This window comes from Pleurodeles waltl, chromosome 1_2, assembly GCF_031143425.1.
Source record: "Pleurodeles waltl isolate 20211129_DDA chromosome 1_2, aPleWal1.hap1.20221129, whole genome shotgun sequence".
NCBI lineage: Eukaryota > Metazoa > Chordata > Amphibia > Caudata > Salamandridae > Pleurodeles > Pleurodeles waltl.
Window position 1 is genome coordinate 1336340158 of NC_090437.1, and position 426296 is coordinate 1336766453.

A 426296-nucleotide genomic window follows, 5' to 3' on the forward strand; every position below is an offset into this window, starting at 1 on the left:
GCCACTCAGGGTTTGGCTTATAGAACCACTAATAACTTCAGGTTTGCTATTTCTGCAGGACAACCACATATTGAGGGTAAGCCGGTAGGTCACATCCTCTGGTTTCTAAGCTCTTCAGGGGCATCAGAAGGGTTAAACCCCCCCTCACCCTCGACATACAACATTATGGGACGTAGACACTGTGCTAAGGTTTCTGAGAAACTAGCCATGTGATGAGGATCTATCTCACAAACAGTTGTCGGCCAACTTTACAGTATTACTATATCTTATATCATGCAGACGAGTATCTGATGTAAGAGCACTGGACTTAGCAGGTAGAGTATTTACTCCTACAGGAGTCTACTTTACTATTTCCAGACGCATGAAGCCTGCTACTAAATGTATTTTTTACCCGGCTTTTCCCCATCATCAAAAATTGTGTGTTATAAAATGTTTGAAGGCTTATGAGCATTGCACTCAGGATTTCACAGATATTCTCGAGGACAATTACTAATTTCCTTACAAAAGCGTTCTCCCCAGTTTTGTCAGCCACTTTGGCCAGATGGTTATTGGGAAAGGCTGGTATAGACATTACTACTTTTGGGGAACAATCTGTGTGCAGCGCCATAGCTTCTAAGTCATTTGGGGTTGGTTCTCGTTTAGAGGATATCATGGCTGCCACAGATTGGTCTTCTGAAACTACATTTAAGGTCTTTTATCATAAATCTATTGTTGATGTAGCTTCTGTTGTAGTGAATGAACTTTGAACTAGAATAATCCGAAGCCTCCGGTCCTGCCATAGAATAAAAACAATTCTAGCTATTGCGTCAAGAATTTGCAATTCTATTAAGGACACGGAGGTGAGGATTAACCCACCCTTTTGAAGCTAATGATTAATTGTGTTAATAATCAAGATATTACTGTTATAACTCATATATGATGATTTTTATATGTATTATTGTGATGCTCAACCACGTTTTTCTTAATAGTCAATAGCAGATTATTAGCACTGTTTCCTTTCATTAATAGGCTCGGATAACAAGGGCACATGAGTACCAGGAGAGACGTTAACGACGTGGAACATACCCCAGGGTTCAGTTGGTGGCTTCATTTAGTTTTCTTCATTGGAGTTGGAAGAATCCAGTTCTTGGAGGGAGGTTATTTTGTTTAGTTATTGGAAAGAAAGAGGAAGGACTAAGGAGGCAGAGACATTTATATGGAGAGCAGGCATGGGATCGGGCATGTTATGGACTACTGGGAATGTTGGGATATGTAGTTTTTAGAATGTGATTGGCTGCTGTGATTTTCTCAGTAAAGAAAAAGCATAATTCTTGCCTCTGTGTCCTTAATAGAATTGAAAATTCTTGATGCGATACCTAGAACATTTTTTGTTCACGCCTGTTCCAGTAGCTACTGCATCTCACAGTATTGGTTTATTTGTCTCTAAGGCTATCTACACTCTGAGGCTTCCTGTTGCTGGAGGCCATATGAGGCCTCTTGGTCCTTGTGGGCCCATGGAGCCTAGATTCGACATGCTAAGTAGTAGGCCAATCTCAGGCATGAACCTCCTGGGAGCTATTTCAATCGCTCTGCCCCTAGAGACCGCCTAGAGTTAACCCTCTAAACCCTCTTGATCCCTGTCATCTTATCAGGGCAGTGGCCTCAGTGGCTGCCTGGACCATGAAGCTGTACCGCCTATGTTACTGTCTCACACTTTGTGAGCTTGGAGCTCTCTATATATGTAAGCCCTCTAAAAGCGTTGTTCCTAAATGTCTGAAAGGACTACTACAGAGAAAGCCTCATTCAAGCCTGGACTAGGACAAAAAATAGGCACAGGAGCCAAAATAAAATTGGCCCACATTTGTAAATCAGAGCAGTTTTGAATGTGTAAAGATTTGCTGTATAAGTAGTTTGTAAGGTATGAGACGCTGGAGTAGTCTCTGTTTGCCACAAACAATGTCTGTGGTAATATCACAGATATCAACAGTAAAAAAAACAATAAAAACCAGCCATCTAGCCCCGAAAAAGGCCTGCAAACTGTTAAAAAATTGGTAGACACACTGACCCATCAGACCAGTCCATTGGGCAGTGCCTGTGGGAGTGCCACACAGCCCAGACCCCGGAAGCAACGGTAAACTCCCTGGCGCGATCTCAGCCTCTAAAGTCCCTTCAGCGGCAGAGGCGCGGCGAAACCCAAAGCAAACTGAAAACATCCGGCGGGGGCTAATACCCCGGTATTCAAGTAGAGAGAGTCACAGAGAGCTCTAAGGAACCCAGGCGACATCCGCGGCCCGCCTCCGCGCAACTCACACCCACGCTTAGCCAATCAGCAGCCTCGACACCAGCCATCCAACTCAGTCTAAGCCAATAAACAGCTGCGCCCCATCCTGACAGAGGCCTGACGCGTTCCACGACCAGCCTCCGCGCAACCGTCTCCTCACACTACCCAATCAGCAGTCTCGACACCATCTATAATCCGCATCTGAACCTATCAACAGCTGCGCTCTATACCGAAGTGTACTCACGATTTCCAGGACCCGCGCTTACTCCCCAAACTCAGCCAATAAACAGCTTGGGCTCCAGCAGCCGCCCACTCTCAACCAATCAACAGCCTCGGCTTCCGCAGTCGCCCCACGCCGAGCCAATCAGCAGCGGCGGCCCATCGGACGCCTTGAGCTGGCGGGAGAGTTGATAGAGAGGGGTGAGGGGGCGCAGGTGAAGCCGGCTGCGCGGGGCGGAGCAGAGGGCCCTTAGCTGACGGGTGCGGAGCGGCCGAAGGTGAGGGTGGGCCCGGCCTGTGTGGAGCACTTGTGGTGGCCTGGTCTCCGCGCAGCTGACCCTGGTCCCTCCTCTGCCACTGGCTCCTCCAGGTGGGGGTTGTGTGTGTGGAGGGGGCCTGGTCTCGGTGGCGCTCCCCCAGGGGCGGGTAGTAATGGGGGGGGAGAGAGATGTCTGTGGGGCTTCCCCAGGGGCAGTTGGTGATGGGGGAGAGAGGGGGGAGGGATGTCTGTGGGGCTTCTCCAGGGGCAGTTACTGATGAGGGAGGTAGAGATGTCTGTGAAGCTTCCCCAGGGGCAGTTACTGAGGGGAGGGAGGGAGGGGGGAGGGATGTCTGTGGGGCTTCTCCAGGGGCAGTTACTGAGGAGAGGGATGTCTGTGGGGCTTCCCCAGGGGCAGTTGGTGATGGGGGGAGGGATGTCTGTGGGGCTTCCCCAGGGGCAGTTACTGATGAGGGAGGTAGAGATGTCTGTGGGGCTTCTCCAGGGGCAGTTACTGAGTGGGGGAGAGAGAGTGATGTCTGTGGGGCTTCTCCAGGGGCAGTTACTGAGTGGGGGAGAGAGAGAGATGTCTGTGGGGCTTCTCCAGGGGCAGTTACTGAGTGGGGGAGAGAGAGTGATGTCTGTGGGGCTTCTCCAGGGGCAGTTACTGAGTGGGGGAGAGAGAGAGATGTCTGTGGGGCTTCTCCAGGGGCAGTTACTGAGGGGGGGAGAGAGAGAGATGTCTGTGGGGCTTCTCCAGGGGCAGTTACTGAGGGGGGGAGAGAGAGAGATGTCTGTGAAGCTTCCCCAGGGGCAGTTACTGAGGGGAGGGAGGGGGGAGGGATGTCTGTGAAGCTTCCCCAGGGGCAGTTACTGAGGGGAGGGAGGGGGGAGGGATGTCTGTGAAGCTTCCCCAGGGGCAGTTACTGAGGGGAGGGAGGGGGGAGGGATGTCTGTGAAGCTTCCCCAGGGGCAGTTAGTGATGGGGGAGGGAGAGATGTCTGTGGGGCTTCCCCAGGGGCAGTTAGTGATGAGGGAGAGATGTCTGTGGGGCTTCTCCAGGGGCAGTTAGTGATGAGGGAGAGATGTCTGTGGGGCTTCTCCAGGGGCAGTTACTGATGAAGGAGAGATGTCTGTGGGGCTTCCCCAGGGGCAGTTAGTGATTTGGGAGTGGAGGGAGAGATGTCTGTGGGGCTTCTCCAGGGGCAGTTACTGATGAGGGAGAGATGTCTGTGGGGCTTCTCCAGGGGCAGTTGGTGATGGGGGGGGGATGTCTGTGGGGCTTCTCCAGGGGCGGTGGGTGAGTGTGGGAGGGAGCCAGATGTCTGTGGGGCTTCTCCAGGGGCAGGTAGTAAGGAGATGCAGGTGTCTGTAGAGCACCTCCAGGTGCGGGTAGGGAGGAGGAGCATTTGTCTGTGAAGCTGTGAAACCCATCAGTACCCCTTTGCTGCTAAGCCTTTCCCCCCCTCCTGTGCTAAGCCTCTTTTTTGGCTATTTGATGTAGTTTGCGCTTAGGCTACCCTTTAACATTTTGTCCACATAAGATATCCACGCCAAATGTGTGTTCTTTTTTCCAACATCTAAAAGGTACCCATGATTTGTGGATTCCGCTGGTGGGGACTGAGAAATTAGCCAAAGCTCAGCTAAAATATTTTTATTATTTATGTCTGGTCAAAAATGTGCTGCAGAATAAAGCATCTGTGTTTTTTTTTTTTTCTTTTTTTTTTTCTTCCTGCAAATTGTATCAACCAAGGATTTGCAGTGCTAAAATCACCAGCTTTCAGGAATAGGCAGACTAGAATAAAAAAAACACATTTGTCAACATAGTTTAGGCATTTTATTCGGACATACCCCATTGTTCCTATTTTTGTGCTTTCACCCTCCTTCCAGTTAGCGGCTGAAATGTGTGTGAAAACACTGGTAAATCCCAGAAAGCCATACATTTCTGAAAAGAGGTCAAAATGCTGAATTCAGCAAGGGGTCATTTGTGTAGAACCTTGAAGATATTGTGTATAGAAAGTAAAAGTTGAAATAAAAATTTTTGAAATTGAGTTGTAAAAAACAGCCATTTCTGTCTGTTTTCCGCTAACATTTTCCAACCATGGCAGATTTTTGAAAACAATATACTGTTACATTAGCTGGACCCTTCTGGTTGCAGGGATATATAGGGCTTCTCGCCAAGGTACCCAGAGCCAATAATTGAGCCCCACCTTCCAATGGGTTTTCTTTGTGTACCGGGCATACAGCAATTAATTTTGTAAAATATCAAAAGTGAAAAATGGGTATCAAGGAAACCTATGTATTTCCGAAATGGGCACATGATATGGAGTTTAGGAGAAGTGGTTATTTGAACATCTCTGAATTTGGGGGTACCTATACTAGCATGTGAATTACAGGGCATTTCTGAAAATGACTTCTTTCTTACACTTGGAAAGTGCAAATGCAGAGAAAGACAATTGGTAATAACACTTGTTCCTCATTTCTGTGTTTCCCCAAGTCTCCCTATAAAAACGGTAACCCACTTGTGTGGGAGGCCTAGTGCCCGCAACAGGAAATGCCCCAAAATACAACATGGACCCACCATATTTTTCCACTGAAAACTGAAGTGTTTTTTGCAAAGTGCTCTAGCTCAGCCGGCACCTAGGATAACCTAGCAAATCAGTATGTTTTTAAAAACTAGACACCTAGGGAAAGCCAGGAAGGGGTGACCTATACAGGTCCCACCAGGTTCTGTCACCTAGAATCCTCTGAAAACCTCAATTTGTCTTAAACACGTTCCTCACATTTCAGTGATGCAAAGTTATGGAATGTGAGGGGAGCCGCAAACTTCTTTACGCCCAGCATCCCTCTGATAAAATGCTCACTTGCTGACTCTGCTTTGGGCACCCACACAAGTGAGTTATCATCTTTATGGGGCAACCGTAGGGAACACTGGGTGGTAGGAAGCTTGTCCCTGTGTGGTGATGCCACACAGAATTTTGAGTAAAATGTGAATTTTTAGCTAAATGTGAGTTTTGCAGGGATTATGGGTAAGAAAATGTTGAGTGATCCACGCTACCCACACCTCCCTGTGGTGCCTAACTTCCAGAAATGTCTGTTTGGTTGGTTTTCCTAAATGGTCGCTGTTAGAAATGGGGTTTCTGGTTGGCTAGGGTATGCACCTCAGCCAGGCAGAACTTACCCACTCTAGTCAGGGCAAGGGAGTTACACGTCCAAGATAACCCCTGCTCACCCCCTTGGTAGCTTGGCACGAGCAGTCAGGCTTAACCCGGAGGCAATGCGTAAAGCGTTTGCACAACACACACATACATGTGACGCAATATCCCCACCACAAAGGAAACACAGCACCAGATTATATGAAAATATATTGTATTGTACACAACATAATTATCAGACCAACATCACATAACAGTACTATCCTGCTACCTTAGCAGTTGTCAGAACGTTACACATTAGTTACTCTGCAAACTAGCAGTAGTCACACATAACGCACAGGTTACTCAGTATTCTGCAACATAAGCAGTAGTCAGGAAACACGTAATTACATTAGGACACTTGTCATAAGAATATCATAAAACGCCCATAGTAGGAACATTAGAAAACTTATGGCAAGTTAGGGAAACATATTAGCAAGTCATGCCCATAAAAGGAACATGTGCACACACATGTCAAAGCATCATAGTACAGGCAGGTAACATAACACAATTAAGAATGTCTGTAGAAAGAACTTTAAATCATGATTATATTTGTCCATTTAAAAGTACCTGTTCTGATGCAGAGGCACTTCTAGTGCCTAAAACGAATAAATGGGGCCCCCGGCGCTCCTCTGCGCAAAACGGGGGCCTCCTCACAAATCCGGGAGTGAAGAGGGTAGCACACACCCCCTCCGTACTCCTAACGGGCCCCTCCAGGGGCCCGTGATTACTGGGGGCCCCCCTGGACCTCCACCGGCCCTCTTGAGGGGGACCCAGGTCACCCAATACCTTTGGGACGGAGGGGGGCGCCACGCACCCCCTCCGATTCGAGTGCGGGCCCCTCCTGGGACCCGCAAACTTTGTCGGGCCCCCCCGAGCCTTGTCTGGCTCTCCTCACTAGGGGGGAGCCCAGAGAAATTAGTGCCGGCCCACACAAGGGCCAAGCTGGGGACCGGTGGTGCGGGCGAGCCTCCGGCGAGGCCTCGGTCCGCCCGGGAACTCCCCGAGAGAGCCTCTCCAGGCTCAGCAGGGCAGGGAGAGGCTTCCTCCTCTCCCGGCCGTCTCGGGATTCTTTCCGGCCCACGGCAGGGCCTTCCGGTGCACCGGGGGGACTCACCAGAGCAGTCCTCGCCCCGGGGGCACCCACAGGAGCACGCTTGCTCCTTAGGATTCAACAAGGAGTTTTCCTTTGTGCCCTGGGGGCACAGGGCTGAACGCAAACCTCGCGCTCAGCTGAGTGCTCTGCCCGGGTTGCGGCGGTGATTTCCTTTTTAGTCCAGGCGCGCTCCAGGAAGCGCGAGGACATATTTAAAATCCGGGCTGCAGCGGTGATTTCTTTTTAGTAGAGACGCGCTCCAGGAAGCGCGAGGGCATGATTTAAAACCCGGGCTGCGGCGTTGATTTCCTCAAGCAAAAGAAAAGCGCTAGCACCTCAGCAGCTTCCACTATTAAAAGAATGCTTTTTTTTTTCTCTTCAAGTATCCTGGGCACAGATGTCAAAGATCGTTGCAGGAGTCAGGGGCCACAGCACCCTGCCCCTGGGAACAACTACACAAGAAGGAGCATAGGGCTGGTGGGCCCAGCTACAGGCCAGCACAAGGGGTGCAGATGGTGGCAGTTCCTCCTAGTGACCAGGCAGGTCACAGGTCAGCACAGCAGCAGCAGTCCATGGCGGTTTCCTGGTGAGTCCATTCATCAGCGTCCTGTGTCCAGTTTCAAGTTCCAAGAATGTTCAAATTGTGGGGAAAATTCCCCTGTACTTATAGTCCTTTTTTACAGTGTTTTACAATGACAGTGAGAGGAGGTTCCAGCCAGTTACAACTGGTTCTGGGAGTGCCCCCTCTCTCCTTTCAGCACAGGCTCCAAACATCAGTGGGGGGTTAACGACCCTATTGTGTGAGGCCAGGGCACAGCCTTTACAAATGTAGGTGTGCCCCGCCTCTCCCTTCTCTCAGCCCAGGAAGACTATTCAGTATGTAGATGCACCTCAGTGACACCTCCACCCTCCCTGTGTACAGGCTGTCTGAAAAGTATGCACAAAGCCCCAACTGTCACTCTGCCCAGACGTGGATTGGAGTCAAGCTGCAAAACACCAGAATCATAAGCACAGATAAATGCGCACTTTCTAGAAGTGGCATTTCTGTGATAGTAATAAAAAATACACCCACACCAGTAAGCAGTATTTATTATCCCCATCACAACCATACCAAACACGCCTACGCTACCCCTCATAAATCAGACAATACCCCTTACACATAAGGCAGGGCATTTCTAATGCAATCCTATGAGAAGGCAGCACTCACAGCAGTGAGACACCAAGTTAGGCTGTTTGTCACTACTAGGACAGGCCATGCAATATGGCACATGTCCTGCCTTTCTACATACATGGCACCCTGCCCATAGGGCTAGCTAGGGCGTACTTTAGGGGTGACTTACATGTAGTAAAAGGGGAGTTCTGGGTCTGGCAAGTAAATTTAGATGCCAGGTCCCTGTGGCAGAAAACTGCGCACACAGGCCCTGCGCTAGCAGGCCTGAGACAGGTTTGAAAGTCTACTTCAGTGGGTGGCGCAAGCAGCGCTGCAGGCCCACTAGTAGTATTTAATTTACAGGCCCTGGGTATAGAGATACCACTGTACAAGGGACTTATAGGTAAATTAACTATGCCAATTAGGTATAAGCCAATCATACCAACTTTAGATGGGAGAGCACCTGCACTTTAGCACTGGTCAGCAGTGATAAAGTGCTCAGAGTCCTAGAGCCAACAGCGAAAGGTCAGAAAAACCAGGAGGAAGGAGGCAAAAAGACTAGGGATGACCATGCGTATGGCCAAAAGTCCAACAGTCGCCAAGCCCAGGACCAAAAACACAGATGGGGCCCCCCCCTTGCAAAAACAGGTCGTTTTGTGATAGATAATTTTGATGCGTCCACGCTGTGTTTTGGTCCCTTCCCTGTTGCAGCACTTGGCCGACCCACCCAAGTGAGGTAGCATTTTTATTGGGAGACCGAGGTTAATGCTGGGTGGTAGAACATTTCTGGTTTATTTCACTTCCTGGAAGAATATGGCACAGAAATGCAAGGACATTGTGTGTGTTTTTAGTCACATTTTGAGGTTTGCACAGCGTTGCAGGTAAGAAAACTTGTTGGGGGTCCACGAGAGGTATACACCACCCTGTACTCCCCTGGGTATCTAGTTTTTGAATGTATCTAGAGCTGGTCAATATTTTTTCCCTAGACCAGCGAGCAAGCTACAAAGTCTCTTACTTCTGCGCTTTCCCAAACACTCAAATTGTGAAAAAAACTCCCTTAGGTTTTGTTAAAAAGACCCCTCACCCACCAACCCAGTTGGTGGCATGCTTCATCATTGGGGTCCCACCAGAGATGCCTAGCATTTCAGGGATGTGCTTCTAAGCCCAATTACAGCAGTGTGTGTTTGGTTGGATTTGGCACAAGGGTTGGTGATGATTCAAATATACATTTTTTTTTTTTATTAAGAGATTTCACAATAATTAAATGCTAGATTAAGAATAGATAAGTTAAAAAACCAAACCAGTGACATGCAGCTCATGAACTGTAAAGCCATGACGAGGCACCAACTGCTTTACAGGCCATTCACACTTCTTTCATATGCAACTCACACTCACACCACCAGCCGCGGGCCCAGCACATTAGAACATTCACAAGAAGAGAAAATGTACACCTTGGCAGAGAAAGCTAGAAAAGACCATTATTACTGCACAGCCATATATTCATCAAGTACACACACATTGGTTGGATTTAGCAAGAGTGAGTGATGGTTCACTATATAAAATGCTATTCACAAGAGATTTCGCAAAAATGAAATGCACTGTTAATAATTGAAAAGTCAATAAACTGGACCACTGACTCGCAGCTCGTGTACTGTACAGCAGCTTCAATGCACCAACCACTTTAGAGTCCATTAACACACCTGTCGTACATGACGCACACAAGGCCATTGACACCACCAGCCCAGCACGTTACAACACTTACATCAACAATCAGCCATTCAAGGGCCCATCATTTTCATATGCCTGACACAGCAATCACACCAGCTCACGGAGTGTGTGGACTGGCGTTTGGCTAGCAGTGTGTAGTGACCAGCAGCAAGTCACTACTCATAGGCTGCCAGCCAGTCGCCAGTTCAGACACACTGCCAGCCAGTCGCCAGTTCAGACACACTGCCAGCCAGTCGCCAGTCAATGCACACCATCATCAAATTTTTTGAACAAAAAAAGTAAACACAACCAAGTAAATTAGGAAAAAAAAGAAAAAACGCAACAGCTCTAACTAAACACATCACACTAATGCCAACAGGGAAACTGAACAAAAAATGTATAACGATACAGACAAGGCAACACTCACGAGTGCTCTCAAAGTTTTTTTTTTTTTTTGGTCACATTCTGAAAGAGTTGGGGCACGCAGCCCAGGTTTAGAAGGGCAGTGCATAAGACTCTCCTTCTGCCTGCCTTCTTGCATACAGACTCTACATTGCTTACAGGGATTTTTTTTTTATTGGGGGGGGCGTGGAAGGAATGTAATCAGCAAAGTGGCGCTCTTTCAATCTAGCCACATCCTCCACCACCAAACTCAAGGTACGTTTGCCTATTCCACTACAACAAGACTGCCTAGCACAGATTCCTGAAACTGAACAAAAGTCCTCTTTGACTCTGGAGAACCATCATTGAACACAACAAAAGCATTAAAGGTTGCTAAATGGAAGAGCTGATTAGCCAACGTCTTAGACCAAGCGTAAGCCTTACGAACAGCATTGTAAGGCTCCAACCTCTGATATACTCTATCCACACCACCAATGTTCTTAATGTAGTCTAAAATGCACACAGGTTTGTGCTCTTCAGTAACCTGACCCCAAACAGTCACAAGTGAAGTACTTTTATCATAGATGGTAGTCTGCATGTAGACATCCCTCCGGTCTGCAAATTTCACAGCTAGCAGTTCATCTTTACGCAAGGCACTGCACTGTCTCCAAGTTTTCTTTCACACGTACAAGCTCCTTTGGATAGCCTTTACGGTTGGAGTGGACTGTGCAACAAGCAAGTGTTCACTTTGAACAATTGCACACCAGAGTAGAAGTTATCTAGGTACAAATAGTGATCTTTGTTAAATAATCATCTACCAAGTTCTCCCACAATGTTCTCACTAACTTCCAAAAGTGGACAGACTTTTGTGGGGGTCAATGGTGGGATCCATACCAGTGTAGACCCAGAAATTATAGACATATCCTGTACTACTCTCAGACAGCATATATATCTTAATTTTATAATGTACCGCCCAAATGGCCCTTGAACAGGACCAAAGACTCTTCAGCAGCTTTTTCTTTCCCTGGAACGTAGATATCTGAAAATCGATCTACAAAGTAATCAAGGACAGGCCAAATCTTAAAAAGACAATCACAATCGGGCTGATCTCGTGGCAAAGCTGTTGCATTATCAACAAAATGTAACATCCAAAGCAGAAGCAAATACCATCATTGCAGGAAATATGGCCGTTGCTATCAAGGGCCTGGTAGACTAATTTGAAGACAGAGGCTTCCTTATCCAGCCCGTCAAAAACTTAAACCTGAACTTCAACTATTCCAGCTTTGTAGGAGTCCACCGGGTAGCTCTAGAGCGATGCCCAAATCTGGTACCTTTGTGCCTCAAATACAGTTCAGCATACAAATTAGCCTACTCAACAATCTTACCCAAAAATACAACGTCCATAAACAAATCAAAGAAATTTATAGGGAAAAAGTTTTCAGTATTCACTATACGCCCTGCAACACCAGTAAAATTAGGCAATGCTGGCTGCACCAAATTTGAGGCAACCCAGTGTTTTGATCTTCCAATGGGAAGCCTTTCAGCCCAGGCTGCTGCACTGTTGGCACATCAGTGCCCTCCTCTAAAACAGGCACTTAATCTGCACTAATAATGGCTTCATCATCAGATGATTCCTCTCAGACAGAAAATTCACTGCCAGAATCTTGCACTCCTGTCTCTGCCTCAGATGCAGTCCTTTTCATAATCATGGTCAGAGGAGAACTCAAAACGCATACAACCAACCTGCTGAGCGGTCATCCCGTGGCTAGCTATGATCCTTCCTAGTAAGAGTAGCTTGACAGATGCATCAGCAACACAAAGACCTATATAATCAAAAACGATAACTCACTTGCCAGAGACAGCTAGACTCACCAGCACCTATTCTGCACAGATACAGCAAGCACCAACGATATCACACTTAAAAAGGAAAAATAAAATTACACATTATACAACACAATACACAGTGCACACATCCAAAGAATTTCATACAATAAAACATAAGCTAAATAGGCTATTACACCATTAACAAAAAAACTCATCAATGCATGGCAATGATACTCATTGAAATAAACCGTACTCAAATGTTTTTCCTTACCAAACACAAGCAACTTGGCAAACTGCAGATCTACCAGTACCGAAACAGCAAGCAGTTGTCGCAACAAAGGAATCAAAAGCTTTGCTTCTAAAATAAAAAAGGAGAAATTAACATTACGATCACAAATGCAAATAATGCACCAGTCCACACATCAAGGTGGGGGGCAGGGCAGATGGGCTTAAAATATGGTCAGAACATTCACCACCTAAAGGGGAGCAACCCTTGCCCCAGGGGTGCTCCACACAGCAACAGCAGCAACATGGTGAATAAAACTTCAAAAGGTGAATAAAGCATCCCTGGTGTCTAGTGGTTTCTGCCCCCTTATGTGTGGGTGGGCCTAAAAAAGGGGCTTATCTGCCCAAATGACTAAAAAAGTTTCCCCCCTAAAGGGAGTGACCCTTGCCCTAGGGGCCACTCCCCAAAATGTCATTCACTGGTGTATACTGGTTTCTGCCCTCCTTGGGCAAAGAGTGGCCTAAACAAATGGCTGATCTGTATCCGAGGGGAGCAGCTATGGCCAAAATAAGTGCACCCTAAATGGGAGCGACCCTTGCCCTAGGGGTTGCTCCAGAGGCTCCCCCCCCCAACACACTTTCCTTTCCCGCAGGTGCCTCTTTGAAACCCCTCCCACCCGACAACAAAACTTACCTATTCTCCCTGGCGCTGGAAGCAAATGCCTTCCAGCGCTGTTGGGCTAATCTGATGACACCAGCACATGTGGTGCGTGCTGATGTCATCAGATCATTGGGGGTGGCAGTGGAAGCACACATTCTGTCGCACCCAAAGGGTTAATAGTTGTGTAAAAAAGAAATAGGTGACAGTTTCTGTAATTTTGTGCTGCTTTGCAAAAGTAATATTCCTTTACATCCATTAGTCCAGACTTCTCCAACAAGTAGCTCTCCAGCTACCTGTAACTAACTCTTTTGTCTACTGACCAGCCTACTCCATTGGAAGCTGTTGCTAAGTTTGATTAAAATGCATATAGCAAAACTTAAAATGTATATTCAGTAGGAAAATGTTTATTTTCAAAACTCATAATCTAATATTTAGATAAAAATGGCTGCATTTCCAGATTATATTTGAGTAAGAAATCATGTGGCACTGGAGAAATATTTTGCAAATGGTATTACCTTGATGCTATAGGCATTGCAGCTATGGTCATGTGTATCCCATGTAGAGGGATTCCTTATTGAGACTTTCATTACTTTGTGCAACCATGCCTGATTCAGTGAGGAGTAATCTTGCATATTGTAGCCACTTACATAATCTTGTCTCATGTAGCTACTATTACAACATAAATAATATTAGTAGCTCTCAATAAGTTTCCTTAAATATACGTAGATCATTTTACAGTAAAGGTTGGAGACCCCTGCATTAGACCCTTCCGGTCAGAAGTGTAGTGGTTCTCCAAAAACATGTGATCCCCCCCCACCCCCCCAGGATCCAGTAAAAATATTTCATTGTGTACCGACCATTCAGAAGTTCATTTGATGAATACAAATTGAGTATGAGGGAAACGCAGGGAGTTTTTAAATATTCTGAAGATACCGATTGTAGGAGTAGTAGTTATTTTTGCATTTATGAATTTTGAGCTTCCTGTACTATCATGTTTCTGAGGGCATTTTGCAAAAAGGTTCTTTCTTTCTCACTGTTCTAAGCAACAATGGAGATAAATTCAATAGGCACGAACAAATGGACTGCTATTCTGTTTCTACACTTATGACAAACATTGTACCCCTCTTGTATGAGTCTGTCGTCCGCAATAGGAAAGGCCCACAAAACTCAATGTGGAGACATGAAATGTTCACTTTGAAAATGGGCCCGTTTTGGCAATCTGGATTACTGTGGCATTTTGGCCTCTGCTCCACCACCCAGGGAAAACTAGAAACATTTGTAAAAACTAGATATCCATGGACTACAGTGTGGTGACTTTCGGGGATCCCGCTAAGTTTCTTGCCTGTAATGCCTTGCAAACTTCAAACGTTTGCTTAAAGTCGCTCATTTTTCTAAAATTCGGTGAAGGGATAGTTCTAAAATCTCTGGGGATTAACATAGTGTTTCCACATTTCTCACAATAAAACCCCTTTAAGTAAGCACAATGAAATGACAAGCATGTTCAGACAACTTAAGACACAGCACAAACAGTTTACTTGGAGAACAGAAGTAAGTTGGCTCATCCTGCAAACTCTTAAAAATACTAAAAGACCTTGATCCCCCAACCCGATCAGGCAGCCTATTTGGACATCGCCCATGTTTTGTAACAATGCATTAATTTTTAATGAAAAAATATACACTTTACTGAGTTTGAAACCTAACTCAGCCTACCCTATATTGATATGGAAGTTTCTCATTCTGCATTGTTGTCCATTTGGGGCACTTTTGATTCTCTGGTTGTAGTCTAAATAGGGAGGAGTAAAGGGCTAAAGTTATATCAGGCTCACCTTTTGACCCTTGTCTGCAGTTTAGTTTTTCCTTTTTCACTTCTCTACTGAGTCTACATTTAACAGAGCTCTTTAATTGCTCCTGAATCACAGCTTAGTACCCCACTGTTTGGGAACACACTTGTTTCCACTGTTAAATATATCTGGGGTAGATATGGAAGCTGTGGCCAAATATCAATACATTTCTCTTCTACTCCAATCCTTCCAAAGTCCTAGAGACTTGCAAATACTCAATTGACATGGTACTTGGAAGGGAACACTTTGTTGGACATTTCTCAAACTGGTTTTTAGAGTGACTAATAGCAGTCCAGCTCTTCTCTGTGACTGATCGCATCAGGCTCATTGTGGATGAGGACCCGTCCGTTGCCCTCATCCTCTTAGACTACTCTACAGTATTTTATACTGTTTCCCCTAATTAAATGGCTGGAGATTGGGCTTTATTCTACTACACTTAAGTGGTTCCCTTTTCTTTTGGGCTGCACTCAGTTCACTAACGTAACCTCCTTTTGCTCTGAACCAGTGTCTCACTTGCAGCTTTCCTCAAGGCTTCTGCTTTAGTCCAGTACCCTTCAATATTTATGCAACTCTTTAGCAAACATTTTAAGAGTGAGGTTTTTGTATTTGACCTTACACAGATGAGGCACAGCTATTTGTGTCCACAGCTGAAAACAGCAAAATAATGGAGGCAATCTGGTGGGGTGCCTGACAGCAGTTACTGACTGTGGCACTGCCTTCTGAAACTGAATTGAGAGAAAATGGAGGTAATCCTGTATGGGATTCCTATTTGGAATGATACATGCAGGTCTAGCACTCTGGTCCTGCTCCTATTCCTATTACTGTAGCTTGCAATTTAGGTATTCTATTTGAGTCATTCTTCAAGGAAAGATCGCATGAATGTGATGTGTGAAAATAGCTTTGGAATCCTGTGTTACTAGAGGTCTTGGATAGCTAGTCATTATCAAGACCTCCAGTAGGCCACTCAGCACCAGTCTGCTGGATTATAGGAATACTTTTTGGGTATGTCAGACATTCTATTCACATGCCTACAAAGCATTCAAAATATGGTTGCCTGCTTGATTTGATGTTTGCCCACTAAAGCTTCTGTTTCTGCTAATCTTAACACATTCCACTGGCTACCTGTTTGCAAGCGAACAGTCTTTAAACTGCTCTGCTTTATGCATCAAACTGTTTATGATGCAAGCCCTTACTATCTGTGGGGTAAAATGTTTCCAGAACAATTAGCACACTTAGGTCAGCCAACCTGGCTACTATTGTTCCAAGATGCAGTCACAAGGCAGGATAGGCAGTCGCCCCACTCCATTGCTCTTGGCTGTCAACTAAACATGCAACTCTTGTTAAAGCTCAGTGTGTTAGAGTTCATTGAAAACAAGAATGTTAATAGATTAGCTGTTTTTCTCTTCTTTGTTCTTTTTAGCATGTTTTTTTCTTTCCCAGGCCTGTTATGCCCTGTGCCAGTGTTAGTACTTTGTAAATGAACAAGTGCTGTGGCCAAAAGTTTGCTTAATCCTGCAGCTGGTGCTACAGAATGTCAAGAATGCTGAGTTCCCAACTGTATCTTAATTCCTCATAGTGCATTTTTCATCTGTCACCCTACACAGCCTGTCACCCTACAATCCTTATCTAACTCTTGCAGGTCATTTTTCTTCCACTGCTACTCTTTCACTGTTTTTCCATCTTCCTCCTTCTTTCTGTCTTGTTCTTGGTCATCTCTGATGAAAAATGTCGTAGGCCCCACCTGCCACACCGGCTCAAATTAAGCACCTGGCTCTTCACCTGACCAACATCTGCATTCAGAAAGGTGAAAGGATGATGATAGCCAACAATTTTGTGTTAAGAATTGCTATCGCTAATAACTAATGGTAATCTGTTACTGGTGCAAGGAAGGATGCAATTACGAAGATGATATGTAGGGGTGCCTGCCCATATACTGTGCAGTCTCCCATAACACTGCCAGAACTCTAGATGATTTGTAATGAAAGAATTGGTGTCCCGAGCATTGCTTCATTAAAGTGAATTTTATAGTATGTTTAAGTTTTTTGTTTCAGCATTACATTTCCAACAATTTTCTTAAACTTTATAAAAATATAATGCAATGAGTCTTCTTGTTATGCTCTTAAATTTCTGCACATTATCTATCTTATAAGCTGTTTTTGTGACTTGATATGGAAACTATTTCCTCAACGCATACTTATAGGCTTTCTAGCCCAATTTCCAATATTGTAAGGTTGCCTGTTTAGAGCAGGTACAGCCCTTAAGGACCAAAGCATGTGTTTCCTCAAATCAATATAATTTATTGTGCAAACTACTGTTTAGACGCCAATCAATTTTTTACATCACACCTTAAGGTCAATTGAATTCTCAGCTGTACCATGTTTGTCTCTTAACATGATCTAGTTCCCTAGGGCCAAGTTCTCTCTATATAAATAGTAAATTGAAAAACGAAAAAGTAATGATGCGGTCCTCTGACTCAATTCATTTTTCATACTGTGCAACCTTGCCAAGTGTCACATGTAACGTTGGTCCTACCTTGCCTGCTCGGTGAGGCGTGATGTTAGCTGGTCACAGCATGTCATGTCACTGTCTCGCTCTAATCTTTTGTACAGGCCACTCAGGTGTCTAAGTTAAGCTTGGCCTGCCATGCCTGCTACTTGTTGCTCTCTGTACTGCTGCCACTAACAGGCTCATGGACGTAACACAGCAATTAGGGTGACAGTGCATGCTGACTGTTTTCATAAAGCGCTGCAGATTGCAGTACAGATGTCTGTCTGACTGCCCTTGGTGGTGGGTCCAGGCCACTGGCATGCAGAAGAAAGGCGGAATGATTTACGTATGGCCAGCTTCATCTAGATTCAGTTCAGTATGTGCGAGATGTTGAAGTATGCTGTGCTATGCACTTTTAATTTACTTTGACTTTGTATTACCTATGTCCTGAGATCTAAACTTTCCCGCCCTTAGCTAGAATTATCCAGTGGGAATACATGCTCATTGGTAAAAGACAATGTGCTCGGACGTCACTAACTTGCTGAAGTCATCATGCCTGGAGCTGGGTGGGCCATCAATTGGAGACATACTAGACCGATATCGGAACCGAAAGAGGACAAGACAGACGGGTACATTTATCTTTCTTAATTACTGGGCCCACCACCCAGGGGAGAAACACTCAACAGACCAGGCCAAATAAACTTTTCTGAGGCCTAAACTTTTTAATACACGTCACCCCTAGAGTAGGCCTCATAAAACACATAGGACTGGATGCAGCGCTGTTAAAAAGCGGGACATGTATTTTTAAGTTTAGCTGTCTTAGTGGAAATCTTAAATTAGTTTTTCACTACTAAGAGGCCTACCTCTCCAATTGGATAACATTGGGATACCTTATTACACTGAATAAGTGGTAACTTTCAGTTGGAAGCAGGTGAGGAAGTAGAGTTTAGTCTTTAAAGAATTATTTAAAACACTCTTTAATTGTACAGTTGGATTTTTAAAATGTCACTTTTTAGAAAGTTGGCATTTTCTTGCCCTAACTATTTGGTGTCTGTATCCTGGGTTACAAGAGTAGGTGTAGCTGGCAGTTTGTCTGTGCCAGTGAGACAAAAGGGTAATAGGTGTTGAGGATGGGCCATCTCTGACTTAACGGGGAGAGGACCTGACACCAGACCGTGCCCCTAGATAAGCTGTGGCCAGGGCAAGGACACAGGAAAAATCCTTTACCTCTGAGTGGAAACCTCTAGAAGCTTCCACTTAAAAGCTAGCACCAGTTATAAATAGTGGACCCTCAGACCCACCTCCTCAATACACTCCTGGTTCTTTCGATACGACAGAAGGACGCCCTGCTGCTTGACACCTGCCCTGTTTGCTGAGAAAGAAGACTGGACCTGCACCCTCCATCCCAGCCTGAAGTGACTGCAAGGGTCAGTTGACTGAACCCCTGTTAGGTGCTACAGGGACGCAACCAGCAACAAAAGCCTCCTGCATTTGCCCAGCTGATATGTTGCCTGGACCTGCGACTGAACTTTCCTGAGTCCTGCTGGATTGGATTCATGATCTCACCCCCTGCTCCCAAACTTGACCCTCAAGGCCTGGACCTTTGTTGTAGCATTAGTTAAACTCCTCAAAGAGAGATCCGGATGCTTCAGGCTCTTTGTGGCTGTGAGGAGGCCTGTTTGTGCCAAGATCTTCATTCTGGTCAACATGGAGCATCTTGAACCAGACTCTTTGCAATACAGCAATAGCCAGTGACAACAGGCAATATGAGATCTGCATTTCACACTACAACATCAACAGCCTGTGGTGACCGTCAATGTGAATCTTTAGCATAGACTTACCATGAATTACCAACAGGATCTGCATGCTACAGCAATGACCACCCCTGATGCCGGCCAGCTCTCTGGGCTATAGTGACAAACTTCTGCGAGGCACTTCTTGACCCTTGTGGCAGCCTCCATTGCAAACTGAAGTCTTCCCACTAGACTTATAGAGGCAGTTCTTTCAGCAAAACTAACCTGGTCCCTGTATCCTTCCTGTGCTTCGTGGTCAGCCTGAACTTGCGACTTTCACCAGGTCTTGCACACCCAGATAACGAGTGGCACTTTGTGCTTTTTGGCACTATACATACCTTCAAATTTACAAATTGCATATTTTTGGTTTTAGTTACTGGATTTTTGTCAGTTTGTTTTCAAATAATTTATTATAATGTACTCCTATTTTTCTAATTTGTCTTAGGATTTTTCTGGTATTGTGGTTCCAGTTTATTACTGTTTGAAGTGCTGCATAAATACTTTCCACATTGCCTTGAAGGTAAGCTTGCCTGTTTTTGTGTCAAGCTACCAGAGTTAGGCACAGGTTAATTCAGGGTTTGCTGTTTCACCCGGACAAGAAATGTGGTTGCTGCTTAAGTACGGTTTCACCCCCTCAACCCAATTTCCTATAGAAGGCCACTGGGTGGGGCAATTTGTTAATTATTTTTGTCTGATCAAATGATAATCCTCAGCAGAAGTTTCCTAACCTAGGCATCCCACATGAGGCAGTTTTGCAGTTTCTCTTTAGACTGCTTACATCCTTTGTTGGACAGTCTAATTTATTCAATGTTGTTTAGAGTTGCAAATGCATTTAACAAATCAATATACTTCACTAAAGTAAAGTTCTTGGAACAGATAAAGATGTCCAGTTCTTTAGAAAAGATATGAAACTCTGTAAACCCCTGAGGAAGCCTTTGCCACGTTAACCGAGATCTATTAAATCAGATCGCAAAGTATAGATTCTCTTTATGTAAGGGGATTCAAAAGTAGGTGGAACAAAGATCTACTATTGTAAACCACTAGACTTTGGCTGGGGTACAGGAAAGTATGGTGGGGAATTAGAACCTTTCGGAAAGCTGGCAATCTTCAAGCACCAAGGACAGTGTTTGGGGGTCAACGCCAACATGTTTTCATGTTTTATCTAAACTTAAGCACAAACCCTTAGGCTGCAAGTTTACAGTACCACATTATGGATCAGGGAAGGGCATTGTCTGCAGGTAAGATACTTGTGTCCATATGTTAATGCTTTTGGAACCTGTATGTATGGTTCATTAATTCAGAGACTTTATTATTAGGGCGAGTAGGGAAACGTCCTAAACATGTTGGGAACAGCGCAGATGTTTCCCACGCAAGCCTAATCACGCTTGCAGGAACGACGACTGCCTTTTTCTATGCCTTATCCACACATGTGCTGAACTATGCATATGTGTGGTTACGACACAGAAAAAGGTGGATCGGGAGAGGACGTGGTCAGGTAAGTGGGGCAGGGAGGGGGGTGAATTGGGGGCTTTGGGTGGGGGATGGGCTTTTTTGTGAGGGTGAAGGGTGTTTGTGAAATTTGTTTAGGGTGGGGGGGTCGTGCTGTTTTGTTGAATTTTTAGGGTCGGGGTAGAGGTTGGACATTTTAGGGTAGGAAGTTGCGCTATTTTTGTTTTTAGGGGTGGGGTGGATGGATTAAGGGCTTGGGTTGGTTGGTGGTTGGGCTTTTGAGATCAGCAGGGTCGTACTATTTTTAGGTTTTAAGGGTGGGGTGGATTAAGAGCTTGGGTGTGGGGTTGGGCAAATACATTTTTGCTGGCGTTCGGTATTTTAGGGTAGGGTGTGTTTTGTATTTTTGATTAAAGGTTGGAATGAATTAAGGGCTGTGGGTGGGGGGCTTGGGATTTTTAGGGTAAGGGGCGCAGTATTTTTTTTTTTTTTTTTTTAGGTGTTGGGTCCATTAAGGGCTTAGGGTGGGTGGGGGTTGGGCATTTTAGGGTAGACGGTTGAGCTATTTTTTTCTTTTTATTTTAAGGTTTTAGGAGGGGTGGATTTAAGAGCTTGAGTGTGGGGTTGGGCAAATTACTTATTTTTTAGGGGTGGGGGTTGGGTATTTTAGAGTAGGGGTCATGCTTTTGTGTTGTGCTAGTTTTTAGGTTTTAGGGATGGGGTGGATTAAGGGCTTGGGTGGGGGTTTGGGCTAATTTATTTTTTGCATGGGGTTGGGTATTTTAGGGTAGGGGTAGCGCTATATATATTTTTTTATGTTTTAGGAGTGGGGTAGCTTAAGGGCTGTGGGGGTTGGGCATTTTAGGGTAGGGGGTCGTGTGTGTGTGTGTGTGTGTGTGTGTGTGTGGTTTTTTTTTTTTTTTTTTTTTTTTTTTGTAGTGAGGTGGATTAAGGGCTGGGGGGGGTCGCGCTTTAAAACATTTTTTTTTAGGGGTGGGGTAGAGGGGTGGTATGGTACAACCATGTATTGCTGTTCCCACACGTGCCTTTACTAGGCATGCTTTTGCAATGAAAAATCATTGTAAAGGCATGGGTGGTAACAATGCGGTTGCTCACAGTGTTACGGCATGTGTGGTTCCATCATACATTCAGGTGAGCACACAGTGGTTCCATCATAAAAATATGAACACACATTTGCAAAGTTAAACATTATGAAGCTAAATATAATGGTCCCAGAATGCTGTCACATTAGATGCAGGTATTTGCAGAGGCTTAAAAGCAATATTGTTTTGTTTTTTTTTCTTTTCAAATTAAATATTCACAACAAATGCAAACACTTTGATAAACTACTGTGAAATTTTAGGTGCAATCTCTTCGAAGCAGCATTTAGTAAAATGTGTTGATGCGTGCTAGTATTTTCCCCCAAAAAATTCATAATGGAAAAATCAGTGTAACCGTTTTCAACTCTAAAATGGGAAAAATGAAACTAAACAATAGAAGTAGGGAACAGTGCTTATTGACAGAATAAAGATTTGTTTCCAGTTGCTACTCATTCAAGATAAAACGTGCTGATTGGTGTATATAGCATAGTGCTTATCCTTCTCCTTTTTTTTTTTTTTAAGCTCCAAAACATAATGTAGCTAATGAGACAAAAAACAGCCAACACATGTGTTGGCCTTTCTCGGCATGCAGCCCAGAAATTTTCTCAAGGCTGACAGAACAGCACAAAACAGTTGAAGCAATACAGTTTGAAATCCCCCTCCCCCCCCCAACCAGATTTAATGTAAACCAGCAAAGGAGAGAAGTCACACAGAACCCAAAGGAGAAGCTAATCACAAACAAGGTGAGGAAAAAATAAATGAAATCAAAGCACCAGTCAAACATAAAACCAGTATTTTAGTACCGAAATGGCAAACCATATTCTCCATAATGGTAGACAATTGAGTACCAAACTAACAAGCATCAAATAGACATGTAATATGACAAAGTGATTTCCGATGCAGTGCAAGCGATGTAAACATAGGTCATGATACGTGTAGCAATAGTATAAAGCAATGCTAGGTAAACACATTAAATTGTTTATACGTAAGAAAAGCAAACGATTTACATCAAAAGGTATTTTAAGTTGAATTTAACCAAGCATATATACAAAGTCCAACTTGTAGGGGGGTGCACCATTGATATCACAGATCAGCATGGAGTCCGAAATAAAAGGAGAATAAAGGAAATTAGAGGCGGGAAAAGGAAGAAATCATGTTACTCTTGGGCACATACTGTGAAGTAAAAGTGGGTCAAGAAGGGGAGGGGCACTCCTAGTTCCCTTGGTGATAAAGAAGTGAGCTTCACCGGATCACTAATGAAGGTGATGAATTAGGAGGAATGTTAGATTATTAGGAGTAATGCAAAATCGTCCTAGTGACTAAGAAAATAAATGAAATTGTACTGAAATATATATATACACCACTGAGGTAAGGGAGGTGTAAAGTTGGTCCCAAGTGGTAATTTACCTGTGATGGTCACGGGTAAATTGCTGCATGGGATCACTATCAGCAGCTAAGTGCGGTACTCTGCCCAAGGGTCAGTTTACCACTCCAATAGGGTTCAGAACTTCTGTCATGTACTGTAACAGTTATTGTTGACAAATATTGACTTATTTAAAACACTTCCACTCACAATCGGGTGTAGGGTACGCATCAACCATTTGACCCTGAAGAAATGCCTAAGATCCATTTGGGCAATAAGGCATGAAACCTGTTGACCCTACTTCACATATTTTGAGCTGTCAATGTCCATTGATTCCTGTGACAGCTCTTTGTTGTCAAGGGGACCACCCTATTAAAACCCCTCTTGGTACCCCTTAGGCAGTTCTAAATCACCTAGCACACCACCTTACACTCACTGCATCCTCGCTTGTATTCATCATTCTGGGTAAAAATCAGAAGATCTCCGATAAAGAGCTCCCTCACGGAGCCTGTTGTGATTTGCTGCACTGGCCCAAAGAGGAGTAGCCCATGATGAAGCATGGCACCCATTTGGGTGTTTGAGGGCAATCACTTGTGATCACATGGACTTTCCAATCCAGTTGATCCGCCCTCCTCCTGGTCCCGAATGACAGCTTCTCATTCCTTCCCTGTTCAGACATTGTGAGATCAAAACGTGGGCTGTACTTGCTGCTTTGCTTCTAGCAGTGCTATTTGAACCCTTTTTTTTTTAAGTAAATATTGTTTGTAAGACATATTAAAGAAATATAGCAAAAATAAAATTATATATTGATCAATATCACAACTCCATTGGTGTTACACCTTGGGTGCTTTCAAATAATGCAAAACACTCTACAAGCCGATTATACCAGTCTGGATCAAAGGTGCTTATGGAAGTTACCGGTGGATTTGAGTAATTCATGTAAAATGTCACTGGATATTATGATTCTTAATCTGGGACTATATAACAGACTTAGTTGCAAAACTGAATTTGGTTTTTTTAAAAATATTTTCCTGTTAGAATGATCTCTAAGGCAAGATGATCACCCAATGAAGTCAAGTGCCCTAAAAGCTTTAGGTTTACATTTATCAGATGGAACAAATGAATAATCAGTTGCAGCAATTTACTTGCCATGTCTGAAAATGGCTGCGGCAGAAATATAACAGGAAAAACGATTTAAGATTAGATTATCCAGGTGAAATATTACATACAGCTAAAGCAGAATTTGGAAATACTGTAACCGATCCTGAATATCTTAAAGATGACAAAGCTAATGTTATATTAAAATTACCTGCCCTAAAAATATGGATGTTGACTAACACTAAATTACACTAGTTTAATCAATTCTTTATTCAAAAACTCTGTGCACTTGTAGGAATGTGTACATTCATACACATTACAACATCCTAACAAAAGTGATTTTGAGTTCTTAAACCACTGGGTAATGCACAAGTGACACATTGAGCAGCATACCACCTCTTCAGTCCAGATATCTTACTGGGTTCTTTCTACTGCACCAGGGAGGGAGATGGTGCAGAATGGTTCCTCAGGCAGCTGGAACCATTATACTTGCTGGTTGTCCAGAGGACTAAAAAACAAATAGGGAATTTGTTGCAAGATGTCCAGGGAGTAAATGCAGGTCCTGGACTGCACTGAAGGCTAAGCAATCCTGGGTCAGATGACCCTTGGCTGACCAGCACTCTGACGTAAAACTGGCCAGGTCCAAGACTCCACAAACCAAACCATCAACCTTCCTCTCCAAAAAGAATGACCAGTGGGTGCCCACTGCAAAATGGTTTGCCAATGCTTCCCTGAAGTGAAGCTAGTGCTTGCTGTCTAAGGATTGAATTCAAAGAAGCACACCTTTGTCAAAAAGTCAAAGCCACAAAAGCACAAAGCATTGGCAATGCCATTAGGTCTGCGTTATGAAAGTGTCTTGCGTCGCTGATGGGTGTAGACACGTCTGTATTTACGCATTGTTCAAATTTGCCCTCTTGCATCCATTAATCAGTCCATACTCCTCCTTTTCATTCACCCTCCGACACAACCACAATAAAACACTGTAGGAAACTGTCCCTTGTTGCAGTTGTTCTCCCACTTTTTGCCTGATATTGATGCTGACTTGACTGAGTGTGCTGGGATCCTGCTAACCAGGCCCCAGTACCTGTGTTCTTTCCCTTACCACAATTGGCGCACCTCTGGCACACAGAAGTCCCTTGTAAAAGGTACCAGTGGTACCAAGGGCCCTGTGACCAGGGAGGGTCCCTAAGGGCTGCAGCATGCTATGCCACCCTAACGGACCCCTCACCAAACACATGAACACTGCCATTGCAGATTGTGTGTTGGTGGGGAGAAAAAGGCAAAGTCGACATGGCATCTCTCTCAGGGTGCCATGTCCACAAAACACTGCCTATGGCATAGGTAAGTCACCCCTCTAGCAGGCCTTAAAGCTGTAAGGCAGGGTGCACTATACCACAGGCAAGGGCATACCTGCATGAGCAATATGCCTCTACAGTGTCACAATGTCTAAGAATGGATTTAAAGTGCAGTGTGGCCATATTAAGTATATGGTCTGGGATTCTGTCACTATGAACTCTGAAGCTCCATAATGGCTTCACTGAATACTGGGAAGTGTGGTATCAAACCTTTCAGCACAATAAACCCACACTGAAGCCAGTGTTGGATTTATTCTAAAAAGCACACAGAGGGCATCTTGGAGATGACACCTGTATTTTACCCAATCCTTTAGTCTAGGACTGACTGGTCTGTGCAAGCCTGCCACTAGCAGACTAGTTTCCGACCCCATGGGTTGAGGGCCTTTGTGCTCTCTAAGACCAGAAACAAAGCCTGCTCTGGGTGGAAGTGCTTCACACCCCCTCCCCCGCAGGAACTGTAACACCTGGCGATGAAAGGCTCAGACCTCATGATAGCTAGTGGAGATGCCTGCCCCTGGACAAACCCTGACTTTTGGTGGCAAGTTCGGTGGTAAACCTAAGAAAAACAGGGAGTGACCCCCTTCAGCTGGGACCACCTCTAAGGTGTCCAGAGCTGAAGTGACATCCTCCATCTTAGTTTGGGGGACAGGGACCAATAGGGTTAGGTCTGTGTCCACCTCCCGAAAGGGAGCGGACACAAGAGGGGTATAGCCACCCTCTGGGACAGTAGCCATTGGTTACTGCCCTCTGACCCCTATAACACCCCTAAATCTTGTATTTAAGGGCTTCTCTGAACCCAGCTCACCAGATTCCTGACAACCTACATGAAGGGCTACTTAGCTGAAACCCCTAGAAGAGAAGGAAGACCACTGCTTTGGCCCCAGTCCTACCGGTCTGTCTCCTGTTCCAAAAAACCTGCAAAAGAACACTGATGCGACCTCTGACCAACTTCAGAGGACTACCCTGAACCCAAAAGGACTAAGAACTCCATAGGACAACAGCCTTGTCTAAGAAAACCCAACTACCCAGGACTCAGCACCACTCTGAATGCGTGCGTCCTGACCACTCTGCGCTCATGGCCTGTGTCCAGGTGGCCCAACCAGCTAGACAGGATCCCCAGGCTATTGAGAGTAAGTGCCCAACCTAGGTTGACCTCTCCACCCCGCCACAACGCCTGCAGAGGGAATCCGGAGGACCCCCTTGAATATGTAAGCTCTGGACGAAGATATCTGATGGCCAAAGACCCACTGCACCCGCAGCCCCCAGGCCTTGGAGAACCTGACCTCCTGTGCAGCAACATTCAGCAGATGGCCCTCCTCCCTGTCCAGCCTGTGGTCCGCCCGAGACGACCCCCTAGACCTCTCCTGCAGCCTGAGTGACCCCTGGGGCCCCCTCATGGACCAGCATTGAAAACCAGACGTCCTGTTTGCACCCGGCCGCCCCACACCCTAAGCAGCCCCTGTGCTGCTAAGGATGTGTTTGGTGCCTACTTGTGGCTCCTTCAGTGCTCTTCTAATCTCCCCTGGTCTGCCCTCAGAGTTGCGGGTAGTTACCTGCAGACAGACCGGATTCAAAGTACTCCCTGTCTCCACTCATCTTTGACCTTTGCACACAGCTAGCCCTGTGTTGCTGGTTATGGGTGTTTGAGGTTAACTTGAACCCCAACCGGTGGACTTCCCAAAACCCTAGACTAAAACTGTTAGTGTTGGACTTACCTGTAAAACAATCTAGCATTTCTTCCCCAGGATCTGTTTCTAAAAATTGCACTGTCCATTAAAATAATTATTGCCAATATTTCAATAACTGTATAACTTATTGATTTCAAAGTACTGTTGATAGATAAGTGAAATACAAATCTATTGAAGTACCTACCTGCAACTTGAATCTTGTGGTTCTAAAAAATAAATTAAGAAAATATATTATTGCTATATAAAAATCATTGGTCTGGAGTTAAGTCATTGAGTGTGTGCTATTGTCTGTGTGTACAACACATGATTTGCCCTACCCTTTGATAAGCCTAACTGCTTAACCACAGTACCACAAAAGAGCATTGGTAGTATCTGGGGATCCCCTGGACTCTGTGCACACTATCTCACTTTGATATAGTATATGCAGAGCCAGCTTTCTACAAACGCACACAAACTCATCAACATATAGAAGATAAATTAAAACAATACAAGTAGACAAAAAGAAAAAACACAGGCCTCCTAAACCTAACCGGTATCTGTTTGCAACAACAATCTAAGCATAACAGTGGGTGTCTGCCTTAGAAAAGTATTGTAAATAATCTAGCATTGCTTTAAAGTTGCAGAATGGCTGTCACATTTAGACCCAACGTGTTTGCCATCTTGGATTGTTAATACAATGATAGACTATTGGCTGCAGCATTCCATAATTAACTCCTGGTGTAAACGAAGTGGCCATGTGGAATGGACATGCTGCAGCAGACGTGATTGGCAAGCAACCCTTTGGCACTGCCTGGAGAGCTACAGTATGCTCTTAAACATAACATTAAAATATGTGAAGCAAAGAAATGAAAGGGGTACTATAAAAGGAGAAAATTCAAAGCCACCCAGCCCTGTTAGTGACTCACACTGATTTTTAGGTTTATATACATATACAGAAAATGCTGTAATTCGCAGGTATTCCAAAAAAAACAAACAAATCCTGGCAGACGTCCAACTTTCTAGTAAGCATTACAGTGCACTTTTCAGTCGATATGTGAAGCCTAATGTGTTTAGCATAACTTTTCATAATAAACAGATCAGACCTATGGCAAATTTTTCCTATCAATCAGGTTTGTAGATGTGATCAGTGGCTTATCACTATAACCAGCTGAGGCCTCTACTGTGCGTAAGCTTTCCTACAAGGCAACCATCACATAACGTTTTGCTCTGTCAAATGTTTATATATAAATATATATAGTGTAGCTAGCATTAAAATCTATGTAACCAAAAGCCTATCTTTAAATTTTAACATAGAGAAATCACAATCTACCCTTACGTTCTTATGGACTTATTTAAAAAAAAAATATATATATATATAATAATCTTTGTTTAAGAAACCAAGACGAAAATGAAAAGGAAAAAAAGGTCCATAGCACAGCTAGTACTAGCTGTTAAATTTGTTGTATAAGCAAACATGTCAAGTGATTTACAGTTGCATTATTAATTGGTCTTAACAATATACATTTTGCTTGTAATGCATCGGACTTGACCTCCTCTCCTGTGTGCGCTTATAGCCCTAGTTCATTCAGTCGAATCTAGGTTATATTACACCCTTGGGTACCTGCACAACTGCTCTTCACAACCTTAAACACTGGGATGTGTGTACCAGGGGTCACGATTAAACTATAATTTGTGTACCATATGGTGGTGAAAAAGGGAGTGGCCTCATGTTGTGGTGGGTCTTTGGTTTGATGCACCTGCTCAGTGTTCCTGTAGGAGCAGTTGTCTTTCAACATCCTCTAAAAGTTTCTTGTAGCCTGGTTGGGGGGGGGGAGGGGAGGGATTTCAGCTCATGCCGGTTGTGAGTGCAACTTGTTCTTCTGCCAGTATCTCTGTCCATAGATCAGTTAGCTGTTAGCCACAATGTGATATGTGGTGCTGCACTTGATTTCCAGCACATTGCTAGTCTGCATTTTGCTAGGATCAGCGCCAGGTCAATAAATCCATTCTATCTATTAATAGTTGTGTTCTGCTGTACGGGCCGTAACCCCCAGTATGTAATGCATCCCATCCCTATATATCTCCTCTTGCGTCTAGAATCCTGGTTATAGACTTCCAAAAGGTAATTACAGGGGCACATGTCCATACCATGTGTAGAAAATCGGCTTCTTGTGATTGGCATCTCGGGCATATATCCTCTACTTCAGGTATATATTAACCAGTCTTTTAGGGGTAAGGCAAGTGTGGTGTAGGTAATTGAATTGTGTATAATTAAGCCTGGCATTTGTAGATCTGATCTTTGGTATTAAGAGGCCCTGTGACCATTGCTTATTTGTAAGCGCCATTTGGAAGTCTGAATCCCAAAAAGCTCTGAGCGCCTGAAGGGACTTTTCCTTGTTCATACTTATAGCACTGTATATGCTAGTGACTGCTCGACGTGCACCTGAGTTAGCAATGTCTGGAGTAGTGTGGAAGGAGTCTGTTCCACTTGTGTTTTGTCCCAGTAGTGTTTGAGGTATTGCGCAAGTGCAGCATTTATCAGTAAGGTGCCTGGCGGTATGCAAGAGTCATCGACCAGACTATCGAACGTAGCCAAAATCTGATCCGCAAAGAGGTCTTCCCATTCTATTATACCCACCCTCTCCCAGGCGATTACGTCTGGCCCAGAGTGCATGTCTGCGCATCCTGGCAGAACCCACAGCGGCAACTGCGGTGCATAAGGGAATGAGTTTAGTGCATGCATATGTATTCTAACATTTCTTGTCAGTTATTAAGATATTAATGTCATCCCCTGGGGCGTTTCGCTAGTGGGGCACTGTGCAGGAGGGCGGTTCATTTAAGGGAACAGGGTCCTATGCCCATTCTCCCCAGTACCATCATTAGATATTCCTAGCCCAAGGTATCAAACTTTTTCTGTATCAAGTGATGCTACCCAGGCCTTGTCCCCCTTATTTTTCGCCAAGCTCAGAAGTAGAAACAGCCGGCACAGGTTAATAAACGTGCTCCTACCTGGAATGAATCCAATCTGATTTGGGTGGATCATGCTGCTAATTATGAGTGTCAATCTATTTGCTAATACTCGACCGAGTATTTTATAGTCTGTATTAAGCAGGGATAGTGGGTGGTATGGCCCCATTACTAATGGATCTCTACTTGGCTTGGGTATCACTACCGGTGTCGCCTCGTGCAAGGATTTAGGTAGAATTCCCTTGGTATATGAGGTATTGTATGTTACTAGTAATTGGGGGCCCAATAACCTTTGGTATGTGGCATCGAATTTGATCACACACCCATCATTTCCAGGTGTTTTCCCTTGCTCCATATGTTTGATTGCCTCTTACATTTCTGAAATCTGCAAAGGAGATTCTAGGGTAGCTTGGGTGTTTGCTGCTCTGCGCAGTATGTTGATGTCATTCAGAAAAGACCTAATGTAATTGCCCTCCGCTTCCTCTGGGGCTGAATATAATTTGTAATAGTACAGGTAGAAGGTGGAGTTAACAGACACTTGCGTCCAGCCCCATCTCGAACAGCAGTGATTGGGATGCAGGTAGCATCCGATCTCAGTAACCAAGGTAGTAGCTTGATCACCCTCCGCCAGGGGGGCTGCAGCTAAATCGTCATTTTTTATTTTCTTTTTTTCTGCAGTTCTGATTCTAGCTCTTGGAGTTCCCTGTGCAATGTGAGCCTGACGCCATATGCTGTTTTTGTCATGTGTTTATCATGTGTGCATCCCACTCGATCCCTGCGTCCGTATTCAAGCCCTTATTTATCTCAAAGTAAGTTACAATGTGCTCCCTAATGGAATCCCTAAATGCACCATCTTGTAGGGCTGATGCAGGGAGTCTCTATGCAGGTATACACGGGTGGGCTTCGGTTCCATGTCGACCATGTTTGCAGGGGAAAGTGGTCTGACAGTGCGCAACCAAGGTAGTCTGCGTTTCCAAACTTCGTCAGTGCGTCCACGTTACAGTAAAAGATCAATTCTTGTGTGTAGGTTGTGTAACCCAGAGTAATAGGAGTATTCATGAGTAGTAGGACATAGGCCTCTCCACGGATCTGAAAGCTGGTTGTGTTGCCCATCGACATAAATGTTGTGAGAGTTGTGGACTGGGCCCCGGATACTGGTGGGTGTGATTGCTCCATGTCCGGGATGCAGTTGTAGTTCCCTCCCCAGAAGCATGGTGTCAGTATGTTATGTAGGAGTGCTGATGTAAGTGTTTGCAAAAACGTGGCCTGGTTGGAGTTGGTGGCGTAGAGACATTTAGATATGGTCCCTTCTAGAATTATGTATCTTCCCTCGGGGTCCACGCGAGACTACCCAAATGAGAGCCCCTCCTCCCCCCCAGCATATCTAGAGTACATGGTTACCATCGGTGTGCCCTGCCTACGTTTGCGTACCTTTTCCAGATCTGGTGCAGAGAGGTGAGTCTCTTATAGCAGTGCCACGTGTATTTTACATCTTCGCAAGTACTGATATACTTGGTATCTTTTAACAAACCCCGCCATCCCTCTGACGTTCCATGCTAAGAGTATTGGTACCTTTGCATGTCCATTTGTGGATTTCACAGGTACCACGTAATATATCACTAGAACCATGCAGAGGCTGTTCCCTGAGCCTGCCAAGACCCTCGCCCATCTCCAGTCCATTCCCCTTCAATCACAGACCCATACGTATACAAACAATTGTGAATTAAGTGAATCAGTGGAATGAAGAAAAATAAAAAGACCCCTGTGCCACACTTCAAATGTGCAGACTCCCCATCTCAGGCTGCTGCACCAACGGGTTATCAGCAAATAGCACTGAGGCACACAAATGCAATTATCTGATTAACTTTGACTACAACTGTTTTGTGGGGGGTGGAGGAAGAGGGGGCAGTGTTGCGGCCAAAAGGCTATGTAATTATCCTCAAAGATCTTGCATGACAGTATCCAACCCTCATTATGCAAACACATGCCCCACCTCGTATTATGTACGTTTTTAAATGGAACCCCCCTATTGCGTCCTTATTGCTATTTTGGAAAGTTCTTGCATCTACTAATTGAGTCAGTTCTTATATCTCAACTGATGTCTGTGGGGTAACCCGCGGGCCGCCACCCAGCAGTGTGTCCATCAGGGCCCTTTTGATGCCCAGCCCTTCATCATCCGAGTGCTCCTGTTCAGGTGAAAGTGGAGACATTGGTGAGGCTCGCTGTTCCTCCTCTGCCACCACCTCGGCCCTCTCCCTGGCCGCCTGCTCTCTAGACGAGCCTGCTGGCACTCACTGCTGGCACCTGAGGTGGTGCCTCCGCTGTTCCATTAGATATGCCTCTGTCCATCTATGCCCACACTTCCTCTAGCGTGTTGCAGAATGTGGTGACTGCCATCCAGGATTCTAAGTGTTGCTGAAAACTGCAAAGCGTACTTTTTGTTCTCGTAGGGTGCATTTGACTAATAAGAGGATCGCTTACGCTGCACCTCCAGGGTGTAATCCGGGTAGGTGTGCACCTGTGAGTCCTGCACTGTCCATGGACTCCTCGCGCAGGATACTTGTAATATTTGGTCTCTGTCTCTGTAATTGAATAGGCAGGCCACCACAGGTTGCGGGGGAGGGAGGTCTACCGGGAACCCTATGGACTCTCTTCACCGAGAAGAACTGTCGGGGAGACCAGATCCTCGGGGCTTGCACATGTTGCCAACATGTCCACCTCTTGGCAGCTCCAAACTCCACTGGATATTATATCACAGAGTTAAAGAATGGCCAAGTGAGGGAATGGGTTTTGGGTTGGGAACAGCGGGGAAGGAGACCTGTGGAAGCAAGAGTTAAACACAATTGCAAGATTAAACACAATGACTTTCAATAAGATTTGTTTTCAAATAACATTATACTGAGAACTTGAATGGCCTAGAGTTTCACTGTAACTAGGCCTCAAATCTGGGTACCTGGAATTCAAGAAGAATTATGCAAACTGTCATATGAGCATTCCAGAGTTAACTTCTCACAAATTGAATATTAAACACTCTCCATTTGGTTCTTTGAATAGTCACTACATTATAACAAAGATCAAAGAACACATGGTTTTTCCTTCATGAATGAACTGTACTAGAATCATGAATAACACTACAACGTCACACTCTAAGTCTTAAGTTTCAATTGTTCAGGAATTATTAGGAACATTAATAATCAAACTGTACATCAAAGATTTAAAGATCTAGAAATGATCGCGCACTCTGCCGATCTGTACTTCAAGAGTTAAATGCCAGGAATGAATCACGCACACTGTTGCCGATTCCAGCGTCCATGTTCAAAAGCCATGAAATGATCGTGCAACCTGCCGATCTGAATGCCAGGGTTTTCAATGCCAGGAATGAATTGTGCACACTGTTGCCGATTCGAACATCACGATGCAAATGCCATGAAATGATTGCGCACACTGCCGACCTGAAGGCCAAGGTTCAATGCCAGGAAAAACAATCGCACATGCGATTTCAGAATTGGACCCAAAACTTGAATGTCACTGAAAACGGAGTCGGGCCTAACCCGACTTCCCCCTTACCGCCCTTCTTGAGGATCACTAAGGAAATGAGGGCAGGCCTGGAAATGCCTAGGTAGGCCTCTGGAACGGGAGCTCAGGAAACTGCTGCTGCTCTGCACCGGGACCTCTGAATAGTGAGCACGTGGAGCTGGGCTGGCTCCCTTAAATAGAGCCAAGCCCCGCCCACGAGCCACACCCAGCCATGCTGCAGCAAAGGCTTCTAGAAAGTCTTAGAATAGGGACCACTCCCTAACCACACCCTGTAAGCCTGCAGCAAAGCCTTGCAAATGAACAATACATTACAAACTGCATTAATGGCTTTTCAAGGCAAACGTTCTGCAATGCAAAATGTTAACATACTGCATAGAAACACAATGCATGAATTATGACCCTGCATAAGAACTGGGTTTTTGCATTTACATCTCCTGTAGAGCGCGCACTGTCCTGATGTTGACAAGAACGTTGAGTGTTTGTCCTGAAGTACTGTTTCTGAAAGCCATTCTTCGATGTATAAGTCTATGCTAAGGCCCTCCACACACTCTGAGACCCACTATACTTATGTTATTGCGGCGGGTCGGTCTTCTTGGTCCTCTGCACGTTGTTGTAACTGAGCCACCTCTCTGTAAGGCCCTGATGTGGGTGGTGACTTCTGAAATTGTGGGTCTAATGGAGGCCATTGTAGATTCCATAGCCTCAACACGTTCTTTCAGTTTCTTTTGCATGTGGCTCATACCTATTGTAGTGCGTCGATCTTGGGTTCCAATGTTTTAATATCAAGCACTGCGTTTAGGATCTCATCAAACCTTTGAGGGTGCTCCACTAAAGTCACTGCCAGGCAGTCTGGCAGGAATGCATATTGTCTCCAGTCACACCACAGCTCTGCATCTCATGTGCACCCATCATTGGTTTATCCTGCTTAGTGCGGCTCACCCCGGTTTCAGGGTTATTGCTAGCAATATAACGATTGATTCCGCAGTGCCCTGGTAGTTTTGAGCACTGAGGTCTTGCTGAGTCTATGGCACATGTTACAGTACTGTGGAGTATGGCATGGTATACTGGCAAGTATTTCCACGTGGTCTGTTGGCGCTAGGGAGCTTGCAGCCTGCTTTTGTTTATTGAGGTGTTCTGGTTGCGCTGCACTTACTGGGCGGGGTGCGAAATGGGGGCTAACCAGGCAGCCTGCAAGAGGGTATTGGTTTTTTTTAGGGGATATCCTCCCCAACTCTTGACTGTAAGTCGGGGTGTACCCTGAGTTGCCATGCCACTGTCGGTTGCCCCCCCTTGACCTTCTTACTTTTGATAGGTGTTTATGGTCCTTGTAATCCACCTTGTCCGCTCAGAGCCCTTTCCAGTCTGCAGCGTGTTCTTTGCCCGGTGTTGCTGTTTCTCGCACTGCTATTCAGGTCCTGTCTCTTGCTATTCAAGAGCCTTGGGAAGGGTACGCGTTGGTGTGGTGCACACAGAGCACATTAAGTCTGTCTGGTGCTTGTTCTCTCACCCCCTCCCATTATGCTGGCTATATACATATGCCTCAGGGGACGCCAACTGTTGCCAGCTAGTTGCCCCTGCTATCATTCCCGCTCTTGCAGACAGGATCCCCAGTACTTGGGTCAAGCTCATTGCCTTAATGATTGAGAATACCCACTGAATGAATACCGGCTGTCTAACACTTGACACCAAGACTGAAATTGTGATCTTCGTGAAGAGCACATCACCATGGGGCTTCACCTGGTCAATAGAGCTAGGACTGCCACCCACCGCCACCACCCATGCCAAGGACCTCGGTGATCATCGTAGACGGTAAGCTCAACCTAACCGTCCAAGTCAATGCCGTAAACACTTCATGCTTCCATACCATAATGAGCTGAGGAAGATTTTCAAATGGCTCCCAATGGTCACATGGAAAGTGACCAGGTCAAAAGCAAGCTGGACAATGGGGTGTCTGTGCCAGGATCAACCAAAAACCTCAGAACTTGCAGCGAGACTCACACTTCACTTCCCAGATCGTATTCATCACACCACTCCACTGGATCCCCATATTTAGACTAGCACAATTCAAGCTCCTCACCGCACTTTCAACTACATAACACCGGCCCAACAAACCTCATCAATTGCATCTGCTTTCACAGATTTTTCTGACTCCTGCCTTTGTCTTGACTGCTAATAGCACAAATCGCAAGAATACAGCTGTCAGAACTACTACATTGCTCCTAAAGCGTGGAATGCCCTGCTGCTACACATAAGAGCCTCCTGCTCACTTCTTGAATTTTGTTAGAAGCTGAAGACATGGCTTTTGAGTAGCCACAGAAGGCCCTAGGTATACATAAACCTACAACTGCTGAGTGCCATGATACCTTACGGCGTGATGGTTCACTTTAAAGTCTGCATAAAATTATTAAAATTACAGGTGGCAGAACAATGACCCTCCTTTCAGTAGGGCCTGAGAAGTTGTCACATTGAAAACTCTGCATCCAGTGGTTGTCAGAATGGGAGAACTACCCATAATCCTTGCCTATGATGGTAATCTGTGAGATTACATGTCACTAAATACCTTTCTACAGCCTGTTAAATAATGTGACAAATTCCTTCTGGATTTACCATATGCTTTTTGCAATAAGCCAGTCCTGCTGCCTTAGAATGGCAGTAATCAGTAAAGCACTGACACCAAGCTGAGGCTGTGTTGACGTCCTTGTATGGATTAGAATGTCTGAGGGTGACTTAGTCAGTAAGTACTGCCTTTTGAAATTACTCTTAATAATGAACAGAGTAGATATATTTCCTTGCACATCAGTTATACTTGTCATTGACTTGCAACCAACTCGGGCCTACTGTATGGAGCATATGCTTTCCCACGAGCCTGGTGTAGTAACAATCCATCCTTAAAAACCTATTGTATTCAACACATTATTTTCATGATAAGTAGCTCAGGCCTATTAACTTTGTCCTAATAAATCAAACCTATGAATTTTTGGCATGCTTTCACTCTTTAACATTAGCTTTATACTCTACCCAACACAAGCCTAGTCAAGTGCACATAAACCATTATCGAGAGTTCTGAAAATTACAAATATTAAGAAAAGTAAAGCTTGCAAAACATACAACCCCTCTTAACGGGGCTTAACAAAACTCATCAGTGAAAACCCACCAGGGTTTGTCAGTGGGTGGCCAAAGTCCAAACCCTTGACTACTACGGTAATCTGTAAGATTCCATGTAACAAAATACCCATTGGTCGGCTTTATATATAAAGTAATAACTCTACCCTAAATGCCTATCTACTTTCACAGATGCTTTTCACAAACATCAGGCCTAGTGTCCTTATAATGACATTTTGTAATAACCAGATCAGACCTATAGCCATGATCATTGGCTTGCTGCATCAAATATAAACTGTGCCAGGAGCAAAAAAGTGCAATGCATGCAATATTTTTTGTGGAAACAAATAAATTCGGCCCAATCAAATCCTGTACTCAAGTTGACCACCATGTGAGTGGATTTTAAGCCCTTCTCTCGGTAGGACTTTGCATCTTTTGTTTGTTGATCACATAAGGTCAGATGACTGTTGAACTCTCAAGCTAGACCTAAAAATCCATGTACATTTAAAAACAGCCCTCCTTCCATCTATACTGCTGCCACAGAAAACGATGGTAAATTATCGAAATATTCAAGGCACTTTAATAGCATTACAATGTCATGTATGACCCTCTGTAAATTCAGACTTCTGAATAAACAAACAAAATGATCACATCCTGTAGAAGGCAAGCACATAACTTCTGCCCAATCAAAACACTTACTCTTCCTCACCTCTCCGGTGCCCTTTACTCCTGGTGGGACTTGTGGTCCCAGGAGTCTGCTTGTTGTTTGGGGGCCGGACTTCCCACGGGCGCTTCAAAGCGTGCCGAGCTGCCCCGCTGCGCGTGGGCAAAGCCTGGGCCAAGGGCAGGCCCATCAAAGACCGTTGGCAGCCGGGTCGGGCAACCCCTCTGAGACCTAAGGTAGGATTGTGGAATTCTTCTTCGTTTTTCTGTTTAGTGACACTCCACCTGCTGTCTAGCCATCACAAGCCATCACAACTCAATGGGGAAACGAAAGGCTAAAGGAAGTCCTGTTATGGGCTCCACCCAACCTAAGATAACCAAGCTTCGCCAACCCTTGCATCCTCCGTGTAGTCAATGAAATTGATTCAATGATTGAAGAGGTTGAATCCATCCTAAATAAAAAGGAAAAAAATCCTTGGAAAGACCTAAAGAATGGTCCTCTCACCATTTCTGACTGCTAGATCTTTTTGTAAAGGCAGTACTCAATCCAATAAAGTTCACCAACAGGGGGTAGCACTCCAGGATGATAGTACGAATGTTAGTTCACCAGCATCTCCCTTGCCTTATCATAATTTAGAAGTTCCATTAGAAACGGCAATTATCCATGAAATTCCTTGCTCCAACCGTTTTTCTTCCTTGGAGCATCAGGACCATATGCAAGCTCGAAGCCCAAGCTCAAGAAGGTCCTACTCTATCTTCATGAGATGCTAGCCAACACATGACTGAACCCCCTGGAGTCTCGCCCCAGGAGGACTTTACCACTTTGGTGATTCAGTTTTCCAACTTCCTTTCATAAACCAAAGTATTAATGGCAGAAATACTCATCACCCTTAGATCCATTAGCCTAACAAGAGTTTATTCCCATACTTTGGATGGTGAGGTAGTTCCCTCATATATCCAGCAATCCCTAACTTCTGGAACTGTCCTAATCAAGAGATCTTTGCTGTGCCAAAAGGCAAGCTTACACCCTTGGAGCCTCCTCAGCTAAACCTGATAATGTTCTATGCTCCAAGGGGGAAGTTACGGTAACATCGGATTAATACACGTGTGAAATTGGAGTGGGACTATGGCCATCGCACACATCTCAATAATGGCTATTCTAGTTACATGTGCAATGTTCCCCTTCCACCCCCTAACACTCGAAGACCAAGCCTCACTTATAAACAAGGTTTCGCACTGGTTACGCCATGCTAGGCAATGTGGCTTTATCATCCACTTGGAAATTTTATCGGCTGATCGATTTATTAGCAATTTTCCTTGCAGGGATGTCATAAAACTTAAACTTGCCAGTCCCTACTTGGTAAAGGGCTTGCTTTCCATGGAGGCACATAATTACCCACAAAGGGGTACTGCCATTTTTCTTAGTGATAGCTGGCCCGATACCAGTATTTTGGGTCCGAACACCAAACCTGCTTTGAACTCTATAATCCCGAGGTGAGGGCTCTAGGCGTCCAGTTCCTAATGTAGAAACGTCTTGTGCGGCCTTAAAGGAGGAAATTGTACCTGCTCCCGAGGAGTATAATCCACATGATCCCGATTGTTTGGCGTGCACATCGGATATCGATTGACTGTATCCTCCTGTATCTCACAAGGGTGACCATAGTCCTTTTTTTTTTTTTTTTTTTTAAGCACTTTACTTTTTCCTAATGTCCCTCAAACGTTTGAAGCTGTGGGCCCAAGGAGGAGGGCTTTGTTTCCCAATGTAATAGCAGCAATTGCCAACTGAGGAGAGCACCTTGTCGAGCCCACTTTCTCCATTAATTCTTATGCAGGCACTCATTTTACTGAATCTTCAGCGATGAAGTTCTTGTCCTGGAACGTGGCTGGAATTCATAGGAAACTAATTGATGCTGACTGGGGCGCGTACATAGACATTTTTTTAATATTTGTATGTTTCAGGACTTTTTACCTGGATAAGAATGGCTGGGGTGGGTGGTGTAAGGGAAATATACGTGGACTCCCCTGATATTCTGGCTATAGTTATAGTCTAAACAAGGCGCTCCAGCTTTGTGCATTAACATTTATAATAAACCTGATCTTCCTAACCAGTTGTCTCCCACTATTCAGATGTTGAATTCTTTTTATATGACTTTTATCCAACGCATTATATTATTATAGCTGGAGACTTCAATTCATCTATTGAGCCCAACCCCAGCCTTCTCAGAGGCCACTAAGTCAGACTTTATATGGAATATTCCCCCCTGTTCTTCTCAGATGACACCCCCTAAAACTAGCAACAGGGCTCTTCAGCTTATTGACCTTATGGTCTCCATCCAGGTAGCGGGCGCTTCCCCTCTGACATCCCTGCCAAACCAACCTTTTTTTAGAGGGTCATACAGTAGTATCCTGGACTTTGTTCTCATTGATATGAGGATCTGGCACTTTATAAAAGACTTAAGAATGGGAAATCAATATACTAGTGATCATGCCCCCCTCTTAGTATTATGACAGTCAGCTTTTTTTAAATACTGTGCGTCCCCCTGACTACGTTGCCCCTGAAGCATTTGGAGGTGTTAAATAACAAGTGTGTGGTGAGATGGGAGCCTTTTAAAAACTCACACAAATTATGGGGCAAATTGTGCGTCCTTGTCTCTACCCACCAGTTATTTGTTGGCGCTACCTTGCATACTCCATTCGAGGTTATGAATTTGCATCTATCTTTTTCTTGGCTTTAAAGAGTTATTCCTCAAAATGATCCAGGATAATAACCATTCAGGAACTCACTCCAACTATAGGTGGTTTGATAAGGGATGCCCGGAAGGCTAAGAGCTCCTTGATAGAAGCATTAAGATTTAAAGATAGAGATAAGATAACTCAGGCTAGACGTAATTATGCTTCAATACTTAAGCATAGTAAAAACAACTGGAAAGTGACATCATGGAAAGAACTAGCTCAGGCTGCCAGGGGACTCAAACTCTAAACGTTTTTGGTCCCTGGTGGCCAGAAATGGCCATAATCAACCTCTAAGGCCAGAGTGCCATATACTCCCAGAAACCTGGTCTTGCTATTTTACAGAGCTGTATGGTTTTGTACCTGACGTGCCATTATAAATTGTGACAATCCATCATTTCTGTACTTGAGTTCGGGCACTTTGCCACTGAAAGAAACCGACCTTGCCATCAAGGCCCAAAAATTAGGAAAGGCCCCAGGGCCAGATGGCATTCCTTTGGATATGTTGAAATCTGACGTGAGTCATTGGAGCCCTTATGTTAATAGGGTCTCAAATGCTGTCTTGGCAAGTAGAATTTATCCGCGGTCCTGGAGGGGAGCAATTATTGTCCCTATGCACAAGAAAGGAGAGAGGGGCATCCTAGGAAATTACAGGCCCATTAGTCTTTTGAACAATTTACAAAAGATTTTCTGCTATCTGATATTAAGCAGGCTAAAAGATTGTATTGAAGACAATCCAGTACTTAGTCATCCCCAGGCGGGCTTCAGGAACAAAATAAGTACAATTGACCAGGTATTTCGCTTCCTTACCATTAAATGGAAAACGGATGCAGATATAGGTTAACTTTTAGTGGCATTCGTAGACCTAAAGTCTGCGTTTGATCTTGTCCCACGCTGTAAGCTATGAGAGGTCATGAGCAAAACAGGTGTGCCGGGGCCTATGTTGAGTATAATTAAAGATTTATATTCTGACAACTTTGCCAGAATTCAATGGGGGCAAAGAGAGAACTAACAACTGAGATCCCGATAGGTTGAGGGGTGAGGCAGGGGTGTGTGCTAGCTCCTACTCTTTTTTTTTTTTTCTTTTATTTATAAATGCATGTATCCCTTACTTTTTGGATTGTATCAATGACGCCCCCAGAACAGGAGGTCTAAAGACCCCATGCCAACTATTTGCAGATGACACCTTGTTACTATCTCAAACGCCCGTTGGCCTTTCTAACTTGCTCACAAAGTTAGTGAGCTTTTGCAAGGACCACGGCCTGGAAATCAACTCAACTAAAACTAAGTATATGGTATTTGGGGACACAAAACGAAGACTCATTTATTTGGAGGGTGTTACATTGGAAAGAGTCAGTGACTTTGACTATTTAGAGATCAAATTGGAGGGGTCCCACAAATGGCTTGCCCACTTATTAAAATCATCCATGAGTTTAAAGCAAATGTCGAGCGGCATCGTGAGCTATGCAGCGAGGTCTTCCAAATTTGCTATCGCCCCCGCTATGGAAATATATAAAATCCAAGCAGTGGGGGGGGGGAGGGGGAGAAAAGCCATGTATGGGGCAGAGCTATGGGGTCATTGCAACTTTGATGTTTTAGATAGAGCTGGAAACTCCTTTCTAAAGACGTTGTTAAATACCTACTAGTACCCCTACTCTGCCAATTCGGATAAACCTCCATTCTATTTCACGTACCGCTGCCTTAAGACCGCTATTATATTGGATCCGGATTTGGTCATTGGATATTTTCAGACGTATCGTGATTGATTCATTTGATGAGCACTAGCACTATTAATAAAATCAGGTGGTGCACTTATCTGGAAAAAAGCCTTCATTAATCTTGGTCTGGGAAATTATTGGTCAGAGCCCTCTCTTATTCCAAAAAATGCTGTCCAGATTGTGAAGAATGCCTTTTGGCTGAATGCCCAAATAACTAATTTAGCAGAAGTCTCCAATTCTACTATGATTGATAGCTTTCTACAAATGAAATGTCATGAGTTTGAGCATTATATGGATGCAATATTATCCCCATTCGTATATGCACTTTACATCAGATTCAGACTAGGGTCCCTTCCCTTATACACTTTCCATTATAAATGGACTAAGTTCAATAACCATTCCAAGCTATGGGCTGTGGGACCGATGAATCTGTTGTCCATGTCCTTTTTTTAATGTCCTGCGTATTTTAATCCGAGCACGTTGGATTGTGCTGCTATGCAAATCAAAGGGCCATAGGAACTGTTTGCTAGGGAACATGCCATTGTCAAATTTGGGTCCGATTTAAATATCCTGAGGGCTGGCAAAGTATTTTGTAACCATTTGGCATTTTTGATAAAATCTTAAACTACTGATTTTAATCTTGCATATTATTTGTAGTGGGAATGGCAATCTATAGCTCAAACATTTATAATAACGTATGACAGTAGTATATAATTAGCCGACGCATTGTTGTCCAGATATTGTGCAGGGAGGATCTGCCGCAATATCGGTGATAACGGAGCTGTTGAATAGCTCCTTACAAAGTGGCATTGCACCTAAATCATGGAAGCACGCAGTGGTAAAACCCCTGCTAAAGAAACCTAACCTAGATGGAGCCGAACTTAAGAACTATAGGCCAATTTCTCTTCCAATTATGGCAAAATTAATTGACGCGCATGTCAACACACAAATATTCGGATTTCTGGAAGAACATGACATCTTGCATCCCACGCAAATGGGCTTTAGACCAGCCCACAGCACCGAATCAGCTATGATAGCTGTTACGGAAGAAGCCAGAAAACAGATGGATCTGGGACTGGTGACAGTTGTCATAATGCTGGACTGAAGTGCCGCATTTGATACAGTTAATCATGGACTATTGATCCAAAGAATGGCTATTAAAGGCTAGGCTCTCAAATGGATGAGTTATTTTCTTCAAAACAGATCTTTTCAGGTTTTAGATTGTTCTTTTTTCAGATCAGTTTAGATTTCAAGGTGGAGTACCACAGGGTTCGTCTCTGAGCCCGACTCTTTTTAATATTTACATGGCTCCCTTAAGACGTAGTGGAACCTTTTGGTTTATCGCTGATATCTTATGCTGACAACACACAGTTGGTAGTCTTTTTCCTCAGTCAAGGCTGTAGATAATTCCGTGTTACCAGCCTGCTTGCAAGCTGTGTCGACTTGGAAGACACAGTAGGCTCCAGCTCAACGAAGAAAAGACTGATATAATGTTCTTGGGAAAGCTTTCCAGTCTGGCGAAGAATATTCTGCCGGCAATACATCTGGAATACTTACCTCCACCGAAGGACCACATCAAAGCATTAGGGATCTGGTTAGATGCCAGACTAATTTTAGATTATCAGGCTAGGATTCTTTCCGCTACCTGTTTTGGATTATTGAAGTTACTTCGTAAGGTTATCGGTTTGCCCCCCTCCCCCCCGGCCAAAAGACTTACGGTGCAGGCCCTCATTTTATCTAGGCTGGACTATGGTAACAGTCTCCCCTTGGGTTCCCCAGAGTATGTGGTCAAGAAACTACAAACAGTCCAAAATGCAGCTGCTCTGTTACTTTATAATATGCCTACGTTTACATTGGCTAAAAGCTCTGATCGCTTTGCATTGGCTTCTAGTGGGGAAGAGAATTAAGTTTAAGGCTTTATGTATTTTTCATAGAGCTTTATATAAAAGAGGTCCTCATCAACTAAAAACTTTAGCTTCATTCTATGCTCCTACGAGAGCTTTAAGATCCTCTTCCAAAGCCTTAGTTGTGCTCCCTAAAGTAAAAAAAGCAAGTTGGGGAGGCAGATCTTTGAAATATCAGGGAGCCAAACTGTGGAATTCACTTCCGCGCAATATCTGTGTGATGAGACAGGAGTTGGAATTTCGGAAGGCCATCAAAACTTGGCTATTTTAATCCTTATTTAGCATTTAGCCTAATTTATTTGTAGATGTTGTATTTCTCCAGCTTGTTTTAATATTAGGTCGGCTTAGCGCTACGAAGCCTCCGGGTAGCATGGCGCTATACAAAACATTTAAACATAACATTGCATGTATTTGGGCATTACTCATGTATTTAGTTAATTTAATACGCTTTTTACAGGTTTTAACTTATATTGTTTTTTATGTTGTATCTAAAACTTAACCCTTTTTTGAGTTTGCGCCGCAGGGGAAAGAAGCACTAGGGAAAAAGGGAAGTGAGAGGGAAGAAGAAAAGTATTAGTACATTAATCATAGAACGAGTGACGGAGGCCCACTAAATTCATTGGCATCATTCTGCTTGCTCTGTGCTCCAGGAAGGGGACAGAAGTAACAGCTTAGCCTGCAGTGGCCAAAAAAGCGGCACTAAAGAGTGACAAAGAAGCCCACTAATGGTCAGGCAATGGATGGGCTGCAAGCCCCTTGTTATATACAATAGTCTTGCAAGCAAGTGCGCATGCGCTGTCTCATGCTCGACCCAACAGTAGAGGGATCACCCAGTAGGTTTGAGAGCTCAGCCTATATGTAGCCAAAGGCCGAAGAAACGGAGGGCGGAGCTTCCTGCAGAATCTGCAGGACTGGTGGTGAAGAAGAAATTCGAGCTTTGATAAGAGAGGACCCTACTCGAGGCTCCCAGTAGCCTGCACCCTTTCAGCTGTTCAGCACTTTACCTGCAGGGTCTCCTCTGCTGCTTTCTGAGCTGGGTCTCCTGCCCTACCCTGATTTTAAAATAGCATTTTCCTTTCTCAGAAATAAACTGCGGCATTGCTGCCTTTTACTGTATGTGGTGTGTAACAAATATTGGTGTAGAAGCCCTGCCAGAGATGTCCCACTCCACTCGTGAAGACTGAGTGAACTAGTTTGGGACAGTTTTACATTTTACCCAGTACTTTTTTGGGGTTTGTTTTTAATATAAAGTGAGCCTTTTATTTCTTCTTTTGAAAATATTGGCACAGAGTAGCATTTACATCTGTTCTGTGCTGCATCCACACTAAGTTTACTTGAATTATTAATTAGTAAATACTTCTGACTTTTGATTGGTGAAAACCTGATGCGCACACACTCAGCCAGCGCTGTATACTTTCTAAGTCCTCCCAGGAGCTCAAGGGATGCTTTGCTTAAGGTGACCAGGTGTCCCAGTTTTCTAGCAGCAGTCCTGGCAGCTTTTGACAAGTTCACTCTCCTTTCCTTTTTTAGAAAGGATTGACTAAAAACAGAGGCAGGAGGTTATGCGCTCAAAGAAAGAGCGAGCTGGGAGGCAGAGCTGTGAAGTAAAGGCTCGCTATAAACACCTCCTGGCGATGGAAACCGGAAGGTGAGGTGTGCAAAGCCCACAAAGGTCTAAGAGCCGATTGGCAGGCAGGGTTTAAACTCACCAATGAGGACAACACGGGTGGAGATTCGGGTTTAAGAAGTGTCATCCAGCCCGAGACGCAACACAATCTCCAGTTCAGCTGGTTGTGTGCAGGAAGCATACACAAAGAGGTAAGTGTAAGGGACCAAGCACCAACTTTGAAAGAAGGCGCGTAACTGAAAGAGCTGAAGATCGAGAAGGGAACATGTTGCTAGGCAGTGGGAGGACATGGAGTGCGCAGCCAAAAAAGGAGGCCGCAGTGGGCACTTGCAATCCTGGGCCTGATCAGGAGAAGAAGCTGGAGTACGAGACGGCGGTGGAGGAGCAACGAAATAAGTAAGGAAAAGAGCGGGCCTGAAGGGAAGTCGGCACCAAAGAAGACTGAGCATGCGATGCACATGGAGGAGGCAGAGCGGGGGCTTAACGGCAGCGAACTACCCAAGCGGAGCAGGTGCCAGGCAGGGGTGTAGGAGACACTAAATTTCTGGGGGGGACAGGGACAACCTTGAGGTGGGCCCCCTGCACAAAGTTTGCACCCAAAAGGGTTGCCGTGGTGGGGGGAGATGGGGAAGACGGTCGCTTCCAGTCGAGTCCTGTGTGGCCTGCAATTCCCTGTCTGCTGGGCCCTTTGCTGCCTGTTAGGCAGCGACAGGCTCTGTGATGCTGTTCGCCTGTGTGAAGTCCTAAGAGGCCTGTACTGCCTGCTGGGTGGAGTGCTTCCTGTCGATTCCTGTGCTGCCTGTTGGGAGCTTTCTTACTAGTCAGGCTGTATAAGTCTCTGGGTCTCCGCCTGCCTATGAAGGCCAGTAAGGCCTATGATTGCTGCTAGGTCCTTGTCTGACTGTCAAGTGGCAGTCTCTGTGCTGCCGCGTTCCTGTGAACTGCTGTGCTGTCTGATAGGGCCGTCCTTAGTGCTGGTGGCGCCCTGTGCGACATTGTTTGTTGGTGCCCACCTCTGCCAAGGATTCCCTCACTACTATCCATCACCACTCTCTCTCAGATGCATTTCATTCGTTTTATAGCACCACTCATACCGGGAAATATCCCTTACAACGCAATCAATGCAATGCAATGCATTGACCATGCTGCCATTACCACAAATATGGGTCTAGCACACATGCCTTTACCACACATATCTTTACAACACATATGCGTGGTTACAGCATAGATAGCGGTCTAGCTGTCCGGGTGGAACAGGAAGAAGCAGAGGAGAGAGAGGTAAGTAGGGCTGTGGCCGGGTTTAGAGTGGGAGGTTGGGGTCATTTTTAGGTCAGGGTAGGGTCGGGGTAGTTTTTAGGACAGGGTGGGGTAGGTTTTAGGGGTCAGGAGGAGTGCATGGAGTTCAAGTAGTTTTAGGACAGTGTGGGGTAGGTTTTAGGGTACAGGGTGGGGGTCATGTAGTATTTAGGACAGAGCGGGGTAGGTTTTAGGGTTCAGGGTGGGGGCAGGGGCATCAAGGTAGTTTTTAGAGCAGTTCAGGGTAGGTTTTAGGGTTCAGAGTGGGGGTCGGGGTAGTTTTTAGGGCTCAGGGCAGGGTTACTTTTAGGGCTCAGGGCAGGGGAGTTTAGGGCTCAGGGCAGGGGCAGTTTTAAGTGCTTGGATGGGTGGAGTATGGTATCAGGTGTAAGGGGGCAGGGTAGGGAGAATTTACCACGCATGTTCCTTTACCAAACATGCTTTTACAATGAAATTCGTTGTTAAGGCATGCGTAGTAAAGACACGGTCATTGTTGAGACCGCGATGTTAAGGCATGCACGATATACGCATGTGTTGTTCTATCATTCATCCCTCATACCAGTCTAGGGTGTCAAAGCACTTTACATCACACAGACATTACGCAGAGACAATCATCATATATGTGTAAATCAGTGTATATGAAATGTTACATAAGACCGAGGACTACAAGGTGTAGGTGTCACAGGTCATCCATACTGGTAGCAGGCATAGTTTCAGAGTGCTTTATCTGGAGAAGCGCAAACTCAGAATTTAAAACATAACACCATGGTTGGGGGCTCTCTTTAATAATAAGAACTGCACTCAAATCAACTTGTTTTGCAACATTAAGTTAATCAAAAAGTGGGGGGAAATCATGACGCTCTAATCTATACCTTGATGTTTGCATGCAGCTCTTTGAGTTCATTGCTCACTGTTCTATATTCAGTTTTCATTTATAAACTGCAGGGGACAAAAAAGGAGCTCTCTGATGTAGGAAGCTGGCCTTGTGTGTGGTGAGTACCTATGGTATTATCACCTTATACCAGGTCCAGGTATCACCTTATTAGTGAAGTGTAGGCAGTGTCTAGAAGCCAGGCTCTCTAGAGTTAGCTGTGGATGAGCAGCCAAGACTTATCTAGGACACATGCAAAGATCATGCAATACCACTGTAGTCACACAGCACTTACACACATGAAAGAAACACGTGTTACGAAAATAAAGGTTCCTTATTACAGTAACACAAACACTAAAACACTAGATAGGCAATACTCCAATAGGATGTAAGTAACACACTATTATATGTACAGCAGCAATCACAAATTGGCATAAAAAGCAATAGAAAACAGTGAAAAGCAATAGGCAATACTGAAGGCCTAGAGGGGACCAGACCATATACTAAGAAAGTGAAATGCGAAAGCCGGGTCCCCACCCAAGGAAGTGGAATTGGTAGAGGGGAGCTGGAGGAACTAGGAAACCCCAAAGGTAAGTACCAGAGTGCCCCCCAGCGACCAGGAGAAAAGAGGTAAGTTACAGTTTTTTTCCCTGACCCACCAAAAGGACTTCAGAGAAGGATATTGCAAAACGCAGACAAGACTGCAAGAAACTAGAGGTGGATCCTGGAAGAGTAAGACCTGGAAAAGAAGGGCACCAAGTCCAGTTTACGTAGGATGGTCCGGTTGTGGCAGGAGCCACAACCCACCCATCTGTGGATGCAGGAGTTGGTCGACTGGGAGACAAAGATGGTCAGCAATGCAGCACTGGAGCAGATGAAGAGTTCCTAAGTGATGCAGTCGACGTCCCACGCCAGATGAAGAATTGCAGTCAGTCTGTGGTGTGGAAAACCCACCAACAAGCCTTGGCAAAAGCAAATGTCGCAGTAGGAGAAAAGTGGAGCTACCAGGGACCAGCAAGGTCCAGGGGTACTCAACCCATGGAGGGGAGTCTCAGGTGACCATCAGCAAGGCAGAGAGTCTGGAGGAGGAGAGGCAGCCCCCACAGAAGACCTACAGGCAAGGAGCCCAGGAGCTGTAGAGGCCCACAGCACACCTGAAGAGAGATCCCACTTCACAGGCGAAGCACATTGAGGGCTGTGCTTCACAGAGAAGAGTGCCGGGGGTAGCTGCAAGAGATGCGGTGCATGGGGGTACTGTCCTGCATGGGAAGGCAAGGACCTACCTACTCCAAAGTTGGGCAGCTGGTAGAGAGGACCAAGGAGACCACTCCAGACTACCACCCCTGATGCAGGATCCACGCAGCTCAGGAGGAGAGGAGATCCACGCAGCCGGTTGTTGTTGCAGTTGGTGCCTGCGGATGCAGATAAGTGACTCCTTCACTTCAAGGAATTTTCCTTCTTTCTTCTCATGCAGACTGAAGACTTGCTGCCCTCAGAGGAAGCACAGCTGGGCAAATGTTGCAGTTGCTGGAAGGAGTCGGAGAAACAATGTTGCGTGGCAAAGTCGTCGCTGGAGCTGCAGATTGTAGGTTCCTGTGAAGTCCAGTTGCGGTTCCAGTGGCCAGAAGTCAAAGTAAACGTTGCAGAGGAGTCCTGCTGGAATCTTGCACGTCAAATCTGAGGACCCACCCAAGAGGGAAACCCAAAATAGCCCAGAAAGGGGGATTGGTCACCTAGCCAGGTGACCACCTAGGAGGGGCCGTGATGTCACCTCCCTGACCTGGCCACTCAGATTCTCACAGAGGCCTCTGCCAACCTTAGATTCAAGATGGAAGAATCAAGTGGCCACCTGGAGGAGCTCTGGGCACCACCCCTGGGGTGGTGATGGACAGGGGAGTGGTTACGCCATTTCCATTGTCCAGTTTCACGCCAGAGTAGGGGCTGAGGTCCCTGAACTGGTACAGACTGGTTTATGCAAGGAGGGCACCAAATGTGCCCTTCAGAGCATACTAGTAGCTTGGCGAGGCTACCCCTCCCAAGCCTTGTAATGGAGAGGGTGTTGCCTCTCTCTTCCAAAGGAAATCCTTTGTTCTGCCTTCCTGGGCATGAGCTGCTCAAGCAGCAGAAGGAGGGCAGAAATCTGTCTGAGGGGTGGCAGCAGCGTGAGCTGTTCGGAAGACCCCATAAAGCTGGTAGGAGCAATGCTGGGGATCCTCTAAGGAGCCCCCAAAGTGCATGGAATCATACAATCAATACTGACAATAGTATTGGGGTATGATTCTGACATGTTTGTTACCAAACATGCCCAGGTTCGGAGTTACCATTATGTAGCTGGACATAGGTAGTGACCTATGTCCAGTACAAGCGTAAAATGGCGTCCCCGCACTCACGAGGTCCAGGAAAATGGAGCTGGAGTTCGTGGGGGCACCTCTGCTCCTGCAGAGGTGCCCTCACACACAGGTACTTGCACCCTACCCTCTGGGCTAGGAGGGCCTACCATAGGGGTGACTTACAGTGACCTGGTGCAGTGGCCTGAAGTGAAAGGGTGCAAGCACCTTTTCACGCAGGCTGCAATGGCAGGCCTGCAGACACAGTTTACATGGGCTCCTATGGGTGGCATAATACATAATAAATGCTGCAGCCCATGGGAACCCCTGATCCCCCCCAATGCCCTGGGTACCTGGGTACCATATACTAGGGACTTATAAGGGGCACCAGTATGCCAAGTGGGGTGTGTGTGTGGTCCAAGCAACCAAATTTAATGGGAGAGAGCACTGGGGTCCTGGTTAGCAGGATCCCAGTGAACACAGTCAAAACATACTGACAACAGGCAAAAAGTGGGGTAACCATGCCAAAAAGAGGGTACTTTTCTGCATCTGACAAAAGCAGAAACCCACTGACCTATTCACATTATATACACTTTGTGATCTGCATGTAGACGGCCTTTGTAGCAGGCATAGTAACCCTGTACGTTATGATGAGTCAAAACTTCCACTAGACAAAACTTCAGTCTCTCTCCAGAATGACCATTAATCACCGGAATTATCTTAAGATTTTTATTGTTGCCTGAAAACTGTTGGTGGCAAGGAACATCCAGCAGGTGCTTTTAAAGTCACAATATACTTGCAAACATAGCACCCCCATCCTAAGTCAGCACCCAGTGCGGCAGCACCGGTTGCATCGCCCTAGCTGCCTTACCTAGCCCTGTCCATCTCTTAGGCCATCTGGTTCTTCCTGGGACCCATGCTGTGTGATGGTCTCTCTGCTGTCTATCCAGCAGTGTCCGGCTCTGTTCCACCATAGCCTGTGAAGTCCTGTAAAGCCTGTGAGCTGCCACAGTGCTGGCTTCGCATCCACAGGCCATTGGCAGGAAATGAGATTTACAGACAGCCCTTGCCCTTCAGAGCGGGCTTTCACAAATACCAGGAAGGCTGAGGGAGAGACAGGGGACAGAAATGTTGGGGGGGGCAGGATGTCAACTTAGGGGACAATAATTAGCACTGGGGCAGGCAAGCTGGAGACAGAGGAGAGAAGAGAGTGAGAGAGAGACGACAGAAAGGGGGGCCCTAACAAACATTGGCGCACAGGGTGCCACTAGCGCGCTAAAGCCTGCCCTGCTCATATCTAACAGTAACTCAACAATACTGTTTTTAGAAAGGGAGATACTCTGCAACACAGCACTGGATTTAAAAAGAAAGGGAGTTACTTAGCAATAGTTTATTTAATTACCCAAACCTCCTTACCTTCTCAAATCTTGCTGCTGTCTTCAGGGTTCGATCTTCAAGGGACAGGAAGGGTCGGGCTCAGGAGGGACTGGATGCAGACAGCAATCAACAAAGGGCCTCTCCTCCCCCTTTGTTCTCAGAAGTGCAAACTGCAGGGGGCTGTGGGGCAAGGTGAGAATGAATCCCTTGTGTGCTGCAGCACAACAAAAGGGCAGAGGGCGAGTGTCCTGGAGCCAGGTCTCAGGTCAAGTGCAGGGCCATATAGGTAGCGCTTTTATGCGCTAATGGCCCTGCGAATTACAGGAGAAAGGAAAATTCTTCTGTCCCCTCGTCCCCCCCACCCTTGTCCCCCGTGTCCCCCCCACTCCAAAATCTGGGGGGGACATATCCCCCGCGTCCCCCACACTTCCTACGCCCATGGTGCCAGGCCACAGCCAAGGAGAACAGAGGAGCACGCAACAAACACAGAAGATGTCAGTGAGGCTGCTTAACGGCAGCAGACTGAGGCAAGAGTGAGGTGTAGGTGTCAGGCCACGGGCAAGAAGAACACAGACTGAGTGTGCAACACTCAGTGGTCGGTGCGGGTGCCGGCAAGGGGGTATACATGGCTGCCCGCCATAAAGTGATGGGGGGGAGAAGCGGCAGGGGTCAGGAGGCCCTCTGCAGGTTGTGGACGCAGAGGACAAATAAAGGCAGGTTGGGGTCCAGCAAGCAGCGGCATCGCAGGGGCAAGGCGTTGCCGCTGGGGCTGTGCAATTCGAGCAGCCAAAGGCACAAGCATACACCAACTCACAGGGGCTCACAGAAGCGAGACGGTGGTGATCGTCACTAGTGCGCAGGGATGTGCCTGCCTATTACAGAAGCAATGCCAAAGCAGGAATGAAGACGCCCAGCGAGGTTCGCGGACTATGATGGAGAACTGATAGTAAAGGGGAGATCACAGGGGAGAGCAAGGGTGACCGTCACCAGAGCTGGACGAGGACTTGCAAACAGTGCTGATGGCGGCAGGGCAGTTAGTGGTGCAGATAGGCAAGGTATGGGTGGGAGCACAGGTGTTGAAATCCAATAAGCAATCAGTCGAGAAGCCACCTGAACGGAAGAGGCGTGAAGCCAAAATGGCTTTCTCGGCAAAGCAGGCAAGCGATTCCAGGAAAAGGGACGGTAAAGCACAAAAGGCAGTGGAAGTGCGCTGGAGCGAGCCACATGAGTTCACACAGCGAGCAGAGACGACGTGCAGCGAAGAGGGAAGCGATTCCAGTAGTGATGAGTCCATGGTCCCCTGTAGCCAGCACGGCGCCCAGCAGGACAAGCAACATGGTGAGCATGTGCTCAGCAAAATCTGGGCAAGCGGGAGTTGGAATGGGACAATGACAAACGTGGGAACTCGAGAGGGAGTGGTGAACACAATCCAGCAAAGGCCATAAGGCAGTGAGGAGGAGCAACCATGTCCCCACATCAGCAGGTGTGTTCATGGACGGGGGGGATGGGCACCTTGGTGGGTGCAGCTCAAATGCAGGAATAACCTGCAGCACGTCCGGGGTGGGCGTGGCCCGGGACTGGGGCAGTTTGCCCATGGGTTTTAACCCATTCATGTGGGGTAAGATGGTGTCGGAGCTCAGGCACACCCAAGGACTCACAGGAGATGACTGGATGCCACGGCACTGGGGCAGGACACTGCGGGAAGTGGCAGCAGGTCAATAGTCCACCATGTAAGGGAGAGCTGGGCCCACACAGGCCCTCCCGGGGAGCAGAGGCGACTGAGGAAAAAGGGGAGGAACAGAGAAAGTGACAGAGGACCCTACCAAAGTGTGGGCAAAAGAGCCAAGTAAGGCGGGGGAGCAAGGCAACCAAGAAAGTGCACATGGGAGGCCCTTTCCCAGGGATACACCGGTGATGGCAAGAAACGGGCCTGACAATGCAGGACAAAAAAGAGGAGGAGAAGAAATAGGGGCGCTAGCCCAGGGTGCAGAAAACAATTGGAAATTGGCTTAGGGCATTTAGGTCGCTAGCGAGCATGTATGTGGAGGAATACCCTAAAAGTGCAGCAGCGCTATTCTTACACTAGCAGAGAGCGCGCAGCCCAACCGATACCAGGGCGAGGCATGGCTGCGCTAGGACTCATTTAGGGGAAAAAATGCAAGTCCGTCCCTCAATTGAGTGGGATCAGTCGGATGTAGAAGGGTACACGAATCACATGGTAGCTGCCAGGGAAGGGGTAGCGCACAGGGATTTCAATTTTTGTACAGGGGGGGGGGGGAGAATGGAAAATGGAACCTCAGAATGGGGCAAGACACAAGCAAGCAGCATACAATTAAAGCTTTCAGAGTGGACCAGCAAACTGTTGGAAATCTGATGAGGGGGAGGCCACCTATTTGCAGAAAGACCGAAAGGGGGAGGTGATCAAAAAGGGGCAAGAAAGCAAGCAATCGGGCAACAATGAAAATGAATAGAGGGGGTCAGCAGCAGCCCCTCCTCTGCCCACCCCAATCTCGGTGGGCAGGCTGCTGCAGTTGCTATATCAAGCTATCTAAAAAGTAAAACGGACAATTATTGGCAGAAGACTTTAGCACATGTTTTTTTAAACCCTCGCAGGTCAAGCGGGGGCGCACATATGTAAAAACGTGAAGTTGGTCCTGGCCAGCAGGGCAGCTGCGCAGAATAAGACCAGGAGGTCACCCTGGGGAAAATGGCAGGCCCAGGTCATTCAGAGAGCTGATGAAGGAGCTGAGCGTGCCTTTAGCTGCAGAAAAATCAGAGGCCACAAAGACGTAATTGGTGTTTCTAGGCATAGAGCAATACACAAAGGGGTGTGTAGGCTCCCGGGAGAGAAAGTGGAGGAGCTTAAAAGTAGACTAGAAGCAATCGGCAAGAAGAAATAAGCGTCACTGGGGGAGATTCAGCAACTGCTGGGCAAGCTGAACTTTGCCACCAGGGGGATCCCAGCGGGCAGGCCATTCGCCAGGTGGTTAGCGTGGATGACCAAGGGCGTAACAAAGATACAACATTCAGTCAGGGTGACAAAAGGGGTCAAAGAAGAACAGGTGCAATGGTTGGAGTATTTGGTGCAATTCAGCGGGAACCTGTTGTGGAGAGAGCCTTGGGTGCCGGCCTGTCACAATTATTCACGGATGTGGCCGGAGGAGAAGGTTTTGGGGAAATGCTGGGAGCAGCTTGGACTGTGGCATGGTGGCCGGGCAGATGGGAGCACGAGGGCATGACGTGGAACTTTATGCCACTGGAGCACTTACCAATTGTGGTGGCCTTCATAATATGGGCCGCAAGGTTGGCAAACAAGCAGGTCATGGTATGGTCAGACAATCATGCACTGGTGTGGGAATAGCACAGAACCCACCAGTGATGCGCCTGTTTTGGCACCTGGTAGGGTGCCAGTTGAAGGGGAACATAGGCACAAGGGCATGCCAATTATAAGGTTGTGAAAACAAAATTGCTGATTTCTTGTCTCATTCCAAATGGCATAAATTCGGAGAATTGGCCCTGGGGGCAGACAGAGAAATGACGAAGATACCTGGCCACCTGTCTGAGTTGGTGGATGTGAATTGTCTACACTAGTAGCGCGTGCACTTGCACCAAAGACCAACAAGAGATACTGTAAGTGCTGGCAGACACTCAGTGAAGTCACAGGGGTTGAGGGGCAAAGTGAGGTAACTGCACAGGAGTTAAGAGTTCATTACGTAGACGTTTGCAGCAGGCAGGAGTAGGCGCTGGGTACAGGCTCATTTGAGTGCTGTAGCATTTTATGGCAAACTGGAGGGAAAAATGATCCCACAAACATTTTTTTTGCCGAGCTTCCATGAAAGGGTGGAGCAGGTTGCAGCCCAGACAAGATCAGAGGTGCCCAATAGGTTTTGAGATATTGAAGCAGTTGTTAAAAGTACTAAGGGAAGTGTGCAGGAAGGAACAGGAACAACTGTTCAAAGCGGCCTTCAGCTTGGCATTCTTCAGAGCATTTAGTGTAGGGTAGGTAGTAGCACTGGCCCGGGGGCGGCTGGGGTAGCATGTCTTTGAGTAAAAGATGTGACGTTCGGGCAGGGCTGGATGTTGTTGCACCTGAGATGTTCAATACCCGGTCAGCTGGGCAAAAGGAAGTAGTCCAGGCTAAATTGCCTGGAAGACAGCGAACACTGCCTGGTATGATTGAAAGCAAGCATAGGTGAGAACCCCCTGCAAAATAAGCCGCTGTTGCAGCACTGACGGTACCTACCTGAGCTGATTGTAATTTGTGGCTGTCATGAAGATGGCACTAGAAAAGATAGGCCTCAACCCCTGGAGATATGGTTGTCATGCCTTCAGAATAGGTGCAGCCACCCCGGCGGCAGAGCACGGGCTGGATAAAGTGCATCAAAGGCATAGGGCGTTGGGAATTTAGAGGCTTTCAAAGTTTTAGGCCGGCCAGATCATAACTGTTTCTTTTTCTACAGAGCCGGGTAGGGAATACCAGACAGCATGGATCGTGGGGGCATTCCTTTGTGGCAAGAGCACAAAAGTGGGCAGAAGCACAGAACCCCTATAAGGGTCTGTGGTTGCATAACACAAAAATACAGTGGTTGGGCTAGTCAGGCATGAGATGGGCACAGCTATTGCGAACGCTAGATAAAGTGCTCACTACGGGGGGGGGGGGGCAGAAACAGTGGTAATACACCTGGGGGGGGCAATGACCTCAGAGTTGAGTAGGAGAGAACTGCACGCTTGGTGAGACCGGGTGAAGTGATATGGTCTGAGGTCATAGCCAGAGAGGTATGGCGAGGGGCCAGGGATGCTGGGGCAATAGAGAGGTCAAAAAGGAATCTAAACATTACCATGTCCAAGGCGTGCAGCGCCAATGCGTGACATGACTTGATCAACCTAAGGTCGCCGGGGTATCGGGCAGCAGACTTGGTGCCCATTTTGGGAGTAGGAATAGACCTGTTCCTGCTCAACATAGGGCAAATGAAGCGTCTGGGGTTCACCTAAGTCAGGGTTCTGCAAAGTCGGTCCTGGAGAGCCGGGTCCATGTCAGGTTTTTAGCATATCCACATTTAGAAAAAGGGTTTCAGAAATTGTCATTTTTCTTAATGTGGATATGCTAAAAATCTGGCATGGACCTGGCTCTCCAGGGCCGACTTTGCAGAACCCTGACCTAGGTTATAAAGGGGGAGCTGTCGGGGGGGGGGGGGGGGGGAGAAGAAGGGGGAAACCACTGGCAGCGTGGTGGAAGGGTGCAGTCAGCAGGGGGAGATAAAGTGTTTTAAAGTGGAGAAAGTACCCCATAACTCCTCTGGTGTGCCTGACAGGGGCTACGAGGAACATTCAAGGATTGGTAGAAGAGGGGCAGCTGCAGGCATGGCACTTGCAGTCTGGGCACTAAGCACACGAAGGCAAGGCCGCCCACAAGGACTTGGAAGCAAGGGATGCCTAGCCGCTGTCCTACGTTGAGACCCCGCTGAGCAGATAATCAAGAAAAAAACTATTTTAAGGGGGAGTTTGATAATCAGTCATGTTGTGTGTGGTTAAGCATTAACCTTTAACCTATGCATAAATAAACTACTGCAGTTGTATATGGTCATAAATGCCTCCAGAGTGATGTTTGGAGGGAGGGAAGTTGGTAAAGAAAAGGGGCCGTGAGTGAACGTTTATCGCCTGTCTGGGAGGAGTTAGAGAACAAGCTGAGAGGTAAAGGCTTGCGATGAACACTTTCCGGCAGTGGAAACCGGAAGGTGAGGTGTGCAAAGCCAGCAAAAAAGCCTGCGAAGGATTAAGAGCCAATTGGTGGGTGGGATTTAAACCCACCAATGAGAGGACAGTGTGGGCAGAGACCTGGGATATTAAGAAGGCTTGCCCAGCCTGAGAGAACACAAGATCCAGTTCGGCCCCCCACCCACACCTGTGAGAGGGGGTGTCAGCTGCTCGGGAAAGGCAGAAGGGTGCAGTCAGCAAGGGGACATGGTGTGTTAGAGTGGAGAAAGTACAACATCGCACCTCTGGGATGCCTGACAGCAGGGACTGTAAGGGGCACTAAAGGACTGGTAAATGAGGGGCTGCGGCAGGCACAGAACTTGCAGCCTGGGCACAAAGTACACAAAGACTAGGTTGCCCACAAGGACTTCGCAGCATGGGAAGCCTAGTTGTTTGCATACGTTGAGACCCTGCAGAGCTAAGCAGATAATAAAGAAAAGGACAATATGCAGGGGGAGTTTGATAAATAGTCTGTAGTGTTCACATAATGTTAAAGATGTTGTTTACTATGTTAATGTGACTTTTTGGAACAGGGAGAGAGCAGGGGTGAAAGCGTGAGGGAGAAATGTTTTGGATGGAATGGGGAGAGTGCACGAGGAAAACAAAATACAGGACCGAGTGAGATGCTGGTCTGCTCTGGGGCGATTGTACGGAGCCAGTATAATGTTTGAATAAAACACCCTTATCTCAAATCCTCGTCTGGCTTGGCTCGCTTTGTGGTGACAAGCTGCATCGCCCGAGGCATAAACCCACTTTGATGGTTGTGGCAGGCAGCAGGAGAGAACCAGACTGACGACTGTGAATTAACCAGACGTAATGGACAAAGTAATCGTCCTCCTTCCCGATGGACAGGTGAAGTGTGTATGGGTGTTCTTTTCACCAGCGTTTACAGCAATTGATGTAGTGATTTAACTGGTTTCAGTAAAATAAAAAATAAAAACGCTGGAACGACGCGGGGAAACAGTACAGTGTTTTTGGTGGCAGACATCTTGGAAGGGTGAAGATTTCTTCAGACTCAGCAAAAATCTTTTGCTCATCATAGTAGGTTCTTTCCTTCCTTTATGAAAACAATACTTTAATATTTGCAAATTGAAGCGTTTTAACAGCTATTCGGCACTTTACATAGTGCTTTTTGAGAATATTTTCTACTTGTTTTGGGAGAAGTTGGAGGAAGAATTTGACAAAGCTGTGGAGATTATTTTAAAATGATGCAGTCAGTCAATCCTCCGCCACCTTTCCTAGAAACACCAGGTGAACAAGCCATACTGTGGAAACGATGGCAGAATGCATTTGAAATGTATCTTAGTGCTATTGAAGCCTCAAGGTTTAGACCTGAAAGAGAGGTTTTTATTGTTGTACTCGTTAGGGTTTGAAGGAAGGTCAGTGTTCAAGCATTTACCAGATGTTCTTTTGGAAGATGGGGAAGAATTGGATGAAGCTTAAAGAAGTTGGTAACTAGATTTGACCCACCACCAAGTTTGGAAGTAGCAAGAGACAAGTTATTTTTATTTTTTTAGAAGAGAGCAGAAGGCTTGTGAGGATGTAAATACGTACATTTAATTGTTGAGAAAATTGTCATTGGAGTGTCTGTTTGGAGACTAATTAATACATGATCAGTTTATTTGTCCCTGTTCTGATAAAGCTATTAAACAAAAGCTGTTATCCACTGGAGATCCTTCACTATCAGACAGCATTAGGATTGCTAGGAGTATCGAAACTGCAATTAAATCAGCAAAAGAATTAGAAGACCTACATGATGAACAAGTCAATATGGCTGTACAGAGAGATGACAGGCCGAAATCGAGTAAAGGTGCACCCAGCAGCGCTGAACATAAAGTAGTATCTTCAGACATGAAGTGTATGTTTCAGATGTGGTTACTTGCCACATCAGAGGGGAGGAAAAACTTGTCCTGCAAGGAGTATCCAATGTAGATCCTGTGGTAAAATAGGTAAATTCACAAAAGTATGCCAAAGTAGTAGACAAAAAAACACTAATGTGACAGTAGTGTATGATGAGCGTGAGGATAAGATTGAATTGATGGGTGAGATGCAAGTAATGGTGGTGGTTGAAGATTCAGGTGTAAAAAGTGGTAATCCTGAACTTTGTGTAGATCCGCATGTGTGCTCAAATTGAGGAGCAAATTTAAATTGCTGGTTGATTCTGGAGCCAGGATCACAATGGTAACCCAGGACCTGTTTAAACAAAATTAGGGTCCATGTGAAGTGATTCTTCCCGACAGATCACCTGTTTCATATAAGGGAAGGAGGATTGAGCTTCAAGGCTATTTTGAGGACATCCTTACATTCAAAGGGAGAAGAATTTATGGGAAAGTCTATGTAACTGTTAAGGGATTGAATATATTTGGATGGTTCCAGCAAAAGATTTTTTGGGATGGTTTTAAGTCTAGGGACAAGTGAACAAGTGTCAGTAATTAGAGGTGCTGCAGACATTGAATTAAATGAGATTAAATGATTTTCTGAAGGTTTTTTCTGGTGAATTAGAAATGGTAAAGGTTTTAAACATAAAATAAAAAATTAAGGAAAATGCTAGCCCTATCGAGCATAAACTGTGTGTGGTACATTTCAGTGTCCGGGATGAGTTAGAAAGAACCAGAGAATCTGTGTATTTAAGGTATTATCTAACCTGTTGAGTTCTCACTTTGGCTATATACATTGGTTGTAGCGAAGAAGAAAAATGGTGAACTTGGGGTATGTGTGGACTTGAGAGCTCCAAACAGATATTTGGGTAGACTCTCATCCTCTTCCCAAAATTAGCGAAATGCTATCTACCATATCCGGGGCAAAGTTGTTTACAAAACTTGAGTCGGGGTCTGCCTATCATCAAGTAGAATTAACACCTGATTCGAGGCACTTCACAGCATTTGTATCTCGGTGGGGTACTTATCAATATTGCTGCATGCCTTTTGGTTATGCTTCAGCAGCATCAGTGTTTCAGCGAATAATGTCTTCTTTACTCTGAGATATTAAAGTGTGTGTCTTCCAGGATGATGTGTTGATTCATATTGGTGACCATCATGAACATGATGAAATTCTATGTCTGGTCATGAAAATCTTTGGTGTTGCTGGGGTGGTACTGAAGAGGGAGAAGTGTCAGTTCTTGAAACTGTTGGTTGAATATCTTGGTCACATTATTTCAGCAGAGGACGTACACCCTAAGCAAGGGTTGGTGGAGGAAATTCAAAATGCTCCTCCTGTTCATGACAAAAAGATTGAGTTTTATTCAAAGTTTGTTCAAACTTTTGAGACTAGCCAGACCAATTTCAAATTTATTTAAGAACAAAAATGAATGTGTGGGACTCTGATTGCGCCATTGCGTTTACTGAGATCAAGAAAGTCATACCAAGTTAGTGTCTTGAAATCATATGATCTAAATCTCAAGTGCTGTCTGACAGTTGACGCTAGTAAAATTGGAGTAGGGGCAGTGTTAACACAAACTATTAATGGTCACGAACACACCATTGGGTTTGCGCCCAGAGTGCTTGGAGAAAATGAATTGCACTATTCTGTTATTGAAAAGGAACTTCTGGCATGTTGGTGGGCCATTGAAAAATTCAAATGTTATCTTTGGGGCAGTCATTTTGTTTTGCAGACTAACCACCAACCTTTGGTGTTTATTCTCAATGGTACCAACGTTACGAGTAGCACTCTGAGGATTGCAAGGTTTGCTGCTGGACTATTACAGTTTGACTTTAGAGTCGCACCCGTTTCAGTCAGAAAGAATGAGGGCAGATTACCTTTCCAGATATCCAGTGATACAAAAAGTTGAAGACTGTCAATCTACATGATGATGAGAATTGTTTGATTGCAATGGTTGAGTTTGGGCAAATTAATTTGTTTCCCGAGACAGAGTGGAAGGATGCTTGCAAGGAGGGTGGAGTGTTAGACAAAGTCATGAGTTATGTTAAGGAAGGTTGGCCTTGTGAAAATTTTAGATCTAAATACTCACCCATTTCTCAGGGTGTCAGATGAATTAACTATTGATGAGATGATAAATGTGTTCCTCCAATGCCAGTTACAGATGTCATTTTGAAGAATGCACACAAAGGACACTTGGGTTCCACTCTACCAAAAGGAGGGTGAGTGACTAGTATTGGTGGCCACAAATGGATACAGCAGTGTAATCAATGGTTAAGAGTGTCCAATTTGTTTCACAAGTGACAAGTCAATGAAGACATGCACCCCACCTTTGACACCAATAGAATGCCTGCTGCATCTGCGGGGAAAAAGTTGGTATTGAGCTCATCGGACGGTTTCTTCAGCTGCCCCAAAAACTAATATCTACTTATGTACTGGTTGATTATTATTCTAAGTGGCCACATGTGAAGTTCATTAATGTACCTAGTTCAAAACTGTTGTATCCTTACTCCGATGTTTTCTTGTATGAAGGGTTGCCCAGGGAACTAGTTTCTGACAACGGGGTACATTTTTTCTGCTGAATTTGAAATGTTTTTAAAGCAAACCTCAATTAGACATTTAAAATCTTTACTTTATCAACCACAAATGGTCTTGTAGAGCGGTTCAATCGAGTCTTAGGAGAGTGCATACAGTGGACTTTGGCTAAAGGATGTTATGTTGAAACTGCGGTTCAAAGCATGTTGTGGTTCTACAGAACCACACCTCATTCGAGCACAGGGATATCCACGTTTGAAGTCCTCAAAGGGAGAAAACCATCCACTGCATTCAGGCCCGCTTGGTTGTCCAAACTTTTGATTAACCCTTCTCCAAGGGAAGGTATTGGTGTTGGTCCGGTCCAGTGTCAAGAAGGCTCAGGCCAGACAAAAAAAAACATATGATGTAAACAAAAGAGTAAAAAATATTCAAGTAGCAGTGGGTGAATCTAAATACTATGAGCCAGTACAAGTTGACAGTTTGTGGCACTGCTATGAGTTAAGGGAAATCATTGGTGGAATGTAAGTAAGGTTCCCTAGATCGCTGCTGTTAGTAAGAGTGCAGAAGTTGGCGAGCAATTCACAGCCAACAAACAGCATGTATGGACACCAGGTTTTGGTAATACACATACGCATGCAGAGTATGAGATGAGCATGGTGGTTCTGGTTGTGGTCCCCATGAACCTTCAATTAGAAGTGTCAGGTCTCATATTCTACCGTTGAGATATTAGTAAATGCAGATTTCAAATGTAGATATGGTAATATTGTTCTCTGTTTTTATACTAGATCTTGGCAATAGATCGAGATCATAGTCAATGTTTATCTTTATTTTTTTGCGTGGCTGTATTATGTTTATTTAGGCTTGTTATAACGGTAATATTAAGCAAAAAAAGAGAATAAATGTAGTGTTTACATGATAAGTATGTTTACGATGTTAATGTGACTTTATGGCACGGTGAGAGCGCAGGGGTGACAGCGCGCCAGAGATGTTCTGGATGCAACTGGGAGAGCGCAGGGGTGAAAGCCTGCCAGAGATGTTCTGGAGGGAACGGGGAGAGTGTAGGGGTGAAAGCATGCCAGAGATGTTCTGGAGGGAACGGGGAGAGTGTAGGGGTGAAAGCGTGCCAGAGATGTTCTGGAGAGAACAGGGCGAGCGTAGGGGTGAAAGCGTGAGGGAGATGTTCTGGAGGGAACAGGGCGAGCGTAGGGGTGAAAGCCTGCCAGAGATGTTCTGGAGGGAACAGGGCGAGCGTAGGGGTGAAAGCATGCCAGAGATGTTCTGGAGAGAACAGGGCGAGCGTAGGGGTGAAAGCGTGAGGGAGATGTTCTGGAGGGAACAGGGCGAGCGTAGGGGTGAAAGCGCACCAGAGATGTTCTGGAGGGAACGGGGAGAGTGTAGGGGTGAAAGCGTGAGGGAGATGTTCTGGAGGGAACGGGGAGAGTGTAGGGGTGAAAGCGTGAGGGAGATGTTCTGGAGGGAACAGGGCGAGCGTAGGGGTGAAAGCCTGCCAGAGATGTTCTGGAGGGAACGGGGAGAGTGTAGGGGTGAAAGCGTGAGGGAGATGTTCTGGAGGGAACGGGGAGAGTGTAGGGGTGAAAGCGTGAGGGAGATGTTCTGGAGGGAACGGGGAGAGTGTAGGGGTGAAAGCGTGAGGGAGATGTTCTGGAGGGAACGGGGAGAGCGCAGGGGTGAAAGCGTGAGGGAGATGTTCTGGAGGGAACGGGGAGAGCGCAGGGGTGAAAGCGTGAGGGAGATGTTCTGGAGGGAACGGGGAGAGTGTAGGGGTGAAAGCGTGAGGGAGATGTTCTGGAGGGAACGGGGAGAGCGCAGGGGTGAAAGCGTGAGGGAGATGTTCTGGAGGGAACGGGGAGAGTGTAGGGGTGAAAGCGTGAGGGAGATGTTCTGGAGGGAACGGGGAGAGCGCAGGGGTGAAAGCGTGAGGGAGATGTTCTGGGGGGAACGGGGAGAGCGCAGGGGTGAAAGCGCGCCAGAGATGTTCTGGAGGGAACGGGGAGAGCGCAGGGGTGAATGCGCGCCAGAGATGTTCTGGATGGAATGGGGAGAGCGCAGGGGTGAAAGCGCACCAGAGATGTTCTGGATGGAATGGGGAGAGCGCAGGGGTGAAAGCGCACCATATATGTTCTGGAGGGAACGGGGAGAGCGCAGGGGTGAAGGTGCACCAGAGATGTTCTGGATGGAACGGGGAGAGCGCAGGGGTGAAAGCGCACCAGAGATGTTCTGGAGGGAACGGGGAGAGCGCAGGGGTGAAGGCGCACCAGAGATGTTCTGGATGGAACGGGGAGAGCGCAGGGGTGAAGGTGCACCAGAGATGTTCTGGAGGGAACGGGGAGAGCGCAGGGGTGAAGGCGCACCAGAGATGTTCTGGATGGAACGGGGAGAGCGCAGGGGTGAAAGCGCACCAGAGATGTTCTGGAGGGAACGGGGAGAGCGCAGGGGTGAAGGTGCACCAGAGATGTTCTGGATGGAATGGGGAGAGCGCAGGGGTGAAAGCGCACCAGAGATGTTCTGGAGGGAACGGGGAGAGCGCAGGGGTGAAGGCGCACCAGAGATGTTCTGGATGGAACGGGGAGAGCGCAGGGGTGAAAGCGCACCATATATGTTCTGGAGGGAACGGGGAGAGCGCAGGGGTGAAAGCGCACCAGAGATGTTCTGGAGGGAACGGGGAGAGCGCAGGGGTGAAGGTGCACCAGAGATGTTCTGGAGGGAACGGGGAGAGCGCAGGGGTGAAGGCGCACCAGAGATGTTCTGGAGGGAACGGGGAGAGGGGTGAAGGTGCACCAGAGATGTTCTGGATGGAACGGGGAGAGCGCAGGGGTGAAAGCGCACCAGAGATGTTCTGGATGGAACGGGGAGAGCGCAGGGGTGAAGGTGCACCAGAGATGTTCTGGATGGAATGGGGAGAGCGCAGGGGTGAAAGCGCACCATATATGTTCTGGAGGGAACGGGGAGAGCGCAGGGGTGAAAGCGCACCAGAGATGTTCTGGAGGGAACGGGGAGAGCGCAGGGGTGAAGGTGCACCAGAGATGTTCTGGATGGAATGGGGAGAGCGCAGGGGTGAAAGCGCACCAGAGATGTTCTGGATGGAACGGGGAGAGCGCAGGGGTGAAGGCGCACCAGAGATGTTCTGGATGGAATGGGGAGAGTGCAGGGGTGAAGGTGCACCAGAGATGTTCTGGATGGAACGGGGAGAGTGCAGGGGTGAAGGTGCACCAGAGATGTTCTGGATGGAATGGGGAGAGCGCAGGGGTGAAGGCGCACCATATATGTTCTGGAGGGAACGGGGAGAGCGCAGGGGTGAAGGCGCACCAGAGATGTTCTGGATGGAACGGGGAGAGCGCAGGGGTGAAGGTGCACCAGAGATGTTCTGGATGGAATGGGGAGAGCGCAGGGGTGAAGGTGCACCAGAGATGTTCTGGATGGAATGGGGAGAGCGCAGGGGTGAATGCGCGCCAGAGATGTTCTGGATGGAATGGGGAGAGCGCAGGGGTGAAAGCGCACCAGAGATGTTCTGGATGGAATGGGGAGAGCGCAGGGGTGAAAGCGCACCATATATGTTCTGGAGGGAACGGGGAGAGCGCAGGGGTGAAGGTGCACCAGAGATGTTCTGGATGGAACGGGGAGAGCGCAGGGGTGAAAGCGCACCAGAGATGTTCTGGATGGAACGGGGAGAGCGCAGGGGTGAAGGCGCACCAGAGATGTTCTGGATGGAACGGGGAGAGCGCAGGGGTGAAGGTGCACCAGAGATGTTCTGGAGGGAACGGGGAGAGCGCAGGGGTGAAGGCGCACCAGAGATGTTCTGGATGGAACGGGGAGAGCGCAGGGGTGAAAGCGCACCAGAGATGTTCTGGAGGGAACGGGGAGAGCGCAGGGGTGAAGGTGCACCAGAGATGTTCTGGATGGAATGGGGAGAGCGCAGGGGTGAAAGCGCACCAGAGATGTTCTGGAGGGAACGGGGAGAGCGCAGGGGTGAAGGCGCACCAGAGATGTTCTGGATGGAACGGGGAGAGCGCAGGGGTGAAAGCGCACCATATATGTTCTGGAGGGAACGGGGAGAGCGCAGGGGTGAAAGCGCACCAGAGATGTTCTGGAGGGAACGGGGAGAGCGCAGGGGTGAAGGTGCACCAGAGATGTTCTGGAGGGAACGGGGAGAGCGCAGGGGTGAAGGCGCACCAGAGATGTTCTGGAGGGAACGGGGAGAGGGGTGAAGGTGCACCAGAGATGTTCTGGATGGAACGGGGAGAGCGCAGGGGTGAAAGCGCACCAGAGATGTTCTGGATGGAACGGGGAGAGCGCAGGGGTGAAGGTGCACCAGAGATGTTCTGGATGGAATGGGGAGAGCGCAGGGGTGAAAGCGCACCAGAGATGTTCTGGATGGAACGGGGAGAGTGCAGGGGTGAAGGTGCACCAGAGATGTTCTGGATGGAATGGGGAGAGCGCAGGGGTGAAGGCGCACCATATATGTTCTGGAGGGAACGGGGAGAGCGCAGGGGTGAAGGCGCACCAGAGATGTTCTGGATGGAACGGGGAGAGCGCAGGGGTGAAAGCGCACCAGAGATGTTCTGGATGGAACGGGGAGAGCGCAGGGGTGAAGGTGCACCAGAGATGTTCTGGATGGAATGGGGAGAGCGCAGGGGTGAAGGTGCACCAGAGATGTTCTGGATGGAACGGGGAGAGTGCAGGGGTGAAAGCGCACCAGAGATGTTCTGGATGGAATGGGGAGAGCGCAGGGGTGAAAGCGCACCATATATGTTCTGGAGGGAACGGGGAGAGCGCAGGGGTGAAGGCGCACCAGAGATGTTCTGGAGGGAACGGGGAGAGCGCAGGGGTGAAAGCGCACCATATATGTTCTGGAGGGAACGGGGAGAGCGCAGGGGTGAAGGCGCACCAGAGATGTTCTGGATGGAACGGGGAGAGCGCAGGGGTGAAAGCGCACCAGAGATGTTCTGGAGGGAACGGGGAGAGCGCAGGGGTGAAGGTGCACCAGAGATGTTCTGGAGGGAACGGGGAGAGCGCAGGGGTGAAGGTGCACCAGAGATGTTCTGGAGGGAATGGGGCGAGCCTCAGATCCTCGTCTGACATTGTGTGTGGTTAAGCATTAACCTATTTATAAATATAAATATAAATAAATTAATGTGCCAGTGTATAGCCAACAATAGCTCCAGAGTGTTTGAAGGGAGGGAAGTTGGTAAAGAAAGGGGGCCGCAAGTGAAGGTGTATCGCCCGTCTGGGGGGAGTTAAGACATGATGTGTTAGCTTTTATTCAAGCACAATTTAACACCCAAGAGGCTGGGTTTTAAAGTTGCTTTTAATTTACTTCCTTCGTACCTGGTTCTCTGCGGTGATGAGAGCTGTCATTTAGCTCATTCTGTGGCTCTCGGCTGATGTAAGTGTACTCCTGTGGTTGCTAAACATATGCCAGTTTTAACTTTTAATCTGGTCACCCCAGCATTGTTCTACGTTTAGCCGTTGCCATGTGAAAATTGACAGCTCATCTTCTCCCGCCCACCCGCCCCCCCCCCCAAAAAATACCCAAACAAATTATTTTTTGGCAAGAGATGAATCTGGGGCATTAGCTCTTATTTGCGTTTGTTGGTTTTCTCTTGGTCTTCGTTCGACTAAGGTTTTAACTTTTTCTTTAAAAAAAAAAAAACCTAAATAAAGAGTTTAGGCACAGGCCCACCTAATGAACAAGAATATTGAACCTGTTCCCACTCGTGGTCGTCCCTCCATCTTTCGGCATGCTGTTTTTTAGTTGTGGAAATTTGCGATTTGGCGCCCCAAACCCCCCTTCCCAATCTCCGTGTGCGAGCTGCGCCCCTGCAGGTTTTCACACTTTCTTGCGATGCTCTTAATGGCTTTTGTGACCGCACTCCTGATGGCCTGGTTATTGATGGCTTTGAAACCGGAGACTAGTGCTGGTCACACACCAGCTAACCCCCTCCAATGTGACTACTGGGCTGCCCACCAAACCCCCCCTGGCACCCTGACATCCTGCCTCAGCCATGCGCAAGTGAGACCGCGTGAAGTCCCGGCTCTCGCCCGTGCTCCCGACGTAACTTGCCTCCTTACTGGTAGTTTCAGTGTACAATAGGAGTGTCCATTGGTACCCTTGTTACTCCAACACTTAACTTGCATGGGTGACTTTTTACTGGAATACCTGAATGGGCCTTGAGGGCACCATGTAAACCCTACGCCCTGCGCTTCACTCCCGTAACTCTGCCCCTCACTCAAGCCCACGGGCCGGTGTCTGGATCTGGGCACCGCAGACACAGCAGAGCTCAGGAAAACTCCCTGTTGTCGGTCTGAAGTTTAACTTCATGTCTGTCAAATACATTCGCTCCAAAACGAGCACGTGTGCAACTGTACAATGTATTCATTGCATATGTTTAAAGTGTTAATTTAGCTTGAGATCATTCGTTCCCTTAATAACATTATCACACAAATATGAAGCACTCGTATTAAACGTTAGACTACTAAATCACCTCTAGCAGTCGGAAACGAGACTCCAGAACGTAAACTATATTGGCACGGTCACGTGCTGGGAGCTCCCCCAGTGGACTTTTGTTGTATTGCTCCCATGTTGTCATTCAATGCTCAACTCGCATTGAAGGATCTATCCGTGCATGAAATAAGGGGCTCCCAACCAATCCCGGTCGGCCTTTTGTACCATGGTCACAATAGATTCCTGTGAAGCAGGTAGGAACTACCTAGAGATGTCTTGTATCCGGACAGGCCCATGACGGAAGTCGGCAGACAACACTTGTGGTGTGCTCTGCCCACCTGCCACACGAATGAACGTGATGCACTCCACCTGAGTGCTTACCTGACCTTGTCACAGCCATAAAGTCGAACTGAGGTTGGAAACCATGCGCAGTAGGTCTCAGATTCCACAACAAAACGAGAGCGAGAAACAAGACGGAAGAAAAACTACGAGCAGAAAAGGGCTGTGAGAAAAGCCCTCTTGTCATGGTTAGCCCCACTTTTCGCCTGGTATTTGATGTAGTCTCAATTGTTAGTACCCAGAGCTCCTGCTAACCAACTGGCAAATCTTTATCTGCCACTGTCCCTAGTAAATGGTACTTAGGTCCCTAGGGCATGGGGTACTAAGGGTAGGCTTCTGAGGGTAGCCGCACAGATTGTGCCACCCTCTAGGGCCATGCATCCTATAGCACCCAGCACTGCCATTGCAGGCTAAGTGTTCTGATGCAATCCTAAAATGCAAATTCAATATGGCACACAGCCTGTGTGCCATATCCACAATACACTGCATGCAATATAGGTATGTCACCCCTCTGGCAGGCCTTCCAGCCTTAAGGCAGGGTGCACTACACCATGTATGGATATAGATGCATGAGCATTATACCCTTACTGGGTCCTTGCCAAACCTGGGACATATTAAGTGAACAGGGCAGCCATTTTATACATATGCTGGGCACCGGTCACTACCGGTCAGCAGTTTCACAGCTACATGATGGCACCCTGAACCCTGGGTTGTTTGGTAGCACTCAGCTCTGAATGATGAATCCAAACTGGTACCAGTGTTGGATTTGTTACTAGATGTGCCCAGGGGTCACCTCAGAGGTGCCCCCTGAAAAAGTGAACTACCCTGGCATGGTTGCTGGCCAGTCACAACCAGCGTGCCACCACCAGACAAGATTCTGGAACCCTGGGAGATCCTGCTCTCTGCACTTCCAAGGAAAGGCTTTGTTCTGGGACCCAAACATCCCCTCCCTTAGGAATGTGCTCTGCCCTGCTTTCAAGCTTCAAAGGGTTTGCTGCCATTGAAACTCGACCCCAAAGCCTGGTTCTAGCAGCCGATGGCCACCCCTGTTGCAAACCTTCACTTTTGGCAGGAGCAATGGTGGGAAAATACACAAAGGACAGGAGGTGTGGTCATTCCCAGCTTGCACCCCCCCTTAAGGTGTTACATGCGAAGTGACCCTTCCATTTCATTTTCCTCTATCTGCATGGAAGGGAAATAGCCCATTAGGTGTAGGGGAGTGACCTCTGACCACAGGAAGTGGTCACTTAGTGGGTGTAACCTTTCCTGTACCACCCCATCTTTCATCAGCATCCCAGTGATAGAAACTGTTTTCTAGCACAGGCTTACAGAAGACACCTGACTTCTGAGCGCTCTTTGGTTTACAAATGAGTAGCAGATAACCAAACCTTTTAGTCTGTTTTAGCCTAGTAACTACACAGTGATGACTTCAGCGTTATACAATCACATGCTCTGTGATAAATTCACCAATTAATTTGTACTCCAGTGCTTTAAAAGTGCACGTTTTAATTAAACAATATCTTTGTTACAATGGTGCCTTTACCCTATTGCGCTTCGGCCCGACATGCCCTTGTTGTTTAACATCAGTCTTTTGTCCACTGTTTATTACTAAGTGTCTGTTAAAAAATAAATAAAATACAAAAACTTCCTAGTGTCCAAAGGGTCTCTGGTAACTGTAGTTCATCGTGATAACCAGTGAATGCATGTACACACCTTGGTGGAAAAAAACGAAAAGCTTTTTTCTAAAATGACTAGCAACCATAAGATGTATAGTTGTGTCCACGTAATTTAATTTCAAGCTACAGCTCATTCGTTCACATGTTAAATTAGTCTTTCTCTGTAATTTCTGGCATTCTGTTTCACAGCTGCTCTTCATTACCACTAAATCTGAGCCATTTAATTCCATCCTATCCTCATTGTTCGTGTTGATGGTGGTTGTCTTGATGAAATGCACAAGGGAGCTGTCAACCAGCCCAGACGTTGATTGAAGACGGGCTATAAGGCACAGAAGGATTTTAAGTGCAGAGAAGTGCTCACTTTCTAAAAGTGCCATTTCTAAAATAGTAATATAAAATCCAACTTAACCAATAGGCAGGATTTTTCTATTACCATTCTGGCCATACTAAATATGACCTAGTTAACCCTTTCTGATCAGAACCTACCACTCAAACAGTATATGAGGGTAGCCCTAAAGCTATCCTATGAAAGGAGCAGGCCTCACAGTAGTGGAAAATGAATGTAGGAGTTTTAAACGACCAGGACATATAAAACACACATGTACATGTCCTGCCTTTTACCTACATTCCACGCTGCCCTAGGGGTTACCTAGATCCTACCTTAGAGGTTCCTTATATATAGAAAATGGGGAATTTAAGGCTTGGCAATTACTTTTAAATGCCAAGTTGAAGTGGCAGTGAAACTGCACACACAGGCCTTGCAATGGCAGGCCTGAGGCATGGTTAAGAGGCTACCGATGTGGTTGGCACAACCAGTGCTGCAGGCCCACTAGTAGCATTCAATTTACAGGCCCAGGGCACATATAGTGCACTTTACAAGGGACTTAAAAGTAAATCAAATATGCCAATTGGGAATGAACCAATGTCACCATGTTTTAAGGGAGAGAGCATATGCATTTTAAAACTGGTTAGCAGTGGTAAAGTGCGCACAGTCCTAAACCCAGCAGAAACAGTGTCAGAAAAGTGGAGGGAGGCAGGCAAAAAGTTGGGGTATGACCATCCTAAGGCTGTCAAGTCTAGCATCCATTAAAAAGAAACATGTTAAATGGGAGTCATCACTTTGGACACTGAAATTTTATGTTTTTCCAAAGTAATCTTTTGACAATTTATTACTAAATAATGAACAGAATTACACCAGATTTGGCAGAAAGCTAGATCTGTACTCAAAGCTTGCTTTTTGTGTTTTTTTTTTTTTTTTTTAAAATCTATTCAGTGTTTGAGACACTAAGGTTCAAAAGTTAGTTCCATATTGAGAGGTAGTCCAACTGTACCACAACGTAAATAAATTAAAAAAAAAAAAAAAAAAAAAAAAAAAAATGCATTTGGATTGTCTGAGTTGGCTTTTTTTTTTTCCCTGTCAGCCGATTCGGTACAGATGTAGTTTGCAGGCTTTGTACCCAAGGTGGAAAGTCTAACAAGCATCCTAGGTTCAGACCTAGTGACCTGTTCGGAGGGCAGCAAATTCTAGCCTCAGGGTCTGGAAACCTGGTGGGAAAATTATGTATATATAAAAAAAAAAACCTGGGTTCCCATTAAGACCCTCCACTACAGGGGCTCTACTCCTATCGATTATGCTCCTTTGTTTGAGGCTGGGACTGAGCACACTATTTTAATTCAATTTGCTCCCAGCAAATTTGACCAAACCCAGTGCAGACCCAGCATGGCTAATGGGAGAAGTTTGTGCAGTGTGTGTGTGTGTTTGTGCAGTGTGTGTGTGTGTGTGTGTGTTTGTGCAGTGTGTGTGTGTGTGTGTGTGTTTGTGCAGTGTGTGTGTGTGTGTGTGTTTGTGCAGTGTGTGTGTGTGTGTGTTTGTGCAGTGTGTGTGTGTTTGTGCAGTGTGTGTGTGTTTGTGCAGTGTGTGTGTTTGTGCAGTGTGTGTGTTTGTGCAGTGTGTGTGTGTTTGTGCAGTGTGTGTGTGTGTGTGTTTGTGCAGTGTGTGTGTGTGTGTGTGTGTGTGTGTTTGTGCAGTGTGTGTGTGTGTGTGTGTGTGTGTGTTTGTGCAGTGTGTGTGTGTGTGTGTGTGTGTGTGTTTGTGCAGTGTGTGTGTGTGTGTGTGTGGACCATCCACTCAGCGACAGTCCAAATAGCATGATCCTCCCAAACAAACATTTCTAATGCCAATGTCTCCAAAACTGAGACTTCCAATATTTTCTGTAGTGAGAGCTACTTCTGAGCATAAATAGCCTTTTCTCTCCCTTATGCAAATGGAATGGATTGAAAGTTCTAGATGCCGGGCACGCCTCTCCAATCCTAGGATGCTGCATCACCTCCACACCCCTGTTCCAACCCCCCTGCACAGCATGCTGGGTCAGTTCAAGATGGTGTCATCCAGGAGCCACTTGTCACAACTGTGTTTGGGGGGGTGGGGGGAAATTGTCTCTGCTCCACCTCTTGGAGGTATCGCTGCCAGGGCCTTTCCCACCAAAACTTCAGAGGAGCCCCCTCATGTGTTGGCTTCAGTTGTCTTGGGCTTTCCTCCATTTGTCAGTGGGCCTGGGCTGTCTCCAGCCCTGGTGCAGTGTGACAAATAATGAACAAATGTTGTTTGTGTGGTTTTTTTTTTTTTTTTTTTTTTTTTTTTTTTTTTTTTAAATCCCTAACCTTTCCTGCTCAGGAGCTGAGGGGAGCACTGTTAATTACTCTGTGTAGGACGGCCTTTGTTCCTGCTGCTGAATGGAAATTAATTTATGTGCCAATCAGAATGGCAAAAGGCCTGGTCTCTGATCATGTGCTTTGCCAGAAAAATGACTGTTCTGGATGACCCATAAGTGGAACAGATACCTTCTTGAAACTGATTTGATGTTGGTGCACGTTCCACCCCATTTTGATAGGCCACTGGACTTTGTTGGCCAAAGGGAAGCAAAACTGCACTCTAAAGCAGCCCCCCCTTTTGTGTATAATAGTCACTGCAGACCAAGCAGTAAACCACACTGACCTTCCCTCTGAGTGTACACTAACATTATGAGGCTTACCCCAGGTCAAATACTGAAGAGTCCATGCTGGGGACTTTGGCTGGGGATGATGCAGGTAAAGCTCTTAACCTGTAGCTGCAGGGAGTCCATTCCTGAGTCTTTCTTGAAGCAAGGCACTGTCCCCAGGGCTGTAGAACCAGATTGTGCAGCAGGCACAGTTCACTTAGAAGTGCAGGCCAAGGGTGCAGATCCAGATTCCAGCAGGGCAGTCCTTTCTCTTGTAGTTTCAGGCAGCAGATCTGAGAGGCTATGCCTCTCACATATTTATTGCCAGCTCCTGGGCATCAGGAAGGGGGTCACCCAACCAATAGAATGCAGAGTGACGCCCAGATGCATTACCACTTCCTGCAAATTGTGCATATTCAAGCCCCAGAAAGCACAATTTTTCCAAAATCCATGATGTCTGAAACTAAGAGCTGACTAAACCATCCTCCAGTGTGGCTCATTTCCATAGCTATCATCCTAACATCTGCAGATTCCTTCCTTAAGCCTAGTAGCTGGCTGAGGGGTCCATAAGGTGGGGGGTTAGGTGATCTGGCATTCTCTCCTGTCTTGCTCTCCTTTGAGTTTGTATGTTTTATTACCCCTCCCCCTGCTCATGCATTCCTGTGTAGCCCCCCCGAGCTGCCCATCACCAGGTATGCTCTCCCCTGGACAGCCACTTATCACTTAATCAAGCAGCTCTGCTAATCCTGTTAGCATTGATCAATCAGAGGGGACAGTCCGAAGGCTGGATTTTGGCTTACAGAAAGAAAAGCCTTAATTTATCTTCTGTACAAGTTGTGATAAATTCACCAATGTCCAATTGCTGGATTTATCAAAACAAATCTTAAGTCCTTTAATTACTTTTCTGTGCTTTGCCTTACTAATATTACCATGAAAATACAATATATCAATGATAGCCTATGAAGGCCAGTATCTACAGTGGGGCAAAATGAAATAATCAGTTATTCCTTTACCAAGTTTTATAAAACAATTTTTATAAGACCCCTACTTATGGTTACATGCCCCCCCCCCCCCCCCCCCACCCCTGCCCCTGGGATACCTAGAGCTCATTGATGGTTTCCAGTAGATTTGCTCTTGTAAATTGTAAACAATCAACACTGGACACCTAGAATCCGCTCTAATCCGGGTTGCCCAAGTTGTGCAAGTACACTCCTCTGACTTGGCGAATTGCATACATCTGGCATGACACTTTTTCCATTATATTCCAGAGTGTATCTCCGTGAGTATCAAGTTAGTAGTGAGATGTATGAATTTTGAGTAGCCCTTTGTTTGGTTGTTCTAGTGGCGATACTTATACATTTTCTGCATGTTGTTCTAATATCTAACCAGTTGGTAGATCAGTGTTGAAAAGATGCAGACTTGAGCAATTGTCAACTATCTTCTACTATAAATTCACATTGCCATGGGGGGGTGGGAAGGGAATTGCTGAACAAGAGTACCTTGAATCATGGTTGCTGAGCATTGCAAGGTCCAGGGTCTGGGAAGTGTTTAGCTTTGATGCGAGTTCATGGGGCTGGAGATATGGGATTCTGACGTGAGGTCCTGCGTCGACAACGAGGGACTTGTGATGTGAAGACCTGCATCAAGGGTATCTTGCAATGGGTGGTCAGAGGAGGTGGCGATGGTAAGTCCTGTTTCACACCTGCTGCAGAGTTCTTGGGGGTTGGGGAGGGTACTGCTGGTCCTGCTTGGACGACAGCTGGGTTGGCAGAGCACTTTCAGGCCAACTTCAAAGGGTCTAGGACTGGGGTTTGGCACCTCTTGGAAGGATAGGGCTCACAACTGGCAGTCCAGTTGCTTGGTAAAAGGTTGTTTGAGCCCTTTCAGACCCTACGGCTCTGATCAGGAGGCATACCAACTAGCCCTTGTAGTCACTCTGGTAGTCCTGGGTTCAAGATGGGGGCCCTGTCCTCACTTAGGCAGGAGGGCAGCAGAGGAGCAGTCCTTGCAACAAAGCACTACAGCAATCTGGAGCCTTCCACAGGTCCAGATGTGTATTGAAGTGTTTTATCTGAGGGTCCTATATTCAAACTTGTTGCCACTTTGAAGTAGAAGGTTGTGGAGGTTTCCACCTCTCCTGCCCCAAAGGTGTTTAGCATTTCCTGTCTCCCTGCCCTCGGATTGTCTGGGGACACAAGATTACTGAGATCCCTGAGTGTGCTTATGCGAGCCTTTGATGTGCAAGTGTGGTAGGTGACTGCTCCTTCCCCTCAAGTGAGATGGCTGTTGGACCTGACAGCCTTAGGGTGGTTATCTCCCATCTTTTTGTCTGCCTTTCTCCTCTTTTCTGACACTTTTTGCTGGTTTTAGGACTCTGCGCGCTTTACCACTGCTAACCATTGCTAAAGTGCATATGCTCGCTCCCTTAAACATGGAATCATTAGTTCATTCCCAATTAGCATATTTGATTTACTTGTAAATCCCTAGTAAGGTGTACTGCATATGCCTAGGGCCTGTAAATTGAATGCTACTAGTGGGCTTGTAGCGCTGGTTGTGTCACCCACACGAGTAGCCCCTAAACCATCTATCAGGATTCCAAAGTGGTAGATTCTGATCAGAAAGGGTGAACCAGGTCATATTTGGAATGGCCAGAATGGTAATACAAAATCCTGCTTATTGGTGAAGTTGGATTTTATATTGCTGTTTTAGAAATGCAACTTTTAGAAAGTGAGCATTTCTCTGCACTTAAAATCCATCTCTGGCTTTCAGCCTGTCTCCAATCCATGTCTGGGATGGCCTGGTTGACAGGTTCCTTGTGCATTCCAACCAACCACGAACATAGGACAGTCAGACACATCTGCATTCTGAATGGGTCTTCCTGGGTTAAAGGGTGGAGGGCCTGACACTTATATTTCAAAGGCTTTTGGCCTGATCTCACACAATGGACTGCCAAACCCCCTACTGGGGCCCTGGCAGACAGAGCTCACTGAAAGGGAACCTTGTGCATTTCAAAACCACTCTTTGAAGTCTTTCACTTCAAAGGCATTTTTGTGATTATAAACTGGGTCTCTGACCCCAATAGATCAGACACTTCTGGACCTGAACCTGCATCCTGTCAAGAGGAACTGCATTGCTACCTAAAGGACTCATTTCGACGACTTTCCTGTGAAGGACTGTTGCCCTGCTGCCCTCTGACTTTGCTGAGATGTGCTCTCGAAGGGCTTGGATGGAGCTTGCCTACTGTTTTCTGAAGTCTCTGGGCCAAAAAGACTTCGGGGGGTCATTCTGACTCCCGCCGGGCGCGGTCACTGCGCGCCCGGCGGGAGCCGCCAAAATACCGTACCGCGGTGGGTATTTTGAGGTTTCCCCTGGGCTGGCGGGCGGCCTCCAAAAGGCCGCCCGCCAGCCCAGGGGAAAACGTCCTTCCCACGATGAAGCCGGCTCGTAAGCAGACCGTGAAATACAAGCGGGGCCCTCTTACAGGGGCCCCTGCAGTGCCCATGCCATTGGCATGGGCACTGCAGGGGCCCCCAGGGGCCCCGCAACACCCCCTACCGCCATCCTGTTCCTGGCGGGCGAACCGCCAGGAACAGGATGGCGGTAGGGGGTGTCAGAATCCCCTCGGCGGCGCAGCAAGCTGCGCCACCTTGGAGGATTCCAACGGGCAGCGGAAAACCGGCGGGAGACCGCCGGTTTTCCATTTCTGACCGCGGCCAAAGCGCCGCGGACAGAATGCCCTGTGGGGGCACCGCCAGGCTGTCGGCGGTGCTCCCGCCAACCGCGGGCCTGGCGGTCTAAGACCACCAGGCTCGTAATGAGGGCCTTCATCTCTTCAAGGATCTCCTTGTGTGCCAAAAATAGACTCTCAGCCTGCCGAAAACGATGCACAGCCCGCCTTGCGACAAGAAAATTGCCACACAGCCAAACAGGAATGACGCAGCCGGACTAATTGAGTGAAGAATCAACACTGCGCCTGCTGTACAACAGAAAATTTGATGCATAGCCTACTGGATCGACGCAACACCTGTGACTGTCATGCATGCCCAGAATTTCCACACAACTTCCCTGGGCGTAAAGATCCCTGCATTTCAGTAAGGAACCAAGCCTTTGCACCGGAAATAGAAGCAAAGCCCCTTGCAACGTGGAAAGAAGCAATGCATAGTATTTGCCGTGCTGGAAATTCTGACGCACACCCTATTTTGCAACGCATATCCTCCTCTGCGGTCTCCGTGCTTATAATTTTTTTTATGCAAACCAGGTACGTTGTGCTAACGAGACAACTGTTGATTTCTAAGTCTTAAGACTTTATTCCCGAAAGTGATCTCAACTTGTGCTTATTGAATCTTTATCGTTTTGACCTTAATTTAACCTTAACCATATAAATATCACATTTTTCTCAACCTGTGGTGTATTTTTGTGATGTTTGCACTGTGCTACTGTATTTATTGCACAGATACTTTACACTTTGCCTTCTAAGTTAAGCCTGACTGCTTGGTGCCAAGCTACCAGGGAGTGACCACAGGATTCATTGGATTGGATTGTGTTGTGACTTACCCAGACTAGGATTGTGGTCCCTACTTGGACAAGGGTGTATACCTCTGCCAATTAGAGACCCCATTTGTAATGGCCAACCCTTCCAGCACTTATTGCCTTTTCTTTCACTGTCTGAGAGCAATACACAAAGATCAACTGCCAGTTGCACCTAGCCATGTGACACTGGGATAAACTGCAGGCACCAAATGGTTGGGACAAGAAAATGCCAACTTTCTAAAAAGGGCATTTTAGAAAATGCCAACTTAAAATCTGACTCTACCATTATGGAGGACCTTTAATTACAATTCTTTAGACACCAAACTCAACTGTCTACTGCCTCCCAAATGATAGTTACTGCTGATCAAATGTAATAAAGGAACCCAATGTTAACCGAGAGAGGTTGACCTTGCAGTGGTGAAAAACAATTTTGAGTGTTCTACATATAAAACTTAAAAGTACATGTCCAACTTATTAAATACACTACACTCTACCCTAAGGGTTATTTAAGGCCTAACCTAGTATTAAAATGGAAGGATTAGGCCTGACAAAAGGTTAATTTGTCAGATTGAAATGACAGTTTAAACCACACACAAAGGCTGCAGTGGCAGGCCTGAGACATGTTTTACAGGCTACCTAAGGTAGTTTCACAATCGGTGCAGCAGGCCCACTAGTAGCATTTAATTTACAAGCCTGGGTTACAGAGGATACCACTGTTCTAGGAACTTATAAGGGAATGTGCTAATTTCCAATGGGGCTTGATACCTGATCCTGCAATAGTACAAGATTTGACAAGTGTTCAATGCCCCACGTAATGTTAGTGGTACACTTCTTGGAATGGCCAGTACCTGTTCAAGATGCATATAAGGCTGTGCAACTGTTGGTGCTTTATTACGAGAGTGGACAAAGAAAAACCTTTTGTTTCAATGGTCAAAAGAATGTGTGAAAAGTTTCACAAGACGCATACATGCCATTGGATGGCATGCCAATAATGGTGTACTTTAATCCAAAGCTTCATTCATAGATTGTAGTTGAGAAAGGGCCTCCTTTTGACATGGTTAGTCCCAAACGTTTTGCCTAATGTATGATATAGCCTAGAAATTGATAGGGCCCCTGCTAACGAGGTTCCCTGGGCCAGAGCTCTTTCCCTAAACTTGTTGATGCATTGGCACAATTGGAGATGCCCTTGGTTGCGCCAATAAGCACCTAGTACATCTTGCCCTGGCACCCAAGTACCATTTACTAAGAGTAGGCCCCAGAGGGCAGCAGCACTGATTAAGCGACCCTCTAGGGCCCTGCATCTAGGTGCACCTCCCACTGCCAATGCAGGCTGAGTGCCCTGATGCAAATCTAAAGTGAGAACTCTACATGGCACACTACCTATGTACCCTGTTCACTCCACACTGCATAGCGTATCAGTAGGTCACCCCTCTTGCATGCCTTAAGCCCTAAGGCAGCATGCACTATATATTGTATGTTAAGACATGGGTGCATGAGCAATATGCCTCCACTGTGTCCTTGCCTAACCTGGTACATAATGAGTGAACAGAACAGCCATGCTGGACACTGGTTGGTACGAGTTTCACAGCAACATCATGGCCACTCTGAACCCTAGGTTGTTTGGTATCAAACAACTTAGAATGATTAATCCACACTGGTGCCAGTGTTGGACTTATTATAAAAGGTACGCAGGGGTCACCTTAGAGGTGCTCCCTGCAAAGGCTAACCTGGCATGGTTGCGAACTGGTTCTATCCAGCCTGCCACCTCCAGACATCCAATCCGCAATCACACAAAGGAAGCTTAGGTATGCACTGCGTACCCTGATGGCCCATCACCAGGCTGGTGGGTCTTCCTGAGCTAGAGTTGCAAGAAGAGTGGACTCTTGCACCTGAAAAGGGCTGTGCCTGTCGTCCCATAAAGCAGCCTCCAACCCCCTGGAGTTCCTGAGGCCAGGGCATGGAAAGACTTCTCTTTGAAGTTTGTCTACTTCAAAGACTGAAATGGGTATAATGCCAGAACGCTTTTGGTCTGAGTACATTCTGCCAGGAAGAAGAGCTGGATGCTGTAGGAGTGACTGCCACTCTGCCTGTTGCTTAGTTGTGGTGGCCTGCTTCTGTCCTGGGAGTGAAAGAACTGGACTTTGCTTTCTACATCCTGCTTCCAGAGACTCTCCAAACCACACACTGGAGATTTCATAGGTTAAAGGGAGTTTTTTGAAGTGCCTCTTTAGTGCTGATATAAGTCTAGATTTTTGAAGCAGAACTTTCAGAAAACTGCATCTAATTTCATCACAATTTACATGAATACATGGTCGTCTTGGCACACTTATATAACAAAACGGTAAATCTTATCCCAGCCTCTTGAGTTTAAAATTAATGACTTGTTCGTTCACTGAAACAACAATCTCAGGGAGTATCTGGGGGGAAAAACAATGGGCAGAGCATTCCAAAACCATTAACAAGCAGGTAGACTCTAAGTCTGGTTCCTACCCTGTAAACATGAAATGTTATATTATCAGAATTTGTATAGTGCCTTCTGCCATTACCCTGGTGTCAAGGTGCTTCTTTAATCTAGGTGCCTTATTGTATGGTTTGCAAAAGGAAGTGTCTACTGAATGCAAGCCTCTCGTCTGCTCACCACTTACCATCTCCTATTGTTTTTTCCTACTGATCCACAGGCATCCACGAACAAAATTAGTATTAACAGACCTGTTCTTTGGCACGACTAAAACCCACAACAACCTCTGCATCGTGAGAGGTTTGAACATTTAGTGTGACCTACCAAAGATCATTCAAAGTAGTTCCCTTCTGTTAAAGGCCACTTTTTCCATCTTTTCTCCCAGTTGACACGCCAGGTCTTACCACAGTGACTGGATCACTGACATGTTGAGACCACCACCACCTGATATCCTTCAGCATTAACCTGCTCATTTCCACTTTTAGAATAGCAAAGAGCAGAGGGACCTTGAACAGACAATGGAACAATCTCAACCTCATCCGGTTGCATTCTTGCCAACCCATTTTAAAATGGGTGTGAAGCCTATCTAAAAGAATTGACGGGATAAAACCAAACGAGGAATCCACATGCTCAAACCAGGGATGGAAGACACTCTTGCTCATAATAAATATCCGACATTTACCCCTGCCCTCACTAGCTTGCAGTAAATGTCATTGCTCCACACACAGTAAATTCTCAACACACCCACCTTCAAAAATCAAGAACCCAGTTCTTCTCTAGAAGCTCAAGACCCTGAGGGCACTCCAAACCTCCGCCATCAGAACTAACCTGGGCTTTAGAACATTAAATTCTGAGGATATCCTTGTATTGCAACATTATTGCCCTCCCTAATTCCAGGTATATAACCCTATGATGTAGACTTTTGATTCTATCAATTTTCCCTTCACTTTTTATAGGGTGTGGGGTGGGGGGGGGGGGGGTACTCTAAAACCCTTTCAGCTCAGTGGTCCCTGCGGCCCTGTGTATGTGCAGGATGTGTGTGAGTAGGAGTCCTGCAGAGGTTATCTGTGTGTCTGCTTGGTTGGCAGGAGTTGTGCCCTGAATGTGTTTGAGTTTGAAATAAGTCTGTTTATTGGGAGCCAGTGGAGCTCCCTGAGGTGATGTCTTGTGTGGGCGGTTGAGGAAGAGCCTGGCTGCCGAGTGCTGGATGGAGTGCCTGGTTGCTGGAGTCCCACTCTCTTCGAGCAGTACTTCTCTGCTTGCTCCTGTCCCTCTGCCTTGAGCGTGTGTGGATGGGTAGCTTCGCAAGTCCTTGCCACAGCAGTGCCTGGCTTGGAGTGCAAGTCTGTCCTCTGCCTGCTCTCCAGACCCACAGCTCAGCTCTTGCGGCTCCTCTGGTAGTTAAGGTGCTGTAGAAGGCAAGAGCAGCGGACTGCCGTGAAGTGCCTATAGTGGCACTATCCTGCCTTGACATCTGGCTCTAGGTCCCCGCGTACTAGTTTGAGCACCAGCGCCTAGAGGCTGCTGGTTCTTTGGGCACTGACACCTACCGTTTGTGCCAGGGCTGGTGTAGGAAAGTACCATCTTGCCTGGCATGTTACCCCCATATTTCACTGTATATATGTTGTTTTAGTTGTGTGTCTCACTGGGACCCTGCCAGCCAGGGCCCCAGTGCTCATAAGTGTGCCCTGTATGTGTTCCCTGTGTGACTGTCTCACTGAGGCTCTGCTAACCAGAACCTCAGTGGTTATGCTCTTTGCTTTCCAAATTGTCACTAACAGGCTAGTGACCAATTTCACCAATTCACATTGGCATACTGGAACACCCTTATAATTCCCTAGTATAGGGTACTGAGGTACCCAGGGTATTGGGGTTCCAGGAGATCCCTATGGGCTGCAGCATTTCTTTTGCCACCCATAGGGAGCTCTGACAATTCTTACACAGGCCTGCCACTGCAGCCTGAGTGAAATAACGTCCATGTTATTTCACAGCCATTTACCACTGCACTTAAGTAACTTATAAGTCACCTATATGTCTAACCTTTACCTGGTAAAGGTTGGGTGCTAAGTTACTTAGTGTGTGGGCACCCTGGCACTAGCCAAGGTACCCCCACATTGTTCAGGGCAAATTCCCCGGACTTTGTGAGTGCGGGGACACCATTAGCGTGCACTATACATAGGTCACCACCTATGTATAGCGTCACAATGGTAACTCCGAACATGGCCATGTAACATGACTACAATCATGGAATTGTCACCCCAATGCCATCCTGGCATTGGGGAGACAATTTCATGATGCCCCGAGTCTCTAGCACAGACCCGGGTACTGCCAAACTACCTTTCCCAGGGTTTCACTGCAGCTGCTGCTGCTGCCAACCCCTCAGACAGGTTTCTGCCCTCCTGGGATCCAGCCAGGCTTGGCCCAGGAAGGCAGAACAAAGGACTTCCTCAGAGAGAGGGTGTTACACCTTTTTCCAAAGGGAGAGGGTGTCAGGGCTGGGGAGGAGTAGCCTCCCCCAGCCTCTGGAAATGCTTTGATGGGCACAGATGGTGCCCATCTCTGCATAAGCCAGTCTACACCGGTTCAGGGATCCCCCAGCCCTGCTCTGGCGCGAAACTGGACAAAGGAAAGGGGAGTGACCACTCCCCTGACCTGCACCTCCCAGGGAAGGTACCCAGAGCTCCTCCAGTGTGCTCCAGACCTCTGCCATCTTGGAAACAGAGGTGCTGCTGGCACACTGGACTGCTCTGAGTGGCCAGTGCCAGCAGGTGACGTCAGACTCCTTCTGATAGGCTCTTACCTGTGTTGCTAGCCTATCCTCCTTCCTAGGTAGCCAAACCTCCTTTTCTGGCTATTTAGAGTCTCTGCTTTGGGGAATTCCTTAGATAACGAATGCAAGAGCTCATCAGAGTTCCTCTGCATCTCTCTTCACCTTCTGCCAAGGAATCGACTGCTGACTGCTCTGGACGCCTGCAAAACCGCAACAAAGTAGCAAAGATGACTACTGCAACCTTGTATCGCTGATCCGGCCGCCTTCTCGACTGTTTTCCTGGTGGTGCATGCTGTGGGGGTAGTCTGCCTCCTCTCTGCACCAGAAGCTCCGAAGAAATCTCCCGTGGGTCGACTGAATCTTCCCCCTGCAACCGCAGGCAACAAAAGACTGCATCACCGGTCCTCTGGGTCCCCTCTCAGCACAACGAGCGTGGTCCCTGGAACTCAGCAACTCTGTCCAAGTGACTCCCACAGTCCAGTGACTCTTCAGTCCAAGTTTGGTGGAGGTAAGTCCTTGCCTCCCCACGCTAGACTGCATTGCTGGGTACCGCGTGATTTGCAGCTGCTCCGGCTCCTGTGCACTCTTCCAGGATTTCCTTTGTGCACAGCCAAACCTGGGTCCCCGACACTTCTGAGTTGTGGGATCTTCTTTTGTGACTTCGGGTGAGCTCCGGTTCACTCCTCTTCGTAGTGCCTGTTCCGGCACTTCTGCGGGTGCTGCCTGCTTCTGAGAGGGCTCCTTGTCTTGCTGGGCGCCCCCTCTGTCTCCTCATTTAATTGGCGACATCCTGGTCCCTCCTGGGCCACAGCAGCATCCAAAAACCCTAACCGCGACCCTTGCAGCTAGCAAGGCTTGTTTGCGGTCTTTCTGCGTGGGAACACCTCTGCAAGCTTCTTCACGACGTGGGACATCCATCCTCCAAAGGGGAAGTTCCTAGTCCTCTTCGTTCTTGCAGAATCCACAGCTTCTTCCATCCGGTGGCAGCTTCTTTGCAACCTCAGCTGGCATTTCTTGGGCATCTGCCCACTCCCGACTTGAGTGTGACTCTTGGATTTGGTCCCCTTGTTCCACATGTACTCTCGTCTGGAAATCCATCGTTGTTGCATTGCTGGTGTTGGTCTTCCCTGCAGAATCCCCCTATCACGACTTCTGTGCTCTTTGGGGAACTTAGGTGCACTTTACACCTACTTTTCAGGGTCTTGGGGTGGGCTATTTTTCTAACCCTCACTGTTTTCTTAGTCCCAGCGACCCTCTACAAGGTCACATAGGTTTGGGGTCCATACGTTATTCGCATTTCACTTTTGGAGTATATGGTTTGTGTTGCCCCTATCCCTATGTGCTCTCATTGCAATCTATTGTGACTGTACATTGCTTGCATTGCTTTCTATTGCTATTACTGCATATTTTTGGTATTGTGTACATATATCTTGTGTATATTTGGCATCCTTATACTGAGGGTACTCACTGAGATACTTTTGGCATATTGTCATAAAAATATCTGTGTATTGTGTTTTCTTATGATATTGTGCATATGACACCAGTGGTATAGTAGGAGCTTTGCATGTCTCCTAGTTCAGCCTAAGCTGCTCTGCTAAGCTACCTTTTCTATCAGCCTAAGCTGCTAGACACCTCTTCTACACTAATAAGGGATAACTGGACCTGGTACAAAGTGTAAGTACCCCTTGGTACCCACTACAGGCCAGGCCAGACTCCAACAGCTGGCCCTACAGTCGTAATGATTAGCAGCATTGCTAGCCCTCATAGGGCTGCATATGCAAACACATGTTGCACCTATTAAAGTAAAGCGTGTAAAGGTGTTTCACCGGCGGCTCATGTCAATAAATCCAGACTAGTGGAAGGGCACCGTCACATTTCTTTTGTCCTGTTATCTCACTTCTGTTTAAATGCTGGTACACTGTAATCGCCCTATGTAGACTTCTTGTTCCAAGCAGTAACACAGCAGCCGATAGCCTTGTTTAGCATGCTTCTAGGTGTTTATAGACGTTGTTAGCCCATCTGCAGCTGAAAGGCCACCCCTCACTGGACCAGCGATTGCCTTCCAATGCTTAGAGCTTGATATCCTCAGGTCATGAGACCATAAGTAGACTGCTTTTTGTGGCTTGTACATATGATTTTTAACGGGCCGTGGGATAAAAAAATCCTAACCTGCAATAAGCTTTGCTTTGTTTCTAACTTTATGCAGCAGACTAATCCGAATCCTTATGGAAACCACTCTTGATTCACATAAATAAAAAGAAAGAGGATCCTGCTTTTCATTCACACTGCATTCAGGAAAGTATTGACAATGCGGTCACTTATGCCCCGAGCTTCAGTACCATGCAAGATTGTGTCTGAGGCTTGATGTAGAAATATCACTAAGACCAGTGTCTGCTGCTATGGGAGTGTTGGGGGGCTGGGGCACACTTACCTGTGTACAGCTGCTGTCTCTCCTCCATCCTCTTCTCGACTCACGGAAGCACACAGGCTCTCAGACTCCCCTAAGCCAATCATGACGCTGCTGTCACCAGCATCATGGTGGGTCTGAGCAGCCTGGTTTCACGCTCGGAGGGGGAGCCTGTGCATGGTCTCCACCTAACTGTGTAATACAGCCAGGTGGAGGAATGCTAATTGTGCAAATCTGTTTGGTCAGCCCACTGTCATGCACACTTATGGTGCACATACCACCCCTTCCTGTGACACAGCCCAGCACCACCCTAACCCGGCTCCGCACTGAAAAGTAAAATAACATTGTGTTCGTTTGTTCGTGTGTGTTTTTTTTATTTGGTACTGCTCAGAGCAGTGGGGTGACGCTCCTCCTGCCAGCCACCACAGTAGACTCAACAGCAGTAATAACTGCAACAGCAGCTCCCACAACAGCAGTAATCGCAGCGTTTATAACTGGCACATCAGCAACTACCCCAGCAGAGACCGCAGGAATCACAACTGTAGTTTGATGTTTGACCGTGTACAGTTAATTAAAACCATTACACAAACAATACCTGATGTGAAAACAGTACGCAGTAGCGCACAGTATTAAAATACAATAGGTAGTATACTATATTCCATTGACAATAATTCCAAATTTTAGACCTTATGAATGGTTTTACTCTAGAAATGGCTAAAGACTGACATCTCAGTGACTGTAGTAAGAGCACAAAGAGTAATGAAGTAGAGCGACCTTGTAATATCTGCACTGTTCATGTTCTCCAACCGTGCGTAACATTGTAAACATAAAAATACAATAGCTCATAAAAGCCTTTCTATAAATGTTACCAGATTTACAATTTACAGGGGCCTGAAAAAGAAATAGTCCTGAATCCTAGAAGGGCATTAGCACCCTGATACCTGTACAATCTGCAAAAATGTCAGTTTGGGAAAGATTTCCACTCTGAAAGACATTCTATTCATAACCATCTTTTTGTCCTTTACATAGGTGCTTCAGAGCTCCTCCCAGTGGGTGACAGGCCAGAGATTGGGGAGGTCGAGAATAACAGGAGTGCATTTACAGTTTACAGATGATTAAAAATTACTTCTTGGCCTCTTTCTCTTATGCCTGACCACCCATAAAGTGTTAGCAGAGCACGGTTGGCTAATTGCACACCTGTGTTCTGTGTCAAGCGCTGTGAGACTGCTCCCAAGTTTGTCTAAAAATGTCACTAGTCTGCAACTGAGCTGCACAACATTCGTATTAAAACCAGCCATGATCACCAGCCTACACCTTTGCAGCCCCCTTTGGAGCCACGCTGGCCAAAGAAGTATTGCGTTCTGCTGTGAGGCCTTTGCGGAGGCATGTCTGATGGATCAGTGTTTCTGGGGCTAGCCTGTGAAACTGGAGAACACCTGACTTATTGCCTTGTTTCCACAGGGGGAGATGCACTTGTCTGACGACAGCCCATGCAATACTTCAAGAAAGCTGTTAAAATCCATGGTCTAAGTGCAGGGCCCAGGTAGCATTGTGGGGGAGTGTCATATGATGACAAAACAAGCCAGACATGGATTTTTTTGTGTTTTTGTTTTTTGGGGGCTTCTTTGTCCATTAACAGCAAGTAGACTTAAGTGCTTTCCTTGGTCACTTCCTTAACAAGATAATAGAATCTAAGATAGGCCCACTTCTTTGTTAGACCCAGCACCGTCCGTAAGGACTGGAGGCAAAAGCCAGGCAGAAACGCTAGTTTGCCTTGTTTTGCAGCCTTAAGTTTGTAGCACAGGTTAATAAATGCCCCATTTCTCGCTAATGGCTGCCTGACCAAGCCAAATTTGAGGGGAACCCGAGCTGATGATACATAATGAGGTGAACGAACAGTGCCTTGAAGAGCTTAGTAATCATTTTGCCCAGTTGCTCCCCACTTCTGCCTCTCAATGCTTCACTTCCGTATGTTATTGTGGGGATTAGTTTGGCTTGGATGACTTTCAGTAAAGGGAGACTTCGACCTGTCAATAGCATTTTTGACACCTTTGAATGCAGAAGTAAGGAAATGTGTTTCTGGCTGAGACTTTCCAAATGAGGCTTAAGGTAGCCATTAGTCAAGAAGGACACCCAGGTATTTGTATTCACACACATGCTATTTTACTGTTGCCCAGGTGCCCCTGATGCCAGCGTTGTTGCTCTGAAGGACGTTGTTTTGGATTTCCCCAAGTTGGTGACAAGAGCATTTTCTTCAGAGTATTCGGCTATGGCATTAAGCAACCTCTATCGTCCTACTCTGGTACAGCTTAAAAGAATGAGATCTTCAGTGGACATCAAACATAACATAGATGTTTTCACCAGACTTGGCAGATGAGAGTTCACTTAGTCCAACCTTGGTGGTAAATCATCCAGAAAAAGGTTGAAAAGAGGAGCTAGTACACACCCCTGTCGCAGGCCTTGTGAAGTTGGTATTTCCCTAGCAAGGTGCATGTCATCCCTCCGTTTGACACTCGCCCAGGTATTTGTGTTGTGTAGTTATTGCTTTTAACAAATGTGCCGGAATGCCCCACTTTCCCAGCTTGGCCCATAGTTTCCCTCTGTCTACACTATTGAATGTAGTCTTAGTCTATGAATGAGAGGAAGAGGGGATTTTTGTCATGGCAACTTTGATCAAATGATGAGACAGCCATGAGATTAGCAGTTGTGCCAACCCCTTTGGAAAAGCCTGTTTGGGTAAATGAAATTAGGGAATTATCGACAGCCCAGGCTTCTAGCTTTTCCAGGAGACTCCCCACAAAGTACTTAGACTCGACATCTAAAGGTGCAATTAGCCTGTAGTTTGCTGCGCCCCCTCTGAAGATTGGGGAGATGATTGAACCCCTCCCTGAATGTGGGATGACATTAGTGCCAATTTTGCTGATGTGAAGTGCTGAGAGATGATTTACCCAAAAATCTAGATCTTCTTTAAATAGTGCAGCAAGGCAGCCGTTTGGGCCTGGGACTCCCTCTGACTCTTGGGGAATCTCCTGACTGCTTAGGTTAGAATTCAAAAGGTGCTGTGTGATTGTGTAGAACATAGAGCATCTTCCAATGCCTGGTCTTGAGTTATTTCCTGGCTGAAAGGGCTTTTGCCTCAAGTTTCTTCCTGAATTGAGGGGCCAAAACAAGAGGAAAGGTGTTGATGCCAGGTGGACTCTGAGATGTTAATTATGGAGAGAGGATGTGTTGCAGTGCTTAGGCTGTTTACATATTTTCCAGAACTGTGCATGCTGGTTTGTCTCCAGTGCGAACAGGAGCCCAGCTGCCAGGCTAGCGGCCACACCTCTTTGACATTTCTACCTGGAGGTAGACACCAGGTTCCTCGGGCAGCATTTCCAGGCTCTTTGAAGTAGGCGGAGAGCGCTATTTAAGTTGCATTGGAGTGTCTTTATTCACTGGCCAGATTGAGACCCTTGGGACCTGTGATGCCTTAAGCCTAATGACTGGTGTGGGCAGGAGGCAAGAAATTCATGTGTAAACTTGCTTAAGGCAGCTTGTGCTGCTTGTCTGTGGCCAGTAAGGTCTAATATAGAGGACAACCTTAGCTTGGCTTCTCCTTACAGCTCTAAAATGGTGTCTGAGGACCATTTAAGCTTTCTACCATTGTTCGTATAGATTGAGCACTGCAGTTTGTTGGATCGTGGTGATCAATTGCGTGAGCAAAGTACAGTCCTTGTGGCAGATGATCGCCTCTATTTACTACTTGGAATTTCAAGATTTGATGGCAGAAGGAGGATAAGATCGTGAAGTTTATTAGTGGTCTCATCTTCTGGTTATAGAATGTAAATGAGGGTGATTGATCCATGCTACAGCAGCCATTGATGGTTCAAAGATCATTTGATAGATCTTTTGTTAGCAATTTCTCTGGCTTGTCCCTTTTGGAGACTGTGTAAATTGTTCAGGGACCTGCCAGAAGATATTTTGCACCACAATGGCCTCATCAGCTCGCTTTGTACCCAACAAGTTCATTTTAAAATCTCCAGACAGGACTCGCTCAGGGCAGTGTGTTATCCTGCAGCTCTTTTTTTCCTTTTTAGGGTTGTGTGCGCAAGCGCTCTGGCCCCTGTTATCTCTGTGGGCTTTTAACCATGCCCCCCGCACGCCCATCCGTTTAGTTGGCTTGTGGGTTTGCCTTTTAAAATTCGCTCGATTTTAATTTGTGAAAGGCATACATACATCATGCCTTTTCTGGTGTTTAGCCCTCAAGAGCACCGGTAAACTACTGAAAACATACGAGGCTTCATGTTTTCCACACGGCTTCTGGAGTACTTTTTTCTTTTTATTTCCTACACAGCGCGATCTCGCTGGGCAGTAGTTGAGCGCTTTGCAGAACATCGACCCTGTTACATGGATAATTGCATAACTGCTGATAGGTTTGACTGCGAGCAAACTTCTGTTTCCTTTTGTGTGCTCGCTCATGGTGTGGCACTTTAAATCAGTTCTCTTATATAAAACTATTACTTTTCTGGCAAACCAAGAGATGCCCACCGTCGTGGATGTGAGCCTGCACCACTGGGGTATGTATGGCTGGAATTCATCCACTAGAAAGTGGTATTAGCTTGTGTTATGGTTGTTGTATTATGCAGAGTGCATCTTGCGTGAAGTAAAACGGCTATTGCATAAGAAGAGTTTAAACATGCCAGCAGGGTTTAGATTTCCATTTCATATTTTTTACTCTTGCCCTCGAGAAACAAACGGAGAATGTGACTTAACTTACTTTTGTGCACACTCTGCCAAGGATCCGTTAGTACTTGGTTGGAAGTATTTAGGGTGTTGGTTTAAGGACACTTATTCCAGGCAGCATCCACCACTGCTAGTCCAACACCTCGTACCGACCACTAAACCCCATTCTCAGACTGCCACCTGTGCCAGTTCCTCACTTTGCCTCTTCTTTACATTGCTCACCGGTACTCCCCTTTTTCACTGCCCACAAGGGCTGGCACCTCACGGTGCCCACTGGGGGCCAACTCATAACATTGCCTTGCAGGGGCAGGAGAGCAATTCAGTGGTAAGTTCACATGAAATCTCCCGAGGTTAAGGAGGAGCATATTTACTTCCTTTGTCTGTTCTTGTATAGAAAAGACTGAGAGAGCAAAGGAGATGGAGAGTGACATGGAGGGCGTGACTGCCCCACCTCAAGACTGGTATCGAACTAACACTTCATGTTGGATCTGGTTTTTGGCTGCACATATGTTAACTGTGTACCTATTGCTAACCGTATACATGGCGTGGGGTGTGGTCTTTCCCATTGAACTCTGGCTTTTTTCAACCACCTTTCAGCCATTTGTTTAAGACTTAGGGGCCGATAAAAGTGTCACTGCACCCAGTGCAGCGCCACTCTTGTTGTGCCCTTAGCACTCCGCCACCATGTGTGCGTCATAGTCCAAATACGTTGCACACATGGTGCAGGGTAGGGGTTAATGGTGTCCGTTTTCAACACTATTGATACACTGTTCAGGGTTGGTGCGAACCCTGAACAGTACATAGGGGCCCATTGTGAAGTGGTGTGCCCCCTTTAATATCTGCTCTGAGCAGGAGTAAAAAAAAAATGCTGAGAATAATGACGCAAAAATCTTTTAGATTTCTTTGCCCCATTTTTTAGGCCGCCCTAACAAGGGAACGCCCCCTTGCATACATTATGCCTGCCACTGGCATAACCTGGCGCAAGGGGTTACAAAGTGGCGCAATGCATGCATTGTGCTACTTTGTAAACCTGGCACTATATTTTTGCCTTAATATAGAAATTACCCTAGTGTGGTGAATATGGTGCTGAGGGGCTCTTAAATCTGCCCCTTAGTGAATGAGACCTTGGTTCAGCCCTTTGGCGTATTCATTCCTTAATGGTGTCTGCTCTTTGGTGTATCCTCCCACCTCCATTCAGGTACTTGCATTGATATAGCTCTCACTGTTTGTCCCTATTGGATCCCTCCTATATGTGTCTCTTTAATCTAACGTAGAAGCCATCAGTCTGTTATGCCCAGACCTATTGGTATAGCCAGGCCACTCCACTCTTCTGGTGCATTTCATTGTGGGGATGCTAAGTCTCCCTGATTTCAACTTTATCATTCTGGAAACTGGGTGTGGTTGGTCCATAGCTCCTGGGACTGTGGATTGTAACAGGATAAATCTTGCCCCCCCTTTTTCCTCTTGCTTGAAACAAATACATCGCAAAAATAAACTGTTGAGAAAAAGAAGCATCTGGTAAGAAAAGCAAGGGCTCCATTTCATCACCAAAAAGATTCCTAAAAGACAGAAGCATAGTTTTGAAATGCCTTATTATTCAGTCTCAAACTTTGTGACTGACCCTGCAAAGAGGTGCTTAGGTGGCAATTTCAAATACCGCCTTATCACGGTCTCTGGAGTCCTTGTTCAGGACAGTATCAACATATTTTTACTGGGCTTTTAAAGCGACATCGCTACAGATTGACAGTATTGTTAATGTTTTAATTAATACTTTTGTTATGAGAGATCCGAACACAACTTAATACAATTTTGATTACCCTGTTGTATTCATCTGTATTAACAATACAACCCCTCTTGTTCTCTGGGTTAATAGTAATTTCCATTTGTTGCTGAAAATAGTAAATTTTTTGCACAGGTTCTGCCTGTGTTCTGAGCTAAACTAAAACTATGTAACAACTAGGGCACGACCAGTATGGATCTCCAAAATGCTGTTAAGTGCTGTACTTGTGAAAAAAACATGTTTGCAGTGTAAAATATGTTGCCTGGTCACTTTAGTAACCGCAGCACTTGAAACATTTTTTTTTTTTTTAATCCAGTTAATGCACAGTGTCTATTTGGGAAGAGCTCCAAGTAGCCTGGAAATCCCCGGCCTGTGTTTGACCAATTAGAAACCTGGTCGTCCATGACATCCCTGTTGCCAGGCGGACTTTAGTTAAAGTGACAAATACAAGGGCCAGATTTAAAGTTCATTCTTAACTGGAAACCCGCCAATTTCTGGAGGTGCCTGTAAATACATATTAGAATCCATCAGCTTCATTTCGTTCACATACTGTCCATCTGATGGAGGAAATCCAGCTGGTGGCTTCTCTGCATTTAGGGGCAGATTTATGGTGGGCTTCCTTTGCACCATTTTTATCTTTTTTTTAATTTTATTTTTACGCCTGGTATGAGCAGGTGTTAAAAAGAGACTCCCTCCCATTGGTTACAATAGGCCTCTGCGTGCTTTGCAGGATTAGCGTCCCTTTTTGATGGTAGTCCTGCAAAGTGCTGGACTAGCGTCCAAAATGTAGGCGTTACTCACCCTGATTACCGCAGTGATGCGCTGTATATTAAATACGGTGCTGCCATGCTGGTGGTAGGGGGTCGCTAATGGGTGAAAGAAAAGTAGCTTTTCATAAATCTGGCCCTTAATTTCCTCAAGAATTTGAAAGCTTTGTTTACTACCAAACTCTGTACCAGGCCTTGGGGTGGATCCAGTTCTTGCTTGCGTTGTTAGGGGTCCCACTTAGATAAATACTGCCCATTTTGAAATGTTTAAGTGTTCTGCTGGTATCTGCATCTGGCACTTAATCACCTGAATGTGTCTAACCTGCTTGTCTCGGGTTTAATTGTGACTAATTCTCCTAGAGCTGGGTAATGCATAACCTCAAGTGATTATCAGGTTTGTGTTCACGATAGAACAGGTCAACACAAGTATATTCATTTGGCTTTTTACTGATATTTTCGGTCACGTGCATCCATATCAAGCTTATTCCGAACTAATCCACATGATTTGTAAACACAAGCACCATTTAGTCATTGAAAATGTTATTCAGTGTGTCAGGGCATACATGAACGTGAGCAGGTTTTTTGTTGACTTTAGAAACCTACTGTTGAAAAGCCCCCAGCTCTGGTCGATGGTAAAAGCCCTGAACATTCCTGGAGAATTGGGGGTTTGGAGACTGTTGCCCCAATGTGTGCCGTACAATTAGAACAGCGCTTTTAAAAGATACTAGCTCACTGTGCCAAGCAAAATGATTTGTGTTCTGTTTATTTTTGTCCGTTTTCCTTCTAAACGCAAGTCCTAGAGAGAAGCCCACTGCCAGCGAGGATTTCTGCTTTTTCAAATGAGGGGAGTCTTGCAGTGTTCCGGTGGAGAGTCTGACGTTCCCATGAAAACAGGGGGGTTGAAATGATGCCTTTACAGTAGCCTAAGTGCTCCCAGGGAAGATTTAAAGTGCTGGTTGGTATCTTGAAGAGGCGTTATTGCTTCATCTGTCAACCATTGTAGATGCACTTTACCTCCAGCCACTGAAGCCCTCGCTCTCCCTTTCTCCAGTAAGATACATTCAGTCATCAAGATCCTCTTTTCACCCTTTGGAAGCCCCCTCCTAGAATCAAGGTCTTCACTGCCCTCAGACCATCATAACTTTCTTTTTAGGTCGAGCATAGCAGTGCACAAGCGCGGCCTTTCCGACGTGTTATCTATTTGGTCTTTTAGCCACGCCCATCACACGTCTCACTGTCGCTTTTTCATGGGCTTTCCTTACAAAATTCCTTTTCAATTGGTAAATGATTTTTGTCCCTCCTTGGCACGGTTTGGTGACCGCCTTGGCCATCGACCCTGCTACATGGATAATTGGACATGTGCCGATATGTTTGACTGCGAGCAAACTTTTTTTTCCTTGTGTGTCTCCTTCACGTTCATGGCATGGGGCTTTGAATCTGCTCGCTTATGTGAACTGCATTACTCTTCATTTTCAATGTATGTGGCAAGAAAAGTCCGGTTAGGCGTTTACAATGCTAATAGCTATAACTCGAGCAAATGCGACACTCATTGCATTGCAAATGCTTGTTCAGATGCGCTACAGCCTCTGCTATGCAAGCTTTCCCGGGGTGGTATACATATTTACAAGAGCTAGATGGAGTGTAGAAGGGGCCTTGTGCCTGGAGAGCAGAAGGGTCTGTAGGGGTTTTTTGTTGCAGGACTCTGGACGTGGTGGCGCCCCTCCATCACCCAGTTGATGTCCGGAAGTCCCCCACACAAGCCCATAGCAGGCTCTCCTTGTGGGCCGCACGTGATAGCTCGTGTATCCTGATGTAGCGGTCGGTGCTTCCGTCCGGGTCTCCTGCAGCGTTTTTTTAAATGATGTTGAATAGTTCAGCAGGCGCTGATCCTCCAGCCCGTCCAGTAGACGGGTGATGCTCCGAGTAAGGTTGGATTAGTGTTCAGATAGTTGGCTGCTTCTTCATGATTGCCTTGGTGCTGCACTCAGGGTTGTAATAACTGAGAACAGCAGCTACCACCACGGGGGATACTTATCACAGATGCAGTAACCAGGCAACAGCATTTATCACAGCTATAATAACTGGGACAATGACAGCTACCACAGCAGAGACAACCGCATTGATCAGATGCAGTAACCAGGACAACAGCAGCTACCACAGCACGGGCAACAACACTTATCATAGCTGTAATAACTCGGCAGCAGCCACAGCAGACAACCACAGTAATCATGGCTGGAATAACTCGGCAACGGCAGCAACCACAGCAGACAACCGCAGCTGCGTAATGATTACTGTAGTAGCCACAGCTCCCCCTGTGGCAAGAAGTGCGACCAGCACACGGCGGCACAGCACGGATTGCTGCACTATCATTTCCCACCAAAGCAGCCACAGGTGTCCTGACAGCTGACGCCGCTGCTGCCTCCAAGCAGGTGCAAGGTGAGGTAACTACAGCCGCCACACTGCAGCAGCGGTCGCCACAGCAGAGGCGGTATGGACAGAAGAACCACAGCAGGATGAAGGAGTGAACAAGGCCCACATCAGTGACCACTATGGGGACTGCAGCATGAACCACAGCTAAAGCGCAGAAGAAACAACCATAATAACCTCAGCCACAGCAGGAAGTAAAGGGGGGCGAGGTGCTACAAAACCTTGGCCGAAACCAACGTAGGAACCACAGCTGCTACTGCAACAAGACCAGCTGCCTCATCTGAAGCAGAGTAAGGCCCACAGCAGCAAAGTCTACTGCCACAGCAAGCACATCTATCAGACAGCAGTCTCCATAGCTGCCACCATGACAGAAAACGCCCACGGTTGTTGCCACAGCAAAGTCAACAGCTACACAGTGGCAAGGGCTGCCGGAGCTGCACCGTTGACCACAGCTAACATGTCGGGACCCACAGCAGTAACAATAGCAGGCAGTAGCCTGGACCACCGCGACAACAGCAGTGACCACAGCCGAGGAACAGCTGTAAGGGCTGCAGGTACCACAGCGACCACAGCTTCAGCCATGATGGAAGCAAGAGCAGTGATAACAGGGACCCCCCTTACCACCCCCCCGTGTCCACATCAGGGACCGGGCCTGCAGCTCGTGCGAGCACAGCATAGATCACGGCAGCATCACTGGCTGTAACCACAGCAGGGGCCCCAGATGCAATCAAATGATACCACAGCGATAACCACACCTGCAGAGGCCATAACTAGCTCCACGGACAGCAGGGGCCACGGATGTCACACTGTGAAGGACATCAACAAATGCCTGCAAGTTACGAAGAAAACATTGATCTCACTTGTAACCACGGCAGACAAGGCATCTGCCTCAGGAGCCACAGCAGCTTTCAACACACAGGGCTACCACAGCGGCAGCGAGGTTGGTACAACGACAGTGGCCACAGTTGCCACCTGTGAGGTAAACCAAGCCAGTGAGTTGAATATATTTAGACTGCCCCAGCGAGGGCCTTGGAGTGCAGTGGGCAGGCAGGGCAGGCACTGGGCCCCGCCAGGGAGTGCTCGTCGCAGGTGAGGCGCAGCGCTGGGCATTGCCAACTAGCACTGGCAGAGCTATGGATGGAAACGGGAGGCGGGCATCAGATGTACAAAGCGCACTCCGCCTCTCTAGTTTTCTATTCCGCAGACCCGCTCTGCTCTCTGAAGTTACTCCGCATGGCACACAGTACGCTGTGGCCGTGGCCGCACCCTGCATGAGGGATGGCCGGTGGAGCTCCGTGCTCGGGATGTGCTGCTTCTGAATGAGGCCCGCTTTGTCCGCTCCCTTCTCTCCCATTTTGAAATCATACGCAGCGGTTGCGAAACCACTGATCATGAAGCCCTTTGTATTGTGTTCAGAAAGCAGCGCCGCAGCATTCCTGGGCATCAGTTACCGGCCCCTGTGAGTAAGGCTGCGGGCCTGGGGCGTGGAGAGCTGTTTGTCTCCGGAAAGTCCAACCTTGCTTCGGGCAATAGTTGTGTAACCTGTTTGTGTATGACTAGTGCTGTGGGACTGCGCCAGGGGGAGACTGCTGTGGCGCGGTTACAGGACCAGGGCTTGTGCTGTGGCGCCGCACCAGGAAGAGGCCATGGAGACTTGTGAGATTCTAGGGGGAGACCGTGCGCTGTGGGGCTGTACCAGGGAGAGGCCATGTGCTTCGGGGGGCTGTACCAGGGAGAGGCCATGTGCTTCGGGGGGGGGCTGCAGCTTGGGCGTCCCTCTGTCTGCGGGGCTGTAGCTGGGTAAGACCCTGTGCCACACGCACTTGCTAATAGCTAAATTGTTGTGTGAAAAGGTAAAATCTGGGCCCACTCACGACTTCACTGTTTCACCAACTGGTGTGATCTTAGGCAAATACAATTATTGTGTTTCAGAGTCTTCTTTCTAGCCTGCAGGCACCAGGCGGAGTGTGACTGTTTCCTCTTTAGATCTTCCTCATAGTCCTGCAGCTCCTTTTAAAGGCCTCCTGCAGTGCTGCTCTTCAAGGCGGCAGGTGATGCAGACAGTAATCATCCAAAACTCTTTTCTCCTCCTCGTGCCCTTTGTTCTTATGAGCACCCTTAATACCCACAGCTGTGAACAGGAGAAACAAAAGGGCAGAGGGCCCAGGGGACCTCCTGACTCACTTTCATTCTGTTCCCATCAGATTGGAGGATGGTCGGTACAGGGCTGTTATAAGTAGCGCCTTTGTGGGCTAATGGCCCTCTGAATAATAGATGTAAAAGGGTAAATTGTTTTGTCCCCTTGTCCCCCCCCCACCTTCGTCTCCCGTGTCCCCCACCCTCCAAAATCTGGGGGGGGATATATCCCCCGCGTCCCCCACACTTCCTACACCCATGGCTATTAGAAGGGTATATTTTTCTAAGATTTTATCTAGGTAATGAAGGGCTTGATTATAGCAACAGTGAGAAGCCATATTTCATTTTGGGCTGTTATGCCTTTCATTATTATTTGTTATCATTACATACTTCAGCATATTGAAGTATATTATCTTTTCTCTATCTTTTCTTCACTGTACTCTGAAACAGTCTACCCTATGCCACTGCTCCCTACACCACTTTTCTCCACTCTGTGCTACTCTACGCCACTGCAGTCTATGCTGTACCACTCCACTCTACACCACTCTACTCTGCAGCACTCTACACTACGCCACTGCAATCTGCTATTCTACTCTAACCATTGTACACTACACCCCTGCACTCTGCCAGTGCACTCTTCACCACTTTACTCAAAACCAATGCACTCTATGCCACTGCACTCTATGCCAATCTACTCTGCACCACAGCACTCTAGGCGACTGCACTCTATGCCACTCTACAATACACCACTGTACTCTACGACCCTCTAATCTGCAACATTGCACTTTGCCACTGAACTCCACGCCACTCTACTCTGCACCACTGCATTCAATGCCACTGTACTCTGTCCACTGCACTCTTCTGCACCGCGACACTCTAATCTACTCTACTCTACACCACTCCAATGTAGGCACTTCACTCTACTTTGAAATCATCTCCTCTACGACACTGCAATCTACGCAACTCCACTCTATTCTATGCCAGTCTAATCTACCCTGCACCACTCCAATGTACCCTGCGCCACTCCAATCTGCTCTGCACCGCTCTATGCTACTGCACTCTACAGCACTATGCTCCACTCTGCAACAATCTACTCTTCACCACTATACTGTGCTCTGCAGCAATCTACTCTATGCCACGGCACTCTATGCAGCTTTATTCTACTCTGCACCACTGTACTAAGCCACTCTTCTCTACTCTGCATCACTGCACTCTACACCAATGCATTCTATGCCACTCTACTCTACACCACTGCCCTTTATGACACTCTACTCTGCACTCTGCCACTGAACTATACTCCTCTCTGCACCGCTCAACTATATGCCACTCTACTGCACTCTACACCAATGTACTATATGCCACTACACTATATGCCACTCTCCTCTGCATAACTGCACTCTACACTAGTCTACTCTACCTTGCACCACTCCACACTACCATGCACCGCATCACTCTGACACATCACTGTGAACCACTGCAATCTATGCTGTGCCACTCCACTCTGCACCCCTCGACTCTTCACCACTCTACGCTACTACAATGTATGCTAAACCAGTGCAGTCTTCGTCAATGCACTCTACACCACTTAAGAAGTAAGAAGGTAGCCTCTTTCTAGCTTGGTTACCCCCACATTTGGCCTGTTTGCCAGTGTGTTTGAGTGTGTCTACTGGGATCCTGCTAATCAGGACCTCAGTAGTTATGCTCCCTCCCTTAAATTATGGTTGTTGCATACTGGTAACCCAGTGTTAGAAATGGGGTTTTTGGTTGGCAGTCAGGTTACCCCCTGTCCAAGCAAAAGCCCTCACTCTAGTCAGGGTAAGTCACACACAATCCAAGATTATCCTGTGCCCACCCTCTGGTAGCTTGGCACGACCAGTCAGGCTTAACTTAGAAGGCAATGTGTAAAGTATTTGTGTAATAAATCATACAATACCACCATATAGCACCACAAAAATACACCACACAGTGTTTAGAAAAATATATAATATTTATCAGGATAATTGTGGGTCAAAAAGAATAAAGTTGCAATGTGAAATTGTAGAGATCACTGAAAAGTGATATAAAGTGTCTTAAGTCTTTAAAATGTAAACAAAGTCTCTTTCAAGCACAAGTACCTGGTTTGGAGTGGAAAATCTCCTCAGAGGGCCACAAAAGAAGAGATGCGTGGAAAAGGGTGTGTGCGTCGATTTCTCCCCAGCACACACAGACTTGCGTCGTTATTTTTCACACGGGGAAGTCGTGCGTTGTTTTCCGGCGCGCCGACAGTCTTCCTGTGGATCGCAGGGATTACCAGATGTCCCGGGTCTGTGCGTGGATTTTCCTGCTTGTTTTCCGGCTGCGCGTCGTTCTGCGGGGCTGCGCGTCGAAATTATGATCTCACGGCAGGCGTCGTGTCGATTTCTCCTCTAGAGGTCGGGCGGCTTTGTCCTTGCGAAGCCGTGCGTCGAAGTTCCGGTCGTCCCGAAGGCGTCGCGTCGATCAGTGTCGGTGTGCGGCGTTTTTCTCGCCGCGGAACAAGCTGTGTGTCGAAATTTTCGGCACACGGAGCGTCCAAGTGAAAAAGAGAAGTCTTTTTGGTCCTGAGACTTCAGGGAACAGGAGGCAAGCTCTATCCAAGCCCTTGGAGAGCACTTTCACAGCCAGACAAGAGTTCAGCAAGGCAGCAGGCCAACAGCAAGGCAGCAGTCCTTTGTAGAAAGACAGGTGAGTCCTTTGAGCAGCCAGGCAGTTCTTCTTGGCAGGATGTAGTTTCTGGTTCAGGTTTCTTCTCCAGCAAGTGTCTGAGGTAGGGCAGAGGCCCTGTTTTATACCCAAATGTGCCTTTGAAGTGGGGGAGACTTCAAAGAGTGGCTAAGAAGTGCACCAGGTCCTTTCTAAAAGTGGCATTTCTAGAATAGTAATATTAAATCCAACTTCACCAGTCAGCAGGATTTTATATTACCATTCTGGCCATACTAAACATGACCTTCCTACTCCTTTCAGATCAGCAGCTACCACTTCAATACTGTATGAGGGCAGCCCCAATGTTAGCCTATGAAGGGAGCAGGCCTCACAGTAGTGCAAAATGAATTTAGGAGTTTTACACTACCAGGACATGTAAACTACACAGGTACATGTCCTGCCTTTCACCCACACAGCACCCTGCTCTAGGGGTTACCTAGGGCACACATTAGAGGTGACTTATATGTGGAGAAAGGGAAGGTTTAGGCTTGGCAAGTACTTTTAAATGCCAAGTCGAGGTGGCAGTGAAACTGCACACACAGGCCCTGCAATGGCAGGCCTGAGACAAGGAAAAGAGGCTACTCAAGTGGGTGGCACAACCAGTGCTACAGGCCCACTAGTAGCATTTAATCTACCGGCCCTATGCACATAAAGTGCACATTACTAGGGACTTATAAGTAAATTAATAGTCCAATCAGGTATGATTCAAGGTCCCCATGTTTTAGGGGAGAGAGCATATGCACTTTAGCACTGGTTAGCAGTGGTAAAGTGCGCAGAGTCTAAAAGCCAGCAAAAACAGTGTCCAAAAAGTGGAGGGAGGCAGGCAAAAAGTTAGGGGTGACTACCCTAAGGCTGTCAGGTCTAACACCCAGTATTTCACCCAAGATTGGCATACTGGTGCCCCCTTATAAGTCCCTATTATATGGTACTTGGGTACCCAGAGCATTGGGGTTCCAGGAGATCCCTATGGGCTTCAGCATTTCTTTGCCACCCATAGTGAGTCCATGCAAAGGCTTCTGCAGAACTGCCATTGCAGCCTGCGTGAAAAGGTGCATGCACTCTTTCACTGCCAGTTACACTGCACCAGGTCACTTATAAGTCACCTCTACAGCAGGCGCTCCAGCCCTGAGGGCAGGGTGCAGAGTACCTGTGTGTGAGGGCACCCCTGCACTAGCAGAGGTGCCCCCACGACCTCCAGGACCATTTTCCCAGACTTCAGGAGTGCGGGGATGCCATTTTACACGCGTGTACTGGAAATAGGTCACTCCCTATTCCCAGCTACATAATGGTAACTCCGAACATAGGTATGTTTGATATCAAACCTGTTGTAATCATACCCCAAGGCTTTTGCAAGCATTGGTTGTATGATTTCATGCACTCTGGGGGGTACCCCCAGTCCCTGCTCTGGCACGAAACTGTACAAAGGGAAGGGGAGTGACCACTCCCCTATCCATCACCACCCCAGGTGTGGTGCTCAGAGCTCCTCCAGAGGGTCCCTGAGTTTTGCCATCTTGGATTCCAAGTTGGCAGCGAACTCTGGGAGCATCTGAGTGCCCAGTGCCAGCCGGTGGTGTCAGAGCCGTCCCCATGATAGGTGCTTACCTGTTTAGCTGACCAATCCCCCTTTCAGGGCTATTTAGGGTCTCTCCTTTGGGAGGTTCTTCAGATTCAGATTGCAAGACTCCAGCAGGAATCCTCTGCATCCTTTACTTCACCTTCTCACAGAAGAAACTGCATCTGGACCCTCCAGGAACGCCACAAACTGCAACAACGAAGCAAAGACGACTTCTGCAACATTGTAACTTCAGCTCCTGCCAGCAACTGCAGCTGTTTCCGGGTTGTGCATCCTCCGAGAACAGCCTGTCTTCAGTCTGCACCAGAAGAATGAATGAATCTCCCTTTGAGTGAAGGAGTCACTCCCCTGCTTCAGCAGGCACCTCTCTGCAACAATAACAATCTGCATGGGTCCCCTCTCCTGACGACATGCATGGATCCTGCATCACCGGTAGTAGACTGAAGTGGTCCCGATGGTCCTCACGTCCTACTGTCCAACTTTGGTGGAGGTAAGAGCTTGCCTTCTCACGCAAGACAGTACCACGTGGATTTCAGTTGCCAAGGCGTGTGGCATCCTTCTATGAAATTCTTTGTGCACAATGTAGCTCCGGCCCCCAGCACTCCTTCCTGAGATGCACAGCTTCCTGAGTGGTTCTCTGGCGGTGTGGAATCCTTTGTTTTTGTGCTGCGTGTGCCTCCTTTTGCAACTCCTTTGTCTCCGTGCTGGGGGACTCCTGTGTGCGCTGGCTGGTATTCTGTGGGCTCTCTGAGTTGCTGAGAGCCCCCTCTGACTCCTCTACCTGGGTAGAGTCCACCAGGTCCCTCCTGGTCCCAGGCAGTGTCATTTTCTGCTAACCATGAGCTTTTCCTGTGCCAAGGCTTGTTGGTGGAATCCAGCGATGCAAACCAGACTGCAATCATCCATCCGGTGTGGGATATCATCTGCACCAACCACGAACCCGTTTCAATCTTCTTGGGTGCAGTACTGACTGTTGTTCTTCACCAGTGGTTCTTCTTTTGCACCTTGATTCGGTTAGCAGGGGCCCCTGTCCTCCCTGGACTCTTCTGTGCTTCTTGGACTTAGTCCCATTCTTTCACAGGTCTTTAGGTCCAGGAATCCACCCTTTGTGTCTTGAAGTATCTTCGGGTTCTTGCATTATCATCTTTCTCGTGTTCTTGTGTGTTCTAGGAAAGTTACTGTGATTTACTCCTGCTTTCCTGGGCTCTGAGGTGGGTTTTATTACTTACCTTTGGTGTTTGCTAATACTCCCAGCGCCCCTCTACACACCACACTTACCTAGGTGGGAAACTGACATTCGCATTCCACTTAGTACATAGTTTGTGTTTCCCCTAGGCCCATTTCTAACCATTGTGATTTTCACTAATTGCACTGTTTTCTAACTGTTTTTATTGCTATTTCTGCATACTAGTGTATTTAATTGGTGTATTACTTACCTCCTAAGGGAGTATAGTCTATGGTATTAATGGCATTTGTGTCACTAAAATAAAGTACCTTTATTTTTGTAACACTGAGTATTTTCTTTTATGTGTGAGTACTGTGTGACTACAGTGGTATTGCATGAGTTTTGCATGTCTCCTAGATAAGCCTTGACTACAGCCACCCCTAGAGAGCCTGGGGTCTAGACACTGCCTACGTTTCACTAGTAAGGGATAACTGGACGTTGTATAAGGTGTAAGTACCATAGGTACCCACTACAAACCAGGCCAGCCAGTAGTCTCACTAGTGTACAGCATGGCTAAAACACATTGGCAAAGGCAATAGAACTTGCATAGGCGAGACCTATTGACTTTGCCAATGCTTGTTTAAAGTTCATACCTTCTAAAGTGACTTGCAATATCCATATGTACACAGGGGGTATTTTACCCCATATAATAAATGGTCACACCACAAACTTCCCCACAAACCACTTAAAACCTTAGTGCATAGCTTCTGTCATTCCAAGCTATTAAAGAAGAGCAGAAGAAAGAAAAGCAACAGTCCATTTTCTGGTTTAAACAGCTGCATTAATTATGCTCTGTGACTTGATCTGCCTTTTACCTTGGCTGCTAGCTCTGGCAGAAGGCATTGTAATGTCAGAACTCGACTGTAATAACCCTATCATAGTCATTTTCTGATGTCTTTTCTTTATAATCAGTGAATGTCTTTTCTTTACACGCTGTGACTTGGTGCATCACAAACAGCCGTTTCTAAAGAAATTAGTGACTGCAGTTTATAGAGAGATTAGAGAATCCATGTTTATATAGCCTGTAACTCCAAGAGTTTCTTCAGTTGAAATGCTCCTAGTTATGACTGATGTGGAGCTGAGCTTCCAAATATCACACACAGGAGTAGAAGTGTTATTAGAACTATGGTTTCCGAGCACAGTTTACACCTATTGTACCTAATCGCTTTTGATCTCTCCAGTGCGGTTCCAATTGGCATGAGGCGAAGGGCATAATGGGTGTGGGGCGCAACGGGTATGTTCTTCCTTTTTACCCTCCTACCTTGATTTGCTTAGTGCATGAAGATGCAAGGTTAATCAACATGTTGTTTTCACATTTGAGCTAATTAATTTGTGAATGTAAATAACAATAAAAGATACTTTCAGACTGTGAAAACATCCCTTCCTTTCGCCCTATTTCACTTCCAATATATATGATTGTGTATATTTATCGGAGCCTGCAGTTCGTAAACAACGCGCGATTTGTATAGGGTTGATTGAAAGTCCCCAAGGCTGTCCCTGTCTCCCCCCCCCCCCCCCCCCCCAGAAATGTATTGTCTCCTACTCCCCTGGTTTTCAGTGTCTGAAAACTACCAATCCAGTGCTGTTGAATTAAACATTATCTAAACGTAGTATGTCCTTAAACCGGAGGCCGAAGTGGGCGGGGATCTACTGGGATGCCAAGCTTTTTACATTTTGCCAATGTATTTCCCATAGTTTTTGTGAATGAAACCAAACTGTGCGCAGTGAATTGCCATTTTTGGGTTGCTTTGGACTGAGGGGGTAGGAGGCGACATTCAGAGTTGTCAATGTCAAGAGGACAGGTAAGGGAGAAACTAGCCTTTCCTTCTGGGTGCCCTGGTACCGGAGAGAAATGTAAATCTGTGGAATGGTTTGATTAGAAAATCTACCTCCTACTTGGAGCCTTTAACTTACAGAATAATTTGAAGCTTCATTGCGGCAAAGTTGCTTTTTCTGAGCAGCACAATAAGGCGTTACAAGTTCTGGAGTGCCTCTCTTGAATGGAAACCTATAAAATAAGGTTTGCACTTGGTGCATTCTAATAAGTTATACTTTAACAATTAGCAAAGTAAACACAATCTTTTGCTCGTTTTATGACAGCCTAGCATACATTCTAATATGTTTTAAATCCTGGCGGCACATCTTATGTGTAATACCTTAGGCCTGAGCCTTCCAGACAGCATAGCGGTCTTGTTGGCTAAAGACATCTTGTAGACATTCTGACCGCTTCCCTGGGTATGTGGTCCGCCCACTGCTTACCATCCCTGGGATTGCGGGCCGGGCCGCCCACTGCTTACCATCCCTGGGATTGCGGGCCGGGCCGCCCACTGCTTACCATCCCTGGGATTGCGGGCCGGGCCGCCCACTGGTTACCATTTTCTTTGTAACTCGCACTTGCTTTTTCTGGCTTTCCTTTTAGGCTAGTCTCATCACAGGGAGCTTGGTGTTTACTTGTCTTTATGTGACTTCAGAGTGTTGCAAGGATTTATGTGTAATCTTGCTGAGGCTGTGAAAAGAAAAGGCTTGTTTTCTAGGATCTCCCCCACAAAATCCTTCAATGCTCCAAGGCTTGACTGACCCTCACCCCAAATATTTCCAAAGGGGGAAGTTTCTTATCCATCTGGGGATGGATTGCCAAAACACTAAATCAGCAGCCACTAACAAACTGAACGTTTGCCGCAGGAAAAGAACTGGCTTGGGCCTGTCCAATTTAAGGCTTTGGTCCTGGGACATCCATGAACCGAAGGGCAAGCTAGACGATGCAAACACTCTGAGCTGTCTTCAAAGTTTCTCGGTGATTGGCCTACAAGGAGTCCGGGCCCTGGAACCAAGTCCAATTCTGGGTTACTCGCACTCCATGCTACCTGCCATTAAGGAAGGCAAATTTGGCGGTGACAAAGGTGGCTTAGGAGGATAACTGTTCACTGCCCTAAAGGTTAGCTGCAAGGTGCTTTCATATGGAGACGACCGATTTTTAACATTTCACCTTTAATCACAGAAGAAAGGAGCAGGAATGAACTCCAATTAATATCTGTATGTCCCCAATGCAGAAGGACCAGTAGGAAATGCCCAAACTACATGTGGGTTATGTACTCCAACTTGGAAGCTCACATCCTTGTCTTTCACTAATTATTCTAACAGGGAATTTCAGTATGGATTTACTTGTTCAATCTGAAATTGAAAGTGATCGAGGCCCAGGAGCATCAGTGGCTCATTATCAAATGGTGTCAGATTAAACAAGAAAAGAGTTTCTCAATTGGCCCACCCCTGTTGGTCATTAGAGCACTTAGGTCCTAGAGCCCCAAATGTTCAGTTCAGTAGAGACGCGCCTCCATCTCTCGAATCACTCTACAAGTGGTGACTCATTAATAGATTTCACATGGGTCACTCAGTCTTTCTTGCAGATGGCACTTTCCTTTAAATTGGGCCTAAGGCCAGAAAGTGACCACCTGCCTCATGAAGTGGAATTTACCATTATTCCTACAGTGAACAAGCGTGCAGCTCAACCTGCCCGTTCCAAATATTGATATCACCTTTTAAAAAAAAAAAAAAAAAAATTGGTAATCGACCTGAATAGGCATCCTGGCCCAGGAGGCTACTCACCACCTGCAAATTTTGTTACAAACTGAAGGGTCAGCCAAAGAACAATGGGAATTATTCATTCAGTCATATACCAAGCGATTTGCAGGAAGGTTGCTACACCAAGGGGCTATTATAATGCAATCCCAAAGCTCACAAAGAAATTGCCGGTCTTGCTTGTCCTGAGACAACTAAAGAGGAAGGTTAACCAAGCGCTTAGGTTAGTTTGTTGTTTCCCCCAAAACAAGGCGTCCTTCTTGCTAACCTGACACAAAACTAAACCTTAAGCAAGCTGCCTGGGCTATCGGGAGGCAGAATCAAGCAATTCTGGGCAAAACTTGTTTGGGATGACAAAAAATAAGAATACAAGCATGTTTTGGAAACAGTAAACTCCCTCAAAAATGTAAATCCCAAATGTCTCAAAATACTCATGTATACCAGAGGCTGACTGTATGCCCTTCCTAAATGTTCACTTTAACTGCTCAAACGCATAGAACACTGCACTTAGAAGAGAAACAGCCAGACTGAGTCATCCTATTGAATTAGATCATTATCCCCCCCCTCCCCCAATTAGGACAGCTAACTTCTCACTTCAGGCGCTATTCAACGGCTGATGGTAAAGGGTAGGAAAATGGGGGCTCCTTGTCCAAATGTGGTCCCACAGGCTACCTAAAAGTCTGACCTGTCAATGGGTGGATGCCATGGTCCCTGTTTTCAAAAACGCTCTGGCAGGTGATATAATTCCATAATCCTGGAGAGGATCAATCATCTCTCCAATTTACAAAGGAGGGAATTAAGCAGGCCCAAGGAATTACATTCTGATTGCACTAATTGACAATGAAGCAAAATAGTTTGCTGGAGTTCTCCTAGAACATCTTTGTGAGTGGGCCACCCAGAACTCAGTAATTCCCTCTAATCAAACTGGGTTTACCAGCAAGACTGAAACAAACATCATGGCTTTATCGCTAGTTTTCGATTCCCCAAAGGCCACCAAACTTCCACTTTCTTTGCTTCTTTGACTTCCAAGCTACGTTGGACAGCGTCAACTGAAGCAAGCTTTGAGGGAACTCTGCAGTTGGCAAATTCCACCACAGCTTCTGGAAGCAATTGAGAATCTGTTTTCCAGTACTTTGGCCAGTATAAAAATGGGAACGGATCAAACCTCTCAATGACCAAAGGCCTAAAAGAGGGCTGTGTGTTGGCTCTCACACTTTTCAATCTCTTCTTGGCTGACCTTACAACTGCTGTCTCCTACAAACCTGCATGCACCAAGACTGGGTTCAGCCATTTTGTTGAATCTCCTTTATGCCGACTACATTGTTTATACTTACCTGAACTATGGTAGGCATGAAGCACCTGCTGAACAAAACCAAAGCTTACTCCCTGAAGAATGTGCTGCAAATGAACCACAAAGACCAAAATCATGATGTATGGCAGGAAATCCCTCAAGGGGATAGTAACCTGGAGCCTAGATGGGAGCAGGCTAGCTGGAATTGCTAGCTACAAATATCTCTGCTTCTTGTTTGACTGTAATAGCTCCTTCACAAGTTGCAGGGATGAAATAAGACAAAGGGGTCATCTTGTCTTCAGGGCTTCGGACACTCAGCCCACTGCTCGAAGTAGCTAGAGCAAAGGTGGTCCCTACTCTGGCCTATGGAAGCATTGCTTTCCATGGCAGAGACTCCTTAAGTTCTGGCCGCATCAATAGTCTTGATATAGCGATATCTTTTCAAACTCCCCCGATACACCTTGCCAGCTCAAATCAGACTAGAGTTTGATCTGCTCACTCTCCCCAGGTGTGCAGCCTTCATTAACCTTTGTCACAAAGGGGAAAAATGAGGCTAGGAACACTATCATTACATATAGGAGGAAATCTCAAAAGTACTGTTCCACAGCTCAAGAATATCTAGATGCCTCAATGGAACGGCTAGGCCTGGAGTTTATGGTCGTCAGTTGTAAACCACAAGCTCTTCAAATTAATAACCAAAAAAGTGACAAAGCAACTGTCGTTGGCAGAAGCCAAGGCAACCCGGTCATATCTGGGTAAATTCCTGAAGTATGAAAAGGAAATACTTGCTCCATCACTTGGGGATTTTTCCGCTAAATGAGCGTGAGGTCATGGCTTCGGCTCAAAGGACCGACTTTGCTGCCTATGTGGGCTTGAGCCGGGAACCATGATCTATATGTTCTGCCTGTGTAATGTCACCTTGACTGCACGCCAAAAATTGCTGCAACCGCTGTAGATACAACTGGGGATGAGAACTTGCGGTTATGTGGTCTTACGCTGTCTTAACTCAGCATATCATAGACTGATCTCTCAAACTGAGATCCTGCAGGAGTGGAGAGAGCTGTCTCTGGTATTACCATCCTGTTGGAAATGGCCTCTTTGCAGGGTCACCCCCAAATTGTTTACCTTCCTCCTCTTTTTCTGACTTATTTTTTCTGGCTTTAGGACTTTGGACACCCTACCACTGCGGTCCAGTGCTAAAGTGCATGTGCTCTCTCCCCAAAAAAGTGGTAACATTGTCTCTTACCCAATTGGCATATTTAGTTTACTTGTAAGTCCCCAGTAAAGTGCACTACATTTGCCCAAGGCTTGTAAGTTAAATGCTACTAGTGGGTCACCAGCACTGATTGTGCCCACTGCATAAGTAGCCCCTTAACCATGTCTCAAGCCTGCCACTGCAAGGCCTGTGTGTAGTTTTACTGCCACTTCGACTTTGCATTTAAATGTAATTGCCAAGCCTTAAACTCCCCTTTTTCTACATGTCACCCCTAAGTCCTGCCCTAAGGGCAGGGTGCTATGTAGGTAAGTACTTTCTGAGTGGTAGATTCTGATCTGCAAGAGGTAAACAGGTCATCTTTTGTATGGCAAGAATGGTAATAGAAAATCCTGCTTATTGGTGAGGTTGGATTTTATATTAATATTTTAGAAATGCTACTTTTAGAAAGTGAGCATTTCTCTGCACTTAAACGTCTGTGCCTTACAGCCTATCTCCAATCATTGGCTGGGCTGGTTGACAGCTGACTTGTGCATTTCATTCAGACAAACACAAGGCACTCAGTCACACCTGCATTCATCTGCAGTGGGTCTTCCTGGGCTGGAAAGGTAGCGGGCCTGATACTTAGATTTTGGAGGCTGGTGGCCTGCCCTCACACAATGGACTGCCAAAACCCTTACTGGGACCCTGGCAGACAGGACTGTACTGAAAGGGGAACTTGTGCACTTCAAAACCACTCTTTGAAGTCTCCCCCCACTTCAAAGACATTTTTGGGTATATCAACTGTGTCTCGGACTCCACCAACTCGGACACTTCTGGATCTACACCTGCATCCTTTCAAGAGGATCTACCTGGCTGCCCAAATGGCTCATCTGGACTGCTTTGCTGTGAAGGACTGCTGCCCTGCTGCCCTCTGACGTTTCTGAGGAGGACTCTGCCTTCCCCAAAAGTGCTTTCCAAGGGCTTAGATTGAGCCTGCCTCCTATTTTCTGAAGTCTCGGGCCAAAGACTTCATCTTGTCAGGAAGCTCCTTGTTTGCCAAAAATCTATGCACCGCCTGCCAAAAATTATGCACAGCCTGCCTTGTGACTGACAAATCGTTGCACAGCAAACTGGAACGACGCAGTCGAATTTCCCGGAGTGTGAAAATCAACACAGCGCCTGCTGTGCGTCCGACAATTCAACTCATCACCCTACTGAATCAATGCAACGCCTGTGACTTCTTCCAGCATGCCCAGGATCTCCCCGCATTGTCCCTGGATGTCAATACCCACACCACAGTGAGGAACCAAGACTGCTTGCCAAAAAACGGAAGCCCTCTGCAGCATGGAAAGAAATGACGCAACATCTGTGCTGCAGCGGAAAATCCAACACCTTATTTTTCCACACATCTTCTCCTCTGCGGTCTCCATGTGTGTTATTTTCTACGCAAAGTGGGTACTTTGTTTAATCAAGAGACCACTGTTGATTTCTAAGATTTAGGACTCTTTTAAACCTGCAAAAGTGACATTTCAACTTGAGCTTATTGAATCTTTATAGTTTTTTACCTTATTTAGATGAATGTCCTCTTTTTCTAAACTTGTGTGGTGTATTTTTGTGGTTTTTTTCACGGTTACTGTATGATTTATTGCACAAATACTTTACACACTGCCTTCTAAGTTATGCCTGACTGCTCAGTGCCAAGCTATCAGAGGGTAGGCACAGGATAAATTGGATTGTGTGACTTACCCTAACTAGGATTGTGGTCCCTACTTGGACAAGGGTGTATACCGCTGCCAACTAGGTATCCCATTTCTAACACATCCCTGAGCCTCAAACAAAGGCCTTCTGCTTCCTGGCCTCTGTTCGCTGCTGTGGTGCACAATCTTACTGATAACTTTTTTTTTTTCCTGCACACTTACCTTAGCTCTCGACCTCATGTCTGACTTTATAAGAAGTTTTATGGTGATACCATAGTGATTTTCGGCACTCGTACAACAAGCGTTTTTCTAAACTACAGTTTAATGGCCACTTCACAGATTTATTAACTGCAGTGAAGCACTTTAGCGTCTAGGCACACTGGCACTTTAGTTACTACAATGTTTGTTTGGATATGTTGCATATTATTGCTAACCGTTTGTTTTTTAAATACGGATTTTATAATCTGTGTAATGGTTTTAATTAACTATGCACTTCTAAATACTGCTAAAAGGTTTGATTTGTAGGAGACCGCATATTGGATGTCTGTAAATTAAGACATTTCGGAATATATCACAATTAGGAAAGCACAAATGAAGTTCTTTCTTTTGTAATTCTAAAGTGGGATGAAAACAAATATTTTAATACAATTAAAACAAATCAATACACAGATGCCATTTCCACACACCAGTTCTGAGCTGCGAAATTTTATCAGTAAACTGTTACATTTTTACAATCATTTCAACTGATTTGTCTGTAATGGCAATGTGCTACTGCACCATGCATACTGTACACTATACCACAACACCTTATGCTCCTCTGCACCCTACCTGTATATGGCCATTAAGGTTTAGCCATTCTAAACAGCAGCCATGCTGGTGGACAACATGGCTAAAACACACTGTCAAAGCCAGTAGCTCTTTCTTAGGCAAGACCTACGGGCTTTTCCAGTGTTCATTTGCAGCCCTTTGGTCTGAGCCACCATGGGGAGGTAAGGGGAAACTGCTGAAACCACTTCTGGCATTCCTGCACTTACTAAGCTTTTATGATCTTAGCCATGAGTTGGAAAGGCTGAAAGGCCACCTTTCAAGAGGGGGAGAATGACAGCCAGCTGTAGCCTGCAAGGGCCTGAGGAGAACATGTTCTTGGGGCTCTTTCTGCTAGGTAACCCATGTCTACTTTGTATGAGCCCTTTGTGACCGCTGCTAAATACATAGCGTACTCCTGTTTGGGGTTGTGGTAAGCAATGCCTCTTAGTTAACCAGACCTTCATGGACGTTGTTTGCTTCAATTCGACGTTTCTCTCCACAGACCTTCAAGATGGCATTGAATGGAGCTGTGAACGTGAAGGAGGAATGCACAGCGCAGGCGGAGGGTAACTGGCTTGAGGAGGATGACTACGTGGAGGAGGCCTATGAAAGGTATTGTCCTAGCAAGTTAACTGTGGCATGCAGAACCTAACCTGTCTGGCATTGCAAAGCATTCACCCTACAATCCGTCATCTCAAGCAGGCTGCACATGAGGAGAGGTAGCATGACTACATCTTCAGCAGCCCTTAATATCATACATGCATGCACTCTTCTGTTGTCTGCAGACCACCTCTAGATCACCATCTCTATCCCCAGTGTCCATCTCAACACTCCTAGACTTCATCTGAACCTGGAAAAGGGCTCTCCTTGCAGGCCAGAGCACAGTGACCTAAAGGAGCAGGGTACATGTAACCCAAGAGGTCCACAGCTCATTTTAGACCCTTTCATGGACTTCAAGCCATATAGCCCTGTAAATGTTTGTGTTCTTTGTAGATCCCTTGTTAATACAGTGCACATTAAAAGTGTCCTAAGAGGTTGCAGTGAGACCAGAATCGAGCAATCTGCACATCGCCATATCACAATAATTTAACATTTACCTGACTGCTGTCTGGTTCTAGAACAGTAATTTGTTTTAACATCAGTTGTACCCTACGACCACACTGCATTAAGCATCCTCCTGTCCACCTTAGATACTCGTACACAACCATGGGATCCAGTCTGTATCTAACTGCTGCTGCACAATAAATATCTACTATCCAGTCCATCCTAGGAACTCATGAATTTGCCTGCTCCCTCTGCAAACCATCACCACCTCTTATACATCATATATTCTGTATATTACTTAGTAAAACTTACCAAAATAATTGCTCCCATTCACAAACCTTACAGTGGCTTACCAGGCACACCCCACGGTAAGGGGTGGGGATCGCTGCTTTGTTGAAACACACACACCCTCACCCTCCCTATCCTCCCCTCCCCCCTCCATGGGATCGGTACATAAAGTTTTTTTTTTTTGTTTTTTTTTTTTGCTGCTTCTGGCAGAGAACTGCCTATTGCGCAAGAGAAGGAACAAAAAAAAATAAGTGCATCCAAGGGTTAAAATCTGATCCAAGAAAAAGTATTGAATATCTTGAAAGATATCCTTCTGTGTAGTAACCAGCTGATAGCCAGATGTAGCAAGGTCCCAGGAATGTGTTTGTTTTTACCAGAAGAGTGATCATGTTAGTGGCATATGTGGTCTCTGAAGTGGGATCTGAAGCCCCAGTGGGCCCAATATCAAGGGGACCTCTGACCATGTTCAGATTTTGGAGGAGACTCTAAAATATCTGCAGTGATGGTTGCTGGACTGCGTTTGGGTTAGCTGCAGGCTTATCGGCCTTACCCACCCACAGCTGACTGGTGACTGATGCATTGCTTCTAGGTTGAGACTACCATTTGGTAGGTGGAAATCAGAGGCCTCTGGATGTCTGATGGAGTCCCAGGTCCACATCTGCCTGTTGTAGCAGAAAGCTGTCTGTTTGGCCTTCCTGCCATCCATCAAAAGGATGCTAGTACAGGTGTTTACGAGCACCACAGCCATGTGGCACTGCAGCAAACGGGGCGGGGTAGGATTTGACAGTTGGACATGGCCCTCTCTGCAGAGTCACCCAACAGTTTGCCTTCAATCCTCATGTCTTTTGAATTTGTTGTTCTTGGCTTTAGGATTCTAGCACTGTTTTGAAGTGACAGTTTTTGTGCACTCTTTAAAACATGGTACATTTGGCTTACACCTGATTTGTATGTAAATGAAATATGCCAATCACTAGTGCATGGTTCTACATGCACCCTGGGCCTGTAAATTAAATACTAGTAGGCTTGCAGCACACACTCTGCCACCCACTTAAGTAGCATTCTAAAACATGTCTCACTCCTGCCACTGCAGCCTATAGCCCTGTTTTAACACTGCCAATTTGATCTGTCAAAATCGCCTTTAGCCAGACCTAAACATTTTAATATGTTACCCCTAAGGTAGGCCCTAAATCACTCGAAGGGCTGGTGCAGTGTTTTAAAAAAAGCAGAACCTGTGGTGTTCTCCCCCGCCCCCCTTACAATGTCTCACATGTTGTGGTAGTGAAAAATGCCTACATCCATTTTTGACTACTGCAAGGCCTATCTCTCCTATTGCAAGATTCTTACCTTGGGAGTACGACCCCTTAGTTTAGGGTGGTAGCACCACAGATTGTGGGTGACGGAGTGCTGCACTGACAGGAAGTCACCCTGACTGTCAGCTAGATAGCAGCACCTCACCCAAACCTAGAAAGTAAAGCTGATTTGTGGCAGCCTAGAAACCTGACACTGACTCCTCAGGGAAGTCATGGTGGACAGATTATACTAATTTCTCTGTTACACGAAGTCTCACACATGCAAAGGCAGACAGATGCAGGATATGTTTCGATATTTATTGAAGCAATTGTATCTGATAAAATGCATGCACTCAGATTAGGCAGATGAACATAATACAGTGATTGTGACCATTAGAGTAAACCATACGAATAGTCCCACCATCCTGATCTATCATAAAATCTAGTGATTCCTACCTACACTCTGTCTGAACCTGAGAGCACAGTATCATTAGCCCTTCTGCCTGTCTAAAGGAGGAGCCTCAACCCCGCCATACCTGAAAGATGGCAAGGATCTACCTTTTTGTCTGCTGGCAATCCTGGTTGGCTGGAAAGACCAGGCCAAGATCAGTGAAGCTGTCAATGAAACTGTATACAACCACAGATGCCCATGGCTGGAATGCCCTCTATCCTCCTTAGGCCTATGTGGTGTTTGTATAACAGACCATGTGTTCTAAGAACAGTCCTGACATGATGATGTCTATGGTTTGAGAGCGGACTTTGTAGCTCATGGAGTAAACTGTGTAAGGAACATGACACCCTTGAGCAGGGCACAGAGTGAAATGCGTGCAAAGGACTGATAAATATAAAACATGAACAACTATGTCTTCTCAGGTAGGCAGCGGATTTAAAATATAAAAACAAGCTGAAAAGCAAGCTGTGCTAAAATATAAAATGAATAAAATGTGTAAGTGTGTAAAAGGGCACAGGCTATGGGCCTAGTGCTAAACTAAGGGTGCCCACTCTAGGCTTTAAAGGAACCCACCACACCCTCCCCATTGACACGGTACAGGAGTGCAAGGTCAGATCTAAAATGAACTGCACTTATGTTATCTACCTGAAAGCAGACTTAAAATACACATGAGATAAATATGTCCAAGTTGACAAGCAGACCAGGCTGAATTGTGCTGTCAATTTTTGAAATGGGTTAATTTTGAAGAAATTAGAAAATTCCAAACTAGCAATCATGATCCCGCAGGAGGTCTTGAAGCACATTATTAGAGATGGAATCCAAAATTGACCCAACTTCGGCAGGCAATAAATCAACTAGCTCTTCAGACAAAGTGGAAGGAGCACATGTGATATGTCATCTCAGCCACAGTTCCATCTGAGAGGGCAGTGTTCTGGACTGTGCCAGATGCTGAAGCACCAGGAGCCACTAAATCCACAAAGGGTGGCTCATAGAAAGCATGCCACAACAACTGCAATCTCAATGGCAGGTCCAACATAAACCCTCATCAAGAACATCAGGTTTACGTCCAAAGAAGTTACAAATGACGGTGACCATTCCTGTGTAGTTCTTCCAAGAGTGATGCTTCGCAGTACTGCTTCATGCGTTCACACCACAGTTGGGCTGGTGGGAGCTCCATAATTTCTCTTCATTGAGATGGGGCACCCATTGTGAAACAAAAATAGCAACAGCTGGATACTGCAAATTAATGCCAATGCTCTCGGGAATACTCCAAAATCATTCAAAAAAAGTGAGTGGATGGGTGAAAATATAGCTCAGAGCGTATTCTGGAAAGTGCTGACAAAACCAGAGCCTACAGCCTTAAAGTGTGCAATCCCAGCAGTGTTGGGCACATTAAAGATGCAACTGAGCATTTCACCAAAATGTTTTGGGAAGTTTGTATTTAAAAGGGACTGCATCTCTGCGGAGGACCTTTTCACTTGCAGGTCATAGGTTTCACAGGCTGAGAGCCATGTTTTTGAAACAAAAGATTTCAGTCTGTTCATCTTGTCAGTTTACATTATAAGTAGTGTGAGGCCACATATCTGCTACTTTTCTTATGCGTGAGGAGGAGGGTGGAGTGCATTCCTGCAGCAAGTCCGTTTGAAAGACGGAAATCACAAACACCTGGTCTCATCCCACAGCAGCCTTGATCACTCAGCATCAAGTAACTCCCATTTGAAAGTAACTGAAGCACAGGGCGAATCAAATGGACAGGAATACCCTTCAAATAGCATGCTAAATTAGCGACGGACACATTGCATGCACTATGCAAGGCTGTCTGTTTACAAATCATGGGATGGCTTGTGGAAGTTTCACGTTCGCTACTGCTAAGAAAGACCTCACCGTTTGTAATCAAAGGACAGCACCCACACCTCATAGATGTAACTGTCTCCTAGCTGGTCAAATTTGCCTACTGAGGCAAACGGCAAAATCTTCTATGGGAACCCAAAGCAGAGAATGCACTTGGATCTTGGCTTTAAGGTGCTAGATTTTTGCCGAAAAAACAGTTGGAAATATCCAAGGTGGTTTTGTGTTCTTTGCGCATTATGATGTTCATTAGTGCTGTACTATGGGTTTTGTATGGCAAATGTGCGCGTGTCTGTTAAGGTAGACTATTCTATATGAATGGTCTGGCTTAGCTATGGAAAATGAAGAAGGGTTATTCATTGGGGATACACCAGGTTCAATTACTTCCTGGTAAGTTGTGAGAATTTCCCTCACTGGTGCTTTAGCTTCATGTTTAATGGGATATTGAGGTTGTATCTGAGTAGTGAATCTTATCTGAATAACATGGTATGGGAATTCCCTATCCTGACCCACATGGTTGCAGTACAGCCCTGGAGCCTGTACCAAAGCCCAGTCTGCAGAAAAGGCTTCCTTTACTGTGTCAGGAACAAGGACTCGAAGTCAAAATGACTGCTTCCCCTTGTGGGAGCGTATGGACAAATTCAGGTGGTCAATCTTTTTCTTACAATAGTATGTCATAACTTAGTGTTAATCTTCCCTACAAGCTTACTTTAACGGTGCGCTCAAGGTCTTCCTCAGTTTGAATTTTGTTTGTAAACACTATTGGATGGGGAGACAAGCCTGTTTGATGTTTCAACTTCTAGGAAGTTGTTCGAATCTTTGAGAGCTTCTGGATGCGACAGCAACTGACGAGCTACCGTGACCTCTGCTGCGCTGTGTAGCAGAGTTACTGCCCATGTCTGTCCTTCAGTAATGTTAATGTGTGGCATGTTTAGCAGAAATTGCTGCAACCTTTTTTCTTTTTGATTTGAGGTTTTTGTTGTGGGTTCTTCTCTTCCTTTTTCATGAAAATCTCTGAAGTGCTGACTCCTTTTTCGGTTTTATGTACTTCTTTTGGTGGTCTGACCAACCTCCTCTGTTTGTTGGGTGAGTACTGAAAGGAGCAAGATGGGTGAGTATCAGTTTACTTATGTCAGTTTTTAAAGTTTCACGATTTCTAAGATTGTATCTCTTTTCCTGAGGTCTCAAAATGCGGAGAGTCTCCTTTTCTTTGATTCATCTTTATTTTTCTTCTTGTATCAGTGATTTTTATAGAACCCTCTTGTGCATGCTTGGTATTATCCTTATTGGATTTACCTTGTAATTGTGGTTTACCTGATCTGGCTCCCAGACTATCCCAACCTGTACTGTCATGGGGTCATTTTAGCACGTTCCATTGGCACTCTTATTTTAGCCTAGGGCCTGCGGCTTGGGCCCTTTTACCCAGTTTTTCATTTATTCCCATTTATTATTTTAGCAAGGCTTCACTTCTAGCTGTGATATTTTTCAGCTGCTTTTGCACAGGCATTTGTTTCTTATGCACATTTCCATGTTGTACCCTGCTCAAGGTTGCACACGATAGCCTACTAGATATTGCCTGCCCAGGAGAACGAACTCAACCTTAAAGGTAAATGCCTTTTCATGCCAGGGCAGTTCTTAAACAATAAGTGTTATAAACAAAAAAAAACAAAAAACACACTGGCAAATTAGGTTAGAAGGGACATTCCAGCCAGCCGTCCTATGCTGTACCATGTTGTCTCAGCACTCCTGAACTTGGCCTCTTCGCTCCAGCGACTTTGGAGACCTGCAAGCGGACCACAGGCACCAACACCGTACCAATTACCCAGGTATTTGGGGTGTGGGGGGTGTCAGGGTTTCCCCCAGGGACTAGTACAGCAGATTAGGTGTAACACTGATATGCTCTCATAGCAGCTGGATGTGTATAATGGATCTTAGTGTATTATGCTTGGATGCTGGAACTTTTAATCTGTTTTACGCTGATGGTAACAATAATTGTTGTGTGTCATCTTCCTAATAATTGCACTACCTGCCTTTAGACACATGCAACTGAGAAAGGGGTAAGATCTGTGCTACCATGACTTCCCTAAGGAGTCTGTGTCCTACGTAAGGCTGCCACAAATTGCCTTTACTTTAGGTCTTGGTGAGGTGCTGCAAGCTAGCTGAAAAGGATTAGGCAGACAGCTGCCAGACACTGTAGGGCCGACTCAGTTGCCCACCTGTGGTGATGCTGCTGCCTGAAACAAGCAGTCTTATTATGGTAAGAGTCCTACAACCTGGTGCCACCTACATTGGTAAGGCACTAGTTAAATGGATCTCATGTGTATCTTGCATGCTAAAGTCACCCTAATAAAATTATAGAGACATCTGTGGTATCTGGAACACGGCCTCCTCAGCTAAATGGGTACTACCTTAGACTGTAGGTTGTTCAAGCTAGAACTTCAAAAGGATTTCCCTAGGTTGGTGTTCCTATCTCTGAACTGTCAGTTTAAATATGACGAACCTGCAATAGGTTGCAATTGCAGCTGACACACAACCACTCACAACACGTTTGTTAAATAATGGGTTAACTGATGAGGGCAGGGAAGTTGTGGTTGAGGCACACGATGTGTATAGAACTGAAATTGTCTATTCCTGGGTCACCTTTCCCGCAGAAGATCGAAGTACCAATGCATTTCACAATTACATTGTATCAAATGCTTCTCAACAATGGTTGAGAAATACCACTCTTTTCATGAACCCCAAAATTGGTTTGATGGTGCCCTACCGCACGTTAAACAGAATGTTAGTCTAGCTCTTTTCAGCAACGAATGTTCCATGTGGCCAGAATTGGCCACTTATACTCAACATTCTAATGTAGGAAAACTACAAGTAGCAGAAGTTCACCGCTCGTATAATGACTACACACAGTTATAGTTGAAATATATAGACACCTAATGCTATTTATAATGCAGACTTTGAATACCGCCCCAACGAGGGCTGCTCCCGTGCATCCGCGTTTGGCTATAGTAAGAATAAATCCCTCAATAGTGCATCACTTAAGGGCAAAGTGCCTTCCGAATGTGAAGACTCTGTTTTGGCTCACACAGAAAATAAGGATGCTGGGAAGAGTTTCCCCAAATGGGAACCCAATATAAACATAGAATTATCAGAATGTACTTACCTTTGTGAATGGTTCCCTCATGGACAACTCTGCCACTTTGGGTGCAGTATTTGCTGCACTCTATACTACTGTACACGGTACACCAACACTTGTGAATCTGAAGTGTTAAAACACATACAGGACAATTGAGGCAGCCCTAGCTCTGGATTTGGCGATGCAACTAATGGGCAGTTCTGCTACAGTATCCTCAATAATACTAAGTAGTTTAAAAGGGGGGGAAACAGTAGCGTTGGCAGTACGCCAATGGCTTATGCTTTCCTGCACAAGATCAGGAGTGCAAATTACCAAAGATTATTGCCGCGACTTATACTATCATAGGTCAGGATAGTCTCGGAGCCAGACCAGGTTAACCTCAGAGGGTAAATCCAGCAAGGATAATACAAAAAGTGCAGGAGGGTCCTAAAAAGACTTTGGAAAGAACAAGTCTAATAGACAACCAAAAACAGAGGAGAATCTCCACGTTTGGATACCTCCTGAGAAACATTACAGCCTTAGAAACAGGTATACTTTAAAAATTCCTTACAGATACCAATATACTGACAGTCGCCCATCTCGTTCCTTCCAGGACAAACCGGAATAAGAGGGCAATCAGAACACCGAAAGGAGTACCTTAAACAAAGAAGACTCACAACATGTCAAGTCTCTATATCAAAAAACAAGAATAGAAGCAACCACAACAAAAGTACCAATTCAAAAAGAATAAAGTTGTGCATTCACGGCAAAAAAATGGCACACATATTCAGAACATTACTGAAGAACAGGATATGGGCAGTTACTCTGCTCAACTGCGCGGCAGAGGTCATATGTCGCCAGAGATTCTAGATGTGAAACAGACTAACTACTTTTCAAAACGGCAGACAGGCGTGCCTCCCCATCGAATAGAGTTTACAAACTAAACATTCCAATTGAGAGAGACATAAAGCACAGTAAAAGAGTTACATTTTGGGGAAGATTAACTTAGTTATGACACCCTCCTGGCAGAACGATTGACCACCTGAATTTGTCCATAATGTCATTTTGCCGCCTTTCTCAGTTCTTGTTCCGGATGCACTAAAGGAAGCCTATGCCGTAGAGTGGGCATGGGCACAGGTTCCAGCTCTGTAGTCTAACCATGTGGGATGGGATAGGGAATCCCCTTGCCTCATCATACCAATAGGACCAACCCCACAGGTTCAACTCATTCCCCATTAAACATGAGGGCAAAGCAGTAGTAAGCGAGATACTCAATGTAAGAACCAGGGAGTAATTCAACCCTGTTCATCACCAATGGATAACTTTGTTCCCTGTAGCTAAGCCGGACCATTCTTATAGAATAGTCTTAGATTACAGACACCTTAATAGCCACACACACATTTGCAATAAAAAATGCACATAGCACAGCATTTATTAAAAATTTGGTGCACAAAAAATATAAAACCTTCGATATTTCAAACATTTTTTTTTTCTGCCAAAATCTGTCAGATTTGATTGCCTTCAGTGCCTTGGCTCTCAAAAGAAATGTTGCCAACTCCCTCATGGGTATAAGAGCAGTCCAGGACTGTTCTCAGCCAGTGTAACATCAATATTACATGATATTGATCCTGAGGCATTGTCTTGCGTAGATATCTACCTTACAGATGATGACCTCAGAACACACTTGGTCTGGGTGGACCGCATTGTTGTGCGATTCGCCAAATTTAGCTACAAATTTAATTTCAAGAAAACAGAAATTGCTCTCCTGAGTGTCCGATCAGATAAGGGAAAGAGCCTGGCACCCCACTTTGTAGAAAAATGCATGCAACTACAACCTCCAAATACCATCAAAGCTACTGTCATTGCTGGGTTAAAAAAACAACTTTGCAGAACTTGCATCCTAGAATATGCACAACGCATAAAAGCACTATGACTTTGTAGGAGGCTGGACTGGCTTGTAGTGAGTACCTAGGGGTACTTGCACCTTGCACCAGGCCCAGTTATCCCTTATTAGTGTATAGGGTGTCTAGCAGCTTAGGCTGATAGATAATGGTAGCTTAGCAGAGCAGCTTAGGCTGAACTAGGAGACGAGTGAAGCTCCTACAGTACCACTTAGTGTCATATGCACAATATCATAAGAAAACACAATACACAGTTATACTAAAAATAAAGGTACTTTATTTTTATGACAATATGCCAAAGTATCTTAGAGTGTACCCTCAGTGAGAGGATAGGAAATATACACAAGATATATATACACAATAGCAAAAATATGCAGTATAGTCTTAGAAAACAGTGCAAACAATGTATAGTTACGATAGGATGCAATGGGGGCACATAGGGATAGGGGCAACACAAACCATATACTCCAAAAGTGGAATGCGAACCACGAATGGACCCCAAACCTATGTGACCTTGTAGAGGGTTGCTGGGACTATTAGAAAATAGTGAGGGTTAGAAAAATAGCCCACCCCAAGACCCTGAAAAGTGAGTGCAAAGTGCACTAAAGTTCCCCAAAGGACAAAGAGGTCGTGATAGGGGAATAAGGCAGGAAAGACACAAACCAACAGTGCAACAACGCTAGATTTCCAATCTGGGGTACCTGTGGAACAAGGGGACCAAGTCCAAAAGTCACAAGCAAGTCGGAGATGGGCAGATGCCCAGGAAATGCCAGCTGCGGGTGCAAAGAAGCTTCTACTGGACAGAAGAAGCTGCGGTTGCTGCAGGAACGCAAAGGGCTAGAGACTTCCCCTTTGGAGGACGGATCCCTCTTGCCTTGTAGAGTCGTGCAGAAGTGTTTTCCCGCCGAAAGAACGCCAGCAATCCTTGCTAGCTGCAAATCGTGCGGTTAGCGTTTTTGGACGCTGCTGTGGCCCAGGAGGGACCAGGAGGTCGCAAATTGGACCAGGAGGTAGAGGGGACGTCGAGCAAGACAAGGAGCCCTCTTAGCAGCAGGTAGCGCCCGGAGAAGTGCCAGAAACAGGCACTACGAGGATGCGTGAAACAGTGCTCACCCGAAGTTACACAAAGGAGTCCCACGTCGCCGGAGACCAACTTAGAAAGTCGTGCAATGCAGGTGAGAGTGCCGTGGACCCAGGCTTGGCTGTGCACAAAGGATTTCCGCCGGAAGTGCACAGGGGCCGGAGTAGCTGCAAAAGTCGCGGTTCCCAGCAATGCAGTCTAGCGAGGTGAGGCAAGGACTTACCTCCACCAAACTTGGACTGAAGAGTCACTGGACTGAAGAGTCACTGGACTGTGGGAGTCACTTGGACAGAGTTGCTGGATTCGAGGGACCTCGCTCGTCGTGCTGAGAGGAGACCCAAGGGACCGGTAATGCAGCTTTTTGGTGCCTGTGGTTGCAGGGGGACGATTCCGTCGACCCACGGAAGATTTCTTCGGAGCTTCTAGTGCAGAGAGGAGGCAGACTACCCCCACAGCATGCACCACCAGGAAAACAGTCAAAGGCGGCAGGATCAGCGTTACAGAGTTGCAGTAGTCGTCTTAGCTACTATGTTGCAGTTTTGCAGGCTTCCAGCGCGCTCAGCAGTCAATTCCTTGGCAGAAGGTGAAGAGAGAGATGCAGACGAACTTGGATGAGCTCTTGCATTCGTTATCTAAGGAATCCCAAGAGACAGAGACCCTAAATAGCCAGAAAAGAGGGTTTGGCTACCTAGGAGAGAGGATAGGCTAGCAACACCTGAAGGAGCCTATCACAAGGAGTCTCTGACGTCACCTGGTGGCACTGGCCACTCGGAGCAGTCCAGTGTGCCAGCAGCACCTCGGTTTCCAAGATGGCAGAGCTCTGGAGCACACTGGAGGAGCTCTGGGCACCTCCCAGGGGAGGTACAGGTCAGGGGAGTGGTCACTCCCCTTTCCTTTGTCCAGTTTCGCACCAGAGCAGGGCTAAGGGGTCCCCTGAACCGGTGTAGACTGGCTTGTGCAGATTTGGGCACATCTGTGCCCAAGAAAGCATCTCCAGAGGCTGGGGGAGGCTACTCCTCCCCTGCCTTCACACCATTTTCCAAAGGGAGAGGGTGTAACACCCTCTCTCAGAGGAAGTCCTTTGTTCTGCGATCCTGGGCCAGGCCTGGGTGGACCCCAGGAGGGCAGATGCCTGTCTGAGGGGTTGGCAGCAGCTGCAGTGAAACCCCAGGAAAGGCAGTTTGGCAGTACCAGGGTCTGTGCTACAGACCACTGGGATCATGGGATTGTGCCAACTATGCCAGGATGGTATAGAGGGGGCAATTCCATGATCATAGACATATTACATGGCCATATTCGGAGTTACCATTGTGAAGCTACATATAGGTAGTGACCTATATGTAGTGCACGCGTGTAATGGTGTCCCCGCACTCACAAAGTCTGGGGAATTGGCCCTGAACAATGTGGGGGCACCTTGGCTAGTGCCAGGGTGCCCACACACTAAGTAAGTTAGCACCCAACCTTTACCAGGTAAAGGTTAGACATATAGGTGACTTATAAGTTACTTAAGTGCAGTGTAAAATGGCTGTGAAATAACGTGGACGTTATTTCACTCAGGCTGCAGTGGCAGGCCTGTGTAAGGATTGTCAGAGCTCCCTATGGGTGGCAAAAGAAATGCTGCAGCCCATAGGGATCTCCTGGAACCCCAATACCCTGGGTACCTCAGTACCATATACTAGGGAATTATAAGGGTGTTCCAGTAAGCCAATGTAAATTGGTAAAATTGGTCACTAGCCTGTTAGTGACAATTTGAAAGTAATGAGAGAGCATAACCACTGAGGTTCTGGTTAGCAGAGCCTCAGTAACCAGTTAGGCACAACACAGGTAACGCATACATATAGGCCACAAACTTATGAGCACTGGGGTCCTGGCTAGCAGGGTCCCAGTGACACATAACAAACATACTGAAAACATAGGGTTTTCACTATGAGCACTGGGCCCTGGCTAGCAGGATCCCAGTGAGACAGTGAAAACACCCTGACATACACTCACAAACAGGCCAAAAGTGGGTGTAACAAGGCTAGAAAGAGGCTACTTTCTCACAGACTTCATCCAGATTTCCCAAGCAAAGATCAGACTCCTGAACATACACACTGAGACATGCTTAAAGCACAACACCTACACACAAGTGATGACAAAGGAAACTGTCTTCAGGGTATTTCCTGGTGCAGTCGGGTTCATCTATGTAACATTCAGACATTCAGTGAAGGTGACACCCCACCCATAGCATACAAATTGCATCTCTTCTCTAATGCTGAAGAGCATTTTGCACCCACAGAAAATATACTGACTGCTGTTCAGATGGCAGTCATAAACCGTTTGCCCAGGGCAAACGAATCATAATTACCCCAATACCAGCCCTTGGGGCAGTTACCAAAGCTAGTGTACCAAACAAAGTATTACCTCCATGTTGCATTGAATGGGCAATGTCTCTGGTCACTGATGTTTGTTTTTGATCCACAACTCCAGACACAAGAATTCCTCAATTATGAACTGGAGTACTCAGTGTCGGCTAACATCATGCCTCGAAGTATATAGAGCGATCATCTTTAGTGATGGCTCAGCCCAACCACCTCTAGGTAGGAAACATCAATACTCTGCTGTCTGCGCAGCTGTTAGTGGGGTAATGTGAGATAAATTCCTCCCTCAACATACCTACACGCAGACCCTAGGACTGCACAGCACACCTTGCAGAGCTAAAGGGCTTGCCATCAGCGAAAGCCTTCACTGCAGCCAGTGTTTCATCATCCAGTCTTGTATGAAAATGAACAATTGCAGCAACAGAGGCTGTGACCACCGCAGATTTGGCAGCTTTATCAGCCAATGTGTTTCCTGCAACTTGTTTTCCAACCCGTTGATGACCCAGTGTATGCACTACATGAGTCTTTGGTAGCTTGTCTTTAAGTATGCTACCCGCCCTCACAAGAATGTGTGTTGATAGTGTTCCCTTAAGAATCTCTGAACCCGTTTTGGTGCGAGTAGTGTAAATATTTAAGGACTGGGCACAGTTGTATGAATCACAATGTAGAAAGTTCAGGATCCTGCTACAGTGCTAGTAAGACAGCCTTAGCTTTGACTATATTGGTAATTCTGTGGGACCATGACTATATTTAGTTTTGACATTTGGCTATGATTTATAAAACACGCTGGCAAATTAAGTTAGAGGGGACATTCCAGCCATCCATACTAGGCTGTACCATGACGTTGCAGCACTGCTGAACTTGACCTCTTCGCTCCAGCCACTTGGGAGGACTGCCAGCAGACAACCGGCACCAACCCCCCTGCTAATTACCAGTTATGGGGGGAGTCGGGTTTTCCCCCAGGACTAGTATGGGCAGATAAGGGCAAACACTACTATGCTCTTATTTAGAAGCTGGAGGTGTAGGTATTGATCTTAGTTTATTATTGTGCTAAGATGCTGGGACATCTGTTTTATGCTAATGGCAACAATACAAACTGTCTTGTTTCATCTTCCTAATAATTGCAGTATATGCCTTTTTACATAGAATAGTTACTTTAAACTATATTGAACTTTGTCATGCATCTTTGTCTTGCATGTATGAGATGTATGTAACCGTGAGAAAGGGGGTAAGACCTGTGCTACCGCAGCTTCCTTGAGCAGTCAGTGTCATGTGTCAGGCTGCCACAAATCACCTTTAGTTTAGGTCTCGGTGAGGTGCTGCTAGCTAGCCAATGAGGTTAAGCCAACAGCTGCCAGACGGTGTGGGGCTGACTCAGTCGCCCACACATAGTGGTGCTGCTGCCCAGAACCAGCAGTCTTATTACGTTGAGTCCTACGACCATACTAGTATAGGTTTTGTCAATCTTTGGTAGCTCCTGTTCCTGATCTTGTTGAACATCTCCGAGCAGCTGACGTACTGCCAGTGCTATTGCTTCCCTTTAATATTGTGTAATATAATATAAATGACTGGCAAAATTGCCCATTGTTTTCATTCCGAAATCCAGGGCAGGGGCAGCCCCATACTAACCTTGAATTTGTTAACACTTCTGGAAGATCCGCAAATGTTGGTGTACCATGTGTTGTAGTGTAAGTGGCACAGCTATCTACTGAGGACACCATCTCAAAGGGCAAGCACCTGTGAGAATTCTATGTTTATCTTGGGGTCCCATATGGGGAAGCACTGCTTCCAAAGTCCTAGCAAGAACGGGATTTCTTCAGGTTTTGTGGGAAACTTACCCATTATTGAATGCAGTCACAGGATTTATCCCAGTTGTAGCCGAATGTGGTCCTGCTGGATCAGTCCTCGCTGGTGGGGGGGGCTAGAGTTGCTGCGGTGGGTCGGTCCGTCTATGGAGCTTTTTTCCAGAAGTTCTCCAAACTTTGCTTCTGGATCTTCTCTCAGATGTTTTTTTTAAGGTTCTTTTCACGTCCACAGTTCACCTCAAGGTTCCAGAACCTCTGAGATGCTCCTTCAGGGTGCAGATTACAACTCCCAGAATGCACCTGGTGCAAAATCCTTTTTGGCCACTGGACAGTAGTCAGCTGGTTGGTTTCTTCCAGAGTTGATGCAGGGGACTCTGGTTAGCAAGTTTTCACCTGTGTAGCAAACAGGGAGTCTCTCCTTGAACCAGTTGAAGCCAGGCAAAGACCTTCTTGTGGTGATGCCCAATTGTGCAGCTGGTGGAGTCCTCCGGAGTGCAGTGTCCAGGTGCAGGCCAGGGGTGCAGCAGGTCAGTCCTTTTGTAGTTCTTTCGTGTTGGAATCTAATAGGGATCTGGTAGGGAACTGAGGTGTGGGTGCAGGTCTGCCAGTTTTATCCTTGCTCCTGGGTGAAAAACGGGGGGGGTGGGGGGGGGTGGTCCTGGTTCTCCAATCAGGGGCAGGGTCCTTTCCCCTGTGATGACCACTTCCTGGGAAGTGTGGCAAAAATCAATCCCAAGGAGCAGCATTCCTCAAAAATTAATTATGGCGGAAAGTGATTTTTGGAGGTTACATCTGGCTGAGCCCACCAAAAATCCTAAACATATCCCTCTTCTGCCCTCCTGATCTAATCAAGGGGGCACCTAATTGTCTGGGTTTGCAGGATGTGAGGGTGTTACTGGGTTGCTCCAAATGTCCTTCCCTGCCTTTGAAGACCAGTTTGGCAGCCCTCCCCAGGCACATCTTTGTGTTGAGCCAGGCCAATTCACACCTCAAGGCAGCCTGGCCAGGCTGCCAGAGGCTGGCCAATCAGAGCAAAGCAGCAAAAACACTGCAGGGCTGAAGATGGCAACTTTTCAGGTAAAGTTTAAAACTCCTTACCTGAACAAGTTATATTAAATCCAACAGCTGGAAGTTGTGGTATTTATTATAACAATTTGATACCAAACTTGTGGTATCTGTTACTTCGCCACGAGCACATCTCTGCCCACCTCAGATCCTTACACTGGCTGCCCATCAACAAAAGGATCATCTTCAAAATCTCAATCCATGCACACAAAACCCTCCACGACACCAGACCTGCCTACTTTAAAGAACAAATCAACTTCCACATCCCAACTCGCCAGCTCCGCTTCGCTGACCTCACCCTCTCAGTGGTCCAACGCACCACCACCAGCGGCAGATCCTTCTACATCACTGCCAAAACGTGGAACTCCCTCCCCACCAACCTACGCAGGATCTCCTAACTTTCAGAAAACGCCTCAAAACTTGGCTCTTTGAACAGTAACACCCCCCAGCCCCACCCACAGGACCTTGAGACCCCATCAGGTGAGTAGCGCGCTTAAGAAGTTTGATTGGAAAGCAAGCTGTGCTAAAATATAAAATTAATAAAATGTTAATGCATGTAAAAGGGCACAGGCTGTGGGCTTAGAGCTAAAATAACAGTGCCCAATCTAGGGTCTTAAATGTACCGACAACACTCCCTTTGACTAACATTAGTTTACCTTCTATTTTGTGTTAACGTTTGATTGGGAACATGAATTGAATTGTAATTTCATATAATCTTTAATGGTTAATTCCGATGTCAAGTATCAGATCTGAAAATGCCCCTTTTAGAATGTTTGCTTTTTCTTGTCCCACCCATATTGCTGTTATACTAGATGTGTTTGGTCATTCAGCTTCAGGCTGTGCACTGTTCAATTATTCGCCATAAGATGCAAGGTTCTGCACATAATGTGCATGATGGTGAGGATTGGTTGCTCTGAATAAGGCTCTGGAGGAATAAAGTCTGCAACATCAGCGTCCCTGGGCTGAGGCAACTGACAGCCCAGAGATGCCGATTCCATAAAGCTGTTGGATGGGGAGCTATTACAGCCAGACACCCATAATATATATCCACTAGGCCGAGGACTTTTTCGTCTAGTTCGAATGTTCTGTGGAACTCCCCACTGCTGACAAAAATAACTGACTTTCAGAGGCTGTTCCGAGGAACTGGGGAGTGGGGACTTCTCCAGTATTGGGGTATCTTTCATAGATTCACATGCTTGAATCATTTCCAATTGTCAAAGTGGGAGTCCCACGGTACATAGAAAGCAGTAGGGAACATTTAATCATTTTAATTTTTTCATTGTAGGTGGCAAAAATACATTCACTTTCCTAGCTTATTAGCTTCATTTGGAAAGGCCCAGAGTTCAGCCAGTCAGGCAAGACCACCCCTTTAAAACCAGAGGCTCAGTCTCGCGGATTTTCTACCACACGTCATGTGTAAGGGAGTCTCCCTGAGCTCTGCTCAGTTTACCTTCTCTTCAGGATATATTACCCAGATATTTAATTCCTAACTTTAGCTGTACTTAGTCATCATGTCTACAGCTAAGAAAGGTTTATTTAGACCTTGCAGCACCTGTGGGAAGCGAAGGCTTCATTGTGAAGACCCTCACAAGGACTGTATCTATTGTCTTCATCCAGAACATATGTGAAGGACTGCAAGATCTACAGAACATTTCCTGTCAAGAGTCTCGGAGAGAAGCCAGACTCCTTCTTTGGCTCCAAAAACGTAAGTCCAGAGAGTCTTTCTGATGAGGAAGACAGTGATATTTCAGTGGCCTCAAAGAAGTCCGTGGAGAGTTCCTCTCCCAGAACCAGTGTGTCAGCCAAGAGGCTGCATGCATTCAAAGAAAGAGCTGATGAACATCCCTCAACTTCTAGGGAACATGGTGGTAAGGTTCGTTCTGAGCTACCACCTCAAATAAGATAAAGCATCAATGTCCCTACCACTATCTGCATCGAAGATCTCCACATCGACGAGTGCATCGTGGACGGCAGGCTTCACTTCAGTGACTTTTACAGCTCCATCGTCGCCTATGATGACTTCATCACCGTTATCTGCTACAACTATAATGTCGGTGAGTTTAAAGTATGGTCCCTCAGCTGCTCAAACGATCCATTTCAAAGACTGACGGAGAAAAAGGTGAGGCCTCTATCGTCGACGCTTGCACCGTCGACATCCGTGCCTGCGGGTAAGCTCCAAAGATCATCGTCGACGATGGTTCCACTGACTGCAGTGTCGACGACTGTTAGAAATGGGGTTTTTGGTTGGCAGTCAGGTTGCCCTCTGTCCAAGCAAGAACCCTCACTCTAGTCAGGGTAAGTCACACACAATCCAAAATCAGCCTGTGCTCATCCTCCGGTAGCTTGGCACGAGCAGTCAGGCTTAACTTAGAAGGCAATGTGTAAAGCATTTGTGCAATAAATCATACAACACCATAGCATAACACCACAAAAATACACCACAGTGTTTAGAAAAATATATAATATTTATCTGGGTATCTTCAGGTCAAAACGATCAAAGTTGCAATACGAATTTGTAAAGAGATCACTGAAGAGTGATATAAAGTGTCTTAAGTCTTTAGAAAGTAAACAGTCTCTTTCAAACACAAGGTACCTGGTGAAAAATCTCCTCAGAGGGCCACAGGAGAAGAGGTACGTGGAAAACTGGTGTGTGCGTCGATTTCTCCTCAGCACACACGGACTTGCGTTGTTTTCCACGCGGGGAGTCGTGCGTCGTTTTCCGGTGCACGGACAGTCTCTTACTGTGGTTTGCGGGGAGTACCAGATGTCCCGGGTCTGTGCGTGGATTTTCCTGCTTGTTTTCCGGCTGCGTGCCGTTCTGCGGGGCTGCGCGTCGAAGTTTCGATCTCACGCAGGTGTCGCGTCGATTTCTCCTGCGGAGTCGGGCGGCGTTGTCCTTGCGAGGCCGTGCGTCAAAGTTTCGGTCGTCCCGAAGGCGTCGCATTGATCAGCGTCGGTGTGCAGCGTTTTTCTTGCCGCGGAACAAGCTGTGCGTCAAAGTTCGGCGCACGGAGCGTCCAAGAGGGAGAGAGAAGTCTTTTTGGTCCTGAGACTTCAGGGAACAGGAGGCAAGCTCTATCCAAGCCCTTGGAGAGCACTTTTACAGCCAAACAAGAGTTCAGCAAGGCAGCAGTCCTTTGTAGAAAAGCAGACAGGTGAGTCCTTTGAGCAGCCAGGCAGTTCTTCTTGGCAGGATGTAGTTTCTGGTTCAGGTTTCTTCTCCAGCAAGTGTCTGATGAGGTAGGGCAGAGGCCCTGTTTTATACTAAGTTGTGCCTTTGAAGTGGGGTGACTTCAAAGAGTGTCTAAGAAATGCACCAAGCCCCCTTTCAGTTCAATCCTGTCTGCCAGAGTCCCAGTAGGGGGTGTGGCAGTCCTTTGTGTGAGGGCAGGCCCTCCACCCTCCCAGCCCAGGAAGACCCATTCAAAATGCAGATGTATGCAAGTGAGGCTGAGTACCCTGTGTTTAGGGTGTGTCTGAGTGAATGCACAAGGAGCTGTCAACTAAACCTAGCCAGACGTGGATTGAAGGGCACAACAAGGTTTTAGTGCAAAGAAATGCTCCCTTTCTAAAAGTGGCATTTCTAGATTAGTAATATTAAATCCGACTTCACCAGTCAGCAGGATTTTATATTACCATTCTGGCCATGCTAAATATGACCTTCCTGCTCCTTTCAGATCAGCAGCTGCCACTTCAACAATGTATGAGAGCAGCCCCAATGTTAGCCTATGAAGGGAGCAGGCCTCACAGTAGTGTAAAAACGAATTTAGGAGTTTTACACTACCAGGACATATAACCACACAAGTACATGTCCTGCCTTTTACCCACACAGCACCCTGCTCTAGGGGTTACCTAGGGCACACATTAGGGGTGACTTATGTATAGAAAAAGGGGAGTTCTAGGCTTGGCAAGTACCTTTAAATGCCAAGTCGAAGTGGCAGTGAAACTGCACACACAGGCCTTGCAATGGCAGGCCTGAGACAAGGTTAAGGGGCTACTGAGGTGGGTGGCACAACCAGTGCTGCAGGCCCACTAGTAGCATTTAATCTACCTGCCCTAGGCACATGTAGTGCACTCTACCAGGGACTTACAAGTAAATTAAATAGTCAATCATGGATAAACCAATCAGTAGTACAATTTACACAGAGAGCATATGCACTTTAGCACTGGTTAGCAGTGGTAAAGTGCCCAGAGGTCAAAAGCCAACAACAACAGGTCAGAAAAAAATAGGAGGAAGGAGGCAAAAAGTTTGGGGATGTCCCTGTCAAGCCAGGTCCAACACGACGGCATGAAAATCTACTTCGCCAAGATCGACCACACAGTCGACAGCTCAAATTTAAGTCTACAACCAAGGAATCTGAAGAATCTTCTTTTTTGCCTTTAAGGATTCTGGCAATAAAATGGAAATCCAGTCACCAAACTCTTTTGCCTTCCCATATGTCACCTAGTAAGGTGTTGCCAGCACCTCCACACGATCTGTTTGACGACTATGGTCTTTTCCCAGTGGCACGTAGCCCTTCAGACTTGCGTATAAAATGTCAGGAGGAAGATTATGAGGCAGAGTGAACAGGTGTATCTAGGACACTCCTTACAGGAGCAGAAGCAAACAGGAGCTCAGGAGTTGCAGCAGGAACAAACAAGCCAGATGCCAGTGTCATCGATTGCCAACCTTCAGCACATGATGCAAGATTATGCTAGGTTTCCTACACCTGGCTCAGCCACTCCGGTGCATTCTCCACCACTGAGCCCTCCCAGTCAACCATCCAAGTCTATAGGGCCTATCCCAGTCCCGTCATTGGGTCAGGATAACGATCCGCCCTCATTGGATGACAAACAAGAAGAGGGCGAAATACAGGACTCTGAATCGCTTCTCCTGGAATGGGATGATTATTAAACTCAGACACCATCCCCTTCTACACCACCACTGGTTGATTCTCCGCCGCAAGACATCAGTGGCTTCCATTGTGTGATGGAGAGAGTGGCAAAGAGATTTCAACTGCCAGAGAGAAAACCACGGCACATCGCAGATGTGTGAAGTTTAACTTTATTCAACTATAATGTCTCTGGATGAAAAAGACTTCTGGCCCAATAGAACATCTTGGGCACAGTATCAGATGGTAAGTACAGTTCTCATGTTCGGAAAAACAACTGCCGATGCTTGTTTCGTCAAGGTTGACTTTTTCCAGGCTCCAAAGCATGGAAGTGTCCAAAAGTGTTCCAAAATTCCAATGTTCGCTAATAGATTAAAGCGATGATATGTTGAGTGATGTACGCAGTAGCTGAAACCATGATAAGCCTCCGGCCTGCATCAGGAAACTCTATAATCTATTACCAGCGTTGCATTTCAACTGCCCATAACATCCAAGCAGTCGGACTGTTTCCTCTGATTTCAAGGAGGACACTAGAAAATCTGTGCGAGCAATTCCGATTGTTGACTTTATTTGGAAAGACCGGCTTAAGGCCATGCAGACCCCGTCTTCAATCCCAGCGGTGCTGCCAAGGCTGGACAAGAAGCACCAGACAACTCACCAGCCTGCTTAGTTGGTCATCTTAAACCGGTGATCTCTCGGGCAGCCCAGCGTAGGTCCAGGCACCACGGACTGCGCTCCCCGATAGAGAAGGGTGGCGGTTAGATGCAATTGGGAAGAAATTTTCAACTATGGCAGCCACCATGGTCAGGGCAGCGAACTCCCTGGCAGTCTTGGGAAGATATGACCGTCAGATGTGGTCAGACATATCCCAGTTTTTTTACCTCCTGCCTGAGGATAGTAGAGCGGAAGCACAGAAGATAGTACAGGAAGGTGAGAATCTCTGCTGAGATTATAGACTCTGCCATCGATGTCACATCATATTGGGGGGGACAATTCCACGCATACCCGGGACTCCAGCATAGAGCCCGGGTACTGCCAAACTAACTTTCCGGGGTCTCCTCTGCAGCTACCGCTGCTGCCAACCCAGACCGGATTCTGCCTCCCTAGGGCGTGGGCAGCCTGGTCCCAGGAAGGCAGAACAAAGGATTTCCTCTGAGAGGGTGTTACATCCTCTCCCTTTGGAAATAGGTGTGAAGGGCCTGGGAAGAGTAGCCTCTCCTGGCCTCTGGAAATGCTTTGAAGGGCGCAGATGGTGCCCTCCTTGCATAAGCCAGTATACACTGGTTCAGGGATCCCCCCCAGCCCTGCTCTGGTGCGAAACTGGACAAAGGAAAGGCGAGTGACCACTCCCCTGACCAGCACCTCCCAGGGGAGGTACCCAGAGCTCCTCCATTGTGTCCCAGACCTCTGCCATCTTGGATGCAGAGGTGTGAGGGCACAATGGACAGCTCTGAGTGGCCAGTGCCAGCAGGTGACGTCAGAGACCCTTCCTGATAGGTGCTTACCTTTCTCTGTAGCCAATCCTCCTCTGTGGGCTATTTAGGGTCTCTCCTGTGGGTATCTCACCAGAAAACGAATGCAAGAGCTCACCAGAGTTCCTCTGCACTTCCCGCTTCGACTTCTGCCAAGGATCGACCGCTGACTGCTCCAGGATGCCTGCATAACCGCAACAAAGTAGCAAGAAGACTACCAGCAACATTGTAGCTCCTCATCCTGCCGGTTTTCTCGACTGTTTTCTGGGGTGCATGCTCTGAGGGCTGTCAGCCTTCACCCTGCACTGGAAGCCAAGAAGAAATCTCCTGTGGGTCGACTGAATTTTCCCCCTGCCAACGCAGGCACCAAACGTCTGCATCACTGGTCCTCTGGGTCCCCTCTCATCCTGACGAGCGTGGTCCCTGGAACACAGGAGCTGGGTCCAAGTGTCTTTGACAGTCCAGTGACCCTTCTGTCCAAATTTGATGGAGTTAAGTCCTTGTCTCCCCAGTCCAGACAGTAATCCTGTGAACTGCAGCTGCTCAGGCTTTTCTGCACTTTTGCAAGATGTCCTTTGTGCACAGCCTAGCCCAGGTCACCAGCATTCCGTCCTGCATTGCCCAACTCGCTGAGTTGGACTCCGTCGTGGGACCCTCTCTTGTGGCTCTGAGTCGACCGTTGTCCTCAGATCTTCTAAGTGTCTGTTCAGGTGCTTCTGCGTGTGCTGCCTGCTTCTGCGAGGGCTCTGTGTTGCTGATTGCACTTGGATGTTAGTCTTTCTAAAGCAGTAAGCAGGGACAGTGCAGGTCTGGCCTCAAAACCTTCTACCCTTTAACAACAAACTACACTCCCACCCTTCACCCATGCCATCCACTAAAAGGCAGTTCTCAGGAAGACCCAAAGAGCAGCCCCTTTCTAACAGTCTTCACAGAATCTTTAAAGGTAGCCCTGTCGCCATCCTGGATTTTCATCCTCCAGCAACAGGTATGCAGACAAAACACTTAAACTGTTTGTGGAAGTCATTAATATCTCATCTTGTGCCATGCTAAACCCAGGGCATGGACAATGGATCCTTCTGGTTTAGTACTCGGGCTCACTATCATGCATGTGTTACAGGCTGACTGCACAAACACCTGACGTACATACATGACCGTGTGAGGTTCCTCGGTACACACCAGCTAAGAGTTACACAAGAAGGTTCAATTGGCCAGGCTATCACTTTAAAACAAAAACAAAATTGGATCACACTATAAATCACAAAACTACATGGTCACCACCATTTTTAGCTACACTTGGAACAGGGACAGAACCCCTTCACGGGCCTAACCTTGTCTGGGACAGGTCTAGACCTCTGCATGCTCACTAATTTAGAGTAACGCCATGGCCAAAGTAAGTCATGTTACCAGATTCAAATAGTCTGGCACTTTGTGCAAGGAAACACACTACTATACCATGTAGAGTGAACTCGTGCGAAACATTTTTGTAGTCTCATTACAGTGAATTTGAACCCCCACCTTTTTTAAAATTTTACAAATATATTTAGTGCCTAAACTTTCCCAGTTTGTAATATGATCAGTGTTTACAATTTATAATCTGCCATTTATAGACCTAAATATGTGCGAGCCTCTCTGTGACCCATTCCATTTGTATGACCCAATGTTTGTAGTTTGTTGTAAAAGCTTCAAAGAATCTATAAAGGACAACAAACTACACATGCAATGGGAATTAAGTGTGTATAATGAAGCCTTATATAAAAAGATTTTTCTTAAATTTGCACAAAACAGTTTGGGACAGCTAAGCAATTGCTATTTGGGATTGAGTACCTCTAACCGTCTACAAAGAATATTTTGTTTGTACTTGTAAATATAAAACAATATGAATGCTGTTTTATAAGATGCTGGGTATGACTGTTTAATAGAAGAAAGGTCTATGGGTGGAATGACTAAGATGTAAATGAAGCGTTATTGTATATAGACCTAAAAACACTGAGGATTGTGATGTTTGTTCTGATATCACCTGTAGCTTAATTCTGTAGTGAAGTGCCCCATAGGTTCTGAAGTAACCAAAAGCTTTGTTCCCACAGCTTTGATAATATTTCACCATGTAAGAACGAAGACTTGCAAAGCCCTGCAGTAGCCGGCCATGGTATTTTCCAGTCTCGCCAAGTGTATGAGGACACAGCATCCATGATGATTATCCATGGGGTAGATCCCACACAGCTGGAAGTGACCTCTGGAGAGATCTGTGAGATTCTTGATGCCCAAGCAGATGCTGCTTCTCCTGGGAAGTGCTCAGACACTTCTTTGATTCCTGAGCCAGCACTCCTGGTGGACAGCACAGTGTCTTCAGTCTCACTGAATGAAGACACAGTTAACTCTTCCAGTCTATCAGAGAAACCACCTTTGGAAAATGGAGCTTCAGGAGCATTGCCAGTCGTTTTGGTGACTACTGTTGCAGAAGCCCCTCTGGGGACCACTTCCAGGCGCTTCCCAAAGAATTTCGTAGTCTCTGCTGAATCTACCCCTCTAAAACCTCATGAGCAAGAGCTCCTTTTCACAAAGGCACATTTACATGATTATGTCAGCGCAATGCCTGCGATTGCCAGCATTGAGGGTTCTTTAGAGCTGAGTGCAGAGTCCTCACTTATGGGTGGCCGGAGTCCTCGGCATCAAGACGTAGAGGTCAACGTGGGAGAGGTCCAGACTTGCCAGGAACTCAAAGACTCATTTGAAACTATGCAGCGTCTTCAGTGGCACTACAAGGAAAACCCTTCAGCAGGGTCCATGCATGCTTCTATGGACATGAGCCTTGAGGTGAGCTCTGTGGACAATGAAAAATGTTTGCAAGAAAAGAGCCCTGAGCATGCTTCTTCTGGCCCAGATATGTGCCCCAAGGAGCTAGACACAGAGTGTCTCCCTGTGGAGGAAACACCTTCAAATGGAAAGGCCCTTGCGGGAGACTTGTCAGGCTTACTGGAGCAGAGTGGGGCTGATGGGTACCACAGTGAAATGGGACTGGGCAATGGAGCTGCAGTGATGACTGAAGAAATGTTTGGGTTGAATGTGGAAAATCCTTGTATGGACGAAGTGGAATTGAATGTGATCCAGCCACAAGAACAAACTGCTACTGAGATGAGAGAGCACATACTGTCATTCAGTGCTGAGAGGCTCACTGATGCAGTGAGCAGCTGCGAAAAAGAAGGTAGTCCATGTGTCACATCACAGGATAAAGGTAAGTGTGGTGGCCTTTGGGCTGTGACGAGGTTGTGTAAGGTATTTATTGGCATCATGCATGCATTCCTTTAAGGATACAGATACATACTGTAAAGCTAAGCATGGTGCCATCTCTCAAATAACTGATAACACTAGTCTTTCATTCCCCGGAGTCTTGGCAAGTGGTGGAGATATAATAGTCACTCTCATGGATAGGCTTGCTACCCCACCTAGTCTTTTGAGAAAATACATTTTTCTGGAGCACCCAATATAAAACATATTCCAAGAAAGTTCTCCCCTAGTAACATTTGTTCAAGTATAGATTACAGTGGACAAGAAACATGTTCATGCAAATCCCAACATATCAAAATGCACCATGAAATGTCACAAATGTGCCTACTGACACAAGAGTGTATGGTTCTATGTACAACCCAGAAATAGTAAAGTTCTTCTGAAATCTTTCAGTATGTCTTCGACTTTTTCAGAAATTAAAAATTGGCAACAAGAAAATCATCCATGCTCCATACATATGATTGAGACAGACAACACATGTTTTGTGTAATACACTTTTTTTTTTTTTAGGGCTGATGGCGAATCCACATTGTAACTTGAAAAATCCACCAACTGGCTGGAGACCAAATGATTACTCTGTATTGGATAGTCTTACTCACTATATACTGAAGTGTGCTTTTACCTTTTAAAAACCCAAGTCAGACAATTGATTACTGTTGTGTATATAAACAGTCCACCAAGTATGTAGAAATGGTACACCGCTCTGTCTGAAATTAGACTCCTCATTTATACCATTGGAGATCAGGCAGCAGCAAAATTATCTTTGTTTTGTCTGCAATGGGACCTAAACACATACATTAATCACCTAAAAGGTGTTCTGAGCAACTGTCCTGACTTCATAACTATTTCCCAGCTTCTTTGTGACCTACAGATTAAATACCAAAGGTTGAGAAGAAAATAGATAACAGCCATGTACATTGCTAGACAGGAACAGCTGTTTTTTTGTTTTTGGTTGATCATTTGTATAGTTATTGTTCTTGAGGCATTGGTGGCCTATGGTGCATGCTGGGCCTTGCATATTACCTCTTCTAGATGAGCATTCACACTACCCAAATCGGGAATCCATCTAATGGGAAATATAGACAAAAAATAGGATCAGGCTGACTATTTACTCCATCCAAGTCAGGCCATATTTATACCAATTAAAGAGTAGAACCCGAATACCGTATGATAAAGCATTCTAATAATGTTATAAATTGGGTTGGTTGACTGCGGGCTGAGCCCTGGTGAAGCAGCAACAATCCTATTCAGGTAACTGTCAAGCCCTAAATTCACCTGTGATCACCCTCTGGTAGCTTGGCACAGAGCAGTCTGGCTTAACTAAGAGGCAATGTGTAAAGTATTTGTGCAACACTTTGTTTGAAATGGGGTCTTTGGTAGTCAGGTTACCCCCTGTCCAAGCAAGGACCCTCACTCTAGTCAGGGTAAGTCACACACAATCCAAATTATCCTGTGCCCACCCTCTGGTAGCTTGGCACTGAGCAGCCAGGCTTAACTTAGAAGGCAATGTGTAAAGTATTTGTGTGGTGTATTTTTGTGGTATTATACTGTTATTGCATGATTTACTGTACAGTGTTTAGAAAAATATAGAATATTTATTTGGTTAAATGCAGGTCAAAACGTTTAAGATTTGATAAGTACACTTAAAATTATCACTGTAGGAAATTATAAAAGAAGTCTTTACTCTTTAAAAAGCAACAAATGTCTCTTGCAAGTACAAAGTACCTGGTTTGCATTCAAATTCTCTGTAAGGGACTGCAGAGGAGGGGGTGTGCTTTTCTTTTCTTTTTTTTTTTTGTGCACACAGACGATGCACCGGCGAGTTTTCACGCAGGGTAGGGTTTGCGTCGATTTCTGGCGCGGAGACTGTGATCCTCTTCGTGTAGCGGGATTTTTGGACGCCTCGGGTACGTTGCATTGAAATCCTGTGCGTGCAGGATGAAGTCAGAGGGGCTACGTCGATCCGGTGGGCGATGCGTGGAAATTTCTGCTGCACTGCACGCTCTATTCCTCTCAGGAAGTTGTGCTGCATCTTTCCGGCTCAGCTTTGCATCGATTCCGTGGGCAATGCGTTGAAGTTCCGGTCACAACGCTGCCGCTGCGTTGATCTCCACTTCGGGGAGCCAGGCTGTGGTGTTCCAGTGCTGTGATTTTCTCACCACAATGCAGGCTGTGCGTTGAATTATCGCCACACTAGGAGTTCTTCTGCAGGATGAAGTCTTTTTGGTCCTGAGACTTAAGGAACAGGAGGCAAGCTCTATCCAAGCCCTTGCAGAGCACTTCTCAGCAGAGCCAGAGGACAGCAAGGCAACAGCAGGGCAGCAGTCCTTTGCAGAAAAGCAGTCCAATTGAGTCCTTTGGGCAGCCATGCAGTTTCTCTTGGCAGGTTGCAGGTTCTGGTTCAGGGATTCTTCTCTAGTGGTATCTTGTCCAGAAGTGTCTGTGGTTGTCCCTACCAACTTAGTGTCTGAGACCCTGCTTAAATACCCAAATGTGCCTTTGAAGAGGGGGAGGCTTCAAAGAGTGGCTTACAAGTGCACAAGGTCCCCTTTCAGTTCCATCCTGTCTGCCAGGGTCCCAGTAGGGGGAGTGGCAGTCCTTTGTGTGAGGGCAGGCAACTGTCCTTTGACATGTCAGGCCCTCCACCCTCCCAGCCCAGGATGACCCATTCAATAAGCAGATGTTTGCAAGTGTGACTGAGCATCCTGTGTTTGGGGTTTGTCTGAGTGAATGCACAAGGGAGCTGTCAACTAAACCTAGCCAGACGTGGATTGTGAGGCACAGAAGGATTTAAGTGCAGAGAGATGCTCACTTTCTAAAAGTGCCATTTCTAAAATAGTAATAATAAATCCAACTTCTCCAGTCAGGATTTTGTATTACCATTCTGGCCATACTAAATATGACCTTGTTACTCCTTTCAGATCAGAATCTACCACTCAAACCGTATATGAGGGTAGCCCTAATGTTAGCCTATGAAAGGAGCAGGCCTCATAGCAGTGTTAAAATGAATTTAGGAGTTTTACATCACTAGGACATATAAACTGCACAGGTCCATGTCCTGCCTTTTATCTCATAGCACCCTGCCCTATGGGTTACCTAGGGCCTACTTTAGGGGGTGACTTATAAGTAGAAAAAGGAGAGATTAAGACTTGGCAAGTACAATTGAATGCCAAGTCGAAGTGGCAGTGAAACTGCACACACAGGCCTTGCAATGGCAGGCTTGAGGTATGGTTAAGAGGCTACTTATGTGGGTGGCACAATCAGTGCTGCAGGCTCACTAGTAGTATTAAATCTATAGGTCCTAGGCACATGTAGTACATTTTACTTTGGTTTATACCCAACTGGCTTAATCTACTTGTAAGACCCATGTCCGCATGTTTTAAGGGAGGGAGCATATGCACTTTAGCACTGGTTAGCAGTGGTAAAGTGTGCAGAGTCCTAAAACCAGCAAAAACAGTGTCCAAAAAGTGGAGGGAGCAAGGCAAAAAGTTAGGGGTCACCACCCTAAGGCTGTCTGGTCTAACACACTTCAAACAGTGAAAATACCACACAAAGATTTCATGCTAGGTTAGAAAAATAGAACATAGTTTAAGAAATAAAACAAGACTGTTAGAAATGGTGTCTTTGGTTGGCAGTCAGGTTACCCCCTGTCCAAGCAAGGACCCTCACTCTAGTCAAGGTAATACAGAATCACCCTTAGCTAACCCCTGCTTACCCTGTTGGGAGCTTGGCACAAGCAGTAGGATTAACGTCAGAGTGCTAGGTGTAAAGTGTTTGTAACAAAACACACAGTAACTCAATGAAAACACTACAAAATGACACAACACAGGTTTAGAAAAATAGAGAATATCTAAACAAAACAAGACCAAAACGACACATCCACAATGCACCAGTTAACTTTCCCTAAAAATGCAGAGTCTTCATGTAATTTTAATCACACATTAACACTGCTAGCGTGAAAATGTACCTTGGGCGTGTCAAAAATAACCCCGCACTGGCGAGTGTGCGTCGAAGGGCTTGCGATGCGTTGATATCACTCACGAGTGAGACTTTGCGCCGTTTCTCCTTTAGTTGGATCGGCGTGCGTCGTTTCTTCTCTCCACAGGAGTGATGCGTCGATCTGGTCAGCACTCTTGGGTCCGGGCAGGCCTCGTGTCGTTTTTGCACACCCAGCGGTACTTGCGTTGGAAATCCAGCTGCACGATGATCCGAAAATTACGCCGCACGGGTTGTGATCTCACCAGCCTCCATCAGCAATGCTGTACATCGTTTCTCCAGCCCTGGGTGTCGATCTTCAGGTCGCGTGGCAGGTGCGCGTCTATTTTTCAGCTGCGAAGCCAGCGGCACTTAGATTTGTTTTCAGCCACAAATCAGTTGCGGTGATCTTTTCCCTGCACAGCGGTCGGGCGTGGGTTTCTTACTCTGGGCTGCCAGCTTCTCCTTTCAGGGCCCCAGGAACTGGATGGGCACCATTTGGCAGGGTAGGAGTCTCTCCAGAGACTCCAGGTGCTGGCAAGGAGAAGTTTTCTGTCCCTGAGACTTCAAACAGGAGGCAAGCTCTAAATCAAGCCCTTGGAGAGTTCTTCACAAGAAGGAAGGTAACTCAAAGTCCAGTCTTTGTCCTCTTACTCTGGCAGAAGCAGCAACTGGAGGATAGCTCCACAAAGCACAGGCAGTACAGCTCTTTTTCCTCAGCTCTTCTCCAGGCAGAGGTTCCTCTTGGTTTCCAGAAGTGTTCTAAAGTCTGTGGTTTTGGGTGCCCTTCTTATACCCAATTTCTCCTTTGAAGTAGGCCTACTTCAAAGCAAAGTCTCTCTTGAATGTGAAATCCTGCCTTGGCCAGGCCCCAGACACACCAGGGGGTTGGAGACTGCATTGTGTGAGGGCAGGCACAGCCCTTTCAGGTGCAAGTGACCACTCCTCGCCTCCCTCCTAGCACAGATGGCTCATCGGGATATGCAGGCTACACCCCAGCTCCCTTTGTGTCACTGTTTAGTGGGAGGTGCAACCAGCCCAACTTTCAAACTAACCCAGACAGGGAATGCACAAACAGGCAGTCACTGAAATGGTATAAGCAAGAAAATGCCCACTATTAAAAGTGGCATTTTCAAACACACAATCTTAAAATCAACTTTACTAAAAGATGTATTTTTAAATTGTGAGCTCAGAGACCCCAAACTCCTCATGTCCATCTGCTCCAAAAGGGAATCTACACTTTAATCAGACTTAAAGGTAGCCCCCATGTTAACCTATGAGAGTTGACAGGCCTTGCAACAGTGAAAAACAAACTTAGCAATATTTCACTGTCAGGACATATAAAACACATTACTTTGTCCTACCTTAGCCATACACTGCACCCTGCCCTTGGGGATACCTAGGGCCTACCTTAGGGGTGTCTTACATGTAAATCAAATATGCCAATCATGTATAAACCAATTACATACACATTTTGTAAAGGAGCACTTGCACTTTAGCACTGGTTAGCAGTAGTAAAGTGCCCAGCGTAACAAAAACAGCAAAATCAGAGTCCAGTACACATCAACAACCTGGGAAACAGAGGTAGAAAGTTAAAGGAGATCACGCCAAGGATGAAAAGTCTAACAAAGACCAAAATGACAAATCCAAAAAGGTAGAACTTTGGTTATTAATTTAAATAATAAACTGTAAAAATAGCACTTGAAAGCAATAAGAGCCAGCTGGGGATAGCTGGTTGCGCCGTACCAGGGCAAATTCAAGAGTTCCAGCCAACCTCGATAGAGCGTGGGCCATCTACAGGGACCAAGTTAGGCCCACTAAACCAAAGTACCATAAAGCCTGGTTGCGGAGCGTTGCGTCTGTTCCGACCCGCGCAGTAGCAGTGATGCATAGGTTTTTCTTCACCCACAGCAGTGATGTTGTGTTTAGGATGCAAGTTCCTGCTGCTGAAGTTCAGGATCCAGGCGCTGCTATGCAAGGACCTGTGTGTTGTGCAGTTGGTGATGCGTCAGCTCTGAGTGCAGGGGCTGCGATGTGAAGATTAATCATTTAGTCTTTCGTCAATGGGGGTGCAGGGGTCTTGAGGGGAAAAGTGTTGCAGTGGCAATTTAGGTCATTTGCTGGTTCTGTTCCGCACGACAGCGGCGATGCATAGATTTTGCTCCTGCAGGTGCAACAAACATCTTAGGACCACTTCTAAGGTTCCAGGACTTTTGTAGCACCACTTGACAGGGCCGGCTATAAACGCGGAGTTGAGGTACAGGAGCAAGGTGGTTGGGAATCATAGGTTTCTGAGGCCTTATATAAGGAGGCTAGCCAGCTAGCCCTCGGAGTCACTCTGGGTTCAAGTGATTCAGGTCTAGTCCTTCTCACCCAGGCAGGGGAGCTGCAGGCAACGGGTAGCACAGCAAGAGGAGTCCAGCAAAGCAGCAGTTCAGCATAGTGGAAGTCCTTCAGTAGCACAGCAGTCCTTCTTCCTGTCAGTAGTCACAGGTCCAAAGGGTGTTCCAAGTTGGTGGTATCAGAGGTCCAGTACTTATATCCCAGTTTGGCCTTTGAAGTGAGGGAGACTTCAAAGACAGGCCTTTGAAGTGCATTGAAGTCCTGCCCTTCCTGCCCTGGCTCCAGACTGACTGCAGTGTGTGTGTGTGTGTGTGTGTGTTTTGGGGTGGGGGGGGGGTTATACAGCCCTTTATGTTGGGACAGGACACAGCCTGTTCGGATGTGAGGCTGTGTCCAGCTCCTCATTTCCGTTTTCCCAGGGTGGGCCATCAAGTCAGACCTACATCCCCATTGTATGTGGCTGTCTAGAGGGAATACACAAAGCCCAACTGTCACCTACCCCAGACAAGTGATCAGAGACTGGCACTAAATAGCTGAAGTAGAAAATGCCAACTTTCGCAGTCATTTTAAGAATTACATATTTAAAATCCGACTTCACTATAATTTATTTTAAATTGTGATTCCAGAGACATCAAACATAGTTTCTCTTCCAGGTTGCTAATTACTTATAAACGAGAATAAGGTAATCCCTTTCCTGTCGGAAAGATAGGCTTTGCTGTAGTGAAAAATGACTGAGGGTTTTTCACCACCAGGACATCTAAAACTTAAATATATGTTGTGCCTCTTAAAATACATTGCATTGTGCCCTCTGGGTTGTCCAGGGCCTACTGCAGGGGGACCTTACATGTATAACAAGCATTGCTAACTCAGGAGTTGCCTATGCAAGTGCTATTGGCTTTACAAATGTTTTCTTATTCGTATTGTTTTTCAGTGTGGCTGCTGTTAAGCATTGCTAACATTTTGTGGCATAGAGGAGAGTGGAGTGTCCTGGAAAGGACTGGGAAAAGTGGAGGAAAGTGTAGTGGCATGGCAGAGTGTTGTGTATTGGAGTGGCATAGTGTTGAGTCGTGTAGAGTGGCAGACACTGGAGTGGCATAGAGTTGGCTGGTGTAGAGGCATAGAGTGGTGCAGAGTACAGTGCCAGAGTGGAGTAGTTCAGAGTAGAGTGGTGTAGAGGCCAGACTTGCAGAATGCAGTGTTGTAGAGTGCAGTGGTGGCAGAGTACAGTGATAAAGGAAGAGTGCAGTGGTGTAGTGATGCAGTGTAGAGTGGCATAGTGGTGCAGAGCGGAGTAGCGTGGAGTTGGGTGATACAGTGGTGCAGAGTAGCCTAGAGTGGTGTAGTGTTTCGCCATAGAGTGCAGTGGCATAGTGGTGAGTTCAGTGACAGTGCAGTGGGGCAGAGGGTATTGGCAGCATTGGCCTAGAGTGCAGTTGTGCAGAGTACACTGCTCCAGTCTAGGCCACACCAATCAAGAGTGCAGTGGTGAAGATTGCATTGGTACAGGGTAGAGTGTAGTGGTGCAGAGTATTTTTAATGGCAGTGTGCTACCACAGCATAGACAACACATTTTCTATTGAAATGACCATTACATTTGAACAGACAGCTTTACTAATAACTATAGAGTGCGTGATAATTGCATCACCTCGTTTAATGATTGGTTTGATCATATTAAAGTATTTCTTTCCAGCACACCAGGAATTTAAAAGTGTGCATCATTTGTGCGTTCATATTCTGAGTTACATATGCAGTTCATTTAAGTGTTGTCATGTACTAGAAAAACTTTCCTCCTTCCAATATCCACAAGATTGTAAAATCCTCTCATTTTGAAGTCCTGAGAAAGAAAATAAACCAGCGCCCTTCAAAAACAGCACCTGACATTTGACCTTGGTCTTTGAATGCACAGCAAATGTAACGAGTTAAGAAAAAGATTTTAAAGGCCTGTTGACATAAAGCAAGTTTGTGGAAGAATACAGAAAACATTTTAGGCAATGGGAGAGACTAGTTGAACCTGGAGAGCCTAAAGCAAATAAAGCCATCAAATGGAAAGCCAAAAAAGGAGTTAGAAACCACAAAGCCAATGGTAATCAATGAGCAGAGTAAAATTTCTAGGTCAACCTTCTGAAAGTCCCCTAGATGTCTTTAGCAAACCAGACCGCTGCACGGTGGTAGGCTGTGACCTAAAAAGACGGTTTGGGTCTGAAAAAAGGATTATTTTGTGAGGTCGACATGGCAGTGTAAAACTGCACACAGGCTCTGCAATGGCAGGCCTTGAGACATGGTTAAAGGGCGACTTATGTGGGTGGCACAATCTGCTCTACAGTCCCACGAGTAGCATTTAATTTACAGGCCCTGGGCGCGTGTACTGCTCTTTTCTAGGGACTTATAATTAAATATGCCAGTTGGGGATAAGTTAATATTACCATGCTTAGGGGAGAGAGTACAAGCACTTTAGCAGTGGTTAGCAGTAGTAAAGTGCACCGTCCTAAAGCCAGGAGAAATGAAGTCATAAAAGTGGAAGGGGTAGCTAAAAGTTGTGGGAAAGCCCGTCCTAAGGCTGTCAGATCTAAGAGACATGAACTGTTCTGATTAAGTACTTTTTATTCATGGGTGACCAAACACACTGGGGCACTTAAAGTGTGCATGCCAACTTTAGACTCCACAGTAGTTTTAGACCAACATCATTGACTTAATATCAGCAGAATTTGGTTAAGATTGTGACCCAAGGTTTTCATGTATTGTCTTTTACTTATAAATGTCCTAGCTTAAGTTTGGTCCGATAGCACAGCATATGTGAGTTGTATTGTTACCAATTCTTTGAAATATAAATGACTCTCTGTGTAGTTACGTCAGCATTTTCATAGGAAATTAGTTTTTTTGTTGCTAATAACTTTGCACAGTTTGAGGACGCTCCATGAAAGGTTTCCAAAAAGTGGTCTTTGTGCCTGGTTTGTATATGGAAAGTTTCAGGTTGATCCTTCAAGTAGGGGTCAAGGGGAAAAAAGATGGAATCCAAAAAGCTAAATTCCCGTGCATTTACCATAGATTACTTTAAGAAGCACTACTGCAGAAACTGCTGAACGGAAATACATCAGTTTTGGCAGGAAGCTAAATATTGGTCCTAAGATTGTGCTTTTTGTGATTTAGTGTAAGTTCATTCAGTAGTATTTGAGAAATTATGGTTGGAAAATGTTTGTGTATATGGACGGTTGGGTCTGTGAGAGGCTCACAAGTATTGTGGGGACTGCTAATTTTAATGTAGAGTGATCCGATTGGCCCAGGGAGCTTTGTTTCCCCTTGGGCAATCTGCCTTCTCCTGGAGTCAGAGTCCCTCTGGAGCGAGTGCTCTGATTTGCTGCCAGCAACATCAGAAATGTTGCTGACGTTTATTACAGGACTTGGTTACTTAGCCTCTTTCCTGAAGGAAGAGGGAAAAAAAATGTGTAGGGTAGGGATAGCCTGTCCGCTGGGCCCTGTGGAGTGGGACCCACTCATCAGGAGTTCACTTTATCAGTCAGCCGCAGGCTGTGCAGTAGGGGTCTATCTGTATACAACTGCTCAACGAAAACCGAATTCCTCCAGATCCTCAACTTCTGTTTAACTAATGAATGCCCTACGATGGACAGCCTTTATCTGTATCAAACCCTTCAGTCACTGAACCTACAGTGAGAACTGGAGTTGATATGAGTAGAAAAAGTGGGTACTGTAAACCGTGTTTACTCTATGGGTAGAATTTACTCTGCCATACTGTTCTCAACAAGGGAAACCTATGGGAACTATACTGGAGTATTAAAAAGTACTATTATGAACAGTGTTCATTCAGCCAAACTTGTCCAAAAAGACTATTCATTCCAAAATACCCATGTCTGAAGATGCTAAAGGTTATGCTATGTGCAGTCTTCATACACTGGTGAAAGCTTTAGATGGCCAATCTTTTGAAACTAAACATGTACATGGGTTTATATCTGGTGCATAGACTTCTGTTCTGTTGAAGTTGACATTCTACGATTGTTTAAAACTCCAGGCTTCTTACAGTACTTGTTTGTAGAATCTTTGCCCTGTTGGAAACTTTCTGCAGAACCAAAATACTTGTAGGGAACATACTGGGCACAAGTCTGCAACTGTCGTGTGCACCAGTTAGTGTACAATACAAAGATTTCTATTGTGTTCAAAACCTGTACACACCTGATGCATTAGGAGCATGTGTTTTATAAACACACCTGTTAGCTGGGCACAGGCTGTACAAAATTAGGCAGAGATGTCATATGGTAGTTACCCCCTTGCCCATATAAACTATAAAGCTCATTGGATGATGTCATCAGTGATGTCATAGTACATGTCACTTCAACAAAAGGCCTCGGGTATCGGAAGTGACTTCACTTGTATCCCTCCCCTCATGACTTCACAGGAACTGACCTATGACCATTGACTCTCGTAACATCACATGAAGTTGTCATTTGACTTTTGACATGTATAGTAAGTGACATCCATTAACTTCAAAATCACTCTCAAAGCAAGGATAACTAAATATGCAGACAAAATACTAGAGCAGAAACTCTCCGAGTTACCAAACCTAAATTAGTGTGCTGCCATGGCATGGCAGATGTGGAAACATGATGGACCAGGGCAAGGTAATAATAGATCAACAGTACAGCACTGACATCTGCTCAGGCACAACCATCATATTCCCCCATGTATTCTCACATACTCTGACATCCTTGTGCAGGCTCCCCTCCTCAGAACTAGTCTCTAACCACGAGCATGCTCATTGGCTCACAAAGCATGCCAAACCCTGTGGGTTCTGCTCTTACGGACAGACGTGTGCTCAACACAGTGGGGTCTCTCCTCTAGTGACCTGCTTAGTGTAATGACTGGTGTGCAGCTTAGACGTAAGGCGCAGATCTTCTGAGAATTGTGATAGTTTAGTTTTGCATACACGTAATGTTTGGAATGTGTGTAGCACACTCGGTATCACTGTATTTAGTAATAGTTCTTGATGAATGAGATCCTGTGCCTTTTCTCTGGGGTTGCAGTTGTGCCTGCATGCCTTTTACAAGGTGTCTGCAGCAAGCATTTAGCATGTGGAGCAATCGTACCACCTATAAAGTTTTAGAAAAATTATCAGATTACAGTTCTTGAGGCTATAAACGGCACTTTCTGACTCTGGTTCATCTAAATGGGAAACATTTATCAATTGAGTGCAGTGGCCCCATGGATTGTAAAGTTAAATTTGTGATCGGAGAAATGTTTTTATGACAGTACCTAACTGCCCTTAGATTGTTAACATTCTTTCAGATGAAGATATCTATGTGGTGCCTGTGCTTTAGGAAACGTTGTGCTCCAGTTACGTTACACTGTAGGAAGTAGATTAATTCTTTTAACTATATTGCCCGTCATATGATCATAGATAATTGAATTGGGGTTTATAAAAAAAAAAGCAAGAAAACTCACTGTGTGCACAAATGTACTTCTAGATATGCACTATATATGTTTAAAAATCATCCAATGCCCGATCTGAACGAAAACGGTCAAAGTGGACATTCTAGCTGACAAATGATTTAAGAAAAATTGGGGGGGGGGGGGGGGGGGGGTCATACCTCCAGTTTTGTTATGCCTCTGGTGGCAACTGTGAATTATAATAACATACATTTAAAGCTTACCGGGAACAATTGCTAATTAATGACAGACCCAGTGGTTTGTCGGTTGAAGTCTCCAGCTCAAGCTGACGTTGAGGCTGCAGATACAGCTCGTGGCCTTGCAACCACTGATGGTGGCAGTCAGTCTGTGATAATACTGCCACCCGCACAGTTTAGCTCCTGACAAAGCACCCACCTATGTTACTCCCATATTGCAAATGTTCTGAGTGCTGGGTAGTGAAAATCTAGATTTATTCCTCTGGTTACAAGTAGAGAGAGGAAGTAAAATGATTCTCTTCTGCTCTGAGGCACCACATGAGTTCATTCCTTCCTGAACGTCTGCCATTTAACTGCTTTCATCATGTCAGATGGACAAAACTGAAAGGAAGGAGATGCCTGGATTCAAGCAAAGCCATAAAGATCTGTTGCCTGACAAGTCAGAACAAAAATCACAAGGCTTTATTAAATATTTTAAGCATTTAAAGGCAATGTACCTTGCAATTTTATTTTCAAAAGTAAACTTAAATGAGTGAGCCTTTCTGATCATGGCCTGTTGAAGCCAGGTGTTGGAGGGGGTCCTCACAGGAGTCCCAAAGAGCAAGACACTAATTGACATCCATGATACTACGAGTGATGTATTACTGGTGAATTGGTTGTTTCTTTGAGTTCAAAACTTGACACATTCACCTGACTAAAGTTATTTTAACCTTTGTTTTTTTCAGTGAAGATATAGATATAGATGGCTTACTCTGTACCCAGATGTCAAGCCTGACAGCCTTAGGGTGGTCACCCCTAACTTTTTGCCTGCCTCCCTCCACTTTTTGTACACTGTTTTGATGGTTTCAGGACTCTGCGCACTTTACCACTGCTAACCAGTGCTAAATTGCATATGCTCTCTCCCATAAACATGATGACATTGGTTCATACCCAATTGGCTTATTTCATTTACTTATGTCACTAGTAAAGTGCAATATACGTGCCCAGGTCCTGTAGATTAAAAGCTACTAGTGGGCCTGCAGCACTGATTGTGCCACCCACTTCAGTAGCCCCTTAACCTTGTCTCAGGCCTGCCATGGCAAGGCCTGTGTGTGCAGTTTCACTGCCACTTCGACTTGGCATTTAAAAGTACTTGCCAAGCCTAAAACTCCTTTTTCTACATATGTCACCCCTAAGGTAGGCCCTACGTAACCCATAGGGCAGGGTGCTGAGTAGACAAAAGGTAGGACATGTGACTGTGTAGTTTACATGTCCTGCAAGTGTAAAACTCCTAAATGTGTTCTACACTGCTGTGAAGCCTGCTCCTTTATAGGCTAACATTAGGGCTACCCCCATATGCTGTTGAGTGGTAGCTTCTGATCTGAAAGGAGTAGGAAGGTCATATTTAGTATGGCCAGAACGGTAATGCAAAATCCTGCTTACTGGTGAAGTTGGATTTAATATTACTATTTTAGAAATGCCACTTTTAGAAAGGGAGCATTTCTCTGCACTTAAATCTTTCTGTGCCTTACAATGCACGTCTGGCTAGGTTCAGTGAGAGCTCCCTTGTGCATTCACTCAGACAAACCCCAAACACAGGATGCTCAGCCTCACTTGCATACATCTGCATATTTAATGGGTCTTCCTGGATTGGGAGGGTGGAGGGCCTGACACTTGCATGTCTAAGGACAGTAGCCTGCCCTTACACAAAGGACTGACACACCCCCTACTGGGACCCTGGCAGACAGGATGGAACTGAAAGGGGACTTTGTGCACTTCTAAGCCACTCTTTGAAGTCCCCCCTCCCCCCACTTCAAAGGCACATTTGGTTATTTAAACAGGGCCTCTGCCCCTACCAACTCAAACATTTCCTGGAGAAGAAACCCTGAACCCGAACCTGCAACCTGCTAAGAACTGCCTGGTTGCCCAAAGAACTCCCCTGAGTGCATTCTGAGAAGGACTGCTGCCTTGCTGTTGCCCTGCTGCTCTCTGGCTGTGCTGAGAAATGCTCTCCGGGGGCTTGGATAGTGCTTGCCTCCTGTTCTCTGAAGTCTCGGGACCAAAAAAGACTTCATTCCTGCAAGTACTCCTCCCTGTGCGGCTGAAATCAACACACCGCCTTCAAGAAACATCGCACAGCCTGCATCGTGGTGAAAAATTCACTGCATGCTGAACTGGAATGATGCTTCCAGACTCCAACGTGAAGCGTGAAGATTGATGCAGCACCAGTGTAGCGACCGGAAATTTGATGCACAGCAGAGCTGGAATGACAGTCAGACTTCCTGAGAGGAGTCGACGCAGCGCCTGCCGTGCAGTAAAAATTTCCACACGACGCCTACCGGATCAACGCAGCCCCTGTGACTTTGTCGGAAACTGAAGCAAAGCCTTCCCTGAGTGAAAAATAAACAATGCGTCGCAGTGTGCGGCCCGAGAAATCTACACACCTCCCTATTTTGCACGCATCTCTTCTGCAGTTCCTTGCTGAGATTTTGTACGCAAACCAGTTAAGTTGTGCTTGCAAGAGACATTTGTTGCTTTTAAGAGACTAGACACTTTAAAATGCAATAGGTATATTTTGAAATATCATAGTAAAAATGACAATCGTTTTGACCTGCATCTTACCAGATAATTATATATTTTCCTAAACGCTGTGTGGTATATTTTTGTGGTGTTCTACTGAGTTATTTCATGATTTATTTCACAAATACTTTAAACATTGCCTTCTAAGTTAAGCCTGACTGCTCAGTGCCAAGCTACCAGAGGGTGGGCACAGGATAATTTGGTTTGTGTGACTTACCCTGACTAGAGTGAGGGTCCTTGCTTGGACCGGGGGGGTAGCCTGACTGCCAACCAAAGACCCCATTTCTAAGATCATAGAAGTATCACTTTTTTTCACCTTACACTATTTGGTAAACCATTGAGGTTTCCATGAAACACTGAAGACAATGGTCAGATGTAGAATAGTCCCTCATGCATTCCAACCAAAGTGTTTCCTGTTCATCCTTTTTTTTTTTTTCTTTAGCTTATGTGAGATCTTTTGTGTTTATGAATCTTAAAAGGGGCTTACATCCCACCATTACCGTCCATTGGTTCATGTGCTTTGCCACTCAATTTTCCTCAGTTTCTATTGGCTGTTGCACACTATTTCATGTTCCACGTGTCTGCTCTTGTGTTCGCTCTCATCAGTGTCCCAAGGCCCAACTACTCCTTTTCATCTTCCAAACTTCTTTGTCAGGCTGCTCTCTTGATGCCAACAAAGGTCAGTGTTCTAGTGTTCTTGCTCTCCAATGTGCACCTGTGCTGCAGGCACTTCCCGGATGCACAGCGGCTTGCACTACCGGTAACTAATTTTACTCTGCTCAAATAATGTGTCAGAGAAAAATGAGACTAATATGCATCGTATCTACGCACACATGTTCTTATATATTTGCTTCTGGTGGACTGATAACCTGAGTAACAATTGGTACATCTATGAACTTGTTTAGTTTTGCCTTAAATTCCCATGACAACTTTCCATGCCAAAATGGACCGTGCATTCGATTTGTGAACCTTGCTGTGGCTTATCTGCTTGAGAGAAGCGTGCATCAGAGGGATCTGACATGCTATTTGAGAACCGATAAATACACCCCAGAAATATTGATTGTCCGGTTATGTCCCTAGACCGCCTGCATGGGCTTTACATTTTCCTGTTTGTGCAACAGTGTTGTGAGTCACTAATGGTAGGGAGAAGGCATCCACGCTTACTAAACAGTTGTATGGAATATTAAGGGACATCCAATCCCAGCTAGGCAAGTGTAATTGATGCCCGAGTGGTGGATGGGCTGTTTCTCCTACACTGCCTGCTTGCCTCAGTCACCCTCTCCTCTGCGCATAGCTACCGGGCTCCTCCACCGCCTGCCTCATGTCCAATGGACAGAGGCCACAGACCATGTCAGACTATCGGGAGGAACAGTGCAACGAGCTGGAAGCACTGGAGTCCATCCATCTAGACTCCTTCACAGGTAGGTGGAGAGCCAGGCTGCCACAGTTGCGTTTGCTTGATGTACTCCATGGAGCGTGGCTAACAATGAATACGCATGGTTTATGTATTCCTGCATCCATAATAAGTTAGACTACTCTTTATGGAGAAGTTTTTAATTGCCTGCAAATTTCATGCTCTAGCTGGCAGATCTGGACCGCATGAAAGCTCAGTCGAATTGCCACTAGATAGTTAACTTTTCAGAGCTCTTCTGCTGAAAGGGGTTCTCCAAAAGCCAGTGACACACATGCTAACTTGGTGCATGAAGTGAGGGCCAGTTCTACATGAGGTTGCTGTCTATCATAGATCATTGTGGTGATACCAATAGTTAGTTACTGACATGTATGCATGGCAATCCAGGGTATGACATTTGGACAGTCCAAACGAGAGTTTTGGGGACAGTGGAATCTACACCATAGTATGTGACAAGCAGTTGTGTACCTTACGTGTAACGTAAGAACCATACTGCTACTTTTTTTTTTATTGAAGTAAGCTGTCATTCTGGCCTCCAAATGAATCATCAATCTTTGTCAAAAAAAAATTCCAAGAGTTTGTGTAACTAGCCATAAGCTGCCGTAACCACATGCTCACTGTAAAAAAAAATTAAAAATCTTCATCAAGCTGGATCGTTATTTCTGGTTTCCATCCTTTGTTGATGGGTAGCTGTGGGAAGCAGCGGTCCAATTTATCCTTACTTCTGTTCTGACGTGAATTAAATAAGAACTGCATTCACAGGACTTTGGATACTACTCATCTTTTTCCTTCCCGAACACCCCACTTGAAGCTGCAGCTCAGTCTGATGGTCTAAGGTCACGGACTTCTGTGTTTAGGTGAAGTGTTCAGAGGTGGGTCTCTGTGTTTCTGTTTTTCCAACTTTTAGGTCATCCTAGTTCTTTGGACTCTTTAGAGTTGCCCTGAACAAATGTATGGTTTTAGTGGAATCACTGAGCTACTTGAAGAGATAGCAAATTTAACTTTTTGCATTTTGCTGGGTTAACAGCTCAGACGCCCAGGAATCTCCCAGTATTTGAAAAGAGCCAAGTGTGTTCCTGCTTGTGTGCTCAGTGACCATAATCTTTTGAGGACACCTAGAAGATAACAGCATTGGGGGACTGCCTTTAAAGTCGATAAAGGCTTTTAGAATGAGTAGGTGCTGCATCACTGCTTGCCAAAGGAAACCAACATTATAGGGGATTGTTGATGGCATTCCATACTTTGACTCTTTAGTGAAGTCACATAGGTGGTTATATATGTGGTGGTGGTAGCAGAAAAGTAAAGCCTGTATGATGCAGCTCATTGACTCTAGCCAGGAAGGCGGAACAGTGTTGGCCCATCCATCTGAGTTTCTTTAATGTAGTTGACTATTTAGGGCTGTTAGACAGAATGATCACATTAGAAAAAATTAATAGGCAATCTGGTAAGAAGGCTTGTTTTTAGGTTTCGTCTGCACAGTGCTTGCACTGTGCTTGTGAAATCTATTGTGTTTAATATAAATCTTCAAAGGGGGTTATGTCCAGCCCTTACTTTCCAGTGGTTCGTGTGCTTGCCGCTTACTTCGCTATTTCTATTGTTGTTGCACACTATTTCCTGTTCCGCATTTTTGCTCTTGTTTGTTCTTATCAGTGTCCCAAGGCCCAAGTACCCCTTTTCATCTGCTGAACAACTTTGTGCTGCTGCTCTCCTGATGCTGACAAAGGTCAGCATTCTAGTGCTCTTGCTTTCCAGTGTGCATCTCAGATTCACAGTACTTCCTGGACACGCATCGGCTTGCACTGCTGGTAACGATTTTTACTCTGCTCAGTTGTGTTCACTTGTTTTTCATAATGGACTAGCATGCCTACATGCTGTGACTGTGCTTCACATATTTAAGCAGTCGTTGCCTGATAAGTAAAGGTTGCACAGGAGACGTTAATTTATATGATTTTATTGAACTACTGTCTGCCGGTACTCTATTTAAATATCAGCCCTGTACTCGGTGCGCGTTCCTGCAGTCTTTTTCGGCAACCTCCATCCTCCTTCCTGCCCTCTGGTGCACAGTGCTTGTGTTGTGCCTTTTTTTACTGATTCCACCACAGAGGTGCTCTAGTGGAGAAGTGTGGCTCAGTGGTTAGAGCGGCAGACCCTGATGCAGAAATCTGGCCCAGGACCAGGGTTCAATTCCTGCCTTCGCGGGTCTTGGGCTAAATTTTCTTGGACCTGATAATTCTTGCATCGGTGCCTAATCTAATTCATGGGTCCCACTCTGTAACTCTGGGCAATAGCTTGCTTAATCTCCACAACGGCCCCAACAGCGCTGGGAGGCCTGGCTTCACCTTGGAGGTTTCCCAGGAGTGGGCACGTCACAGGGAAAAGCCAGGAGGGGTTCCACAGCAGTATGCGTACAGCGCCTTGAGACCCTAACGGGTGAGTAGTGCGCTATACAAGTACAAACTTTACAGTGTTTACAGTGGTTGGAATCTGGCTTTCCTTGCTGTACAAAAGTCTGACCGTGCCGCCTGTGATTCACATATTAAGCACTTGCCAACTAATAACTAAAGGTTGTGTGGGATGCTTTCATGTGTATGATTTTCTGAATTACTGCAGTTGATGTTTTTTTTAAAAAAAATTTAAATTTTATTTTCAGCCCTGCACTGAGTGCCTGTCCCTGCAGTCTTTTCTTGACCTCTGCTGTTTTCAACCCACTCCACCCCCTTCCTGCTCTCTGGTGTGCCTAACCACCTCCACCATCCCCCGCTGGCCTTCCATTGCCTCTTTGTTGCCAATTGTGCGGTGAGGGAGGGGAGTTATTTCAATCACTTAAATACTACATGCTTAGGGGACTAGTAGGGTTTCAGCAGTGACGCTAAAACTGTTGTAGTGTTTTTCTGACCCTCAGTGTTTGAGCATGATTGGGTATAGTACTTTGGGAGGTTGTCCTGTTCATGTCTTACCTGTTATAGCATTTACTGTGACACATATAAATGTGCAGTTTAATACTTTAACCCCATTCGGAGAAGGAGTTGTCACTCATAGTAATGATGCACCTGTAGGATCGTGCATGTGTTCTTGCACCAGTAAGATCAGATCGACACGTGCATGTAATTGTATTTACTACCCCTGATGCGGCATCAGTCGCTTTTCGTGAGTAGCACGCTACTCTGGAAACTCAAAGGAATTGGTGGTGGATTAATATAGGGAAATATGAGAACAGTATTAGTAGAGGGAGGTACGAGTTAATTTGAGCTGAGGACATGCGAGTCTTAGCTGATTTGAATAGAATAATGGAGGGATAGAGGAGGGAAGAATCTAGAAGTGTTAATTGGGAGCTCATAGTATTAAAATAAGTAAAGTAGAGGTAGAGGATATAAGTCTGTAGAAAGGTATTACGAAAATCCTAGTTAAATGGGGTTTGGGAGGAGTCAAAGAGAAATGAAGGAGAATTTTAAGGTTGTTTGGGAGTTCCTAGTCCCAAACTGAGGTTTGGGGTGAGCCAGGAGGGGTAGAGAAGAGAAGTCTTGGAGGGTTATTTTGGAGATCATAGTAGAATGGGTTTGGGATGAGTAAAGTGGAGGCAGAGGACAGATTGATAGAGGTATAGGGTGATGGTTAGACAGAGTATAGCTTTTGAGAGGAGTAATTTGTCTCTCGTCCAGTAGGATTAGAGTAGTAAATATAGATTAATGACTCCACGATTACATAATTAAGGAAATACATGTGTAAGGAATGTAATATATTGAGATTGACAATTGTATTGTTTAAACACTTGCGTTCAAGAGTTACAGTATTTGAAGCTAATTTAGTTGTACTTTTATAATCGTGTTTCCTTTCCTCAATATTTCAATAGTGAATGCTTGCAGATAGTCAGGGTATTTACCTAGTGTGATAAAACAAACACTCCGGCATCTAATCAAGCAACTTACAGAGAATCTATGCAATGAACCATGAACATGTGGAGTGTCATGTCTCTCTCTGTATTGAGGTACCGAGCAATTAAAAATCAATTGGGAGCTGATGAGATATGAAGCAAAACGTGTTTAACCAAGACTCAAAGGGCTGTGCTGCTCTGTTCTCCGAGCCCTGCTGTCTGTACCAGGGCAAGTGGTTACCATCTCTGCCTTTGGTGTGGGCAGCTGGTAATGCTACTTCTGCAATACATTTATTTACCTAGAGATCTTGATAAGTGGTGCAGTGAACACCTGGATGTTACTGCCACGACACATAAATCAATGTTGCTGCTCGTCTTTAAACCCTCTTTTGATCTTGCAAGTGACCCACCGATGTTGTCTGTTCATAAACAGTGGTCATCTCGACTCTCCGGGTTTCAGATTCAAGTATGCAGGGTGTCATCCAGAGCAGAAGGAAGGATGACCCCCATGAGCTGTAAAATCCATCCCTGCTCCGTTGTCGGGTGTCTCACCAAGGCGGCAGCCTGTTGGTGAACCTTTCAGGCACAATTCTTCCAGATTCTTCTCTACAGATCAGGCTGACGAGCACCATCTCGATACGATGCCTCTCGGTGCACACGGTTTCTAAGTTTGTGTTATTGAGCACACCCCCAGCCAGTGCTGGTAGCAAAGCCCCGTCCACCGCGAGGACGCAGGAAGCTGTTCTGGGGTTTGCTTGTATGTGTTATCTAGCTGATGTGTCCAGAGGCTTCCATTTCACGTACTTGCCCATAACGGAAGCTTTGTAGGACATTACAGTATGTGTAGGCACAGGCAGCCAGGACTTCAAACTATCGCTCAGGCTGTTGTATTTATGGGGAATCGTGCTACACGAGAGATGGCGCAGAACTTGTTCAAATACTACCTGGGCCTGCCTGTGGGTTCCCTCTGGTTTCTTGCTGCAGTTGATAAAACTCTGCGCCAGGGGGATTTGTCTTAGCGTTATTCTGTTTTTGCATTTACCTAGCAATTTGTATCCGTGGTGGTGCCCAAAGTATGTGTAAGGAAGACCAGTAGCTACGGTCTTTCGCGCTTTCTTTAATTCATATTGCTCAACTGCTCACCGAGCAAAAAGTTTCCAAATAAAACCTTATTTATCTCATAGGCGAAACCGAATGCGTTAACCTAAGCTTATCGTCTCTGCTTTCTGTATTGAAAACAATATTTTCTTAATATGTATACCCACCATTTGCAATTCCAGCATGGCTGGTTGTAATGTGATGAATAGCTTTTATGAATGCAACATATTTAAACATGAATCGTTAATGTGTAGGCAGATTTAAGCGAAATTCGGATTTGCTTAATTTCTTTGCTCCCTTGCTCACAAGTCGGCTGGGGAGGAGCAGATTAGTCTGACACATAATGGCCTGAAGACCGTGTCTGCATACTTTGTAGTAGTGTTGTCGCGCTTCCATTGTATGCTTTCCAATATTGTTTAGCTACCCTGGTTTATCCTGGTTACCTAAATTCTGTTTGTTTTTTATGGGCCCTCATTTTGGCGCACTCCAGCTGCGGTAGCAGAGGACAAGTTGCATGGTATTGGCTGCATTATTACTCTCATAAAATGGCATTGTCTGCAGACAGACCATGTCGTTAAGGTCAGGGCAGCACTTTGGCAATGCTACTTCTTGTCAATGTTTTGGTTACATTTAATAACAAGCATTGGCTAAGCCAGTGCGTGACGCCTTTAAGACCTATTGGCATTGTAAGTTGTTATAGCTATGCTGTATAAAATAGCTGAGGCTGTGCAGCATGGTTAAAAAAACTCATTTGGTAGGTGTGCTCCAAACAAGTTCACACTTACAGAATGACACTATTGCTTTTTTAGGTCAAGCTTGGCAGTGTGCACTGCCGTCTACAAGATGTGTTGTATTCAATATGGGCTTTTAACCACGCCCACTATTGCCATTCGTTCTTTGTCTTAACTGCTTCACTACTTTGCGTGCCAGGGAGCTTTCACTAAGAATTTTGGTTGGCCATCACACTACGTCATGCTTTCTGCATGTGATGACCCCTCCTTCCATGTTTAGTTTTCACATGTGTCTAGGTCTTGTGGATTTTTCTACATGGCAGCGTCCCAAAGTAAAAAAAAAAATGCAGCTCTCACCAGTCCAAGTGGGACGATTTTCAGTTACCAAGCTCTCATGGCCCAAATTTAAAACGAAAACCCCAAATAATGCGTCCTCTTGCTTGCTGTGGGATAAGATATTTTAGTGTGCTGGGGAGAGCTGAAACACTGTTATCCCCTTCAGTTGGGGTGGGGGCATAACTATGCCCATACTGGTTGGTAGCCACCACCCCCACTTTATTTATTTTTGTTAAATTCCCTGGCATCTAGTAGACTTTCTAGGGGGGCAGATATGGCCAACAGTTATGTGCCCCCATGGGGAGCGACCCTTGCCCCAAGGGGCTGCACCCCCTTCAAAAAAAACACACCCCAATCCCCGGTGCCGAAGGGGGTCCCTCGGGGGGAGCACTAGTGCTTACCCCGAGGGCAAGTACTAGGACATAGTTACGTCCTTGGTGCCGCAGCCACAGACTTAACAATTACGTCCTTGGCACCCAAGGGGTTAATATGCAAAATTGCGAACTGTACCCAGCAGAAACAATAAAATGTAACTTTTTAGACATTTTTTTAAAGTTGCCCGAAAAGTGGAGTTAATGCAAAGTATACTGCAGGTCTTGCAAAAATTATTTACATGTACTGCTATCTGTAAAGATGACCACTTTTTTGCAAAACCTGGTCCTGGGTCTGCAAATTTTTTTTTTTTTTTTTTGTAAACCGGTGATGCCTGGTGTGGTTATTGTAGCTCTGATTGTCAGCTTGTTATTTAGTGTTGTCCCATTTAATAGGCTGTTTCTAGGAGTGCAACACTTTTTTAAAGTAAGCAGATATCTTACCACTAGTATTAAACAGCCAAATATGAGTCTTATTGAAAGTACAGTGCTTACAAACTAAAATTAGTTCATCTTGCCACAGAGAAGAAGGCTAAGTATTAGTTCACCAAATTACCATTTATTTTTATTTTTTATTGTTAAAGAAGCAATTTTCCGTTTTTGACTTTTGTTTAAAGCAAACAGATGCTACTTGGTAGTTGCTCTGAACATTTGGCAAGCTTGAGAACTAGTTTCCAGTCTCTGTTGGAAGATTTTGTCTGCTGTGTTGTTGGATAACTTAATGTCTGCATGTGACTCACCGACACATCTAGTCACGGAATATCAAATCCGGGTTTATAAAGTGCAACTACTCACCAGTAAGAGTCTCAAGGCACTAAGGGGTTTTGTCCTGAGCTTCAGTTGAAGAGCCAGATTTTAAGGTCCTTCCTGAATTGAGGTAGTGATGGAGACTACCTGAGGTGCAAGGGGTTCCAGCTCTTTGCCTCGGGGTAGGCGAAGGATCTTCGGGGGTACAGTGGCTAGTGCTGGAGCGGAGAGGTCTGGTGGGGGATCGGTATCTTTATTGTTTCTTTTGCTGTTTCCCTTCAGTTGACACTTTTGTTGTGCTATCATCTCGGTTTGGTCAAGTGGAAGGTGTGAGTGCCTTTCAATTGTCTGCCCAACGTAGGCCTTAGTAATGTTATGTATTGTGTTGAAAGCAGTCTAAGGCAATTGTAGGCTCTTAGTGCTAACAAACGTTCTGCTTAAGTCTGAAAATGTAATGTGTTAGACAGTTTTGCCGTAGATGGTCTGTTAGTACTACGTGGACTAACAAGCACATCATTTCTATGCATTGAGCTTGTTGGCTAAAACGAATGGATTTTAAGAGTAAAAAAAAAAAATGCAAAGCAAGATTTGTGATGTTAGCGTTGTACTATTGGTGACCAGAAGTCGTAATGTTTGCCGATTGTGATCGTTCACAGTGAATATTGGTTTTATCAGACGGCTTTCTTCAACGTGCTGTCTGGGTCTCGAGACCGAGCGCTTTCATTGTCCCCTCCCAATTTTCGGTAGTTTAATTTGTACTGGAAGGGTTGACGATGCAATATTTACGCATAGACTGGAGGCTATAAATATATAAAAATCACTGCTTGTAGAGGTCATTTATTTCGTTAGTTTAATTTGTTTTGCACGTTCTATGTTTTAGCATTATTTCTAATTTCAATAGTACACATTACTTGCTGCAGGTATTGTAACCCTGTGCATGACTTATAATAAGCTACAATTGGTGATGTAGCAAAGTCAAAATTATCTCCGGTATGACTAGTTACAAGTTTCTTCAATATTAAAAGTGATATTTATTTTAGAAGCTGTAAGAGTGCAGCACTAGTTAAAAATTACACGTATCTTCATCTTACCAACGACAGTTGCTAAAACTAATTTAACATTGTCATGTTGTTGTCGGTAAAACCGATCACCTGTTGCAGAACCGGCCCCCACCCGCCGTGCAACGTTTCCAGTTAACGCGCATGCCCAGTGTGGTTATTGCAGCTTCGATTGTCAGCTTATTTATAGTGATGTCTAACTTTATAGGTGGTTTCTACGAGTGCAGTACTTCTAGAAAGTAAACGTTCATCTTTCCGCTATAAGTAAAAATATGCAAATATGAGAGACTTATTTTAAAAGTACAGGGCTTACAAACTAATATTAGTTTTATCTATTCCCTGATAAAAAGGCACTTCAGGCTGAAATGTAACCCTGATAGTGGCAATGGAGAGACCGGCCGGGGCCTGGATGGTATCCTGTAATTATAAATAAAGATAATGTTAAACTCTTTCCAATATGAGTTTCACATTTGCGTTGGTTCCTTCTCGGGGTGCACAGAACCTGCATGGATGGGCAGAGGATAGAACGCTAATTACTGCTAATGCTATGTGGGGGAAGCGCACAGGTGATGCCAGCGTTACAAGTCCTTAGTGACTAGTTCAGTGACCAAAGCAGGCGGGCAAATGGAACGGCTCCAGGTGGTGTTATGAAAAAACATAGCACTCAGTCAACTCCTTAGAACCATTACAACATAACGTATATTTAATGGAACTGAATGCATGGATAGTTAATTGATATAAACTGAGTAGCCATGAATGTGGAGTTTTTAGCTCACATGCAATGCTCACTGAAGGCCCAGATTAACTGGTTAACAGTGCCCTTTGATTCCTCTGGTTCGGGTAGCTGAATGCTTTACTAGACCTGCAGGTCGAGTAACATGAATAACCTACTCAACCTAACTGTAATGTACTTGACCCATAAATGGGTCTCATTGTTTGATCGAAGGCAAATACATTTAGTTTAGTCGCCTTTTTCTTCATTCTCGTATGTAAGTGCACCTTCAAATATGTGAGCTCAGTATTTCTGCTGTACAAAAAAACCTTATTTGATTAAATAGAATAAATGACTGCCCCTATATAATAGGAATCTAGCCCATATATAGGGCACATATGATCCATGACTTGCCTCTTAGTTTACTAATAGCATTGCCATTAGGGCAGGAGTGTTTGTTTAAACACTCACTTAATAAATATATTACTAAAGCATGATGTGGTAGCGTTTACAGTCCATAAATGTCCAAGAAGTGTCCAAAATCCATTCCAATAACTTGCAGCTGTACTGACAAAACTATATAGTGTAGTATTAACAATCTGAAAATTGGGTTTCAGAAAACATATCATTTGCAAATCACCAAGCAAATTGAGATTTGTTTTCATCCTTTAAAAAAAAAAAAATCATAACACAGAAGTACAAACAATGGGCTTTCACAGTTACTGAAATATATTATGAAATGTTTGCACACACTTTGTATAGCAGGTCAGAGTTCACCTTACAAAATCCTGGAATTCTACAGTCAGAAGGAACATTAATTGTAAGCAAACTTTTGACCTGTCTCTGAACACAGTTAATGTGACAAGATCACAAGATTTAAAGACATATTTATTGCGTCTGCTCTGTTACTGAACAGAACATCTGTTCTTTGTCAACTCACCAACTCCACCTGAAGTGACTCTAAATAGCGAGTATCTCAAGTCTGTTACTACTTGATGTAGGAGGCTGGACTGGCTTGTAGTGAGTACCAAGGGGTACATGCACCTTGCACCAGGCCCAGTTATCCCTTATTAGTGTATAGGGTGTCTAGCAGCTTAGGCTGATAGATAATGGTAGCTTAGCAGAGCAGCTTAGGCTGAACTAGGAGACGTGTGAAGCTACTACAGTACCACCTAGTGTCATATGCACAATATCATAAGAAAACACAATACACAGTTATACTAAAAATAAAGGTACTTTATTTTTATGACAATATGCCAAAGTATCTGAGTGTACCCTCTGAGAGGATAGGAAATATACACAAGATATATATACACAATACCAGAAATATGCAGTATAGTCTTAGAAAACAGTGCAAACAATGTATAGTTACAATAGGATGCAATGGGGACACATAGGGATAGGGGCAACACAAACCATATACTCCAAAAGTGGAATGCGAACCACGAATGGACCCCAAACCTATGTGACCTCGTAGAGGGTCGCTGGGACTATTAGAAAATAGTGAGGGTTAGAAAATAGCCCACCCCAAGACCCTGAAAAGTGAGTGCAAAGTGCACTAAAGTTCCCCAAAGGACAAAGGTCGTGATAGGGGAATAATGCAGGAAAGACACAAACCAACAATGCAACAACGCTGGATTTCCAATCTGGGGTACCTGTGGAACAAGGGGACCAAGTCCAAAAGTCACAAGCAAGTCGGAGATGGGCAGATGCCCAGGAAATGCCAGCTGCGGGTGCAAAGAAGCTTCGACTGGACTGAAGAAGCTGCGGTTTCTGCAGGAACGCAAAGGGCTAGAGACTTCCCCTTTGGTGGATGGATCCCTCTCGCTGTGGAGAGTCGTGCAGAAGTGTTTTCCTGCCAAAAGAACACCAACAAGCCTTGCTAGCTGCAAATTGTGCGGTTAGCGTTTTTGGACGTTGCTGTGGCCCTGGAGGGACCAGGAGGTCGAAAATTGGACCAGGAGAGAGAGGGGACGTCGCGCAAGACAAGGAGCCCTCTTAGCAGCAGGTAGCACCCAGAGAAGTGCCAGAAACAGGCACTACGAGGATGCGTGAAACGGTGCTCACCCGAAGTTACACAAAGGAGTCGCCGGAGACCAGCTTAGAAAGTCGTGCAATGCAGGTTAGAGAGCCGTGGACCCAGGCTTGGCTGTGCACGAAGGATTTCCGCCGGAAGTGCACGGAGGCCGGAGTAGCTGCAAAAGTCGCGGTTCCCAGCAATGCAGTCTAGCGAGGTGAGGCAAGGACTTACCTCCACCAAACTTGGACTGAAGAGTCACTGGACTGTGGGGGTCACTTGGACAGAGTTGCTGGATTCGAGGGACCTCGCTCGTCGTGCTGAGAGGAGACCCAAGGGACCGGTAATGCAGCTTTTTGGTGCCTGCGGTTGCAGGGGGACGATTCCGTCGTCCCCACAGGAGATTTCTTCGGAGCTTCTAGTGCAGAGAGGAGGCAGACTACCCCCACAGCATGCACCACCAGGAAAACAGTCGAAGGCGGCAGGATCAGCGTTACAGAGTTGCAGTAGTCGTCTTTGCTACTATGTTGCAGTTTTGCAGGCTTCCAGCGCGGTCAGCAGTCGATTCCTTGGCAGAAGGTGAAGAGAGAGATGCAGAGGAACTCGGATGAGCTCTTGCATTCGTTATCTAAAGTTTCCCCAGAGACCGAGACCCTAAATAGCCAGAAAAGAGGGTTTGGCTACCTAGGAGAGAGGATAGGCTAGCAACACCTGAAGGAGCCTATCAGAAGGAGTCTCTGACGTCACCTGGTGGCACTAACCACTCAGAGCAGTCCAGTGTGCCAGCAGCACCTCGGTTTCCAAGATGGCAGAGGTCTGGAGCACACTGGAGGAGCTCTGGACACCTCCCAGGGGAGGTGCAGGTCAGGGGAGTGGTCACTCCCCTTTCCTTTGTCCAGTTTCGCGCCAGAGCAGGGCTAAGGGGTCCCCTGAACCGGTGTAGACTGGCTTTTGCAGAATTGGGCACATCTGTGCCCAAGAAAGCATTTCCAGAGGCTGGGGGAGGCTACTCCTCCCCTGCCTTCACACCATTTTCCAAAGGGAGAGGGTGTAACACCCTCTCTCAGAGGAAGTCCTTTGTTCTGCCATCCTGGGCCAGGCCTGGCTGGACCCCAGGAGGGCAGCTGCCTGTCTGAGGGGTTGGCAGCAGCTGCAGTGAAACCCCAGGAAGGGCAGTTTGGCAGTACCAGGGTCTGTGCTACAGACCACTGGGATCATGGGATTGTGCCAACTATGCCAGGATGGTATAGAGGGGGCAATTCCATGATCATAGACATGTTACATGGCCATATTCGGAGTTACCATTGTGAAGATACATATAGGTAGTGACCTATATGTAGTGCACGCGTGTAATGGTGTCCCCGCACTCACAAAGTCCGGGGAATTGGCCCTGAACAATGTGGGGGTACCTTGGCTAGTGCCAGGGTGCCCTCACACTAAGTAACTTTGCACCTAACCTTTACCAGGTAAAGGTTAGACATATAGGTGACTTATAAGTTACTTAAGTGCAGTGTAAAATGGCTGTGAAATAACGTGGACGTTATTTCACTCAGGCTGCAGTGGCAGGCCTGTGTAAGAATTGTCAGAGCTCCCTATGGGTGGCAAAAGAAATGCTGCAGCCCATAGGGATCTCCTGGAACCCCAATACCCTGGGTACCTCAGTACCATATACTAGGGAATTATAAGGGTGTTCCAGTAAGCCAATGTAAATTGGTAAAATTGGTCACTAGCCTGTCGGTGACAATTTGAAAGAAATGAGAGAGCATAACCACTGAGGTTCTGAATAGCAGAGCCTCAGTGAGACAGTTAGTCACTACACAGGTAACACATTCAGGCACAGTTATGAGCACTGGGGCCCTGGTGAACAGGGTCCCAGTGACACATACAACTAAAACAACATATATACAGTGAAAAATGGGGGTAACATGCCAGGCAAGATGGTACTTTCCTACACTTGAGCTCTGTGATTTCACTTGATCACTGTGTACCACAGTGCTATGAGGCTTTAAGTTTGTGATTTAGTTTTTTTGCACGTTTATATAGCGCAAATTTGGTGTGTGGCATTGGAACGCTTTATATGAGCACCAGTTAAATTACACAAGTTTACTTTATTTTTATTTTGTTTGATATGAGTAATTGATTTGCCCAGATTTGCAGGATGTTGAGCCAAGGTCTGTAATCAAACTTGATTCTTCAGTTCCAAATTAGCTGCTTCATTCTCAAAGTTGCTGAAAGTTGTAAGTCCCCCTCAAATGTGTGTTTGGATTTGGCACAGTGCTCTTTTCTAAACTGTTCTGTGTTGCTCAGGGTAGTAAATCTTGTCAGTGCATATAAATGACAATGCGCTATGAAAACAAAATTATCTTTGAACTATTTATTGGACCAGTGTATGTGGTATGCAGAGATGCATTACTTTGACAAAACATTGTTGCCCATAACTCAGCCTGTGGTGATTCTGGGATATGAGACCACCATCAAAACGTTCAGTGCGACTTGCTATTTCTGTCTGATAGTGGGGACTCCAAAATAACCCCTACCACCATACATTATCTTTAAGTTTTCTCATGGGTCATCGTTTGTCTTCCGACTGAGAGAAGTTATGTTTTTATGGACCTTGTTTGTAATGTCATTGTCATTTACCTGCTAGCCTTGAAAATGTGTAATGCATTATGTCCTTTAGAGGCTAAATGTATAGTTACACTGCCTTACTCTCACCTGTTTTTTTTCATAAGGTAATGCCCTTTAGGGACTAACAATATGGTTACATGACCATGTTTCTTACAAATGATACTTTTGTTATGGTGTTTTGAGCATTAGTCTAATCCCAAAAGTTTATTTCTGATAAAGGTTCATGATTATTTGTGTTTTAATAATCGCTCACTACAATTATAACCAAGATTCAGGCCAACTTAACATCCTTATTACACTATGACTGTTTGAACACTTAATATATTTGGGTGACCCATTAAGTTTATTCATCCTTTGTGGCGGTCTAGTCTTTTTTGGGGGGAATTGTTGGCCAGCGGCTCTGATGGGGTGGTGAAAGTGGTATGCTCCTGGAATTAGCATGATAGATATAAATTATGGTGCTAAATGGCAACACTTTCATTTTTTGCTGTAGATAAAGAAGGTAAATGGAATTGCTTGAGTTATATGCAGGGCCACTGGAATTATATGGCAGGAAAAGATGAAATTATGAGGCAGGATTGACCAATTCATGTGGCAAGAAAAGTCCAGTTATGAATTAACAAGGCCAATAACTCGAACTCAAGAAAATGTGAGCTCTACTGCATTGCAAATGCTTTTTCTTTTGTTTGCTCATCCGAGTTTGATCCTGTCATTGGAATCTGTCCAGCTCTGGTCACTTCACTGAACATGTGATGTGTATTAGCAGTCCAGTCTTTGAACATGGTGTTGCATCAACAGCCTGTGTCTGGACCCTTTCCAGCTTCCGTGTGCGGGCAGTGTTCAGTGTTGTCATGGCAGAGCATTGCAGGATGCGTCTCCCAGGTTCAGGTATTGATTTCTGTAGAAGATTAAGAGATTATTAATGGTTGAGTGACTTCTGGTCGCCCTGTATGTTCACCCAATTGTTAGACTCTCACTGCAGTTTCTGATGCCACGAAAACGATTACCCCGAGGTTATAATCCTCCATAATGTCATGTCTGCTCCAAGCGGATTTTTTAACTCCTCCCCCTACAGTTATTGTCTTGGCATGTACTGACCCTCTCTGCTTACAGGCAGTCTGAGATAAGTAACTGCTAATCGTTGGAAGTGACCTGGGCAAGCACACTCCAGGCCTGATCTTGACCTCTGTTGTCTGGCTGTGAAGCCAAGCTCTGCTCTTACATTGCCTGCCCTGACATGTTTACGGAGGTTTAAGCATCTTTCCCAACATGCATGTACAAGCATTGCAAAGCTTGTTAGCCTTGTCTGTGAAACCTATCGCATTTGGCTCAGGTTTTGAGCACCTGTTCAAGGATAATCACTGTTACAACGGCCTCTTCTGCAATAACCAACTCTAGGCTTAAACAAGCATCTCCCCAGATTTACCAGAAGTCTGCAAACTTCCAAAAATACAATGACATAAATATCCCCAGACTTGAACCATTCCCACCTTTGGGGCTGTGATTAAAGGATCTTCTGGGAGTCATCTGTAGGTGCTTTGGAAAGAGAGGATCTGCTAGTCTTTCATTGTCACAACAATTATATTAACTGTGCAGGAACCTAGAAGTGAAGCACCAGGTGTGTTTGATGTGCACATCAAGCGCTCCTTCATTTAGAACTTGTTCTTTCGCAGTGTCCTCCTGCGGTCCACCAAAGGTATCAGTTTCGTATTGAAAAGGTAAAGCAGCATGTGTGGGGTCCTAGTACAGCTGCACCCAGCTGGGAGCATACATATGGTTCAGTGGCCATCTCAAGACATTTGTTCCACAGATTGTGCTCATGCCTGGCAAGTGAAGGTCCTAGGCTACGCTGGAGCCTCAGGTCTTGAGGCTGGAGGAAGTTTCCAAGGTCATGTGCTTTCTGTGTCCAAGCAGTGAGCACATCGTCAGTGGCCATGATGAGAGCATGACCGTGCTAGTCATGACCTAAGAAGTGGTCACACTGTGCTGGCCATGACCTTCACGGAGACAATGATTACACCAGCCAGGACCTATAGAGAACAATCACACCATCTCTGATCCCTAGTACTGACTCTGTACAGGTGCGTATTCCAGCTTCTGGACATGCACCAGGCTGTTGCTGGAAGAGGATCAGATTCGGATCCCGATGTCTGACCCCAAACTGACATTAGCACAATCTCAACAGATGACCTGCTATGAAATTTCTATAGCTCAGCCAATTGTCATACAGCCTTGTTCTTCCTCAGTGAGGTCCTCACTGATGCTTTGATGGGCAGTTAGTCAAAGCTCTGCTTTTTCGGATACACAGACCACGTCTGGTGACCCCGATTTTCTCACTAAACACCTTTTTTCAGAGAGTCTGGTGGCTCAGGCTTCAACCAGTAAGGTTAACACCAATTCTTTCCCCTCCACTTCTCTGCATAGGGAGTGCAAAGCAGATTGAGGCATTAGAGAAACTAATCTTCTCTTCAGCCAGCCTGGTGCGGAGCATGGTCCGTTCACCTTGTTTGCTGGGCTGTTATGTGCAAGCCCTCTTGGACGTGGCCAGCAATATCTGCTGGCTGTCTTGCAAGACCTTAGGGCCTCTTGGACCGAAACATTTTATGATGACAGGACATGGTCTGGTAAGAGATTCTTGCTGGCCTTCATTACTCCTGCCTGAGGAGGGCTGTTAGCACCTGTGTTCCAGGAACATGTCCATGTGTGTTGGAATGAGACTGTGGAGCTTTGCCAGGCAGTTGATATCAGTTAAAAAAAAAAAAATAATAATTACGTGGCTACTTCAGGGGGATGGTGTATGGACACTGTCCTTTGCCATAACCACTGCAGCAATCATCTTGGTCCTTTTGCGGCCAAGGGTGGGGGTCTGACAGCCATCATGCAGGTCAGCAGTGGGTTTAGTATCCCAAGTCAAAACCCCTGCGGCAGAACCCTGTAAGCTGCTTTAGTTTGCCCTTTGTGGTACGTACCAGTCTTGTTCCAGCATGGCGATCTGACACTTGGGCATACAAATCATTCACCATGGTTATCCACTACTTTTTCTGTTTGCCAGTCTACTTTCAGAGGAGCAGCTCTCCTTTCTGTTGCAGAAGTTGTTTCTCTCCAGTTGTAGAGGAGGCTCAGGACTCTAAAAGAGGCAAGGGTTCTTGAGATTTCCCTGCGCCAAAAAAGAGGCCTCCAGCCTGGATTGGATCTTCGACCTCTGAATACCTTTCAATTGAAGGGCAATTTAAAATGCTTACGCTGGCTCAAATCAGGGCTGCTTTGGAGCTAGGAGACTGGATGGTGTTTGAACCTGCAGGACATGGATTTTCATATACCTCTTCTGCTGTTCCACAAGTGTCACTTGGGATTCAAGATCAGCCAGAAGTATTTACAACTTGTAATTGGCCTCGTCAGTACCCATTAGGTCTTCACAGAAGTGTTGGTGGTTGCAGCACACCTTTGAACGTTGGGGATTCCAGTTTTCATTTAACTCAGACAGGCTATTGAAGGTGGGCTTGTCACAGTACGCTATAGCCCATCTACACAATCCCTTGAACATCTTTTGGGTTAATGATGAATGAATGTCACACCTGACTTCTTTGCAGAGGTCATTGGGGGAGAGGGGCAGGGGGAGTGAGTGTAGGAAAGCACCATCTTGTCTGGCATGTTACCCCCATTTTCACTGTATGTATGTTTGTTTTAGCCCTTGTCACTGTATGATAATGGGACTCCCTGAAAAAAACTCAGAAGATGGCATGTCCTGTTACCTTGCCTCCTTTTTGCTTACAGGGAGGTACCCCAGAAAGGAGTGGGTTTCAGCCCCTTTGAACTCCTCTTTGGGCACCCTGTAAGAGGTCCACTTGCTCTTGTGAAGGAAGGTTGGGAACAACCTTTAAAAGCTCCTAAATAGGACATAGTGTACTATGTACTTGGCCTAAGATCCAGAATGGCTGAGTATATGAAAAAGGCCAGCAAAAACCTTCAGGCCAGCCAAGAGCTCCAGAAGCAATGGCATGACCAGAAGGCTGTTCTGATCCAGTACCAACCAGGACAGAAGGTGTGGGTATTGGAGCCTGTGGCCCCAAGAGCACTCCAGGACAAATGGAGTGGACCCCATCTAATTGTTGAAAAGAAGGGCGAGGTCACCTAATTGGTTGACCTGGGCACTGCCAGGAGTCCCCTTAGGGTGATTCATGTCAACCGCCTAAAACCCTACTATGACAGGGCTGATCTCACCCTGCTCATGGCAACAGATGAAGGACAGGAAGAAGAGAGTGACCTTCTCCCTGATCTCTTCTCCACCACTGAAGCAGATGCCTTAGTGGAGGGAGTAGTTTTAGCAGATTGTCTGACTGCAGAACAGAAAGACAACTGCATAAATCTCCTTGGACAATTTTCAGACCTCTTTTCACTTGTACCAGGTACAACATCCTGGTGTGAACACACAATTGACACTGGAGACAGCTTGCCTGTCAAAAGTAAAACTTATAGGCAGCCTGACCATGTCAGGGACTGCATTAAACAAGAGGTTCAGAGAATGTTGGATCTGGGAGTGATTGAACCTTCTGAAAGCCCCTGGGCTTTGTACCAAAACCTCACAGCAAAGATGGAAAGAGGGAGATGAGGTTTTGTGTAGATTAGAGGGCTCAATCAGGTAACCAAAACTGATGCTCACCCTATACCCAGGGCAGATGAGCTCATTGATACACTGGCATCTGCCAAGTATCTTAGCACTTTGATCTAACTGCAGGGTATTGGCAGATTAGATTGGCAGAAGATGCCAAACCCAAGACTGCATTCTCTACCATTGGAGGACACCACCAATTCACAGTAATGCCCTTTGGTTTGAAAAATGCACCTGCCACTTTTCAGAGGTTGGTGAACACAGTCCTGCAAGGGTTGGAGGATTTCAGTGCAGCATATCTGGATGATATAGCTGTCTTTAGCTCCACCTGGGATGATCACCTGGTCCACCTATGGAAAGTTTTGGAGGCCCTGCAAAAGGCAGGCCTCACTATCAAGGCTTCAAAGTGCCAGATAGGGCAGGGGAAAGTGGTTTATCTGGGACACCTGGTTGGTGGAGAACAGATTGCACCACAACAGGGGAAAATTCACACTATCATGGATTGGGTTCCCCCTACAACACAGACCAGGTGAGAGCCTTTTTAGGCCTCACAGGGTACTATAGGAGATTCATAAAGAATTATGGCTCCATAGCAACCCCTCTTAATGATCTCACTAGCAAGAAAATGCCTAAAAAGGTGTTATGGACAGCAAGCTCTCAGAAAGCTTTTGAGGAGCTCAACAGGCCAAGTGTTCTGCACCTGTCCTAAAAAGCCCCTGTTACTCCAAGAAATTAATTGTTCAAACTGATGCATCTGAATTGGGGGTACGGGCAGTCTTATCACAACTGAATTCTGAGGGCCAGGATCAACCAGTTGCTTTTATCAGCAGAAGGTTGACCCCTAGAGAAAAGCGTTGGTCTACCATAGAGAGGGAGGCCTTTTCTGTGGTCTGGCCACTGAAAAAGTTGAGGCCATACCTGTTTGGCACTCACTTCATTGTTCAGACAGACCACAAACCTCTACTTTGGCTAAAACAAATGTAAGGTGAAAACCCTAAATTGTTGAGGTGGTCCATATCTCTACAGGGAATGGACTATACAGTGGAACATAGACCTGGGAGTACCCACTCCAATGCAAATGGACTCTCCAGATATTTCCACTTAGACGATGAAGACTCATCAGGTCATGGCTAGTCTTATTGTCCTTCGTTTGGGGGGTGGGGTGTAGGAAAGTACCATCCTGCCTGGCATGTTACCCCCATTTTCACTGTATGTATGTTTGTTTTAGCCCTTGTGTCACTGGGATCCTGCCAGGCAGGACCCCAGTGCTCATAGTATGCGTCCTGTATGTGTTCCCTGTGTGATGCCGAACTGTCACATAACTCAGTGGTTATGCTCGCTCTGCTTTCTAAATTTGTCACTGCAGGCTAGTGACTAAATTTACCAATTCTCATTGGCATACTGGTAGTACCATATACAAGGGAATTATATGGGTGTGAGGTACCCAGTGTATTGGAGTTCCAGGAGATCCCTATGGGCTGCAGCATTTCTTTTGCCACCCATAGGGAGCTCTGACAATTCTTACACAGGCCTGCCACTGCAGCCTGAGTGAAATAATGTCCGTGTTATTTCACAACTATTTTTCACTGCACATAAGTAACTTATAAGTCACCTATATGTCTAACCCTCACTTAGTGAAGGTTGGGTGCCAAGTTACTTAGTGTGTGGGCACCCTGGCACTAGCCATGGTGCCCCCACATCGTTCAGGGCAAATTCCCCTGACTGTAATGTTAGAGCTCCCTGTGGGTGGCAAAAGAAATGCTGCAGCCCATAGGGATCTCCTGGAACCCCAATACCTTGGGTACCTCAGTACCATATACTAGGGAATTATAAGGGTGTTCCAGTAAGCCAATGTAAATTGGTAAAATTGGTCACTAGCCTGTCAGTGACAATTTGAAAGAAATGAGAGAGCATAACCACTGAGGTTCTGATTAGCAGAGCCTCAGTGAGACAGTTAGTCACTACACAGGTAACACATTCAGGCACACATATGAGCACTGGGGCCCTGGGTTACCAGGGTCCCAGTGACACATACAACTAAAACAACATATATACAGTGAAAAATGGGGGTAACATGCCTGGCAAGATGGTACTTTCCTACAGGTATCTTGGACACCCTGACTGTTTTCTTACAGTCCCAGCGACCCTCTACAAGCTCCCATAGGTCTGGGGTCCATTCGTGATTCGCATTCCACTTTTGGAGTATATGGTTTGTGTTGCCCCTAGACCTATGTTCACCTATTGCATCCTACACCGTTTGCATTACTTTTCTTACTATTACTTACCTGTTTTGGGTTTGTGTACATAGGACTTGTGTATATTACTTACCTTCTAACTGAGGGTACTCTGAGATACTTTTGGCATATTGTCATAACGATAAAGTACCTTTTATTTTTAGTAACTCTGTGTATTGTGTTTTTTTCTTATGATATTGTGCATATGACACCAGTGGTATAGTAGGAGCTTTGCAGGTCTCCTAGTTCAGCTTAAGCTGCTTTGCCATAGCTACCTTCTATCAGCCTAAGCTGCTAGAAACACCTCTATTCTACTAATAAGTGATAACTGGACCTGGCACAAGGTGTAAGTACCACAGGGTACACACTATAAGCCAGGCCAGCCTCCTACAGTGAGTCGTCCAAGGTCTTACCTCCACTGTAGCGAGTGACACACTTAAGAGTTTTTATTACAACCAATTTTATTACCATTTATTACCCACACTTAAAAGTTTCATCTTTTTTCAACTTACATGTTCAGTATCATGAGTCGGACATTTGAGTTATGATCCCCATTCATCCTCTTGCCTGCTATCTTAGAGCATTGTGGCCTCCTGCAGCTCACTGTTCATCTATGCCATGTGGCACCTGTGGATTCTGTAATAGAAATTGAAGTTTTTTTTTTTTAACATTGTCAAAGAAACTGGACAGCTGTCGATATTTCAGAAGCAACGGCTCACGGTCTATATTGGTGGCTGCTCAGATGCAGTTGGTTCAGCAGCAGGGTTTGAGAGGTGAATATCAAGGGAATCCAGTAGAAGCCTGGTCCAGAAGTCCATTGGAGGTGCTGGTCATTTCTCTGACTTTGAAAACCTTCCTGTTATCCATCAAAGGGAGGCTTGTGCCGGTTTAGACTACACTGTATGGTACTGGAACAGGCAGGGTGGAGTGGGCTCCTGTGTCCTCCGTCAAGCAGCTCTCCACCTCTGGAGTTGACTGGCATGTCCAAGAATTTGCCTGGTCATGAACCACTTGGTGAGGTCCTTGAATCGTAGGCAGGACAAGCTCAGATGACTACCTGGTGGATCTTCAGTAGTCTATGCTCCAAGACTCCATAGAGCAGATATTCTTGGCTAGATTATTTATTTTTTTGCCACTGTTGAGTGTGCAAAGTTAAAGGTTTTGTGCCTTCAAGTTTCCTACCAGGGACACTGGAATCCTGTAACCCATCCACTCCCGGTCTCCCCTGTCCAGAGTTCTGAAAAAAAGAAACCAGGCCCAAGTCTCTAGTGGCTCTGGGTTGGGCCAGGAGCTGTGGGTTACCTGGAACTTCGGAGTATGAGCATTTGCCTTTCGGTCAGGCCCCCACTTTGACTGGATCTTCTTTTGTACCAGAACAGCAGGGTCCTTCACCCAAACCTGCACAATATACACTTCCGTGGATGAAGACCGAGCAATGGCAGTTTGTTTGATCTGCCACTGGAAGCTGTGAATATCGTCCTCACTGCCAGACATTTTTTCACGAAGTTCATCTATGGTGGGCCCTGGGATAAATTTGTGGCCAAGCGTGAAGTTCACAAGACTTGCAAAGCAAGCTATTGGATATTCTCCTGTTTGTTTTTTTCTTTGGCATGCAAAGGCGTTGAATTGCGCATAATTAAAGGTTATTACTCACTGTTCTTGTTTAAATCACCTATATTGAAGGTTTGTTCCATGTTTCCGCCCAAACAATTTTTGATGCCACAGTGGGACCCTAATTTGTTTGGCGTGTCGCATGAGTGACCTCCAGGTACTGACTGCGCAACCGTCCTACGTCGTCTTTTTTTTTTTTTTTTTTTTTTCTGCTCCCAGACAAACTGGTGCTGACTGTGGCTCCCTTTCGAATGGGCAGTCCGTCAAACTGCAAGCATTTGTTGTTCCTCCCCGGCCCTTGAAAGAAGTAGACGGGCTTACACTTGATCTCAGAGGGACTTTAAGCTTTTACATGGTTCATACCAAAGAACAGAGTGACGATTAGCTTTTTCTGGAGTTCTAAATGGTGAAGAAAGGAAAGGCTGTGCAGACGAGTACCCAGTTAAGATGGCTTCTTCTGCATGAAGATCTGCTGCACACTGGCCATGAATCTTCCCTGGAATGTCTGAGGGCGCGTTCCACGGGCCAAGGCTGCCTTTGCTGTGTTGGAATTGCAGTCTGTCCTTTTTCTGCAAGGATGAGATATGGGCAGCAGTGCACATGGTCACAAAATACTCCTGCTTTAGCAGCTAGTCATTAGGGAAGGACATTACACTTTTTTGGGTTTTTTTTGGGGGGGGGGGTGGGGGGGGGATGTGTGTGTCATGGACTGAGTCCACTCCAGGGCCTCCGCAACGGTATCTTTTTTCTAGTGTGAAGAACTTGATGTTGGGAGTATGCATCAGCAGAATAAGTTACTTACCTTTGGTAACTTTCTGGTGGAGATCAACTCACTGGTTTCTCACCATCTTCCCCCCTGCCCCGCCCCCCCCCCCCCTTCCCTTCTTTGTGAAATTTACCTTTTCATATCTAAAAAGGTCCTAAGTTAGGATTCGGCACACTACTACCACCAATCGTTTCATGCTCTGCGTCTAACTATTCCAAGAGTGAAGTAAGAAACTGGCATCTGCGTGCAGCAATGTGGTTATACGCAGCTCCCTCCGGTCACTTCTGGGGCGCAGCGGAGCCGGCGCGTGGCTGCACGGTGCTACCCCGCGGCATGCACCAGCATTGTCGATCCAGTCTGGGAGGGGAGGAGTCTGCGGTTAGAGTATCCACCAGAAAGAGCGTTACCAAAGGTGTGTAGCTTGTCCAACACAACTATCCCAAGCCAGAAGGCGTCTCAGTCCGCACTGGGTACCTGATCGGCCGAGGTACAAGTCTAGCTAACTCTGGGCCCTTTGAGGGGAGGGGGACACTTATTTGGGTCCCTGGGCTGGTTTTCCCCTCTACCGCAGTTCGTGCACCACGCCTGCAGGATCAGTCACTGTTGCCAGTAACCTTTGTGTTTACTTTGCAGTTTTATATGGCGCTGGCTTAGCCAGGGGCATTGGAACACTTTACACGAGCACCAGCTTACATTAGCTACGGGGAATCACAATTTACCCCAAATCCCAAAGTTGAGCCAACGCCGGAACTCACCTTGTTTTTCTTTTCCAAAGGTCGGCACCATTCGGTTGCTGGTCGGGATCAGAGCGCCCAGGGCTTCACAGCGCTATAACATCCGGCATGCCGGCCCGGGAAGTAGGCTGGCCAGCCTCGTGGAGGCGTCAGAAGCCGCGTGTTGGGTGGCAGGGGGCAGATGGTGGCGCATATTTTGTAGTTTCAGTCGAAGCCACCTTCCTCAAATTGAGGCCTCACTAAAAGGTAAAACTCGGCGGAGATTCACTTCAAGTGTGATAAGTATCCATTCTCAGTTCTGCAAAACGAGCCTAGAACTTAACTCTGGCGTCCAGATAGAATGAAATAGTTGTAAACTTTGGCAGCTGTGGTAGATGGGAGTGTCTAGCTCTCCTAGCGCCTAGTAACCTCTGAGCGCCGCTGGACCTGTTCAGCCCTGGAGCCAGGATGCTTGACCTCCGAAATAACTCAACTAAAGGTGGCAGGGGCAGACACAGGAGTGCCCCGGAGAGGGGCAGCCCCCGGGCCTCTCAGTATCCGACACCCCAGAAGGGGTGTGTGAACTGGGAGACACAGCGCCGCCTCCTGGGAGACCAAACTGCTCACCGACAATCTTTTAGAACCGATTTTCTGCTCCCAGATGGCAAAAAGTGGGTATATTTGATACGGGTGCAAAGGATGCTATTAAGTGTTTTATTCAAAAATTGACCAGATGTTACACTGGGAAGGGAGAATTTCCCAGTGTTCTATTTATTAAAATGCAGTATTGCGATGAAGGTATAGTTTATAGCAAGCAGCAGTGTGACGACATCTCGGCTCTACTGCTTTAACAAACTGTTTGATCCTGGACAAACCATAATCTCCCATTGCCTCCTGATCTGGCATTGTCTGGTCTTACGCAGGGTGAATGAAGAAATCCACACCGAGTGCATGCTCCAGGACAGGTTCTCGGAGAGGCACTTATGTGCAGATCGGGGCTGTTGATGCATTGTCGGTGCCCCTCCCTCACCTGTGGATGCACCGGGCGGCGCTAGGACCCGTGGGCCGCGGCCGAGGGCGTGTCCCAGGTACAGTGCACCCAGGCAGGTAGAGAGCTCCCCAGTGAGAAGCAGTGCACTCGGCTCACCATGGGAAGCAGCAGCAGCAGCGACGGTGCTGGTACAGGTGAGGAGCTCGGTTTGTGTCTGCCACGAGCACAGGTAAGGGTGGGGCTAGAGGTTGCCTGCCACTGACCTGTATAGGTGGTATTGTGCACAGGTGGGGGTGACAGCTTGGGGACTGGCAGTCACCCCACCTCCCCCCTGTGGGGATGAGGGTGTAGACGGCTATCACTGACCTGTACAGGTGGGGGTGAGGCTGGAGGCTACAGGTCACTGACCTGTGCAGATGGTGCTGTGTACAGGTGGAGGTGAGAGGCTGCAGACTGGCAGTCGCTGACCTGTACAGGTGGAGACGAGAGGCTGCAGACTGGCAGTCGCTGACCTGTACAGATGGTGCTACGTACATGTGCAGGTGGAGGTGAGAGGCTGGAGACTGGCAGTCACTAGCCTGTACAGGTGGAGACCTGTCTCCAGTGAGAGGCAGTGCATTGTACTCCGGCTCACCATAGGAATCATCAGCAGGGACAGTGCAGGTGCAGGCGAGGCGCTCTGACTTCCATGAGCACTGTTAGGGGGGTAGGGTGGGGCTGGAGACTGGCAGTCACTGCCCTGGATAGGTGGTACTGTGTACAGGTGGGGGTGAGAGCCTTGAGACTGGCAGTCACTGACCTGTACAGATGGTGGTGTGTACAGGTGGGGGTGAGGCTGGCTTTCAGTTGTACAGAGTACTGTGTACAGATAGAGGTGACAGGCTGTGGACTGGCTGTCACATCTATATGGGTAGTACTGTGTACAGGTGGAGGAGAGGCTGGCTGTCACAGCTGTACGGGTAGTACTGTGTGTAGGTGACAGGCTGTGGACTGTCACAGCTGTATGGGTAGTACTGTATACAGATGGAAGTTAGAGGCTGGCTGTCTCAGCTGAATGTGTAGTACTGTGTACAGGTGGAGTTGAGAGGTTGGAGACTGGCTATCATAGCTGTACGGGTAGTACTGTGTGCAGGTGAGAGGCTGTGGACTGTCACAGCTGTGCGGGTAGTACTGTGTACTGGTGGAGGTGAAAGGCTGGAGGCTGACTGTCAGTCATACTGGTAGTACTGTGTTCAGGGAGAGTGAGACTAGAGACTGGCTTTCACTGTTATATGGGTAGTACTGTGTAAAGGTGGTATGAGGCTGGGGACTGGCGGTCACAGCTATTTGTGTAGGTGTGTACAGGTGAGGATGAGAGACTGGAGACTGGCTGTCACTTGACCTGTTCCTGTAGTACTGTGTACAGGTGGAGGTGACATACAGCTGTGACAGCCAGTCTCCAGTATAAGTAGTACTGTTGTGGGTTCATCTTACACTCTCCTTTTGCACACATTTTAGCTTAGGCTTGTGGCCTGTGCCCTTTCACCTACATATGGGCTCTGATTTCATTTATTCCGTTTTTCAGTTTTAGTTGGCCTTGGAGGATGTTTTTATGTTTAAATCAGCTGCAACTTTGTGATTCTGCAAAAGCATGGTTGCTGTTCTGTGCACACCACTTCACCATGTCCCTCTGTCCGAGGTTGACAAGAACAGTACATGATGATCCAGCTAAATTGTTGCCACAAGAGTATGTAAACAGTCTGACACTTAATTTTAGGCCTGACACATGTGCCTGTGTGCAGGCAAAGGCTCAACAGGGAGGTCATTCCAGCCAGGATTCCATCAACACTGTATGCCATTCCATTGCTGACCTCAGGCCTGTCTCTGCCACCAACCCAGGAGGCGAACGGGAGACCCCTATCTTTCATGTAACGAACGTGGGTGCTCCTTTCATGCAGTAAGTACAGACAGACTGGACTATCCCCGCTAGGCTCTTGCTTAGGAGTTAGATAGATGAATTTAGCCTATCTATGTATGTTATTCAAATATGTTGGGACTGTTTCTTCTAGCTGGTCACCATTATTCTAAATCTGTTAAGTCTCATTGCCCTAATAATTGCAGCTCCTACATTTTGTCGTAGACTGCAGTCTTTTCAATAAATGTATTGAAAACAATCCTGCATCTTTTTCTTTGGCCTGTGTATGTAGGAGACCTTTTTGCTAATGAGAGAAAGGGGTGAGAATTGTTGACCACAACTTCCCCTATGAAGACTCAGTGTGTTATGTTTCAGGCTGCCACAAATCACCTTTTCTTTCAGTTTTTGGTGAGGTGCTGGTAGCTAGCCATAAGGGTTGGGCTGACTGCTGCCAAGCCTGTGCGGGATTGACTCGGTCACCCACAAACAGTGGTGCTGCAGCCCCTAATCCAGCAGTCTCATTCTAACAATGGGAGTCCTACAACATGGTGTTGGCAGTGTTGGTAAGCGACTGACAATAAAGGTCCCTTGAGTATCTGTCTGTAGTGTGGTTTTGTTACCATCTTGGCCATCGACCCTGTTACATGGATAATTGCACTTTTGCTGATAAGTTTGACTGTGAGTGAACTTATTTTTCCTTTTGTCTCCTCCATGCTCACGGCAGCGCTTTGAATCTGCTTGCTTACGTCAACAGTTTAAATTTTTATTTTCAGTTTGTGTGGCAAGAAAAGTCCAGTTTGGAATTTACAATACTAATAGCTCTACCTCAAACGCGAGACCCATTGCATTGCAAATGCTTGTTAAACTTGGTAACACTGAGTATTGGTTGCACCTCATTAGTGCCATTTTAATACCCAAATATAGCAATAAGCAACAAACAGGTGACCAGTGCAGCTTTCCAAAGGTCCAGCCGATGCACAACATGTCACTGCGTTTTTAGTAACCTTTCAACCGTTTGAGCTGGAAACTATATTTTTGTTAAAATCTGCAGATTATGTGGCGGATGATGGATTGTTGCAAATTCAGTACTGCTATAGTTCTGTGAAATTTGCTGCAGCCGCACACTCCCATAATTCCAGTTGCCTTGCTTATAGCGCCCTATTAAAGTGGTACTACATGTACCTAGGGCCTGTAAACTAAATACTACTGGTGGGCCTGCAGCTCTTATTGTGCCACCCACTTAAGAATCCCTTTAAATCATGTCCCAAGCTTGCCATTACAGCCTGTGTGCAGTTTAAAATTACCAAATCGACCTGACAAAATATAACTTTTGCAAGGCCTAATTCTCTTTTTTAGGCCAAGCATAGCAGCATGCAAGCTCTGCTTTTCTGACGTGTTGGTACGTATATGGGCTTTTAACAGCGCCCACCTCGGACAATTTAGCACCAAATAAATGGCCTGAGAACTGACAGACTGGGGTTACTTGCTCACCAGTCTGCCCAAGGTGCGTCACCAGTCAGCCTGACTTCGCTGTAGCTCCCTCTGCATTTTTCTCTGCAGCAGCAAATCTTGGTCAGCGGGTCCTCTTTGAAAGGGTTCTGGCTTCATGGAGTCCTTGAGGGTCTGCTGCAGCTTCATCCTGCTAGCGATTTTCGACTTCCAAAAAAGTGACAGTCCAAACGTAAAAATCTGTAGTGTGACCGCCAGCTGCCTGCCCCGCTAATCTTTACCTTCTCAGGGTCTATCCTTTAAAATCTCATACAAGCCTGAAGGTAAGGAGAGGCTTGGCTCTATCCACCTTGTGTATCTGGACCGCGCTCCATCGCGGTCGGCCATAACTTTTGACTTTGTCCCAGTATCATCAACTAGATGCCAGCAGTCTGCACTTTGATCTTTTAGGTAGTATTTTTCACTTAAAACTTTAAAATCCCTTAGCCCTGTTACACCTGCCGCCTCAGGGTAGTCTTCCCCTAGACTTTGATTCACCTCATGTTTTTGCTGTAGCTTTTTGTTGGACTTGAGACTGTGAGCACTTTATCACTGCTGACTAGTGCTAAAGTGCATGTGCTTCTCCCCTACACATGGCAACATTGGTGTATCCACAATTGGCATCTTTAATTTACTTAAGTCCCTTGTAAAGTGATATACCATATACCCAGGGCCTGTAAATTAAATGCTAATAGCAGGCTAGCAGCACTGATTGTGACAACCACTTAAGTAGCCCTGTAAACATGTCTGAGGCCTGCCTTGGCTGTGTGTGTGTGTGCGCGCACGTGCAGTACCACCACCACTTCGACTTGGCATTTAAAACCGCTTGCCTTTTATTATGTTTCCCCTAAGGCAGGCCCGAAGTAGCCCATAGGGCAGGGGGCTAGGCAAGTAAAAGGAAGGACGTGTACTTGTAAGTTTTTCATGTAAACCCAAAGTAGCTTTTCAATACTGTGAGGCCTGCATTGCCCTTTGACGCAAAGGCTGTTAGCCAGTGAATTCCAAGCCTGCATGGCCCGACGACAGTGCACTGCGTGGCAACAACTTATTGCATTAATCTCTTCAGAGCCAGACGCAGTGACATGACTGTATGGAAAATACCTACACATCGGCCTGAACTTTGGATTTGCACTGGTCCCTCGCGGCCTTAAGTAACCTTTTCACTGCTAGTGACTTCTAAGCACTATTGTTACATTTGTTCTTTAAAAATTAATATCACAACTTCTACTGATTGGATTTTTGTTGTTTTGCTCTTGATTTACTCAGATAAATGTTATTTTTCCCCTAAACCTGTATGGAGTTTTCATTGTTACTGTATGTGTTGTACAAATACTTCACACATTGCCTTTTAAGTTAAGCCTGCCTGCTCTGTGCCAAGCTTCCAGTGGGTGAGTATAGGTTAAAGTGTGTACGTGACTTACCCTGACTAGAGTGGTGGTTCCTGCTTGTACAGGGTGCATACTCTGGCAAGCAGAAACCCAATTTATAACACTCTGATACTACTGATTGGATTTAAGTTGTTTTGGTATCAAATTATGTATTAAAGTTTCCTTTTTTCCCTAATTGGTGTTGATTTTTTTTCTCTTGAGTTTTGCCTTTACTATGTGTGTGCTGCATAAATACTTAACACAGTGCCTGCCTAAGTACAGCCTGAGTGTTTTGTGCCATGCCACCAGAGTTAAGCAGTTAGTGTTTCACCCCGATGCACATAGCTTTTGTTGCTTGAGACTGGTCTTAACCTCCATCAGTGGAAAGACTCAATTTCTTACAGCTTGTCACTAGAAGACTTCCTCACTTGGTCCTCTCAGACTTTGTCAGTAGGAGATTGTGTCCTCTGGGAGACTGCTTGTCGCAAGGAGACTTCCTCACTTGCTCTGGGAGACTGTTTGCCACTAGTACACTCCCTCATTTATTTCCTCTGAGACCGCTTGTCACTAGGAGATTACCTCAGTTGTTTCCTCTGGGAGACTGCTTGCCACTAGGAGACAACCTTGCTTACTGTGGAAGACTGCTTGTCACTAGGAGACTCCTTGTTTCCTCTCAGATACTGCCTGTCACCAGGAGACTCCCTCATGTGTTCCCTCTGAGTCCGCTTGTCACCAGGAGACTCCCGCTTGTCACCAGGGACTCCATGTGTTCCCTCTGAGTCCGCTTGTCACCAGGAGACTCCCTCATGTGTTCCCTCTGAGTCCGCTTGTCACCAGGAGACTCCCGCTTGTCACCAGAGACTCCATGTGTTCCCTCTGAGTCCGCCTGTCACCAGGGACTCCATGTGTTCCCTCTGAGTCCGCTTGTCACCAGGAGACTCCCTCATGTGTTCCCTCTGAGTCCGCTTGTCACCAGGAGACTCCCGCTTGTCACCAGAGACTCCATGTGTTCCCTCTGAGTCCGCTTGTCACCAGGAGACTCCCTCATGTGTTCCCTCTGAGTCCGCTTGTCACCAGGAGACTCCCGCTTGTCACCAGAGACTCCATGTGTTCCCTCTGAGTCCGCCTGTCACCAGGGACTCCATGTGTTCCCTCTGAGTCCGCCTGTCACCAGGAGACTCCCTCATGTGTTCCCTCTGAGTCCGCCTGTCACCAGGAGACTCCCTCATGTGTTCCCTCTGAGTCCGCTTGTCACCAGGAGAATCCCGCTTGTCACCAGGGACTCCATGTGTTCCCTCTGAGTCCGCTTGTCACCAGGAGACTCCCTCATGTGTTCCCTCTGAGTCCGCCTGTCACCAGGAGACTCCCTCATGTGTTTCCTCTGAGTCCGCCTGTCACCAGGAGACTCCCTCATGTGTTTCCTCTGAGACCGCTTGTCACCAGGAGACTCCCGCTTGTCACCAGAGACTCCATGTGTTCCCTCTGAGTCCGCTTGTCACCAGGAGACTCCCTCATGTGTTCCCTCTGAGTCCGCTTGTCACCAGGAGACTCCCGCTTGTCACCAGAGACTCCATGTGTTCCCTCTGAGTCCGCTTGTCACCAGGAGACTCCCTCATGTGTTCCCTCTGAGTCCGCTTGTCACCAGGAGACTCCCGCCTGTCACCAGAGACTCCATGTGTTCCCTCTGAGTCCGCCTGTCACCAGGGACTCCATGTGTTCCCTCTGAGTCCGCCTGTCACCAGGAGACTCCCTCATGTGTTCCCTCTGAGTCCGCCTGTCACCAGGAGACTCCCTCATGTGTTCCCTCTGAGTCCGCTTGTCACCAGGAGACTCCCGCTTGTCACCAGGGACTCCATGTGTTCCCTCTGAGTCCGCCTGTCACCAGGAGACTCCCTCATGTGTTCCCTCTGAGTCCGCTTGTCACCAGGAGACTCCCGCTTGTCACCAGGGACTCTATGTGTTCCCTCTGAGTCCGCCTGTCACCAGGAGACTCCCTCATGTGTTTCCTCTGAGTCCGCCTGTCACCAGGAGACTCCCTCATGTGTTTCCTCTGAGACCGCTTGTCACCAGGAGACTCCCTCATGTGTTCCCTCTGAGTCCGCTTGTCACCAGGAGACTCCCGCTTGTCACCAGGAGACTCCCTCATGTGTTCCCTCTGAGTCCGCTTGTCACCAGGAGACTCCCTCATGTGTTCCCTCTGAGTCCGCTTGTCACCAGGAGACTCACGCTTGTCACCAGGGACTCCATGTGTTCCCTCTGAGTCCGCCTGTCACCAGGAGAACTCCATGTGTTCCCTCTGAGTCCGCCTGTCACCAGGAGAACTCCATGTGTTCCCTCTGAGTCCGCCTGTCACCAGGAGACTCCCTCATGTGTTCCCTCTGAGTCCGCCTGTCACCAGGAGACTCCCTCATGTGTTCCCTCTGAGTCCGCCTGTCACCAGGAGACTCCCTCATGTGTTCCCTCTGAGTCCGCCTGTCACCAGGAGACTCCCTCATGTGTTCCCTCTGAGTCCGCTTGTCACCAGGAGACTCCCTCATGTGTTCCCTCTGAGTCCGCTTGTCACCAGGAGACTCCCTCATGTCACCAGGGACTCCATGTGTTCCCTCTGAGTCCGCCTGTCACCAGGAGACTCCCTCATGTCACCAGGGACTCCATGTGTTCCCTCTGAGTCCGCCTGTCACCAGGAGACTCCCTCATGTGTTCCCTCTGAGTCCGCTTGTCACCAGGAGACTCCCGCTTGTCACCAGGGACTCCATGTGTTCCCTCTGAGTCCGCTTGTCACCAGGAGACTCCCTCATGTGTTCCCTCTGAGACCGCTTGTCACCAGGAGACTCCCTCATGTGTTCCCTCTGAGACCGCTTGTTACCAGGAGACTCCCTCATGTGTTCCCTCGGAGTCTGCTGGTCACCAGGAGACTCCCGCTTGTCACCAGGGACTCCATGTGTTCCCTCTGAGTCCGCCTGTCACCAGGAGACTCCCTCATGTGTTCCCTCTGAGACCGCTTGTTACCAGGAGACTCCCTCATGTGTTCCCTCTGAGTCCGCCTGTCACCAGGAGACTCCCTCATGTGTTCCCTCTGAGACCGCCTGTCACCAGGAGACTCCCGCTTGTCACCAGGGACTCCATGTGTTCCCTCTGAGTCCGCTTGTCACCAGGAGACTCCCTCATGTGTTCCCTCTGAGACCGCTTGTTACCAGGAGACTCCCTCATGTGTTCCCTCTGAGTCCGCCTGTCACCAGGAGACTCCCTCATGTGTTCCCTCTGAGACCGCCTGTCACCAGGAGACTCCCGCTTGTCACCAGGGACTCCATGTGTTCCCTCTGAGTCCGCTTGTCACCAGGAGACTCCCTCATGTGTTCCCTCTGAGACCGCTTGTTACCAGGAGACTCCCTCATGTGTTCCCTCGGAGTCTGCTGGTCACCAGGAGACTCCCGCTTGTCACCAGGGACTCCATGTGTTCCCTCTGAGTCCGCCTGTCACCAGGAGACTCCCTCATGTGTTCCCTCTGAGTCCGCCTGTCACCAGGAGACTCCCTCATGTGTTCCCTCTGAGTCCGCTTGTCACCAGGAGACTCCCTCATGTGTTCCCTCTGAGACCGCTTGTTACCTCTGAGTCCGCCTGTCACCAGGAGACTCCCTCATGTGTTCCCTCTGAGACCGCTTGTTACCAGGAGACTCCCTCATGTGTTCCCTCTGAGTCCGCCTGTCACCAGGAGACTCCCTCATGTGTTCCCTCTGAGACCGCTTGTCACCAGGAGACTCCCTCATGTGTTCCCTCGGAGTCCGCCTGTCACCAGGAGACTCCCTCATGTGTTCCCTCTGAGACCGCTTGTCACCAGGAGACTCCCTCGTGTGTTCCCTCTGAGACCGCCTGTCACCAGGAGACTCCCGCTTGTCACCAGGGACTCCATGTGTTCCCTCTGAGTCCGCTTGTCACCAGGAGACTCCCTCATGTGTTCCCTCTGAGTCCGCTTGTCACCAGGAGACTCCCGCTTGTCACCAGGGACTCCATGTGTTCCCTCTGAGTCCGCTTGTCACCAGGAGACTCCCTCATGTGTTCCCTCTGAGACCGCTTGTCACCAGGAGACTCCCTCATGTGTTCCCTCTGAGACCGCTTGTTACCAGGAGACTCCCTCATGTGTTCCCTCGGAGTCTGCTGGTCACCAGGAGACTCCCGCTTGTCACCAGGGACTCCATGTGTTCCCTCTGAGTCCGCCTGTCACCAGGAGACTCCCTCATGTGTTCCCTCTGAGACCGCTTGTTACCAGGAGACTCCCTCATGTGTTCCCTCTGAGTCCGCCTGTCACCAGGAGACTCCCTCATGTGTTCCCTCTGAGACCGCCTGTCACCAGGAGACTCCCGCTTGTCACCAGGGACTCCATGTGTTCCCTCTGAGTCCGCTTGTCACCAGGAGACTCCTCATGTGTTCCCTCTGAGACCGCTTGTTACCAGGAGACTCCCTCATGTGTTCCCTCTGAGTCCGCCTGTCACCAGGAGACTCCCTCATGTGTTCCCTCTGAGACCGCCTGTCACCAGGAGACTCCCGCTTGTCACCAGGGACTCCATGTGTTCCCTCTGAGTCCGCTTGTCACCAGGAGACTCCCTCATGTGTTCCCTCTGAGACCGCTTGTTACCAGGAGACTCCCTCATGTGTTCCCTCGGAGTCTGCTGGTCACCAGGAGACTCCCGCTTGTCACCAGGGACTCCATGTGTTCCCTCTGAGTCCGCCTGTCACCAGGAGACTCCCTCATGTGTTCCCTCTGAGTCCGCCTGTCACCAGGAGACTCCCTCATGTGTTCCCTCTGAGTCCGCTTGTCACCAGGAGACTCCCTCATGTGTTCCCTCTGAGACCGCTTGTTACCTCTGAGTCCGCCTGTCACCAGGAGACTCCCTCATGTGTTCCCTCTGAGACCGCTTGTTACCAGGAGACTCCCTCATGTGTTCCCTCTGAGTCCGCCTGTCACCAGGAGACTCCCTCATGTGTTCCCTCTGAGACCGCTTGTCACCAGGAGACTCCCTCATGTGTTCCCTCGGAGTCCGCCTGTCACCAGGAGACTCCCTCATGTGTTCCCTCTGAGACCGCTTGTCACCAGGAGACTCCCTCGTGTGTTCCCTCGGAGTCCGCTGGTCACCAGGAGACTCCCTCTCGTTTCCTCTGACTGCTGGTCACTAGGGGATTGTCCCACTTTGCTGCACTTGGAGGTTGGTTGTTTCGGGACTGCACAAGTAGTGTCTTGTATGTTTGTGGACATGTGTGATCCTGAGCATCTCACGCGGCTAATCTGTTAGTCATGAAACGTAGTACAAGAGATAGCTCTGCTGAGGACTTAGTATGCGCTTGTATATGTCCTTGTTAACACTTGAGGTAGCTCTGCTGTCGAAAGTCTCCCATTGTCCTATGGGACATCCCAGGAGTTAGGTCTGCCGTCGAAGGCTGTACATTGATGTGACACCCCAGAGATAGCTTGGCGTCGAAGGCCCTACATTGTCGGATGTGACACCCCGGAGATAGCTCTGCCGACGCAGACTTTAGATTGTTCGATCTGAGACACCCTGGTGATAGCTCTGCTGTCTGAGGCCTGAAATCACAACTTCCTGTAACCGGAGGGATAGCTCTTCTGGCTCCTGTCAAATATGTACGTTGTGTGCAACGTCTGTAGCGTGAGTAGTTCTGCGGTGATACTTATGAGTTTGATCCTTTGTGTGTAACCGGAGGGTTAACTAAACTGTCTAGGCTTCGCTGATCTGTGAAACCAAAGATAGTTCTGCTGTCTGGGATTGAGCACGTGGGATGTCTCCGCTGTCTGCATCATACGTTTGTGTTATGTATCAGTCGAGGGGTAGCTCTGCTGCCTGGACCCATTCATTCTACAAGACGAGATAGCACTGCTGTCTATTGTGGAATCCTTTCAGGTCTCTGCCATATTCTGTGTGTTGTAAAATTCTGTATTACCTCTGCACCATTCCATCTGGTAAGCATGGTACTTAGGATGCCAGGTTCTTTGCCTGGAGTCCTGTGAACAAACTGGCATCGTTCTGCTCGTGGGCCTCGTTTGTGTCTGCATATTTTAATATGGTAATAAAAACCATATTCCTTTACTTTTGATCTTCATGGCGTTTCCCTGTTTCTGGAGGCACCCAGTCTCATCTGGCCAAAGCACCTGCCACCTACAGGATCTCTGCTGTGAACTCTTGAGTGTTACAACGACCTGGAGTGAAGGATAGCTCTGCTGCCTGGGCCTGTTAATTCTGAGGCGTGGGCAGCGCTGGCTTTAGCGCTGGTAGAGCCTGATGTGATCCTTTTTGGCCGTGACCACCTTCTTTGATCCCTCACTACCACCCTGCAAAAGTGCCCCTCATGTCTGTATAGCCCCCTCTCACATACGTTTCATTTGTTTTAAAGCTCTGGCAAAGGCTGCCTCTACTAATCCACTCCGCTATCCACAAAGCACTGAACTATGCATCAGGCGCATTAACCCTCTTTCTTTGTTACTTTATGGCGAGTCAAAACTGCCGCTAGACAAAACTCCGATTTCTCTCCATAGCACCAACGTTAATCACAAGAGGTATCTCGACTTTTTTTTAATTGCTACATAAATGCTGGACATCCCCCCCCCCCACCCCCCTGAGGTCAGTACCCCCTTCCAGGTGAGCGCCCTGTGCGGCTGCACTTGTTGCACCTCCCTGGGTGTTTTGGCGCCGAGTTCTAGTATAGCGGGTGTTGACTTTCACAGGAGGCAAGAAAGACAAGTTTCATGGGACGTTATTTAGCTTGAAAATCTAGATTGGAAGCCGCTGTGACGCCGTGCGGAGTTTAGATGCAGCCGAGGTGCCAGGGTGGCTCTTCTCAGCAGTTGTGCGCAGGTATAGTTTAATGCATGTGCATTCACACGATAAGGAAGCAAATGCGCATTTCATCTTTTCTCAAGGCTGAATAACTCAAGAATAGTGACTCTCACAAGTATTCATCTAGCCCAGCCTCCGCTGGAAGGAAGGGCTTTTCATTAGACATTTTAATGGAAAGAAAGTAATTTTGAAACCGTTTCTCAGCATTGGCGTGAGCGTAAATCTGGGTAATAAATGAAGTCTTTTAATTGGCACAAGGCACTAAAGAAGCCTGTGGCGGGAGCAGTTCTTCCGGGGCCCCGTGCACGCAAGGTAACGCTGGGACCGGATGTTTCTTGGGGTTCACAGCCGAAGCTGCCCCGGGTTCACATCCAGGGTGTTCGGTGCCTTTCATTGGTTCCCTTGCCTGCTGCCACTTCAGTGGGGCATCACATGTCCCCGGAACCTGGCAGAAGGAATGTTTAACCAGTACCCCTAACAATGCACCCTGACAGTACCGTACAACCACCTGACCGCCCAAGGGGAGAAGCTGGAGCTGCGGCCTGGCAATGCATCCATTCATCCTCTTGCAACTTGAGAAGTTGTTTCCTCAACGTCGATGGGGAGTCGGATGTCCTCCCTCGAAGGGGATTCTGTTCCACCCGCCAGGAAGGGCCCTGAACAGCAAAGGCTGCACCTCCCTGGACGGTGATTTACAGCGAGGTTTATCCAGCAGCTTCTAGGTGGACCCCGGAGGTCAGTGCCTGTTTGCTTAGCTAAGCAGTGACCTGGAGGTTGGGGGGCACCGTCACCGTCCCAATAACTGCACTCGGCCTCTTAACGAAGAGGCCTGGAGGCAACAGATCTCCGGCCTGTTCTCTGCCCATAGACTGGACAAAAGCCTGACTTAGTTTCACGATATGCCAGCGATGAGGGCCGGCTTCAGGGCAGTGTGACCGGTGCAGCCACACCGGGCGCTCCCTTAGCAATAACTTACAATTTAAAATCACCTGCTGCAGAGTTCCTTGTGTCTCCAGCTTTGAGGCACCAATAAAAATGTCAAGATAACTCTTGTGGTTAAAGTTCCTGCTACAGACCGAGCGAAAGTTTTGTCTACCGGCAGCTTCGACTCGCCATAAAGTAGCGCAGAGGGTTAATGTACCTGCTGCAAAGAACAGATCTCCATCTTATGTGGATAGCTGAGTGCAGTAGTAAAGCCAAACTTTACCAGCGCTTTAAAACAAGTTTGTTTGAGAGATGGGCTATGGAGAGATGAGGGGCACTTTTGCTGGGTGGTAGTGAAGGAATGTGGATTTTGGGGAGGGGAGGGTGGAGATTGCCGCACGGGGCGTCACCTGTGCTAAACCCAGCTGTGCAAGTGATCCTATCCTTACAAGTACTAAGTCGTTGTCTGTCCCACCCAAGTATTCACTGGAATTCAGATTGACATGAGCCCCTACATTTCATGGTGACGGCATCATGCAGAAACCCAAGTTCTCTTCAGTGAGTGTATTTTTATTGGGAGACACGGGTGGTTCAAAGTAAATCTTGGCCCTAGCCTGGGTCAGTAGATCAGAGATTGACCTGAACTGGACTAAGTGCTGGGGGTCTAGAGGGTTTTTCTGGCAGGGAACAGCTCTTCCTCTTTAGAGCTGCGCTGGGATCAAACCCTGTTAGATACACAACATGATATTGCTTAGCTCCACCACAAACAAGGAGGAAACTTGTTGCAGAATCCACGCTGGTCAGGGTTGTCTGAGTTTGTGTCCAAGTAACATCTCAGCTGTTCGTCCTGGTACAGGGCTGAGTAGAAAGGACCCCGCCTGCTCTTCAGCAGGATCTGCCAGTCCTGACTTGAATACTGAGCATCAGGCCACTTGGCTGTGGCCACTAGCCTACTCTTAAGAATTTTACCAGTGAAGTAGTGGTTGCACTGGTCACAAAGTATGCGTAGGAGCTGTTGATACCTGCGGATGTAGGGTTTAATCCTCGGGTACCAATTTAAAGAGGTTGTGTGAAGCCTTGAGCTTTACTAATATCTTCTCAATCACTTTTTCCTCCAGTGTGCCCAAGTTGTATTTTTTCTTTATTGTATCTGAGGCTGTTCCTGATAGCGCTTTCTGCCCTTTACGCCTTTGAATACTGCAGCTCTTGGCCCGCCTCGTGCTTTTCACTTGTAGTGTCAGGGTTGTGTGGGATTGTCCTCGGTCCAGTATAGGGTGGTCCTTAAGGCTGGGCCGGCGACCACCAGAACACCTGGAGACCAAGGGATAGGGCTCATTTGGAGCATGGTCAGGTGAGGAGGGCAGTATGATCTTACAAGGGCAACTCTAACTACGCTGCTTTCTGCGTCTGAAAATAGTGTGGGGGACAGTGGTCACACGACGCAATGTGTAGTGTTCGTGAGCCTGGCTTTGTACCTTCAGAGAAGAAGGAACCCAGTGTGTCCTGTATAGTGGCTTCTTAAAAGATCTGGCTGCACCCTGAGATATTGGCAATCCTTATAGTTCTGATAGACCTTCCAGATGTCTTGTCCCCCCCGAACAATGATGGGGAACTCCTGAGAGCTTGTAATTCTGCAATAGTGGTGAATGGTGGATTGTAGTCACTCATACCAGGTGTGCTGGTTTTGGAGGAAGAATTGACTGTTAAAACCAAAGGCCGCACCTGAGCCCATAAGACCGAGGTATCACTAGTGATGGTAATGCAGTCTTTAAAAATAACTGATGGGGCGTGGTCTGGACTCCAGACATGGTGGCCGCATGTCTTTGGGCTCCACTTGCAATCTGACCCGTAATCCGCCCTCACCCGGTGGCAGCCGGACAGATCGACCCTGACCACGGCTTGGCCCTTTCCATCCGCTCTGAACCCCCTGTGCACCGCTCGTGTACCCCCGCAGCACGACCCACAAGCACCCGAGGAGGCCAAGGCCGGCGCCATCGGCAGAGGACCAGTAGCACGGCGCTCACCCGAGGGAAGTGGAGGCGAGGAGCCCCCCCAGGTATGGCAAGCCGGCACTCCACTGGTTAGGGAGGAGGATGGGGATACTGATGCTGCAATCCAGGCAGCATCGCGGAGCTGTGGATGGACCACCTCGAGGGCGATACACAGCGGGGGAGACCAGACCTGTGCGCCGGGACCCTGGGCATCCCCAGGAGCCAATAAGGAGCCTCCTGCGCCATCTACGGTAAGAACTCGCTCTGAACTTCAGGGCCCAGAAGGCGGCAGTGAGGGCTGGGGTGTGCTGGCCACCTGGGCATGCATCCTCTGTCTACCTGTCTCACCGCAGCAGTCCTATCAGGAGCGCATCGCCCGAGATGTCCAGGGAGCGCAGCGCCCCCGGCATCCTGGAGGGCCCACCCTGTCCTGAGCGCTGACACCTGGACTGCCTCGGGGCATTCCCCCCCCCACCCCCCCGGGACAGCCTTGGGGACTTTCAATCAACCCTATACAAACCGCTTGTTTGCGAACTGCGGGCTCCGATAAATATACACAATCATATATATTGGAAGTGAAATAGGGAGAAAGGAAGGCATGTTTTCACAGTCTGAAAGTATCTTTTATTGTTATTTTCATTCACAAAGTAATTAGCTCAAATGTGAAAATAACATTTTGATTAACCTTGCACCTTCATGCACCAAGCTAATAAAGGTAGGAGGGTAAAAAGGAAGAACATACCCTTTGTGCCCCACACCCATCATGCCCTTCGCCTCATGCCAATTAGAACCGCACTGGAGAGATCAAAAGCGATCAGATACAACAGTTGTAAACTGTGCTCAGAAACCATAGTTCTAATAACACTTCTACTCCTGTGTGTGATCTTGGGAAGCTCAGCTCCACATCAGTCATAACTAGGAGCATTTCAACTGAAGACGCTCTTGGAGTTACAGTCTATATAAACATGGATTCTCTAATCTCTGTATAAACTGCAGTCACTAATTTCTTTAGAATCGGCTGTTTGTGATGCACCAAGTCACTGCGTATAAAGAAAGGCATTCACTGATTATAAAGAAAAGACATCAGAAAATGACTGATAGGGTTATTACAGTCGAGTTCTGACATTACAATGCCTTCTGCCAGAGCTAGCATCCAAGGTGAAAGGCAGATCAGATCACAGAGCATAATTAATGCAGCTGTTTAAAGCAAAACAATTGAATGTTGCTTTTCTTTCTTCTGCTCTGCTTTAATAGCTTGGAATGACGGAAGCTATGCTCTAAGGTTTTAAGTGGTTTGTGGGAAAGTTGGTGGTGTGACCATGTATTATATGGGGTAAAATGCCCCCTGCATACATAAGGATATTGCAAGTCACCTATAAGTTCATACCTTATAAACAAGCATTGGCAAAGCCAATAGGTCTCGCCTATGCAAGTTCTATTGCCTTTGCCAATGTATTTTAGCCATGCTGTACACTAGTGAGACTACTATTCAGCATGGCTCAAAGTTAACGACATAAAGGAGAATGATGTGTCATCGACTGGTGTGGCGTAGTATCATGGAGTAAGTAGTGCTAGAATGGAGCAGTAAACTTAACTTTAAAGGAACAGGGGTCCTTTGAATAAAATGCAACACCACTCCCATAAACAATGACATTAAAGTAGTATGCAAATGGAATGTTTCATGCTTTTATTCAATCAAAATATAAAAGATAAAATGTAGTGGGAAAACACCAACAGGGAAAATCGAGAAAGACTGGTATTCGGGCATTACACAAGTTATCTGGATGACCCAAAGTCACCAATTACAAGAAAAATGTAAAAAGTAACCTATATAGTACAGTGGTTTGGAGGAGGCTGGCCTGGTTTGTAGTGGGTACCTATGGTACTTACACCTTATACCAGGTCCAGTTATTAGTGAAATGTAGGCAGTGCCTAGAAGCCAGGCTGTCTAGAGGTAGCTGCAGCTGAGCAGCCAAGGCCTAACTAGGAGACGTGCAACGCTCATGCAATACCACTGTAGTCACACAGTACTCACACACAAAAGAAAATACTCAGTGTTAGAAAAATAAAGGTACTTTATTTTAGTGACACAAATGCCAGAAATACCATAGACTATACTCCCTTAGGAGGTAATACATCAATTATATACACTAGTAAGCAGAAATAGCTGTACAGTTAGAAAACAGTGCAATTAGTGAAAATCACAATGGCTAGAAATGAGCCTGGGGGAACACAAACCATATACTAAGAAAATGGAATGCGAATGCCGGTTTCCCACCTAGGCAAGTGTGGTGTGTAGAGGGGCGCTAGGAGTGTTAGAAAACACCAAAGGTAAGTAATAGAACCCACCTCAGAGCCTAGGAAAGCAAGAGTAAATCACAGTAACGTTCCTAGAACACACAAGAGCATGAGAAAGAAGATAATGCAAGAACCAGAAGAGACTTCAAGACACACAGTACACAGCACATTCCTGGACCTAAAGACCTGTTGAAGAATGGGACTAAGTCCAAGAAGCCCAGAAGAGTCCAGGGAGGACAGGAGCCCCTTCTAACCAGAGTCAAGGTGCAAAAGAAGAACCACTGGTGAAGAACAGTCTGTACTGCACCCAAGAAGATGAATGCCGGTTACTGGTTGGTGCAGATGAAATCCACACCGGATGGATGATTGCAGTGTGGTTTGTGTCGCTGGATTCCGATAACAAGCCTTGGCACATGCAAAGCTCACGGTTAGCAGAAAATGGCACTGCCCGGGACCAGGAGGAACCTGGTTTACTCTACCCAGGAGGGGGAAGTCAGAGGGGGCTCTCAGCAACTCAGAGCCCACATAAGACCAGGCAGCGCACACAGAGGTCCCCCAGCACGGGGACAAAGGAGTTGCAAAAGGAGGCCCACGCAGCACAAAAACAAAGGATCCCACGCTGCCAGAGAAACATTCAGGAAGCTGTGCATCACAGGAAGGAGTGTTGGGGACCGGAGCTACATTGTGCACAAAGAATTTCGTAGAAGGATGCCAACAAGCCTTGGCAACTGAAAAACACGTGGTGCACAGGGGTACTGTCTTGGATGGGAAGCCAAGCTCTTACCTCCACCAAAGTTGGACAGTAGGACGTCAGGACCATCGGGACCACTTCAGTCCACCACCCGTGATGCAGGATCCATGCAACTCGTCAGGAGAGGGGACCCACGAAGATGGTCGTCACTGCAGAGAGGTGCCTACTGAAGCAGGGGAGTGACTCCTTCACTCCAAGGGAGATTCCTTCATTCTTCTGGTGCAGGCTGAAGACAGGTTGTCCTCTGAGGATGCACGACTGGGAAACAGTTGCATTTGCTGGCAAGAACTGAAGATACAATGTTGCAGAAGTCGTCTTTGCTTCTTTGTTGCAGTTTGTAGAGTTCCTGGAGGGTCCAGATGCAATTTCTTCTGTGAGAAGGTGAAGTAAAGGATGCAGAGAATTCCTGCTAGAGTCTTGCAGTCCGAATCTGAATAACCTCGCAAAGGAGAGACCCTAAATAGCCCTGAAATGGGGATTGGTCAGCTAAACAGGTAAGCACCTATCAGGGGACGGCTCTGACACCACCTGCTGGCACTGGCCACTCAGATGCTCCCAGAGTTCGCTGCCAACTTTGAATCCAAGATTGCAAAACCCAGGGACCCTCTGGAGGAGCTCTGAGCACCACACCTGGGGTGGTGATGGACAGGAGAGTGGCCAGTCCCCTTTCCTTTGTCCAGTTTCGTGCCAGAGCAGGGACTTGGGGGGTACCTGATCCGGTGTAGACTGGATTATGCGAGGAGGGCACCAAATGTGCCCTTCAAAGCATTTCCAGTGGCCTGGGGAAGGAAGCTACCCCTCCCAAGCCTGTAACACTTATTTCCAAAGAGAAGGTGTTACACCCCCTCTCCCAAAGGAAATCCTTTGTTCTGGCTTCCTGGGCTTGAGCTTCTCAAGCAACAGGAGGGCAGAAACCTGTATGAGAGGTGGCAGTAGCTGGGGCTGCCTGGAAAACCTCAGAAGGCTGGAATGGCTATACTAGGGGTCCTCTAAGGAGCCCCCAGAGTGCATGAATTCATACAACCAATGCTTGCAAAACCCTTGGGGTATGATTCCAACATGTTTGATACCAAACATACCTATGTTCGGAGTTACCATTATTGTAGCTGGACATAGGTAGTGACCTATTTCCAGTACACGTGTAAAATGGCATCCCTGCACTCACAAAGTCTGGGATAATAGTCCTGGAGGTCACAGAGGCAACTCTGCTAGTGCAGGGGTGCCCCCACACACAGGTGCTCTGCACCCTGCCCTCAGGGCTGGAGGGCCTGCTATAGGGGTGACTTATAAGTGACCTGGTGCAGTGTAACTGGCAGTGAAAGGGTGCATGCACCTTTTCACGTGGGCTGCAATGGCAGTCCTGCAGAAGCCTTTGCATGGGCTCCCTATGGGTGGCAAAAGAAATGCTGCAGCCCATAGGGATCTCCTGGAACCCCAATGCCCTGGGTACCTAAGTACCATATACTAGGGACTTATAAGGGGGCACCACTATGCCAATTTTGGGCAAAATACTGGGTTACCAGTATGCAACAACCATAATTTCAGGGAGAGAGCATAACTATCGGGGTCCTGATTAGCAGGATCTCAGTAGACCCACTCAAACACACTGGCAAACAGGCCAAATGTGGGGGTAACCAAGCTAGAAAGAGGCTACTTTCCTACAAGGTTAGCATCCACAATAATTTACAAGCTTTTATACACCGACTTTTACAAGAATGACTCAAATAGTGAATCAAGAAGTAATTGGCTCATAGTGCCTATGCTTATGCCAACTTATGTACAATATCACCAATTCAAGTCAAGTTACTTTGGCCGACAATATTTCAATCCCCTAGACAAGTATCGGTATCATCCTAAGCCTTCGTTAAGCTTGAGCTAAAAGGATTACAGAGTGCTTGTAACCAAAATGGCGAAGATAAATCTGACTCGCGTCTCATATGAGTGAGAAGGCAATCAGCAGAGATCTGAATCTCTAATCAAGCGCCAATGCCATAAAGTAGAGTGGAGTAGTGTCAGAGTGTAATAGTGTCAGAGTGGAGTGGCCGAGTCTCGTAGAGTGGAAAGGCATAAAGAAGAGTGAACCGGAGTAGAGTGAAGTAAAGTAATGTGAAGTGGCATAGAGAAAGTTGGGTAGTGTTACAGTGAGCATAGTACATTGTTGTATAGTGGAGTGGCACAGAGGGTTGTGCAGTGGCGTTGAGTATTGTAGATTGAAGTGGCATAAAGTGGAATGGAATGGCGTATAGGGAGTTGTGTAGGGAGTTAGAGTGGAGAAAGTGTTTGAGTTTAATGGAATATTGTGTCAGTCTAGTATCATGGAGTGTAATGTCAGAGTGAAGTGTCATAGAGTGGAGTTGGGTGGTCTAGAGTGAAGTGTCAGAGTACAGTGGTGCAAAGTAGATTGGTGTAGAGTGTAGTGATAGTGCATTGGTTTTGAGTAAAATGGTGTAGAGTGCATTGGCGAAGACTGCACTGGTTTAGCGTACAGTGCAGTAGCGCAGAGTGGTGAAGAGTCGAGGGGCGCAGAGTGGAGTGGCACAGCATGGATTGCAGTGGTTCAGAGTGCTGTCAGTGATGCGGTGCATGGTAGAGTGGAGTGGTGCAAGGTAGAGTAGACTGGTGTAGAGTGCAGTGGTGGAGTGCTGTGATGCAGAGTAGAGTGGCATAGAGTGTAGTGCATATAGTACATTGGTGTAGAGTGGCATATAGTTGAGCGGTGCAGAGTAGAGTGCCGTGGTGCAGAGTAGAGGAGTATAGTTCAGTGGCAGAGTGCAGTGTTGCAGAGTAGTGTCATAAAGGGCAGTGGTGTAGAGTAGGGTGGCATAGAATGCACTGGTGTAGAGTGATGTAGAGAAGAGTGGCTTAGAGTACAGTGGTGCAGAGTAGATTAGAGTTTCATAGAGTGCCGTGGCATAGAGTAGACTGCTGCAGAGTGGAGCATAGTGATGTAGAGTGCAGTAGCATAGAGCGGTGCAGAGCACATTGGAGTGGCGCAGGGTACATTGGAGTGGTAAAGGGTAGATTGGACTGGCATAACGGAGTTGAGTTGCGTAGATTGCAGTGGCATAGAGGAGATGATTTCAAAGTAGAGTGAAGTGCCCTACAGTGGAGTGGTGTAGAGTAGATTAGAGTGCAGTGGTGCAGAAAAGAGTGCAGTGGCATTGAGTGCAGTGGTGCAGAGTAGAGTGGCGTGGAGTTCAGTGGCAGAGAGTGCAAAGTTGCAGATTAGAGGGTCGCAGAGTACAGTGGTCTATTGTATAGTGGCATAGAGTGCAGTCGCCTAGAGTGCTGTGGCGCAGAGTACAGTGGCATTGAAAGCAGTGGAATAGAGTGCTGTGGTGCAGAGTAGATTGGCATAGAGTGCAGTGGCACAGAGTGCATTGGTTTTGAGTAAAGTGGTGAAGAGTGCTGGCAGAGTGCAGGGGTGTAGTGTACAATGGTTAGAGTAGAATAGCATAGATTGCAGTGGCGTAGTGTAGAGTGCTGAAGAGTAGAGTGGTGTAGAGTGGAGTGGTACAGCATAGATTGCAGTGGCGTAGAGTAGCACAGAGTGGAGAAAAGAGGTATAGGGTGCAGTGGCATAGGGTAGATTGTTTCAGAGTAGAGTGAAGAAAAGATAATATACTTCAATATGCTTAAGTATGTAACGATAACAACAACAACATAAATAATAACGCTAGGCATAATGGCCCAAAATGAAATATGGCTTCTCCCTGTTAGCCACGCTATAATCAAGCCCTTCATTACCTAGATAACAAAACATAAATGTTAGAAAAATATACCCTTCTAATAGCTAAATTGTTGTGTGAAAAGGTAAAATCTGGGCTCAATCTCAGCTTCGCTGTTTCACCAACTGGTGTGATCTTAGTCAAATACAAATATTGTGTTTCACAGAGTCTCCTTTCTTGCCTGCAGGCATCAGGGTGAGTGGGACTCTGTTTCCTCTTTAGATCTTCCTCATTGTCTTGCAGCTCCTCTTGAAGGCCTCCTGCAGTGCTCCTCTTCAAGGTGGCAGGTGATGCAGACAGTAATCATCCAAAACTCTTCTCCTCCTCGTGCTCTTTGTTCTTATGAGCACCCTTAATGCCCACAGCTGTGAACAGGACAAACAAAAGGGCAGAGGGCGCAAGGTGCCTCCTGGCTCACCTTCATTCTGTTCCCATCAGATTGGAGGATGGTCCCTACAGGGCTATTATAAGTAGCGCTTTTGTGCGCTAATGTCCCTCTGAATAATAGATGTGAGAGGGGAAATTAGTTTGTCCCCTTGCCCCCCCACCTTCGTCCCCTGTCTTCCCCCGCCCTCCAAAATCTGTGGGGGATACATCCCCTGCGTCCCCCACACTTCCTACACCCATGCATGGCAGCCTGGTGAACTGTTGATACTGAGAAAGACGAAACACCACCCACTGTCCAGACCCTGCATGGGCTCCTGAGGAGGAACAGTCGGATGGTCGCGACTGCCTAGAGGAGGCCCCTCCAGACTCGGCAAATACTATACTTGAAGCTATACACGACTCGAGGCGCTCCTTGGAGGGGAAGATTGGGGAACCCAATGTTGATATCTACCTCCTTTGTCAAGACTTGTGGAATAAGGTGGGGAGTGTCAGAGGCAGAGGGCCGCATCTCAAACTGAAGATATGGTCCTCATGCTGAAGCAATGACTTGCAACTTCAAACAAGCGTTTGCAATGCAATGTGTCTCACGTTTGCTCGAGTTAGAGCTATCAGCGCTGTAAACGCCTAACTGGACTTTTCTTGCCACAAACTAAAAATGAAAAGTGATACAATTTCACATAAGGGAGCCGATTTTAAAGCGCCAGGCCATGAGCCTAAAGGTGACTAATCAGAACAAAGACTGGTCCGGTTTCACCTTTCCATAGTAATTAAACCTCCCACTCCCCCCCCCCCCCCCCCCCAAAAAAAAGTGATTGCGCTGTGTAAAACCTTGAATTCGCGAAGGAGCGCTATGATAAACAATAGAATTAAACTAGCTGAGCTATCACATTCTCCGTCTTAAGCCAAAATAAATTATTTTGTTGGAAAAGTGAGCTCAGAATAAAGTATGTCCTGGTAATCTAGGAACCAGCGCTTAGTAAGACCGAACTGCCTCTGTGCATATCCAGGAGATCTCCTTTATTGTTTGGATTGCCCAGGGTCAGATTAAAAACTTGTGGTTCCAAATCTCAGGAACAACCAAAGAGGGTGCGGGGAATGGGCTAGCACTAGCTTAACCCAATGGGGCGTATTGACCAAGGATGAAGGGTGCCACGATTACGTGGGTGAGGTCTCTGTCCATAAATTTGTCCACCTAGCGTCCACAGTCATGAGTTCAGAGATGGGGATATTTGCCTGTTTTAGGATTTAGGGGTGTGAATTGGAAGTCTGCCCTACCTTTTGTGTGTAACTGAGCATCACTAACACTTAATAGCGGCCACATTTGTGGCCTATTATACCAAGCTCTACTTTATCAATTAATCAAACAGTACTTGTAAAGAGTAGCTCATCACCCATGAGGGTATCCCAGTGCTCCACACAGAACAGGCCTTCTGATCTGGACGCAGTGGCATTTGTCAATGACTTGCCATCTCGATGCCTCACTCTGGAGGAGAGAACCTCACTTGAGAATGCTCTAACCCTCAAGGAACTGGGGGCACCTCTGGCCAAACTTCAGCCAGGCAAAACCCCACGCCGGGACGGGTTTCCTGTTGAATTAAGGCACACTTGACCTTGGGTCCAGTACTAGTAGATGAGGCACTCAAAACAGGTAAACTATTCCCTGATATGTGGCTGACCTATATAGTGATCCCCAAGCTAAGTAAATCCCGACCTGCTGCTCTTCCCATCACCCCATCTCCCTCCTCAAAATCGAAGTTAAGATTTGGGCAAGGCTCTGGCAAATAGATTTCTAAAGGTGGGGATCATCTTGATCCACCAGAGAAATCTGGGTTTTATCCAGGCCAGGCCACCTGGCACAACATTACTGATCCACAACACCCTGGCAGACTGAATACCAGGGCACAAAGTTGGAAGCCTTCAAGAAGGCTGAAATTTGGGTCCATATTCATTATCGGTCAGACCCAATAGCACTAATTTGGGGACTCTGTCCCAAATCTTACCCATCTGCCGAGGCATGCTGCAAGGGTGCCCCTTTATCCCAGCAACCTTTTGCGCTGGCAATAGAGCCTATGGCAGAGTGGCCACTCTGATGCAGAGCTTTGAGTGGGGTCCTGGCACGTCAGATGAGATTATCCTGTACGCCGATGTCCTTGTATTCCTGTCTGATCCTGCTGCGTTGGGGTCAAGGGCTCTCCAGGGGAATATTCTGGTCTGCACATCAGTGCTTCTAAATCTACTGTATTCCTGTTAGGGAGACAGACGAACACTATCTTGGGCCTCAAACCTCAGTGTATGCATGGATGGCTTCTATTACTTAGGTGTATACATCACTGAGGACAACCACTGGGTTTGGGTGAAGTCCACAATCACACATGGCCAGACTGCAAGCTGACTTTGGTTTCTGGTTAGCACTCCCACTCGCGCTTATGGGTAGGTCAGTAATCTACAAAATGACAAAGCTTCCCCATTTGCTATACCAGCTACAAAACTACCCATTGCTCATACCCAAGACCACCTTCAGGCTCTTGGACAACAGTCTGCAGCACTTTCTCTGGAATTGCCAACCACTGAGAGGTGCACTGACTAAATGCCACTAGTCTACATTTGACTGAGGCCTGGCCACGCTCGACCTCCTCATGTTGGAGCTGTTCATTTGATTGTACTTAATGAATGGTGGCATAAACATAGAGGCGACCTGGCCTGTGCTGCTGGGCAGTGGGCCATGCACAGGGCTCCTGTCTCCCATTTTCTCTATGGAGGTCCCCTTCTCCCGAAGCTCCCTGTGGCAACATGGGAGTTTACCAAGTCTGGAACAATACCCTGCGTGCACAGGGTTGGGGTAGACTCCTTACACAGGAAAGCCCATTGTGGACCAGACCCAACCACCCCAAACCTACCTTGCTACAGATCACGGGAGATATTGAACACAATAGGTATGGAAGAACCCTATTATAGACAGGACTGGTAACCCTGAAGGATATTGTCAGCCACTGGAAGTCAGCGGATGCCCCTTTACTGGAGGAGTGGTGGGTCGGCCCGGACAGGTGCATGTGTAGGAGGCTGGCCTGGTGTGTAGTGGGTACCTATAGTACTTACATCTTATACACCTACACCTTGGCCCAGTTATCCCTTTAGTGTAGTGGAGCCAGTGTCTAGAAGCCAAGCTCTCTAAAAGGAGCTGTGGATGAGCAGCCCAGGCTTATCTAGGAGACATGCAAAGCTCATGCAATACCACTGCAGTCACACTTAGTACTTACATTGTTACAAAAATAAAGGTACTTTATTTAGGTGACACAAATACCATAGATACTATACTCCCTTAGGCGGCAAGTGTAGGAAGGCTGGCCTGGCATATAGTGGGTACCTGATGGTACTTACACCTTGTGCCAGGTCCAGTTATCCCTTATCAGTAGAATAGAGGTGTCCTAGCAGCTTAGGCTGATAGAGGTAGCTATAGCAGAGCAGCTTAGGCTGAACTAGGAGACATGCAAAGCTCTTTCTATACCACATATCATATAGCACTATATCATAAGAAACACAATACTCCGAGTTACCAAAAATAAAGGTACTTTATTTTAGTGACTGTAGGAGGCTGGACTGGCTTGTAGTGAGTACCAAGGGGTACTTGCACCTTACACCAGGCCCAGTTATCCCTTATTAGTGTATAGGGTGTCTAGCAGCTTAGGCTGATAGATAATGGTAGCTTAGCAGAGCAGCTTAGGCTGAACTAGGAGACGTGTGAAGCTACTACAGTACCACTTAGTGTCATATGCACAATATCATAAGAAAACACAATACACAGTTATACTAAAAATAAAGGTACTTTATTTTTATGACAATATGCCAAAGTATCTTAGAGTGTACCCTCAGTGAGAGGATAGGAAATATACACAAGATATATATACACAATAGCAAAAATATGCAGTATAGTCTTAGAAAACAGTGGAAACAATGTATAGTTACAATAGGATACAATGGGGAAACATAGGGATAGGGGCAACACAAACCATATACTCCAAAAGTGGAATGCGAACCACGAATGGACCCCAAACCTATGTGACCTTGTAGAGGGTCGCTGGGACTATTAGAAAATAGTGAGAGTTAGAAAAATAACCCTCCCCAAGACCCTGAAAAGTGAGTGCAAAGTGCACTAAAGTTCCCCTAAGGACAAAATAGTCGTGTTAGAGGAATAATGCAGGAAAGACACAAACCTGCAATGCAACAACTGTGGATTTCCAATCTAGGGTACCTGTGGAACAAGGGGACCAAGTCCAAAAGTCACAAGCAAGTCGGAGATGGGCAGATGCCCAGGAAATGCCAGCTGCGGGTGCAAAGAAGCTTCGACTGGACAGAAGAAGCTGAGGTTTCTGCAGGAACGAAAAGGGCTAGAGACTTCCCCTTTGGTGGACGGATCCCTCTCGCCGTGGAGAGTCTTGCAGAAGTGTTTTCCCGCCGAAAGAACGCCAACAAGCCTTGCTAGCTGCAAATCGTGCGTTTGGCGTTTTTGGACGCTGCTGGGGACCAGGAGGGACCAGGAGGTCGCAAATTGGACCTGAAGAGAGAGGGGACGTCGAGCAAGACAAAGAGCCCTCACTGAAGCAGGTAGCACCCGGAGAAGTGCCAGAAACAGGCACTACGAGGATGCGTGAAACGGTGCTCGCCGAAGTTGCACAAAGGAGTCCCACGTCGCCGGAGACCAACTTAGAAAGTCATGCAATGCAGGTTAGAGTGCCGTGGACCCAGGCTTGGCTGTGCACAAAGGATTTCCACCGGAAGTGCACAGGGGCCGGAGTAGCTGCAAAGTCGCGGTTCCCAGCAATGCAGCCCAGCGAGGTGAGGCAAGGACTTACCTCCACCAAACTTGGACTGAAGAGTCACTGGACTGTGGGGGTCACTTGGACAGAGTCGCTGGATTCGAGGGACCTCGCTCGTCGTGCTGAGAGGAGACCCAAGGGACCGGTAATGCAGCTTTTTGGTGCCTGCGGTTGCAGGGGGAAGATTCCGTCGACCCACAGGAGATTTCTTCGGAGCTTCTGGTGCAGAGAGGAGGCAGGCTACCCCCACAGCATGCACAAGCAGGAAAACAGTCGAGAAGGCGGCAGGATCAGCGTTACAGAGTTGCAGTAGTCGTCTTTGCTACTATGTTGCAGGTTTGCAGGCTTCCAGCGCGGTCAGCAGTCGATTTCCTTATCAGAAGGTGAAGAGGGAGATGCAGAGGAACTCGGATGAGCTCTTGCATTCGTTATCTGAAGTTTCCCCAGAGACCCTAAATAGCCAGAAAAGAGGGTTTGGCTACCTAGGAGAGAGGATAGGCTACTAACACCTGAAGGAGCCTATCACAAGGAGTCTCTGACGTCACCTGGTGGCACTGGCCACTCTGAGCAGTCCAGTGTGCCAGCAGCACCTCTGTCTCCAAGATGGCAGAGGTCTGGAGCACACTGGAGGAGCTCTGGACACCTCCCAGGGGAGGTGCAGGTCAGGGGAGTGGTCACTCCCCTTTCCTTTGTCCAGTTTCGCGCCAGAGCAGGGGCTAAGGGGTCCCTGAACCGGTGTAGACTGGCTTATGCAGAATTGGGCACCTCTGTGCCCAACAAAGCATTTCCAGAGGCTGGGGGAGGCTACTCCTCCCCTGCCTTCACACCATTTTCCAAAGGGAGAGGGTGTCGCACCCTCTCTCAGAGGAAGTTCTTTGTTCTGCCATCCTGGGCCAGGCCTGGCTGGACCCCAGGAGGGCAGCTGCCTGTCTGAGGGGTTGGCAGCAGCAGCAGCTGCAGTGAAACCCCAGGAAGGGCAGTTTGGCAGTACCAGGGTCTGTGCTACAGACCACTGGGATCATGGGATTGTGCCAACTATGCCAGGATGGCATAGAGGGGGCAATTCCATGATCATAGACATGTTACATGGCCATTTTCGGAGTTACCATTGTGAAGCTACATATAGGTAGTGACCTATATGTAGTGCACGCGTGTAATGGTGTCCCCGCACTCACAAAGTTCAGGGAATTGGCTATGAACAATGTGGGGGCACCTTGGCTAGTGCCAGGGTGCCCTCACACTAAGTAAGTTTGCACCTAACCTTTACCAGGTAAAGGTTAGACATATAGGTGACTTATAAGTTACTTAAGTGCAGTGTAAAATGGCTGTGAAATAACGTGGACGTTATTTCACTCAGGCTGCAGTGGCAGGCCTGTGTAAGGATTGTCAGAGCTCCCTATGGGTGGCAAAAGAAATGCTGCAGCCCATAGGGATCTCCTGGAACCCCAATACCCTGGGTACCTCAGTACCATATACTAGGGAATTATAAGGGTGTTCCAGTAAGCCAATGTAAATTGGTAAAAATGGTCACTAGCCTGTTAGTGACAATTTGGAAAGAAATGAGAGAGCATAACCACTGAGGTTCTGATTAGCAGAGCCTCAGTGAGACAGTCACTACACAGGTAACACATTCAGGCACACTTATGAGCACTGGGGCCCTGGGTTACCAGGGTCCCAGTGACACATACAACTAAAACAACATATATACAGTGAAAAATGGGGGTAACATGCCAGGCAAGATGGTACTTTCCTACAGTGACAATATGCCAAAAGTACCTGAGGATATACTCCCTTGGGAGGTAAGTAAAATACACAAACCAAAATCAGGTAAGTAAAACACTTAGAAAAGTAGTGCAAACACTGTAGAACACAGTAGAATGCAATAGGAGAAAAAAGGCCTAGGGGCAACACAAACCTTATACTCCAAGTGGAATGTGAACCACGAATGGACCCCAGGCATAGTGTAGTGTGTAGAGGGTCGCTGGGAGTGTAAGAAAACACTAAGGGTGTCAAGATACCCCATCCCAAGACCCTGAAAAGTAGGAGTAAAGTTACCCTACTACCCCATAAAAGACACTAAATTCGAGATAGGGGATTCTGCAAAGACAACTGACTGCAAAGCACTGAAGACGGATTCCTAGACCTAAGGACCTGCAAAGGAAGGGGGACCGAGTCCAAGATTCATGCAAGTGTCCAGGGTGGGCAGGAACCCACTAAACCCCAGATGAAGGTGCAAAAGGGCTGCCTCTGGGTGGAAGAAGCCAAAGATTGTGCAACAACGGAAGGTGCCAGGAACTTCTCCTTTGGTCAGATGTCCCACGGCTTGCTGGAGGATGCAGAGTTGTTTCCACACAGAAAGACCGCAAACAAGCCTTGCTAGCTGCAAGAGTCGCGGTTGAAGGTTTTGGGTGCTGCCAGGGCCCAGGAAGGACCAGGAGGTCGCCCCTTGGAGGAGGAGACAGAGGGGGTGCTCAGCAACAGAGACAGCCCACGCAGCACACGCAGAAGTACCTGAACAGGCGTTTAAGAAATCTGAGCACGGCGGTTGTCTCAGCACAACAAAATAGGGTCCCACAAAGCGAGTTGGGCAATGCAGGACGGAGTGCTGGAGACCTGGGCTATGCTGTGCACGAAGGAAGTATTGCAAAAGTGCACAGAAGCCCTAGCAGCTGCAGTTCACGCAGTACACAGGATTACTGTCTGGCGTGGGAAGGCAAGGACTTACCTCCACCAAATTTGGACAGAAGGACCACTGGACTGTCTGGGTCACTTGGATCCAGCTTCTGTGTTGCAGGGACCACGTTCATCAAGATGAGAGGACCGGTGATGCAGAAGTTTGGTGCCTGCGTTAGCAGGGGAAAGATTCCATCGACCCATGGGAGATTTCTTCTTGGCTTCCAGTGCAGGGTGAAGGCAGACAGCCCTCAGAGCATGCACCACCAGGAAACATTCGAGAAAGCCAGCAGGATTAGGCGCTACAATGTTGCTGGTGGTAGTCTTGCTACTTTGTTGCGGTTTTGCAGGCGTCCTGGATCAGTCAGCGGTCGATCCTTGGCAGAAGTTAGAGAGATGAGGAGGAACTCTGAGCTCTTGCATTCCTTATCTGAAGAGAAACCCCCAGGAGAGACCCTAAATAGCCCTCAGAGGAGGATTGGCTACTTAACCAGGTAAGAGCCTATCAGGAGGGGTCTCTGACGTCACCTGCTGGCACTGGCCACTCAGAGCTCTCCATTGTACCCTTCCACCTCTACATTCAAGATGGCAGAGGTCTGGGACACACTGGAGGAGCTCTGGGCACTACACCTGGGGTGGTGATGGACAGGGGAGTGGTCACTCCCCTTTCCTTTGTCCAGTTTCGCGCCAGAGCAGGGGCTGGGGGATCCCTTAACTGGTGCAGACTGGTTTATGCAAGGAGGGCACCATCTGTGCCCTTCAAAGCATTCCCAGAGGCCAAGAGAGGCTACACTCCTCTCAGGCCCTCAACACCCATTTCCAAAGGGAGAGGGTGTAACACCCTCTCTCAGAGGAAATCCTTCGTTCTACCTTCCTGGGAGTGGGCTGCCCAGACCTCGGGGGGCAGAAACCTGTCTGAGTGTTGGCAGCAGTGGTAGCTGCAGAGAACCCCAGAGAGCTAGTTTGGCAGTACCCGGGATCCATTCTGGAGCCCCGGGGATGCATGGGATTGTCTCCCCAATACCATAATGGTATTGGGGGACAATTCCATGATCTTAGACATGTTACATGGCCATGTTCGGAGTTAGCATTGTGAAGCTACACATAGGTATTGACCTATATGTAGTTCACATGTGTAATGGTGTCCCCGCACTCAAAGTCTAGGAGAATTGCCCTGAACAATGTGGGGGCACCTTGGCTAGTGCCAGGGTGCCCTCACACTTAGTAACTTTGCACCTAACCTTCACTAAGTGAGGGCTAGACATATAGGTGACTTATAAGTTACTTAAGTGCATTGTAAAATGGCTGTGAAATAACGTGGACGTTATTTCACTCAGGCTGCAGTGGCAGTCCTGTGTAAGAATTGTCTGAGCTCCCTATCGGTGGCAAAAGAAATGCTGCAGCCTATAGGGATCTCCTGGAACCCCAATACCCTGGGTACCTAGGTACCATATACTAGGGAATTATAAGGGTGTTCCAGTGTGCCAATCAGAATCGGTAAAATTAGTCACTAGCCTGCAGTGACAATTTTAGAAAGCAGAGAGCATAAACACTGAGGTTCTGGTTAGCAGAGCCTCAGTGATAGTTAGGCACCACACAGGAAACACATATAGGGCACACTTTGAGCACTGGGGTCCTGGCTAGCAGGATCCTAGTGGCCCAGGCAAAAACACATACATATAAGTAAAAAAAATGGGGGTAACATGCCAGGGAAGATGGTACTTTCCTATAGTAAGTAAAACACAAATTATATTCACTAGGATGCAGAAATAGGCAGGTAAACAGTGCAATTAGTGAGAATCACAATAGCTAGAAATAGGCCTGGGGGGGCGCAAACCATACACTAAAAAAGTGGAATGTGACTATCTGTCCCCCACCTAGACAAGTGTAGTGTGTAGAGGGGAGCTGGAAGTACCACAAAAGCCCAAAGGTAAGTACCACAACCCACCCAAGCGACTAGCAAAACAGGAGTAAATCACAGTAAGTTTCCCCGATCACACACAGAAAGGAGAAGAATTATGCAAAACCCAGAAGAGACTGCAATACACAGTGGATTCCTGGACAAGAAGACCTGTGGAAGAAGGAGATCAAGTCCAAGAAGCACAGAATAGTTGAGGAAGAACAGGAGCCCCTGCTAACCCGGATGAAGGTGGAAATGGTGAACCACTGGTGAAGAAGAAGTCAGCACTGCACCCAAGAAGATGAAATCTGGTTCCTGGAGGGTGCAAATTATGTCCCACACCGTATGGAGGATTGCAGTTGGGTTTGCGTCGTCTGAGTCCGCCAACAGGCCTTGGCATACAGACATTTGTGGTTAGCGGAAAATGGTACTGCCGAGGACCAGGTGGACTCTACCCAGGAGGGAGAGTCAGAGGGGGCTCTCGTTACAGAGCCCACAGAATGCCAGGGTGCGCACATAGGAGTCCCACAGGACAGGTACAAGAAAGTTGCAGAAGAGGCCATGCAGCACTACATTAGAGGCTCCCACGCCGATGGAGAACCACTCAGGAAGCTTTGCGTAGCTGGATAGAGTGCTGGTGGCTGGAGCTTCAAGATGCACGAAGATCTTGGAAGAAGGATGCCAAGCTCCAAGAGACTCCGTGCACGGGATACTGTCTTGCGTGGGGAGTCAAGGTCTTACCTCCACCAAAGTTGGACAGCTGGAAGAGGACCGTCAGGACCACTTCAGTCCACCACCTGTGATGCAGGATCCACGCAGCTCAGCAGGAGGGGATCCACGCAGCAGGTCGCCGTTGCAGTTGGTGCCTGCAGAAGCAGGGGAGTGACTCGTTCACCGCAAGGGAGATTCCTTCTTGCTTCTGATGCAGGCTGAAGACTGGCTGTCCTTAGAGGATGCCCAGTAGGGGAAATGTTGCAGTTGCTGGAAGGAGCCAGAGATACATTGTTGCAGAAGGCTTCTTGCTTCTTTGTTACAGCTTGTAGGTTCCTAAAGAGTCCAGATGCAGTTTCTTTGGTCAGAAGTCAGTGGAGGAGGCAGAGGATCCCTGCTGGAGTCTTGTAATCCGAATCTGAGGAACCACCCAAAGGAGTGACCCTAAATAGCTCACAAAAATGAGTGCATAGTTCCACAATGAAGGTGATTAGTCTCTACCCAGTCTAGTAGAAATCAAAAGGTCCCTGTGAGTGTTCAAGATTGGGAACAAGAGCCTTCACTCACCATTTGGTGACATGCTTAATCACCGGGCATTGCTCCTCGTAAGGCTGGCACTGCAGTGCCTGACGGGCCCCTCAGGGGGGCCCTTTGCCAGAGATCTTTTGGGGGAAAAAAATATATATATGCCGGTGGTGAATGCAGTAATGTGGGATTGGTGAAAGTAAACTGTTAAAACTGAATAGAGGAAACACATGATTAATCTTTGAGACTGTGCACCTCTGCTAAGGTTAAAAAGCAAAGAAGGTGAGGGGAAAGTAAGAGTAATGTCTGTTTTCCCTACTCCAATATGGTGTCCTGTGTCAAGAACCCCATCATCTAGGGATTTGATTTTAGAGGGCAGAGTTGGTAGTCCCTTCACTGCCTGACATGGAAAGATCAACATGTTTCTCGCTATGCTAGTCGTAAAGACTTAGCTGAGTGACCACCTCTCAGGAGGGGGCTCTGAAGTCACCTGCTGACACTGGACACTCAGATGCTCCCAGAGTTCCCTGCCAACCTTGAATTGAAGATGGCAGAAAACCAGGGACCCTCTGGAGGAGCTCTGAGCACTACCCCTGGGGTGGTGATGGACAAAGGAGTGGTCACTCCCCTTTCCTTTGTCCAGTTTCGCGCCAGAGCAGGGACTGGGGTGGGGTCCCTGAACCAGTGTAGACTGGTTTGTGCAAGGAGGGCACCAACTGTGCCCTTCATAGCATTGCCTGTGGCTTGGGGAGGCTACCTCTCCCAAGTCTGTGACCCCTATTTCCAAAGGGAGAATGTGTAACACCCCTCTCCCAAAGGAAATCCTTTGTTCTGCCTTCGTGGGCTTGAGCTGTTCTAACAGGAGGGCAGAAACCTGTCTGTGGTGGCAGCAGCTGGGGCTGCCTGGAAAACCCCAAGGCTGTAATGGCAATACTAGGGTTCCTCTAAGGAGCCCCCAGAGTGCATGGAATCATCCAACCAATACTTGCAAAAGTATTGGGGTATGATTCCGACATGTTTGATACCAACACATATAAAATGGCATTCCCGCACTCTCAAAGTCCAGGAAAATGGGTCTGGAGTTTGTGAGGGCACCTCTGCTAGTGCAGGGGTGCCCCCACACACGGGTACATGCACCCTGCCCTCTGCTGAGGGGGGCCTACCATAGGGGTGACTCAGTGACCTGGTGTAGTGTCCTATATTGAGAATGGGTGCATGCAGCCGGTTTACACAGACTGCAATGGCAGGCCTGCAGAACCCTTTGTATGGGCTGCCTATGGGTGGCAAAAGAAATTCTGCAGCCCATAGGGATCCCCTAGAACCCCAATGCCCTGGGTACCTAGATACCATATGTGGGTGAAATACTGTGATAACTGTAACTAACAACCAAAGTGAAGGGAGAGAGCTTGACTACTGGGGCACTGGTTAGCAGGATCCCAGTAGACACCGTCAAACACACTGACAAACAGGCCAAAAGAGGGGATAACCAAGCTAGAAAGAGGCTACTTTCCTACAGCGTGGCTCTGGAAAACTATATATATGCAGCTAGGGGCTGTCCTCAGAAGCACAAGAGTCTGGGGGAGCTGGGCCCATTATCCAGAGATTGTACTTGACTCTCACAAAGACCACTCCCCACTTAGAAGCAGAGGTGCAGGCTTACAGGGTGGGGCAACACCACCCAGGGAGAAGCAGCTTCAGGAGGGAGGGAGAAAACAGTCCCTTCAAAAGGAAGAACCACCAATAACATCCTTGAGGCATTATGCACTATTGTATAATTCTGGCACATGTTGGTTGCACACTTAAATGTTATTTTTAATTTCATACTTTTTCATATCACAGTTAAGATGAAAATGCCTGGGGATTTCCTGCTAGGGTGGTGACGAAACCCAGGGGACCATATAGGTTTTTACAGCTTGCACTCCTGTTGGCTAAACGGCGGGTGGCTACTGGTGGAGGGGTCGGGCCTCTACTTCACAGGCAGCACTTTGGATCAAGGTTGTGCTTCATTGATTGGGGTGTCATGGAGGAACAACATCTGCACCTTTCTGGCTTTGAGAAAGCTACTGAGGGTTTGATAGCTTGGTGCTGCTACTGGATAGATTTAATGAACATGGTGACCTATATACCAATTTGGACTCGGTAGAAGTTGAAATATAGACTCTCACGAAGTAGTGTGTAGGAGTTGTGGCTGCCTGGTGTAGTTCTGATGCGTATGTTTGAATAAGCTTGCAGACTTGGCATATCTCTTAATAGCTGGAAATTTTGTGTCATTGAGCATTTGTAATTGGCGGCCTGCACTGGTTGCAATATTTAACTGGTTGTAATGAATGGTAAAATGTTTAGATGAAAATGCCAAAACCATGTTAGATATCAAAATAACTGTACTGATGTGGTGTGACTGGATTGTGTGTAAGGAAAGGATATGTCTAGGCAAGGGCTCTGAACATGCAGATTGTGGATGTTGTGTGACTTGGATTCTGCTTGGAGTGTGGTGATCTGCGCTAGGGCTAGACAGGTATTTAATCACAGCTGGATCAAAGATTGAACCGCAACAGGAGCTTGTACTACGGTGGGATCTTTGGTGTAACACAGGAAACTGCTACCCTCTGATCCTCCCATTAGGCCTCCTGAGGGTGGATAAATTAGTCCTCAAAAAATCTTCTTGCCCACTACTCACTATGGTGAGTCATATTTTATCAGGTTGAGCTATTTTTAGGACCTTCTCCCCAGATGACAAAGAACAGGTATTCTGTTCAGTCAAAGTAAAGGCGGCTTTTAAATCTTGTCACATTTGACCTGTGTTTAGAGACAGAGGTCAAAAGGCAATATGTTTTACAATTAATTTTCCTTCTGACTGAAGAGTTTCAGGATTTTGTCAGTTTTTTCCAAAACACATGTAAATAGCCAAGTCAACTGTACAGACATTTCAAAATATATTTCAGTAATTGTGAAATCCCATTGTTTGTACTTGTGTGATAAATAAAATATTTTAATAGGATGAAAACAAATCAGACCACTACTTGGTGAAGGGCAAAAAATAAATGTTTTGTGAAACCCGATTTTCACAGATTTGTAAATAGATTACATCAGTGGTTCCCAACCTGAGGTCTGCGGACCCCCAGAGATCCGTGACCTTCCCAGGGGTTGCCCAGACCTGGGCTCGCGGGCTGCCCCTTCTCCAGCTGGGGCTCTGACAGAAAAGTGTTTTATATTTATTACTTCCTTTGTGCTGCAGTTCTGAAAGCACTGTAAAGCCATTGTCCAGATAACTCAGATTAATGTATGTGCTGGAGAGAGATGGGAGTTTTGTCTAGTGGCAGTTTTGACTCATCTAAGGTAGCGCAGGTGGTTAATATGCCTGCTGCAAAGAAGTATTTTATGTGCATATCACAGTGGTTACTGTTTTTTTGTTACCGAGATTCTTGTTACTGAGCAGTTTATAAGCTACAAGCTTAATGTAGCACATTGCATGCAGCTTCTTTGATGGCAGTTTATAGCTCAAACTGCATGGCACAAATTAGAAAGTTACGTTTATTTGCCAGTCTTCAGTTTCCTTATGCTGCTAAACAAGGTTTGCTTGTGTAGAAATACATTCTTATTAATAAAGTCAACACTATTCACTGTTATGTTCTGAATCCTGAGTTTTGCTTCTCCAGACAAAGCACGGTTAGAAAATGCCCAACTGTGTAGATGACATGTGAATCCTACACCTTGTAGTTCCTGCAAAGTGCCCAGACACCCTACACTGGCATGAGAGGTGCTATAAAACAAATGAATTACATGTGACAGAATTTCTTGAGAGAAGAGGCCCGTATGGTTTTACTTCCTTTCCCCACCACATATTTGGGGGTAAAAGTTTTCTCAGATCTTATGTACCTAAAAAATAAAAAAACTCTTGGCAACTATACAATCTAACCTGAGGATTCAACTTTACTAAATAAAACCAAACATTAAAAAGTTAGTCGCAGGGCCAACCTTCCCAGTACAATTTTTTTTTAATTTTGCATATTTTTTTTCAATATAAAATAATTATCTGTAGTCATTAGAGTATTTGTTTGCTGTTTACTTGTTTGTGTATATTTTGGCAAATGACTGTTTTAATGTTTGAAATTTAAATTGTACAAGTTGCTTGGGTAGTCCCTGACTTCCAGTAATGATTCAGTGGGAGACTTCAGGAGTCAAAAGGTTGGGAACCACTGCATTATATAGTTTTATCAGTAAAGCTGCAAGTTGATGGGAAGGTTTTTGGACATTTCTTGGAATTTGTCTGTAAATAATGTGACTACATCATGCTTTAGTAATATATTTATTAAAAGTGAGTGTTTAAACATAAACCTAGTAACACTCCTACCCTAATAGCAATGCTACTAGTAAACTAGGAGACAAGTGATGAATCGCGTGTCCCCTGTATGTGGGCTGGATTCTTTTTATACATGGAGCAAAAGTTTAGTCTGTTTAATCAAAAGTTTTTTTGCACAGCAGAAATTCTGCACTCACATATTTGAAGGTACACTCGTGAGAATGAAGAAAAAGGCAAGTACATTACAGTTATAGTAGAGTAGATTGTTCAAGTTAATCGACATTCAGGTCAAGTAACATTTTTAGGATTTTTCGAGGCACAGAAATGGTCGGATTGCAGGTGAGTTGTTTGTCAAGTATAACTGGTTTAAGTTGGAAAGTTTGGTAACTAAATTGAGTTTTCCCCAAATTGCCTTGTATTTTGAAATAGGTCACCTAAAGTAAGCCTTGAGTGCTCGCTCTCTCTGTCTAGGACAAAGTCCCTATAATGGGTAAGTCTGTTACAGAGGCAAAGCGCTGTGGTATGTTGGATCCAGTAGTAGCAGTAACCACATCGGATACCTCCCAGTAACTGCTCTCATTCCCAGAACTAATAGGCACCAAGCGAGGTGTGGGTGGAAGGGCCTCTGGATCGATTGGATAAAGGTGTGGAACTAATGGATGGTTGGGTTGATGTGAAGGGTCCCAGGAGAAGGTTGGCCCTGTCTTAGGAGGGCCAGTTTATTGGCTCTGGTCTGGATGTAGGGCTGGGCCAAGGTTCAGGCAGGGTAGTAATGTTGCTGCCAACCCATGGTCAGTTAAGACATGTAGATCCAAGGAGAAGTCCCTGGGAGCAACTGCTCAGACTTGCGGAGCACAATACTGAGGTAGGTGTAAGGTGCTTTGCTGAAGAGAAACCTTGGTCCACCTTCCTTCTAGGGCCTAGTTGAGCGATCAGCAGCCAGAGGATGTTTGAAGGAGAACCAAGGAAGTTTCATTTGGGGTCATGTGCTCTCTACGGCATGCACAAAGTAAGAGCTACTTTTGCTCGCAGGCAACCGAAAGCACTAGTAGAGCACCAGGTGAGGTATGCACTCTGCGTAGACTGTGAGGCCACAAGTGTGCAGATGAGGATCTGAAGAGGGGTAGGAAATGGAGAACGGGTTGGTTCCAAGGTGAGTAAGAGAATGCAGCCTGGTCTCATCTGGAAGGTGGAAGCCACACACTAGTATTACTTAGCAACAGACCCTCATTCAAGGTTTTCAGAGAGGCATGAACGGCTGCTGTGGGTAGAGTCCAGGCGCTTCAGCATAGTCAGCAGCTGTTGTTGGGCTCAACCCTTGGCACTGCAATACCCAGCTCTGTGAGCTTCTTGGTGCCCCAATATAGGCCATCCTTGTAGCATCATCGGTCTTTTGATGTTGGCTAGACCCTCCTTCTGGCTCCTTAGTGTTGACCTTGTGGACTGACTAGCAGCAGCCTACGGAAGCCCTATGATAAATACAACTGATGTTGGGCACAGCTACTCAGCAGAATGTCCTGTCCCTGAACATTGAACTGTTGTTCAATCCTGGTAAAAAAAAAAAAAATCCAAGTTTTCAGCCTTTTTTTTGTATACTTCTGGATTACTAATAGCATGAAGTTTCAATGGGAGCCTATTTCCATGCTGTGGCACCCCAAAGAACAAAAGATCTGCCTCCTGTTCTGGCCTTCTGATTTCTTGGTGTCACTGCCAGTAACTTATTGGCAGATCTCCGGTTTATTGCTGGAGTATAAAGGCTAAACCTTGCTCGAAGGTACTCAGCACCTGTCAAATATAAAGCCCCATCCACTAACAATAGAGCCTTGAACGGAGTTCTCTTCCTGCTTGGAGGCCAGTGCGAAGCGTACAGGAGAATGATATATGCATTCAGGCAATTTCAGGAGGCGGGTGGGCTGCAGGGTTTTGGACAATCCACAGTTTCACCAGCAGGTACTCTGGCAAACCCAGATAGAGCATTGCCATAATCCAGCCTTGATGTGACTAGGGCCTGGATATTCTGTTAGAAAGCTTGTATAGCTAGTGGCTGCTCCAGCAACTGAGCTTCCCAGCGCCAGTCCTGGACAGAAGGGGGGGGAAAAAATAACTGACACAAATTGCGCAAGGAAACAGTACCCTGAAGTTCTGAGAGAAAAGCCAGGTTTCTAGGGTCTTTCTAAAGCGCAGATATGAAGAGGTAGCAAGTTCCAAGCAGCAGAGGCCTTTGCTCTAAATGAATGGACCCCAGCTCTAGTGCACTTGACATGAGGTAACTTGACTAGGATAAGATCTGTCCAGCGTAAAGGGTCGGCTGGTATGGGAGAACCAATTTGGACAGAATAGGGACCCCCAGAGTACAGAATTTTGTGCACAATAGGGTCTTGAAATATATACACGCTTCTCCACCGGGAGCGAGTGTGGTTTCTGTAGGAGTCCAGACACTGAGCAACACTTAGGAAGTGAAAACAGCAGCCTAGCTGCAGCATTTTTGCGGCCAGCCCTGCCACACCACCACATACGTCTGCCTGTGAAAGCTGGCAGACTCCAAATGAAGAGCCGGCTCCTGCGGCAGTATGTGGAGGTGCTGGCCGGGTGGGGAGTCAGTGAGAGCAGCTGGCGGCGGGCTCCCTGAGCTTCTCAAGATTGACAGCCGAGGGATGTCCAGGAGGGACTGGACACCCCACCACCAAAGCACCCAAAATGGAGACCGCAAAAGAGGTTGTCCCCGGAGCAGCAGCAGTCGCTCACTTGTTATGCATGCTATGTGAGGGAGCGCCCCATATGCCTTTCGAGGCACAACGATTTAGCCCACCAAAAGTGCTCTTTCTCAGCTTGTGGTGGCCCCAGGAAGATGGGGTCACCACCAACAGAAATCTAATAGCTATTTGGGGGGGGGGGGGGGGGGCAGGCAGGACAACCTCCCCTCAACAGGAAGCTTTGTTTACCCATCGTAGGTTGTGTTGCACTTCACAATGATAACCCCCCTGGGCTTCCAATGCGTTTCTGGGCAGGTCCCAGCTGGAACCTTTGTTTCTGGGTGATGGAACTGCACCCTCTAGGGCCGAAGATCATGTCTGCATTTCTTGTGGCCTGAATGGTGATAACAGGATTGTTATGAACACCCTCTAGGGGTGAAAGGAAGGAATTGCAAGTGCTTTCACTGTAATGATGTCCTTTAGGGACTATGTTTCAAATTATAGCATGTTATGCGAATTGTGTTTAAAAAATGTAAGACTGCAGTGTGTCCAATGGTATGACTTGTGTAGGGTCATATGAAAAGGGTCTGATGATGTGAGTCTCAGCTCTCTGGCAGTCTAGGCTCTGATGCTGTGAGACTCTGCTCTCTGGCTTAGGCTCTGATGCCGAGAGTCACAGCTCTCTGGCTATCTAGGCTCTGATGCGGAATCTCTCTGCTTTCTGGCTGTTTAGGTTCTGATGCCGAGTCTGCTCTCTGGCTGTTTAGGCACTGATGCTGGGAGTCTCAGCTCTCTAGGCTCTGATTCTGAGAGTCTCAACATTAGCTAGTGCTTGAGTTAGGGTGTATTATGGCTCCAGTCAACACCCTGGCATACATTGCTGCCCTGACCCTTGATTACATAGGTTCTTTTTGTTGGTCACCCCCTGTAGGAAAGTACCATCTTGCTTGGCATGTTACCCCCATATTTCACTGTATATATGTTTTACTCTGTCACTGGAACCCTGCCAGGCAGTCCCCGGTGCTCATAAGTATGTGCCCTGTATGTGTTCCCTGTGTTATGACTGTCTCACTGAGACCCTGCTAACCAGAACCTCAGTGGTTATGCTCTCTCTGTTTTCCAGATTTGTCACTAACAGGCTAGTGACTACATTTACCAATTCACATTGGCATACAGGTATACCCATATAATTCCCCAGTATATGGTACTGAGGTACCCAGGGTATTGGGGTTCCAGGAGATCCCTATGGGCCGCAGCATTTCTTTTGCCACCCATAGGGAGCTCTGACCATTCTTACACAGGCCTGCCACTGCAGCCTGAGTGAAATAATGTCCACGTTATTTCACAGCCATTTACCACTGCACTTAAGTAACTTTATAAGTCACCTATATGTCTAACCTTCACCTGGTGAAGGTTGGGTGCTAAGTTACTTAGTGTGTGGGCACCCTGGCACTAGACAAGGTGCCCCCACATCGTTCAGGGCCAATTCCCCGAACTTTGTGAGTGCAGGGACACCATTACACGCGTGCACTGTACATAGGTCACTACCTATGTACAGCGTCACAATGGTAACCCCGAACATGGCCATGTAACATGTCTAAGATCATGGAATTGTCACCCCAATGCATTCTGGCATTGGGGGGACAATTCCATGATCCCCCGGGTCTCTAGCACAGAACCTGGGTACTGCCAAACTGCCTTTCCGGGGTCTCCACTGCAGCTGCTGCTGCCAACCCCTCAGACAGGTTTCTGCCCTCCTGGGGTCCAGGCAGCCCTGGCCCAGGAAGGCAGAACAAGGTAATTCCTCTGAGAGAGGGTGTAACACCCTCTCCCTTTGGAAATAGGTGTGAGGGCTGGGGAGGAGTAGCCTCCCCCAGCCTCTGGAAATGCTTTGATGGGCACAGATGGTGCCCATCTCTGCATAAGCCAGTCTACACTGGTTTAGGGATCCCCCAGCCCTGCTCTGGCGTGAAACTGGACAAAGGAAAGGGGAGTGACCACTCGCCTGACCTGCACCTCCCAGGGGAGGTGCCCAGAGCTCCTCCAGTGTGTCCCAGACCTCTGCCATCTTGGAAACAGAGGTGTTGGTGGCACACTGGACTGCTCTGAGTGGCCAGTGCCAACAGGTGACGTCAGAGGCTCCTTCTGATAGGCTCTTACCTCCCTTGGTAGCCAATCCTCCTTCCTAGGTAGCCAAACCACCTTTTCTGGCTATTTAGGGTCTCTGCTTTGGGGAATTCTTCAGATAACGAATGCAAGAGCTCATCAGAGTTCCTCTGCCTGTCCCTCTTCACCTTCTACCAAAGGATCAACCGCTGACTGCTCAGGACGCCTGCAAAACCGCAACAAAGTAGCAAGACAACTACTAGCAACCTTGTATCGCTTCATCCTGCCGGCTTTCTCGACTGTTTCCAGGTGGTGCATGCTCTGGGGTAGCCTGCCTCCTCTCTGCACCAGGAGCTCTGAAGAAATCTCCCGTGGGTCGACTGAATCTTCCCCCTGCAACCACAGGCACCAAAAGACTGCATCACTGGTCCTCTGGGTCCCCTCTCAGCATGGCGAGCGTGGTCCCTGGAATTCAGCAACTCTGTCCAAGTGACTCCCACAGTCCAGTGACTCTTCAGTCCAAGTTTGGTGGAGGTAAGTCCTTGCCTCCCCACGCTAGACTGCATTCCTGGGTACTGAATGATTTGCAGCTGCTCCGGCTCCTGTGCACTCTTACAGGATTTCCTTCGTGCACAGTCAAGCCTGGGTCCTTGACACTCTAACCTGCAGTGCACAACCTTCTAAATTGTCCTCCGGCATCGTGGGACTTCCTTTTGTGACTTCGGGTGGACTCCAGTTCACTTTTCTTCTAAGTGCCTGTTCCGGTACTTCTGCAGATGCTGCCTGCTTCTGTGAGGGCTCCCTGACTTGCTGGGCGCCCCCTCTGTCTCTTCATCCAAGTGGCGACATCCTGGTCCCTCCTGGGTCACAGCAGCACCCAAAAACCCTAACCGCGACCTTTGCAGCTAGCAAGGCTTGTTTGCGGTCTTTCTGCGTGGGAACACCTCTGCAAGCTTCATCGCAACGTGGGACATCCATCCTCCAAATGGGAAGTTCCTAGTCCTCTTCTTTCTTGCAGAACTCCAAGCTTCTTCCAACAGGTGGCAGCTTCCTTGCACCCTCAGCTGGCATTTCCTGGGCTCCTGCCCACTCTCGACACGGTCGCGACTTTTGGGACTTGGTCCCCTTGTCTTACAGGTACTCACGTCTGGAAATCCACTTTTGCATTGCTGGTGTTTGTTCTTCCTCCAGAATCCCCCTATCACGACTTCTGTGCTCTCTGGGGGTAGTAGGTGCACTTTACACCTACCTTTCAGGGTCTTGGGGTGGTCTATTTTTCTAACCTTCACTGTTTTCTTACAGTCCCAGTGACCCTCTACAAGCAAGCTCACATAGGTTTGGGGTCCATTCGTGGTTCGCATTCCACTTTTGGAGTATATGGTTTGTGTTCCCCCTATACCTATGTGCTCCTATTGCAATCTACTGTAACTTTACACTGCTTGCAATACTTTTCTTGCTATTACCTGCATAATTTTGGTTTGTGTACATATATCTTGTGTATATATCTTATCGTCCTATTGAGGGTACTCGGATACTTTTGGCATATTGTCATAAAAATAAAGTACCTTTAAAAGTACCTTTTATTTTTAGTACTTCTGTGTATTGTGTTTTCTTATGATATTGTGCATATGACACCAGTGGTATAGTAGGAGCTTTGCATGTCTCCTAGTTCAGCCTAAGCTGCTCTGCTATAGCTACCTTCTATCAGCCTAAGCTGCTAGAAACACCTCTTCTACACTAATAAGGGATAACTGGACCTGGCACAAGGTGTAAGTACCTCTGGTACCCACTACAAGCCAGGCCAGCCTCCTAGACCCCCTAAGAAGGCACATCAGGTTTCTGGCTTGGGGAAGGATCGTGTACGCCTGTATTAAGTCTTCAGCTCACCCTTCCCACGTTGTGCTTTAAGATTCTACCATGTAGGCTGCACATGTGAGCTGAACGTGTAATAACCACCTCTGCTATTGCATACACTGACAAAGAAAACAGCAGGACAGCAGGCAGTGTAATCTAAGTCCGTGCAGTGTCATGGCAATTTGGTCTGTACTTATCCGCACCAGAATTAATGAAAATCTGATCTTGCATGGCCCGCCCTCCCCACCTTATACGTGCACCCCGCCCCTCCACCACACTGTGGTTGTTTGCCCTGAATCCCCCACAGCTGGGTTTACACTATTTTGTTTCCTTGCACCTCTGCCCCAAAAGTCCAGTCCACCAGTTTAGAGGAGACGCTTCTTACTGAAGGACAGATCCGAGATTTTTAAAGGATATTTTTGAAGTCCAAGGGCTGCTGTTGCGAAGCCATACTGTAAAGAATTGTGGTCTGATCTTACCCCAAAAAACTCTTGTAGGGAACTTACAGGCTCCTGCGTTCTCCCTGGCATGGTTCTCCTCTGGAGATAGAGCTGTCCCTTAAATTCAACAACTGCACGCGTTGTATTTTATGGAACAGAGAATGTCAAGTTTCACAAACCAGCAGTGCATAGTTTATTTTAAGGTTGAGCCTAGGAAGTGCACATGTGCTGCATGAAAGGCCTGTTGTATTGAGTAAAGGACTTTGCTCCCGCCTGCTGCTTACCATTGGTTTAGTCCAGTGTTGCGCTTTGCTGCCTTCTATGTGGTTCATGCAGAGATATGTCCCTTCCATTTTTCGCAGAGGAGCACTGCTCAACTAGTTTCCATCCGCTTGGATTTTTCATCTGAGGTGAATTTCTTTTTTGTGTGTAATTGTTGCAACGCTGCACGCCACGTTTTATCTTTAATTATTGCTCCCACCACCATCTTTCCCGCCCGTTCTGTTTGTTAAAGCGAACTCCATCAGCGGTATTGGAGCGGTAATCTCATTGTTCACACTATTACCTAATCGGAGTCATTTCAATGTTGCTGTTCTCTCCCTTTTGCGCTCCTTGGCTTTCAAAAAATCCCTTGTAATTGGTAAATGCTTTACGTTAAGAACACATCATCAAAGCGGCTCTCCCGACACAGCAAGAGAGCTGCTACTGCAATATTCACTGCCCTTGGGAAACTTGCCCCCTAATGCTTTACAGGGCGTTCCTTTTACAAAACATTTTGCTCATAACTCAGCCTGTGGTGGTCCTAGAACAATAGGACCACCAACAAAACATTCAACACTTGGGACTCTTTCTAACTACTCGGCTCTGGGTCTACATGCTAGGTTGGTAGGGACCCCAAAATAACCCCTCCCACCATTCAGTGTCTTTTTAAGCTCTCATGGCTGGAACGTTTGATTTACAGTTGGAAATAGTTTGTATTTTAATGTCCTTCGTTAGAAATAATGTTCCAGTAGGCCTGCCAGCCCTTTGGTTATATGCAGAGTCACTGGAGTTATGTGGCAGGTAGGACCAAATGATGTGGCATGGTTGACCAGTTTAAGTGACAAGAAAAACCCAGGTATGCAATTACAACGCTAATAGCTCTAACTCAAACAAATGCTCGACCTATTGCATTGCAAATGCTTGAAGAAAATGCCACGATCCGGTGATTTTCATGGGTTGTTTTGACATTATGAATGTTGCCCCTTTCGCTGGCCTTGTTCCTCTTTGAGCCTCATTGTGTACATCACTCCCAGATCCCAACTGGATTCGCACATTACTTATAGCAATGACTCTTACAATGCATTTGATTGTTTGAAATGAGCAGTTCTTAAGTTTCTGCGAAGATGTCTAATCTGAGCTATTCCTTACCCTGGGTTCTTAGTTTGTTGAATGCTGTTTCTCCCTGTATATTTGGTTTTGTAGACCAGCACTTGTCTGGTGAAATCAAAAAACACATTCATTTAAAACTCCATTACCTGCCAGTAGTGTGGCACAAGGGCTGCCAGCTCACACCTGCTCCCTTCAGCCTCCTGGTGACTACAGATATCACTGCGGTGGCAACCTTCTGATTCTCAGTAGCAGGAAACTTGGTGCACAGGGGGGCACATTGAGTGGATGATCCCATCACCACACCCCCTCTAGGGGTGAAATGGGGATTAGATATATTTTTGTTGCAGCTTTATGCAGCGCAAACTCGATCCAAAGGTATTGGAGTGCTTTAGACGAGCACCAGTTGCATTACACAAGGACAAATTTTTTTCACTGGGAGATTTAAGTGATTTTCCGAGGATGACAGCATGTTCTGTAGAGCCGATGTCGAGACTGGAACCTGGCTCCACAGCTCAAAGATCTGCAGCCCTGGCCCTTACACCACATCCTCTCCCCACTGGGCAGCATATTTTTTCTGGTTTAATTCCATAACTTGTGGTCTTTTAACCGCTTTAGTGCGGGCGTCTGCCACTGGCCGACGGCCACACTACATCCCTGGTGCGGGTCACGACCTGTGGCCGACACTCGGGGAGGGGGTTAATAAATCCTCGGGTGCGTTGCACCCGAGGATTTATTTTTTAGTATTTTTTTTGTCCCTGGGAGACACGGAAGCTCTTCCGTGTCTTCCCCCGCCCCCCACCAGCCCCTTTGTGACATTACAATGTTGATTTCCCCATCCGAGCAGGAAGCAGCCTTGCGGCAGCTTCCTGCTCCGATGGGGAAAACGGCCTTCCCCATGTTCAGGAAGGCCTTGTAAGAAAATAAATGAACAGGGGGTAGCCCGTGGGCAGGGCGACTCCCTGTGGGGGCAATACTTTTTTTTTGTTGTTGTAGGGTTTCCCTGGGGGCCATTTTGGTCCCCAAGGAAACCATACAACTAAAAAAAATAAACATCTCTATATAGATATATCTATGTAGATATATCTATCTACATGGATATATCTATAGATGTCGATGGCGATATAGATATAGGTGTCACTTTTGTCAATACATGTGTGGTCTCCCTGGGCGCTGCGATCGGCCCCCAGGAAAACCAGACCCACATATAAAAGTTATTTATATATATTTGCCACCAGTGGTCTTGCAGCTTGCGTCTTCAAAGCAATGCACATACTTCAACTTACGCTTTTCAACTGTAGCTTTTAGGCAGCAATAAAAAAGTCAAGTAAGTATTGTGATTGTTACTGCTACAAAAGGGTCAGACTTGTCTAGTGGCAGTTTTAGTGCCATAAAGAAGCGCAGAAGGTTTATATGCCTACTGCAAAGAGAAAATCTGTATTTTATGTAAATAGCGGAGTACATTAGTAAAGTCAGCCATTACCTGCGCTATAATACAAATGAAATGTATGTGCAGGGTGGAGGGCGGCTATGGAGAGATGAAGGGCACTTTTGCTGAGTGGTAATGAGGGAATCCAAGGAGGGGGGGGAGTGGGAGCACCAATAATGATTGTTGGACTGGGCGCAGGAGGTGCTAAAAGACTGTGATAATTGGTATGTGACAAGGTGTTTTTCGAGTGCCTTGAACGAACGTGCTGGTTGAGGGAAGAAGCGCAGGTAAGGTGGCCTCTACTGTTGCACGTATCTCACACACACCATCGATTTTGTGACTGTCTACGTAGGCTAGTGTTTTAGAGCAACAGTTTAGCCAATAGCAGAGATGGCATCTTGATGGATGACTGCTGCCGTCACTCGGGTTATAGAGGACAGCTCTGACATAGGATCAGAGACTGAGACATCAGATACTGAGACAGCATCTGAGGGATAGGACAATGGCGCAGACTCTGGGAGTGATTTTTCAGTCAGAGTAGTCCCATTCGATAACTCCTCTTCCAGTAAATTATGAGGGAGGTGATGAGGACAGTCCTGCTGTCCCTTCGCAAGCAGTCTGTGCAACTGGGTAATAGTGGGTTAGCCCAACCCAGAGAGCAGGTGAATGCGGCGGCAAGCAGAGAGAGTGCTCTCTTGGGAGCTCCCCAATTTAGTTCAGCCCCAAATTCCACCGCCCAAATCGTATTGTGGAGACATCAAAATTATCTATCGCAAAACAAACTGGTTTTGTAAGACAGGCACCTGTGTTTTTGGTCCTGGGTTCGGCGGCCATATAGAGAAACACACGAAACCCAAACATTTCTGGAAACTAGACATTCGGGGGAGTCCACATAGGTGTGACTTGTGTGGATTCCCCAAAGTTTTCTTACCCGGAATACCCTGCAAAGCTGAAATGTTGAATAAAAACTCTATTTTTCTCGCATTTCTGTCACACAAACTACAGGAATATGCTGGGATCCACAAATTTCCTACCACCCAGTGATTCCTCACCTGTCCTGATAAAAACACTACCCCACTTGAGTGCCTACACCTAGTGCCTGCGTGACCCCAGGGTCAACAGCTGCCTCATGTAAGGACCAACATTGACCGTTGTGTGATCTATTCCTGTCGCGGGCACCAGGCCTACCCACACAATTGAGGTACCATTTTTATCGGGAGACTTGGGGGAATGCTGGGTGGAAGGAAATTTGTGGCGCTTCTCAGATTCCAGAACTTTCTGTCACCGAAATGAGAGGAAAATGTGTTTGTGTTTTTTTTTTTTTCTTTTTTTTTTTCGGCCAAATTTTGATGTTGGCAAAGGATTCTGGGTAACAGAACCTGGTCAGAGCCCCACAAGTCACCCCATCTTGGATTCCCCTGGGTTTCTAGTTTTAAAAAATGCGCTGGTTTGCTAGGTTTCCCCAGGTGCCGTCTGAGCTAGAGGCCAAAATCCACAGGTAGGCACTGTTTTCTATGAAAAAATGTGATGTGTCCACGTTGTGTTTTGGGGCATTTCCTGTCACGGGCGCTAGGCCTACCCACAGAAGTGAGGTATCCTTTTTATCAGGAGACTTGGGAACGCTGGGTAGAGGGAAATTTGTGGCTCCTCTCAGATCCCAGAACTTTGTCACCAAAATGTGAGGAAAAGTTTTTTTGTTTTTAGCCACATTTTGAGGTTTGCAAAGGATTCTTGGTAACAGAACCTGGTCAGAGACCCACAAGTCACCCCATCTTGGATTCCCCTATGTCTCTAGTTTTAAAAAATGCACAGGGTTGGTAGGTTTCCTTAGGTGCCGGCTGAGCTAAAGGCCAAAAACTACAGGTAGCCGCTTTGCAAAAAACAGCTGTTTTCGGTCAAAAAATTGCATGTGTCCACATTGTGTTTTGGGGCATTTTCTGTCGCGGGCGCTAGGCCTACCCACGCAAGTGAGGTATCATTTTTATCGGTAGACTAGCAAAACAAGTGTTACTGCCCCTTATCTTTCTCTACATTTTTTCCTTCCAAATAGGAGTGTGTAAAAAAGACGTCTGTTTGAGAAATGCCCTGCAATTCACATGCTAGTATGGGCACCCTGGAATTCAGAGATGTGCAAATAACCACTGCTCCTCAAAAGCTTATCTTGAGCCCATTTTGGAAATGCAAAGGTTTTCTTGATACCTATTTTTCACTCTTCATATTTCAGCAAATGAATTGCTGTATACCCAGTATAGAATGAAAACCAACTGCAGGGTGCAGCTCATTTATTGGTTCTGGGTACCTAGGGTTCTTGATGAACCTACAAGCCCTTTATATCCCCGCAACCATAAGAGTCCAGCAGACATAACGGTATATTGCTTTAAAAAATCTAACATCGCAGGAAAAAGTTAGAGTAAAACATAAAGAAAAATGGCTGTTTTCAGCTCAATTTCAATATTTTTTATTTCAGCTGTTATTTTCTGTAGGAAAACCTTGTAGGATCTACACAAATGACCCCTTGCTGAAGTCGGCTTTTTGTCTAGTTTTCAGAAATGTTTAGCTTTCCAGGATCCAGCATTGGTTTCACACCTATTCCTGTCACTAACTGGAAGGAGGCCAAGCACCAAAACTAGTAAAAATGGGGTATGTCCCTGTAAAATGCCACATTTGTGTTGAAAAATGTGGTTTTCTGATTTAAGTCTGCCTGTTCCCGAAAGGTGGGAAGCTGGTGATTTTAGCACCAGAAACCCTTTGTTGATGCCATTTTCAGGGAAAAAACCACAAGCCTTCTTCGGCAGCCCTTTTTTCCCATTTTTTTGGAAAAAACGAAATTTTCACTGTATTGTCTAATTTCTTGGTCTCCTCCAGGGGAAACCACAAACTCTGGGTACCATTAGAATCCCTAGGATTTTGGGAAAAAAAAGATGCAAATTTGGCGTGGATAGCTTATGTGGACAAAGTTATGAAGGCCTAAGTGCGAACTACCCCAAATAGCCAAAAAAAGGGCTCAGCACTTGGGGGGGGGGGGGGGGGGCAGCAGCTAAGGGGTTAAAAATATAATTGGGCTCGATGTTGATCTTGTAGAGTGAGTACGGCTTCACACATGGCACAAGCCCTAAAAAATTAATTTAAAATAACTAATGGGGGGGGGGGGGGGTTGTGGGAGAAAGAGCAGTATGCATGTGACATCCTGGCTCATGACCTCTCGGCGTGTGACATCGCACGCACTTGGCATTACAACTGATGACCTCAGTGGCATCAGATGATAACTCCTCAGCTATATTTGAGTGCATTCCAAGATTCCTCAAGTGAGATTTTGCAATGGGGTTGTGCCAAAAAAGTTACACAACCCCAACAGAAAATCTGGGCCTCAACTTATTCATTTATCTTATACAACCTCTGCCACAAAGAAATTGAAAGCAAAGAGAAATGTGGCAGTAAATTTCTGTTTGCAAAATATCTTATGGGATTAAGGCATCTGCTACAGAGATCTGTGTGTGCCCAAGAAATCTCAGGGAGCAATAATGGTAAGATAATTCTGGAAGTTAATGCATTTGTTGGAGAGATGTGTTTTGTCTAGTCCAGGTTTTTAATTCGACAGCGTGAGGGATAATAGGTCTCTGGCAAACCATATTATGCAACAGGCAGATGCCAGATTTTTATATTATGCAGATAGGTGTGTGGACTGCTTTCAACACAGATCCTTTTGTAACTTGCAGTTCACGACTTGTAATCCTTCTAATATAGCACAGGGAGGTATGAAGGACGTGCCTCCTACATCTTGTAACACTGTAGTTTGTAACACATTCGGTACATTGAATTACACATCTTTTGTCTAGGTGCCTAGTAAATCTCCGGGAATAATAATGGGAAGATAATTCTGGAAGTTCCCTCATTTGTTGGAGGGACGTGTGTTTTGTCTAGTCCACGTTTTGAATTAAAGCAGCATGACTGATAATGTCTCCTGCAAAGCATATTATGTAACACGCAGATGCTAGATTTTTATTTCACGTAGATGTGTGGGCACTGATTTTAACACACAGATCCTTTTGTAATTTTCAGGTCACAACTTGTAATCATTCTAATATAGCACAGGGAGCTATGAAGGACATGTGCCTCCTACACCTTGTAACGCTCACTGTAGTATGTAAAACATCCAGTACATTGATTTACACATTATTTATTGTCAATGTAGGTTTACGTTATGATGTAAAGCACTATTACACCCTGAATTGGGGTGAGTTACGCCAATGCTGGCTGGCTTTACTGAGCATCAGACATTTCCCTGGGAGGCTGGAAGGGCGGGTGGCTTTTGTTACTGGGAAGCAAGTTTTGTTGCAGTAAAGCAGTTTTAAAAGCACTGCAGAGTTCTGTTGGACTTTTGGCCTTACGCAGGGTCATCCCCAGTCTTTTTGCCTCCTTCCTCCTGGTTTTTCTGACCTCTCGCTGTTGGCTCTAGGACTCTGAGCACTTTATCACTGCTGACCAGTGCTAAAGTGCAGGTGCTCTCCCATCTAAAGTTGGTATGATTGCTTATACCTAATTGGCATATTTAATTTACCTATAAGTCCCTTGTACAGTGGTATCTCTATACCCAGGGCCTGTAAATTAAATACTACTAGTGGGCCTGCAGCGCTGCTTGCGCCACCCACTGAAGTAGACTTTCAAACCTGTCTCAGGCCTGCTAGCACAGGGCCTGTAAGCGCAGTTTTCTGCCACAGGGACCTGGCATCTACATTTACTTGCCAGGCCCAGAACTCCCCTTTTACTACATGTAAGTCACCCCTAAGGTACGCCGTAGCTAGACCTATGGGCAGGGTGCCATGTGTGTAGAAAGGCAGGACATGTGCCATATTGCATGGCCTGTCCTAGTAGTGACAAACAGCCTAACTTGGTGTCTCACTGCTGTGAGTGCTGCCTTCTCATAGGATTGCATTAGAAATGCCCTGCCTTATGTGTAAAGGGTGTTGTCTGATTTTATGAGGGATAGCGTAGGCGTGTTTGGTATGGTTGTGATGGTGATAATAAATGCTGCTTACTGGTGTGGGTGCATTTTTTATTACTATCACAGAAATGCCACTTCTAGAAAGTGCACATTTATCTGTGCTTATGACTCTGGTGTTTTGCAGCTTGACTCCAATCCACGTCTGGGCAGAGTGACAGTTGGGGCTTTATGCATACTTTTCAGACAGCCTGTACACAGGGAGGGTGGAGGTGTCACAGAGGTGCATCTGCAGGCACACCTGCATTTGTAAAGACTGTGCCCTGGCCTCACACAATAGGGTCATTAACCCCCCACTGATGTTTGGAGCCTGTGCTGAAAGGAGAGAGGGGGCACTCCCAGAACCAGTTGTAATTGGCTGAAACCTCCTCTCCCTACCATTGTAAAACACTGTGGAACTGGACACCAAAGGCTGAAAGGACTCACCAGGAACCGCTATGTACTGCTGCTGCTGTGCTGACCTGTGACCTGCCTGGTCACTGTGAAGGACTTGCCACTTGCTGCCTTTCCCTTGTGCTGGCCTGTAGCTGGGCCCTCCACCTGAGGACCTTGTCTTAAGATTCTGCTCCCCAGGGGCAGGGTGCTGTGGCCCCTGACCCCTGCATCCATTTCTTCATGAGGGGTGCTTCTCCGTGGTTGTGGCTGCCATAGCGCTGATTGCAGCGCGCTTATGGAGCCTTGGGAGCTCGTAGGCTCCTTGCTGCATTGTGCCCCTTTAAATAAGATCACCGCAGCGGCCCCGGAAGCTGGATCACCGCATCGGGTGCAGGCGAGTGTCTGCTCGGGCCCCAGGAGGGGTCTGATCTTGTGGCTTCACGGCAGGACCAGGGGAAGGCGCGGGAGTGCCCCCTTCTCCCTGGCCTCTGCGTTAGGAGCAGGACGCTCCTTTTCTGCTGTTAGGTAAAACAGGCATTATTGTGGTCACCCCCTTGGTGGAAGGGCCAGTGGAGGCCTGGGGGGGCCCCCAGAGATCGCGGGTCCCGGGAGGGGCCTGTCATTAAACCGGAAGGGGGGCGTGGTGCCCCCCTCCTGCCCTAAGTTGTTTTTGCTGGCTTTGGCCCCCCTCGTGAGGGCCGGTTGAGGCCTCTTGGGGGCCCCCAGTAACTACGGTCCCCGGAGGGGCCTGTCTATAAAAGAGAGGAGGTGCATGTCACCCTCCTCTGACCCCAGAATATAAGGGAGGCCCCCGTTTCGCACATAGGAGCGCCGGGGGCCCCATTGTTCGCCTTCTAGGCACTGGAGGTGCCTTCATCCAACCAGGTACTGTTTAAAGGACCAATATAGTTGCAATCCAAAGTTCTTTCTACAGACTTTTGTTTGATTCATATATTACCTACCTGCGTTTGATGTTTTTACATATGTGTATGCAAATGTTCCTTTTATGGACATGCTTGCTAATGCTTTTCTAACTTGCCATGTTTTCTAATGTTCCTACTATGGGCATTTTATGATATTCTTATGACAAGTGCTGTGATGTAATGTGTTTTCCGGACTACTGCTTATGTTGCAGATTACTGAGTAACCTGTGTGTTGTGTGACTACTGCTAATTTGCAGAGTAACTAATGTGTAACGTTCTGACAACTGCTAAGGTAGCAGGATAGTACTGATATGTGATGTTTGGTCTGATAATTACCTTGTGTACAATACAGTATATTTTCATATAATCTGGTGTTGTTTCCTTTGTGGTGGGGATATTGCGTCACGTGTGTTGTGTGTGTTGTGCAAACGCTTTACACATTGCCTCCGGGTTAAGCCTGATTGCTCGTGCCAAGCTACCAAGGGGGTGAGCAGGGGTTATCTTGGACGTGTAACTCCCTTGCCCTGTCTAGAGTGGGTAAGTTCTGCCTGGCTGAGGTGCATACCCTAGCCAACCAGAAACCCCATTTCTAACAAGTTCCTTGTATAACCGTGTTCAGAAACTAGTAAGTGCCAAGATAACGCTGGTTATTAGTGTACCTGCTGGAGAGAGGAGTTTGTCTAGTGACAGTTTTGACTCATCTAAGATAGCGCAGAGGGTTAATATGCCTACTGCAAAGACTGTGTACAGCACAGATCAGTATTTTATGTGCATAATTCAGTGGGATACTGCTTTAGTCACCGATCCTTTTGTTACGGTCTCATTGTAGTGGTCACGCTCCCTTGCTTTGCACCCTGTAGGGGCTGGTCTGATAAAAAATTTGCCAGAGCTGGTTTGGGTTCCTAGTGCGAACCTGTGTAGCCCTATAAAAGAAATAAAGCAAAATAGTGTTGTTTAAATTATTTGTGTTAATTTTGGGACAGACCTACACATCAGACATGCTTTACATTACATGCATATGTCTTAAATACAGGGACAGAATAAAGTGAAAACAATGCCTCTCAATTACCTGTGAAGAGATAAGAAGCTGTGTGCCTTTGTTTCCTCAATTAGAGCAAGGCATGAGGCTCCAGCCAGCTTCCAACCAGGGTAATGAAACAAAAGGAGGTCTGATGGCCACTTCATTTCGGCATTTGTCCTGGGCGCGCAGGAATGTAAACTAAGAAAAAGACCCTTCTTCCCCCGCATGTTGTTGCTCAGAACAAAGAAAGCATACAACGTGCAGGCGCTGCTGAAAGAGTCCTGCTACAGTGGGAATTCGTGCAATTTTACTGCGGCCCAACTTCTTGGCAGGGTGGCCTCTACCCGTATGTACCATGAACTTGTGCTATGGGTTCATGTTGTAAACCCTTTGCCATCACCAGGAGTATACACGCTGATGGGCAGCTGTGGGCACCCGTGGAGAGAAGCCTACAAAAATAACTCCATGCAAATTAAATTACCATCTGAATACCTGAAGCCTATAAACAGTCACCACCACGGAATCTCCACAGTAACTACCCACTGCTCAAGGATGTACTCTCCTGTCAACTTTCCCCATTGTATAAAAAAAATACTGGGGGCTCTGACACATAGGCACACCTCACGTGCCAAGGGCTACCTGGGACCCCTCCCTGAAGACGTATAGTGCAGACCCCTCCTCTGTGCAGTTCCCCCCCCCCCCCACAGTGAAGATGCATTGTGCAGGCCTCTGTGCAGTCCCCCCCCCCCCCCCGAAGGTGCATTGTGCAGTCCCCCACCCCCCCCCCTCCCTGAAGCTGCATTGTGCAGGCCCCCTCCTCTGTGCAGCTTCCCCCCCCCCCAGAAGGTACATTGTGCAGGCCCCCTCTGCAGCTCCCCCCCCCTCCCTGAAGGTGCATTGTGCAGACCCCCTCTGTGCAGCTCACCCCCCCCTCCCTGAAGGTGCATTGTGCAGTTACCCCTCCGAAGCTGCATTGTGCAGGCCCCCTCCTCTGTGCAGTCCCCCTTCCTGAAGGTGCATTGTGCAGGACCCCTCTGTGCATTCCCCCCCCCCCCCTTTGAAGGTGCATTGTGCAGACCCCCGCCTCTGTGCAGGCCCCCCCTTTGAAGGTGCATTGTGCAGACCCACTCCTCTGTGCAGCTTCCCCCCCTCCCCTGAAGGTGCATTGTGCAGGCCGCTTCCTCTGTGCAGTTCCCCTCCCGGAAGGAGCATTGTAAAGGCCCCCTCCCCCGCCCCTGGTGCATTGTGCAGCTTCCCCCCTCCCTGAAGGTGCCTTGTGCAGGCCGCTTCCTCTGTGCAGCTTCCCCCCGTGAAGGTGCATTGTGCAGTCCCCCTCCCTGGAGGTGCATTGTGCAGGCCCCCTCCTCTGTGCAGTCCCCCTCCCTGAAGGTGCCTTGTGCAGGCTGCTTCCTCTGTGCAGCTTCCCCCCGTGAAGGTGCATTGTGCAGTCCCCCTCCCTGGAGGTGCATTGTGCAGGCCCCCTCCTCTGTGCAGTCCCCCACCCTGAAGGTGCATTGTGCAGGCCCCGTCCTCTGTGCAGTCTCCCTCCCTGGAGGTGGATTGTGCAGACCCCCTCCTCTGTGCAGCTTCCCCCCCCCTCCCCTGAAGGTGCATTGTGCAGGCCCCCTCTGTGCAGTTCCCCTCCCTGATGGTGCCTTGTGCAGGCCGCTTCCTCTGTGCAGCTTCCCCCGTGAAGGTGCATTGTGCAGTCCCCCCCCCCTCCCTGAAGCTGCATTGTGCAGGCCCCCTCCTCTGTGCAGTCCCCCTTCCTGAAGGTGCATTGTGCAGGCCCCCTCTGCAGCTCCCCCCCCCTCCCTGAAGGTGCATTGTGCAGACCCCCTCCTCTCTGCAGCTCACCCCCCCCTCCCTGAGGGTGCATTGTGCAGTTCCCCCCCCCCCCCCGAAGCTGCATTGTGCAGGCCCCCTCTGTGCAGTCCCCCTTCCTGAAGGTGCATTGTGCAGGGCCCCTCCTCTGTGCAGCTCCCCCCCCCACCCCTCCAGGTGCATTGTGCAGACCACCTCCTCTGTGCAGCTCCCCCCCTCCCTGAAGGTGCATTGTGCAGACCCCCCTTCTCTGTGCAGCTCACCCCCTCCCTGAAGGTGCATTGTGCAGGCCCCTCCTCTGTGCAGTCCCTCCTCCCTGAAGGTGCATTGTGCAGGCCCCCTCTGTGCAGCTTCCTCCTCCCTGAAGGTGCATTGTGCAGACCCCCTCCTCTGTGCAGCTTCCCCCCCCCCTTGAAGGTGCATTGTGCAGGCCCCCTTCCCCGCCCCTGGTGCATTGTGCAGCTTTTCCCCCTCCCTGAAGGTGCCTTGTGTAGGCTGCTTCCTCTGTGCAGCTTCCCCCCGTGAAGGTGCATTGTGCAGGCCCCCTCCCTGGAGGTGCATTGTGCAGGCCTCCTCTGTGCAGTCCCCCTCCCTGAAGGTGCATTGTGCAGGCCCCCTCCCTGGAGGTGCAATGTGCAGGCCCCCTCTGTGCAGCTCCCCTCCTTTGAGGTGCAATGTGCAGGCCCCCTCCTTGGAGGTGCAATGTGCAGGCCCCCTCCTCTGTGCAGTCCCCCTCCCTGGAGGTGCATTGTGCAGGCCCCGTCTTCTGTGCAGTCTCCCTCCCTGGAGGTGCATTGTGCAGGCCCCCTCCTCTGTGCAGTGCCCCCCCCTTTAAGGTGCATTGTGCAGTTCCCCTCTGTGCAGGCCCCCTCCCTGAAGGTGCATTGTGCAGGCCCCGTCCTCTGTGCAGTCCCCCCCCCTCCCTGGAGGTGCATTGTGCAGTCCCCCCCCCCCCCCTCCCTGGAGGTGCATTGTGCAGGCCCCCTCCTCTGTGCAGTCCCCCTCCCTGAAGCAGAAATCTGGCTCAAGACCAGGGTTCAAGTCCCGCTTCGGCAGGTCTTGGGCTCCATTCCCTTGGACTAGATAATTCTCGCCTCGGTGCCTAATCTAATTAATGGGTCCAACTCTGGGCAATAGCTTGGTTAATCTCCACAACGGCCCCAACAGCGCTTGGATGCCTGGCTTCACCCTGAGGGTGCCCAGGAGTGGGCACCTCACAGGGAAAAGCCAGGAGGGGTTCCATAGCGGTATGAGTACAGCGCCTTGAGACCCTAATGGGTGAGTAGTGCGCTATACAAGTGCAAAGTTTTAAAGTTTACAGCTGCTCCATTTTGAGGGGTGAGAGTGCACTATTGATTACAAGCTTTCCACATCACCAGCTTCAGACTTGGGATGTGTTTGTTTTGTTTAAGGGGATGTAGGGAGAAGGGCAGAATGGTTATTGGACACAAAGCCCCGCCTCCGCATGGCTGCTGAACTGGGCACCAAACCTAGGATCTGGACACACTAACTGCAGCATGCTGCTCATTACTGAGGGGCGAGTGGAAGGTATGTTTGAAATATGTAGACTGGCCTGGCCTTTGGCTGTCTTTGCTAGTTCTGCTGCTTAAAAGCAGTTCTGTCTCTTCCACAATACACATTTATCTGGACAGTCCACACTGCATGGCCGACATGAATGCAAGCCCCGCAAGGAAGTCGAAGTGTTCAAATAAAATGTAGCTTTGCGTCAATGCTCAATCGAACATCGCACAGCAGAACGGCCCAGGTAAGTTCGAACATGCACGTTTTGCCTCAGACATCCCAGATATCCTTAAAGTTACACAGGTGGAGCAAGAGATTGTACACAGGTATCTCAAGTGACGCTATGTGCAGGGATAAGCTGTTATGAATCAGGCTTCACACATTTGCAGGTTTAGACTTGGCCAAAGCTAAGCCGGACTCCTAAAGATTTAGAGCAGACACATCAACTTTACGTACTTTAATGTATGCTGGTGCTTGCAGGTGGTGCGAGCCTGCGCTTGTTTGTGGGGACCTTGGCGTATTTTTCATGATCAGACTCTGACCCAGTGCAAGAAAGAGGCACACATTGTTACTGTTCATTTAGTAAAGTGCAGTCGCCATAGGTTTCATGGTGCTGGTTACGCCAGAGGTGGGCTTCACGAGCAGGAGCTGGCATGTCTGCTCATTTTAAGCCCGTTTATAGAGCCAGGCTTTCAGGTGCTTTCTGTGTTTAGGAATGTCTGAGAACAGATGCTGAAGGAGGGAGCTCCAGAGCGTGGGCGCCAGCACCGAGAAAGCCCCCCTTCCCTTACCCTGTTATGCTTATGGATGGTTAAGAGATTCTTGCCTGTTAACCAGAATACATGACCTTGCTTCTTTCAGATTTTATTTTAAATTGTCAGGTGTCTGATTATGTAGGGTGTTACGCAAGGTGACTTGTACTGCGCTGTCTAATAAGCAGCCAGTGTAATTGTTTTAAGGCAGGGGACAGAGGAGATCTCCTTGGCAGTTTCAACATGAGGCTGTGACTTCATTTTCAATAACATGAAGCCTATTGATGATCTTGGCGGGAATCCCTAAATAGAGGGTTATACAAGTCTAACCTAGACAAGATAGTGGTCACTACCACACATTTAAGGGCTTCTGATGCTAAGACATGCCAATTTCCTAATAGATTTTAGAGGAATGTCAGATCTAGAAGTAACTGCTATTTGAATTGCCAAGTCTATATTCTCTACCACAATCCCCAAACCTTTCGCTGTAGAGTTTAGGATGAGTGCATTTCCCAACTCAGAAGGGCCATAGGCAGTAGAGCAGAGATCTGCTTACTTGTTTAGGATAATGCCTTGTCTACATTAAACTTTAGTTGTTTACTAGTCATCCAGTTCATATAAATTTCATAGAATTCTGGAACATTTCCTGGCCAGCCTACAAACTAGTCAAATTGAAAATAGTTTGAGTCTTTGCCATACTTGTATAGGAGACAACCCTTTGAGAGCTCCTCGCTGGTAAAGGGCCTGATGTGCATGTTGAACAGTTGTGGTGACAGTAAAGACCCATGAGGTACTCCACAACCCAGTTCTGATATATCTGAGGTGAAAGGGTCCAATTTGCAGCTCTTGGACACAGTCCTGAAGAAACAATGTCAGCTGGGGGCAGTATCTCTGTCCACTGCTGTTAGTCAACATGCAGTCTTAGTGGAACGACTATCAAAAGCAGGCAACAAGTCCAAAAGCACCAGTGCCTTCACCACCATCCAGTCTTAAATCAATAGTTGAAGAGTCTTTGAATCCATCCCATGGTCAGGACAGAAGCCAGTCTGACGGATCCAGAACATCTGCAGATTGTAGGTGACTGAGCCGCTGCCATGCCGTATATGCTTCCAAGATCTTCACAGGGAGTGGCAACAGCAAAATAAGATGTAAGAACTCATCCAAGTAGCTAGGAGTCAGTCCCCAGATACCCATGTGATGTGCAGTGTTCCACATCATTGCGGGCCACATTCTGATGCTTGATGTTCTCAGAGTGCTCCTCGTAGGGGTGAGAATGAGAGGCTGATTACACACGCCTACCTTTAGACAGGTTATCCCATTCTTGGGGACTTGCATGCTGTGCACTAGAGTTGACTTGGACCACTGAAGGTCCAAAGATGGCTACCCTCTGTGTGTGCTGGATGCTCCACTGCACTCGGACCAGTCGTGTGAAGTGCAGATGTAAGGAAATGCATACTGAGAAACAACACTCATTTCTCAAATTCCTTATTTATTATAACTTTTTATTAATTAAATTAAACTGGGTTCAAGGGAGTAGCTTGGTCAGTAAGATGGGGGGGTTTGGAGCAGCTTCAGGCATTGACGCTGACACATAATGTTAAAATACTTTATAGGACAAGCTCGATGCATGAGAGGGTTTTAAGGGACAGTGCGAAGGGAGACAAATGGCGATTGGTAGGAGTACTAATTGATTATTTTTATAATCAACATTTTCGACGAGGAGAGCATGTGTGCTTTTGTCGGTGTATTTAAAAAAAAAAAAAAATCTGGGGAAATCACTTACTCCTCACCATACTGAACTGGAACCACATGTACACAACTGTGTATGGTTGCAATCCTTCATTTTGCACTCACTCTTACCCTGCCTCGTTGCTATTCTATCACTCACACTTATATTTACTTGCTTACATGATCCCACATACATAGAAGAAAACTTTTCGGAGCTATGCCCCTGACTGGGTTGTAATACGTCTTTCATACAAGTTTCTTACTGGAGGTCAGTAGTGTTAAGTTGGTAAATCTGCCAGTGCAATGACTTTCCACTCCAGTTATTGGGCTTCGATGCTTTGATATGATGGCTCGACATCTGCGCTGACTCCCTCGGCCCACTCAAAAAAAAAAAAAAAAAACACCTGCACCAACAAGACAGCCCCCTGGTTCACCGCAGAACTTTAGACTTCCAAACGAGAATGCCGGAAAATTGAGAGAGCCTGGCACCAAGAACCATCAGTGAGCAACTTCTCCACCCTCACATCAGCCATGCGCAAACATCACCAGCTCATCCGGACCACCAAACTATCCTTCTACAAAGCACGCATAGAACAGCAAGGAACTTTTTGCCATCATTAAACAACTCACCAAACCCACATCCTGCGCCATCGACGCTCTGCAACTCCCTCTAACTACTTCCACCGCAAGATTGCAGACACACACGAAAGCTTCATATGGTCGCCACCCACCATCACCACCACCGACACAGCCAACACCACAGCACCGTGCCGCACTAACATACTGAACACCTGGACCCCCACCAACAATGAAGAAACCAGCAAAACCATGAGCTCCATCCACTCAGGCTCACCAACAGATCCTTGCCCCCACCACATCTTCAAGTAGTCTAGCCAAATCGTTGCCCCCCCCCCCCCCCAAGCTCCAGGCTGTCATCAACAGCTCCTTCGAGACCGCAACCTTCCCAGATATTTGGAAACACGCGGAGGTCAACTCTCTGCTCCAAAAAAAAACAAAGCAGGCCCTGAAGACCTCACAAACTACCGACCTCTCTCAACTCCCCTTCCCCGTGAAGGTCATAGAGAAGATAGTAAACAAACAACTGTCTCGCTTCCTGGAGGACAACAACATAATCAACATCTCCCAGTGTGGTTTCTGCAAAATCCACAACACCGAGACCGCCCTCATCGCCTGCACAGACATCAGGGCCAGATTGAACAAGGGCGAAACAGTCGCCCTCATCCTCCTAGACCTTTCTGCAGCATTCAACACCGCATGCCACCAAACCTTTCGCACACACCTCTTCGATGCCAGAATTCGCCACAAAGCCCTGGACTGGCTCACCTACTTCCCCTCCGAAAGAACCCAAAGAGTTTGCCTCCCTCCATTCCGGTCTATAACCACCAAGACCATTTGTGGGGTCCCCCAAGGATCCTCACTCAGCCCCACCCTTTTCAAAATCTACATGGCTCCGCTCGCCAGCATCGTCCTCCCCCACTGCCTCAACATCATTTCATACGCCAATGACACCCAGCTCATCCTCTCCCTCGCAAGGAACCCATCTACGGCCAAGAACAACCTACACGCCGAACTTCTTGCTAACTGGATGACAGCAAGCCACCTCAAATTGAACTCAGAAAAAGTCATCATCTTTGTTCCCAACAAGACTGCATGGAACGAGTCATGGTGGCCCGCCACCCTAGGACCACCCCCAACACCCACCACCCATGCACGCAATCTCGACATCATACTTAACTCCCCTCTCTCCATGACTCAGCAAATCAACACCATATCATCCTCCTGCTTCAACACCCTCCGCATGCTACGCAAGACCTTCAAATGGATTCCATTAGAAACCAGAAGAACGGTCACCCGTGCCCTCCGCAACAGACTGGACTACGGCAACGCCCTCTATGCTGGGACCACGACCAAGCTTCAGAGAAAATTCTAGTGCATCCAGAACACCACCGCACGTCTCATCCTCAACCTCCCTCGCCACGAGACCATCTCCGCCCACCTCAGATCCCTACAGTGGCTGCCCGTCAACAAAAGGATCGTCTTCCAAATCCTAATCCATGCTCACAAAGCCCTCTGACACCGGACCGGCTTACCTCAACAAACGAACCAACTTCCACATCCCGACTAGACGGCTCCGCTCCGCCGAACTCTTGGGGGGGGGGGGGGGGGGGCGCATGTGGCTTGACTGGTTCTCCAGTCTTTTTTTTTGGGGGGGGGGGGTGAGAAAGTAGCCTCTTTCTAGCCTTGTTACCCCCACTTTTGGCCTGTTTGTGAGTGTATGTCAGGGTGTTTTCACTGTCTCACTGGGATCCTGCTAGCCAGGGCCCACTGCTCATAGTGAAAACCCTATGTTTTCAGTATGTTTGTTATGTGTCACTGGGACCCTGCTAGTCAGGACCCCAGTGCTCATAAGTTTGTAGCCTATATGTATGTGTTCCCTGTGTGGTGCCTAACTGTCTCACTGAGGCTCTGCTAACCAGAACCTCAGTGGTTATGCTCTCTCATTTCTTTCAAATTGTCACTAACAGGCTAGTGACCAATTTTACCAATTTACATTGGCTTACTGGAACACCCTTATAATTCCCTAGTATATGGTACTGAGGTACCCAGGGTATTGGGGTTCCAGGAGATCCCTATGGGCTGCAGCATTTCTTTTGCCACCCATAGGGAGCTCTGACAATTCTTACACAGGCCTGCCACTGCAGCCTGAGTGAAATAACGTTCACGTTATTTCACAGCCATTTTACACTGCACATAAGTAACTTATAAGTCACCTATATGTCTAACCTTTACCTGGTAAATGTTGGGTGCAAAGTTACTTAGTGTGAGGGCACCCTGGCACTAACCAAGGTGCCCCCACATTGTTCAGGGCCAATTCCCCGGACTTTGTGAGTGCGGGGACACCATTACACGCGTGCACTACATATAGGTCACTACCTATATGTAGCTTCACAATGGTAACTCCGAATATGGCCATGTAACATGTCTATGATCATGGAATTGCCCCCTCTCTACCATCCTGGCATAGTTGGCATGATCCCAGTGGTCTGTAGCACAGACCCTGGTACTGCCAAACTGCCCTTCCTGGGGTTTCGCTGCTGCTGCTGCCGCCAACCCCTCAGACCGGCATCTGCCCTCCTGGGGTCCAGCCAGGCCTGGCCCAGGATGGCAGAACAAAGGACTTCCTCTGAGAGAGGGTGTTACACCCTCTCCCTTTGGAAAATGGTGTGAAGGCAGGGGAGGAGTAGCCTCCCCCAGCCTCTGGAAATGCTTTGTTGGGCACAGATGTGCCCAATTCTGCATAAGCCAGTCTACACCGGTTCAGGGGACCCCTTAGCCCTGCTCTGGCGCGAAACTGGACAAAGGAAAGGGGAGTGACCACTCCCCTGACCTGCACCTCCCCTGGGAGGTGTCCAGAGCTCCTCCAGTGTGCTCCAGACCTCTGCCATCTTGGAAACAGAGGTGCTGCTGGCACACTGGACTGCTCTGAGTGGCCAGTGCCACCAGGTGACGTCAGAGACTCCTTCTGATAGGCTCCTTCAGGTGTTGCTAGCCTATCCTCTCTCCTAGGTAGCCAAACCCTCTTTTCTGGCTATTTAGGGTCTCTGTCTCTGGGGAAACTTTAGATAACGAATGCAAGAGCTCATCCGAGTTCCTCTGCATCTCTCTCTTCACCTTCTGCTAAGGAATCGACTGCTGACCGCGCTGGAAGCCTGCAAAACTGCAACATAGTAGCAAAGACGACTACTGCAACTCTGTAATGCTGATCCTGCCGCCTTCTCGACTGTTTTCCTGGTGGTGCATGCTGTGGGGGTAGTCTGCCTCCTCTCTGCACTAGAAGCTCCGAAGAAATCTCCCGTGGGTCGACGGAATCTTCCCCCTGCAACCGCAGGCACCAAAAAGCTGCATTACCGGTCCCTTGGGTCTCCTCTCAGCACGACGAGCGAGGTCCCTCGAATCCAGCAACTCTGTCCAAGTGACCCCCACAGTCCAGTGACTCTTCAGTCCAAGTTTGGTGGAGGTAAGTCCTTGCCTCACCTCGCTAGACTGCATTGCTGGGAACCGCGACTTTTGCAGCTACTCCGGCCCCTGTGCACTTCCGGCGGAAATCCTTTGTGCACAGCCAAGCCTGGGTCCACGGCACTCTAACCTACATTGCACGACTTTCTAAGTTGGTCTCCGGCGACGTGGGACTCCTTTGTGTAACTTCGGGTGAGCACCGTTTCACGCATCCTCGTAGTGCCTGTTTCTGGCACTTCTCCGGGTGCTACCTGCTGCTAAGAGGGCTCCTTGTCTTGCTCGACGTCCCCTCTACCTCCTGGTCCAATTTGCGACCTCCTGGTCCCTCCTGGGCCACAGCAGCGTCCAAAAACGCTAACCGCACGATTTGCAGCTAGCAAGGCTTGTTGGCGTTCTTTCGGCGGGAAAACACTTCTGCACGACTCTCCACGGCGAGAGGGATCCGTCCACCAAAGGGGAAGTCTCTAGCCCTTTTCGTTCCTGCAGAAACCTCAGCTTCTTCTGTCCAGTAGAAGCTTCTTTGCACCCACAGCTGGCATTTCCTGGGCATCTGCCCATCTCCGACTTCCTTGTGACTTTTGGACTTGGTCCCCTTGTTCCACAGGTACCCAAGATTGGAAATCCATCTTTGTTGCATTGTTGGTTTGTCTTCCCTGCATTATTCCTCTAACACAACTTCTTTGTCCTTAGGGGAACTTTAGTGCACTTTGCACTCACTTTTCAGGGTCTTGGGATGGGCTATTTTTCTAACTCTCACTATTTTCTAATAGTCCCAGCGACCCTCTACAAGGTCACATAGGTTTGGGGTCCATTCGTGGTTCGCATTCCACTTTTGGAGTATATGGTTTGTGTTGCCCCTATCCCTATGTGTCCCCATTGCATCCTATTGTAACTATACATTGTTTGCACTGTTTTCTAAGACTATACTGCATATTTTTGGTATTGTGTGTATATATATCTTGTGTATATTTCCTATCCTCATACTGAGGGTACACTCTGAGATACTTTGGCATATTGTCATAAAAATAAAGTACCTTTATTTTTAGTATAACTGTGTATTGTGTTTTCTTATGATATTGTGCATATGACACTAAGTGGTACTGTAGTAGCTTCACGTCTCCTAGTTCAGCCTAAGCTGCTCTGCTAAGCTACCATTATCTATCAGCCTAAGCTGCTAGACACCCTATACACTAATAAGGGATAACTGGGCCTGGTGCAAGGTGCAAGTACCCCTTGGTACTCACTACAAGCCAGTCCAGCCTCCTACAGGGGGGGGGGGTGGAGTTGACCAGTTTTTCGGTCTGCTAGAATGTGGTTCTCATGTGAAACTGTTTACAATTATAATAATAATTTGGTAAATAGCAACATATGGTGCCCAATATCCATGAGGACTGATACTGCCAGTGTGAGCTGCAACCTGGGGGGAAAGACATTGCAACCAGTTAGGACAAGCTAGCGAGAAGGGCCTCAGAGGGTCTAGTGTTTCGTTACAGGCCTGTGTATAGATTGTGAAACCTTCTGACCCAAACAACTGTGTATTCTGTACTGCTGTGATATTGAAGTACCTTTTACCCTACAGACAAGAAGTGGGACTGCAAGTAGTCTGTTGATTGAAAGTTGAGTACTGAGCTCTTCTCCCCTGTATGCTCCCCCCAGTGACCCTAGCTACCACAGATCGGTCACTTGGCCCCTCCCAAACCCGGTCTGACAAGATAGTTATTCATGCTTAGGATTCCAGGAGGTCCAGCCCAGGTCGTAGGTGTAAATACGCAGAGGTTCGTGAGTTAATGAGCTTCGGCCCTTCCTTCTCTGTACTGTTTTGTAGTTAGGAAGTACATTTTCCCCACTTGAAGTGCAGTAAATACCAGAGCGGAGGTAGGCGGTTTAGGGATAAGCCCTTTTGGTGCCTAGAAGCAGTGAGATGAGTAGGCTGGTCACCTGCCGGGTGTGGGCTTTGTAAAGGTGCGCTGTGAAGAACTGGTCTAGCACCTGTTTTTACATATTAACTTGCTAGTTTGGAAATGTGAACCGTGAATGCATGTGTCTAAAGTAACCTTGGTGTGCATTACTTGTCAGATGACCTTGACCTCTTCCTATCTGACCATCTAGTGGAGGCATTCTGACCTGTGACTGCTTATGGTAAGGTGTTAGGGGCACCTCCTGAGTCAGGACGCTAGAAAGAACTCTGAAATGCTGCATCAGTGCTGTAGAAATATTAACCAGAATGACTCGTACACAGAATAAGAAACTGGAAGTCTGTATGATGATTTCTTTTCGAAACACGTGCGTTTATTTGGAGAGGAGAGAAAAAAAAGCTTCCTTGGGACACAAATGTGCGCATGGGATTTGACCAAGGGTTTGTGATAGTTTTGGATCTGGGAATAACTTGTGTATTATGTGTCCCTGAAAGAAAATGTCAGTATGTAAGTGTTCAGAGAATGGTTGGGAAACATGATATAGAGAAGGAAAGCATACACTTGAAAATAGGAAGGGTAGGTGGGAAGGAGTTAAATATTTTTTAACTAGAGGCCTGTGAAGATGCTAAGATTTTCATGACACATGCGTTGTTGCTGATAGTTAATCTACCAACTGTAGAGAAACACTCTTGGCATTTCTGAGCTGGAATGTGTTTTGACCAGTACCTGGGTCAGGTCCTTTACTTTTACGTTACGTAGGTAATTCAAGGCACCTGATCTGCTTTCCCAAACCTATATCCTGGTTATTTGCAATAACAGGACACATGGAAGGCTTTGACCTGGGAGGTGTTAATCAAACGGAAGGTTTGCAGTAACAAACCTCTGGGAGGTCGTATTAGGAGACATTCTTCTCCCAATTAGTCCATTCTTTATCTGCACTTCAGAGGGAGTGATGTGCTACAGGGTGTACCTTGTTCAGTGAGCTGGTCTCACCGGATTCTGCTGATGGTGGCTGTTCTAGGCCATTCCTAATTGTTGTGCGAGGAAGAGGGACAACAGTCATAAAATTGTACCTTTGGTCTTTTAGTCTGTCTTGTAGTCTGTGGGTTATTTCCGCCAAAGAAGCCATGTGTGGTTGTAAGTGGGCTCATGCACCAGACTCTCCGGTTCCTTGGGATGCGCTGAAGACGAGTGAGGACGTCGGCCTTCTCCTGGTTTTCCACTTTCCTGATCTGATGGAAGTCCTGCATCACTGGTACTGGCTTTCCCCAGGAGTCTCCAGGTGCTTATAGTTTCCGTTTTGCCCCGCCTCAGTGTGCAGCCAGTGTTCAGGCTCTCCAGGGGCATTTCCAGAGTTGTCATTTTGACAGCTGGCTGTGATACTCTACCCTTTGCAGCAGAGTGATACCATGTAATACTTCAATCCATTCTGCCTTCTCCAGGACTTGTGCTACGCCCTGATACGGTCCCAGCTCCTTGTAAGGTCACAGCAGTACCCTCGTTGCTTGAAGCTTTACAGATCATCTTCTGTGGGACAAGTGGGGACGCTACCAAAATAAGACCGTTTGTCTCCCCAGCTCTCTGGGACCTTGAACAGTAATCTCCAACAACGCTTCCTGATTTTCTTGACACTGATTTAAATCAGTTTTCAACTGCATTCATTTGACATAGTGGCACATTCCTAATTAGGAAGGGTGTTGGTGCACTTAAACCCAACCACAGAACATTTCCTTTTTACAAATCCAGGAAGGAAACTCTGAGCTGAATAGTAACTTGTGTAAAACGGGTCTGGAGCTCCTCCGGATCTTGGACCGGATCAGTTCTATCGATCTTCTAATCTTTGGATCGCGTGCTGCATCTTTCATTGTAGAAATCACTTTCTTTTCGGGTTCTGTCAGACCCAGTTTTCCCACCAACCCTCTGAGCTGGTGTCCAGAGCGGACTCCTTTCTGCTCGGGAAGAATCAGCACAAAACCGTATCCCTCACTTCTCTTGAACTGTTTGAACTTCGGTTGACAGCTTTTTCTAGGAAAAATATTGTGATGAAAAAATGTCAAATGTAATCTACTGAAAAGATAGAATGACAATACTATGGCGCCAAATAAAATAGAAGAATGTTCTACCTTTAGGGCAAACGTACACAGATCAGGAAAGGGTGAGTAAAGGGTAATTAATGAGGGTTTTAGGGTTCCTTGAAGGATACTTTGTGGTTGTAAGGCATCAGTAGGGTTCAGTCATTGGTAGTGTTGAGAGGGGGTTGGTGTTTTTTGAGTTTAGGGAATGGTAGGTTTAGGGATAGTCCAGGGTATTCAGGTTTCAGCGGATGGGAAGTGTGAGGGTTATTAGGGTACAGTTTCGGTAAATTAAACAATGCATTTCATAAAAACGACTTCTATAATGCAACATTTTTGTGACTGTGACCGGTTTTGGAGAACTTGACATTACCTGGACAATTTCAACTCGACCGTAAACACTTTCAAAGTCGTTTTAAGCACAACCACATTCCTTCCTGCATTCCTCCCCAGGGACGGTCCCTTCTCCCTGAGCTCAAGGCCGAGGCAGTTGTAAGTGTTTGAAACCGGAGTTGTCCCCTTCAGGAAACCCTCCTCTAAATGTATATCTTTACAGGTAATGAAGGCTCGTGGGAATAACCTCGGTAGACGGCGTGATTACACTTCATAGCTCCCCTGCTGGGCTTGTGTTCCAGAAACATTCAAGGAAATCTCACTTCCTGGCTCTTTCTCGAGTTAATGATTTATCCAGATGTGAATGGGTGTTCTGTGGGGGCACAGAGGCTTTGTGTAGCTGGCCAGGTGTTGTCCAAATCATCCTTTCTGCATCATTGTCCAGGTCACCTGGGCGAGCCGAAGGTCACTGTCCGCTCATGCTAAAATGGACACAAGAACAGTGCAGGCCACTGTTGTGGGACGAGCTGGTTGAAATATTGAGTGTCAGAGCAAGCCACAGATTGTGGAGTCCACCCGTCTTGTATCCATCATACTGGAGGACTGTGATCCCTTGCGCCTCTTCTGCTCAGTCCTATGCTGCCTGCTCCCTTTAACTCACAACTGGCATATTCTTTCATCTTCCTGCGCCCCCTCCTACAGTCCCCACAACGAGCAATCATTTGCAATACAATAGATTTCGCATTTTCTTCAGCTACAGCTATTGGCATTGTAAATGCATAACTGGACTTTTCACGCCACATAAATTGGTCAACGCTGCTGCATAATTTGGTTCTCTGTCACATTTCCGGTGGCCTTTCATATAACTAAAGCACTTCAGTTCACCATCTGCTGAAAAAATGAAAATGTGTAGCCATTATTTATTATATTTATTCTTTTGGGGTCCCTCCAACCTAATGTGGAGACCCAGAGATGACTTAGACAGAGAGAACGTTGTGCTGTTTTGATGGTGGTCCCTTTGTCCTAGGACCACCACACAGTGAGTTATGGACAAAATGTTTTGTAAAAGGTGTGTCCTGCAAGCATTATGGGGCAGTTGTGCATGGCACGAATATTGTTGTATCTTGACTAATGCTCAGAAGAGCCCCTAGAGGGCGCAACACAATAAAAACAGCATTTGTATGAAACTTGGTCGTATAACCATATAGTTAGCTCCTAGAGAGCATAACCACATGAAAACAAAATGGCAGAACATAATGCAGTGTAACCATATATTTAGCCCCTGGAGAGCGTACTGCATTGCACATTTTCAGGCCTAGCAGCCCCACTGGAGTAATATTACAAACAAGGCCCTTAAAACACAAACTACTCCGAGCTGTAAACAAAAGTTCCAGCCATGAGAGAACTTAAACTTAAAGACACTGAATGGGGAAGAGGTTACTATTTTGGGGTCCCCCAAAACTAGGGGACTAGTGTGGGGATCCAAAGATGACCTAGACAGAGCATGTTGTGCTGAATGGTTTGGTGGTCCCATTGTCATAGGACCACTACATGCTGGGTTATGGGCCAAAATGTCTTTGAAGTTGGGTCTTTAGTTGGCAGAGGTATACGCCCAGTCCAAGTAGGGACCACAATCCTAGTCCAGGTAAGGCACAACACAAACTAAACTATCCTGTGCTCACACTCTGATAGTTTGGCACAGGCTTAACTTAGAAGGCAATGTAGAAAGTATTTGTGCAATACCTCCTACAGTAACACAGTGAAAACACCAAGTACCCCATACCAGTTTAGAAAACAAGATGCTCTTTAGTGTTTTTGACCTTATTTGATTCAGATAATGATCCAATGTACACAAGTAGTTATCACTTTTAGAACGGTTCGATTAGTCTTAATCTACAGAAATCTGTGGATGCATTGCTTTTAGCACGAAGTACCAGGTGGGCATCAAATAACGAAGAGGAGCCTTGAAAAACAATGCAATGCATTAATTTGTACGCGGCAGAAGCGATGCATCAATGCTTTATACCCCACCAGGTGATGTTGATTATTTCCATGCTGCAAGGTGATGCATCAATTTTCCGTCACACAGCCTTGGTTCTCACTGTGATGCAGGAATTACTTTGACACCCAGGGGCAATGCGTGAAAATCCGGGCACACTGTGTAGAGGCAGGCAGTGTGGTGATTTTCCAGTCGCAAGACAGATGCGTCGAATTTGGCAGGTGTTGTGTTGATTTTCCGATGCTTGGGATTTCCTTGAAGTGTTGAAGACTTTGTTGGCCCTGAGACTTCAGAAACATGGGGCAAGCTCAATCCAAGCACTTGGAGAGCACTTTAGGAGGAAGGCAAAGTCCTTCCAGTCAGGAGCAGCAGGGCAACAAAGAGGAAAGCAGTCCTTTCGGAAAGCAGTCCAGATGAGTCCTTTGCAGCACAGCAAAGCTTCTAGTTGCAGGTCCAGAAGTGTCTGATTTGGTGGGGCCACAGTTTATGTACCAAAAAGTGCTTTTGAAGCGGAGTAAACTTCAGAGCGGGGTTTTTGAAGTGCACAAGTTTCCCTTTCAGCCCTGCCCTGTCTAGCAGGAGGTTTGTTGGGAGTGATCACTTCTTTGTATGAGTTCAGACTACTAGCCTTTGAAGTATAAGTGAGAACCCACCACCCTTCTTGCCCAGGAGAAACCCCTCAGTATGCAGATGTAGTTGAGTGTCCTATGTTTATAGCTGTCTGGGTGGAATGCACAAGGGTAGATTTCAACCAGCACATACCAGACATGGATTGGAGACAGGCTGTAAGACACAAAGCAGTAAGGGCAGAGAAATGCATACTTTTTAAAAGTGGCATTTCTGAAGTAGTATATTTCCCACTTCCATTTCAACCATACTAAACATAAGGCTATTTGTCTTGGATCAGAAATTACCACTTAAGTGTATTTCTAATGCTGGCCTTTGAGAGGTGCAGCTTTCACAGTAGTGAAAATTACTTGGAGTTCTTCACTACCAAGATATGTAAAACATATAAGTACATGTCCCGCCTTTTACTTAAATGGCACCCTGCCCTGTGGGTTACCTAGGGCCTACCTTAGGGTTGACATATGTAATAAAGGGGGAGTTTAAGGCTTGGCATATCATTTTAAGTGCCACGATGAAGTGGCAGTGAAACTGCCACACAGCCCTTGCAATGGCAGACATGCAACATGGTTAAGGGGCTACTTATGTAGGTGGCACAAGCAATGCTGCAGGCCCACTAGTAGCATTTAATTTACAGGCCCTGGTTACATGTGCTGCACTTTGGCATTTAATTTACTTATAAGTCCCTAGCAATTGGGTATGAGCAAATGTTACCATGCTTTTAAGAGAGCACCTTAGCACTGGTTAGCAGTGGTAAAGTGTGCAGTCCTAAAACCAGCAAAAACAAGATTAGAAAAATGGAGTAAGGCAGGCAAAAAGTTGGGAGAAGACCACCCTAAGGCTTTCCGGCCTGACAGCCGCATTGAGGATTTCGGGTGTTTTGTTTTTTCTGTTTAAAATGCACCAGTTTGTATAGTTCACGCTATATGAAACTTCACGTTCTCTGATAGTACCCTGGAATTTTTAATTACTCCTATTCAATCTTCATTCCTAAGCCTTGTACTAATTCCGCAGGAATGTTCAGTTACAAAACATGCAAAATGCCAAAGTGCTTGATACGGAGTCTTCTTAACCTAGCACTGTTTGCAGGGTGGATGGTTAGCCCTGTACTCTCCTTTCAGTTCACTGGATTTCAAAGCCTGTGCTGCTCGTCTTAGGTGGCAATGTAAACAGTTCTCGTCATTCATGCAATGTTTAAACAAGTTATTAATACAAGCTTTATAGATCTGTTTATGGAGTTGTGTGCACTGGCTGTCTCCTGAAGGCAAGTACACAAGAGATGATGATAGGAATGCTTGCAATTTGTAAAACTGCTTGCAATCGTTCAGGGTAGCATTCCATTCCATTGCTCTTTTGTCCACCATGCCACGCAGTTTGAACCCAGCCATATGCAAGCGGTTCTTGACTCTGGTCGAATATGAAGAGTCCGGGCTGCACTGCCGGGGCCTTTCCTCCCTGAACACAAGGAGCCCAAACCAACTTCACCCTTATAGTAACATCACGACTTCTAGCGGCACTGCTCCACCGCTGACCTGCTTTGGTGTCTGCATGCCTTGACTGGTGCCTTATTATATTGGAGGAAGTGCACATCAGGGGCCACAGATAAAACTTGTGGGCACACCTACAACGTATATTTTTATCATACACAATAAAAAGTCTTATTAAACCTCTTAAGTATACATGCATGGCATATGGTAGCGTGTTATTATAAATGGTATTCCTTTGTTAATTTTAGGGTGTCAGAATAACTGGTTATAATTGTCCTGATTAGCAATACATAATTTGCTGTCAAGGCTTGTAAAGAAGTCCCAAGAGAGGGATAGACTTGCATTAACCTCCAAGACTGCAGACCCCTGAAAATGTATCGGATGCAACATTGGTAGTGCAGGGCTCCTGCTTAACCAGTCCGAGCACAGGGACAGTGTTAGCTGAAGTGGGGGACTCCAGTCAGCGGAAGGCGGTCACCAAGGCAGAAGAGAGGTTGGTAAATGAGACTAGCTCAGCCTTGTAAACATGAGGTCAATATACTACCATCAATCCCAGGGCCAGAATAAATTCTACCCCTCCCTTGTCCAGACCTCCAGCACTTTCCTCCTCCAGACACCCAGTGCATTCTGTCAGCACCTGCTTTCACATCATTCCCTTCTGAATACTCCCCAAGCCTTTGTCAAGGCTGCCTTCTCAGTCTTCACCAACTGTAAATGCTAAATAGCTGGGTGAGTTGAGTCTGCTGCAAGTACACATTTGTAATGTAAGTTCAGAACTTTAGTAGTAAAACATCTTTTATGCTTTTGAGGTTTAATAAGAGACTTTGAGTTTAATGGCGTAGAGGCAATGTATCCTAGCCAAAGCATTCATTTTTAGATTGGAAGCCATGAATGTTGAATAGGATTATATTTAATGTGGTGGTGCAATTCTTTTATACAAAAAACTGACCGGGTAGTTCTTCATGGTGGAAACTGTTTCTCATGATCTAGAACAGTCCTGCACACTAATGAGACTGTACAAGAATGCATAGTCTTCGCACTAGGTAGACTACGTTTTTTGTGAGTTGTTGCCTTTTTTTGCCTCCAAGGTATTGTCATTAAGGTGTTTGTGTTCTCTTTAGATAATGTTGGAATAAGGTTTCAGACGAGACCAATATCACTGGTTTAAGCACTCTGAAAATGGAGTAGATTCTGGAAATCTAGTTTTTTGTGCTGTAATGTTTGATTGGAGGGATAGAAATAACAATGATCCTGAATTACAGTGCAATACTAAACAATAAGCAAAATGCACTGCAGGTGGAAAAAGTGGAGAGGAAACTGGTAAGGGGAGGTGGGAGGGGAGGGAAACACATATTGCATGCTGTCCTGGGAGAGGCCACGTATGTGTAGGTCCTGCAGCAGCAATGGAGACTAGAATAAGATGGGCTGGGTATGACCAGGCCTCCTGAGAGGGTTGGAGGCTGCAGAATAGGTCAAGGATTCCATCAGTGGTGGTTGCCTATGGAGTAGTACGAGCTGTGGTTTGAGCTTGGAGTCGTCTCAGAGAAAAGGTCCCCAAGAGTGTAAGAATAATGCTGATTGCTCCTGCCAACAGTAAATGACGCGTTCGTGTCGTCCTGACCATTGCCAATGTCTATTCCTCTGAGGGTGGAGTGGGGGAGTGCCAATGGCGGAGCATACAGTTCTTGGCAATCACAAGGGCTGTATGTAGAAGGCGGTGTTGTAGACTGGATAGGTCTGGAGTGTCCCTTACGTTGTGTAGGAGAATGTGGGAGGGGGAGAAGGGCTCCTTGAGCTCCATGGAAGCTCCCAAGGTGGCTCCGATCACTGTCCAGAACGGCTGGATCAAGGGGCATTCACAAAGGACGTGTGCAGGGTAGCAACGGTTAGCTGAGCATTGCCTGCAATTCACGTGAGGCAACATGCCCAGGTTTAAACTTGTATAGAGGGTCAAGGCCTCCATGGCTAGAGAGTAACAAACACCAAGTGGAGATCCATTGTGGTGGGTCCGGCAACTCAGGGAGCATGAGTGGCAGTTGAGAATGGAGGCCAGTGCGTATTCTTTCAAGGAGCGTCCCATACCACCACACGAATAGTGTGCCATGAGCTTGGCAGATGCCAAACAGAGGTGGGAGGATCCCTATGCAAAGGTGCTGATCTCCGCGTCTAAGTCAGTGGTGTCAGGGATACCAAGAGGGGAAGCAAACCCAGCACATAATTAAATCACAGCAATGTGACCATCCTCACCGCCTGCACTCAGACCTACATGGATAGCCCCAGATGCGACCACTTCTCAAAGTCCAGTTTCATGTGAGTAATAAGGGATCGAAATTATCTGCCACCATTCTGTCTAACCCTTAATTGATGGGGATTCCCAAGTACATAAGGCAAGAAAGTGTCCATTTGAAGGGGTAACCATGCTTAGCTGCTCTCGTGGTAAGTGGAGAGGGTCAAGGCTTCACTCTTGTCCCAGTTCATCCGGTAGCCAGGCATGGTCAGTCATCTATGATCCTCAGTAAGGCTCGGAGAAAGTGATGTGTAGGTCCCTCAGGGTTAGTAGGATGTCGTCCGTGTACAGATAGTTTGGACGTCCCTCCCTGAAGGGATATGACGATGAGGAGATAGGCAGATGGTGGCTGCCAGGGGTCCTGTGGCTAACAAACAAAAGTGGCGAGCGGTCATCCTTTCTGTGTCCCTCTCTGTATTGGGGAAAGTGTTGGAACTGAAAGTTCTCACAAGTGACCTAGACTGTGGGGTGGTCATATAGTAGGCAAACTTTGGCTATGAATTGATTACCCAATCCGAACTTCTGCAAGGTAGCAAATATCCCATTCTATGTAGTCAAACTCCTTTTCAGCATCGAGGGATAGTGCCAGGGCTTTGTCTGGTAATTCTCTGGCCTCTCAAAGGACATGGGACAGTGTGTAGGTGATTTCTAGAGGTTTGCCCTAGGACAAATCCCACTTGGGTGTGCTGTATCGGGGACGGGATGACCTTGCGAAGGCAGGCCGCTGGCGGGGATTTTGACATCTCCATTCAGGAGGAAGATGGGCAGGTAGCTGCCCCTCAAGAGGCGTGTCTTACCCTGGTTTAGGGAGGTCTGCTATTACTGCCCTGTTGGAGATAGAGCCCAGGGAGTCCGCCTGACCAGCCTCCTGGAAGATGTCGTAGATGGAGTCAACAGCCTCTTCTCCAGCCCACTCATAAAATTCTGCATGGAAGCCCTCATCTCTGGGTGCCTTATGGTATGGGAGCTTGTATATGGCCTGCACTATCTTCATTTCACTGATTTTGCCATGCAATAAGGCTCCGCTGTTTGAAAGCTGGGGTATCTGTGCACTCTCCAGGAAAGCCTCCACCTGGTCGGCATCAGCTGCTGTCTCTAAGGTGTATAGTGTCTGGTAGAAAGCAGCAAACTCATTGATTGTGCTGTGGGTGAGTGAGAATCAAACCACTCAAGGAGTAAATAGCGGGGATATAACCTGTGCCACTTCTAGTTGACGCAGTTGGGCCATCAGCAGCAGCCCCCCCCCCCGTAAATGGTAGTAGTGGCAGCCCTTTAGGTGCTGTAGTGCGTATTCCTCGGATGTGAATATTTCATTGAGAGCCAGTTTGGGCCTGTTCCAAATGGTGCTGTACATGCAGCAAGGGGCAGGTTGCATATTGGCAGGTGAGAGATGCAATGTCAGCTTCCAATTCTTTCTGGCGAGTCACATTCTGTTTCAGCCAGTGCTGCATCTCGCATAATTTCTTCCTGGATGGTGGCTTTTGCAGCAGCCCACAGTGTCCTGTGGTATGTAACAGTCCTTATTCTCCTGCAGATATGTGGAGATGTGCACCCTCAGTCTGGATTTATCCTGGGGCATAGGGTGGTGTTGCACGGGCAGGCGCCAGGGTCCTGGTGTGGTGAGGCTAAGGTCTACAGATGGTAGGACTGGAGCATGATCGGAAAGGGTGGTTTCCAGGATCCAAGATTCCCGAGCGTGAGCCACCAGTCTCTGTGAGATGAGGTAACCTAGCTGGGATTGGGTGCTGCTGTGTACTAACGGGAGAAAGGTGTATTCCCTGTTAGCCTGGTAGGCAAGCCTCTAATGATTCACCTGTGGTGAATCCTAGTTTGTTTTAATAGGGATACAGGAGTTAGCTTAGCCATTGGCTTGGAGACTTGTGCCCCCGTCACCTAGTGACTTTTACCGTACTTGGCATGCTCTGTTTTATCGCATTTATTTACTTATTTCTTTTAAGATGGCTGCCTTGTTTTGACTTAGGCCCATGTTTCGATTTTCCTTATCAGTGCCACCGCGCTAAGTGGTCAAGATCAGGCGACAAATACAAACTGAAGGTATCCGCGTTAGGTACTTTCCCTCTTCACGCTTTTGAGTGAATTCTTTATACTAATTACTGACCCAAGCACGCCTTATCTATTGTTTGGGAACTAACCCACGTCGGGTCCAGGCAGATCTGTATATATACTCCACACTTTATCAGATAGGCAGAGGGATTCCGACCAGATGCACTCGCTGCGGCATGTCTCCTTGACACTGACCCAGTCTTCGTGTTCCTGGGGAGTCTGAGTTAGAGACCTCATTCTCAGGTAACGAGGGTTTGGGGCTCTTCTCACGAACATGGTATTGGCAGATTGAGGTTTAACATACCTAGACCTCTTCTGGGTTAGAGGTTAGGCCTACAGACTAGGGTATTAGGACATATTGCACTCTTCATGATATCGAGTGATATTGCAAGATGGTGGGGGTCTTTGTGTTAATGACTTGTCTTTGCAATTCTGTTCCTTGCATTGTTCATTATCCTAATCATTGCAGCCCATGCAACTTATCACAGATTGCAGTTTTGATTAAATAAATATTGAAACTTTACTGCATCATCTTCATTGCCCGTGTGTGATTGAGACATGTTAATGTGAGAAAGGGGTAATCTCTGTTTAATCATGACTCTTCCTGAGATATCACGCTTTTGAGACCCTGCATAAAGTCTTCCACAAACCAACATTAACCGTTTGGGGTTTAGGTGAGGTGCTGCTTGTGAGCCGGAAGGGTTGGTACAACAGTTGCGTTTTGTTGTAGGATTGGCATAGTCACCTACAAACATAAGTACTGTTATCCTTAAACCAGCAGTCTTGCCTAGAGCAAGAGTCCAACTACGACACCAGTATGTGGTCTGAGATCAGGTCCCCCAGTAGAGTTCTATCACAGTTGTTGGCTATGTCGATGGGGCCATTCCTGTCAAGCACTGCATCCCAGGCAAGATTCCAGTCGCCCTCCATTAGATACCGCAAGGCTCCGATCTTGAGGAGGCAGTGGAGGAGGCAGTGGAGGAGGAAGGAGCGGTTAGTGCCCATAGGTGCATATACAAAGCCTATGCAGAGAGAGCTGTCCCCAATCTTCAGTTTCTCAAAGACCTACCTGTCATTTGTGTCAGACTATGCTTTGTGCTTTGATAATAGTGGCGGGTAAGGTCTTATGGAGTAAAATCGCTACTCTGCACTTCCTGGCTGTCTCACCCCCTGCCGCTGACTGTTCCGGGCAACTTCTGCAGATCACCTTACCCACTCAGTTCTGGCACAGTTTAGCAGATTCAGGGTTGTAAGAAAGTACCCTTTTTGGCATGGTTACCCCCAATTTATGCCTGCTTTCAGTGTGTTTTAACTGTTTTGACTGGGATCCTGCTAACCAGGACCTCAGTGATTGTGCGCCCTCACTCTGAATTTGGTTGCTTAGGACTTTGCACCCACCCCCCACAGTTGGCATACTGGTGCCCCCATATAAGTCCATAGTATTAAACTTAGCTACCCAGGGCATGGGGCACCAGGGGTTCCCAGTGGGCTGCAGCATGTATCATGCTGCCCATGCAAAAGATGTCTGCAGGACTGCCATTTCAGCCTATGTGAAACGTTGCGTGCACACTTTCACTTCCGGTCACTGCACCAGGTCACTAAGTCACCCCTATGGTAGGTCCTCCTAGCCCAGATGGCAGGGTGAGAGTACCTGTGTGAGGTCACCCCTGCATGAGCAGAGGTGCCCCCTACGAACTCCACCTCCATTACACTGGACTTCGCAAGTGCGGGGAAGCCATTTTACCTGTGTACTGGACACTGGGCACTACCTGTGTCCAGGTACATAATGGTAACTCCGAACCTGGGCATGTTGGAATCATACCCCAATAATGTTGCCAGTAGTGGTAATATGATTCCGTGCACTGTGGGGGCTCTTTCGAGGATCACCCAGTATTGCTTCTTCCAGTTGTCTGTTGTTTTCTGAGCAGCTGGCACTGCTGCCACACCCCAAAACAGGTTTTTGTCCTCTTGCTGCTTGGCCAGCGTAGGCAGAGGAAGGCAGAACAAATGATTTCCTGTGGGAGAGGGAGGTAACGCCCTCTCCTTTGGAATTAAGCGTTATATAGCTTGAGAGGGGTAGCCACCAGTATGCTTTAAAGGACACATTTGGGGCCCTTCTTGCATAAGCCAGTTTGCACCAGTCCCTGCTCTGGCATGGAACTAAACAAAGGAAAGGGGTTGTGCCCAGAGCTCCTTCGGGGGACCACTTGATTCTGCTGTTTTGAATCAAAGGTGGGCAGAGGCCCCTGGGAGAATCTGAGTGGCCAGATCAGGTAGGTGACATTACATCCCCTTCCTGAAAGGTGGTCCCCCTGCTAGGTGACCAATCCTCCTTCCTGAGCTATTTAGGGTCTCCCTCTTGGGTGGGTCCTCATATTCGACATGCAAGATTCCAGCAGGACTCCTCTTCATCGTTTACTTCATCTTCTGGCCCCTGGGACTGCAACTGGACCCTCCAGGAACCGACAATCTCCAACTACAGCGACAACTCTACTCTGCAACATTGTTTCTCCGGCTCCTTTCAGGAACTGTAACACTTCACCAGCAGTGCATCCTCGGAGGTCAGCAAGGCTTCAGCCTGCACCAAGAAGCAAGAAGGAATCTCCCTTGGAGTGAAGGAGTCACTCCCCTGCATCCTCAAGCAACAACTGCAATGGCGACCGGCTGCATGTATCTTTTATCCTCTGGAGCTTTGTGGATGCTTCATCACAGGTGGTGGTCTGGGTCCTCTCTACCAACTTTTCAACATAGGACACAGTAAGCCCTTGCCTCTCCTTGCATGACAGTACCCCTGTGCACTGCGACTCTTGAGGCTACCAAGGCTTGTTTGTTCCTCTAAAGGATCTTCAGTCTCTGTGTGGCCCCAAACCCCACCAGCACTCTTTCCTGCAAAGCAGTCTCATGCATGGTGCTCCAGTGGCATGGGGCTCCTCTTAAGGTGTGCTGAGTTGACCTCACCAAGACCTCTGTGCCCAATGCCAGTCTGCTGCCTGTGGGGGCTGCCTAATCTTCTTGGGACTCTCCCAGCTGCTGAAGGTCACCTTGAACTCTCCTCCTTGGGTAGAGTCCCTTGGACCTTGCTGATCCTCTTAAACCTTGCAAACCTGTTCTCAGACTCTTGCATTTGCCAAGGCTTGTTGGTGGTTTCCCAGCACCACTGACCGACCGGATCTCGACCGCTGACGTGAGACTTGACTTGTATCACTTCTGGGTCTCAGCTCCTGTCCTGCATTGCTGACCACCTTTTGTCCACTGTCAACCTAGTCCTGCATCAACAGAAGGGTGGGTAGTGGCTTCTGCCACAACCAGACACTCCAACACAAACTGGACTTGCAGAAAAAGAAACCAGGGCACTCCTGAAAGCAGTCTGAAAAAGTGTAATCCAAAGTGAAAAAAGAATCTGAGATTCAAACAAGTCGTTTTAACAAATAGTTGGACTTTAATTCCTTGTCTATGCATTAGCCAGAATACAGCCAACACGTGTTTCATCCAAGGGACTTTTTCAAGGCGAATAAGTACAAAACGTGAAATTCCCATGTAATTCGTTAAATAAAAGGTAGTCCTGAGGCGGCTAGTAGTAACTCCAGGATGGAAGTTCCCAATAGTTGAAATTCAGTATCCGTGTAAGCGAAAGGTTTCGGATTTTATAACACTGGTCGATCAGAGGCCATAATAAGCCCATCAAACCGTAATCCTGAAATCGGAGGAAAACGGGCTCCGGTGTCAGCGTGCAGTAAAGTAAGCCTTTGGACTTGGTCCCCTTCCTTTGCAGGTTCTCTTCTGTCTGAATCCACCTTTGGGTTCTTCCAGTCTTGGTTGGGTCTTGCATAATCCTTTTCCAAAGTCCTCCTGTTGGTTTTGGGGGAAACTAGGTACTTACCTCTGCTCTCCTTGTCGCTGGGAGTCACTCTGGTACTCGCCTCTTGTGTTCCCAATTCCTCTAGCTCCCTTCTACTGATTCCACTTTATTGGGTGGGGGCCTGCCTTTCACGTTCCTCTTTAATATATGGTTTGGGCCTCCCCTAGGGCCCTCACTATTTGCTATTCTTTTTACCAATGCCTCTTGCTTTCTATGCTACTTACTGATTGCTAATGTGTATATAATAGTTTGTTTACTCACCTCCATTTGGAAGATTGCCTAGTCAGTGTTCTAGTGCTTATGTTACTATAGTAAAGTACCTCTGTTTTTGTAATGCTATGTGGTTCTTTCATGTGTGTAGGTGCTGTGTGACTACAGTGGTATTGCATAAGCTTTGCATGTCTCCTAGATAAGTTATGGCTGCTCATCCAAAGCTACCTCTAGAGAGTCCTGGCTTCCTAGTCACGGCCTACACTTCACTGATAGGGGATACCTGGTATAAGGTGATATCACCATAGGTGCTCACCACACACCATGCCAGCTTCCTACAAAGGTTGCCAAGGTAGGTCTGTGTGCGGTAGGGCCACATCTGCCAATTTCAATCGGAGATGGGAGAGCACCTTCTTGTGTTTCACATAGTGTGTAAGCCCATTGACATGCCACAAGAGTACGTGGAGAGTGGTGGTATGAGGCTGGGCTGGCCATGACCTTGATGTGGGAGTGTGGGAAAAGAGGTTGATAGAAGAGAGCAAGAGAGAATCGGTGAGTATGAATAGGAGTGCCTGGTTTTGAGCTGGGACTAGGCCTGTAGACCCTGGGTCCGAGCTTGTGGAGCCTGTCGGGAGGCAGGGCGTGCAAATAGGATAAAGTATGGTCGAGGGTATGGAGGGAAAAGTGGGGCCAATGGGACTGAGGGGCTAGTCATAAGAACCCTGGGGTTCTACAGAGAGTAGGGGGGGAGCAGCAGGGTAAAAAAGAGGAGGAAGATACAGGCCTGCCAAATTCGAGTTCTGGGGCAGATGGGGTTTCCGGGCTCCATTGAGACAATTTTGGGCCTTGGTGGATCCCCAGTGTGGGAAGTGTCAAGGGGTGGAGACAGTGGACCTCCCTGGCGCACTGAACAAGTGTTACAACATTAACCATTGATCATTAAAACATTTGAAACAGCTGTGTGATACATACCTGAGCATTAGTCAGCAGTAAATGGTAACGTACTAAACACTGGCAAGGGTGCCTGCTTAGTGGTAGGGGTGGAAGGTGGGTGGATTGGAGAAGCTTCAGGAGCGTAGCAGGTTAAGAGCAGAGCAGTATTGCAGTCGAGGTGTAGCGCAGCTTCCAAGAGAGGTGTGACTGAGGCGGGCGTGGCCTAGGATGAGCATATCATGTATAAGCGTGCAACTGGATATTCAGCTGCCTAGTGGGCACTGGATGCAGTTTGTGTTGCTCTACGCCAAGGCATGAGCGTGGGTAGGGTGCAGTGGACTCTAGTTATCTCAGTCTGAGATGGGGGTGGGGTTTCAGCAGGGACCGTGACTTGTCCCTGTCATGGGTTGGAATGAAGTGCGCCAGTGTCTGAAAAGACTGATCCCTGGCGCCGTGGGACCTTGCAGATTTCTCAGTCTCTGCTTCTATGGTGTGTACCGCTGTTGTGCAGCTGCCCGTCTGGTGGGGCAGAGTGAGGTAGGGATGCTGGAAGACTACCATGCGGCTTTTGGGATGGGTTCAGGGGTGTAGTGTCCATTGCTTGGTTTGGGAGGCCATCCAGGAAGAAATGTAGGTCCTCCTGGTCATTGAAGTCCTTTGATTTGCTGTCCTTTGTGATCCACATTTGGACTGGTTCGAACAGGTTGTACTTAATGTCCATTTGACGGAGCCGGTGCCTGAGAGATAGGAAAGCTTTGCAATGTTAATCTGTCTCTCTCGAAGTCTGGCAATGCATATCCTGCGTCCTTTGTAGCTGTATGGGCTATGATAGGGTGCCTCGGGAGGAGCTGTCTGACCTGCTCATAGCACAGAAAGCAGGCAATGATGGGTAGAGGCTGTGACGCTTCCTGCATCGGGCCCATACGGTGCACTCACTGGAGTTTGTGGAGGCAGGGGAAATCAAAGGTAAGGCTGATGAAGTGTGGGGAGGGTGTCCTTAAGGAAGCCTTTGACTTCTGATTCCCTCCGCGCGTTCTGGGAAGCTGAAGAAACAGCCATTGTCTCTGCAACTCCTGTTTTCCAAGTCAATTACTTTGTTTCGAAGGAATAGGAGTTCCTGATCTCTCTACATAGGGTATTAAGTCGGTCTTCCACCACTGTGACGCAATGCTCCAGATCAGTCACGCGGTTCTGGAATCCCACGATGTCTGCGCAGATTGATTTGGTCTCTGCTGTGAGCCCCGAAATGTTGGAGCCCATTCCTTCCAGCAGATGGCCTACAGCTGTAACTTCCTGGGGAATATGGTCCAAAATGGTGTCCGATGCTGGACTTGTTGGGGGAGGGGGGGGCTCACTCTGGCCCGTCACTGGCACTCCTTTTGCGGTGGCCATCGGCAGGGCTGAAGGAGAGCTTCGGAGAAAAGTAGTTGCCCTGCCGGTTTGCCTGTGGATTTGCCATTGGGTATGCCAGGAGGCATCTCCAGTTCAGTCCAGTTTGCGCCAGCAGGGGGAGCAGAGTGCAAGGGCTGCACGGTTCTGATAGCTGGAATGTGCCCCATTCCCTCACTGCACATCAGGGTGGCGTCTGATCTGAGTCAGTGTGGGCATCCAGTGCCCCATCAACAGGAGGTTGGGAGGGTTGGCTCTGTGTGGCACCACTGCTACCAGTCAGTCAGGACTCACCCTGAGGATGTGAAGGGGGAAGGGTCCAATGTTGCTGGGGCCCTTCTCTACCCACGATAGCATCTCTGGCAAAGAACACAGCTATGGTTGGGTCAATTGTGTGTGGGCACACCCACCGGTGGAATCCATAAGTCCTGGACGTCCTTGGTCTTAGTATGTGGGAGATGCCAGCCAAGAGGTAGGGTGGCCGGTGGATGGGCCCTAGTGGTTGCGCTGTGGTCTTCCACAGGGCCACGTCAGGCAGGATAGCTGCCACAGATGTTGGTCAGTTCCCCACATTCCAGCATACCTGGCGGGGGCTCGAGGGCTCTGGCCCATGTCAGGATTGGGACCACAAGGACGCAGGCCCTTTGGTAGGTGCTGCGTGTAGGAGGCTGGCCTGACTTGTAGTGGGTACCAGAGGTACTTACACCTTGTGCCAGGTCCAGTTATCCCTTATTAGTGTAGAAGAGGTGTTTCTACTAGCTTAGGCTGATAGAAGGTAGCTATGGCAAAGCTGCTTAGGCTGAACTAGGAGACAAGTAAAGCTCCTACTATACCACTGGTGTCATCTGCACAATATCCTAAGAAAACACAATACACAGAATTACTAAAAATAAAGGTACTTTATTTTTATGACAATATGCCAAAAGTATCTCGGTGAGTACCCTCAGTATGAGGATGATATAGAGATCTAGAGATCTAGAGATCTGTACACAAACCAAAATTATGCTGGTAATAGCAAGAAAAGTAATGCAAGCAGTGTAGAATTGCAGTTGATTGCAATAGGAGCACATCGGTATAGGGGCAACACAAACCATATACTCCAAAAGTGGAATGCGAACCACGAATGGACCCCAAACCTATGTGAGCTTGTAGAGGGTCACTGGGACTGTAAGAAAACAGTGAGGGTTAGAAAAATAGCCCCCCCCAAGACCCTGAAAAGTAGGTGTAAAGTGCACCTACTACCCCCAGAGAGCACAGAAGTTGTGATTGGGGAATTCTGCAGGAAGAACAAACACCAGCAATGCAACAGTGGATTTCTGGACCTGAGTACCTGTAAGACAAGGGGACCAAGTCCAATAGTCGCGACAGTGTCGAGAGTGGGCAGGAGCCCAGGAAATGCCAGCTGAGGGTGCAAGGAAGCTGCCACCAGATGGAAGAAGCTTGGAGTTCTGCAAGAAAGAAGAGAGCTAGGGACTTCTTTGGAAAACGGATGTCCCACGTTGCGATGAAGCTTGCAGAGGTGTTCCCACGCAGAAAGACCACAAACCAGCCTTGCTAGCTGCAAGGGTCGCGGTAGAGGTTTTTGGGTGCTGCTGTGGCCCAGGAGGGACCAGAATGTCGCCACTTGGAGGAGGAGACAGAGGGGGTGCCCAGCAAGTCAGGGAGCCCTCACAGAAGCAGGCAGCATCCGCTGAAGTACCTGAACAGGCACTTGGAAGAAGAGTGAACCGGAGTCCACGCGAAGTCACAAAAGGGAGTCCCACGATGCCGGAGGACAACTCAGAAGGTTGTGCACTGCAGGAAGGTGTCTGGGACCCAGGGTTGGCTGTGCACGAAGGAAATCCTGGAAGAGTGCACAAGAGCTGGAGCAGCTGCAAATCACGCGGTACCCAGTAATGCAGTCTAGTGTGGGGAGGCAAGGACTTACCTCCACCAAACTTGGACTGAAGAGTCACTGGACTGTGGGAGTCACTTGGACAGAGTTGCTGAGTTCCAGGGACCACGCTCGTCAGGATGAGAGGGGACCCAGAGGACCAGTGATGCAGTCTTTTGGTGCCTGCGTTAGTAGGGGGAAGATACTGGCGACCGACGGGAGATTTCTTCAGAGCTCCTGGTGCAGGGAGGAGGCAGGCTACCCCCAAAGCATGCACCACCTGGAAACAGTCACGAAAGCCGGCAGGATGAGGCGATACAAGCTTGCTAGTAGTCGTCTTGCTACTTTGTTGCGGTTGTGCAGGCGTCCTGAGCAGTCAGCGGTTGATCCTTTGGCAGAAGGTGAAGAGGGAGATGCAGAGGAACTCTGAGCTCTTGCATTCGTTATCTGGTGAATTCCCCAAAGCAGAGACCCTAAATAGCCAGAAAAGGAGGTTTGGCTACCTAGGAAGGAGGATTGGCTACCAAGAGAGGTAAGAGCCTATCAGAAGGAGCCTCTGACGTCACCTGCTGGCACTGGCCACTCAGAGCAGTCCAGTGTGCCCCAACACCTCTGTTTCCAAGATGGTAGAGGTCTGGGACACACTGGAAGAGCTCTGGGCACCTCCCCTGGGAGGTGCAGGTCAGGGGAACGGTCACTTCCCTTTCCTTTGTCCAGTTTCGCGCCAGAGCAGGGCTGAGGGATCCCTGAACCGGTGTAGTCTGGCTTATGCAGAGATGGGCACCATCTGTGCCCATCAAAGCATTTCCAGATGCTGGGGGAGGCTACACTTCCCCAGCCCTCACACCTATCACCAAAGGGAGAGGGTGTAACACCCTCTCTCAGAGGAAGTCCTTTGTTCTGCCTTCCTGGGCCAGGGCTGCCCAGGCTCAGGGGGGGGTGGGGGGGGCAGAAACCTGTCTGAGGGGTTGGCAGCTGCAGTGGAGACCCCGGAAAGGCAGTTTGGCAGTACCCGGGTACTGTGCTAGAGACCCGGGGGATCATGGAATTGTCCCCCAATACCAGAATGGCGTTCGGGTGACAATTCCATGATCTTACACGTTACATGGCCATGTTTGGAGTTACCATTGTGACGCTATACATAGATAGTGACCTATGTCCAGTGCACGCGTGTAATGGTGTCCCCGCACTCACAAAGTCTGGGGAATTTGCCCTGAACGATGTGGGGGCACCTTGGCTAGTGCCAGGGTGCCCACACACTAAGTAACTTTGCACCCAACCTTCACCAGGTGAAGGTTAGACATATAGGTGACTTATAAGTTACTTAAGTGCAGTGGTGAATGGCTGTGAAATAACGTGGCCTGTGTAAGAATTGTCAGAGCTCCCTATGGGTGGCAAAAGAAATGCTGCAGCCCATAGGGATCTCCTGGAACCCCAATACCCTGGGCACCTCAGTACCATATACTAGGGAATTATAAGGGTGTAGCAGTATGCCAATGTGAATTGGTAAATGTAGTCACTAGCCTGTTAGTGACAAATTTCTAAGCAAAGAGAGAGCATAACCACTGAGGTTCTGGTTAGCAGAGCCTCAGTGAGACAGTTAGGCACCACACAGGGAACACATACATATAGGCCACAAACTCATGAGCACTGGGGCCCTGCCTAGCAGAGTCCCAGTGACACATAACAAACATACTGAAAACATAGGGTTTTCACTATGAGCACTGAGCCCTGGCTAGCAGGATCCCAGTGAGACAGCGAAAACACCGACATATACTCCCAAACCAGGCCAAAAGTGGGGGTAACAGGCTACTTTCTCACACTGCGGGTGGGGGGGGGTGACATCAGGAGGATGCTGCGGGGGCTGCTTCAAGGCTGTGGCTCGCAGATGGGCAGAAAGAGGTGGCCCAGCTAGCACGTAATGCCCCCTGCTGGTGGCGTCCCTCTGGGAGGGAATTCATGCTCTTCAATTTTTTTTTACTTTTTTTTTTTTTTTTTTTTTTTAATTTTCTTTTTTCCTGAGTTGTCTGCTGGTCCTGGCCCCCACTCCAGGCAGAAGATACCCCCAGCCCCTGCCGATCCAGGAGCGCCCTGACTGGGAGTTTGGGGGGAGGGACGGAGGGAGATCGGGGAATGCAGCAATGACTCTTGTGCCCTTGGCATAAACTGTTATTTGTTAACTGGCCCCTTCAGCTCAAGGAGCACATTTGTGGGGTGGGGGGGAGAAATCACTCCTTGCCCCATCTTTGACCTCATGAAAACCTATTAAAGGTTTTGCCTCAGATGTTCTGGAAAACATACTATGTCCGCACGTTACAGTAGACGTTTATCATGGGCAGGGGTGTGGAATTTTATGGAATACTTCTCGTCCAAGGGACAAGAGGTTTCAAAAATCTGCTTGTCCTGTAAAAATAGTCCCTTTTCGTGACGTGAGGTGTGAAATTATGCCACGCTCTCATGTCTGAGCTGAAAACAGCTTCTGGTTTTACCAGAGCTTTGATGCTAATAAGGCTCTGTTTTTGCAAGCTTTCTGTAAATCCGCACACAGAGGCGGGAAGACAGTATTGGTGTTCCACGGCTGAAAATATTCACGAAGCGCTTCTTCAATCCCTTCGCACACTGGAAATGGCTTAACTTTACTCCAGACACGGGCAGCAGTCAGTTTTTCCTGCGTTGGGCAATGGAAGGTGGGTGTGTACGGACGTGGGGTACAGACAACCTTTCATGTGAGCAAATATACTTGTGAAAATGGAATTCACAGCAACAGTTCCAGGCCATCCTCTCTTGTGCCTTCCTTTGCCGTAAATCTGCACCAACGAAAGGGGATAGAGCTGTGGGTGAAGGTTTCAGTTTCTTTTAAGAATGGGGCCCCTCGTCATGTTGCCCATAATTTTGCTATAATTGTTTTATAGTGTTTATCACACATCGATGTTTTTTAGCACTTTTTTGACATCTCAGATTTGGTTCTTAAGATTGTGCACTTGTTTTATTTTTAAGTACGGCTTATTTTTTAGGCAAGCAATCACCGATCTTGTATTAATGCTTCTGTGTGTATTTCCTTAATACTCGAGCAGCATTGTGAGAATATTCTAAATAACCTGAAATTTACATTTACCTAATGTGTAAAGGTTTTTCCATTGGAACCACTTTCATTAAACAATTTCTTTCAATCAGTCAGACTTGTAGAGCGTGGCTAATCACCCATAGGGTCTCAAGGCGCTGTAAGAGTACCCACCCAAGCAGTTAAGGCTTTGCATAAATGAATTATTTACAAACTTGAACAGGTTATACATATGGATAAGAATCTTACTTGTGTTGCAGAGAACCCCCTTTCTGTTAACCACTCTGTGGTACTGTAAACTGACAACCAAAGGGTTTGTGCTCGGTGGGGTTGGGCCTACCTGGCTATTGGACAAAATAAATATGAAAACTTGTTGCCCTCGACCCCAAACAATGGGTTCTAGGTGTTGGGCTGTAGGAATTCAACACCTTTTGATGGGCCTTTGTTAATTCCGATCTGCTCGTCTGACTAATCTCCTTTACTGTACGTAACCATCTGTGGCGTTGGAGTCTTTGATATCCCTCTCTCCATCTGTCATAAATTAGATTTACCATGTCCTTCTACCTGTAGAGTAGACTTGCCCTTCTCAATAGTTCTTCTGTGTACGTGACTTCTTCTTTCCTAGTTGCTGTGATGTAGAACTGGCTTTGTACAGCACATCATGCATCCCTAATGCGCACAAAGGCAGGGACGTATGCTATGTCAGAGCTTTACTTAGTGGGCCAAGTGGTGGGATACAGTGCACCATATACCCAGTGGTAGTCCATCGGTGGATTTCAGGGATGTGCTCTAGGTAGGTAATGCTTACAAGTGAAGAGCACAGCTGGGATCAGTAGCCCAGAGTCCCCTAACATGCCTTTTTGTTTTATCAGGTGAATTGACTAGTATCGCCGTGGATCACGGAGGCCTACTGGAGACCAAACTTGAACCTGCAAGCAGCTACTGGACAACTGAAAGGGATGGGGCTGTCAAGCTGCGCATGGAAGCCACGGGGCCTGCGGCAGATACACCTATCACCGTGCACCAGATGTTCCAGAGAACAATTCAGTGCTTTGGTGATCGTCCAGCTTTGGCCCAGAAGAAAGATGGAGTATGGGAAACCATCACGTACCGGGAGTATCACCAGCAGTGTCGAGCTGCAGCCAAGAGTTTCTTGAAGGTAAGTCCAGTTCTTCTGCCAGAATGCTTTCCTTCCATCACCTCTAACAGGGAGATGAAGCAGAGCCTGTACCCCAGTGTCTTGCAGGTTTGTGTGGTGCAGGATTCCCCCATGTTTACGTAACCACTAATGAAATTTAGGAAACCGCAGTACAAGGGGTAATGATCTAAATCCTACGCTCCACACTAGCGTAACACCTCAGTCTCCCACTGCTGCTAGTGTAATGGCACCATTGCCCTGTGTCCACTATTGTGATCTGAGTATGTACTAACTGCTCTGATCCAGTTTTTGTAGAAGTAGTACGTGACACCCAGCGCTAGGCCTGCGGTGTACCATCATGTGTGGGACTAGAAAAATGAACAAATTACTACAAGTCCCAAGGTTGGACTTAACTTTGGCATTTTTGTTTTGCTGTACATCTGAAGTGCTTGGTTCGTTCAATGGTCTGTAATTGCACACTTCACTTCCACTGTGCTGCAGCCCTACTGCATTGCATTATTCATCCCCTCTTTGGTTGCATGCTGTATGTATGCTCTTCTCTGGCTTTAAGATCTTTAATGTACACTTACCGTTGCCCTTTCTCCCCCACCCCGCTGGTCTTTCTTTGCTGATCCTGGCATCTCTGGCTGTGCCGTAGCCACGCCCACCTTTCATCACTACACCAGCACTAATGCATTTTAGAGACACCAGCCAGTGGTTTATTGCAATGACCAAGTTAATACGTGTATACGCAGTGCATGGTAATTAAGATGTGTATTAATTTTGTTTCCTTGGCAACATATGCAAATTTTTAATAAAAAGTAATAAAAAGGTTACTGTTTAAATTCCTAGAGTCTCTCAAACTGTTGATTTGGTTGCCAGCCTCTGACAATTAACGAGTTTATTGCATTTGTCCAATGAAATTTCAACTCAGTTTGGCGAGCAGTACATTGTGAGTCTTCATAGTTTCCAGAAGTTTGTTCAGTGTTTTAAGGGATGTCGGAACCTGCACTGCAGTCACTTGGCTAGGGCAGTTTGTTAAACTACTTTTGCCAGAAATGACCATAGTTTTGATGTGCTAAAGTTAGTGCTTCGTACATTCCCATGCATCACTTAGGCTTCTAGATGCTCAAGCCAGTGGGCAAAAAATGGTTTAGGTGTGTGCCCTGAGTTAGCTGACTTCTGTGGTGTAGTGTGTGAGGGGAGCCAGCTGACACCTGCAGTATAGTGTGTCACCCGGAGTGCGGTGAGCCAGCTGACACCTGTAGTCTAGTGTGTGACCCGGAGTGCGGTGAGCCAGCTGACACCTGTAGTCTAGTGTGTGACCCGGAGTGCGGTGAGCCAGCTGACACCTGCAGTCTAGTGTGTGACCCGGAGTGCGGTGAGCCAGCTGACACCTGTGACCCAGAGTGCGGTGAGCCAGCTGACACCTGTAGTCCAGTGTGTGACCCGGAGTGCGGTGAGCCAGCTGACACCTGCAGTCTAGTGTGTGACCCGGAGTGCGGTGAGCCAGCTGACACCTGCAGTCTAGTGTGTGACCCGGAGTGCGGTGAGTCAGCTGACACCTGTAGTCTAGTGGGTGAGCCAGCTGACACCTGCAGTCTAGTGTGTGACCCGGAGTGCGGTGAGCCAGCTGACACCTGCAGTCTAGTGTGTGACCCGGAGTGCGGTGAGCCAGCTGACACCTGTAGTCTAGTGGGTGAGCCAGCTGACACCTGCAGTCTAGTGTGTGACCCGGAGTGCGGTGAGCCAGCTGACACCTGCAGTCTAGTGTGTGACCCGGAGTGCGGTGAGCCAGCTGACACCTGCAGTCTAGTGTGTGACCCAGAGTGCGGTGAGCCAGCTGACACCTGTGACCCAGAGTGCGGTGAGCCAGCTGACACCTGCAGTCTAGTGTGTGACCCGGAGTGCGGTGAGCCAGCTGACACCTGTAGTCTAGTGTGTGACCCGGAGTGCGGTGAGCCAGCTGACACCTGCAGTCTAGTGTGTGACCCGGAGTGCGGTGAGCCAGCTGACACCTGCAGTCTAGTGTGTGACCCGGAGTGCGGTGAGCCAGCTGACACCTGCAGTCTAGTGGGTGAGCCAGCTGACACCTGCAGTCTAGTGTGTGACCCGGAGTGCGGTGAGCCAGCTGACACCTGCAGTCTAGTGTGTGACCCGGAGTGCGGTGAGCCAGCTGACACCTGCAGTCTAGTGTGTGACCCGGAGTGCGGTGAGCCAGCTGACACCTGCAGTCTAGTGTGTGACCCGGAGTGCGGTGAGCCAGCTGACACCTGTAGTCTAGTGTGTGACCCGGAGTGCGGTGAGCCAGATGACACCTGCAATCTAGTGTGTGACCCGGAGTGCGGTGAGCCAGTTGACACCTGCAGTCTAGTGTGTGACCCAGAGTGCGGTGAGCCAGCTGACACCTGTGACCCGGAGTGCGGTGAGCCAGCTGACACCTGCAGTCTAGTGTGTGACCCGGAGTGCGGTGAGCCAGCTGACACCTGCAGTCTAGTGTGTGACCCGGAGTGCGGTGAGCCAGCTGACACCTGCAGTCTAGTGTGTGACCCGGAGTGCGGTGAGCCAGCTGACACCTGCAGTCTAGTGTGTGACCCGGAGTGCGGTGAGCCAGCTGACACCTGTAGTCTAGTGGGTGAGCCAGCTGACACCTGCAGTCTAGTGTGTGACCCGGAGTGCGGTGAGCCAGCTGACACCTGCAGTCTAGTGTGTGACCCGGAGTGCGGTGAGCCAGCTGACACCTGCAGTCTAGTGTGTGACCCGGAGTGCGGTGAGCCAGTTGACACCTGCAGTCTAGTGTGTGACCCAGAGTGCGGTGAGCCAGCTGACACCTGCAGTCTAGTGTGTGACCCGGAGTGCGGTGAGCCAGCTGACACCTGCAGTCTAGTGTGTGACCCGGAGTGCGGTGAGCCAGCTGACACCTGTAGTCTAGTGTGTGACCCGGAGTGCGGTGAGCCAGATGACACCTGCAATCTAGTGTGTGACCCGGAGTGCGGTGAGCCAGCTGACACCTGCAGTCTAGTGTGTGACCCGGAGTGCGGTGAGCCAGCTGACACCTGTGACCCGGAGTGCGGTGAGCCAGCTGACACCTGCAGTCTAGTGTGTGACCCAGAGTGCGGTGAGCCAGCTGACACCTGTGACCCGGAGTGCGGTGAGCCAGCTGACACCTGCAGTCTAGTGTGTGACCCGGAGTGCGGTGAGCCAGATGACACCTGCAGTCTAGTGTGTGACCCAGAGTGCGGTGAGCCAGCTGACACCTGTGACCCGGAGTGCGGTGAGCCAGCTGACACCTGCAGTCTAGTGTGTGACCCGGAGTGCGGTGAGCCAGCTGACACCTGCAGTCTAGTGGGTGAGCCAGCTGACAACTGCAGTCTAGTGTGTGACCCGGAGTGCGGTGAGCCAGCTGACACCTGCAGTCTAGTGTGTGACCCGGAGTGCGGTGAGCCAGCTGACACCTGCAGTCTAGTGTGTGACCCGGAGTGCGGTGAGCCAGCTGACACCTGCAGTCTAGTGTTTAACCTGGAGTGCATTATGCCATATGTCTGTACTTTAGGGTGTGTCTGTGCCATGGTCCAGCTGACATATATGGTGTAGCGTGCGACCTGGTCTGAGGTGAACCAGCTGACACCTGTGGTGTAGTGACTGGAGCGCGGTGCCCTGCAGACCTAGTGTATGAGCAGGTGTGCAGTGAGCTGTATCGCAAATGAGGTTGTATTTGAATTATCCATCCAGCCATGTTGTGAGGGGCAGGGGGTTACTAAGTAGTGCCACTGACAGCCCGTGATCTTCTGTAACAGTGCTTTGGAGACCAGGCATTCCTTTTAGGTTTATATTGACCTGACTTAGAAGGAAGAGTGGTTGGGTTGTCTGGAATTCTCATACAGTAGGATACAAAGTAAATATACAGTTCACTTTCCCAATAAGGATGCAAAGACTGCTTTAAAGCTCTGGCATGACGTAACCGCTGTCTACTAGATGTATTATCAGCTCTTTAAAACATATTTAGGCTTTGGTTCCACCCACAGGAGTTTTACTCTCACCTCACTCTATTGGCTAATTGGTGTATCATTCTACCTTCCAAGAAACACTTCCATTTCAATGCATGAGGGACTATTTTATATCTCAAAAGTACACTTCATCACATTCAAATCTTTACCCTGACTGGAAAGAATACATATATATATATATATATGAGATAAACATGGATGTGATTATTTAATACATATAAACAGCGTACATGAGTGGTGTGTTTGAGTTGGCATAGTAAAGCCAGACTAATTGGCTTTGCCAATGCTTGTCTTTAGGTCGCAGCTGAACAGTTTGCTTTAGCATGATTGGATAGCTTTGTCTCACTTTCCTTCTCCTGATTCTATGGTTTCTCACTAGTGTTCTGGAGGTTGACCTGTTTCCTTCCATTGCTGACCTCCACGGGGAGTGCATGTGTTGCTGACCTGTGTGCGGCTTTCCCCGCCTCAGTCTGGGATGGGCAGGGGGGACAATACAGACTGGAAAGTACCACCCACTCTCTGCTCACCCAGTGTTCCCCCTCATTAAAAGATGCCCTCAGCAGATGCACACTCATTCTTGGCAGCCAGCTTTGAATGAGCAAGGCTGTGGAATTTTAGTTATTGTTTCTGGTTTTCAGTTAAAACAGATTATAACAAATAAAACAATGACAAATGGGATGTAATTTTTTCAGTAGGAACTGGAGCACATTGAGTAAATCATTGGCAAATCACTTCATTGCACTTTGAGCCACCTACTCTGTCGTACATGGAAGCATATAAGAAGTGCTAAATCCATGTTTCATGTTGAATTAACTCTGCAAGGTCCAGATGGGCCCAAATCCAACAGTTCAGTCACTCATTGTTGATTTTATGAAGTTGTGTACATGTTTTTAGATTGGATCCACTTGTAGGAATGTAACCTGTAAGATCGTATGTGATGTTTTGGTGAAGTACTTTAACTTATGGAATTTGACCTTTGACTTATGACTTAACTTTTTTTCTTTTAACTTTTACATTTGTGTGCATTTCTATTTTTTTTAACTACAATTTTTCAAGTTTCATGAGTTATTGTTTTAACATGGATTGTCTGTTTTATGGTTTTAAGTAACCGAATAAAGAATACTTGATGGTAAGCTGAACTTGCAGCTCAATAGTTTCTTAAAGCTCTTGCATTACAGTAAAGGGTTTACATTAATTAACTATATGTACAAATTCAAACATCTTAATCCTATGATTCTGCATCTTGCTTTAGCAACAAACAGTTCATTCTCGCAAACATACTATACCATGACCCATAAGAATGTTCTGTTAAAATAATACACATGGACTTATGGATCGGCACCACAAATGCAGTTGAATCTCACTTAGACCTGGATTTATAAAATGAAAATGCGTTCAGAGGCTAAACTCATAAAGACGCACTTACAAATATGAACATAGCGGGTATAGGAAGCTGGCCTGGTGTGTGGAGGACATCTATGGTATCACCTTATGCCAGGTATCCCCTATTAGTGAGGTGTAGTCAGTGTCTAGGAAGCCAGGCTCTCTAGAGGTAGCTGCGGATGAGCAGCCAAGGCTTATCTAGGAGACATGCAAAGCTCATGCAATACCACTGTAGCCACACAGCACTTACAGGCATGAAAGGAATGATGGTGTTACAAAAATAAAGGTACTTTATTACAGTAACACTACACTAGAAAACTTAGGCAGTTTCCCCCAACTGGAGTACACTATACATATCTACACACAATAGCAACCAGAAATTAGCATAGAAACAAGCATTGGCAAGAATTGTAGAAAATAGTGGGGGCCCTAGAGGAGGGCCAAGCATATACTAAAATAGTGGAATGTGAAGTGAAGCCCCCCCCCCCGTTGCCCACTGGCCAGAGAGGACCAATGGGGACCACTCCAAACCACCACTTGTGATGCAGGATCCACGCAGTGCCAGAAGAAATGATCCACACAGCTGGACGTCGTTGCTGTGGGTGCCTGCAGATGCTGGGAGTGACTCCTTCACTCCAAGGGAGATTCCTTCTTGGTGCAGGCTGAAGCCCAGTCAACCCCAGAGAATGCACAGCGTGGAAAATGTTGTAGTTGCTGGTAGGAGCTGGAGAAACAATTTTGCCAGGCGATGTCGTCTCGGGCGTTGCAGTCTTGTTGGTTCCTGAAGAATCCAGTTGCAGTTCCAGTGGCCAGAAGTAGAAGTAAACGATGCAGAGGAGTCCTGGTGGAGTCTTGCACGTCAAATCTGGGGACCCACCTGCAAGGGAGTCCCTAAGCAGCCCTAACTGGGTTTGGTCACCTAACATGATCACCTATCAGGAGGGGTCTTTGACATCACCTGCCTGACCTGGCCACTCAGATCCTCCCAAGGGCCTCTGCACATCTTGGTTTCAAGATGGAAGAATTGAGTGGCCACCTGAAGGAACTTTGGGCACCACCCCTGGGGTGGTGATGGACAGGGCGATGGTCACTCCCCTTTCCTTTGTCCAGTTTCGGGCCAGAGCAGGAACCAGTGGTCTCTGGACTGCTGCAAACCAGTTAATGCAAGGAGGGCACCAAATGTGCCCTTCAAAGCAAACCTGTGGCTTGGGAGCCTACCCCTCCCAAGACTTGTAACACCTATTTCCAAAGGAGAGGGCGTTGCCTCCCTCTCCAACAGGAAATCTTTTGTTCTGCCTCCCCTGCTCGAGCTAGTGAAGCAGCAGGAGGACAGAAACCTGTCTGAGGGGTGGCAGCAATGTGGGCTGCCTGGAAAACCCTAGATGACTGGTAGGAGCAATACTAAGGGGGTCCTCTAAGGAGCCCCCAGAGTGCATGGAATCATACAGCCAATACTGGCAACAGTATTTGGGTAGGATGGCAACATGTTTGATACAAAACATGCCCAGGTTTGGAGTTAACATTATAGGCCCAGTACATGGGTAAAATGGCTTCCCGCACTTATGAAGTCCAGTGCAATGGAGCTGGAGTATGTAGGGGCACCTTTACTCATGCAGGGGAGCCCTCACACACAGGCACCTGGGACCTGCACCCTGCCCTCTGGGCTAAGAGGTTCTGCCATAGGATGACTTACAGTGACCTGGTGCAGTGAAAGGGTGCATGCACCTTTTCATGCTGGCTGCAATGGCAAGCCTGCAGACACCATTTTGAATGGTCTCACATGGGTGGCAGAATACATGCTGCAGGTCGTAGGGAACTCCTGGTGCCCCAATGCTCTATGTACCTAAGTACCATATACTAGGGACTTGTAAGTGGACACCAGTATGCGAATTGTGGAGTGCACAAAAGTCCTAGGCAACCAAATGTAGAGGGAGAGCTCACAATCACTGAGTTCCTGGTTAGCAGGGAAAGAGTGGGGGTAACATGCCCAAAAGAGGGTACTTCCCTACAGCAGGAGCCCTAGTTACAGCTGCACTTCTGTAAATTCATAAACAATCTAAAGTCCTTGATTGTAGTAAAGGCATTGAGTTGACATAAGTGATCTCAATATTCTGGCTGTTGGGTCAATAACCACCTCTTCTCATGCACTGGGTACGGAGATGGTTTCAACTTTTAATCGCGTAAGAAAATTCAAAGACTCCAAATCATCCACAAGGTCCATTCTATTTTTGGGAGCTCAACAAATCTAAACATTGGAAAGGTCACTAGTATTTGGGGCCTAGACCTATTGGCTTTGTCAGTGCTTAATGTAGTGATTGCTTTAAGACTGGGGTTGCAAGGCCTTCTTTTAAAGAAGGATGTGTTGTAGGGCCTGTGCCCTACTGTAGGAAAATGGCTCCCTGTTGCAGTTACCCTCCACTTTTTGCCTGATATTTAAGCTGACTTGACTGAGAAGTATGCTGGGACCCTGCTAACCAGGCCCCAGCAGCAGTGTTTTCACTTAAAAATGTACCATTGTTCCACAATAGGCACTCCCCTGGCACACAGATACTTCCCTTGTAAAAGATACCAGTGGTACTAAGGGCCCTGTGACCAGGGAAGGTCCCTAAGGGCTGTAGCATGTGTTGTGCCACCCTAAGGGATCCCCCACCTAACACATGCACACTGCCATTGCAGATTGTGTGTGCTGGTGGGGAGAAAAGGGCAAAGTCAACATGTCACCCCTCTAAGGGTGCCATGCCCACAAACCACTGCCTGTGGCACAGGTAAGTCACCCCTCTAGCAGGCCTTACGGCCCTAAGGCAGGGTGCTCTATACCACAGGTGAGGGCATAGCTGCATGAGCAATATGCCCCTGCAGTGGCTGAGCCCATTCTCAGACATTGTAAGTGCAGTGTGGCCATATTGAGTATATGGTCTGGAAGTTTGTCATTACAAACGCCACTGCTCCATAATGGCTTCTCTGAGTACTGGGAAGCTTGTAATCAAACGTCTCAGCACAATTAACCCACACAGAGGGCATCTTTGAGATGCCCCTGGTTTGTTATCCAAACTGCTAGTGCAGGACTGACCAGTCTGTGCCAGCCTGCCACTTCCAGACAAGTTTGACTACATAGGGTGAGAGCCTTTGTGCTCTGTGGCCAGAAACCAGGCCTTTCCTGGGTGGAGGTGCTTCACACCGCCCCCCTGCAGGAACTGTAACACCTGGCGGTGGGCCTCAAAGGCTCAAGCCTCTTGTTACAGTGCCCCATGGCACTCCAGCTAGTGGGGTTGCCCACCCCCCATGCAAAGCTCGACTTTTGGCAGCAAATCTGGTGGGAAAATTGGGGAAAGCAGGAAGGAATGGCCACCCCAGCTAGGACTACCCCTAAGGTGTTCAGAGCTGAGGTGACCCCCTCCATGCAGAAACCTCCATCTTAGTTTGGAGGACAGGGACCAATATGAGTGGGTTTGTGTCCCCCTCCCCAAAGGAGTGGACACAAGAATGGTGTAACCATTCTCACAGTAGCCATTGGCCACTGCCCCTGACCCTTGTAACACTCCTAAATCCAGAATATATGGGCTCCCCTGAACCCAAGTCATCAGATTCCTGGTGACCTTACAAGAAAAGACTGCTAAGCTGAACCCCCAGCAGAGAAGGAAGACGCAAACTGACTTGGCCCCAGCCCTACCAGCCTGTCTCCTACTTCAAAGAACCTGCAACAAGAAAATGACACATCCTGCAGGACCAGGAACTGCTGCCCAGCTCCAGAGGCTACCCTGCACCCCAAAGGACCAAGAACTCCAGAGGACAGTGGCCCTGTCCAAATAAACTACACCACAGGACTCCAGAGCCTCCCTGGAACCGCAAGTCCTGACCACTCTGCACCCAAAGCCCACGGCTCGTGTCCAGGTGACCCAACCAGCTGGAGAGGATCCCCAGGTGATTCCGAGCAAGAGCCCACCCTGGGTTGGCCTTTCCTGCCCCTCACAACGCCTACAGTGTGAATCCAGAGGACCCCTCTGACTGTGAAAGCTCCGGACAAAGATATCCGATGCCTAAAGGTACACTACACCCACAGCCCCCAGGCCTTGGAGAGCCCGACTACCAGTGCAGCAACATTCAGCAGGTGGCCCTCCTACTTGTCCAGCCTGAGGTTTTCCCAAACTGACCCCCTGGACCCAGCCTGAAGCATTAATGTGGCCCATGGGGTCCCCCTCATAGTAAAGCATTGGGATCCCCTTCTTTGCCCCCCACCCCACACTCCTCTAAACCCCTCAGGTCTGCCCTCCGAAGACAAGGGTACTTCAGCAGATCGGTAACCTTGTGCCTCCAGTCTCCATAGGAGCCCATGTAAAAATTTTCTTAACATTGACCTCTGCACTCGACCAGCCCCGAGTTGCTGGTGGGTGGGTGTTTGGGTTTAACTTGAACCCCAACCTGTGAACTTCCTAACACCCAGAGACTGGAACTGTAAGTCATTTAATTAACTGTAAATCGTACTAACTCTTCGACCCCCCCCCCCCCCCCCCCCCCCGAACAGTTTCTGAAAATTGCTCTGTCAACTTTTAAAACGGATAATTGCCAATATTTCACAAACTGTATAGCTTATTGATTTCAAACAAAGTATTTTTGATGTGTGAAATACGAATTTATTGAAGTACTTACCTACAACCTGAATCTTGTGGTTCTAGAAATTAAGAAAATCTATTTTTGCTATATAAAAACCATTAGTCTGGAGTTCTTATTGTGTGTGCTTCTATTGCTTGCGTGTGTACAACAAATGCTTTGCACTACCCTCTGATAAGCCTAATTGCTCAACCACGCTACCACAAAAGAGTATTCGTATTATCTACTTTAGCCTCTGTTAAGCCTCTCGGGAACCCCTGGACTCTGGGCACACTATCTAATTTTGATATAGTACACACAGAGCCAGCTTCCTAAATTCTGGAACAGTGCACAATTCAGCTCAAACTGATAAGGAGGATCCATGTAAATTCAGAGTGATCAATGATTCATTTAGGCCACAACATATCAGGTGAAGGAATAAGTCTTAAATTATCTAAAAGCACTAATGAGGCATCTACACCAGAAGATCATGATCAAGCATGTTAATTTCTTAGTCTCACGGAAGTTTGTTGAAAAGTAATTGCTGATGTTTCCTTAGTGGCACAGGCACTAGAGTAATTACTCAAAGGGTGCCATATTTGCGCAGACATGGTACTGTGAGGGAGCCTTCATAGCCATTAGAGCGCATAAGCACTCTTTAACAATACAGAGGCAATATCTTATGTAGTGATACTATGAGTATGTAAAATGGGCTAGAAGCCCTGCTTCTCCCCCCCCCCACCCCTCCATACCACCACCCCCAAATATACATTACTGTATGCAAGGTCTTAACCGCCTGTTCTCCGCTTACTAAAAGCCCCATATATAATATAGTGGCAAATTTGTTTTGAAAATTGTGAAGATTTGTCAAATGGCGCCAAAGTTATTAGCACACCAGCTAGGTTCCAATTAAAACTTCCTACTGGCGTCTGCCAGTAGAAAAAGAAAATATATATATATATATATATATATATATATATATATATATATATATATATATATATATATATATATAGTTTTAATTGGAACCTTTGCTGGTGTGCTAATAACTTTGGCGCCATTTGACAAATCTTCACAATTTTCAAAACTAATTTATATATATGTATATGTGTGTGTGTGTATGTGTGTATATATATATATATATATATATATATATATACAGGGAGTGCAGAATTATTAGGCAAGTTGTATTTTTGAGGATTAATTTTATTATTGAACAACAACCATGTTCTCAATGAACCCAAAAAAACTCATTAATATCAAAGCTGAATATTTTTGGAAGTAGTTTTTAGTTTGTTTTTAGTTTTAGCTATGTTAGGGGGATATCTGTGTGTGCAGGTGACTATTACTGTGCATAATTATTAGGCAACTTAACAAAAAACAAATATATACCCATTTCAATTATTTATTATTACCAGTGAAACCAATATAACATCTCAACATTCACAAATATACATGTCTGACATTCAAAAACAAAAACAAATCAGTGACCAATATAGCCACCTTTCTTTGCAAGGACACTCAAAAGCCTGCCATCCATGGATTCTGTCAGTGTTTTGATCTGTTCACCATCAACATTGCGTGCAGCAGCAACCACAGCCTCCCAGACACTGTTCAGAGAGGTGTACTGTTTTCCCTCCTTGTAAATCTCACATTTGATGATGGACCACAGGTTCTCAATGGGGTTCAGATCAGGTGAACAAGGAGGCCATGTCATTAGATTTCCTTCTTTTATACCCTTTCTTGCCAGCCACGCTGTGGAGTACTTGGACGCGTGTGATGGAGCATTGTCCTGCATGAAAATCATGTTTTTCTTGAAGGATGCAGACTTCTTCCTGTACCACTGCTTGAAGAAGGTGTCTACCAGGAACTGGCAGTAGGACTGGGAGTTGAGCTTGACTCCATCCTCAACCCAAAAAGGCCCCACAAGCTCATCTTTGATGATACCAGCCCAAACCAGTACTCCACCTCCACCTTGCTGGCGTCTGAGTCGGACTGGAGCTCTCTGCCCTTTACCAATCCAGCCACGGGCCCATCCATCTGGCCCATCAAGACTCACTCTCATTTCATCAGTCCATAAAACCTTAGAAAATCAGTCTTGAGATATTTCTTGGCCCAGTCTTGACGTTTCAGCTTGTGTGTCTTGTTCAGTGGTGGTCGTCTTTCAGCCTTTCTTACCTTGGCCATGTCTCTGAGTATTGCACACCTTGTGCTTTTGGGCACTCCAGTGATGTTGCAGCTCTGAAATATGGCCAAACTGGTGGCAAGTGGCATCGTGGCAGCTGCACGCTTGACTTTTCTCAGTTCATGGGCAGTTATTTTGCGCCTTGGTTTTTCCACACGCTTCTTGCGACCCTGTTGACTATTTTGAATGAAACGCTTGATTGTTCGATGATCACGCTTCAGAAGCTTTGCAATTTTAAGAGTGCTGCATCCCTCTGCAAGATATCTCACTATTTTTGACTTTTCTGAGCCTGTCAAGTCCTTCTTTTGACCCATTTTGCCAAAGGAAAGGAAGTTGCCTAATAATTATGCACACCTGATCTAGGGTGGTGATGTCATTAGACCACACCCCTTCTCATTACAGAGATGCACATCACCTAATATGCTTAATTGGTAGTAGGCTTTCGAGCCTATACAGCTTGGAGTAAGACAACATGCATAAAGAGGATGATGTGGTCAAAATACTCATTTGCCTAATAATTCTGCACTCCCTGTGTGTATGTATATATATATATATATATATATATATATATATATATATATATATATATATATATATATATATATATTCTTTTTCTACTGGCAGACGCCAGTAGGAAGTTTTAATTGGAACCTAGCTGGTGTGCTAATAACTTTGGCGCCATTTGACAAATCTTCAAAATTTTCAAAACTAATTTGCCTCTCACTTCAGCTGCTGTTTGTAAAGGTTTGGGGTGATTGGTCAAGTGGCGGCTCAGAAAAAGGAGGGGGGCCAAACGAGTTTTCCCCATGCAAGTTCGCATAGGGATTTTAGACACAACTACAGTCCAAACCACTGAATGGAGTTGCACCAAATTTGGCAGAAAGCTAGATCTTGGTCCAGTAAGATCTTTTCGTAATTTGGTGTAAATCAGTTCAGTAGATTATAAGTAATGAACATTTCGGGACTCATTGGGAGGTTCAGGCGTTTGGGGTGGGGTAGAGATGTATGTATTCGGGGAAGGATGGGGGGCCTGCACTGTGTTCAACCCCTAGCTGCACAGCGGCAGTTGGATTAACGTATGGTAATTAAATATTATTTTACACTTAAAAAATAAAATAAAAAAATCACTAGGGAAAAAACATTTACGGGGACGTTTATAGTTGTTGAGATTTTACACACACACCACCATAGAAATTCACCAGTGAGTTATCTTCGATAACTATACCGTGCGCCCTAAGGTATCTAGAACTCACCCCCTCACAGTGCATTCCTAATAACCCACATATTAAATCACACATGATATCTTATATTACATCACTGCAACATTTGCTTTAAAATTGTTCATGAGAACTGTGCATGGCGTGGCACGAGGTATAGTTGCCTTCAATCAGGAATTCGTAAAGCGCACTATTCATCTGTGAGGGTCTCAAGGTGCTGGGGAGGGGAGGGGGGGGGGGTAGAAGGAAGGTGCTGCTACTGCTCGAACAGCCAGGTCTTGAAGTTTCCTGAAGGTAAGGAGGTCTTTGGTCTGGCGCGGGTGGGTGGGAAGAGTGTTCCATGTTTTGTTGGTGAGGTGCGAGAATGATCGACCGCCGGTTGTAGTTCTGCGGACACGTGGTACGGTTGCAAGGGCGAGGTCAGCTGAGCGGAGATGCCGGTCAGGGTGTAGAAGGAGTCGTCTGAGGTATTCTGGTCCGGTGTTTTGCAGTGCTTTGTGAGTGGGTGAGGAGTTTCAAGATGATTCTCTTCTTGACTGGGAGCCAGTGCAGGTCTCTCAGATGGCCTGTGGTGTGGCAGTGGCGTGGGATGTCCAGGATGAGGCGTGCAGAGGCATTCTGGATGCGTTGCAGCCTCTTTTGGAGTTTGGCTGTTGTTCCTGCGTAGAAGGCATTGCTGTAGTCCAGCTTGCTGCTTACGAGGGCTTGGGTGACTGTTCTGGTTTCGGTGGGTATCCATTTGTAGATCTTTCGGAGCTTGTGGAGGGTGTTGAAGCAGCAGGAGGATGAGATGGTGTTGACTTGCTGGGTCATGGGTAGTGAGGGGCTTTGGAGCACGAGGGATAGTTGCCCTGGAGCACGAGGGATAGTTGCCCTGGAGCACGAGGGATAGTTGCCCTGGAGCACGAGGGATAGTTGCCCTGGAGCACGAGGGATAGTTGCCCTGGAGCACGAGGGATAGTTGCCCTGGAGCACGAGGGATAGTTGCCCTGGAGCACGAGGGATAGTTGCCCTGGAGCACGAGGGATAGTTGCCCTGGAGCACGAGGGATAGTTGCTTGAGATAACTCTAACTATAACTGCATGAATTGCTATGGTTTGTGTAAAATCTGAACCTAACTATAACGTCCCTGTAACAGCTTTACCTACAACTTCTTGTGGGCATTCTGAATGCTTCCCTGGAAATGCATTCCACCCATTGCTTACCTTTGTGGTTTGTAACTCACTTATTCGACTGTTCGAGCAGTAGCATCACCCCTACACCCCCCCCCCCCCCCTCCCCCCTACACCCCCGCCACCAGAGACCCTCACGGGTGAGTAGTGTGCTTTACACATTTCTGATTGATTGACTTATTTGCTTGGCTTTATTTGCTTTAGGCTGTCCAACTTGAGTTTGGCCCTCCTGTGAATTCATTTTCTGTATCAGGCCTTAAATCTAGTTCTTATCTTGGCACATTAGCTGCACATTCAGACAAATGTCAGGATGTGTCTTCTGAAGGAACTTGGTGCTTACTTCTCTTTTTCGGACTTCAAAGTGAGACAGTTAGAAAAAATAAATCATTCACAGCAAGATTTTTACAATCATGCAACAAATTGTAAATGTCAGTTTATGAATTGTGCATAATATAAGAATTAGGAAGGTACAAATGAGGTACACTAATGCTGAAGTGAGGTGGAAACAAATATTTGAGCACAATCAGAACACATCAATACAGTAATAACATTTCCACACACTATCATTTTTGTGCAGTTAAGCTGTCAATTGACAGTGTAATGGCTGTGTGCTACTGCACCATCCATACGCCACACTGCACTACTCTGCTGTCTGCCCCTCCGCGCCCTTTACCCAACTCTAGTCCACTCCAATCTACCCCACTCTACTTCACTCTACCCCACTATACTCGGCTAAAATACACCCCACTCTACTCCACTACAGTCTACCCTACTCCACTTGAATTTACCCCAGTCTACTCCGATCTACCCAACTCCGGTGTACCCCACTCCAGTCTTTCTCACCTGACTCAAATGAACCCCACCCAGTACACTCCATTCAACCCCAATCCATTCTTCTCCACTCAGATCTACCCCACCCAGTACACTCCATTCAACCCCACTCCATTCAACCCCACTCCATTCTTCTCCACTCAGATCTACCCCACTTGTCACTCAAATGTATCCCTCCACTCCAATGTAATCCACCCCAATCTACCCCACTCCACCCCTTTCTAATCCACTCCAACCTTCCTTGCCTAGTCCAGTCTTCTCAACTCATATCTGCCTCGATCAATCTCTTCAGTCTGCCCCAGTTTACTTCACTCTACTCCATTCTACCCTAGTCAATCCCTCTGTAGTCTACTCCAGTGTACCCCACTGCAATCTACCCCTCTCCTGTCCTCCCAATCTACTCCATGCTACCCTAGTCAATCCCTCTGCAGTCTACTCCAGTGCACTCCAATGCAATCTACTCCAGTCTACCCTAGTCAGTCCATCTATAGTCTACTCCAGTGCACCCCACTGCAATCTACCCCGCTCCTTCCCTCCCAATCTACTCCAGTCTACCCTAGTGCATCCCTCTGCAGTCTACTCCAGTGCACCCCACTGCAATCTAACCTGCTCCTTCCCTCCCAATCTACTCCAGTCTACCCTAGTCAATCCCTCTGTAGTCTACTCCAGTGCACCCCACTGCAATCTACCCCGCTCCTTCCCTCCCAATCTACTCCAGTCTACCCTAGTGCATCCCACTGCAGTCTACCCTAGTGCATCCCACTGCAGTCTACTCCAGTGCACCCCACTGCAGTCTACTCCAGTGCACCCCACTGCAGTCTACTCCAGTGCACCCCACTGCAGTCTACTCCAGTGCACCCCACTGCAGTCTACTCCAGTGCACCCCACTGCAATCTACCCCGCTCCTTCCCTCCCAATCTACTCCAGTCTACCCTAGTCAATCCCACTGCAGTCTACTCCAGTGCACCCCACTGCAATCTACTCCAGTCTACCCTAGTCAATCCCACTGCAGTCTACTCCAGTGCACCCCACTGCAATCTACCCCGCTCCTTCCCTCCCAATCTACTCCACGCCATTCTACCCTAGTGTAACCCACTTAACTTACTCCACTCCACCCCATCCCACTTCAGTCCGCACAATCCACCCTCCATTAATTATCTCCCAATCTTCCCCACCCCACTCCAGCCCTCTCCGTGCCACTAACTTTTAGCCGCGTTAAACTGCGACTCTGGTGTACAACATGGCTAAAACACATTGTCAAAGTCAGTAGCTCTCGCATAGGCGAGATCTTGTAGCTGTGCCAATGCTTGGTAGTGCTATGGTTTGATTCTGGTTTCAGATGACATTGATTTTGCAGACTAATTGTCGGTGACTGGCCCTGTTTTGCACTTTGGGTGACCCAGCAGTGCTTTTATTCACATGGCCGTACATTAGAGTAGTTTTACAGAGGTTTGCGTATGTTTTCATTTCTCAGCCCTACACCGATGGGTTCTACAAAGGTTTGCATTTTCCCTTTCGATGGCTGTGGTTTGTAAGTACTACGGTGTTAGGTGGACGTGGGGTTACACAGGCCCTCCTGGTTTGGGACACATTGGCTAGGCCGGGAAGGTTTGAGATCAGACACATAGCCTGGTTGTACCAACATCTGCTTTTATTTCCTGATAACTCCTGGTTATAGAAGTCCACGCCTGTGTGTTTCCGTGTTTGATTAGTTTTACACGCTGCGGTCTGCATGTTGCTTGTATGTGAACATTCTTCTGTGTCAGATGTGCCCGCAGTGCTGATGTGTGAAGCCGAGCCGCGCTTGTCCCTGATTATTTCAGGGGTGTCTCAGGATTAATTCCCATCTCTAACCCTCTTCTCCTTTCAGCTGGGCCTGGAGCGCTACCACGGAGTCGGGATCCTCGGCTTCAACTCTCCCCAGTGGTTCATTGCGGATGTGGGAGCAATCATGGCCGGGTAAGAGGGTCCACTCTGTCTCCTCTGTGTTAACTGGTCCTTAGTGTCCCACATCTAATCTGTCTGTCCGCACCTCTATCATATTGCAACACTTGTATAGCGCTTCCTACCCTAAGTGGGGCGCTGAAGCGCTTCATCCTTGCAGGCTGCAGCACTCTTCCTACGCGGGCACTGGGTGGGTGCAGCGCTACTTAGGGAATGAGCGAGAGTCGAGATTATTTACACAGACACTGGAAACATGTTCAGGGCTGAGCTAATACACCGAAGTACAGATAAAATGTGAATTTTAAATATATTGGTGAAACCACATCCGATCATAACATACATGTATATTTGGGTTTATTACTCACTGAATGAGTGAGCCGTCCAAAACTGCTTTTTATTGACTTCAATTCAGAGCACTAGAACCAGTTTTGGCAAAGCTATTTCAAGACAGCGACCCTTTCACCAATTCACAGAAAAATTCCTCCTGAATGATGAGCTCATTAAATACTTAGTTTAATCTTCAGAAAGACTGTCTGGACTCTTGGTCGAAGGAAGACTCTGTCTGGTCATTGCAGCGTATGCCTGTTTGAGGAGCACACACCTACAGCTTGGTGGGTTAACTTGATGTGTGCCAAGTCCTGGGTGATTCCCAGTGCCTCCTCCATTCCGCCTGAGATGAATGAGTGCCAATCAGTTGCCACTATTCCCTCCTGTTCCAGGAACTTGCAGTATTCTAAGGCGAGGTATCACCACATACCGCAAGGTTCTCATAAGAGCTGACAAAACAGGTAATTGCAATAGTATTTATATAGTGCTTACTACCCTTAACGAAGCGTAGAAGCACTTGTTGGCGAGTAGCACACTATTCCGGAACCCAAGAGGAATTAGTGGTGGATTAGTATAGGGAACTATGAGGACAGTATAACTTTTTAGAACACCCCCCCCTCTCTCCCCCAACACTTGACAGATCACCGAAGACTTTCCTTGTGCGACAATCACCTGCACACTTTTTTGGGAACATTTTGTAAGGTTGTCAAACTACACCAAAGATATAGGCAAGCCAAAAAACACTTTCTATGGAAACAATTTCCTAACTATAACCACCTACTGGTGACTGCCAGAGCCCAGCAAGTAAAGTGACTTGGTAGCCTATAGTGACAATTGCCTAAGGTGCCCTGGATAGTCATTGACAGGCTGAAGTTGTGGGGGCCTGGGCCGGTCAACTCTGAGAGAGGGCCTTTTAACATGGCTCTCCCCCCCACTTTTTCCCTGATGTCTTAGAAATTGTAGTGTCCAGGGCCCCTGCTAACCAGGTGCCCTGGGCCAGAACTCTTTCCCTAAATCTGTTGTGATGCATTGGCACAATTGGATACACCCTTTACTACCACTATAAGCCCCTAGTAAGTGGGTACCTGTGTGCCCAGGGCATGGGGTACTATGGTTCGGCCCCTGAGGGCTGCAGCACTGATTGTGCCGCCCTCTAGGGCCACGCAATCAGATGCACCCAGCACTGCCATTGCAGGCTGAGTGTTCTGGTGCAAACCTAAAACGTCACACTGTGTGCCTGTCCATCATACACTGCATTTACTATGGGTAAGACACCCCTCTGGCAGGCCTTACTGCCCTAAAGCAGGGTGCTCCATTTGCCCCACTGTGTCCTTGCCAAACCTGGGACATAGTGAGTGAACAGAGCAGCTATTTTAATACATTTGCTGGACACTGGTCAAACGGGTTTTCCAGCTACATGATGGCCACTCTGAACCCTGGGTTGTTTGGTATCAAACACCTCAATGATAAATCCAAACTGGTGCCAGTACCCAAGGGCACCTTAGAGGTGCCCCCTGCAAAAACTACCCTAGCGTGGTTGCTGACTGGTCTAATCCAGCTGCCACCTCTAGATAGCCAGTATACAAACATTGGGGGAGAGGCCTGCCTCTCCAGTTTGTAAGACAGTGCCCTTCCCGGGTGGAAGGGCTAACACCTCCTCCCTCAGGAATATGCACTGTCCTGATGGTGAGCTTCAAAGGGCTTATCGCCCTTGAAACTCGACCCCCAAGCTACTAGCAGCAGATGGCGCCCCCCTTTGCAAACTCCCACTTTTGGTGGGAGCAAAAGCAGGAAACCTAACAAATGGTAGGAGGAGTGGCCTCACCTGGCATGCACCACCCCTAAGGAGTTGCCTGCGAGGTTGACTCAAGTGCAGTTTCCACAATCTTGGAATGAAGGCAAATAGCCAATTAGGTTTAGGGCAGTGACCCTTCCCACGGGAAATGGTCATAGTGGGTGTAGCCACCCTAAGGTAAGTGTCCCATTGGACACTACCAGGTTCCCCTTAAAACACCCACTAAGTTTTTAGTATTTGGTAGGCACCCCTAGACCAAGAAATAAGATTTGAAAGGAAGAAGACCAGCACCAAAGAAGATCCAAAGCAAGAGAACCATGGAACTGCTGCATCAAGAAAAGGTGCTAAACCCTGCCTGCTGCACCCACGACCCAAAAATCGCCGCTGTTGAGGAGCTGGACACTGGACTGACCCCAAGAAACCCAGGGGACCTCCAGGCTTCACAAATCGCCCAAATCTCCCTTCAGAGTGGAGGCAGCACTCTGCAAACCAACAAGCCAGTGAGGGTCACTTCACTGACCAGCTGATATCTCCCAAACTAGAAGTTGCAGCCGGTATCAATGACACACTGACAACCGCCAGGACAAACCTCGCAAGTGTGCGAAGTTTGGTGGCACTGCGCCTTCCAGTGGCGGAGTCGTGCCAGTACCCCAGGTACTGGTCAGTGGATGTCAGAAACCAAGTAAAACCGCTCCCCCTGCGCTCCAACTGGACTAGAAGGAAGCCCCAGTCGAGGGACTTCAGGCACACCCAGACTTCCTGCCAGATTGCCCATGTTGTCCTGCAAGCAGCCCTGACCCCGACCTGCATCTGGACCAGAGAGGCATCTTTGCACACAGTTCTTGGATCAACAACTCAGCCTGCACCCTTGCAACGAGGAACCAGCTGTGCCCCAAGGGTCCCTCACATCTTGTGACCGCGACACCACAAGAAGACCCCAAGGCACCACCTTTAAACTGCTCCTGCAGACCTTTTCCAAGTGGTCCCTGGCAGTGGCCCTGCACCAGCTCCAAGAGTCTTCAACGCTGCTCCCACCTGAACCGCGAGCTGCCCGAACTTCTTCTGCTGGCACAGCATGCTCACCAACAACTGCGACCAACCTGCCAAAGCTTAACCTGGTAAAGTGAACGTATGATTTTATGTGCATTTTTACAGGTGGACTTCTAGTGATTCCTAAGGTGCATAATTACTCACAGAACTGAATTTATTAAAACTTGAAAAATTCATGACTTAGTACTTAATTTTGATAATCTTGGCCTCAAATTATGTCTGAAGTATTTTTATAAATTGTTCTTGAGTTATTCTTTTGAGTGTTGCATGATTGATACGGAGTACAACAAATGCTTAGCACTTCTCCAAGATTAGCCTAACTGCTCGACCAAGCTACCTCAAAAATTAGAGCATTAGGTGATCTATTTTTTGCCTCTGGAAACCAACGTGTTTGCCTGGACCCCCTACAGTGTGCCTAATTTGTACACTACATAGAGGGACAACCTCCAATCCAGGTAAGGAGATTGCCTCCTCCCTCATGTGTACTTAATGGCAGTGATAACTTTTGGGCATGGGAGGCACTATAAAAATGAAAACAGTGTAGCTGCTGTGCACAACTTGTTTCTGCGAGCTCAAAGCAGGTGCAGTGAAAATGTGGTTACTGTGCTATGGAAGACCTTGGATCTTCAATAAATAGGCAGGTAGTGATCAATCTGCAGACATTGTCAGTTTCTCTGCACATTAACTTCACTTTTTCACTACAAAAAAACACATTGTTTGGAGCAAAATGATTCAACATACTCCACAAGTGTGGAGTGACTGAGAATATGAAGAAAACCTGCAAATTACATGTCCTCAGTTCCTTACCTGCAGAAACCCAACTATAGATGAGGGTGATAGTGTGGCTGGTAAATGTCCTACATAGAGGTTGCTGAAACAAATACTACCACTCAATAGCATATGATTGCAAGAGGAACCAGACTTTTAATTTTGTTCTGATGCCCCAGTCCATAAACAGTGACATCCACTAAAATATCAGAGCAGAGGAAATGTGCGTTTAAAATGCTACATTTGTGCCAAATATCTCCAAAATGTCTTTAAACCAAATCCACTATATTCTCAATAATGGCGCTCAGTAAAAGTCTAAACAAATTACAGGAATCGGCATAGCCTGGGTGGAGGAAGGGACAACCCTGAATGGCTCACAAGAGAACTGACCTCATAGTAACTGGTTTGTCCTAACATTGAGACCTGTAGTCTACAGTGTTTTTCATTGTGCACTGCTTTTGCACTGGTAACCTTTTATACACGATATTACAGTGGTGTTGCATTTCACACGCCCAGGCTTACCAGAATATAAGGTTCCACAAGCATTTTGCTGCCAAATTACACTAGTTTGAAGATGTTGAAGACGAGGCGAAGCCTACACGTGGAGGATACTGGTGTACTGCCTCTGTGTAGACCCCATTCTGGATAAGTAACACAACCTATGGTAAAGCAAATTCTACATCTGTTTTACATTGCACCCTAAAACTGATCTTAGAGGTGTTTGCCAGACATCAGATGAGAATGTTTCTTCTCCAATGGACAAGAGCCACAGCCCATTTCTGCTCACCGCCTTCTAAAATTTGCCACCAGCTCTGCGTGTAGTGCCTGATGCCACCTACTAAATACATTGAAAACCTAAACATGCAAGATATGATTGAACCTTGAATTCTGTCTTTTTGTTGAAGTTAAATTGTGATCAGTTGTCCCCTTGTATTTGTAGATGTGGTGGGATTTGATAACTAGGCATTCTAACCCTGTTGACCTATCCCCAGTCACTAAGTAGCCCAACATAGCCCTGATTACTAGTTGCAACAACAATAATTACCTGTATTGGGTGGTAATACATCACACATGCCATGCAATTACGACTTAAACCCCACAGAATTACTGCAAGAGCCCATATTTACCTGGTGGTATTCCCCATGGCATCCCCTTTTCGATTGGGTTTAATGCACGCATCTACCATTTGCGCTGAGCTAATGGTAAGTGTGCAGGGTGCTGTGGTATGTTTGCAGGGGCGGTTTTAAGGCAGGGTTAGATGGAGGGGGTGGGAAGGGTGAAGTTGGCTGGTGGGAGGTGCTTGTGATAAACACCCCCACACCAAATGACTTGAGAGATTTGGGAAGGTGGCCTAGAAAGGGTTGTGGTTACAATACATCATTTTCAGATAGTCTCTTTAGCTGCTGGATTTCCCAATTGATAAAATAAGGTTTGTTGCTGCACCCAGTAAATCAGTGTAGAACCACTGGACCTTTTCTATTTGTGTGGCTTAGGTTTCCACATGGAAATTCTGCTCTGCGTTGTTGGTGGACTAAGTAGGCAGAGTGTAACACCATGAGGCATGAAAAGCAATGAAAAACAAAGCTTCCTGTACCAGTAAATGTTTTTTAGACGGCCTCAGTGGGTGAAGTTGGTGGGATCTACATTCCCAATTTTTTTTATTTTTACAATGGGTTTCTATGCTTAAAAGAAACATCCCAGAACAGTTACAACCTTCAGGTGGCTCTGGCTGAAAGGAAGGGGGCGTCTCATGTTGTGTGAACCAAAGGGCGAGGCAGGCAGCAGAAGATACAAGCCTAGTTTCCAGGGTGCCTGCTGCCTGAAAAATGTAAATGTGTGCGGTTGGTTAATCGGCACATCTAAAAGATGCTCGGGAGTCAGCATAATGCCTTACTAGATGGAGTCATTCGAGGCTTCACAGGGACAAAGATTTATTCTTTTTGAGAGGCACTGTAAGGGTATTATCAGCTGCATTCCTAGTGCATCTTTCCAATGGAAAAGTATTAAAGGATTCTAGGTACAACCTGACTGCGTATTACTAAATATATATTTCAACACTTTTTTCCAATCTTAAACGCTTAGAGGCAAATTTATTCACAATTTGTGCCGAGTTGATGTCCTAAGGGATGCACAACGCTGCAAACAGTTGATTCGGGATGTACTTGCCAGTGCAAAACTTTATTTGCACAAGAAAGTAGCCCTAAAGTAACAAAGTAGCAATAGTACTGTTGTGACAAGGCGATGTACAGTGGGTGGTACATCAGCATTCTCATGCATCCACCCACCCACGGTTTTTAAAGCAAAGCACTATCTTCTAACATTTGTAGACGGGGCTTTGCACAGACCGTTAACACATCTTTTAGGCTGCCTTCTACTTTGAGATGTTTTTATTTCTCCAGATTTTTCACACTTTGCAAACTGCATGGCTGAGAACCACTGGCTTTTCAGGGGATGGCTAAACCTTGTTCATGGACATGCCTTTTGGTGGCTCTCGCCTTTTGGTGAGAAGGCGGACTCAGCCCTGGCGTTCTTTAAGGATAGCAGAGCTGCAGATGGGTGGAGAGTTTCTAAGTGCGCATGTCAGTTTGGCCGGCCTCAGTGTCAGCCAAACTGACATGCGCACTTGGAAGCGCACCACCACTCCTTCTCCCCTTTTTCTGGTTTTGTAGGAAGGGGGCAGCCTCCTCCACATCAACAAATAAAGGGATAACAAAATATTATCTTTCTGCCTTCAGCCGTGTGGCAATGCGCCTCACCTGCTAAGGTTACACTAAAGACCACTGCTATGGTTACACTAGAGACCCCTGGAAGCTTGGCTTTTTCCCTAGTAAACTACTTGCACACACTAAGCTTATGTGCCCCAGGCAGTGGACCTTCCCCTTGAGTGTAATTTGCTGCTGCAGTGGACACTAATGTTTTGGATTAAAAGTCAACAGCAGAACTGTCCTATAGCCCTATTTGATAAGGCTTCCCAGGGAATGCTGCCTTAAAGTAATATGCAGGAGTCAAAGGCTGTATGTAGGAAGAGGAGAGGTGATATGGTGCTCTTGGCAGATAGGATTTGATTGCAGTGGGCCAATGACAGGTGAATTAAACAATGATTTGAATTTTCATGTCATTGACAGCTTGAGTCAGCTAACAGATTGGATAAGATGGGCTAAGTTGTTGGAGGAAGAGCCCTCCTGATGCGTGCCTGCCACAAGTTTGTGTGAGTACATGACATGCACACCTTGAAATGCAAATGGGCAGGCCTTCCTCCAATCTGTGGGGTTTTAATTGCCAATCCACTCATATTTCAACTGTCTAGATACCTCTATAGCATGAAGCTGGTCTTTACACTGTGGAGCACTGTACAAGTTCAATGATCAGCATAAAATCAATGATTGGTAGAAGCGGAAGCTCGGCAGTGGGCAGTTAATACATTGTGATGTCGTGTTTTTTAAAGACTGTCTTCAGCTTGTTCTTGAATTGGAGCAGCATTGGGTGGTCCTAATGGATACAGGGGTGTGTCAGATCCTGGGGTCATAGATTCAAAAGTCCTACTGTCTTGTGGGTCTCATTTTTAAACTTTAGTCTGCTGGTGCCCCTGGCTACAGATGTGCTGAAAGCCAGAGATGGTAGATTTGTCTGCAGGGAAAGCAAGGGGTGCTGGTTATGGTGGCTTTGCAAATAATCCAGCTGGCATTAAAGTTGGTGCAGATGCTGCAGGCTATCAAGAGAAGCCAGTTGAGTTCCATCGGGATGAGGGATTGCTCTTCATTCCCTGGATGAAACGTGCTGCCATTTGCGGGATTCCCATCAGTGTGAGTATGCAGTCTGGGAGGCCATGGTGTAGGTGTAGGGCATTACCACCATCCAAATACAAGAGTATGAGTAGTTGATCAGTTCTAGTCACTTTCTGGTAGAAATGATTTCTCTTCCTTTAGGAGGGTGTGCTGGCTGCCTCTTTGTTTTTGGCCAGTTTGTTCCTTGAGGGCTCTGAGGTCTATTTAAAATGCAAGTGACTTGGAATTTCTTGAAAATTGGGATTCGAAGCAGTCAGGTTCTGTCATTGAGTTGGGTTTGTACTGTAGCTGGTTTGTTCATAGCAAATAGGAATTCTGTTTTTCTTGGGCTGAGCTTTAGGTATGCACTGGACTTCCAGGCCTGGGTGTTGTGCAATCAGTGTTTGAGCTGTTGGATGTGGGAAGCAGAAGAGACTTTCATGGAGCTGTGCATCATCAGCATGTTGGTGAATGGTGATGCAGTTATCTGTAAGCAGAGCACCAAGTGGCTCCATGTAAAGGTTGAAGATGACAGACCCAATATCACCCTGGGGGGAAGGTGACAGATCTTTTGGGGAGCTGGAGGTGTCCATGTGAACAAACTGTCAGTTGGAACGATAGAACCAATAAGACATTGCCAGTGGATCCCATTCGAGACTGTTTATGAAAATGTTCATTATTTTGTTTTCTGTACTTGTGACAAGTACGGTTCTAGATTGGTATACTCTTTATTTGTTTTCTCTTAAATTGTCAGTTGTTGGTTGATCTGCAGTTGATGAGATGGGAGGGGCACACTTCAGGGGAAAATGGGATGACAATTCAGAAATAAACCTATCCCAACTGCACTGGCTTTTCAGCAACACTTGGTGGGGAGGAAATCTCTACCTTGTAAAGGAGCTGAGTGGATTTAATCCTGTGGACTGCTGCTGGCCAGGTTCGGTACTGACAGGGACAAGATGCCTTTCATCCTTCAGGAGTCAAAAGCAGTGCTAGTGAGTCGACTAATTAAAACACTTCAAAGAGCCGGAAACAGATCATGTCTTGGTGTGCAATGATTTCTGGATTTTAATCATTTAATACAGCATGTTCTTAAACTGAGCCCATGTAATCCTTGCCTTCACTTTTATTGAGAACTGAAGTCTAGTAAGCTGTGAGTACTTAAGTCTTGTTTAGTGCCTTGCAAGTTCATTTTCTAATTCCTCACAATGGTTTCAGCACTGAGGACTGATGTGTGAAAGTCTGTAGCCTGTAAGGCAGCCATTCTGAAAAGTGCATTATTGGGTAAGAAACATGCGTCCTGGTGTGGCCTGGGCTGAAGTCTGCTGAGCCCCTGATGGAAGCGCCTGTCCACCAGAATACAGCAACCCTAGAATGTCCCTCCTGCCTGCTTACATGGCAGAACGTAGCTATGGAATTACCCCATCACTTTATTTCTCCAGCTGCGTCTGAGGCATGCCTACTGTGTCCAGTACATAATATAAACTTGTAGTGGGTTTGGGTCACCCCTTGCTTATGGTTGGCTGGCTGGCTCTGTAGTCTTCCAAACGACTTTACGTGGGCATCTCTCACCAGCAGTTTTTGTATGTATCCAGTGGTCCCAGGCAGCTTCACGTGGGCTCCACCCTAGTGGATTTAGTGCACCCCTTTTGAGCAGATTCAGGTGGGCTTCGATTTGGCAGCATTAGCTCTACATTCCTTCCTCTCAGCAGTTTCAGGTGGCCTTCTCCTTAGCAGCCTTGGCTATACATCTCTTCTGAGCAGCTACTAGTGGGCGACCACTTTTCCTCAGGTTGAAGTAGCCACCCGTAAAAACTTCTCTCTAGCAGTTTACGTTGGACATTATCTTGCCCATATATGTTTTAGGTAGACACCCCCCACCCCACATGTGGACTTTGTCTTTTCCATATCAATTTAAGCTAGACTCACTTCTCTCTAGTATTTTTAGGTGGACATTATCTTGCTGATATCCATTTGAGCTAGACTCACTTCTCTCTAACAGCTTTAGGTGGGCGTCCCTTGTCCCTGTCAGTTTTAGGTAGAAACTCTCCCCTGCCCTTCTCTAGCACCTGTAGCTAGAACTTCCTTTGCCCCTATCAGTTTTTAAGTAGATGCCCCTTCTCTCTAGGTGGTAATTCTCATTAGCAGGTTTTGCATACTCAGAACAAAAGGCCAGGGCACACCCAAAATATAACTTCGTATGGTAGATCCAAGTGGTGCTTCTGGAATTGAATCAACGTCTGGCAAACAGATGACACTCGATATTTATTACAGGTGAGCACACAATGGTCAAAATTCCAATCAAGTGCCCACATAAAATAGAAGTCCAAACAGCAAAAAACAGCCGACTCGTGTTTCGTCTTCAAGACTTTGTCAAGGCTTTAGCTATGCGGATATATGTAAGTAAAAATAAGATGCAATAGAGTCCCAATAATCCATTAGGATGAAGTAAGTCTATCGATGAGTCGATCATGTGGAGTAAAGTAACAAAGAAGGGCTATGATAAGCCTTGTGGTAATTGAAGTGTAACCCTGCCGGTCGTGTCGGTGTCAGTCGAGGAAGAGTTTTGCATACTCGTCGGTATGAATTGTAAAACCTGGTACCACCAATATCTGTCGAACCCTTGTTTTCTCTTTGCAGTGGTTTTGCGGTTGGGATTTACACCACCAACTCCCCGGAGGCGTGCCAGTATGTGGCGGGTGACAGCAATGCCAACATCCTTGTTGTGGAGAATCATAGGCAACTAGCCAAGATCCTGCAGGTGAGTGCGAGATGGCTTCAGGTGTGCCATGAGGGCAGAGTGGGCGGGATTGCGTGCTGGTGGGTAAGTACAGCGCCTAAACACTCTCCCTGCTAGCCCTTCATGGGTGCGCTGCAGATCAGAGTGCAAACACGGACTACTAAAAACCTGCTTTGACCTCTTGTGCATTAACCTCCACCTGGGGGTACCCCAGTGTCTCAACTTATACATTTACCTTAAACATCTGCTGCAAAGATATTGCCAACAAGGACTAATGTGACCAGAAATCTGTTCTAGCTTGTTTAATTGGTCAGAGAGTTTGCATTTTAAAATATCTTACAGGTTAAGACACCTGATGCAGAGATCTTTGTGTGCACCGAAAATTTTAGGGGAATTATAAAAGCAGTATAACTCTGGTGGTATATACAATCCTGGGAGTTCTGTGCTTTGTCCGAACAGTTCTGACTCACAAAGTACCATAGAGAGTTGATGTACCTGCTGCAAAGCACATCGTGTAACATGCAGATCAGATTAGTATTTTATGGATGGATAAGTGGGTACGGATTTTAACACTGAGATGGTTTTGTTGCTTCCAGTTCATAGTTGTAAATCCTAATATATCAGTGAGTTGTTTACCGGCATCAAGGAGCTGCATGCAAAGTGTACGGCATGGGCTTAGTTCCTTAGTTTCAAGGAGAGCCCTTCATTGCCACCTTAGAATAGACAGAGAAAAATCCATCACTAAGTCTTGTTAGTACAATAACCCCAATCACTGCGTTACGTTTTATATCCTGTTTCTCCCGACCATTTGCTCTTGACATATGTTTACAAGAAAACATAATCTGATTTTCACTGTATAACCCTTATTGTTTTAAGTAACACTTCCTGTAAAGTCATTTACACACTTGTATGATTTGTTTGTGTGTGATGGAAAGCTCTCTGACACCTACATTGGCATGGACTATCGCTATAAAATAAATTAGGCGCCATTTAAGTCCGTATTAGTGTAATTACTCCTACATACAGATACATGTTGCTTTCTTACCGTGCGTGCCCATCTTACAAGGAGAAGGGGTCAAACAAAGTCCAAAACCTGCATCCAAGTCAGTTTTCTAAAATACTTGTGAGGCGATGTCATTAAGTAGCCTCTTTCTGGTTTGGTTAAACCAATTCCCCCCCCCCCCAACCCCTCCTTTTTGGCTTTTTGCCAGTGTGTTTGACTTAGTCTACTGAGAGCCTGCTAATCAGGACCCCAGTAGTTATGCTCTCTCCCTTAAATTATGATTGTTGCATACTGGCAACCCAGTATTTCACCCACAGTTGGCGTACTGGTGCCCCTTATAAGTCCCTAGTATATGGTACCCAGGGCATTGGGATTCCAGGGGATCCCTATGGGCTGCAGCATTTCTTTTGCCACCTACAGGGAGCCCATGCAAAGGGTTCTGCAGGACTGCTATTGCATGCCCCATTTCACAGCCATTTGCACTGCACCAGGTCACTTATAAGTCACCCCTATAGTAGGCCCTCCAGCCCAGAGGGCAGGGTGCAGAGTACCTGTATGTGAGGGCACCCCTGCACTAGCAGAGGTGCCCCCACGACCTCCAGGACCATTTTCTCATACTTTGAGAGTGCAGGGACGCCATTTTATGTGTGTACTGGACATAGGTCACTAACTATGCCAAGCTACCTAATGGTAACTCCAAACAGTCATGTTGGGTATCAAATATGTAGGAATCATACTCCCCTGCTTTTGCAAGCATTGGTTGTATGATCTCATGCACTCTGGGGCTCCTTGGAGGACTCCCAGTATTGCCATTCCAGCCTTCTGAGTTTTTCCAGGCAGCTCCAGCTGCTGCCACCTCTCAGACAGGTTACTGCCCTCCTGTTGCTCGAGCCCAGGAAGGCAGAACACAGGATTTCCTTTGGGAGAGGGGTGTTACATCCTCTCCCTTTGGAAATAGGTGTTACAGGCTTAGGAGAGGCGTAGGCTCCCAGAGCCTCTGGAAATGCTTTGAAGGGCACAACAAGCCTTGGACTCCAAATCCCCCCCCCCCCCCCCACCCCCCCAGTCCATGCTCTGGTGCCCACAGGTGGTGGACTGAAGTGGTCCTGACGTCCCTCTGCCCAACTTTAGTGGAAGTAAGAGCTTGCCTTCCCATGCAAGACAGTACCCTTGTGCGCTGTTTCACAGTTGCCAAGGCTTGTTGGCATCCTTCCACAGAGTTCTTTGTGCACCATGCAGCTCCAGCCCTCAGCACTCTATCCTGCGATGCACATCTTCCTGGGTGGTTCTCCAGCGGCGTGGGATCCTTTGTCGTAGTGCTGCGTGGGCCTCCTTTTACACCTGTTTTGTCCCCGTGCTGTGGGTCTCCTGTGCGCGCTGCCTGGTGTTCTGTGGGCTCTGAGTTGCTGAGAGCCCCTCTGACTCTCCCTCCTGGGTGTAGTCCAGCTGTTCCTTCCTGGTCCCAGGCAGCACCATTTTCCTCTAACCGCGGGCTTTGCATGTGCCAAGGCTTGTTGGTGGACTCCAGCCACGCATACCAGACTGCAATCCTTCATCCAATGTGGGACATTGTTTGCACCAACCAGGAACCGGACTCTGTCTTCTTGGGTGCAGGACTGACTGTTCTTCACCTTTTTGGTTCCTCTTTTGCACCTTCATCCGGGTTGGCAGGGGCTCCTGTTCTCCCTGGACTCTTCTGTGCTTCTTGGACTTGGTTCACATCTTCCACAGGTCTTCAGGTCCAGGAATCCATCGTTGGTGTCTTGCAGTCTCTTCTGGTTCTTGCATAATCTTCTTTCTTGTGTTTGTGTGTTCTGGGAAAGCTACTGTTTTACTCCTGCTTTCATGGGCACTGGTGTGGGGTTCTAGTACTTACCTTTGGTGTTTTCGAATACTACCCCTCTACACACTACACTTGCCTATGTGGGAAACCGACATTTGCATTGCACTTTAGTGTATGGTTTGTGTTCCCCATAAGACCATTTCTAACTATTGAGATGTTCACTGATTGCACTGTTTTCTCACTTTCTATGCCTACTTCTGCATAATTGTGTATATAATTTGTATTACATACCTCCTAAGGGAGTATAGTCTCTAAGGTATTTTTGGTATTTGTCACCTAAATAAAGTACCTTTTTATTTCTGTAGCACTGTGTATTTTCTTTCATGTGTGTGAGTACTGTGTGACTACGGTGGTATTGCATGAGCTTTGCATGTCTCCTAGATAAGCCGTGGCTGCTCATCCCCACTACCCCTAGACAGCCTGGCTTTTAGACACTGACCACATTTCACTGATAAGGGATAACTGGACCTGGTACAAGGTGGAAGTACCTCTGGTACCCACTACAGACCAGGCCAGCCTCCTACAAACCCTATTTAGGAAAGGTGAGCAAATATAATAGATGAAAAATTCTTAAAACTTGTATATATTTGGTTTTAATATGGCTGCATAAAATATATGCTTCCAGAGACTATTCATTTATCTGAAAATATTTTGTGGTAAATGTTTGATGGCAATTTTAAAATATGCCTGTTGAATGATTTATTTAATTTTGAAGTAAATGTTGGTAACTAGCACTGTGCCAGGTTGCATAACCAGTGGCAGGCCTTTATTAAACTAGATTATGATCAGTCCTGTTGTGAGTGGGTGGGATTAGTCAAAGATTAAGGTCAATCTCACCAGGGCCACTGAAATTATGTGGCAAAGGAGGATCAAATAATGCGGGAGGGTTGACTAAACTAAGTAGCAATAAAAGGTCAATTATGAGACATAAAATTGCACATTTTGAGATCTCTTTTTTTTTTTTTAACACTTGCTAACACTGTTCTGGCAAAGGTTGCACCTCATTAGTTCCAGTTTAATACCCACGTATATCAAACTGCTGAAATGTGACCAGTCGGCCTTTGCAAAGGGCCTTCAACTGCACAGCAGCATATGCAGCATTTCCAGTAGCTCCACTGCACAGCAGCACATGCTGCAGCAGCACATGCTGCAGCATTTGCAGTCGCTCCACTGCACAGCAGTACATGCTAGACAATTTCCAGTTGCTCCGCTGCACAGCAGCACATGCCACAGCACAGCAGCACTTGCTGCAGCAGCTCCACTGCACAGCAGCACAAGCTACAGCATTTCCAGTAGCTCCACTGCCCAGCAGCACATGCCGCAGCACAGCAGCAGCATTTCCAGTAACTCCACTGCACAGTGTTATGTTTACGTCATTGGTGCATACCAGGTATGCGAGGGGTGGGCTTAGAGCGTGTGGTGTAACACGTGTTAGCCATCACCCCTGTTAGAGGAGGGGAAGTTGGTTTGACCGGGAGTTAGGAGAGAGTTAATAAAAGAGCCGAGAGCTGCGCACAAGGCATGAAAGCCGATGTCAGCGTCTGAGTTTTTTTATTCCAATGCGTGTGGTGCCCGTAATTACCGTGCAGAGTAACGGCCACTGATTCAGGCCCTCCAGGGACATAACAAATTGGCGACGAGCGGGAAAGAACAATGCGGCCGGTCGAGCGGTACTTGTCAGCTGCGTGAACTATCAACGCGCGCTGAAAAGGAAGGAGCGACCGCACGGAGGAACGATCAGCACGGCGCCTGGGGAGAGAACGGGCTCACGGCCGGAGCACAGAAGGTGAGCGCGCTCACACACCGATAAATCAAGCCAACAGCTGATGCTGACTCAGAGGCAGAACAAACGGTGACATCAGACGGAGTAGATCCTTTGGGGCGGTGAGTTGAAAGCAGTGCCCCCCCCCCCCCCCCCCCCACAAAAAAAAGGGGGATATCACGAAGGAAGAGTGCACTAATCGCACTCATGCACTGGAGAGTTTTGGTCATAAAACACTAGTCAAAAAAAAAAAAAGAGGAAAAGATTTATTTTCTCAGTTTCCAAGGAAGACTCACCTAAGTGGAAGAATCAACAATATGGCCACATGCCCAGCATTAGAACCTTTTGTCATGGAGGGGCCTCTATCAGCACAAGCCGCTAAATGGAAACTATGGGTGGAAAGCCTAGAAAACTATTTTGCAGCCACCGCGTTACACCCGGAGAGACAAAGGCCGATGCTTCTTCATATGGGAGGAGTGATGCTGCACAAAATTAGCAAAACAGTAACGGAAGAAGGACCCCCATTCAATTACCAAACTCTAAAAAGAGCGATAACGGCATACTTTGAACCAATGGCGAATCCCGACTATGAGCGTTTCATCCTGCGACAAGCCAGACAACAACCAGATGAGTCGGTAGACACCTATTACGCAAGACTAAGGGAACTGGCCAGCACATGTACACTACCAGATACCAATGATGAACTAAGGGCGCAATTTATTCAAGGATGTCATTCCACAAAACTCAGAGCACATTCTGCAGATCCCAGGCATGACAATGGAGGACATGCTGACCATGGGCAGGTCGAAAGAACTATCCAGAGTTAGAGCGGCACACATGGAGTCTGCGCTTGCACAACACATTAAAACAGAACCGGTGAATGTTGTGGCCGCAGGAATCACAAGAAGAAGAAAAGACAAGACAACCAACCGGAAATCACCGATCCTGTTACATGTGCGGAGGACTGTTCCCACATCAAGGCAAATGCCCAGCTCTGGGGAAACAATGCACAAATTGTCAAAAATTAAACCACTTCGCAAAGGTCTGTCGTTCAAATTACAGAGCAAGGGGAGACACGCAAAGGACAAGTCAAGGAGTAAAAGCAATCCAACCCCCAGATCCTATCCCCGACATGGATGATGACGATGAGCCAGAAGGGACGGTCTACATTATTCACGCCGCAGAACCAGGTAGTCAAATCCGGAAGAAAATCCCAAAATGCAAAGTGCAGGTGGCCGGACACCAAGTAACAGCCCTAATTGACACCGGGGCCTCAATCAACATAATAGCGCAATCAGCACTGGACCAAATGCCAAATCCTCCAACTCTCCGCCACACGGCAGTACAGGTGTTCTCGTTCAGATCAACTCGACCGCTCCCAATGGCAGGAGTGTTCAGGACAAGTATCACTCATGACGAGACAACTGTGCAAGCCAAAGTGTACGTCACCAAGATCGGGACAGGAATGTTACTCAGCTGTCGAACGGCTGAAGAACTGAAGTTGGTAGCGTTTGCATTTAGTATACACGCAGAAGAGTTGGAGAATCTGCAAGAAGAATACGCCGGGTTGTTCCAAGGGATAGGCTGTCTCAAGGACCGTCCAAGCTGCACATAGACCACTCCATAGAACCGGTGGCCCTAAAACACAGGCGCATAGCTTTTCACCTCGGGGCACAGGTGGAGGCTGAGTTAAAGAAACTGGAAGAGGCGGACATCATTGAAAAGGTGGAAGGACCAACTCCATGGGTGTCGCCCATTGTCGTCACACGAAAACCAAAGCAGCCAGGCGAGGTACGCATATGCGTAGACATGTGCCTTCCCAATGTGGCCATTCGGAGGGAATGTCACTTAACTCCCACGGTTGATGACATCGTGACTGAAGTCAGCGGATCCAAATGGTTCTCAAAAATGGACCTAAGAGCAGGATATCATCAGCTCATGTTAGCCCCCGAATCTAGAGCAATCACCACGTTCTACACCCATGTGGGACTGAGGAGATACAGACGCCTAAGTTTTGGCATTGCCAGTGCGGCAGAGGTTTTTCAGGACACAATAAGAGGAGTGCTGGCTGGATTAGAAGGAGTCATCAATGTGAGTGATATCTTAGTGCATGCGCCCACGGTGGAGGTCCATCTACATAGGCTGAGAGCAGTATTCCAAAGACTACACATAAATGGACTGACATTACACAATGAAAAATGTGAATTCTTGAGGCAGGATATTGCCTTCTTTGGGTACCATTTTTCAGAGAAAAGTGTCCAACCCGATCCAGAGAAGGTGGCGGATATTAAGTCTGCGACTGCCCCCACATCGGTCACAGGTGTTCGTAGTTTCCTGGGAATGGTAACTTACTGTGGCAGGTTCATTCAAAATCTGACCTCCCCCACTGCGTGAATTGACAAAAGCCCACACCCCATGGGAATGGAGTCGGACACACGAAAAGGCATTTCAGGACACAAAAAAGGCATTGTCTGCAGAAACAACCTTAGTCTTCTTTGACCCTACCAAGGATACGGAACTGTCAGTAGATGCCAGCCCCGTAGGGCTAGGTGCCGTGCTGTCACAAAGAGGAAAAGAAGGCGAGTGGGCACAAGTGGCATATGCCAGCAGAGCTTTGACGCCCACGGAACAACGATATTCTCACATAGAGAAAGAGGCACTAGCGGTAAACTGGGCATGTCGCCACTATCATCTGTACATTTACAGTCACCCCTTCGAAATATATACAGATCACAAGCCACTCATTCCGCTGTTCAACAAAACGGGGTCGCAGCCTCCCCCGAGAATCGAGAAATGGGTTCTTCAACTACAGGGATATCAGTTTAAAGTCGCATATCGCCCAGGTACTCATAACCCTGCTGACTGACTATCGCGACATGCCCGGCCCGTCACAGCAAGCGAAGAAGAGGAAATAGAGCATACCGAGGAGTATGTAAGACTGATAGTGGAGAGATCTCGGCCTTTGCCCATGTCCCTCAACGAAATACAAGAGCCCACGAAGGAGGATGAAGTATTGCAAATGGCTATTTCATGTGTCAGTGATGGAAGGTGGCACTTGCTGAAACAAAACCTATCTCTGAGAACCGCAGAGGCCACCAACACATTGCAAGCATTATTTCGAGTCAGACACGAACTGGCAGTGTCGTCAGAACATTGCCTTTTGCGAGGTCACTGTCTTGTCATACCTGAACGGCTGAGACAAAGGACAGTTGACTTGGGCCATGTTGCTCACCAGGGCATCGATCGTGAAAACCAAAGCGAGACTGAGGAGCAAAGTGTGGTTTCCCGATATGGATGCACATGTGGAGCAAACTATACAAAGGTGCCATGTTTGCCAACTGGTGGGGCCGGCAGAGCCGCCACCCCCCATCATTACTGAGCCCATCCCGACCAATCCCTGGCAGAGAGCCAATGCAGACTTAGGAAATCTACCAGATGGACGACATATGTTGGTAGTGATTGATTTCTCAAAATACCCGGAGGTGGAGCTGCTGGAATCCACTGTCACTGAGAGGATCATACCCTGTCTGGAGAAGATAATGGCTACCCACGGGATCATACAAGAGCTCAGAACGGATAATGTTCCCCCGTTTTCAAGTCATGACTTTGCATCATATCTGGCCTCACATGCGATCCAACACAAAAATCACGCCGCGATGGCCCCAAGCCAATGGAGAAGCCGAGCGATTTATGAGGACTTTAAACAAAGTTTTGAGAATAGCGGTGGCAAAAGGAAGGAACCTGGACTGTGCCATTTTTGAATTCCTCAGAGAGTACCGTCTGACGCCACACAGCACAACGGGAATGTCTCAGAGTTCAATCTGTATCCCACGGGAGGTAAGAGATACTATCCCTCAGGTGGGAAGCACACCAGTGAAACAAACAAGTGGAAGCGAATTTGCGACGAAGACACATTCAAAATGAGCGAATGTCAAAAAAAGGAGGGCTCGGATGAGGCATTTCAAAGTTGGTGATGTGGTCCTGGTGAAAAACAGACATCCGGGTGGAAAATTCAAAACACCGTTTGAACCAGAAGTATGGACAGTCACCCGAGTAAAAGGAACGCTGGTAACAGCCATGCGAAAAAATGAAATGGTAACGAGAAATATCTCATGGTTCAAGTTATCATGGGAAACCCCGGGAGTCCGAAAGGTTTGAAATAAGCAACGAACCATCTCTGGGTGAAGAGGAGTCCGTGATAAATGGTCCCGTCCAAGCCGGTGGAGAATCGGAAGAAAGGTACACCACCTCGTTGAAAGCACCGACAAGAGTGAGGAGAGAATTGCAGCTGAGGCGCCATCAGCGGTCGGTCAGAGAGGAGGTATGGACAGGTACAGCCTACGACCCCGTACTTCGGCTCCTGAAAGACTATGTGAGGTATTAGTTAGACTTTTGAGGAGGTACGGGGGTCCCTCAGTGCCCGTCAGGAAATTGTAGACTGAACGCACCAGTGCTCAATGTGGGTCGGGAGGTCATATGCCATGACTCTATCGATTGCGTGGGTGTTTTTTTTTTCAGTTCATGTTTGTTTTAAATCCAAGTTGAGGAGGAATGTTATGTTTACGTCATTGGTGCATACCAGGTATGCGAGGGGTGGGCTTAGAGCGTGTGGTGTAACACGTGTTAGCCATCACCCCTGTTAGAGGAGGGGAAGTTGGTTTGATCGGGAGTTAGGAGAGAGTTAATAAAAGAGCCGAGAGCTGCGCGAGGCATGAAAGCCGATGTCAGCGTCTGAGTTTTTTTATTCCAATGCGCGTGGTGCCCGTAATTACCGTGCAGAGTTACAGCCACTGATTCAGGCCCTCCAGGGACATAACACACAGCAGCACATGCTGCAGCTTTTCCAGTAGCTCCACTGCACAGCAGTACATGCTCCAGCATTTCCCGTTAGCTCCACTGCACAGCAGCACTTGCTGCAGCATTTCCAGTAGCTCCACTGCACAGCAGTACATGCTCCAGCATTTCCAGTAGCTCCACTGCACAGCAGCACTTGCTGCAGCATTTCCAGTAGCTCCACTGCACAGCAGTACATGCTCCAGCATTTCCAGTAGCTCCACTGCACAGCAGTACATGCTCCAGCATTTCCAGTAGCTCCACTGCACAGCAGCACTTGCAGCATTTCCAGTAGCTCCACTGCACAGCAGCACTTGCTGCAGCATTTCCAGTAGCTCCACTGCACAGCAGTACATGCTCCAGCATTTCCAGTAGCTCCACTGCACAGCAGTACATGCTCCAGCATTTCCAGTAGCTCCACTGCACAGCAGCACTTGCTGTAGCATTTCCAGTAGCTCCACTGCACAGCAGTACATGCTCCAGCATTTCCAGTAGCTCCACTGCACAGCAGTACATGCTCCAGCATTTCCAGTAGCTCCACTGCACAGCAGTACATGCTCCAGCATTTCCAGTAGCTCCACTGCACAGCAGCACTTGCTGCAGCATTTCCAGTAGCTTTTGATCCGTTTCCGCTAGAAACAATTGTTAGATCTGCCGTGCAGCCGATCATTATATGGGAAATGCGTCAAGTCCATAATTATGCAGAAAACACAGACTGGAAAACCATCACTTGAGTGGCCGGAGTGTAAGCTGGACTGTGCAGTGTAAGATGTCAGAGTATGAAATGCCCCCTTTGTCCCCGCCCCACGGTGAGCATGAAGTCCGCAGCACAAGATCTTACTGGAGATGCGCGGCTGTCACTTTACAAAAGCATCGGACTGACCTACTCTAGTAGGCATTGCAAGCCACGTCAAGGGCCTGATTTACTGTCACGTGACGGGGATCCCAGCGCCGTATCACCGGTGCATTATATCTTGTGGCATCTGTAGTGCGGCGGGCGGGATGCCCGTCACATGAGTGATGGAGTCACCTCTGCTGAACTGTGACTCGGGCACTCATTCCTGAGTAAATGCAGCCATTTGATTCCCTCCTGGCAGCTCACCCAGTGAGGCGTCATTCTACAGTACATCACTCTGGCCACTGCTCAAACACTCTCGGAACCCCCAAGAAACAGCCATAACTGAGGTGCACCCTGTGCCCCTGCACCTGCTGCACCTTCTCCAACACACCCAGGAGCCGCCTGCTTCAGGCAGACCAAGGGTGGACACCGCTGCTGGCTTTCTATTGGTTTCCCCAGCATGATCATTATATTAATGTTTTAAGCACTACAAAAATAGGGAAAAATCAAAGTAAGTATTTTCCCCGTATTACTACATACTTAAAACACATTGAACTTAAAATGTTGCTCTGGGGGTTCTTTAATGGCCCCTGACCACTGAAGGAAACAAACTGAAAAATCCTATAATATTCCGGCATCGACATGGAGGAAACATGCAAAAGGTGCGTTCCCATGACCTTGTGCTGAGACACGGGGGGGGGGGGGCTGGGGGCGCTGCCCCCCCCCCCCCCCCCCCCCCCCCCCCCCCTCTACCCCGTCCCCACCGATAGTTTCGGGTCCGTTCTCTGGTCTGCTTTGTGCCCACTCCTGGCACCGGGTGCCGCCTCCATCCTGGACCAGCTGCTCACTGTGCCCATCTCGCCAGGCATCGGCTGGTACATTGGGCTTCCCAGGGGTGGTGTCTCGTCTCCCGCCCCCCAGGACCCGTATCACCTGTCCAAATCCACCCTTTAGCTGCGTGAGCAGCACCTGACACCGCCCGCGCCTGCCCATCCTCACCCCTGCTCAGCGGAAAACGGAGGGAGGTTAATTTATTCATGTAGAAGTACCCCTGGTGCTCCGACACGTTCACCAGGGCCCCGGCATCAGCACAATGGAGCGCACCTGTCCTCACGCACCTGTGGGCCGGAGCAGCCCTCGGATGCAGGGCCGTGACCTAGTGATGGAGGGGGCGCTGCCCAGATGTGCGAGATGACATCCCGTGCGGCCAAGTCAGCCCTCCATCCTACCGAGGTCGGCAAATGCACTGCTGTATCAGTGCTTGTAACACCCCCAGGGCCCTCCACCCCTCCCCAAGCATGACTGGAGTCCGCTCTTTACGTATCGCAACTACCAGGGAACCCCTGTACAATGGGACGGAGGGATCGTAGCCCTTTTGTAGCCCTTGTGTAGCTCGTGTGGCCATGTCTAGGCGCTTTCCGCCCTCGTGTCTAAATGTATCCGCACCAGGTCATTGCCTCATGCAGAGGCGCAGGCGAGGAAATGCGAGCCTCTATCCCGCCAACTGGGCACACACCTGTGGCCCGGTGCCAGTGCACCCGATGCACTAGTGAGCCATCTCCCCTGACCATGTCCCCCTGGCGCCTAAAGACGCTTTATTGGAGAACGGTGTACTAGTTTACGCATCTCCGGTAACAGTTCTCTGCTGCGCTCTCGTCCCACAGGTTAAAGCGTGCGGTACCCAGAGCCTCGGCTTCATTGGTGCAGCAGGTGCAGCGGTGCCGGGGCCCGCGGACCCTGATTATTGCTTTGAGTTCATGACACGTTTGCTACTCTACTGAAGATACTGTTAGGAGGGTAAAGGTCGACCCTCGTGGGTCACCTGGTCGTGCCCTCGCTAAGGGATGGACGAGTGAGTGCTGCTGCCCTCGGGCAAGGGGCACATCCTACACTGCACAGTCCATGCACAGGAGCCCAGAATCTTCCCAGGCCAGGGGCAGCTTCTTGCTGTATGTCTGGGATGAGTTTATCGCTCCTCCAGACACAAACTGCTTTAATATAGAGTAGCTTGCTCGAGTCTTTTTCCGAAAGGCCCATGTCTCCCTTGCGTCCCCAGGAAAGGCCTGGCGTTCGTTTCTATTACTTATTGCTCAGTGTTTACAACTAGCACAAACTCTCCCAGTCTGTAGCGAACACGTAGCCAAGCACAGCCCATATCGGACTATCCCGTGTACTCAGTCTTGCACTGTAACAAGAAGGGCCTCCACTAAAGGTTGGCAGGTTTGGGCCAGGCACAGTCTCTTCGCCGCATATTTGGCTCCAGGAAGACACGCAGAGCTATTTAGTGTTTAGCTCGCACGTTGCAGTTTGTTCGCTGGAGTGTGGATGATCAGTTGGGGGGAATGAGTGTCCTCACCAGGTAATGCCACAGTTCTGTACCGGGTCTGGTTATTGTAAACCTGAGGTCAATCCCTGGTAACTATCACAGAATAAACCGGCTTAATTTAGGCAAAATGTGTAAAGCATTTAATACGAAAATAGTGGAGTACAAAACAAAATAAAAATCCCACTTCAATTTATAAAAATAGAAGAGAACTAAAATCCAGTCAGGAACTGGAGATGTCAAAGTCCCAGTGAAGCCAGCAACTTTTGGCAACACAGCTCCAAGCCTGTGAAATGTAAACTTGACGCCCAGGGTAGGCCCCTCGCCAGCCACTACTTTGGGGCCTTCCCCCCTCGGAGCTGATCCCTCCGGCGGAGCCGGGCGGCGAGCTGTAGCCAAACAGGGCTCCACAGGTCCGGAGATCTTCTCCCTGACCTTCAGTGAAACAGATTTGCTGCAGAAAAAAATCTGAAACCGAAAAGGACTCCTTCGAGGAAGTGTAAGCTTATAGCTCGATGGCAAGTTCTATCCCAAAAAAGCTTGAGTAAAAAAAAAATACAAATATATGGATTCACTGTTGGCTTTTGTCATTACTGTGTCAAATGATGAATTCCAACTAAGATGATCCAATAAAAAAACGCTCAGTCAAGGGTGAATGGTGAGAACTGAAGTTGTTGTGCTGGTATTGTGAATCAATAAGTAAATGTGCAGAACCAGGGACTAATACACGGATATATTTTAACATGACTCACAATGAAAGTACATTGTGAATGTTAACTTAAATTATATCGGTCCGCTGGTAGTTATCGAAGTTTCGACCCTATTAAAACAATTTTGAACAGGTCCATCATCGGGACCAAACATGGTTGCAAACGGTCACCTCCTCCCCAGCCCAGTAGCCGGGACAGAAACACCCCCTGAGCTGGTAGTCGTCTTTACTCATCAACATACAACATGTAACGGAACTCTCAATATCCTAATAACAATTAAACACCCCACCCGAACACCTCCCAGATTAATTACGTAATGTCCTTCACAAACCCACCCCTGGACACGGGGTTCTATTGCTTACAGCTCTAAGGCGCTACACAACCTGAGCACATGTCAGCCGGGTTCATTATTCACACTGAGTGCAGTCGACAAAAACCAGGAATCCCAGGGAGAGGCGAGAAACAGAGCGGGGATGGTGGCTCCGGCAGGTTGGGAAGCTCTCCCCTGTCCGGTGGTTGCAAAGCGCCTGGGCAGGATGTCTGTCCTCGTCCTTCGTGGCCCTCGCAGGGCAGGACTCCAGCTGGCGCCCGGCGGAAGCCAGGAGGGGCACAAGTACTCGGGGCTATGAGGACGGGAGTGATAAAGGGGGGCCCTTTAGTGTAATTATCCGTGAGCTGAGTCACTGCAGCCAGGGGCGTAGGAGACACTACATTTCTGGGGGGGACAGGGACAACCTTGAGGTGGGCCCCCTGCACAAAGTTTGCACACAGAAGGGTTGCTTGGAGGGTGGAGGTGGGTAGATAGGAGTAGGGGGATCACTTCCAGTCGAGTCCTGTGAGGCTTGAAATTCCCTGTCTGCTGGACCCTTTGCTGCCTGTTAGACACCGACAGGCTCTGTGTTCCATTGTCCAGTTTCGTGCCAGAGTAGGGGCAGAGGTCCCTGAACTGGTACAGGCTGGTTTATGCAAGGAGGGCACCAAATGTGCCCTTCACAGCATACCAGTAGCTTGGGGAGGCTACCCCTCCCAAGCCTTGTAACACCCATTTCTGAAGGGAGAGGGTGTAGCCTCCCTCTTCCAAAGGAAATCCTTTGTTCTGACTTCCTGGGCATGAGCTTCTCAAGCAGCAGAAGGAGGGCAGAAATCTGTCTGAGGGGTTGCACCAGCGTGGGCTGCCTGGAAAACCCCAGAAAACTGGTAGGAGCAATGCTGGTGATCTACTAAGGAGCCCCCAAAGTGCATGGAATCATACAATCAATACTGACGATAGTATTGGGGTATGATTTTGACATGTTTGATACCAAACATGCCCAGGTTCGGAGTAACCATTATTTAGCTGGACATAGGTAGTGACCTATGTCCAGTACACACGTAAAATGGTGACCCCGCGCTCACAAGGTCCAGGAAAATGGAGCTGGAGTTCGTGGGGGCACCTCTGCTCCTGCAGAGATGCCCTCACACACAGGTACTTGCACCCACCCCTCTGGGCTAGGAGGGCCTACCATTGGGGTGACTTACAGTGACCTGTAGTGAAAGGGTGCATGCACCTTTTCACGCAGGCTACAATGGCAGCCCTGCAGACACATTTTACATGGGCTCCTATGGGTGGCATAGTACATGCTGCAGCCCATGGGGAACCCCTGATCCCCCCCAATGCCATGGGTACCATATACTAGGGACTTATAAGGGGCACCAGTATGATAAATGTGGTGTGTGTGTGTGTGGTCCAAGCAACCAAATTTAATGGGACAGAGCACTGGGGTCCTGATTAGCAGAATCCCAGTGAACACAGTCACAACTTATTGACAACAGGCAAAAAGTGGGGGTAACCATACCAAAAAGAGGATACTGTCCTACATCTGACAAAAGCAGTAACCAACTGACACATTCACATTATATGCACTTTGTGATCTGCATGTAGACGTTCTTGCAGCAGGCATAGTAATCCTGTATGTTATGAGTCAAAACTTCCACTAGACAAAACTTCAATCTCTCTCCAGGAAGACCATTAATCACCGAAATTATCTTGAGATTTTGATTGTTGCCTGAAAACTGTTGGTGGCAAGGAAACCCAGCAGGTGCTTTTAAAGCCACAATATACTTGCAAACATAGCACCCCCATCCTAAGTAAGCCCTTGGTGCCATGGTACCAGTTGCATTGCCCTAAAGCCGGCCCTGCTGACTTACCTGGCCCTGTCCATCTCTCAACCCATCTGGTTCTTCCTGGGACCCATGCTGTGTGCTGGTCTCTCTGCTGTCTATCCAGCAGTGTCAGGCTCTGTTCCACCACAGCCTGTGAAGCCTGTGAGTTGCCACAATGCTGGCTTTGCATCTACAGGCCATTGGCAGGAAATGAGATTTACAGACAACCCTTGGCCTTCAGAGCGGGCTTTCACAAATACCAGGAAGGCTGAGGGAGAGACAGGGGACAGAAATGTTGAGGGGGCAGGATGTCAATTTAGGGGACAATAATTAGCACTGGGGCAGGCAAGCTGGAGACAGAGGAGAGAAGAGAGTGAGAGAGAGACGACAGAAAGGGGGGCCCGAACAAACATTGGCGCACAGGGTGCCACTAGCGCGCTAAAGCCTGCCCTGCTCATATCTCACAGTAACTCCCCAATAATGTATTTTAAAAGGGAGATACTCGGCAACACAACACTATATTTAAAAATAAGGGAAGATACTTGGAAATACTTTATTTATTACCCAAACCTCCTAACCTCCAAGTGTTGCTGCTGTCTTCAGGGTTCCATCTTCAAGGGACAGGAAGGGTCCGGCTCAGGAGGGATGGGATGCACACAGCAATCAACAAAGGGTCTCTCTCATCTCACTTTGTTCTCAGAAGTGCAGACTGCAGGCAGCTGATGGCAAGGTGAGAAAGAATCCCTTGTGTGCTGCAGCACAACAAAAGGGCAGAGGGAGAGTGTCCTGGAGGCAGGTCACAGGTCAAGTGCAGGGCCAGTATAGGTTGCGCTTTCATGCGCTAATGGCCCTGCGAATTACAGGAGAAGGGAAAACTCTTCTGTCCCCTCGTCCCCCCAACCCTTGTCCCCCGTGTCCCCCCCACTCCAAAATCTGGGGGGGACATATCCCCTGCGCCCCCCACACTTCCTACGCCCATGACTGCAGCACTGGTGAGCACTTGCTACTGATGAGGAGGCGCCACCAGAGCTCAGTGGCCCAAGTTGGTCCCTTTGATGCGGTCTCCTGGGCATGAGCTGGCGGTGGGACCAGCCGTGGAGCGCGGCTGCCACCCAGCGGACGCGAGCGGTACTGGGGGAGGCGCGGGCTCTTAAAGCCGGCTACAGACCGGAGGAGCTCGGAGCGGCCGCCAGCATCTTGAAGCAAAAGCGGTAAGCAGTGGTGACATTATGGGACGCGGGCATTAAAAAGAGGGATTGCGAAATGTTTGCAAAAAGACCTTAATGAAAATAGAAAAGTTCACTGGAGTACTGAAAGTACAATCCACATTATAAGATCCCAATGAATGGATCTACTACATATTCTAAACTCAAAAATAGAGCGTACCACTTTTATGTACAGTCTCCACAGCACCATATTGCGTTTATTCCTTTTCAGACAAAGACTGACGCTGTATTGAGTCCGTTAACATTAGTCCGGTTTCTCAATTTTTTCATCCACTAACTTTTCCAGACAACTTGACTCTGCGCCTCTGGGGCAGGTTTGACTTGTCAGTACTTCTGCGTTATTGGGGTGCAGGTGCTCAGCTAACGGTGCTCGCATTACTGCACATTTCACGGGAGTTGACGCTGCAGAATCCGACTTCTGGTCTGTTTCATTTGGCCCACATAGATCGCATGGGCGCTTCACATGGGCATCCAGTCGCAGAGATCACATCCGCCGAGTTAGTGAACTTGTTGAGGTTAAGTTGAGCATTCTGCGGACTCAGTACTTCAGCACTTATACGATATTTGCATGCTAGACTAGACAATGGCCACATTTGGAGTGTCCCGCTAATGGTGGCAGACTCCATTGTTACTTTAGTGTGCCTTTGGTGCAGCTCTAAGGACTCCCTCAGGTTGGCATCTACTTGAAACAGGGGTATCGGATTGTTTCACATGGTCCTTCTTGGGGGATTTCCCGGACATTTTTGCTTTTTCCTCAGTTTTTTGCTGACTTTGTGTGGCCTTAGGACTCCAGGCACTTTCCACTGTGCTGCAGTGGGAAAGTGTGCATGCCCTTCCTACCCATGCCAAGAAGGGGCTCTTACAGGATCGGTTGAGGTGCTGTACCCAGTAGTGCCCTAGGAAAAGGGTCCACACATATCCGGGGTGGGGATGGTCTTGGGCACTAATGGGACGTTGTACTCAATGTGCCACCCACCACAGTAGCCTGACCAACATGTACTAGCCCCGATAGTGCATGCCGGTGGAGGCGCAGGTGCCCTGGCTCTCAGGGTGGCATCTCCCCCACCTTAGCCAACACGGAGTACGCCATCCACTACCCTACCCCTGGAGGGTGGAACAGGTGGTAGGCACGTACACAAGGGTGTCCCACATCCTAGTAGGGAAGAACCCCCCACTTGGTAGCCCTACCTAGGTAAGCTCTTCCCTGAGGTTTTGCTGATCCTTTTGGAGTGGCCTTAGGGCTCGTGAGAAAGTAGCCTCTTTCTAGCATTGTTTCCCCCACTTTTGGCCTGTTTGTGAGTGTATGTCAGGGGTTTTTCACTGTCTCACTGGGATCCTGCTAGCCAGGGCCCAGTGCTCCTAGTGAAAACCCTATGTTGTCAGTATGTTTATGTGTCACTGGGACCCTGCTAGCCAGGAACCCAGTGCTCATAAGTTTGTGGCCTATATGTATGTGTTCCCTGTGTGATGCCTAACTGTCTCACTGAGGCTCTGCTAACAAGAAACTCAGTGGTTATGCTCTCTCTGCTTTCCAAATTGTCACTACCAGGCTAGTGACCAATTTAACCAATTCACATTGGCATACTGGAACACCCTTATAATTCCCTAGTATGTGGTACTGAGGTACCCAGGGTATTGGGGTTCCAGGAGATCACTATGGGCTGCAGCATTTCTTTTGCCACCCATAGGAAGATCTGACGATAATTACACAGGCCTGCCAGTGCAGCCTGAGTGAAATAACGTCCACGTTATTTCACAGCCATTTACCACTGCACTCAAGTAACTTAGAAGTCACCTATATGTCTAACCTTCACCTGGTGAAGGTTGGGTGCAAAGTTACTTAGTTTGAGGGCACCCTGGCACTAGCCAAGGTGCCCCCAGATCGTTCAGGGCAAATTCCCCGGACTTTGTGAGTGTGGGGGAACCATTACACGCGTGCACTGTACGTAGGTCTCTACCCATGTACAGCGTCACAATGGTAACTCCGAACATGGCCATGTAATATGTCTTGGATCATGGAATTGTCACCCCAGTGCCATTCTGGAGAAGTGTGGCTCAATGGTTAGAGCGGCAGACCCTGAAGCAGAGATCTAGCTCAAGACCAGGGTTCAAGTCCCGCTTCGGCAGGTCTTGGGCTCAATTCCCCTTGACCAGATAATTCTCGCCTCGGTGCCTAATCTAATTCATGGGTCCCACTCTGCAACTCTGGGCAATAGCTTGCTTAATCTCCACAACGGCCCCAACAGCGCTTGGATGCCTGGCTTCACCCTGGGGGTGCTCAGGAGTGGGCGCCTCACAGGGAAAAGCCAGGAGGGGTTCCATAGCGGTATGAGTACAGCGCCTTGAGACCCTAACGGGTGAGTAGTGCGCTATACAAGTGCTAATTTACATTTTTACATTTACATTTTTTTACAATTCCGTGATCCCCCGGGTCTCTAGCACAGAACCCGGGTACTGCCAAACTGCCTTTCCTGGGGTTTCACTGCAGCTGCTGTTTCCAACCCCTCAGACAGGTTTCTGCCCTCCTGGGGTGCAGCCAGGCCTGGCCCAGAAAGGCAGAACAAAGGACCTCCTCAGAGAGAGGGTGTTACACCCTCTCCCTTTGGAAATAGGTGTCAGGGCTGGGGAGGAGTAGCCTCCCCCATCCTCTGGAAATGCTTTGATGGGCACAGATGGTGCCCATCTCTGCATAAGCCAGTCTACACCGGTTCAGGGATCCCCCAGCCATGCTCTGGCGTGAAACTAGACAAAGAAAAGGGAAGTGACCACTCCCCTGACCTGCACCTCCCAGGGTAGGTGCCCAGAGCTCCTCCAGCGTGCCCCAGACCTCTGCCATCTTGGATTCAGAGGTGTGCTGGCACACTGGACTGCTCTGAGTGGCCAGTGCCAGCAGGTGACGTCAGAGACTCCTTCTGATAGGCTCTTACCTTTCTTACTAGCCTATCCTCCTTCCTAGGTAGCCAAACCTCCTTTTCTGGCTATTTAGGGTCTCTGCTTTGGGGAATTCTTCAGATACTGAATGCAAGAGCTCACCAGAGTTCCTCTGCATCTCCCTCTTCACCTTCTACCAAAGGATCGACTGCTGACTGCTCAGGACGCCTGCAAAACCGCAACAAAGTAGCAAAGACTACTACTGCAACCTTGTATCGCTTCATCCTGCCGGCTTTCTCGCCTGTTTCCTGGTGGTGCATGGTCTGGGGGTAGCCTGCCTCCTTTCTGCACCAGGAGCTCTGAAGAAATCTCCAGTGGGTTGACGGAATCTTCCCCCTGCAACCGCAGGCAACAAAAGACTGCATCACCGGTCCTCTGGGCCCCCTCTCAGCACGACGAGCATGGTCCCTGGAACTCAGCAACTCTGTCCAAGTGACCCCCACAGTCCAGTGACTCTTCAGTCCAAGTTTGGTGGAGGTAAGTCCTTGCCTCCCCACGCTAGACTGCATTGCTGGGTACTGCGTGATTTGCAGCTGCTCCGGCTCCTGTGCACTCTTCCAGGATTTCCTTCGTGCACAGCCAAGCCTGGGTCCCCGACACTCTAACCTGCAGTGCACAGCCTTCTGAGTTGTCCTCCGGCGTCGTGGGATCTTCTTTTGTGACTTCGGGTGGATTCCGCTTCACTCCTCTTCCAAGTGCCTGTTTCGGTACTTCTGCGGGTGCTGCCTGCTTCTGTGAGGGCTCCCTGACTTGCTGAGCGCCCCCTCTGTCTCCTCATCCAAGTGGCGACATCCTGGTCCCTCCTGGGCCACAGCAGCATCCAAAAACCCTAACTGCGACCCTTGCAGCTAGCAAGACTTGTTTGCGGTCTTTCTGCGTGGGAACACCTCTACAAGCTTCTTCACGACGTGGGACATTCTTCCTCCAGAGGGGAAGTTCCTAGTCCTCTTCGTTCTTGCAAAACACCAAGCTTCTTCCATCCGGTGGCAGCTCCTTTGCACCCTCAGCTGGCATTTCCTGGGCATCTGCCCACTCTCGACACGGTCGCAAATCTTGGACTTGGTCCCCTTGTTTCACAGGTACTCGGGTCCGAAAATCCACTGTTGTTGCTTTGCTGGTGTTGGTTTTCCTTGCAGAATTCCCCTATCACGACTTCTGTGCTCTCTGGGGGTTGTAGGTGCACTTTACACCTACCTTACAGGGTCTTGGTGTGGGCTATTTTTCTAACCCTCACTGTTTTCTTACAGTCCCAGCGACCCTCTACAAGCTCACTTAGGTTTGGGGTCCATTTGTGGTTCGCATTCCACTTTTGGAGTATATGGTTTGTGTTGCCCCTATACCTATGTGCTCCTATTGCCATCTATTATAACTTTACACTGCTTGCATTACTTCCTTTTGCTATTACTGCATATTTTTGGTATTGTGTACATATATCTTGTGTATATTTGGCATCCTCATACTGAGGGTACTCACTGAGATACTTTTGGCATATTGTCATAAAAATAAAGTACCTTTATTTTTAGTATATCTGTGTATTGTGTTTTCTTATGATATTGTGCATATGACACCAGTGGTATAGTAGGAGCTTTGCATGTCTCCTAGTTCAGCCTAAGCTGCTCTGCTATAGCTACCTTCTATTAGCCTAAGCTGCTAGAAACACCTCTTCTACACTAATAAGGGATAACTGGACCTGGCACAAGGTGTAAGTACCCTTGATACCCATTACAAGCCAGGCCAGCCTCCTACAGGGCTCTGGATGCTTTCCCACTGTAAGTACAGTGTGAAAGTGTCCTTTCTACATATGGTAGGAAGGGACACCTATCAGTATAGGCACACTTAAACATGGGTGTTCTCATAAATGTACTGAGCCTGGCCCAGCTTGTCAGTATGTGTACCTTGGCACACTGGTTGGTGGGTGGGTCAGGGGTATGTGTGGATAGATAGATAGATATAGATATGTATTATTCAAAACTAGGCCCTTTCAGGGTTAGAGTGACACATAAATTATACAAAAAAACAAGAGAACTCTGGGAAGTTCCCAAATTTAGGTGGAGACCAGCTCTAGTAAGGAGCACCCTGCAACACCAGCGACACCCTAGATTTGCTCACCTCAAATGTCTGCTTATCTAGCAAAGTTTTTAAGCATAGGATGAGCACAGCCCTATCCACGGCAAGCTAGATAGGGACAAATTCTTGCCATTTGTACAGCAAAATCTTTAAGCATAGGATTGACAGTGTCATCCTCGCTGAGCTGTAAAATGACAAGCCATTTACCACTCTAGGCACAGTATTACAGCTTTGGACTGGTCAAATACCGTCCAACCCAACCTGGAATGCGTAAAGCAACCCCTGACACATGTTTTGCTCTCCTTGGAGCTCTTCAGAGGGGTTTAGCTTTGTCCAGACACAAGGGAGCACCCAGTATAAATCAAAACAAGGCCCTTACAGGGTTAGTGACGCATAAATTATGCAAAAAATAAGAACACTGGGAAGTTACTAAATTTAGGTGGAGAGCAGCTCCAGGTTCTTACCACTGGTTGTGATGCATTTTTTTTTTTTTTTAAAGGTCTGTTACACATGCTTTCTTCCTCTCCTTTCATCAGATCACAGTGGAACCTTAACTTGGTTCTTACATATTTGATGTTGAGCTGCTGTTTGCAGTTTCTTACGTTGAAGACTGTTCTTTGTTGCCTTAATCTGTGTTGAGTGAGCGAGCTGCAGGCTGTCAATCCACCATATACCACCTTGTTCTCAGTCTGTCTGCGGACGTGAGTATCCTCCTTGCCTGAAGTTATGACACTTCCACATTTGCAAACCCATCACCCTTTTGGCCTTCTGTGTTCCTCCTCCCCCCTCGAAGGACAAGGAGAGAATCTATCGCTAGGACCCTAAGAGCACTGAGCTTTTACATTAATCGTATCCAAGAATACCTGGTGGACTTCCAGCTTTGTGGGGTTCTCTGGAGTAGAAAAAAAGCATTGCCCTGCAAAGGAGGGCCATCTCGCGTTCGATCATACTCTGCATCAAGATCTGCTATGCATTGGCCATAAAGCAGTCTCCAGAATGAGTTCATTCCAGCAGGTCCAAAGCTACTACCACAGAGTTGGCGAACAAAGTTCCTGTCCCAGAAATCTGCTAGGCGGCTACGTGGATGTCACGCCATACATTCAGAAAGCACTACTGTCTGGACAGCCTGGTTCAGAGGGGCAATTTGTGTGAGCCCTATAGGACTTTTTGGTTGGAACCAATACTGCTCTGGTATCTATTTAAATGGTGGGGAATGTTGGAGTCTGTTAGAGCAAATTGCATACGTTCTGTAACACTCTTTCTGGTAGAGACCATCTAACCACAGATTCCTCAATGACCCTCCCATCCTGCTAATTGGGCTCTAGCCATTAAAAAGATCTAAAGTTTAGGAATTTGCACTCTAGTCAAAGACAATTTGCTGTTGGGGGTCTGTGTCTCGGGGCATGCCTTGAAAGCAACTGACCTCAGCAGGTGGGAGTGGTGCTTACATGGGCCCTGCATGTAGGGGTACTACTGAAAGTTCCTAGATCCAGTCTGATGCATGGGGGATATGAGGAATATGTGGTTAGCATCTAGTGGAAACGGTTACCAAAGGTAAGTAATTTGTTCATGCCGTTGTATTTATGGATCAAATCTGTTTGTATTAAGCACTTAAACATAGAAAATACGAAGTACAAAATACAGCACATCGCAGTACAGTAGATGGCATGTTTCTCCACAGCAAAAGCTCCAAGTCTACAGACAAAAGTCTCTCTAGTCAATCTCTAAACCATGCTCAAAGGAGCAGGCGGGGTACGCTTAAGTCTTTCAAACTGCGAGTCCCGTATGTGAAATCCAAACTAGCATACACATAAACACACCAACATGCTCCCCTTCCAGAGTCCGTGTCATCCTCCTGTCTCTCCACTCCTCTACCCCTCCTCCCACCAAATCGCCGCCCCCCCGAATATCTCTCCCCCCCCAGCATTCTGATCAAGGTTCAGGTCCGTCTCAGCGCACTCAAATAAGCCAGACATGTCCACTCCGTAAATTCTGCAGATAGAATCTGGAGGAATGGCTTCCATAATACCCCCAATTCACCCATCCACTGCTGAGAGGCCAGGGTGAGTTTCTCCATGGCAAGAATAAACCAGAGCTTCTGAAGCCACGCAGTAAATGTCGGAACCCTATCCATACCCCACACAGCTAGGATAGGCTGCAAGGATGCGTTAAATGCCAGGGCCATCTGCCTCCCCTTTAACTACCTCAAGGGAAAAGTAAGGGGATTGGGAAGCCCCAGCAAGATATATGATGGGAATCTGGGGATCTTAGTATGGAACGCTATGTCAATACCCTCAGTAATGCTCTCCCAATAGCGATGGAGCTTGGGACAATGCCAGAGCAAATGCACGAGTGTGCCCGTGGCTCCACACCCCCTCCAGCAGAGGCCAGACTTAACAAGGTCCCATGCGTGTATACGCGCCGGAGTGTAATACCAATAAGAAGCCACTTTATATGACGTCTCCGTCCCGCTGCATTATATTATAGGCTGTGTGATGTATTCTATAGAACATACTGTCCCACTCCTCATCCGAGAATTCCCTCTCCAGCTCCCTCTCTCATCTCAACTGTCCTCTAGACTTAGGCGGGCGCTTCTCCCCCTGCAGAAGCCGACAAAGTTCTGAAATGACTCTTATCATCCTCCTTTAACAAGAGCCATTTCTCGAATGGCCTAAGAGGCCTATCTATTAATGCTCTGTCCGCCGGCAGCAGAACCCAGTGCCGTATCTGATAATACATCAGCCTATCGGCCTCAGTCAAGCTGTATGCTTCCCTCATCTGATCAAAAGACAAGACCCCTTGTTCATCAGAGGCTTCCCATTCTCTTGCAGCCCCCCTCGTACCAGCGTCTCAGGCCTTCCAGACGAAGCCCAGACTCGAAGTCAGGATTCGCACCTATGGGGGTCATCGGAGACAGAAAAGACGTCCGCCCCGATCGGCAGGCCACTGTGTCCCATATGCGTAACGTTGCTCCCTTGACTGGGGAAGAGTAAAGTCCAGCTGCCCTGTGGCGACGTCGAAGCCAAGGCTCCTTCCATATATGCGAGCCCGCCACCGCTGGTTCCATAAAGCACCAATGTTTCTCAGTGAGCGGGCGATTCCACTCCAAAAGAAAACGCAGCTGCGTTGCCTGAAAATATCGCAAAAGACAAGGGATCGCCAGCCCTCCCCCACTCTTAGGGCAATATAAAACCTGTCGCGGGAGACGCGCTGGCCGACCCTCCCATACAAATCTCAGATTCGCCGATTGAAGAATGGCTATAGTCCGCGGAGGTGGAATCACCGGAAGCGCCTGAAACACATAGAGAATGCGCGGCAAGATTGTCATCTTCACCGATGCCACTCTGCCCAGCCAAGACAGTTTATGGCTCCCCCACGACTCCAGGTCCCACTGTACTTCATGGACTAATGTCGTATAATTCAAGCTCGCAGTCTTTGCAGCAGAGGTCGCTAACTCAACTCCTAGATAGGAAAGGCGCGAGGACGACCAGAGAAAGGGGTATCTAGCTCTCAGGTCTGCCTCATGCTCCGGGCTTACCGACAAACTAAGAACCTGAGACTTCTGCATATTAACCCGAAATCCCGAGACCTGACCGAACTCCGCTATTATCTCCATAAGCGCCGGCAGTGAAGTTGCTGGCTCCGCCAGTGTAAGGATCACATCATCTGCATAGAGGGTAATGAGATGGTGGCCTCTGCCAAACTTCACACCTGAAACCAAGGGGCTGCGCGAAGGGTTCCATATATAGCGCAAACAAGAGGGGAGAAAGCAGGCATCCCTGTCTAGTCCCACGCCTAACCAGGAACAGCAGTGAGAGCACACCATTAATTTGAACCGCTGCCCTGGGAGACCGATAGACGCATCGGATCCAAGACCTGAAACAGGGACCCAGTCCAAATCGCTCCAGTACCTTAAAAAGATAGGGCCAATGAACCCTATCAAACGCTTTTTCAGCATCAATAGAGCGAAAGAGCGCCTCCCTACGGGATCGGTCCATTTTATCTAACAGGTGCAGGAGCCGCTTCGTATTATTGCTACATTGTCGGCTTGGTATAAAACCTGATTGATCCGGTTCAAGGAGACCCAGCATATAAAGATTAAGGCGGTAAGCAAGAATGCCAGTGAATAACTTGGCATAGATATTCAGGAGCGAGATCGGCCTATATGAGGCACACTCCTCTGGATCCTTGCCTGGTTTATGTATAACTGCAATGGTAGCATCCAACATACTAGGCGCCAGGGCTCCCGACGTCCGAAAAGAGTTAGTCGCACCAAAAGCGGGCTGAGTTCCACACAAAGTCTCATAGAATAGAGCCATAAACCCATCAGGGCCGGGGGATTTCCCAACCTTTAGTCGGGGAAATTGCCGATATAACCTCTTCCAACCTTATCGGCTGGCCCAACAGGGACGCCTCCTTCTCACTGAGGGGCGTGATTGCTATGCCCTCTAAAAATTAATCCAAGGCCGCGTCATCCGCTCATCGGGCGCGTATAATCCTGATAAAACTCCGCAAAGGCCTCTGCAATCTGATCACTCGCACGCGCCTCCATGCCAGAAGGGGAATGGATCAATTTTATCGCTGACATGGGCTCGCAATTGGTGCGCCAATATCTTTCTGCACCTATTGCTCCCAATGTAGAATTTATGCTCAAGTCGCACTATCGCATACTCCGCTCTATCCCAATCCAGCCTCTTCAGCTGTTGCCTCACCTTCTCTAATTCCCCCCAGATTCTAGGCGCGCCAGTTGATTTGTGGGAACGCTCCAGTACAGCCACCCTCTGCTCCACTTCCTCCCGTATCTCCCTCCTTGCCTCATCTCTCGCGGACAATGCCATCACCTCGCCCGCACTACTGCCTTCAGAGCCTCCCATACGGTCTCCAAAGAAGTACCACCATCATCATTAAAGCTAAGATAGTCCGTAATCGTGCGCCGGAGCGACTCCACCATTGTCTCACTCTGGAGCAAAGAATCCCTAAAGCGCCAGCTCGGAGTACCCACCCGGCCCACCCCCACAGTAACCTCTGCAGTAATTGGGGCATGATCAGTCAAGGCTCTGGGTTAAATCGTGGCCTCCCTGACCCGGGACGCAAATTCCTGCGAGGCCAGAAAAAGATCGAGCCGAGCATAGGTCTTGGTTGCCGCCTAGTAAAAGGAGTAATCCCGGAGCGTAGGATGCAACTTTCTCCACACATCCTCCAACCCACATTCAGCCAGCCACTGACGCCCGCCTCCGATAAAGCCCCCGCCTGCCCGAAGCGTTGGCCTGAGTGGTCGAGCTCATTATCCATCACCAAGTTAAAATCTCCTCCTACCAAAATCGCACTATCTGGTGAACTAAGTATTGGGGAGACCGCCTGTTTCAGGAAGGCCTCCTGCTGAGCATTCGGAGCATAAAGGGAAGTGATAATGAAGGAGAAGGCCCCAAGTCTTATTCTAATGGCCAGAAACCTGCCTTATACTTCGTGTATCTTCCCCACTATCTCCCCAGAAAAGGTCCTTGAAAGCAATATCGCCACCCCTGCATGCTTTGTAGTTGCTGAGGACCAGAACTGTCTAGGAAACCACCTTGAGCGCATGCGGAATGTGTCTTTATGCAATAAATGTCTCCTGTAATAAACATATGACACCCAGATTTATCTAGGCCTGACAATCGCTAACCGCTTGGTCGGATTATTAAGCCCACGGGCATTCAAACTAAGACACTTAACTGTCATACAGCACAGAGAGACAATTGCTCAGGTGGGGAGGGGTTCAACGGAGGGGACCAAGATCCAAAGCAGCTTCGCAGCCGCTTCAACTCACATAGCCAAGCCGCCAGGACCACCAGCGCCCATACTCTCAGGGAAGCATTCCAACATATAACCTAATGCACAACGGGTGCTCATGCCAGAAAAGTCCTCACACACATCCCTAAGAGGTAAAAAGTCTCAGCAGGGCTGTAGAACCTCACAAGTTCGTCCACCAAGTCCGTCGACTCCGGCGCCCAGGCCCCTCTCAGTCAGCCACAATCCCGTGACAAGCAACCCCCAACTGTCCAGCAGCCCTTCACCGCTCCTCATTTAGGCACTTGTCCCAGCTGCCACGCTGCTCACTGCCGACTGGCGCTCCGAGATCTGCTCCAACGTAGTTGGGTGCTGCTGTTTCCTTCTTCTCTCCTTCCTCTGCCAGCGCGGACGATCCCCACCGAGCGGGCCCAGCTTCGAACCCGGATCCTGGGTATCCTCCTCAAGCCCAGGATCCGGTTTGCCTCAGATATTGACTTCACCTATGCCGTTGTATTTAATTCATGTTAGGTAGAGCATCCATCTGAGCAGTGCATCTTTAGTCTGTCCATCTTCTCTTTATCAGCCAGGAGTCATGTGGCCCCTTTTGTTGCTTTATTTTTGGATAAAGAAGGGAGATAGGTTATACCTTTCCATTTAACTCCTGTTGGGTAGAGTTTCAAAATCCTATGTCATCAGCCAAAGGGAACTGTTACTTCATTCTGGTGATTATCAGTAACTTCTGGACACACAGGAGACTAAACCGTTGATGGGCACATCTAATAAAGGTTTACACTAGGTTCGTACAAGAAGACCTATACTTAAACTTTTCTATTGCAAAACATTTTCAGGTGTGCCGGCTGAACTGGAAGCAAAACAAGACTGACTCCCAGAATAGATTGTCAGATGAAAGCCAGGATACAAAACATGGTTTTGTGATGATGGAGGGAGATGTTTCAAGCATAACTGAATATATGTTTGCTGCTAAAGATAATATTGTCGAATTTTTGAATGCTCTCTTGCACGGCTGTCCGAAGGAGCCTCTGACAGCTCTTCCATTGCACGATTGCTGCATTGTGTTGACTTGGTTCAGTAAAACATTGAAAGCTGTAATGTTCAGACAGTGGTTTATTGCAAGGGGTTGGCTTGAGCTCCATTAGGATTAATTGTGCTCTTGCACAGACTTGGATGCAAGATGGGTGATAAGAGGCTACCCTTGCTGCTCTCTTCTTCACCTGCCAGCCTTGCGACATGGCTATCATTTTGCCTCTCCGTAGGCTGAAGACAGCCTGAGGGACCTTGTATTGCCCACAGAAATTGTCTACTTAGTGACAAAGTGGAATGACCCCATCGACTGGATGATTTGTTGCACAAGCTCAGCATTTGAGCCCCTATTATAAATGACTTGGAAGGGACAAGAGAATATGGACTTTCTTTTAATGTTTTCAGGGGTTGTGGAGTCCTTTTGGATGTACATTGAATGTACTCTATTAAATCAGGCTTTGATAAGTAATAAATGTCTTATTGTGTTTAATTTGACTGATTTGAGTGATCACAAATTCCTGAGCACGAAAGAAATCACCAACCTACATTTCAAGGAAGTCCGCTTTTCCCGAGAGCCTCCTGTAAATGTCAGACACGTTTTTGTATGTTACATGGATATCTCATGCATGGCATGTGTAGTATATAAGGGGTTCTCTTGGAGGGTGGGCACCTATAGAGCATGTGTACACCCCATAAGTGCAGCTTTATAATCCCTGCTGAATTCAAGGGCTGACAGCAGATTCATCCAAGGAACTGTCCACTCCATTTAAGGTTTACCCGCTCTGGTGTTTCTTTGATTTAATCAAATATTGTCTGAACTTCTTTCTTGCTTCCTTCAGATACAACACCAGCTCCCTCATCTTAAGGCCATTGTCCAGTACCAGGATGAGCTGAAGGAGAGAAGGCCCAACCTGTACACGGTGAGATGTGAAGGCTCACAGCTGGCTCTGATAGCTGGGCCCTGAAACCTTTCTGCTGTAGATGTAGACACGTGTTCTGATCACTAATGCTGCAAGAGGTAGAGTCCTGCCCCTGTCGTAAAAGTAAAGCTGCTGCTCAATTTCAACTACTAGGAGTTCTGCTGGGGATGGTATGATGTGTGCGTAAAAGTAGGTGTCTGTCCTTCCAACTCTTCCGGGTGCAGGAAGATACCTGGCAGCTTCAGAGGATAACTGCACCGCACACTGACCGTGAGCAGAGGAGAGCATCGTTGGGTGCTGGGGCTCTGTGTGCTTGTGTGAATGTTGCTAGTCCCTTTCTCTTAACTGCTTTATTATACAAATGGCCAGCCAAATGCTAGAGAACACATTTTGTTACATGTTTTCTGAGAAGTGCTTTTCAAAGTCCATGTTCTGTGGATAGTCCTCAGTGAGGTAAAGTAGTGCCTCTGGGGCTCCTTGAGGAGATTGTAAGTGATGTCCCCCTCTTAATAATGTACTTCAGATCTGTGTGCATTCAGTGCTTTCCCAAACAGTAGTTTGCAACCCCCTGAAACTGTTTTTTCAATCTGTTAATTAGCACGTTTGTTGACTAATCTGGAGGACAATTGCACCCCAAAGATCACCCCATCATGGTCCTTTGTTGATTTTATTCTCTGTCCCCAGTGGAAGGAGTTCATCCAGTTGGGGGCAGATGTTCCTGATGCTCAACTAGATGACATAATCGCCTCTCAGAAAGCCAACCAGTGCTGTATCCTGATCTACACGTCTGGGACGACCGGACAGCCTAAGGGGGCGATGCTGAGCCACGACAATGTGAGTAAAGCAGTGCAAGTTTTAAACTGCGTAATTGAACTGAAGCAGTAAAAGAGCATCACTGGTCATAAAGTTGTGCCACATAGGTTTATGCAAGATGTTCTTCTTGCTTTGATCAGATGTTTGTAGCCTTCTTCTGTTAATGTTTCCTTTCTTCTCCAGTAGCTGTGGTGGTATAAAGTGCTAAAGGTATCCACAGGTGGTTGACAACATTTGCTGGTCTGCCTCCAGCAGGAAGGTGGTAGCTACTTCTCTGGAAAAGGGAAATTAAAGCGTGTTAATGTTCCTCCATCCGCTTTCCTCTTCAAGTTCTTGGTGGTTATAATTTGGACCTACAGTGTTAGGTTCTTTACAGTCTTTCCCTTGAGTTATCTCCTGTGGGTATAGAGTGCATGAGTTTAGGTAAAGTATCCAGATCACGTTTGGGGGAATAGAACCCAACCAGATCTTCTGGAAGCAGTCTGCAGACATACAGTATACAATTGTGGGTAATATACTGGTTCATATCAAGCCCTTGTGTGTGTTTATTTTTTTCATTCCAAAATATATTTAAAGGAAACAAAAATGTAGAAAAAAATGATAAACAATGAGAGTTTGAGTTGCAGTGTAAAATACAATTAAGATACATGGGTGTGGCAAAGAGACGGCTATCTAGAGCAGAGTATTGTTGATCATAATCCCATGATGGGAGAGTGAAGTAGGGTATGAAAGAAGGGAGAGAGATAGAGAGAGAGAGATAGAGAGAGGGAAAGGAATAATGCCTCATTGAAAATAAAACTGAAAAAGAGGGGGTAGGGATAGAGCGATTTTGGGAATAGAGCAGTGTCCTACTGAGCGATCAATTGGTTGGGGAGCGTATTGGTGTTGTGGCGAAAGATTTGTGCATATGCTATGCTGTGTGTGTGTAGGTAATTTGTGTTCCTCAGCGAACATGTTGGGGTAGAAATGAGGAGATATCGAAGATTTGTTCAAGGAAGCTTAATCTTTGAATGTATAGGTCCAGCTTGTTCCATAGTGTAAATTCTGGTCATTGAAGCTATTAAATATTGAGTTGTCTACACTCCTTGTGATGCACTGTGGGTTAGGTTTTGTATGATTTCCACTCACAAGGAATATTTTTGACACCCACTATTAGTAAGAGATCCAAGAGACACATGGCTGAGGTATTTAACTGCAGTGCATAGAAATAAGACCAAAGTCCTAATGTGACTATGGAAGTAAAGTGAGTTCCCAATGATTCAGTCAGTTTATTATGTTTTGAGCCTCTTTACAAAAGAGGTTAAACATCATGCAGTGAATCACCATATGACTCGGGGTGCCTGACAATTTCAGCATTTGTCCGAGTTCCAGCTTAGAGTTTTTCCGGAGTCCAACAATTGCATAGTGTGAGGATTGGGGATATTTTATTTTTGGGAGTGTAGGTCCAGACTTTCTTCCATCTCTCCTCATTTATTGTGACTGGGTTTTGGTTGTTCTAACCATTGTGTGAGAATGGGGGCTACTTTGTTTTTGGGGGTGTAGGTCCAGATTTTCTTCCATGTATCCTCATTGACTGACTTTGACCATTTTGTCGAGTTCTTGACAACTTTTAGGCGTGGCGTGGAAGTCGGAAGACAGGTTTTAAGCAGTGTGACTCCGGTCACTGCATGATATCAGTGCCAGATTCTCACCTCATGTGTTTGTGGTGCCTGGAGCCTGATCACGACCCAAAGTCTTGCTCCAAGTGCTGGGCCATGAACCCAAAAGCTTTGAGGGAGCACTCCCTAAAGCTCATGGCAGCCTGGCGCACGACTCTGCATTGCTCCCAGTCTCGCTCAAGAGGAAGGTCACAAGACCGCTCGCCGAGCCTCCACCACTCTTCTTTGTCCCATTCAAAGTCCTCGGGACACTTGGGTCACAAGAAGTCGTTGAAGACCAAACGTTCTTAGACTTTGCCCTGTATATCGGACAATGCGACTCAGGAAGAGCCTTGATGCTCTAGGTCTCTGGCACCTGTTTCTGGGTCACCCCCCAAACACCCCCCTTCCAGTGTTCAGGCCCAGTGGGGTCAGAGGATGTCCTCTCTCGTTCCGTGCTGGTGGCTATGGCGCCAGAGGGCCCCTCAGGATAAGTTATCAGATCTGTGCCGATGTCATTCGTGCAAATGCGACCTTCCCCGGAACTGGATAAGATGTCAACATTTCAGACACCAGTCAGGCCCACGATTGATGTCACACCCATACTTACACCCGATTCCGACCCGGAGGCAGATCGACGTCGCTAGACTCTTTTCTAGCTTTTACGGGGCCTACATTCCCCAGGTTGGATCCTGACCATGGTTCTTATGGGGACGGGTAAAGTGAGGAGGGTTTGCTGGACCTTTTAGAATTCCAACTGACCCTAAAATGGGCTGGACACAGGAATTGGGCAAAGCTGGTGGTCTGGATACCTCGCCTGATGTGGACATGCTTTCTCCCTCTACTATGGCTACAGAGGAAGCGTCATATTCTATGGTAGTGAGAAGGGCGGCTGAAGTCCTCAGCCTTGAGCTACCTTCTGTGGCAGTCAGGACTACCCTCCTGACTGAGGTGCTTTAGCCTGGGGCTTCCTCCTTGGAACCCCTTCTACCTTTTTATGAAGCCCTCACTGATGTCCTATTGGGTACCTGGTCCAGACCCAGCGCAGGGGTTCCTGTGAACAGGACGTTCTTCTGCCGCCATCGACCTGTGCTGAACGACCCAAAATTCCAAACTCAGCAACCTATACCTGAGTCTTGTCATTCAGGCTTCTTCCTCATCTGGCGCATTCCCTTCCGCATCCCTTGATAGGGACTCAGACTGGATCAGCTTGGGAAGTAAATGTTCTCTTCCTCCAGTCTGGCGGCGTGGTCTGTGAACACCGCATGCATTTTGAGCTGCTATTCCCATACCCTATGGGATATGGACACGCGGGTGTTGCTGCAGGTCTCCGAGGGGGCTTGGGGTGTTCTTTCCCAACCCAAGCTATTGCTGATGGGAGATATGTAGCCAAGTTCACCATAAATTGTGGGATGGATACGACTGATTCACTGGGCAGATCAGTTGCATTGACAGTGGCCCCAGGGCACCTAGCCTGGTTGAGGACATCTTGCTTTTCGAGGGATGTCCAACAGTCACTCATGGACATGCCCTGTGAAGGAACCCGTCTCTTCGGAGACAAAGCGGACTCAGCGCCAGAGTGCTTTAAGAAGTCCCCAGCTACACCTCAGTCCCTTGGCCTCACCCTCAACAGTCCTAATTTTGCCCCTTTCATGGCTACAGAAGGGGAGCCCAACTGAGTCCACTCCTCGCCAGCCAGCAAGCTGCTCATGCTGCACAGCCTCTGCTTGGCCACAGACGTGGGATCCCACGTGCTCGTGGATCAGGGAGCCAGCGGTGGTCCGCCCCTGCCTCCAACCCTTTCTAGTCCGTGGCTGTATCCTGGACCAGTTGGAGGCAGGATCTGCCCATCATCTTCTGCACTGGGAATAGAGCATGACAGGTGGGTTTTGCAAATAGTCTGAAGGGGCTACTCCCTCCCTTTTGAGACTACCCCTCCTGCCATGCCACCATCTTAGGATTGCATGACTGAGGATCATATGGCACTTCTCCACGAGGTGATTATGGCTCTCTTGGCCAAGGGAGCCATAGAGAGGGTCTCTGTGCCAGAAGTAGGTTCGGGTTGTCTACTTTCTGGTGCCTAAAAAGGACAAGGTCCTTCGTCCTATCCTAGACCTCTGGGCCCTCAATCTCTTCCACCACCATTTGGTACTGCAACAAGTAGGGCGGAGTGGGGGTCATGGACCCTTTTAACGAGGCTCTGCGTCTCGGACATGGCTGGAATGTTAGGGCATATCCCTAGTGGTTCAACATCTGGTGGGCTCTGAACTCCAGAGCAGACAAACTCAGCTGTCTATGCATGGTCGATTACGAATGGAGTCTCCATCCGGAGGTGGCGCAAGGTCTATTTAAGCAGTGGGAGAGCCTTGGTTAGATCTGTTCGCTGCCGCAGAGAACTTGCAATGTCAGCTGTTTTGCATGTTGGAGTTTCCAAGGTGGCACTCGCTCAGATGCTTTGTCTCAAGTGGAACTTGGGTCTCCTGTATGCCTTCCTGCCAATATGACTTCTGCGTACAGTTAAGATCAAGAACAGCCAGGCCCAAGTAATCCTGGTGGCTCCAGACTGGGCACGCAGAGTATGGTATCCAGAGCATCTGAGCATGGCCATCAATCCTCCGATAAGACTACCCCTTTGGGAGAATCTTCTGTCACAGCAGCAGGAGATCAGGTTCTTCACCTGAACCTGTCCAGTCCCTGCCTTCTTGGCTGGAGATTGAGCAGCAGCAGTTGACAGCTTTCGACCTTCCGCCTGAAGTCTGTAATGTTATCCTGGTAGTCGGACGTCCCTCCACTAAAACAGTATAGGCCTGTTGTTGGAAGATATATGGGGTATCAACATATCTGTTGATCCCCTTTCTGCACCTTTGTCTGAGATTCTACTGTTCATCCTCTCTTGCCCAGCCGGGGGCTACAAGGCTGACCCCTCAGCCTTCCTTAGACTGCCAGATCAAACATTCTTGTTGTTTATTTTTCATGAATGGTATTTTAAAGCATACCAAAGAACAAACACAGAACAATGCATTTCAAACATAGAAACTGTACCACATGTAATTAGCAGGACGTCAGTACAAATCATACATAGTATCACTGTTGGCAATCACAGGGCATTGGCAGGCAAACAACAATTAGTACTGAAGCAGAGGTAATGACATAGAAAGAGTGGATTCAGCATGAGCTTGCATCATTAGAAATCTGTAATGGTGGTGAAGTGGCTAGTGTAATCAAATAGCCCCTCAGCGGTTACCAAATATCCTTAGGCCTAGACATCACAGGCTGTAGTGAGGTGTAAAGTTTGCTATTGGTGTCACAATATGTGAGGCTGGCCAACCAGAAATTAATGCTTGGTGCATATTTGGGTTCCCATCAAAACGCGATCTCCTTTTAGCCAGCAGTAGCGAGATCGCAGTGAGGCGTCAAATGGACTTTGGTAAGTCACCATTGTAGCGGAGAAGGGCAGTAGGTGGATCAGGTCGCCAAGGCCAACCAACAGTAACCCACAATCTGGCATGCACCTCGCATCAAAAGCGACTAACTTTGGGACAGGTCCAAGTCATGTTTGGTCCTGCAGGACTTTATCTGATCTTGGTTTGCAACCGATTTCCGAGGATGATTTCGCTTGGGTATCTAAGGTAAGGAACCTGCAACTAGAAGTCTATCAGATGGACAAGTTACTTACCTTCAGTAACAAATTAACATATTCTAGTTGCAGATTAATTACTGACCTAAACATCCTCCCGCTTGTGAACTGATTTGTAGAGACAGGGACTTCATTTCAGGGTCCTAGTTCTGGCGTCAATATCATTGTTCATAGCACCGCGCTACTGGTGAGGAAAGTCATGGGGAAAAAAAAAAAGTCAGCACGCTGGGGTGGTGCCTATATACAACATCACAGCAACCACAACAACGTAGGCAGTCGACCAAAGAAAAATCTCTAGATCCAGTGTGACACCTTAGGGAAATTCTAAGGTAAGGAATCCAACTACAATGTCTCTACCAGACAGTTTGTTCCCGAAGGTAAGTGACTTGTTCATCAAGATATGCCATCATCTTAGACAGTTTTGGAGCAATCGTGAAAGACCTGCAGGTTCTCACTGCTTACCTCCATTCACTAGAAAGAACGGCACGTAGGATCTCTCCTTTAGACAATGACATATCAAAAGGTTCTGGCAAGAGGTGCCACAAACCTAGATACTCTGAGCACCACAAAGATCTTGATACCTCTCTTTCAAGGAGTTACCGAATCAACAGTGGAGGTGTTCTTGACCAGGTTTATGACAGTGGCAGCTCACCACAGCAAGTAATCTGGACCTTCAAAGCTGCTTTTCTTAGGTGTAGGAAAGTACCGTCTTTTTGGAATGTGACCCCTCAATTTCTGCCTCATGTCAGTGTTTGTGTCACTGGGATCCTGCTAACCGGTCCCAGTGCTTATGCTCTCTCCTCTCAATTTTGTCACTGCATACTGGTAACCCAGTATTTCCTCCTAAATTGGCATACTGTTCACCCCTTATCAGTCCCTAAAATATGGTACTTGGGTACCCAGGGCATTGAGTTTCCAGGGGATCCCTATGGGCTGCAGCATTACTTTTGCCACCCATAGGGAGCCCATGAAAAGGCTTCTGCAGGACTGCCATTGCAGACTCCGTGAAATGGTGCAAGCACCCTTTCACTGCCATTTTCACTGCACCAGGTCACCTTTGTCAGGCCTAACAACCCTGAAGGCTGGGTGCAAAGTACCTGTGTGAGGGCACCCCTGCACTAGCAGAGGTGCCCCCATGTTGTCCAGGACCATTTTCCCGGACTTCTTGAGTGTGGGGACCACCATTTTACATGTGTATTGAACATAGGTCAATACCTATGTCCAGCTGCACAATGGTAACTCCAAATATGGCCATGTAAGGTGTCTAACATCTTGGAATAGTACCCCAATAATGATTCTAGTATTTGTTGTAAAATTCCATGCACTCTGGGGGCTCCACAGCGGACCCCCTGTACTGCCACACCAGCCTTTTGCAGTTTTTCCAGGCAGCCCCAGCTGCTGCCGCCTTACAGACAGGTTTCTGCCCCCCTGTTGCTCAAGCAGCTTGAGCCCAGGAAGGCAGAACAAAGCCTTTCCTTGGTGTTGCACCCTCGCCCTTTGGAAATAGGTGTTACAGGCATTTAGAGGGATATCCTCCCAGAGCCTCTGGAAATGCTTTGAAGGGCACAGATGGTGCCCTCCTTGCATAATCCAGTGTACACCAGTTCAGAGACCCACAGTCCCTGCTCTAGCGCGAAACTGGACAAAGGAAAGGGAAGTGACCACTCCCCTGTCCATCGCCACACCAGGGGTGGTGCCCAGAGCTCCTACAGAGTCCCTCAGCTTTGCCATCTTGGATTCCAAGGTGGTGGTGGGGCACTTTGGGAGCATCTGAGTGGCCAGTGCCAGCAGGTGAAGTTGGAGCCCTCCCCTGATAGGTGCTCACCTCCTGACCAATCGCCCCCCCCCCCATTTCCCCCCCTCTCTCTCTTGGGGGCTATTTAGGGTCTCCATTGGGTGTTTCCTCAGATTTGGATTGCAAGACTCCAGCAGGAATCCTCTGCATCCTTTACTTAACTTTCTACCAACAAAACTGCATCTGGACCCTCCATGAACTCTACAAACTGCAACAAAGAAGCAAAGACGACTTCTGCAACATTGTATCTTTAGCTCCTGCCAGCAACCAGCTGTTTTCAGGTTGTGCATCCTCGGAGGACAGCCTGTCTTCAGCCTGCACCAGAAGAACAAAGGAATCTCCCTTGAAGTGAAGGAGTCACTCCCTGCTTCAGCAGGTACCCCCGTGCAGCATCAACCGGTGGCGTGGGTCCCCTCTCCTGACAGTGTGTTGATCCAGCAACACGGTTGGTGGACTGAAGTGGTCCCGACGGTCCTAAAGTCCAGCTGTCCAACTTTGGTGGAAGTAAGAGCTTGCCTCCCCACGCAAGACAGTACCCCAGTGCACTGCATGTTTTGCAGTTGCCAAGGCTTGTGTGTGAGATTGGATTTTGAAGGTTTTTAAAGTGGTTGAATTCATGTAAACTGGTAGTGGAGAGTGGGAGGAAGAGGGAACTTAGGTGTGGGGGAAAAATTGAAATAGGTGGAAAAGTTGATGTGAACAAGAGGAAACTACGATTTATTTAGGAGAAGGAGCACTGCACTTTTGGTCAGACTGCATTTTCCTGGCCTGACCATTGGTTTTTTAAGGTCAGCCGATTAGCACATTTTATTGCAAAGTTTTTAAACATCTTTTAAAAATTGTATTGAATCTGTAATGAAGTTCGGTTTTTAAGGGGCAGCCATTTTTACCACACTGTAGAGGCCCATGGAGGTCCGCCATCTTGGGGGGGGTTGGCTGTCTAGTTGACCGGTTCCCAGCTTTAATAAAACCGGTCTCGGCGTCCGGGCTGGAGATCGGATTTTGAAGGTTTTTAAAGTGGTTATATATAATGTGAGGATTCAGCTAATAAATTACAGCTCTCTGCCAGCACACAAACTAGACATAAATCTCTTGCTGAGCGAGGGGGCACCAGATGCCCTCTTTTTGACAAACGTGGCTCCATGAGGGTTCAGGGCCGGATTTAGCTCTTGCAGTACCCAAAGGGTATGTGATAGCAAGAACCGATGGAGATAAAAGGAAAGGAGGAGGAATAGCAATTATTTTTAAACAAGATTTTCTTTTTAACTATAGTCCGCTTGACCGCTCAGGGTGTGAGGGAATGATTTTTTCCATTACCTTCAATCCTACGTTTACATTTACAGGAGTACTACTCTACAGCCCCCCGGGGACTTATGATGAATTCCTGAACCTATTACCAGAGCGGATGGCAAGTCTCATTTGCAATAGGCCGAATTTTACTTTATTAGGAGATTTTAATATCCAAGTTGATAATTTAGAACTGATGGCAACTAAGCGGGTAGTGAATGATCTGGAAGCTCTGGGATTACACCAATGGATCAGAGGCCCCACACAGGAGAAAGGGCATACTTTAGACCTGGTGTTTAGTAATCTTTCATCGTTGGTCACACTACCCCCTACCCCTGTAGCATGGTCCGATCATTTTTTAATCACCTTAAAGGCTAATATAACTAATAGGTTTGGACACCACCACCACTCCAACAGTAAGATTAGGAAGTGGAATAAACTAAAGACAACAGAATGGGTCAATTCACTGAATAGAAATAAAAAAATATTTTATGAGGGACCTGCAGATAGACCCTACCTCTTTTAATGAGTGGATCTCTGATAGTCTGGACAGAGTGCTGCCCTATACACCCCTCTCTGGGCAAAAGAAGGGAGGGAAGGCTCCCTGGTTTAATAACCACTTAATGACATTAAAGAGGAACTGTAGGAAGATTGAAAGGAAATGGAGGAAATCACTAAAGGAGGAGGGCAGAGAAGAGTACAGAAGTTCAATTAGGTTGTAGCAGAAGGAGATCAGATTAGCCCAAGCAACCTTTTATGGAGATAAAATTGAAAAGGCGGCAGTATCTCCTAAAGAAATTTTTGGTGTGCTCAAGGAGCTATTGTATATTCCTGCATGCCTGGAAGCAATGGAAGCTTCAGAAGAACATAGTAACAATTTTGCCTCCTTCTTAAAGAAGATTGAGGACATCTATGAAAACTTCTCAGGGGAAGTAGGGGGAGTCGCAGGGCATGCAATGGAGAAGAAGGAAGGTGACAATGTTATACAGAGTTTTCTTCCCATCTCTGAGGAAGGAGCTTTGGGGCTCCTCAGTAAATTAAAATACGGCTCTCCACTTGATCCCGCACCTCCCCATATTATTATGCAGGGAAGAGTAGCGCTAAATCCGGTAATAACCGAGCTGTTAAACAGCTCGCTACAAAGTGGGATGGTGCCGGACTCCTGGAAACATGCAGTGGTCAAGCCCCTTCTAAAGAAGCCTAATCTAAATGGAGCGGTCTTTAAAAACTACAGGCCTATCTCGCTCCTTCCCATGATGGCAGAACTTATTGATAAGCATGTAAATATACAACTATCGGGCTTTTTGGAGGAACATAAGATTTTGCATATAACTCAAATGGGCTTTAGACCGGGCCACAGCACTGAATCTGCCATGATTGCGGTTACGGAAGAAGCGAGGAAACGAATGGACCAAGGTCAGGCAACTGTAATAATAATGCTGGATGTGAGCGCGGCATTTGATACGGTCAATCATGATCTACTCATTCAAAGAATGGGAAATAGTGGGATCAAAGGAAGGGCGCTTAATTGGTTAAGCTCGTTCTTACAAAATAGAACCTTTCAAGTCCTGGATCGTTCTTTTTTCTCAGCCCAGTTGAAACTTTTATGCGGAGTTCCGCAGGGCTCATCTTTGAGTCCCACAATGTTCAACATTTACATGTCCCCCCCCCTAGCAGAAGTCATAGAACCCTTTGGGGTATCCCTGGTGTCATATGTGGACGACACACAGCTGGTGGTTTCCTTCTCCCCCAATAAGGAGGCGGACAACTCTGCCTTGCCTGCCTGTCTCCAAGCGGTTGCTGCCTGGATGACAGAAAGCAGGCTGCAACTCAACGAAGAAAAGACAGAAATTATGTTTTTAGGAAAACTGGCCAACCCTGCTAAAAATATAGGACCAGTAATACATTTAGATTACTTAACCCCCCCCCCAAAAAAAAAGCTCAGATTAAAGCCTTGGGATTTTGGTTGGATCCCAAACTCACCATGGAACATCAAGCCAAGAGAACATCAGCCACCTGTTTTGGGATTCTTAAGATACTAGAAGATTATTGGTCTGCTTCCGCCATTGGCCAAAAGATTGGCCGTACAAGCCCTGATTTTATCCAGATTAGATTATGGAAACAGCCTCTTTTTGGGATCTCCAGGTTATGTGGTTAACAAACTACAGGTGGTACAAAATACTTCAGCACGTCTGCTCTTTAATCTGCCTAGGACCACATCAGCTAAAAAAGCTCTGATTGAATTGCACTGGCTTCCAGTGGCAAAAAGGATAAAGTTTAAGGCTCTTTGCTTCTTCCACAGAGCTCTATATAAAAAGGATCCTCATTATCTAAAATCATTAATTTCACTATATACACCCACAAGAGTTTTGAGATCGGCCTCTAAAGCCCTGGCAGTGGTACCCAAAGTAAAGAAAACATCATGGGGAGGAAGATCCCTGAAGTACCAGGGAGCCAGACTTTGGAACTCCCTACCCACGAATATTCGCATGATGAATCAGGAGACTGAATTTAGGAAGGCCATTAAAACCTGGCTATTCTAAATTCTTCTAAGTTCCCCCTCTCCAGGGAAGTTTGAGATTCCTCCAGTATGTTCTAAACTTTTCAAACTGATCAGCGCTACAAGGCCTCCGGGTAGCTGGCGCTATTTAAGTCTCAATAACATAACCTTCCACGAAGTTCTTCGTGCACAGCTTTGGCACCCAGCAGTACTTCCTGCGATGCACAGCTTCCTGAGTGGTTCTCCGGCAGCGTGGGATCCCTTTGTGTAGTGCTGCGTGGACCTCCATTTGCAGCTTCTTTGCCCTGTGCTGTGGGACTCCTGTGGGTGCTGCCTGGACTTCTGAGGGCTCTGAGTTGCTGAGAGCCCCCTCTGTCTCCCCATCCTGGGTAGAGGCCACCAGGTCCCTCCTGGTCCCGGGCAATGCCTTTTTCCGCTAACCGCGAGCTTTGCGTGTGCCAAGGAATCCAGCAATGCAAACCAGGCTGCAATCATCCATCCGGCGTGGGACATCTGCACCAACCAGGAACCCGCATCTGTCGTCTTGGGTGCAGTATTGACTTCTTCTTCACCGATTGTCCTTCTTTTGCATCTTCATCAAGAACCCTAGGTACCCAGAGCCAATAAATGAGCTGCACCTTGCAATGGGCTTTCATTCTATACTGGTATTCATCCAGTTTTTATCCAGCTGTTACAGCAGGTAAGGGATATGGGAGTTGCTGGTTGGAAACATGCATCCATGTCTTGGTGAAGCTTCTCTGAAGTCTGTTGCATAGTAAAACATGGCTACAAATGGTACAAGATTTCATCCAGGGCAACAGGGAAGAAGAAAATAAAAGTAGTACCCCAATCACAGTTGAAGGACAACAATCAAGCTGAAGCAATCAGTACTTTGTCTATGCTCCAGCCGAAAGAAGAGGAAGTGAAGCCAGCACATGCTGGCCAATTGGAAGGCATCAAATAAAAGTGCCATTTAAGCCAGCAAACAGTAGGCAATGGGCTTGTTGCAAGCCCCTTGTATACAATCTCTTGCATGCACTGTCAAAGGCAAGTTCTAAAAACGGACTTGTGCAAACTGCTTCTATTCTGAAACCGGTTTCCTAATATTCCTTGTTGCACCACCTCACCCCCACCTCAAAACACTCCACTGGCTTCCAGTTCTGGGCTTCTTAGCACCACCAGCGAGGGTCCAGGACTGAAGGGGCTTCACTGAGGTGGGGTTAGGACTCTCAGGCTTGGTGTGGGTTCAAGGTGGTGGGAGCCTGTTATGTCCCGGTGGCTCTGAACAGGTGGCCAGCAAACTAGCCCTACTTACTCCAGTGTTCTGGATTCAGGTAAAGAAGCAGGGTTCAAGCAAAAGGGCAGGCCTCTGAGGGTTCAAGGCAGGGCCCAGCCAGTAAGGCAGTCTTGTGGAGTACGTAGCCGGCAGTCCACAGAGTCCTTTCACAGGTGCAGAGAGTGAACTGCAGAGTGGGTTGGTGGGGGTGGGGGGGGGGCAGAGAGTGAACTGCAGAGTGGGTTGGGGGGGGTCCCCCTTTTTATACCTGGTACCTTCTTTGAAGTAGACAATTCTAGAAGATTCTCTTTGAAGTGCCTAAAGTTTCCTAACTTTCCTGCTCTGGAGGCAGGCTGGCTGCATGACCAATGCAGGGCTGACTAGGTCTTTTTATGAAGGCAGAGCACAGCCTATTCAGTTGCAAATGGGTCTGTGCCCAGCTCTGCCCTCCCACACTGCCAGTTGATGGTCCATCCAGGAACACCTAATAGCTCTATTGTGTACCTATCTGGGAGGACTAAGTCCTACTGCACCCAGCCATGTGACCCAGGGGAGGCTACAGGCACCACATTGTTTAGAGCAGGAAAATGCAACTTTCTAAAAGCAAGAATTTTACCATCCTTCTTGAGAGAATTTGCCACTGTCGTCTCCAAATTGACACTTCAGGCTTGGAGTACTTGGGATGAAGTATGTTGGTTGATCTCTGTCCACGTTGTATACACAGATGTAGCTTTGAATGTTCTTCTGAATATCCTGTCTTCTGGTTTCGTACCCTGATGAGAATCCTTGAATTGTTGTAGGGTTCAAAATGCATCAACCTGACTTGTGGCTAGTGACCCCACCCCCCCAAAACCCAGTGTTCTCCCATTAATGATGAGCCAGGCCCTCTGGGATTAAGCCACAGAACCCCTACACATCTGTCTATTTTGTATTATTGTTTCAATGTTTACATCATTTTTGTTGGAACAAACTTATTTGACAGTTGAAGTTTGTATGGGCTAAGAATGTCTCTGTAGATTGACTGTTAATTGTTTCATTTATGTAGTCTTTCCTGTATACAGCAATGAATTGTTCTTTATGAAATATGTTGCACAATGAATATGGGTCACTGTGATTCGACCATGTGATCATGGATTAAAATGAGTAAAAAAAGTATGGTCATCACTAGCACTTTTTTGGTATATTAATTTTGGTGGCTCAGCCTTGCTGATCATGAAATGAGCTCAACCCCCTGTTTGGTTTTCTTAATTTTCTAAAAGAGTCATTTTCAAAATTTTAACTTACAATCCAATTTTACTAGTACAGAGGATTTTAAATTACATTTTCTCAGACACCAAACATGAAATGTTTACCTGTTCCCAATCAAAATGTATCACCTATTAAATTTTATAAGGCAAATCAATGTTATCCTACGAGACCGGTAGGGCTAATAGTGAAAACCTCCTAAAATTGTTTTTCACTACTAACAGGATAGGTAAAATTGAGAGAGATTAGAGAAGAGTTGATTAAAGACACTCCTTATACTCATTTGATCATTAACCAATGCCCCTTCTGAGTCCTTGATACTTGAGATGGAATTGCTACCTTTCAGGTCCTTGATTTGAAAGGACATCAAGCACCCAATTTCCTTATTATTCTCAGAGTGCAAGCTCTGATGGAAACCACCTTTTTGAATAGCACTGGTGGATACTTTTTAAGAGCATTATTTGAATGGTAGTTCAAAAATAAGGGGTGCTTTGAAAACTTCGGATGCCCTGGAAACATTAACTGCATAATCAATCTCCAATTTAAGGTTGGATAGTGAGCGCACCTCAAGTGGTATCTCACCCTGGCCTTGCTTTATGGCATAGCTTAGTCAGTTCCCATTTAAACACCTTTAGTCAGTCCCATACCATAGAAATAGTTGCTGAACCAGGAATTATTCCAATAACTTCCCTCAATGTACCCCCCATTAACTGAATATAAGGGGTCTACAAGACGTTTGCGCTAAGTGATAATGCATTGTAGGATGATCCAGGGGAATAAGAATTCCTAAGTTTATTTTTCATGAGTGGAGAGATGCATCCCCTGTAAACAAATTAATTGATGTCTGAGTATGAAGTTGTTCCCTAATGAGTTTAACTTTAGCAAAGAACTTCCATTTACATTCTGGCTTGGATATATAAACGGCTTTTTTACTGATTTAACCCCTTTGCTGCCAGGCCTTTTCCCCCCTTAGGTGCCAGGCCTTTTTTTGGCTATTTGGAGCAGTTCACGCTTAGGCCCTCATAACTTTCTGTCCACATAAGCTACCCATGCCAAATTTTCATCCTTTTTTTCCAACATCCTAGGGATTCTAGAGGTGCCCTGAGTTTGTGTTGTGGGTTCACCTGAAGGAGACCAAGAAATTAGCCAAAATACAGCAAACATTCAGTTTTTTTAAAAAAAGGAATGGAGAAAAGGGCTGCAGAAGAACGCTTGTGTTTTTTCCCCCTGAAAATGGCATCAACAAAGGGTTTGCAGTGCTAAAATCACACTTTTCCCAGCTTTCAGGAACAGGCAGACTTGAATCAGAAAACCCAATTTTTCTGCACAATTTTGGCATTTTACTGGGACATACCCCATTTTTACTATTTTTGTGCTTTCAGGGCCCTTCCAGTTAGGGACAGAAATGGGTGTGAAACCAATGCTGGATGCCAGAAAGCTAACCATTTCTGAAAAGTAGACAAAGTTCTGAAATCAGCAAGGGGTAATTTGTGTTTTCCTACAGAAGGGGTGCCCCCAAGACACAACAAACACACACAACAAAATCCCAGGGGCCTAGTGGACTTCGGCCCCCCCCCCCCCCCCCCGGGAGAAGATGTATTCATTCTTTGTTGTGCTAGTCTTAAATGCTTCATTTTTTTTGGTGCATTTTGTGAAATGTGCCTCTGTGTGAGTTCTCTCCCAGGCGATTTCACTAAGTGAGCATTTTTGTTGGCCATCACTACGTCTCGCTTCCTCCTGTTTACAGCATGTGATGGCCCCTCCTCCAGTTTCGGTTTGCCTTTCATCCCAGACGTTCTCCTTTCTAGACATTCACGCGGGGAGCCAGTAAGTCTCATGGTCACTCATGGTGCTTTGAATAGACTCGCTTGTATCAACTATTCAACTGTTTTACTTTTCTATTTCAATTTGTGGCAAGAAAAGTCCAGTTGGAGTTTACAGTGCTAGTAGCTCTAACTCTAGGCAAACGCAAGACCCATTTCATTGCAAGTGATAAAGATGGAGCCTGGAGTATGAATCTGTCATTGTTAGAAATGGGGTTTTTGGTTGGCAGTCAGGTTACCCCCTGTCCAAGCAAAAGCCCTCACTCTAGTCAGGGTAAGTCGCACACAATCCAAGCCACCCTCTGGTAGCTTGGCACGAGCAGTCAGGCTTAACTTAGAAGGCAATGTGTAAAGTATTTGTGCAATAAATCATACAATACCACCATATAGCACCACAAAAATACACCAAACAGTGTTTAGAAAAATATATAATATTTATCAGGATAATTGTAGGTCAAAAAGAATAAAGGTGCAATGGAAAATTGTAGAAATATCACGGAAAAGTGATATAAAGGGTCTTAAGTCTTTAGAGTATAAACAAAGTCTTTCAAGCACAAGTACCTGGTTGGGAGTGGAAAAATCTCCTCAGAGGGCCATAAGAGAAGAGGTGCGTGGAAAAAGGGTGTGTGCGTCGATTTCGCCCCAGCACACACGGACTTGCATCGTTATTTTCCACGCGGGGAAGTCGGGCGTCGTTTTCCGGCGCACCAACAGTCTTTCTGTGGATCGCGGGGATTACCAGATGTCCCGGGTCTGTGCGTGGATTTTCCTGCTTGTTCTCCGGCTGCGCGTCGGTCTGCGGGGCTGCGCGTCGAAATTACGATCTCACAGCAGGCGTCGCGTCGATTTCTCCTCTAGACTTCGATCTGCGGGGCTGCGCGTTGAAATTACGATCTCACGGCAGGCGTCGCGTCGATTTATCCTCTAGAGGTCGGGCGGCGTTGTCCTTGCGAGGCCGTGCGTCGCATCTTCGATCGTCCCAAGAGCGTCACGTCGATCAGCGTCGGAGTGCAGCATTTTTCTCGCCGTGAAACAAGCTGTGCGTCAATTTTCGGCGCACGGAGCGTCCAAGTAAAAGAGAGAAGTCTTTTTGGTCCTGAGACTTCAAGGAACAGGAGGCAAGCTCTATCCAAGCCCTTGGAGAGCACTTTCACAGCCAGACAAGAGTTCAGCAAGGCAGCAGGGCAACAGCAAGGCAGCAGTCCTATGTAGAAAGCAGACAGGTGAGTCCTTTGAGCAGCCAGGCAGTTCTTCTTGGCAGGATGTAGTTTCTGGTTCAGGTTTCTTCTCCAGCAAGTGTCTGATGAGGTAGGGCAGAGGCCCTGTTTTATACCCAAATGTGCCTTTGAAGTGGGGGAGACTTCAAAGAGTGGCTAAGAAGTGCACCAGGTCCCCTTTCAGTTCAATCCTGTCTGCCAGGGTCCCAGTAGGGGGTGTGGCAGTCCTTTGTGTGAGGGCAGGCCCTCCACCCTCCCAGCCCAGGAAGACCCATTCAAAATGCAGATGTATGCAAGTGAGGCTGAGTACCCTGTGTTTGGGGTATGTCTGAGTGAATGCACAAGGGGCTGTCAACCAAGCCCAGCCAGACGTGGATTGTAAGGCACAGAAGGATTTAAGTGCAAAGAAATGCTCACTTTCTAAAAGTGGCATTTCTAGAATAGTAATATTAAATCCGACTTCACCAGTCAGTAGGATTTTGTATTACCATTCTGGCCATACTAAATATGACCTTCCCGCTCCTTTCAGATCAGCAGCTGCCACTTCAACAGTGTATGAGGGCAGCCCCAATGTTAGCCTATGAAGGGAGCAGGCCTCACAGTAGTGTGAAAACGAATTTAGGAGTTTTACACTACCAGGACATATAACTACACAGGTACATGTCCTGCCTTTTACCTACACAGCACCCGGCCTTAGGGGTTACCTAGGGCACACATTAAGGGTGACTTATATGTAGAAAAAGGGGAGTTCTAGGCTTGGCAAGAACTTTTAAATGCCAAGTCCATGTGGCAGTGAAACTGCACACACAGGCCTTGCAATGGCAGGCCTGAGACAAGGAAAAGGGGCTACTTAAGTGGGTGGCACAACCAGTGCTGCGGGCCCACTAGTAGCATTTAATTTACCAGCCCTATGCACCTAAAGTGCACCTTACTAGGGACTTATAAGTAAATTAATAGTCAAATCAGGTATGATTCCAGGTTACCATGTTTTAGGGGAGAGAGCATATGCACTTTAGTCCTGGTTAGCAGGGGTAAAGTGCGCAGTCTATAAACCAGCATAAAGTGTCCAAAAAGTGGAGGGAGGCAGGCAAAAAGTTAGGGGTGACTACCCTAAGGCTGTCCGGTCTAAGAGTCATAATGAACAAAAACAATTGCAGCTGTCCTGTAAACCTCCCCCGTTGCAAAATACCAAACCCTTGTGAACCCAAAGTAATTTTGTGTATTCAAAGTTTGTTTTTCCCCCACCCCTGCCTTGCAACCTGCCCAAACAATCCAGTCTAAGGAGCCGTTACTCTTCCATACCTTATCCCTACCCCCACATTGCCTTGATTAAAAAGTTAAGATTTCAAAAGAAAAAAAAAATAGCAACACTTGGCAGCTGTGATGAATTCAGTAATGCTACTGCAACAAAGGTGATACCCCACCATTGTGAGAAGTTTAAAAAAAAATATTTGTAATTGAAAGCCTATTCCTAAGAGAAGGACCTAACATTACAAATACCTATCCAGTAATTCATCAAAGCAACCATAATCACCATAATTGCGGGCAAGGTATGAGTGCCCCCACTTCATTGATACAATTTCATCCTAAAAAAGATTACTGTCTGCCGTAGACAGTTTTATCAGTTACTTGCCATTCTTCGAGCAGGTACTGCACTTTTCCAGGACGAATGTTGAATCGTCAAGTTAATGCGACTTGCCCGCCATGCTGAAGTGTAGGTATCGGTTCATGGAATCACCAGTGGCTCTTCATAGTCTCATAGGAAAAATCTGACCTAACAAAACTCTATACCACATGATCTGATAGAGCTTGGATGGACAGCATTGAAAATAACATATCTCAAAATAATATCCCCAACATAAATAAGCATGACTCATGGATACTGCAACACCCTTCCTTTGTGAGTCTTATGCAATAGAAATTTAGGGGGGCACAGAATGAGAAACGTTTAAACGTCACAAACCCTACCATCGTTGCCTTCATTTCCTTCAGGAATCCCTAACGCATGTACATTTTCTCTCATACAGTTCTCAATATCCTCTAAATTAGAGAGCATTTTCCTTTTCTTGATTTCATGACTTCCTGCTTAAGTCTGAGTTGCCTGAATAAACTGCCAGTTTCAGAGCAGTTCTGTTATGCCCGCGGCTATCAATGTCCATGTTTCTAGAACTATTCCAGAAGACTGCCTGTCTTTAAGGTGTCAATGTTTTCAAAGCCAGAGAGACCTTTCTGTATTCAGCCCCATGCAACAGAAGTAGTTCATAAACTGAGGATCGTGTTGGAGTCCAAGAAGGACCGTCCTCCTGTAGACCACTGCTCCCAAGGCTTAGATTTTGACCCCCGATGCAAGCCTGACTCGAAGTGCACCTTTAGGAGCCAGAGGGTAGGGCATAAGCTCATTGTCGCAGCTCTGAGTGTTTGTTGGTGTTAATTCAACCCTCTTGCAGTCCCAAGATCTCTAGAACTATAGATCTGTGACCAGGTCCTCCATTTGCTAGACTATAAGGGGAGATTAAACATTCAGTACTGCCCCCATCCTGCATGTGTTTACTTTTTAAGTGACATTTGTCAGGAGCTTTGCTGTGATGGTGTTCAACTTGGCAAGTCTTTACTCTGTATTCACTCAACTTCTGCTTGAGAATTCGAGGATGTCACTTGGCTACTTGCATCATAAAGGTAGAAAAGCTCCTAGAGGCTCCTATGTCTGGGGCAGTGGAAGGTTGTGCAACATTGATTACAGCTGGATTTATAATGGTGCCTACGCACTGCTGGGCAATAGCAGCTGAACCGCTGACCTCCTTTTGCAATTCCACACCTTCTAAACCAGATCAGGTACTAGGCTCCTCGCCCCCAGTTTCAAGTGTAGCACTGGATTTACAATCATGGTTGTCTGCCCCTGGGAGAATAAATAAATAAACTATGATACTGCAAGTTTGAGGTAATTTCTGATGCGGACCCCAAACCCGGTAATGCCCTTTTCCCAGCACTTTGTTGGCAGGACCCATTTTTTGGATATGCGTCCTCAACGGTACAGAAGAGAAAAACTAATTTAACTTATTCTGTGCAGAGTGCCCCTGCAGACTTTAATGGTAGCTTATAGCTGGAGTCCTCTGCACAGGCCTTGCTTCCTTTGTCCACTGATCCAGTGCTGTGTTGTTTTTTTTAACCGATTGCAGCATCTCTCCCAGGACTTCCACATTTGCACCAGGGAAGCATGCCTCAGTATCTGGTTGAATGCCAGCCCTTCTAAGGTAGTCATTTTCCAGTATTGAGTAACAGAACAGTGAGTTCCAAAGACAGAAGCCCTGATAGTGAAAGGACTGACTACCAGTCCGTCTGGATCTTAACCATCGAATCAGAAGTTAGGCCCTCTTTAAAGAGTGGAGGGATTTAGGTGGTTGGTGGGAAAGAAGCTGTTTTCAAGGGTGGTTTCGTGACCAGCCAAGAAGGTACTTGTGAATGAAATAGAATTTTAAAGGATGCCATTTTCTAACGAGTGGAACGTTTGGTGGGGGAAGTTGGAATGTTATCCTGACATGTGAGGCAAAGCGAAGAGAGGCTGTATAATTTGTTTTTTATGAGAAAAGTGAGAAGGCCAGGGTAGGGTGTTTAGTCACCCTAGATCATGATCCTCTAGTAGCAATGAAGCAGTGGCAAGGCCCCGTGCGGCAGAGAATGCAATGGGGGCCCTAATAGAATCAATTTTGATATCCGTTAACTGTCCCAGAGGACTGAAGAGGGAGGAGTAAACAGTAGATGAAGTGGGTGAAACCATCTCTGTAGATGCTAAATAGTTCCTTGGTGATGCCCCTGAAGAGGACCTGGCAAACCGTGTGATCTTATGGTTGCTTGTCTTTATTTCTGCGTGACAATCTGTGGATCATTTGCTAGATTTTGAGGGAGAGCTATAACTCTTACAGATAGGGCACCAAGATATTAAGAGTCTGGGCTAACTTGAACTCCAGGTGAGCTAAGATATCTGGAGTCTCCACAGAAGGATCTGGGGTTTCCAGCGGGAGCTGCAACAGGACTTCCTGTTGTCTCGTAAGGCTGCACCGAGAGTTGGGTTTAACAGTGTCAAAAGCTTTATCTACAGACTTTGCTTTCAGTTAAGAATTTACTATAAAGTGAATAAACCAGGATAGCGGATTGCTGTCTGTGATCTCTAGCTCCGATATTAAGAACAATAAACATAGATTATGACCACTCATGACTTGGCTCAATAAAGAACTGAATATGGCCCAGGAACTCCAAATCATGTAACCCCATCAGCAGCTTTTATTCTTATGGTTTTATTTTACTCGTTCAAAATGATGACAGTGGATATGCAGAATATTGTGAGATAGAGGCTGACTGGTGCCCCGCGTGCAGTGTCTCGATAGCTAGTGATACGTGTGTGGTGCTTGAGATATAATAAACCAATGCAAATATCCTCTACTTTTCTTGCTTCTATTGCTGAATTTCTTGGCGAGGTCTGCTCTAACTGCGTTCTCTTTTGGTCTGCAGCTGACGTGGGTGGTGAAACAAGCATGTAAAGTGCTTAATTTTGTGGACCAGGAAGTGCTCATCAGTTACCTGCCCTTGAGCCATGTTGCAGCTCAAGTTGTAGACCTCTGGCTGCCCATATTTAGTGGAGGAACTACATACTTTGCAGACCCGGATGCCCTCAAGGTAAATGCAGAGGAGCAAAACCTCTATGTAGGAAAAATACTGGCATTGAGCATGACATCTCATGGGCACTGCCCTCTTTTGTAAAGGCTTTACCAGGTATCAACAAACTAGCCTTGCTGTCCCCCTTGAGTTAAGTCATGTAGGTGGGCAACAAATTGACATTTTTGGGAAGCAAAAAGTGTAAAGCTGGCTCTTGTATCCTGTGGCCAGCCAGTGCTAGAAAGGAGCACCATTAGCTTACAAAGTAATGCATGTTTATACTCCTATTGGTGTCTCTTTTGCTGCAAAATCATCTTAGATTTGAGCACCTTCTAGCCATAGTTAAGTCCAGCCCTAGCCCTTTAAACATTGTTATAGATTGACCAGACAAGTTTTACAATCAATATTTCAAATTCCCTTCTATACCGCTGCCTATACTGGCGAGTCCCATTTTTCTGGTCTGTGGGACCCCCTTGAGTTCATATCTTTGTCTGCCAGTGGAAGACTCCAGGTATCTTTCTCCATAGTGGCATATCCAATTGCCATATTGTGATCACTTTGGTGCATATAATTTTACCTGGTTTGTACTAGTTATACGAGCAAAGGTAAGTGAGTTGAGGCCACATGGATCATTCTCTGCTTTTTTTGTTCATAGGGCTCCTTGATCACCACACTGCGAGAGGTGCGGCCCACTGGCTTCCTTGGGGTGCCAAGGGTGTGGGAGAAGATCCAGGAGCGGATGAAGGCACTCGGTGCCAAGTCTTCTCTCATCCAAAGGAAAGTAGCTGCCTGGGCCAAGAGTATTGGGCTGCAGGCCAGCTACAATCGCATGAATGGGTAGGGTACATTGACCTCTTGACCGGATGACTTGTGTATTTTTAAACCTTTTTTCTTGAACACTGATGTCCTACTGCCATTGGATGTGTGAAGGCCATGTGTCAAAAATGTACACTGTTTAAGCCTGTTTTAAATGGGTTGTCCATGTTAATGCTACAAGTTTGATATTTATTTTAATAAGATGCAGTCATGATCAGGATCTGGTCTCTTATGGCATTATTACTAAAACATATACCAAAATGCTGTCTTATACAACTTATATACAGAAGAATATCTCCATAGGCAGGATCTTTGTGACATTTCTCTAAACAGGTTTGCTTGTGGCTAGTGTAATATGCTATTCATTACAATTGAGTGTAGAGTAGGCCACGATTCACGAGGCAACCAACCAAAGCCCGCCGTTTTTTTCCGGTGGACACAGACAATGATTTGAGTTTTTACGCAGGGCAGTTTTGCGTCTATTTCCGGCGCGTAGACTGGGATCCTCTTCGGGTTGCGGGGTCTTCAAACGCCCCAGGGATTATGCGTGGAAATCCTGGGCGTGCAGGACAAAGTCACAGGGGCTGCGTCGATCCGGGGGGGCGATGCGTGGAAATTTCTGCCACATGGCAGGCGCTGTCGATTCCTCTCAGGAAATCGAGCTGCGTCAATCCGGCTCAGCTCTGCATAAATCCAGTGGGAAGTTCCGGTCCAGACGCTGCATCGATCTTCTCCTTGCGAAGTCGGGCTGCATCGATCCGGTCCGGCATGCAGTGATTTTCTCCACGCGATGCAGGCTGTGCGTCGTTGCTTGCAATCTGTGTTGAATTTTTGCCACACAAGGAGTTCTTTTGCAGAGATGAGGTCTTTTTGCTTCTGAGACTTCAGGGAACAGGAGGAAAGTTCTATCCAAGCCCTTGGAGAGCACTTCTCATCACAGCCAGAAAGCAGCAAGGCAGAAAGGCAACAGTCCTTCTCAGAAAAGCAGTCCCAGTGAGTCCTTTGGGCACCCGGGCAGTTCTTCTTGGCAGGTTGCAGGTTCTGGTTTAGGGATTCTTCACCAGTGGTATCTTGTCCAGAAGTGTCGGTGAGGTAGTATCTACCCCAGAAGTGTCTGAATTGGTAGGTCAGAGACCCTGCTTAAATACCCAAATGTGCCTTTGAAGTTAGGGAGACTTCAAAGAGTGGCTTAGAAGTGCACATGGTCCCCTTTCAGTTCTAGGTATGCCCAGACGTGGGTCCAGTGCTTCCCATGCCACTGGATTCAAGCTAGCCTGGCTGATGAGGGGTGAAATCCTGAAACCGGTCCCAGGATGCTTGTTTCCGGTCCAGAGCAGACCTGGGGTGGCAGTTCTGGCTGGACTGTTCCCATGGGGAACATGGTCAAGACTGATTTGCATATGGCTAGTTCCAAACTGGAACGGCATGGGCAGCAAAAAAACTATGGATTTAGGCCCAGATCTCTGTACTGGGGGTGAATGTTTGACATTGTTCAGCATTCCGTCCATCACTTGTTCTTTTTCCCCTTTCAGTTCTATCCTGTCTGCCAGGGTCGCAGTAGGGGATGTCAGTCCTTTGTGTGACGTTAGGCTACTGTCCTTTGACATGTCAGGCCCTCCACCCTCCCAGCCCAGGAAGATCCATTCAGTATGCAGATGTATGCAAGTGTGACTGAGCATCCCGTGTTTGGGGTTGTCTGAGTGAATGCACAAGGGAGCTGTCAACTAATCCTAGCCAGACGTGGTTTGGAAGGCACAGAAGGATTTAAGTGGAGAGAAATGCTCACTTAAAGTAGCATTTCTAAAATAGTAATATGAAATTCTACTTCACCGTTAAGCAGGATTTTGTATCACCATTCTGGCCATACTAATTATGACCTGGCTACTCCTTTCAGATCAGGATCTACTACTCAAACAGTATATGAGGGTAGCCCTAATGCTATCATATGAAAGGAGTAGGCCTCACAACAGTGTAAAACGAATATAGGAGTTTTACACTACCAGGACATATAGAGAACACATGTTAATGTCCTGCCTTTTACCTACATGGCAACCTGCCCTATGGGCTACCTAGGGCCTACCTTATTGGGGACTTGTATGTAGAAAAAGGATAGTTTAAGGCTTGGCAAGTAATTTTAAATGCCAAGTCGAAGTGGCAGTGAAACTGCACACACAGGCACTGCAGTGGGAGGCCTGAGACATGGTTGGGGGCTAAGTATGTGGTTGGCACAACCAGTGCTGCAGCCCACTAGTAGCATTTCATTTACAAGCCCTGGGCACATGTATTGCACTTGACTAGGGACTTAAAAGTAAATTCAATAAGCCAATTGGGTATGAGCCAATGTCACCATGTTTTAAGGAGAGAGCATATGCACTTTGCACACTTTACTATTGCTGATCAGTGCTAGAGTCCTAAAGCCAGCAAAAATGAGGTCACAAAAAGATGAGGAAGGCAAAAATGTTTGGGGGTGACCCTGCAGAAATGCCATTTTCAACACCCAGGAAGAAAAGACCTCCTTGATAGGTCTGGGCTTTATCCATGGACGTGAAGGTAGAAACAAATTTGAGTTCCCTGATAAAGGGCTCTCCAAAGAGGCCATCTTGGGGAACAGGGCCTGCCTCCGAAGAAGCCAGCTCCCCCAGTTTGGGGTCCACCTTGATCTGAAGGGAGCGGCGTTGTTCCGTACAAAGAGTGCAGATGGCATTGCCCTGTAGGATTATCGCCTGCTGAGCCCAACCTGACAAAGCATCAGGGTATGAGGTATTCCGAGGCTCTGGTGTCCTCTGCCATGTCCCAAATTTTTGTGAGTGGGCCAACCACGTCTAGAAGCTTGTCCTGGCAGGCTCGCCATGTTCGGTCGATCCCTTTTTTGGGGATCTTTGATAAACTTCCCCAGGAACGTCGCCATGTTGGTGTCAATCTTGGGAGTCGGGGCTACCTTATCCTGGAGAGAAGGGTGAGGACATTCTGCTTTACTGCGGTTCTGGACTTCTTTATCCAGCGGTTTACAAAGATGACCTGCCAGATAGGTGGCCAACTTGGGTGCCGGCAGCCACTTTGCCAACTGTGGTTGAATCAGATAATCGGGATCAAGCATAACATCGGTAGGGACCTCATCTGGTCCGGTGTTTTAGATGGAAAGGGCGCAGGACCCTCTGGATTCAAATCCGTGTCCGAAGAGCGCGGGGATTCAATGGGTTTGTCAAGTTGGGAATCAGGATTGTAGGGTTGTTCCAAGCAGGTGTTTTTAGGCGTGCAAAGGCCTCCAGGGCATCGTTCCCTGTGTGCTTAAGTGTAGGTTCCGGGCTTCTCGCACGTCCCCAAGAAGATGGACCTGCGGGTCTGGCGGGATCCTCGGCCGGCAGAGAAAGGGAACATTGAGATGCCATTAAATGTATGTTCGATGGCATCTGTTGCTGCAGATACACATGTTGTGCACAGTCCGCCATCTGGTGTTGGGTCGGAGTGTTACAAGTTGTTTTTCTTTGAAGAAGTCTTTCGAGTCACGAGACCGAGGGACTCCTCCTCTTTGCTTCCATTGCGCATGGGCGTCGGCTCCATCTTAGATTGTTTTTTTTCCGCCCTCGGGTTCGGACGTGTTCCTTTTTGCTCCGGGTTTCGGGACGGAAAGATAGTCAAAACTTCGAAAAACTACGTCTGTATTGTTTCGCTCGGGATAGTTAGAATCGACACCGAATCGTGAAGAGCTCCGGTAGCCCTTCGGGGTAATTTCGATCCCCCGTCGGGGCCTGGTCGGCCCGACCGCGTGTTACATCGACATCGATGGAACGGACCCTGTTCCGATTCTGTCCTAAATGCCACAATAAATATCCATATACGGACCAACATTTGGTCTGTAACTTGTGCCTGTCACCTGAGCACAAAGAAGAAACTTGTGAGGCCTGTTGTGCGTTCCGGTCCCGAAAAACGCTCCGTGACCGTCGAGCCAGAAGACTACAGATGGCGTCCACGGCGACAGAACACCGAGAGTTCGAGGAACAAGGAGAAGAGGAGGAAGCCTTCTCCATCCATGAATCGGACTCGGATGAATTCGACGTTGAGGAAACTGTGAGTAATACGTCAAAGCACACAGCACAAGAAAACAGACAAGGCCCAGGGGACGCCACTGCCAACTGGCCATGGCTCAACCCATAAAGGTGACCGTCCATCGGCACCGAAAAAGGCCGAACTGGTGCCCAGATCGTCCGACTCGGGTCGAGACACAGGCACGCAACATTCTCGGGACCGAGAAAGTGTTGCCGAAAAAGATAGACGCTGAGAAAGCGGAGCCGACGCTGCTCGACGCAGAGACAGCGGCACCGAGGATGATCGATGCCGAGAAGGCTCGACTCCGAAAAAGAAGAGATCCACCTCGGAGCCGAAAACAAAAAAAGACAGTTTCGGTGCCAAAACAACCAGCAACCGAACCCACTACCGGCTCATATTCAGAGGAACAATCATTGTCCTCTCAAATGCGTAAACACAGGTTTGAAGAGGAGTTACAGACTACTGATGTAGACCATACACAAAAGAGGATCTTCATCCAGAGTGGAACAGGGAAGATTAGCACTCTCCCACCAATCAAGAGAAAAAGGAGACTAGAGTTCCAAACTGAACAACTGACACCACAAGCAAAGGTGGCAAAGAAAGCAACTCCGCCACCCTCTCCTCCACCTGTAACTCCGATATCACCGGCACAAACTCCGTCACATTCACCGGCTCACACCACCATGAGCCAAGATGACCAAGATGCTTGGGACCTATACGATGCCCCAGTGTCAGACAATAGCCCAGAGTCATACCCTACCAAGCCCTCACCACCCGAGGACAGCACAGCGTATGCGCAGGTGGTAGCTAGGGCAGCAGAATTCCACAACGTGTCGTTACACACAGAACCTGTCGAGGATGACTTCCTTTTTAACACCCTCTCCTCCACCCATAGCAACTACCAAAGCCTGCCTATGCTTCCAGGAATGCTAAGGCACGCGAAGCAAATCTTCAAAGACCCTATCAAGAGTAGAGCGATCACTCCAAGGGTAGAGAAAAAATATAAAGCACCTCCCACAGACCCTGCTTATATCACCTCTCAACTGCCACCAGACTCAGTCGTGGTAGGAGCAGCTCGCAAAAGAGCCAATTCACACACATCGGGCGATGCACCACCCCCGGATAAGGAAAGACGAAAATTTGACGCAGCTGGGAAAAGAGTCGCTGTACAAGCTGCAAGCCAGTGGCGCATCGCAAACTCTCAGGCGCTCCTAGCGCGTTATGACAGAGCCCATTGGGACGAGATGCAGCATCTCATCGAGCATCTACCCAAAGAATTTCAAAAGCGGGCAAAACAAGTGGTTGAGGAGGGACAAAACATCTCCAATAACCTAATACGCTCCTCTATAGATGCAGCGGACACAGCTGCAAGAACAAACACTGCAGTAACCATCAGAAGGCACGCATGGTTACGCACATCTGGCTTTAATCCAGAAATACAGCAAGCAGTACTCAATATGCCGTTCAACGAACAACAATTGTTCGGACCAGAGGTTGACACGGCGATTGAGAAGCTGAAAAAGGACACTGACACTGACACAGCCAAGGCCATGGGCGCGCTCTACTCCCCGCAGGACAGAGGCACTTTCGGCACCTTCCGTAAAACAACCTTCAGAGGGGGGTTTCGGGGTCAGGCCACACAAGCCAGCACCTCACAATCAACACAGTCTACCTACCAGGGACAGTACCAAAGGGGAGGTTTTTGGGGCCAGTACAGAGGGGGACAATTCCCGAGAAACCGGGGGAAATTTCAAAGCCCCAAAACCCCAACAACCAAACAGTGACTTACAAGTCACTCAACCCCTCCACATAACACCAGTGGGGGGAAGACTAAGTCAGTTTTATCAATCGTGGGTGGATATAACAACAGACACTTGGGTCTTAGCAATTATCCAACATGGTTATTGCATAGAATTTCTATAGATCCCTCCAAATATCCCACCAAAAACACAAAAAATGTCAAAACAGCATTTAGACCTCCTAGAAATAGAAGTTCAAGCACTACTGCAAAAAGAAGCAATAGAACTGGTACCATGTACAGAAATAAACACAGGAGTCTATTCACTGTACTTTCTAATACCCAAAAAGGACAAAACACTGAGGCCAATCTTAGATCTCAGAATACTAAACACCTACATCAAATCAGACCACTTTCACATGGTCACACTACAGGAGGTGTTACCACTGCTAAAGCAACAAGATTACATGACAACCTTAGATCTCAAAGACGCGTATTTCCACATACCGATACATCCTTCGCACAGGAAATTCCTAAGGTTTGTATTCAAGGGAATACACTATCAATTCAAAGTCTTACCGTTCGGTATAACAACCGCACCAAGAGTATTTACCAAATGCCTAGCAGTAGTAGCCGCACACATCAGAAGGCAGCAAATACACGTATTCCCGTATCTAGACGATTGGCTAATCAAGACCAACTCGCTAACAAAGTGTTCACAACACACAGAGTATGTCATACAAACCCTCTACAAACTCGGGTTCTCCCTCAACTACACAAAATCACACATTGTGCCGTGCAAAATACAGCACTACTTAGGAGCGGTAATCAACACAACAGAAGGATTAGCCACTCCGAGTCCACAAAGGGTTCAAAATTTTCACAAGGTCATACAGGCCATGTATCCAACACTAAAAATACAGGCAAAAGTGGTTTTAAAACTCCTAGGCATGATGTCCTCATGCATAGCCATTGTCCCAAACGCAAGACTGCACATGAGGCCCTTACAACAGTGCCTAGCATCACAATGGTCACATGCACAGGGTCACCTTCTAGATCTGGTGTTGATAGACCGCCAAACATACATCTCGCTTCTATGGTGGAACAGTACAAATTTAAACAAAGGGCGGCCGTTCCAAGACCCAGTGCCACAATACGTAATAACAGATGCTTCCATGACAGGGTGGGGAGCACACCTCGATCACCACAGCATCCAAGGACAATGGGACGTACATCAAACAAAACTGCATATAAATCACCTCGAATTACTAGCAGTATTCCTGGCACTAAAAGCATTTCAACCCATCACCACCCACAAATACGTTCTTGTCAAAACAGACAACATGACAACAATGTATTATCTAAACAAGCAAGGGGGAACACACTCGACACAGCTATGTCTCCTAGCACAAAAGATATGGCAATGGGCAATTCACAACCACATTCGCCTAATAGCACAGTTTATTCCAGGGATCCAAAATCAACTAGCAGACAATCTCTCTCGAGATCACCAACAGGTCCACGAATGGAAGATTCACCCCCAAATCCTAAACACTTACTTCAAAATTTGGGGTACACCGCAAATAGACCTATTTGCAACAAAAGAGAACGCAAAATGCCAAAACTTCGCATCCAGGTACCCACACAGACCGTCTCAAGGCAATGCCCTATGGATGAACTGGTCAGGGAAATTTGCATACGCTTTTCCCCCTCTCCCTCTCCTTCCATATCTAGTAAACAAATTGAGTCAAAACAAACTCAAACTCATATTAATAGCACCAACATGGGCAAGACAACCTTGGTACACAACACTACTAGACCTGTCAGTAGTACCACACGTCAAGTTACCCAACAGGCCAGATCTGTTAACACAACACAAACAGCAGATCAGGCATCCAAACCCAGCATCGCTCAATCTAGCAATCTGGCCCCTGAAATCCTAGAATTCGGACATTTAAACCTCACTCAAGAATGTATGGAAGTCCTAAAACAAGCTAGAAGACTATCCACTAGACACTGCTATGCAAGCAAATGGAAAAGGTTTGTTTGCTACTGCCATAATAATCAAGTTCATCCATTACACGCATCCCCAAAAGATGTAGTGGGATACTTACTACACTTACAAAAGTCAAATCTAGCCTTCTCTTCCATTAAAATACACCTTGCGGCAATATCTGCATACCTGCAGATTACCCATTCAACTTCACTGTTTAGGATACCCGTCATTAAAGCATTTATGGAAGGCCTAAGAAGAATAATACCACCAAGAACACCACCTGTTCCTTCATGGAACCTTAACATCGTCTTGACAAGACTCATGGGACCACCTTTTGAACCCATGCATTCTTGCGAAATACAATTCTTAACCTGGAAAGTTGCATTTCTCATTGCCATCACATCTCTAAGAAGAGTAAGTGAAATTCAGGCATTTACAATACATGAACCTTTTATCCAAATACACAAAAATAAGGTTGTACTAAGAACCAATCCTAAATTCCTACCAAAGGTTATTTCACCGTTCCACTTAAATCAAACGGTAGAGTTACCAGTGTTCTTCCCACAGCCAGACTCAGTAGCTGAAAGGGCACTACATACATTAGATGTCAAAAGAGCACTAATGTACTACATCGACAGAACAAAGGAGGTTAGGAAAACAAAACAACTGTTTATTGCATTTCAAAAACCTCATACAGGAAACCCAATATCAAAACAAGGTATAGCCAGATGGATAGTTAAGTGCATCCAAACCTGCTATCTTAAAGCAAAGAGAGAGCTGCCCATTACACCAAGGGCACATTCAACCAGAAAGAAAGGTGCTACCATGGCCTTTCTAGGAAATATTCCAATGCACGAAATATGTAAGGCAGCCACATGGTCCACGCCTCACACATTTACTAAACACTACTGTGTAGACGTGCTATCCACACAACAGGCCACAGTAGGTCAAGCCGTACTGAGAACTTTGTTTCAGACAACTTCCACTCCTACAGGCTGAGCCACCGCTTTTGGGGAGATAACTGCTTACTAGTCTATGCACAGCATGTGTATCTGTAGCTACACATGCCATCGAACGGAAAATGTCACTTACCCAGTGTACATCTGTTCGTGGCATTGGTCGCTGCAGATTCACATGCGCCCACCCGCCTCCCCGGGAGCCTGTAGCCGTTGGAAGTTATCTTCAACATTTGTACATTTGTATATATATATATTACTTAACCTTAATTTGTACATACTTATTCATTCCATTGCATGGGCACTATTACTAACACACACAACTCCTACCTCACCCTCTGCGGGGAAAACAATCTAAGATGGAGCCGACGCCCATGCGCAATGGAAGCAAAGAGGAGTCCCTCGGTCTCGTGACTCGAAAGACTTCTTCAAAGAAAAACAACTTGTAACACTCCGACCCAACACCAGAGGGCGGGATGTGCACAACATGTGAATCTGCAGCGACCAATGCCACGAACAGATGTACACTGGGTAAGTGACATTTTCATTTCTTCTCAAGGGGAGCCATGAGTTGGGTGACAACCTTAAATATTGAGGCATCCATGATGTGACAGCAGGCGCGGCCTGTCCTTTAGGGTGGAGGGGCCACGCCTCTCCCCACCTTTTACCCCTCATGAAGAGTGTCTATCAGGCTGGACAAAGGTCAGCCTGACAGACACTGTTCATGTTCAGGTCAGGCAGCCAGGAGCAGACATGTGCAATTTGTGCAGACTCCTGGTTGCCTGAGCTGAACTTTGCTGGGCTGAGGTCACAGCTCCTATGGGTGTGACCTCCTCGGCTCAGCAAAGGTGCCTCTCTGCCCTCCTCTGGGTGAGAAGGAAAGCGTCACCCAAGAATTTTTCCCTGGACGCTTCAGGTTTAATCCCTGAAGCAGCCAGGGCGAAGGTGAATCAGTGACACTTCATCACAGAGTGGGGTGGGGTCAGCAGTCTCACTGACCCCATCTCACTCTGTGACGAGGCTGCCACTGCTACCTTGCCTCATTGGCTGACCTTCCAGTTGATAATTTCTGTCACATAGTGGCGGCCGCCAGCTTTAGGTGGGAGGGGGCTGGCCTAAGGTCAGCCAATGAGGGAAGGCAGCAGTCCCAACCCTCCTGGGACCTCCGAGGCTGAAGGTAAGTGTCTGTGTGATGTTTTAAAATGAATGATTGTGTGCGTGCATGTTTGAATGTTATGAGTTAATGGATGTGCGTGTTTTGTGTGTGTGGAAACCTAAAGCTGCCGGCCGCCACTGTGTGACAGAAATTATCAATAGGGAGGTAGGATATCTGTTCCTCCTCCATATACTCCTCTGAGGTATCGGCCAAACAGCGTTTCTCCGCCATGTCACACCAGTGTGGCCCATCGGGCACTATTAGCCAACTGCAGTGACTTGAGGGTGATATGGGTGCTGATTGGCAGGATACTGTAGCGCACAAAACTCAATCGGTACCCACTTGCCCCTGAATATTTCAAGGGCGGAGGGCTGATCGCGCCACCTCCGAGGCCTGGGCCTTGTCCCTGTGCGGAGAAAGAGCCTCTCGGGTGTCTGTCTCTAGGCCGGCTCCGAGTTCTCACTGCACCCACCGGTTTTTCCGAAGTGGGGATTTTAGAGAACAAGTTCCCAGAGTGAAAATGGTGAGCACGCGTCAGGTTTGCGGTGTAAACTATGCGAAACTGATGCGCGGGGTCGAACGCGCAAGGTGCAGAATGCCAGGAGTTCACGGGCCCTCTAGTTGGTCGGACTGCCATGAGCCACCAAGGAAACCGCGTTCCCACGGCTGGAGAATTGCTAGAACCTCCTTCTTCAGATTTAATGATAGAAGGAAAAATAGAGCACAGCAAAGAAAAATAAATGCTACTTATCTGACTCCGGAGCAGTGAAGAAAGAGGAAGGGAAGACGTGGAGTCGGGCTCATCAGACGGACGACTGCCAATTGGATGACAAGGAAGTCCTTCATTGATGTTGTTTTCTTTACTTTACTTTTCTGCTGTCTGCTGGGAAAAGTAGTTGGCCGTTGGCTATCTGGTTTAATGCTGCTGTTTGAAATAAAGTGAAAGTACAGCCTAATCCTCGCCGCTGGTCCTGACATATAATTCGAAACGCACCCCTGAAATATTAGAGCTAGTTTGTTTTCGGTCAGACCCCTTTGCTGATAGTTTGTAAGGTGTGAAAGCTTTTCTGCTAGTCTGAGGTTTGTCTGTGAAGGGTGAGTAGTGTTGCTAGTATGTGATTGCCCTCTGAGAGGTGCTGTCAGTGTTTAGGGCTTTAATGTTGCCCCCTCTGTTCTGATCAGGGTTGTGCCTGAAGTCTTGCAGTGCACAAATATACAACTGCTAGGTTTATTGAAACCTGCATCAGTTGTTAAAAAGCAGTCCTGTTCCTGTGAACCTTGGCTGTTCTTACCCTAATAAGTCTGGGCGGATATTGTGGGGTCCTGAAGCATTAACAACCCATGGAGACCGTGTATTTACTTTTGACAAGCCTTGAACAGTGACTCCTGGTAGGGGGCCCTCACAAATCACACATTCTCCACATCCGCCTCTAACCCCACAGATAGAAATGACACCTGTGGCGTTGTGCCACGAAGCACCAGTTTACACCAACGAACAGCTTTAGCTTCCTCCGTTGGACCTCTTTGTGAGTGCACACACTTACCCTCTGCACGTGGGCTCTGCCTTCTGCTTCAGTTCAGCAGCTCAGCATTGATTTCTAGTAGCACTTCTTCCTGGCCCACTGTTCCCAGTGCATCAACCCTGAAGCCGCTCCAGGGCTCCTGCATGTATGCACACAGTGCATATATGCAGCAAATTGTGTTTCTTGTGCATGGCATGTGTGCTGTGCAGTGAGCTTGACAAGAGCAGCCATTGTGCCAAGGAGATTACACATACAGAGATGGAGATCCAGGAGCCGAGTGGGTGGGGGCGAGGAGTGGTTTGCTGTTCAGAAGAATACATAACTTGATCACTACTGGGGTGTGGGGGGGGGGGGGAGAAGGCAGGGAGAATGCAACAGCGGCATGGCTGGTATGTTGCAGCAGCATGTGACGTGGGTGGTACATGGTGCAATAAGTTTCAAAATTAAGAATCCTTGGTGTCATGCCTCATAACATGCCCTGCTGAAGCTTGTACTTGTGACAACAGGTTTGCTTAAATTTTCAGCAGTGACCAGCACCACAACTGTTAGAGTATGTAGAGTCATAGCAGGGTGCACTTGACAGATCGGTAGAAGTCGAGATACATTTTTTTGGTGCAGTAGACAATGTACATCCATAGTAACGTCTGAAAACTGGTCGGGTGAGGCGCTTGGAGGGCAGTCAGGGATACTCTAATTTGCCAATTTGAGCCCTTTACCTTGAGCCTCCTGGGAGAGCCTTTATCATTCATTAAAACCAAACAGCCTATGGTCTGCTTTGATGCCTGACATCCAGGGTAGCAAGTCAGTGTTTCACAGCTTACTAAAGGAAGTGGTATGGGGTTAGAAACTCTGAACTCGAGAAAGCACACATCAACCCTTACTAAATGCCCAGTCCTAACTACAGATGTCTGTTAGACAGTATTAACTCCTTTCTGATGGTGTTTGTCTTGGAAGTAACAATGTCAACTGTTTTCCTATTTTTATGTTCCACAGTTAATAAAGTAAGCCACCTTCCTGTTGTATGCCATGTAATTTTATGCAACACAAAGCCCTTCATATTTTGACAAAAGGGCCTTAATCAACAATGTGTAGGAAAATGCCACTGTTGGCATGGTCACCCCCCACTTTTTGCCTAGTGTTGATGCCAGCTTTGATGGAAGTGTGCTGGGACCCTGCTAACCCGGCCCCAGCACCAATGTTCTTTCCCTACAACTGTTTCAACAATTGGCACAGCCCTGGCACACCGAGTCCCTTGTAAAAGGTACCCCTGGTACCAAGGGCCCCATAGCCAGGGAAAGTCCCTAAGGGCCACCCTCAGGGATCCTTCACTCAGTACATGCACACTGCTTTGCAGCTTGTGTATGCTAGTGGGGAGAAAAGACAGTCGCGATGGCACTCCCCTCAGAGTGCCATGCCCACAAACCACTGCATGTGGCATAGGTAAGTCACCCTTCTAGCAGGCCTTACTGTCCTAAGGCAGGGTTCACTATACCACAGGTAAGGGCAAGCTGCATGAGCGCTATGCCCCTACAGTGTAAGTCAATTCTTAGACATTGTAAGTGCAGGGTAGCCATACTGAGTATATGGTCTGGGAGTTGGTCATTACAAACTCCACAGCACCATAATGGCTACACTGACTACTGGGAAGTTTGGTATCAAACTTCTCAGCACAATAAACCCATACTGATGTCAGTGTGGGATTTATTGAAAAATGTACACAGAGGACATCTTAGAGATTCCCCCTGTATGTTAGCCCAACTGCTAGTGCAAGGCTGACCGCTCTGCGCCAGCCTGCCACTTCCAGACGAGTTTCTGACCACATGGGGTGAGTGCTTCTGTGCACTCTGTGATCAGAAACAAAGCCTGTCCTGGGTGGTGGTGCTGCACACCTTCCCCTGCAGGAACTGTACAACTGGCAGTGAGCCTCAAAGGCTCAAGCATAGTGATACAGTGCCCTAGGACACTTCAGTTAGTGGAGATGTGCACCCCTGGGCGAGCCCCCACTTTTGGCGGCAAATCCAGAGGGAAAATGAGAAAAACAAGGTGTCACCCCCTCAGCCAGGACCACCCCTATGGTGTCCAGAGCTGAAGTGACCCACTCCTTGAGAAATCTTCCATCTTGCTTTGGAGGACAGGGACCAATAGGGATAGGGGTGTGCCCCCTCCCCAGAGGGAGCGGGCACATGGAGGGTGTAGTCCCCCTCAGGGACAGTAGCCATTGGCTACTGCCCTCTGACCCTCACACCCCTAAATTTAGTATTTAGGGGCGACCCTGAACCCAGCTCTTCAGATTTCCTAACGACCTCAAGAAAGAAGAAAGGACTGTTGAGCTGAAAGCCCCGCAGACTAGAGGACACCAACGGACTCGGCCCCAGCCCTACAGGCCCATCTCCTACTTCGAAAAGCTGCAAGAAAAGAAGCAACGCTTCTTGCAGGACCAGTGACCCCAGAAAAGCCTCCAGGGGGCTGCCTACATCACAGAGTACCAAGAAACTCCTGTGGACAGTGGTCCTGTCCAAAGAAATGACCAAGAATCCAACTTTAAAGGGACTCTTGCTTCACTCCAGAAGCGAGTCCAAGTACTCTGCCCCTGACACCCCTGGCTTGTGTCCAGAGAAACCAACTATCCAGAAAGGACCCAGGCTACGCAGTCGTTTCCACCCTGGGCTGACCTCTGCACCCCCATGACTATCCCTGCAGGTTTTTTTTCCGAGGACCACCCTGACCCGACTACTTGGGATGAAGATATCTGACAGCTGGAGAAGCACTGCACCCGCAGCCCGCCAGGCCTGTGAGAAACTGACCACTGGTGCAGCAACGACCAGCAGGCAGCCCTCACCCTTGCCCAGTTGGTGGCTTGCCTGAGAGGTCCCCGTGCCCTGCCTGCAACACCTAAGTGATCCCTCAGGTCCCTCCATAGAGGTCTACTGAGAACCTGATGCCCTGTTGGCACACTGCACCCATCCACCCCGTGCCGCTGAGGGTGTGGTTTTTGTGCCTACTTGGGCCCCTCCAGTACTCCTCCAAACCCCCGGTCTGCCCTCTGACAACATGGGTACTTATGTGCAAGCAGACTGGAACCGGAGTACCCCCCTGTCTCCATAGGCACCCACGTTACTTTGGCTCCTGGTTGACCTTGTCACCTAACCAGCTCTGTGTTGTTGGTGCTGGGTGCTTGGGGTTGCCTTGAACCCCCAACGGTGGGCTTACCTATACCACCGAGACTGAACCCATAAGTGTGGTACTTACCTCAGAAACTGTACTTGACTTACCTCCCCCAGGAACGTTTGAAAATTGCAGTGTCCACTTTTAAAATAGCTTTTTGCCATTTTAAAGAAAACGGTGTACAATATTGATTCTATTCAAAGTCCTACTGTACCTTTCACTGGATGTACTTACCTGCTGTATGAATCTTGTGGTTCTAAAAATAAAGAAAATAATATTTTTCTATACAAAAACCTATTGGCCTGGAGTTAACTCATTGAGTGGGTTGTTTTCACTTATTGCTTGTGTGTGTACAACGAATGCTTAACACTAACCTTTGATAAGCCTAACTGTTTGACCACACTACCACAGATAGAGTATTAGTATGATCTATTATTGCCTCTGACAAGCCTCTTGGAGAACCCCTGGACTCTGTACACAATCTCATTTTGATGTAGTATATACAGAGCCAGCTTCCTATAACAATGTTTTGTCTGAGTAATCTAATTACGTAGTAGGTGGGCTAACACAGCTGCTGCCAGAGATGTGCAAAATGAAACAAGACCCCTCTATCCTTGTGAACTAGAGATCAGTGTAAGGTGGTCTCATCAGGAAACAATACAATCTGGGTTACACCATGCAAAATCCTTCATGCTGTATTTCACACAGAATGCATTAACATGTCCTTCAGTTTAGAACAATGGGACTACTTCATAAGTAGGCTAAAGATCGGCTGCCCAATAAAATGTGTAATGATTAACCAAGGGACAGAGCCAGAGCTCCGAGCAGGAGGTCAGTCATCTACCCCTTGGAGTCATTCTTGATCAATCAGCAAGTCAGACTTCAAGCAGCAGGACAGTCCGTAGTACAAGGCCATCGTTATGGGGTACTCCATAGGTCCAGGAGTGAACTGAAGAGTTGGTCTAAGGGTTAAATAATTTACCTGGTGAAAGGCTTTGAAGCGGGAAACATCTTGGCCTTTCTATATCTGGTGCTGGAAATGTTCCCCCTTCCCCTGCTCATGCTCCAAGTGGTCTAGGGAGTCCAGATTGGTGGCAAGTTCTTTGTGTGTTGGAGGAAGCCTCATTGAAATGGAAGTAAGGCAGGGAACAGCTTCACCTCTTCCTCCTGAAAGGATGGTCCATCCTGCCAACATCTAGTCCCTCTGTCTCACTGTTGGGGAGAAATACACAAAGACCAGCTGCCACCTACACCAGGTAATGTGACCCTGTACACTGGCTGCATCCTTGCCCTAAATGGTTAGGGCAAGAAAAAGCCAACTTTCTAAAAGTGGCGTTTTCAGAATTGACTTGAAATCTGATTTTACCGTTCATATGAGACCAAACATGACTTTTCTACTCGTTTCAATCAAAGGTTAGCACTTATTAAATGTAATCGGGTAACCCAATATTATTCTATGGGAGAGGTAGGCCTTGCAGTAATGAAAAACACATTTAAGAGATTTTCACTACCATGGCATGTAAAACAGAGTACATGTCCACCTTTTTAAATACACTACACCCTACCCTAAAGGCTGTGTAGGACCTACTTTAGGAGTGACTTATATTATTATTATTAGATATTTGTAGAGTGCACAGCTACCTGGAGGCCTCCCAGCACTAAACAGATAAAGCTGACAAACTATAAAGGAAAATGAAAGGTCTTGAGCTTTTTACAAAACTGAAGTTCTGAGTTTTCTGATCCAAGCTCCAGTGGTAAAGAATTCCATAGGTGACCCGCCTTGACTACTTTATTAAACCGAAGTGTATTGATCAAAGAAGCGGAGGAGGATCTAAGTGATATCTGGGGGATGTAGGGTGTTAGAATATTCCTAAGAAAGGCCGGACCCGTATTGTGGAGTGCACGATGCACGTAACAGGCGGCTTTAAAGTTAATGCTCTGTTCAATGGGGAGCCAGTGAGGAGAACACAGAGCAGATTCAGCAGAGTGGTGTCTCGGGGTGCACATTAAAAGGCGGGCAGGAGCATTCTGCACCACCTGTAGTCTCTTTAGCACATAGGAAGGGGAACTGAAGAAAATGTGAATTTTCCTATAGGTCCTCAGTAAGTAAAAACAAGCAGCTGCCAATTTCTTCGAGTGGCATTCCATTGTGAGGCGAGAGTCCAGACAGAAACCTAGACTCTTTATATTATCTTTGGGCAAGGGAAGGTCATTCAGTCCAACTGAGACTAATGGAGGGGGCTACAGACATGAAAGATTTCCTACCAACATAACCTCTTTTTTCCTCATTTAACTTGAGTTTGCTGTTCATGCCTATCCGATGTCGCTAAATGGATGGCGAACAGTGTGGCAAAATCTGAGCCGGTCCCAGTAGAAAAAAAAACAATTGAGTGTCATCGGCTTAAGACCCAAGACAATCCATAGGGTGCCACGATCTTTGCGGGGGGGGGTGCCATATAAATATTGAAGAACGTGGGGCTTAATGAACAACCCTGTGGAACCCCACAGGTCAGCAGGAAAATGTAAGAATAATAGGATTGATCCAGGACTTGAAAAATTCTTTGACTCAAATATGAGGAAAGTGAATTGAGGCAGGTACCCTAAATTCCTATTTCAGAGGCTCTGTGAAGAACTTTATGATCTACTGTGTCAAAAGTGGCACTTACATCCAATAAAATGATTGCTGCATAACCACCAGCATCCACATGTCTAGTGTCTTCAGTGACAGCCAACAAGGCTGTTTCGGTTCTGTGGAGCGGTCTAAATCCCATTTGTGTATTATGAAAAATTATGTTCCTGTAGAAAACCTGAGTTGATATGTTTCTCGATTATTTTTGACACAATGGGAAGAACAGCAATTGGTCTAAGTTTCCAATGTTGTGGGATATGCCTATGTAATGAGTCATTCAAAATGTTCATTAGCACCTGTGATATAACTTAGGATCCTAGAGCTAAAATAGGAGGGGGGGGGGAAGGGTCCAAAGGAGATCCGGATTTTATGGAGCCCTTACAATTGTGTACTAGATCTTTAGTCAGAGGCTGGAAAACAGAGTGAGGCTCGATGGGGCTGATCGTCAGGTTGAAGGACAAACTTATCCTCAGTGAAAGTTAATAGGAAGAGTTGCTTGGATGTCAGCAATTTAGTTTTGAAAAATACAGGCTAATTCATTACTATGTGCCTGGGAGTCCTCTACTGTTATTGACCGGGGGAAGCTTAGTCATTTCCTCAAAGATAGAGAATCTCTCAGAGCGTGAGGAGCGTTCAATCCTGGAGGTATAATGGGATGCTTGTGCTGCCTTAATTTCTAAGTGGAAAGAATGAGTCATATTCTTAGAATCTCTTTTGAGGCCAGGGTCATATTATGTCCTCCACTTTCTCTCCATCTGCTTACATTCTTTTTTTAGATCCAGCAAATGGGGAGTAAACCAAGATGAGTTTTTTCCGAAAAGTCTTAACCATAGTTTTTGTGGGTAGAGCGAGATCTAGGGATTTCATAATCTATTTGTCAGAGCCCTCAGCTGTATAGAGTTGGGGAAGAGAAGAGTAGGCAAACGTGCTCGTTAATATGTCCATCCAGACATTCTTCTTCAGCTTTGATCACTGACGTACTGTTAATATAGCACAAGACTGATTTACATGAGGTTGGGTGGGGAGTGTAAATACAATTTAAAAAAGGTCCGACCAAAGGAAGAGGAGCCTGGGCTAATAGTTTAGGGAGATCACTAAAAGCTAGGTCGATTGTATGACCATGAAGATGAGTGGGGCCAGATATCAGTTGTGTTAAATCCAAGGCTGCTAAATCTGTGAGTAGGGCTTTGGCAGGAGCGTTGTGAGGTTCCTCTACCTGAATATTAAAATCCCCTACAATGGTTCATTTTGAATATATACAAGCCACTCTGCCAACCAAACAGGCAAAGCCTGCAAAAACCTACCATTGGGGCCCAGAGGATGGTAAATTAAGATACCAGAGAATGTGAAGGTGGCATCAATTTTCAAAAAGGCCAGGCTTTCACAGTCTGGAATACAGAGGGGGTGGGAATGACAAGGAATATAGTTTTTTTTTTTTTATAAATTATTCCAATCCCTTCTCTTTTCTGAGGTCTGTCGGGGGTAGTTTGAGGGAAAGTACATAATCATATCAGGAGTAGAGTCCTCAGAGGCAAGTTTCTATGAAAAACAGAGCCTCTGGGGTATAGCCATTTAACAATGAATATAAAGTTTGTGTGCAGGTAAGGAACGACAGTTAAGCAGCAATAGCCTGACAGTCTGTTCTTTCTCCAGTGTTTTATTTGCAGGGAATATAGACTGAGGAATCAATTGACAGGAATGACCAATTGAAGGAAAATGGGTTAGAGGGGGGATAGGGGTTAGGCCGGTATTGACCTGGAATCACGGCTGTTATTGAGGGCCATAAGAGATTGCCTGGAATAGCTAATCTCTCAGGAGCTAAGCTTCTTGCCTTTCCTGGCCCTGGGCCAAGCGCAAAAAGGCGCAGACTGGCTTGCCTTCGCCGCGCCAACAGCGCATCCACTTCATGGGCTTTTTATGGGCCCAGAAAGCAAGAAACAGCTAGACCGCACACAAAGATGGCGGTTCTAGTTGGAATGATGAACTGGTAGAAAATGGCCACCGGAATGAACAGGCAGTGACTTATATGTATTAAAAAGGGTGACATAAGTGGGTGGCACAATAATTGCTGCTTGAACACTAGATACATTTAGTTTACAGGCCCTGGGTATGTGTACCTTACTAGGGATTTAAATTAAATGTGCCAATTGGCCGCAAGTGAATTTCACCATGCTTTAAGGTGTGAACACAAGCGCTTTAGCTGTGGTTGGCAGAATCCTAGAGCCAAGAAAAATTAATATCAGCAACTAGGAGCAGTCAAGGCAAGAAGTTAGGGAAAAGACCACACCAAGACTGTCTAGTCTCAAATGATGCAATCCATCATGCTTTCTAAGTTTGTACATGAGTATTATTTATATGTAGGCAAGTCCAAGATACATTTGGCTCATTTTGAAGCAAAACATCAGGAGTCTGGCAAGTTTTCTGCTGACTTGTAAATGGACATAATTATCACTCCTATTCTAACCACTCTCAAATGTCTTTCTAGAGGTTTGGCAATATTTTCAAGCATGCTAAATCCACCAATAAATTGCTCCACTATGGAAGGCCAAACTATCCCGCGGATTGATCTGTTCACTGTGTACTATCTGACATCCTTTTGCTGTCCTCTAACAAAAGACAAACACAGCTAAGTTGTGATACTGCTGTGTCGTAATACTACACCTCCCTACATCCAGGAACCACGAGGCCAAATAATATGTAGTTTCTACTCGGAGACTACCTGAACGAGGAAGAGCCGCAAGTGACTGGTGTTAGAGGGGGAGGAGGGACCACAGTTGGCCACTGTGGATAAGCTTTTTTTTATATATTGGTGTTGTGTGTCATTTAGGAAGTAGCTTTTTTTGAATGGTGACAGTTGGCAGGCTGCTGAATTTCACATCAAATGTCATTGTTTTTGAGGCAAAAACGCTAACTCCAATATCTTCCTGCAATTGTAAATTTACCTATACACTACTGCACATATCCTTATCTGTCAGTGATATTGATCAAACTGGTAACCACTCTTTTAGTGGAAAAAAACTATTAATGTTCATACATAAAATACAGTCCTTTTCAGAAGTGTGCCCAAGGTCCATTTTGTTAAATTTTTAGCAATTCTGATATTCGCTTTAAAAACAAAATTTACACTGGAGCAGTAGAAGATTAAGAAACATTTGTAAATCTGATAATGTCATAAAACTAAAGCTTAATGAAATCTTTCAATAGTAAAACACAGTTGATTGGGGAAGGAGATTAGACTTCTGAAAGAGTTTTGCTTCCACATTTGAAACACATTATGTGAATAAAACAACTTAGTGATGATTTGGATAAATTTAAATCGCATGCTTACTCTCCTGAATCCCTTCACCGCATAAAGCACATTTTTTTTAATAAGTTCTTGGGATCGTCCTTCAAAGGTTGACATTTTCTTATTGTGGAGTGCTCCTGTGGGTAAATTCAGGAAAAGTATCCTATTAGTTGCTCTAAATAAAACCGCTGTTTGAATTCAGAGTTTACTGGATCAAACAGATTGTTTCAGATAACAATAGGATATAGCTTCTGTAAAATGACATACTTTTGATTTAACTCTTCAATTTCCTAAGAGGAGAGCTCAAAAGTAAGTTTTCACTATGGCCTGGTTCATGGCAGATTTTTCAACACTATATAATTGGCTTTAAATTGACATTTTGTGAAACTGAGCTCATTTAGGACTGTAAGTAGGATTCAGCAGATCCTTCGGAAGTTCAAGATAATCTATACCATTATTTTATAATAGTCAAATCTACTTCAGTCTCATTACCAACTAAGCAGAGATCAAGTCTAATTGTGTGTTTTGGCGCTTTCTTTCTAATTTAATTTTTTTTTTTCTAAATGACTCATCCACTTTGGGTCTGGCTACAGCCAGTCTTAGCTCCATATGGTGTAGGGTCGGTATATTGTGAAAAGCTACACTTGTATATTTATTAGCAGTGCTAGGGCTTGATAATATTTTGCCTTATAGCATCAATCATTGCACTCCACTGCCGCCATGTAGACACTGATGTTACAGCATGCAAGGTAGATTAATTTTGCATATTATTGACTGTGCGGTCCAGAATGACTTCGCTGTATGGGAGACGGATGAAAATGTTGGCCTTTTAAACTTTATAGTTGCTGCACCAATCTCCTTCCTGTGCCCAAGAAGAATCATCTGGCCTAATAATGAAGTTAAAATCATTAAAATATATTAGAATAGGATTAATTTCTTGAGTATACTATATAGATATTATATAGAAGTACCCCTGATATAAAGTACCATGGTGATATTGTCTTCCAGATGCAATGACTGCAAAGTAATGATTCCTGAGGTGTTCGCCTGAAGTTATTCAGCTGCAGCTGAAGGAGCCAAAAATGCAATTACAAAGTTGCAGCAGTAACTAGGTCTCTGAATAAAAATGGGGACATAACCTTAATGGAAGCATCAGCTCTGATGAGAATAAGACCTTTCCTAAGGGTTCTGTGAAGTTGAGGTTTAAATGAAGTCCCGAAGCAGGATAGCAAGTAAATCAAAGGTTTATTCTAAACATGGAAACTCCATCCACCCCGCTTCAAGTCTCCGAATCTGCAGGCTGCATTCAAAGCATATCATTCAAAGCATATCATTCTAACCTCCAAGAGTCTGGAGGTAGCCAAAGGAGCAGTAACTAGAGTATAAATACAACCCCTAACTACACAACTAGTACAGTTCTAGAGAGCAGGATATCACAGGTTCCCATCATATACAAGTATTCCCTCAGGAGTGACAGAATTCCCACAGTAATTACTGGAATTAGTGATTTCTATTGCAAATAAAGCAGCTAAATTAGGTTTGGTCAAGGAAGCTCATTATGGAATTCATTCTACAGACAGGAGTCTCAGTGACTTATCAAATGTTGGGAGGTCGCTACTGGCGATTAAAATGTACGTGCTTCATATAGATTTTGTAAAATGATTAAACCTTTAATCTGAGGGCTAATTCCAGCTCCTTTGCTAAACCCAGCACGACCCTTTGAGACAACTTATATTGATGGTATTGGGCCCTTGTCATCTGTCAATCAATATAAACATATATATTAGTAACTTTTTATAGCTCTACATGCTTTAGGGGCTTGGCTTCCCCATGATGCAATGGCTCACACAGTTGCATAACTTTCTCATTGCCATGGGAGAAGTTAAAAATTTTCACAAACAGTTTCTGGCATTCAACATAATGTTGGCTAGTGCCTTATCTGAACTGGGAACTCAAGTAACTGACTCGATTGTATTACTTAACTACAGTATAGTCATTCATTCTTTCCTTTGAATAATATGATATGATTGAAAGGAGCAATAGTATTCTTAAGCAAATCTTGGCCTCAAATGTCTTAAGCAATAGTAATAGAAATGTATGTCAACAGCAAGCTATTAATCTCCCGTAGTGATTACAGTGTGAGATTGAACGCCATTTGAAGCCTTAGAAGGCTATCAGATTAACCCTCTTAGTTTCAATCTACAGATTCTTTACCTTTTCAATTCTCCCCAGGTGTCAGAATGGATCTAGAAGATTTTCGTGACCAGTACCCTTGCGCATCAACGCGCAAGGAGTCTGTTCTTGGGTGGTATCTTTGATTTAGTTAAGGGTTTGCATTACAATTTCGGAAGGATAGCCCCTTTGAAAAAAGTCACCAAAATAAAGGCTCTCTTCTTAGTAAACTCCTCATTGGTGCTACAATTACGTCTTACTCTAAGAAGACTCTACTTTAATGGGGAACAATGTTCCCTCTAATTTTTATCCACTGTGTGCTGCAGTGTGCGGTCTCTGTGCGCTGCAGCCAAGGATACATGCGCCAAGAAATTGACCATTCACGCGCATGCAGCGCATAACTAGCCAAGATCTTTGGCATTAGCCTCTCCATACCACTAAAGCAAAAAGGGATATCATTGCTCCATGCAATAGGGCATCAAGGCAGTTTTGTGACCTGGTTGCACACCCCAAGGACATGACCTGCTAAGTGCCACCTACACCCCAGTTACAGAAAACAGAAATCAGGAGGTTGAACCATTATGAAACTTTAATGAATACTCTGAGTGCTGCAGAGGACCCCGCACATCAAATACAGCCAGTTGTACAATTGGTTAACATTTACAGTTTGATGAACACACTGCTGATGAATGCCATGATCCCCCTGCCAAGATACAGGCTGAGAAATGTTCCTACCCCACCCACACACGGACTGTAGGAGAAGCCGCATCAGAGTTTAGACAAGTCAGGTGCCAAAGTTAGATGTGTGACATGTTTGTTTTTCTCGCCGGTCCTTGCCATTTTTCCAGTGCTGATAAACTCGGTCTAAATCAACTTTCCCATTTGAGAGGTAAGCCTTTGTCCTTATCAGCATATCTAGGTGACTCTCCTCTAGTCTGTTTCTTAATTTGGACTTGATTGCATTCATGAGGCTGAATCCTCGTTCGCAGTCTGCACTTGAAGCCTGGAAAGTTGCACAGATATCAACAAGCTGAGATACAACACTATACTGTGCAGCATTCCGCAGAGTGAAATTCACCATGTCTTGATAGGTCCTAAACAATCTGTTTTTTATATGCGCTGCCACCACATATTTATAATCTCTGTACTGCCGAACAACATCACCAGGGGTGTCACAATCACCCAGGACCAAGACCTTCTTATACTTCTCAACAAGTCTTTGTACATTCTCAGTCCCAAAATCAAACTGTGATTGTGTTGTTACTGTATGGAAATCAAAGCTTGTCCATTCCTTTAATTCATCTTCTGGGAACCTTCTTTCCATGTGCTCACAAAGAAGTTTAATGAAAGATAACATCGGCTCACTATCATACTCTCGGTCCTCTCTGCACAAAGCCATCAGATCTTACTGTGTCGCTCCAAAAGACCGTGTCGCCCAAGTACTGTTCCTTTATTTGGGTAATTTTTGCTCTTGCATACTGTACAGCTTCAACGGTGGTCAAAGAGCTTTTCTGAAACAACTTGCACAAAGATGCAAGTTCACCCAGAATGTCATTTAGTGCTGCAAAGGAAATATGGTAGTTTGAATCCGATAGTTTTTTGTAGCAATATTTAGCAGTTGGGGTCATTCTCCTCAACTCTTTCATGATCAAAGTATTTGAGAGCAACCTCATAATTACGCAAGAGTGCACCAACAGCAAAATGCCTTGAAAGCCACCGCACCTCATTGAGTGGCCGAAAGGAGACCGCTTCACATTCAGTGACCAAAGCAATTTCGTCCAGCTTGGACTTTCTTAAAGGTGAGCGGGAGAACACAGTGTAGACCGTCCTCAGTAATGTTTCCATTTCCCTGATCGGCACTTTTTTCCAGGCATCATCAACTTCCAAATCTTCTCTGTGCGCAACACAGTGCTGCTCAACTAGATGAGGAATGGATTTTTGAGGCGGGTAGCAACACCATTGTTCTTTCCCAGCATCACTGATGCACCATCTGATGTAAACATGACCATTTTCATAAGGTCCAGCTTATTGGCAGTGTAGAACTCTTTTACAGCTGTAGTGATAGCCTCCGCATTGCATGCACTCAGAGTTACAATTTCCCCAAACACTGTTTTGTGCTCTGTTGATGTTACAGATCGGAACTTGAAGTAGAGGCCTCAAGTTATCTGCTCAGCCACTCGCTATGACTAATCGGATTTATAAGGGTGAGCTATTTTTAGGCCTACTGGCTCATTCTGGCAATCGGACAAAAAAGTGTTCTGTCCATTCAGACTATAAATGAGCAATGAAGGTGCCTTTAAGTCTTGTTGTTGTCTTGTCACATTTGCTGTGCATGATGCAGGGAGCGACGTTGCAAGAACTTTGCAACGTGCGCGCTTGCCAAAGGGGCCTGCGTGACGGGGGAAGGAAAGGTGCGGCGTGCCTTACAGGGAACATTGCCCATGGCCTTTAAACGCTGTTTTCATTGACTTCAATCCAGATTTAAATATGAGCATTTTCTGCAATAGGAGAGTACGACTATCGCTTTAAAAGGCTTATTTGAGCTGAGAAAGTGATAATGCATATAAACAACTATGAAGTACGACAATGATGGAAAAGTTGATAACAGCACATTTTCTACTGTTCTGAAGCATTTCCTAGCTCATTAACCATTCATTTTTAACATAAATATCACTTGCTCACTTGTATGCTAAAGTACGGCAAATGATGTTTAAAACACTCCCCGCGGCCTTTAAACGCTGTTTTTATGGACTTCAATCCACATTCAAATATGAGCATTATCTGCCTTAAGGGAGCACGTATATCGCTCTAAAAGCCTTATTTAGGCTTAGAAAGTGATAACGCATATAAACTACCACAAAGTACAGGAATGGTGGAACAACGTGCGCGCTTGCCAAAGGGGCCTGCGCGATGGGGGAAGGAAAGGTGCGCGCGCACCTTACAGGGAACATTGATGGGGAAGGGTGATGGCTCCTAGTATGTAGAAAGCTATTCCCGGCTGTTCCCTTACGATGCAGTACATAACCAGTTTGTTGTCCTTTAAATACGGCAATGTCCAAGTACTAGCAATCAGTGTTGCTTATCTTGTAGGTAAAGGCCAGGCTGCGTTTTTTTTTTTTGTTTGTTTTTTTGTCCCAGTACCCTGTAGCAAGCATAGCATCCCAATCCCATATCAGTAGCAAAATGTCAGTGAATCTAATCTAAATAGGTATATGCAGCATATACCTATCATAGGCCTCTGTCCTCTACCTGCTCCTCCCATCAGCCCAGGAATATGTTTGCTAAGCAGGTACCCATTGCTTTCCCCATACCTTGACCATACATCATGTCTTAAAACAGGAAAATGACGTGTTTGAAATACCTCATTGGTCTGCTTCTGAAAAAGGAGAGATACCTCACCCCCTTTCTTTTGGCCTCTCATTGAACTGACAGGTTTTGAGTTCCCTCATGAAGGCGAGAAGGGTGTGAGGTACGCAGGTGTAGAGGGAGCTCATTCCAGGCCTTGGTGGCGAGGTAGGACAGAGTGGCCTCCGCAGCAGCTGTAGTGAACATGTGGGACGTGTGTGAGGGAGGCTGAATGGAATTCTGTTGTGGACCAGTGGAAGGAGAGCTCATGGTAGAGTTCGGGTCAGATGTTGTGGAGGGCTTTGTACACAAGGGTAAGAACCTTGAATTTGCATCTCTTGTGCATGGGCAGCCAGTGGAGATTTCGGAGGTGGGGGAATGATGCTGGCCTGCCTGGGTAGCTCTAGGATGACTCCTGCTGCCGCATTCTGTATGGTTTGAAGGTGGTGGAGGAGCTGGGTGGAGAGTCCTGTCCGTCAAGTCTGAGGCCGATGAGGGCTTGGGTTACTGTTTTTCTGCATCAATCGGAATCCATCTGAAAATCTTACTGCGCGTGCAGAGGATGTGGAAGCAGGAGGTGTCCACTGTGTTTGTCTCTTGAAGGTGTTTGCTGCTGATGATGATGATGCTGAGATTACGAGCATGGTCAGTTGGGGGTTCCGGAGCTGTCCAAGCGTGGTGGGCCACTGGGTATCGTCCCAGGGGAGGTGGTTACAAAAATGTTCACTTCTGTCTTCATGTTCAGTTTCAAGCAGTTGTATCGGATCCATTTGGCAACATTGGTCATGGTTTTGCTGAAGTGGGTTTTAGGGGTGGTGTGGTCCTTTTGAGGGAAAGAATATTTGCTGTCTATCATTGGTGTATGAGATGATGTAGTCAGTGAGAACTGACCATCTCGGCCAGCGGCGTCTTGTATGTATTGAAGAGGGTGAGGACCCTTGGACGCCCTATATTTTCTTGGGCTCCGAGGTAAAAGTTGGTTGGCAGATTCTCTGGGTGTGTCCTGTGAGAAAGGCAGGGGTCCATTGGAGGGCATTGTTTTGGATTCCGATGTGGTGGAGTCTGGAGTTGAGGGTGTAGTAGAAGACTGTCTTGAACACCGCTGAGAGGTTAAGTAGGATCAGGGCTCCCTTCTCTCTGCAGTCAGAGGGCTCGGATGTCGTCCGTTGTGGCAATCAGGGCGGTCACTGTGCTGTGGTTTGCACAAAAGCTGGAATAGGAAGTGTCCAGTAAATTGTGTTCTTCCAGGTGTTTTGAGAGTTGTTGGTTGATGGCTCTTTCCAGAAAGTGTCTGGGAAGGAAAGCCGTGAGATCTGGCAGTAGGTTTTGACTTCGTTGATGTTGGCAGATGGTTTCTTCAGGAGCTGTTTGACCTCTGCATGCTTATATGCTTCAGGGATGTTGGCCATCATGATGGAGGCGTTAAGCAGGGTGCAAGGACGCTGCTGATCTCCCTCTGACCCAGGTTGAAGATGTAATGGGGGCATGGGTCATTGGGTGATCCAGAATGGGTCTAACTCATGAAGGCTGCTGTTTCCTGAATAGGGAGCAGCTTCCAGCCTGTGATCAGGTGGCTGGAGGTGTTGTCTGGTGGGGTCAGAAGGTGCTTAAAGCTCGTGGGTTGGGGTAAAAGTTGTTGTAAAAGGCTGTGATTTTGTCGTGGAAGTAGTCTGCTAGTGTTGCAGAGGGTCTGGAAGGGTTGGATTGTGTGTTCGGTGGCTGCTGGGCAGGAAAACTAAGTTTGAAGAGTTCCTTGGAGCAGTTGGTGCTTTTCTCAGCAGGGATATTTGTTGAGTGCTTCTTTGAGGTTGTTGTGGTCTAAGTCTGCCTGTCCACCATCATCTTTCTAGCCATTTCATTCTCGAGCGTGAAGTTCAAGAGAACCAGCTGGCAGGATTATTGGATCTTCTGGTGTTGGAGTTCCTTGTGGGGGCAGTTGAGGATCCACTCAAATTGTGAACATCTTGCTGTAGCAGCGTTCAAGGTATCCACTTTACGAAAGTAAAAGGCCAAATACGGATAAACTTGCTTGCCTGCTAGGTAGGGTACTGCTGAGGAGACTCATGACTGGACACACAGGATTGGTTAAATTCTTAATTACGTACAATTCCTGAGTGGGACAAGACAGGGCAATACTGAAGCAATACAAGACAATCTTGCTAGCAGTGTGTGTATTTGGAATATGAACCTGATACTGCGGAGTAGCTTTGGATTCAGACCATCCAGGGTTCGGTGAAAAGCTTCCACAAAATGTAGCTGGTTGTAGTCATCCTGTGGAGGGAAAAGCCTTCACTCCTGAAATGCTTGGGTCTTCAGGTCAGTAAGAGCCACGTATCCCTCCAGAGTCTTGATGTTGAAGCACCTGCAGTTCTCCTGACCAGCTTGGCGGAACAGTGAGAAATGAGACTTGTTAATGTTTAACATGAAGACCACCTGCCTAAGGTGCAGGCAGGGCAGTTGCTGTCAGGAACTCTGGTAGTCAGGTGGGAGAGGCTAGCATCAGGGGAACGTGTTTTAATTTCTATTTCCAAAAGGGTGAATTGATACCATCCCAGTACAATGGAGTCCAACTCTCCCATATTTAGCAGACCTTGCCTCAGAACTAGATAATGCTATTCACATCTCAAATGATCACAATTGAAACCACTGAATTCAAAGCCATTGTTTTGTTCAGTATAGTGTGTTTGTGTGTGTGTGTGGACGTCTGCCTAGGGACATTTGTGATTATTAACCAGCTATAGGTCACAGTGGTTCTAGATAGTTTTGTTTCTGTTCTTTAGCTGCCTTGGCAGGGAAGGATGTATCTGAGTGCTGGTGCAGTTAGCAGGGAGTAGGACCATGTTGCTACTTCTCCTGTGTAGCAGTGATCGCATTTGTTGCTCTTGAAGTGTTACTTGGTGCACACAAGTGATGTTTGTTGTGTGGTTGCTAGCTTTAATCCTTATTGTATATCACCCATACATGCTCTAATGTCTCCTCCTGCAGGATCAGCTCCATGCCCTGGGGTTACACTCTGGCAAATATCCTGGTCTTCAGGAGGGTCCACGCTGCCCTGGGCCTTGACCGCTGTACCCGGTGTTACTCAGGAGCTGCCCCCATCATGCGGGACACACTGGAGTTCTTCATGAGCCTGAATCTGCCGGTGCTGGAGCTGTATGGCATGAGTGAAAGCAGTGGTCCACACACAATGTGTGTGCCTAGTGCCTTTCGCATCATGAGGTAGGTGATGCATCTCCCATATCACTTCCACCATATGGTCACCATGCACTTCTATACTGACCAACTGAGCTACTTCCAAACTGCAGGCATGCACTGAGCCGTCTAAACTCTCAGGCCTTCTGCATGAAGATGCGACTACTTCAGTGTCTGTCTACTCACGGGAGAGCACAGTGATGCTCATGGTGTAGCTTATCCACCATACCACTGCCCTTCATTGCCTTGCATGGGATTAGAGCACCATGATAGTCATGGTATCACTCGCCTAGCACACCTGCCCTTCACTGTCTTGCATGGGGTTCGAGCACTGGTGATCGAATCACTCGCCCTCCATATCTCTACCCACCACATCTCTTACATTCATTTACCTGAAAGGGATTCCTATTGGCATGTTTCAATGAACTGTCCACCTCTTTTTCTCTAGCACTGGTAAGGAGATACCTGGGTGTAGAACACAGATCTACAGACCAGTGGAAGACGGCACCGGAGAGATCTGCTTCTGGGGTAGACATATATTCATGGGCTACTTGAACATGGAGGAGAAGACCAAAGAGGCCTTGGATGAGGAGGGCTGGTTGCACTCAGGGGACCTTGGCAAGCATGACAAAGATGGCTACCTGTACATCACTGGGAGAATCAAAGGTAAACAGCATGTCCTACTGTTGTCACTCAACTATGATCATGTCCACACAATTTAATGTCAACTTAAAGCTTTAGCTCTTGTAATAAACAAGCAACCTCCATTTTACTAAGCTTTAGTCTTTTGTATAGAAGTTACTTTCTAAACACTAAATACACATGGTAAGCCAGGAGTAGTCATGAAGGAGCAGTAGGCACAGTGGAAGTGTAGTCTAGGGGTTTGCAAAGACCTGTCACACCCCTAAAGAACCCTGCCAGTACACTACAGAATTTCCACTATTAACAAAGTGGGCCGTGTTTGCTGGTTTACGGTCACCTGTTTTTGCACATTGAAATATGATTTTCACTGCACAGCAAAGTTGTTTGCACTTATGAACAAACCAACTTGGGGAATGCATGCAAGCTACTTCTCTGCTAGTTTATTTTGCATCAAACTTTTTTTGCATCTTGGTGTTTATCAGCAAATGATGCCCCTTATACAGAATTTTGTTATTGCTTTGTAACAGGATATGTAACATATTGTCACAGGTTTCATGTGAATGTGGGAGAGCAAAAGAGTTTGCAAAAGTACATAGTGTTCAGGAGAGCTTCGGGGGGTTTGTGAAAACAAAACAACTTAAACCCCCCACCACCCCCCCCCTTCGCCCGTCCCCCCTTAAACTTGGTACGTATCAGGATAACATGAGAGCAGGTTGTACAGGAGAACTTAAGTACCGATTTACATGTAGTGTTTTGTAACATCTGCCTCACCAGATTCTCATGGCAACGCGTAAGATAGTTATTATCAATTAGTGAACCTTTTATAGATTCACATGCTTGAATAATTCCATGTTGACCTTAATTAGCTTTCAACAGCAACATTTATCAAACAAGCAGAAAGGGACATGGTGTTACATTAGTAGGCAATGCATGTTAAAGGATCGAAACTTCAGCCATTTGCAAGGAATCATGCTGCACCTAACTCCTCCTAGAGGCCACCTTACCTCGGATTTCTGCTGGATGTCATGAGGTAGTGTCCTTCTGAGCCCTGCCTTATAACATCAGCAATGGATTTTTTTTCTTCACCTACCTGAAAATGTACACTGTGCTTGCTTACATTCAAAATGTGATTACTTGCAGACTTTGGTTCTGAGAGCTGGATTTTTGATAGTAAGAAAGCGTTTCATAGCCTGTAATTGTTGGTTACAAAAGACTGTGGTAGATGCCTATTAAGACTGCATATAATCCCCATGTTTGGAAATTGGGTGTATGGTTGAGTGTGTGGGGGGCTGGGGCTTGTCGGGGTATGACACAAGCAAACACCAAATTAACCTGTGCTCATCCTCTGGTAGCTTGGCACAGAGCAGCCAGGCTTAACTTAAAGGCAATGTTTAAAGTATTTGTGCAACATTTAAAACACAGTGAATACACATAAAAGGATACCAAACCTGGTTAGAAAAATAGAACTTACTTTAATAAAACAAGACCAACAAAATACAATTAGTAAAATGGTTATTGAATTTCAAAAATTTTCAGTAAAACAGCACCAAAAAGCTTAGAGTATCAACTGTGGCTATCTGGACACTCCGGACTGGGAAAAGTCAAAAGTTCAGGCCCACTGCGATGGAGCATGGGCTGGATATAGAAAACAGCTAGAACTGGTGGACCAAAGTACCTTAATCTGAGGTTGTGGAGCATTGTGTGGTTCCATGTCCAATGTGTCGTACAGCAGAGGTGATGCGTGGGTTCCGAGATGAGGCTGTTATTGTGCCAGATCCTGTTACTGCGCTGTCGAAGATCCTGTCGACGGGGCTTGGGTTGCGAAAGCCAGTTGTTTTGAGATCTGTGGCGCAGCAAAGGTGATGCGTCCATTCGGATGAGCACTGTGGCTGCGATTAGAGGTTCGGCTTAATCCTTGCAGCTTCTGTTGACTACATAGGCAAGGAGCTTGCACCAGGAAAAGCATTGTGCCGCTGCAGTATCGAAGGCAGTGTCTGTCCCAAGTTGTAGAATACCGCAGCGATGAGGCTGGCAACAGGTCCAGCCCATGCAGTGAAGGCGATGTGTTGGTTTTGCTTGGGAATTGTGCTATGCAGCAGAAGATGCTGGTTCTGTTGGTTCCACTGAGACTTTTGCCTGCTTCCAAGGGTCGAGGACTGGGGTGGGCACCACTTGGCAGGGTAGACTCAGATTGCAGAATACAGATTTTAGAATCCAGGTGCAGGGTGGTTGGAAGTATGTCCCTGAGACTTCAGATCAGAAGGCCAGCCAGCTAGCCCTTGGAGTCACTCTGGGTTCAAGTGGGGGTAGGCCTGGTCCTCCTCACCCTAGTAAGAGGGCAGCAGGCCAGCACAATAGAACAGGAGTCAACCAAATTGGCAGTCCTGCAGAGTGTCAGCACCTTTAGCAGCAGTCCTCCTTTCTGGCAGAATAGCCACAGGTCAGAGGATGTGGTGTTGTCTGAGGTCCAGTACTTACCCTGTGGTGCCTTTGAAGGGGGGTACACAAGGCCTCAAGGTGCTTGCTTGCACCAGGGCAACATATGCTTAAATGAGACTGGCGCAACTTGCCAGTGTGTGCCTACTTGCACACGGTGTTGCAATGTGTGAGTGGGGACTAGTAACACTCGCCTGGGTGTGTAACTTGCACCCTGATAGTTTCCCTATATAGGTACTGTAGCTGGCATTATTTGCCAGGGTATGTACACTTGCACATTGGTAATCTGGGATAGGATCACCATTGGCGCACTGGCACCTTTGTGGTGGCTTTACCTAAAGTGTCCCATGTGCCCTGGCAGGAATGGGTGTGCACCGGAGCAATTTGCCAAGGAAGTGCAGAACACCCATGCGTGTTCACACTACCTATGAGTGCTGGTCTACCCATAAGGTAACATGGGAGAATGAGTCTTATTGTTGGAACGTGGATTATTGGTAAGGGCAGGTCAGTACCTACACTTAGCAACAGGCCATTATCCGCCACTTAGGTCCAGTTCGGTTTCAATAAATTAAACGCAACTCAACCCTTGGTAGCTTGGCAACGAGCGACAAGGCTTAACTTAGGAGACAAATGTGTAAAACATTTAAAAATCACAAAACAGTAAATAAGTAAAACACAACAATAAAACTCCAACAATGTGTAACAATAGATTATATTTATATCTTTAAAATGACACCAACATCTATCAAATTGGATAAGGAGAACTGGAGATACTAATTTTTAACAAATTAGTGTTTATTAGCTCCTAGAAACAAAAATCTGGTCTCACCTCAACTGGGGCAAAGTTCAAGTTTAAGGCCGACCGCGATGAAGCCCTGCTCGGCTACAGCAAGTGGGAAGCCTTGGTCAAAAGTTTACCTTCGGACTTAATAATTTTCTTGAAGACTTTTTCAATGGGACGAAGTCGTGAGTCTGATCCGACCTCCCTGGAGCTCTTCCTCGGCCACAATTTGCGGGAGCCCTCAGTGAAGATTTCAACGTTCAGAGTTAGACGATTTTTCAAGATGAAAATTTATAGACATTTCGTCCTTGGTGTGGTCTCCCTTAACTATTTGTCTCTGTTCCCCAGATTGCTGATGTGTGCTGGACTCTGATTTTGCTGTTTTTGTTACTCTGGGCACTTTATCACTGCTATCCAGTTCTAAAGTGCAAGTGCTCCTTTACAAAATGTGTATGTAATTGGCTTATCCATTATTGGCGTATTTGATTTATTAGTAAGTCCCTAGTACAGTGCATAAGAGGTGCCCAGGGTCTGTAAATCAAATGCTACTAGTGGGCCTGCAGCACTGGTTGTGCCACCCACATAAGAAGCCCTGTAAACATGGCTCAGACCACTGCAGTGTCTGTGTGTGCAGTTTTTAACTGTAAATTCGACTTGGCAAGTGTACCCACTTGCCAGGCCTAAGCCTTCCATTTCCTAACATGTCAGACACCCCTAAGGTAGGCCCTAGGTAGCCCCAAGGGCAGGGTGCAGTGTATGGTTAAGGTAGGACATATAGTAATGTGTTTTATATGTCCTGACAGTGAAATATTGCTAAGTTTGTTTTTCACTGTTGCAAGGCCTGCCACTCACATAGGTTAACATGGGGGCTACCTTTAAATATGATTAAAATGTAGATTTCCTTTGGGAGCGGATGGACATGGGGAATTTGGGGTCTTTGAGCTCACATTTTAGATATACATCTTTTAGTAAAATTGATTTTGAGATTGTGCGCTTAAAAATGCCACTTTTTTGCTTGGACAGGGACCTGACTGCCAACCAAAGACCCCATTTCTAACAAAAATCCTTCAACCGGGCCAAAACTGAATCTTGATCCAACACCCCTGGAGCCCTCTTCGGATACACTGCTCGGGTGGTCCCGGTCAACTTTCTACTTTTGGACTTTGTCACTTTTTCTGAGATTTTCTTCACCGGGGCAAACCTGCAAGTCTGGCTGGGTCGCAGTTGAGGCAAGCCAGCTAGAGTTGCCGCATATCAGTCCCTCTATGGAGCTTTTTCCAAAACGTTCTCCAAACTTCTGGATCTTCTTCCAGAAGATCTTTTAATTTTAAGGTCTTTTAGGAGTCCACAACTCACCCCAAGGTTCCAGACGCTCTGAGTTGTTCCTTAAGGGTGTGGACTACAACTCCCAGAATGCACCTGGCCCAATCTCCAAATTGGCCACTGGAAAGTGGTCAGCTGGTCAGTTTCTTCAGGATTTGATGCAGGGGACTCTGGTTAGGAATTCTTCACCTGTAGCAAACAGTCCTTCCTTGAACCAGTTGAAGCCAGGCAAAGTCCTTCTTGTGGTGAAGCCCAAGTTTGCAGCTGGTTCAGTCCTTCAGGTCAGGGGTCCAGCAGGGCAGTCCGTCTTCTGATGTTCTTCCTTATAGGGATCTGAGGTGTGGGTGTAGCTCTGCAATATTTATCCTTGCTCCTGGGTGACAAAAAGGGGGGGACAGGGCAGAGGAAATGGGGGGGGGGGGGGGGAGGAGTTGGGGTAAATCCTGGTTCTTCAATCAGATGTAGGGTCCTCCTGTGATGACCACTTCCTGGGAAGTGTGGCAAAAATCAATCCCTGGGGAGCAACATCCTTCGAAAATCTATTGTGGCTGAAAGTGATTTTTGGAGGTTACATCTGGCTGAGCCCCACCCACTGGTGTGGCAAAAAATCCTAAATACACCCCTCCTAATCTAATCAAGGGGGCACCTAGTTGCCTGGGGTTGCATGATGTGAAGGTAGGTTCTTGGTTGCTCCAAATGTCCTTCCCTGCCTTTGAAGACCAGTTTGGCAGCTTCCTCCCGCCCCCACTCCTCAGCTGCAGTGCAGAGGTAGTTCCCCTCCCCCAGGCACATCGTTTGTGTTCAGCCCAGGCCTCTTCGCACCCCATCAAGGCAGCCCGGCCAGTCTGCCAGAGGCTGGCCAATCGGAGATGGGCACTACAGAGCTGAAGTTGGCAACTTTTCAGGTAGAGTTTAAAACTCTTTACCTGAACTAGTTGTGGGGTTTATTATAACAGTTAATTTGATACCAAACTCGGGGTATCTGACACTTAAGGGGACTTAATTAAAATAGTCTCCCCATTTTAGCCTATGGAGACCATTCACTACAGTGAGGGGAAAAACGAATTTGCCTGTTTTACCTCACCAAGGCTTATAAAACTATTTTATAAGGTCCCTGCTTATAGTTACATGGCACCCAATCCTAGGGGCACATAGGGCACACCTTAGGGGTGACGTATGTGTAAAAAATAAGTTACTTTTAATTCCAAAGTCGAATTTGCATTTAACTTTCATTTAAAAGCAGCCAGCAAGGAAGGCCTACCTTTAAAATTACCCTGGGCACCTCAGCAGTGCCTATGCTGGGGTCCCTAAACCTGGTACAGCCCTACAGCTATTATAAGTAGTCTCAGCCATGTGGCCTCTGCCCTGGAGCCTATACTGCACCTCCCCGCCACGTCATAGGTTCAGTGGCCCTATGGGCTTCACCTAATCAGCAGGATGTCAATGGATGGGGCTACATTCTTAGTAACTTCCAGACCACTCACTCCATCACTGCTTAGCCACGTCCCCATCCAAACCTGGACCTCTTTCCAACTGAGAGCGCCATAATATATTGGTTCTTTGCAAGAAGGGCGTGGGAACCAGGTTTATGGTGTGATGCCTTTTTTTTATTGTTGCAGTTAGACATTTGGCTGTGCCTGTCCAAAACTTCCTGCTATCCTGAGTTATAGCATGAAAGCATGAGATTTCCTGCTTGAACTTGCTTATATTAGCCAATAGAGTGATTGGGATGCAGGTGTTTACAATCGAACCATTTTTGAGGCTTCAAAATGACAGTGGTATTATAAACACAAGAGGCATCCATATCAAAAGTGCCAAAATATTATAATCTAAATGAACCTTTAATTTTGAGAGCTTTTTTCCCCGAAATCCTGCTACAGTGGCAGGGACATTACTTTCTTTCCATATCTGCAGTGTAAGAAGTTTGGTTGGTGGTTGAGGGTGCCGTGAGCCCTTCTCAAGGAATGACCATGGTCCTTGTGAGGGTGAATCAAAGTCACTAAATGAACCTGTGCTTAGTCCTTCGGTATCTTGGCACAAAAGCAGTCAGGCCTAACTTAGAGGCAATGTGAAAAGTATTTATGCAGCACACAAACAGTAATAAAGTGAAAGTGCCACACAGGAGAAATCCCACACCAGTTTAGAAAAATATAGGTAAAGGTAATAAATTGAGACCGAAATGAGAAATCCAGTCAGAACTGGAGAAATGCAGTTTTAAAGATTTCAGGAAAGTATAGTACCTAAAAACAAAGCTTTACTCACAGCTATCTGGTCGTGCAAGTCCGGGTTAGTCACGGATACAGGCTGATGGGGAGCGCAAGTCAGATACCAGAGACCAGTTCAGTTCTGCTGTAAGTTACCTTCTAAAGTCCAATGCTAAGAATTCCTCCTGCAGTGGAGGGGCCAAGAGGAGCAGGGAGAGCTTTACAGATAGTCGTTGCTGGCGCGCGAAGATCCTTTAGGGCATTGAGGGAAGTTTTTGCTTCAGCTTCGCATTGGTCACTGTGGGCTGTTGATGCTGTAGTGCAGAGTGCAGATCTTTCATTGCTGATTGTCGCTGGAGATCGCTGTAGCGCAGAGTCTGGTTTGGCAGACAGCAAGATCTAAGCACAAACAGGCCCATTCACAGTTGAGAAGGACCCATAACTTCAGGTTTCCTCCTTTTCTTCAAGGAGTTCAGTGAACATCACATCCAGGGTCCATGATCTGATGGGCACCTCTTGGAGTTCAGCCATGACTTTCCTACCTGCTCCTAATCCAACGTTATCACTTATTAAATGTCTTAGGGTTACCCAGTGTTATTCTGAGAGAGAGGTAGGCCTTTTAATAGTGAAAAAGAATGAGTTTTTTTCACTGCCAGGACATGCAAAACTTTAAGTTATGTCCAACTTTTTGAGTACAAGTTACCCTGCCAATATTCTGTTTAGGGCCTACCATAGGGGTGACTTGTATGTACTAAAAAGTAAGGTTTAGGCCTGACAAAGTTTATTTGGCCAGGTTGAAATGATACTCTAAAACTATACAGGCTGAAATGGCAGGCCTGAAACATGTTTATAAGGCTATAGGATACACAAGGGCAGCATAAGAGGGGAAAAAGGGGCCAGCGGGGCACCCTTCACGCTAACTCAATAACAAGTAGCCCCAGTATCCAGCACGCCTAAGACAGGAGTTGGTGACAAAAGGCTCCCCCAGTATCATCCATATCTAGGAACCTAAACAAGCTCTGTTTCGACTGACACTAAAAGAGGGGTGTATGTATACCAACATATGGTGACACAGGACAGCCAAACTTGAAGGAGAAAACTATTCTAAAAACACATAGGAAGTGCCTCACAGAAGCAGCCACTACAAGCATGCTGGCCAAAGCTTGGCAGCTGACTCATTTTCTTCATCATTGGCACTTCAGGAGAAACCTTTGTTGTGAACATATTTTTCTATACCAATTGAGTGTAGTGAAATGGTCCCAGCTAAACTCAGAGCACTCTTGCGACTGAATCTAGTTTGGTCTTAGACAAAATGCTGATAGCCAGCACCAGACTGACTGCCAATGCTTTTTCTTCACTCCTACAAAATTTTCCCCAGTGGTTCTGCTTTTATTTATTTCTTCCCTTGTCCAATGAAGGTTTTAGTATTCCTCTCACCACCCTGCTTAATTCTCTAGTACGCCAAACAACCCCCTTCCCAACAGTCCAGTTCCACCCCATGACAAGGACCCTTTGACAAGGATATGGATGGAGAGATCGTGAAACCTCATTAAGCTTTGATTATAAAAGTTAAAAGGTTAATGGTGGGCTATTGAAATATCTTGCTGTTCTTTTCTTCAGACAGATGGCAAACGGATCTTTGAATGGAGATTTAATACTGAAATCATGAGAATATTGTTGCTGGATGCTCGGTTCTCAGTTACCGCAGGCCTGCGTCGCGCTGTCCTGTCCTTTGCCTTGAGACATCAAGAATGAACCGAGCTGATGAGTGTCTCAGTGTCAGATCTGGGGTTTTACTTGCTGCACAGCGTCTTAGGGGAGGGGTCTGCGAAGGAGGTTTGCTTACAGTTAGCTATAGGATCTTTGATATCAAACTCTGCTGAGGTGGTTGTGATGAGGTAGCCGTTGAAGTGGTAAATAAGCTTCATGACCTGCAGTATGCCTTGGGTCATCTGTGGAGAGTGCATTGTTGTAGTGCATTTCTATCTTTAAAGAAGGACGATCACAGCTCAATGTTTACATTAAATGCGGACTCGGAGGTTTCTATGGCTGATGTTGAAGGCTGGTGCCAAGCTTTGTTTCGGCACCAAAAGTTCCAAGCTTCATTTTGACATGTAGGCATTAGGAAACAAAGTAGAACTATGTGAACTGTATCGTGAACACACCCTGTGAGCTTTCAGGCTCAGTGCATCTAAGCTACAACCATGCTGTCTGAGGTGCACACGCGGAAGCACAGGGCAATGGTGGGATAGGCATACTTGTGAGATGCTCGGTGTACGTCGCGTACATTAACGCACATTTTGGAGTTACTGTGTTATGAACACTTCAGCACCACCAGAACCAGTGCATGGGCTCCTCTGAGCCTGCAAATAGGCACTGGACATGTTCATGATATGACCCCTGATTGTTTTTTTTTCCATGGGGACATAGTTCTGTATGCTTGCTTTTAAGACCCTCAAGATGTAAGCCTTACAGCAGTGTTTTGAAATGCTAGCTATTCGTGTCCACAGTGATCTTTGTGGCCAGTATTTCCATACTGTTTGTACACACTTATCATGGGAAGCTGTACCTGTCCATACTGTGCTTGTACACACCTATCATGGGAAGCTGTGCCTTTCCGTACTGTGCTTGTGCACACTTATCATGAGATGCCAGACCTTTCTGTACTGTGCTTGTACACACCTATCATGGGAAGCTGTGCCTTTCCGTACTGTGCTTGTGCACACTTATCATGAGATGCCAGACCTTTCTGTACTGTGCTTGTACACACTTATCACGGGAAGCTGTACCTTTCCATACTGTGCTTCTAGACACTTATCATGAGATGCCAGACCTTTCTGTACTGTGCTTGTACACACTTATCATGGGAAGCTGTACCTGTCCATACTGTGCTTGTACACACTTATCACGGGAAGCCGTACCTTTCCGTACCGTGCTTGTACACACCTATCATGGAAAGCCGTATCTTTCCATACTGTGCTTGTACACACCTATCATGGGAAGCTGTGCCTTTCCATACTGTGCTTGTACACACTTATCATGGGAAGCTGTACCTTTGGTACTGTGCTTGTACACACTTATCATGGGAAGCCGCATCTTTCCATACTGTGCTTCTAGACACTTATCATGAGATGCCAGACCTTTCTGTACTGTGCTTGTACACACTTATCACGGGAAGCTGTACCTTTCCATACTGTGCTTCTAGACACTTATCATGAGATGCCAGACTTTTCTGTACTGTGCTTGTACACACTTATCACGGGAAGCTGTACCTTTGGTACTGTGCTTGTACACCTTTATCACGGGAAGCCGCATCTTTGCGGTCCGTGCTTGCACACACTTATTTTTAATATTTATGGATAGTTTTTGGAAACCATGAACAGTCCTAGTAACCTGGACACTGGCTTTTACTTATTTAATATGCAGTAGGCACACTTCAAGCAGGGAATCAGGTTTAGTTACACATTCAGGAGTACACTTATGCAAACAGTTGAATTATATAGTATACATTTCTCATTCTCATGCATTTATTCCATCCAGGGAAAAGAGTTTTGTGACTCTTCTTTCCTACTTGTCTGAACTTAATTGCACCTTAGAGCTATTGGAGCACAGATTACTGCACTGGAAATATTTGAATCTAATGGAAGGCTTATTGCTTGAACTATCCGGTTAAATTCAGTAATTAGTATTGAAATCAGAAGAAACAATTTTGTATTGTTTGTTCCTTTGGTCCTGCAGGCTCTAATCCCCCACTGATAGGCATATGTCTCTTCTATGCAATTGAGAAGTCTTTGGCTGTGCCTTGGCTTCCATCACAGCTGCTGTCTTATTTCAGATTGGGGTTAAGAGCGGGATAGAAGTGTGGGAAATTCACAACTGAACAAGGACCAAGGGTGCAAGGAACTCTACAGCACTGCTGACCAGGGTCAGTGTTTAGGTTAAGTAAGAATTACTGATCCAAGGTAGAGTAATGAGTGGTGCAGGTTTGGTAGATTGGGATGGTAGTGGGATGTGATGGAGGCCTCCGAGGTTGTCCTAGCTGGTCAAGGGTTAGTTCATGCAGATTCACTTTATGCTTGAAAAGGAAGGTCTTTCTTGTTTAAAACTGATTTGCCGCGGAGTGCTCCAAACTATCTCAAATGCAAGGGTTCAGTGCTTAGTTTTGGTTGTAAGTGGCGCAGACCTGCATTCATTTATGGAACAGGGACTGGTGCTCATCAGATTTTGACCCAGAGCAAGAGGTAAGAAAGGGAACAAGGAGGAATACAAAAGGGAAGGAATTTAGGAAATGAACCTGCAAGAGTAGGACATGAACTATAGAGTGGTAGACTAAAGCCATGAGGTGGACTGAGGAATAGGCAGCCTTGGGTTTTGGTTAGTTACCCAGCACTCAGCAGCGGGCTCTTAAGAAAAGCTCTGGCCCCTGAACATTTCTACTAAAGAATCACTGCCAGGTTTTGGTATGCTCTGGGTGGTATATGCATGTCTCCAGCAGTGCATCTGTTTCCGCCTAAAACTTGACGAGAGCTCAAGGAGGCCATGAGTGTTCAAGCTGGGTTGCAAAATTTGCAGTGAGCTGTGTGGTGCAATGTCTGCATTCTCCAGTACATGCACACTAAGGAGCAGCCTAGGCACAACACACCTGAGTGGGTCTAGACCCTTGTCTTGAATAAATCATTTACTATTAACTATGGTCATCAACTTAGGACTCGCTGTTGATCATGCAGAAGGTACGACTAAGATGCCCCAAATGCACACAAATTATACTGAAAACTAAATTCTTGAATTTTATTGGATTCCCATTTCTTGTTATCTGATTGGTTCCAGAGCTTATTATCACAGCAGGCGGTGAGAACATTCCCCCAATCCCAATCGAGGACGCAATAAAGGAAGAGCTGCCAATCATAAGCAACGCAATGCTGATTGGGGACAAGATGAAGTTCCTGTCTATGCTGCTTACGCTGAAGGTAAGTGATGTTAGCGTGCACCTTCTGTATCTTCTCTTTTTTAAATGGTCCAGGGATAGCTCATCGAGCGAGCCGCTAGTGCTCCTGCAGACCTTTTTCGAGTATCCTCCGATCTAAGCCATGTCTGCTTCTGGCGTTCAAGCGATTACACGTCTGGTCAAGGCACCACCGTGCCTTGGTAGCTGACCTGGCTCGTTGTTATTGATTCTCCTTAGAATCGTTATCCACAGAACTAGTACTTGGTGTCCCTACATTTCATGAGGTGGCATCTACTGTTCTTGCCTTAATAAAATGGTCCCTCTTCAGTTACGTACACTTTGTAACTTCATTTGGTCATCAAATGCCTCTAGAAAGTGGAACTCAATTCACTTGCCTCTTTTCAGAGACTCCTTCTGGTTAAAGTTGTTTTCCAGACCATCCTATAAATGAGTCTATTACTAGTAAACTTGACAACTTGGACTCTGGAAAAGCTGTTTCTGATGGATACTACTAACTGCAGATTTCTTTCCACAAGCTTCTGCTTGCTGGTAGATGGCACTGTGTGGCTCCACGGTGACTGTACCACCCCAGAAATGACCTGAGGATCTGCATAGAAGCACCTCCTCTGCATTCTGATGTCCATTCCTTCCTTTCTGCACCCTTCAAAAGAAGTTGATGCCAAAGCAAAGATGGACATCATGCTCCGATTACAGACCTGTGACAAGTCCATTTCCCATTTGAATTCTTCTAATAAGAAAAGTCCAATCACAAGGATAGAAAGATGGAGGGCTTGTCCACATTGTGCTATTCTAAGAGGGCGTCAAGGTTAGTCACATCTTTACAATCCCTGTAATGTGATCCGGTTCCATAGCTGGTTCCCACGCATTCATTGATGCTACAGCAGGTAACCCTTCAAAGAAGTCATGCTGCAGATCTTCTGTGCCGTTCCGGTCCTTCTGGCACATCTTCAGGCCCCTGGGAGCCACAGGGCTCTGACGACCACTGTAGTGTCTGCTCCTCTGAACCAGCTACAGGACCTCTACCAACTCTGGTAGAGCCAGCACCTAGATCCACATCAGTTCTTTCCGTACTGACCTCTGGTAGAAAATTCAGTCCTAGTTTTTGAACCTGAGCTGACGTCTGCCCAGTCTCGACTGATATTGCTGAGATGCAGAAGTACAACCATTTTTAATACAACTTGACTCAAGGGTTTCCAGCAGCGGATCCGTCGTGCTTTGGATTGGTCTCTGACCCAGTCCAAGAAGCTCTATAGGTCCCTCAAAACACTAATGATGGGTCTTGGCATGGATGCCTTTCCCCTCACTGCATTGATGATGCAGTATATCTGGACTGCAGTATGCCAGTAGGATAGATACATCCCCCAAAACAGAGCTAGAGTCATGAATTGACAACCTAGATATGCCTCTGGTGAGCCAGACTTTACTACAAAAAAGCTTACACTGAAGAAGCTGACCGCCCGCGCCTCAACACGTAAGATCAACCTGAGTTCATATCCAGCCAATCCCTCCGAGGGGATTCTAGAAGAATTGATGCCTTCTGGAAGTGGCTGTTCTCCTCAGCCGGTCTAGTTCTTAGATCCCTTGAGGTGGTTGGCTTGCTCTGTCAGCACACACACCTTTTTGGGACATGGCGTTTTGCTTCATTATCAATGAGTCAGTCGTACCTAAGCCCCACGCAAGACTGCCAAGTCATTGGCGAAAGGGGTGCCCGTTCTAGACATCTGCATAAGCTTGTGTAACAGTTTTGCCTTGATAACCATGTCCAGTGGGCAAGTCACATCAAAAACTCAGTTCTGTAGAAGTTTTTGGTTTTAGTTCTCACCCCGAACCACACACCTATGGGAAGTACCGCTATGGTATTGGTTCTGAAGGTGAGGAATCGGCTGTTAGAAGTAATTATCAGAAGAGCAAGCTGTTTACCTTCTGTAATGGTCTTTCTGGTAGATACTCTAATAGTAGATTGTCCACTGCCCTCATCTCCGCATTCTGTGAAGTGGCCTTCTTAAAATCTAAAAGGTCCAGGTTAGACATTAAGCACATTCTCAGGCAACTTGTTGTAAGGGGCAGAAGGAGAAAGTTACAGGGAACTGATGTTGCGCATATATGCTCCGTCACTCGCAGAGCGGGGACTTTCAGTGGTGAGGCACACAGCTCCACCTACCAGCTTGCTGGAGAATTGCTGGTGCCCATTGATATTCTAATGGTAAGGAATTAGATGTTCGATAAAATAGCCACTAGAGAGAGCATTACTAAAGGTAAGGCACTTGTTCTAAGTGCACAGTTCGGCCTTATGAAAAATGTTGCAGTTGTGCCGTGCCTAATTTGTAATAAAATTAAAATAAGTGCCAGGGCTCTCGTCAGGAGGCCCTGGGGCTTGCACCATACATTGCCACCACCATACTGCAAATGATAGCAAAAACACAAGTGTCACTCCAAGTTTGACAATTCAGACTATTTCAGGCCCCCAAAGTTTTAAGAATGGCTTAAGCAGCAGGTTATAGTCTTTTTAATTAATAATTAACTGTTGTGGTCATCTCTATTAGCTAGACAGCGCCACCTTGTGGCAGACTGTCACAAGCATCAGTATTGACAAGTAAGTGCCAATGCGGAGCACTGGAAACCACCAGGTCAAATTAAGCACTACCATTGTGTGTGGCCTGGATAGAATCCACTAGAATATACCCAGTCGAGAGGCTGTGGTTCTGCTACATACCTTTAAATAAGGAACTACCCCCTATGCCCAGTAAGCTTTGTTAGACACATGTGGCTGATCCCAGGCTCATAGTAAATGCATGTAATTATTTCCTGAGTGATTTTTGCCTTTGAAATGAGGCTCTGGAGCGTCACGTCTGTGTTGGCCATCTTCGTCCACCCTGTGGAGACCTTGTCTGGTCTTAGCCTCTCAGATACTAATCCATTAAGACTGTAAAGACTCCTTTTGTGGTGGCAACCACCTTAGTGAGCTGGGACTTTCACCTAAAGAGCGTTGTGGTGTTCTACAAGGACACAGTTGTGCTTGGAGATGTGAGGGGAAAGTCAATTATACCAGCATTTCTTTAACTTTCTCAGTTTAGTGTGCTGCCCCATTCTGTGGCCTGTTCTTGACATCTTAAGACCCTGGATCGTACACAGTGGTGCATATGTAACAAACGCCACGCCTAGGCGCTAGATCCGTGATCTCATTCTATAGGTACACTCCTGGCGTACTGAACAGGCTGCAGTGTGTGCAGGTAAAGGACTTGCTGTTGCTTTGTCATATGAGATTGCGGAAGCCACTTCAGGTTTTTCGGCTCCTTTTATTGCCCATTGTTAAAATGGGGTCTTTGCTTGGCAGTCAGGTTACCCCCTGTCCAAGCAAGGACCCTCACTCTAGTCAGGGTAAGGGAGAATCACACAGTAAACCCCTGCTCACCCCCTTGTTAGCTTGGCACAAGTAGGCTTAACTTCAGAAGCAATGTGTAAAGTATTTGTACGAATACAGACAGTAATACAGTGAAAACACTACAAAATGGGCACCACAAAAGTTTCGAAAAATAGGTAATATTTATCTAAACGAAACAAAACCAAAAAGACAAAAATCCACCATACAGAAGTCAAGATATACATTTTCAAAAAAGTCTTAGTCCTTAAACAGTGAAAATACTGTTACACAAAGTACCTGGTTTTATTTTTGATGCAAGCCTCATGGGCAAGTGTACGTCCAAAAAGTCCGTGATGCATTGATTCCTTACTCGCAAGTGAGGCCGTGCGGCGTTTCCTTCTCCGGTCAGGTCGGTGATGTGGTGTTTTTCTCCCTCGCAAAAGAGCGATGCGTCTGTTTCCAGATGGGCACCTTGGAACCACACACAGTCAGTTTGACTTGGACTCCCAGGGACGATGCGTGGAAAATCCGGTTGCACAGTGTTAGAAAACTGCGCTGCGTGCTGTTTGCGTCATCAGCCTCCATAAGCGGGTGTTGGGTGTTGTTTCTCCAGCTGCCTTGCGTCGATCTCCCAGCTGCAATGAAGGTGGAGTGCCTATTTCAGCTGCGAAGTTGGCGGCGCGTTAGCAGGCACTTTACAGAAGGTGAGCAGTAAATTTCCCCGCACGGCGATCTGTGCATGGATTTTCAGTTCTTGTCTTCCAGCTTCACCGTTCAAGAGCCCAGGAACTGGATAGGGCACCACTTGGCAGGGCAGGAGTCTCAGCAGAGAGTACAGGTGCTGGCAGGGGAAGTCTTTGATGGCCTTGAGACTCCAACAGGAGGCAAGCTCAGATCAAGCCTTTGGAGAGTCTTTGCAAGCAGGAATGCACAACAAAGTCCGGTCTTTGTCCCTTTTCACAGGCAGAAGCAGCAACTGCAGGATAGCCCAACAAAGCACAGTCACAGGCAGGGGCAGCACTTCTCCTCAGCTCTTCTTGGCAGAGGTTCCTCTTGATTCCAGAAGTGATCTAATTTTCAGGGGTTTTGGGTCCACTACTTATACCCCTTTCTGCGTTTGAAGTAGGCAAACTTCAAAGGAAAGTCTATTTTAAAATCCTGCCTTGGCCAGGCCCCAGACACTCACCAGGGGGTTGGATACCGCATTGTGTGCGGGCAGGCACAACCCTTTCAAGTGTGAGTGACCACGCCTCCCCTCCCTCCTAGCACAAATGGCTCATCAGGATATGCAGGTTATATCCTAGATCCCTTTGTGTCCCTGTCTAGAGGAGAGGTGCAAACAGCCCAACTTTCAAACTGGCCCAGACAGGGAATCCACAGTCAGGCAGTCACAGAATGGTTTAAGCAAGAAAATGCCTAATTTCTAAAAGAAGCATTTTCAAACACACAATCTAACAACAAACCTTACTAAGAGGTGTATTTTTAAATTGAGTTCAGAGACCCTAAACTACAGATTTCTGTTCCCAAAGAGAATGTGCACTTTAATAATAATTAAAGGCAGCCCCCATGTTAACCTATGAGAGAGATGAAAACTGAATTTGGCAGTATTTCACTGTCTGAACATGTAAAACGTATTAGTTTGTACTACCTTAAACATACACTGCACCCTGCCCATGGGGCTAACTGGGACCTACCTTAGGGGTGCCTTACATGTAAGAAAAGAGAAGGTTTAGGCCTGGCAAGTGGGTACACTTGCCAAGTCGAATTGGCAGTATACAACTGCACACAGACACTGCAGTGTCAGGTCTGAGCCATGTTTACAGGGCTTCTTATGTGGGTGGCACAACCAGTGCTGCAGGCCCACTAGTAGCATTTGATTTACAGGCCCTGGGCACCTCTGGTGCACCTTACTAGGGACTTGCTAGTAAATCAGATATCATGGCACCAATCATGGCAAGCCAGTTACATACACATTTTATACAGACGCACTTGCACTGCATAGCAGTGGTAAAGTGCCCAGAGTAACAAAAACAGAGTCCCCCACACATCAGCAACCTGGGGAACAGAGGCATAAAGTTGGAGGAGACCACACCAAAGATGCCAAGTCTAACAAACATCAGTTGTTTTATAGTGTGCTTTATAGATCATGCACAATGATAGTTAAAGTTGGTGTTAACTAATTTGCTGACCTTGGAAAGATGAAAGGGTGAATATGCCTTTCTCTGTTACAAATGTGTAAATTGCAAATTGATGCGTGTTTTAGTGGCTAGCAGTCCACTCACTGAGCATCTTGGTAGTGACGGGCGAGTGTGCAGGAGCTTTTGAGGGGCGGTACATGACAAGCACAGCGCTTGCATGACTTTCTGTGCGAACACTGGGCTGGGATTGCTAGAGTAACGTGGGTTTGTGTTGCTTAAGGCTTAAAATGTTCTTTCAATTGTAGTAACGCGTTAGCAGAGCCAACATGTCTGGTTTTATTGCACCAGTGAAAGCGCATCTGTGCGCTAGTTTTCCGCGTTCATGCGTTAACTTCAGAACTATTGTCCTTGACGAGGTGTCATTCCCAGCAGGCTGTGCGGGGAGGGGAGCGCTGAATGTGTAGAAATGAGGTACCTTGAGCATTTGAGGACAGTAATGTAAGCAGAGGGTGGTGGGGTGAGGGTTGATATAAACCCATTTATTGCAGTAGAGAATGAACAAGGCCTCACCTGTGCTGATGTCTGTCTCCCCCAGTGTAAGGTGGATGCTGACACAGGGGACCCCAAAGATGAGCTGACCCCCGAGGCCGTCGAGTTCTGCCAGCGGCTGGGAAGCAGTGCCACCCGGGTGTCGGAGGTGGTGAGCGCCAAGGACCCCGCCGTCTACCAAGCCATCCAGGAAGGGCTGGAGAGGGTGAACCGGCGGGCCACTTCCAACGCGCAGCGGGTGCAAAAGTGGAGCGTCCTTGGCAGGGACTTCTCAGTGTCTGGAGGGGAGTTAGGTGAGTGCCAGGGACTGTGTGAGCTGGGGGGGGGGGAGCAGTCACGCGTGCCCCAGGCCTGCAGCTTCACCTGGAGGACAGACATCTTGAAGGGCCTAATCTGTGCCAGGATGAATGCTTGCGTGCCAGAAACCGTTCGTACACTGCCATCTACAAACCTTTGGTCTAATGTGCCATACAATGCGCCCTTGGTCACTGCGTGATATTCAGGTGGCATAAGAGATGCGTGACCACTCCGTGACCTTCAGACACCATAAGATGCCACCGTGGCCACTCTGACCTTTAGATGGCATAAGAGATGCGTGGCCACCTCGTGACCTTTTTGATGGTATAATAGTAAGGCTCCCATTTTCCGTTTTTACAGTTTTTTTGTTTTTTTGCAGATAATCTTGAACGTAAACTGTTCCTGTCTGAATTTTTTTTTTTTTTTAAATGGGGAAAATACTACTTGGTTCCTATTTAGTCCGTTTTTATACTCATCAGTTCCAAGCTAAAACCTAAACAGATAGATGGTGTGGGGAGTTGAAAAAACGGGAACAGTTTCCTTACTGAACAATACACGTTGACATCAATTTATAGTAATGCTAATATTTACCTGAGGATGTATTATTCTATATTTGACTGCTCAATTTGCTAAAACAGAACAGATGTCACCATACGTGTATGTTTATTAGTTAAATAGATGTGAAAATATACCATTTTACAACTTTATTTATTCAAGGAACACAAAGTAAATACTGATAAGAAAAATATGTAGAAATACAGACAAATGTTTTTTTTTTTAAGCCATAAAGCCGGGGGCCATATGTAAGATGCCATTGCTACTCCTTGACCTTCATATGGCTTAAGATGCCACCGTGGCTACTCCTTGACCTTTAGGTGGCATAAGATGTGTTTCCACAGCGTGACTTTCAGGTGGCATAAGATGCAGGTGTGGCCATTTTGCCTCCCTGTGAGGCAGAGAGCATCACAAATGCAGCTAATTTTTTTTTTTGTATATGTTTATTGAGAAGTACATGTCAATATACAAACTGTTAGAGAAACAATACATCAAATTATGGCCATATATGAAAAATATTATGAAATATTAACTTCTCAGATTTCTAAACACAAAAAAAAAACCATTATACATATATCAGTAAATGCAATATATGAGATTATTTATAAGGCATCCAACTGTGCATTAACTCTTAGAAGTAGACCTATAACAGAAAATCTGGAAAGAAAGAATTATGCAATATGTATTAAACCATATATTATAGGTTGTTAGAAGACAGTTGAGATAGTAATATCATACAAATCCACATATATAACATTTCAAATGGAGATATTCCTGCCAATTCAACAGTGTTGAATTGGTGAGCAGTAAGTCCTACTTAAAATAACAGTGTTAATGGGTGAGATGTCAATTGTCGTAATAACAGCATGACTCAAAACAATAATAAAAATGTCTTAAAGATAGGAGACAAAGAATGAGAAAACGTTTACGTGTGAATATTAATAGATTATGTATTAGCTAGAAAGGGTTTCCAAATTTGGATGAAAATCCCAACATTATCTTGCAATCTGTAAATCAGCTTTTCATATGATGCCATGTTATACATTTCAATAAGCCATTCATCATGTGTAGGACGTTGCGGTGTTCTCCAATGTCGTAATATACACATTTTTGCTACAGTGAGTGCAATAGCAATCAATCGTCTTGTATGGTTTGTTAGATTTGGGAGATCAGTAACATCATGTAATATAACCATTTTTTCTGTTAAAGGAATGGGCACATGTATAGCTCTGTGTATAGAGGAAGTTATAGAAGACCAGTATTCTGTCAAAACTGGACATCGAAATTAAATGTGTAGGATATCAGTCCTCATGAGGACACCTCCAACAGGTATAATGGTGTTGTAATCCTTCTGCCTTGAGTTTTTGTGGTGACCAGTATCAATCAATCAATCACATTTATAAAGCGCGCTACTCACCCATAAGGGTCTCAAGGCGCTGGGGGGGAGGGGGTCAGTGCTCGAAGAGCCAGGTCTTGAGCTGCCTTCTGAAGGGGAGGTGTTCGGGTATGGCGCGAAGGTGACTGGGCAGGGAGTTCCAGGTCTTCGCTGCCAGAAAAGAGAAGGATTTTCCTCCGGCGGTGGTTTTGCGGATGCGGGGAACGGCTGCCAAGGCCTGACCGGTGGAGCGCAGAGTGCGCGGAGGAGTGTAGAAGGAGACGCGGGAGTTAATGAGTTTGGGTCCGAGGTTGTAGAGGGCTTTGTGTGCGTGGGTGAAGTACCAATTATGAAGAATTTTGAATAGAGTAAATTTCATTCTTGCCTCTCTGATTCCTTTATCCATGTTCATAACATCCGTCCAGTCCTCATTGGAATACGCTACATTAAGTAATCCTTGCCATTTGACGTGGAGTTGTGCTAGTAATGGTGATGAATGTAGTTTATGCACAATGAGATTATAAAATCCAGAGACCGCTCCTTTCAATTTCCCCCAAGTTTTTAAGTATTGTATGACTGGTGAATCCTCAGGTATCCTCGGAAATGGTCCTAGTCTACTAAGTAGAGCTTGTTTCAGTTGTAAGTATTTCCCCTTTTGAGAGCTAGGGAGTTGAAATTCTATCTGAAGCATCGTAAAGGTTTTAAGCTCGCCTTCTAAAGTGAATAAATGATCCAGCATTAGAATACCCGCTCTCTCCCATGTATCCCAGGAAATTGTCTGTTTCCCTATTCTAATATCAGTGTTATGCCATATGGGAGCCTTATTATGTAGCCTTGGATTACTCTTAAGGAGTTTGTGGGAGTGTATCCAAATCTTAAGCATAGAATGAATAATAGGGTTAGAACTTTATTAAGAAGGCGATTTATGAGGATAAAACATTTGCAAACCGAAAGATACCTGTAAAGATTGCTTTTCAATAAGAACCCATAGTGGGGGGTCATCCTGTATTGGCCAAAGATAAACCAATTGAGATAAATGGAGGGCTGTATAGTAATGTTCAATGCATGGTAAACTAAGGCCACCAGATCGCCTGTGAGCAATCAGTTTGGAGATTTTGAGTCTAGGTCTCAGATCCCCAAATAAAGGTTTTAATACCTTTGTTAATGTCTCGCAGTATTGATATTTTAACTGTCAAAGGTAACATACCTAAAACGTATGTGAAACGAGGCACTATAATCATTTTCACTGCCTGGACTCTACCCCAAAAGGACAGGTTAAGATGGGACCATTTTTCATATTCTGACTTCGTTTTAGCAATGAGTGGATCTAAGTTATCTTGAATCATACGTTCTAAACCAGTGTTGATATAAATACCTAGCTATTTCAGGCGATGCGCTTTCCATTGAAAATTGTAGCCTAAGATAGCTGCTTTTGTTGTGCCCCGGGACAATGGGAGAGCTTCACTCTTATTCCAATTGACTTTGTATCCAGAAATGTTTGAGAAGTGAGAAATAGTAGACATGAGTGCCGAGAGTGAAGTAGGTAGATCTAGAAGTGTGAGTAATATGTCGTCCGCGTATAGACGTAGTTTTGAGATGCCTGCTGGTGTAGGAATGCCTGCTATTTGTGAACACTGTCTTATTGCTGCAGCCAGTGGTTCAAGTGCAAGAAGAAATAAGAGGGGTGATAAAGGGCAACCCTGGCGGGTCCCTCTTTGCACTAAAAAGGTTTTTGAAAGGAAACCCCCACAATTCACTTGTGCAGATGGTGTCTTGTATAACCATTTAACCTTCGAGATAAAATCATCACCTAATCCCAACCTATGCAATGTACGGAACATATAGCTCCATTCAATGCGGTCAAAGGCCTTCTTTGCATCTAAGGATAATGCTACTCTGTCTTCTCCAGCATCCTTGGAAAACCAAAGTATGTGAACCAAAGTGCGGAGATGGCTACGAGAGTTTCTGCCTGGCATGAATCCAACTTGAGAATTATGTATGAGTTTAGCGATAACTTGTTTGAGTCTTTTGGCAAGAATGGTGGCTAATAGCTTTGAATCTGTATTCAGAAGAGAAATCGGACGATAGTTACTGCAGTATAATGGATCTTTCTCAGGTTTGGGAAGGACAGTTATGATAGCTTTATTTGAGTGAGGAGAGACTACCAGTTTTCTCTGCTTCTTTATAAACCTCATAAAGGGCATCTATTGTTTCTGGTTTTACCCAACAGTAAAATTCCCCAGGAAAACCATCTTCTCCCGGTGCTTTATTGTATGGGAGACTGGAGATTGCTTGCGCAATTTCATCCTTTGTTGTTTCGCCAGTCAGTATGAGCCGGTCCTGTTCATGGAGACAGGGGGAGTGTTATTTTATCAAAGAATTCCTGTTCTTTGAGGAGGTCCTCATCAACTTCTGAACTATATAAGTTGGTATAATAATCTGCAAACGTATTAGCGATTGCTTGAGTCTGTTATTAGTTTACCCTCAGGGTTATATATAGCTGGAATAGCTGTCATAGCTACTCGCTGATTTAATCGTGCCGCTAGTAAACGGCCTGCTTTTTCTCCTTGTTCATAATTGCAAGCCTTAAGTCTATATAGCATATATTCTGCTTTGGAAGTATATAGTGTATTAAATTCCATCTTAGCTTTTTCCAATCTGCATCTGGAAGCTTCAGTTGGATTACTAAAATGAGTATGTCTCAGTGTTTTGATATCATTTTCCAAAATGGCCTGTTCTATTCTGCGTTTATTTGTTATGGCAGAATCCCTCATAATTTGCCCCCGAATAGTGGCTTTTGCAGCTGCCCATAAGATTTGTGGAGAAGAAACTGATCCTTTGTTATCTTTCATATAAGTAGTCAAATGTGATTGTAATTGTGACTTTTCTGCCGGTAGTTTGTAGCGCGATATGTGTAATCGCCATGGCTTCCTACAAGGGCGTTTCAGACCCCAATCAAGCTGGAGACTGATGGGAGCGTAATCTAAAATATCACAATCTAGTACTTGTGGTGTAATAGAATGTGAAATAAGGAAGTAATCTATTCTAGAATGGGAATTGTTAGACCTGACAGCCTTAGGGTAGTCACCCCTAACTTTTTGCCTGCCTCCCTCCACTTTTTGGACACTGTTTTTGCTGGTTTATAGACTCTGCGCACTTTACCCCTGCTAACCAGGGCTAAAGTGCATATGCTCTCTCCCCTAAAACATGGTAACCTGGAATCATACCTGATTGGACTATTAATTTACTTATAAGTCCCTAGTAAGGTGCACTCTATGTGCATAGGGCTGGTAAATTAAATGCTACTAGTGGGCCAGCAGCACTGGTTGTGCCACCCACTTAAGTAGCCCCTTCTCCTGGTCTCAGGCCTGCCATTGCAAGGCCTGTGTGTGCAGTTTCACTGCCACATCGACCTGGCATTTAAAAGTTCTTGCCAAGCCTAGAACTCCCCTTTTTCTACATATGTCACCCTTAATATGTGCCCTAGGTAACCCCTAGGGCAGGGTGCTGTGTAGGTAAAAGGCATGACATGTACCTGGGTAGTTATATGTCCTGGTAGTGTAAAACTCCTAAATTCGTTTTCACACTACTGTGAGGCCTGCTCCCTTCATAGGCTAACATTGGGGCTGCCCTCATACACTGTTGAAGTGGCAGCTGCTGATCTGAAAGGAGCGGGAAGGTCATATTTAGTATGGCCAGAATGGTAATACAAAATCCTACTGACTGGTGAAGTCGGATTTAATATTACTATTCTAGAAATGCCACTTTTAGAAAGTGAGCATTTCTTTGCACTTAAATCCTTCTGTGCCTTACAATCCACGTCTGGCTGGGCTTGGTTGACAGCTCCTTGTGCATTCACTCAGACACACCCCAAACACAGGGTACTCAGCCTCACTTGCATACATCTGCATTTTGAATGGGTCTTCCTGGGCTGGGAGGGTGGAGGGCCTGCTCTCACACAAAGGACTGCCACACCCCCTACTGGGACCCTGGCAGACAGGATTGAACTGAAAGGGGACCTGGTGCACTTCTTAGCCACTCTTTGAAGTCTCCCCAACTTCAAAGGCACATTTGGGTATAAAACAGGGCCTCTGCCCTACCTCATCAGACACTTGCTGGAGAAGAAACCTGAACCAGAAACTACATCCTGCCAAGAACAACTGCCTGGCTGCTCAAAGGACTCACCTGCCTGCTTTCTACAAAAGACTGCTGCCTTGCTGTTGCCCTGCTGCCTTGCTGAACTCTTGTCTGGCTGTGAAAGTGCTCTCCAAGGGCTTGGATAGAGCTTGCCTCCTGTTCCTTGAAGTCTCAGGACCAAAAAGACTTCTCTCTTTTACTTGGACGCTCCGTGCACCGAAAATTTCGACGCACAGCTTGTTTCGCGGCGAGAAAAACGCCGCACTCCGACGCTGATCGACGCGACGCTCTTGGGACGATCGAAGGTCCAACGCACGGCCTCGCAAGGACAACGCCGCCCGACCTCTAGAGGAGAAATCGACGCGACGCCTGCCGTGAGATCGTAATTTCAACGCGCAGCCCCGCAGATCGAAGTCTAGAGGAGAAATCGACGCGACGCCTGCCGTGAGATCGTAATTTCGACGCGCAGCCCCGCAGACCGGCGCGCAGCCGGAGAACAAGCAGGAAAATCCAAGCACAGTCCCGGGACATCTGGTAATCCCCGCGATCCACAGAAAGAGACTGTCTGCGTGCCGGAAAACGACGCCCGACTTCCCCGCGTGGAAAATAACGACGCAAGTCCGTGTGTGCTGGGGAGAAATCGACGCACGCACCCTTTTTCCACGCACCTCTTCTCTTGTGGAGATTTTTCCACGCTAAACCAGGTACTTGTGCTTGAAAGAGACTTTGTTTATATTCTAAAGACTTAAGACACTTTATATCACTTTTCAGTGATATCTCTACAATTTCCCATTGCAACTTAATTCTTTTTGACCTACAATTATCCTGATAAATATTATATATTTTTCTAAACACTGTGTGGTGTATTTTTGTGGTGCTATATGGTGGTATTGTATGATTTATTGCACAAATACTTTACACATTGCCTTCTAAGTTAAGCCTGACTGCTCGTGCCAAGCTACCAGAGGGTGGGCACAGGATAATCTTGGATTGTGTGTGACTTACCCTGACTAGAGTGAGGGCTTTTGCTTGGACAGGGGGTAACCTGACTGCCAACCAAAAACCCCATTTCTAACAGGAATCATGTACTGTCGAGTGATATGTAAACCCCTTATCTGATGGATGTAGTAACCGCCAGATATCGATCAAACCATGATCTTCTCTGATGTCTCCCAGTATGGCTCTATCTCTACCATGAGTTGTGTCCAGGGGGACCGGTTCTGTCTAAGATCACATCTGGCGCAAGATTCCAATTGCCTCCCAAAACTATTCTGGAAATTCCTATTTCTGTTAGAATTGTATTTAGATGAAGGAAAAAGGGGGCTTTAGTCCCAACAGGGGCATAAATGGAACCCACTCCTAATATATTGTTACCAACTTTAACCTTCGCTAAAACAAATCTACCATCCTCATCTGACCTTGACTGAAGTATTTGGCGTTGCAGTGTTTTCCGTATTAGAATGGCTACACCACTTTTTCTAGTAGTAGTGTGGGATGTAGCATCTCTTCATATGTGAGAAGGTGATTTGCAGCTGTAAAGAATCTGGCCTACCCAATCTCTTTTTAATTTTTCTGATTCTATATCAGATAGATGAGTCTCCTGGATGAGACCAATGTCAGTATGTTTGGAGGCTATATAGGAAATTACATTAAAAGGAAGAAAATTATTAGTAAAGCCATTGACATTGAGAGAGACAATTTGCATAGGACTTGTTGTCATGATGATGACTAAAAATGTTAGAGTATATTTGTACTGTGTGAAACAGTCAAAATGCTAAAAAAGGGAAAAGGAAGTAGATAAATTATATGGTAATGTGATAATGAGAACTTACTGGAGGGGAAAAAAAAAAATAACTATCTGGATTATAGTAAACCTGAAACCAATATGTGGAACTATAATCATAAAATATTATTAACACTAAACTCTAAATGGTGTAAGTACACCGTTCTAAGTGCTAGAATGTAAAAGAACACTGCAAATCAAATATGTATCTTTCGTCGGTGGGTCTAAACCTCAATTCGAAACCCAGACTCTGGAGGGGAGGAAAGGAAAACCACTCATGGTAATAGATTATCAGAAAAACCACTCCATGGAGTTATAAAATCTATCCAAGAGAAAATCTGCAAATACAGTAGGAAATGTACATGGTTATTGAACAGCAATATTCGAGGATAGGAAATAAATCATATCCATCAGAATTAATAACTGGAGTAAAACAGTAATAACATTATATTAATACATAGCATGTATAAATATACTCATCTAGCTGGAAGAAGTGATAGTGGAAGGTTGAGCATCAGTTACTTTATTAAAAGACGTGGGTGACTTTAGAGGTGATCTCGATTTGTCTCTGGGATTTTCCTGTGTGAGTGACTTTACGCAGTGGACTGCTTTGTCTCTGTCAAACTGTTTCTTAAAGGTACGGACGTGTAATCTACTGGTGCAATGGCTTTGTGGATCTTTCTGTAATTGAAGCGGACTATTCATAGATGTTTTGTCCAGTGGCGTTGAGTCCATATGTTGGTATTCCAAACTGTCCAGGAAGCATACCAGATCCTCAGGTTCTGTGTAATCCCTTGAGTTCCCATCCATTGTGATCCACATTGTGGCAGGTTCTAAAAGACCATATTTGATATCCCATTTGCGAAGTCTTGGCCTAAGTTGCAGGAACGCTTTTCATCTGGCATTGGTTTCAGTGGAGAAGTCTGCAGCAATAAATACTTTATGGCCTTCCTAGTCATACGGACCATGTTTACGAGCAGCTGTTAATATTTGGCGGACCTGTTCATGACAAAAGAGGCATGCTATAATCGATCTAGGTCTAGATTCAAGAGTTGGAGTTGAAGTTCTTGATCGAATTCTGTGAGCTCTCTGCAACTCAAGGGGATGCTCAAAAGATATGTTCAGTAGCCGCGGTATTAACGTTAGTAGCAAGTTCTTCACATCATTATTGACTTCCATTTTTTCTGGAATTCCATAAAAACAAATGTTATTTCTTCGGGCCCTGTCTTCCAAATCTATAACTTTTTGTTTTAGGTGCCAGATATCCGGACCCAAATACTCTGCATTATCTAATTTATCTTCCAAAAAAGTGGTTCTTTGATCTAAAATTTCCACTTTGGTATGAAAAGAGTTTAGATCCATCCATATGGTCTTCATTTCTGTTGCGAGATCTGAAATTTTTACATCCATAGATACCAATCTTTGCCCCACGGCAGAGATCTCTTTTAAAATAAGGTCCATAGAAGCAATGTCTTGTGGGACAATAGTAGATGTGCCTGGAGGTACAGTGTTCCCTACTATTTGTGTAAACAAAGGCTTTCTATTAGATTTGCCACTGGCCATACTGTTATATTTTAATGTTAGAGAAGACAATAAATAAGTACAGCTTAGTAATATGATATCCAATTGACTCACAAAGTAGGTAGATATTAACACTGTAAATGGTGACCGACATCTGGGATTTTAAAATTATGGCTATATGTTTTCAAGCGGGTGTCGCTGAGAAACAGTGCATCAGAAATGTTGTACAGTTTTCGCCTGCCTACCCAAATTCACTTTACCCCCTCTGCTGATAGGAATTACGGCGTTTATTTAATTTCGTAATAGTCTGAATTGTCAAATTTTGAAAAATATATCAGAAGTGAAAGTTTATATGCTTCTCATACAGCTGCCTTTTGACATTCAAGGAAAGGAATTTCACATATCTCTTTAGAAACTGTCTGTGTTTCCTGATAGAATGAGTAATTTTCACAAACTCTCTCAGCTGTAGGAATGGTGTACAACACTCACTTGCCAAACTGTAGTTACGCCACACACCTGTAGACAAGAAATTCCTGCGCTTACATAATCACGTAATGAATCCTGAACAGTTAAGTGAAGAGAAATACCTCAGAGTTGAGACTTGTCAGAGGCTTCTCTTACAGCAGCCTTTTCACTTACCTCACCAGCAGCTGGCTGTGTTTCCTGACAGAATTAGTCTTTGCCACAGACTTCTATAATTTTAAAAAATAATGACTGAATGCTTTCAGACAGGTGTCCCTGAGAATCAGTGCATCAGAAATAGCTCACATATTTTGCCTGCCTATCCAAATTCGCTTTACACCCTCTGCTGATAGGAATTCCAGCATTTACTTAATTGCGTAGCAGACTCTAAACTGTCAAATGAAGAGAAATACCTCAGAAGTGAAAGTCCATATGTTTCCCCTACAGCAGCCTTTCAACTTTCAAGAAAGGGAATTCCACTTATCTGTTAAGAAACTAGCTGTATTTCCTGACAGAATGAGTAACTTTCACAGACTCTCTCAGCTGCACAAATGGTGTACAACACTCAATTTCCTAACTGCATTTGCTCCACACACTGGGCTGACGAGAAAATCCTGTGCTCACACATTCAGGTAATGGAGTCTGACCAGTGAAGTGAAGAGAAAATACCTCAGAGTTGAGACTTGTCAGAGGCTTCCCTGTGCTGTGTGGAGAGTTCTTGGTTTTGATGGGTAGGCTGTCGCCACTGTCAGTGTCATGGACACACAAAGTGGTGAGTCCACGGAGAACAGACCAGCAAACTGCCCCAATGCCTGCTTGCAGTCTGTGCTGTTGGACTGTCAATGTGGGAGATAGTACAACTCCCTCCACTGACCCACCTTGACCATTAGGGTAGAGAAGGTATGGCAGTGGCTCAGTTTCCTCTTCATCAATACCATCTGCATGGTCATGTTGACCCTGTCTTGGTGGGGTTTCATCCTATTGACATGCAGGACCCTGTGAGGGTTCCTGGGGGTGTTAAAGCCTACCAAGTAGGTAACTTCACCCTTCTTCTCTAGGATTGGATAGGGCCCAGTCCACTTGTCCTGGTGGGCACTTGGAGCCACAGGCTCCAGCACCCACACCAATTGTCCTAGTTTGAACTCTGATATAGTAGTCTTCTGGTCATACCAGAGCTTCATCAGCTCTTGGCTGGCCTCCAAGTTTGTTTGCTTTGTACATGTATTATCATGTGAGATATCAGGGCTAGTACATAGTCCAGCACATTGTCCTTAACTTCCTTGAGGCTTTTGGGCCTCTTACAGATTGCCCAAACAGTCCAAGAGGACTAAAGCCAACCTCATTTTGTGGAACCTCCATATAGGCAAACAGTAAGCATGGCAAGAGTATCCCATCAACTCCTGAGTTTGTCAAACAAACCATTGAGAATGCCCTTCAGGGTCTTATTGAACCTTTCTGCCAGACTATTAGTCTGGGGGTGATATGGGGTAGTGAACTTGTAGGTAACACCATATTCTTCCCACATCGTCTTCAGATGGACATGAAATTTGAGCCCCTATCTGAAACAACCACCTTGGGAAACCCGCTCTGGTGAACACACCAAGTAAGGCCCTAGCCACTGAAAGAGCAGAAATTGTCCTGAGGGGAATTGCTTCAGGGTACTTTGTGGCATGGTCCACTATCACCAAGACATACCTGTACACTGATGCAGTTGTTGGGTACAGGGGACCAACAATGTCTACCCCCACCCTCTCAAAGGGAGTCCCAACCACTGGCAGTGGTATCAAGGGAGCCTTTGGTTTGCCCCCTCTTGACAGGTTGCAATGGGGCTGCAATACTCCTTCACTTTGGCAGACATATTGGGCCAAAAAAAGGGGTTCACCAAGCAGTTCTAAGTCTTATTCTGCCCCGAATGACCTGCCAAGGGGATGTCATGGCTCAGTGAGGAGGAATGCTCTACTTTTGAGGGACCGCCAACCTCCTAGTGGCTCCCTTCTTGAGGTCTCTGGCCTCAATGTGTAGGACTCCCTTATCCCAGTAAACTTTATGGCATCCACTAACATAACCCTCCTCTTGCCTAACTATAGTTTGCACCAGGCTCTCTAGAGTAGGACACTTTGTTCCTGGCAAAACTCCTCTCTGGGGGCTTTACCAGCTCCTATCAATTCTACCAAGTCAAGCAGATCATGCAGGGGTGGAATACCACCCTTACAGATCCTCTTGTAACTTCTGGAGTTCTCTGGGTTGGCTCACCAGACCCAGTGCCCTTTCTCTTGTCATTGGATACTTGGCCCATTATTCCAGAGTCCAAGTGTCCAGCCTTAACCTGCTGAGCAGCATGTAACCTAATCACTGCACATACCCACCTCCACCCCTGACCAGTCAGAAGTTTCAAGATCATTTCCCAGTAGACAATCCACTGGGAGTGCAGGAGACACAGCTTCCAGCTTAGAGCCTGTCTCAGCTCCCCATTCCAAACTCACCATTGCCATGGGATGGAGTTTGGGTCTGCTGTCTGCATAGTTTACCTGGTGGTACACACATGTGGTGAAACCAGCTTCTCTGTGACTAGTCACACTGGCTCTTGTTTCTCTAAGGGCCTCAACATCAGTTCAATTGATTTTTAGGCTTCTGCCTATACCTCTGTTAGAAATGGGGTCTCTAGTTGACAGTTTACATCCTGTCCAAGTATGGACCCTCACTCTAGTCAGGGAGATTCATAGCTCGGATGCCCCCCGCCCCCCACTCCCTCAGTAGCTTGGCACAAGTAGTCACAAGTGCCACCCAAAAGCATGACCGCTTCCTCAAAGGGTGCCACTTTCTTGTACCGTAAAGTACTGCACTTTAAAATTCCAAGATGGAAGATTTTCTTCCAGAGGGGCAAGACCTGGTTAAACCAACCTACCTGTGTGGCTATTCCATTAACACTCCCCCTTTTGGACTTCTGCAAATTCATTCCCTGGGTCTGCTGCCCATCTCTGGGGTACAGGGTGAGAGAGCAGGCCTGGCTGGCATTTGTTTGTCCTTCCTTTGAAGCACAGTTTCATTTACGCAGTCCCCTTCCTGTCCTAAGCATCTGCCAACCTCTCCCCATCAGGCATTTATCACCTCATCAAAGGAGCCTGGCTAATCCTGATGAGGCTGATCAGTCAGAGACCGCTAGGAGGCTGGAATTTGGCTTACAGAAACAAGTCTTATAACTTATTTTCTGTATGTTATGATAAATTTAACAGTGGAAAGTTATTTGGTTTATCGTTACCATTCTTTTGAGTCTTCATGACCCATTTAGCTCTTTCCTAGCAATACTAATGCTTATGCAAAATAATCCCATTTTAACCTATGGAGATAAGTATCTATGAGGAAAAAATGGAAGGTGCAGTTTTTCACTCGCAGGGGCACATACAACATATTTTATGTCACTGCTGATAGTTACATGGCATCCCACTCCTGGGGCACTTAGGGGGGAGACCTTAGGGGTGATGTATATGTACAAATAAGGACTAATATCAGTTTTGAAGTACCTTTAATTCCAAAGTCGAATTTGCACACATTTGACGTTTTAAAGACAGTCTGCAAGGCAGAGCTGCCTTTAAAAAATGACTGCATGCAACACAGCAGTGCACACTCTAGGGCAGGGAATCTATCGGGCCACTAAACCTCCCAGCCCCATTATACACCAGGGACTTGTAGGTAGTTTTAATCGCCCTTGCCCTATTATTAACTAGGTGTAGGAGGCTGGACTGGCTTATAGTGAGTACCAAGGGGTACTTGCACCTTGCACCAGGCCCAGTTATCCCTTATTAGTGTATAGGGTGTCTAGCAGCTTAGGCTGATAGATAATGGTAGCTTAGCAGAGCAGCTCAGGCTGAACTAGGAGACGTGTGAAGCTACTACAGTACCACTTAGTGTCATATGCACAATATCATAAGAAAACACAATACACAGTTATACTAAAAATAAAGGTACTTTATTTTTATGACAATATGCCAAAGTATCTTAGAGTGTACCCTCAGTGAGAGGATAGGAAATATACACAAGATATATATACACAATAGCAAAAATATGCAGTATAGTCTTAGAAAACAGTGCAAACAATGTGTAGTTACAATAGGATGCAATGGGGAAACATAGGGATAGGGGCAACACAAACCATATACTCAAAGTGGAATGCGAACCACGAATGGACCCCAAACCTATGTGACCTTGTAGAGGGTCGCTGGGACTATTAGAAAATAGTGAGAGTTAGAAAAATAACCCTCCCCAAGACCCTGAAAAGTGAGTGCAAAGTGCACTAAAGTTCCCCTAAGGACAAAATAGTCGTGTTAGAGGGAAAATGCAAGGAAAACACAAATCAGCAATGCAACAACGATGGATTCCTGACTGAGGATACCTGTGGAACAAGGGGACCAAGTCCAAAAGTCACAAGCAGCTCGGAGATGGGCAGATGCCCAAGAAATGCCAGCGGTTGGTGCAAAGAAGCTCTTACTAGGCTGAAGAACTGTGAATACTGCAGGAACGACAAGGGCTAGAGACTTCCCCTTTGGAGGATGGATCCCCCACGCCTTGGAGAGTCGTGCAGAAGTGTTTTCCCGCCGGATGGACGCCAACAAGCCTTGCTACACGCAAATCGTGCGTTTGGCGTTTTTGGACGCTGCTGGGGCCCAGGAGGGACCAGGAGGTCGCAAATTGGACCTGCAGAGAGAGGGGACGTCGAGCAAGACAAAGAGCCCTCACTGAAGCAGGTAGCACCCGGAGAAGTGCCAGAAACAGGCACTACGAGGATGCGTGAAACGGTGCTCGCCGAAGTTGCACAAAGGAGTCCCACGTCGCCGGAGACCAACTTAGAAAGTCGTGCAATGCAGGTTAGAGTGCCGTGGACCCAGGCTTGGCTGTGCACAAAGGATTTCCGCCGGAAGTGCACAGGGGCCGGAGTAGCTGCAAAGTCGCGGTTCCCAGCAATGCAGCCCAGCGAGGTGAGGCAAGGACTTACCTCCACCAAACTTGGGCTGAAGAGTCACTGGACTGTGGGGGTCACTTGGACAGCGTCGCTGGATTCGAGGGACCTCGCTCGTCGTGCTGAGAGGAGACCCAAGGGACCGGTATTGCAGCTTTTTGGTGCCTGCGGTTGCAGGGGGAAGATTCCGTCGACCCACGGGAGATTTCTTCGGAGCTTCTGGTGCAGAGAGGAGGCAGGCTACCCCCACAGCATGCACAAGCAGGAAAACAGTCGAGAAGGCGGCAGGATCAGCGTTACAGAGTTGCAGTAGTCGTCTTTGCTACTATGTTGCAGGTTTGCAGGCTTCCAGCGCGGTCAGCGGTCGTTTCCTTATCAGAAGGTGAAGAGAGAGATGCAGAGGAACTCGGCTGAGCTCATGCATTCGTTATCTAAAGTTTCCCCAGAGACAGAGACCCTAAATAGCCAGAAAAGAGGGTTTGGCTACCTAGGAGAGAGGAAAGGCTACTAACACCTGAAGGAGCCTATCACAAGGAGTCTCTGACGTCACCTGGTGGCACTGGCCACTCAGAGCAGTCCAGTGTGCCAGCAGCACCTCTGTTTCCAAGATGGCAGAGGTCTGGAGCACACTGGAGGAGCTCTGGACACCTCCCAGGGGAGGTGCAGGTCAGGGGAGTGGTCACTCCCCTTTCCTTTGTCCAGTTTCGCGCCAGAGCAGGGGCTAAGGGGTCCCTGAACCGGTGTAGACTGGCTTATGCAGAATTGGGCACATCTGTGCCCAACAAAGCATTTCCAGAGGCTGGGGGAGGCTACTCCTCCCCTGCCTTCACACCATTTTCCAAAGGGAGAGGGTGTCACACCCTCTCTCAGAGGAAGTTCTTTGTTCTGCCATCCTGGGCCAGGCCTGGCTGGACCCCAGGAGGGCAGCTGCCTGTCTGAGGGGTTGGCAGCAGCAGCAGCTGCAGTGAAACCCCAGGAAGGGCAGTCTGGCAGTACCAGGGTCTGTGCTACAGACCACTGGGATCATGGAATTGTACCAACAATGCCAGGATGGCATAGAGGGGGCAATTCCATGATCATAGACATGTTACATGGCCATATTCGGAGTTACCATGGTGAAGCTACATATAGGTAGTGACCTATATGTAGTGCACGCGTGTAATGGTGTCCCCGCACTCACAAAGTTCAGTGAATTGGCTCTGAACAATGTGGGGGCCCCTTGGCTAGTGCCAGGGTGCCCTCACACGAAGTAACTTTGCACCTAACCTTTACCAGGTAAAGGTTAGACATATAGGTGACTTATAAGTTACTTAAGTGCAGTGTAAAATGGCTGTGAAATAACGTGGACGTTATTTCACTCAGGCTGCAGTGGCAGGCCTGTGTAAGAATTGTCAGAGCTCCCTATGGGTGGCAAAAGAAATGCTGCAGCCCATAGGGATCTCCTGGAACCCCAATACCCTGGGTACCTCAGTACCATATACTAGGGAATTATAAGGGTGTTCCAGTAAGCCAATGTAAATTGGTAAAAATGGTCACTAGCCTGTCAGTGACAATTTGGAAAGAAATGAGAGAGCATAACCACTGAGGTTCTGATTAGCAGAGCCTCAGTGAGACAGTTAGTCACTACACAGGTAACACATTCAGGCACACTTATGAGCACTGGGGCCCTGGGTTACCAGGGTCCCAGTGACACATACAACTAAAACAACATATATACAGTGAAAAATGGGGGTAACATGCCAGGCAAGATGGTACTTTCCTGCACTAGGGACTTACACGAGTCAGTCATTGACAGTTGTACCATTTTGCCATATACCTTTTATTCAGAACACTGGCCCTGGGCCTGTTTAGCAGAGCCAAGGGCACAGTCAGGGTCAGTTACTACCAGTATCAAACATTGGGGTGAACATGCTAAAAGGATGACTCTCCCACCCATTCCAAGGAGTTGAGGGAACCATGGCATGGCTTCTGGCCTGCAGGCCTTTCATAGACTTACATGGTGGCTGTAATTTAGTCCACAAAGATCACTTCCATTGAGGAGAAATATGGAAAGGCAGATACTCAGTAGGGTAAGTGGTCCCTAAATAGTGGTTTCACGAGTAACACAAGCAGCCGAGTCTAGAACATGGCAGTTCCGGCGAGCTTAGCAAAGGAAATGCCTTTTTTGTTTTCAGTCAGAGGATTCCTAGTGTGAGGTTTGAGTGTGCAAAAAAGATAGGGGTGTTAACGAAACTGTTCTGACTCTTGTTGGACCTGCCCTTTTTTGCGGGGTCACTCCCAAACTTTTTGCCGCCTTCCTCCTATATTGTTTTACCTGTTTTTGTTGGATTTAGGACTCTGGGCATTTTACCACTGCTGGCCAGTGCTAAAGTGCAAGTGCCCTGTCTAAATTGTATTGATGATTGATTTATCCATGATTGGCATATTTGATTTACTAGTAAGTCCCTAGTAAAGTGCACTACAGGTGCCTAGGACATGTAAATCAAATGCTACTAGTGGGCCTGCAGCACTGATTGTGCCACCCCCAAAGGTATCCCTGTCTCAGACATGCCCCTGCGTGGCAGTTTTAAACTTATTTCGACCTGACAAGTGTACCCTCTCACCAGGCCCAAACCTTCCCTTTTGCTATATGTAAGACACCCCTAAAGTAGGCCCAAGGCAGCCCCATGGGCAGGGTGGAGTGTATTTAAAATGTAGGCCATGTACTTGTGTGTTTTACATGTCCTGATAGCTCAACACAAACCTCATGTTATTCTGAGATAAATAGTCCTTGTGATAGTGAAAACCAAATTTAGCAGTATTTCACTATCTTAACTATAATTTCCCATTGGGGGCAGATAGAGATATGGAGTTGGGTCTCTGAACTCACAATTTAAAAATACATATTTTGGTGAAGTTGGTTTTTGAATTGTAAGTTTGAAAATCCCACATTTAGAAAGTGGTCATTTTCTTGCTTAACCATTCTGTGACCCTGCCTGTCTGTGGAATAGACAACTGGGTCAGGATAACAGTTGGGCTGTTTCTGAAGTCACTCTAGACAGTCACACAAGGGGAGCTGAGGTGTGCCCTGCATACCCCGATGGGTCTTCCTAGACTAGTAGTGGAAGGAGCTGACACTTGCACCTGAATAGGGCTGTGCCTGTCCTCACACAACAGTCTCCAACCCCCTGGAGTGTCTGAGGCCAGGGCATGGAAAGGCAGGGTCTTGTGCACTACAAAGACCTCTCTGAAGTTTGCCTGCTTCAGAGACCGAAATCGAATAAGTACTGCGTCTCTGACACCACGTAGAACACCTTTGCGTTGAGGACATTCTGCCATGAAGAAGAGCTGGATGCTGTAGGAGGGACTGCAACTCTGCCTGTTGCTTTGTTGTGCTGGCCTGCTGCTTCTGTCCTGGGAGTGAAAGGACTGAACCTTGCTTTCTACATCCTGCTTTCCAAGGTCCTCCTTAGGCTTGAAATGAGCTTGCCTCCTGTTAAGAAGTCTCAGGGACATCAAAGACTTCCTTTGTCAGTGCAGTGCCTGTGCTTTTCTGCTAAGTCCTGCCTTGCTAAGTGGTGTCAACTCCAGTTCCTGGGACCTTGGAAGTGTAAGCTGGTGACCTGAAGGAGAAAATCCATGCACCAATGTCCTGTTGAAAACTTGACAAAGCGCCTGCTCCGCGGTGGGAGAATCGATGCAGCGCCAGTCTTGCGGTTGCAGAATCAATGCAGCACCTGTTTCACAGTGGCTCTATCCACACAGCACATCTGGTTTTTCCACGCACAGTCTTTGGGCATCAGTACTTCTTGATCCCTGCACAGCAGAAAGGAACCAGGGCCGCGTGACCAGAAATTGATGCATTGCCTTTCCCAGGAGGAAAAAAGGTGCACCACCTCCCCTGCCAGTAAGGAACCAACACATCTCTCCTTTGTTTTTGACACTTCCCAGGTACTTTGTGCTAAAGATACAACCATTGATTCATATGGACAAAGACTCATTTAAAACTTTAAAAAGTTATCATTAGTTGTGTATGTTGGATTTCTGTTTTGGTCTTGTTTTACTCTGATAAATTTTGGCAATTTTTCTAATGTATTTTTGTAATGTGGTCACTGTTAGTGGCAATGTGTAAAGTGTTGGTGTACACACACACACACACACACACACACACACACACACACACACACACACACACACACACACACACACACACACACACACACACACACACACACACACACACACACACACACACACACACACACACACACACACACACACACACACACACACACACACACCTGACCGCTTGAGCCAAGCTACCAAGGGGGTGAGCAGGGGTTCTTAGCTGTGTGGCTCCCTTACCCTGCCTAGAGTGAGGGTCCCTCCTTCGATGGAGTGCAAACCACTACCAACTAGAGACCCCATTTCTAAGAACACTCAACATGCTTTCCACAATTACTGCAGTGTCCTAGGTAAATGAGACCAGAATGGTTTAATAGACAACTGGAGTTGATCTGCTGGAAAATGGAACAGTTGATTAGAAAGTGTTGGGAACGATCTTGTGTAAGCAAGAAAAAAGCCTGTCTTTTAATAGTTGAGAGCACTGTTGGAACCCTCACCAAACTTTTGCACAGATATAAGAAAATTGATATGCAAGTAAAACAAACTTAATGTGCCTTTAAATCTTTCTTAAAAATATATTGTTTGGGTTGACCGTGAACCTCTAAAAGTTGCTTGGCATGCGGGGAGAGTTTGAGTGAGGAAGATTTGTGGCTGCGATGGGCAGTTGCTTGCTGATGTTTGTCTATCTTCTCCCATAGGCCCAACATTGAAACTGAAGCGACCTGTCGTCTTGAAGATGTACAAAGAGGAGATTGAGAACTTCTACAAAGATTGAGGGAAAGGGCTCCTATTGGGTGAGAAGTAGATTGACCTTGCCTACACCTTCTCTGTAAGGCTGAAGGGCACAGAGACAACTTGGAACCTTACTTTCTTCTTGTGAAGCATTTCCTCTTTGAGAAGATCCTCCTTCTAGGTCTTCTGCTCAGTGTCACGGAAACGCTTCAGTTCCATTGTCTGTTGTTGGGGCCCCAGGGACACTTCAAGATCTTGCCGGTTTGCAATACACTTCATAATTATTTTCAGCAAGACACTGCACCGGGAAGCAATAGAAATGCTCAGTGTATCTTTTTTGCACTTACTAATAAACGTCACTTAGTAGCGTGGATCTCCTCCCTGATTGCTTCTGTTAGCATGATGGCTTTTTCCGTATAGGTGCCACAAAAAAACAGTTAAAGCCCAAGTAAAAAAATAAAGGGGGTGGTACCTGGAACATGTGGTGTGCAAGCACGTACTGAAGGTCTGTTAGGTATTTCATAGCAGGGAATGGCTTCTATCCGGTCTCATGACCACTTCCAGCCACTATCACTCCGGATCCTCTACAGTCCCCACTAGAGCACGGGACACCATGCATCACGGACTTTGAATTTACTTTTTCATATTCAATTTCTGGAGCTGGTAAGAAATATGGACGGGCGGTGGAACAGTTGCCCATCTCTAATTGTTTGCATAAAGACTGGGTGTGGAGCCATGTGAATCACTCATTTAGCTACTTTATATACACTTGACAGACAGTTCGCGAGCCCCAAAGTGATTGATCGAATGCTGACTGGCTTTCGTCTGGAACCAGATTGCAGAGCCCTCAATGATCCCTGAACATCAGCTGGAGAGAGATTCTTGAGCCAACCAGAATCCACTTTTCCGTAATAGTTTGTCGTTTTTTTTGTGTATGGTGCAACGAGGTAGACGCTCTGGTGACTGCTTTGTGGTGCTTTTAATAAATTAGCACATCTCACATATGTGGGGCACTAGTATTGTCATGAAATCAAAAAACAGGTGATATGATGCTTTATATATAATAAACCATTGAGCACCCAAATGTTCTGTTTCTGTGTGACTTCATTGTGGATGTACGTCTACATCTCTCCTATTTTCAAACTACTGAATCACTAGAAACGTAACACTCCCCTGAGTTCATGGCAGTCTAGATTTCAGTGGATCCCTGGAACTCTGATGCATGCTAAGCCTAGTTGGGAGGCACTGCAGTTACATGCTACTGCTATGATTGTTCAGGTGAGCAGTACAACACTGTTCACTGTAAGGTTCAATACAGGCATGGATGATGTCCTTGTGCAATAGTTATGGGTACTCTTTGGTAGGATGCAGTAATGATGTGTTGAGTGGTGCAAAAAGTGATGAGAATTCTGTGTTAGGCTTCACAAAAGTCATAAAATGTGACCAGGGTTGTTCGCGGTGAGACAATCCAACATTCTCTCTTTGTGATTGTGTCCCATTTGTACAGTGCACTACCAGCTGGGAGGATGTCCCGGCGCTGAGCAGGGCTGATCCTAGTCAAGACTAGGTCCTAGTGGGACGCCTCGAAGCCAGCTCTTCAGCTTCTTGCAGATTTCAAGAAGTGAGGGGGAGGCTTTTATGTGTAGTGGCAGGTCATTCCATTCTTTAGGAGCACTGAGACCAGGCTCAACAGCCAGATCTGGTTTTTTGTATTTATGGAATGGGTGCAAGTGGCAGTTTGTGCGAGCAGGGGTGTCTGGAAAGTTTGTGAAAGCAGATGCGTCTGTTGACTTGGGCCCAGTGCTTTGAAAGTGAAGGGAGGAGTTTGACTTGTGCTTGTTTGTGTATGGGTAGCCAGTGGTGCTCCTCCAGGTGTGATGAGTACGGCATAGGAGATTGAGTGCTTGACTGCCAATTTATCGATGGTCTGCAGCCTTCTGATGAGTTTGTTCCTGATCCCTGCATAGAGGCTGTTCCCGTATTATAGCTTGCTTGTGACCAGGGTGTGTCTGACATTTTCCAGGTGCTCAGCATTTTCACGGCGTGCAAGCATGGGACAGGGACTGCATTGACATGGGCAGCCGTGTCACGTTTACTGTCGATCCCAAGGTTTGTGGGTGTCAGTCCTAGCTGTTAACCACCAGGTGGAGTCCCATGTTGTAGTTCACTTTCCGAAGATCATAATTTCGGTCTAGCTGGTGTTCAGCTTTTAGACAGGTGGTCTTCATCCAGTGGGCAGTTTGTCACACAGGCATTGACCTTGATCCAGGTGCTAGGCATCTTGTCTGTGAGGGAGAGAATAAGTTTGATGTTAGAGCAGGTGATGCTGGCAAGAGGATCACGTATGCATTTAAGAGGGTCAGACTTAGGGTGTTGTCATTGACCTCAAAGCCATGGAAAAAATGAGATTCTCTGACTTTTATGGAGTTAGGTACACCAGGTGTAGAAGTGATCTGCCTAGAGATGCTTGAAGAGTATACTTGGTTAAAGTGTAGTCTGACTTCTCAAACTTCGATTTGGTAAGTTAGTTACAGGACGCGAAGAGTGTCTTGGGAAAGGCGCACGCACAGGACTGTCACCCATGTTCGCTTCAGCTCTTGCCCCTGATGCTCAAAATCTGATACTGCAGCTTGAGTGGAGCACCTACAGCCTTTTAAAGCTTTGTTTTTCGTTGGTGACAAAGCTGGGAGGGTGATGGAGGTTTATAAAGACTGGTCGAGGTAGTAAATAGCACAAACAATTAGAATTAGCTTAGTAAAGCTTAGTATACAGCCTTGCAATAGGTCGTGAGGGTGGGATGTGTCTGCATGGGTTACTTTACAAACACCAGCATGAGCGAGAATGTCAGGCGTGCATGGAGTTACTCCATGCAGCGTAGTTGCTGGTTGTTCTGTTAGCCTGATTTGTGGGTGCAAGAGGCGCCCTGTGCTCTCTGGCCGCTTCATTAGGGCAGATTCTGGCTGGTGCTGTGGTTACTGGCATCATGTGACAGCAACTCAGCGGGCAGGAGCTAGGGGTGTGCTGCATCTCTAAGAATATAAAGTGTGGGGTATGCATCCTCCAGGGTTGCAGTCTGCGCCAGTGTCCGCGTACCCGTTTATTCCCTCCGGTACCTCTCTTCTAATTGAACTTGTTTTTACAGGATCAGTTTCGTGCTCCACTGCTTGTTGCATTTTATGAATTTAAATCAAAACTTTATCTCCCCTGCTTCATCTTTGAAGCTATATTCTTAGTGAGCAGTTCAATCACTAATGTATTTCGGGCTTGCGACCCCAAAATCCCTTCAGCGGGTAAACAATTCAAGGGGTTGCCGGCTGTAAGATTATGCAGACTCACAGCTCTAGGAGCATCTGCTCTTTACAGGACTTGAACAATTCAAGCACTTATCTGTGGATGGGTGGAAAGGATCACCTAAAACTGAATGCTGAAAGAATTGAAGCAGTCATCCTGAATATTACGATTGAGATCTCTGAACCCACCGCTACTGGCCTCAGAAATGGGTCCTCTCCCGGTTGCCAAGAAATCAGAATATGGTTGGGGCGTGGTAATGGATAGAGAGCCTTTCAATGAAGTCCCAGGTAGACCCTGGTTTGTAAATCTATCCTTGTGCCGTGACTAACCCGGAAGCTCTTGCCATATGTCTTCAGGGAGGCTTTATGCACAGTACTGTCAGCCCTTGTTGACTCTAGATGTATTTAAGACTCCCTAAAACTATCTTCTAGGCTGCAAACCGTACAGCATGGGGAAGCAAGGCTTATTTTTAAATCCTAGACCTACATTGAGGCTCCTACATTGGCTGCTGCCAGTGAAACGGAGGATTCAAGTTTAAAACTTGTTTCCTGATTGTAGGAGGCTGGACTGGCTTGTAGTGAGTACCAAGGGGTACTTGCACCTTGCACCAGGCCCAGTTATCCCTTATTAGTGTATAGGGTGTCTAGCAGCTTAGGCTGATAGATAATGGTAGCTTAGCAGAGCAGCTTAGGCTGAGCTAGGAGACGTGTGAAGCTACTACAGTACCACTTAGTGTCATATGCACAATATCATAAGAAAACACAATACACAGTTATAAAAATAAAGTACCTTTATTTTTAGTATGACAATATGCCAAAGTATCTTAGAGTGTACCCTCAGTGAGAGGATAGGAAATATACACAAGATATATGTACACAATACCAAAAATATGCAGTATAGTCTTAGAAAACAGTGCAAACAATGTATAGTTACAATAGGATGCAATGGGGAAACCTAGGGATAGGGGCAACACAAACCATATACTCCAAAAGTGGAATGCGAACCACGAATGGACCCCAAACCTATGTGACCTTGTAGAGGGTCGCTGGGACTATTAGAAAATAGTGAGAGTTAGAAAAATAACCCTCCCCAAGACCCTGAAAAGTGAGTGCAAAGTGCACTAAAGTTCCCCTAAGGACAAAGAAGTCGTGTTAGAGGAATAATGCAGGAAAGACACAAACCAACAATGCAACAATGATGGATTTCCAATCTTGGGTACCTGTGGAACAAGGGGACCAAGTCCAAAAGTCACAAGCAAGTCGGAGATGGGCAGATGCCCAGGAAATGCCAGCTGTGGGTGCAAAGAAGCTTCTACTGGACAGAAGAAGCTGAGGTTTCTGCAGGAACGAAAAGGGCTAGAGACTTCCCCTTTGGTGGACGGATCCCTCTCGCCGTGGAGAGTCGTGCAGAAGTGTTTTCCCGCCGAAAGAACGCCAACAAGCCTTGCTAGCTGCAAATCGTGCGGTTAGCGTTTTTGGACGCTGCTGTGGCCCAGGAGGGACCAGGAGGTCGCAAATTGGACCAGGAAGTAGAGGGGACGTCGAGCAAGGCAAGGAGCCCTCTTAGCAGCAGGTAGCACCCGGAGAAGTGCCAGAAACAGGCACTACGAGGATGCGTGAAACGGTGCTCACCCGAAGTCGCACAAAGAAGTCCCACGTCGCCGGAGAACAACTTAGGAGGTTGTGCAATGCAGGTTAGAGTGCCGTGGACCCAGGCTGAACTGTGCACAAAGGATTTCCGCCGGAAGTGCACGGAGGCCCGAGTAGCTGCAAAAGTCGCGGTTCCCAGCAATGCAGTCTAGCGAGGTGAGGCAAGGACTTGCCTCCACCAAACTTGGACTGAAGAGTCACTGGACTGTGGGAGCCACTTGGACAGAGTTGCTGGATTCGAGGGACCTCGCTCGTCTTGCTGAGAGGAGACCCAAGGGACCGGTAATGCAGCTTTTTGGTGCCTGCGGTTGCAGGGGGAAGATTCCGTCGACCCACGGGAGATTTCTTCGGAGCTTCTAGTGCAGAGAGGAGGCAGACTACCCCCACAGCATGCACCACCAGGAAAACAGTCGAGAAGGCGGCAGGATCAGCGTTAGAGTTGCAGTAGTCGTCTTTGCTCCTATGTTGCAGGTTTGCAGGCTTCCAGCGCGGTCAGCAGTCAATTCCTTGGCAGAAGGTGAAGAGAGAGATGCAGAGGAACTCGGATGAGCTCTTGCATTTGTTATCTAAAGTTTCCCCAGAGACAGAGACCCTAAATAGCCAGAAAAGAGGGTTTGGCTACCTAGGAGAGAGGATAGGCTACTAACACCTGAAGGAGCCTATCAGAAGGAGTCTCTGACGTCACCTGGTGGCACTGGCCACTCAGAGCAGTCCAGTGTGCCAGCAGCACCTCTGTTTCCAAGATGGCAGAGGTCTGGAGCACACTGGAGGAGCTCTGGACACCTCCCAGGGGAGGTGCAGGTCAGGGGAGTGGTCACTCCCCTTACCTTTGTCCAGTTTCGCGCCAGAGCAGGGCTAAGGGGTCCCCTGAACCGGTGTAGACTGGCTTATGCAGAATTGGGCACATCTGTGCCCAAGAAAGCATTTCCAGAGGCTGGGGGAGGCTACTCCTCCCCTGCCTTCACACCGTTTTCCAAAGGGAGAGGGTGTAACACCCTCTCTCAGAGGAAGTCCTTTGTTCTGTCATCCTGGGCCAGGCCTGGCTGGACCCCAGGAGGGCAGATGCCTGTCTGAGGGGTTGGCAGCAGCAGCAGCTGCAGTGAAACCCCAGGAAGGGCAGTTTGGCAGTACCAGGGTCTGTGCTACAGACCACTGGGATCATGGGATTGTGCCAACTATGCCAGGATGACATAGAGGGGGCAATTCCTTGATCAGACATGTTACATGGCCATATTCGGAGTTACCATTGTGAAGCTACATATAGGTAGTGACCTATATGTAGTGCACGCGTGTAATGGGGTCCCCGCACTCGCAAAGTCAGGGAAATTGGCCCTGAACAATGTGGGGGCACCTTGGCTAGTGCCAGGGTGCCCTCACACTAATTAACTTTGCACCTAACCTTTACCAGGTAAAGGTTAGACATATAGGTGACTTATAAGTTACTTAAGTGCAGTGTAAAATGGCTGTGAAATAACGTGGACGTTATTTCACTCAGGCTGCAGTGGCAGGCCTGTGTAAGAATTGTCAGAGCTCCCTATGGGTGGCAAAAGAAATGCTGCAGCCCATAGGGATCTTCTGGAACCCCAATACCCTGGGTACCTCAGTACCATATACAAGGGAATTATAAGGGTGTTCCAGTAAGGCAATGTAAATTGGCAAAATTGGTCACTAGCCTGTCAGTGACAATTTGAAAGAAATGAGAGAGCATAACCACTGAGGTTCTGGTTAGCAGAGCCTGAGTGAGACAGTTAGTCACTACACAGGTAACACATTCAGGCACACTTATGAGCACTGGGGCCCTGGTGAACAGGGTCCCAGTGACACATACAACTAAAACAACATATATACAGTGAAAAATGGGGGTAACATGCCAGGCAAGATGGTACTTTCCTACACTGATGTATTTATTTTTAACATTACATAGCACCACATTCATTCCAAATGAATTGAGAGATTTGCCCACCCACGCCTTAACGCTCATCATCCAAATACTCAAAGGTACCAAGACTCTTTAAACAGACCAGGTCAGAGCTTCCCCGTTAGCTCCTACTAAGTGAAATGGTCTTCCTGCTCACGTATGCGCGCCAAAGACCTTGCGCCCTTAAAGTTTCAAACCCTGCTGTTTAGGCAATCCTATCTTTGCTGTACCCTCCTTGATGATCAGCTCGTTGTCCTTTTAACTTGTCTCAGATCAGAACTTCACAGTAAGAAACCAGTGGTGAACATACAGTCTAAGTATGTGTAACAACAAACATATGAGCCTGGGACCTCCACTCCATGTTGCAGGGGGACTAGGCTCACAAGTCCTCGCCTCACGGCCTGCTGCGGCAGGTTCACCCTTGGACCCTCTGATTCTTGATTGGCTTTCCTTTGTTTCGGGGTGCCACCAGTACCCTTCCGGAAGACACGGGGCTCAGCCCTTCACTGTAGTTCGAGACAGATTTCCCTTGCGTGGTGTAGAACTTCCAGATCCCTTTTCCTGACCCTGACAAAGGTGAGCTGGTTGTACGCGACCCCCTTGCAGCTCAGATCTTTCTAGGTCTTCACTATTTTGGGACTCCTGGAACTGGCCAGTGAGAAATCCATAGCTATATTGCAGAAAGTGATTGTGTATCGCAGTTAACCGTTTTTAGTCAGTCACTGATTATTAGTGCCCCCACCCCAGGCTGGTCAACCCAGTCTTCTAGTGCCAACCGGAAGAGAGAGGGTTAGGCTGGGTTCCCTGTGAGGTCAATCTTAAAAAAAACAGGCAAAATAGGGAGAGGCTTCCTCAAACATACCTTCTTACCCTTTTGGGGGAGGAGGGGGAGAGAAACCTTGTTTGAGAGAGAGGAGCAAGGATGGATAAGGCCAGTCCCTAGACAAAGCAGCCCTTGCCTGCCCTCCATCCTCTGGAGAATGATCCATTTCAAAGGACTCCAGAATCACTTTGGAAGAGGCCTGCAATCCACATTGCTGTTTGGCAAGTGGCCTCCAACCTCCATCGTGTGTACTACTACCACACAGGAGATCCAAAGTAGATTTTGGGCTGCAACATTTGAGCACACCACATGCTCTCTTATTGCACTACTGCACTTGATCAGTATAAAGCCACAGGGTACAGCAGAGTAGCTGTAGGGGAAGCCACTTGACTACTGGAGAGACCAGCAGGCAGGTCTACCTGAGCAGGCAAAAAGCCTGTCCTGCAGATAGTCACTCACTTCCACTACGGTCACCCCTCCACAGTGGTGCGCTGACACCATTCAGGCTTACAAAGTGGTTATGCATATGGTGCTCCTCTCCAGATCAGAGCCTGGCTCTATTCCGTTTCCTGTCAATGAGTCCTGAGAGTTCACAAATAATCGTCATGACCTGCAACACTGGGAACTTGGCCAGAGGTGCACAACCAAGCGACGGACACCTTTTCCATCCAAACAGGGATCCTTCTGCCGCCAGTAGCTTGACCACCAGTTAAATTAGGTTACACACAATATGAATGATAGAACCTAGGAGGAGAGGAAAGAAACTTCTAGGGTGTTAAAATAGTCTGAAAGTCTTCTGGTACCCAATGTACTGACGACATTGTCTCCACACCTTGGGAAAAAGGTCTTGGTACAGAAGGGTATGAGAGGAGTTCTGACCTTCTATGCTATGTAATCAGGGCCTCCATAGTGTGCCGGTAAGGATGGATTCTGAAATTCGCACATCGTGGTTGGATCCTTAACCCATAAAACAAAACAGCCCGGCAAACCCTACCCCACCCACCAAATACAGTGCTCAGGGCTGCACCCTTGACGTGGCAGATCACAGATCCATTATTATTCTCACTACCAGTGAGACGACTGTCCATAGCATTTATTGGTTTGTTTAATTACCCTGTGCTTTTAGAAGTTACTCGTTGGTATAGATGTTGAGGTTTGAAGCATGGTTGGACTAGTAGTGGCTCGTGGGAGTCAAAGCACCTTCTTTCAATACAATCCACAAACTCACAGTTCAGACAACTCTAACCACTTCATGCACACCCAGGACTCTTATTTAAATGCTATTTTCAAAAACGAATGAACTAATATAACAAAGCAAAGGCACGAACTTTAGTAAAGTTCTACTTTCATTCCACGTTCAGTCCAATTGCATAAAATATTTTTTTTCTGAACAAAGATTCCTAGGGGGTTCAAATTGGTAAAGTCATTTGTAAGAAATAGATTTTTATTTGGGGTGGGTGACTACCCAATTTAAAAGTCACAACCGTTGAGGCTCAACCCTTAAAGTCACAGAATGAGCCTGCGCTCAACCTCCTGGTATCTATAGCTCAGAGTAGGCAGGCTTACCTTACACTTTGTTTTGGTACTGCATAAAGGCTTTAAATACTTTACAAAGTCAAAGCAACACAATAAAAATCGCAAACCAAATTAGGAAAATAGTCAAATGTAATAAATTATGTCCAATAAGAGGATCTGGAGATATTAATTTTTAAAGGTTTAAGTAGGAATAGTGCCATGAAGCACAGTGTCCATGCTTGTGCGGACAGGACCTAGGCACAGTTTGATGTTGACTTCAATGGACTCTGCGTCACATGCACCAACCAGGTTTGTCCTGGTCAGTTTACCTTCTGACATTGGTCCTTTAAGTCCCAATCCACCACAGGAGTGCACCTCTAAAGCCTCCCAGAACCTGAGGGTATGCACTTGGAGACTGAGTGACAAGCAGAGGCCAACAGGAGGGACCAGTCTGGACGAAGCTTCCACTAATCAGCTAGGCAGTTCCAGCACAAGCCTCTTGTAGATTGTTGTATCCCTGTAATTTGAATAGGTGGTCGGCTTTGACCCTTGCAGTCAACTTCATTGTCCTGGGTACAAGGGAGAGCAGGTCCATCTTTCAGAGCTCATAGGTCACAGAAAGGAGGTTGTCCTTCTCTGAGCTTCCTCAGTTCCCGCAGTGCTCTGAAGTAGGTGTCACATTTATGCCTGGCATGATCTAGTGGGTGAGGACTCCTGGGCATACCCTAACAATGGGGTAAATGTTCTGGGGCTAAACCTACCCACTTTGGGCATTTTCAGGATGGTGAAAGGCTTTAGCCACTCTAAGCAGGTGCACAGGCCCAACCCTTCGTCAACTTATCTGCAACCAGTCCTCTCACTGGTCAAGCCGTTGCAGAACCGGCTCCAGCCCCTCCATGTGCCTGCTGCGCTTCTGTCTCTTTCACCTTCCCTTCATCCAAGCGGCCTTAGGCACAGCAGAGAAAAGAGTGACATTCACTTTACACCTCTGTTCTGTAAATCTAATTTAATTTGTGCGTCAGTTCTGTCTGCTTTTGTCAGGTTTTTAATTCACTTATCTGCTTTTTTTTTTGCCTCTTTCATTCACTTTTGTCTGTCTGGTCCCCTGTGAGATGTGGTTTCTTCCCTGTCATGTTATCCTGATGTGCCCGTTCCCTTGCTGCCATCGCAGCTTCTCCTTTACTTACCAGCTCCTTTGCACCTCCTGCTGGCCATATTCATTCTTAGCTTCACCGCATGCACTCAGTGGACCTACTTCATGGTGGACGTGCTTCTTGTGCACCAAAGACCAGAGCACCTGTGCCCAGCACCTGAAACTGTGGTCCTCCCATGACCCACCACTACCCTGCCACACTCCTTCATGCTCATCCCTGGCCACCACTCTGCTGCCGCACTGCACCTCAACATGGAGGGAGCCCTTTAACCACACGACCTGATGCTTCACCTACTCCGCCTCACCCACAGCTCAAATACCCACTAATAACACAACAGCAATGCCCAGCAACCCACCCATTGAGACACCTTTCAATGGCGCATCCACTCCTCACATGCGGATATTATGAAAGCTCCCTATCACGCAATCACTCCAAAAAAAAAAACACAACGGAGTGCATGGTCTTGCTGGAGGACACTGAGCAGGACATAATATTCCTCACTGAAACATGGTTGACCACAGTATCCTTGCTGGTTACAAGATCAGCCAAGACGGACCCAGAGGAGTCGTCACCATTTTCCAGGACGCCTTCAGCTGCACCGCCTCTGTAGAATCTGGAACAGACTACACTAACACCAACTTTAACATGCAAATCACTGCCAACTTCACTCTGGGCAGAACACTGGTCAACCAACCCCCAGGACCCCAATCCAACTTCAGCTCCATCATCTCACTTGTCATCAGCTCCAGCACATCTTCCTGAGAGACGTCAATTTCAACATCAGTCAACAGACCCACGCCGGTGGCATGAATAGACCATGCCATAGTCAGTTTCACAATCTCCATCAATCACCTCAGAAGAATCCCCCACAACAGAACCAGCCGTCAAACTGGAGCTGACCTGGATTGGACTTCCATCCTCCACAAGAATCAACCGGAGCACCCAGGCTATCTAGCACGCTGCATCAATAACTTAGATCAGCACCTGCGCTGATACCATGGCCTCCTGCAAACAAAGTCACATAGCAAAAAACAGGCCAACTGGTTCACAGAAGATCTCAGAATAACCTAAAGGTACTGCAAACAACTAGAACAGAGCGGAAAAGCAAGCTCAGGGGGACGTGGGGAAGGATTTGTTCATATCCTCCATAATATTGTACCACCAGCAAATATGGGACCCTGTCTCTCCATCCCCGCCCACATATCTTTGACTAAGGATCAACTCCTATCAGCAAGGTCCTCATCCCCGTCCTCAACCCACCCATCTTTTTGGAATCCTGGGAGTACACATTCCTGCAGAAGCCCTCAGCTGACCCAACCAAACTCACCAACTGTTGATAGCCTTCCTCCTACATTCAACCAAAGTCACCCAAGCCCTCTTTTCCAGCAGGCTAGACTACTGGAGTACCCTATGTGCAGGAATAACTAACCAACTCAGATCATCCAAAATGCAGGAGCCAGAATAATCCTCAATCTCCCACGCCGTGCCCACATCCGACTTCACCTAAGGCTCCTGATACACAAGCACTCACACTTCAAACTCCTCAGCCACACTTGCATAGCACCTCACAACATGGGCCATATCTACTTGTACAATTCACCGCCCCTCCAGGCACCTCGGTTCAGCTGGACTCACTATCATGCACACATACAAGCAGATCAGGAGGGCATACCTTCTCAAGTTCCATAAACCATAAGGCCACCCTATTCTGATAAATATGGCCATGTGGTACTAGTAAACCATATATAATACACCTAGAGCTCATACATATACTAAATCGTTTTCTTTTTTATTTTATGTGCTTCAAATCAATATTTTCATGATACAAAAATATTCCTCAAGTCCAAATGACAATCAATATACAATATTCTATATACAGTACAAAAGTGTCATTCTAATCTAACATATATTATATCACCCCTACATTATACAATCTCATCTCAATTCATAATAAAACTCAACTCTCATTCATACCCAAATAACTATAAACACGCTACATCAAGCATTTCTAAAAAAAATCCCTAACCCCTCCAACAAAATATTAGCTCATTGTTCCAATATACCATGCAATCAACGAAATACATGTATAGATTCATATGTTGTATTCGTTCATACTTTTGTCCTTTACTCAAATTGTTAACCTTATTATATAAGTCACATAATTTGACACTGATCTTATGTTTTTAGAAAACTGAAGCGCTGACCTGCATTTCAGTGTCTCTCCTACTAGGGTGCCACCTTCATCAGGGCATATCCATACTTCAAAACAGGTGGTGGGTTTTTAGTAGATTCTCCAATTTTCTGTATGAGGGTTTCAAACCTCTCTTCTATACCAGTGTTCCAATTGCTTGTCTACAGGTCACACAACCTAATAGGGGGGACCAAACACCATCACAGTA

The 426296-nt window shown here is 46.9% G+C and overlaps 1 protein-coding gene across 4 annotated transcripts; it reads left to right on the plus strand.

Annotated features, from left to right (window-relative positions):
• The first annotated feature begins 2673 nt into the window (after window positions 1–2673).
• On the plus strand, window positions 2674–414625 carry LOC138251924 (long-chain-fatty-acid--CoA ligase ACSBG2-like). 4 transcript variants are annotated; one of them, XM_069205692.1, is made up of 16 exons: window positions 2674–2757; window positions 7412–7614; window positions 111456–111565; window positions 135625–136772; window positions 265886–266172; window positions 283404–283492; window positions 293819–293939; window positions 323246–323326; window positions 324011–324160; window positions 345063–345227; window positions 345862–346043; window positions 375021–375254; window positions 375676–375893; window positions 387441–387580; window positions 393674–393920; window positions 413514–414625. In XM_069205692.1, the coding sequence occupies exons 3-16, from the start codon at window positions 111465–111467 to the stop codon at window positions 413588–413590; spliced, it is 3240 nt and encodes a 1079-aa protein (XP_069061793.1). In that variant the 5' UTR covers window positions 2674–2757; window positions 7412–7614; window positions 111456–111464; the 3' UTR covers window positions 413591–414625. The 4 variants fall into 4 exon arrangements, with proteins under 4 accessions (XP_069061793.1, XP_069061794.1, XP_069061791.1 ...); XM_069205693.1 differs by lacking the exon at window positions 7412–7614 and having other exon boundaries at window positions 2681–2757; XM_069205690.1 differs by lacking the exons at window positions 2674–2757; window positions 7412–7614 and adding an exon at window positions 52493–52586.
• Window positions 414626–426296: the final 11671 nt, after the last annotated feature.

Coding starts and splice junctions, on each gene's coding strand:
- LOC138251924 (XM_069205690.1), top strand. CDS start 52,533: ATGAGTCCATGGTCCCCTGTAGCCAGCACGGCGCCCAGCAGGACAAGC. Junction 283,493..293,818: donor GTGGGAGCAATCATGGCCGG/GTAAGAGGGTCC, acceptor TTCTCTTTGCAG/TGGTTTTGCGGTTGGGATTT. Junction 324,161..345,062: donor CGATGCTGAGCCACGACAAT/GTGAGTAAAGCA, acceptor TTTGGTCTGCAG/CTGACGTGGGTGGTGAAACA.